We start from the raw sequence: 436,069 nt of genomic DNA on the forward strand, positions 1-436,069 counted from the left end.
TGCCCTCCCACTACCACACAAACACGCTGGCCTTTCTTTCTCTCCCTGGTCTGGTTCCCTTTTGAGGGAATGTGTTATACTTGACATGCCTCCCATATCCAGTATTACATCTACACAACCTCCTTTTTCAAATAGAAAAATGACTGCTCAATTTCTTCCGTCGTTAACCTGATGTACCACTAGAGGTCACAGTTGCTCCATAAAACTTAAAACAATCTGGTATTTGTTGGCTCTTGCCAGTCGTTTTCCATCAGCATGTCTCATAACCACCAATACCACAAACACCCTCGGGCTACAAACTGTTAATTCCTGAGAAATTCTATGACTCACCACTTCAGAGTAACACAGATCATTCTATTTATTCTTCCTCTGTTTCAAAGAGCAGTATGTTCTCCAGACGGGAATGAGTGAAGCACTGCTCGCAGGACAAGATGAATGTGCTCATAATGTTAACTTGCCTTCCTTGAGCCCTGAGGATGCTGGGCAGTTCTATCATGAAGCATTTGCTACCTGCTTGGATACTGCAAGATAAATGAGCTTTTACACTGACGTACAGAGTGAGGCACTTCCATGCCCTCAGCTGGCACATCTGTAACTCCAGAGACAATAAATTCTGAGTCTCTGCTGTCTAAATAACAAGGCCTTTTCTTTACAAACGCACTCAGAACTGTCAGTCTCCTGCTTGGAGTAAGAACTTGGACAATGAACCGGTACAATATGGGTGCCTGGAACCAATCAGAGGGACATGGAGAAAGAGTCCAATCCTGAAAGGACTTGGGCAACTGAAATTCCCAGACCACAAATGGGTCACATGGGTGCTCAGAACATTTTAGGATCAGACAAAAACTTGGAAAAGGCACCTACCCCCAAAGGTTGTAGGGAAATACTTCCCTCAAAAGTTTAAGGAATTGAAGGTGGCCCGTGTGTGTACGTGGCTAAAAGAGTACAAAGGATTCCAGGATATAGTGTCATGAGGGGTGGGGTATATGAACCATGGGTGGGAAAAAGTGGAGACACCAAGAGGGACATGATCCAGCCAGGGGGCCGAGTGGGAGCAGGCAAAGGAGACATTTGCCCCAGGCCTTTTAAATTGCCCACAATGGCCCACTCCACACAGCTCCAAAGGTAGGTGAGGGGGCCTAGTTCCAGTGTCCAGGCGGCACTGAGGGTTGGCAATGTACTGGCCTAGTCTTCACAAATGTACTGTGACTATAGCTTGTAAAGAGCTTTGAGATCCTTGGATGACAATACTATAGAAGTGTAAGGTATTGAGTATAGGACTGCGTAAGATTCCAAACACCATTTTGCATTACATCACTGAGCCAAATATAACATGGGAACCCTTCTCATTGGCATTTAAAATAACTACTGAGGACTATAAAGGAGGATAGAGAGGTACAGTAATAAAGCATGAACATTCATATCATTTTAACAGAGCTTATACTGTACCATGTTATGCTGTAGTAGACACAGGCAAGTTACACAAACATTTTCTAGCTCCTGTCGGAGGTTGTTTCATTGGCTTTGGTTTTTGCTTGGGAGTGGCTTTTTTTTTCTGATGGGGAGACTTGCAATATTTCTCTTTAAATACACTGCTATGCCATTGCATTCAAACACCTACACTGTGCCTACAGTCCAGCCATCTGCTGGCATAGATTTGGTCAGGGGAGTGACCCCTGACTGATAAGTGCACTGGCAAATGCTTTTTCAATAGACACAAATATACTGGCAAAACTGTGCCTTTACTGGTCCAACTTGTTTGTTTTGGGGGGGGATGGTTTTGCTCTTCTGGTACAAAATATATCCCCTTTGTCAGTCTGGAACACCAGTAAAGTGTTCCCAGTGTAAACATGGCCAGGAGGAGAAAACCAGTTCAAGTCTCTCCAATTCCAGTGGAGTTAAGTAACAGCTTTCAGCCTCTCTCCACAGGTGATATGGCAGAGATAACTGGGGCTGATACAATCCCTGGGAGGTATCTGAAAGAGTCCCCATGGTTTAGAAGGCATGGGATGCGCAGCCCTAGGGATGGGAGTTCTATGACCACCACTCCTAAGAGAAAAAGACAAGTGGTGGTGGTCGGGGACTCCCTCCTAAGAGGGATGGAGTCATCCATCTGCCTCCCGGACCTAGAATCCCAGCAAGTTTGCTGCTTGCCTGGAGCTAGAATCTGGGATATTACAGAGTCGCTGCCAAAAATTCTTAAACCTGTAGACTATTACCCCTTCCTACTTCATGTAGGAACCAATGGTACAGCCAAGAACAACTTTGAAGAGATCACGGCAGATTACGTAACCCTAGGGGGGAAGATCAAGGAATACAGAGTACAAGCAGTCTTCTCGTCTATCCTCCCTGTGGAAGGAAGGGGTCCGCGTAGGGATCATCGAATCACAGAGGTAAATGTGTGGTTGCATAGGTGGTATAGCAGGGAAGGATTTAGTTTCTTTGACCATGGGATTCTGTTTCATGAATAGGGATTGCTGAGAAGAGATGGGATCCACCTCACTAAAAGAGGAAAGAGCATCTTTGCGGGCAGGCTTGCAAACCTAGTGAGCAGGGCTTTAAACTAGGTTTGTCGGGGGAAGATGACACAAGCCCGGAGGTAAGTGGGGGAAGGAGGAGGGAACAATCAAGTGGGCTTCCTGGGTGAAGAGGAGAAAGTGGGCCAATTGGCCCCTTCTCTAAGATGCTTGTACACTAATGCCAGAAGCCTGGGGAACAAACAGGAAGAATTAGAGGCCCTGGCACTGTCACACAAGTATGAGGTGGTTGGAATAATGGAGACTTGGTGGGACGATTCGCATAACTGGAGCACGGTCATGGAAGCTTATAAATTATTTAGGAAGGACAGACAGGGGAGAAAAGGAGGAGGAGTTGCGCTCTATAGCTGTGTCTACACGTGCACACTACTTCGAAGTAGCGGCACTAACTTCGACATAGTGCCCGTCGTGGCTACACGCGTCGGGCGCTATTTCGAAGTTAACTTCGACGTTAGGCGGCGAGACGTCGAAGTCGCTAACCTCATGAGGGGATCGGAATAGCACCCTAGTTCGACGTTCAACGTCGAAGTAGGGACTGTGTAGACGATCCGCGTCCCGCAACGTCGAAATTGCTGGGTCCTCCATGGTGGCCATCAGCTGGGGGGTTGAGAGATGCTCTCTCTCCAGCCCCTGCGGGGCTCTATGGTCACCGTGGGCAGCAGCCCTTAGCCCAGGGTTTCTGGCTGCTGCTGCGGCAGCTGGGGATCCATGCTGCATGCACAGGGTCTGCAACCTGTGGCTCTGTGGATCTTGTGTTGTTTAGTGCAACTGTGTCTGGGAGGGGCCCTTTAAGGGAGCGGCTTGCTGTTGAGTCCGCCCTGTGACCCTGTCTGCAGCTGTGCCTGGCACCCTTATTTCGATGTGTGCTACTTTGGCGTGTAGACGTACCCTCGCAGCGCCTATTTCGATGTGGTGCCGTGCAACGTCGAAGTTGAACATCGACGTTGCCAGCCCTGGAGGATGTGTAGACGTTATTCATCGAAATAGCCTATTTCGATGTTGGCTTCACGTGTAGACGTAGCCTATGTGAGGGAGCAGTATGACTGCTCAGAGCTCCAGTATGAGGAAGGAGAAAATCCAGTTGAGCGTCTTTGGGTTAAGCTTAGAGGTGGAAGTAACAGAGGTGATGTTGTCGTTGGTGTCTGTTACAGACCACCAGATCAGGGAGAGGAGATAGATGAGGCTTTCTTCAGGCAGCTAAGTGAAGCTTCCAAATCACAGGCCCTGGTTCTCATGGGAGACTTTAATCATCCGGACATTTGTTGGGAGACCAATACGTCAGCACACAGACAATCCAGGAAGTTTTTGGAGAATGTTGGGGATAACTTGTTGGTACAAGTGCTGAAGGAACTGACCAGGGGCCATGCACAACTTGACCTGCTGCTCACAAACAGGGAAGAACTAGTAGAAGAAATAGAAGTGGGAGGGAACATGGGCTGCAGTGACCATGAGATCAAAGATGTCAGGATCCGGACAAAAGTAAGAAAGGTGAGCAGTAACATACAGACCCTTGATTTCAGAAGAGCAGACTTTGACTCCCTGAGAGACTGGATGAGCAGGATCCCTTGGGAAATGAAGATGAAGGGGAAAAGAGTTGAAGAGAACTGGCAGTATTTTAAAGAAGTCTTACTGAAGGCAACGGAACAAACAAACAATCCCGCTGTGTAGTAAGAAATGCAAACATGGTAGGCAACCAGTTTGGCTCAACAGGGAAATCCTTAGTCAGCGTAAATTCAAAAAGGATGCATACAAGAAATGGAAACATGAACAGTTGACTGAGGAGTATAAACATACGGCTGGAGAATGCTGGGCAGTAATCAGGAAAGCGAAAGCACAACTGGAACTGCAGCTGGCAAGGGATGTGAAGAGTAACAAGAAGGGTTTCTACAGGCATGTGAACAATAAACAGGTTATCAGAGAAGGTATGGGGCCATTACTGGATGAAGGAGGTAACTTAGTGACAGATGATGCAGGAAAAGCTGAAGTACTCAATGCTTTTTTTTTGCCTCAGTCTTCACGGACAAAGTCAACTTCCCCATGACGGTCCTAGATGATGCAGTATGGGAAGGTGGAGGGCAGCCATCTGTGGGGAAGGAACAAGTTCTGAGCTATCTAGAAAAACTAGATGTGCACAAGTCCATGGGTCTGGATTTAATGCACCCCAGGGTATTGAGGGAATTGGCAGAGGTCTTTGCTGAACCTTTGGCCATTATCCTTGAAGACTCTTGGAGATCAGGGGAGATACCGGATGACTGGAAGAAGGCAAACGTAGTGCCCATCTTTAAAAAAGGAAATAAGGACAATCCAGGGAACTATAGACCCGTCAGCCTTACCTCAATACCTGGGAAAATAATGGAGGGAATCCTCAAGGAATCTGTTTTGGAGCACTTGGAAGAGGGAAAAGTGATCAAAAGTAGCCAACATGGAGTCACCGGGGCAAGTCCTGCCTGACTAATCTGATTAGCTTCTATGACAAGGTAACAAGCTCCGTGGACATGGGGACGTCAGTGGATGTGATATACCTAGACTTCAGCAAGTCTTTTGATACGGTCTCCCACAACATTCTTGTCCATAAGTTAAGGAAATATGGATTGGATCCTTGGACTATAAGATGGATAGAAAGCTGGCTTGATGGTTGGGCCCAACGGGTAGTGGTCAATGGCTCAATATCTGGATGGCAGTCTGTTTCAAGCGGAGTGCCGCAAGGCTCTGTTCTGGGGCCGGTGTTATTCAACATCTTTATTAATGACCTGGATGAGGGACTGGATTGCACCCTCAGCAAGTTTGCGGATGACACAAAACTAGGTGGAGAGGTAGATTCGTTGGAGGGTAGAGAGAGAATCCAGAGGGACCTGGATAAATTGGAGGATAGGCCCAAAAGAAATCTGATGCGGTTCAATAAGGAGAAGTGTAGAATCCTGCACCTGGGGCGGAAGAATCCCAAGCATTGTTACAGGCTGGGGACCAACTGGCTCAGCAGCAGTATGATGGAAAGGGACCTAGCGGTTATGGTGGATGAAAGGCTGGGTATGAGTAAACAGTGTGCCCTTGTAGCCAAGAAGGCTAACAGCATACTGGGGTGCGTTAGGAGGAGCATTTCGAGCAGATCTACAGAAGTAATTAATCTTTATTCAGCACTGGTGAGGCCACATCTGGAATATTGTGTCCAGTTTTGGGCCCCCCAGTATAAAAAGGATGTGGATTTGCTGGACCAGATTCAGCGAAGGGCAACAAAAATTATTCAGGGTCTGGAGCACAAGACCTATGAGGATAGGCTGAGGGATTTGGGCTTGTTTAGCTTACAGAAGAGAAGACTTAAAGGTGGTTTAATAGCAGCTTTCAACTTCCTGAAGGGGAACTCTAAAAAGGAGGGTGAGAACTGTTCTCAGTGGTGTCAGATGGCAGAACAAGGAGTAATGATCTGAAGTTGAAGAGGGAGAGGTGTAAGTTAGATATTAGGAAAAACTACTTCACCAGGCAGGTGGTGAAGCATTGGAATGCGTTGCCTAGAGAGGTGGTGGATTCTCCATCCTTTGAGGTTTTTAAGTCCCAGCTGGACAAGGTCCTGGCTGAGATGACTTAGTAGGAGTTGATCCTGCTTGAAGGGGGCTGGACTAGATGACCTCCTGAGGTCCCTTCCAGCCCTGTGATTCTGTGATCCTGTATGCTCATTCCGCAGTCAGGAAACAGGCACAATGAGTGGTGGGGCCCAGTACAAAATTATGGTAATGAGTGGCAAGACACCCATTGATTTCAGTGAGTGTTCAATCAAGCCTTGTGTGTGATGGCATGTCCCTGCTCAGGGGTTGTGACTCCCATTCCCCACTGCTCTAGCCATCAGATCCAATTTCTTCTCACTATGTCTTAGAGCTGCAATCAGTGGTGTCTGTCAGAAATAAATTGTGCTAGAACCTTCCCCTTCACACCACATCCGTCACTGTATATAGCAGCAGATCTTTAAGGCCTCAGGGCAAAGATTCTCCAATCTGACATCCTGCGCAACACAAGCCAGAAAATTTCATGCAAACCAGCCCATCAGTTGCAGCTGAGATAGAGTGTAACTTTTTGAAAGATAAGCCACTCTTGATATCAAGACTTTGAGTGATGAAAAATCTGCCACATCCCACGGTAAATTTGTTCCAATCATTCATTAACCTCCCTGTGTAAAACCTTGCACTTTAATCCTAGTTTCAAGTTTGTCTAGCATTAGCTTCCAACTGTTGCCTCTGGAATATCTGGATGCCTCCCAAATGGAACAAACGCAAGTGTTAGACCATCAATTAGACCAAAATGTGGCACCCTGTTTTGTATGTTAAGGTTTATATATCTTAGCCATAATCCTTTTGCTGTGGCAAATATAGATTAAAGTGAACTTTCCATTTTTTTTACCCTGAAAGTGAAGACACCTAGCAGGGATGGAGTCTTGTAGCCCTGGACCAGCTGCTGGAAAAAGCTTTATCCTCCTTATGTAAGACTGACACCTCTGAAGTTCCTTCCAAAGGCACTTGTGGTTCCAGGCTGACAGGCATTTTTATGTAGCTTAATCTGTAGTCATGGAAGTCCATGAAGATGAGGACCAAGTTGAAGTGTATGTGGTATGTTCTATGTGGAGCCAGTGGAGTACTGAGGGGAGGCATGTTCTGCAACCACAGTCACTAAGGATGCCGGCTGCTGTGCTCTCTGAGGTCACTTCCTTTGGTCACAAGTACAGTGAGGGACAAGGGCCTGACAAAGGCATGCCTTCCACTCCACTCAAGTCACTGCCCAGCACTATGAGGGTGACACCTCCAGCCAACCTCAGATGGAAGGAGTCAATGTGGGAACCATAGCTCAGCTTCTCTTAGCGGGGGGGGGTCAAGCAGAACCCCAGGTGTTGACAATTTGAGGAATCTCTGAAAAATGGGAGCTGCTGTTTTGCTGACTAAACCTTCAAAGTGTTTCTGGCTTCCCACCAATGTAATTATGTCTCATGCAAGCCAAGTTTCAGACAGCAGCTGATCCAGGCAATGAGCTGTCTGGGTGATGGCTCTCTTAGTGGGGAGATGTGCCAGACAGAACTGGGTATCATCTGTGCTACTGTTATGAGCATAATGTTCCACAGTTCTCGCCCTAGAAAAGTCATGTGATCCAGGCACAAGACTAAGCACCATGCGGTCAGTTTTTTAAACCTTCCCCCCACCCCGACGCCCTACTTTATTGTAGGCCTTTTAGGAGATGCTAGGGGTTTCTTGTGCCTCAGTTTCTCTCCCTATAAAAGGGACATAATTCCCTACGTCTCCGAGGTGATGTGTGAGGCACTCATAAACTATAGCGATGAGCACACAGGAATGCCAGCAATGGTAAACAGAGAAGTGCATGCTGTCTTTTTCTAATAACTGTAATGTGATTCATTTATTTGTGTGATGAAGATTTGAATTTTCTTTACAACTGACAGGTGTGCTTTTGGGTATCTCTGAACCATGCTGATGAAAAGCTAAGAGTTGTAATCCCGGTGCCAGTTAGACCAACACTTGTCATTAAACTGGAAAACCATATGCGTGGAAATGGGCTGTATTTTATTTACATGAAACCACTACAAACAATAGTGGGCTGCAGCTCTGAATAGGTGACTAGTACAGTTGGTGCTTAAGGATCAAGCAATGCTATAACAACCAGCATAGACACAGTAACCGGTAGCATGCCCAGACTGTGCAAAGGCAGTGAATCACTTTCTTATCGCTAGCAGTGTGGTGTTAAAGACAAATGGCGTTTCTAATTGCTAAGTGAAATGTTGCCATGACAGAAGACCTTTTTCCTGCTTCCTTCTTTTCCAAATGCAATCGCTGTTTCCTAATAAAATAGTTAATGGGCCAAACCCCTCCCTGCCCTCACATTAGCATGTTGCTTCTAACGCCACAAGAGACAGCCTTACAATTAGTAGAACTCCAACCAATGACTTTTGTTGTAGGTCTCCCACCGCTAGGGAATGGAATCAAGTCTTATGTATTTTCCCCATCAGTCCTGGAAAATCAGACTGTTGTCACTAGATTTGGATCTGAAATAAGGGTGGCACCCACTGTTCCAGGAGAGATTCAGGTGCTGCCCAGCTGATTAGCAAAGTGCCCACAGCTGCCAGTATGTTTCTATTGGTGGTGCACACCTCCCCATGCCTTGGAGCACATAACAACATTTATTCTGCTCTTGGATGGGTATAGCTTAAGGGAACACCAGTTGCACCACCTGTAGCATGGTGCTGACTGATGCACCTGAAAAATTAAGATTAAAATGAACATTAGACTAGAAGATCCTCCCTGAATTTCAGCTCCATGACCCCAGAAAACGTTTGGGCTTATCAGACCATCCCTATTGTACTCAAGGAAAGAGAAGCAGAGGAGTTTCTGAAAATTAAGAAATATGTATTTGTTTTCAAACTAGCCATTCCTTGCAATAATACAACAACTTTTACCTGCTTCAATTCTGTACACTGCATAAACTTCATACATTATCAAACTAGACTAGTTGTATAGTAATATATATTTGTTGAAACATTTTTCTTCTGGACCTATTCAGCTTGATTTTGAAAAATACAAAAGCCCCAAGAAAAGCATAAAAGATGATGAAGTTGAACAGTAATAAAGTTAAAAAAGCAAAATAAAATGTAACTTTAACAGGAGGGCCTAAAGTAACAAACAATGCTAGGGATTTTCCCATTCAAAAATATTTTCAAAACATACTGATTTCTAAATCACACAGGACACAGTTCAGATAAAAAACAATTTGTGATAAACACTTTAACTCACAATTTAAACTGAATTATTGAATTCTAAGTACACACACACGCCGCCCTCAGCAGCTTTACTTCTGGAATTGTAGAACATATCAATTCTCCTGCCTACTTTTTGGGGGTAGCTCATACTTGTGTTAATGTGAGCATGAGGATTGCATTTATGGTTTGGTCCTACAAGGTGTTGCACCCAAAGGAATGCAAAAGCTAGTTGTGTTTTTCCTTCTCCCAAGCTCACATGCTCACACAGTCATGAGGACAACCTGGTCCTACATTTGGGTATAATTTACCTAGTACTGTCCCATACATTCGAGTGGTATTGAACAAGAAGCACAAGGCCCTCTTTTATGTTGGTGTTGTTGTAGTGCCAGGGTGAAGGTTTTCCCGCATAGCTCACAGGTGAGATGGCTCCCGAAAGCTTCATGCCACATTCTTTGAGGCTGGCTTTGGCTGTAACTGGGGTTATATTTTGGGAGAGGGGACTGGCGACCTGCCTGGAGAGAATGAACCCCTACCCCCAGCTCCATCTTTTGGCTTTTGTAGTTTCAGGCTATCATGACTAGACATTTCTGCCCTTCCTTTCAAGGGCTTGGTTGCCATGTTATTCTCTGCTGCCAGTTCTCTGCCATTTGTTCCAGCTTCTTGCTTGCTTGCGTTTCCCATTTTGTCTTTGCCTTCACTGCTGTTCACTGGAGCAGCTGAAATTCCCTGTTCAACTGGATCCTTTATTCCTGGCTCAGCTGGCTCATTCATATCTTTCCATCTTCGGGCACCGGATTTTGAATTGAATTCATACATTTTGCCAGTGACTGGTTAGGGAGAAAAAGACCAACAGTTAAACTCTTTCTCCTGTTAGCAGGCCAGTGGTGGAAATTCCCCTCAGTGTGTCAGTTCACAAAGAGTAAATCTCATCAAAAGATCTCGAAGCTGCAGTCTGTTTGGCAAACCCAATTTCTTCACCTAAGTCCTAGATTTGCTGTTTTAACTCTAGAGTAAAGCAGCAAAAGTCCCCCCGCTGATGCACTGACAGAGGTGTGGATGTGATTGAATTGCTTCAGGAGGACATATAAGCTATACCAGTATAAGATGCCTTCATAAGGGTTTAGCTGTGTCGTGCTAGGGCTTGTCATAGTTTACTGGTTCAAATAAAAACCACACTCCTAACTGATGTGGATATCCTGTATAATGATGGTCTAGCGTAGATCAGTCCTAAAACCACACTGCTGTCTAGACTAGGAAAGACTGTGTGGTAGGTTTGCTATCTCCATGTAGCTAATTATTTGTAAAAACAATCTGAAATATGAGGCAGCTATTGTAGACATAGTTTAACACCTTTAAACTCAGCTCAGTTTGTCCAAGCTGATGCCAGGCTTGGCATCCCCAATGATTTGGCCTATTTATTGACTTATTATTTGCCTAGAATACTTTTCTCCAGACACATGCTCTGTACTATAGTAAAAGATAATGAAATAAGAACATAAGAAGGGCCATAATGGGTCAGACCGAAGGCCCATCCAGCCCAGTAGCCTGTCTGCTGACAGTGGCCAGTGCCAGGTGCCCCAGTGGGGGGTAGACTGAAGACAATGATCAAGTGACTTGTCTCCTGCCATCCATCTCCAGCCTCTGACAATCAGAGGCCAGGGACACCATTCCTACCCTTGGCTAATAGCCTTTTATGGACCTAACCTCCATGAATTTATCCAGCTCTTTCTTAAATTCTGTTACAGTCCTAGCCTTCATAGTCTCCTTGAGCAAGGAGTTCCACAGGTTAGCTATGCACTGAGTGAAGAAGAACTTTCTTTTATTAGTTTTAAACCTGCTACCCATTAATTTCATTTGGTGTCCTCTAGTTCTTGTATAATGATGTAGTGTCTCTGTTTATGTGCTAGGGAGGGGAGAGTTCATCCTTATACACCCTACTGTCTCAAATCTTTCGTACTTTAGTGCACTATGCTATAGCGTTCTGTTAGAAAGTACGTATAGCCCTCTGTAGACGTTAACAGCAGCTCTTCCTTTCTACAGCGTAAACAGGCCTCCATTGCTTCAGCTTATTTATTCTCCACAGAGACGTAGAGAAATATCCTGGTGTTTAATGTAATTACCTTATTGTTTAAAATACTCCTTATTTGTTAAGTGGACAAGGGAAATGGAGATCTAGGAGCATTTCCTGTAATTAATTGAACATTATTCTTATCCGATACTGTGAGATAAAAAGACTATTAAGGACTGGTAAGAGATCTATGCTAGAGTTAGTGCCAGGATTAATGGACCTTGACACAGTAGTGTAATTTGGGCAGTTAAAGATAAAATTGGACTTCTCCTCACATGATTTATATGGCTACTTACAGATTAGGCACTTTGGAATATAAAAGAATAAGAAATGTCTCATAGCCCTATATGTAGCTACCAGCACAAAAGGTTATTGCAGAGGGTGTAGCCTGAAGGCGTGGGTGTTTGCATACCCTCCTGCAGGGCTGTCATGTGAGGTTTAGTTATTGGACCAGTGGAGTTTGGAGGACACCTGACCCAGCTTCTCTTGAATCTGCTGAACTGAGCATTTATGACTCCAAGTCTGGCAGGTGGGATGTTGTGACATTGTCTCCATGATGTGCTCATTTCATCCCATAAGAGTACATCCTCTAGGAATAACCACAGCATGCGTGACAGTTCTTGTTCTCCATCGCCATACACCTGCCCATGCTCAGAAGATAAGTTTCCAAAACTCTTGAGATACTAATGTTCTCATACATCCAACCCACTCCAGGCTGCAGGAATGCTCTTTTAATGTGTACGCACATCTTTACTGCCCCTGGAGCATTATACTGCACCATAACACTTAGCTCATGGCACAAATATCATCCCACTGTGGTGTGTTTGTGATTAGCTGAACCCTGTGCCTAGAACCTGAGCCCCAAAAATTTTGTATTCATCACATTTAGATCTAGTGTTTGAAGACATTGTTCTGGGAGCCAAGTCAGTGCCAAGCTATTATAAAGAAAAAGTTTTTGAGGCACTATCTTTATTCGACCAGCTTGTTGGTGAGAAACACTTTTGAGCTACTCAGGAAGAGCTCTGTGCAGCTCAAAAGCTCGTCTCTCTCTCCAACAGAAGATGGTCGAATAAAATATTACCTTCCCCCATCTTGTTGCTTTAGGTTTAGGCAGTCAGGAAAGCCTAAGGAAAGGACACGTCATGTATTTTTACAAAATAAGTTGCACAGCTGCTACGCACAGGTCAGGCTCTTGTACCAGATATGGCCTGGCTATAAATCTGCAACCCCAGACAGACATAGGTGAGATGTCTTCCATGAGATCCTTTAACGCAATGCTGCTTGTACCCCATTAGATAAGAGATATTACACATGACATCACCTGGTGTATGAATCGTGTTGCCTGATCTTTTGTTTATGTATTAAGTTATATAGCTTACTTAAGAATTTCCAGTTATCATTTTGAGAGTTTACCAGTTCTTGTCCCAGAATCAAGCCCAGTGTTTAGTTGGGAACCCTGCTGCGCACAGTTGCAACACTCACACTGTAGGAAATCTATCAGAACATATATCAATAAGCAAGCAGGCAAACTGGGTCTATAGGCTACAATAGTGTAATACAATTTAGCATTCCATGACAACTCCGTGGAAAGTTGCTCTTCTAGGTACCTAATCACTAGTGTGCATCCTTGCGGTTATATGTCAGACCTGCTGCTGAACTGTTGTGAATATATCATCCTCTCTTTGCTGCCCCGTTTGCTAACAAATCTCTCTCAGCCATTAGCGTTGGAGTTTTGAACTCTAATGCTGAGCAGAATCAGCACAGGGCAGATCTACATTACCCCAGAAGACTGACCCACTCAGGGGTTTGATTTTGCATGTCAGACATGAGGAGCAAGGGAGGTCAACAGGAGAAACTCATTGACCTCCCCCAGTATAGACAGCCAAGTTAGCCAATTGCAGATACATCAGAGTTTTTTTGTTTGTTTGTTTGTTTTGTTTTTTAAAGCTACGCAACTGCCATAGCTAGAATTGCTTATCTGTGGTTGATGTACTTTCCCTAGTGTAGACATAGCTGTTGACTCATGGAAATGTAGGACTGGAAGGGACCTCAACAGGTCAACTAGTCCAGTCGTTTGCACTGATGCAGGACTAAGTATTATCAAGATCATTCCTGATAGGTGTTAATCTAACCTGTTCCTAAAAACCTCTAATGACAGTCTGACAGAACATACACCTGTGTTCACAAAACATGGCCATTATTGTCCTGATAAAATGCAGGTAGGAGCACTGAATGTGAAGTTGTTATGAGATTTCCCTGAATGATGTTATTAGCATGTTCCAAAACCCAGATCACTGCCCAAACAATGATTGGTAAACAGGCCTACCTTAAACAAAAGCAGAACATACATTTCTAATTTGCATTTCAGCAATAAGCAGGATCCTCAAACAAGGAGGGAAAGAAAAAAAGCTCAAACAAGTGAGCGGGGGAAAAAAACAAAAGGGAAAATCCTTCCAATGGTTTGCAAGAAAGGGACTTAAACTATAATAAGAGGGACAAACACTCCAGGCACCCCTTTCTCTCCCTGCCTATTGCATTCATGGTACCCGAAATTTTAAAGAAAATTTGGGCACTGGGAAAAAGAATCTTGACCTGAGAAGTTTGGTGAGCAAAACTGCAGAAAGTACTGGGTGAGAGAACTTTTTGCTTTGAATTCACCATAGTTTGTTAGGTACTAGTAACATTTTACCACTGTAACCATTTGACTTTTATGCTTCATTATGTGTACTCAACATCTTTTGCAGTTAATAATGTAACCCAGATGTGTGTGGCAGAAGCCAGTTACATACATACACTCAGGGTGTAGCTTGCATACTGGAAAGCTGTTTGTGAGTGGCTCAGGTAGGAGCTACTTCAGCAAGATACCGTAAGGCACCCAAGGCTGCCAGCAGGGTTGACACAACTGCTCGTTAGTCTGTATTGTACTCTGGTATGGCACAGGGGGAGATTCCATAACCTAGGTAATTTGTTCCAGTGCTTAACAATCCTTACACTCTGCAGTTTTCCCTAATGTCTAAATCTCCCCTGATGGAGTTTAAGCCAGTTTTTTCTGGTCTTGTCCTTAGTGGGTAGAGAGAACAAGTTGTTATACTCCTCTTTAGAGCAACCTTATACAGACTTGAAAACTGTTATCATGTCCCTCCTCAATCTTCTCTTGTCCCTCTAAGGTCAGGTTTCATGGTCTAGAAAATATTTTTGTTGCCTCCTCTGGACTTTTTTCACTTGGTGCACATTTTTTGTCACCTTTCTAGGCATTAAGTTGTAGCTATCACAGTGGGAACTCCTTTTGGCAGAAGATCCTCTCTAGAGCTTTTGGCTCATCCTGTCGCATCTAGTGACTGCCTCAGTTCTTTCACTTTTCTTGTCTGTCCCACTGTGCTCCTGAGAGGCAGCCTGACCAATAGGTGCCTCCTTCCCTGTGTTAAACAATCAACAAACCCCGGATGCAGTGGCACCCATGCACTGGAAGAAGGTGAGCTCACCACAGCTGTGCAGGAATGAGCACCCATTGATCCCTGCTGTGCTGAAGATTGTAGAGGAGGCATCAGTACACCTGCTCCTATTCCACTGGCCCATCCTCTGAATGTGGGGGAAGGATGCAGCTGACATGGGTTGTTGCTGCCCTAGCACTACAAATGCAATCATGGAGCAGTTCTGCTATCCCTCCACACACTGGGGGAAGATTGTGCTCTCCCCACTCCCTGGGCTAAGTCAATGTATTCCCGCTTGCCAGCAGTAGCACCAATTCAGATATTTCTGGGGGCTTAGGAGGAAATTCTGGCCTCCCTGCTCTCCTGCTCCTGGCAGAGACTCTGTTCTGGACCCTGCTCCTCTCTCCGCCTAGTAAGGCTTCCCACTGCTCCCTCAGGCTAAGAGCCTCCCCTCTCTCTTATCCACACACAGCAAGTGATGGTCCCACCAGGAGTTGATTCTCAGAGGACTTACAGGAATATACTCTCCCTATGCCCATTAGCAACACCATTTGGCCCAGCCACCCTCCCATCTGTACAGAGGGGAAAGCAGGTCAAATTTCAGTCACATTGCAACCATGGAGCCAGAGTGACACCATTTCAGCAGCAGCTGTACTGATTTTGTACAGGTCTGCTTCTCAAAAGTGGTCAGGCCAGGCCTCCCCCACCCCATCACCACCCCCAGCCCTGCCATCTGTGGAACTTAAAGCAAGTAGAAATATCTTTTGGGGAGCAATTTCTCCCAGCCCTTCCAACTGTTACCACATTCACAAATGTTACTAGGGCATTTGGCTTGATTTTTCACACAGCCATACTGGGTCAGACCAATGCTTCACCTAGCCCAGTATCCTGTCTTCCAACAGTGTCCAGCGCTGGATACGTCAGAGGGAGCAAACAGGACATGGCACTTTAATTGTTGTCCAGTCCTAGCTTCTAGCACTTTGAGGCTCAGGATACCCAGGACATTTTTGCTAACATCCATTGATGGTCCTGTCCTAGATGAAATTCTCTAATTCATTTTTGATCCAGTTGTATATCTGGCTTTCACACATTCCCTGGCAGTGAGTTCCACAGGTTGACTGGGGGTTTTGTGAAGTTCTTCCTAAGATTTGTTTTAAACCTGCTGCCTATTAATTTCATTGGATACCCCTTTGTTCTTGTATTTACGTGAAGATGTGATAACACTTCCTTATTCACTTTCTCCACACCACCCATCATCTTATAGACCTGTATCATATTGCCCCTTACTCATCTTTTTCAAACTAAAAAGTCTCAGACATGTTAATCTCACCTTATATGGAAGTTCTTCTATTACCCCAATCGTTTTATTGCCCTTCAATATATTTTTTGAGATGGGGTGACTAGAATTGCACAATATTCAAGGAGTGGACATGCCATGAATTTACATAGTGGCATTATGATATTTCTGTCTTATTAGATATCTGTTTCTTAATGGGTCCTAAAACTGTTAGCTTTGACTGCCACTGCACATTGTGCAGATATTTTCAGAAAACTTTCCACACTGATTCCAGTATCTTTCTTGAGTGGTAACAGTTAATTTAGAAGACCCCATCATTTTGTAGGTATAGGTAGGTTTATATTTTCCAATAAATATTTCTCATTTATCAAAATTGACTTAAAATTAATTCCCACTCTCCTTAGAAACAACCAGCTTTTAAATATGAAATGCAAATAATTAAGGTAACCAGTCCAATTTATTTCAAGCCAAACATTTAAATTCACTTTCAATTTTTCTTTACCTGGGTCTCTGGCTTCTCCATCAAAGACTGTGTTTATCTTGGTCATTTCCTATGAAGAGACACATAATGTGAAATCAAGTCCATGAAATAATTAAACAAGGAGGAGGTGCAGTGACTTGGAAATTTTTCCGTACATGGATTGAAGAAAATTAATATGACCTGCATGCTGCATTGGGGTGAGTTTAATCAGAACTGGCAACAAAAGTCATAGTGGATTTGGGTGTTTGCTACCCAATGTTCAAAGGAAAAATAATGGGCCTCACATGCTAACGGACTCAAAATGGGAAACACAACAGATCATCCCCCTACTAGGAGGGGGTTGGACTTCCCTATCAAAAAAGCTTGGGGAGTGGTAGCTTGATATTGAAAGCCGTTGAACAAGATTTTAAGCCAGTGTCATTGCACACTCTGTGTTCGAAGTAAACAAGCCTGTACTTCCCTGGAATTAGTCATGTCATTTTGCTGTGTCAGAAACAAAAGATTTAGAGCTGGATTCTCTCAGTTACACTGCTGCTGGTCAAAAATAACATTGTTGAAGCCAATGAAGTTACACCATGTAAAACTGGTTTGAGTGGACAAATGGGCCCATTGTTTTCTTTCTGCTTTATCTTCAAATCTCCTTTCTAATTACCCTGACTCTGCCTCTCTTGTGTCTGATAACTGGGGGATGGGAAACGTAGTCATTCCATAGAGGTGAATGGGAACATGATGCAGCTGAACTACAACTCCCATGAGCACCATGCAGGGATTTCTGAATGGAAAAATTTGCACGTTTTGTCAAAAACCATTTTGGTGTTTGGGTGCCTGTTTTTTGAACAGTAAGCGCTGTTCATGGAAAAAGTTTAGGTAGTTGAAAACCCAGTTTTCTAAAACAGCTTTGATAGAAAAATTTTGACCTAGTGACCTCATATTATGGCATGAATAACTCAGGATTCCTTATTTTCAGTGCCTGCTTTCTCCGTGATTATCACACAATGGGCCAGATTTATGAAAGCGCAACACTGGTCACATGGGTTTTGTTTTTCGAATGGTACTAAATAAGAACCCTAACTTGATTCACTTCATCTCTATCTCCTCAGCCACCCCCTCTGTAAATGGCACTTCTTCACAAACACCTTCACTACAGTCTTCTCTGCAGGTAAGAAAGTACCAGGCTAGAGTGTTGAAAATCCTTACTCCAAAGCTCCACAGAAAAATGATGGGCCTACCAAATCCTGCTCAGTGTCACTATTCAGTCACACTTCTTCCCATTTCATCCTCTTACTCTCCTTGTATTTTATTTGTCTGTCTGGAGTGTAAATTCTTTCAGGCATGGATTTGGGTGATGTGCCACTGAACTCAATGCGTGCGTGTGTGTGTGATTTTTTTCGTTGACTTAAATCAAATTTGTATTTCATGCTGTCAGAAAAAGAACTCAGCACATTGTCAGCGGATAAAGAGTTTCATGCTTAATAGGTAGGGCACCAGGTTGGGAGTAAGGACTTGGGTCCTATAACGGTCTCTGCCACTGACCTACTGTGTAACCTTGGACAAATCACATCTCTCTGTGCCCCTTCCTACTCTTTACCTGTCTTGCCTCTTTACGAAGAGATTTTCACTTGCATATATGTACAGCACCTAGCACATTGGGGCAGCAGTCTTGCATTGAAGTCCCTGACCGGTGGTGTTATATTAATAATCCTACAGTCTTGATTTAAATCAGATTCTCTCTGCCTGAGTAAGATCTATGGGACCAGGATTTAACGTGGTGTCATTGACCCACTTGCTAAAATGCCCATTAGTAGTATTTCTAGTGATGGCTTCCTATCTTCATTATGTAATATACAAAAACCTCTGGGATACGTCTAAATTTAAAAAGTAGCACTACTCAATATTGATGAAATAATGGGTTTGTATACTTACATAGGAAACATGTCTATTGTCAGAAAGAATTTTCTTGGCATAGTGTCTATCTTGCAATCTCTTTTGCTGGTCTCATCCAAAAGTTCTGCAGCTTCCATGTCCATACTGTAGGATTAGTTTGGGCCAAACACTTTAGTTTGTGACTTACAGTACTTACCAAAACCACTTCTTTCTTGACTTTCTTCTTTCCTATAGGCAAGAAAATGCACATTCTGAGGAATCAGACTTTTCTGACTGTGAAAAGTATACGTTTATAACCAATGTCTGAATGATACTTCCCTGACAGCCAGCTGGGAGGAGGAGAGATCTTTGGTGTGTTTGTGTAAATATAGTTTGTTGCCGTTCCACTTACATATTCACCAGATAGACGTAAAAGGCTGGGTCTATACTTCCAGGGATTATCAACAGCTGCTACGCAATTTTTGGTAGGCCAATTGTGTACTAAAAAATGATTTCATGGCCGTTGATATTCGTCCCTGTCCCCACTGCAGAATGCCACGAGGAGCACCCCTCCTGCCAGCTTTCCTTAATCCCTGTGACTTGCTAGGAGTTCTGGGGTCGACATTGACGCTGGAATGTGCTGTTTGCACGTGCACAAAACAGCACCCCAGCCTAAGCATTCGCTCTTCTGCAGCAAGCGTAGACCCAGCCAAAGTGATTAACTTTGGCTGGTGTTGAGTTACAAATCGCCTTAGTGCTGAATGCAGAGGCAGTGAAATATGGTTACCAGTGCTGTAATTATTGTAGGAATACAGGGAAGCAGGTCTGTGCTTAAGCTGTTCCAAATGAGGGGACCATAGTGAGTTGAAAAAACCTTATGAAGCCCTGGGCTTCATTGCCAGGGCCCTCTGAAAGTTAAGAGGGGTGGAGACAAGTGTCCCAGCTAGAAGGCTGCAAACTCTTCCCAAGCATTCTCCCTGAATTGGTTTAACCTGTTCTCGCTCTCAGTCTCTCTCTCTCACACACACACACACACACACATATTGTGATAGGATTGTGTTTTCTGCTCTGCTTGGTCATAGCTGAAGTCTCTTGAGATGGAGTAACATTTGTGCCTAGACTGCAAAGAGCTAAAAGTTACTAAGTGGGGTGACCACCCATCCTGTATTGCGCTGGATGGTCCCATGTTTGGGAAGCCAAAAAGGCGTCCCTACTTATTTTTTAAAAGGGACAAATTGTCCCATATGTAGGCCCTCAGGGGCTGGGAGTGGAGGTGGGAGCATCCGTGGCCACCACTTAATCAAGGCTCAGGGGCCAGGAGCTCCCACGGCCACTGCTTTCCCATGGCTCCCGGGGGTGGGGGGGAAGGCTGGCAGCTGCTGCTTTCCAGTGGCTGGCGGTGGGGTTCCAGCTCTCCAGGGCTTGGTGCAGCCAGGAGGAGCTGCCCCTCCCCCCCCATATATGGTTGCCCTATTAGTAAGAGATTGAAGTGCAGACGTCACAGAAGAGAGGTAGGTGGCAGCAGAAGGCAAATGACATTCATCTGATGAATGAGGCTGGTGAGGCAGAGAGGTGAAATGAGGTGCCATCAGGGCAGTAGTAGAGTCCTGATGACAACCAGTAGGGTAGCCAGTAAAGTGGTGTGGCTATAGCAGTGAACAGGAGGCCAGCGTGGTGGTGGGGGAGAGGCCTGAGGAGCAGCCAATTGAGCATCTGGTGGAAAAGTGTGGCAAGAACACTGAGCAGGTAGCCAGCAGCAATGAGCAGGCCGCTCATAGGAGTGACCAGTGAGCAGCCAGCACAGTGGCTTGGCAGAGGGGGGCAGCAAGCAAGTGCCTGAGTAGCTGAGTGAATAAGGTGCCTCTTTGCCCATCTGAGGGAAGGGTGAGGAGGTGGACTTTGCAGATGCACTGCTGAACTCTGGGTCTGCACTGACCAAGGACAGCAATTGCGAGTGGGGTGCAAAGAAGGATCAACCACATAAGAGACTTTGGGGGGTTGCTGGACTTGAGAACCTGAGGCAAAAAGGACACCACCCACCCTACCTGGGTGGGTCTTTTACTTATGGCTTACATCTATGAACCCTGTTTGTGGTGTTCTCTCAAATTAATGTTGAGTTATTCCTCTTTTTACTAAAAACTAGCAGGGCCCACTCCTTTGTGGCAGCTACAGCCGAAGCACTTATTTGCACAGGTAGAATTGGTTGTTTCTAATATATAAGCCAATTTATATCCTGTTGGTTTTTCAATCAAATGGGAAAATCGCCCAAATCCAGAGGCTCCCAACCTTTTTGAGACCGTGACTCATTCTGACAATTCTGTAAGACTTTGCGACCCAAGCAATTCAAAACTGGGAGGAAGGTCGTCCCCTGGGAAATTTTCTTTTTGTAAATCTTGATTTGCACCCCACCACCATGCCAAGGCTTAAACTCTTTGCAGCCCCAAAACGCACCCTCATCTACCTCACATGAGTACAGCTGCTGCCCCCAGCAACTCCTTCGCTGGGCTGCTGCTGCCTCCTCCAGGCAGCTCTCCGAGCACTCCAACTCCTTTCCCCCACCTGCAGTATGGGCAGTTCCCTGCCCTGCCGCACTGAAATGGGACTCAGTTTAATTGGTATAATGGCCGGATCCCTCTTGCCAGCCATTAAACCAATTAAACTGAGTTCCATTTCAGTGCAGCAGGGCAGAGACATGGAGCTGGATGAGTGAGCAGCGGCAGTGGTGGGAGCTGCAAATGGCTCCTTAAAGAAAGCCACATGTGGCTCAGAGCCACCCAGCTGGCAACGCTTAGAAAATCTAATGGCAACCCATGTTTGGGTTCTGACCCATAGGTTAGGAAATCCCTGCACTAGTCTTTGGCTTCTTCTTTGGGTATGGAGATGCATTAAGGAGCTGATTTAAGGAAAAAAACCTTCAGCCTTCTGGTCAGATTATAGAAGGTCATGTCATCGGATAAAACTAACTGGTGAGACACAGAGCCAGGGCAGCGTTTGCATGGGAGCAGCTCCCCTGCCCACCTCTCTGTGCCGAGGGAGGGAGGTTACGAAGAAAAGGAAGAAAGAAGCCCCAGGGCTGAGGCAGTAGCTGCTGGAAAGGAACTGCTCCCCTTCCCACACCTCCCTCCTGCAGTGCCTGTGCTGTATACACTGGTGACATAAATGGCTTTCATCTTTAATTTAAAAATGCAGTAATGTCACAAACCCAAGTGAGGGCCTGTCCATGCCACTGCTGCCACTGCCAATGCTACTCCAGCCACACTACTATTTTTAGCATGTTAACTCCATGGGAGCTAGTTTGTATGTCCAGGAGCTGGGAATCATCTCTGCTGGGGGGGTGTCATTTAATAAGTGGTGTATTTATTCTTTAGAAGTAGTGAAAGAATGAAAAAAGTACATACCTGGTTTGGTTATCCTGTAAGAAAAATATAAAATTATCAATATAGTTAATAAATGCGATACCTATGTCTCCAAAATCACATTCTAGTTCTAGCCATGACAAATCTGGTCTCTTCTCATTTGACACAGGGGATATTTCTTTGCGTTACAGCTTTTTTGGTTTGTTTAGTTTGTGCATGTGTATCTGGCTGTGCCTCAGCATTACTAACTACTGCTACTGAGCTACCACCAGCAGCAAAACATTATTGTTCTTGAGACTTCCAAAGGGTTGTTTTTATATTTATATAAAATTATGTATATATAATTTTAAACTAACCAGTAACAGGGGAATTATGCCGCCCCAAAATTACACTCGCCAGCCAATTCTAGGGATGAGATAAGACTTTTTTAAAACATTTGAAGGTTTAAAATATGACCTGAAAATATCAGGATTGTTTTTAATGTGAAATCATAAGTCTTTATGAATCATTGGTCACAATTAATAAATAATAACAATCCCCAGATTAAATTCCACCATATTTGCCACAAATTGCTAAAATGCTTGCACACACCCCTTGAATAATAGCAATAACTTGAAGTTCATATGTGATCTTTCATTCTGGAAGATCTTGGCACAACTGGCCTATGATCCTTTTGGTGGTAACAGTAGTTACTATTTTTGCCAGTGATGTTCAGCTAAAGCATTTGACTAAACTGGGTATCAGTAAATTCACCAAGAGTTTCTATGTCATTTGATTTGATTTATCTTTTTACGGACTCAACATCCTAGTCCAACAATTAGCAATGTTTATTATAGCAGGCGACATATTGCTCTAAAATATTTAAACTATAAATTCGATTAACTCCCAGAGCTTCAAGTTTGTCTTTATAAGCAGCAGGTACTTCTCAATTTTAATAAGAATCACAAGTTTCCTTGAGAAATAAAGAGTTGTTTGTTTGTTTTTAATTACTTACAGTGGTCTCTTATCCTCTTTGGGTTTTGGTGCACAGTAGGTACGGATATATTTTGCCAGCAGGAAGGCTAGGTATCCAAGCAGGCCAAGAAGTAGCATGCTGCCAACAGAAATGATGAATGGCACATACCAAGCTGATTCAGAATAAACATTTTCTGTTCTGGTCAGAAGTGTAATGGGAGGCTTGAGGGGAGAAAAAGAAAATTGTATTAAATGCTGCAAACATTAAATTTTGTTGACCCCTGGTATTGAAAGTATGTTCGTGATTGTGTTCCTGTGTTTTATTTCAAACATGCATGCAGTGGTGGTGGTTAAAACCTTTGGATTGCCTTAGGGCAGTTGTCTCCAATCTTGTTACATCCAAGATTATGTTTTGAATTTAAAGGCAACTCAGGATATAGCCAGCCCCTTCCCAGAGGCCCCACCCCTTTCCCAAAGCTAGGCCCCTCAATTCCTCCCCATCTGTCATTCCCTCTTGTCTGTCCAGGGCATAGTGATGGGGAGCAGCAGAGGGTGAGGGTTGCAGGCTGTGGGGGAGATTTGGGTGCAGGAGGGAGCTCCAGACCAGGGCCGGGCGTTAGAGTGCAAGCTCTGGGATGGAGTTTGCCCCAGCCTGGAGACCTCTCCTGCACCCAAACTCCACCCCAGAGCTGTGGCCAAGAAACATCGACCACAGATGGCTCCTGGCTGGTGACACAGTGGGGCTCAAGTAGGCTGTGTGTGCCTGGCCTCGTGCTGCTAGCTGGCTGCGTGCCAGCACATCTCTGCATATGGCCCCTGGGCAGGGGATCTCCATGTGCTGCACTTCTGCCCATGCCCACAAGTGCCACCCCTATTCGCTGGTCCCCAGCCAACGGAAGCTGCTTAGACAGTGATGGGGCAGCACGATCCCTTCCCAGTGGCTGCAGAGATGCTGCCCTCAGCCAACCTGCTGCACCACAGAGGCAGCCTACCTGAAGACTGCAGCTGACTGGCAGAGGCTCCAGATCTACCAGTCCATCATGATTGATGGGTTGGTGCCCACTCGTCCTCCTCATTGTCATCATCAACAACCACGGGTTCAGCACCTGTTGGTGTCTGACGCCTCTCTCACTATTTCCTTCCATCTGTGGTTTGCACTGCACTCGGGAAATGTGACTGAAGTGGCGCTGGTGTATCCAAGCGAGCTCTGACGTTAGCTCAAGTACAGATTCCGGTGTGGTTGCAGCAGCAGGAATCAGAGGTGACTGGCGCAGGGATCAGAGCCCCCGCTCTCTGCTGTGCTCTGCCCTCACCCACCCTCCTGCTGCCCCTGCTCACCTCTTCCATGGAAGCACTGCACCACTTCTGGTGTGTGTGGGGCAGTGTCATCCCCCCCACCCAGCCAGCCAGCCCCAAAGCCGTGCGGTGATAAGGGCAAGCTGGGATGCTCGTGCTCCTTTCAGGCCCCGTTGCCCCAAGGGAGGCGGGAACTGCCTCACATTGAGGGTGAGTTTAGAGGGAAAGGCAACGCCAGGGTAGGAGGTGCATGGGGCCCCTGTGCATCTCCCCGTGTCAGCTATGGCAGAGATGTGGCACAGACATTTAAGTATATACCCTGAGCTCTTTGTAGGGGGACCAAGTGTCTGGTTTTTGACCAAACTCCCTGTCAAGAAGGCACCTGCCCAGCCTGGTAAATGTGACAGATGGTGGGGGACAGTGAGAGATGGAGTGGACGGGGCCTCAGAAGGGGTGGGGCAAGGGTGCTGAGCTTTGTTCCACCAAAAAGTTGACTATAATCATCCTGGGCAGGATAGTACACAGGAAGGTAGCCCATCTTGGACCACTGCCCCTGCCGTTCTCCACTGCTGCTGTTCACTTGCCCTGGGTTGGCTCTAGCTGGATCAACACTAGCTCAGGTTTTACCTAGGTTGCAATCACACCTCCTGACTGCAGTGAAGACATACCCTTAGACAGCAAGAAGATTCTACCTTGTTATCTAAGCACATGGAGGTATAGGAAATACTGTTTAGTACTGAGGTAATAATTTCTAGATATTTAAGTCAAAACTAGGAGGCTTTAAAGCACTATGATTGTATGCAGTTTAATGCCAGCATAGTAATAATACAGCTCCCTCTAGGAAACTTAGCTGACCCTAGAGGAATCAGGAATAATGGATAAAAATAAAAGAAACTCCAAATTCTCATGTGACATTCCTTGGCCTTACAAATGAGCCTGAAACACAAAGTACTGAGCTGTTATTGGATCTCCCACCAAAACGAGAGGTATTCAGAGACACAGTTTTGATTTGGCCCATTGTTAAGAAGTTAACGGTTCCATCGTTAGAGTTGTATTTTGAAAACAACTTTCCATGAGGCATAAGTTCTTGATTTTTTTTCTCTGTTGTGATATCCTTTCTGTGTGAAATTTCACACAATATTCATTTTCATTGTCTTTGAATTTCCTATATAGTTTTTAAATTGGTCTTTGCACTAAATTTATCAGGATTTCTGCCTATTTCTTGTTGTCATATCAGTTAAAAAATGTTGAGTATGCAAACAAAAATTGGCCAATACATGATTCTTGAGTAGACATAATACATTGTATATTTATTGGAAGAAAATGTTTAAGGTAATTTGTTCCCATTATTGTTCATCACAAAGCTTATCAGCCACCATTAAATATTCCAAAACACTCACCAGCTACTGCATTCTTTCAATGTGGACACCATTTCCCACTATTCTTGATGGGACTGAGAACATAGTTTGCCCTAAGTCAGAATGATCATTTTCCTGAGATACCTGGCAGGAATGAGGATTTGCAGTTGTGCTTGCCCAGGCTCCAGGCAACCTCCTAATACGACTGAGCCATAGCAGAGCTGTACAATAGCTCTCTGGCTTCACCAAACTATAATCCTAAATGTCCACCATTAATAATGTTGGGAGTCAGTGAAGTAGTGCAATTTTGTATCTCACACATTTCTTTGCAACGTTGTGTGGTTTGAGACCCAAGAAAACACTGGAAGAGGGTGAGTGGGACGTGCTACAGTCATTGGGTATAATAGCCGAGTGACTCAAGCGATGGAGAAATACATCTTCCTGCTGACTGACAGCTAGTTTTACGCTGCCTCTTTCAGTCATCACACACGGGGATTAATTTGTATTCTGTCGTTAGTGTGTGAGTCCACCAAAGCAGTGCATAGCTAGGAACCAAAAATCAGCTTCTGAGAAATGTGTGAATTACTGGTAACCTTTGTGTGAGACATCAACTCCTGCCCTTTCCTTATCGATACAGCTGCCAAAGACTAACTTGTCAACTGTACGCTCTGCGCGTGAGTCTCCGTGCCAGTCTCCACATGCAGCCTCCGCTGCTCAAGTAGGACCTACTTGATTTCCTAGGCTGGGGTTGGGATGCTGAGCATGTTGCACAATGGGGTATTTTAATCAATTAAGTTATTATTGCTTGATTTTTTGATAAGAAGATAGGCTGTCTGGGATGCCTTCTTTTATTGGCTCTCCTCTTAGGGGATGGCAGGGTACCTTGGGGTAGATGCCCTTTTTAAAGAAAGGGAAATAAAAAATAAACACGATGGGTTTGTATATGGGTCCAATCCTGCAAGACATCTCAGCTCCTTATCTCCCATTGACTTCACTGGAAGAAGAAGATGCTTATCGTTACACAGGATTGTACCTACAGTAATTCTTGTGGTCTTTTGAGTGCACTTACCTTCAGTTTTTTATTATCCCACACAGCCCCACCCATGCAACAGCCATAGAATTAAGTTGAAAATTCAGAATTTCAGTGAACTTACTGTAGTCGTGACAGTGGTAGTTGGCTTTGGAATAACTTTGATGCTTAATGTCACTGTTCCAGTTTTGATGAGGGCTGTAGCTCTGTTTGAACTTGACAGCAAATTGTCATCCGTTATGTAGACACGCAGTCTGTAGTCCCAGATTGTATCCAAACCACTGTCATAATCAAATCTAGATGCAAGAATCAACTGAGAGATGTTGGAGCCAGAACTTGGTGAAAAGGTGAAATGGTTATTCATATTACCTACAAGTAGAAGTGGAAAAATGAAACCCACTAAAATCGATGCACAAAACAAGGGGAAAAGGGCCACTCGTTTCATTTGTTCCTGCAACATATTTCACTGTACAGCGCTGCCTTCCGAAACTGTTGAAAGGGATGACGTGCTCTCACAGCCTTAGTGTGCCACACACACTGACAGGATACTGTATGTACCACAGCTGGAAGTGTTGAAGGTAGGCGATGAGCACCTACAGGTAGACACAGCTGAGATCAGATTGCAGAAGGGCTAATGATAAGCGCTGTTGCAGGAGACCCTCATGACCCCTGAATTATTTGGTCTTTAGAACTCTGTGTGAAGTCCTGTGCTACACCTCCACTAGACACAGCACAGAACTCACAGCCTGGGATGGGGGTTAAGGTGGCTTTTCCTTCCCCGTGCTGAGCTGGTCTGGCTCATTAGAGTAATTTAGGGCTTGCCCACTCTTAAAGCACTACAGCAGCACAACTGTGCCACCAGAGTGCTTCAGTGTGGACACTCCCATCACTAACAGGAGGGATACTGCTGACAGCATTGCTAATCCACCACCCCAAGAGGCAGTGGCTAGATCAAGAGAAGAATTCTTCTACCCACCTGGCACTGTCAACATGGGGACTTAGGTTGTCCTAACTGCACCACTCTGGTGTGTGGATTTTTCACGCCTCTGAGTGACCTGGTTATCTGATGTAATTATCTAGTGAAGCTCAGGCCCTATACAGCATCCCCATGGCTGAGTTATGGTCACAGCACTGCCTTGTGGCTGCAGAGCCAACACCTGACATCCCTCTCTTGCTCCCACTTTCAGCCCCAGCATGTCTGCTCAGCAGTTAGCCCTGCAGTCCTGTCCTTTGTGCCCGTCCCAGGAGACTCCTGCCATGGCCAGGACCAGGGCTTTTAGAAGCCCTTTCTGCTACTCTGGGCACGGTGTGTTGTATAAAGGTCCTGGGGTGAAGCAGAGCCTCTCACTTTCTCTGCTTAAAACGTTTCTCTGTATTCTCTGGTCAGTCATTTCCTCATGCTCAGCTACCGCCTCAGAAGCAGAAGTTTGTCCTAAGTTAAAACGCCCCATTTTACAAAAAGGGAGACAGCACCAAATGTCCTAGCACCTGGCTTATACTTGATTTGCGTCCCCCTTCTTGTGTTCTTAACTCCGTTTGTACTCATTAAAATCATTTGTAAGACGCATGTTTTGCAGAACAGTTTGGAGCAGTGCCCCAAATTCCATTCTGTTACGCTGACAGAAATCTAAAATACTGGAACTCCATTAAGTCCCGTGGGGTTATGCCAGGTTTACCTTTTTATAACTGAAAGTAAAATTTGTCCCCATGTACAAGAGGAATAGCTATCCAGATGACTTTAATGATGTGGAGATGTGGAGAAACTAGAGAAGGTCCAGAAAAGAGCAACAAGAACGATTCAAGGTCTAGAGAATGCGACCTATGAAAAAAGGTTGAAAGAATTGGGCTTGTTTAGTTTGAAAAAGAGAAGATTGACGGGAGATATGATAGCCGTTTTCAGGTATCTAAAAGGGAGTCATAAGGAGGAAGGAGAGAACTTGTTCTTCTTGGCCTCTGAGGATAGAACAAGAAGCAATGGGCTTAAACTGCAGCAAGGGAGGTTTAGGTTGGACATTAGGAAAAAGTTCCTAACTGTCAGGGTGGTCAAACAGTGGAATAAATTGCCAAGGGAGGTTGTGGAATCTCCATCGCTGGAGATATTTAAGAACAGGTTAGATAGATGTCTATCAGGGATGGCTTAGATAGTACTTGGTCCTGCCATTGGGGCAGGGGGCTGGACTCGATGGCCTCTCGAGGTCCCTTCCAGTCCTAGTGTTCTATGATTCTATGACGTCAGCGTGAGTTTTGCCATTCATGTAATTGGATGCTCTAGCTAGGTAATTTTTAAGGTCTTTCCAAAGTGCCTATCTATTCCCATGGTATTAACATTATCAACATTAGCATGTAACACGTACTAGACTTTTTCACAAAATTAAATAGATGTTTTATATCTGATCATTTTCTCTGCACATTAGGCAGGCAACAGTGATAGTCAGAAGTCAACAAGTGCAGTACCTGAATTAATGAAGTACCGGAAAGATCTAGGAGTAGAATCACGATCAACACACTCTAGCCTGAAACCCTCTATGTTGGTCCCAACAGCAAGGTCTACGGGGATTGTCAATGAATAAGTATTAGCTGAACAAACTGGTTCTTCATCATTTACCTCAAGAACATTGATGGTTACCTGAAAGAGAAAGACAGCTGATCAAGTGAGAGTCTTCCACTTTGTGCCAGAATATTACTAGTTGGAAGGATTTGTTCTTCATTCTTTTTATCAACAGTAGTTGAAGAAGAGCAATAAGAAGGGCCCATTAATCTAGTTTTCACCTCAGACATGTTAATGTTCAAGAGATCATGAACTCATGTTTTGACCAATGTTTCCTTAGAACTCCGATTACTTAAGGAAAACTGTGTTCTAAAATGGCACTCTTTTATGTGGGACTTTTGAATTGCCTGAAGTATGTCATACTCTGAGCGGAGAGTAATACCTTTCACTCATTAGATATAGCCATTCACCCAGAATTCTCAAAATGCTTCACAAATATTACGCCTCCTGACACATTTAATAACAATTCAGGGACTGTTCCATGGATGAAGGGAACTCTCTTCTCGTAGGTCAACCATTCACCATGTGGAGATGAGGGAGTGTGAGAAGGTAAGTGTTCTCTTCACCCTCCTTTATTCCTTTACCAAGCAGTTCTTGGCTGAAATGCAGAAATGGGCCCAAAACCTTGGCAATAATGAAAGATGTACCGGCAAAATCCAATGTAATGGAAAAAATGGCATAGAAAGAGATGTTCTCTAATAAAAGAAACAGTTTATGTGCATAGAAGTTTGATATTCTCTGAAACACGTAAGGAAGGAATGAAAGCTTATGTTTATGTTTACAGCAGTACATAGACTACAGGCAATACACATGTAGCCGCAGAGAAAGGTAGGCTGCATCCGTACTTACTAGCATGGTGGGAAGCTACCTGTATCACTGAACGACTCTGGCAGTGGGGAAAGCCTCCAGCTGTTCTTCACTACCAAATCCTTTCACTGCATCAAGGAAAGGCTTTGGAAGGGTGGGGGAAGCAGGGGACTGGTTCTGGCAGAAGAAAAATGCTAGAGCCTTTTCCCATTGCTGCAGCCTTTCACTGTGGTGGGGAGACGCTTCTGCAGCAGGGAGGCAGAGTTAAAATAGTAGGTAAACATAGGAGGCATTGCTTGGGTGCACAGACAGCCATGTAGTGTATATATAAAAGATTTCAGAAGTGCCAGGCATGTACTTCACAGTCTGCACAGCTACTGCATGCCCAGCTAGACTGGGTATAAAGTATCTGGGCTCAACGTGCTGTTGTAAGTGTCAACAAGCCCTTTAAGTTCTCTGTGGATACACGGAAAGCTCTCGTGCTGCCCAATGAAAATATCAAAAAAGAGCAAGCAGCAGATAAAAGTATTTAAAGGAAAAAAGCAATATAAATATACTATTTTTTAAATGCCAGGACTCCCAGCTCCCTCCCACTGTAGTCGTCTCCTTTGTGGAAGTCATTCCTGTGTATAGGGCCTGCCCACAGGCTTAATATCACTTCACCTGGAGCTCAGTGGTGCAAGGGTCTTGGGCTGGCCACGGCCATAGGACAAATTTTGCCTCAAGTGGGAGAGACGTTTACAGAAGTGGTATTGTTTTACTCACTGACACTGTAGCAAGCTTCTCTGTGTCTGAAGCTTGCACTGTGAGAGTGTATGTCGGCTTCGTTTCATAGTCTAATGTAGCTATGATCTTCAAATTTCCTTCACTTGGGTCAATCCAAAATATATTTGTGTAAGAAAGGGTACCTCCTCCCTCTACAATGGAATAGGTGATTCCAGTGAAGGGTAAATCTTTGTCCTTTGCATTCACGTTTCCAATGCTAGATCCCGCTGTGAAGAAAAGCCATGTTAACTCAACATTTACATACAAAACATTTATATAAAATTACATACAACATGAAACATAAGGACTATAAGGTTGCTCATAAGTGAATTTCTTAGTTCAAATAATGTAGACAGATGTAGGTGTAACGCTAATTTAGACCTTGTCTCAACAAGGCATTATTCTAGAATAGTCACTCCACCTGGTGTGGATGTTCTTACTCTTCCAGAATAATGGTCCATTATTCCAAACTAGCTTAACACATTTCCACAGATACTCTTCTGGCATGAGAGTGCCCACCTCAGGAGTTTATGGGGAACAGATGCTGTGCTGGCAGTTCACATGTTGCCTTAGTCTGAATTAATTTCTCAGGATAAACCAGTGGCCAACATTTGTCTTATTTCTTTTTAAAAAGAAAACATGAAAAAGAGAGAAGGGAAGAAATCCGAAAGTTTCCCACGGTTCGCTCTCTGTTTCCCCATATATATGATTTTTTCATCGGCAGTACTAGTGATTTTTTTGCAAGAGTTAATTTCACCTCAAATGTATATTAACCAGCTTCTTATGAATTATTGGTAAACTGAAGTGGGATGGGGAGCTGTAGTCACTGAGGAAATGAGCATTTCATTTGTGTCTCTCCCAGGCTCTGCACTGCTGCAGATCACTAGCTCTTCGTTGGTATGAGAGTCAGAATGCTGGCTTACCCCATTCCTGGCATCCTGTTAGAAGACCACATCTGTATTTTCTCAAAAAAAGTACTGTTTTATAAAGCGGTTTTTCAAGAAAGAGTATTTGAGGGTTTGCACGAACACTTGTTTAACTCCTGTAAGCATTTTTTCAGAATCCAGCAGAGCTGTGTGGTCAACACAGGTATTTATAGTCCCACACATTTGAGATTTATTTAAATGATACCATTACAAGGTCTGAATCACTCAAGTGGGAGGAAGGAAGCATATGCAGGACAGGAAACTCCTTTAGGTTCCCCACATTGTGCCTTCCAAAAAGCAGTGTACGATTCCTAGCCTCATCACTGCACCATGGAACTAACAGGTTTCACAAAAGCAAAGCATTCCTGATCACTGCATGAAGGGAAGTGCTCACAACCAGGCACACTACATGGCCTGTGCCTCCATATCAAGTTTTGCCCTCTTTGATTCCCATCTTGGCATTTTGACTTCTGAGGAAGCTACACTGCCAGGGACTCCTAGCTTGCCGAGCCACACAAAAGCTCTTGTCTGAGGAGACAGGAATTGAACCCACATCTCCTGAGTCCCAGTGTAATGCCTTATCATAAACTACCCTTCTATGTTTTTGCTTGAGAAGCTTGTTTGAATATTGCTGAGTTCAGGCACTTTTAAACCACACAGAGCAGCTATAGTTGGAGACGCACCTTCTCCGTCCCCCCTCAGACTCAGAGGAGCTCAGAACACAGGCCAGGGTTTGGTAGGTATTGCAGGCCCCGTCATATCCTGTAGTTTTGCTGTACGCCTGCCAGACTTTTTTTTCTTCCAAGTGATGACTGTGTGAATGGTTTTTGGTTTTTTTTTAACTGCCTACAGTCATGGCTATCTTGATCTGATATGCGTCCTTGTCAGAGGGTGTACAAACCCCACACTGTCTGGGAGGGAGTTAATGACAGCCTGTGAGCTCAGTCAGCCTCAGCCTTTTAAAATTTACAAAAGGCTTTAAGCCTGAAGGTGGAGCCAAAGGCAAAAAACCCAGCTCAGTAGAGGCTGACAAGAAGAAGGGATGGATCTCTGGTGCTAGGCCCTTGAAGGATGGCCTGGCTACAGCCAAAGGAAACTAAAACGGCTTGGAGGAAGCTTGGGCTGGGACCAAGAGCCTAGCCAGAGACTCCTAGATGTCAGAGCCTCTACACAGAGACCTTTCAATTTGCTTTGTTCCCTGTAATTGATCTGAGTCTTGAGCAGTAGACCGGGCCTTTCTTGAATGATCTACATCTCTTTTTAGTCAGCCACAGCTGAACTAGACTTTCCTCTTTTAATTTGGCATCTTTCACAGCTGTAACCACTCTGGGCTGATGGAGTCCGCAGGCTCTCATTAGCTCCTTCCCAGCCTGGAGCAGCTATTAGTAGAGGACATCCGAAGACAAGATCCTGCTGCATCAGCTCAGCTAGGAGGGGGTAAGCTGCTGATGAGTTACCCTTCTTCTTTACTGTGCATTTCACCAATGGGTCAAATGTGTCTCCACACTGTTAGAAAAGTATCAGAGTTCACAGTCCCAATATATATGAGTAATTTTTTTAAATGATATGTGGCAGCGGGGAGGTAGGGAACCATTACAGCACGTGGTGGAAGAATGGATTTTATAACGACTATATCTTACATGTTAATGCTCAGTTCAGTCACTGAGGCAGTTTTGTCTATGTGAACAGTTTTGTCCATGTGACCTTTTCTTTTATGCTTTCATGTTGGTGTGAAAGGAGGGTGACATCATCAGCAACATCAATGTCCTCTAGCTATTTGAAAAGTGTCCACTGAACGCCCTGTTAATGGCCATCTGTTGTCCTGTTCATAATACAGTCCATTGTGATCTAGGATAGTAAACGTGACAATAGGCGCTCTTGTCACACTCCCAACATTATGCTGAAGGATTCTGTCAAGACACCCTTGTAAACAACTTGGCATGTCGAGGGTTCATATGTTGAATGAATCAAGTCAATAATTTTGGACAGAATGCCATGGTGTTGTGGAAACTGCTGCAACATGTCTCTATCAACACTATCAAAGGCTTTTTCAAAGTCTATGATGGTTATGTACAGAGATGAGTTCCACTCAAGTAACTGCTCTATAATCACTCTGAGAGTACCTGTTTGGTCAGTACAGGATCTCTCACTTCAGAAGCCAGCCTGTTTTTCCCTAAGCTGTCTATCAATTTCTGTCTTCATTCTCTCCAAGAGAATCCTATTGAACGCTTTTCCTGGAATAGACAGTAACATGATGCCCCTCTACTTCTTGCATTCCTTCAGGTTGCCTTTCTTTGGAAGTCCATCAACACCACCATCACACTGGGAGGTGATGACCTGGAAGATGTGAAACAGTTTGCCTACTTGGGGAGTACTATGGGCAGAGATGGAGGAACAGATAAGGACATCCATGCCAGGCTAGGGAAAGCAACAGCTGCTCTCTTGACTCTCCATCCCATATGGAGTTCACAGATAATATCTGCAAAGATGAAACTGCAGATCTTCAACACAAATGTGAAGAGTGTGCTCCGGTACAGATGCAAGACCTGGCATACAAAAAGTCTTCAAATCACAAGCTACAGACATTCATAAACAGATTCCTGAGGTACATCCTTCACATCAAATGGCAAGACTTCATCACAAATAAGGAGCTTTGGAACAGAGCAGGACCAAAACTAATTGATATTGACATTAAGAGAAGAAAGTGGGGATGGCTAGGCCACACTCTCAGAAAACCGTCATCCAGCATAGTCCATCCAACTCTTACATGGAACCCGCAAGGGAAATGCAAAATACGAAAACCTCGGACAACTTGAAGGTCTACTGAGATTGAAGGACAACAACTGGGTACTCCTGGAGTCAGCTAGAAGTTTTATCCCAAGGCAGAGTGAAGTGGAGAAGACTTGTAGATGACCTATGCTCCACGCAGAGTACAAGGGTTTAAGTAATAGTAGTAGTAGTAGTAGTAGAATCATAAAACACTAGACCTGGAAAGGACCTCAAGAGGTCATTAAGTCCAGTCTCCTGCCCTCTTGGCAAGACCAAACACCTTCTAAATCATCCCCGATAGGTGTCTGTCTAACCTGCTCTTAAATATCTCCAGCAACAGAGATTCCACAACCTCCCTTGGTAACTTATTCCAGTGTTTAATCACCCTGATAGTTAGGAAACTTTTCCTAATATCTAATATAAACCTTCCTTGTGCAGTTTAAGACCATTGTTCCTTGTCCTATCCTCAGAGGCCAAGGAGAACAATTTTTCTCCCTCCTCTTTGTAACCCTCCTTGAGGTACTTGAAAACTGCCACCATGACCCCTGTAAGTCTTCTCTTTTCTAAACTAAACAAGCCCAGTTATTTCAGTCTTCCATCATAGCTCATGTTCTCTAGACCTTTAATCATTCTTGTTGCTCTTCTCTGGACTTTTTCCAATTTCTCCACATCTTTCATGACATGTGGTGCTCAGAGCTGGACACAATACTCCAACTGAGGCCTAATCAATGCAGAACAGAGCAGAAGAATGACTTCTTGTATCTTGCTCACAACACTCCTGTCAAAGTATTCCAGAATCCTGTTTGCTTTTTTTGCAGCAGCATCACACTGTTGACTCATATTTAGCTTGTGGTCCACTATGACCTCTAAATCCTTTTTCCACAGTACTCCTTCCTAGACAGTCACTTCCCATTTTATATGTATGAAGCTGATTGTTTCTTCCTAAGTGGAGTACTTTGCATTTGTCCTTATTAAACCTTATCCTGTTTACCTCAGACCATTTCTCCAGTTTGTCCAGATCATTCTGAATTATGAGTCTGTCCTTCAAAGCAGTTGCATCCCTCCCAGCTTGGTATCATCTGAAAACTTAATAAATGTATTCTCTATGCCAAAATCTAAATCGTTGATGAAGATATTGAATGGAACTGGTCTTGAAACAGATCCCAGCGGAATTCCACTTGTTATGCCCTTCCAGCATGACTGCGAACCATTAATAACTACTCTCTGAGAACAGTTATCCAGCCAGTTATGCACCCACCTTATAGTGGCCCCATCTAAATTGTATTTGCTTAGTTTATTGATAAGAAGATCATTCGAGACCATGTCAAATGCCTTACTAAAGTCTAGGTATACCACATGCAGCGCTTCTCCCTTATCCACAAGATATCTTGTCAAAAAAAACTATCAGATTGCTCTGACATGACGTGTTCTTCATACATCCATGCTGGCTGTTACCTATCACCTTATTTTCTTCCAGAGGTTTGCAGATGAATTGTTTAATTGTTTGCTCCATTACCTTTCCCAGCACAGAAGTCAAACTGACTGTTTTGTAGTTTCCTGGGTTGTTCTTTTTTTCCCTTTTTATAAATGGGCACTATGTTTGCCCTTTTCCAGTCTTCTGGAATCTCTCCTGACTTCCAGGACTTTTCAAAGGTGTGAGCTAAAGGCTCAGAAATCTCCTCTATCAGCTCCTTAAGTATTCTAGGGCTGTGTCTACACTACCTCCCTAGTTCAAAGGGAGTGTGGTAAGTAGGGTGTTGGGAGATTATTAATGAAGTGCGGTGGTGCATATGCAGCACTCCATTAAGCTAATTCTCCCCCACAGCAACTTTGAAGTGTTAAATTTTGAGGAGTAAAGGGACTTCGAATTTGCCCAGGCACTTTGAAGTACCAGTGGGTCAGCCGCGGCTACACGCCAGCCAGCACTTCGAAGTTGCCGCGAGGGAGAATTAGCTTAATGAAGTGCTGCATATGTAGCGCAGCACTTCATTAATAATCTCCCGACACCCTACTTACCACGCTCCCTTCAAGGTAGGGAGCTAGTGTAGACACAGCCTAGGAAACATAGCTTATATGTGGGGAGTGCTTTTCATTTTTGCTGCCTCCATTTTTAAGCTTGTTTTAATAACCTCATATAGTAGAAAACTTCCACAGCCAAGAAAAAAAAAAAGAACAAAACTATCCTATGCAAACTAGAGAATACCTGTCCCTTTTTAAATGCCATGAAACTGCCCACAAGAGAATGTAATGTCTACCTTTTACCCCGTCCCCGCCGATGAAACTCCGTTCTTCTCAATTACTATGCACCCAAAGCAAAAAAATGTAAGAAGCCAAAGTTAAGTAAAGCATCAGGAAGGGATATTGGAACTCACAGGTGGAGGGCATGCTACACATAGGAAGAAATCGCACTGCTCATAAAACAGAGAAGCTATTTAGGAATAACTGCAGAACAAAAGGTGCAGTTATAGCAGAAAAGCTGGAAGGTCCTCGGGGCAGTGGGTGGTCTCAGAGGAGGCTGAAGCAGACCATGTAAAATAGGAGCAGCAAACAGTCAAACATTGTGAGTGGAAAAAACTGATGCTTAAAAGTTTTTTGCAAAATAAATAGATAAATAAAATAAAATTATCCTTCAGATTTTTGCTGTTGCAAAATGAGTTTCTTTTCTGCAAATGTGTTTTCTCCCACCCTCAAGTGAGTATCAGTCTAACTCTGTTTCCTGTCGTATACTACTCTGCTAGGGGGAAGTGGATGGTGGCCATAGTGTTGCTCTGATATACCTATGCCATAAAACTGGAAGGGACCTTCAGCGGTCATTGAGTCCAGTCCCCTGCACTCACAGCAGGACCTATCACCATCCCGGGTAGGTTTTTTGTTTTTTTTTTAAAAAAACCTCTTTGCCCCAGATCCCTGAATGGTCTCCACAAGGGCTGAGCTCAGAAAGCTGGCTTTAGCAGGCCAGTGCTCAAACCAGTGAGCTTTCCCTCCGCCTAATCTAACCTGCCCCAGACCCTTGGAAGGCCCCCTCATGGATTTAACTCACCAACCTGGGTTTACAAGGCTAACCACTGAGCTATCCCACCCTGGATATACCTGTGTTGTAGTGGGGTTTCAAGGGAGCCTCAGATGGAATCTTAATGCCGGTCATTCACAGTGCCAGAGACAGGAGAATCCTCCACAGCTGAATCAAAGCTTTTTTGGCCCATTTATGTTCTTTTAAATAGTATAAAGTGATGAGAGGGGGAGTGAGGATCTTGACCAAGAGATGTGTGTTCAGTTCTTGGTTCTGCCACATAATTGCTATGTAATCTTTGGCAAGTCACTTAATCTCTCTTCACCCATTTGTAGAAGGGGGCATAATAATAATTCCGTTCTCCCACTCTTTGTCTGTTTTATCTATTTTAATTGCACACTATGTACAATGAGGTTGTGTAGTGGGGCCCTGATTTTGTCTAGGGTTCTGAGGCACTCTTGTAATACAAACTAATGTATTTTTGCCCCAAGATCATTATTTTACACTGTAACAACCTTACATGTGTAGGATAGCTTTTATTTACTGTACCTTGAGTAATTTCTGAAACATTGAATACATAGGATGAGCTAGTGAAGACTGGGAAGAACTCATTCACCGGGATTATTCTGATGTAAATATAGATGTTATCTGGAAACATAACGGAAGATTAATGGTTAAATAGAGTTATGAAAATGTTTGAAGAATCTCAAAGAAAAATAAGAGATACTTGCTCGTATAGTAAGGCCAGGCAACATCTTGCACCACAGCTGTCAAAGTATATTCCTCAATTGCAAGATTAGCTGGATTTTCAAAATCCAGATCGCTAATCAACTAGATTAAAGAAAGAAAACTGTATTTATACCTTGTTACATAAAATCACAGCACACACCAAGCAAATGATGATTACCAATGTTCTGTCCAAGTACATCTACCACTGCCTTCTTGCACTGATTTCACTCTACGGTGTCTGGCTGTAATTCCTAGCTCCACTAAAACCAAGAACATTCATTCTCCTTTAGCTAAAGTTGTAAGGGGCTGTGTTGTATAGCAGGAAGTCTTGACCTTTCGATTTTTGAGTTCAAAGTGTTTGTAACAAGCTGGGTAAGTGGAGTAAGTCCCTTATCGCATGGTTGGCCCATAAAGAGGTAACAGGCCAGCCAAAAATATTGGGTCTTTAGATCAGCAGTTCTCAGCTGTGGAGTTGGGGGCCCCTGAGAGGCCACTAGCAGCTTTCAGGGAATCCTACAAAATAAAGCAGGGAGTAGGCCTGGTGCTAGGCTGGCCTGCTACCCCCTGTGACACAGGTGGACAGGGAAGTTTTTAATACCATGTTGGGGAAGCCTCAGAAAGAAAAAGATTGAGGAACCCTGCTTTAGATCATGTGGTGTAGGCCTGTGCTGAAGGCTCCAGTTCAGTCACTGATGATAATCCCTGGAAAACTGGGTTACAAAGTGGTTGCCCAAATGGGGAATTAAAACCTGATCTGTTGCATTGTGCCTTCCTTTGCAGCAATCTCACTGGGGATGTCAGCGAGAAAGCTCAAATCTCTACCATTGAGCTAAAATAGTAACTCCTTCCACTGGTAGCAGTAGTAGGCTCTAGTGAATGGAATAGCCAATGAGAAGGAAATGGCACAGTTACACAGCATGTTACATTACACAATCAATGTGAGCAGAAGAGATTAGGGCTATACATTCCTGTGTTGTCACGAGAATGTTTCTCAGCCTTGTAGGATGAGGAAGTACATGCTTTACGTCAATATCCATCATGCTTCTACAACATTCTCCTCTTTTGAATGGTATATATGGGTGTTTGGCTGGTTTTTGTATCTGCATCGTTTTTTTTTGTTTTTTGTTTATCCACAAAACAACCAAAATTACACATGCCAAGCAACTTGAAAGATTTCTTGCAACTGAGGGAGGATCTGACATCTGATCTCAACTTAAGTAATCCATTGGTTTGTTGTATGAAATAAACAAATTCAAATCCCAAAGCAGTTTTAAGAACTGACTCCCTTGAGTTCCATAGTTCTTATCAGTGAAGTCAAGTGGTGATTTTTGAGTTTGGGGTTTCCGTGGTCAGTCATTCTTCTTCTGAATATCCAAGCTTTCATGTAGTATGTTACATACTTGTGTGAACTGGAATTAGTCTGGCACTGTTTGAATTGCTGATTACTACCTCCTGGCTTTCCTGTTATGCTTCCATTTCAATACAGTGCTTTGAACCGCATTCCTATGTGCCCTGGTTCTCACTAGAAAGGAGATTTCAAACAAGTCTACAGCTTTGATTAAAAATGGGAGAAAATATTCTTTCAGATTTTAGAATAAAGAGCAATTGTGTGCCAAGAGAACATTCTAACCAAAAAATTCTGTGCATAGTTCATCAACAATTTCAATAGACTTCATCCTAGCACAATGTGAATGGTTTTTTTTTCCAAATAGGATAATGAATCCAAAGTATTAGAAATTTTCTTAATTAAAGAAACTACCATCTTAACTGAGACACCCTAAAATAAAACAATTAACTAACCATAATTCTTCCAGAGCCAGATGAATTCAGTGTAAATTTGTTACTTCCAAGACCAGACAATCTGGTGAAGTTAAATTCATTATTTGGTGCCTCAACATCCATATCCCAGCAGTCATCTTTCAGGTCAAGGAGAAGTGTCCCAGCAGTGGCTGTTTCATATACTTGACGTCTGTCAAAAAGAAACCAGTTACCCATCATGCCTTTTCACACCATTCCTCTTAACAGCTTTGGAAGCACCCTGCATAGTGACATCCACATACTTTTCAAACCAGAATCCCAGATTCCAGCACTCCAAACTTTAGGAGCAGAGCTGAAATCTGCTCTGTATTTTGTGGCTAACCCCTTTCTGTTACTAATAGTCTGACCCAAAAGCCATTGAGAGAAACTGAATCAAAAGTTTGGAACCCCTTAACTTTAGAATCTGTATCAGGATCTCAATTTGAGCCACCTCAAGTGAGTATCTTTTAAAAATTTGCATGTCAGTACCCTGCCTTCCATGCCTAAATCCTTTCTCCAACACATGCTGCAATCATTCCCTGTCTCCCCACATGCTACTTAATTTGCACTTTATTTGATATATGGCCTTGTTTTATTCTTCACTGTACAGAATACTTAAGTATACGCTTGATTTTACTCAAGTGAGTCATCCCATTGAAGTTGGTGTGGCACTACAATCAGTGAGACTACTTTTAGGCTTAAAATAAAACACATGTTTATGGCATCAGGGCCTATGATACGATTAAGTTACTTTCAAACATTGCAATTAATTTTACTCTATCTTAGAACAGCTTGGCTGGGTCTACACATGCCCCCACCTTCAAAGTGGGAGTGTAAAGCAGGGCGATGGGAGATTACTAATGAAGTGCAGCGGTGAATATGCAACAGTTTGTTCAGCTAATTCTCCCCCGTGGCAACTTCGAAGCGTCAAAGTTCAAAGTGCCAGCATGCGTGTAGCTGCGGGCACTTCAATGTGCCTTTACTCCTCAAAATTTTGGGAAGTAAAGGCACTTCAAAGTAGCACAGGCACTTAGAAGTGCCTGTAGCTATACACATGCTGGCACTTCGAAGTTTGACACTTCGAAGTTGCTGTGCGGGAGAATTAGCCTAATGACGTGCTGCGTATTCACCGCACCAATTCATTAGTAATCACCCATCACCCTGATTAACATGCCCCCTTCGAAGTTGGGGGCAAGTGTAGACAAGCCCCTTGTGATATATTTCCAACTAAATTACTTATAATAAGCCATGACCCGTCAGCTGGCTCTGATAAACCTCAATCAAAGCAATTCTTATACATCACATCAGTTTGGCAGAACTGAAGAGTCATGCTCTCCAGTAATGAAATACAGTAAACCCTCGTTATAGCGGATCCTCTTCTACCAGACAACAGTAATAATGGATGGCCGCTAGCCTCCCCCACAAAGAAAGTAGAGTACGGTACCGTACTTTACAGTACTGCAGATGGTGGCTCACCAGAGACATCACCAGTCCCCCCATGGCTGAGACCATCGCAGCCATGAGGACCCTGGCCACAGTTTGGAGAGCTGCCGCTGACTTACTCCCCTCCCCACTCCCCAACCGCTGGCATCTGTGGTGGTGATCCCAGCAGCAGTGGGGATGGGCACACCAGCAGCATCAGCTCAGAGCCAGAGGAGCCCCAGCACACTGCCCTCAGCACAGGTGGCTGGGAGCCAGCGGAGCAAACCCTCGGAGCAAACCCTCAGAGTAAACCCTCCAATATAACAGACTTTCAGTTTTAACAGACACCCTCCCATTAGTCCATTATATGGAATGTTTACTGTAGTAGACAAACCATAACATTGCAGAGTTAGTGCCAGATAGTCTGTTGTGACAGTTGTCTTCCTGACAGTGCTACCTTGTGTTGATGAGAGACTCTGATACCCCCATTATTATGCAACATCAAAACCTGATTCATAATTTTCATAGAATGTTAGAACTGGAAGGGACCTTGAGAGATCAAGTCTGCACTCATGCCAGGCCCCTCAGATCATCCCTGTCTAGCCTGCTCTGAAAAATCTCCAAGGATAAAGTTTCTAGAACCTTCCTAGGCAATTCATTCCAGTGCTTAACTATCCTGACAGTTAGGAAGTTTTTTCCTAATATTCAACCTAAACCTCCTATGTTGCATTTTAAACCCATTGCTTCTATCCGATCATCAGAGGTTAAGGAGAATAATTTTCTCTCTCCTTCTTGTAACACCTTTATCGGTACTCGAAAGCTGATGATATATCTCCTCTCAGCCTTCTCTTTTGCAGACTAAACAAACCCAGTTCTTACCATTTTCCCTCATAGGCCATGTTGTCTAGACCATTAGTCATTTTTATTGCTCTTCTCTGGGTCTTCCCCTATTTGTCCACATCTTTCCTGAAATGTCGTGCCCAGAACTGTGGCTGAAGCTTTATGCGTTTCTATTTCCCACAATACCTCCATCTCCCTACTTCCTGGTTGCTTTCAGGGATGGGGTGGAATCATGTCTCTTCTAGTCACTTCACTTGATAATCCTCGAGCAGCCTTAAGTCAGGCAAGGTGGGAGTAGCTGATGCTCTGAGACATTGACTCTTTGGGATTTAGTTACAGGATGTGGGGTTCTACCCTGAGAATCAGGGACTCTGAAAAAGACTTTGAGGTCATTAGTATCAGAGAGGTAGCCACATTAGTCTGTATCTTCAAAAACAAGTCCTGTGGCACATTAGAGACTAACAGATATTTTGGAGCATAAGCTTTTGTGGGCAAAGACCTGCTTCATCTGACAAAGCGGATCTTTGCCCACGAATGCTTATGCTCCAAAATATCTGTTAGTCTGTAAGGTGCCACAGGACTTCTTGTTGTTTTTGAAGTCATTAGCCCCCAGTGTAATGCTAGGGCTTTTTTTTTTTTTTCAGGAATCTTGAGCAGGACCTGGTCAACATATTTGGCATAGTATCACCACTCCTGAAAGCTGTGTCCAGTTCTGCTGTCTACCATTCGAAAAGGATATTGATAAATTGGAAAGGGTACAAAGATAAGACGTGAATGATTTGAGGATTACAAAGCTGCCTTATAATGATTAAACATGAGTCATGTAAACTCATCTGATTTGGGGGCTGCTCCCCCTGGTACCCCCAGAATGAATTAGTAATTTAAAAACACTGGATGGTAACTTTGCAGTTTATTTAAAACTTATTTTCTGTGATCCTTTTTTTTTCATGAACTCCCTCCAATACCCTTGTAGACCCCCATGAGTCCACAGACCCCAGCTGGAGACCCACTGATATAGAGTGTATGGAACCTCAATCTGTGGTGATTGGCACCTGAAAGACATAAATAAACCCCTGATTTGGCACAGATGTTTTGGGCTCAATATCCAAATGGAAAGAAAAGGATGTTTGAGCCCTACATCTTAGAAGACACAGTCAGCACTTCCCTGTAGGAGCTGACAGGGAGTGCCTATTTGAACACACAAATGCAGGATCTGGGTGCCTAAGTGGGGTGGCCTAAGCTAAATGTTGATCCCATCACATTCATGAGGCACAATGTGAGAGGCTTCGTACCTGAAGCTGTAGAAGCTACACTCCGGTGGGTTGTCATTGAGATCTCCAACTATGACTGTTATCTCCATTTCATTTGTTTGCCCAGCTCTGGGACTGTCCTCCACACGAATGACCAATGAGATGTTAGGATGCAACCGCAGTGGAGCAGCGTCTCGATCTATTCGCATAGCCACGTAAATCACACCCGTGACTAAGAGAAAAGAAATGAGGGGTCAGATACCATGGAAAAGGAAAAGACATGAATACATTTAAATGTCATGTTCTCTCCAGGACATGACTGCTCAGGGAACTAGTAGTAAATATGAAGCTTTGCCAAACTCCACGTCACAACTGTTTGTTTCGTGATCTGAAATAAACCAATGCATTTTATCTAACCCTTAGCAGATTGGTGTTCACAGCACAAAATACCATCATGGTTGACAGTCCCAGCAGAGAAGCCAATGACTGACCAGGCACAAAGCCTGACCTACCTTCTCATCCCTAGTAGGGATCTTATAAGTCAGAGATGAGGTATGTTGGCAGAGCCTGGGAAGTGTACACTGCTAATGTTTATGCTGTCCCTGTTCTGTGGCTAAAGAGACGACTGTATTTTCTAGTGTTCTCAAGGCAGCATCTTTCATTGGCTCCAGATCTACACATAAATAAGAACCCTTCTCAGCTATGAAGTAATGTGTCAAGTTCTGTCTTCATTCATTCACTTCTTATATTGGTTGAAACTCTCCAATCCGGCACTCTCTCATCCAGCAACATCCATAATCCAACATGATTTTAGTTAGCTGGATGACCAGTTATCATAGGTGTGGCCATGTTTCCTGCAACCCCATATAGTTTGTTTACAGCCACTGGTCCCAGCTCTGTGTTCTGTGCTGTAATTTGCCCCTGTGGCTGGGTCTACATAGGGCTCCAGTCAGTGCTGCTGCTGGCAGAGCTATGCAAAATGAGCTCTCAGGATTGCAACTGGTGTGCAATTTGCATACTCCTGAAGCTCATTACCATAGCCCCACGAGAGTTCAGCATCGGCAGAAGGGGGTGCCGGCACTGCAGAGGCCACATGGGTGTGACTTTGCCAGTAAAGCCCCCCTCTGTCGCCAGTCCCTTATGCCTCAAACGTGTAAGGCATAAGCAACCAGCGACAAAGGGAGGTTTAGCTGGCAGAGGAATGTCCACATAGTCTCTGCAGTGCCGGCACCCCCTTCTGCTGATGCCGAACTCTTGAGGGGCTGTGGTAATAAGCTTCGGGAGCATGCAAATGGCATACCATTTGCAATCCTGAGAAGCTCATTTTGTATAGCTCTGCCGGCAGCGGCGCTGGGCGGAGCGCTGAGTAGACCTAGCATATATGTCTTCTAAGAGCCCAGTAAGCAGTGGAAGTGTTCCAGACAATATTGATCCCTGTGGCCCAGCAAATTCTCTCATTTGGCACCAGCCAGATCCCGAGGATGCCGGATTAGAGAGGTTCAACCTATATACCCTTTCACCTGCCACTATTCAATGCAACTTATTGAACACATATTACTAAAACCAAAAAAAAAAACAAAAAACCAGAAGAGGGTGAGAGAATGTGTTTATACACAGCCTGTTTCACTGTATGCTAATGGAGAGTGCAGCACTCTCATCCCAAAGGCCACAGGGAATCCAAAGCACTCAGCAAGAAGGAAATGCGTCACTGTGACGGATGCTGTACTGTGCTGTGCATTGCAAAGTCATTTGCAACTGCCCCGATCCTAATGAAAGTGCTACCAACTCAGATGGGTAGTATTCACTGACACAAGTATAAAAGAGTAGAGGACAATCTGGTGTACATGGACAGAGGGTAAATAGGGCACAGGCATGTTTTTCTCCTTTTATAGGAGCCTACCAAGTCTTCTGAAATGTCTCTCCTGGGGAAATAATGGTTTGAATTATGGGGCTTCTGTAGTTTTCCTCCTGGGCTTTAGCCTGCACCTTGGAAGACACTAATGTCCCTGTGCTTGGCCCCCTGATCTAGTCCCTTTTTGCTGCTGTTGTGGTTCAAAGATGCATAAAGCTGCCCTTGGAGGGCAACTGAAGAGTCTCTTGCCTGGAGGAATCCCAGACCGGCATAAAGGTCTACTTCACTGCCTCCCAGCCCGCCTCTCAGAAAGTGTGAACGTTGCAGGAAGTATGCGAGGTGACTAGAGTGTGCCCTGGACATCTTTAGGAGGCACAACAGCCCTTCAGGAGATTTTGCAGCCAACAGAAATTAAGAAAACGATGAGGCTACACTAATTCATTCTGGAGGTGCCGGGGGAGCAGCCCCCAAATCAGGTAAGTTTACACTACTTTGGCTTCCTTCCCATTTCACTTCCATGTTGTGCTCAGTCCAGCCAGACCCAAAGACATGGCCTTAAGAATGTAAAAACCCTCTAGAAAATATGTTGCCTCTTCATAAGTGCAGCAACGGAAGGAAATAATTTAATAACTTAGGACACTTTAAAACTGGAGCCAAATGAGTTTCCCAAACCTGGACTGTCTCTCTTATTTGTACCAAAAGGCAGAAATAGGTTGAAGGGCAAATAGTGTTTCTGCTTCTTACATGGATTTATGGAGAAATGCATATTAGATGGACGAATGCTGTAGACAAGTCTGCTGATAAGGCCTTCACCATCTGGATCATCTGGATCTTTAGCTGTTACATTAGCAACAACAGTTCCTGGGCTTATTTCCTCTGGAATCCTGTAGACTCTCTCTTTCCTAGAGCAGACCAGAAAGTTCAACAGACGCACATCAGTGTTCCCCCGTGACCTTTCACAAGTGTCAATATTGCTTGACATTCATTGAATTGTAGATAACGATATGTTAAAGATGAATTACTGAGAGTACAGGAACAAACCATCCCAACATTTGGAAAGAATAGCAGGTATGGTAGGTGACCAGCTTGGCTTAGCGGAGAATTCTTCAGTGAGCTTAAACCAAAAAGGTTCACAAAAAGGGGAAACTTGGACAGATGACTACGGAGGAGTATAAAAATATTGCTCAAGCATGCAGGAAAGCCAAAGAGCGAGTTACAGCTAGCAAGAAATGTGAAGGATAACAAGGAGGGTTTCTACAGGTGTATTAAGAACAAAAGGAAGGTCAGTGAAAGTGTGGAATTCTTACTGAATGAAGACAAATGATGTGGACAAGGCTGAAAAATTCATTGCTTTTTTTGCCTTGATCTTCACTATGGAAGTATAAGAGTTACATTGTAATGTAGTTACATTATAAAATTTGCTTCTGAGCTCAAGAAGGGGAAGTTATGTTGATGTCGTGCGTAGGAATGTAGGGTGGGTTTGGATGGAGCCAGGTGTGCCTGGGAAAGCAGGAAGCAGAGCAGTAGGTGTTAGATGGTAATTAATTAAGGTAACCAGAGAGTCATAAATAGAAGACTGCTGAAGGTGATATGGAAATGAAGATATGTGACTAGTCTCAGGGGCTATGTGCGGTGGGTGTGTGTCTGGTTTTTTTCTTTGTTTATTAACTTGCCTTCTTTTGTCTGTATAAATTGAGAGACCTGAGCCCTAGGTGGGGGCTCACATTTTTCTGAATGTATTAGCAGAGCAGCTTTGCTGATAAACAGAGTGGTCTGACAAATTGTGAGTCTCGAGTCCAACTTTGACATCACAGACAAGGTCAACTCCCAGGCTGCTACAGTGAGCAGCATAGTGTGGAGAGGAGATGAGCTGCCCTCAGTGGTGAAAGAACAGGGCAAGGACTATTTAGAAAATCTGGACATTCACAAGTCATAGAAGATTGTAATTGGAAGAAACCTCAGGAGGTCATGTAGTCCAACCCCCTACTCAACTTCAACTGTATCATCTCAGCCAGGGCTTTGTCAAGCTTAGCCTTAAAAACCTGTGAGGATGGAGATTCCACCACGTCCCTACATAATCTATTCCAATGCTTCACCACCTTCCTAGTGAAATAGTTTTACCTCTCATCCAACCTAGTCTTCCCCCAGCTGCTATTTGAGACCTTTGCTCCTTGTTCTGTCATCTGCCACCATTAAGAATAGCCTAGCTCCATCCTCTTTTTTTTTAAAAAAAAAAAAAAAAAAAAAAGGGGGTGGGCCAGGAAGAAAGAGAATTCAGGGAATTACAGACCAGTCAGTCTCACCTCAGCCTTGGAAAAAATCATGAGCAGGTACTCAAGGAATCCATTTTAAAACACTTGGTGGAAAGGAAGGTGATGAACCCATGTTAACTGCTCCTCATCAAAGGCAAGTTCTGCTGAAGTAATCTAAACCGTGAGTTGTCACCAAAAAAAATAAATTGATTTATATTGTTTCCCACGGATAATTCACATTTCTTCAAATGATGGTGCACATCTAATCAGTAAAATATGTTAATTTATAGCTTAATACAGCATTTTACAACATCTAAGAGGATATATACTTTGTGTAATTTTTTTTAGGTAACAAATATCAGAGGAGCAGCCATGTTAGTCTGTATCTGCAAAAACAGTGAAAAGTCCTGCAGCACTTTATGGACCAGGGATTACCAACCTATGTGTCCCAGCCCAAACAGGGTCACCGTTATATTTGGTGAGGGTTGCCGGCTGGGTGGCTCCAAGCCACATGTGGCTCTTTAAGGAGCCATTTGTAGCTCTAGATGCTGCCACCTCTGACTCTTCCTCCAGTTCCCAGTACCTGCCCTACCACACTGCAATGGAACTCAAGTTAATTGGTTTAATGGCCAGCAGGAGGGACCTGGACATTTAACTAATTGAATTATGTCCCATTTCAGTGCAGCAGGGCAGGGAACTGCCTATCATGCAGGTGGGGGAAGGAAGCAGAAGGGCTGGGGAGAGCCACACAGAGGAGGCTGAGGCAGCAGCCTGGCAAAGGAGCAGCAGATGGCAGCAGTGGCACTCATGTGAGGTGGAGTGGGTGTTTCAGGGCTGCAAATCTTGAATGCTGCATATATTTGTGGTTGCCGCATCTCAAAAAAGAGAGATGGGACCTGGAAAAGGTTCAGAAAAGGAGTATGGGACAGCAGCCATATGAGGAGAGATTAATGGGAACTGGGACTTTTCAGATTGGAAAACAGACCAGTAAGGGAGATGATGATAGTGGTGTATAAAATCATGACTGGTGTGGAGAAAGTAAAGTATTATTTACTCCTTGTAACATAAGAACGAAGAGGTCACCAAGTGAAATTAATAGGCAGCAGGTTTAAAACAAATTGAAATATATTTTCATACAACACCATCAACTTGTGGAACTCTTTGTCAGAAGATATTGAGAAGGCCAAGGCTATAACAGGGTTCAAAAAAGAACTAGATAAATTCATGGAGGTTAGGTCTATCAATGGCAAACATGGCATCCCTAGCCTCTGTTTGCCAGAAGCAAAAGGGAAAGTGATCAAAAGTAGTTCACATGGATTCGCAAAGGGTAAGCCATGCCCAACCAATTTGATTAATCTCTAGGATAAGCTAATAGGCTCTGTGAAGGTGGGGAAGTCAGTGGATGTGATATATGTTGACTTCACCAAAGCTTTTGATACAGCCTCCCACAACATTCTTGCCCATAAGTTAAGGAGGTATGGATTGGATACATGGAGACTATAAGATGGACAGAAAGATGGCTTGTCAGTTAGGCCCAATGGGTAGTGGTCAATGGCACAATATCTGGATGGCGGTCGGTTTCAAGCGGAATGCCCCAAGGATCAGTTCTGGGGCCAGTGTTGTTCAACATCATTACTAATGATCTGGATGAGCGACTGGATTGCACCCTCAGCAAGTTTGTGGATGGCACTAAACTATGGGAAGAGATAGATACCTTGGAGGGTAGCGATAGGATCCAGAGTGACCTGGACAAATTGGAAGATTAGGCCAAAAGAAATCTGCTGCTGTTCAACAAGGAGAAGTGCAGATTCCTGTACTTGGGACAGAAGAATCCCAAGCATTGTTATAGGCTGGGGACCAACTGGCTAAGCAGAAGTACAGCAGAAAAGAACCTAGGGATAATGGTGGATGAAAAGCTGGGTATGAATAACCAGTGTGCCCTAGTAGCCAAGAAGGCTAATAGCTTGTTGGGCTGCATAAGACGGAGCATGTCAAGCTGATCTAGAGAAGTTGTTGTTTCCCTCCATTTGGCACTGGTGTGGCCACATCTGGAGTATTGTGTCCAATTTTGGGCCCCCGGTATAGAAAGGATATGGATATGCTGGAGCAGGTTCAGCAAAGGGCAGCAAAAATGATTAAGGGGCTGGAGTACATGCCCTATGGGGAGAAGCTAAGGGATTTGAGCTTATTTAGTTTGCAGAAGAGAAGACTAAGGGGTGATTTAATAGCAGCCTTCAGCTTCCTGAAGGGGAGCTCTAAAGAGGATGGGAGAGAAACTGTTCTCCATGGTGACAGATGGCAAAATAAGGAGCAATGGTCTGAAGTTACAGAAGGAGAGAAATAGGCTGGATATTAGGAAAAACTACTTCACCAGGAGGGTGGTGAAGTATTGGAACGCGTTGCCTAGAGAGGTGGTGGAATCTCCATCTCTAGAGGTTTTTAAGTACCAACTTGACAAAGTCCTGGCTGGGATGACTTAGTTGGGGTTGATACTGGTTGAAGCAGGGGGCTGAACTAGATGACTTCCTGAGGTCCTTTCCAGCCCTAAGATTCTATGAATCTGGGAAGGAGCAACAGGGAATGGATCACTTGATTAACTGTTGTTATTCCCTCTGGGACATGTGGCATTGACCATGGTCAGGATACTAGGTTAAATGGACTTTTGATTTGACCCAGTATGGCCATTTTTATGTATTATCATTAGTTTATTATTAGTTGTACAACTGTGGCCCCTTGGAGCCCCAGTCATGCAGCAGAACCTCATTGCTCTGAGCAAAAATCCACCCCCTGCTCCAGACAGCTTACAACCTAAGTTTAAGAAAGATGGATATAAAAAGAGGGAGGAGTACATGAAAACAGTGAGACATTTTATCAGTTCATGGCTATATTGCAGAGTCTCACTAAAGGTTGGACTTATGATGCTGGAGCTGAAAAGCCTGAGAACAATTTGTATTTTTTAGGGTACAAAGTGAATGGTTCACTCACGTAGTAAAGTAAGGTGTTTCATCATTGGTATTAATGATGGTGACTCCCACCGTTCTGCTGGTACTCAACCCTAGGCGGTCTGTCACTGTTATGTTTAACAAATAACTGTTAAATAAAAACAAAATCAAGCCAGAATCAGTCCATGGATTACATACACTAGTTCTCTGTTAACAATGAAAATGATCAGAGAATCAAAGTGAATACTTACATAAGGGGATCTCTCTCATAATCAAATACTTTTGTGGAAGAAATGGTTCCAGTCTGAGACACTGTGAATGACTCTGACACAGGGCTAGATGAATACTGGAATAAAATGATTATGAGTCAGCATCTGTATCTTTGTCAAACAGCCAGCCATTCATTCACTGACTTATAGAATGGACCAAGGATACATGCCTCACATTTATCGTACTCTAATGAAACATACAGGCAACATGGTCACCAGAAGGATGAAATCTAGGCCTTACATCATCAAATATACAAGCCACTGTCATTTGAGGTAAAGAAGTAAGTCTGCTGGCAAAGAGTTAGCAAGATGTGATAGCCGTGCTCAGTAAAAAGAGACTTGATCAAACACCAAGGCAATAATTTTATTACATTGGGATCAGAATGATTTTCACCCCCTATGGTATCCTAATCCATTAAGATAATGTAATTTAGTGGTGTAGGGGGCAGGGTATACACCACACATCTATTGGTTGAGCAGTTGTAGATACTTGAGTAAGTCTGACATTTTATCGAGAAGAGAGCAGTGGTGCTCAGATATTTGCCCAGCACAATATTACCTCCATGTCCGAAGTACATCACCTCTTTCCGCATTTAGCTAATATTCTGTATGCCAGTTAAGGTGCTCTTCTACACTGTCACTAACAAAACACCACCCAGATTCTCGCCCAGATGCTGGTGTAAACAGCATAACATCTATTGTTGTCAATGGAGCTATGTTGTTTTTCGACAAAAGTTGGTGATACAGCCATTTTCATGATAGAACAGTTATGGGGGGCATTATAAAAGAGCTGTTGCAAAGCCTTTTGTTGCAATAGCTGTTGCAAAGCCTTTCTTTTCTCCAAGGTCCATGCAGGATAGATGAAGAAGAGAACACTAACACACAGTGCAGTTGTACAATGACTTTATGTTTGGGAAACTGGTCCCAACTTGCTCTCCATCCCATATTTTCATCTGCGTACCATAACTATATCTCCCCTTGCTTTTGGTCATCTCTGACAGAAGGGTGGAGCCTGCACAGTTCTCTACTATTGTCATGTGCATTTGGAGAGCCTCAAGAGGAGCAGCAGGGAACATAATGATTCCTTGGAAGGTAGATTGCTGTAGAACATTGGGAAAAAATAATTCCTTATTGTTGGTGGCATTCATGGAGTAGCTGGAGATGGTAAAGTGCTGGTTCTGGTCCCAAGAAACAAGCACTGACTGGGGAAATTGCATCATCCTGTAACTTCAGGATGATGAGACATGGCTGCAGAACTTTTGATTGTGTGAGGCCATATTTCTAGATCTGTGCACCAAACTTGCTCTAACCAGCTAACACAAGGGCACCAAATCGAGAGGCATACTGACTCCTGAGAAGCAAGTAGTGATCATACTCTGAAAACTTGCAATGCCAGATTGATTCCCAATATGGTAGAAATCCAGAGTCAGGAAATCCACCTAGATGTCATTTGTCATGCATGTGTGCAGGGGCTACTAACTGCCTCCAGCTATGCAGGATTGCTGAGTAGGTCTGACAGCAGCAAACTACCTGTTAGTGTACAGTATTACTTCCATACCTTTAGTTTCAAAGGAAACTACATACTTTTTACTGTGGATGGTTTCCTGAATTGTGGCTGGGTGATAAATGGCATCCACATTCTTTTTTTTTTTTTTTTTGCCACCGAGTAAATCAATAGACAGAGCTGCTTTTCTAGGGTAATGCAAGTGGATCATTGAGGACACTTTACTGACAGCAGTGTGTAATGGTCAAGGAAAATGCATGATACATCTTCAGGGTGGGAAGTATCTCAGTGGTTAGAGCATTAGCCTAGTAAACCCAGGGTGGTGAGGCCCTACCACACTCCACTTGAGGTGGTCTTTCAAGCATCTGCACCAGGTTAGATTTAAAAAAAAATGTAAAGGATGATGATAGGCCCTGCTGTGAGTGTAGGGGACTGGACTAGATGACCTCTCAAGGTCCCTTCCACTTCTATGTATATCTCCGTATTTCACTTTTTTAAAAGAATAAATAGGACTTTTTAGAAAGCTGCAAGCCAGAATTTTCTTTCCCAACTGGAAGATTACCATTAGCAATGTTGAAATGCCAATAGTAGTCCTGGGGAACCTAACCTATCCCTGGGTCCTATGGCTTATGAAGCTGTACTCCTACCATCTTAACAGCATCAAAAAACACTTCAGCTACAAGCTCAGCAGGTGCAGAGTAACAAGTGAATGTGCCTTTGGCCATTTCCAGGATGTCTGACATTGTTTCCTTCCATTACTGGATCTTCGTGAGAAAAATATCCCAATAGTTACAGCTGCTTGCTATGTCCTGCATAATATCTGTGAAGCAAGGACTGGGAGTCGGTGGGCAGTTTCTGCCAGGACACAGGTGGAAGAGCTGTCTGCTGAATTTAAATAGCCATATACAAGCCTATTAGAGCTCAAAGAGGACCTACATAGCTCAGGGAGGCTTTGAAAGATCATTTTAATAATGAGCCAGAGTGGTGTGAATTTGCTGTTGTGATTGCTGTGGATTTTTTTTTTAATAAAACATTGCCAAAACACCTGTGTAATGTTTATGAATGATATTCTGGGTCGTGTGACACTGTGCACTGACAGGTAGTTTGTTGCTGTCAGACATGCTCCCCAACACCCAGCGTATGTTATGAACTAATGCAGATTAATTGTACAGTATTAGAATACCCAGAATTTTAATCTGTAACATCAATGAAGCAAATTAAAGAAATTCTGCATGTACAGCATGCAAAGATACCTTTGCCAGTGTATTTGTGAAAGAAAATCAAAATTTATGACGCTTAACTCACTCCCTTTGCTGCCCAAAAGTTGTAAGCACTGCATTTTCCCTTCTGCTTGGGATTGATAGAGCATGGCACCAGTCATGATGTGTGTGGCCCTACAAAGGCTGGGAAAATGGAGGGGAGGGGTAATAGCTCTCTTGCATAATTCTAGCTGTATAGAGCAATGGAACTGAATACTGACACTGTTTCCCACAGGCTGTGGTGATCTTAGATCTCTCCTTCCTCAGGGTAATGGAGGAAAAGAAAGTGTAGCTGTTGCTGGTGTCCTGATGCCACCCAGACCCATAAGGTGCCAGCCTGTGCACTGTAACGGTACCTGATGAAATGATCGCTGAGTGATGTGAAAAAGTATCCTACCATGGTGGCAGGAATCAGGCACCCCTCCCCAGAAATATCTGGCAGAGGATTGCAGAGACCTCCATGGAAGTTTGATCCAGATCTCTCTGGAGGAGTCACAAGACATTAGCGTGCACATAAGAAAACTACTCCACATGTCCCCCCCACCCCACATCTCTAAGGGGAATGAAAAGCAGATAACGCTACCTCTTGTGGTTGTCTCACTACCTCTTCTAGCACAAGAAAAAAGGAGTAAATCAACAGATGTGTCCTGCTGCTTTGGGGCTTCCAAACCTGTAATTTCAAAGCAAACTGCACACTTTTCAGAGATTCCTTCCCCTGTACCAGGCTCACCCAGGCTCACCTGTCAGGGCTATTGGACTTGAATGGAGTCAAAACCAGGTCCTGGCTCACTGAAGAGCTAGATCTCCCAGTCAACTGGCTCCCATACTCTACCTCCTCCTAGTCCGCTCCCTTTTCACAGTTCATGGCAGGGCCCTGTGATTTCAGCTCCTCAGAAGTACAAACTGAGCAAGTAAATGCAGCAGTTTTGCAGCTGAGCACCAGATCAATTGTTGGCCTTCCTGGCCTTGTGGCAGGTGTACCAGATCTCCTTGGCTTTTACACAGCAGTGCTGCTGGTCCCTGTGGTAGTCATTCTCCTGATTCCACTGAGAGATCTACTCATACGTAACCCCAGAGGCACTGAAGCCACTGACAAGGAAGAGTGAAGTCTCTGCTCTACAGCCTCAGCTGAGGGCCAGCTGGCTTTTAGCTCATGTGACGGAGCCCAGAGCTTTAGCCCCTAAGGTTGCAGGTTTATTCCCTTCTGCCGATGACTTGGGTTCATTGGTCTTACACATACATGTCCATGTTTCTATAACTGGTTTCAGAACTGTGCCTGCACTGCCTCTTCTCCTCACAGGCCCAGGAGACCCACTAACCCCTGTCTCCTCCACGCAGGATTGTGTCTGTGTGTGTGCCCAATGTGGTCAGATGGGTAGTTGCACTCAGCAGTGGAGAGCTTCTAGGTATGCTCACCACGGCAGGCAATGAGGAACAGGAATTTCAGTAATTCATGGGGCTTCATGTCTGTCTGACCGCAGGGCAGCATGGTTCACAGTGATCAGAGCCGTGGGGCATTGTGAAAGAGTATTTGTAATGGCTGACATAAGCAGTGCCTTTTTTGTGCCAGTACTAGCCAGTATTAAGTACTGGCAAAAAGCACTGATCATAAGTAACAGCAAGTCTACATTTGCACTGTCACCCTAAATGTGGTGAGCCTGACTCTATTTTGCATGGGGATGTGGTATTATTAAATTGGTGTAGTGGACCACTGAAGTCATCAGGAGCCAAATTTAAGTGGAGCTGCATCCACAGGTAGGTCAATATAAAGTGCCTTCTGTTAGCCTGTGTTGTGTGGACCAGGCCTAATTTAGCAAGTGGTGCTCTAGAACAGTGGTTCTTAACCTTTACTGTCACCTGCACCCCTTTGATTCTCAAAGTATGTTCTCGCACCCCTTATCAAAAATCGTTGAAGTACGTCAGTTCTTTAAACCTAAGATGTATCATAAGTATAGAATGAAAGAGATAGAATTATATATTTATTTCAATTTTGCAGTAAAATTAAGACTACATAAAAAATTACACACTTTTTTTAAGTTAACCAGCTCAGTGATTCTTCTGCTGTTGCTTTTGTTCAATGATGTTCAAGAAATGAGAAACTTTTTTTGAAATAGCCACACGCATGTCATCACTTGCATTTAATTGGTTTCTAGCCTTTGTTCTGATGTGTAAGAGTGATGAAAATCCTCTCTCACACAAGTATGTAGTCGCAAATGGCACAAGGATCTCCAGCACTGCCTTCGCCAGTTGCAGAAACAGTGCTAGTTGAGCACGCCAGAAATTCTCAAGCTTCATTCTCAAACTTGATTTGGATTTGTCCATTGGCTCAAAATTCAACGAGATCATCTTTCATCAAATCACTATGGCTGATGGAATCCAGATTAAAAAGAAATGGATTCAGTATCCATTTCTTTGCCACACCAAGATCTCCAGTGGAAAAATATCCTTGGAAAGAGTCACTCAACTGTTGCAAATGCTTTGTCGCTTCAGTGACGATGGTCATTCCTTCCTGTTCCTAAACAACTGTTTCTTCAGGCAAAGGAAAGTTAGTGAAATTTCTTGTCTCAACATGCTTTATCCAAACTGAAAGCTTCTGAATAAAAGCAGATAACTTCTCTGTGGCTATTATCATGTTCATCCCAGGTGCTTGTATAGATGTGTTTAGTTCATTTAGGTGTGTGAATACATCTGCCAGGTATGCTAGTCCAAGGATAAATTCTCTATTTTCGAAGTCATCAACTAAGTTATTGCTTTGGTTACAAAGAAACTGACTTATTTCTTCATGCATTTCAAAAATACAAGTAAGCATCTGGCCATGGGAAAACCACCTCACTTTTGTATGGAAAGGGATCGTGTGCTCGGCACCAATTTCTTCACAAAAAGCACAGAAGAGACGATGATTTAGAGCACATCCTCTGATGAAACTTACTACGCTCTCCGCAGTAGACAAAGTATCCTTCAATTTTGTAGGCAAAGTCTTTGCAGCAAGTGCATGATGGTGCAATATACAATGTGTTTGATCATGATATGAGGTCCTTCTTTCTTTATATACACAACAAATCCTGAATTTTTTCCTAGCATGGCAGGGACACCATCAGTACAAACTGATCCACACATGTCAAGCCTTATCTTATGCTTCAGAAAGAAGTCTGATGAAATTGGACACATTGATTCCTTTCATAGTTAATTTCAATGGTTCACAGAACAAGAATTCTTCTAGGATTTCTTTTTCCTTTACATACCACACAAACAACAACAGCTGACTGCAGCCATCTATGTCAGTTGACTTGTCAAGCTCAATACCCACTTCAAGAGGACTACCTCTGATATCTTCTATAACTTTCTGCAAGATATCCTGGCTCATCTCATGAATTTTAGAACAAATCGTGTCTTTTGACAAGGGAACCTGCTGAAGCTTTTTTTGCGCATCTGGTCCCAATGCTATTTTTGCCATTTCCAGTGCACAAGTTTTCACTAATTCCTCGGCTATTGTATAAGGCTTCTTTTCCTTGGCACACAAATACACAACTTGATAGGATGCTTGTAACAAGGGCTTCTCAAGTGACACAAACCCAAATGTCTTCATGGTTCTGCTATGATCAAATCTTGCCCCCTTAGACTTGAGGGTGTCACGGTCGTGTCCAGCAGCTGCACCACCACACTGTTTGTTGATATATTCAGGCAGCTTTGATGGTTTGAGATTGGCATTTGAAAATAATAAGCTGCACAGTACACATTGCAGTGGTTGAGTTCCATCCTTCTCTGTCATACAAGTGAAACTGTAATGAACATAGTCATCGTTCCATTTCCATTTCTTCAACGTGGCAAGGGTTACTGAAATGAAAAAATGAATGGAGGCGGGGGGGGGCTATACACTTTTAAATGCATATTAAATATATGTAACATAGTTTTATATTATTATTCACCACAAATAATAGTACAGTAGGCATACAAAAAAAAAAAAAAGCACATACTACCCAGAGATGTTGCAGAGTTTTGCTGTGGAAGTAAACTGTAACCGATGCGCTAACAGTGGCTAAGTGAATTCAAACAAAGCTGCTGCACTGCCACATCATCATCTGTGCATGTGTCAAGAAATATCCTACAACGTGGCGTTACGCCCTATTTTGTAGCGAGATAATATCACTACAATTAGCTTAAAAACTTGAAAATACATTTTTTGTTTGTATATTACAGTAATCATTAAAAAATGTATGTTAATAAATACATTGGTCTAATGAAACAAAGTAGTTGTACTTATGTGCCTGTGCTTTATTTGTGTTTTTGATGAGTTACCTTCTAAAAAAATCTGGCACGTCTCTCACCCCCAGAAAGGGCATCACACATGCCCAAGGGGTGCAGGCACCCCAGGTTAAGACCACTGCTCTAGAACATAGAACATCAATTAATAAGAAGCCAAGTGATCCGTAAAGTCATCTTAAAATATTACAGTCTTATGAAAGACCCCTCAGCTGGTGCTACTCCTCTTATGTTATTTCTTTGACAAATAAAAATGAAATACGACCATTTGTAACCACAACTCATCTTTTGTAATATGTGTAATTGAAGTTGCTGGAAAAGCAGCTGAATGATCAAATCAATTTAGCTAATAAATTCTTGTCAATGGATCACGCTAGCTTTCTGGCTGGCAGGATTGCTGTTCTAGCAGTCCATCGTTTCTGCATTGGCAGCTCCTTATTACAACTGGGATTTATCACAGATTCAAAGACCTTTTCTTGTGAAGAATTCAGTAGTGGTATTTTTTTTTCCTTTCACTGACAATAATAATGAGGCTAGAGCTAAATCTTGAGGGCTTTGTCTTTGCTTATTCTGTTAAACCCTCATTGTCTTTAGTGGAAGTTTGAGGCAGAAGAGGTAAAGTAAGGACATCTAGCATGTAACTCCTAAAATGTATCAAAACAAAAAAGCAGTCAAGTATCACTTTAAAGGCTAACAAAATAATTTAGTAGGTGAGCTTTCGTGGGACAGACCCACTTCTTCAGACCATAGCCAGACCAGAACGGCTGGTACATACCTGAAGTTTCTGAGAGGTAGCCGTGTGTATGTACCAGGTGGTAAGGTTGCTGAATAGACCTTGTCAGCTCTGGCCCTCCCTCTCACTGGGACCCCACTCTTTCAATACTCCTCTGAAACCACCACCCCCCACTCATGCATCTGATGAAGTGGGTCTTTGCCCACAAAAGCTTATGCTCCAAAATATCTGTTAGTCTGTAAGGTGCTACGAGACTTCTTGTTGCACCTGAAGTTTCTGTTTGTGATAATGTTGTTACTAGTAAGAGGTAAATACAATTGCCTTGTCCAGAGCTGCAAATAGCCACTTCACAGAAAATCCTGCTGATCTCCAGAGCCTTTCCATGTTAGCTAATGCCATTTGTTTTAAGCTGCTGGTCACAAATCAGACCAAATTGCTTTCCAGATACTAAATGCTGAGGTTCCATTGCCTATGTGTTATTTCCCCAATGGTCCATTTAAAAGAAATTTCAGTGGAACATTCAAGACCTAAAAAACCAACTTAAACCCTTATTTTGAAAAGGGGTTTTGGAGACCATTTGTAAGAAAGACCCCATTGCTTGCTATATCTATGATAGCTCTCAGCCAAACCCGCTCTCCAAACTCTAACTTTGCGGTGTTCAAAATTTAAAACCTATTCCATACCCAAACAAAACAAAGCAGCAAAAATGTAGCACTTAAAGACTGACAAAATTATTAACAAAGCTACCTCTCTTTTAATATCCATACTCAAATGGTAAGAGAAAGGCTCCTTTTTATCAAAAATAGCATTCTTCTCTTTAGCTTATTGTTTAAAATATTTAATTTCAACTGCCGATCCACTTTTGTCTATGTGCCTGATGAGTGAGTTCAGTAGAGAAAGTTACTGGGAATTAGTTATATTTCATATACAGTGGATTGCATTGTCTCTCTTTTTACTCAGACAAAGAGGAACTCAACTTACTGTGAGTTGTGACTGTTCAGGATCAAATGCGTAAATCTGGTAAATAACTCCAGGAGGTGTTCTGTTTCCCTCCAAGATGTAAATCATCACAGCTAGATGAATATAAATATAGTAACAGTTTATCATTAAAAAAGACACAGATATACTATATCAGAACATGTCATTAACTGATGCATGTACTTGCTCTACAATTCAATCTAATTCCAAAATAAACAGAATATCCAAACACATACTAAAGCAACATGTGGCTGGGTCAAAAAAACACACCCTATGCCGTATATAGACAACCACAGATATATGTGACTGTGACACTTGCATCACTGAGAGACAGAGTCCACATAAATCATATGTTGAACTGGTCATTGGTAAATGGGTGGGGCTAGGAGGTTTTTTTTTTATGTAATTGAGGGAATCAACAGGTAGGAAATCTGATGGGGCCGTCAGTAACTGAGAAAGACACAGGCCCCAGTTCAGTGTGGGAAGAGTGCATGTGCTGAGAAGATGCAGGGGACCCCTCCCCATGGCCGTAACAAGGGTGAGGCGCCTGAGGCACTTGCCTCAGGCTCCACAGCTCAAGGCGCACAGTTAGCCAGATGGGCAGCTCTGTTTGAATTGCACGTGGCTCTTTAAAAGCCATTTGCATCTCGTTATGGTGCCACCTCGGGCTGACTCCTCCCTGCCCTGCCTTGTCTTGCTGCTTGAAATGCTGCTCAGCCAGTAAACCAATTAAATTGAGTTCCATTTCAGGCAGACTGGCAAGATAAGGACTGCCCGCGCTGCAGGTGAGGGCAGGGGGTAGCCACACAGAGCAGGAGGAGGTGGTGGCAGATGCAGCAAGGCCCCAGTGATAGTGGGGGGGGTTTAAGCCAGGGGGTCATGTCTGGGAATGCAGCGCTGGCGCACAGGGTCCAGTGGAGTTGGCTGGGGGCACAGGTGTGGAGTCCATTCCTGGTCTCCATCCCCTTCACCTTGTCTGCCATGCCGGCCAGCTGTGTGTCTCCGTTGCCCTGGGAGGAGGGGGACGCGGTTAGCGCAGGGGCAGTGGCCAGAGCAGAGGCACCATTAGGAGAAGAGTATCGCAGGGGTAGCCGTGTTAGTCTGGATCTGTAACAGCAACGAAGCGTCCTGTGGCACCTTATAGACTAACAGAAAAGTTTTGAGCATGAGCTTTCGTGAGCACAGACTCACTTCAGCAGCATCTGATGTAGTGAGTCTGTGCTCACGAAAGCTCATGCTCAAAACTTTTCTGTTAGTCTATAAGGTGCCACAGGACCCTTCGTTGCTATTAGGAGAAGAGTGGCCCCTGGCTGAGTTCAGGGGGCACATCCTCATGCGTCCCACAATGCAACCTGCCCCGGTGCCCACAGCACCCTCCATCCTCAGTTTGTGAGCCCCACCCCTGGCCCCTATGTTACTCCACCCAAGCCTCCATGTGTGACCCCCATGTTACTCCACCTCACCCACCCTATGTGAATCCCCCCATCTCTGTTTATGACCTCTTCATGGCTGTCACTCCACCCCCATCCTCCGTGTGTGACCCTCAGACCGTGTTACCCCCACCTCACAGCCTTGTGTGACACCTCCACCCCATCCTCTGAGCATGACCCCTTAGCCTCTGTGTGTGACCCACCCCGTACCTGCATCCTCTGTGTGTGACCCAGACTCCCTCCAGCCTCTGTGCGTGTGACACCCCACCCGCAGCCTCCAAGAGTGTGGGATTTAAGCCGGGGGCAGAGGGGAGCGATTTGGGGATGAGTGTCTTTCCCCCGCATCCAACTCAAATTAACTATAATAATAATAAACTATAATAAATAAACATTATGTTATCTTATCATTAATGTATTTTCCCTTTTCTATGAAATAATTACTATGAATATATAAACATGAGGGAGTGCAATTTTATATTCTTGCCTCAGTTATAAAATTAGCTAGTTGTGGCACTGGACACCCCACCCCACTCCCACACCTCAAATTCTCTCATCATTCATTTGCTCAGCTGGGGAGGAAGGAACCCCCCCGCCTTCATTAATTTAAACACTAGCTTAGGTGTCATGAAACCTCTTATTTTTTGCTCCATTCTAGCAACCTCACCCTCCCTTCCCTGCACTAGCAACCCTGAAGCTGTGTTTTGTGGATGCTGTGGCTCTGATTGATTGCCTGCTTGGGGGTCAGGAAGGAACTTTTTCTTCTGGTGGAGGCCAAACTGGCAGAGACCTGGGGAGTTTTTTGCCTTCCTCACAGCATCCTGGAGGCATAGTTAAGTTAAACAAGAAAAAGGTTTAAAATCAATTTCTTAGCAGTGGGTTTTATCCATTCAATTTTGAGCATCTTCACTGTCCCACATGCTCCCTGCAAAATCAACTTACTGCTGCCACACACAAATCAAACATAAATCAAGTGCTGCAGCACTATATTGTGGGAACATATCCCAGAGTTCCCTGAGCCCCATTGCATTCTGTCCCCATAAATAGATGTGGGTATATGACGACATCTTCCCACATTTCTTTCCCCTTTTTCCCCAGCCATGTGAAGTATTTAAGTAGACACAGGTGCTACACTGAAACTCGAATGAATAATTCACATTTATGGCTTGGGGAGTCTAAAAGATCCCACACTACAGCTAGGACCTGGAAAAGAAAACCCTTAGGACAAGAATATTCAACACTAAAAGCCTTACTTTGACAACTGTGGTAATTGTATAGTTACTACATTGCCTTCATTGAAACATGTACAGCTCGGAGCAGCTAAAAGACCCCCAGCTACAGCCAGCACCCAAAAATAGTGACATTTGACATCCCCAAAAACCATGACTGCCCAGGGAGACCCACCAGCAGCCCCTATGAACAGAGTGTCTAGGCTTTATTTTGGGCTTGGATACTGATTTAGGCCTCCTGGGAAAGAGGAATAAGAAGACTTTGTGACACTGAAACTCAAATGAATCATCAGTAATGGCTCGGTGTGGCTAAAAGGCAGTAGACTTTTCACAGCCATGAAAATCATGACTGCCCATGGAGGCCCTTTCAGGAACTTGTATCTGGATTTAGGCATCCTACCAAAGAAGACCCTTATGTTTAAGTAAACACAGTTGCCACCATGAAACTCGAATGATTCATCAGGCTAAAAGACCCCAGACTACAGCCAGGTTTGGACCTGGAAAAAGAAGACCCTTAAGACAAGAATATTCCCTGCTGCAAGCCTTACTTCAATAACTGTGGTAATTGTATAGCTAATACATTTCATTGAAAGATTAATGGCTTGGGGCGGCTAAAAAGCCCCAGGCTACAGACAGCCCCAAAAATCCTGATCACCGAGGGAGACATTCCCCAGGCAGCTAAAAGACCCCAGGCTACAGCCAGCCCCAAAAATCGTGACCGCCAAGCGAGATGTCTCCCAAGTTGCTAAAAGATCCCCATCGACAGCCAGATCCAAAAATTGTGACCACCAAAGGAGATATCTCCTGAGCAGCTAAAAGACCTCCAGCTACAGCCAGCCCTGAAAATTGTGACGGCCAAGGAAGATGTCCCCAGGGCGGCTAAAAGACCCCCAGCTACAGCTAGCCCCGAAAATCGTGACCCTCACTGTGTGTAAGCTGCCTGGCGCCTTGTGCAGCATGTCCTTTTATTGCTTCAGAGACAAGCCACATGATGCGGCTGAGCACGGGAATGTTCCAGACTGTGTGGTGCCTCTGCGGGGAGGGAAAAGAGGGGATGTGGGGGTCAGGACAACATGTAAATGGCTGAAAAGAAGTTTCTCACCCTACCAGACAAGCACGACCCCCATCCATGGCCTAGCTGATACACAGTATGGGGTGCCAGCAGCTGGCACCAGGCAGTGCAGAAAAAAAGGCATCTAGAAGGGGAATGCACAGAACCACAGACGTGCTACTAGCAAAGAAAAAGAAAGAAGATTTTTCAGACTCTCATGACCCTACAGCCACTGGCTTCCAGGTGCCAAACTGAAACAGTCTTCCTGTTGCCTAATTCCTCCACATCTGAGAGCAGTGGAGGTGTGAGAGGCCAGAGCAGAAACCTGTGGGTCACATACAGGACATCTGTGGAGGTTAATGAATTTGACTTAAAGACATGGCACATTCTCACTACCCTTCATTTGGAATTTTAAATTTGAACTGAACGCTACACCTGTCAGGTTACTACAATTTTAAGACTTCAATATCATGTCGATTTTAGTGGTCCATAAATCAAGCTAATGGAATTTACAGCGAGGACAGGCACTTGGTAAAATCAGGCAAACTGACTTAAAATTGATTTTATCTCATAGTATAGATGCAGCCTCAGGAAGTGATTCTGTAAACTTCAGCTTCATTCTCAAGACCCTCACCAACTACTGCAGCGAATGAAGCAAAGGTGCTCCAAGGTCCACAAGTGATGTCCCAGGCACAAATGGCCCAATATCAGCTATCACAGGTTGGTAGCCTTTTTCTGGGCCCCTGCTCTGCACTATCTCAGACCATAACCCCATGACCTGACATTTAAAATTGAATTCCCTATTAAATTTCTCTCCCACACATGCAAATTCACTGTGCAACACTGGCCGAGCATTAGCTTTATTGTCTTTCAGAAATTCTTACATGTGTACAAAGTACATTTATTTAAATCTTAGCTGCTTCCTCAAATACAAATTGGTTTTAAGGAAAGACTAAAGTGTCCGTCCATAACCAAGTGACTATATCTGATCCAGAACCTGTCTCCAGGACCTCCCTATTTCACCAGTCACTGTATGTGGTCCTGCTCTCAGCTCAGTAACATTCAACTGCCAGCACAGATTAGTGCTGACAAATCCCTACCCCAGCACCCATCCTGCCACTTGAATAAGCCACTTGCAAACCCCATTTCTCCAAAGTGAGCACTGAGCCCTGGGAACCTGAGGTCACCTGCCTTTCTCCTTCAGTCCCCAGTCAGCATCACCTCTCCCCATGCTTGTTTCACTTTTACCTTGGACAAGCTCCCCAGCTCACTAGAGCCGGTCTGCTTGGGAAGCCCCGCTTCCTCTTTCTGTGCTCCCCTTGACATTCTTTTCCCACTGGTGATGCTGTTCCTAGAAGACAATTCCTGTTTTTATCTGTTTCTAGCTTAATGGCCAATAGTCACAGAGTCACCTGCAGCTTCTCTGGCTACAGCCATGGGACCAATTGCCAGAGGCCAGCCTTAAACACCTGTAGCTACTAGCCTTGGGAAGGGTGGTAATTCCAAGGCTAAGCATGTATGAACCTAGCAACAGCACCACTGGGAATGTTAAATCCTCAATGCTGGCCCTGCACAGGTGCAGACTCTACAGTTCAGTGTTTCCCTCTAGGCTATGGCTTTATGTACCTGAGAGGCCTACCACCTGCAGCAGGGGTCCCCTAATTCCCACACACCCCTCAGCTAGCACACAGTCATGCAGAAAGTGAAGCCTGAATGGTTTAGGACTCTGGGGTGCCAGGTGGTTCCCATCCCTGAGCAGCAGCTCTGCAACAAGTTGACATGGCTGCCCTCCAATGTGGAACCAGGATCCTATACATACAGTGGAGCTACCCTGTGTATAACCAGTTCTGCCCAAAGCCTACTAAAGTGAAAATATTTTCATAGAAGCAAAGGACCCATTCTAGTCTCCAGGAACAAAGTGCATTCTATGTTGCACTGGTTTACTATTGGCACAGGAGGGTCTCACTTTGCCAAGTGAATAATCAGCACCTCCTTCAGCACTTCACCTTCTCTGAGAGGCTTCCCACCCAGTTACTGAATGTAAATCTGCTTAGCTTACGAGGCCTAAAAAAAAAAAAAAAGAAAAGAAAAGAAAATCAGGGAGTGTGGTTACGAATGGAAGGCACTTCTGAATTCAGTAGGACTCTTGGACGTGCACAGGACACAGGACTGCCTCCTGCGTGGTTATAGAACTGGAGAAAAGTGGATCAGTTTTCAGTTTGTGTGACTGGAGCATATCTACATCCATATTGTGAGACTCTCCCAAATAAGGAGAAAACGTTGAGGTGCCTTTGTGGTTCTTTTGTTTCACTCTTCATTTCAGGGGGATGGGGGTCCCCAGTTCAATATTACCAGTATTACTCTTTAAAAGTGGCAATGGTGATTGAAAAGAGCAACTCCAGCCCTAGTTAGTCCTGGGAAGATGTTCAATTCCACACAAAAAAGTACAACAGCCCAGTATTTGATTTGGAGAAATGATGTAACGGTAGCCCAAACGGACCTTGAACACTCCTGTTCAAATCTGCAAGGCAGGTGCTAAATTCCCTTTCTGCGTATTAGAGAAATCTGGAAAGGAAAAGCCAATTTCTGCTTTCATGGTTTGAAGTGGAAATAGAGTCAAATCCTCCTGCGTGCCTGGTATTTTACTAGGGCCTCTGGTAGAACCTTTCCTCCCTTACTTATCATTTTAACCTCTCCTGGTGAGGGCCACATAGCACCTTGGCTAGGCTTCAGATACAGGTGCACTGTACACTCAGTCCACCCAATTCCTTCTTGGGAGACTGCCAGCAGAGGCCACCGGCATCCCTAATCCAGTCTGGGGAAGGCTTCTGCAGCTTAGATCAGGGCCAAAGCCACCTATTCTCCTGTGCGTACAATTTCCTCATTCACAGTGCCACCCCCTTGTAGCAGCCAGCCCTCCATTCACAGCAAATGCTGTGTACAGGTCTCACCGCTTCACTCCGCTCTCCCCTTCCCTTTCCTGTTGCTAGCTGTCAAGGGAATGTTGGGAAATGTAGTCCCATCCCTTCTCCAGGGCCAACTGTCAAGGCAAGGAGTTGACCAAAGGAACTGAGTACCTTGGGCTTTCAGCGACCATCATGCTCTGCAGGTTCCCACTGCACAGTGGAGTGAAACAGTCCCCTTCTGAGCTTGAGCCTAGTGCCACAGAGCCATTGGTGCCATGGTAAATCTGCTACTGAGACCCACGGATGACTTAGGTGGCCAAACACATGTCTTTCCACTGCTTTGTCAGTCTCTGTGAGGCTTAGATGAAAGATGGACACTTGGATCAAAAAAGAAAGCTTCCTGGGCACGTCCAGATGCATAAATGTAGACACTGAAAGATCGTAGGGACCATCAGGGTTAGGTGCAGCTAAAGGTAGTTTTTGTGGATTGCAGTGGTACCACATGCTTTTGTGAATCCTTATCCATTGGGAAGTATCTAACAGTTGCCACTGGCTACGTCTACACGTGAAGCCTACATCGAAGTAGCCTATTTCGATGAATAACGTCTACACGTCCTCCAGGGCTGGCAACGTCGATGTTCAACATCGACGTTGCGCAGCACCACATCGAAATAGGCGCTGCGAGGGAACGTCTACACACCACAGTAGCACACATCGAAATAAGGGTGCCAGGCACAGCTGCAGACAGGGTCACAGGGCGGACTCAACAGCCAGCCGCTCCCTTAAAGGGCCCCTCCCAGACACACTTGCACTAAACAGCACAAGATCCACAGAGCCGACAACAAGTTGCAGACCCTGTGCATGCAGCATGAATCCCCCGCTGCAGCAGCAGCAGCCAGAAGCCCTGGGCTAAAGGCTGCTGCCCACGGTGACCATAGAGCCCCCCACGGGCTGGAGAGACAGCGTCTCTCAACCCCCCAGCTGATGGCCGCCATGGAGGACCCCACAATTTCGACGTTGCGGGACGCGGATTGTCTACACGGTCCCTACTTCGACGTGTCGAAGTAGGGCGCTATTCCGATCCCCTCATGAGGTTAGCGACTTCAACGTCTCGCCGCCTAACGTCGAAGTTAACTTCGAAATAGCGCCCGACGCGTGTAGCCGCGACAGGTGCTATTTCGAAGTTAGTGCCGCTACTTCGAAGTAGCGTGCACGTGTAGACACAGCCACTAAGCGCTTCAGTTAACCCCCCAAAAAAAAGTTTATAAATATTTACTGTTATCACTGATACTGCTTTCCTTTCATTCTTTTGGTATTTGAAAATGCCTGGCCCATATTTAGTGAAAGTCCTGGGGGGAAATGTCACTCCCTTCATGAGAACAGGGGAAAACATAAAACATAGGTGTCAGCAGTGGCCCTCGAGAATGGAAATATTTGGACAATGGAAATATTTGGACAATGTTAACCATAAGTATCTCTGGAAGCGTTACCTATAACGTTTAATAATGAAGGTTTAGTTTCCCAACGTTGTAATTTCACACATGAATCTCTTTTGTTACTTCAAAGCTACTCTCTTACTTTGTTCTGCCAAATTGCCATGAAACACAGGAGGTTCGTTAACATCTGTTATGTGAACAGTAAGTATTTGAAGGTCACTTGCCCCAGCTGTATCTCTAACGTAAATCTGCAAATCAAAGCTGTGTGGCATAGTTTCATAATCTAGGACAGGATCTCCAGTGGTAACAACCTGAAATGTAACAAATTATTAGTAGCACACTATGCAATCAAATCTGTAAATGTTGTATATAGGAATAAACACATATTAAAATGAACATTTTCTTTTGGCAAGTGGAGAGTAGACTCATAGATTATCCTTTGTTTATTGCTGACCTGAGCTCTGTCCAAGGGTTCAGATATTAATGTAAAACGCCATGTATTATATAGAAGTGCAATTCAAATGTTCTTCTTTAGTATGTATTGGAAATTATCAAGAAATCAAAAAGAACCACTTAATGCAAATGAGGTTTGCAGGAGTTGCAAAGAAGCTACTAGATTTGCTAAGGACTTCCCAGTATAGGCAAAATACAAGATTCCTGCCCTGAGGGGAGAGAAACTAATTTTGGATATGATACAAAAAGCTGGGAAACAAGACAGTGGGGATGGGTATGAGAGGAAGAAGAGAAGTAACCTCCGTAAGACACTATAGTTAATCAGCAAAGTTAGTGTGCAGCATAATGAAGCAATACCTGAGACAAATGGGTAGAAAGTATAAGTAAAAATGTAAGTGACAAAGGTTGTGTAGGCATGATGGAAAAAAGAGGAGAGAGGACAGTGGCTTTGGCAAGAAGCGCAGGACGTTACCCTTCTGTGCAGAGGACGGGCATTCTTGTTTCCTTGGTGGGGTGGGGGAAGCAATTGTTCCCTTTATAGGTTGTGCTGCCTCTTTAAGAGTCTTTCACATCATTGCAAATTCTGCACCTTTAAGGAACGATACTCTGGGAATTGTAGCCCCTGGAGGTGACAAGTCTTCTCTAAGAGCGGAATTAAGACCTGGTGGACCCAGAGAATAGAACTTTGTAAGAGGCAGCCTTTCTCTTCAGTGAGCGAGACTAACTATTATGGGGGCCAGATGCAGCATAGAGCCCCACAGTAAAGGAGTTCATAGAGTCTAGACAGAACAAATGCTGGTTCCCGGTACAGAAATTCTTTGAGAAAGACTTGATGGAGGATTGCACAGGAGTATAGTGACATATATAGATATTCACTTAATAGAAAAGGTGAGGGATGTGGATCAAGAATATGTAGCACTCTAGATCAATTATTGTTAACATTATGATTTTGTGAGGGATATTTTTAGTTAAAAGTCACAGCTGGGTCATGGGCAATAAAAAAAATTCATGGAAGCCCAGAACCTGTCTGACTTTTACAGTTCAAGCCTGAGGCGGAGGATGACAGCCCAAGCCTCACTGGAAAGGGGGTGTCCAGCTTATATGCCACAGCAGCTGACAGCTCCAGGGCCCCCACCACAGCCCCAGCAGCTCAGACTTCCAGCACTCTGACCATCCAAGGCAGCTGATGGCTCCAGGTACCCCCCACAGCTGTTGGGAGCTCCAGGAGTGCCCCCAACACCTTGTGGCTAGGTCTGGTGGCTGAGAGCTCTGGGTGCCCCTTGTGGTAAATCAGAGTTCTAGGGACCCTACTGCCTGTGGAGGCCAACAGGTCTGGTGGGTACCTGCCACCCAGAAAGCCTGAGAGCCCTGGCTTGTAGTGTTATGGTTCTGGCCCAGTCACTGTGGGGTTCTGGGTTTGGGGTCTATAGATGAGGGAAGACCTCTTCTGTTACGGCACATGGGGAAGTACTGTATAAACCCCTGTAACTAAGGAGTAAAGACTTTTGTGAGCAGTGGGATAAATGAATGGGGCCAACTCTGAGCTACAGGGAGCTGAGAAGTTTAGACGGTCATGAGTGGAGGGCTGTGTCCCAGCAAAGGGAAAGGACTGCTTACAGCAGGAAGGTTGGACGGTTTTTTAGTGGTGCTGTGAATCAACAGGGGGTGGGGAATGACTGGACATTCTGTTGCTGCTTTGCAGGAGGATCACTTTTAATTTCATCAGCAAGCCATCTCACCACTTGCCAAATTGTCCACTACCAAAGAAGAGGAGAAACCAAGAGGTGCTCCTGGCTGGCTGAAAGGGCTGCACAAATCAGTTGCTGGCAGAGACCAGGGAGCACAACAGTAGCTTCTGGTTGGCTGCTAAGACTAAGCAGGTAGTTACTGGCAGGGACCAGGGGAGTGAGGAAGGAGCTTCTGGAACTCAGCTATGATGGGCTACAGGAAAGTGGCCTAGGAAGATGTAGACCAGCAGTTAGTAAACAGGTGCAGCACACGTACCTCAATGGTTCCTTGGTAGGGAGCGGGAGCGGTGGATGGGACTGGGTCCCGCTCCCCACCCGCCACTGGGGGAAGTGGCTGTGCTCTAAAGAATTTGAACTGTGGCATCTCAGGGAAGGGATCACTCCGGACTGACCCAGCCAGAAGCTGTACTCAGTGAACAGAGTCCAAGAAGGGTGGCCCAGCAGATGAGCTGAGGTTATGAAAGATTCAGGAAGAGGCTAGGAGTCCCTAGGGAATAAGCCCTCAGGTGCTGCTTAGAACCAGAGTAGGAACCTTGCAACCTAGTCAGACCAACTGAGGGTACTGTGAGGAGCCCTGTTGGGCTGGTTAATGGTGCATGGACCGGCATGCTCCTGAATAATGTATGGGGATCCTGCTCTGCAGTTTTTGTCATGTGGGTGGGGAGCTGGTAAGAATCTCCCCATGCTCTCTTCCTGCTTAAACAGCACTGCAGTGAGGGCAGTGAAAACAGAGAACAAGTATCATCACAACAGCATCAAAGGAGCTTCAGCCAGCCAATACATTCTCAATTATTCCAAATGGCCTCTGCTGAATGGGAATATTCTCTTAAGACAAAGGGCTGGTCTCTGCAATTAGTACGTAATCAAGCTGGGGTGTAAAATGACAGTGCACTAGCATGCTGTGCCTTAACTGCCCAGGGGGCTTGTTGGCCCATAGTACAAGCTCCATAGTGCGATAGCATCCTGACCTCTGTGTAGGTGGGTAATGATGCAGACTACAGTGTAGCCTGTGACCGGGAAAGGAATCAAGCAGAAATGCTGCACATAAAAGAGGTTCATTTATCAATCACTGTAGCCTCCTCAGATATTCCCAAAGGGGTCAGGAAAATATGTTATCGTTGTCTTAGGACAGTTACAGTTGTAAGAAATGTGCTTCAGAAAGCAAGGTTCTCATTGTCAGGCCCCATAATTCATGCTTGAAAACAGACTTTCTCCTTATCTCAGCAAAGATTTAATAGCCGAATGTAGTTCTGGGACAGCTCATTACTTGGAGTTCATTAATCTTACAAAACAGAGCACTAAACATTCATTAGAATACTATGCAATAGCATAAATAAGTAACACTCACTGTGCTTGTCTAGTAAATGAGCTAATTACATTTGTGCTGCCTCATCTTGGCTTTTTAAATCATGTTTGTTCACTTGCCTGCTAGTTTGCAGAATTTAGTAATTGCCAGTGGAGTCCCTGGGGTACATGTACATTACTGCAGCACAGGTATGGTTCTGCAGTGTAGATGCTTCCTATATCTACAGCAAGCGGTTTTCCATTAGGATGACCTGATAGCAAATGGAAGGAATTGAGACGGTTGCAGGGGAGGGGAGGGCATTTAGTTATTTATAGAAGACAAAGACCCTAATAGTGGGGCGATTCCAATAATATTGGGCCATCTGATCACTTGTTTCCCATCAATGCAGGTAATCCATCTCTTGGAGAGGTAGTAGCTAAGTTGATGGAAGAATTCTTCTGTCACTCTAGCTGCATCTACCATAGGCTTAGGTCAACTCACCTCCAGCACAGAGTATGAAAATTTTCAGAGCCCTGAACAATAAGGCCTGGTCAATCTTATTGTTTAAATATAGGCCAAACCTCTATCTGGCTTGGCTGCACCTTTCTACTTTAAGCTAACTGCTTATGCCTCAGGTCCTGCAGCTGATCTACCTGTCCCCCAGTAAGTTAGGGAACGCTGAGAACTACTCTAGGTTGTGCCAGCTGCGCTGCTGTGCAGAGTCCCCAGTAGCCCTGCCAGTAACTGAAGCTATCTGGGTCCCCAACTATACCTCCTTTCCTCCCACATGCCATTTGCATCAGCAGCCAGGAGGACCACAACTCATCTGTAGGGCAGCTGTATGCAACCCAATGGTTCCTCAGTACTGAAGGAGCCTTCAAGGGGCTCATTAAACTGGATTCAGCTGTTGATTGAATTTGACAATCTTCCCCAGTGAGGTGAGTTTGTAAGATTCTGTTCTAGCGCAACAAGTTGGATTCAGTGGGGTCTGATTGTGATTTTACATCACCCTAATCCAAATGGGGGTTGCTAAGATCAGAATCAGGTCCCAGGTGCTTTTATTCACCTTAGCAGCTTTTAAAACAATGATTTCTCTGATGCATGGATCAAATGTGAGGCTTGTTTAGGTTTTTCCCCAGCACCAATCTGAAGGCTGGAAACACTATCAGCTAGTCAGGTGCTAGAAGAGCTGAATTTCCTGTAATAGATACCTTGATCCACTTTTGCAAATCTTGCAACTAGATGATACATGAATAACTTCTGTACCAATATCAGCTCCCAGTAATCCAAAGAGTAAGTAAGCATCAGTGTACAGATTAATCACATTGTCCAAGCTGAGCTGAAAACTTACCTTGTAAGTATGTGTATCTCCAGGAACAATCCAAAAAGCTGTTGTCAGTGGATTTGTGTTGATTATTTTAGGATACCCTGAAACCACTTCAGAAAGAGATGGCGATAAAGTAACGTTAAACATATGAACCAAAACATGAGCTGGAGAATTTTCTGTCACATTGCCTGTCGCAGGCAAGCCATTAAATGACAGCATTCTTCCCCCTGCAAATTCAAAAGGGCAAGTGCAATTACGCTTCTGTGAAGCCTTCTCTGTGAATGTTAGCTAGAACAGACCACACACCTGTCGTGCTGTGCACACAAATGATCTGATATCCTTCTCTTGCTGATACAAATTGCTGTACTACTCTGCTGTGATGAAAGACTCAATTTATTCTCTTCTTAAATGCTGTGGTTCTGCCAGTGTAACTTACAGATGTTAAAGCAATATTGTTACTGCATTGCTTGCATTCACACGATAGCTGGGAACATATTACATTTCCTATCAGGCACCCTCCTTCCCTGCTGCTTCTCTGCTCTGAATTGCATTAAAAATAAAGTCAGAGAATCAAGTGTGTGTGACTAAAAGTTGTTAGAATTATTCTGTGAATTCCATTTTTTACAGATGACCCCTCCCCTTCCACCCTCTTCTGTTGCTCTTCTGCTTCTGAAAAGTCTCGTCTTAAATTAACAGAGGAGAAAGCAAGTGCTGAGCAGCTCCTGAAAATTTCAAGAACAGGTTAACCCTCCTGAGTAGTGAGCACCTTGCAAGGTACTGTTCTCGCATTGCAATCTGTTCAGGGCCAGGACCTGAGGCAACAATGAACGAATGAAAGTGTCTCCAGTGCCATTAGGAATTTGGAGTGGGGAGTGGGAGGGGACTTCTGGGCTGGGGGAGTCATCCTGTTAGCTGCAGCTGAGGGAACCTACAAGGGGAAAAGGAAGCTCAGGCAGGTGAGGAAGGGGAAATTTATGACTCTCCTCTTTAAATAGTGGTATCCCAAAATAGCTGCCTATGTCTAGGTCTCAAAACAGTTTTTGAGATAATGGGCACACTATTCCAGCACCCCTGTGAACCTCATCGCCTGAGGAGTACAGGGATGCCTGAAACTAGGGCTTTATTTTGGCATGTGGTGCCATTTAGAAAGAGCCACATGACAAAATAGCCTATTTCGAGGTTATACACATAGTATGAGTGTCCAGCAAGAATATGACTCTATTACAGATCTGGGCTTGAGAATCTGATGTTCCTGCTTTCCTGCTTTTAGCTCTGGAGGTCTTTTGTTCATGCTCGGCTGTTGACCAAGATAGAGGCTGTCGCAGTGGCCAGTGCAAAATGTCTGGAATGCTTGGAACCAGCAGGGAACACTGACTTGGAAGGACCCTGTGTGTGACCCTTATTAATGGAGCTGGGCTCTGGGGTCTCTAGGGATGTGGGCTTACAGCTGGTGTGCTTTTGTAACATGTTCTAATATAGAATCTGACTGATTCTGTGTCCCCTTGACACAACTTATTAAGGAAAAATATTTTAAAGTCACTGAAGATAAATGTACTTTAATGTTTTCTAGAGTGACAGGTGAGATTTGAGTTCCCACATTTGTCTCTTACAGTTTTCATGCAATGAGTAAGAAATGTATATTCAGGCTTATTTCTTTTAAATCGAGTTAATCAGATATTTCAGACCACTTGGCAACAGAGTGTGATGGGTACTCTCTTCCTATTCATATCCTACTCCACCCCTTTCAGAATTCCATGGACTGCCTCCTTTCCAGTTTTGGAGCACAAAATATCCCTCCAATATTTACAGAAATTGTTCATAGAGAATAGGAGTATTAGGAAATAAAGTATGTATATTATTGTCATTGCAAACCCCAAACACTGAGTTTGGGCACCAAAAAAAAATCACAAGGCAAATGTACTACACATATTGGTATTTGGATGTTCACCGAGCTTGGCAATTTGGTTGCAAATGTTTCATTACCAATCAAGATAACATCATCAGTGCACAGTAGATTTGGTGAAAAGTCCTCCGAGACAGGTCTTTATATAGTTTTTTTGCGTGACCCTAACCAGTGGTTGATTTTGATTGGTTCCTTATGGCCTTGAATTTCAACCAACCAATCATCATTGACCACGTTCTCATTGGTTGTTCTTTTTGTATTATCTCTCAACCTCATGGGTTCGAACACTGGGTCTAAGTCGACATGCCAGTTAATTGTTCCGTAGTTGTCGATTTTTGATTTTTGTATAAACATCTTTGAACAAAATTCCTTGGGTAACCATTTAGCTTAAATATGCGATTAAGATGTTTCTCTTCAGCTTTGCGTCATGGATTCGTGCTGCCGTGGGTTTTAGCTCTGTTGCAGAGAGTTCTTATGCAGCTTCTTTTATGACTGACAAGGTGGTTACAGAAAAAACTGAGAATTTGATCAAAGGGTGTTTCTTTTCTAGATACAGATGTTTCTAGGTGCCCCGTTTCACTACGATTCACTAACATGTCGAGAAACGGAAGTTTTTGATTGCATTCTTTTTCAATAGTAAACGTGACGCCATTGATTGTTTTATTTAAAATGTTATGGGCACACTCTACATCAGTGCACTTAATGACAACAAATGTGTCATCAACATATTGTATCCAAATGCTTGGTCTGATTATTGGTAGCGCGATTCGTTCCAAGCATTGCAATTAATCCCAAGAGTGGCGATCAAACACAAGGTTAGTATCCAGACATAAGTCAACAAGGTCCATTATGGAGTTGTGGCTAATAATTTATGCTGATTGAGACTCATCAGCCTGTAGAAGTTCATTTAATGTTTGCTTAGCTAGCTGCAAATCAATTGATGTGAACAATGTGGTGACATCAAAGGATGTCATTAATTCATCAGGTATTCATTGCGCAAAAAGAAACACCCTTTGATCAAATTCTCAGTTTTTTCAGTAACCACCCTGTCAGTCATAAAAGAAGCTGCGTAAGAACCCTCTGCAACAGAGCTAAAACCCACTGCAGCATTAATCTATTACGGGAAGCTGAAGAGAAACATCTTAATCATATATTTAAACTAAACGGTTACCCCAGGAATTTCGTTTAAAGATGTTTATACAAAAATCAAAAATCAACAACTAGGGAACTCTCAGCCAAAAGAATAGGACTGCTATATGTCAAAAATATTTCCAAAATGACATCAAGACTACTAAAGCCATTTGGAATTAAAGTTGCATACAAACCAACCAACACATTGAGAAATACCCTAGCCAGGTCAAAAGATCCAATTGAATGTACATGTAAAGCAAAGGTGATTTAGAAAATTCAATGTTCAAACTGTTCCAAACATTATATTGGACAAACCAGAAGGAGATTAGGTACATGTATACATGAGCATCAAATGGATGTGAAATGACACAATCCTCTGTCATTTATTTCATTACACAAGGACAATACTGGTCATAAATTTGACTTCAACAACCTGAAAGTCTTAGGACAAACAGGATCTAGGCAAGGAAGGGAGTTTCTAGAGGTGTGGTTTTCTGGAAATGACTCAATTAACCAGCACACCAACTTAGACCCAATGTTCAATTCCAAGAGTTTGAGAGATAATAGAGAAAGAACAACCAATGAGAACATGGTCAATGATGATTGATTGGTTGAAATTCAAGGCCATGAATAACCAATCAAAATCAACCACTCGTTAGGGTCACGCCAAAAGACTATACAAAGGCTTGTCTCGGAAGACTTTTCACCAAATCTACTGCGCACTGACAATGTTACCTCAATTGGTAATGAAATGTTTGCAACCAGATTGCCAAGCTCAGCGAACATCTGAACATCAAACAGAACCCACTGAGGTACCAATCTTCTCTTTTGTCTTAGTACTGCACATTTCTTTTTAAGAAAATTCTATGGTTTGAGATTGCTTGCTTTGCTTTCTGATTTCTGAGCCTTTGTGTGACCCTTGGGTTTCACTCTTTGAAAGCTGAGATGTTCATGCAATTTGTAGATTACAGCCATTGGGATTTACAGGAGAAAAACTGCAAATAGCACAAGACTCATGAGAGTTGGCAAAAGTTTCTTTTAAAGCAATTTAGTAACTAGAAAAAAGGAGGACAGCTAGCTATGTGTGACCAGCCAGCTCACTGCAAGCACCAGCAAGTGGTCCACAGACCGCAGTTTAAGAAATCTCTCTTGTAACTCACTACTGTCTACACAAGCAAGCAAAGCTGGCACTAGCAATCCTTTCTTCTTTACAGCTGGTTAGAAGGTGTATCCTTTGTGTAACTGTAATGCTTTCATGCTGAACCAAATATTGGTCTTGCCCACCTAACATACCATGGTCTGGGTTGGGTGAGTCGGGGAGGAGGTTTAGTCAGTTGGTTTTTAATTCACCAACTGTTAAAGTTACCACTAACATTAACCTAGAAAAAAAGTCTAAATTCTATTGACCTGCTTCTTTTCTGCTTTGCACTCAGTATAGGCATTACATCTGTGCAAAGTGGGTGTAAAACACTACCAGACTGATTTTTAGTGTAAATGACTGTTTGAAAAGCTACCAGATGAGAAAAGGGGTATAAAATGTTACGATTTACACAAGACTTAAGCGAGGGAGAATTAGGCTTTATATGCGTCTTTATGACAAGATCTTCTTAAAACTTGCTAAAAACATAAGTCAAGTTCATGTAATTTTAAAAGTACCTCAATTTTTCTGTTTTACTTTTTAAAATTCAGTTACCCAACAGCTGAAATATAAACAAAGCCTGGAGTGACCTAAAGGAAACTAACTTTAAAATTCATCTGCTTTCCCACCCCAATACTCTCACCTTGAACAGGGATCTTATTCTGGAGTGCTGCATCTGGTATAATATTATTGTAATGACTAACAGATAATTTGAAGCATAAGCTTTCATGGGCAAGCACCCGCTTCATCAAAGAGGGTCTTTGCCCATGAAAGCTTATGCCCCAAATGATGTTAGTCTGTAAGGTGCCACAGGATGTCTTGTTGTTTATGAAGATACAGACTAATTCGGCTACCTCTCTGATTATCGTAACAGTAATATACTTCATCAGAATGGGCTGAAATCTCCTGTCAGTTGTACTGATTCAGCCTATTGCTCACTGTAGTTCAGTAACAATATAGCTGTTTCTTGAATTCTTTTGTCAAAAGTTCTGATCTCAGAAATATAGCTTAGATCCCTTAAGAGCAACTATAACAGACAAAAATTTAAGTTCAGCAATTCAATAAAATGTTCTTACCAGATATTCCTCCTAACAAAACCAAAAGAAGAAAAATGTTCTGCCTCTTCCTTAGGACCTGGCCATCCATAGTCCTCGGATGTGTACTGAAAGAAGACCTTGGTCTTATTTACTTCAGCCTGCTTCAGCCCTGCCTACATTTTTCTTCCTGGTTATGCTGTCCAGCTAGAAATCAAACAAAAGTTCTGTGGTATCTAAGGGAGTTTCTAAACACCATCGGCCTGTTTGCTCTTGAGTGGCCAGCTCCTTCCTGACCTACTGTACAATATCCCTTAAACTGCAGTCCTTTTAAAATGACAAAGTGGGAGAAATAGCTAACAAAGGGCTGGCTTGATCATTCTGAGAAATGAGGTGCTTTCTCCATAGACCAGGCGCAACACTGGCTGCAGCATTGCATGTTTCCCCGTGCTGCCAGTGTGTTTCACACCTGTCCTGGGGCATCAGAGATCACTTAGTACTTGTCTACACTAGCAGAGTTTGGTCACTATACTGGTATGTCAGCATTAACAAAACCCTCTAATGAGCATTCACTTGTATGGTTATTGCTTATGTCATTTTCAAGAACCAGCAAAAGTTATACAAGTAGTTACACAATTATAACAACATCTGCAACAGGGCTTTTACCAGTATAGGTAAATCAGTAAAAAAAAATCACTCCCCAAAAGTCCTTGTCCACATTGCTAACTTTAAAGCACAGCTGCGGTAGTAGTGCTTTAACATGGTAGTGTGGTCACAGCACCAGCACTGGGAGAGAGCTCTTCCAGCTCTGTAGGTAAACCACCAGCATGAGGGGTCTAGCTAGCAGTGCTAGGAGCCTGTTTCCACTGGCACCTTACGGCACTGTAACTTGCAGCGCTCAGTGTGCTGGTTTCTCATGCTGAGCGAGAAAGTTACAATGCAGTAAAGTGGCAGTGTGCACAAGGCCAAATCATTTATTTGATAAGGGTGGTAGAAAGTCAGCAAGTTTTCAGTAGTAGTCTGCTGTGATATTTTTGCGTATTTTTGTAAGCACGTAGTTTTAAAGTGAGGTATACCTTGGTGGTATGCAAAACAAATCTGACTCCTGAAAAGGATACAGTAATCAGGAGAGGTTGTTTCAAGACCTCAGATTACCTTAGAGCCATGTTTCTTAACAGGTGGTACGCATACTGTGACAAGCTAAGGCTGGGAGGGGGTAAGAACAACAGGGAAAAGCAGAGCAGGCAAACAAGCAGAGTGTGAGCAGGGGAGGAAGCCACCCTGGGACAACTGGGGCCAGCTGGTCGAACTTAAGCCTGCTTTTAAAAGAACCCCTTGCCCAGTAGGCAGAGGGCAGAGAAGAGCGCAGCAAAGCAAAGCAAAAGGAGTTTTTCTAAAGGCACTAGAGGAGTGCTCAGCCGCAAGGGGCTAAGGCCCCTGCCCAGGAGGCCCTGAGATTTGGCATAAGGCCAAGCAGGTTGATCACACAGGAGGAGCCAAACCAGAAGGGGGAACAGACTGCTACTGCCACTGCCAGTGCCTGGAGGAGGTACAGTGGGGGAGGAATTGTCTGGGGAAGTGACCTCGGGAATAGCTGCGGTGTTCATAATGAGGAGAGCCTTCCCCCACCACTAGCAGCCACACAGGGTCCCTGGGCTGGAACCCGGAATGAGTGGGTAGGGCCTGGGTTCCCCCCCCAGACCACCATCTTCCCCCCCACATCTCAAGAAAGGCAACGGTATCCTGGCCATGGGATAGTGACTAAACAGAGGCCTGGAGCCTGGGAGCAAGGCCAGCCTCACCACACGTGGTGTAAGAGGTGGGATCGGAGTGCTGCAGTGAAACCCTGCAGCAGACCCACCTAGAGGAACTCAAAGAAAAGAGAGATGGAGGACGTGGTGAAAGCCGTCATATAAGCCACTGCAGCTCAGCAGGAGGTCACCCGGGTATATGCAGCTACCCAGCAGGAGGCCCTGAGGCTACCGCCGGAGACTAACCAGCTGCTCGTGAGCCAGGCAGCCCAGGACTGAGCCACCCTTGGAGAGATCATAATGCAGCTGAAAGCCCTGACTGCCCGAGTGCACAGCCTACATGGGACTCGACCCTTGTGGGCTAGCAACTACCTCCAGAAAATGACAGGGGAAGATGACATAGAAGCAGACCTTTTGGCCTTTGAGAGGACGGCCATAGAGGAAGTCTGGCCCCGAGACCAATGGGCCAGTTTCCTGGCCCCATTCCTGCGTGGAGAGGAACATGGGGTACATGAGGAAAGTCTGGTGGGGGGTACTTATAATTTTTATAAAGGGGCTTTTTATAAAAAAGTTTGAGAAACAGTGCTATAGGCCAAGGGGAGAAGTTGCTCCCCTCAGACTTTTCATAGATCCATCATGTCTTCCCCTCCCCTTCTTCTGACTTTGCAGGAATAATAAAATCAGGTATAATAGTCTATATACTGGCACAATTTCTCCCTCCCTTCTCCCTCTCAGAATCTTTTTAAATTATATCCAGATGGCCTACACCGGGGTCAGCAACCTTTCCAAGGCAGAGTGCCAAAATTGGACCTTGTGACCTCTAGGTACAGTCCGAGTGTACATGATACTTTTTAAAGTCACTAATAGTCCTACTTACAACAGTTTCATTAATAAATAAATACAAGTGCAGAGCTTTACTGTTTAGGGGTGGTTGTTAGCATTAGCTGGTCTTTTGTTAATTCTCAGGAGGCAAGGCTTTGAGCAAACTCCCGGCCGCATGAGGGAAAAGGGCAGGGCTGAGCTCCCACCTCACATGGCAATGAAAATCAGCTCCTGTGCCCCTCTTGGCACCCATACCAGGAGTTGCTGACCCCTGGCCTACACAATCTCTGCCTCTTCTTCTACAAGGGCCCCCCGGACTCATGAAAAGTCTGTGGGGATCAGCATTGCAGAGGTAGTTGAGTCACTTCTATCCATACAGGAGGGGTGAGATCTGTGTATGCCAGGTCTCTCAATACATAGGTCTGTGGGGCAAGTTTGTGAATATAACTCAGGGTGGGAGTGGGGTCTCTTTACTAACACTGCTATGCTATAAAACACCTTTTAGTTGCTATGTACAACCCATTCCATTATACATAGTTGCCAGTTAAACACCTGTAAAAAAGACACAAGCTCTGGTGCTAAACTTCAAAATTTCTAATCCTTTCAGTTACCAAAAGTTTCATTTGTCTAATTTCCCCTGTGCGAGTGCAGTGCTATTTCTTTGCCTCTCTTCTGCAGTGGTGTGAGCAGGACCCCTTCCCTGTGCTCTGAGACACAACTTCTTGTTCTTTATTTTCTCTCTCCTACTCCTAAGGCTGTTTCTTCCGTAAATATATATCTCAGGCTTTTTGTTTGGTTCTCCTTTTGTCTAAATCCCCACATAGATTCCGTTGCCAACAATAGACCAATGCTCGTGTGCTCAGTTACATCAATCAGACTTCTCAACACACATCAAACCTTTCATAGTCTGTGCCTAAGAAAAGATTAGAGCAACTGAGTGCATATCTGTCAATAAGAAAACCACACACTCCACCCTTCCTCCTACATCCCTGCACCATTTCACGTCTCCCCCAAAGCCCTGCCTCCAACTTGCTCCTTTCCACCACGACACCACTGCAGCCCCAAGACTGGAGAAGCTCTGTGCCCCTGACATAGCCATGGGGCCACTGTAAGGGACAAGAGCTCCTTCAGCCCTGGGGCTATGGCAAGAAGAGATTTTTCCAGGGGTCCCAAACTGGCCTGGGACCCTAGGAGCCCATGCTCAGGCAGGCCACTCCTCAGTGATAAAGCCTATCATTTGGATGCTTTGTGTAACAAAACCTTGGGAGGTTGTTTGTCTTTCAATATGTTTCTATGGTTGTCACTGACAAGCCTCACAGGACAAGAGTGTTTGAGCAGAGCCTGGGAATGTGAGGAGGAAAAGAGGGAGTGCCAAGTACTGGGTGCAACATGGGACTGAGTGCAAAAAAGACGAGTGATGGATAGATAAAAGAAGAGGTCAAATAAGAGGAATATATGCAGGGAGAAATGAGTGAAGATTATAAAGTGAGGAGGTCAAATGGCAAAGAATTAATGTAAAGAAAAAACACACGTATGTAAGGAAAAAATTAGAAAGGTGGAGGCACAAAATGAGGTTAAACTAGCTAAAGGACATAAGAACAGCCATATTGGGGGTAGGTCTGCACAGCCGTTATTTCAAAATAGCTATCCTAGCATCTACACAATGCAGCCACTATTTCAAAATAGCGGTTGGCTTATTTTGAAATTGGTAAACTTCTTTCTTTGGCCGTGTCTACACTAGCCAAAAACTTCAAAATGGCCATGCAAATGGCCATTTCGAAGTTTACTAATAAAGAGCTGAAACACATATTCAGCGCCTCATTAGCATGCGGGTGGCTGCGGTGCTTCGAAATTGACATGGCTCGCTGCCGCGCAGCTCATCCAGATGGGGCTCCTTTTCAAAAGGACCCCGCCTACTTCAAAGCCCCGTTACTCCCATCTGCTCATAGGAATAAGGGGACTTCGAAGTAGGCGGGGTCCTTTCGAAAAGAAGCCCTGTCTGGACGAGCCGTGCGGCGGCGAGCCACATCAATTTCGAAGTGCCACGGCCGCCCGCATGCTAATGAAGCACTGAATATGTATTTTAGCGCTTCATTAGTAAACCTCGAAATGGACATTTGCATGGCCATTTCGAAGTTTTTGGCTAACGTAGACACGGCCACAAAGTGTTACAGCCGAGATGGGGGAATGCTTTACTAGACCTAGGCTATGGCTAGACTACAGCCCTTTTCTAGGATACAGGAGGTTTCCTGGAAAATGTTTGCCACATCCCAAAACACTTTCGGAAAAGCAAATGCATTCTGTAGCCATCCCTCTAAACTTCAAGAAAGAAGGGATGTCCTGACAGGCGAGGTTTTTCCAAAATTTGGTGCCACATAGACAGGCCAAATTTCAGAAAAGCCTCTTCCAACAGCAAAGCAGAAAAAGAAGTGCAAATTGCTGTATGCAATTTGTGTATCCTTTTCTGATATTTCTTCATAGTCTAGCCACAGTGTTAGTCTTAACAGATGAAGAGGAATTGATCACCGAAGTGAAAATTAATGGTGGCTCTAGGTACAGATAATCATGATTTGATGACATTCATAATGTTCAAACACAATAAAGGCCAGACCACTTATATACATACTTGATGCTTTAACAGAGCCAGTTTCATATACATGAAAAATATTATGAGCCAAATCTACAGGGAGGAAGAATTTAATCAAGAAAATGTGAATGATGATTGAGAATGATTTAACAACATCGTACTAGATGCCCAAAAAGCTACAATTGAAAAAGAAGTCTGTAACAGTTTGAAAATAAGACTGGATCAGGAGGGAATGATTTTATATAAAATATAACAAATGGAAGAAAGGGGATGAATTTAATGAATTTAAATCAGAAGTTCAGAATAGTTGAGAACTGCTCAGAAAAGCAAAGGGACACACAAATAATCTACCACCAGCAGAAGGAAATTTTGAAACATATTTAAAAGAAAAAATGGTCTTATCAATATATGGAAATGGCAGAATGATTAATAACAAAGCAGAAAAGCCAGAAGTGTTCACAAAATATTTTTGTACTATATTAGGGGAAAAACAGACATGAGAGGAACCATCCAATATGAGCGGCATCAAACAAGGATGCGTGCTTGCTCCGACATTGTTTGGGATCTTCTTCGCACTCCTCCTGAAGCATGCCTCTGGATCTTCAACAGAGGGCATCTTGCTGCACACAAGATCTGATGGGAAACTGTTTAACCTTGCAAGGCTGTTGTAGTGTCTCACACAGAAGACCAGCTTCAAAAACTGCTGGATCAGTTCTCCAAAGCGTGCAAGGACTTTGGGCTTACCATCAGCCTAAAGAAGACAAACGTACTCGGTCAGGATGTTGCTGAATCCCCATCAATCAGCATTGACAACTATATGTTAGAGGTCATCCACGAGTTCGTTTACCTTGGGTCCACCATCACTGACACCCTGTCGTTGGACACTGAGCTAAATAGGAGGACTGGAAAAGCAGCCACAACTCTGTCCAGACTCAGCAAGAGAGTGTGGAATAACAACAAGCTGTACACTCACACCAAAATGCAAGTCTACAGAGCCTGCATCCTCAGCACCCTCCTTTATGGCAGCGAGACTTGGACCCTGTATGCCCGCCAGGAAAAGAGGCTGAATGTCTTCCACTTGCGCTGCCTCAGGCGCATCCTTGGAATATCATGGAAGGACAGAGTGACCAACACCGCCGTCCTCGAGCAAGCTGGAATCCCAACCATGCACACCCTCCTCAGGCAGCGTCACCTCCGCTGGCTTGGCCACGTCCACAGGATGAATGATGGAAGGATTCCAAAAGACATCCTGTATGGTGAGCTAGCCTCTGGCAAAAGACCTTCCAGACGCCCCCAGTTACACTACAAAGATGTCTGCAAGAGAGACCTCAGAGAGGTAGATATCGAGCTAAAAAAGCAGTGGGGCCCTTGGATGATAAAGATATAAAAGGAGCGATCAAGGAAGACAGTGCCATTGCGGAGCGATTAAATGATTTCTTTGCTTCAGTCTTCACGGCTGAGGATGTTACAGAGGTTCCTAAATCTGAGCCAGCCTTTTTAGGTGACAAATCTGAGGAACTCACTCAGATTGAAGTGACATTAGAGGAGGTTTTGGAATTAATTGATAAGCTGAATAGTAACAAGTCTCCAGGACCAGACGCATTCACCCAAGGGTTCTGAAAGAACTCAAATGTGAAATTGCGGAGTTATTAACAGTGGTTTGTAACCTATCCTTTAAATCCACTTTGGTACCAAATGACTGGAAGACAGCCAATATAACACCAATATTTAAAAAAGGCTCTAGAGGAGATCCTGGCAATTATAGACCGATAAGTTTAACATCAGTACCAGGCAAATTAGTAGAAACACTAGTAAAGAGTAAAATTGCAAGGCACATAGAAGAGCACGAATTGTTGGGCAAAAGTCAGCATGGTTTCTGCAGAGGGAAGTCGTGTCTAACTAATCTATTAGAATTCTTTGAAGGGGTTAATAAACATGCGGACAAGGGGCACCCAGTGGACATAATATACCTAGATTTCCAGAAAGCCTTTGACACGGTCCCACACCAAAGGCTTTTATGTAAATTAGGTGGTCATGGGATAGGAGGAAAGGTCCTTTCATGGATCGGGAATTGGTTAAAAGACAGAAAACAAAGGGTGGGAATAAATGGTAAATTTTCACGATGGAGGAGGGTAACTAGTGGTGTTCCCCAGGGGTCAGTCCTGGGACCGCTCCTGTTCAACTTGTTCATCAATGATCTAGAAAATGAGGTAAGCAGTGAGGTGGCAAAGTTTGCAGATGACACCAAGTTGTTCAGGACAGTCAAAAGCAAAAGGGATTGTGAAGAACTACAAAAAGATCTCAGCAAACTGAGTGATTGGGCAGCAAAATGGCAAATGAAATTTAATGTGGGTAAGTGTAAGGTAATGCATGTTGGAAAAAATAACCCAAATTACACGTACTACATGATGGGGTCAAATTTAGCTACGACAGATCAGGAAAGGGATCTTGGAGTTATAGTGGATAGTTCTCTGAAGACATCCACGCAGTGTGCAGCGGCAGTTAGTAAGGCAAATAGGATGTTAGGAATTATTAAAAAAGGGATCAATAATAAGACAAAAGATATCATACTTCCCCTATATAAAACTATGGTACGCCCACATCTCGAGTACTGCGTGCAGATGTGGTCTCCTCACCTCAAAAAAGATATATTGGCATTAGAAAAGGTTCAGAAAAGGGCGACTAAGATGATTAGGGGCTTGGAAAGGGTCCCATATGGGGAGAGGCTAGAGAGACTGGGACTTTTCAGTTTGGAAAAGAAGCGATTGAGGGGCGATATGATAGAGGTATATAAAATCATGAATGGTGTGGAGAAAGTGAATATAGAAAAATTATTTACCTTTTCCCATAATACAAGAACTAGGGGACACCAAATGAAACTGATGGGTAGTAGGTTCAAAACTAATAAAAGGAAATTTTTCTTCACATAGCGCACAGTCAACCTGTGGAACTCCTTGCCCGAGGAGGCTGTGAAGGCCAGGACTCTATTAGGGTTTAAAAAAGAGCTTGATAAATTTTTGCAGGTTAGGTCCATAAATGGCTATTAGCCAGGGATAAAGTATGGTGCCCTAGCCTTCATAACGAGGGCAGGAGATGGATGGCAGGAGATAAATCACTTGATCATTGTCTTCTGTTCTCCTTCTCTGGGGCACCTGGCATTGGCCACCGTCGGCAGATGGGATGCTGGGCTCGATGGACCTTTGGTCTGACCCAGTATGGCCATTCTTATGTTCTTATGTTCTTATGAGCTGGGCAACTGGGAAGAACTAGCGGACGACCGCAGCAGATGGAGGCAGGGGTTACACAAGGGCCTTCAGAAGGGCGAGCTGAAGATCAGACAGCTAGCAGAGGAGAAACGAGCGCACAGAAAGCACAATAAGGGCTTGCCAGACACCCACTACATCTGCAAGAGATGCAGCAAGGACTGTCACTCTCGTGTGGGTCTTCATAGTCACAATAGACGCTGTAAATGAAGTCCTCCATTGAAACTTTAAAGGGCGCGATCCATAGTCTATGCAGACTGAAGGATGCCTACATGGTCTCATCATCTGCTGATAGCATTTTTTTTCCATTCCACTGATGTAGCTGGAGGATGTTAAACAAAAGCTGCTGAAGTGAGACTTTAAAATCAGCAGGTCCAGATAACTTGTGCCCAAGGGAAGAACTGACTGAGGAACTCGTGCTGATTTTCATGAATCTTGGAGCATTAGGGAAGTTCCAGAAGACTGGAAGACAGCAAATGTTGTGCCAGTTCTTAAAGAGAGTAAATAAAATAACCCAGATAATTGTAGGCCTGTCAGCCTGATATTGAGACCTGGCAATATGATGGAATAGCTGATATGGGACTTGATTAGTTAAGAATAAAAGGATGCTAACGTAATTAATGAACACCAACGTGGATTTATGGAAAATAGATCCTGTCAAACAAACTTGATATTTTTGATGAGATTACAAATTTGGTTGATTAACAGAATTGATGTAGTACAGGTTGAACCTCTCTAGTCTGGAAATCTCTTGTCCAACAACAGCCGTAATCTGGCATGACTTTAGTTAGCCAGATGACCACTTATCGAGGGTGTGGCCAAGCTTCCCATGGTCCCATAAAATTTGTTTACAGCCACCAGTCCTGGCTCTAAGTGTTCTGTGCTGTTATTTAGCTCTAATTTACCCCTAAATATTTTCTAAGAGCCCACTAAGCAGTGGAAGAGTTGGTGATATGTTAGACACTATGGTAAATTCTCTTCTTCAGCAATGGTCAGATCCTGAGGGTGCTTAATAAGACAGGTTCAACCTATAGGCTTCTTCAAGGCATTCAGCTGATGCTACACAATATTTGATTAGAAAACTAAAGTAATATAAAATGAACATAATACAAATTAAATGGTTTAACCCTGGCTAACTGATTAGCCAGGGATCAGTTCTTTACCTTGTGCTATTTGACATTTCTATCAATGACCTGGAAGAAAACATAAAATCATTTTATAAAATCATCACTGATAAAGTCTGCAGATGACACAAACTGGTAGGACCGGTAAAAAAAAAAATGAATGAAGAGGACAGATCAAAGCAGTTTGGATGACCTGGGAAACTGGGCAAAACAAAGTATGCAATTTAATAGGCTAAATGTTAATGTACACATCTAGGACAAAGAATGCAGGGCCTATATCCAGAATATGAGAGTCTATCTGAGGAGTAGTAACAACTCTGAAAAGAACAAGAAGTCTTGTGGCACCTTATAAGACTTCTTGTTATTCTCGAAGCTACGGGCTAACATGGCTACAACTCTGAAAAGCAGAGCAGAGAAACCCTGACCCAGGCTGCTCCATCTCCCAGCCACATCACTCAGGGAAACGGGTCTGGGTGAAAGGATGGAATCACCCACCTCCTCCCCTGCTCTCACCAGTGGTGGGAAGCAGAGCCACATGACTGGGAACTGGCAGGACAGAGCAGGCTGAGGCCAAGTTGTTCTGCATCCCACCATACCATTAGTGAATGGGGGAGGAGGGGACCTAAGACCCGCTGACAGTGGCAGGCCCTCCACTAATCCCCCGGGCCATGGTGCTCATGGCTGAAGGCTCGGAGGACAGGGTGGAGTGGGGGTGAGAGAAGAAGAGGCCTGGGACAGGGGAGAGGGTTGTCACAGACTCCACACCCTCCTAGGGACAGCCCTTAGGAGTAGGAAGGGGAAGAGTCATTTGGGGGGAAGTAGTCCCAGGGCCATTGCCCCTCCTTGTTTCTCTCCCCAGCAGTCACCATTACCAATTATTCTGGTGTAACTGTGAGCAGATCTGAGACTATGGCTACATTGCAGGGTTTTTTCAACATTCTAATGTCTAAATAAGTAATGTTGGAAAATCGCATTCACAGAGCCACAGCATGGGGAAAGGGAGCGTTCTCACGTACAGCCACAGCATTGCAAAAGGAGCCTTCACATGAGCCAATAATAGCTGTGCTATGTTCACACACATTCCTTTTCAAACTTGAAAGGAGGTTGGGGTCACCAAAAGTCATTTGCAGGGCTGGAGTAATTGTTTTGAGGGAAAGCCCTCTTATCTTGAATTATCCTGCTTGGATGTGTGAACACTTTGGGGTATTTTTGTTTTGTTTTGTTTTGTTTTGTTTTGTTTTCCTGGAAAAAAAGGTGGTTGTTTTTTTCTGAAAAACAAACAAACAAAAAAAAAACCAGTGTAGACAAGCTCTGAATGAAGAAATGATCCAGGCTCAGATGGCCTGGGGCAAAGTTCTATTGGAGTAGTGAGTGAGACTTACTGCATCTCTAGATCAACATTGAAAATGCAGTTGGAAAGCAAGGAGTGTTATTCTGCATGCAGACAGGCCTGTCCCGTGGATTTTGGTGCAAGTTTTATGAGACCAAGCTTCTGTAATGAGGCAGCAGCTCTTGTTGCTACATGCTATTTGTTCAACTAATGTTCTAAGAATTGCAAAGTCTGAGGTTAGCAGGATGAATATAAAGAAAGAGGGAGACCTCTTTGAACCAGATTCTGATCATGCACACAAAATCCCACTTGTGTTACCAGAACTGTCTTGGTGTAGCTGAGGGCAGAATTTTATCCTGTGCTATTACACTCTTGCCATTACTCTGTTTTTGGGGCTGAGGGAATATTGCCATCTAGTGCCACACAGAAATCCAACACAGAAAAAAGTCACATAGTCTAACATTTTCAATAAGTGTTACAGATCACATTAAAACCGAACCAGGGATGACATTGTGCATAAAGGCAGGCAGTTTTACACTTTTCTCATTTAAAAATAGAATACCGCATAATGGAAGCTGAGAGAAAAGACGTCATAAAAGAGACCAATGTTGTGACTCAGGTGTTCTCCAGACAGAGGTTTCTTGAGCTATTAAAACATAAAAAACCCACATAAAAGCTTCATAATTGCATTGAGAATTATGTCAGCCTGAACTTGGTAGGCCTTGTTTGACACAAAGGCTACCATTTACTGAGCGTATATCTATGTTGTCCATTGCTCGGTTTGTATAGGGCCATTTATTGGTAGTAGAATAAGTATCATTTTATTTTCTTGAAATCTCCAAATTTAGCTGAGCCACCCTTACTCCTGTTGATGAACACTTATTCACACTCGGACTCACTGGCTGCTTTCAAAAAATAATTACATATGTACACAGAGATATTCTGCTTTGTATTTAACATTCACAAAAGTTGCCAGATTAACAAGTGTAGAACCTGATATTTATACAGAGAAATTAAAAACACCTCAGGCAGCAGCAGTATAAACTTCCCCACATGGTCCTACCAATAGATCTGACGTAGAGAGATCCCTTGTGAGGGTGAGAAGATAGTTCAGTGTTCCTGCTCATTCAACATTTGCCTCTAAACTGAGTAGATCTTCTAGCCAACAATGCAGTGTTCGTGTATGCTGCTTTAAATTCACTTCAGTGCACCATCAGTCTGGTTGGACTGAGTGGTTCCTGTTCGGAGGCTGTGGTTTGACTCCTCTTTCTGCCCAATAACAATGTGAAAACAAGATTCAAATCACAGATTCAGCCAGACTATGTTGTGGGAAAGAAAGAAAACGAATGAACTCAAAGAAAGCAAGAAGTGGAGAAAGTGACATACGTGTGTAGAAAAATATTGTTATTGACATAGTCAAAGTTAAGTTTTGTCTGGACATTTCTCGCGCCTTGAGAAGGACTTTGGCTATGATGCAAAAGGTATATCATATGCCACCCAAGAAATGAAGAAATGTTTAACTAGTGGATGTCCCACGGTAATAGTAACACCACTTCGATATTTTATATCAGGGCTCTGTTGCCCAGACCTCTGTGGGTTTGGAGGGAGGAAGTTTTTCAGGATTATTTTGCAAAGTGCTATGAACTGTAGGTGAAAGATTGTTAATGTCTCCCAAACAGAGAATGAAAATAGCTTATAACACTGTTTCTTTTGTTAAAAAAAGGGGGGGAGCCAGAACCCCTCTCAGCTGGGTTCCTGTGCCTGGAGGGGCAGCAGCTCCCAGCCCCAACTCTGCCGCAGGGGCTCCAATTCCCAGCCCCGCTCTACCGCGGGGCTCAGGGGCTCAAGCTCCGGGCCCACTCTATAAAAAGGTGACAGTACGGTGAGTACTGTCACAAAAATCCACTGGCTTATAATATATGAAGAGCGGCAGGGAAGAGCTCATTAATATGTTAGAATGTCCCCTCTCATACTCTCCAATGGCTCCGATGTTTGAACTAATAGCTTCGCTAAATATAAACGTCACAGAGTCAGTGACCAGTGCTGGAACTTGCTTCATCCCCCTGGTCTGCTAGAGCCTGAGCTTGTTGACTGCTGATAAATATTGCTAGTCCCAGGTATTTACTCAGGGCTTTTTGGCTGAGGTAAGGTCTGGGCTAGATAATTTGCAGCATTCTGAAAGGGTGGGGGAGGATCTTTGCAACTGTTTTAGTTCCTTATGTAATTGGGGTGTTTAAAGGTTTGTGCTTTTGCTCAGGGCCTGATCTACAATCCTGTGAAGATTGTCATTGACTTCACTAGGCTTTGGATCAGGCTTTTAGACAAATACGGGGGCAGATCCTCAGCTGGTGGTACGTGTCATAGCTGAACTGAAGTTTATGCCAGTTTATGATCTGCCACATTTTTACAAAGCTTAAAAATAAATGTAATACGTAATGTAATAAATGTATTACAAATGTAATGTCTCTAGTAAAAGCGGGGGCACTTGTTAAATATAATGGAGCATCTCTCCTCAAAGAAAAAGAGACCCCAAAACGTTCAGCCTGTTGGATCGCTCTGTTGACTGAACTGCCTTCAATACAGTAAACTCTTTCATATCCAGTAGCCTCCAGACCTGGAGTTTGCTATATATGCAAACATTATGGATAATAGAGAGGTATACCTAGCAATGCATAACACTAAAGAAAAATAAGAATAGATATGAAGAAAAAGACAAAATATATGCAGCGTACTTTATTTACTAACAACACTAGTACTGTATGCTGTAAACTTATATTGTATTTGCTGTATTTATTTGTATTTACTTTCACTCTACTGTACTTATGGAAAACATAAATAAAATTTACTTGTGATTAAAAAGCCTGTTTCTGAGAGTTCCAGATGATAGAATGCTGGATATGAAAGAGTTTACTGTCCTACAATCAATCCATCTGTGTCAACCCAAAAAGACTATTTTTCTCCACAACATTTATTTCCATATTTATCAATGCTTACTAGGGCACCACCCTTCAAATCATTTGCCCTGAGCAACTACCAGAGGGTGCCATGGAGGCCACCATGAGCTCCAAGTTGCTGCAATGCCTGTCTCAGCATCCCATGTATTCTGCCATCTTGGCAACATGCAAAAAGGATCCTCTATACGTATGTAAGTTACTTACCACCAGAGCATTTAAGCGACTCCCGCTTCAATTATTGCTAATGCAGGGCAGCATTTCTTAAAATACTTTTTAAAAAGTAGCTGTGTCAGTAGCTGCAAAACCACTAAAACATTTCAGGCTCATGTGTCTTAAGGAGCTGAGGTAATGCTAATGAGGGCAGATGGACAGGCCACAAATTGGCATTATCGAGCATCACTGTCTCATCTGTGATTGTTAACCTCACAGCCTCTGCTATAGCCCCAGTTTGTGGGAAAATACAGGATGTCTCTGGATTTCAATGTAGGCCTCCAAATGTGACATATGTAGTAGTAGCTTTCCATTTAAGTGGGATTCTGTGCTCTGTGAAGTATCTGAGAGCTTGTTGTCATCCCTCACCTAACAGTTGGGTTGAAATAAATGATATTCCATTCTTAAAACAAATGAGAAAGAATTTACTCAGGAACAGAAAGTAACTCTGTCCTCCCAAATTAGCCGGATTTCTGATGTTAAGTAGATTCTTTTGCCAAATGTTTGTTTTCAAATCTTTTATAGATGGGTGAATTACATGAAGGTTTTGCCATCCTCTTGAATATACATTATTGGTTTTCTATAATTTTGGTTAGAGTTTTTCCTCAAAATGTAAGTAAATTTTTTTCATTAAATTTTAAATAATGTTTTTTTAACTAAAGAGAAGCCTGTGTTTGTTCAAAGAAGATGCATTTATACACATATGCATGCAAACCCCTATTTGCCTAAAATGAAACTACGCTCAGATAAGTAGGGTGCTACATGTAGTACACATAGATCACATTTATTTGCTCACTGGAACTTGTATCTTCCCTTCTCTGATTTCTGCACAGATTTTCCTATATGGAACATAAGGCCAACAAATTTGAATTGAATGAAATTTCAAACGCGTGAGACATTTGTCATTTCTAAGCTAAGTAAAATAAGTTAACACTCCATCCCATGTCTATAAAAATGTAACTATTCCTGACAAAGCAGTGGGAAGAATTCATTTTTTGTCTCCATCTGTGGAACATGTACTAAATGTGCTATTTTGAAAGCCAGTGTGGTTTCCGAGAAGAACATTGTACCACAAACACGATCTTTATCCTCCAATAACTTCAGAAAACAGCATACGAACAATACTAACCACTGCAGGCAGCTTGCATTGCTCTAAGTAAGGCTTCTGAGCATGTTACTAGAGAGGTGTTGTGTCATCCATTCAGAAAGTGCTGCCTGAATAGACTAATTGCTATTTTCCATTCATTCCATCAGGATATGCCTGAAAGAATTGGATCAAGAGAGATGTTAAGCAAGGGTGTCTCTTTACACTTCACCAGTTTTGCTGCTGTAGTTAATGCTGAATCTACCAACAAACTCCAGGCAGAAGTGATAAGCTACATGCACATGCAATAAGGTAAATTCTCCAGTCTATCATGCCTGAAGATAAAACTGATGTTTCCACCAGGTCATCTTTGGTAGGATTGTGCTTGTTGCTCAGTCTAAGCAGGAACTCCACACATTGTTGCTATATGAAAATGATTTACCAATCAACTTTATTACTGTTAGATCAAGAAAAGGAAGATTTGCTCTGACATGCTACATCTGCCCACCCCTTCATGAACACGAAATTTTCAGTGATGTCACTTGGAAAGTGTTGTATTTGACATTCCTTTTTTGTATGGATGCTGGAATCACCAGTCCTGACTAGCAAAACATGCACAGTCTTTGGCAGGTCCAATGAATGTATTTAGAGAAGATCTTGGACTTCATAAAGACACCAACTTTAAAGAATATCAGGGAGTCATGCAAGCCATGTTGCCTTGCAGTTGTAAATCTTGACTTTCTAAGCGTCAAAGAGAATGCCTTCATTTAGAAAATGTTCCCCATTAGAACTGTGAAGACCATCTTTCTAATATTAAAGGTTTTGATCATTAAGCTACCATGAATTGCTGCTATCTTTGATTAAACTGAAGTGCACTCATCCATCTTTCCAAGCATTCAGGATGGTATGAACAATGGCTTCTATACTCAACTACAGAATGGACCCTTTGTTGCTGTTACAGATCCAGACTAACATGGCTACCCCTCCGATACTTGCCATTCATACTTGTGTAACACTGACAGACCCATGCATGTTGAATAGTAACAGAGAGGAAGCCGTGCTAGTCTAGACACTATCAAAACAAAAAGCAGTCAAGTAGCACTTTAAAGACTAGCAAAATAGTTTATTAGGTGAGCTTTCGTGGGACAGACCCACTTCTTCAGACCATATCCAGACCAGAACAGACTCAATATTTAAGACACAGAGAACCAAAAACAGTAAGCAAGGAGGACAAATCAGAAAAAGATAATCAAGGTGAGCAAATCAGAGAGTGGAGGAGTGTGGGGGAAGATCAAGAATTAGATTAAGTTAAGTATGCAGACAAGCCCCTGTAGTGACTAAGAAAGTTCACATCCTGATTTAAACCATGTGTTAATGTTCCGAATTTGAATATAAATGTCAATTCGTCCGTTTCCCTTTCTACAAAGGAGCGATAATCTCTTTTCAGTAACACACATACCTTGAGGTCGTTGACAGAATGGTCCATTCCATTAAAATGTTGACTAACTGGTTTGTGGATCTGGAGTGTTTTAATGTCTGTTTTGTGCCCGTTGACCCTTTGTCTAAGGGAGTTAGAAGTCTGTCCATAAAGACGGATTACAAGCAATCAGGAACACCATCCCTGATGCCACCACAGCCAATCTGGTGTCTGACTTCTGTTACTTTGTTCTTACACACAATCACTTCCGTTTTGGGGACAATTTATACCTCCAGATTAGTGGAACTGCTATGGGCACCCGCATGGCCCCACAATATGCTAATATATTTATGGCTGACCTGGAACAACGATTCCTCAGCTCTCGTCCCCTATTACCACTCCTCTACTTAAGATACATTGATGACATGTCTTTTTTTTTAAGTATGCTTGTCTGCATACTTAACTTAATCTAATTCTTGATCTTCCCCCCCAACTCCTCCACTCTCTGATTTGCTCACCTTGATTATCTTTTTCTGATTTGTCCTCCTTGCTTACTGTTTTTGGTTCTCTGTGTCTTAAATATTGAGTCTGTTCTGGTCTAGATATGGTCTGAAGAAGTGGGTCTGTCCCACGAAAGCTCACCTAATAAACTATTTTGCTAGTCTTTAAAGTGCTACTTGACTGCTTTTTGTTTTGACAGACCCAGTTTACCAGCAGCAGGGATGGAACCTGTAATCATAGGAACTAAGGCCCTGGGATCTACCACATGAATGAAAGGTCAAATAGCTCTCAGCCAAGGCCATAGAGCAGGGATATCACTCACCCTAGTATGAGGTCTCAGTGCCTCTGGGTACTACACTTGCATGGTGGAAAACCTTCTCTGTTTTAAAGACAGCCTCAAACAGAGATTTAAAGATGCTAACTCTGAAGCTAACACCTCCAAAATCCTGGCAGCTTGCCCATGTGAGTATCTCTTGTATTTGCACAGTGTTAAGCACACTAGCAGTACTGAATAAATAATAATTCTGGAGACCTGTATGTAGTCAGGGAACAGCTATGGGTGAGGAATTCATAGTGGGGAATCTGAAAATGAAAAATTCCCTTATTGTAATTCTGAGAAAGCTCTTTTCCTCTTTATTCGTTGATCTCTCTTCTCAGCAACAGTGGATGATGGTGGTGATTAAGGTACACAGAAAAGAACTTCTTTGTAAAATGATATATCCCCCTCAATGAGGGAATTTAAACTAATATCTGTACTAGTAGTATCATACCTGCATAATTAGTGAGTTTGACAGGAGTAGCCAATGGAAATTCAAACTCTTGATGTCAAGAACCCATTTCTAATTTAAACTAAAACTCTAAAAAGAAAAATAAATATTTTATACTGGGTGGAGGCAGGGCGGAGAATCACTGGAAAACAAAATTTCACTTCACCATCTTCTTTTGGGGAATGTGAAGGTGAAAGTAACTCTCTCTCCTTATGGCAGAAATTCCCAAACAAATAGGTGCTGGGCACAAATTTTTGAATTTATTGACAAAATTAATGTGTGAATTCAAACCTCAGTTCTAAAAGAATGTCATTAAAGGTTAACTTACTTCTGAAAAAAAAAACCACAGCCTTTTTCCCCTTCCTGTTTTTGCTAATGCTCATCTAATTCAAACTCCTGACAAACATTTGGGAGAACTTTCTCTAAGGAAGGAAAAAAAAAAGTAAGTGCTGCCCCGCCCTTCTATTGGAGAGTGAAAAATTAATCCACTTATTTTCTTAGTAGATACAGAGTAATTCAAGATTTAAAGGTATTTAAGCATTGGAATAAATTTCGTAGAGAGGTTATGGAATCTCCATCACTGGAGACTTTTAAGAGCAAGTTAGACAAGCACCTGTCTCCAATGATTTAGATAATACTTAGTCCTGCAATGAGTTCAGGGGGCTGGACTAAATGACCTCTTGGGATACCCTCTGCTCCTATGAGTCTATAATTCTAAAGGTAAAAGAACAAGTAGATATGTTTTTGTTTTTTGTTTTAAATAGTTTGCCTTTCATATGAAAAAAGGGGCAGTACAGGGCACAAACAAAATTATGCCCTCCTTTGCTATTTGTCTTGAATGTAAAGGGACACTCAGTGTAATCTAAGTAGTCTCAAGGGACATTTTTCAAAAGCTGGCAAGAAGCAGACATTCTGGCAAGAAGCAGATCTTCGAGCTCCCCGGAGAAAGGAACAAACTGAAAAGTGCCAAAATCACCACTTGTTGAGATGATGAAGTATCACGCTCAAAGCTGTTAAGGTGTTAAGGAAGCTGTTCAATGATAACTTAAAGAGTTCATTGTAAATCATAGGTTTTATTTAAAAGGATTCGGGCCTGCTTTTACTATATTAACTACAGATATTGTTTAAAATATGTATTAAACTCCAAATAATACATCAAGAAAATGACAAAATGAAAACACTTGGAATTCAAATATTAAAAGATTATGAATATTGGAAAAGTTCCATTTGTAAATCACATTTGTGACTTACCAACAAAGGAGAAACAGTGATTAAAAATATCTTACTGGTGCTGAAAGTCTTTCCTCGTGTTGTGTGGAAGCTCTTGCAGTTTGACTCAACAATTATTGTGAAGATTATTCCTTTCATTTAGGAAAATACACGTACAATGGGAAGAGAAAGGGTAGAAAAGAAAGGAAAACTTTGGTCTTGCTGACGCTTGGCCATTCATATTGCAAATACAATAGGACACAGTTGAGTTTTTTGACCCTGGCTCCCTTTTCTTTCTGGGATGACATCTGGATAGCACATGCTGACCTTCTCCAATCATCTTTCTGTAAGCAGAAGCAAGAATGCTTCTTCCGTTTAACCAGTTGTGCACGTTACAGTAATAACATCATAACATTTAATTAACTCCAGAACTAGTCAGTCTTGGAATCAATTAGATAAAAATGACAAGACAAAATTAAATGTGGATGATGTAACACTCAAGGATGGGATAACTGGAATCTTAATCTTCTCCTCAGAAGTTGCATAGTTTAATGAATCTGCTGGGCATAGTGCCCCATCGTTCACCAATTCAATATGCATCCCATAGCGGGCAACACAATCTTCAGAGTACTGGCATAGACAGTATCTGAAGTCAGAGAGCAGGGATTAGATTCAGGATGGAGTCCAAAGAAGATGTGTGAATGGAAGTTTCATTTTGTGAAGGATTTAGGGATTTCAAATTATGCTTTGTTCTGAATTGGAACAAAATTTGAACATTTCTGAATTGTCCATATGGAAAAGTCACGACAAAAAATAATTTGGGATCAATTGAAAATTTTTCATTTGGATAAATTTTAAATGTTTCATTTTAATTCTGACTTTATTATGATACAAAATTTAAAACATTTCAGAAAGAAAATTTGTTTCAGAAAGTAAAACTGTAAGGCTGTGTCTACACTAGTATGCCTCTTTTGAAAGAGGCATGCAAATGAAGAAAATTGAAAATGCAAATGAGGTGTAAACATGGCTTTTTTGAAGGTAATCCCTACCTTTGAAAGAATCCTTCTTCCTACAAAGAAATAGAAAGAAGAGTTCTTTTGAAGATGGGGATCTCTTTCAAAAGAGCCGCATTTACACTGCTCTTTCGAAAGAAGAATATGCAAATGAGGAAACAGATATGTAAATCTGTGCCTCATTTACATTTTTGAATTCCCTCATTTGAATGCCTATTTCAAAAGTGGAATGCTAGTGTAGACTTAGCCTAAAGTTCCTGACAGCACCATCCTTGCCACCATGGATGTAGAGGCTCTGTACACTAATATTCCACACAAGACAGATTACAAGCAATCAGGAATACCACCCCTGATGCTACTACAGCCAATCTGGTGTCTGATCTCTGTAACTTTGTTCTCACCCACAATTATTTTCGATTTGGGGACAATTTATACCTCCAGATTAGTGGAACTGCTATGGGCACCTGCGTGGCCCCACAATATCCTAATATATTTATGGCTGACCTGGAACAACAAATCCTCAGCTCTCATCCCCTATTACTCCTCCTCTACCTAAGATACATTGATGACATCTTTAAGATTTGGACCCATGGTACAGAGGCTCCAGAAGAAATTCACAGAGACTTTAACAATCTGCACCGCACCATCAACTTATGCCTTGACTACTCCATGCGATAGATGCATGTCCTGGGCACTACAGTGCAAATCGAGGATGGCCTGATTGGTACCACACTCAACCAGAAACCCACTGATCATTGTACTTACCTACATGCTTCTACCTTCCATCCTGCACACACAACTAGATCCATTGTTTACAGTCAAGCCCTTAGGTACAATTGTATTTGCTGTGATCTTACTGACAGAGACCAAAAACTACAAGATCTTTACCAAATACTCATAAACCTGAACTACCCACCAGGAGAAATAAAGAAACAAATCAACAGGGCCAGATGAATACCCACAGACCAACTACTCCAAGATAGGCCTAAAAAAGCCAAGAACAGAACACCACTGGTCATTAACTACAGTCCCCAACTCAAACTACTGCAACACATTATTAAAGACCTACAACCTATCCTTAATCAGGATGCCGCACTCCAGAAGGCCCTCGGTGACAGGCCTGTTCTCTCCTACAAACAACCTCCGAACATTATAAGAATTTTCACCAACAACCACAGTCCGTACCGCAGGAGCACCAGTCCCGGAACTTTTCCTTACAACAAGGCCCGTTGCCAACTTTGTCCACATATCTATTCTGGAGATACCATCACTGGACCTAACCAGGTTACTCACAGAATCACGGGCACTTTCTCATGCTCCTCTACTAACATCATATATTCCATCATGTGCCAACAATGCCCAGATGCTTTGTATATTGGACAGACTTCAAACTCTCTTAGACAAAGAATTAATGGGAATAAAACAGACATACAAACACTCCTGATTCACAAACCTGTTAGTCAGCCCTTTAATGGAGTGGGCCATTCTGTTAATGACCTGAAAGTTTTCATCTAACTGAAGAGCAATTTTCACAAGAGTTTGGAAAGAGAGGCTGCTGAACGGTCTTTTATATTGAAATTTGACACATTAACAAGTGGTTTGAACTGGGATGGGAATTTTCTAGGTTATTATGGGGCTCTTATGCATACTTGGCATACTTTATGTAATTCTTGACTCCCCCACCACCCCTTCTGCCCCTCTACTCTCTGATTTGCTCACCTTGATAATATTTTTCTGATTTGTCAACTTTGATTACTGTTTTGGTTCTCTGCGCCTTAAATATTGAGTATGTTCTGGTATGGCTAAGGTCTGAAAGAATGGGTCTGTCCCACGAAAGCTCATCACCTAATAAATTATTTTGTTGATCTTTAAAGTGCTACCAGACTGCTTTTTTTTTTGATAGTATGTAGACTAGCACATATATCTCTCGGTTACATAGGCTAAATGTTCATTTCTGCTAAAATTGAAATGTCAGTGAAATCAACTCAGTTTCGCAAAGTAGCCTGATTTTGATGGAGCCTCCTATCCTGACATAATGTGGTTTTGTCAAAGTTTCTCTGACCATATCCAAGCTAAAGGCTGGGTGACAGCAGGAGCAGCAGGCCACCAGAGCAACCTTAGAACTAGCTGTAGAGGACAGGCCTGCTGCTAATGCATGGAGCCCTTCTTCATGGTGACTCTTCCCCACCCCCCAAGCCACACTCCTTCTGCCTGTGGCCCTGCCTCTGCAGCTGGAGCTCTATGCACTCCCTCCCCCAACCTTCCCAGAAAAGCCCTGAGACACACACACACATCCCATGGCCAGGAACCCTGGGCCAGCAGAAGCCACCCAGCTATGCCACTACTTCCCCCCTGAAACCACAAACTGCCCCACAGGAAAAGCTCTTTTTTTTCTTAGGGAAGAATCTGAGCTTTTTATATATGCCATGCAGTGTCCGGGATAGCTGAGGAGGCAGTATGTATTACTCAGCTTCCTGTGTTTATTGGTAATCTTCCTGGAGTACATGATGATAATATGCATAATAATAAGCAAAAATTTCCTGTGTGAATTGTGCAAGCAGCAGCTGGAACTCTGCCAGGGCAGGTTAAGCATACCCTGGCTTATTATACCTGCTGCCTATGCACAGGCTGTCTGAGACCTAAGCTTAGAACCTTTGTACTCCTGAACTGGACTGTCCCAGGAGCTGGTAACTGCTAAAAGAAGTTACGTAAAGGGGATTTGCCTTGTCTGCTTTGCCAGACTTAGCAAAGCATCTTCTGTTACTTAATATATATGTAAGCGTTTCCCTCTTTTTCAAGGACTCTATAGTCCTTATCATGTAAACTTATTCTCTTGTATGTAGGACCCTATCAAATTCAATTTTTGTTATTTTGACTATTCAAATGCGAAAATGTCACAGTGAGGTAATTGTATGGATCCTGGCCCATAGAGGAGTTGTAGAAGGGTCACAAATTTATTGCCTACATCTACATGAGAAGCTTCTGTCGACAGAAGTCACTATGGTTCTCCAGCCAACCAGGTCTGAAGGCAGTGCAGAAGTAAGAGTGGCAGTCCTATGACACGCACACACACACACCACACACTCCTCAAATAGCTTTGTGATCCCTCTTCTCCCTGTCCCCTGCCCCCCCTCAAGCCACAACTCTTATTGGTCAGGACCCCAAAGCTTAGAAATGTTGGTCTCCCTTTGTGAAATCTAAGTGTAATGTAAAGCACCCAAAAGACCAGATTTCACATGGGAGATTAGATTTCACAGTCCGGAATGTGTTTTTCATAGCCACAAATTTGCTCAAGCCCTACTCATAAGACTACTTAGAATTCTTTTCACTCCCCTGTAGGATCCCAAACAAATCTAGTTTACAGAATGCTTTTGACTCCATTTTTTGCATGTGTTTGCAACTTAAGATAACCATTTTTCTCTTTTACCAAAATTGACTAGGCAAAGATTTTTAAAAACATATTAAAGTCACCACCATTATATGTTTCCACTTATATGCAGCTGCAGTTCTTATGGAGCTGGCAAATTTGGCCTAATCTGTGTATTTATGGGAAGATTATCTTCTATTATATTTACAGTCCATTCTAGAGCAGGTCTTCAGATCTCACTGGGTTTTCCTGGAGCATAGGCTATAATTTCAATATTATTCCTGGCCATTCATTGGTGTGGTAGTGTTCTCATTGTGCAGAGTGGGAAGCTGGTATTTCCTTACCAAATGATTACAGGTTTCTTGTAAAAAATATGAATTAAAGGCAACGTTACAGTTTACAGGGAGCATATTTCAATATACACAAAATAAGAAGAGTTTGTGTTTAGTAAATTGGCTGAACTTGAATATGTGACTAAGGATACATGAGTAGAGGAACTCTATTGATAGCCAATGTCTCGTACAGGAATACCATAGTTTTTGTATAGTAACAGAGAGGTAGCCACGTTAGTCTGTATTCTAACAAAACCAAACAGCAGAAATGTAGCACTTTAAAGATTAATAAAATGACTTATTTGGTGATGAGCTTTCGTGGGACAGAGCCACTTCTTCAGATCTATAGCATTTCCAGTACAGTCTGACATCTATAAGTACAGAAGTCTTAAAAAAAAAAAAAAAAAGGAAATTTTTAAAAAACAGCCCGTACTGGACCAAATCCCATTGTCATACACATGGACACAACTCCAAGTGATTTCAAATACATTGAACCCATAATACCTCATTAAATACTCAGTTTGTAATGTTTTTGGTTGTTGTTAAAATAATCTACTTAGGCCTAAGTAGTTTATTTTTATGAGTGTTATTGCCTGTATATACACCGTGCCATGTATATAAACAACTAGAATGATTTTGCATTACTCGATATCACTAGCCAATTACATAATTTCATGGTCTTAGATACACAAATATTTCTTTGGGCCCTGGACCGTTGGGTGACCAGCCCAAAGTGTCATTCACTTCATTAGGAATGGGGATGGTTCAGCACTTTTGAGGGGGTACTCCTGCTTGACTCATCCCCTTTTTCAATAACATTACCTTTTAATACTATGTCTGGTTTTCAATTTTCTTTTCTTGACTTAGTTTCCTTTCACATTAGAGAGCCATTGGTACCGTGAAGTTACAATTTGTCTGCTAGAGAAAATCAATTTGTTTAGAGCATTCAACAAACTACTTTTTCTCAGTAAATGAGCCAGTAGAGGAGGGCCTGTTTATGTCATGAAAGAGGGGGACTTTATTTGGAAAGAATTACATGTAAACAAGTGTTTAGAAGTCAGATGAATTTTATGTCAGTCCCTTTACCTGTCAGACACATAGTTGTCCACTCCCAAATAAACGTAAAGAGTTTGCCTTCCACTCAGTTCAGTATCCAGAATTTCAGGTGCTTATCTGAAGATTATTCACCATCCAAGCCCCATGAGTCTGTAACACTGGGCTGAAGAATTTATTAAAAATAGTCTTTAAATGTATCATTTAGCTGTTTGAGTCCACAAATGCTCTGCAAATACAATAGATTAGTGTTGATTGATTTCTGGCCCTTTTTCTTCTTCTCTTAGCCAGAATTACAAAAAGACAAGCCTTTCTCATGGGATCATGACACTTTGTTTCTTGTACAGGAAATATGATGTGCAATAATATCTACCAAAACATTTCAGAACCTGAAGCAAGGTTTGTTTTGAATTGGCTTCTAAAAGTGGACAAGGGCTTGTCAGGTAGTAGGGCGGGAGATTTATTTCATCCAAGTCAGTTTTGTCAATTATGAGCCAAAATGTGACCTATGTTAAAACAGTTATGCACAGACAGTGTTTGAACCTACATCCTAACAATTCCAAACTTTTGAAACGTTTGAGCCAGCTCCATACTTTACAGATATCTCCTACTATCTTTGAACAGCAAGAACCAAATCTCAGCTTCCCTCAAACACTGGGGAAATTCGGTTCCAGAAACAGACCTTTATTTTGTGGCTTGAGCCCATTGCTGGGCTATAGGAGGTGCTACTTTCCCACCCATCCCAGCTGTCCAAGCTGGACCTTAGCACCAAGCTGTGGTCTCCTGTGGCCTTCAAACAGCAGAGGAGCTGTGAGGCTGTTCCTGCCTTGACTCTAATGGCTGCTTCCCTCTTGCTCTGAGCACCTTATTACAGGGTAAAGCGGAGGAACTGCAAGCAGCTTCCCCACCAAGGGAAGCCTGGAGTGGGGAAACCTAGAGACACACACCCCTTCCCAAGGAAGGAAACGCAGGGGCTGGAGAACTTAAAGGCCCCTTCACCAGCATGTGAACACTGGGTGGGAGATATCCAGAGATATTTCCCCATCAAGAAAGCAGGGGTAAGGCAGTGGTGCTGACAGGTGCCACGGAGCAAGATATGGGGAGCTCAGAAGGGGCAGAGTCAAGGGCAGTCAGCTCTCAGCGCCACCTGGACCGCAGTCCTGGGCTCCCCGGGCCCCTGACAGTCACTGGCAGCCTGAAGAGTGCTACTGCAGCATTTCAAAGGGGTCTGGAGCTCCAGTCACCACCGCTACCCAAGGAGTAGGGGCAGCTGGAGCTCCTGGCCCTTTTGACATGCCAGACCTGAGGACAATTGCCCCCTTTGCCTCCCCTCCCCCATTGGCAGCATTGGGGAGAGAGAGAACTAAAATCTTCCCCTTCCCTATCTAGAGAACACTGAGCTGGGGAAGATCCAGAGACCTCCCCCATCCCCAGCCTGTGGTGAAACATGGAGATATACATGTCTCATAGAGCTGGAAGGAATCTTGAGAGGTCATTGAGTCCAGTTCCCTGCACTCGCAGCAGGGCCTGTCACCAGCCCTTTTTAAAAAAAAAAATCTAACCTGCCAAGGCGCCCTCAAGGACTGAAGTCATAACCCTGAGTTTACAAGGCCCATATGCTAATCTCTGAGCTCTCCCTCCCCTCAATCTCCAGCGAGACTCAGCGGCCTCCCTCCTTCTCCATAGCATTGGCATGGAGGAGACATCCTCTGCTATGAGGTGAGGGATGGGATGGGAGATCCAAAGATACCCTTCCCCAGCAAGAGGGGATCAAAGAAAAATGTAGATGCCCCCTTACATTTCCCCCTCTCCCTCCCCCTTTCCCAAACCAGGCAGAGGGAGCAGGGCTGTCCTGACCCATGCAGAAGACGCAGTTGCACAGGGCACCCAAAACTTGAGGCACCCTTGAGTCTTACTGTCTACCCATCTGCCTCTTTCTACCCCGTTCTGTGGCTCTGCTTCCTCCAGAGAGGATCTAGTTAACTTAAAAATGAAAAAGTTGCCAGTCCTATTAGCAGAGCACTGAACCTGTGAAAGAGCCATTCAAGTGGTAATGAAGCCATTTAACATGCATTGCCAACCCCAGGTTATACTGTCAGTTTCTGAATGTATTATGTTAATCTACAGGACCTTACCTTAAAATCTGCTTTAAAATAATTCATTATTGTGTGTGGAACATTATTAAATCACATCTCTTAAAAATCGTCCTGCTCCCAGATGCCGTCTTGAATAGGGGCACCAATTTAACAGAATTGCAAAGGGCCCCATAAGTCCTAAGGATGGCCCTGAAAAGGTGAGGTCTTTTCAGGCCAGGTCCTGAAAAAAAGATCTCAGTGTAAGCTCTAAAATTCCCTCTCTCAACAACTGAAGTTGGTTCAGTAACAGATATGACCTTACTCAGTTTGGCTGTGGCCATACTTTGCCAAAACTTCGAAATAGTCATGCAAATGGCCATTTCAAAGATTACTAATGAGGCACTGAATTGAATATTCAGCACCTCATTAGCATTAGGATGCTTCCGGCCACCGCACTTCAAAAGCGCCGCTTTCAAACACATGTGGCTCGGCGCAGCCACACAGGGGTCCTTTTCGAAAGGATCCCGCACATTTTGAAATCACCTTATTCCCCTCCACTGAGAAGAATAAGGGGATTTTGAAATGTGAGGGGTCCTTTCGAAAAGGACCTCCGTGTGGCCACACAGAGTCGTGAGCATTCAAAAGTGGTGCTTCCAAAGCGCCACAGCCGGAAGTGTCCTCATGCTAATGAGGCGCTGAATATTGAATTCAGCACCAAGTTTTGGCCAAGTGTGGCCACAGCCCTTGTCTTTCTAATATGCTGGGATCAGCATAGCTACAATTGCCCTACATACAAGAAAAAGACTAGGAAATAAAAATCTGGCATGAAAGTCGGCAGAGAACAGAAGAGAAATCAGGGGAAATATAGTAAGTTACTATTCGTACATGTTTTGCATAGCATCATGCATGGTGCTTTACAGTTTGGTGTAAATACAACATACCTGTCCTGAAGACTTCACAATCTAAATGGACAATGTACAAGTGAAGGGACTTAAGAATCAAAAACAAAAATAACAAAATGAAATAAACAATCCAAAAAGCAAAATTCCAGTGCATCTGATACAGGGGCTGCGTCTACACGTGCACGCTACTTCGAAGTAGCGGCAGTAACTTCGAAATAGCGCCCGTCACGTCTACACGTGTTGGGCGCTATTTCGAAGTTGAAATCGACGTTAGGCGGCGAGACGTCGAAGTCGCTAACCCCATGAGCGGATGGGAATAGCGCCCTACTTCGACGTTCAACATCGAAGTAGGGACGTGTAGACGATCCGCGTCCCGCAACATCGAAATAGCGGGGTCCTCCATGGCGGCCATCAGCTGGGGGGTTGAGAGATACTCTCTCTCCAGCCCTTGCGGGGCTCTGTGGTCACCGTGGGCAGCAGCCCTTAGCCCAGGGCTTCTGGCTGCTGCTGCTGCAGCTGGGGGTCCGTGCTGCATATACAGGGTCTGCAACTAGTTGTTGGCTCTGTGTATCTTGCACTGTTTAATGAAAGTGTGTCTGGGAGGGGCCCTTTAAGGGAGCGGCTTGCTGTTGAGTCCGCCCCGTGACCCTGTCTGCAGCTGTGCCTGGCTCCCTTATTTCGATGTGTGCTACTTTGGCGTGTAGACGTTCCCTCGCTGTGCCTATTTCGATGTTGGGCTGAGCAACGTCGAAGTTGAACATCGACGTTGCCAGCCCTGGAGGACGTGTAGACGTTATTCATCGAAATAGCCTATTTCGATGTCGCTACATCGAAATAAGCTATTTCGAAGTTGGGTGCACGTGTAGACGTAGCCAGGAAGTGCAATATGTAGCAATCTGTTTGGATTTTTCCCCCAAGATGTTTTAAAAATGGTAACAGTTTGGTGCAAAAATATTACTACCTGTACTTTGTTAGATTAATGTTTGCAGCTTAATGTAACAAAATCTGGATGAGTGGCAAATTACTCAAGCACAGGCACAAGATAACCACAAGGTTGGCTTACTTGCTGTGCTTACAATTTTTAAGTGCCTCAAAAACATTCAAAATCAAGAGAACTGCATCATATTTTTTAGAAAGAAACTGGTTTCAGCCTCCACTGACTTGACTGGTTGGCCACAAAACTGCTTCAAGGTATTAAATATTTTTCAACTTCACTGTTCCATAAAAAAAATTAGATCAAAATAGCCACCATATTGGTCTTATTAGTTTAAAATACAAAGGATTCAGTACATCCATAATAGTTGTTCTGAACCAGCTTGAGAAGGCTCGGGCTTCAGTCCCCATCCACACTTTATGCTTTCCTAAAATGATTCAGCTGCAGTGGCTTAGGGGTACCAGCCCCACAACTCACAACACAGGAAAACAATCGGACATATGCAAGGAGTCGTTTGAGCTGTGCTTCCCATCCCCTGCAAAGCCACATTGTCAAATATCTTCATGTGCATTTTCTATTATGAATATATTCCTCAGGGTCTGGCCCTCTTCCCAAGCCACCCTGCCAGTCCCAGCTTGATGAATCACCTTTATTTATCAAACCAGGGCCCTCAGATGGAGAACTAAAGAAGCTTGCTGGCTGCAAGCCCTGGTTTGATTAATCCCCGGGGATTTGTCAGACAAGCACTTGCAGCTGACAGATCAACTATAGCTCACTGCTGAAGGTGGCCAGAGGTAGAGGCTCTGGTGAAGATGAGGTAAACCTGAGAGGCATGGAGAGGGCAGCCTCAACCAGTGAACGCTAGGTTAGGAGGCTTGTCTGCAGAAACAGCTGCTGGAGAAGCAGAGCTGGTAGTGTAGCTCTGGACGGACATCTTGTCCTTGCTCCCAGACAAGCAATAAACTCTTCGCCAAGCAGGGACAGTCCTTGCAGAACTGTTAGAACTGGAGGGTGAGTTAACTTGCACGGTTCAAAATGCAGCAGTTAAATTTTAACTGGTTTCTTAACTTGCTGAAAAGTACCTAGTCCCGCTACTATTCTTGGTGTGGGGCATTTGGGGGTGTGGATGCAAAGTGTCTTACAATCTGTGAGGTTTTAATTGCAAATTAAATTTGTGTAGAGTAGACAGGGCCTAACTGTTGGGGTGGGGCTGTATGTTTGAGGGTTTATAAATGAAATAGATACTGTGTCACTGTTAACTAAATTCCTGTGATGATGAGGGTAGGTGAACGATTGTATACTATTTGGGGTATTTCCTTCAGTTACACTGATTTTGGCATGACCCTCAAGTGTCTAACAAAGGGATGTACAATTGCTCAGAAGAGGGCTTTGGACACTGCACAACTCCACAATCCCATCCCCTGTCCTGAGCCTCCCTGACACTCCCCATCCTCTTGCCTTGAGTCTCCCACACTTAATTTCTTGTAAGTACTGTTGTATCACACACAGTCTAAGTGACTTGGACATGGTCATATAGGAAGTGTATGGCAGAACCAGAAATCAAATCCGCATCATTTGAGTCTAAGACAAAGGTTTATTTACAAGGCCATTTCCTCACCACATCTGATGGGTCAATATGTGGATTTAATTCTGCTATCAATATGTTTCACCAGTTCCCCTTTGTAGCAATTTAAGGTTTACTAATGGGTGCCAGAATGAATCAAAAGCTTTAAAATATCTATAAAGCAGAGAAATACATTCCTTTGTCAATACATATGTACTAATGAGCCTCTGTAGTGTAAAGATATGATTGGTTGTTTATTTCTCGGTCGAATCTTACTTCTTTCATTATGAGGTGAAGAGCAAATGGAGTGAGCAGCAAACAGGGCAGCAGCCAACAGGTGAGTTTGCCTGGGAAATGTCCAAGAGGAGCTCAGGTAAGTGTGGCTTTTGGAGGGACTGTGTTGTGAGTTGGTGGGGTGAGTATCCAGATGTCTGGCTGTGACTGTTTGTTTGACTGAGTGCTTGGCAGTTTGAAAAGTGTAAATTAGCAGTGCTTGGTTCCAGGTGGGCTTCCAGGGGCTGATGGGATTGAAGGCAAGTCTTTGAGCTGGGCTTCCCGCTTGGAGCCAGCAGCCTTATAAAAAAGGCAGCCAGAGCAAATGGAGTGAGAAGCCAACAGAGGAGTTTGCCTGGGAGTTCACCTTAGGGGGAGCCACACAGCCATCATCATCATCATCATTAGTAACCGTGGGCTCAGCGCCTATTGGTGTCTAATGCCTCTCTCGCTATTTCCTTCCATCTTTCCCTGTCCAGTGCGGAGCCACACAGTGCTTGATGTTTTTTCTTGCTTTTCGTTCTCTTCTTTTGTCTCTCTCTCTTCTCCCCTTTAAGCTTCAGGGGGCAACAACAACAACAACAAAATCCCAGGAGTGTCTCAGAAGGAAGGCAGAATGGATAGTGAAAGGCCAGCTGTTGTGACCTGCGCAACATATGCCATGTTTGTCTTCCTCCCAGAAGACAGGAGGGATTTCATCTGTAATAAGTGCAAGCTGATCTCCACATTGAAGGAGAAGGTTAAAGGACTGGAGGCTCAAGTATCACCCTTACGTTCCATCAGAGAAGATGAAGACTTTCTGGATCGAAGGCAACACTTAATACTGCAGGCATAGCAAGCTGAAGAACCAGTGAGAACAGTCCAGAACAGTGGAGAAAACTGGCAGCATGTGTCCCCCAGAAGAAGAAAGACAACTCAGGTATTCCCGATCCCAATGGAGGTAAGTAACTACTTTCAGGTTCTCTGAACAGGCACTATAGTGGAGAATGCTTTGGCAGAGATGTCAGAGGGAAGAGATCAGAAGGAGACTCCATCAGCTGGAAGGGTAGATGCTTAGCCCTAGGGATTGGGGTTCCATGACCACCACATCCAAGAGGCGAAGACAGCTTGTGGTCATTAGGGGCAGAGTCATCCATCTGCCATCCAGACCAGACCAGGAATCTCAAGAAGTGTGCTGTTTACATGGAACTAGATTTCAGGATGTGACCAAGAGTCTTGCGAGCCTGATGAAACCTTCAAATCATTACCTCTTCCTACTTCTCCATGTAGGAATTGCTAAGAATGACCTTGAGTGAGTCACTGCAGATTATGTAGTGATGGGAAAAAGGATGAATGAGTTTGAGGAGCAAGTGGTGTTCTCATCCATCCTCCCTGATGAAGGAAAAGCTCCAGGTAGTGATCATCGAATTTCAGAAGTAAAGGCATGGTTGTGCCAGTGGCATCAGAGAGAGGGCTTTGGTTTCTTTGACCAAGAGATGCTGTTATGGGCACAAGGATTGCTTGGAAGAGACGGGATCTGCTTAATGAAGAGAGAAAGAGCATATTCTCAGGCAGGCTTTCAAACCTAGTAAGGAGGGCTTTAAACTAAGTTCATCGGGGGGGGCAGTGACCTAAGCCCCGAGGTAAGGGGGAAGTGGAATATCAGAAAGAAACACAAGGAAAAAGGTGCAACAGAGGAGAACCCCTGATTCATACAGAGAATGTAGGGCCATCAGCTAGTTATCTAAGATGTCTGTACATGAATGCAAGAAGCCTGGGAAACAAGCAGGAAGAATTAGAAGTCCTGTCACAATCAAAGAACTGTGATTTGATTGGAATGAAGAAGACTAGGTGGGGTGACTCACGTGATTGGAGTACTGCCATGGAAGGGCATAAACTGTTCAGGAAGGATACAAGAGGGGAGTAAAGAAGGAGGAGTTGTGCTGTAGATAAGAGAGCAGCATGATTGCTCAGAGCTCCAGTGGATATAGGGAGAAAAGCCTGTTGAGAGTCTTTGGGTTAAGCATAGAGGTGGGAGCAACAGGAGTGATGTTGTGGGTGGTGTCTACTATAGACCAACAGATCAGGTGGATGAGGTAGATGAGGAATTCTTCAGACAGCTAAGAGAAGCTTCTAGATCACATGTCTTGGTTCTCATGGAAGACATCAGTTACCCTGACATCTGTTAGGACATCAATATAGCAGTACACAGACAATCCAGGAAGTTTTTGGAGAATGATAGAGAGAACTTACTGGTATAGGTGCTGAAGGAACCAGCCAGGGGCCATGCACAGCTTGATGTGCTGCTCACAAACCAGGAAGAATTAGTAGGGAAAGTAGATGTGTGTGACACCCAGTGAACCAGTGATCATGAAATGGTTGATTTCAGGATCCTGATGAAAGGAAGAAAGGAGAGCATCAAAATATGCACCCTGGACTTCAGAAAAGCAGACTTTGACTCCCTCAGAGAACTGATGGGCAGGATCCCCTAGGATGCTAACATGAAAAGGAAAGGAGTCCAGGAGAGCTGTCAGTATTTTAAAGAAGCCTTATTGAATGCACAGAAACAAACTGCACAGTAAGAAAAGCAAAAGTTGTAAGCAACCAGCTTGGCTTGGCAGTGAGGTCCTCTGTGAGCTTAACACAAAAGGGAAGCTTACAAGAAGTGGAAACTTGGACAAAGGACTAGGGAGGAAGCAGATCAGGAGAAAAGGACAAGAAGATGAACATGAGTCAGTAATGTGCCCTTGTAGCCAAGAAGGCTAATGGCATATTGAGCTTCATTAGGAGGAAATTTCCAGCAGATCCGGAGAAGTGATCATTCCTCTTTATTCAGCATTGGTGAGGTCACATCTGGAGTACTGTGTCTGGTTTCAGGCCCCCTGCTACAGAAAGGATGTGGACACATTGGAAAGGGCCCAGCAGAGGGCAACAAAAATGATTAGTGGGCTGAAACACGTGACCTGTGAGGAGAAGCTGAGGGCAGGTCCGCCAATGGGGAGAGGTGTGGGGGACAGCTGCTCCTGGGCCTGGTGTTTCAAAGGGACCCAGAGCTCTTTGGCAGCAGCATCAGTGGCTGAAGCTCCAGGACCCTCTGAAGTGCTGTGGCAGCACTACTCCAGTTGCTTGTGACTGTGAGTGAGTGAGGTGGGGGCCCAGCTCCACAGTCTGGGTGGCGCTCAGAGCTACTGCCTTAGCCCTGTGCCTTCCAGGGCTTGGAGCTGGCCCACCTGCCCACAGGACCCGCAGTGGCTGTTGGCACCCCTGGCCGAGGGATTTCGTCTTGTTTAAACAGCAGAAGAGAAGAGGAGAGATTTGATAGCAGCCTTTAACTTCCTGAAGGGAGGCTCCGAAGAGGATGCAGAGAGACTGTTCTCAGTAATGACAGGAGGAGCAATGGTCTCAAGTAGCAGTGGGAGAAGTGTAGGTTAGATATTAGAAAAACTATTTCACCAGGAGGGTGGTGAAGCACTGGCATGTGTTACTGAAAGAGGTGGTGGAATCTCCATCCCCAGAGGTTTTTTGAGTCCTGGTTTGACAGAGTCCTGTCTGGGAGGATTTAGTTAGGGTTGGTTCTGCTTTGGCCTGGACTCGGTGACCTCCCAAGGTCTCTTCCAACCCTATGATTCTATGATGCTGTTGGTCCGACACTGAATTGTTCTCTGTCTGAGGGTGTTAGGGGAAAGAGCCAATTGTTGCTGCTAGGCAAGGTGTGTCTGCAACGGTGGGAGCTGAGCCCAGGGCATCTTTGCTTCTGTGCATTGGGGTCATTAGTCGATCTGATGGTATCTTAAAGAGCTAGCCAGACAGGGCCATTCCTGGGATAGTGGGGAGGTGGGGCCTAGGGCAACACCCACTGTGCCCCTGGCCCTGCTCCCCAACTGCCACTTCCACCCCTGCTCTGCCCCCACCCGCTCGATCCCTCTCCCAAGCCCCATCCCAACCTGCTTCTTCCTGCCTCTGCTATTCCCTCTTCTCCCATTGTACCCTTCCTCAAAGCTCCCTCCCTGAGTGACACAACCCAGGAGATTACTGGGGGGTTGGTCTGGCACAGAGCAGCAGCAGAGCTCACCTCCACACACACACTCACCACGGTGGCAGGAGCGACATCCCCCCACCCCCCTGCTGGTGCTCTGCCGCCCATCTCACAGCCGGGTTGCTCCACTTCACCGTGGCAGCAGGAAGCAGAACAACCCAGCTCCACCCACTCTGCTCTGCTGAGCAAAGTGGGTTTGGGGGAATGGAGCAGAGCAGGCTGGGGCCAGGCCACTCCGCTTTCTGACACTGTGATGAAGTGGCACAAACCAGCTGAGAGAGGGTGGAGCAGACCAGGCTGCTGCATTGCTTCACTTCCCACAGCTGCCACCACCTACCAGGAGTGTGGGGCAGGGGCCTGATCCCTGCTGCTGGCCCCAGGGCCTCCAGGAAATCCCCCAGGCTGCCACAGACCCCGTAAACTAACCTCAATATGGGGGACCATCTTGTCCACAGGGCAGTTGGAGCATCCATCGCAGAGGCCCCCAAAGTGCGGGGCCTGGGGCAGCCTCCCCGAACCATCCTATGAACAGGGTGGCTGTGTATCCATGTTGGAGGATTAAGTTAAATAACTTCAGAAGGGCTTACTCAATACTCTGTTTCAGCCTCTTATTTAATATTATCATGTCAACATGAAACAAACCAGCAGTCCAGTAGCATTTTAAAGACTAACAAAATAATTTATTAGGTGATGAGCTTTTGTGGGACAGACCCACTTCTTTAGATTTTGTCAGTCTTTAAAGCGCTACACGACTGCTGTTTTGTTTCGTTAGAATACAGACTAACACGGCTACCTCTCTGTTACATGTCTATGGCCGTGTCTACACTGGCCCCTCCCTTTCGAAAGGGGCATGTTAATGAGGGAGTTTGGAAGATGCTAATGATGCACTGACATGAATATGCGGCACCTCATTGGCATACTGGTGGCTGCATGCAATTCGTAAATGCCACTTTCAGAACACGATGCCCGTGTCGACAGGAGCCTTTTGAAAGGACCCCCCAGTCTTTGAAAGCCCCTTCTTCCTATTTGGTTTTAGGAAGAAGGGGCCTTTGAAGTCAGGGGGTCCTTTCAAAAGACCCCCATCTACATGGGCAGCATGCATTCCGAAAGCAGCACTTCCAAATGGCGCGTGGCCACCATTGTTCTAATGAGGCACGGCATATTCATTTCAGAGCCTCATTAGCATCTTCTTTTCGAAAGGGGCATGTTAATGAGAGAGTTCAGGAGGGGCCAGTGTAGACACGGCCTATATGAGTTCCTGTTTTTAAGTTTCTGTGGGTTTTCTTTCAGTCTGTATTGTCATAGTGTGACTAGGACGTTTAGTGCTTTCTAATGGTACTTTCAAGTGTAATGGTGTCTTTCTTTTTAGGGATGCTGAGTTCATTTAATCAGGATGGAGGATTGAACTCCTTGCCAAGGCCTTGGAAACATTCTGAGCAAACTTTGCCTTTCTGGAAGGCTGTGATTTATTTCTTTCCAGGCTTGCAAGAAGTACTCCATATATATTGTGCCTTCAATGTATGCTAGTTTTTCCTTCATATGGTCTGATTTTTGTTTCTGGTAGAACATGGATTTTAACTCTGCAGTGTTACATGGTAAGCAGCATGTAGATTAGTGCCATGTGTTAAAGTTGGAAAGTTCCCTTCCTTTTTTCTTAGTTTATGGCAGCTCGATCAAACTGTTTTTGTTCCATTTTCTTTCTGTTACATTTGAAGTTTTCTCTTTCCCCCACAACTCCCTCCATTTCCCAGTTGTGTGGTTAGGAATTATTTTATTGCTTAAGGATTCTTTGTATATCTTGTGACAGTGGTTAATATTGTTTGGTTTTTAACAATACCCTTTGTTCAGAAATGTTGACTGGGTTTTTAACTCTTATGGCTTTCTGGGTATTCTCATCTCATCTCTTTCTTTTCAATCTTGTCCCCAAGGTATTTAGCTTGGGTACAGGCTGTGATGTGTCAGGTCTGACTTGTTTAGATAGGACTAATTGACTGCTCTTTCTTAGACAAGTACCACTTTTGTTTGACTTATTAACACACCTATGTCACTCAGGTCTAAGTTTGTTATGTAATAGTCAGTGTTGCTTCTCTCCATTACTGAGCTCAAGTTACATTATAGGAAATCCCATCTTGCTTTTCCACTGAAACTGACAAAGCGGGTCTTTGCCCACGAAAGCTTACGCTCCATAAAGTCTGTTAGTCTGTAAAGTGCCACAGGACTTCTTGTTGTACATTGATTAAGATTTTTTACACACACCCAGTACTTCCTTTCCATTTCTGGGGATCATACTGGTGAAACCATGACTGAATTTCAAAAGCACATTTTACTGAGGTACTTCATTTTCAGGTATGTTCTTCTCTTCCTTTGTGGGGTGAAGATTCATTTTTTCTGATTTCTCATGGGAAAATACTCTTGACCTTAGTACAGTGACTTTTTACTTGGCAATGTATATAGCACAGAAACATACAGAAGGTCTTTGGATGTTTGGATCCACTGCTGTTTTTTATTTAGATGATGCAATGTACTAGTTCTTCTTTGAGCCATACTCTGGAGTATCTTCCATTTCCCCGATTCTTTTGTTTTCTTGTGTAGTTCCTTGTAGCCAATGTGGCAGTACCTAGAGGCATCTTTGCCCAGTCAGGTCCTACAATATGACATGACAGATTCTGAATAAAGAATCTTTATATAGTGAGGCCCAGGCATGTGTGTTCCAGCTGCTTATAGAAAAACTGTGTGCCCCAAGGGCCAGTGCTGTCTCCACATCCAGAGGAGGGGTGGGGCACTGCCTGGTCAGCTCACAACAAGGCCTCTCCCCACCCCTCAATGGCAGCTGGCACATGGGTGAGGTAGTCCATGAAAATCAGTGCTGGCAGGCAGGTTATGTGTTGATATTTTGCATGAGGCGGAGGTTCCTTGCATCTCCCCCAGATATGAACCCACATAAGGGCCAACCAAAATCAGGTCCTAATAGGTTAAATTTTGAAAATTTTACTTCATCTTAAATCGGCAGCACCTCCATTGAAATTATTGTGTTGTAAAATTGATGCAAGCGAATTGGGAACACAGAACCTAATCTTGCTAAACATACGTACAGGAAGTCAAAGACTACGTACGTGAGTAAGGTCATTCACAGGGAGTGTTAGCTGTATTTGTCTTTATTAGTATATATTGGATCAACGCATTTGCAATAGATGCAGTAGAATCCCCTACTGCTCTCAGAGAGGAAACGTAACTGAGAAAGACAAAAATGTCAGAATCCTATAATCAGATGCAGAGTACATGTTCATTCCACAGATTTGCACATATAGGCTGCAAATGTCAGGTTTGGTGTTCAGGGGTGACCACCAACCAGATGATCATGAATGACTTGTCAGTCCTGGGCAGTCTCCCAGCTGATCATGATCTCCAGTAGTATAGTGAAGCTGCCCCCATGGCAGGCTCCTTATCTGCCCTGGCCCCATGTCACCTGCCTGTTCCTGGAAGTAGCCAGCATGGCACCTCATTGTATGGAGGGACTGGAAGGGGGTCATGGGTCTTGGCACACTGCTCCTGCCTGTAAGCACCGTCCCCTGCAGCTCCCATTGGCCAAGAACGAACAACTGTGGCCAATGAGAGCTGAGGGGTGGTGCCAGCAGAGAGGGGCAGTGTGTGGAGCCACATACCTCCCCAAGGACTCTAGGGTGCACTTTGGCCCCCTTTGAAAGCAGCATGTGAATGGGGCAGGCAAGGAATCTGTCTTATCCTCACTGAGCCACTAATGGGGAGCTGCCTGCAGGTAAGAGCCACCCAATGGGAGGCTGCATACCAACCGCCAGCTTCCTCCCAGAGCTAGCACCCCAAATCCCATCCTGAACCCAAACCCCCTGCCCCAGCCATGACCAGTGATGCCTCTAATTTTTTCCACCCATGTGTGGAATAAATTTTGTTATGTGCACTTGGGCGTATGTGGATGTACACCACAGGTAGAAACACGTGCTGCCAGCTGCGGACTCTTGGCTAATCATCTGGGCACCATCTGAATCTCTCCTGGGTGAGTGCCCAAGTGTTCAGCTTACAGAGAACACTGGCCTGGGCTCTGATCTCCCCCACATTGCCAGCACCCCATACCTCTTGCACCCTGGAGCCCCTCATGCACCCCAAGCCCTAGCTCTGAGCCTCCTTCCAGAGCAAACACCCCAAATCTCTCCTGAATCCCAGACTTTCCTGCCCCAGCCCTGACCTCTGACCCCTGAGTCACTATCCCATACTTCCTCCAGCACACCGAACCCCATTCTGCACTCCAAGCCCCAGCCTGGAGCGGCCTCCCACTGCAAACCCCTTGGCTCCAGGCCTGAGTCCACACTCCCTACCAAATCTAGTGAAGTGCATGAGGGTAGTGGAGAGTGTGCGACAGAGACAGGGATGGAGAGAGCGAGGCAGGGCTTTGGGAAAGGGGTAGATCCTGGATTGCCCTTCAATTCAAAATGTGACCTGAGGCATAGAAAGATTGGCGACCACTGTTTTCGAGAATTAGAGTCCAAGGACCCACTTGAACTGATTTGCTGGCTCCACTTCTGACAAAGGCCAGCACTACTCTGCACTACAAAGGTATGTCAAGTTACATCGATGATCATAAGCTGTTTTAATCACTTTGGTTGTGTACATCCATACAGTGCTCCTTGTGTCAGCACAGTGTGTCCATAGTCCATGGTCTTGCATTGACAGTGAGAACATTTCATTGTGGGTAGCTATCCCACTGGGCAAGTCACCACCCTCTGCTGCTTGGAACACTGAAAATGGATCATGGGGGAGCAATCACCCTCTCATGATGTGGATCTTTCTGTCCCATCATTCCATGGGCTTCTAACTTCATTTTGTACTGTTTTTCAACAGCTCTTGTGAACTGTGCACCCACAAGCTGGCAACGTGGAGCCTGAGCAGCTGACCAGTCTGATGGTGAGTGTTATGAACTCAACACTGCTGATCCCGCAGCATTTCATGAGCGATAAATCAGAAAGTCAATGGGTGGTGCCTGCCTTGCTGTCTGCCAAGGTAAGAAAGAATTCAAGATTTCTGCTGCCATTCACAGAGCAGCTGCACTTGGGGGACTGTTGGTACTTGGATTGAGTTCCTTAAGCACTAAGTGGTGGGATCACATCATGATGCATTAGTGGGATGACAATCAAATGCTGCAAAACTTTGGGGTGTGCAAATCCCCTTTCCTGGAACTGTGTGCTAAGTGTATTGCAGCACTGTGGCGCAAGGACACCAGTATGAGAGCTGTCCTCCCAGTGGAGAAGCCAGTGGTGATTGCTGCATGGAACCCAGCAACTCCAGACCCTTACTGGTCAGTTGTGAATCAGTTTGGAGTCAGAAAGTCTGCTGGGGCGCTGCAGTGGTGCAAGTGTGTAGGGCCATTAACCATCTCCTGCTGCGAAGGACCGTGACCCTCGGTACTACACAGGAAACACAGGATGGCTTAGAGGTGGAGTGATAGATGAAACACATATTCCAATTTTGGCCCCAGACCATCTTGCAATGGAGTACATCAGACAGAAGGGGTACTTCTATGCCATCTTGCAGGTATTGATGGATCAAGGGGGCCATTTTGCTGACATTAATGCAGAGTAGACAGGAAAGGGGCATAATGGCACGTCTTTAGTAACGCTGGACTACATAGAAAACCTTCCTTCCTTCCTCCCTCCCTTCCAGAGTGATCCCTCCTAACCTTTGCTCATGTGGTTTATAAGTCCTTATAACAGGGGCCTAGAGAGCACCAACAAGTCCTTCGACAGCTGGCTCAGCAGGTACCTTGACCAATTAAAAGGTCACTGGTGCTGCCTTTTTGACAGACCTCAATGAAGAAAATATTCTGATGGTCACCGCAGCCTGATATGCTCAGCGTAACATTTGCAAAGTGAAGGTGGAGGGGGGAAAGTTTCCCAAGGTGTGGCCTCCTGAGGAAGGTAGGCTAGCTGGTGATTTCATAGAAAACTAGAACTGGAAGGGACCACTAGAGGTCATTGAATCCAATTCCCTGTCCTCTCAGCAGGACCAAGCACTATCTACACCATCCCTGTTAGGTGTCTATCTGACCTGTTCTTAAAGATCTGCAGTGATGCAGATTCCACAACCTCGCTTGGTAACTTATTCCAGTGTTTAACCACCCTGACAGTTAGGAAGTTTTTCCTAATGTCCAACCTAAACCTCCCTTGCTGCAGTTTAAGCCCATTTCTCCTTGTCCCATCCTCAGAGGCCACGGAGAACAATTTTTCTCCCTCCTCCTTGTATCCCTCTCTGAGGTACTTGAAAACCACTATCATGTCCCCTTTAAGGCTTCTCTTTTCTAACCTAAACAAGCCCAGTTATTTCAGTCTTCCCTCTTAGTTCACGTTCTCGACACCTTTAATTATTCTTGTTGCTCTTCTCTGGACCTTCACCAACTTCTCCATATTTTTCTTGAAATGTGGTGCCCAGAACTGGACACAATACTCCAGCTGAGGCCCAATGAGTGCTGAGTAGAGCTGAAGAATGTCTTCTCGTGTCTTGCTCTCGACACTCCTCTTAATGCATCCCAGAATCATGTTTGCTTTTTTTGTAACAGCATCATGCTGTTGACTCATGTTTAGCTTGTGGTCCACTATAACCTCTAAATCCCTTTCCACAGTACTCCTTCCCAGACAGTCACTTCCCATTTTATATGTATGAAACTGATTATTCCTTCCTAAATGGAGCACTTTGCATTTGTCCTTATTAAACTTCATCCTGTTTACCTCAGACCATTTCTCCAGTTTGTCCACATCATTTTGAATTAAGATCCTACCCTTCAAAGCAGTTGCAACCCTTTCCAACTTGGTATCATCAGCAAACTTAATAAGCATACTCTCTATGCCAATATCTAAATCGTTGATGAAGATATTGAATAGAACCAGTCACAAAATAGACCCCTGTGGAACCCCACTTGTTGCGCCCTTCCAGCATGACTGCGAACTATTGATAACTACTCTCTGAAGCTACATCTACACTGGTATGCTACATCAAAATAGCTTATTTCGATGTAGCGAAGTCGAAATAAGCTATTTCGATGAATAGCGTCTACACATCCTCCAGGGCTGGTGCCGTTGGACAGCACTACGTTGAAGTAGGCGCTGCAGGGGAGCGTCTACACACCAAAGTGGCCCAAATCGAAATAAGGGTGCCAGGAACAGCTGCAGGCAGGGTCACAGGGCGGACTGGCACTTCCGGGGCAACAGCAAGCCGCTCCCTTAAAGGGCCCCTCCCAGACACACTCAGCCTGCACAGCACGCGGTCTGCAGAGCCACAGGCACGCACACGCCGTGGAAGCAGCATGGACCCCCAGCAGCAGCAGCAGCAGCAGCAGCCAGAGGCCCACACACCCGCCCCTGGAGGAGCAGTGGTTGCCCTGCTCAGTGCCATGCAGGAAGCAGCTGACCATCTTTTATTTGAGGAAGATGAGCTGTCCTCGGGGGATGAGGAAGCAGCCCCAGACCTTGCTGCTCTCCCAGCCGCCGCCCCCCCCGCCGCACACGCCGCTGGCTGTGGAGATACCCCACAACCACCGACTGGTGGGAGCGGCTGGTGCTCGGCAAGTGGGACAATGACCACTGGCTCTGGAATTTCCGGATGAGCCGGCAGACATTCCTGGAGCTCTGCCAGTGGCTCACCTCTGCCTTACAGCACCAGGACACACCCATGCGACGTGCCCTCACCGTAGAGAAACGGGTCGGCATCGCTGTCTGGAAGCTGGCCACTCCAGACAGCTACCGATCCGTAGGGCAGCAGTTCGGCGTGGGCAAGGCCACCGTTGGGGCAGTCCTCATGGAGGTAAGAGGACCCACGGGGGGGAGCCTGGGGGGGGGAGCCTGGAGGTGGAGGGCCAGACACACCCTGCACACCCCTCACCGGTGCTCTCTCATGTCCTTCCCCTGCAGGTCGTCTGCGCAATCAGTGCCCTGCTCTTCCACAGGCTCGTGCAGCTTGGGGACCTGGATGCTGCCATCGTGGGGTTTGCCAGCCTGGGCTTCCCAAATTGCTTTGGGGCTCTGGATGGGACCCATATCCCCATCCGTGCCCCGGAGCACAGCAGAGGATGCTTCCTCAATAGGAAGGGATACCATTCTGTGGTCCTCCAAGCCTTGGTGGACAGCCGGGGCCGCCTCTTGGACATTTATGCTGGCTGGCCTGGCAGCACCCATGATGCCCGGGTGTTCAGAAATTCGGGCCTGTGCCGCCGGCTGGAGGCAGGGACCTACATCCCCCAGCGGGAGATCCCTGTGGGGGACACCACCATGCCCCTCTGCGTCGTCGCAGACGCGACATACCCCCACCAGCCCTGGCTCATGCACCCTTACACGGGCATGTCACAGCCAGCCAGGAGCGGTTCAACATGCGCTTGAACCATGTGCGCCAGGTGGCTGAGCGCACTTTCGGCCACCTCAAAGGGCGCTGGAGGTGTCTCCTCACCCGCCTAGATGCAGGCCTCACCAACATCCCCCAGGTTGTGGGCGCATGCAGCGCATTCCACAACCTGGCGGAGAGCAAGGGAGAGGCCTTCTTCCAGGGCTGGGCTGTGGAGGCTGGCAGGGCCGACGTCCAGCCACCCGCTGCCCCCAGTCGCCAGGTTGACCCTGAGGGGATCCGGGTCGGGGAGGCCCTGCGGGCCCACTTTGACCAGGCTGCGGGCGACCACTGGCAGGGCCAGCTGTTGGTGAGCCACCCACTGCACCCCCCATCCTCCACAACACTCCCTGCCCCCACGTCCACACCACAGAGAACCCGAGAGCACACCCCCCCATACTTCTGTACAATAAAAAATGGAATTTTTTTAAACAAAACCATGCAACCCTTTGTATTATTAATAATATGAAAAACAGAAGAATAAGGGGGGAACTATGTACATGGGGGGGCAGTTACAAAACAGGGGTAGAACAAAAACTATTTACACCAACATGGGGGGAATGAGTCCAAAGGAGGGGGCCTTGGGGGGCAACATCCTCGGCCACGCACCCCTATTGTCCTGTGCCTGGTGTTGGGGGGTGCGACCCACGTCTCGGCCGGAGGCCTGGTCGAGGCTGCGTGGGGGCCGGGACGACTGGCAGGTACGGCCGGGCGGTGTCCAGAGGCCCATGGTCCCCCTCGGTGGCAGGCCCCAGGACGGCTGATGGTGGAGGGACGGCAGGTGGAGCGGCAGGCGGAGTGGCGGGCGGAGTGGCGGGGGGGCCAAGTGCTCCACGATGGCATCGAACGTGCACATGAAGGCCCCCCAATCCTCCTGGCGCCAGGCCAGCACTCGCTCCTGGAGGTGGAGCCGCCGCTCCTCCACCTGCAGGTGCCGCCCGGACACCTCCAGCTGATGCCAGAGGGTGGCGAGCAGCTGGGGGTCCGTGGACGCCCGCAGATGGCCATGCCGCTGTCGGGCTCGTCCTGGGGCTGGTCCATGCTCCGCCAAGGGGCTGGCCTGGTGGGATGGCCCCGGTGGGCTCTCCGGGACAACAGATGCCACGCCGGTGCTCTCCGGGCCCTCTGATGGTGCAGCTGCGGAACAGAGGGGGGAAGAAGAGTGGAGACAGCTGTTAGTCTGGGCCCTGACCCGTGGCCCTTGTCCCACCACCCCTCTGCTGCTGGTTCCCCATCCCCATCCCCCGGAGATGCTGCTGCTGATGATGATGGGTGTCCAACCCCCGCCTCCGGGGGACCCTAGGTTCCGCTCCCCCCATCCCCAGGGATGGGGCATGGCGCTGTCCTGCTGGGGGGCAGGGGCTGATGGACTCTTCTGAGGGACATGCCACTGCTGTCCTCAGGGCCATGGTCATCTGGGTGTGTGGAGGGCCCTGGTCATGTCTCTTGTCCCCACCCCTTAGCCCCGTGGGTGTGCACCAGGGGGGTACATACCTGACGCTCCACTCCCACAGCTGGGGGACAGCCATCGGGTGGATGCTCTGCTGGAGCTGCGGGAGGGGAGGGCGATCTGGAGCTCCCCGTCGCTGGAGGCCCCCTCCTCCTCCTCCTCCTCTGGTGTCCCAGGGGTGGGCTCCTGGGGGGGCCCTGGGGTGCAGGTCTTGCCTCCGGGGCCAACTCTGTCTCCGGGGCCTGCTGGGGCTCGTCGGCCGATGTGTCAAGGGTGGCCGGGGGGGAGGAGGGGTACCAGGGGCCCAGGATTTCCCTGAGCTCCCTGTAAAAGGGGCAAGCGGCGGGGGCGGCCCCAGATCGGCTGGCCGTGTCCCGGGCCCAGGCGTAACCCTGCCGCAGCTCCTTCACCTTACTCCTGACATGGTCAGGAGTGCGGGCAGGGTGACCCTGGGCAGCCAGGCCCTCGGCCAGCCAAGTGAACGCATCCGCGTTCCGCCTTTTGCTCCCCATTACCTGCAGCACCTCCTCCTCGCCCCAGAGCCCCAGCAGGTCCCGGATCTCGGCCTCCGTCCAGCAGCAGCATGCCCTGTAGTGCACAGGATTTCGGTGGGTTTCAGTGCCTGAGAAGGCTTTTTACCTGAACAGGATTTAGCAGGTGAGGCAGAGAAACTTGTTTTCTGAGCTTCCCGTTTTATGGGGCTGCCCCTCCCAATTCACCATACACCTGGCAGGCTAGTCCCTCCTCCCCACCATGTGGCTCTCCTCCGCGCCTCCATGTTCTTGTTTCACTATAAGCTGCATCTGCCGACTGAAGCATTTTATGAACTATATCCTCCTTACTCCTCCTAGTTTGCCACCTTATCTGACAGAGTTGCTCTGTTGGGGTAGAGGAGGGGGTCCTCAAGGTCACATCTGCAGAAGCCAAAGAAACAATTAACATAAATAGTATTGTGAGTTCTCTCACAGCGGTGAACCACAAAAGTTAAACACCTCTTTTTCGTTGTCCCTTTGCTAGCATACAGCTTGGCAACAGTATGGATGTACTGTTGAGGTGGTGGCAGGGATTAGGAAGAGGGAATGGGCAAGAAGGAACTAAGGGACTAGATGGTTTGCAAAGAGGACCGCTACACACACTTATTCTGAATATGAAAACCCTTTTTCATAGGCCGGGGTAATCACATATCTCACTCCTGAAGGTAAGCCAAGATGCAAAGGTGCATGTGGGAAGCTTCAGACTGAGTCTGTGTGCTGCTTGCCTGTATGCTGCTCTAGTCTCTGCAGAAATAATTGCTGGTTGGCATGGCAAAGTTCCCTACAGTGGGGAGAGAAACAAGGCAGCTCTGCCAAGGAACCTTTGGCAGAAGATTACAGAATACCTACAGGAACGTTTCCTAGAGATCACTGTGAAGAATTCCTGGGTAATCCTAGTGCACATTAATAAACTTTTTTGCCAGGTTCTCAATGCATAGCTGCTCAGGCTCTGTTGTTAATTTCTATGCCTTCTTTTTCACCTACCATATAACAAAGTACATTCTCCTCTCACCATGCAGTATCCAAGCAAAATGTGAGCTCATGTCCCCAGCATTAGGTATGACAGAGGTGCAGTACAGGACTGGTGTGGCCACTTTGAGGTCAAGAAGTCCTGATTTAGCACTCACTGGATGGCACTGTTGTGTGTTCCACATCTTCCTAGAACTCCACTTCCTCATTTACTACTTCATTCTCTGCTGACCTCTGCTGCTTCCACTGAATTTTCTATGGGACTCTTGGTGACATGTCCAGTGCTGCACCAGAGTGACTGTTGGCCTCTCTTGCCTTCTGGTAGGCCTCCTTCAGCCTCTGGCTGCGTGTCTTTAGCAATCTGCCTATAGGTATCAAAGTTCCTGTGGCTGGAGGCAAGTTATGACATCATAGCCTCCTCTCCTCACAGACCCAACAGATCCAATAGCTTTAGTGTATTCCATGTGGAAGTGCATCTACTGCAGAAAGCCAGCATGGTCAGCTGTGAAGATGCTATGTGAACTGTTCACACTGACCAAGTAATAATTGTAAAAAATCCCAGGCTTTTAAATGGGGAGGGGGACATGCCACCTGTATACATTCAAGGTGACAGAGTTCAAACTACTGACAGAGTGGTCATGATGGGCATTGTGGGATACCTCCTGGAGGCCAGTTACGATGACAGAAGCAAGCACAGCATCTACACTAACATTGCATCAATATAATTTTGTTGCAAAATGCCCAACACATCTTATTGTGGTAGTTTTAGTTTGTTGGTATAGCAGGAGAGTTAAATCAGCAGGAGAAGGATTGTAGCATGTGCACCTTCAGTTTTATCAACAGAACCTGACTTTTCTCATCAAAACTACCTAGTGTAGACGGTTTGAAAATAACAAAAATACAAACTATATGAATTAAAATTTAGCACTGCCCGTTAAGTTAAGCTCCTTTGATTGAAAGTCCTCAAAAATAAAAAGCCACTATTAACTGGCATCCATAGTTTTTGTGCAATAACAGATGGGTGTCATTTGGAGATGCCAAAATGACACTGTATTAATGAACTTATTTTTTGCACATTTATTAACACAGTGTAACCCACACACCTATGTGTGGTTAACTGCCCTATGTAGTGGTACCTAGACCACTTCACAGAGAAAGAATGTGTCCTCTACAGCTTAAACTGAGAGCCAGCTGGCCTTTAGCTCAAGCTGTAGAGATGCCTGTACTAAGGTCCCAGATTGAGTCTGCCTGTGGACAGTTACAACAGCATACACAAAGCATGAATGAACGTTTTATGATTCTATGTGTGGATTACACCTGCAAATGCACATTCTGCCATTAACCCCCAAAGCAAAATGCTCAGAAGGGCTATGTCTACACAGCAGAGCTATTTTGGGATACAAATAGCTATTCCACGCCTGTAAAATGTACCTGTTATTTTGAAGTATTTTTCAAAATAAGAGTTGCACTATTTCAGCATCCCTGGAGCCGTTGCTGCAGGAGGAGTAAGGGATGTTTCAAAATAGTGCATTATTTCAACATTTGGTGCTGTTTAGACAGCCGCAAATGCAGAAATAGCTTGTTTCGAACTACACTCAAAATAAGCTACGCATAGCACAAAGGCTACATCTACACAAGATAAATTTGATTTTTAATAAATTATATTTTAACCTTGTTCTTTTGAATTTAAATGTCCACAAACCCTCTTGAAATTCAGCCTATTGTTTTTCCGTGTCCCCTTTGCCCTATGCAGATTTGACAGTGTGAGCAGTGCATTGTGGGTACCTATCCCACTGAGCCTTAGCCCTGGAGTTGCTTGTGGGTGTTTCATGTTAGAATCTCAGAATGCAAAGCACTGTCCTAGAATTCAGAGCACCCAGTAACAGAATCCAGCCCTCCCGCAAATCCACCCAGGTTCCCTGTGCTTTGCATCCACTGCGGACATTGGCATAGCAGCAGGCAGCTGTGCCTTCAGCCCTCCCACAAACCCACCCATGTTCCCTGTGCCACGTGTCCTCTGCAGACATTTGCGTAGCAGTGGGCTGCTGTGCTATCGGCCCTGTCCACCCCTGCCCAGTTCCATCAGCTGTGCATCTGGACCTTTATATTTGCAGGCCTGGGCACTGCAGAATTCAAATTGAAATTCAAATTCTAGTTCAATCAAAAATTCATGGGCCTCCTGTGACCTTCTTCCTGCACCCCTGGATGGAGAGCAAGAGACGGAAGCAGCCATACATGGAGGGTGACCATGTAGCTTTGTGGGATACATATGGGACACTTCTGGAGGCTAATAAATTCTAATTAAAGACATGGTACTTACACACCAGCCTTTATTTGAAATTTGAAATTGCTGCCATACTCGTCCCGTAATATTGGCATTTTGTTACAGGTATTAGAGCTAACGGTATTTGCAATAACAACAGTGATGTTTCAATACTGATTGTATCTGGTAGTGTAGACGCAGCCAAACCATGTAGCTTATTTCCAGTTTAGGCTGTCACGGGCGAGGGGGAGGGGGAAGGTAAGTTTGCAGGAAAAGCGCAGTGAGGACAAGGCCGCGGGGACCTGAATTCTCTACGCCCGACAGGTGGAGTGGTGGGTGCCCAGAGCACGTTTGTGACCCAGCCGCTCCGAGGGCGCAGGGCTTTGCTTTGGGCACTTCCTTTACGACAACCTCCCGCTCCCCGCCTGCCGCTGTCTCTCAGCCGCATCTCCCGAGGCGTGCCCGGCTGCCGGCTGGCGCTCCACAGCCCCCTGCCGCCCGCTGCGGCCCCAGCTTCTGAGCCTCGCGCGTGGCCCGCCGCCGCCGGCCTCCGGCTGCCTCGCACCCCCTCCCTCGCCGGCTCAGGCACCAGGCTCCGGGCAGAGGCTTCGCCGCGGCCAGTGCGCAGGCTCGGCCGCTCCGGGCATGCGCACCGCGGTGCTGGGAGCCCGATCTGATAGGGAGCAGGGGCTGACACTACCCCCGTGTGGGCGGCGGAACGTCCCGAGGATGACGTGCGGCGTTCTCGAATCCCGTGGCTGGCTCGCTCGCTCGCCGCTGGTGCCGAAGGAAAGGGGAAAAGCAACAAGGAGGCAGGAGCAGGAGCGGCGCCATGGCGGCCCTGGAGCGGCCCGTGCCCAGTCCCGAGGCGTTCCTGGGCCAGCCCTGGGCCGCCTGGGTCCGGGAGGCCGCCCCCCCGCACGCGCACGGCGCCGCCCTCCCGCACAGTAAGGGCACCACCAGACACAGAGCCCTGCCCGGGCTCCCCATGCTGCTCCCCTCCCCCGGGTCCACACACGGAGGAGGGGACGGGGCTCGCCGCCCGGGCTGGTGGGGGGCCGCGGGGAGGCCCGCGGCTGTGCTGTCCCCCCACTGCACTAGGGGCTGCCTTCTCCCCCACACGCCAACGCACAGACCTCCGTCCCCAGGCGCGTGGGGAGGTGCGGAGTCCGCGGTACCTGCTGCCGGCACGGTACTGGGTCCCTCAGCTGGGCCAGCTGCCTGGGGTGAGGGGCAGCAGGAGGATGCTCTTGCAGGGGGCAGAGTGGCGGAAGAGAAGAAGCGCTGGGATGGGAGGGGGGCAGGAGGATGCTGTTGCCCAGGGAGGCAGGCACTGGTACTTCATGGCAAATGCAGTGACAGGGATAGTTGGGTTTTTTTTGCTGTTAAACCTATACCCATTAGCTCCTTCCCTTCTCAATAAACACATCTCCTTTGACTGGCTCCGACTTTTCTTTTCTTCTGCAGGTGTAGATCTAGAAGAAACTGGAAAAGAGGGTGGAAAAAGCAGGGAGGTTATGAGGCTTAATAAAGAAGGTAAGTGCAAACCACTGGTACACCTGTCTGTGTCCTAGTGGTTGTGAGCATGGTATGGTCTTACGATGGTATCATAACATCATGTGGATTGTTCTGTTGGGTAACCGTGAAGAATGCTTAGCAGGCTTGAATAGACACAAGCAACTGTCACTTCTGACACTATGTGTCAACTTCTTTTAAAATATAAATGTAACTGGTGTGTGTGCATAAGTGATACATGGTAAAGAATATAAGGCAATTTTAAGTCAAAGGACAATGTGACACTCTATAATGAATTTTTTTGTAAGAGGTTATCCTTTTGGTATAACATGCCCTTCACTTCAGTATGGAAGTACACATGCATACACTTGGGTTATCAACTTCAAGCAGCTTAATTCTAAAAGTTATTAGCAACTGGAAAGACAACAGTATAAGCTGTTTTTTGCTCTCGCTGGAAGATAATTGCTTTGTGGTAATATTTAAGTCAGTTCATATTCGTTCAAGTTGCATTTTGGTCTGAGATTGTTGTGAGGTGAATGTGGTTACAGATAACTATATGGATAGTTCATAGTATTACATTTTATTAAAATCAGCTAATGTGTATAACCTGAGACCAAATCTAATAAGTTGTTTGAGAAATCAGACTGCTGTTCAAAATGTTAAGTTTCCTGGTGCTGTGAATGTGAACATGCAAATACATCCCAGTGTATAGACAGTTCTAAATATGCAAGAGGCCTGTAGGCTGGTGGAAGAAACAACTTTGGTGTGGCTGCAGGCTCTCAGATCTACAGGTTTGTTTGGTAGGATTTACTCAGTTAACACTTGACTATAGTATATTATGAAATTTGTGAAGTAGTATTTGGCAGATTTTAAGGGTCACTTTGCTGATGAAATATTTAGTTTGTTATAAGATGAATGTTGTGTTTGTTTTTTTTTAAACTCATAGCCAGATCACCACCAAAAATATGTTTGGTATGAAATTGGTTCATAAGAAGCAGTCCTGCAGCCGTGAAACTTTTACATGACGTACTAAGGATGAGAGAGATCACATTATCAATAAAGGATGCTCCTGGTGTCATAACAATATATATCTTTAGAGTATCTACATCACAGAATCATGGAATGATTTTTTTATCACATTAATTTTGTGACAATGGTAATGTTGTTGGCAACTTAAATGAAAACTTTCCTTTTCCAGATGAACTTTATAACTTTGTTGTTCAAATTCAGAGGTAATTAATGTAAATCATTCATGCTTTACCATACCTTAGAAATCTGTTACTACTTTCAGATAGCAACTTGCAGGACTTTTAATCCATTTGTATAAATTAGCATGATCTGAAATATTTTTACCTTACTCATTCAATCATCCTGTTAATGTAAATTGTCATACCTTAGCCATCACTGTGTCTGAGTACCCTTTGCAAATCATGAATGAAATTTGACTCTCCCTGCTAAAGTTGGGAAAAATCTAAAGTGCCAGAGTCCAACATGCAAATATGTGGGCAATGAGATTTGTAACAGTACTTGTAGTTGTGTCCTGATCTTGGATATGCAACAAGTTTTGTATGGATTGAGAATGTTTTTGTTATGATCAAGGCTTGTGAACCTGGAATGTCTTTAGTTCAAATCCATCTTGACTTTGTGATCTCATATAATTCAGTTCGTTTCCTTATACCACAGACTACCTCCAAGCTATAAACTAGTTTATAAACAGGATTTCACAAAAATCTGAGACTTCATGTGGGTTATAATAATGTTTATTCCATGAGGCTGTCTCTAGACTGCAGGCTTCTGTCGCCAAAACTTCTGTCAGACCGCAGATCTGTTGGAGCATTCTGTCAAAATCCCTCCACGCTTCGTTCCATGTGGAAGTTGGGATGTCTTGACAGAGGGTTTTTTCAACGTTTGGCCCTGTGTGGATGGGAGAAATGTTCAAAAAGCCTCTCCCGACAGAACTGTCAGCAAATGCGTTGTGTAAATGTCAGCAATCTAGACTTAGCCTGAAAGTAAGTTATTTGTAAACATTGAAAAAATCCAGAAATCTTCATTTGATCAAATTAGCTTTTTCATAGCATATGTCTTTTGTCATGATTATAAATACCAAATGTCCCTTTTAAAATATTCATATTTTAAGTAATTGTCACTTACCAGGGATTGCTTGGCTACTTAGTCTGTATTCTATAAAGCACTCATCAGATGTTGTCTAAGTTCCTCTTATCAATGAGCAAAAATAAAACCATATAAAAACTAGCAGCATTTGTATTCCTATTTGTGCAAATGAGATAGATGAGGAAGTAATATTTGAAGAGGGGCATAACCCATGATGGATCATTTTTTGGTGGTATAATAGTATAGTATTTAAGACTCTCTTGCTCTTTATGGTCCAGTTTACGTACCTCTTTCAGCAGTAAGCAGTTATGTAAAATAGTTCCATTCATGTCACTGGAGTCTGTGTGAGTAAATGCTCACCTCTGAGAGTGAGCAGCTAAGAGTTTGACTTTAATATGTAATTCATGTAGTGCAAAAGGTGCAATGAGGCCATATTTAAAAAAAGGAGAGAGGAAAACTAGAGGGCTGGACTCGATGACCTCCTGAGGTTTCTTTCAGCCCTAGGATTCTATGAGTCTGTGAAATTAGAGAATTACTAAAGACAGCACCATGTGCTGCCCCTTGTTTTACTATTTGTATAGTGAAAGAAAAAAGTGGAGGGAAAGAATCATAAATATTTGCTTATATTTGCACGTGAACGTTCTTTGACCATGATCATAACTCCTTTATGTTTACTTTTTGTTAATGTGGTTGACTTTTACTGTTGTGTATGTTTGTGGAAAGTATATTTCAAAGATATATATTCACAGGAAAATGACATTTGAATGCATAATTATTCGTGCAAGAAAAGCTTGATTATTTATCTAATCAGGAAGCAGTATAATGTGACCTATCTCACAAATCACAGCCAATCAGTGTAGCTCAAATGGTGACTACCAAAACTTGGAGTACTGTTTGGAATTTTTACGTAGAGTCAGTGCCACCTTTTGTCAAACAAAGAGGAGTGGACACTCAGCTGGCTCGCTCCCTCCCTGCCCAGCCTCCTCCCCACCTCCACCCCAGCCAATCCCATGTCTGAGGTACCAGTATGCAGTACTGGCAAGTATCATCACAAAAAAAAGCACTGCTTAGAACTGACTAACAAATTTGAGGAAATGAGGATTTGCTTGTGGATGTTATATGTACGATATGAGACTAAATCATTGGATCACTTATTTGCTATGAAATATTCTCTAAGCTGTAATTATATGACTATGAAGTTGATGCGAAAAAATCACCATTTCTGTGATAACCTGTTATTTTAATAATTTTATATATATTATGTATATCAAATATTTTCACTTACTCTCAAGTGAATTCACATGTTGTGTAAAAAGGAGTGTCCTTTCTTATATGCATAAATCTTTAACGTTGAAAGAGATGTGTGCTTTGTTACACTGTACATGTGTTGAGATGCGTTAAGCAACTATCGGCTGATATAGCTTTACTGATTTTGCACCAGAGATGAATTTGCTACATTGGTGTTTCAGTTTAAATCTAGTGTCTCTCTGGAATCTCTGCTTTAGATTCTCTGGAACCCCATAAAATTGAAAGGGTCAAATGTTAAGGTTGATGTTATAGCCAATTTGCACTTTTCCAGTTCAAAAGATTTTAATGTTCCAGTTTGAATCTGATGAGTGCTGAAGTTTGCAACTCATCGCTTTACAGCCACATAGATAAGCAATTCATTATAGCAGAACAAGTTATAATCTATGTATCTGTTTTAAAATTTGTGTTTATCTGGATCAGCATCACATATGCCCAGTCTCTGGGTTCAAACTGGTGACTACATTTGGAGCTGGACTGCTGAAAGGATAGATAGCAAGAGGAGATATGTATCCGGGGAAGGAGTAAATTGGGTCAGAATTACAAGTATCAGGTATTTTCCCTCATATCCTCCAATATGTAATATTCGCCTGCAGGACAGTTCTGCAGATGAAGACCTCAGTAGCACTAGAGTAAAATTCATGGACAGCCTAGTCCAGGTGTTGGCAACCCAAATAGGATGAAGAGCCATTTTTTTTGAATTAGGTAAGAAGCACAATAATTCAAGAGCCGCAATGTCTATGAATATGAGACAGTCCTTTATAAATAACATCAAATCATACTTTTGTAAGCTTGGTTTTAAGAACAGTGCACACACAATGATTTATAATGTGATACATGTATACTGCAGGATGTTCACAAATTTTTTACATATTCAGTTTCCTCAAACATTACATGTGTGCTTGTACCATCTTAAAATGTGTAGTGTCCTTCAGAGCAGGAATGCTGGGAGCTTCCTTTTCCTTTACAAAATCAAGACTTTATTAGCAACACGATTAGAACACAAAGATGGTATCATATCCCACCATGCGCTGCACATAGTAAAGAAGGAGTTATCCAACATTGAGATCACATACCATTTGGTATTTAGATATAAGTTGTTTTTGTTGGGCTTTTAGATGTTCACCATTTATCAAAAATTATCCTGGGGTTGTTCTTTTTTTTTAAACTTTGCAATTATAGTGTTGGGAGCCGCAAAGAAATCCTTAAAGAGCCGCATGCGGCTCCAGAGCCCCAGGCTGCAGACCCCAGTCTAGTCATTTTTATTCTTAATATCTGCGCTGTACATAACATGAAAATGATGATTCCATTATAAGTGATTCTTGGAAATGAGGATAGGGAGACAGCAGAGGATGTTTTCAAAAGGGGATCATAGAATATAAACTTGAGTGGTGTAGGAAAAAAAATCCCAAGGAAAAGGTGGGAGGGAAAATAATCAAAAGTGGAGTAATAAGAAAAGACAAAACAAATTAGTTTGTCAGTGTTCCTTGCGAGGACGTGGTTAACCATTGGGTTGTCCGTGTTCTCACATTCACAGCCAGATCAGTTGGATATACAGTCATTTGGCTTTGTGGTGTTTTCTAGGATTCTGTCCTGACCTCCTGTGCAACACTGAGGCTCTGCTAGGGAATAAATATTGTCAAACTCTCACCTTAGCTGTGTACTATGTCATTATTGTTTATTATTATGTATTTATTTAGCTCTCTTATGGTAGTCGCCTGAGGTTTTGTCAGAACTGGGATCTAGTTATGCTGAGGATTGTACAAAATACATCTGAAGTTGTAGAGTAGGTTTCAGAAAAGCTTACATGAACGTGTGCTGTGTTTCCTCACGCCAAGGTGGGTGAAAGAGTGGATGATGATAGTGTGAATGGTGCTTTCTGCCCATAGATCTTCCAGTCAGGATTTTGGATCCTTTTAATGTATGTGTCTAAACTGTCAACTTGTTAAAAATTCTTTCAATATGTAAAAGAATTTGCTACTTTTAAACTAGAACATTTTTTTTCTTACATTCTGCATAGAAATCCTTGAGATTGCTAGATGAAAGGAATCCAGCTACAATGTTGAAAACTCCTCTTCATTTACCAGAAATCTTTTCAGACAACATAGACTCATATTCTTCTTAGTAAGTTGTTCTAGCAAAAATACATGTAAAACAAATTCTAATATAGATGTACAGTTAGATGCTTCAGGACTCAGTCCACTGATGCCGTGGAAAGATCATTATGTTGGTATAAGTTTGAGTCTGAGGATCTAAGTGGTACCTGATAATTGCCCTCAGCATTTGTGCTTGCGGGTTTACTGGTGATTGGGAAATCAACCTAATGCTCTTCAGGATAGAGATTTTGAATTTAGTGGGAAGCTGTGTGGTTTTCTGTTGGCTGATGGAATTACCATGAGATTTTTCTGTTTCACATTCTTTGTACTCATTGCAAATTATGGTAACATTTGGGGTGATGAGAAGATAAGAAAAGAAATGGGTATTCAGTGGCCTATTAGGGATCTCTTCTGTAGTGAGATCCCATTGTCAATCCTAGAGAACTGGTAAAGTGGCATGATGTTTATAGTTCTGTCTCTGTGCTTTAAGTTGCTCAGCTGATGGGATGAAAGGTTAGGAAAATATTTAACAAACCAGCTGTTTTTCCCCCACCCTTTATCCTCTTTCACAGCCATATGTGTGGTTGCCAGTTTAAGAGTATATATCCTAGTCTGATGTAATGTTTGTTTCAGGCTGTACTTGTAAACCACTTGAGCTGTTGCAGAGTGGGGCTTCATGATTCCTCAGGTCCTTTTATTCAACCAAACGTAAATTGTCTGTAGTTCATAAGCTGCCTTGATGATTATTCAGCTATTTTTTCACTTTAGCATTAGTATTTAAAGTCTTAAATAACATACACTTTGCACTCAGCCTACCTTCATAGCAATTCAGTTAGCCAGAGTTTAGAAATACGTGCTCTTACTTTGGTTTACTACTGGTTTTTGTTTTTCATAATTGTGTGTTCCAGGAACGACTCTGGGTTTTTACATTAGAACAGGCATTGTGCAGTAAGAGCAAGGACTGCAAGACAAGAGTTCTGAGTTCTTTTCACACCTCTGATGTCAAGTTTGAGCTCGATCAAGTCACTTAATCTCTCGGCTCTGCAGCTGATCGGTCATAAAATAGAAATAAGCATACTGTGATGGAGGGGCGGAGAAATGCTATGAAAGGGGCTACTGAAGTGACAAGGACGGAATGAGGGGTGGGCAGGACTCCCTATCCCAGTTTTGTGGATGGTGTTGATCTCTGGTCTGTGGTGGCTTCTGTTTTACTGTTTGCTTGTTACTTTGTTTTCATAGAGTTTAAAGCCAGATGGAACTATAAGAACATCTACTCTGACCTCCTGTGTTTTACAGGCCATCACATTTCACTGATGTACACCGATGTTGAGCCCAGTAACTCGGGTTAGAAGGAAACATTTCATTTCTGAGGAGACTAAACTATTGTGGGTCACTAGCAGAGAACAGGAGAGACAGATGCCCAGAATACAGGGCATCTGACCTAGTGGTCAAGCAGAAGTCAGGCCATATCTGATACAAGGAGGTCAGAGTCCTACACAGGCCAGAGGACAAACAGAGAGTTGCGTGCCAACAGGTAGGCAAGGTTTGGTTTTTGTTTTGTTTTTTTAATTGTTTAAGTTATGACTTAAAAATGCTGTTTTTTGTCAAAACAGGGATGGGAAAAAAGTAAGCCTATCCATTATAAAACTTGGTAGGGTAGGTCCCCAGGCGGGAGAGGAGAGCCATGGAGAGGGGTTAAGACACCATTAGCACAGTGACATGGCCGATGATCAGCAAAAAAGGAAAGTTTCTCCCTAGGGCAGGCAGGATCAGGTTACCAAATGATCAGAAGCAGGACACAAACCTGAAAGCAGAATCACAGCTCAGGAACCAGAGTCAGGCCAGGTTTGAAGTGAAGCCAGGGTGCAGGAGCAACGAAGCACAAGGTGCACAGTCCAGTCCAAAGTGGATCCTAGTTGCAAGGATGACTTTCTGTTTCTGTGCTGGAAGCAAATAGAGTCTGTAGACCACTAAGTAGAGCCTTCCAATTCTGTACATACCTGCTTTATATCTGCAGCTGTGGTTGTATTGTTCATCATCTTTGCGGGTCAGTTGCGATCTAAATTTTTGTATCCATGCAGGACTCTAACTGTCGGAACTCCTGGTGTTCTGCCACTCAGTTCTCAGGACTGGGTCTCTGTCTGAGTTCAGGTCTTGTTCTAACAGCTAGCAGATCCCTGGGAGCAGATTGGAATTTGCTAACTCCAGACAGCCAGGATTGAGGGCCTGAAGACATGCAGGCTGCGTCTACATTAGCCCAAAACTTCAAAATGGCCATGTAAATGGCCATTTCGAAGTTTACTAATGAAGCTCTGAAATACATATTCAGCGCCTCATTAGAATGCTGGCAGCCGCGGCACTTCAAAATTGATGCGGCTTGCAGCTGTGCGGCTCGTCCGGACGGTGCTCCTTTTTGAAAGAAACCCACCAACTTCAAAATCCCCTTATTCCTATCAGGAGATAGGAATAAGGGGATTTCAAAGTTGCTGGGGTCTTTTCGAAAAGGAGCCCTGTCCAGTTGAGCCGCGCAGCTGCAAGCCGTGTCAATTTCAAAGTGCCGCAGCTGCCGGCATTCTAATGAGGTGCTGAATATGTATTTGAGCGCTTCATTAGTAAACTTCGAAATGGCCATTTACGTGGCCATTTTGAAGTTTTGGGCTAGTGTAGACATAGCCACAGTGTCAGGAGATTAAATATGTGGGATATACCCAGATGACCCATGTTCCATGTTGTAGAGGAAGGTTGAAATCCCCAGGATGCCTGCCGATGTGACAGGGCGTGGGGGGTATTCATTTTCAACCCTAAATCTGATGAGTTGGCAACACAAGCCAAGCACTAAAAGAATTATTTACACACCGTAATAATAACCAGTCCATCTAGTCTCCCACCTTCAGCTCTGGTGATCCCTGATGCTTCAGAGTAAGTGGGGAAGAAGGGGAGAACAAAAATACCCCCAGCAAACCCAGAATACATCTGGCCAATTGTGCATTAGGGGAAAAAAATTTCTCCAGGGCCCTTGTCAGTGAGCAGCTGAAATTCTGAAGCATGATATTTGAGTACAGTAACTGCCTTATTTCAGAGCTAAACGTGTTCTGTTGAAGGCAATGGATAGCTTCCTGTTCTCTCCATGGCCAATAAATAGGGGATTCTTAGACTTAGAGGACCAGAAGGAACAACAACCAAGACTAACCAACCTGTCCCCTTCCCTCTTTTTAGTCAAGATGATGGATTCGTGCATGTTTTCTAGAAAGACAACTAATTTTGTTGGAAAGACTTCAAGCAATGACAAGTCCACCACCTCCCTGGCAAGGTGTTGTGATGCTTAGCTACACCCATTGTTAGGAAATTGCATTTTATTTCAAGGCTAAATTTGTTTAACTTCAACTTTCTGTCATTAAATCTTGTTATGTCTTGGTCAGTAAGATTGAAGACCCGTTGCTGTCGGATCTTTTACATTTTGAAGTGCCTGTACTCAGTGATCAAGTCACCTCTCAGCCTTCTCTTTGATAAACAAAATCGTTTGAGCTGCATAAGCTTCTTATTGTAAGACCTGTCTTCCAGATCCTTATTCATTTTTGTGGTCCTCCTTTGAACTCACTGCAGTATTTCTGTATTTTTTGTAGAGTAGATTTGAAATGGAACACAGTATTCTAGTAGTGATCTTACAAATGTTTTGTACAGAGTTAAGATTTTTTTTGCTATTTTGATTTTTGTCTTCCCCTTTTTATACATCCAAAGATGATGATAGTTATTTCAGCTACAGTATTTAATACATTGTGACTATTAAACTAGGTGATCCAGATGATTCTGTTAGAGTAATCTGTTACTGGTTGTGTGTGTCTCAGACACATCTTGAGTGTCTCCTAGGGGCTGGGTGCTTTTAGCACACCATGCACCTGCTGCAGGCTGCCAGATGACCTTGGTGGCTCTTCCATGACCATCAAGCCAAGCCAAAGTCCAAATGAACCCCTTTCAGGGTAGTAAAGAGACAGATAAATGAACAGTCTCACTGCCATTACTGTGGTCTTCAGCCCCAGGACTGAGGCCTTTAAATTCAGCCCTTTTTTGTTCTCAAAGTTCTGTCTCCTTCTTGGTCAGGCCTGCCAACTACTCCTGTTTACAACCCAGGAGCCCTATCAAAAGCATGTACTCACTGCTGGATTTCAGTTTGTTGCTGCTGCTTCCCTGTGCTTCTTCCTTTCTAGCCCCTTTTAACTTCACCCTGACTTCAGGGCTAAATATTTTAGGTCCCCAGCTTTAAGCAAATGCAGGCAGAAAGAAACAGTGGTTATCCCCAGAGCTCCTTTGGCTGGAGGGGGGAACCCTGCTTTGGGTATGTCTACACTAGAAAACTAGGTTGAATTTGTCAAGGTCAATTTTCTAGCACCCAATATTGTAAAGTCGAAGGTGCATGTCCACACTGGTAAATGAAGTCGATGGAGTATCTTTTAACATTGCTAGGTTTGACTTTGACAGCAATGCATTGTGGGTACCTATCCAACACTTCCAGCTTGCTCCGTTGCATTCTGTCCCAGTGTGTGATGGACCAGAAATGTGTCGCAGGTCATTCTGGGTGTGTATCGTGAGCATTCCACAGAGCACTTGTCTCTTTCCCCTCCCTTTGGAAAGCAATGGCAGAAAGGGCCTTCACACCCTTTTTTCATGCTCATGCAGACTCCATTGCAAAGCTAGCATGGAACACCCCCCCTGCAGCTTAACACAGTTGTGGCAGGTATTATGAGCACCTCACACATTATTCTGCAGTATGTGCAGAGGCTGAACAGCCGTGAGAGCGATGAAGACTCCAAGGAGGACATGGACATATACAAAAGGGAGACACCAAAGAAGAGGAATGGGGAGATGCTGGCTGCACTCTGTATTTTGTACACAGTGGAGCACTGGTTCTGGTACAATGAAATGAGCTCAGCCTGGTGGGATAGTATTGTTTTGCAGGCATGGGACAATAAGCAGTGGCTATAAAACTTCTGCATGCATAAAGCTGCTTCCATGGAACTTTGTGAATTGCTTTCCCCCGCCCTGAAGTGCTGCAATACCAAAATGAAACCTGCTCCGACAGTTCAGAAGTGTGTCACAATTGCTCCATGGAAGCTTGCAACACCAGAAAGCTACCCATCAGTGGGCAATCAATTCAGAGTGGGCAAATCCACAATGGGAGCTGCTGCCATCTAGGTAGCTAAGGCCATCAATAGCCTTCTGCTGTGAAAGACAGTGACTCTGGGAAATGTACAGGACATAGCGAATGGTTTTGCTGCAGTAGGGTTCACTGACTTCAGCGAGGCGATTGATGGAATGCACGTCCCTGTAGTGGCACTGGGCCGCTTTGCCACAGAGTACATAAACCTCAAGGGGTACTTCTCCATGGTGTTGCACGTGTTGATGGATCACAAGGGCCGTTTCACCAACGTAAACATGGGATGGTTGGGAAAGGTGCATAATGCATTTGTCTTTAGGAACTCTGGTCGCTTCAGAAATCTGCAGAGTGGAACTTTTTTCCCAGACCAGAAAATCACCATTGGCGTTATGGAGATGCCGGTACAGTCAAACCCTGGGTTATGTGGGGGTTGTGTTCCTCACAACCTCCATGTAACTCAAATTTCACATGAGTCAGGGAGGGGAACCCCTCCCTCCTCCTCCAAGCCCCAGGGAGCCGGGAGCCAGGTGCAGCAGAGCCTGGTTACTTTCTAGGTTCCTGCTCAGCTGGGGGGAGCCAGTACCTAGGCGCTGAGGAGCTTCCTCCCCTCCCTTTCTTCCCCGCAGTCTTCCAAGCTTAATTGCCCTTGTTTGGGGGACTCGAAAGGAATTGGTGTCATGCGCATCGGGGGTATGTGAGTGCGGGCATTTTGCCATCACAGGTGGGGGAATGTCACCCTTCTGCTCTTGGAAGAGCCCCTGGGAGTGGAAAGAGAGGCTGCCCTTGACTTTCCCCCACGCACATTAGAGTGCTGAATGGGGGGGTGGGGGGGTTAGGGAACATGGTAGGAGGGTGTGTGGTTCATCATGAGCTGCAGTGAGGTTCTGTGCTCCAGTACCAGGTACTGCAGAAGTTCTTTTTGCTTCCTCATCAGCTGCAACATCTCCTCCTGGGTCTTCAGTTCATGCTGTCTGAGTGCTCCCCTTTCTTCCCAATCGGCCCACCTCTCCTCCACGCACTTATGTCTTTGCAGGTGGCTTCCGTATGCTCTAGGAACATGTCTTCCCGTGTTTCTCTCCTGTGGATCTGTGGCAGTCTAACAGCAGTAGCGGCGCTTAGAGTGCCTGACATTGAGCGCACGGAAACAAAACATAAGTGACGGTATTAGGGAGGTACCCTGAGTGGGGGAGGATTGGGGCTGTGTTAGTGTCTGTCACCATGTGCTTCTCCTTCCTCTTCGCTGGGGCATTGCGCCTCCAGGGGCAGCGGGGAAAAAAGGGAGGGGGGCTGGGGGGAAGCATGGCAGCACAGTGGTGCTGTCAGAGCTCTGTGTCTCTCATAGTCATGGCACGTTTCTACTACCCACTCTGCTGGGACAGTGAAAATTGCCCTTCCCCTACCAGACTGAGGTAGGGAGCAGGAGGGCTGGGCATAGCAGAGCAGCTAGCGCTATCATATAGTGGATTAATGTTCTTCCCCCTGCTTCTTTCAGTGCAGAAAGAGTCACTGGGCTGCTTAGCCTAAGAACACTTGAGAAGGAATGAACGCTAACTCAGTGTGGGTGAAGGGCCAGTCATTATGCTGTACTGCTTTTTGGTACCATGACTCCAGATTACTTACTGCTGGCTTGGCGTGGAAAGGTGTCCTCCTCAGGAGGTCGTAATAAGGCAGGTGTCACCAAAAACCTTGTTAAAATGAAAGAGTACTTGTCTGAGAGCTTTATGAAGATGTGCAAGGGGGACGGGCACTCTGTCCCCAAACACATTAACAAGCTGTTCTGAGGGCCCCAGTCAATGTAGTTACAGTATCTGCCACAAATCACACCCAATTGCCTTAACCCATTTGCAGCATTATTAAAAAGAGCTCACTAGCAGTGCCATCCCTGCCATTAGAGTCCATCTATAAAATGTCCTGGGAGAAGGGGATGAGCTCCAAAGTTACAAAAAGCTCCTGGCTCTCTGTGAGATCAGCTTCTCTGTTCACCTGCTGACCATTGTCCTTCTCCTCCTCTTGCTCATCTACCACATTCTCCTTGCTCTTGCCAGAGGATTCCTGAGGAATCTCTTCAGAGGTATCCTCTGACAGGGGGGCAGTGGTTGGGTCACTCTCTAGAATTCCATGGCGTTTTTCATAGAAGTGACACGTTTATGGTGACAATCCAGAGCATCCGCTTGCTTCCTTAGTTTTATGGTATGTCTGCCTGAGCTCCTTTATTTTCACACAGCACTGGTGTACCCTGTTTTATACATGTCCTATGATAATTTTATGCATATGTCTGCATTTCTTTTGCTGCTTTGTAATTTTTCCATACAGCAGTGAGGTCCTGGATCTCCTGTGTGCTCCATGCTGGAGCTCATTTGAGATCCTGAAAATTAATGGCCAGGTATGCTGCTGAGGTGTGCTGTCTGCTCCATTCACCATGGTGGCCCAAGAGGAAATGACATTCAGATTTTCTTGGGCTGCTTCCTGCACACCTGGAGAAATAATGGAGCTGAAAGTGATGGTGATATTGGTTCACACGGGGGCACTGTGGGACACCTCCAGGGGGTGAAGAATTTTGAATTTCACAGCGCTCCATCTACACTACCCTAAGGTCGATCATGCAGAATCAAATTTGCCATTACTCCCTGTGAAATGTAGAAATAGAAAAGTTGAACTTAGGAGCCGCTGAAGTAGATGGAATGGCTCCCTGTAGTGTGGACCAGTCCCTTCCAGATGCAGCCTAAATCACCAAAATTTCAATTAATCTCCTAGTGCAGACCAAGCCTGTCTCACCTTTCTGGTCCCAGCCAGGAACTGACTTGATATGGTTTTGCAGCTTATTTTCTGTACCTGCTGGCTTTCCTGTAAGACTTCTCTAGGCACCCATGGAGGACCCGTCTTTGTTGCTCCTTTTATGGCACTTCTTGGGGCGTGGCATGTCACAGCACTATGGGGCTTCTTGTAGGGAATGTCAGAGGCCCAGTTTACCCTGTCCTACCTCTTTTCATTATATAATACTCCACCAACCACTGTCAACTGCAGACTTTTGACAGCAAAATTTTATATTATCATCTAGATTGTTGAAATCAGTACTGAATAATATTGGAACAAGTATGGCTCACAGGAGGACCAGTAGAAATGGCCCTACTCATTGATGTGTCCCTGTTTGGCATCTATAGTTGCAGATCTGTTGGCCAGTTTTTAATTCATCTACTGTTAATAATGTTGGTTTCGTATAATGGAAGTTTTTTAAATTAAAACATCATCTAGGTCAAGTGCCATGGAGAAATCCAAGCATGTTACATCAATGCATTGCTTTTATCACCCAGATCTGTAATCCTGTCAAAAATAAACAGGTTTGTTTAACAAGACCTACTTTCTACGAAATAGTGCTGACTGGCACTAGCTATATTTTCAGCTTCTAATCTTATTGATAGTGTCCTGAATAACTGTCTCATTATTTTATCCCTAATTGATGTCTGGCTAATTGATCTATAGCTTTCCTTTATCATCTATCTTTATTCAACAATCCTTATGATCTGTTCTGCCTGTTTTCTGCTGGAACCCCGCAGACTTTGTGGAGGCTGGGGCGTGGCTGATCAGCACACCCTAGTTTTTCTTACCAAACTTAATGTCTGTTACCTTCTGACAGACAGTAGAGTTTTCAAGACTCCCACAGATGTTACTTGTTCACCAGAAAGAAGAACTTCCTCTTTTGCATCTCTGAATGAGGGATACAATGCCACCAGTTGCATTTTGCAATTTTTATTGTTTCTTTCTTTCCCAAGTTCTGCTCCAGTTCTTGGCTGCTGGTTACACAAACGTTTTTGACAAAATAGTGCTAAGGTGAATCCTCAGAGGGATTTGGCAGGTCACATTTTATTCCAAAATTCTATTTTGTAAAAACAAGAATTTAAAAAACCCTTGAGAATGTGTTTATTTTATTTATTTGTATACGCATACATATAACATCACCTACAGTGTATTTGTCATTTTATAAACAGATAACTGAATGTGCTCCCTGTTCCAGGGAACTCATAGTTTAGTTGAGATGCAGACAAAACTGACAAAAACTGTATGTAACGTGCAGGTGGGAGTCAGAGGTGACCAGAACCTAAAAGGAGCCTGTGTTGAAGGCTTCATGGAAGAAGCTACTCTTGAGCCTCCATACTCTTGGTGCCTCTAATCCAGGAACACTCATATTACGGACCCTGGCAAAGAGAAGGCGGAAGAGGATCTGCAGAGGGAATGGCGGCACAGCAACAAGTGTCCCTGAGGTTTTTTTTTTCCATAGCTTCTGGTGCCATGGGGGCTGATATCTGGAAGTGGCAAGAGCTGCTGAGCCAGGTGTGCCCCCAAGAGAGTGTGGTGACAGATTAGTGCCCCACACCCTTCCCTTTCATGCCCAGATCCTGCAGTGTCCCCCCGGCCTAATTCCAGTCTGAATTTGTGCAGCTTCAACTTCCAGCCACTGGATCATGTTATGTATTTCTCTGCTAGATTTAAGAATCCATAATTAACGTTTATTCCCCATGTACGTACTTATAGACTGCAATCAAGTCATCCACGTTCCCTTAGTTAAATTAAATTGACTGAACTCTTTGAATCTGTTAGTATGAGGCATGCTTTCTAATCCTTTAATCATTCTCGTGCCTCTTCTCTGAACGCTCTCCAGTTTTTCAACATTTTTTTTGAATTGCGGAGACCAGAATGTACCCAGCGTTCTGCCTGTGGTCACATAGTGCAAAATAGGTATATGTAAAAAGGGAGGAGAAGAGAGAATGAGAGTCAGGTAGTCAGCCTCCAATCCTGTAAGTATGTCTTACATTCTTAGTGCTGAGAAACTTACATTTCTATTTAACCACTGGCCATGTCTGCATTTAGAGAAAACTTCAAAATGGCCTTGCTAATGGCCAAATCGATGAACACTAATGAGGTGCTGAAATGCATATTCAGTGCCTCATTAGCATGCCACTGGCTGCGGCACTTTGAAACTGACACTTTTCGCTCCCACGGGGCTTGTCCAGATGGGGGTCCTTAGGAGTGAAAAGCAGCAATTTCAAAGTGCTGTGGCCAATGGCATGCTAATGAGGTATTGAATATACATTTCAGCGCCTCAATAGTATTGTTCGATTTAGCCATTAGCATGGCCATTTTGAAGTTTTCTCTAAGTGTAGACATAGCCACATTTGTTTGCGTGCAAGCCCATTCAGCAAGTTATCCAGATTGTACTCTGCTTGTGACCTTTCTCTTCGTTATTTACCATTACCATAATTTTTGTGTTATTTTTAAACTTTATCACTGTTTTTTTTTTCCTCCAAGTGTTGATAAAGTATTAAATAGTGTAGGGCCAACAGTAGATCCTAGCTGGACCCTACTATCATCAGTGTTGAGTCCCCACTTATAAGTGCATCCTGAGATCTATCAGCTAGCCAATTTTGAATCCACTCGACATGGTCCATAGTAAGCTTATATTTTAGGTTTTAAATCATAAAGTGTTATACTATCAAGTTGAATGCCCTTCCATCTGTGGGCTCTACTCCACTCTTTTTCATGAGTCATGCCCTAATCTGTGTCTTTTAGGTAAGATTAAAAAGAACTACGAAGATGTGTATACAATAATAATCCTATCACCTGACCCTTTCGTTATTGTGATTTCATTCGTCCTGTTATCCCTCCCTCATCCTTTTATTATCGTAACCTCCTATTATGTCTAATTTAGGTCCTGGTACTATAAGCTACAGAATACATTCAGCTGTCATTAAAGGCTTCTTAGTGCTTTGCAGGATCCTGTTTCTGCTGCTGTTGGAACAGTGGGAGTTGTGTCATTGATAGCAGGATCAAGCCTTTGGACTGTAAATGCCTCAGGGTTTCCAAAGTACCATGCACACACATATAATGCCATAGAAATAACTCATATCGTTTTGTTAAAGTCATTTTCCTTTTACTAGTCTCTGATGTTTATGGTATAAGGAATTTTTTTAAAAAGTATTTTAATGTATCTTTGTCTTACCCACAAAAATTAATACTAGAAAACTCCCAATTTGTGACTTGATTATAGTTTTTAATTACGTAGATGGGAGGAAAGTTTCTTACGCGAGACTTTCTTTAATGTTATAGATAAAGCCATAATGAGGTCCAGTGGGTTGAAACTGACTGTGGACCAGTTTGGGCTAGAACTAAGAGAGAGAGTTTACCACCAAGTTGACTTACCATTGGAACAGGTTACTTGAAGTGTAGTAGCTTCTGTAGTACAAAACTGTATGTCAAGTCTGGATATCGTTCTAAAAAAATGTTTTACTCCCCTTGGCAAGTTATGGGCTTGATGCAGGAATTAATGGATGAAATTGCATGCGCTGTGTTATGCTGGAAATCAGACTAAATCATAATTTTCTCTTTTGGGCTGAAAACTTATGAACAAGCAAAAGAGCATGTAAGTTACACATCTCCATTTCTCCATTTGGATGTGCATATGAAAGGCGGTTTGAATCTCTGTGGTGATCTGCCTCTTTCCCCTTCGTTTTTCTGCATATTGCAGGTCCTACACATGCTTGTATTGTCTTTTGAAAACAAAGTGGATTTAGGGGTAATTTTTTTTCAAATTAGAGAGTACTGCACAGGTTCATATTTGATTCATATAATTGAGCCATTGTTTATTATCCTAGGGAAAAAAGGTAGTCATCTGCTGCAGAATCCCTTAGTCAGACTTAGATTGCTCCTAGCTTTTTGCACAGGGTGCACCTCTATGGCTGTATGCAGATGCAAACTCCAAGTCTCCCTGCCTAGACTGCAATGAAAGTTGCTCCCTATTGCAAGAGGCTGCTTCCACTCTCTCAGGAACCTACTATCAAGAATGATGCTTTAGATGGAGACCCACAAATGGGCCTGCAACCAGACCCACTGCCACATCGGGCAGATTTGGATTCATGGGAATCATACTAGAGAATGTAGGTAAAGAGTGAGTCACTTTAAGGGGTGAAAACAGGAATAAGCTGGGGTGATTTTTAAAGCGCCCTTGTGGCTTGAAATTATTCACTTGGCTGATAGCTTAGTTTCTGAACTCAGGATGCCTTTTGGGCCTAAACTGTCTTCTCATACTCCAGTGCAAAGAGGAACTGTGGTGATATTGAGAGCTTCTCTTACACTCCACCTAAACATTTAATTGGTCGGGTGAAGCAGCCCATACCAGTTTTCCTTCAGTTACTGAAACCAAGGTTATGGTTCTCTGAATTAATCAGGAGCAAACTATGCTCCCTTCCCACCACACCCAGTTATTTTATGTGACCAATGCAGAATGCGCCGCTGCTTGGTGATAAGCTGCACTCCTATGCCTATTAAAAGTTAAAGCAATACCTCTCCTTATATTTCAGATGTCTTTGTTTTTATTGGCAGTTGAGAGCCAGTGTTCAAGTTCAAGGCATCTTTCAGTCTGCGTAGACTAAGGATCGCACCCTTTGTAACTGCATTTGCAGCGTTGACTGTGGAGGCCCACATGAGAGTGACAGTCCTTGATACATCTGCTGCATATGTAGTGGGTGTCTCGCAGGTCCTTGCTGTCCTTTCTATGGGCTCACTTCTCCTCTGCCAGCTTTCTGATCTTCATCTCACCCTTCTGAAGGCCTTTGTGTAGTTCCTGCTTCCAGATGCTGTGGTCGTCTGCCAGCTCTTCCCAACTATCTGAGTCAGTGTCTACCTCCTTGAGGTCCCTCTTACAGATGTCCTTGTAGCGCAACTGGGGACATCTGGGAGGTCTTTTGCCAGAGGCTAGCTCGCTGTACAGGATGTCTTTTGGGATCCTTCCATCATTCATCCTGTGGACGTGGTCAAACCAGCGGAGCCGCCGCTGCCTGAGGAGGGTATGCATGGTTGGAATTCCAGCTTGCTCGAGGACGGCGTTGTTGGTCACTCTGTCCTTCCATGATTTCCCAAGAATGCGCCTGAGGCAGCGCAAGTGGAAGACATTCAGCCTCTTTTTCCTGGCAGGCGTACAAGGTCCAAGACTTGCTGCCATAAAGGAGGGTGCTGAGGATGCAGGCTCTGTAGACTTGCATTTTGGTGTGAGTGTACAGCTTGTTGTTGTTCCACACTGTCTTGCTAAGTCTGAACAGAGTTGTGGCTGCTTTTCCAATCCTTCTGTTTAGCTCAGACTCCAGCGACAGGGTGTCGGTGATGGTGGACCCGAGGTAAGTAAACTCGTGGACGACCTCTAGCGTGCAATGCTGATTGATGGAGGTTCATCAACGTCCTGACCAAGTACATTTGTCTTCTCTAGGCTGATGGTAGGCCCAAAGTCCTTGCATGCTTTGGAGAACTGATCCAGCAGTTTTTGAAGCTGGCCTTCTGTGTGTGTGACTACAGCAGCGTCGTCTGCGAACAGCATGTCTCTAATGAGCACTTTCCACGCCTTAGACTTAGCCTGCAGCCATGGAAGATTTAACAGTTTCTCATCAGATCTTGTGTGCAAAAAGATGCCCTCTGCTGAGGATACAAATAACATGCTTCAGGAGGAGTGCAAAGAAGATCCCAAACAACGTCCGAGCAAGGACGCATCCTTATTTGACGCCACTCCTGATGCTGAAGGCGTCTGATGATGTGCCATCATCTTGGATGGTTCCTCTCATGTCTTTGTGGAAAGACTGGATAATCTTGAGTAGCTGTGGTGGACAGCCTATCTTGTGGAGCAATTTAAACGGTCCATCCTTACTGACCGGGTTGAAAGCCTTGGTCAGGTCGACGAAGGCAACATAGAGTGGCATCTGCTGCTCTCTGCATTTCTCCTGCAGCTGCCTCAGGGAGAAGATCATGTCAATGGTAGATCTCTCAGCGCAGAATCTGCACTGGGATTCAGGATACACCCTCTCAGCGAGCTTCTGGCGTCTGCCAAGGATGACACGAGCGAACAATTTACCGGTGATACTTAGGAGGGAGATTCCACGGTAACTGTTGCAGTCACTTCTGTCTCCTTTGTTCTTATGCAAGGTTACAATGTTGGCGTCCTGCATATACTGTGGAACCTCACCCTCTCTCCAGCACAGGCACAGCAGCTCATGTAGGCGTTCCAGGAGGGTGTCAGTGGCACACCTGATTACCTCTGGTGGTATACCATCCTGGCCTGGGGCCTTTCCTACTGCAGTGCTGTCAATAGCTTTCTTCAATTCGACCACAGTTGGTTCCTGGTCCCGCTCGTCCATGACTGACAGGAGCTCAAGAGCATTGAGGGCTGTATCAACCACAGTGTTCTTTCATGAGTACAGCTCAGAGTAGTGCTCGACCCATCGCTCCATCTGTTTGGCTTTGTCAGTGATGACTTCACCAGATTTGGATTTCAGAGGTGCCATCTTGTTCTGGATGGGTCCCATTGCCTTCTTTATGCCCTCGTACATTCCCCTGAGATTACCAGAGTCAGCACAGGTCTGGATACTGCTGCATAGCTTCAGCTGGTAGTTGTTGGCACAGCGCCTAGCTGTCTGCTGTACTATTTTTCTGGCTACTCTGAGTGCTTGCTGGGTACTCTGACTTGGTGAGTGTTTGTACTCCAGAAGTGCAGCGCGCTTCTTTTCGATGGCTAAAATCATCTCATCAGAGTTAGCTTTGAACCAGTCGTTTGTGTTTCCAGCTCTTCTTCCAAACACTGACAAGGCTGTATAGTAGGTTGTGTCCCTCAGATGTTGCCATCTGGATGTCGCATCAGCGCCCCCAGGGCTGCTGCGCAGATTCTCCTCAAGGGCCTCTCTGAACATTTCAGCTTTTTCTGAATTTGCCGTCTTTCTGGCATCAGTGCAGGGCCTTCCAGTTGGTTTAGAATGGTACAGTTTCTTGGGTCTCAGCTTGAGCTTGGAGTAGACTAGCGAATGATCTGTATCGCAGACAGCACTATGGTAGTTGCATGTTAGGAGGACGTTTTTGAGGTTGTCACATCTGCTGATGACCAAGTCTAATTGGTGCCAGTATTTTGAGTGTGGGTGTCTCCATGATGCTCTGTGCTGTGGCTTGGTTTGGAAAAATGTGTTTGTGATGCACAGATTGTGGTACGTGCAAAGTTCAAGGAGACGCTGTCGTCATTCATTTTTCCCATACCGAAGTGACCTAGGCAAGAGGGCTATGAGTCACGATTGGCTCCAACTCTTGCATTGAAGTCGCCCAAAAGGTACAGTTGTTCACAAGGAGGTATTTGCACTATGGCAGCACTGAGCTTGTGATAGAACTTGTCCTTTGCTTCTGGTGTGGTATTCAGGGTTGGAGCGTAAGTGCTGAGCAGGTGGACAGGACCGGCGCAGGTTTGAAGTTTGACCTGAAGGAGTCTTTCTGATCCACCCATGACTAGTTCCACCATTTGCAAAAGGGTATTTCTGATGGCAAAGCTGACACCATGCTCCCTGGGTTCCTCTTGGGCTTTGCCTGCCAGAAGAAGGTGTAGTCCTTTTCCTTTAGGGATCCTGAAGCAGCGAGTCATGTCTCCTGCAAAGTGGCAATGTCAGCTTGGAGCATCTTCAATTCCTCGTTGATGACAGCGGTCTTTCGTGTGTTGCTGCTGTCCTGAAAATCTTCAATCAAACTGGTCAACGTAGTCCTTACATTCCAACAAGCAAGCTTGAAACTTTGATGATTTCCTTTTCTTAATAATTTTCTTGTTGGTGTGTCTGGTGCTCATTTCAGTCACTTGTCAGGTTTGGGAACCTTAAGCCTCATGCACCCAGTGAGGCAAGTGAACTGTGGCGAGACAGTGCCCTACTGGCTGGGGACTGCCCAGCTTAAGGCGGGCGGTGACTGTCCAATGAGATGCAATGATCTCTCCCACCGTTGGAAGCAACCCCTGGCGCTCGTTCTCTACGCCAGTCGAGCAAGAGCTTATAACCGGTATCTGTTGCCTCCCGTGTTGGTTCAGTGCTGTTAAGTGATGTTGGAGTACCTCTCCAGCTGCGAGCCTGGGCAATTTTTATGGAGACCCTGGGCTGCCCAGACACCAGGCCCCACCTCTCGGCACTACTGATATAGTCCAAAGGAAAGGATAATCTCTACATTTGGTACCAGCTCAGCTGCAGGAGTTGCCAGGACAGTGCCAGAAGTTGACCCAGAACCGCCTTAGGACTCCCCTCCGGATTTTCTGTCAAGGTTTACTCCCTTAGCCTTACTCCTTCCCAGGATAACCCACAAGGCAGTGGGACATCTTCCTCCGCCTTCACAGGAGTGTTGATTTGCAGCACCACACCTCCTGGTCCACCATTGAGACTGCATTAGAAGGGACAAGGAACAAGTCCCTCCGTAAGGTTGGTATGTGAAACAGACCAGACCCCCTTCATTGTGTTCCGCCTGTGAGCTGATGCAGTTGCCCGGGGATGGTGTCGCTGTAATGCACAACAGCTGCTAGGAGCCAACAGTGAGAGTTGAGTGGTGGGTGAGGACCAGTGCTTCTGTCCGCCTGAAAAGGCGCAGCTGCTGGAGAGTCAAAGGTACTACCTCTACCCCAGGCACCCCATATCCACCAAGAGAGCCAGTATTACTCCACACAATTCAAATTGAGAGCCAGTATCACTCCACACAATTCAAATTGTGGTTTAATCTTGTATCAAAATAATGGGCTTCGGACTCAGTGGGGATGCACATAGGCTTGGACTTCACTGCAGAGTTAACAGGTGGTTGGCATGTGGGTGTGAGTCCCCGGGTTAACTTAGCTTGCACATGAGCAAACCTCCCTCTGTCAGTGGAAAACTATTTACTCTCCATACTCAAGTGACTGCATCCTCACAGCAGCTGCACTCACCTATGTGTTTGGCTTGGACTGTGAAGGGCATATCCTGTGGCTCGTGGTGCTGCAGTAAACTCAGAACTTCTGTGATTCTTTCACAGTGAATTCTTGGAGTCCCTATGTGTCCTTCTTGACAAATGGTGAAAATTGTGGGAAGGCTTTGGAGCAACACTCCCACTAGTCTTTTCCGTCTATGTACAGATTTTTTCCCAATTGTGTGGAATAAATGTTATGTGCACCGAGGCATGTGGGAATGTGCACTACTAATAGAAACACAAACCTAGCTGTGGGTGCTCTGCTAATCATCTGGGTGGCATTTGAATCTCTCCTGAGTGGCTGCACAAGTGCCCAGTGTAGAGTGAACAGTGCTTTTGAGGACTATTGATGCTGCAGTGGTCGAGTGCATCCTCACTGCCAAGTGACAAGGTATTACGCAGACAGAACATGAAACCCAAGTGGTAGCCCAGCCCATTCAAAGGCTGGTCTACACTAGCTGCAGAAGATCAAACGTTTAGGTTCAATTTTTCTGGGGTGTCATTTCGGACAGAATTCTAGATTGAGTCAAGAACTAGCATATTAAACTGTTGCCAAGTTCTGTTTTGCTGCTGTGGATAGTAAAAAGGAACTGATAGAGGGCCATGCCCTCTTACAGGAGTGCGTAGAGGCACAGTGTATAAGTGGGGTCTCAGTGGATGCTGCTAGCTTTAAAAGAAATTCAGTCTCATACATGTGGTGCGTGTGGCTCTCCAGTGGGATCCATGCTGACTACAACATGTAGAAGGACAACAGTCATTAGAGGGTGGGTAACCCTTCTTTCTGCTATGTAACCAGTTGCCTCCAGGAGACGGTGCTCGAAGAAAAACACCAAATGTTGCAAAACTTGCAATCCCTACCTGCACAAGACCACATTTCATAGGTGACAATTCCATGACTGATCGGTGTCTGGAGCACGTACTGAAAAAAGTGGTGCTTATTTTCTGTTCAGTATCTTCTTAAACAATTTAGGTAATAGAGAGTATGTTTATAAAATGTGTGGATTATACCACGTTAGGAGAGGTTGCAAGTGGTTTGGAGGTTAGAATTATAATTCACAATGGTCTAGACAAATTGGAGATATAGTCTGAGGTAAATAGGATGAAGCTCCATACAAAGTACTCCATTTAGGAAAAAAACAACTTGTTGCATGCACAGAAAGTGAGAAGTGACTGTCTACAAAGGAGTGCTGCGGAAAAGGTTCTAGGAATCATAGTAGACCACAAGTTAAATATGAGTGAACAATGTAATGCTGTTCCAAAAAAACAAACATTACTCGGGGGCACGTTAACATGAGTGTCCTAAGCAAGACACGAGAAGTAATACTTCCGGTCTACTCTTTTCTTATTAGGCCTCAACTGGATTATTGTATCCCATTCTGGGTGCTACATTTCAAGAAGGATGTGGAGAAATTGGAGAAGTTCTAGAGAAGATCGAGAAAAATTATTAAAGGTCTAGAAAATGTGACCTATGAGGGATGACAGAAAGAATTAAGTTTTTTAGTTTGGAAAAGATAAGATGTAACAGATTTCAAGTACCTATAGGGTTGTAATAAGGAGAAGGGAAACAAATTATTTTCCTTAACCTTTAAGGGTAAGGGTAGGACAAGAAGCAGTGGTCTTAAATTGTAGCAAAGGAGGTTAGGTGGTACGTTAGAAAGAACGTCCTAGTTGTCAGGGTGGTTTAAACACGGGAATAAATTGCCTATAGAGGTTATGTTGCCCTTTTCTGAACTTTTTCCAATATCAAGATATCTTTTTTTGAGATAAGGCGACTACCTGTGTACACAGTATTTAAGATATAGGTGAGCCATGGCTTTATTTGGAAGTAATAAAACATTCTCTGTGTTATTCTCAATCCCTTTTAAAATGATTTCTAATATTTTTTGCTTTTTTTAACTGCTCCAGAATATTGTGTGGATGTTTTCAGAGAATATCCAAACTCTGAGGGTTTATAGCTATATTAGTCCCCATCACTCTGTATGTATAGTTGGGATTACTTTTTTAATGTGCATTACTTTGCATTTATCAATATTAAAATTAATTTTCTCTTTTGTTGCCCAATCAGTTAGTTTTTGGGTCCCTCTTCACAGTCTTCTCTGTTCTTAACGATCTTGAGCAGTTTCGAATCATCAGCAAATTTTGCCACCTTACGCCTCTTTCTTATAAACATTTATAAATAGATTGTATAGGGTTCGTCCCCGTACAGACACTAGGAGGACAGCACTAGCTACCACTCTCCATTCTGAAAACTGACCATTTCTGCCAACCCTTTGTTTCCTGTCTTTTAACCAGCTATCAAGCCACGGGAGGACATTCCCTCTTATCCCATGACAACTTACTTTACTTAAGAGCCTTTGGTGAAGGACCTTGTCAAAAGCTTTCTGGCAATCTGGCCCCATGCTTCTTGACCTCTCTCAAAGAAGTCTAGTAGATTAGTAAGGCATGAATTTCCTTTACAGAAACCATGTTAACTTTTTCATAATAAGTTTGTTCATCTGTGTGCCTGACAATTCTAATCTTTACTGTAGTTTCAGCTAATACTATTGTTAGACGTACAGGTCTGTAATTGCCGGGATCACCTTTAGAGCTCCTTTTAACGTTGGTGTCACATTAGCCATCTTCCAGTCGTTAGGCACAAAAGCTGATTTAAAGGATGAGTTACAAACCACAGTTAATAGTTCTACTATTTCACATGTGAGTTTTTAGAACTCTTTGGTGAATGCCATATGAACCCAGTGACTTGTTACTGTTAAGTTTGTCAGTTTGTTCCAAAACCTCCTCTGATGGCACCTCAACTGGGACAGTTTCTCAGATTTGTCACTTAAAAGGAATGGCTCAGGTTTGGGAAACTCCCTGACATCCTCAACCATGAAGACTTAGCAAAAAAATTATGTAGTCTCTCTGCAGTGACCTTATTGTCTTTTCATGCTCCTTTAGTATCTCAGTCATCTAGTGGCTGCATCAGTTGTTAGCAGATTTCATGCTTTTGATGTACTTAAGACCATTTTGCTGTTACTCTTTGAATTTTTGTTAGCTGTTCTTCAAACTCTTTTTTGGCCTTCCTTACTACATTTTTATACTTAACTTGACAGAGTTTATGCTCCTTTTTGTTTTCCTCATTGGGATTTAACTTCCTCTTTTCAGACAATGTCTTTCTCTCTCACTGCTTTTTATACTTGGTTGTTGAGCCATGGTAACCCTTTTTTGATTCTCTTACTGTGTGTTTAATGGGGGGTATACATTTAAGCTGGACCTCTATTGTAGTGTCTTGGAAAAGTTTCTATGCAGCTTGCAAGAATTTTTCTTTTGGCACTTTACCTTTTAATTTCTGTTTAACTAACCAACCCATTTCTGTGTAGTTCCCCTTTCTGAATTTAAATATCCTTCCAGGAGGTCCCTTCCAGTTCCAATATTCTGTGACTTATCTCTCACTGGCAGCCTGCTCCATCCCTTCCTTCCAGTGCATCCTGCCCTTCGGTTGCGTCACTGATTAACTTCTTCCTTTCCCTCTCAGTACCTCCCACTCAATCTGCCCAGGTGTTCCATGGTCCACAGGAGGCACATATTAGGGAGAGGAGTGGCAGAGGGATGCACTGGGGAAGGGGAGTGAAACAGGATGGGAAGAGGTGGGGTTAGGATGGGGCCTTGCGGGGAAGGAGTAGAGTGGGGATGAGGCCTCGAGCTCAGTGGAGGTTGCACAACCCTGAGGAATGGAGGAAGGCAGCCCATATGCCTTCTTTTACATCCACATGCTTGACAAGCTGTCAGAAAAGCTTCACATAAATACAGTTTTGCTGGCTGAGATGTGGAAATATGAGCAGTGGATCAGGAGTACTCTTGAAGGTTAAAAAAACAAAGTGAAAGGTATCATTACAGCTTGGAGTATTTTTTAATGAACACATTTATTTGACAGCACATTTCCTAAAAATATTTATTAGAACACTGCATATAATGGTGTGACGATGTCTGTTGTCTTCAAGTAAAGACAGTGTTACCCGAAACAGTAAGGTTTTAAAAAGCCCTCTTTTTGTTAGGTTTCAGTGTTGGTAATGTGCTAGTCATTGTTGACCTCCCATGGTCTTGTAAATTCCCTTGTTCAGCACCAGTCAGGTCCCGAGGGTGCCAGACAAGAGAGGTTTAACCTGTGGCAATTGAATATGTAATTATGAAGTCGCACGTGTATTTATATGAAGGCTTGCCTTTTTTTGCCTGGTGAACAATGGGAATGGAATGAGTACCGGATACAGGAAATCTAGACCCTAGCTTAATTTCCAGTACGTCCATTTATGTGCATTGATTCTGCATTTCCTCCACTAGCTTTTTGGATTTTCACTGTTGTAGTAAAATGCTCATGTATTAACTAAACTTGGTTTGACAAAAATATCAATCCTGCAAGTTGCTCTTACTTGTGAGATCTAGTGCTTTATTGTCATACAGCAGCAGGGTCTAGGATGCTTTATTTTGCAGGCACTGCAAATGATCTGCCCCTATCTGTTCCAGCATCTAAACAGTTTTTGTCCCTGGTGGGAAACCTGTGATTGACATCTGTTGTCAGTTAAGAGACTGCTGACAGGGCATCAGTGTGTAGAAGCTTCTCCCTGTTAAACTGACTAGGCACTTGTCACTTTTACTTAGTGCTATTGCAAATGCCATGTCCCTTCTAGGATTGCACATAAACTAATTATAAATGAGGAGAAGGGGTAGGGGAAAAGGCATGATACTCCACAATACTATACTGAAATTAAATCCCCCAAGTATGGATATTTTTTTCTTAAATGTAAGTGGATTGAATATATTCTACCTGTATGTAATTATTTTAAAGTATTTGTTTAAATTAGCAGAACTAGACATAAAGTTTACTGTAAGATCCAGTGAAAAATAATAGTTTAAGATATTTGTAGCTTCTTCTAGCTGATGACCTCAAAAATTTAGCTGACTGTTAGAGAATGAGACCCATGGTCTCCTTTTAACTTAAATACGTAAATATTATTTTATAGGTAGAGAAACGAAGGAATAGAGAGGGTAAATACTTGTTCAAAGTCATGCAGCAAGACTATGGTGGAAGTAAGAATATAACTCGGATCTCCCAACTTCTACTTCTATAGTTTTAGTCATTATGTGATTTGTCCCTTGGGTTATGAGTAGGAATTGGTAAAGTATGTCCAGAGTTGCTCAGAGCTTTGTATGGCAGTGTTTTCCAATTTTATTTGGCCATGGAACCCTTTTGAACTCGAAAGAATTTTGCAGAAACCCATTCCCAGGCTCTACCCTGCTTGGTCTCCAGACCTCCCCACCGCCATCTCCAGACCTCAAATCCTTGTCCCACCCCCTAACTTTACTTCTCATCCCACAAACCAGCCTTCACCCCCCATCTGCAGGCTTACTCCCTCTCAGTCCCAAACCCAAACTTGTTTGTGTGGTGGCCTGTTCCCTCCCTGGTGAGAGCAGGGAGGGCAGAAGGAAGGTTCTTGGGGAGAGGATGTTCCCCCTTTCTGGCCATACTGAAGGTCAGAAAAGTATTATGTTTATTCTTTTGTTTCATTATGTGTTTTGGCACAGTTGGGATGGCTAAGGGGAAGGGTTTATTTCGCACTGTGGCAGTTGTAACAGATAAGGGGAGATATGGTAGTAAGGCTGAGATTGGCCAGTCAAGAGGAATGAGGTTGCAACAGTTGTGTACAATTCCTTGTTCCGGTCCTGTTCCTAGCCTCAGTTATTCTGGGAACCTTCACACCTGGCTGTCATCCTTGAGGGCGCTGCTGCTGAATGCCAGGTTGGTATCTCACAAGACAACTGTCATTCATGATTTAATCCTGGATAGAGGGGCCAACTTGACTTGTATTACTGAGACCTGGCTGGAAGTGGAGGGAGGTGTTGACCTTTCCCAGTTGTGCCCAGCTGGGGTCTTCGTAAGGCATCAGCCTCCTCTTGGTGGTCAGAGGGGTGGGGTGGCAATTGTCTATCAGGATACAATCTTATTGACCAGGACCTTGGTTCAACAAAGTATTAGTTTAGAGTGCTTGTACTTGATTTTGGGTGATCAGGATAGGTTGGATGTTCTACTTGTTTATCGTCCACCTGGTTGTATGGCAGATGCTTTGCTTGAGCTGTCTGAGGTCATCTCAGACATGGTGTTGAGGACCCCAAAGCTTTTGGTCTTGGGGGACTTTAGTATTTATGCCAAAGCTGTCCTCCCTGTTGCAGCCTGAGATTTTATGGATACTATGACAATGTTAGGACTATCCCAAGGCATAACTATTGCCACGCATGTTGCAGGTCATACACTCAATTTGGTATTTTGGACTAAGGGTGGTAGAGTTCTTGGGGGAAAAAGGCAGTGATAAAACCACTACTTAAAAAGCCTTCTCTGGACCCACGTGACTTAAATAACTACTGCTAAGTTGCTAATATTCCATTCTTGGACAAGGTGCTTGAGCAGGAAGTGGCATGGCAACTACAGGAATTCTTGGAAGAAACAGGCTATTTAAATCCAATTCAGTCTGGTTTTAGTCCGGGCTTTGAAATTGAAACTGCCTTGGTCACCCTCGTAGATGACCTGCACCGGGAAATAGATGGGGGAGTGCGTCCCTGTTAATTCTCTTGTACCTCTCTGTGGCTTTTAATAACATTGACCATGGTATCCTGGAACGCCTGGAGGCGTTGAGTATCAGAGGCACTGTTTTGTAGTGGTTCCGGTCTCACCTGTCAGGATGTTTTCAGAAGGTGGAACTAGGGACTGTTGTTTGACTCCATGGCAATTGTGCTGTGGGCTCCTGCAAAGTTCCGTATTGTCTCCTATGCTGTTTATCATATACATGAAGCCACTGGGAGAAGCCGCAAGGGTTTTTGGAGGACGGAGCCACCAATATGCAGTTGATTCATTCGTGCCGTGCTGATTAGCATAGGCGATCATGGCCCTCCACCCCGTCTATTGCAAGTAATCTGGAGCATCTCCACAGTACTGCGGCAATGCAGCCATGACGTGATACTATCCAATATTTTCTCATATTGTCTACCTCATCCTCACTTTCTATTATACTTTCCTGTTGTCACTAAATTTTCAAGTGCAGACTTCCTAATTATATGGCCTATAAATTTTGCCTGCCTTGTTCTTATCCTATTTAAAGGTGTTCTTTTGCTGTTGGCTTCATTTAAGACAGACTCATTCGTCCTTTTGGCCGTCCATGAGATGCACAACATCCTTCTTAAAAACCACGTTTCTGTGGCTTCGACGTACTTCTCAACTTGTGTACTGGTAGTCCATGATTCGCATCCATGCATGAGGACAGGTTCTACATAACATCACAACACTCTTTTCCTTACCTCCAATGATAAAGATCTGTTTCATAGAATCACAGAATCATAGAACATGAGGACTGGAAGGGACCTTGAGAGTCCATCAAGTCCAGCCCCCTGCCCCAATGGCAGGACCAAGTACTGTCTAAACCATCCCTGAGAGACATCTATCTAACCTGTTCTTAAATATCTCCAGCGATGGAGATTTCACATCCTCCCTTGGCAATTTATTCCACTGTTTGACCACCCTGACAGTTAGGAACTTATTCCAAATGTCCAACCTAAACCTCCCTTGCTGCAGTTTAAGCCCGTTGCCTCTTGCTCTATCCTCAGAGGCCAAGAAGAACAAGTTTTCTCTCTCCTCCTTATGACACCCTTTTAGATACCTGAAAACCACTATCATGTCTCCCCTCAATCTTCTCTTTTCCAAACTAAACAAGCCCAATTCTTTCAGCCTTTCTTCATAGGTCACATTCTCTAGACCTTTAATCGTTCTTGTCGCTCTTTTCTGGACTCTCTCTAATTTCTCCACATCTTTCTTGAATTGCGGTGCCCAGAACTGGACACAATACTCCAGCTGAGGCCTAACCAGCTCAGAGTAGAGCGGAAGAATGACTTCTCGTGTCTTGTTCACAACACACCTGTTAATGCATCCCAGTATCATGTTTGGTTTTTTTGTTGACTCATATTTAGCTTGTGGTCCACTATAACCCCTAGATCCCTTTCTGCTGTACTCATTCCTAGACAGTCTCTCCCAATTCTGTATGTGTGAAACTGATTGTTCCTTCCCAAGTGGAGAACTTTTCATTTGTCCTTATTAAACTTCATCCTATTTACCTCAGACCATTTCCCCAATTTATCCAGATCATTTTGAATTATTACCCTATCCTCCAAAGCAGTTGCAATCCCTCCCAGCTTGGTATCATCTGCAAGCTTAATAAGTACTTAATAAGTACTTTCTATGCCAATATCTAAGTCATTGATGAAGATATTGAACAGAACTGGTCCTAACACAGACCCCTGCGGAACCCCACTTGTTATACTTTTCCAGCAGGATTGAGAACCATTAAGAACTACTCTCTGGGTACGGTTATGCACCCACCTTACAGTAGCCTCATCTAAATTGTATTAGCCTAGTTTTTTTATAAGAATGTCATGTGAGACTGTATCAAATGCTTTTCTAAAGTCTAGGTATACCACATCTACCTCTCCTCCCCATCCACAAGGCTCTTTATCCTATCAAAGATAGCTATCAGATTAGTTTGACATGATTTGTTCTTTACAAACCCATGCTGGCTGTTCCCTATCACCTTACCACCTTCCAAGTGCTTGAAGATGATTTCTTTAATTACCTGCTCCATTATCTTTCCTGACACTGAAATTAAGCTGACTGGCCTGTAGTTTCCTGGGTTGTTGTTATTCCCCTTTTTATATATGGGCACTATATTTGCCATTTTCCAGTCTTCTGGAATTTCTCCTGTCGCCCATGATTTTCCAAAGATGATAGCTAAAGGCTCAGATACCTCCTCTGTCAGCTCCTTGAGTATTCTAGGGTGCATTTCATCAGGCCCTGGTGACTTGCAGACATCTAACTTTTCTAAGTGATTTTTAACTTTTTTTTTTTTTTTAATTTCAACTTCTAACCCTACCCTTTTCCCATGAGCATTCACTATGTTGGGCATTCCTTCATCAGACTTCTCAGTGAAGACTGAAACAAAGAAGTCATTAAGCATCTCTGCCATTTCCAAGTTCCCTGTTACTGTTTCTCCCTCCTCACTGAGCAATCGCCCTACCCTGTCCCTGGTTTTCCTCTTGTTTCTAATATATTTATAAAAAGGCTTCTTGTTTCCCTTTATGCCTGTAGCTAGTTTGAGCTCATTTTGTGCCTTAGCCTTTCCAATCTTGCTCCTGCCTTCTTGTGGTGTTTGCCTGTATTCATCCTTTGTAATTTGTCCTTGTTTCCATTTTTTTATACGATTCCTTTTTTATTTTGAGATCATGCAGTATCTCCTGGTTAAGACAAGGCGGTCTTTTGCTGTATTTTCTATCTTTCCTACACAGTGGGATAGCTTGCTTTTGGGCCCTTAATAATGTCCCTTTGAAAAACTGCCAACTCTCCTCAGCTGTCTTTCCTCTCAGTTTTGCTTCCCATGGGACCTTACCTACCAGCTCTCTGAGTTTACCAAAATCTGCCCTCCTGAAAGCCATTATCTCTATTTGGCTGTTTTCCCTTCTACCCTTCCTTAGAATTGTGAACTCTATGATTTCATGATCACTTTCACCCAAGCTGCCTTCCACTTTCAAGTTCTCTACCAATTCCTCCCTATTTGTTAAAATCAAATCTAGAACAGCTTCCCCCCGGTAGCTTTTTCAAACTTTTGGGGAAAAAAAGTTGTCTCCAATACAATCCAAGAACTTGCTGGATAGTCTGTGCCCTCCTGTATTAGTTTCCCAACATATATCTGGGTAGTTGAAGTCCCCCATCACCATCAAATCCAGGGCCCTGCATGACTTTGTTAGTTGTTTAAAAAAAGCCTCATCTACCTCTTCCACCTGGCTAGGCAGCCTGTAGTAGAGTCCTAGCAGGACATCACCCTTGTTTTTTTTTTTTTTTACTCCTCTTAGTCTAACCCAGAGACTCTCAACACATCCATCTCCACCTCAGTCCAAGTGTGTACATTTTTAATATATAAGGCAACACTTCCCCCCTTTCTTCCCTGTCTATCCTTCCTAAGCAGGCTGTACCTTTCAATACCAACGTTCCAATCACATGTATTATCCCACCAAGTTTCCGTGATGCCAGCGGTGTCATAGTTGTATTTATTTATTGGCACTTCCAGTTCTTCCTGCTTATTACCCATACTTCTTGCATTTGTATACAGACATCTAAGATATTGATTTGATCTTGCCTCCCTGTTTTGCCCTGACCCTCTTTTTACTCTGACATTGTTGCCCATGCTGCCTCCCATTTCTGACCCATCTCCCAGGTTTCCATGTTCTCCACTTACCTGTGGGCTTGGCTCCCCTGCCCCCGTCGAACCTAGTTTAAAGCCCTCTTCACTAGGTTAGCCAGTCTGTGTCCAAATACGGTCTTTCCCCTCTCGAAAGGTGAACACCATCCCTGCCCAGCAGTCCTTCCTGGAATAGCATCCCGTGGTCGAGGAAGCCAAAGCCTTCCTGGAGACACCATCTTCGAAGCCAGGCATTCACCTCTAGGATGCACCTGTCTCTGCTTCATTTTCTGAAATGCTGCTTTTGCTTGAGCAATTCTGCATTTCACTTCAGTTAAACACCTACCATTGGATGTGATACAGGATCCTAAGCACTTGAATTTAGTCACTTGACAAGGAGCTGTTCCATTTGCTAGTACCTCAAATGTTGGCAGTACCTTCGTCTTCGTGATAGCCATTACTTCTATCTTCAAGATGTTCAGCTTGAGTCCCTCCGGCTTGCTTTCTTTATTGACAACATTAACCAGTTCCTGAAGATGCTTTTCACTTTCTGCTATTAAAACAGTATCATCTGCATACCTCAGGTTGTTGATGTTACATCCTTCAGTGTTTAATCCTGGCAGACCTTCTATTTTGCGCATTATTCTTTCACTGTACAAGTTATAGAGATCAGGTGAAAGAACACAACCTTATCTCGCTCATTGTTTTATCTTCACATATCTACTAAGTTTTTTTCCGAACCTGATGGCTGCTGTCTGTTCTCAGTATATGTTTTTACTTATTCTCTAATCCTTCCTATCTATATCCAGTTCTTCCAACAGTTGCCTCATTTCTTCATGTAAATGAGCCTGGTAAACAATAACACACCAAGAGTAGATTGTACAGTGAAGATCAAGAAACATCTCAACCTCTTCTGATCATTAAACCTCCAGTTTACAATGGGGAATTACCAGGCTCTGGTGGCAATGATACACCAACTATAGGAAACACAACTCATTCACTGGTCATCTTTACCTGGAATATCAAGAACAGTTCCAGGTATCAGTGGAGGATCAGCTCTTAGCAAGGACATAATTACAAACCTTTGTATGTGCAGTTGATGCCACAGCTCTTTCCATCTCTTCTGATGTTGCTGTGCATCGAGTGTCAAGGTTATAGCCATCAAGATTTCCTAGGAAGGTCTAGATTACATAGAAGACCTTTATTTTGAGACTGAAACTTCAGTGAGTCCAACAATGAACACTTCTGCATCTTGAAGGATTTAGGTATCAGTCTGGTCTTTTGGTGCATATCTACAGCTGCAAATTAAAAAATAATTAGCAGATCACAACAGCACAGAGCTCCTATGCCATGCAGTTCTCCAATGTTTTGTAGAATTGCTGAATCACATAAGAGACTGATTGTACCAAAAGGAGAGACCTCTTGTCATAAACACTTCCCTCACCTAGCTCATTAACCTCATCAGCACATCCACTTTAATGGTTTGTTTGAGGATTTGGCACATCTGTAATCTCTGGAATATTCACATGCACCACCCTCTTCATCTCCCTCATTTTGGAGAATGTATTTTCCATTTTTTCTGCATGAGAGCAAATTACATCTAACAAATTGATTTTGAAGGTTATAACTTGAGGTTACTCCATCCATTCTACCTCTTTCCATCCCTCTTCCTTGTCACGGGTGTGGGCAAGTTTCCCATGGTCCCATAAAGTTTGTTTCCAGAGACCAGTGCTGGATCTCAGTTTGATTATTTAGCTGTAGTTTACCCAAAAAGGTCTTCGGAGAGCCCAGTAAGCAGTGCAAGTGGTGTATTTCACCCATACTCCCAGAGCTCTATAGTCAGTTCTGGTTTGCAGAAAGTCATATCTCACAGTATCATTAGCTTCCATGTGGCTGAGAAGCAGAGGACTGGATAATCCTTGATACTACCGTAGCACCATCTTGAATGCGGGCCCCTGCCAGGCAGCATATCACCCAGTATGCCATGTCAGGGTGACAGATGGGTGCCTTCAGTCCCCTCAGAAGAGTCTCCAACCACTACTACCCTCCTGAGAGTGGCGGCTGGAGATCTCCTAGCTTTGGGGATTTCTTCACCTCCATCTTAGGGTGTGATTCCTTGTCTTTTTGTTGCCACAGAGACAGAATTGTTCTCCATCGCTATGCCAAGTTGGTTTGGTGTCAGAATGGAGCACAGCCTGCTGCCAGAAGTAACCAGCACCCAGTGTCCTCCCTCTGAGAGAGCCATCTCCTCGCCCAGTGGCCTGACAGGAGGGTGGGGTGGTAGGATAGCTTCCTCAGCCTTGAGTATCTCCGTGTGAATACTCTCGAGGAGTAGAGACTTTGGCAAAAAGCTGTTTTAGTGGTGTGTAAAGGATGGAAGCTGGATTGGAGAAGGTTTAGGATGGAAATGAAGGGGAGAATCTCCAGGCAATTGTAAACAGTAAGTTACTGAGTGTGGAGGTGAAAGGGAGAAGAGAGATGAGTGATCATTGGAGGGATAAATGGGATCGATGTTGTATTCTGGTTTTAATATGGAGAGTCTGCAAAGTGCTTGTAATGTGAGTGGAGAGAGCCAGAGGCGAATGAGAGGGTAAGGAGAAGAGTAAGGGAGGGGAATGCTAGTTAGCGTGAGAGATATTGGGGAAGGGAGGGAGGAAGTAGCTGAATATCATGAGAGCAGACAAGAAACTGCCATTCCAGTGACTGGTGAAAGAAGAGAATTGTGTTGGGGGAAGCCGAGGGAGAGTGAATTGAGAGCAGGGGAGTGGCCACATTGTGTCCACTTTCTCTTGAAAGTAATTGGTAAGATCCAGTTGTGGGAGAGAAGTGGTGGTAGGATGCGGGGGAAGGGCTGAGGACTGCATCAGAGGTGGAAAAGGGGACTGGGAGTATGGGTATGGAATTCAAATAAGTTGGATAGCAGAGTTGTTTAGCAAGGAAGACAAAAGAACTGGAGGAAGAGAAGATGAAATTGTGGTGGCAGAAGTGTGCCTCATGACAGGGTTTCTAGAGGAGCAACAGAGGAACAGATTTCGAGGATGAGCAGGTCTGGGGATTTGCAAGGTGAATCTTGAGATGGGAACAGTGGCAAAAGAGTCAAGGGAGGAGGAGTGAAGCATGGAGTGAATCAACAACCACACTGACAAAAAATGAAAGAGGAGAGGCTAATGAACGCATATGAGAAGTCATTGATGCTGAGGACTGGAAGTCGCAGAAGGCTAAGAACAGCCTAGGGTCAAGGAGTAGAGAGGGGCTGCTGGCCAATGGTGAAAGACTGGGGATGGTTGGAGAGAGGAAGCTCAGCAGGAGACACTAGCATTGCCAGGTCCAAGTGGACAGTCCTTGTGGTGAGTGGGTTTGTTGAACTGGGGCTGTGGATTGAATGAGAGAGAGGGCAAGGAAATGTGCAGCTAAAGGGTTTGATGGGCCATCAGCAGGGTCATGGAAGGTGGAGGTGGGAGGTTGTGAGAAGAGGAAGAGAGGGCCGGGAATTGATGGGGAGGAGTTAGGTAGCTGGTACATGACAGCAACATGAGGGGGGAGAGGAGATTTGGATGAGCATGTTCAAAAGAGAAGAAAGACTGCAAAGGGAAAGAAGGAAGAGATTAGAAGAGGCAGAAAGAGAAGAGCAAAAACTTGAAATCCCCACCACAGTCTGATGCAGGGTGGGGCGTGAAATGGGAGAGATTCCATCAGAGAGGGCTGCTGTAGAGGCCATTTCAGATTGGTCCCACAGCCGGAAGCATGAGTGAGCGAGCTAGCAAGTTGTGCAGTTCTGGATGGAAAAGATCTTTTAAAATGTGGTGCAGGTGTTCCAGAGACAGCAAGAGGAGGGGTGAGCTCAGAAAGGGTGGTGGTTGAGGCGGGAGATGGTGGCGGTGGAGAGGCGAGCAAGGGGTGAGGAGGAGGCAGAGAAAAGTACAGCACTAGCCTCTGGGCCCAGGCTGGGAGGCTTGCACCCAGATGCAGTGTAGACATGTCATAAGGAGCTAAGCCCCGTCTGGTCTGTCTCCATCTCTGCGGATGGGCGGGTGGTGGTAGGAGTGGGGGTTTTTGTGGGGGGTGGGGGGAGGCAAGTCCCTACATCAGCACTCTGGAATCCTGGTGACGCTATTTTCTTTCATGCCCTCACATTCAGATATCTGTGCTTCAAAGATTATTTTTTACCATATTCTGCTACAGTGTTTAAAAACAGTCATGTGGCAAAATGAAATGGTAAACTTAAGATTTATCACTTCCAACTGTTTCCCAAAAAATGTCTCAAGGAGACAGAATACAATAAAATCAAATTTGGATAATTTTATAAATTTGTATGATTTTGAAAATATGATTTTGAGACTATGCAGGTATTTTGCTAATTAATCTGAAGAGCACCTCTGTGAGGAAGAATATGGTTATCCCCACTTTAAAGAATAAGCAAAGGACTAATTTACAGAGAGCTTCTTTCCCAAGTCCAACTAGCAACACTGGTTGCAACCATGGTATTCCTGGGTTCTAGTTCAGTACTTAGTCCACAGATCATACTGCTTCTTTGGGATTTAGAGAAACAAGGAAACATTAATAAGCTAACTTCTGCTTCAGAGTTGCTGCCATGCTCATGCTCATTTCTGGTAGGTGAAATGAAGGACTTCTCCCATGCACATATACACGTCCATGATAAAATCTTACATCTGGTAGAGAAGAAGCAAGACCTGGTAGCTGGAATGATATTACATGGTAAGATCTTTGGAGACACAGTCTTTTTATTGCATGAATAAGGTTCCTAGCATAATAAAATCTTGCTTATATTTGATCCTTTTATGTGTAACAGTACAGAAATAATAATCAGTTGGACAGGTCACTTAAATACGTTGTGTCTCCATCTCCCCCACCTGTAGTATGATACTGATATTTGGCAAAGTTGGCAAGGTGCTTTGAGATCTTTAAGTGCACGATTAAAGCCTGAAGTACGGTGTGTCTGTGATAGACTTGCTGCTTTTCTGGGCAATACAACATCTATGCCTCTCTCTTGAAACTCTTCACTCAGTTGGGAATGTTTTCTGAACCTGAGTTTGAGATCTAGAGAACTTCAAGGGTTTTTCCATCTTTAAATAGCTTTTAGTTGTGTGACTCCAAAATTCTTATGTTGTCTTGGGAATTCAAGAAAGTATCTATTAATCTGTCTCCATTAGTGGTCAAAATCATGGATGATCATTTTTGCTTTTTGCAATAGATATATATTTTTTTTCATTTAATTGGCGTAAACTGAGCCAAAACTGTTTCTGTCAGTCAGGTCAAGGAGTTCTTTCACAATGACGACTTCCAGAATTCTCACAGTAATGTTGTGTGCTCTGAGCTACTCCAGTCTTCTTTCCATTACAAGATTGCTATTGATCAGGGAGGTTTGTGTGGCCTTCCCCTATCTCTGTAGATTTTTGGGGAGTGCTTTTCCCTCTACTGTATCTAAGAGCTTATGGTTGATGATGTTTGTGAGCTTTTATAATTTTCATAATTTATGCAATTGTGAGTCAAGTTTGTCTAGTAGGGATGCCAGAGAGGGTTGCAGGTTATCAGGATCTGTTTAATGCTGGTTTTTTGTTTTGTTTTTTGAATTCTGCTCTCAAGGGGTCTCCTGGTGCTCCTTCCACAGACTGCTTTGTCAATAAGAGTTCTGGTTGTGACTGAAGTTGATTTTGGCCTTTAGACAACCTGATGTGTCTGATCTAATTTTCGTTATTTTTTCTGAATATCCAATTTTTGCTACTGCAAGAATCTTTCACTTCACTGGGGAACCTTTACAGGCTACAAAGTAGTCTTACAAAATAATCTTATATATGTGTGCATTCACCACTTTCATTGAGTTCTGTGAGTACAGGATTAGGCCTATAATGAGCCACATCACTTGTCTCCTTTGCCAGCAATTATTTTTAATGGTTTAGTTTTTGGTTCTTTTTAATAAGAACAAATTTTCAAATTCAACATCGGTAATTTAGTAGTTCATTTCCTATTATAGTCACTGGGGCTCTGGCCCCACCAGCTCCTCCTTTCGGAATGGCTATGATAATATGGCACTTTGGAATATGCTAATGAGGCACTACCATGAATATGCAGTGCCTCACTAGCATAATGGTGGCCACATGCACTTCAAAACCACCAGTTTCGAAACACACGCTTCCTGTGTAGCCAGGGGCCCTTTGAGACAAACCTCCTGATTTTGAAAATCCCTTCTTCCCAAAACCAGATGGGAAGAAAGGGCTTTTGAAAGCAGGGGGCCATTTTGAAAGGCCCCCAGCTACATGGGCGGTGTGCATTTTGAAACCAGTGGTTTTGAAGTGCGCATGGCTACCATTATGCTAATGAGGTGCTGCATATTCATGGTAGTGCCTCATTAGCATATTCCAAGGTTCCATATTACCGTGGCCATTCCAGAAGGAGGGGCTAGTATGGCCACAACCTGGGAGTTGTACGGTTGCACCTCACTTATGCCCTTTTGTGTAATTGTCCCAATGGAATCCTACTTCTCCAGTCATTAAATTATTAGATTATATCTTCAGGCTTGCATTCTGTGAGTGTGATGAAATAGAGTGCTTCAAATTTATCATGGACAATTATTATTAGTTTTAGAATTGGAATAATACTTCTGTACTTCTTTAATATTTTAACAGTACGTTGGGGGTGGGGGCGGGTGAAGAAGTGCTTGAAATCCTACACACACACCCCATGGCTTTTTGTCTGGTACAATTTAGCAGATATGACTTCATCAGCTGTTTTGCAACAAGTTTGGTATTTTGTAAAGCTCTGTTTCCAAAAAAGGTCCTTGTAAGCTTATTGGAACATCCAGTTTTAAAGTGCTTGTAAATTATCTTGGAATGTATACAATGATTGCAAGCCAGATGTGAGAGCATTATTTCAGTAAAAATTCAGATGTATCCTGATAATGAGCAATTGGACAATAATGTCTTCTACATTTCTTACATGAAAAAGTTGTCAATAATGTAACTATATCTTTTTCTGACAGGTGGAGGTTTCTCTGTAATTTAGTTTTTGGTAGAGTTACCCAATCACTCTTGAGCTTCCCACTTGTATCTAATCTGTATGAACTAGTTGTGAATATGGGAGACAGTCATTTCAGTTTAACATTTCACTTTGAATGCAACATTGGTATCAGAAAAAATATTAAAGTGGAGTTTGATTGGTGGAGCGTGATAGCATTCTCCTTGCTGTACTTTACACTCCTAACTGAAAACTTAATCTCTCAATACATATGGCTATGTTTGTAGGTTGAAATCTCAAAGCTAACTAGAGGATTAAACCACATTCAACATCACTGAAATTAAAGCGAATTGTGTGGCTAAGTTCACTCATTGGCTTTGAAAATCACATTCGTGTTGTCCAGTGGAAAAAAATATGTAAAATAAAATGAAGAGCAACTCTGAGTTTCTCCAACTTTAAAAATTTGCAAGCAATTGCAGTTGGAATTAGCAAGTTTTGGTTCTTATTTTATAATGAAACTAGATGGTTTACCTGGTGCTGCTTGTGTCCTTACTGAATTTTTGGGTTTTTTGGAAAATAAAATGGTGGGGCGGGGGATGAGGGGTTCAGTATGCAGGCTGCCCACAGGAGAGAGGACTACCCCAGCCCTCTGTCAGCACAGCACCTCTGGGCGGGGCTAGGTGAGAAGTGCTGTCCATGGCTGCTGCAGCTCCAGTGGGCACAGCTGGGGGAAGGGGGTGCATGTCCTCCGGCTGGGATAGGTACAGATTTGTCTGCCCCCTGCAATCCCCAGCCAGAGATGAGGAGTCCAGCAAACTTTGCATTTCCTTTGGGGGAACAGCCAGCAATGTTCCTATATGAAGTGAGGCCAGCAGAAGCAGAGCTTCTCTCCCCCTACCCTCTCTAATGGGCACCGGGGGTGGGGTGGGGAGGGAGGTTTGGAGATAGGGTAACCCCAGACTGGACGAGGGCCCCCCCAGCCAGCCCCTTTCACTTGCCTGATGATTCTCGTTCTTTTCTGTGTGTCTTTATAAGGCGCAGTCCTATTTTCTGGGCACAACAAAACCCTTACCCTGATTTAAGATGTGGTAAGAGGAAGCTGCATAACAAATGGGGTGGTCCTAGCTCTTACCTTTTGGGAGGAGTTCCTGGACAAACAGGCAGGTGCACAGACAGTCTCGCACACACAGACGCTCTCAAATATGTGGTAGATTGATTAATTTGTTCCAGAAAAATAACATTTGTTTCACTCTCTTATCCCCAGGCATAAAACTAGCTTCAGATGGAGTTAAGGTTGAGAGCATAGTAGTAATGAGTGTTTAAAAATGTAAGAAGAATTTGTAATTATCCCCAAAATGGGATAATAATTGCAAATTAAGGAAATTAGGCTGAAGGTTAAACTTGCCAAAATTCAAATGTTTAAGTATGGAAATTCACAGTTAGAGCAGCCAAATAATTCTATAAAATCATGTGTTTTGTATGAGAATAGGAAGAATCCTTCTTCACATGGATAGTGTAGAAAAAGTGAATATGGAAGTGTTTAGTTATCTTTTTGCATAACATAAGAACCAAGTGTCACCCAGTGAAATGGACAGATAGTAGTTTTAAAACAAACACAAGGAAGTACTTCTTTGCTGAACTCACGGTCAGCCTGTGGAACTCAATGCCATGGAATGTTGTGAAGGCTGAAAGTATAACTTAATCTAAAAATTCAGCTAAATTTGTGAAGGAAAGCTCCACTATCAGCCGTGATGGTCAGGGGTGCCACCTACATGTGCTAAGTGTCCCCACGCCTTTCACTGCCAGAAGCTGGGGATTGAACACTCTATAATTACCTTGTGGTGTTCAATCTCTCTAAAGCATCTGGCATTGAGCACCATGAGAAAACAAGGTATTGGACTGTTGGTCTAACCCAGTATTGCATTATGTCATTTTTAGTAACTAGCAAATTTACCAAGCATGTCTCAGGTCCTTAACTCAAGGGCAAAGGTTTGTTTAATTTTCTTTTTTGGGAAAAGAAAAGGAAAATGTACATCCTTTATTTAAATTATTGTATTTGCAAAAATGTGTTATTTTTGAAGTTAATTTTATTTTGGATTTCTTAAAAAAGGGAGTCTTTAAAATTTTTCCATTTAATTTTTTAGTAAAATTTTTAAATGGGAATTCTGTCAAGTGTATTTAATTTGTCATCCCTATACATGCTTATCATTCACTGTGTTTTAACAAGTGCTGTAATCAACTTGATTTCCATTAGCATTTTCTTCTAGTTTTCAAATCTTAATCATTACTGAGCTGTGCCAAAACAAAGCAGTACTCCAAGCTTCTTCACCTTTTATCTCTTTTCTCTAAATTTGTAAAGAAGCAGTCCTATTCCGGGTTCATCCTATTTCTCTGGCTCATCTTGGTTCAATCTCTTTGAACATTTGCTTAGTTATGTCAGTTTTGAGGACCATACTTGATTTGGTGATTCTCTTTTCTGTTTGGTTTTATGAGAAGCAGTCCCCTTCCAAGAACATACTGTTTTCCTGGCACAACCAAAGCTTTGCATTAGTTCAAGTTTATAAGAAGGAGAAGCTGCATACCAAATCAAACAGATAAACTCTCTAAAATATATAGTAGATGAAGCTGACACTTTCATACCACGTGAAACCCATCCTGAAGTGACAGCAGTGTGTCCCTTGTGCCAGTATAAAGCAGAACACAAAGCAATGTTATGCAAAAACACTATGTGTAGTTGCAATCTCATTTGCAACGGTCATATATATGGTAAGGTAAAATTGTGAAACATCAAAAAAAAGTTTTTCCATTGATCTCTGTTACTGATTTGTGAAATGTGAAAATGAATCTATTCTGCAGTTCTTTGTGTGTTAAACAAAATGGCAAGAATTGTATAGGTGAGTGTCAGGAAAGTCATTTGATGTATTTGACAAAATATGACAGGCTAGAAAGTCAAATAAAATAACAATGTAATTGAGTAGTAAGCTAATTGCCAAAACCTCTTTCTTCCTTACAGTAAAAACACTCTTCTTATGTGTCAATATGTTTTTTTAAAAGGATCAGTCTCTGTTGCTGAATGATTAAACTGGTGATTTATGTGGAATTGGTTATAAATACATAGGCTGCAGCAAAACAAGTTCAAAAATTGTATTCTGACTTCACCAAGTAGGACAAGTGTATGTTTTCAAGTTTATTTCCTTTTTCTTTCTCTTGCTTCCTCAGCATTACTAGGTAAGGAAGCTCAAACTGACTCGTAGTGTGTTCTGACCCTTCATAGTAGATGTTCATAACACTTCACAGGAGAAAATACCCTTACGATCATTCTTTAATCTTTCTTAGCTAATAAAAAGCTCTCCTTTTATTATCATTGAGAAACATGTTTCAGAATTCCCCACTAATTTTACACATCTTTTTTTATAGTAAACTCTTTCATATCTAGCAGCCCAGAGTTGCTGGATATTCAAATATTCTGGATAACAGAGAGTTATACCTAGCAATGCATAACACTACTGAAAAACAAGATTAGATATTAAACAATCAAAAATGTATGGTGAGTACTTTATTTACCAGCAACAACAGTATTTGTACACAGTAAACTTATGGGCTGTGGCCACACTTGGCCAAAACTTCGAAATGGCCATGCTAATGGCCAAATCGAAGAATACTAATGAGGTACTTAAATGAATATTCAGTGCCTCATTAGCAAACTGCCAGCCGCAGCAGTTTGAAAGTACCGCTTTCAAATGTGTGGGGCTTGGCTATACGGGGGTCTTTTTGAAAGGACCCCACACATTTCGAAATCCCCTTATTCCTCTCAGCTGGCTTTAGAAAAAGGTTTATACGCAGTCCCTGGTTGTCAAGAGTCTGAATACCATTCATAATCTACAGTGCCTCAAAAACACATGAGCAGAATTTTCAACCTGCCCATATATTTTGGAGTGGACATTCACATGCACTTCTCTCTCTCATTTGTGCTATTAACTAAACAATAGTGTGCTTTTACAGTGCTCAGCTGAGAGGAATAAGGGGATTTCGAAACGTGCAAGGTCCTTTCAAAAAGGACCTCTGTGTAGCTGAGCCGCGCACATTTGAAAGCGGTACTTTCGAAGCACTGTGGATGGCAGCATGCTAATGAGGCACTGAATATTCATTTCAACGCCTCATTAGTATTCTTTGATTTGGCCATCAGCATGGCCATTTCGAAGGTTTGGCCATGTGTGGCCACAGCCATGCTGTATGTGCTGTATTTATTTGTATTTACTTTCACTACACTGTACTTATGGAAAATGTAACTAAAATTTACTTGTTGTTAAAATGACAGTTATTTGAGAGTTCCAAATGGGAGAATGCTGGATGTGAAAGAATTTACTGAAGTTGTTGCTGTATCTTCTGGTGTCTAAAAATGGATAAATCTTATCCATGCCAGGATGAAATTCCTTGAAGAAAAAGCACTCTTTTTACAGTGCTGTAGTCAGTCATTTACTTCTGTTCATATGGCCATTGATGTCTGTTGTTTACTTAATAGCACAAATGAGAGAGAAGTGGGGAAGATAATGCATGTGAATGCCCACTTCAAAATATATGGGCAGGTTGCAAATTCTGCTCGTGTATTTTTGAGGCACTGTACATTATAAATGGTATTTAGACTCTTGACAACAAGGGATTGCGTATAAACCTTTTTGTAAAGCCAGAATCGGAAACTGATCAGACTTCAGCTGCTTTGGTATCTGATGTGTGTGTTTAGTTAGCTCTCTTATTCTTTGGAGAGCAAGTATCTTTTTCAAGACACAACTGTTGTAAGATGGTATATGTCCTTGGAACCAAAGACCATTGGATACTGATAGTCTTTATGCCCTGAAGATCTACAGAGTTTGTGTACCTATTGATTTGTAGGGATGAACAGGTAAGAGTGGTCTTGGACTCAGAATGCAAACTGAATATTCATCTGCTGTGTCCGGCCCTTTTGGATGATATTTAGCATATCTTTTTGATAAAATGTGTCTTCAGCACCTGTAGTCTATGTTCTGTGCAGTGATATTTTGAATAAAATCAGGTAGTTTACTCCATATTTGACATTCTTTAATTTAGTGGGCAACGTTGTTTGAATTTTAGATCTCTTATTTTGGTTCTTTTAGAACTTATGAGAAAAGAAAAATTTACATTAACACTACCAGTTTTGCATCAGCAAACTATTACTATTGTCATTACTTATTTGTATAATGCCTTTGCAGTGGAGTAAACAGTACAGTTTAGAGTTTGAACAGATGCTGTGACAAAGGCAGTAAACAAAGAAATGCCACATTCTGTTTCCAAGCTGAAAAATTTGGGCGAAAACTGTGTAATATTTTTCTGAAGAGGGGAAAAATATTGTCTTAACTAAAACCTGCCAGCTTCTCATATATGTCATTTGTACTGCAATGACACTCAGGGCCTTACTCAGGTTTTGGACAACATTGTGCTAAAGGCTGCACAAACACTAAGGAAGACCAGGAAGTACTTGAAATCTAGGGCCCTAAATGACATGAGCACAGAGTTCAGTGTTGAACAATAAGCTAAGCACATGCCTCAGTCTTTATAGAATGAGGATCTAAAAATGCAAGCAATATATGGAGACTGCAGTAAAGGGATTTGCTAAAAGCTTTATTTGCGTCTGTTTTGTCTGCGATCACGTCTGTAATATTCAACCTTTGCGAACGTCTTCGTACCAGATGGACTTAACTAATTGGTGTAAGTTTGAAGAGGAACTAAACTGACCCTTAGGGACTGGAGGAATTGACTTATAGGCAAATGTTAGATTTCACCTCCCTACTCACCATAGCTTTGTTAAACTATTAATTGGGATAGCAGAGCATAAATTTACATATATTTGGCAGGTGTAAACACCAAGGAGGGAGCAGATTTACTGAAAATAGTACACTGTATTTAAGAATAATGGATAATTTTAAGTCATAACATCTTTAGGTTCTGTATTGTGGAGGAAAATTGCGGGAACATCCTGCTACAAATCTCAGACTGTGTAAGTGTTGGTGGCTCTCTGTGGAAGTAGTGGAAAGTGTGTCACTTAACCCACCCTTACATAAGACTGAACAAAACATTAAAGGATGTACTCGATGAAGTATTCTTTTGCTGTGAGAAGGAGAGGCTGGATGACTTGAGAAGAATTTTCTAAGTGCAATAGCCAGTCTTTCCAGTGTCTGGGTTCTTTTTTCTGCTGAAAAGTAACATGGGGGAACTTGTAAATACATGCAATAGCGGTGAGATGTAGGTATTTAAATAGTAATGCTATTGTGTTTGGTATGCTTATGTATGTATCACTTGATATGACATATCTGTGTTTTTAATACTGAGAAGTAAAATAGAACACTACTTAATGTGGCATGTGAATTTTTGTAGAGATACTGTTATAAGAACTACGATGCACTTAATGTTTTATGCAGCAAAAATAGGTTCACATATTGTTTTGTGAATGCAAGAACATCCTACTCCAAAAAGTTTTAATCTGAAAGTTTCAATCCCATAATTTATTGAACATAAACAGGCACCCATGTGGTTTGTCAATGTGCTGTGTATTGCACCATAGAGACTTTGTTTCACAACGTACGGAGAAAGGAAAGGGTGTGAATGCTTGTAAAGAATTTGTAGTTCCGAGTATTTCCGTGCTTCTTGTATTTTCAGGATTATTTGAAAGTATGTTATAAAGTTATATTTGTGGAAGAGAAAGGAAGAGGAGAGCTGTTGTTAGGAGCTTACCTGAAAGCGATATTTTGGAAGAGATTGTAAGGATGAGAGAGATCTGAGCACTTGGGATCAGGAAATCACTTCTGAAATGTGCCTCGAATTTGGAAGGCAACATGAAAAAAAGGCCCAAAGTTGTGGTCAGGAGGAAAGGTTGACAAGACATACTAGACATTGTACTTTAAATAAATAGTAGTATAAATAATATGCGTCTTTAGTAAAGAATATGAGTACCTAAGAGTTAATTATGGTCGCATCTTAGAGAAGCCAAACATTTTGAAGTAGGATCTGAAGTCACTTTGTTTTGATGCAGGGGGAGAAGTGTTCCAGAGCAAGGAAGGAGAACCACCCTAATCTATAAGTAGTCTTGAGGTGAGGAAAGACAAGAGTTGAACACGGAAGGAGTTTCACAATGAATATGAAGGTGGTCCTCTTAACACAGTCATGTGTTTACATGAGTTTGCTCTTTTATTTATTTTAAATATTAACTTTTGAGCTCGGCTGACACATTAAATACATATGTTATAAATATCAGGGGTAATACAAGGCCGAAAAAGTTTTTTCCAGTTGCTTTTATATGAATTGCTCTTTTAGCCAAGATCATGGTTGCCTTTTAACTTATGTATGTGATTTTATGCTTTTCAAAGGCTGACAGCCCCAGAGACTGAAGTTCTCTGCAAAACAGGTAAAGTACAGTGTTCAAATTAACACATACTCCATTTCAATACACCTCAACTCTGGTGTGGAGAGTTCAACTCTGGGTGAGTGAACAGCTCAGTTTCCAGGTCTGCTCAGTCCTTGGCCTTATTTAAGCCTATTAATAGCATTTTGGAATCAGGTTTGATAGTGTCTTTTTAGGAAGTAGAAACTTGAACCATGGGAACTTGACTTAGACAGTTACATTCGTACATGTAGGCCACCAAACATCTATTGTATGGTAAAAGTTGTTAGTCAGTGGGTTTAAACTGGCTACCTAGAGGTGAAAAGCTTGTATTCCATTACAAAACTCTCAGTTTTGCAAAAAATCAGGGTAAAATCTCTAGTAGGTATGATAATCACATTTTAAACAAGAGTCAAGAAGTTTTCTCTTATGGAGATAGTACCTTAATCACAAAAATGTCCAGCATATCTGAAAGGGTAGGAATTAGATGTTTTGTATATACTGCTTTGATGCTTTGTATATACTGCTTGAATATCATGGTAAAACTTTAAATATAGAGATCAAAAGTTCTTTGCTTTCTTAACAGAGTGTTTATCAGCCGTCTTTTAATAAAAAATGTAATTTTTTTTTTCAGGCCAACAAAATTTTCAGATGGTCAGCTCTCTTTGGAAAAAAAAAATCCCTCTGTATTCACTGGAGATTTTTGGGGGGGCGGTTATTATACTGAAACATAGCTGGATAAATAACTTTATATTTTTCCTGTCCACAATTTCTCCAACTCTGGAAGAATTTGGAATGAGATGTGAAAGACTCAGGATGTTGTTGTCCTGTACTGGCTTAGGGGAGAAAAGAGGTTTTCCTGATTAGGCAGCAGTAGCGGAATCATTTTCTCTTCTTTCAGATTTAGTCCATATCTAACGATAAAAGAAGAGGACAAACTAAATTGAATTTTCTATGAATTGTCTGATGGCCGAGTGGTGGAATATAAGGAAATACTGACTTTCTTCAGCAGTATTGGATATTCTGACAGCAGTAAGTAAAGGAATCCATAATAACACTTACTGAATTGGGAACACTCGTGGGTTTACATACGGACTCTCTCTGTACAGGAAAGCATGAGCGTGCTTAGCTTTTTCCAAACTGACACATATAAGGTGAGGATATTTCTTTTTCTAGAAGATGTTTTTTATTACTAATTTTCTTTGCTACAAGCATTGGTGATTGCAGACATTAGCCATTGTCTCAGGAACATTCTCATTTGAAAATTAGTCATTTTTGAACCTCGTTTAGTCATCATCTTGGTAGAGACCATCCTGAAAACATTAGGATAGAAACCCATGAAGTCTGTGTTATATTAAACTTGATTTCCAAAGAAAGAAGCGGTTCATCATTTATTATGCTTTTGTGAGATTGAGGATCCTGTTGAATAATTGTAGAAGAGTACACGTCTTTGGCTACGTCTACACATGAAGCCTACATCGAAGTAGCCTATTTCGATGTGGCGACATCGAAATAGGCTATTTCGATGAATAACGTCTACACGTCCTCCAGGGCTGGCAACGTCGACGTTCAACATCGACGTTGCGCAGCACCACATCAAAATAGGTGCTGCGAGGGAATGTCTACACGCCAAAGTAGCACACATCGAAGTAAGGGTGCCAGGAACAGCTGCAGACAGGGTCACGGGGGGACTCAACAGCAAGCCGCTCCCTTAAAGGGCCCCTCCCAGACACAGTTGCACTAAACAACACAAGATCCACAGAGCCGACAACTGGTTGCAGACCCTGTGCATGCAGCATGGATCCCCAGCTGCAGCAGCAGCAGCCAGAAGCCCTGGGCTAAGGGCTGCTGCACACAGTGACTATAGAGCCCCACAGGGGCTGGAGAGAGAGCGTCTCTCAACCCCTCAGCTGATGGCCGCCATGGAGGACCCTGCAATTTCGAAGTTGCGGGATGTGCAACGACTACACGGTCCCTACTTTGATGTTGAACGTCGAAGTAGGGTGCTATTCCCATCCCCTCATGGGGTTAAAGGCTTCGACGTCTCGCCGCCTAACGTCGATGTTAACATCGAAATAGCACCCAACACATGTAGCCGTGAGGGGCGCTATTTCGAAGTTAGTGCCGCTACTTCGAAGGAGCGTGCACGTGTAGACACGGCTTTTAAGAGTGTATGCTCAGCTTTCTACTGTCTCACCCTTGTAGACCAGAAGTTGTTGTTTTGCAGACAGAAAGGATTTCTTTGTCAGATCTTTTATGGTAAACATAATAGTCATCTTTTTCAACATGTAAGAATTGCTGTAAATTATTTGTGTTGTGATAAGTCCTATGAGTCCTGGCTACATCAAGACCCCATTGTGCTAGATATTGTAGAGACACATGGTAAATGAATACTGAAAAAGCAACCATCTAAGTAGATACAGCAGAGAAGAGAAAGTGTTGTTTCCATTTTAGAAATGAGGCATCAAGACAGAGAGATTTCCACAAGGACACTCAAATTCTGTGATGGAGCCAGCAACAGACTCCAGATTTTGCATACTATTGCCCAGGCTTAACCCAAAGACCATTTTTCTTCTCTGAAACATCAGTGTCGTTTCCAAAGCTAGTTTGAGAACGCTGTCCATGTCTTGTCTGATTGCTTAAATCTTTTATTTATTTGGTACACTATACTAGCATAAGAATTAGTGACACATGTTCTGCATTCCCATTCTATCTGAAGGTTGATGGACTTAAGATTTTTCAATTTGTGTTGATTAAGAAATGGAATAGTAAATGACACATACCTGCAATATTTTTTACTGGAATATAACCACTGCCAATACTTACATTGTGGATTTACCAAAACAGAAAATTGCCTGTACCTGCCAATTAACTACATGCTCGCCACAACAGTATCCCAACAGAACCTTCACTGAGGTTATTGGGAAAACAGGGATGAACTGGAACACAACAATAAATTTTGGAAATACCAGCCTTTCAGATGGTTAACCTGCCTCACACCTGCAGTTTTAGGAAATGGGAAACTTGATGAAAAGAGGAGCACAAATAGACAGTCTATATAGTAGGTTATGGTTATATATTACACTTTCTGATACAGTATTCACAATAGAAAAATGAACATGCCTTTGTCTAATTTTAGAATATTTTTCCATAAATGAATTTCTCAGCACATATGTGTTAACAGAGACCCCGGTTCCAAGAAGATCCATGTAGAAAATCTTTGGTAGTTTGGGATGCAGTAATATTACACTTGCATTATTAGTATATGCTTATTTCTTAAATTAAAACCTAGAGCTACTATGGCATGAGAGAGCAGATTGATGGAGGTTTGTACTATCTCTCCATGCCCTTTCAGCTACAGTCAATCTGATCTCTCCCTTCCTTCTCTACTTCTTCCATTGGCTTCTCATGTAACTGGCTTTAGTTTTTCCAGACTTTGTCAGTAGACTTAACACATCTCGAGAGATCAGTTGCATAAATTGATTCAACATGAAAAAGACTCTGATTTCCTCTAGAGTAGAACTTCTGTTTTTGATGTCTGGTTAAAGGTGAAACGTATGTATTTTAATTTCAATTTACAGAAATAAAAACCACACATTGTCTCTTAGGAAAAAATATATCACTCTTTGTAGGTATTGGTTTTTCTTTGAGCAGGGATCCCACTGTAGATGCACGTGGCCATCATGTGCACAAGACTGGGATTTGATTAGTAATGTCAGAGGCTTCCCTTGCCCCTGTACGTCCTTGTGTTCTAATACGAATGTATAAAGGGGGGTGGCCACAACCATCCCTTGGTTCCCTGGTAACTACCCAGGACAATGAAACAGACTGTAGTGAATATCTGAACTTCAGGTTCATAGCTTAGGCTAAAGATCTTTGAAACCTTCAGATCTTCAAAACTATTTCTGATTGTCTTTTGTGCCAAGAATTGACCACCGGCTGTTGTAGACCAAACTTCATTAGTTAGATCCTCATGTATAGGATTTCGTCAGTGGCAGATTCAAAAGATGCAGGCTTCCAATCCTATCTGTCCTGTAAAGAGCTAATGCCCTTGAAAGACTGACACGGTTGGTGTCTCTCTTGTCTGAAGGACTCACATATTCCAAGCAGATGCTTAATATGCTTATTCTCTGCAAATACTCATTTTCCCCTCATTGTCAGTAATATTGAGATTTTTTTCTCCTTCCTCTGCAGCATGGATCAGGTGCTGGGATTATTGGGTGTATCTCACTGAATCAGTTCCCTGCCATTGTAAGGGGCCCGTTATTCCTCACAGTCACTCAGGCATATATGTTCTCCCCATGACTGAGCAGTAAATCTGCCCCTCTGAGGCCTGTAATCACAGCCTCCAAGACCCTGATGGGGCTGTCCGATAAGTTCCAGCCACCACTGGCTTTGGTTCTGTCAACAATTTGTTAGTCATCTATATGGTACCATGGCTTTATTTGGGATATTGGGGATAGTTCACCAAAACCCCAGTCTGCTCCAATGAGAGAGAGATTGAATTCTGGCCCATTTCTCTGGAAGGGACCTCAGGAGGTCATTGAGTCTTGTCCAATCACCTTCCTTTTTTTTTTCCCCTCCCAATCTATTTGTCCCAGATCCTTGAATGACCCTCTCAAGGGCAGAACTCACAACTCTGGCAGTTAGCAGGCCAATGCTCAAACCACTGAGCTATCCCTCTTTCTCTCTCCTTATCTTTGCCAGATGAAGCACTATTTCTCTACTGTGTGACCTCAACGAGTTCCAGGAGCTCCTTGTGTAAACTTTAATCATCTCAGGGAAATCTTAAAAGCAGTCTTACATCCTATCAGGATTTCCCTCCTTATTAGTGAGGGTTTTCCCACACAGCTGAAATCCTGTGGCAGATGATAGGTTCTTCTTCGACTGTCCCCATGGGTGCTCCACATTAGGTGTCGGGCTTGCCCGGCGCCGCAGATTGGATCTTCCAAGCAGTTTCTGCTGGACCGCGCATGCACCGGTGCGCGCCGCTCCCTTGCGCGCTCCTGGCCACGTGCGCGATCCGGTCCCCGCCAGTTCCTCTTAACCGCCGTCGGCTGCAGACGGAATCCGACTAGGCTACGGCCAAGTTAGCGTATTCAATGGTTTTAATTGTTTTTCTTCAAAGTTTTCAAGTTCTTAGTCTATTGTTCAGTTAGCCAGTTGTTATTTTCAAAAAAAAAAAAAAAAAACAAACAAAAACAAGAAACAACAAGCGGGACGGCATTCAGTCCAGTCCTAGTAACAAGCGGAGCACCGGAGGCCAGGAGCCTAGGGCCATTAGCCCTCCTGCTGCAGCAGGCTATCGGAGAGGGGGAAAACAGCACAGAGAAAGTGCTAAGTACCCCATTAACAACTAAAAGACTCACCAACAATGTCCTCTTCAGGATTCAAGAAATGTGAGTCTTGCCGAGAGGCAGTGCCAGCGTCTGATGGGCACAGTCACTGCACAATGTGCCTTGGGGAGTCCCATGTCACGCAGAAATGCTCCTTGTGTGCAAAATTAACAGCCAGAGCAAGGAAGGACAGGGAGATGCGGCTTAAAATTCTGCTCTTCGACAAGGCCCTCCAGCCAGACGTGCCGGAGCGGCCGCAGCAGGAGGGACCCTCCAGAACCCATAAAAGGAAAGCTGCCTCCCTCACCCCGTCAGCGCAAAAACGGAGGAAAGTCTCCCCAGCCCGATTCCTGCTGGCAGCAACAGCGAGCGGGACGGGAGGAGCGCACAGCCCCCAGCCGCAGCAACAGCTGATCGGCGGCGGCACGGAGAGCCACGTGGAGGCTGCTCAGCCTCCGAAAATCAAACAGCCGCCCTGCACCACAGGCAGGGTGGCGGCTAAACAAGCGCCGGTACCGGCAGCACCGACCCCCGGGGAACCGGCGGTGCAGAGCGCACAGGCATGCAGCCTGCAGATACCGGAGGACACCGCCCGTGCGGCACCGCCCAGGAGCGTGCTGAGCGCGGCGCGGATGGGGCTGAGATCCCCTGCACGTCAGGGAGTGGAGCCACCCCCTCAAGGGAGGGTGAAGGCTGCACAGAAAACAAGGCACCGCAGCCCCTCTCCAGACAGGGCTGCGGAGTTGCTTTCTCTCAGCCCTCTGCTCATGCTGCAGACTCCAACTAGAAGGCAGGGGTCCGCCCTAGCCTACCCGGAGCCCCCGTCTCCATTTTTACAACCAGCCTCGCCCTGGCTGGGACCACCTTCACCCTTCCTGGGGTTTGAGCCGCTGGAGTACTATCACAAATCGCTCTCTCCAGTGTCCCAGGTCTCTCGACGATCTCGCTCCCCCAGATGCAGGGGGTATGCACCAAGGGAGTGGTCCAGGTCACCTTCCCAAGAACAGTGCCCATGCTGCCATGGTCGCCCCTATCACGCGGGGCATAGAGACCACCGGCAGTCTACCAGGGAAAGATCCCCACAGACGGTCCCGTATCCCCGAGGGCAATCGCGAACGGGGACAGAGACTCAAGTATCTCAGGGGGAACTGGTTATGGAACCCCGAGATTTTCCCTTACAAGCTTCCAGCGAGCGGATATACCATCACCAACAGGAACCGGAAGGGTCCAGAGAAGCGTATCCTAGTGGTTCCTCGCTCTCCTCCCCGGACGAGGCTACTGCCCCGGGGGACGTCCATCCTCCGGACGATCTCAAACAGTTTCAAGAGCTGTTTAAAAGGGTGGCCTTCACGCAAGGCATCCAGACAGCAGAGGTGCAAGAGACACACCATAAGCTCCTCAAAAATCTGAGACCTCCGGCCTCCTCCAAAATAGCAATACCGCTTGATGACGCAATCTTGGAGTCCGCCACTATGATATGGCAGACCCCCGCGACTATTCCGCCTGTCCACAAGAGAGCGGATAAGAAATACTTCATGCCAGCAAAGGGCATGGAGTTCTTGTTCAGCCACCCACAACCAAATTCCTTGGTGGTGGAGTCGTCGCAACAAAGATCAAAGACATCTCAATTCAAGACAGGGGGAACAGACAAAGATGCCAAGAAGCTAGAGCTGTTCAGCAGAAAGGTCTACTCCTCCTCCATCCTACTGTTGCGAATGGCAAATTACGCAGCGCATCTAGCGAACCATAATTTCAACAACTACACTAGGTTAACCTCCCTCATGGACTCGCTTCCAGAGGACAAGAAACTGGTGCTCAAGGCCATCGTGCAAGAAGGCTATGCGGCCTCGAGGACGGGAGTTCAGATCGCCCTGGATGTTGCGGACACAGCAGCACGCTCCACAGCTATGGCAGTGGTGATGCGAAGGGAGTCCTGGCTCCAGACTTCGGGTATACCGAGGGATCTGCAGGCAAAGATAGTCGATCTTCCCTTCGACTCGCAGAAGCTGTTTGCTGAATCAACTGACTCAGTCCTTCATTCCAGTAAAGACTCAAGAGCCACACTTAGGACCCTGGGGATTTACACCCCTCCATACAGAAAGAAAAAGTACTACCCTCAACAAAGACGGTACCAGTACCAGCAACAGCGCCCCCAGTACCACAGGGGTTACGAGCAAGGGCGACATCAACAGCACCAGCAGTACAGAACTCCCAGGCGACGTTCTCAACAGAGCCATGCGTCCTCGGGGCAGGGCCAAAGGCCACAAGTTTGACACACAGATCCAGGGCTGCACCATCACTACCATCGCACAAGGTCATCCGAAGCGGTTATTCCACCATCACCTCCGACCATTCTACGACCAGTGGCAAACGATCACCACAGACAAATGGGTGCCAGAGATCATAGCCACGGGGTATGCCATCCCCTTCCAGTCGCTCCCACCGCCACAACCTCCACCCAGGCCCCACCTCCAGGAGGCCTCCCACGTAGCGAGTCTCAAGCAGGAGGTAGACCATCTCATGCTCATAGGGGCAGTGGAAAGAGTGCTGGAGCAACTGCAGGGGAGAGGGTTCTACTTGAGGTACTTCCTCACGGAGGAAAAAAACAGGAGGCTGGAGGCCCATCTTAGATCTTCGAGGCCTCAACCGGTACCTGCGCAAGCAACGCTTTCTGATGATCACAATCGCCTCCATCCTTACGGCACTGGACGATGGAGATTGGTTCGCAGCCCTTGACTTACAAGACGCGTATTTTCACATAACTATCCATCTGGCTCACCGACGATTCCTCCGGTTCATGGTAGGCAAAGAACATTTTCAATACAAGATCCTACCGTTTGGCCTCTCCTCGGCCCCCAGAGTCTTCACCAAGACCTTGGCAGTGGCGTCAGCCTACCTGCACAGACAGGGGGTATTTATATTCCCGTATCTGGACGACTGCCTACTCAAAGGGGCCTCGAAGGAGGAGGTACTACGCATGATACGCGTCACAGCAGGCACGTTCTCTTCGCTTGGCCTGGTTATCAATCTGGCAAAATCAAAGAGAGACCCCACACAGGACATAGAGTTCATAGGGGCACGCATAAATTCTATTACAGTGAGAGTGTATCTACCAGAGACTCGCTTTTGGGCCATCGGCTCCCTCGTGCAAGTCATCACCTTCAGCCCTACGGTGCTGGTTCTGACGTGCTTACAGCTGCTGGGCCACACGGCAGCAGCGTCGTTCGTAGTACAGAACGCCAGGTTACACATGCGCAGCATGCAGCACTGGCTGGCGAGCGTATACAAACCGGCAGCACACACCGTTCACAGGGTGGTGTCGCCCACAACAGAGGTGCGCAAATTCCTGCAATGGTGGGTAAACCCCAAGAACTTGCTAACAGGGGTACCCTTCCACCAACCACAAATATCGGTTTTTCTTACTACAGATGCCTCCCTCATGGGGTGGGGAGCACACATGGGCGAAGAGGTGATGCAAGGGCTGTGGTCCTCAACGGAGCAGTCACTGCACATAAATATACTGGAGCTCAGAGCAGTGTTCAACGCCTGCAGACACTTTCGAGACCATATACAAGGCAAAGTAGTCGGGATCAGTACAGACAATACCTCCACCATGTTTTATATAAATCGGCAAGGAGGAGCTCGGTCCCGTGCCTTATGTGCAGAAGCAGTCCGGTTGTGGAACTGGTGCATCGCCAACAATATAACCTTGAAACCCTCGTACTTACCAGGCGCTCACAACGTGAAGGCAGCCAGCTGAGCAGGCGTTTCGCACTCACGCATGAGTGGCAGATCCGTCCCGATCTGCTACGACTGATTTTTCACGCATGGGGCTTTCCTCAGATAGACCTGTTTGCTACTCAACACAACAAGAAGTGCCCACGATTCTGCTCCAGGGCAGGACTGGGACGGGGGTCCCTGGGGGACATATTCGCGATCTCCTGGAGGGGCCCCCTGCTTTACGCTTTTCCTCCCACAGTGCTGATCCACAAAGTCTTGCAGAAAGCCAGGAGGGAAGGAGCCCGAATGATCCTGATAGTCCCAATGTGGGATCGACAGCAATGGTTCCCCTTACTCCTGCGCATGTCGGACCGTCCACCGATGCCCCTTCCGGTGGCGCCGGATCTGCTCACGCAAGCCCAGGGGTCCATAGTGTATCCGCACCCCCAAGGCCTGCGACTACAAGCGTGGTTAATCCATGGCTCAGCTCCCTAGAGAGCACATGTACGGAGGAAGTGCAGCAAGTCCTAGAAAGTAGCAGGAGGACTTCCACCAGGAAGACCTACAAGCAGAAATGGACTCGCTTCATGGCATGGTGTTCTACCAAACAGCTAGCCCCCCTTTCGGTGCCTATACCTGTAATATTAGAGTATTTACTGGACCTCAAGAGAGGAGGACTCTCACTATCCTCGTTAAAGGTCCACCTTGCCGCCATTTTGGCGTTCAGACACGAAGAAGAAGGGCACACGGTGTTCGCCCATCCCATGGTTGCCAGGTTCCTCAAAGGGTTGGTAAACCTATACCCCCCTCGGAAACCGCTTCCACCTTCGTGGAACTTGGACCTGGTGCTTAATGCGCTAACAGGACCACCGTTCGAGCCTTTGGCCACGGTTTCCCTCCGCCTCCTTACGATAAAGATGACCTTTCTTCTCGCAATCACGTCAGCTCGCAGGGTGAGCGAGCTTGCGGCAGTTATGGCAACGCCACCCTGCACTGTTTTTTCCAAGGAGGCGGTAACCATACGGCTGCATCCAGCCTTTGTTCCTAAAGTTTCTTCTGAGTTTCATATTAACGAACCTATCATTTTACCCTCGTTTTATCCAAAGCCTCATAACTCTAACAAAGAGGCGCGCCTACACCTCCTGGACGTGAGGAGGGCGCTAGCCTTCTATGTTGACAGGACCAAGTCCTTCCGGAGAACGGATAGACTCCTAGTCTCTCTCGCTCCCAAATCAAAAGGAGAAGGTCTCTCTTCGCAGAGAATCTCGAAGCACATCGTATCCTGCATAAAAATGTGCTACGAACTCAAAGAGACTCCTTTACTGGCCACGCCCAGGGCTCACTCCACTAGGGCGGTGGCGGCATCAACAGCCCTTTTCAAGGGCATTGCGCTAAAAGACATTTGCAGAGCGGTGACCTGGTCATCCTATGACACCTTCGCCAAACATTACGCCCTTCACAGGGTATTCCAAGAGGATACCCGTCTCTCAACAGCGGTCCTCTCGGGGACAAGCTGCACGTAATCCGATTACCCACCTCCTATCTTGGGTTACTGCTGAGTAGTCACCTAATGTGGAGCACCCACGGGGACACTCGAAGAAGAAAGAAAGGTTACTCACCGTAGTAACGGTGGTTCTTAGAGATGTGTCCCCGTGGGTGCTCCACTACCTGCCCATCCTCCCCGCTTCGGATCTCTGTTTAGTGTTTTTCAGGAGCATCCGAGGCGGTTGGTCAAGGAATTGGCGGGGACTGGATAGCGCACGTGGCCAGGAGCGCGCAAGGGAGCGGCGCGCACCGGCGCATGCGCGGTCCGGCAGAAACTGCTTGGAAGATCCGATCTGCGGCACCGGGCGAGCCCGACACCTAATGTGGAGCACCCACAGGGACACATCTCGAAGAACCACTGTTACTACAGTGAGTAACCTTTCTTTTAAATTTCAGCAAGGGAGGTTTAGGTTGGACATTAGGAAATTTTTCCTGACTGTCAATGTGGTTAAATACTAGAATAAATTGCCTAAGGTGGTTCTACAATCTCCATCATTGGAGATATTTGGGTAAACATCTAGCAGGGATGATATAGATGGTGCTTGGCCCTACAGTGAGGGTAGAGGACTGGACTTAATGACTTCTTGAGGTCCCTTCCAGTTCTAATATTCTATGATTCTGTGATATCAGTGGCCAAATGAGTCAAGAAGCAGTACCAGGTGTCCTTTTCAGGATTTGCATACTTCTACCCCCACCCCAATCTGGGCTCCTGAGTTGTATAAGCCATACATGAAGAGTTGAGACTCAGTAAAAAAAAAATATGCTGAACAACAAAGACTCCAAACACCTTGACTTATTATCAAACAGGTTTTTGCTTTGCAGACTCTCCTCAGTCCAGAGTGTGTTCATCAAATATCTGATGGTAATGATGGTACAGTTAAGGAAACAGAATCCACGCCTGTTCATACCTGGATGATTGGCTGATCAGGTGCAGGTCCCAGCAAGGGACCAAGACAGCCTAGAATTGCATCGTTTGTCTGTACTATCAGTAGGACTCTTTGTGAACCAGAAGAAATCCTCTTTCACGTTGTCTCAGACTGTCAAGACCTCATCTGCCAGAGAACAAGTTCCAATCTATTAGTCAGCAGAAAGGGATGACTTTTCTGTCTTTTCCAAACTATGAAGATTGCTGGGGCTCTTACCTGAAATCCCTTCAGATGTAAAGCCTGTGGTCTGAGGACAACTCGACAGTAGATGAGAATGTCTTGGAGCTCAGACCCCTGACTATTCTGCACAGCATTCCTGCCCATTCTGCAGAGCTTCACAGTGCAAATGCTGATGGACAACAAATGAAGATGAACCAAATAAACAAGCAAGGAGGTCTTCAGTCATTCCATCTTTTGCAGGAATCCATCAGGTTCTGGGAATTTGGGCTCATCATCTTTGAGTGACACCACTGGTGCTACACTTTTCAGGAGTCTGCAACAAGGTGCCAAATTTCTTGAGCAACAGTATGGTTACCAACCCAGTGTGGCATCTGTAGCAATCCATCCTAGACTCAGTATTTGGCTGTGAGGGACGATGCTCCAGAGGAGGCATAAGCTCAGGCTCTGGGCTGGGTAACTTCCTATTCTGACGGGATCCTTCCTTCATTCCTATCTCCCTCCTCTTCCACCACTGCCATAGTGTTCAATACAGTGCCAGATTATCCAGAGAGTCTTTCTCATGGCCATTACCTCAGCACACAAAGTCAGCAAGTTCCAAGCTGTAATGGTCAGGCCACCTTCTACATCTTTTTTTAGGTCAGCTAAACCTTGTAGTCCTCCCTAAGATGGTCTCAGAATTTCAGCTGAGCCAATTCCCTCTTACCAGTCATCTTTCTGAAGGTACATTCATTGCAGGAAAGAAGAAGCAATATACTTTGGACACCTCCAAAGCTCTGCTCTCCTTTGGTCTTTTATCTGAAAGACCAGGTATTTCATGCTCTCTCTGTTTTGTTTTCCTGTCTCTCTATTGTTACATCTGGCTCATTGAAAGACCAGTTGTCTCTGTGTATAAAATATGATCATGCAGTGTATTTCCACCTCCTATCAATTGGCTGGTGATGCTCTCTTTTTGAATGCCAAAATACATTCCACCAGGACATAGGTGTCATGGGGAAGGTACTACTCTGAGTTCTCCAAACTCAGCTGTGTCAAGCCACTGTCCTTTGTTGCCATGTCAGATGCCAGTTCAGGAGAGCAGTGCTTCTGTTTGACTGTCTGGCTCACAGCTGAAACACTTCACTCCTACCATCCGAGGAGGATGGTGCTTGCCAGACATCTGCAGCAGTGGTTGTGAACCAGGTTTACATGTACTCCCAGAGGTATACAGTAGTTTTCCAGGGGTTACATCTAAATATTTGTGTTTTCACAGCAGGTTGTGTAAAAATCACTGGTGAAATCAGGCACAAACTAATATTTTATACACACAATTGCTTGTTTATACTGCTCTATCTATTATACCCTGAAATAAGTACAATATTTATATTCCAATAGATTTGATCAATAATTATATGGTAAAATGAGACTGTAAGCTGTTTTCTCAGTAATAATTTCAGACATAATAAAAAAATGCTGTGACACATGCATTTTTGTGCCTGATTTTATAAGCAAGAGTTTTTTGGGGTTTGGTTTTGTTTTGTTTTTTTAAATGAGGTAAAACTTGGGCGGTATGCAAAACGAATCAGACTCCTGAAAAGGGTACAGCAATCAGCAAAGTTTGAGGGCCACTGATCTACAGGGGCATCGAAACTGACACATACACAATGAATAAACATTTACACGGGCTCTGTGGCTCTTTTAGATGATGATGTTAGTACAGATCTCATGACCTCCCTTTCTTCCAGACGTCATGGAGACCTCATCAACATGAGCTTTGACTTGAGAGGGCTGTGGCTGCCCCAACCTTAATGTCCTTGTGTGGGAACTCAGAGGCCCAGGGTGTATGTGTGTGTGCATGTGTGTGTCCGTCCCTGATGAACACTGCCAGTCAAAACTGTTTTTGAGGCACATCAGGCACATGTGCAGATTCGGCAGACTCTACACTGACTACTTCTCAAAGAATCAGTTACTGTTGGGTATGTAACCAGTCTTCATGTATGCAGATTAGTACAAAGAGATCTCCAGTCAAGGATTAGGGACCCATTGTGCTAAGAACTTTACAAATGACTGAAAGAAGACAATGTCCCAACAAGCTCAGAATCTGTGAGGATGCAACAGGTGGACGAAACACACACACAGTGAGGAGTATAATGGGGGTAGGGAATCTTTTTTCAGTCAGGAGCCGTTGGCCTGCAGAAAAATCACTTGGGATGTGGGTGGAGGCTCACTTATATTTACCTCAGGGAGTAGGACACTTTAAAAGTAAAACAAGCTTGCTGCTTACCTACCCATTGCCATTATATAGTGGCTTTCCTGGTGACATTTATCATTTTATCATCCACTAAATCTTATCTTCCCTGTTCTACCACTCGGGAAGCCAAGGCCAGGTCTACATTACAGACCTATATTGGTATAACTGCTTTGCTCAGGAGTGTGAACAATCCACACCCCAGAAAGAAGTATTTACACTGAACAAACCCTCTTCTCCCACTGACATAGCTACTGCCTCTCATAGAAATGAATTAAATATTCTGATAGAAGACACTGTACCATCAGTATAATAATGTCTTTTTTAAAGTGTTGCAGCTGCAGTGCTGTATGTGAAGACCAGCCCTGAGGTACAGCTATGAGAGTGACTTGTCAAATGTCAGAACAGAATAAAGCAGCCTTGACTGTTGCTAAGATTTTCTGTGAACATCATTTGTAGCACAGTCCTGAAGTTCCTTGTAGTTTCTCAAACTAATCCATGAATTCTTTAAAAACTAGGACTTAGTTTACCATCTTCCATGAAGCCCACAGTTAACTACACTTAGGAACTGAACTCTGAGGTATGCCTTATTGAATTGTCAGGCAATTGTCCTTTCTAGAGAGAGGAGTTAGCCTCCTCATGTTCTGGCTGAGGTATTTGTTCCATGCCTCTCTGTTGACTGTGTGTTTTTTCTAGCTTTCCCTTTTCACCAGACCTCAGGAGCTTGGCTCCAGAAGGAAGGCTAAGCATGCTAGGCTGCTGGCTGAGGCTATGTCTACACGGCAGACCTATTCCGAAGTAGGGCTGCTACACCCAAAACTGTATTTTGAAACAGAACTTCGCTATTTTGAAATGCATAGTCTCGCACAGAGCTTATTTCAAAATAACCATTTCAAAGTAGGTGCTGCTAAGACAGGGAATAGTGCCTATTCCGAAATAGCTATTTGGAAATAAATTCTGTGCTGCATCTTAACAGCACTTTTTTCAGAATAGTTGTTTCGAAATAGGTGCCACTCCTCCTGCAGTGAGGTTTACCAATTTCAAAATAACTCACGCTATTTGGAAATAGCATATGCATAGTGTAGACGACAACGAAGTTTCGAAATAACAGCTGCAATCTAAAAATAACTTGGCTGTGTGGCCAGAACCTCAGGGAACATAGCAGACATTACTGCTGTTTTACATAACATTAGTGATAGAGTGAGTAATTTGCAGAGTCCACTATGGACAATGTCACAGAGCAGCTAATCCCCATGTCCAGCTTCTTGTGCTCAGGCCCTTCTCCCTAAAACATCACCTGTTCCTGTGGGAGTTTCTGTTGGGCTCTAGGGGCAGAGGGAAATAAAACACATTTCCATGGCTTCCCTCTTGTGCAGGTTCTCGAGTATTTCTGCTTGTGAACATGCAGGGGAAATGCTGGACTCATAGGAAAACAAATTTATTTTATATGTTACAACTATTCTTAACATTCTGTCAGCTTCAGTAGTTTCAGATCTAGCTGCCTTTTCAAGATTCACACTGTTTGCTTTTTCTTTGTATCTTACACGTCTTGAAATTTGAAACTTAACCTAGTTTTGTTTCACTAGGGCACTGGTTTATCACACTTGACTATGGAGCATATTGGTGTTGCTATGGAGAAACATGGTAGGTCATGTCTTGCCGACTCTTAATTCAAGCTGCAAACTTACATTAGAGGGTTAAAAAATAGCACTTTCATAGTATTACTTATCTATATAAGTAATTGCTGTAGTTGCCATAGGAATTTTGTAATTGCTAATGGAAGAAGTGTGATATATACTCTTCATTAAGATGTGGTGCACAGCATAAAAAATTGTGAGCCTCTGCCCTGTGGATTTGCAGGTTGCATTTTGGTGTTGCCAGCATAATAACTGCAATCCCCTGACCCCTGAAACCCTTCCATGTAGGAAGGGGTAACAGTAACTTAAAATTTGTCACAGGTAGTATCCTATTGCAACCCAGGTCCCTGCCAGGGCTTTAAATAGCTCCCTTCTGGCTTTTTGCTGCAACTCAGCCAGTTCTTGCCGGAGCTGCGCACCAGGGCACACCCGCTTACTTTCATCTCTGCATGTAGGCTAATGCAGTAAGTAGTTGTTTTTTGCTCTGCTTGTCTCTTCCTCCTCCTCCTCCTCCTCCTCCAGGAGGATGCAAAAATAAAATGATAAAATATAACATCGTTAACATTTTAACCATAGTTAAAATTTTCATATTTACCTCATGGCAATTCACCTACAAAATACAAAGGACACAAAGCAAATGTGAATTAGCAGACCTAGACACCCACCTGGGCTCCTTCCAATATGTGTACTGTATTTTAGGTTGCTATAGCAGTTCTGGTGCTGCTTTGGTACCATCAACTCCACTCAGGAGAGCTAAAATAGGAGGATTATTAATTGAGGGATGCATCAAAACTGCAGACATGCAAGGGAGCCAGGATGTAAAACTTTACCAGTCTAGTTTCACTGTTGAAATTAAATAGAATGTAAAAAGTAAAGAATCATAAGAAAGCTAGCATTAAAAAAAATCAGTTGTGCAATAGAAGATGTTGGTAAAAGGCATTATTTAAAATGTGTTACGTGACACAGTAGGAATTAATAGCTTTGATGACTGCTAATTTTGACCATTCAATGATATGTTTATTTCTAGAAGGCTGTTCTTTGGAGCCAAGTGTTTCTGTGTGTTCTACAGAGATGTATGTAATACAAAATCTTTATTATGAACTCCAGTATACTTGGGAAGCTGGGGTATAGAAGACTTTTTGTCAATGTTAGTTATTTATATTTTACTGGCAAAGGTTAAGAAATGAATTTTTCAGGCCTATCTCACTTAGGGCCTGATTCATCTCTCACTGAAGTCAGTGGAAATACTTCAGTTGATTTTAATTGTGCTTTAATTGGGCCCTAAAGCTGTATATTGAGTTTCTTGGCTTTGCACCTTTGTACTATTTGGAAGGAACATTTTTGCTAAAGAGGAAGAATAAGAGCTGAATTTTTATCTGCAAACAATTAGATAAAAGTATGCAGTACAGTAACGCCTTTTGATGACTATATACATGTAATAAATGTCATTGGTTCTCAAAATCTACCAGAGATACCCATTGGCTGGACCTGTTCTGAATTATGTGTTTATGGCCCACTAGATACATTCAGTTTGTGTGAAATATCATCTTTCATTTTTTAAAAAACTAAATTTTCTAGCCTAGGTGGCTACAGAGAGAACTTTTGAGACAAGAACCAAGTGTAAAGTGAAGTCCATTGTGATGGTCTGAATCTGCAACACAGCTTTCTTCTGGAGGGGTGAGGGGATAAAGATGGGGGGATGCAACATGTAAGTAAAAATTGAGGGATTGACAAAGAGGAGAGAAATGCGGGGGGAGAAAAGAAACTAAGAGCAGACTTAGCAGTAGCCAAAACAGAAGCAGATTTTCTTGCCATGTGACAATAAGAGACAGAGTAAATAATAAGTTTCATTAGTATGTAAATGTTATATTCTCCCATTAATCTCTATGTACATTTCCTGCTCGGATCAGATCAGCCGAGACCGACTCCTTTCCACGTATGCTAGCAACTGTATCCACATTGATCAACTAAAGCATAACTCTTCTTTGAGAGATTTCAATTAAACATATAGGTGTTTATGAGCTACAGGTGTCGCCACCCAGGCTCCTCACTACTGGTTAAGATTATACCAGGACTTAGGGCAATTCATCCATATTCCTCGGGTATGGATTTTTTTAACGCCCCCTGAACTACTGTAGTTGGGTGGATCTGATTTTCTAATGTTGACCAGCCCTTTGTTCTTTTGTTGAAAAGTTATTTGCCCTTGGCTTTCTTCTCCTTAACTACTTGTGTGTTAACTTACATTGTCTTTGGTACTTGTGCAACCCACACACGTAGGGGTGTGGTTTGCTATCCCATGTAGTAGTACCTAGACCACTTACACAGAGTCTTCTCTACAGCCTAAGCTTCTGGCTTTTAGCTCAATCTGTAGAGACACCTGCACTAAGCACTAGAGGTCCCAGCTTCCAGTCTGCCTGTGGGCAATTACACTTGGCTTGGAGTTTTCGTTATTTTGTTAGCACTCAAAAGGCTGCAAGCAAACTTTGTGTACCAGCTGTATGAATGCCAAGTCTCTGACCTGAAGATGATGACCTTGTTCTGATTTTTTCCCTTGGGCCATCTCAGTGTCCCGTTGTGTTGGCTTTCTCATGTGGCTTCCATCTTGCTCTACATGGTTTGTTTAGAAAGGAAACTAGCTTACACTTGATTAAAATGCAGCTGTCTGAGGTTGGGACTTTCAAAAGCACTTGGCATTTAAGTGACTCAGAAGCACAGATTATATTGAGTTTTGCAGGGATTTGAATTCCCAAGTCAAACAAGGGCTTTTGAAAATCACACCCATTGTCTTTCCATTTACCACAACTAACATTTCACCATTTGAATTACCTGATTACTATGTCCCCTTCGAAGTCAGGGTAAGCGTAGACACAGCCTCTGCTTTCTATTCAGGGAGCAGCTACACTTGCTTATATAAAGCGTAGTTGCCTTTGTATTGTGTTTCAGGTTTCAGTCCATTTCTCAATTAATCTTAATCTTAGGTACCAAAAGGGGTTTTTCTCTGACACGATTGTTGTTCTAGAGTGGGTGAGAATACAGCCAACAGATTTGTAGCCCTAGAGTATTTTAAATCTCTAACTAGAGCTGGGTGGGCCAAGTTGATGGATGTTTTTCGGCATACTTATCAATGCAACATTTTTGTCGGTTTCACTTTGATATTGACTTATTAAACATGACCAAAATTAATTTTAGAATATAATTTACTAAATGTTCAGTGGAACACTTACTACATAAAGTGGAATTTATGTTTACAATGGATGGGGAACATGATTCCTGTAAGATAGAATGCAACTTTTCTAGCAGTCAGCAGTGTGAGTGATGTCCTTTTGGTGCTATGATCTCCTTAGCTGTGCAGTGGAGAGATCATTCCTGAGTTTTTCTATACAATTACATGTAACTGGTTATGTATGTTGTGTTTTACAAGTAGAGACAGAACTTCAAACAAGGCGTGTGACTGATTGTTACTACATATAATCCTTGCTTTGTATCTGTGTTGTGATGAAAAGTTAAAAATTATATCTGAAATCTGCAGTAGTTTGAATGTTCATGACACACGCCAAAGGCAATACATTTTCTTTGTTTTCTGTCATTCCTGTGTTCTAAAGCAGCTTTTAATAAAGTAAAGTTTTGCAAAATTGGATCATGTTATGGATACTGCTGTCATACTGTCTGCAAATATTACTAATATAAGAACTATAAGCAGAAGAATTCCCTAGTACAGTAAGACTTATTCTCTGAAAAAGGCAATAAAGCATATTCATAAAAATATAGATATTATAACATTATTCTATAAAAATCTGTATTTCTGCAGTTAATTTCTACCATCCCTTCTTCTCGCCTAACTTTTCCCAGACTCGTGTGAGTATGACACATGATCATATGTCGGACAATATTATATGCTTTCACTCAAATATTTAGTTTTCAAATGCAGTCTGTGGTCAAATATAAATATGCTCTACAGCAGTTGTGGTAAATTACCAGATTATACAGATATATTAGTAGGTAAAAGATTTACTTCCCCATTAGATAGTCATAAGACAGCTAGATTTGGTCAAAGTATTTGTATTAAGAACTGTGGTTTGTCAAAATATGCCAGTTTTCATGTTATCAGTGGTATTTTAGGTGCTGAATGTCTCCAGAATGAAGCTGGCTACCACCTCTGTGGTGGTACCAAGTATCAGTTAGGTTCTGGTCAAGCCATAGTTGGAACTGCATGGAATAAACAGTAATGTGAGAGGAAGCTGGTAACATGCTTAGCCCTTCGAGCCAATCTATGTGCCTGTAGTACCACAGCAAGGTCCATGGCAATTTCTGTTGCCACGAGGAGAGCATCCTGCCAAATCTTTAGGCATCTCAAAGGAAGTTTTGACACTCATTGAAGATTTTGCCTTCTAAGGCTGTGAGCCGTTTCGTGTGAAACTGGGTGACATTCAGACTCCCAGTCTGCTCATTGGTTGCTTTGTAGCGTGGCTGAGCTGAGCTGATTGTTTGCACTGGCAGCTCCTTCCATACCTCCATTCCATCCACAGGCTCTGTGTGTGCCATCCTCCTTTGTTTGAGAGAAGCACTGTCTCCCAATCTCTGCCATTCCACGGGCTCTTTGTGACCCTCATTTCTGTCGCATCCCATACTAGGCTCACCCCACTCAACACCCCTGGTTGGGGTTCTGTCTGCCTCCTTTTCCCGCCTGCCATAGCAAGTTCCCCCCCCCCCCCAATTTCATTGCATGCCAGGGACTCTCTGTGCACCTGCTTTCATCGCTTCCTTCCATGTGAGGGACTCCCCTTCCTCTGCCTCTTCCTCCCCATAGCAGGGTCCTCCAGTCCCACCACCCAGTTTTTTCCCTCTTCCCCTCCCCCATTGTTCTTTTACTTTATTTTAGACATAATTCTGGCTGTCAATATGTTAAACTCTCTGTTAGGAGGACAGGCAGTGAGTAGATGAGGATATCGTTAAGCTGAGGCATAAAAGGTGCCGTCAGCCAGCTGTTTGACCCACAGGGTACTGTAAAACTACTTGAAGGTTTGTCTGCACTAGAAAGAAGGCTTGGGGCTCCAGTTAACCCCAGTTTTTCCCTTCTCAGTTTTCCAATTTTTCTCAGAAGTCAATAGGATTCTGGCCACAGAGCCTAGACCCTTTTCTGAACATTTGCAATGGATTAGATGCAGTGTTTGAAAAGTATCAAGTTACATACACACAGAGAGATGCCATTGAGATGAGCATAAGGCTTTCAAAAGCTTGGCTAGCAGCTGCCAAAAGGAAACGGAAGGCTTCGGTCTTGTTCCAGACACAGAGCATGGCCAAGTGCTTTTCTCTATTAAAGAAATATCCTGACTTTTGGCAAACACGGTGTCACAACTGAGGGTTGAGTTTTCTGTGGTTGTGGTTGAAGAATAGTTGGGAATCAGGCCAGGTCAAATACCAGCAGGTCAGAGTCCTCAGCAAACAAAGGAGAAAACTAGGAGACAGGCAGGGACAGGTTCCCAGGACTTAAGCAGCAGAAGCAGATACTGCTTAGGAAACTGCCTGAGCCAGGGAGATAGCAGTTGCAGGAACAACTTCCTGTTCCTGTGCTGGGGTTCATAAAGACACTAAGAGCCAATCAGGTCTACCAGTATTTTGCCAATCAGATTTCAGGCATGGAGTTCTCTGTCAGGGTTCGGCTTCTATACTGGCACCTGCTTACAGGGCACTAGACAGAACACTGTAACATAATAACTTCTAAGACCACTGTTGATCAGAATAAGAGGGGTAGCTGAGTTAGTCTGTATCTTCAAAAACAAGACGTCCTGTGGCACCTTACAGACTAATAGGTATTTTGGAGCGTAAGCTTTGTAAGATCCGCTTTCGTCTTTACCCACAAAAGCTTATGCTCCAAAATATCTGTTAGTCTAAACTTCTTGTTTTTGTTGATCAGAGTGACCTGTGGTCGCTGACGTGGTTATTTGTGGCAAATATGGTCATTTAAATTTAAAAAAAGGAACATTCCTATTCACAATAGACCACCGGACTATGTAGACTATACCACATGTCGCCTCACCCACCTTGTCTTGCTAATAGCCTGGGACCATCTCAGGTATTCCAACACTGGAAACGTTCAATGTTTGTCAAGCATGTTTCCCAACTTTGGTGCCATTGTAGGCCGAGGACTGTTCTGTCTCTTTCCTCTGCACTTTTCTCCATTTCTGCAATCTCAGTACTATAAAAATTACCAATGGTGCTATGTACTAACAATAGCCTCCTTATTCCACAGTTTTCTTCCCCAATATTGTAGGTGGTAAAAATGCAATTGCTTCTCTGAAGCTGTGACCTGGTCTGGTTTCTAATTCTGTCATGTCTTTGGATAGATTCTTGGATTATTAACACCTTCTGGTTTTCAACCATTTCTCACAGCTAGTCTTCCACTAACACAAGTCCCAGAACTGGGTATGTTTTGAAGTTCTAGTCTACAGTATGTATTCTAAATCTTGAAAAAGTTTAAAGAATTTCAAATGGTGACAAAATGTAATTTTTTAATATTATATCTGTATCTTTTTATTTGCCAAGTGATAAATCAATGTGTGTGGCTCTGTTTTTTATAGTGCTTAGAATTGTAGGCATGTTTGTTCCGGGATATTAGAGAAATAAGGCGAAAGAAGTCTGACCTCATATGTTTTAGATAGACACACTTTTGTGGTTACACACCCTTCTTCACCTCTGGGGAAACTTAATCAGAGTGTCCCAGCTAAATACAAGGTGCAACAGTATGTTTAGCGTAAGTAGTTAATACATATTTCAAGGAATCATGCAAAGTGGTCCATTAATTTCCCTCCAGACACAAGGCAGGAAAAGGAGGCTGTCAGAGGGGGAAGTGGTTAGTGAGGTATAGATTATTATAATAAGCCATACATCACAGTACATATGTTCTGTCCGTGGTTTTTAATGTCTAGCAAAGTTATGAATTAAAGCTCCTGGTATTGTCTTTTGAACTTAGTGCTCAGGTTTCTTTTGAGGGTGAGGGCTGACAGGTCAAATATAGTATGATCACCCTTTGAAAAGTGTTCTCACACAGCTGGTGCAAGTTCTTCAGTTTTTATCATTTTCCTGTGTAAGTTCATTTGAGAGCATAGTGATTGTCTGGTTTCTTTTATGTAGTGGCTGTTGAAGCATTTAGTACTCTGAATGAAGTATGCCACATGTTGTGATAGGCATATGAAGGGCATAAGGAGCTTGAAAGTTGTGTTGTGGAGGGTGTTCAACTTTGTAGCAGTGGAGGCAAGTCTGCAGCTTGTGAATCAACTGTTCTGCCAGCGTCTGATTTGACTTTGATTTAGTGTATCCTGATCTGTCAGGAGCTTTCTTCTGCTGATGAGCTTGGAAGAGTGATGTAAGAATAAGAAAAAACTTTCTCCCTCCTCCCCAACTCTGATCAACTTTCAAACAAGGCTGAAACATTTCATGAATGTTATGAAATGGATGGTAATTGAGCTGTGCGCTTGTGCCAGTTTTGGTGAGGGAATCTCTCACCAAAGTGAAGTCCTGACAGTGGGAATCTACAAGTGGAGAATCAGTAGCGGAACCTTGGTATAGCATTGCTCTATCTGGATTGCAGTGCAAAGTGTTTTTAAGATCAATAACTTCGTCCTCAGGCTAAAACAGGAGGAATGGCCTCCAGAGGTCATAAAACTATGTAACAGTATTAAACCTCAGAATAAAATAAAATGGCCTGCCCAATTGCTCTCTTTAGTCAAGCAGTAAAACTAATAACTGTGAAGAGGAATAGGGCTTAGCATGTAATGTTGGTCCCATCTGTAACTAGTTAGGGTGTTAAATTACAACAAGGTTTCTTTATAATGTGGACAGGGCCTAACTCTGTCTCTGTAACAAGGCTAAAACCTTGGAAAGTATAAGACTCTAGCAAGGTTAAGGGGCCATGCTTCAGTCACATCTGAACTATAACTTTGGCCATGTTGTAACCAGATCTCATGGCTTTGTAATGGAAGTGCAGAAGGGAGCTTCTGCTTTCTGCTGCATCCCGGCTTTTAGCTTGTCATCTTGATTTATCACTGAGGGGTCTGTGCCTATCCCAGATTCTGGTTAAGAATAGTGGAGTACAGAGCTCTTTTGGAGACCACTGACATTGCTCTTTTATAGACTCATGGAGCAACTGCTCTGTTCTCTTTCATCCCATGCTCTCCCAGAGACTTCAAAATGCTTTGAACTAGAAAAATGATAGTAGTTCTAGGCTCTGAGTTCTGGGTTTTCCACATGGCAGCGCAGAACATGATATAATTTTTAATGAAAATTTACCACTGTAGCATACACTACCATTATCAAGAAACAACAAAACATCTTTGGGAATATATTAATTCACCTCCATGCTTAAATAAAAAAACTTATAAGACTGGTAGGCATGTTACAAATTAATATCTGAACAGTCATCTGTTGATCATTCTCAGCAGCTCCTTTCAGTGTTTCAGAGCCTTTTAATCTGTGTGGTGGTCCTGTGCTATGAGATTATTTTAATGTTTAATTTAATTTAAGTAAATGAAGTTTGTGTTTTAAATTGCAATGCACTGCTGAATTGAGCTCTCTTTAAAGGAATCTGCATCAGAAATAGCATTTACAAGCTTTCTGGCAGATCTTTCAGATGCAGTAAGCAGTCGTAAAGCTCCATTATTTGACATCTTTCACTAAGTGATGGACCTGTCCTGAGGAATTGTGTGGACCACAGTTGATGTTGTTGATGCTAGGATAGAATCTACCCTGCCCTACCTAAATGGCCCTTCATCTTCATCTTCAGTTTTTGGATTTTTTTCTAAACATGAGAAAACGATCAGTTGTTTTTACAAAAAGTAGAAATGTTAATAAAACTGGATATTTTATGGGTAAATATTGAGGTTTGTGTTGGAGGTGGGAGAAAAGAGGAAAAAAGCTATACATAGAAAAAACTGAGTATTGAAAATAAAAAGCCGTTTAATGCTTTGGTTTATTTCACATTACCAAGATGTATACATACGTGTGTGTATGTATCTCTTCCAGTACACTTACTTTAATGGACACACTCACATTTGTACTCAGACATGGCTATGTCAATAATAAATTAGACTATGTAATGTAATGTATTGGTTTGTCTTAACATAGTATTTTCATATACTTGAGCAGTCCTAATTTGGGTGAGAATTGATAAAAAGAAATAGTAGCTTTTGTAAAATCTGTGAATGTTTTCAGTAAAAATCAATAAAAGGGAAATGGAAGGGCCTCCTTACCGAACACTGATGGATTTCATGAAGATTCCCAGCTAGTCAATGGAGATTGCTACTTTGGAAACCTTGGTTCCCCCCTCTCTAATTCTGAAAAAGTAGAATCTGCTAATACAGGTTGAACCTCTAATGTCTGTTACTCTTTGGTCCAGCATCATCCATCGACCATGGATGTTGCTGGACCAGAGAGCCATGGAGTCCTGAGAGTTGGGGGCTGGGAGAGGGGGGACAGCAGTGTCCAGCCACAACACCTAGCCCCCAGTGCAGTGTGCCCCTTCCCTAGCTCAAGCTGCAGGCCACAGCTCTCTGGCTCTGCCGCAATCTGCTGCTCTCTGTCCCTGGCTGCAGTATACTACTCTCCAGCCCTGGCGGCCCTAGGGAGCTGCCTCCTGCAGCGTGACTGGAGAGCAGTGAGCCACAGCCAGGGCTGGGGAGCAGTGGCTCAGGGTGGGGCCAGGAAGCAACAGCCAGGGCCAGGAAATGGCAAGTGACTGAGAGAGGAGCCTGGGAATAGGGCCAGAGGCCAGCATGGCATTGACCGCCTCTGGTCTGGGACCACTCAAGTCCCAAAGATGCTGGACCAGGGATGTGGAACCTGTAGAGTCTACAGAGAGCCAAGTTGTTACATCATGAGCACCTGCAGAACTCATAAAAACAACAAGAAGTCCTGTGGCATCTTATAGACTAACATATTTTGGAGCATAAACTTTCATGGGCAAAGACAGGCTCCATCAGATGCAGTGTCCATGTACGTGCAATGCATCTGACAAAGCGGGTCTTTGCCCACAAAAGCTTATGCTCCAAAGTATCTGTTAGTCTATAAGGTGCTACAGGACTTCTCGTTGTTTTTGCAGATATGGACTAACACAGCTACCTCTCTGATGCAGAACTCGTGCTTCCTGAGATGGGAAGGACTTATAAGTATTTCATTTTGTCAGTCTTTTCACAGTGTGGGACTGTTCCTTACCACATGTTCTTGAGGGCTTTGTTCAGTGCTATGTTTATTTCCAAGAACTATTAGCGAGGGGTGCTGCTTCTTGTATTCTGATTGTCAGAATGATATGTTCTGTCCACAGCTTTTATAAAAGATTATAGAACTAGGTCTTTGCCAGCTGTGATTCTGATAGCATACCATCAACACTGCCCTTGCAGAGAATATTATGTATTTCTTGTTTTTACAAATATTATACTAGTCATCCTACAGCATCTTTTATTTCTTTTTAATTAATTCTTAACGCATAACTTCTAATACTTATATATATTTTTTAACTTTCCCACAGATATGCACTTATATGGCCATTATCCAGCTCATGACGATTTCTATCTAGTAGTGTGCAATATCTGCAATCAGGTAGTCAAGCCACAGGTTTTCCAGTCGCACTGCGGTAAGTGAAAATTTTCATTCCTGGATTACAGTGCCAGATCAGTGTACAGTTCTCATAAGAAACACTGCATATAATCATGGCAGAGGCATTGTGCAAAGGTAAACCTCTTGTCGTTATGTATGCTTTCAGTACACAGCATCACAAATGCCTGAAAACAGGTCTGAGCTTCTTGTAGGGAAAATTTAAAAAAAAATTGTCCCAGAAGGTAGACTTCTCAAATTGAACCTGTTATAACAAATTGGATACGACTGATAACTAGATGCTAAATAGACTAAAACTATTATGACGCAACCTTGAAATGGTCTCTGTCAAACGTTGAGCAGTTGGGTCTCTTAAGCCATGTCTACATGGCAGAGCTATCCCAAAACAGTTATTCCACGTCTTTGAAATGCGCCCATTATTTCAAAATATTTTTCAAAATAATGGGCATGCTATTTTGGCATCCCTGTACTTCTCCTTGCAGGAGGAGTAAGATGTGCTTTGAAATAGCGCATTATTTTGACATTTGGCGCTGTTTAGACAGAGCCAAATGTCAAAGTAGCCTATTTTGAAATAAATTTGAAATAAGATGCGCAATTTATGTAGTGTGAATTGCATATTTTAATTTGAATTTAGGGTGCCGTTTAGACGTAGCCTTTAGGAATTACTTTAGAGAAAAAACTATTAACCATAAAACAGAAGGTAAGATCTTAAGAGTTTGTATTGAGAGAGTTTGAAATGAAAGCTTTTCAGTTGGAAGTCACACGTATACAGCAAAAGTTTTAATAATTCTCAGAGTTGTAGAAAGGTGCAATTTTTTCGAAATTAGCCTGCCAATGGCAAGGTTAGAAAACGTACCCTTATTCTGATATCTGAGGGCTGGGAAAAGAAAGAGCTCATTCTGTTTGAAAAGCATTTTTGTATTTCACATTAGCAAGCTGCTTTGGGGCATTTCTTGCAAATCTTCATCTTGAGTTCTAGTCTCATAGTTTTATTTATCCAGTGTTCTGATCTGTACAAATAAAAGGGAATAGCAGGGATTAGCCAGGACACTCAGCAGATGAGCTTTCATGAAAGATTCGTACATTTTTCTCTGAAAATTTCAACTTAATCAGGTTAGTGTTTGAGAGAGGATTGCAGAACAATGCAAAGTGGCTAATAGTGAAGGAGGGATTGGCGAAAATGTATCAGAAAGCAAAACAAGGTAACCTAGCTGGATTTTACTTTTTTCTTTTGCAAACAAAGTTCATAGATCCTGTGTATTGTTCGTTCTTGGATGCAGGAAGCGATTCAGTAAGTGGAACTCTGCAGCAGAACTGCAGAACAGGAAATGTAAAAAGCAGTAAGTCCACTTTGGAGGAGCGCTTACTAGAATTTAACTACAGAAATCCATCTGTGTAAGACCAACAGGAAGCAATTGAAGTCACATTACAGGCAGTTAGGTGCCACAGATCAGGATGGTAGGCTCGTACCAAAACAGTTGTGTAACAAAGCATAGTACAAGCAACGAAGGGTCCTGTGGCACTTTATAGACTAACAGAAAAGTTTTGAGCATGAGCTTTCGTGAGTACAGACTCGCTTCATCAGGTGCTGGTATTTCCATGACCACATCTGATGAAGTGAGTCTGTGCTCACGAAAGCTCATGCTCAAAACTTTTCTGTTAGTCTATAAGGTGCCACAGGACCGTTTGTTGCTGTTACAGATCCAGACTAACACAGCTACCCCTCCGATACAAAGCATAGTATGCGAATGTTGCATTGAGTATCTTGTGAAAAGGACAAGATCTGAAACCATGAGATTCCTGGGTCTCCAGTACCAACATCCTAAAAATTCAATACCTGGGTAAGCGAATTATTTTCAGCGACCCAATTGCAGTATTGTTAACTAGCAATTTTTCTTGAGCAAAAATACATGCTCCCTACCTCATTGCCTCCAGCCTATGTTATATAGCCACTGATTAAATGGATACATTAACTGTAAGCACTTCATCAGTGTATTAATAAACGCCTGATGCAGGCAAACAATTGTGTGTGCTGGAGAACTGCTACCCAAGAATAATGAAAAATTACTAGGGGACCATATCTCCCTGTCCCAAAGCCCCGGGGAAGCTGCAGCCGCCAACACTCCCTAGAGCCCTGGGGGAGCCACAGCTGCCGTTGATCCCCCAGAGCCCTGGGCAAGCAGCAGCTGCCTGCAATCCTCTGGAGTCCTGGGGAAGCCACAGTTGCCGTCTTTCCCCCAGGGAAGCAGCAGCCCCCATCAATCCCTGGGAGTCCCGGGAAGCAGCAGCTACTGACAATCCGCTGGAGTCCTGGGGAAGTGGCAGCTACCCATGCTTCCCCTGCTTCCCAGGCACTCAGGGAAGTGACTCCCACCAGTAGCTGGTGGAAGAGGGAGGCGGGGACACAGCCCAAATACAGGATGATGAGTCCCTTTTAAAAAAATAAGTTGGGAAATCTTTTTGGCATCCCAAATATGGGACCGTCCCGCCCAGTATGGGATGGATGGTCACCCTAAAAATTACTTGCTCTGGCATGCTGTGCTTTAGCCATGACATGTTGGCCTGGAGTAAATATGAAAGATGGTCCTCTTTCTGTGAAGTGTGACATGCATGATCCCTGTTAATCATAAACAAACCCCAGGATCAATAATAATTTCTCCATCTGATCACTGAAGTTTCAACAGAATTATGCATGCAGCAGTTTCTGAAAGGAACTTAATATAAATAGCTTAAATCTCATCTCATCTGTCACTAGCATTAGCCTGCATGTTGGAGACAACAGACACAGATTAAGAAGATTTTTTTGCTAAGCAAGAAGTAGCATTCTCTCTTTTCCCTATTAAGATCTGAGTGACGTACGTGGGGAAATGCTATGTGTTCTTTCCAACATGGGTGCATCAAACTGTATGGGAAAATGTCAGAGATTGAACAAGGGAGGACTCTAATAGTAACTAAAGTACTTTCAGATCAAAAACTACTTTAAAATTCTTGAAATTAGTACAGGGGATATTTAAGTATACCATATTATCCGTGCAGAAAGCATGTATGAACCTCAGCATAAAAGAAAACATTTATCATTGCATGGCAATATGCACAGGTTTTTATTTATGCCTGAGAGTATCTATCTTATGGAAATACAGCACATTGAGTTCATTAATAAGGGATGTAAACTATTGCAGGCAATTGTAAATGGAAATTAGCAGAGCCAAGAGGGAATTTGAACAGATACTGGTAGGCAAACCACAAGGAACTATTTAAATATACCAGAAGCAGGAAATCTACAAGAAGGTCAGTAAATGTCCTGGATTACCATGGAGTAAAAGAGAATCCAGGGAAAGTTAGGGACAGTGCAGAGAACCTACTTTGTTGTTGTCTCTGCAGTCACTGCAGGGGAATTTTGAATGGTGTCTGCCCAGGCCTATTCTTTGTAGATAAAGATGAGTCAGTGTAAGAAACTGAACCGACAAAAGATGCTTGGGCCAGATGTTTCGTGTTCAAGAATTCTGAAGAAATTGAAGATTGAACTGGCTGAGCTGCTAACAAAAATTATATATAATTATAATCAAGTATGATAACAGAGGACAGAGTTATCTAATCTTTCTTTTAAGAAGGTGATAGGCGGCATGGTGCTTGAAAGTACAGACTTTGAACCTATTATCTAACAGTAGTAGGTAAATTAATTGAAATAACCATTAAAAAGAATTATAAAACTTCTTGCATGAATAAGTGAACAAAAAGCAACAAAGCTTTATATAAAGGAGTTTTCCACCAATTCTTTTTGAATGATTTAAGGCCAACAACAAGATGATTGACAAAGTGAGGATGGTCTTGTGGTTAAGGCACAAGATTGGCACTCATGCTATTTTATTCACTTCCCTGCTTCTGAGGTCTCTGTGGACAAGTCACTTAAAAAGACTGTCATCCGTAGAGCAGCCCTGTGATGCACTGACATATTATCCTGACTTTACAGATTGGTAACTGAGGCAAAGTTTAATATTTGGAGGTGGTCTGATAGTATCTCTCTAGATTCTCATTCTTTCCTAATCTGTTGATTTTTAGAAAATTAAATTTAGTCCCTGACAAGATGCCCCAAGATTTCCTAATACCAGTATTTACTTTGTTAATCATTGGGACAATGATGTGAAGTTGGCAGAATTTGCAGATGACACGATTAGTTAGATAAGCCAACTAAAGGATGAGGAATTCCAAAGAGACCTGAAGCTAGGCAAACAAACAGCATAAAGGCACATGAAATTCACTGTAGATAAGTGCAAAAATGATGCACATTGAAAGGGGTAATTTGCACTCATAGTGCACATTGGATTCTAATTAAATTAGTGCTTCTGCTGAGTGCTGTGTGTCACTATGCATCGCTCAATAAAAAAATTCTTCTCCGGGTGCAGCAGTGATTTAAAAAGCAACACAATTAATCTCTGTTATAAAAAACAGTGAGACTATAGAAATATTATATCATTATCTAACTTGACAACATGTCCTCACATAGAATACTATACTCAGTTCTGTACACCTACATTTCAGGAATGATATAAATGAAATATTGTGGAACGTTCCTACACAAAGGCAACAGATACACAGCTCAATGTGAAGATTTGCATGGGAGAAGACACTAAAAATGTTAGGATTAGTTTGTTTACAGAGGAAGCACATAAAAAATGTGGTGGGTTAGAAATATGTCTAGTTGGTGGCATGGAGAGGCAGTAAGAAAATTAAGAACAAATTTAAAACTTATAAAAGAACTCTTTCCCACAAGGCATACTAAACATGTGGCACTCATTGCCACAGGGTGTTATTTAGGCCAGGAGTTTAGGTACAATTCACAAAAGAGTTGGACATGTACTAGGTATGCATTTACACTAACTAGGATTAAATTGAATATAAAATCTCATGTGATTAGATGTGACGTCTACTAATTATTTGGGGCTAGGAAGAGTCTTTTCTGAAGGGCATTTTAAAGCAAAATTGTCCATTATATGGGGGTTTACACTTTCTGCTGAAGTATCTGATACTGGCTACTGTCAAACAGGAAATTGAAATAGATGGACCATTGGTCTTTTCTTGTGTGGTAAATATTTACCCGTTTTAATCATTACTTTATTTTGAGTTCTGGAAAGCCTTGGAACTAATTTGCTGAATCAGGTTTGTTCAATTGCAGTATGTAGCAGTGTCTGCTGTGTTCTACTCTGTGAATTCCAACGCTGAACACCTCATGAGGATACTTTATGCTGTTCATTTGAGTTTGAAACATAGGGACTTACTTGAGCTACAGCGGTAAAGGTGTGAAGGAGACAGAGAAAGGGAGAAACAGACTACCACAGAGGCCACTGCTATTTTCTCATTTCAGTATGCAGGGAAGATAAGCCAGCAGAGTGTTGGTGTCTAATTTTTGCCTTTTTTATCCTTACTCCTCCTCCACACTAACTGATGGACATCTGTGTAATTTAAATCCTGAATAGGTGTTTTCCATCACTAATTTTCTCATCTGTGGATTCATTTGAGCATTTATTTTTAATTGTACTTTTAGATTGTCATATGACCACCTGGAAACACCCCATCCTTTTCACTTGGTGGAAAAACTCACCTTAAATATATTCTCTTTTGCATTTTTATTTAAAAATCTTAATTGTTCTTAAATGTTGGTAACTATAAATTTGTTTTCAAATATTATTTAAAGGCATTACTATAATGTTAAATTCAGAGAGTGAAAAGGGAAGGTCAATTATAGTTAAGGTGTTTAATTTTCTCTGGTATTTCTGGATTTCTTTGAGTCTCTGTTACAGCTTATCTGTGTTCTTTTTGCCACTTACTATAAGATTTGCCTTCTGTTACTGACACAGAAACTGTGTCTAGGTTGGGATTCTCACCAGGCTTCTTCTTGGTGGGTGTTTGTTCTATTTTCCCTCTTCACTATAATTTTAAATATTAAATATCAGGGGAACTCATAGTTGCAGGGGTTAAAGATTTCACCAGACCGTGATGTGGTTAGACATAAGACATATGGAGAGGAAAGTATCTCTGAATGAAAGAATGTGTGTGAAGCTAAAAGATAACTGAAACAATAATAGATTTGGCTTTTATTGAGAAATGCGTAATAGCTTCATAACTGAAATATATTTTTGCTTAGTTTGCTCTTCAGTTTCAGTAGTCCATAGACTGAGGCGCGTGCTTGTTTTGCTCTGAATCCGTTTCCAAGTGGCAACCTATCAGTCAGAATCTGACATCAATCCAAGGATTGAACCTGGTGTCTGTTTGTGAATACTGGTGTCCTGAATATTGAGTGTGTTATGCTACTGCACTGAGTTATCCAGCTTTAGATATTTAAAATGATTTAATCTGTTTACATAATACCCATGAATAATCTGGTATTGCAAACACATAGTGTGACTGCTTCTGCCCAGTTTCACCTGACATGTCTGCCTACTGGTGAGGCTGATAATGTAGTTCCATGCACATTGCCATATGGAAGAGAGAAGTTCGAGACTGATCTCTAGGGTCTTACATGCTCACTTGGGGACTACAGAGTGCTCCCTGTGGTCCGGGAGAGTGGGGAGAGAGTGTATCATGTTCTCAATACACTCTCCTGTTTTTGTAGATGATTTTAAAAAGCTAGTAATCCAGAGTGTGACAGGTTTGTCCACATATCTTCCATTTATAGGAATCCTGTTCATTTGCCCCATATTAAATAAGATTTGATTCTTGTAGTTCTCCACTAGATGTCTTTCTCTCCTCTCCCCCTTGGAAAATACCTTTTGGTATTCCCGTGTTATGTTGCCTGTTCGTTACAGTGCTCTGCCAGTTTTAAGTATTAGAAAATGGGGATTGTACTAGAAAACTAAAGAAAAATAGATGTATTTAAAATAATGAAATGATGACCATAGCAATAACAGCCCTTTATATTAGTCTTTTGATTTTAAATAAAAGTCTCTTGTGACAGATGGCAGTGGAGCCATGAATAACAAGCAGAATATATTTATAAAAAGAGGAGGACTTGTCAGACCAATTTTATTGTTTTTTATTATAAAGCGAGCTTAGTGTATGAAGGGAAAGTGATAGATGTAAAATTTCTGGAATTTAGTAAATCATATGATATGTCTCCAAATCTCATATTCAGAACTGACTGAATTAATTTAATAGGGTTATAAATGGTGAAGTATCATATCTGAGGATATGTGGAGTAAGGAAAGGCTCAGTTTGGATTAGAAATGGTCTAGAACAGGGTTAGCACCTTTTCCGAGTCAGAACACAGAAATCTTTTTGATTTCTATGCACAGTTAAAGTGCCAATGATACTTTTTAAAGTCACTAATAGTCCTACTTACAACAGCTTCGTTAATAAATTCAGATACAGAGACGTACCATTTAGGTGGTGGTTAGCTGGTCTTTTGTAAGCCACAGGCAGCATGGCTTTGACGTAGCACCTGGTTGCATGGGGGAGAAGGGTTCCCACCTCACATGCCAATGAAAATCGGCTCACATGCCACTCTTGGCACCCACACCAGGGGTTGCTGACTTCTGGTCTAGAAGAAGGAATAGCTAGAAAATTAAGTCTGTAGATGTTATTTCTTTACAGAGGAGTAGTTCCTTCCCTTAAAAGATTTCCATGAATTTTATAGATGTTGAGGGGCAGAGAGGTAAAGTGGCATGCCCAAGGTTGCAGAGGAAGCCTGGTGCATAGCTCCAGACAGGGCAGTTCCCATGCATTTCAATTCTGTGCTGCAACTGCAAGAATGCCCTTTCTCTAAATGGAGGTTGTGAAGACAAAAATAATAAAGGGAACCCAAAGAGATTGGAGAGGTGGGCAGAAAATAAAATGAACCTCAACTTGGCAAAAAAGCAAGCTAATGCATGTGAGAAAAATTAAATTGAAGCACAGATACTCCACGGGAGAAAGAAGTTTAGAAAGCAGTAAAGTAATGAAAGAATTTGGATTATCACTATGGGGGGAAATGAGAGATAAGTTTGTAAAACTTTGTGAAGATGTATACTATGAATACACAGTGAGTTGTTCCATATATCCACATCTCAGGTGTGGCAACCCCTGAAAATATTAAAGCTTTTTAGTAAACTTGGTATCATAAATGTATTGATTCACTGCAGGCTGCTCAAAGTAGAGCAACACAGTGTTTTAGGGAGTTGAGGGAGCCAGTTTGAGAAAATATTGAGTTAAGTATATTTTGCTTGGCTAAGCAGTAAGGGTGGTAGTGATGTATCAGAGACAGGATGAGACATGATGGTGGTGTTTTACTGCAGGTTAGATCTGTAGGGCTGAAGTGGTGTAGCGCTGGTTGTTAAATTGGGGCAGAGGGAAAGTAAAATTTATGGCAGAGACATATTGGACGTATATTGGGCAGCCTTCAAACTCTCTCAGGCAAAGAGTTAATGGGCACAAAACAGACATCAAAACATTCCTTATCCACTAACCAGTTAGTCTACATTTTAATGGAGTGGGCCATTCTGTTAATAACTTAAGAGTTTGCGTCTTATTAAAGAAGACTTTTCAGTCTGCTTTGGAAAGAGAAACTGCTGAACTCTGTTTCATATTCAAATTTGACACATTAACACGTGGTTTGAACTGGGATGCAAACTTTCTGGGACATTATAGGGGCTCTTTTGCATACTTGGCTTAATCTAATTCTCGACTACCCCGCCCCCTGCTCTCTGATTTGCTCAGCTTGATAATTTTTTTCTGATTTGTCAACCTTGATTACCAGGTTGGTTCTCTATGCCTTAAATATTCAGTCTGTTCTGGTATGGCTATGGTCTGAAAAAGTGGGTCTGTCCCACAAAAGCTCACCTAATAAATTATTTTGTTAGTCTTTAAAGTGCTACATGACTGCTTTTTTGTTTTTATGGCACCCCTTTTAATGATTGTAAGAATCTAAATAATATATAAATAATATATAAATACAAATATATTTGTAGACTGTAAACACCACAGATGAACATGAAATGGTGGCATACTTAGGAATTAATAAACTGAAATCAAGAAAGCAAAATGTAGGCAGGCAAACTATCAAGAAAATACTTTCCAACAGTGAGATCAGAGGCTGTGAAGTTGTTTCCAGGGAAGAGATGGAAGTCCCATTTCTTGGGTAATTACAACATTAATAAAACAAAATATTAGTAAAGTGTACAGTAGAGAACAGTTCTCCTTTGGCTGAGATGGACTAAATGACCTAGGGTGTTTTCTCCATTATTTACTTCTGTGGTATGGTTTTATTGCATTGCGCTTCCTAGCTGCAAGGTGATTTTACAATAGACCTCTAATTTGGGGGCAGAGATTCTCGTTATATAAGACTGTAATGACAGGTCAGGGAGATCACACACACCTGATTTGTCACTGTCTGATAATGAAAGCTATGACTGGCATACCTGTTTATCCACAACAGGTGTGTAGGGGATAATATTTCATTTGGTCTCTTTGCTGTAGAAACATAACTTGAAAAATATCTAGGACACCATGCTGTTGTCTAGAATATAAAACTCCCTTTCAAACAATGATGTATGTCCCTAAAAGAGATTGTATTCTTAATGCTTGTAAGATTTAGCTGTTTGGCAGAGTGATGGTGGTAGAGTAGAATTTAATGAACTGTGATTCAAAGGAAGAATAATTAGGTATAAAATGAAGGAATAATAGTTCACTCTTCATACATGAGCTAGAACTATGATTCTCAATTGACTTTTGAGGTACCAGAGCCCCTTCCCCAGACTCCTTGCTGCAGCCCTGGCTCTGCTCCCTGTAAGGGCACTCAAACCCAAGGGTGGGTATGGTGATGTTTCATTATAGTATTTAGGGCTGTTTCTTCTTCTTGTTGGAAGCAACTAGCCCTCTCACCCACCCTCACCCCTTGGCTTGATTGTCAATCGAGCAGAGCTCCAGATATCCAGACCTCATTGTCTTCTGGCTTGCCTCCCATAGAATGCCACTAAGGTGTCACCTGACCAGCTCAGAAGTAATTACCTTGTAAGGGGAGGAACAAGTCAGAAGCAGGAAGATGCTCTCCAGGAGAGACTGTATGGTGGTGTGCTGTGGGGAAACTGAGGTCCAAAACCAACTCCAGGGCAGAGTTGGCCATGATGGGTGCAGGGCAGTGTACGCACTGCAGTGAACTTAAGGGGCAAGCTGCGAGAGAACACAGGTGGCAGCTGCTGTAGGGGCATGCAAGACCAGAGCTGGAGCACAGGATCTAGGAAAAGACCCGAGGAACAGCCTGAATGTGGCCACCAGAAGCCTTCCCAGATGTTCCCCTAGGAGGAACCCACTCATCAGGGCAGCCCCAAACACGGTAGTAGCTTCACATTTTTGTGCATCATTATGGGCACACACAAATTTTCTGCCGAAACCCAGTGCTGTGTGGGGTTTTGGTGCATGCATGACTTGGCATCTCCTGGCCCACTCTCTGGGATGGACGGTCTTGAGATTTCCCTGGATGCTGGCCCTGCCAGAGACAGTGATGGAAGGAAGGAGCCTGCCAGCCAGGCCGTTGGGGAGCTGAATGATCCCACCAGGGTCTGGTTCTCTGCACGGTGTCAGGAGCAAAACCCACCCCATCTGTGGAATGCAGAGGAGCAGTGGGGCTGGGAAAGGAAGGTGAATGGGCACAGCAGGGAGGGGACATTGAGAGGGGAAGTATGGGTGGGCAGCAGAGGTTACACTGGCCGCTTCCAGCCCCAACTCACCAATCACTGCAGCAAGTAGCCAGTGCTGGGCAGAGATGAGATGGAGTGGAGGGGTCCTGCTGGCCAAGAGGAGGCACTGAAGCACTGACGGTGCTGACCAGCAGACGGAGCCACCAGTCCTGCCTGCGGCAACTGTGCCCAGCCCCCAACCTAGCACTCCCAATCCCATCATCAGTTACTGGACACCGCCTCCCCTCTCCCCCCCACACTCACCATTTGGTGGGTAGTCAGATGGCAAGCAAGGGTCCAGACAGCAGCAAGAGCAACCAGTACCAGTGGGAGAGGATGGGAGAGGAGAGAAAGAAAATACAGGACAATTGGCCAATTTAAATTTAAAAAGTTAGGAACACCTGCAGGAGGGCTTATATGTGGGACTGACCCCTTAAAAACAGGACATCTGGTCACCCTATGTCTAACCTGGCTTTTTTTTATATTTTTTTAACTTTATGTATTCTGGGAACTTTGGCATATATTAGGGATGGAGGAGTGGGGGTGCATTTGGCCACTGTTTTTCATTTCATTTACTTTAAATTTGGAACCACAGATGTAATTTCTCCCTATGGGAGAACGACTAAGGTGGTGAAATCTGCTCCTGCTGAGGCATTGGGCTGGAAAGAAGCCCTCCCACCAACAGCTCTTGCCTGTAGTTGGAATGCAGGCGAGATCAGTGGGGTGTTTATTGTCACTATGTCTGCAGTACCCCAGACTGCATGACCCCTTTATCTTTGTTGGCGCCTGTTGAAGCTCTTCCTCACTCTGGCACTTTGGGTGTAGAATGCAGGGGGCTGCATGAGACTTTAAAAATACCTTGCCACAAAAGGCTTTGTGTTAAAACTCTCCAAGATCACAGATCATGGTGCCTTGGACTGGTACCACTGCCACCACCCAACTGCACGACCCATTTGAAATCCCAGGAAAACACACTTCGAATTCCTTTCTGTGAGGCCCCCTCATGCTGTTTGAACCCTCCATCTGGAGAGAGCTTGAGAACTCTAATTTCTCATAGTAGTGTCGATGTGCAGTCTTACGCACTTGCATGCAGAACCTCCCGCCTTGTAGGCCACAGGAATCCAATCGTGGTTTTAAAAGGGTGATTTTTATCAACAAAAAAAGAAAACACTCTTGGTGAAACATTACTTAGTTGCCAGATATTATAGAGCGACTGAAAAAAGGGATTTAAAAACATAAAGAATTGCTACTGAGGGGCTGGGCTTTGAAAGTTGCAAAGTAACAGAGCAGTTACAGCAACGAAGGGTCCTATGACACCTTATAGACTAACAGAAAAGTTTAGAGCATGAGCTTTCGTGAGTTAACTCACTTCTTCAGATGCTCAGCACAAAGAAATCCAACAAACTCAGAAATAAAGAACAGAACAGGATAACGTCTGATTAAACAGTCCCTGTTCCCTCATATCTCTCATTTCAAGGCTTAGTCCTTCCCTTCCTAACTGTTCCTTTCAGGGACTCTGCACTGGCCGCACCATAGGAACAGCAAGGGCTGCTGCTTCCAATTCAAAACCCCACACTCTGTTTCCTTTGGCTTTCCTGTCCTCCTGCCAATCACATCCTGATTCCCTGGCATCCATGGGGACTCTCTAGGACCCACAGTCTACAGTGTGGGGGCAACTGCAAATAGTGAGTGGGCCTCAGCAACCTGTTACCCTTTGAAGCTCCCGTTGTGGTCCCGCAGCCCCTAATCTATCCTCCTCCTCCATGCACCTCTTGTGCACTGGGGCTGCAGAGCCCTGCAGTTATCTGCTCCTCCCCGCTCCCTTTCAGTGCACCAAATACCTGATACATGCTCTGTCCTTGTTCCTCCCCACTGCCAGAGCTGGAGTGCCATGAATAGACTGAGTTTAAAGCATCATAGTTTCAGCTAGTGTTTGATGGCATAACTGTTGCTTTTGGAGAATTAGAAAAGAATCACAGGTAGATAGTGAATTATAAGCAGGGCTGGTGACATCAGCTATTATTAAAGTTACATAACACTCCCCATTATAAGTCCGATTTAAGATAACGTGTATAAGTACAAGTAGTCTAAATTAAAGTTGCACAGATAATCTCAATTTTGGCATTTCCTAGCTTTTGAATGCTTGGCTTTGCAAACTTAATGTTCCTTTAATCGAGTTATAGTTTTACAAAAGTCAGTGCAAGCTTCAATTTTAAGAGCAGAATCCCACTGAAATCTATCTTTACATTGGTTTAAAATTTAATCACCTGCTATGTTTTACGTACACTTTTTTCCAAATAATTGATATCTAAAAAATTTGGGAAACCCTGATATACAGCAATCTGTGGATGACTGATTGTAAAGGCTACTTTAGGTGGGATTTTTAGTTCATGAGGCATTGTTTCACTTGAATTCAATAACCACTTTAGGCATTTGATGCTGGAAAAATCTTACTTTTAAAGCTCACTTTTTGCAGGGAAAGGAGGATGAGTGGTATAAGTTGCAATCTGCATTCTGCAGCATTGTCACAGTGATGTATGACTGTGGGCTAATGGCTTGGGGCATCAATCAACAGACAAGTGAAAACATTTTACGTGGTGTTTTAATTTGACTTAGCTTTGTGTTTTAACTGTGGTCAGATCAATTGTACACTGATATACACCTGCATGTTTGCCAAATTTGGCAGTGGTACCCTAGCATGCTATTGGAATTACTATTGGGCTCAGCTGCTGTTTGCAGAGGCAATTTGAGAGGGAGAAGGGAAAGACGCTATTTTTGTTCTTGGCTAAGGACAATAGAAAATATTAACTCATTGCTGTTCTTTAACAATGTTTATATAACTTCCTAATGCCAAATGCATGTAGTTGGAATGTTGAAAACAGAGTTAATTTTGTGAGACTCTTCAAATGAACAAGAAAGTCATAGTTAGAGATGACTCTGTGAGACGGGAGGAACAAGCCTGGTGCAGAAAAGCAGTGAAAAGTCATTTTTTGTGGTTGATTAGCTAGATTTCTTGAGTTAGAGAGAAGAGTGCACCACATAACTCAGATATGCAGACAGTGTAAAGCTGGAGGAGAGATCACTGATATTTGGCAGATAGTGTTAAAACAACATGATTAGTAAATTATACAACTGAATTATTGGGTGATTTTTAAAGTACTTTTGACCTCATAGATGAGACTAGTCTATTCTTTTTCGAGTGCTTGTTTATATCCGTTCCATTCTAGATATGTGCACACCACATGCAGAGTTATTGTAATTTTTTGCCTTCGCTATATCAGTGGAGTGCTATGCTTATTCACCAGTATATCAGGCACCCCTGGCCCTATGCTCTCTCCGTTCTTTCTTACTACATGTAATGATTGGTTGGAGTGCCTGCCCCTTGCCTTGCAAAAGGATAGTGGTTTTTGCAGGTTGATAGTACTGAGTTAGTGTTTATGTGTTTAGGTTGTCATGTTATGTTATGTTAGAGTCCCAGCAGGGACTTTACCCCAGGATGGGACATTGTCCGATTCCTGGGTTTCAAGCTTTGTTCATCCTGCAGCTGGCGTCTAAAGTGCTTGGGAGAGTCACAGGTAAGCAATAAGTCTCCAATTTGTTAAAATTCTCTGCCCCGAACTCAAGAAGATCAGGACATTGTTTGAAGGATCTCTGCACGGAGGCTGCGCTTCATCCAGCGTCAGAGCTTTCCCACTCTGACGCTGCACCTAGCACCTCAGAGTCAGTGAGGAGCACAGCACTGAGCTCCATCCAGCACTGCTCCTCTTCACTGGCGCCTAAGACGCACCTCAGAGCCAGTCTCCCCAGAACCAAGCGATGAGGGGCGAGGAGCATTGGGAATAGGACCCAGTTTGGGCAGCCGGGCTTACCTGGATTTCTGCACCTGGCTACCGCAGTTGCCACTCCCCCCCGCCCACCTCCCGGATCTGCCTGTGATTCCTGGAAGCAGTAGGAAACCCCTGCATCTAATTGTGCTTTTGACACATGGGACCCTCCAGGAAGCTGAGGACCCAAGAGTCCTTCCAGCAACACTGGCACCACATACAGCACTTCTTATGGCTCAGGTCTCCCAGTCAAAAGGCAAGCCAACCATGGGAGCACCTCAGACAGCAGTGGAACACCATCGGTCCCCAGATTAGGGTGTTCCCCAAGTCTGCAATCCCAGTCTCCAGTCAGGCCAGAGCAGGTGGCTAGCACTAGACTCATGGCCTCCACCACCGTGGCACCGGTTGTCTTCAGCAAAGCATCAGTCTCTATGTATTCAGCACAGACCCTCTCACCAGGTGATCAATCCCTATGGCACAGTTCTGTCAGCACAAAGACACGCCCCCCCACACACACACACTGGTACAGGACTACTCTACTGCCATACTGATTTCTGTGCCACCCACCTTTGCAGTCAAGGCACCTGTTCCCTGCACCTAGGGTCATCTGCCAGTTACAAGCATGTGCATCCCCATCTTGGTCATGGGGAGGGAGCTCATCAGGGTGAGAGTGGGACCTTAGCCCTTCACTACAGCAATAGTGACCATCATGGGTACCAGAAACTGGCTCAGCAGCTGCAGTTTTTGGTAGCAGAGCCAGTCGTCAGCCCAGTGGCCCTGTTGGAGTGTGTGGGGCATGCCAGTGTGAGGCTGATGCCCTTCTCACGTTTTCTCCCTGACTGCTCCCCACAAATTCAACCCTGGACTCAGTGCACAGGACAGATTCTGATTCTGAGGTAGAGGAGCAGGCACCCACCCCAAAGGAGCTCTCCTCTGCAGGGGATAATGACCCAGGCCCTCCCCCTGTGGCACTAGGCATGTCTTCATTGCCTGACAAGGCAGTAGAGAGGCCCTCACTACTTCAGAGGGTAGCATCCATCTTGGGCTTTGAGGTGGATGAGCTGGTGGAATGGCTGGACAACTCTTTGATATTTTATCCCTGGAAGCCCCATTATGTGGCACTGCTTGTCCATGATAGGTATGAAAAATAGCAAAAGCCTTGTGTCAGACTCCTCCTTCTGTTCTTCCTGCCTCCAAATGGGCAGAAAAGAAATATTTGGTCCAAGCTAAGTGTTTTGAATATTTGTGTAGCCATCTGTCCCCAGGGTTGCTATATGTGTTGGCAGCCAGTGAGAGGGATAGGCAAAGGCAGGTAAGTTCCACAGCAAAGAACAAAGATGCTAGGTCCTGCTGGGGCATAAAGTTTATTTGACCTCTAGCCTTTGGTTTCAAATACTGAACCATCAAGCCTTGTCAGGGAGATACAATTTTAATCTGTGGAACTCGCTTAAAAAGTTTAAAGACTCCTTGCTTCCAGACGTGAGCCAGGAGTTCACTACCATTCTGAAAGTGGTGAGAGGCTCTCTCCGGAAGGCCTGAGACATGGCTGATTCAGTGACCAGGATCATTGCCTTAGTTGTAGTAATGAGGCACAGTCTATCCCAGGAAATGAAGTCCTCTATCCAGGACCTTCCATACATAAGAACGGCCATTCTGGGTCAGACCAAAGGTCCATCCAGTCCAGTAGCCTGTCTGCTGACAGTGGCCAGTGCCAGGTGCCCCAAAGGGGGTGGACCGAAGACAACGATCAACTGATTTGTCTCCTGCGATCCATCTCCAGCCTCTGACAATCAGAGGCCAGGGACACCATTCCTACCCCTGAGTAATAGCCTTTTATGGATCTAACCTCCATGAATTTATCTAGCTCTTTATTAAATTCTGTTATAGCCATAGCCTTCACAGTCTCCTCTGGCAAGGAGTTCCACAGGTTAACTATGCACTGAGCGAAGAAGAACTTTTTTTATTAGTTTTAAACCTGCTATCCATTCATTTCATTTGGTGTCCTCTAGTTCTTGTATTATGGGCACAAGTAAATAACTTCTTATTCACCCTCTCCACACCATTCATAATTTTATATACCTTTATCATGTCCCCCCATTCGAGAGTAATGGGCTCTTTTTGGAGCACCTTTTGGAGCCCAGCAGGCTCAAGACAATTCTGGCTTCAACAGATCTCTATTTGGAGCTGTGCCGTTGTTAATTCGAAGCCTACCTCCGTTCATGCTGCTTGTGAGTGGAATTGGTGTGAGCAAGCACTTGAAAAAACAGTTACCTAATTCTCATAACTATTGTTCTTTGAGATATGTTGTCCATTCCATTACTTGCCCTACCTGTAGGAGTTGCCAGCAAGAAGAAATTGAGCGGACTTAGGGCCAACAGCACTTCACTTGTCAGAGCATGAGCATGGCATTCCAGAACATGCCTAAGTTAGCCCTGAGGATACCACTAAGGGAAAGTTAACACTACAAAATAAGGTCAAATTTATCAAAATTGAATCTGTAACATAGGATTTTATAAAGTCGAAGTTGTCTGCACATGCCCACAAAGTCATCTTAGTGCATCCCAACTAATCACCAAAGTTCGACTGTTTCAGCAGGGCGTTGTGGGAACCTATTCCACCGTTCCCTGAGCCCCACTGCATTCGGGGTTTTTTTGCTGCTGCCTTATCATCAAAAATTCCCCACAAGTGGTTGTGGGATCATGATGTCATCTTGCCACACTGCATTGCCCTCAAAACAAATGGCCATTTTTCAGAAGTCTCTTTCCCCGATGAGATATTGTTTGAGTTGTCTGCATTATGGACCTTTTAATCAAATGTGCCCTCAAACCACCTCCCAACATCTTCTCAGACTGCATTGCCCTCATTCCCCTCCCTTTGAATCCAAATAGCCAATTTTCAGAAGGAAATTAGGAAAAGTGTGGAATCCTAGAGGGCATTGGTGTCCAGTGGTTAGTATTGCTCAGAAGAAGAGAAGGAAAAGACAGAGTGCCTCACTTTCTAGTGGTTAGTGGTTAGTCTCTCTTCTCCCATTGAAAATCAGTGGTCCCCTGGGGAAAGAAAACCTTTCACTGGGCAGGGCAGGGAGCTGCCAGCCCCACCTCTTGGGGTGTCTGTTCTCTAGTTGTCTGTACCATACTAACAGGAACGTCAGTGGTCCCCTGGGGGAAAGAGCACCTTTAGAATTCTGTACAGGAGCCAAAGGGATTGGTAAAGGTGCTCAGGCGACAGTTATCTATAAGCATTTCAGGAAACTTAGAAATTTTCTTACATTCAGTGGGGCTGGGCAGCAAGTCGGGGAGCTGTCAATCCCACTTATTATGGCGTCTGTTCCACCCCCCCCACCCCCCCACGTGAAATGCAGCAAACAGGACACTGCAGAGACTGTGCGGCTGCCCTGAGCCGCATGCTTTGGGTAGTGGGAGTGGAGGGGGAGGCTCAGCCCACAATGCAGCTTTGGCCAGGGCTGGCTGGCCTGCCCCCTAAAACCTCTGGAGCCCGTGGCTCCAGAGAGTTTCTTGTTAGCATGGTGCAGGCACCAGACTCCCCCCCGACACCCGGTGACAGCCAGCCCCCAAAAATCTTTGCTGCCTGTGGAACCGTCACCATGTGCAAGCCAGGAAATGCTGCTGTCTGGAAGCATGGTCCACATTGCACCACAGGCACATTTTTATTGGGCTGGGGGCTAGCCATGTGGTGTGGTTGGGTGGGGGATTGACCGCCAACTGCATGGTGCCTGTGGGGGAAGGGGGCTGCATACAAATGTGACCTGCAGAAAAGAAGTTTTTCTCAGCCTCTCATACAAGCATGACCCCCAGAGCCTAGCCACCACACGGTGTGGTGGGGCAGGAGGTAGCCTGTCACTGGCAGGGGGTGGGGGGGAAGAATAGCCACATGGTGAGGTGGGAGCTAGACCTCCATCTGCAAGGTGCCCGTGGGAGAGTGGGGCCTCCACGTACAAATGTGTAGTGGTGCAAAAAGTATCTCAGCCTCTCCTGCTATATCCTGTGCACGGAAGACGCCTTCACCCAGCACAGGACATGATGCCCCACATTCTCATGCACTGGACTTGATGACCTCTTGACATTCCTTCTAGTTCTAGTATTTTATGATTCTCTGTCCACAGCTGGAGAAGTCTCTAAATCTCAGGAATTGGGGCGTTCCAGTCTATGCACATTGGTGTATCTCCATCTCCTTCCAAAGCACCTCTAATTTTCCAATTGCCCACAGTGTTCAGACGTTCCACGTTCCAATAGATAGCACATGTTAGTTGTAATTTTCTTTCGGTAGCCAACTTATCGATCCAACCCGATCGTTCGATTGGTATTGCGGACCTTGTTTATCCAGGCTATGTCTGAGCCGGCATCTTTTATCATTTAGTTGTACTGGCACCAGATTTCATGTGTATTGTTGTTTGACAGTCAGCACATTGACACTCAAATGTGTATATTCAGAAGCATGTTGTACAGATGAGAGACATGGGTGATAACGAAAGATTCTAAAAGAAGAATATTGACATTCAAAAGGAGTTGTTATAGAAGGATTCTGAGAATATGATGGATGCAGAAGGTCACCAGTGAGGAATTCTATAGAAAGATACAGCGCATGAGAACCTGCTGCAGAAGGTTATAAAATGGAAGCTGCAACTATTTGGGCATATTTGCAGAATGAAAGATGAACAAAAAATCAAGACCCTGGTATTTGGCATAATGGACGGTTCGAATAGGAGAAGCAGACCCCACAGAGAATGGATAGATGATATATTAGATTGGTGCGGAGCCAGTCTACAGAAACTAAGCCACTCCACACTGGACAGGGAAAGATGGAAGGAAATAGTGAGAGAGGCATCAGACACCAATGAACGCTGAGCCCACGGTTGTTGATGAGTCTATGCACATGAAGTGAGGCTATGTCCACACTAGACATAACAGTCAATGGCTGACATACTATTTTAGCTACACCAGTGTTGTAAAATCGACTTTTCAGCTGTCAACTTCCATGCCTGCCTTCACGCAGTGTTGATGGGAGTGCTCCTTCCATCGACTTTCCTTAATCCTTGGAGCTCATGAGGAGTTACTGGGTCAAGGCTGACCCCAGAAAGCACCGGTTTTTGTGCTTGCACAAAATGGTGCACGAGAAGATTGACCCGGAGTGGGTCGATTTTTCAAAGATAATGTAAATGTAGGCTAACTGGGAGAGGGTAAGGTGTGTGGCAGTGGGCTCAGTAGTTCACACTCTATGCATGCCATAAAGTTCAGATTTTATATATAATATATTTTTTCCCTCTGTCTGCCTCAGTCATGTCTTATCGTTTCTGAGCTACCTTCCAATAAATCCTTTAGGTGTAGCAATCTCAAGGTTACATGCTCCGAGTCCATTAATACTCCAGATGTTCATAATTCTAATACAGCTACAAAACCAAGTCATATGTAAATATGCACAAGTTAAGGTGTTGTATTAATGAATTTAAATCCTTAATTATAAAAGTCTTTTAATTTAGAGGTAAGGTTGGTCAAGTGTATGTCCCACCAAAACAGTTTCTTAGTCTAGAGGATCCCAGCTTGTCTCCATCCCTGACTCTCATGTTCTCTGAGGAGTAGAGCAGCAAATGAGGTAAGTTGGTCTGGCAGTATCCAAAACTGGAATTAGTTGTCAGAACTTGGCAGCTGTCATCTACTCTTGGCATAGATGACTTCATTAATGCTAAATCAGGAGAAATGACTTTAATTGCTGAATTTCAGATATGGCCTGTGTCTCTGATGTTAAAACAAAATATGTAGATATGAAGTTTGTAGTTTAGTGATCTATTTAGAGCAGAATTTCTCTGAGTAGAAGCTATATTACACTTCAGGGTTTTATTTCAAAGTTCTAACATCAAAATAAGTTATTTCTAAAAAGAGCATTCACATTGCAAGAGCATTTCAAAACTGAGCTTTCACACTAGAGAGTCCAGTTTCAAAATAAGAGTAATGATGGCCTCCCTAGAGGCCAATTAAGTCATAATTACCTCTGCTTAGTACACACTGTCAGTTTTGAAATTGAAAGGTGGGGGGTGAAATTGCTCATTTTGGTGGAGTTACTAGTTCGAGTAAAATGCCCTGTTCCAAGATGATAAGCTTTGTGGTGTGGACGCAAAGTTTTTGTTTTTGTTTTTCACCAGCAAAAAAGGTTTTTTTCCTCAATAACACCCACCACCACCATGCAGTGTAGACAAGCCTGAAGAATGTTAAATTGTTAGCTCAGCAAAAGGCACTAAATGTTTTACTAAATAGCTTTTATGTGGGAAAGTAGTGGAGTCACTAAACTACAGCACCATAATAAACTGAGTTCCAATAAAGACAACCGTAAAATATTTCAAGCAGGTAGGGTAGCATAAATGCACAAATAGGTGATAACCATACCAGCTAGGCAGTATCACTGGCATGGGACCAAGGTTAAAGTAAGCAGTATGTTAAATGACACTCCCATATGGCACACATGAAGTCTTGTTTAATGCAAGTTCTTGTATGAAACTAAACTATTAATGTTAATATATATGTTTCACCTAGTTGCAGTTCAACAAAAGGTTGGTTTCTTGTTCTAGCCAGTAGTTAATGTCAATTATGGTGTGAAAGAGAAACAAGTTTTCATTTTTTTTAACTGAAACTGATTTTAATCTCATTTCATTTTAAGCAGAATGTTTTCATTAGCGAAACAGCTGCAGTATGTGAAACAATGACATAAGATCGGAAAAAATATTTAGATTCTGTCACTGAAGAGTTTGGAAAAAATTGTGCATCTAGAATTTACTTATTAGATAACCTTGGTTAATTGGGGGTAGGGTATTAAAACTGATATTAATATTAAGTAGTTTTGAGTGTGTGGAATTAATAGAAACACAGGTAAAATTAATTATTCCTCTCTCTTTCTGTGTGCTCCACCAACGGTGTCATCCAGGCCTATTCATCATGTCATGTCTTGACTTCTGCAGCTTTCTTCTCTTTGGCCATTCCAAAAGCAAACTTGTTCCACTCAAGTTCATTCAAAACACCACTGCTGAGGACATCTTCTTGGTTTGTTACTGTGTTGCCCCCACTGTGTATCCCTTTGTTCCACACATGCAACACCAGCAACTTTTTTTACCTCTGGGGTACTGCATGAGTTGATTCAAGGCAACTAACCCTAAGGTATTGCCTGCCTGCTCTGCCAAAGATTTGCCTTTCAACTTTTTTTTTCCCCCTTAAGGCACCTTCATGCTTTGTGCCAGGCTCCCCATTTAAAACAAAAAAAAACCCATCCCATTCAAATCCTTTCTTTGAACTTAGGGGAACCTCTTCCTTTCTGAAAGGCATAGGCGGAGTGGAAAACCAGCACCAATATGTAAGAGATTTTGGTGTAATCACAATAAGGTCTTCAAAGAGAAACTAACATGATAGCTAAAATGAATACTATTGAATTTATGTTAGAAGGATGAAATAATGTGTCAGCTTTGGAAAAATTTAGACCTGTTGTGGCAAACGTTTTTGTTAGACTATTCAAGGTATTTCCTCTGGTAACACATGTTCTGCCAAACCTATTTTTCTTAAACAAAAATTTTTAAAGAATCAAAATATATTCTGGGGCAACATTCCCTCCAATTTTTCCATCCATGTGTGAAATGAATTTTATGTGCACCGCCAGTAGAAACATATGCTGCTGGCTGTTGGCACAGCATTAATCAGCTGGTGTCATTTGAATCTCTCCTGGGTGGTCATGCAAATGTTCAGCTTACAGGGAATGCTGCCCAAGGGCCAGTTTTTGAAGCATTGCAAAGTCAGAAGTCAATTTCTAAACTTTGTGAATTAGATTTGATGAATACACTGGTTTGGGCCCTCAAATAATGTGTATCTGCATAGCCAGTTAGTTGAGAATCTGGAACAGTGTGTATTCTGTGTCACCGAAACAAATGAATCCACGAACTCTACCATTTAATTTATATTTGTAAATCCCACCCTTCGTATGTTATTCCTCACAGAGGTTGAGGGAGAAAGGTAAAAAAGGATATGGAACTAGAAAGATGTTTGTTTTATCTTCACTCTGGTGTTCTGCATGTGTTTATTATGTTCCCCTTGCTTTCATAGGTGTGTTTTCTTTTTAGATTGTAAACTTTGAGGTGGGGGTTGTATTTTCTAATGTGGTTGTACAGCACTCATCTCAACAGAAAACAGTCTGCAAGCTAAGAGTACAATAAAGGGTAAATGGTCCTGGATTGCAAGCAACTCTGTCCTGTTGCAAAACCAACACAATAAAGGTCTTCAGGTTTGTTTATTCAAAAGTATGCCTTGTATTTGCATTGAAATGGTGTCACATTCAGGCTGCGTTTACACTGAGTCGTCTTGCTGGCAGCTTGATGCAGATGAGTAGTCTCAAAGATGCGAATGGTCACTCATTTGCATATTTGCATGAGATCACCCTGCTAGCAGAGGCTACTGCGAGCCGCAAACAAGCAGTGTAGATGCAGTTCTTCTGGCAAAAACCGCCTTTTCCAGCAGTCACTTATGCCTGGGAAAAAATCAGAGATAAAGGGCTGCTGAGAAAAGGGGATTTTGCCAGCTGAACTATGTCTGCACTGCTTGTTTTCTGCCGGCAGGGTGATCTTATGTGAATATGCAAATTGTGCATGTGAAAATGCAAATAAGCAGTCATGCATTTTTGAGACCGCTCATTTGCATCAAGCTGCCGGCAGCACAGCTCAGTGTAGGCATAGCCTCAGTGTAATTTTCAGTAAGAATGTTCACATCACTTTTCATTGTTCCTTATTAACAATTTTGTAGTCAAGTGTACTTGCGTACATTTAATGCTTACAGACTTGGTAATTCTTACTGCTAGCAGTAAACATGTTATGTAATTATGGATGATTGTGAAACAGGAAGGAGTTTAGAACTTCACCTAATTTAAAAAGGAAGACAATAGTTCAGTGACTGTATTGCCATTAGTGCTGCTTCAGGCGCATCCTTGGAATATCATGGAAGGACAGAGTGACCAACACCGCCTTCCTCGAGCAAGCTGGAATCCCAACCATGCACACCCTCCTCAGGAAGTGTCGGCTCCGCTGGCTTGGCCACGTCCACAGGATGAATGATGGAAGGATTCCAAAAGACATCCTGTATGGTGAGCTAGCCTCTGGCAAAAGACCTCCTGGATGCCCCCATTTGCGCTACAAAGATGTCTGCAAGAGAGACCTCAGAGAGGTAGACATCGAGCTGGACAACTGGGAAGAACTAGCAGATGACCGCAGCAGATGGAGGCAGGGGTTTCACAAGGGCCTTCAGAAGGGTGAGATGAGGATCAGACAGCTAGCAGAGGAGAAGCGAGCGCACAGAAAGCACTCTAAGGACTTGCCAGACACCCACCACATCTGCAAGAGATGCAGCAAGGACTGTCACTCTCGTGTGGGTCTTCATAGTCACAGTAGACGCTGTAGATGAAGCCCTCAATTGAAACTATAAAGGGCGCGATCCATAGTCTATGCAGACTGAAGGATGCCTCTCTAGTCTATATGCATTTAGTAGAAATCACAATTTAGAACATGAACTTGAGAAATCTCTGTTTAGAAACATCCTTATATGGTCCTAGGTTTTACTCTCAATCACTTGACACCATGTGAATTCACTTGGTTGCTGTCTATGCTGATTGCAGAATTGTCATCAATATGTTAACACAAATCTTCAAGATGTAGTTTTTTTAGTTTTTTAGTAAAGACAAGCCTTAGAGGCCACTGTGCAGATAGCAGTTCCTTCACCATCCCTACTCAACCTATGTTTGAGTTCCTGTGTACAAACTAATCCTAGAAATTTGGAAGAAGACATAGTGGCAGAACTAGTTTCTCAAATATGTGGTGGAAGGTAGACTTGACTCGTAAATCTATCATCACTATTTAGCTGGAGATTTTGAAGATTTCCAGAAGTCTCTGCCAAAAGGTCTAGTATAGGTAGGCAACATACTAACACTCCCACCAAGCATTTTTCTAGTAATTTCAGGGGAACTGTTTGCCTGCAATGGTAGCAGACCTGCCCTTTCACAGAGTGTGTCTTCACTATTCAAAGTTTTGGAGAGGGACGCTGAATCAGACATTTGAAGGCCAAAAAGAGACCCTTCAGTTCTGCTGAAAGTTTTACAAGAGGAGCTATGCACGTTACACAGCCATGCCTTTGGGAACTCTGGAGACCTGCGTTCTCTGTAAGAAAAGGTCTTTCTTTGTTCTTACATAAAGGTGAAATCAGAATTCATGCAAGTTCATCTGCCTTTCATCATGTCAGAGAAAAACATCTGCCATTATTCTAAAAATTTAAACAAAATAAAGTGAGCCAGATTGTTACTTGTAAGTTTTTAAAATAGATCCAACAGTGTGTTCCTGTTTGCCCTCCTCATCCCATAGGAAGATACATCACTCCCAGATACACACCAGATATAAAAACAGACTGCATATGATAGGTGAAATTAGGCTTGATCATACCAGTGTATTTATATAGAGTCCAATATTAACTGCGTGGCATGACTTATTGTATTCTAATAAGCATTTGACCACAGCAGTTGCTTCTGTTTTTCACCCACTTTCCCCCAGTCCTTGAATTTACAGTTTCCCCCATCCATTTATTTTAATTTTTTATTCTGTTTATTTGAGAAAGACCTTACTTTTAATCCTGCCTGTACCATTTCTTATTGTGCATCCTTGGGCAAACCATTTAAGTCTTTCTGCCCTTCTGTAGGCAAAACTGAATGTATTTTCAAAGTGCTCTGGAAAATTAAAGCATGGTGCAAATTATATGCTTGGGTTTTTTTCAAAGTTGGAACTGTATTTCTGTCCTTGTGGTCTTTTACATCTCTTCTCCACTTATTTGTATGCTCCTTGTTCATTCTCTCTCTCTCTCTCTCTCTCTCTCTCTCTCTCTTCCCTGGTTGCTTTGTTTATCCTTCCATCACCCAAACTTTTTAATAGAATACTGTTCTGTACTATAAACTTTAACCAGAACAAAATTAACTGTAATCATTAGACTTCACTGTGCATTTCCAGAAACGCTAAAGATTGGAGTGCCTTATGAATCCACTTTAGGAGGAAAGTGGGAGTAGCAGTTGTATCAGTGAAATCCTGAAGGAAGCAAAATCTGCACAATACCACTTATTTTTAAATCCTTGATTCACTGTAACTGTTCCAGCCACATTAGTCAAATTGTTGTGCATTCAGTCTGCGCCTGCAAGATTCACACCATTCCTTAGATTCGTAAACTAGCAGAAAGCTGATCTTTGAGATATTATAAAATCAAATACCACGTCTCCATCTCCTAGCTACAAGTAATGTGTCTCAGAACAAAGGAGGGTAGCCCTACTGTATGCACTATATGTGCTGCAAACTACAGCATAATTCTTTTTTTTCAGATTTATGATGGAAATAGCACTTCTTTGATTTAATGACCTCACATTAAAGCTTGTGCTATAAGTTGAAGTCTCTGTGAAGGACTTATGTCAGTGCACCTCCAATTAAAGTGAAAGGGGATCATCCTGGTAACACTTCATTGAAGTGTTGGAAAATAAAGAAACATTAACCTCTGCAACTACTGTTTTTCCTCTTGTGTTTTGTAGTAGTAAGAGTAGTAGTGTTTGTGTTTTGTAGTAGTAAGACATTTTTGGAGATGACATTTGACAGCTCTCGTTGGGTATTTAAGAAATGTACATAACGATTAAGTGTGCCTGATAGTTAACATCAATTTCTTTATCCCCCCTTTTCCCCGTTCTTACATTAGCCACTGAACTGCATTGGATTTGATTTCAGGCACTTAAGCAAATGCTGATCCAGTGAAATAGAAAATTATAAAAGAAATTATATGTTAATACTGAAGTCCTGCTTCTCTCTCAGTACCTGTACTAATCTGTAACAGCAGGGGAAAGATTAGCACTCTGAATAATACCCTTTTCTTAGAAACAGTTCAAATTGTCACTACATGACAGTGTAATTATTTGTATTTGTGCCTTTTATTTCCTTATAACAATAGTGACTGCTAGAGCAGACCTCACCTGGCAGGTAAAGGTCTTTCACTTTTGGCACTCAGCTTTCCAGTTGGTCATAAATTGTCAGGCAACTCCCCCTTTCTGTAGTTATCATAGCTGTTTAGTGCTGAATACCTGGAAGTAACTAGAAGTAGCTGCTTTTTAACAACTGTGGAGCTAATTCTTCAAGTTTTTTGTTGTTGTCTTTCTCGCACTAGTAGTACTTTGGCTAAGGATTGTCCAGAATCTGTGTTATTAACAAGTGATTTTTATATGAAATAAAAAAAGACTTGGGAATAATTTTTTTTAAAAAAGCCGTTAAATCTAGTGAGAAAATTGTTCAACTTTTTTTAAAGATTTTGCATTGAGATTGAGTTCTTTTCCATGATAGATAAACCATGGGAAAAAAATATTCTGAACCCTTAACATTAGTTACTTAAATGAATCTGGAACTTTGAATTAATATTCAACACTGGTAGCTGTTGTTTTCCTCACAAAAATAGTTTAAATTCATTAAAGTGATTTTAACAGACTGCGTTGATGGCCAAAAAAACAAAAAGCTGTTAAATGTAATCCACATTATGTTAAAGACGTGTAGAGTGCGTCATGTTAGTTTAAGGCCTGGTCCATACTAGGGGAGAAGGCCAACCTAAAATACACAACTCCAGCTGTGAGAATGGCATAGCTGGAGTCGACATATCTTAGGTCGAATTTCTCTATCATCCCCATAGTGGGAGGTTGATGGGAGAAACTCTCCAATCAACTTCTCTTATTCCTTGTGACTGTCGGAAGTACTGGCATCAACAGGGGTGCCCTCAGCATTTGATTTAGTAGATCTATACTCGACCCGCTAAATCAAACCCCAGAAGATTTAACTTTGGTGCATCAACCGGGCGATAAGTGTAAGCAAAGCCCTAAGACTAGGTTTGTGTTGCTCAACTCTTTAGCCTGCAGGCATGTGAAATTGCAGTAAATTACAAAGTATTGCACTGCAGCTCCCCCATGTGGACATTGCAGGCACAAACTAAAATTCCTTCATGTTGACATAACCCTTCTCAGGAATGACTAGTGTCACACCAACTGGGAACCTCTCGTTTACATTACTGCCGCCACAAAGGGGAGTTACAGTGCAGTGCTTTGCACACTGCAGTTCATACCCCCTACTCCATACTGTGGGGCAGTGAAGACAAGCCGTAAGTTGGTGAAATAAGTGTGAACAGGTGAATTGATTACCAAATTAATACATTGTTATACTATTGAGTTTCATATGTAGTCGTTATAGTGTGCAATACCCATCATGCTAAAAATTTTCATAGAACTGTGTTATTTCAGTTTCATTGTTTTGGCAGTAGTTGTATGTATTTTTTATTTTTAAACTTCGTAAAGGTTTCCTGATTTCTGCTTCTGTACTACGTTATCTTGACATACTCTCTTAAAAATGTAATTTGTTCCGTGTCTTTGGAATGTTGTTAGAAATGTACTCTATTGTGTCTTTTAATGCAAACGCATTATTTCAACATGTATATTTTAATGTATAGCAACATTATACAGGGAAAAAAACCACCACTAATGCAGTGTGGAAGATGGGGAACCAAAGCTGCATAATACTCCAAAGCAAGCATCCTGGATTTTGTGGGACTTATAAATAAATATAAATAAACAAACACTTTGGGTATTACATTCTGGAAATTCTGTGGCAGTTATCTAAATAAAACTGAGGTTTTTAAGTGAGCCAAGTATGAAAATAACTAAAGGAGTCATTACAGTAGCCCCGGTTCATTTTAAATTTATTTAGTCCCTACACTCTCAGTAAGCAAAATATATTTTAAAAGATGCACCGCAGAAGTTGTTGAGATGGTGAACTGGGAATCAACAGCAGTAGGGAGGAAAGAAGGTGAGGGGTTTTTGCTGTTTAGAAAGTTGTCAGAGGCAGTTTGGGACTGGGAAATAATCACAGTTATATGTTTCTGCTAAGATATCAGGAATGAAATACAGGAAACTCTTTCATATCAGGCAGCCACAGGACCGGGAGGATGCTGGATATTCAAATATTCTGGATAAGAGAGGGGTATACCTAGCAATGCATAACACTAAAGAAAAATAAGAATAGATATTAAGAAACAAACAAAAATATATGTAGAGTACTTTATTCTCCAACAACCGTAATATTGTACACTGTAAACTTACACTATATTTGCTGTATTTATTGTATTTCACTATATTGTACTTATGGAAAATATAACTCAAATTTACTTACGGTTAACATGCTGGTTATTTGAGAGTTCCAGATGAAAGAATGCTGGATACGAAAGAGTTTACTGTGTTTAAGAGTTAAAATTTAAATTGTTGTCATTATGCCTTAGAGTTAACCTCACTGAGATGAACATTACTGTTCAGCTCTCTCATGGCTGCTGTTGGCTGTGTGAATGCTCAGAAATACAGTGGTTTAAAATAGATTGAGTTTTCACAGGATGCTGATATATATGGGTCTTTTGTTTTCATTTTTTGTTGTGTGTGTAACCATAACTAGTAACTTTTTTTTTTTTAACTTGAAAGTTTACATTCTAGGGTCACTTCTGTGGCAAGTGATAGATTGTGTTGTGGAATATGCTGGGCCTTGCCAGTAATATCGTAATTTAAGGTGCCATTGTGAAGTGACAAACAGACCGTAATAGAGCTCTGGTACAGAAGTGCTTTGGCAGCCTTGATCTGTTCATTCTCTGTCTCAGCCTTCATTTTTTTTTTTTTTTAATATAAATGAAGCCAGTTCTGTTGTGGGCATGTAGGTAGTGGGATAAAGTTTTGCTCTCCTTTCTTTCAGAAATCTTTGAATCAATATTCTTAAGTTTGATTGTGATCCAAAAGTTGAAATTAGCGATGTAGAAATCTGATTTTACTGCACCATGTTTACCATGTGAAAGTTTTAGTTAATAAAGACCTCTGGCTTATTTTCGTTGTTATCAACATTTATGGTACAAGGTAGCTCATTGATGTTAGATCATTTTTGTTTGTAGTTGATATGTTTTAAAATATCACCACAAATCGAAGGACTGTTTGTTATACTAATATTGAAAGATCAATTTTGGTCTTGCCCAGTACATTCTCACAGGGTAGGGATTTTTTCTTATTGTGGGCATCTTGCTCTTTGAGCAGCTGTAAGAATGTTGCTCACATTATATTGTCATTACCTTCTTCATGAGCTTTTCCAGTGTGCATTCCTCACACTGCAGTGACAGAATGGTATGATTGTAAGATAGGTAAGTAAATCTATTTCCATCTGGGGTTTTGGTTTAATATCCAAGCTGGTATCCCTAGTTACACGCAGTCTTTACTACAACAAGGTTATAAAGAATTTATTTGGGGAGTGCTGTTGGCCTCTCAGATGAAAGAGCTGAACGGGAGTGGGATTACTCTTGATTTAAGAGCAATATTCTGCCCTTCTATACTGATTCAGATTTGGATATTTTCTTGCTGGTTGAAGTCAGAATTTATACTAAAGCCTCTGCAGACTACTCCAGATGTACAAGATAAAGAAATCTACTTTGTCACTTAGTGTTTAGCATCTGCAGCAAATGTGTTATGCTTATATCCAGGCTTGCTACAAAGGGCATGTGGAGAATGCATGCCATCTTTCTTTATCAGCAGTACAGAGCTCTAAAAAGTGCTCTTAAAATGCTTTTGTGTAGACAAACTGCAGTTCTTTATAGCATCTTGTGAAAACTAGCATGAAACTTCAATGACCAGAGTGAACAAGATGCAAGGAATCTCAGGCTATGTCTAGATGGTGGGCGCCTTTTCAGAATATGAAGGTCTACACACACAATGTGCTTTTTCAAATTCCTTTTGAAAGAATGCAGCACATCTTCCAGAGGCCGTCTTCCTCTCCCAGATGAGAACGAGCACCTTTTTTTGAAAGAGCAGTCCTCATGGCACCAAATTTATCGGTCCTTGGCCCGCTCTTTTGAAAGAGCAGAGGCTGTGTGGACACTATCTTTCAAAAGAGCGTATTGCTCTTTTGATCCACTTTTTTGTGTGTGGACGTGTTCTTTCGAAAGAAGATCTTCCAGAAGATCATCTTTCGAAAGAGCACTGTAGTGTAGATGCAGCCCATGTGTATGTGCTCTGGGATCACCCACATGACTATGCCTGGTCAACTGGTCCCTTGAAACCACAGTATGGTATGACCAGTCTTAAAGAAGCCATTTGGTAAGGGATTTGCCAAAAGAAATGAAGATTAGAAAGAAAGCATCAACAAGGATCACCAAATTAACTGAAATCTCTTGCATTTATAACCGAATTAGCCAGTTTTTTTCAGAATGAAATAAGTAAAAGTAGGGAATCACAGGTGAGGGAAAACCAAATAAGCTGACTTCAGAAGGTATAGTGCACCGGGCAGGTGGTTTGTCATACTGACCTGTGATCACCCAGGTGTCTGTGTCTTCTCACCTGGCCCTCCAGCCTCTGTCTTCCCCCACCCCATCCTTGAATCCAGAAACACTATCCCTGAAAATATTACAGGAGCAATGCAAAGCTTGAAGACAGAGAAGGATAGAAAGGGTGAGGAAAAAAGACATGTTTGATGTAGAATTTTTGGCTTCCCACTGCACTATACAGACATGTTCAGCATGAGGGATAGAGCTCATCAAATTTCCACATGCATGGGTGGATGTGTAGTGTAGGGTTGTCAGTTGAAGGGCCAGCTGAAATGGTCCCTTCAGTGTTGATCAGGTGGGGGGACCATCCCCCTGAAATCTTTGGTGCTGGGAGCAGACCCCCCCCTGTCCCCAGCAGCAGCAGGCCCCCAAAAATCTTTCCTGACTTTGGACCATTCACCGTGCGCAAGCCAGGACATGATGCTCCCTGACAGCATGGTCCACACTAAACAGCAGGCATGTCCTTTTATTAGGGTGGGAGCTACCCACATGATGTGGTTCGGCACAGGAAAGACCCCAATTGCATGTTGCCTGTGAGGGAGAGAGGGGCTACCCCTGTACAAATGTAAACCACAGAAAAGAAGATTCTTGGCCTCTCACACAAACATGACCCTCAGAACCACATGGGGCACTGGGGCAGGGGCTGGTCCCAGAGCTGACAAAAAAAATCCAAGTGCTCAGCTTACAGAGGGAGAAACAGAGCCATGAACTCTATGTTGGGGCTATTTTTAATGGGTAGATGTGCTCACCACGCCGATAGCAAAGAAAGAAGTTTCTCAGACTCTTAAAAGCGTGATCCCACAAACTGGCTCCCACAGGCTTCCTGGCACCAAATTCTACTTTGTGCACTTCCTGTTACCTAATTTGTGTGCACCTAGAGAGCAGCAGAGATGGAAGCAGCCGGAGTGGACAACTGTGGGGTATTGTGGGCTATGTGCAGGACACCTCTGGAAGCTAATAAAAAGACATGGTGTTTCCATACTAGCCTTAATTCGAACGTTTAAATTCTAACAATGCTACGTCATGTTGCTTCTCACCGTCTTATATCAGCTTTAGTGCTCCCTAAAATCAGCCTAAGGGTATTTGCAGTGAAGAAAGTGACATTGTAAAATCGAGCTAACTGCCTTAAATTCAGCTTTATCCTGTAGTGTAGACAGAGCCCAAGTCACCTGAATAATTTTATGACCGGAGCAAAACCATTAAACCCAAGGATACTACTTGTGTGCTTAAGTGTCTGCAGGACTGGTATTCTCATTTGTAAGCTGTTCAGAACAGCACTAGTTTCTTTCACGTGCATTTGTATAGTGCCTAGTGCAGGGGCATCCTGATCTGAATTGGTGCTGTTGCAGTATAAATACTAAATAATAATAAGAGAAGTCTGGGGGAAAATGTGACCAGTCTCCTAACCTATTTAAGTGCAAAAAAAATGGAAACATTTTTTCCATTAAGAAAACATCATGCTCAACTTAAATTGCTCAAAAATCTCAAATTTTCTGAAAGGCCCTCTTTAAAAACCTTCATTTTGTTTATTAAAATAATTTTTTTGGTGGGTGGGAAGAAGGGTGCTTTCGAAATCGGGGCATTCTTTCCAAGGAACCCTGGCTACACGGCTCTTTTTGTTTGAAGTCAGCACTTCCAATGGGCTGGGTGGTGGTCATTATGCAAATGAGGTGCTGAATAGTCATATCAGTGCCTTATTTGCATTTTTGAACAACTGTAATTTACATGCCTCTTCCGAAAGGGAGGTGTATTGCAGCCCGGGCCATAGAGTCTATTTCAGAATAGAGCCATTGGACTCTCAATGGCTTATTTCAAAATAGGCTTCATTCCCTGTTTTATAACAGCACCTATTCTTCATAGAATGAGGTTTGCCAATTTTGAAATAAGCTGACTGCTATTGCTGAGTGCGCATGAAAGTGTGGGGAGCAAAAAGGGGTGTTGCTAATGTGTTACAGATTGTTGTAATAAGCAATAAGTTGAGAGTCTTTCTTCAGTGGATGCCATGGGAGTATCTCATGACTTCTCAAGTGCTTCATAAGAGTGAAGATTGTGTGTTTGAGAAATTCCTTTGCTAAACCTATATCCTGGCCTTTCTGACATCTTGTTGCCAGACGGCTTTAACTAAAATCCACAGCTAAGTGGATATCTTTGGTACTGTGTTTTAGGCTTCGTCTACACTGAGAGATTAGGTCGAATTTAGGTGACTTAGAAAATGTTTGCAATACCCGGAAGATCAACCTGGTTAGCTTCCCGCACACCAGTTGCTCAAATGGTGTGCATAGGGGTTCTGTTCAGGCCTCTCAGCCTTCCCTGTCTCTTGGGACAGACACCTCAGACTTGGGTGATGCCTGGGAATAAATAAATACTTTTCTCTGCCACTTCTGGGACTACATTGTCTTAGCACAAACATTCTTTGTTCCAATCACACCTGGCCCAGAATGATCCCACAGGTTCTGCATCTGAAAATTCTTTCTTGCTAATGAGGTTTTTTTCCTTTGATCGAGACCATAGACTGATCTGTCATAAGCACGATGTCTCACTTAGGAGTTGGTCTAGCATTATGTGTTACTTTAAGGTAATATGCCCAGGTTAGGCCTCTTTGGGTATGTCTACACTGGAATAAAAGACCCATGCCTGGTTCAAATCAGCTGACTCAGGCTCTCAGGACTTGGGTTAGAAGTCTGTAAAATTGCTGTGTGGATGTTCGGACATGAACAGCCCCTCAGCCCAAGCCCCACAAGACTGAGTTAGCTGACCTAGGCCAGTCACAGACATTTAACTGCTGCATAAACAAGATTTCGGTATTTCTACATTGCAATGTAATTCTAGGTTTAATGGGACTCAAGTCAGCTGAGTCTGGGTTAGAGAACACAGGGCTTGAGAATCTATGCTGATTTTTATCCTTACATTAAGAAATACCTAACAAAGGCTGAAACCTAACACTGTGGTTTCCACATAGCAAAACATAGATTGATGTCAAAACAACCATAGCCCAGAATCCTTGGCATTCCCCTGAAATGTGGCCTCTTCAGCCCTTTGATCATGGTGCGTTCTGGGAAAATTTGACCATGCAACTGAACATTAGAGGAAGTTTGAACAGCCTGTCAACACATCCAACCACATGGTCATTTTGGTCTGTTTGCTGTCATCTGTCAGAGGAGGAGCCTTTTGGAGAACTATTCTTGCTTCATTTTCACTCCTGTGTCAGGAAACAGGCAGGGCTTTCATGAGATGCTGGTGGACATTTTGATGTTATTTTCTAACTCACCAAAGGCACCTGACAGTTTCTAATGGAAGAGGAGGACGACTCCGGCATGGCAGACCTGAACTGTCTGATTCTGCGCGTGACGCCTTGTACAACTGCTATTGTCCCTAAATAACGTGGCAGTGCTGGAACAGGATCACAAGCACAAACTGGTAGCATCACATGGTCCTGCAGACCTTGGGATGACAAATAGTGGGTCACAAACATTGGTACAAAGAAAGCTTCATTTCTGGAGTTTTATGAGCAACTTTCCACAGCTCTCCTGCGAACCTCAGAGGTAAATTTGTGTCATCTTGTCTAGCACTCGGAAAGTTTAATGATACCAGAGTGTTTTGCTGTTTGCGAATTCTGTATCCAGGTTGGGTCACTATTCCCACCAAATGACATTGACATAAATAATTACTTTCCCCACCATTTTCTTGGGGGACCCTGAATACCTTTTTGCTGTTGCTTATGAAACTGTACCTTGATTTCAGAGGCCCTGGCAGAAGCTGTTTTAATTGCACTGTGTGCAGACGTATAATAGTTGTTGAATGTGCTTTAGGCAGATTGAAATCCCAGTGGAGATGTCTATAGACCCATTTTCATGCCCGCGTCATCAGTACTGTTGGCATTACTGTCCTTTTGCTGTGCTCTTCATGATCTTTGAGAAGCCAGAGATGAGCCATTTCCTTCTTAATGGACCCAGGACAGCCCGGGTCCAGTGAACAAGTATACTCAGGCAGAATGTGCACCTGTCAAAACCAAAGCTGCATGTACCCAGACAACAGAAGTCAGGGGTGCTTTGCATGGCTTAGTGTAAGAGGGAGAATTGTATCTTTATGAATGTACTGGAGTCGGAGTGAGAAATGGGCTTCCTTGTGTGAAGAGGGCATTTTAGTGCTTGGGGGGCTTGATTGATGTGACATATTTATCAAAGGAACATTGGAGCTGAGTTGCAGTATGGATTGAAGTAAGGAAGTGATTTGAATCATGGGATGATGTTTACAACTGTAGTAATGAACAGTGTTTTGGCTACTAATTCCTGTTTGTCTCCTCTCGTATATTTACCTTTATTATTTCAATGTATGATGTGATGTGGTGATAGCAAAACATTTTTTAATTAAAATAAAAATCTTTATAAACTTGTTTTTAGATAAGTACAACATTAATCCATTCTCTGGTGGGCCAGCTACCATTACCTCACCAGTGTCAATAGAACCTTAACAAATTAGAACAAAAGGTGTGAAAAGGTGCAGTGAACCCATGTGCGAGACAGAAAGCCTACCAATGCATGTTCCGTGGTCCTCCCATTCCTCTTTCCCTGTTTGCTGCTAGTTTGATTCCCAGGGAAGAGGAGGATTAGGAGGCATCCATGGGAAAGAAAGCAATATGGAGAGCTACTTGGAGCAAAGCTGAACTGCCCACCCATTTATGGGGCCTTGATTGCATTGGCTACCCTGCCATGGAGTTTTCCATGGTGTTTCTGGGTACAAGAAACTCAGACCATAGTATGGGCAATGCATCAGAAGCTGCTTCTGTTATGGCCATTGATGTTATCAGCCCTGCAGACCATTCTCTCTGCTGAGCTCTTTCTTCCTCCTTTAGCTGCTTTTCCTGTTCCAGGAACTGTGAAGCAAGTGCCTACTCCTGCGCTGAAACCCTCTTGCCCTGCCTTTCCTCTAGCTGCAAGTCCCTCTGTCTGTGATGTTGGGCCTGCTTATTGGTCCTGGTCAGAACTTCAACCATTAATTCATCACAGAAACTCTTGCTTTTGGAATGATCAGTGAAGATGCAGTGATCCAGGTTCTGCTGCAGTGTGGCCAAGGTCTGGACATAACATCAATAAAGGTCAGGGGGTCTGTAATAGGACAAGATACAGAGGGTTACCGCTTCAGTATCTCAGTACAGGAGCGCAAAAAAATCCTTGTGGAATTTCAAGGACATAAAATGGTACTTTTTCCAATAGAACCTCTGTATATTATGATCACAGGCACTTGTTGGACGTTGCTGTGTTACAGCAAAAGAGCTCCAGAGACCAAGTTAAAATAAAAATTTGGAGTTGTTCTGTATTTCCTAGAAATTGCAGAAGTACTTGGGTTGGGGGAGGGAGTTACTATCTCTCCGTGACTGTGCTACAAAAGCTTTTTCTGTCATTTCAGTACTTGCACGTTTTGGAGAACATAAAAGTTGTTGTGGTGCTCAGGCAAAGGGAGATGTTATTCCACGCAGTTGGTGGGAAACCTGTAGTGCGTGCAACTCAAATGTGCATAGTGACTGTACAGCACATCTGTGTGTAGTGGGCTTTTCAGCTACCCTTCCCTGAAATGTGACTTCCTATCTCGAGTTCCTGCTTCAGGAATGTTTTGCCGCTGTCAGCACCCAAAACTGGGTTAGAATTTGTGAGGGAATCAACAGGGCAGTGTGTTAGCTTTCCTGTAGCCTATCCTGTTAAGGCTGCGTGCAAACAGCTATCCGTTTACTTCTCCCCTCTTTCTCCGCCACATTTGGGGGGTAAAAAAAAATCTAATCTCTGTCAAATTTAGCACAAATTATTTTGTCATCTGTGGGCTACATTGACTTCTTCTAACTGAAATGGACTAGATTGGTAATTGGAAAACAGATTCACCTTCTTTCACCAAGAAGAATTGTCTCTGTTTCCTGAGAATTGACTGGAGGTTGTTGACATAGAGAGGACAAAGCAAGTTAGCTCATGGGTTTATGAGATTATTTTGGAGAATTCCCAATTCAGGTCATGGGGGGCTGTGTCTACACTGCAAAAGAATAGGATTTGAATCCTGGATCCTAGCTTCACTCAGACTCGAAATCTCCAGCCCATCAGGACCCAGGGTCCAACCCTAAGTCTGAGATTCGTGTGTACATCAGAAGGCAAGTAAGCTGGACTTAGTTTGCAGTTTAGACCTACTTTATTATCAAGGAGAACCCTCATCATCTCCATTTCTGTTGGATGGCTGTTTCTGAGTAAAACGAGACCTCTCATCTTTAATAAACTTTTCAAATTGAAATAGAGAATTCTTCTCTGTTCCTTCAGATACTGTACGTTTGGGAGATTTGTGTGCTGATCAGTTGAGACATATCCAAGATGTCGTTTTAAGTATAAATGGATCAGAAGCAAGTCAATACACCTCTTCTGTTGGCTGCTGTATTGAGCTTGCTTGTTCTCATTTTGAACTCTTTCTCTAACCCATGAATGATTTGGAGCTGACGTGAGATGGAACTAGAGCCACCAATTAAATTTCAGTTTGTGGGGTTTACATGTTCCATCACAGGTGTAAAATTATACGTTTTGAATTTACCTGTTTTAAGTTCAGTGGATGTCAGTTGTGCGATGCTTTCTTCTGCTGCTAGTCAGAAGAGTACTGTGCAGTCCCCAACAGCATTCCCACGTGGGGACTGGTGATTGCTGCTTCCTCACAAAGAGCTGTGGTGCAGAAGAGGCCAGCTGACATCTTCTGAGATATATATTTTTAATGCAGTGACACCATCTGAACACTTATAAGGGGGGAAAAAAATATCACAAACAAATTTCATAACAGAACAGCCTTGGCCTGTGCGTTTGCAGAACACCTGAGATAATGGAGCCCTCATCCTGACTCAGGCTTCTGATGCAATTGTGTAATACAAAAAATAGCAAAATCCCAGAACTTAATGTTTTAGCCACCGGATATGTCATACGTATTTATAGCGTCAGAAACTCTGCGGATAAGATTCTTAAAAATTATCCATGTAAATGGTTAACATTTGCTTTATATTTGCTATTTGCTCTGGGGAAAATACTGAAGTGCTTGCTCGGTTCTCTGTTTTGATGCAGGCAAACTCCCTTCAAAGGCATTGTAGGCTTGCCTGAATAATCATTGAGTGACAACCTAGCAAGGACCTCAGGATTAAGACCCTTATGTATTGCTTGGTGAGGTGGAAATGAGTGTGTTAAAACAGTAGTGAATGTTTATCATATAACTGCTCTCTTGTTTACTTCCTTCTTTGTACTCAACATTGTCAGAATTTCTCATGGTATAGTATTTTACATTGATTGCTTATGTAGATCCAGTAGGGAGAGTTCACAGCATTGTTTTGTCTGCTTTAAAATGTCTCTCTTTCATAGGGGTGATTGTGCTAGATTTTTAACATATCTAGAGTCTGAAGGGTATTTTGCAACAGACTGGAAGAAGCACATGGTCTTCTCTATTCTGGGCACATAATTCTCATTATCATTAATGGGAAAATCTGCCCAGAGATGAATGGGAGAATGTCACAGAAATATTTTTAAACTGGATCCAAATTTGGGCCTAAGTTGTTTTGAGAGTCTCCTGTCTGTTTGCTCTCTGCTGACTAGAAAGAATGACATTGGAATGAAGAGTCTGGAATGGTTCAGCTGTGCACATGTGTTTGAATCCTGTTCACTTTGGCTCTTTTGCTCAGTGTGGCAGTAAAACAACTTTGTGCTAAATGGCGAATTATGCTAGTCTGCATGTACAGGCATAAAGAGAACGATCCCTAAGGCTGCAGAAATCTGTAGTGTCTAAGTGGAGTTCCTGAAGAAGGGCTGCAATCCATGTGAACAGAGAAACTGTCCTGTCGGTAAGGACTCATGCAAAGGCCATAATCTAGGCCATGAGAATCACGGGGGGTTGGGTGGAGGGTGAAATTCCTTGAAAGAGTCAGTGCCATAATAGCAGAACCTCTTGAGGGATGATCTTCGATTATGTCTTCATCCCATGCTCTGGCTCCTTTATGCCAGGTAACTGGTCTCTCTAAGCCATTGATATAACCAAGGAGAATTCTCACAGAGCAAAGATGGAGGGGAGAAAGGTGTAGGCTTTCTCACAAGGACTCGCTCACAAGTCTGGTATGGGGATCATGCAAGGCCACAGAACATAGCACTTGGAGAGTACAAGCAATGCTGCAGCTTGAGAGAGACTCCCATAACTTAGACCAGTTGGTTTGCAGCTTGTGCCCTGAGGGCTGCTTGCTGCCCTATGAGCACACACTGGTGGCCAGTGGGACATCCTCAGAGCCATACAAATAGTGTTTGTGTGTGTGTGTGTATCGTGTGGATGCAGCCTACATAACTCTCAGAGGTGCATATGTGGCCCACAGACACAAATAGGTTGAGAACCTCAGACTTAGATTCTCCAGGGCTGTCTCAGGTGTTGGTGGGCAATAATTTTTGTGGAGGGGCCACTCCATGAATGTTGGTACTGGTCACAGGCTGGTTCTGGGTCCCCTCCTAAAGGTGTGGGGATTTGGGCAGAAGTGGTGGGGCTGAGGGCTACAGAGAGGCAAAGCGTATGTGTAAAGTGTGATAGAAAAACACTTTATGTGAGAGAGACTTTGTGACACAGACTGTGTGCTGCAGTGTATATGGTTCAGTGGCTGTGGCACAGATGGTGTATGTGTGACAGTATGTGTGTATACTGGCTGCTGCTGAGTAAATTGTTGAGAGAAGTCACCTTCTGTCCCTTTAAGGGAAATCTGTCCTGCTCTGTTGTCTCCCCTCTTTCCTGCTCTGCACTCCTGAGTCACTTACTGCCATGCTTCAGACTGGAGCAGCTCTACTGTCTCTCTCTCTCCCTGTTCCCTGCTCTGCAGAGATGGGAAACAGGGGAACACCTTGACTTTAGCATTTCCCACTACCCGCTCCCCATCTCCAAAGCTAGCAGAAGAATCCTGGGAGCAGCTTGGCTGCAGATGGAACATGGTTGGGGGAGGGGCAACAGAAAAATGCTGCTGGATGTAAGCCTGCGGGCTCTGCTACTCAGCTGGGTGAGACACAGAGAAATGCTTGGCAGCCAAATCTGGCCCCCAGGGATGATTTTTGCCCACCCCTGATCTAAAGTATACTGATTACCAGCTCAGCCATCAGAACTGCTTACAATTAGGAGAGAAAAGGGTGGCTTAAAGCCTGCGTATTACCTTCTTCCCTCTAGTTAATAGTTTGTGCTGTGCCTCGTGGTGTATGTCTTCACTGCTACCGTAGGTATGTCGGCCTGCTAAACCCAGGGTTGTGAGTTCAGTCCTTGAGGAGGACATTTAGGAGTTTGACACAAATAGAGTAAATAAGAAAATCTGTCGGCGATGGTGCTTGATCCTTCCAAGAGGGCAAGGGACTGGACTTGATGACTTCCAAGGTCCCTTCCAGTCATATGAGATGTGTATCTCCATATATTATATTATATTGTATAATTTAGCTGGCATAGGTAATAGTAGTATAGACATGATAATCCAGGCTACCAATCTGAGTAGACACCTGGAATAATCTCTCCAGCAGCTGTGATCAAGCTTTTGCCACAAGAACATGCCTATACCACTAAAACTTCACAGGTATTGTTACCTTCATAAAATCAATTAGAGCCAGAGCAGATATGCAGAAACATACAGACCTTCACTTTGCAAGAATACATATTCTTAAGGACACACAACGAAGAGTCTCATCGCCATTACTGTTCTTGGATAACAATTTTCATAAAGGTTGAAATCCTCTCTTAAAACAGGTCTTAGTAACTCAGTATTTTACAACATTGTGAATGAACTAATGAAAAAAAGATTACTTTGTATATGAGGCAGGATTTCAGAGAAGACAACAGTTCAGTGATCCATTGCTTAATTTTATATTGCTCGTGAAAATAACATCTTTAATTCCTTTAAAAATGAGATTAGTTACAATCTCAAACCAGGAAATGCCTCAGTTGATCTTGCGTATTTAATTTGTACTTTGACCCTTTGTATGCCTGCCATCTCATTGTCGCTAACTAGCTGATGACATTATTGTTCAAACACTATAATATACTAATTTTCCTGATGCTTTCAGGCTGGTCTGCATTAGCAAGGAGCTAAACTCTGATGTTCACCAGCATATCACACATTGCATGGCCTGTGTGGACCCGGCTGGTACACACAAAAAGTTCCATCATGCATGTCTATATAGTTCCATTTCTTCGATCAAGCAAAGATCTAACAAAATCCAATGGCTAGAATTTGAAACTTAGCAAATTCAGGCTTAAATAGGCACAAAACTGGGGAAGGAAAGTTGAAATTTATGACTTAGATGACTAAGGATAGAGTGCATGTAGTACTTCATCAAGGCAGGCAATGTGAAGCATAGATGGCATAGAGTTAGTCTCTACAATTTAAATACTTCATTGTTAAGCTGTAATATGAATATGAAGGTGAATGTTGTGAGACTGTGAAGGACATTTGGTGCAAATGGAGGGAATTGACAGGAAAGGTCTTCAGTAAAATTATGCCAAGTGAACTAAAGAACAAAGTGGGTAACACCATGATTAAGGTAGCCATGACATATGGGGTGGAATGTAGGCTGCTGAAGGAGAATGAACCACTACTTCATAGTGCTAAAATAATAATGCTGGGTCAGGTACGAGCTGGCAGGTTGCTCAGTGAAACAGTCTGGGCCATGATTCAGGTGGCCCTCATGGAAAAACTAAGGGAGTATCCACTGAGGTGATCAGGCCACAGGAGACAATGACATGCGAGATACGTTGGTCAAAGAGTACATGTAGCCTCAGAACAAGTACCGCAAAGGAAGACCCTGATAGTTTGAATCACTGAAAGAGGACAGAAAGAAGGTTGATGTCAGCTTGGAAGACACTCCACAAGAATGCTTGGAGCCAAAAGACAAGAACCGCCAACCCCACATAATAGGAAGAAGTGAAGACAAAGAACAGTAACTTGGAAACTTAGTACAGCAATAATATCACACTGAAGAAGATGTCTTGGGCCGTATTTGCTCAAACTTTAGAAATGCTGAACCTTAGTTTACTTAATGGTTTCAGTCCTTAACTGTTGCAAACAGTTATTCTAGCTTTAATATAACTATTTTCTCTTTATTTTCTGCCTGCTACATAAATTTAGTTGGATATTGAGTAGTCACAAGAGGAGGAGGAGGTAGAAACATTTTATTCCTTTGCCCGAAACTATTCCTTTTCTGTTTCTGCTGCAGGTCTCTTTGGAAGACCTGGGAACTGGGAACTTTTTCAGTGCTATACAGTTGGAATTTTTTGAATGTTTAACAGCAATCGTTCATCTGAATTGTCCAGCTGGTGTTAGAATCAAGTAGATGCTAAAGTTAATATTTTCCCTTTTCCATTCTCAATTTCTCTTCTTTATTACTTGAAATATCACACGCCTCCTGGTTCTGCAGTAGGATTCTAGCTCTTCGTAGCATTACACAAAATTAACAGAAGAAACCATTTGTTTCCTTTTATATTTTATCATTCTGTTTGCAGAAACATCTCAAATGTGCTAAACTCTAAATACAAATCAGGAATAGTTCCTGCCCCCAAAAATGCAAATAAGAGGAATAGTCCTCCCCTCTTTCTTCCAGGAGCTACTCTGAAGTCCAGGGACACGTCTGTGCTGCAATCAAAGGTGTGATTGCAAACAGAGGTTGGTACACCTGCACTAGATTTTATCTAGCTAGTGCAGTTAAGAAGACATGATGACTCAGGCTTCAGCAGATGATGGCAATGCAGCCGTGTACCCACAGTCCTCAGAGTGTCTGTACAGCCCATGCTGAAGCCCATGACATAAACATCTTCACCAAATTAAGCTGTATAAGCTAAACTTAGACTGTGTGGTTACACCAATCCATGTTGCTGTCACACCTTTTTTTATATTGTGGGCATATGCTGTGAGTTAAAAGTTCCATAGTCTGAACAGGTATGAATCTCAAGAAACCTGCAGTTACAGCTGAGTAACTTCCTCTTTCTAATTAAACCTCATTCCCCTTTCTGAGGAGGTATAAAAGTGTTAGTATCCCAGTATCACAGATGAGAAAATAAATAACTGCCCCACCATCATACAGCAAATACCCATTACACCAAAGCTAGGTCTTCTGGCTCACCAGCCAAATGCGTTATATTGCCACCCATGCAAATCATTCAGCCTTTTTGTGTTAATTTTTGCTTGTCTCTCAAGTGAGCTTGTTAGCAATGCTTTGCTCTTTCATCTTGAGAGATCAAGGCATGTCCCAAATGGGGTAAGCCTGAGCAGTGCCATTTTACAGACAGCATAATTAAGCACATTGATTTTTGAAGCAATGATTTTTGTCATTGCAGGAACTGTCCTTATCTTTCTTTGCATTGTGTTTTTGACACATTTGTTCATTGTTATTACCATTGTACTTCTGTCGTCTCTGGTCTTTTTAGTTTGCTTAAATAGCAGTCATAAAATAACTTACATGAAGAGCACCAGGTTGACCCAATAACAAAAGAATTTGTAATTCAAGTTATCGAAAGCTACTCTTCCCTTGTAGCTAGAGGTACCCCACCAATATTGCTGCCTCTCAGTCAACAACAGTTTGCCAATAAAAACACCTCGCAGAATTCCAAGAAGAAAATGTGTGCACGTTCCCTGATTCTTGCCAATAAAGCCCTACAAAAAACCTTGTAATTAAATTTGGCCTTGTGCAAAAATGTTTGCTTAATTATGGTGTGCTACTTATTAGCATAATTAAGTGGGAGGGGAAAGGGCCAGGGTAGTCCACAATCTTCAGACAAATTTGTCCCAAATGATATCTCTTCTTCTAATTAATAGAAGCTTCAGAGAACGCCTGCAGTAGTTCAGTCCAATATTCATGATAATAAATATGACCATAGTTTTTTCATTCATTATTTAAGAATAATCTCACCTACCACTGAAATGTATCCACTTCTGGGATGGAACATAACTGTTTATAACAGGTTTGTCTTGACTGTAGTTGAATACCACCTTATCCAGCTGAGACTACAGAAACTTGTAGGTCAGAAGATTGCAGTGACTTAATCAAAGCATCTCTACTCTTTCAGTAAATGCTGCAGGATTATTAACTGATCCCTGTTTGCAATTTCATTCTCATGTTTAACAAAAAGATAAGATATGTCGTGCCTCCTGGTGCTATGCTGGGGTGTACATTATTATTCCATTAGCTGCTTTCCAATCAGAAAAGGATAACTCTACAATATCACTATCTCTGACTGATGTCTTGGAAAGTATGCCCTACCACTTTAGTCACCCGAGTTTTTCCTTGCAGATATCCTCCTTTCTATAGCCTCCTTTCTAGGCAATCCTAGGAAATATATGCTAAGCTGGTGGTGTTCTTGGCACTATATTTTTAAAGGAATTTTGCTCTTTCCAGTAATTTAGTGGTGATAATCCAGATGTTTTATCTATTGTCTTTTGTAGAGTTATCCTGGCAAAACATCTGCATTGTTGCATAAATAAAATGTGCTCCAAGCAAGCTCCTGGTTGCTCCTGTTAACTACTGAAAAACATCTCACACAGCCCCTGCCTCAAGAAAAAGTGAATAAACAAATAAAAAAAACTTTATCTACGAAAGTGTGTGTTCGTTACTCCTCCTGCTTTTAATTTTGCACTTTGTTTCAATCTTACTTAGTTATTTGACTTGTATAAGCAGTTTCTTTTAAAAAAGCAGCTCTTTTCAAAGTGCTTGTTGTTCTTGGCACTGGGTCAGTTCTGGTGTCCAACTGGTAGGACCTGAAAGTTGTTGTTTAACAAGTGCCTGTAGTCAAAACGGTTGGTGTATGCTAGTACTGATCTGGTATTTGTCGTAGCAGGTCATCTGCCTGATTTCTAACACATGCAGAATACCTAATCACTTTGCTGTATTTCTCTGACGGCGTCCGTGGTAATGTGAATCATTTCACGTTCCAAAAGTACAACATGTTTACAATCGTCGTAGAATCAGATTACGTTGGCAGCCCGTTCCTCTCTGTAAGTGGTTTCACTTTACATTTCATCTTCTAACAGGAAATTTTGCAGAATTTTGATGATCCTACTTTATTTATAGTCATTTTTGGAAACAGAGTTGTTTTAGCTGCTTTATTTTAGGAAGTAGAATTTGTATCTGTTGCACATAAAGAAACGTACAGCACAGAGACTGTTTTGCACTTAATAATTAATTTCTAGATTTCATTGGACTTAGTCCGGAGTGTGTACTTCCGGCACTGTTTTTTATCAGAAACAACAGAACTTTTCTTTGATTTGGCTGTTTATTTCCTTTGTCAGCTTACAAGAAGGATCAAAATGAAACTGACTGTGCCATTTCCTTTACAGCACACAGTATAAGGGTGGATACAGTTTGCGGATATTGTTTCCAAACTTTTCAACTGGACTTGGAACAGTTATGTTATCAAACTATCACTGGTAAAGTTATCCTTGCATCCTCCAGCACTCTGCTTTGGTTTGTTGACATCAAATCTGAGTTTATTTTTATCTAGCCTCATATATTTGCTTTCATCGTTAGGGTTTTTTTTTATTTTATTTTATTTTGTTTTTAGATTGTTGCTTCAAAATGAAAGTGCTTACAAAGTGATTATAAGCTCTGGTTATGAAGCAACTGCCAGTTATTGCAAGATGACACACTCTGCCATTACCTCAGTTGTCAGTTTTCTGGCTTCCTATCTAGAATTGTTTTGGGGGAGGGAGGTTGGTGGTTGTTTTAGTTACAACTTATGCCAAGAATGTTTTCAAACTTTGACCTGGTAGTATTGCATTCTAGAAGGTTTCATATAATGTTTACTGAAATTGTAGGTTATAAATTGCTCAGCTTTTCACAATGAATAGATGTGTAATTAAAATCAGATCTTAGAACTCGGAGAAACAATATTTTTCGTACAGAATTATCATGAGTAAGTAGCGTATTCATCTGTGTAATAACAGTTTGATAGACCAGAATCGCATTGTCAATAAGATATAGCACCTCACTGAACCACTGGTTAAATATTTTAAACAAAAATAGATAAATAGTTTTTATACAATGCAGAAGGCCATCTGATTTTTTCAGTCTGACCTGTTATAAATAATTTCTGTAGTGGTAAATGGGAAAATTCAGCAGTCTTGCTGTATTGTAACTTTTTATTATTATCTAGTAAACTTGTTAGTCTTTAAGGTGCTACAGGGCTGCTTGTTGTTTGTATTGTAACTATTTACTGCCAGCAGAATATTTTAATGCATTTTTGAACAATTCAGTTCTGCTTCTCCTAATGAACTCTAATATAGAACTATGGACCCAAGTGTTGAGTTTACTGAATTATTCGTGAACTAAATTTAGAATGAATATGCCATTTCCACTTTCTTTAGTCAATTGCCCTTTTACATGACTTTTTGAGGTTTAAAATCTTGCGACTGAAAAGTTTAAAAAAATACTTGAAGTTTTTGGTTTAGGCTCCGTCTACACAGGAAGTTAAATCAGGGTAGACTACAAATGTGTTTAAACATGACTATTGCTGGCAGGTTTCTAGCATGTTTTCTCTGACTGTACACTGGAATTTTTTTTTGGCCTGAGAATTACTTCCAGCCAATACAAAAAAAGACAGAGGTTTATCATTTGGTAACGATGTTTGCTCGACTCTCCCGCCCAGCCAGAACTAGCCGTTTCTGAGCCTTCCCCTCTTGACAAATCACAACATTTTATGATCTTGTATCTCTTATCGGTGCCCAAGAAACTGTTCTGAGAACTGAATCTTTTGTCTTTTTCCTGGAATTATTTGCGTTAATAGAGATAAGCATTTTGGTTGAAAGAAGGTTTTCATCAATGTGAATACTGTGAAAGAAACATATACTTGTGTTTTCAGTTTCCCTGGGTTAAAAGAAATTAGGTTTTAACATGAAAATACAATCTGTTTAGCATTCAGTAAAATCACTTTAGGATCCAACTTTTTAACCTAGTAAAATATGACCAGTTGACACAACTCATTAGAATTAATGGTGACGGAGGGATAGCCATGTTAGTCTGTATTCTACCAAAACAAAAAAGCAGTCAGATCTGAAGAAGTGGGTCTCTCGCACAAAAGCTCATCACCTAATAAATTATTTTGTTAGTCTTCAAAGTGCTACATGACTGCTTTTTTGTTTTCATTAGAATTAATGAGTATGAACAGAATACATTTGGGTTTGTCTCCTCTGTTTTTCAGAAATTATCTCAGATTTTATCATAGGAGTGGAGTCATCGGAAACCTAGAGATAAGGCATTTTCAGAGGCTTCCAACTTTGAACTTGATGCCTTTTTGCTCCCCTTTCTAAATGACACTGGTCTGACCCAATCTGAGTTTCTTGGCCTTCAAAACATCATGCATTTGAATTTGCTTATGCTTTTTCTGTGGGGGTGAAATTGAGGGGAAAGGATTTTAGTCTTCAGTTTTTGTGGGTTAGAAAGTCTGTATGGACTGTCATTATGTCAATATGAATATTGTTTTTTTTTTAATTGCAGATTTGTGTAAGCACATAGGTTAAGCATGTGCTAGTGGTAAAAATAAATTGCCTCTCATTTCACTTGGTAAATTGAAACTCATTCACAACTGACCAGGAAGTTAATATATTGCCTTTCCTTCAGAACAGTTGCTGTTATTTTCCAAAGACCAGCCAATAAAGTTCCTGTGGAATTAGTAAAGTTGTTCAGAGACCAGATCTTGAGGACTTGAGCTGTTGAAGAGAGAGGCCTTGGGAAAAGTAGAGGATTGTATCACACAGTGTATATGAAAGAGGGCTGGAAACTCAGTCTTGAGTCTTGAACAGTTTCACTGGAGATTCAGTGATCATCCAGTCTTGCTCCCCCAAAGTAGGATAAAGACATCATATCTGGTGTGCACAAAAAAACCTGATTTGGCTGGAATAATTGGTTTATATCCATGTTTCCATAGGACAGAGAGAGTTTGCTGGAACAGTTTAATGATTATTTGCAGTGCTGCTCAGAAAGGGGAAACATCATATAGCAATAAAACTAACTTAGATCCTGGTCATAAAATATTAAGTAAAACAACCTTCAAGTTGTTTGTTATATTTTCTTTTTCTTTTTTTTAATGCATTTATTGTTAATCTAGTGGGAGAAAGTTAAACTCTATTCTCAAAGATGCATGCTGATGTTAACTCTTTGGCTGAAGACACCAAACTTTGTTGGTGTGAAGTCAGTTGCTACAGTGTGGATTAGCTGAAACCCACAGGCAGATACAAATGTATTAGTGCTGTATAAAGGGTTGCAGCTCTGTGATCTCTGCTGTGTTCGATCTGTGAGATCACAAATGTTTGTGGATTTGACAATAGCTCTGTTATAAAATAATTGCTATATGCTTATTTATTTCTGGGGAATGCGACCATATCAATTTGCAAACACTCCAGTAAATTTGCAATGTTGTATCCCAAATTTTATACCTACACAGGTGAACAGGGGTGTGTGTGTGTAACAGTGCAAGGTATCTACAATAATTACACCACCAATTAAATTTAGCATTTTAATTACTTGTATTGATTTGTCAGAGGCACATATTTAGCAAAGCTCTAAAGGATTTTTTTAAATAAAAACAGAAGTGTATGTGCTGATATGACTAGGTGCAGGTACTGGGATTATATTATTTAGTGTAAAGAGGTAGAACATTATTTTCAACAGAATGTGTATAAATTCACTTGCACTAGTGTGCCTAATTTACATATACATTTCCCACAGGGGCATGTAGAATTACCATTGGCTAGTTACATCCTTACTGGATATTTGTGTGTGAAAATGCCTAACATAAGAGTACAAATTATAAGTGCATTTTTTTGTGCAGTTGACATTTTTCTTTTTTCCATCCTTTTTATAGCATAGGTATTGGTTAAATCCTGAATTTCAGCTGAGGCCATGTAATATTTGTGGTAATTCTCAAAGTACCTCCTTAAAATGTAGAAGGTTATTTATAGCCATGTTTTATTTCAGAGAGGTAGCCGTGTTAGTCTGTATCCATAAAACCAACTTGAAGTCCTGTGGCACCTTATAGACAAACAGATTTTTTGGAGCATAAGCTTTTGTGGGTGAAGACCCACTTCATCATGCATGACTACATGCATCTGATGAAGTGGGTCTTTGCCTATGAAAACTTATGCTCCAAATAATCTGTTGGTCTATAAGGTGCCACAGGACTTCTCCATGTTTTGTTTGCAGGTATTCAAAGATATGGAAGGAAATGCCAGGTATAGCTGTCAATTCTGATCACAAGAGTGTCAACCATTCTGTTATGCTTTAGGTGAAGCATTAAGATTATCCTACCAATCTTACCTCCCTCCCCCAAACACATACATGTTCCAACAAGTGTAGAATAAACTATTCTGTATTAACATTGTGCACTTTATTTCTGACATGACACGTAAGTTGAAAGTTCCAATGTGAATGTGTAGTTTTGCTGTTGGGAATTAATTCACTGGGAAAGTTTTCAAAGGAACAAATTGGACTTGCTTGAGTGAAAATTACATATGAGGACTACATAAAAAATGTAAAGCTTCTGTTTGTAGGACTCTAAAATACTGATCATCTTAAATCATCTGTAAACCTGTCTTTTTTCCACAAGACTAAATTTAATTGCCTGTAAGCAGGGTAGATTGTCCCTAACTACTACAGGTTAGACCTCCCTGGTTCATCATCCTCTGGACTTGGTTGGTCCCAAATGAGGGAATTTACTGGACCAGGGGACAGGGGTGTTAAAGTGTAATTAGTTAACTGATATAGCTGGAGCAGTCCTCCTGCCGTGGACCAGGACTGCTCCTGCCCGACTGGGGCATCCTTGCCCTGCAGCATGCCCAGGGCCAGCACAGACAGGGGTTGCTCCAGCCTGGTTGGAGTGTGCCCAGCTCATGACGCTTTCTGTCTTCCTACCATGCTCCCACCTGTTTAATTGGTTAACCCTATTGTTTAACTGTTTAACTAACTAAACAGGATTTAACATCCCTATGAGAGGAGGTCCCCTTGCCACCAGCCCTCTGACAGTTCCAGCTCTAATTCGGATTCCAGTTCATCCCTCATTGCACGCCACCATTTAGAGTTCAACGTTTAGTTTCCAAGCAGTGCATGGACTATGGTCTGTTGTAGCTATTATTTTATTTGTTGCTTCTTCGGTGGAGGGCAGTGCCATTGGTTATAAGAAAATAGCAGTACTGATGACATTTAGGAATTTGTCTTGCTTCTGACTAAAATCAATAATAAAATTCCCTTAAATTCTGTGAGAGCAGGATTGGGCCCTTGCAAGACAGAGTGAGTGTGGGAAAACATGTGGAACAAATTATTTGTCATTCTTGTTACAAGCCTAAATTAGTCTAGATTAATCTTCCTGACAGTTGTGGATTTGTACTTGGGCATACACCAGCCGAAGTATTTTCATGTTTTTGACCCTCTTCTAGAAATGTGTGATTTCTGAAATAATAAAACCAGAGAATATAACTCTTCATATGCACAATTAGTCATTCAAATGCAAATCATTTGGTTTGTGCTCCTTTTTGAATAGGCTTTTGGTTAAAGGAATGGCATTGGATAGCAGTGCAAAAAATTATGTTGGATTTTTCATTTGAGTCTCCTTATATGAGGAGACGTGAACTATTTTCCTGTATTCTGAGCCAAAACTTAGTTTACATGTTCTCAGCACAGAAGCAAATTATTCTACACGGGGAAGTTGTGGGATTTCCAGCTTTGGAAACTTTTAAGAGCAGGTTAGACAAACACCTCTCAGGGATGGTCTGGATGGTGCTGGGTCCTGCAATGAGTGCAGGGAACTGGACTTCATGACTTCTTGGGGTTCCTTACAGTTCTTTTCAGGTCCACTGACAAGTGGGGAAAAGGGGAGAGTTGCCTCCTAGACTACTGATTAAAAGTGACTGGGGATCCCAGCCACTGCGTACGGGACTGGTGGTGGTGGCCATGGCCGGTAGTGTTCCCTCTGATTTTTTCCATACACTGGCAGAATAAATTTTGTGGGCACCCAGTTGTGTGGATGTTCTCCACCAATAGAAATGTATGCTGCCTGCTGTGAGCACTCTGCTAGTTGAACGGGCAGCACCTGATTCTCTCCTGGACAGGTGCCCAAGTGGTCATCTTACAAGGAACACTGGTGTCCAGAGCCCCAGACCTTTTAAATTTTCCCTGGAGCAATATGTGGCATGCTCCAGGATGTGCTGAGGATTGGCTGCCTCCAGCACTGCCCCCTCTACCCAAAACCATGCCCCATCCAAGAGCATGGAGCCACCCCTGCCCCAACTTGACCAGGTGCCCTGCGTGGGGTGAGGAAATGTAAAAGCAACCTCTTCATATTATTTTAGTGGTCATAATGGTGCTCAGAGAGAGAAACTGTGGCTGAGCAGCAAGAGTTTGGGCTTGAGAGCCTAAAGATGTAAGTTCTGTTGCTGTCACTGAGCTGGTGCATAACTGTGGGCTAGTCATTAGGGATGGGAATGTCCCTTCTGAGTAAATTACACGGAGCTACTGATAATGAGAACTCTTGTTGCATGTTCCTCCTCACTGCATAACACTCAGCCCCCTCACCTTTTCCTTTGTGCTACATCTCTGATCTTCACCCAGCTCCAGCTGGTTGTGCCAAAACGAATCCTGGAGTCTGGCAAATTACTTTTCACTTCCTGGTCAGCCAGCAAGTGCTGGCAGGCTGCTTTTCAGCAGAAAACTGCTCTGGCTGGAAGGCTCCCATCAGCCTTACCCTCTGCTACTGCAAGTGCATGGTTTCTGCTTTGGGGATGAGTGAGGGCTTAGGAGCAGGCAGCACAAGGAGTTAACTCACTGTGAGGTGGCAGACCAAGGAAGAGGATAATTTCCATCAAGGAAAAGAAAGGACCTGTCAGAACTTAATGCTGACAACAGATCCAATACAGAACCTCTTCTCAGGAACCGGCCACCTGTGTGTGCTATAACTTCATCTAGAATCCAACTTTGAGTTTGCAATGTCATGATTACAGGGTTAGCTTCACCTCTGTTCTCAGAGTACATCCGTATAGGTCTCAGGCCTTCTGCATTTACCTCTCCTGAGATATGAAATTCTGCAGTTCTCCCACTATTAAAGTGGGCCCTGGGCTGCAGCACCTTCTGTACCATCTGTTGAACCCTATACATCCAACTAGGTTCAGAACCTGTAGTTCTTCCTTTCAGGAGTCTTTAACCAGTGATGTACAGTGGTCAGACAGATGTCTTAAACCAAAGTCTTGTTAAATCTGAAAAGTAAGAATAAAGTTTTTAGAAAGGAAAAAAAATGTTCTTAAACTGTCTTTCATGCATGTCTAACTGGAGCCCTACTATCCTGCAATGAGGACTAGGCAGACCTAACTTCTTCAGCCACTCCAGAGTGGGTCCTCAGCATCAGGCTGAACAGCTCGCCAACCACTGTCTAACTTCTGGATAATGTTTTCCTAACTGTTGTATAGCCCTTTTGCCCTTCTGCACCCGGCATTGGCCCCACAATGCAAACAATTCTTTGTAACTTGGCTGGAGTCTGGAGGTAGATGCTTCGCTGTCAATGGTTTGGGTGTTATCTCTTAATAACTCTGTACTGTTTTATAGAGAGGTGGTTTATCTTGAGCCAATCTTTGTTCTTTCCATTTGTTTTCGTTGCAGCCCTTAATTAAACTAAACCAACATATTCATTGAGTAAACATTCCAATAACTAGGTCACATACATTATATTCATAAATTATTACAAAGCAGCCTCATGTCCATCTCAAGTAGGTGCCTTAAGAAATTAGTAGATCCTTAGGTGAGTCATCTGAAAACTGAGCAGTTTATTAAGGATTAACATCTCAGTGCCTCCATTTCCTCTTTGTTACTAAAAATTAGGTACAGTAATATTTGCTTGCTGTTCTTTATAAATATGTTGACAATTTCTCAACAATGTGTTTGAAATGCTTTGCGATCTCCTGATAAAATGTCAAGTGAGTGTTAAGTATTGCTATTTAGCACTCTTCTAGTGTTTTATAATCTTCAGAGCACTGTACAGAGGTGTTTTTCTGTTTTAATATTTACCCGTTGGTATTCTGACTAATTTCAATAATAATAAACTAGTGTAATGCGGTGTGCTGAAAGCTTCATGAATTCAACCGTGAATGGTAGAATTTAATCTTTTCTGACTGTTTTTGTTCAATTTTTTTGCCTGCAAAAATGCTTTAACGTTTATTCTTTGTCCATTGCAGAACGAAGACACAGTTCAGTGTGCAAATCTTCCCCATCTCCAGCTTCTCCACCCTCCAATGCCAGGACGTCACTAGTACAAATTAAACAGAAGTCTTGTATCAGTGGCCATAATCCTGTCAACTCAAAGCCATTCAAAACGCCCAAAGACAATCTACTTACCTCCAGTAGCAAACAGCACACAGTCTTTTCTTCAAAAGTATCAAGGGATAAACCATGGTAAGTACCATTCCAGGGGGTAGCTAAATTGTCTGCCCATGTTTGTGTGTTTTTAAAAAGCCTGTATATCTCATGGTCCTCTGCAGAATATATGTGTTCTTCTCTTCTGAATATATAAGCTAAGCCCATGGTTTTCTACTGGGGGGAAATGGGGAAGAGAGAGAGAGAGAATGCCCAGTTGCGTAAGGATAGATTGGTAAAAAGACAAAGAGGAAAGAGGCAGATTGAAAGTTCACTGCCCTGACGTATCATGAGAAGTTGACTTCTCTGAGGTATGGAACAAGTGAAATGATTTTTTTCAATTTGGTAAGTTAGATCCATTGAGCATGTGCACCATCTGAAATCACTTAGGCAACCCTTAGAATTAATATGCTTAATAGTAAGGCTAGGATTTTCATTAGTGCTCAGTGTTGGCTTAATTAGAGTAATGAGAGTTTGTCACCTGCTCCCCTACCACTTTTGGACGCCAGTTACCACTGAACCTCATTATTTAAGTGTTAGTATCCTCCATGGTCTGCAAGACATCATAGGGCAAAGTACAGTCTGTGAAAATCCCCCTTCTAGTCTTTTTCGGCACGAAAGGTATTGTATATGCATTTAGGCATAAATGTTAATGTTATGCTTAATGTTACACTGTCTGTTTCACAAACTAATTGAGCACAGTGCAGTTGTGAGAATATAAATGCAGGATGAATTTGTATTTTATGTATTAAGACACTGTCTTATCTTCCTAAAACGGAGAGACTTTAACACCAGATTACAAAGGGAGGCATCTGAACTGGAGTTTATTCTCAAGTTCGATACTTTGCGCCTAGGTCTCAGTAGAGATAGCAGTTACCTTACACATTTCAAGGACCATTTCCCCACCTTTGATACTTGTAGTGATCTCAGGCAAGTCACTTAATTTAATAGACACAGTAAGAAATTTTCTTCCCCACCCTTCACTTTTCTTCCTCTCCTTCTGTCTTATATAGCTGATTTGTCAGTTTTCTTCTCATTTTTTTCTTTCATTCTGTTAAACTCTCCTTTTGCCAGTTTACTTTCATCAGAATTTCCAGATCGGAAGAACTGGGTCTGTCCCACAAAAACTCATCACCTACTAAATTATTTTGTTAGTCTCTAAAGTGCTACATGACGCTGTTTTGTTTTTTCTTCGGGTACATAGAAGGACACTTTTGTGATTAAGGCCTCTGACCAAAGACAGCTGGGTTGAGTTTTTGTCTTTTAGATTTACTGATGCAGCAGCTGGCAGGGTGCATCCCACTGTGGACACATACACAAGCTAGCACACTTAACAAAGAGCAATACAGCTGCAGCAGCTAGGGTTAGCCTCCTGAGTTCATACCTGGGGTTAGGCAGAATGGTAATTGGAATCTAAGTCCAAGCCTGTGCTTGTGCCAGTCAACCACGCTGCTGTGTTGACCCCATTGGCTCAAGCAGACCTAGTGTGCCTGTCTACCCACACTGGAAGGCACTCTACTAGCTGCTGTCTGAACATACTCTTACACAGGATTTTTTATGGGACTCCAAGCAAATAATTTGATCTCTCTGGGCCTCAGTTCTCCAAATGTAAACTTAAGAAGGTAGTAACTTCCTTTTTCTTTCTCTTTGTCCTGCCTACTTCCATGTTAAATTCCTTGGGACAAAAGCCTTTCTTACTATGTTTAGCTGTAGTATCGAGAGTAATAATGTCCTGATTTAGTTTGGAGACTCTGGGTGCTATTGTTACACAAATAATAATGAATAATTAAACTCAGTTTTTCTGTCTGTTACACAAATCATTTGTGCAGTATGACAAAGCACATCAGCCCATCCAAATCACTTTAAAAATACCAGGTCACATTTTTCTCTCTGATACACGGTGAGTGATTCCCTGTAACTCCCTTTTGAGTCAGGACCTCCAGATGAGAAACACTGGTCTCCCCCCATGAAATTTGCATTATGTAGGTTAAAGCACATAAAAGGCCAGATTTCCCCGGAGGACACCGGATTTCACAGTCCGTGATGCATTTTTGATGGCTGTAAATTTGACAGCCCTAATTACGGGAAGTCAGAGGTTTGTGGCTCTAGTGGGGAGCGATCAGCCCTAGGTTTTGTGGAGTTAAGACATTTTCCTGTTAAAAAAAACCCTGACTGCAGTTAGTAATGGAGCCCAGGTCCTCCCACTTTACTGGGTTCCAGCTCAGGACCCTTGTTGGGAACAGCCAGAATCAGTCCTCCTCAGTCTCTTGCCACTCCCTCAGCTGTTACCTACTTCTCCTGTTAAGCTGTTACTACCTGATTCCCAGCCTTCCATCCTCCTTTCCCCTTTTTGCAGTGTTGGTTTGTCTGACAACTTCTCACCAGTCTGCAGAGGGGACCCTCTTTCTGCAATGCCTCCACATCTCTGGCAGCTGACTTGCCCTCCTCCCATGAAGCCTTTGTATCTTTATAGCTACTTTCGTAAGGGCTGCCTGTCAGTTGTTTGATTAACTGTTTGGCTGTCAGCAGTCAACTGGCAGAGGTGTATATGACAAAACACTTGGTAGCCATAATTCATATCCTTCACAGTGCCAGCAAATGGCCTTCTGTAAATCAATTCAGGCCAGTGCAGAACAGCATGCACACCAGTGTGTGTTCATCTGGCTGGCTTGTATTTGGAAAGTTGTAAACCAAAACTAACACTTCTACCAAAGCAAAACAGGAAATATTTACTGAAGACAGAGTAGGTAAATCGGTTTATTTAATGAATGAGTGAGTAGCATTTGATAAGCTAGGCCTTCTATCTAAAAAGCTACCAATGGGTTCATTGACTAATCCTCACAACATTTCTGTGCGGTGGTACGGAAATGTCATATAATTTCATTTTACAGATGGAAAAACTGAGACATACTGAAGTTAAAGAATTTGCTCAGTATCACATAACAAGCCAGTAACTGAGGGTTAGAACTCCTCAGAACTTTTTTCCCAGATCACACTGCTTTTACACACACACACACACACACTCACTCTCTCTCTCTCTCTCTCCTCCCCCCCATTTAAACACTGGTATTCCTATGTATGTTCCAGCAAATTGCAAGCTCCAGAGAAATAAGAAGTGATTTTTCTTTTTACTTGGAACTCAGGAAAGAAGGCCTGATTATACAGTACTAGATACTGAATATTCAGTAGATGGCTTCAGCTTTCCTGAGGAGAAATTATTCATACAGATTTGAAGGTTAGACTGGACCATTTACCGTATTCACCTCCTGCATATAACACAGGCCATAAAATGTCAACCAATCCTGGATCCAGTGGATGACTTGTGATTGAACAAGTGATAGCTTGTAAAAATAACTGTCCAGTCAAAAACATAAAAATAGTTCTAAAAAATAACTTTCAGTAATTGTAAAGCAATCACCAGTCTCTTGTGAGTGGACCCAACTGCTTGGTCCAATGAGCTTTCTAATCACTTGAATCTGATCCAAGTCTCATCACTGTTACTAGCTGTGGAGCCGTAATGCATGCTCCTAGGCTCTGACTTCTTATATAACCCTTCCTTGGGATATGGGTCACTATTGCACAGCGGCAGTAGATGTCTAGATGTCTGAGACCTCCAGAATCCCTCACTCACTCACACATGTTCTGTCAGAGTTCCACCTACTACCACAAGAGGAGAATGGAGCACAGGGTTAGCAGAAGAGATGCTTAAGCAGAGATGTAAGTCTTCAAGTGACCGAGAGTTACAGGTCTTTGAAAACAGCAAAAGTTCTGATCTCTTCCCTCTTCTGATCTCACTCTTCTTGTGAGATTGAGGATTGTTAGGCTACATCTAGACTGAAGGCGTTTTTGTTGACAAAACGGCTGGGCTTTTTTGTCCCCCAGGTTCACACCCCCACCATGTTTTGAGGATCCCCACCCCATGTCCCAAGCCCCCCATCACCAAGTTCAGAGTCCCCCTGCCCCACATCAGAGGCCCTCCCACAAGTTCAGAGGCCCCACGATCACTCCACAGTCCCAACCACCATCCCTCCCCCAACACACACACTTTTTGGTGAATAGGTAAAAATATCCGGTGTTTTTGTTCACTACACAGATGAGTGGGTTTATTATTCTGGGGTCAGGGAGAGGCAAAGCAGGGTCATGATGGGAATGGGCTAGGTGGTTTTATTATTCTGGAGTTGGGGAGGGGCAAAGGTGGGGTCATGATGGGGATAGGCTAGGGCTGTGGACCTGCCCCCCCGGTGGGGAGGGGCCCTAGGGAGGGTTGCTGGGGTCCTTGGAAGAAGCTCTCCCTCAGGGCTTCCTGGCTCCATACTCCATCCTGATGGGCCTGGTGGATGGCCACTGTGCTTGTAGGCTTGCCCCTCGCAGCCAGTGTCCCTACCCCTTGACAGTGTTGTGCAGGGTACAACAAGCTGCCACAACCTCAGGGATGTTCAACTCCCTCGTATCGAGGTTTGTCAGCAGGCACCTGAACTGTGCCTTGAGGTGCCCAAAGATGCACCGGCCTGCATCTTGGTATGGTTCAGGCACTCATTGAATTGTTCCCTGCTGGGGTCCAGCTGTCTGGTATATGGTTTCATCAGCCATGGCATGACTGGCATCTGCAAGTCTTCAACTGCCAGCTCACGGCGGGGGACAAATATGCCTGTCTCCAGCTTCTGGCATGGGGTGGAATTGCGGAACACATGGGCGTCATGCGCCCTGCCCAAGCACCCAACATAAATGTCCGTGAACTGTCCACAGTGGTTGACCAGGGCCTGCAGCACCACGGAGAAGTAGTCCTCCTTGTTGATAATGAGTTTCTATAGTTCAAAATGCTCTTCGGCCAACTCCTTTAACTCTTAATCTGAAGTTATCTGCTCCATCAGATTTTAAAATATTTAACTTTTGGAGCTGCTATTTAATATTCTGTGGCAGTTACTGCTGGAATGGGAAGTGTTTGATGATCCTAATAGGATGTGAAAACACCATTCAGCTTCTTTCTAAATGCCGAATAGAGTATTTAACTTTTGCCTTTTCTGAATTATTGACAATATTTTTGTGTTATGGTTGACAGCTTTACTCTTGTTTTCTAATACTGTAGTATTGGAAGGTCTTTACATGAACAGTTAGCAGGTGGTACAAGGGATGTGAATGTACCCCACACTGTCCTGTCACAGACTACCTGGACTCTGCTGGCACTCATTAATATTTCATTAATGTGCTTTGTTCAAGTACTATTTTAGAGCATGTTACTACAGTAAGGCCCAAGCTCCCCTCGGGTTTAGAGCTCTGCTTGTTTCACAAACATAAAATAAATTATGGGTGATGCCCGAAAAAAACTTTATAATCTGGACTGTAACATGTGGGTAAAGGTCTCAGTGCAAGTGAATGAGGAAGAACAAGTGTGGTGGTAGTAAAAAGGCAGGACTGTAAATAATAGCTAGCTGCATGATTTTCTGACATCGCAGTTTTCTTTTACGTACATGAATCAGAAGTGTTTAATGAATCACTAATCATCTGTCAGTGTAGCCATCTTTCTTCGCCACTTTATTGCGGGTATTGAGGTACAGCTGTGTCTTAAGAAGGAATTTGTGGGATAACCAAAGTAGTGGTTCTTCTCTCCAAATACTTAAATTATATTTTCAAAAAGCATCTTTTAAAAATAGAATTTTCCAAGAAGAGGCTTTATCTACCTGCTTTTTAGAATGTCTACTTCAGCAGGATGTCAGATATTTTCTTTTGTTCAGTTTCAGGAACATTAACAATTAAAATTTAGAGATCTCTAGCATAGGGAATTGGGCTCTGTGCTAGTATATAGAAATTTTGGCTGGATTCTTGGTCATATATCCCAGGGCCTCACAAGGGCCCAAAAAAGAATTGGTTCGTACCTTATCTTGGCAAGTTCTACAGTATTGGGGAATAAAATGGTGTACAAAAATAATCCTCTGGATTCTGAATTAGAAGTGGAAGGTCTCCTAGTGAAAAGTATTTCCAAATGTTGGGAAATAATTTTTTTACATAGACATATAGATTTTAAACCCAGAAGGAGCAATTAGCCTGTCCTCTTACACAGCACTGAGCAAAGAACTTAACATTCTAATTACTATCTAAATAGTTCCTAAAGTCTTTGACAATAAAGGTTTTATTTTTTTCCATTTCTTCTTTCCACATTAGGAAAAAAATACTGTCCTAAGTTAGTAGCTAGAAAGTTCTTGAGACATGGTACATAGTAATTGATCGTTTCTCTGCTTCTACGTACCAATGTACGTGCATGGTATGTGCAGAAAAACCATGGGAGTGTTGTAGATTCTCTCCTCATGACAGAGACTTAGGGCATGCCTACACCATGAACTATTGCCAATGCAAGTTACATTAGCATAAAGTTTCCATACTTAGTACGGTACTTGTGTGTGTGCATTTGGTTCCTTGCTACGGCACTGCGCATACTCATCATGCATGCTTGTGTCACTATGCAGATGGCACACCATATGTAGGTTACCATCATCCAGCACCGTGTTTGGGAAAAGTTTTGGTAAGGCAGAATTAGTTCACACAGGGGTAACAGAGAGCCCCTGGGGTCAACTTCCCATCAGGGAATTCTCTATCCTGGAAAGTCATCTGCCTCCGATAACTTCTGTAGCTTTTAAAAAATCCCATGTAGCCGTGCAGCCCACCTCCCTGTCTTCCATCTCTGACAGAAGCATTGAGCCTGCAGTGCTCTATGCTATTGTCATGAACATTGCAAGTAAAGGAAGCATGATCATCTGTTATTTGCAGAGCCACAAGAACAAAATCAGTGGGAAACAATGAAATTGTTAAGGACTGATTGCTGTCTGACATAATGAGAACTAATTAAAGGTTGTTGGTGTTATTCATGGAGCAGTTGTACTTGATGAAGTTTTGCTTCTGGGAGCTGAGAAATGAGCAGTGACTGGTAGGATCACATAATGCAGACTTAAGATGATGAGAATTGGCTACAAAACTTTTGGATGTGCATCCCTTCATTTGTATTCCAAGCTTGCCGTAGCCCTCCAGTATTGGGACACCAAAATGAGAGCTGTGCTGACTGTGGAGAGGTGTGTGGCAATTGTCCTTTGGAAGCTTGCCACAGTGGATTGCTACTGATAAATGAGACTCATTTGGAGTTCGAAAATCCACTGTGAGGACCATTGTCATAGACGCGTGCCAGGCTATTAACCATCTCCTGCTGCTATGTGTGATTCTGACACTCTATGCATCATATTATAGAACTGGAAGGGACTTTGAGAGATCATCAAGTCCAGTCCCCTGCCCTCACAGCAGGACCTACTACCATCCCTGATAGACTTTTTTTCTTTTTTTAAATCTAACCTGCCCTAGACCCTTGCAAGGCTCCTCCAGGATTGAGTTCACAACCCTGGGTTTACAAAGCCAGTGCTTTAACCACTGAATTATTCTGGCAACACGCAGGACACTGTGGATGGATTTGCAAGCAGTGGGGTTCCCAAACTGAGGATGTGTCATAGCACTCCTCTCACAAGTTTCTCTTGAGGCCCAATTGCCACAGAGTACATGAATAGAAAGGGCTACTTTTCTCTGGTTATTCAAGCATTGATTGTTCACCAGGACACTTCAACAATATTGTTCTCTGGTCAGGGAATGTGCGTGATGCTCACATCTATAAGAACATGTGGCTGTTCAGAAGGCTAAAGCAGGGCATTTCTTTCCCAACTGGCTGGTTACCATTGGTGATATTGAAGTGTCAATAGTGATTCTGGGGAATCAGTCTAGTGCTTGCTCCCCTGGTTTCTGAAGACATATACCAGCCACTTCAGTAGCAGCAAGGAAGTATTCAGCTACTAGCTCAGCAGGTGTGGAACAGTTGAATATGTTCTTTGTAAACTGTAGAATTGCTTGTGTGTATTTACAAGATTGGATTCCAGTGGAAAATATTATCCCAATGGTTATAGATGCCTGCTGTGTCCTGCATAATATCAGTGAAGCAAAAGCGGAAAAGATGCATGTGAGTGAAATAGAAGAAGCTGTCAGCCGAGTTTGAAATGCCAAACAAACAGGTTATTAAAAGAGTTAAGTGTGAAGCTATGGTGCTCAGAGAGACTTTAAAAGAGCACTTAAGCAGTGAGCCATAGTGAACAGTGGTATACTGTGCTCTATCTGGCCATACTGATTTGGGGCCTATGAAACATAATGTGGTGGTTGGTGTAACTTGACTTAACCTTTGTTCTCCAGCTGGAGCATGAGCCATCTACAAGCCTCCTCCCCTTCACTCTGTGTCAAGATAAAACCGTAAGCCAATTCCAGAAGTACCCTAGTTGTTGTCCTTCAATCTCAGTAGAACTTCTCCATGTTGTCTGAAGTCTTCCTCTTTTGCTTTTTCCTTGCGGCTTCCATATGAAACCTGGATGGACTATGCTGGATGATGGTTTTCTGAGAATGTGGCCTAGCCATCACCATTTTCTTCTCTTGATTTGAACATCAAGTGGTTCCTGTCCTGTTCTGTTCCAGTTTTCCTCATTTGTGGTGAAGTCTTGCCATTTGATGCAAATAATATACCTCAAGCATCTGTTTATGAATGTGTGTAGCTTGTGATTTGAAGACTTTTAGTATGCCAGGTCTCGCATCCATAGAAGAGCACGCTCTTCACATTTGTGTTGAAGATCCTAAGTTTCATCTTTGTAGATATTATTTGTGAACTCCATATGGGATGGAGAGTCTTGAATGAAGCTGTTGCTTTCCCTATCCTGGCATTGATATCCTTCTCTGTTCCTCCATCTGTGCCCATAATCCTCTCCAAGTTGGTAAACTGCTCCACATCTTCCAGGTATCTTCCTATCCTTGAAAAAAATAAAAGTTACAGAAACGTCTACAAAGAAACCTACAACTACACAAGTCTTGGGAGGAGTTGGCAATCTGCACCGATTGAGTATGAAGCATGAGAGGAAAAGCCAAAAGGAAGCTGACCCACAGATGACCCTTCTCTCATCCAGGACAACCACCCCGTTTGGTACAGGGAACTTTTGGCTCGTATATCAAGCAGGGAAGACAGCACAGATTGCAGTGGACATTAAACAGTACAAGTTTGCAGTTTTGGGCTTGTGTGAGACAAGATGGACACAATCTGGGCAGGTACGCCTCGCAACAGGTGTAACCCTCATCTACTCAGGACATGAAGAAGGGGGTTCACCACCCACAGCAGCTTGGGCTTGATGTTATCAAGAGAGGCATGTGGTGCTTTAATGAAATGGACAGCAGTATCATCATGCATCATCACAACCAGATTCTACACCAAAGTGCAGAAGGTATTGATTATGCAATATTATGCACCAACCAACGAAACAATTGAGGAATGTAAAGCAGACTTCTATGAGAAATTACAAAGTGTTGTGAACTAGAAAGCAAAGAAGGATATCTTGATTTTGATGGGCAACTTCAATGTGAAAATTGGAAGCATAAATACAGGCTGAGAACAGATCATGGGAAAAGAAGGGCTAAGTAACATGCGTGAAAACTGACAGCGCTTCAGTGACTTGTGTTGCTTTAACAGTTTGGTGATAGATGGTAGTGTTTTTCCACATGAAAGGATCCATAAAGTCACTTGGGTTTCACCAGACCATCAGTCAGAAAACCAGATTGATCACATTTATATCAGCAGTTCTTTCAGAAGATGGATGCAGGATGTCCATACTTGAAGAGGAGCAGATGTAGGTTCAGACCACCCTCTGGTCACAATAAAACTAAGTTCAAGCTGAAGAGGTACACCACAAAAGTGACTAAGCCAGGATTGAGATTCAACACTGAGCAGCTGAAGGATATGGTTTCCAAGTGGAGCTGTCCAACAGATATGCACTTCTGACAAACCTTGTCCTGGAAGATGCTATGATGGAACAAATTTGAGAAGACACCAAAACAGCCAGGCGGCTGGTGTACACCTATAAATATAACAAAGGCAGTGCACCTATTAATTTTTTGATGCATGCTGTACATTTATGATTATTATGCTGTATTTTTTTTCCTCTGATCCTATGAGTGGTCGCATGGTACAATAACAAGTAAGTGGGTGCTTTTAGTGCTGTTAGGAATTCTGAATCATATATCATGAATTATTTTCCAAACAATACGGTTTTGATTAACAAAAATACTGCAGAAAATTCTGTGAAAGTTAAAAGTAAATAAATTTAAACCTAATAAATTTATGGAATAGAGGTTAAGAAGGGGTAAGAACATTTAGCAACACCTACTGCAACTGTGGCCCTTTCAGGCCAGTGTACGTGAAGCTGTGGTTGTTCCTAATGTCCTGAGGTGTGGAGTGGAAGGAGAGTGTTGAGGAGGCATGCAGGGAAGTGCCATAGTGGAGTTCCCTGTGCACCAAAAAGGGATGCAGACCTGTCATTGTTGAATCTGTAGGTCCTCAAGAAGCTGCAGGAATTTGCTGCTGGAGAAACCCCATTGTGTCCTGGTGCATCTTTCTCTCATTTTGCCGATGTGATTCCTCCTGGGTCTTCCTCTGTCTGTTCTTCCCTTTGTACATTTTAGAATATTATATTCTTGCCTGGTGCAGCTCTGGTTTGCAGGATCTGTCTGAATATGTCCTCCCAAGTTGTCTTCTCTCTGCTCCTTATCTGGCTCAGGCATTCTGCAAGTGTGGAAGTGGAGTCCCATTAAGGCCCCAATGGCAGCAGCTACAGATGAAACACACAGAAGTAACATTGTCAGTATAATCATAATGGAAAACCAAAGTTAAAGATTCAGAACTCCTCCCCCCTACTTCTCATGTTTTTCAAATAAGATTAACGTGAACACTTCTGCTTGGAATTGCTTGTTCACTAACTTTCAGCTACAGCCCTGGTGATTATGGTCTGTCACAAGCAAGGGAAATATAACAGTCTTATGAATGATGTTGTTTGAAGTGAACTCATTTAGAAGGTATGTGGTCATCTGCATGGTAGCTTTTTCAGGCGGTGACTGCAGAAGCTGCAAAGCTGAGACCAACCAAAATTTTTTTTAATTTATTGGTTGATTGTGAAAACTAACAGGGACACCCACTTGGGCCTTGAAGACAGGAAAGGTTCCAGTTTCTGGGACACACTGTTGCAAGAAATATGTATGGCTAATAGAGAAGCCCAAAAAGAACTAATTGAAGATACTCTCTTGCTTTCTCAAGGCAGTTTTTGTCATGGGGAGGCCATTTTTTCTCAAGTAGTACTGAGGAAGGGTTGTTCATTACTGTTCTGTGCATGATAACATTGCAAAGGTCCAGAGATATAAGGTATGATAACTACTCCCAGTACATTACACACAGTGGAGATGGAAACTACAGGCCAGGGGTCTTGTAAGAGCTTGTTCTAAGTGAATAAAAACAGCATTATCAAGCCAGTAGGTAGGAAAGATCCACCACACTTACTCCTCAATCTCTGTTCCTCGTGAAAAGGCAGAAAGAGAAACAAGTTAATTTTGATACTTTCAGGTGGGAGCAGGGAGCCCTGTTTAATTTGAAAAAGGAATAGCTGTAGTGCAGGTAATACAGACAAGGGACATTTCCCGGGAAGGTGAAATGGTAATTTGGTAAGATAAAAAATCAAATTGGGTTGACCCACTTTGCTTTTAACACATTTACTTGGAAAAGTTTAGTAGGTAACTGATGATAAAACACATGAAATTGAATAAATATTGCAAGATATGTGGTAAAACTGTTTCGAAGAGTTTACATTTCAAAGCTGCATGTAGCATAAAATTCTTGCACAAAGTCTAGTTTGTAGCGCCAGGGCAGGGGTGGGGAAATCTCCAGCCCGCGGTCTGGACCCAGACTGTGGCTTGTCTGGATCTGGACCCCAAGGCGTGGGGCTCTACTTCATAGCATCCAGCCCAGGGTGGATGACAGGTTTGGAGGCCTAAATCTCGTAGGCTGGATGAGGCAAGCTGCAGCTGGATCCAGACCTCTAGCTCTACTGGGAGCCGAGGACGCAGGAAACAGCTCTGGGCTCCGCTGCCACATGCTCCTGCTCCCCCAGCCAGGGAAAGAAAAGAGGACTAGCAGCAGCCTTGGAAGCATTGCCCAGAAACTTCATAGTACTGCCCTGATTGACCAAAATTCCAGCCAATAAGAGCAGAGGAGGGCAGTGCCCTGGGAGCGGAGGGAGGAGACACAGAGCCATGTTTGTCTGGGGTGCTGCCCAGATAATCTTCACCCTGCCACCCTTGCTCAGACCCAGCATCCCTCAAAACCCACTCCCATCCATTAACCACTAAACCACATTTTATGCACTGTTTTGGGAGTTACATGAAAACTACTGACCAACTGAAAAGTGTAGAAGAACAAATAACAAATGATTGCAGGAGAGGTTTAAGATTATTTGTAGATATTTTGAGATGTTTCAAAAATGAAGTTTTTATTAATTGTACAAAATGAGAGTAAAAGGTTTTGAGATGAGTCTGGGATTTAAGAATAAAGCCAGAGGTGACTAACAAAAATAATAAAATTGTGAGATTATATCATCCAGAAATGATTTAATGGTAAAACCTGAAGAAAAGGAGATGATAAAAATATAATGGTCTACAAATATCTGAGAAGAATTGAAGTAGAGGGATTATTTGTATTTTAGAATAGCATGACAAGGAACAATGACTTGGAACTAAAAGACAATTTACATAAAATAATATTGAAAGAGAAGTTTCTTAACTGTTAAAGCAATATGTCAAGGGAATAATCTATTTAAGAAGTGCCAGCAGTTGATGTTTAGGTATAGATTAGATTATATGAGAAAATAGCACAGATGGGAAATGCTTTCTGTTTCATGCATGAAGATGCAGTAAGTAGGTTCTTGTCTGCGCAGTTCTTATGGGTAATCTACTAAAAGTACAGTAAACTGATTTGGGGCCATAAATATCTTGAAAAGAGATATGTGCTAACTGAAACTAGGGAAAGCATGAAAGTTACAGGTGCTCTAGAATAAGTGTTTGTTTGGTGGTAAGAGAAACTTCATCTTCAAACGTATACAGAAAGGAAGCAGCATTACTCGAGAACAATACTAGATCCTGCATTTGAGTCCTACAGGAATTAACCACTTGTGTGTGTGTGTGTATTTTAATTTAATTGATTATTTTTTATTTTGATTATTTCTAATGAATCATAGATTTTAAGACCAGATAGGAACTCATTCTTTCATCTAGTGTGATCTTCTGTTTATCACAGACTATTACATTTCACTTGATTTGCCCCTTCACTGAGCCCAATAATCTGTGTTCATCTAAAGCATCGTTTTTATTTGGCTTCAGCACATCTTGCAGAAAGGCATCCAGTCTTGATTTGAAGACATGAAAAGATGTCTCCATTATGTCCCTTGGAAGTTCATTCCAATGAACGTACACTCTCACTGGTTTTTGGAAGAACAAAAAAAAAAAAAAAAGGCCTAATTTTTAATTTGTCTGGCTTCAGATTCCAGCTGTTGGTTCTTGTTACATCTCTCTCCACTAGTTTAAAGAGTTTTTCAGTACTGAGTATTTTCTCCCTGTGTAGGTATTGTTGTACAAATTATAACAACAGAGAGGGAGCTGTGCTAGTCTATATACTATCAAAACAAAAAGCAGTCAAGTAGCACTTTAAAGACTAGCAAAATAATTTATTAGGCAAGCTTTCATGGGACAGACCCACTTCTTCAGAAAATTCCCATCCCGGCTCAAACCATGTGTTAATGTGCCCAATTTGAATATAAAAGACAACTCGGCTGTTTCCCTTTGAATAGCCGTGTGAAAATTTTTTTTCAGTAACACGAATACTCTTAAGTCATTAACAGAACTACCCATTCCATTAAAATGTTGACTAACTGGTTTGTGGATCTGGAGTGAAATTTTCTGAGTCACTATAGGGGCTCGTCTGCATACTTGGCTTAATCTAATTCTTGACCTTCCCCCACACCTCCACTCTCTGATTTGCTCACCTTGATCATTTTTTTCTGATTTGTCCTCCTTGATTACTGTTTTTGATTCTCTGTGCCTTAAATACTGAGTCTGTTCTGGTATGGCTGTGGTCTGAAGAAGTGGGTCTGTCCCACGAAAGCTCGCCTAATAAATTATTTTGCTAGTCTTTAAAGTGCTACTTGACTGCTTTTTGTTTTGGTATTATAATAAAGTCATCTCAGTCCTCTTATTATTAAACTAAACATAGTAAGCCCTTTATGTTTCTTAAGACATTTTCTCCAGCCTCTAATAATTTTTGTGGTTCTCTTTTGCACCCTCTCCAATTTTCCAATATCCTTTTTAAAATGTGGACACTGCAAGCAGACACTCGAATACTGGTCTCAACACTTGTCACAGGGTTCCCATGCTTTATGAAAATTGCTTCTGAATATGAAATATAAGTAACACAAAGATGTCTTATATAGAATGGGGCATGTAACATGTCATTGTTAGAGTTATAATCCGCAGAATCTGTATGTCCCATTTTTGTGAGTGTGTCATTCTTGTATGTGAAGTTAGACATGTGAAGTGTGAATCAGATTTTAATTCTAAGTTTGCTCATAAGGACCATTAGTGATACTTTTTAAACGTAATGGCTCTGTGATCAAGTCAATGACCTGTGAAAGGTTATGCTTTTCCTGTAAACCCACACTGTAGTTGGTCCTAGAAAGACAGGTGACTATGCCATCTTGTACTGAGCTCCATTGTGAATGTGGTACTTTTTCATGGGGGTGGGGAAATTGAACAAAGTGTTCCCTTACTGGGGAGAAAGTCTATTTAAGGAATGGGAAGCAGTCTTTAGCTGGCCTTTGAAACTGCCTCTCCCTCCCTAAGAGCATACACACATAATCATGGAACACTAGAACTGAAAGGGACCTTGAGAGGTCATTGAGTCCAATCCCCTGCCCTCATGGCAAGACCAAGCACCATGTACACCATCTCTGATAGATGTCTGTCTAGCGTGCTCTTAAATATCTACAGAGGTGGAGATTCCACAACCTCCCTAGGAAATTTATTCCAGTATTTAACTGTGCTGACAATTTGGAAGTTTTTCATAATGTCTAACCTAAACCTCCCTTGCTGCAGTTTAAGCCCATTGCTTCTTGTCTCATCTTCAGAGGCCAAAAAGAACAATTTTTCTCCCTCCTCATTGTATCCCTCCTTTAGGTACTTGAAAACTGCTATCTTGTCCTCTCTGTCTTCTCTTTTCTAAACTAGACAAGCCCAGGTCTTTCAGGCTTCCCTCATAGTTCATGTTCTCTAGCGCTTTAATCGTGCTTGTTGCTCTTCTCTGGATCTTCTCCAATTTCTCCATCTTTCTTGAAATGTGCTGCCCAGAACTGGACACAACTGAAGCCTAATCAGTGGTGAGCAAAGTAGAAGAATGACTTCTTGTGTCTTACAACACAACACATGAGGATGCCTGAACACAAAGGACTCTAAAGAGCTCTGGAAAAAGCTGTGGACCCAGACCAAAGTAAAGATCAACTCTGACTTGAAGCATTTTACCTGAGATGATGACAACTGTTTAGGCTAAGAATTTCCATGAAACATACTTCTTAGTATACTAGAATTAACCTGGCATCTTTTATTTATTTTAACTTAAGTAACTCTGATCTATCAGTTTTCCCTTGCAATCTTAAATCTTAGTTTTTATACTTAATAAAAAGTGTATTTTATATATTTATTATCAAGCCCAGTGTAAATAATTGCTACCTATCAGGGAGCAACCATTGTACATTTCTCTCTTTCACTGATAAAAGGGTGGACATCTTTATGAGCTTTCTCTTTGTTAACTTTTTACTGAGTAAAATAAATTTATTTGGGTTTTTGGTCCTCTTTGGGAGCTGTGTTCTTGGGTACTGAGCCTTTGTAGATGACCCCTCCCAGATCTGAGCTGGTTCATTGTCTGTGTTTCTCTGCTGGCAGGGGGAGAGACAGTAACCCCAACTCTGTGCCTTGGCTCCAGTTGACCAGAGCTGCTTGCTCAGCAGGACAGGGTGGTGAGGACCCCTAGAGGGCAGTACGGAAACCGACAGTGGCTTGATCAGCATGCCAGGGAACAAACCCATGGGGATTTCTGTAATCCAGCCTACACACCACTGTCATATACAAGAGGTAAAATAACCTCCCTGATCCTAGTCGCTGTCACTTGTTTATACATCCAAAAATCACATTAACCTTTTCCACCCCTGTATGGCACAAGGACCTTATGCTGAGTTTTGATCCCTTAATCTTTTTGGCTACATCTGCACTAGCCCAAATCTTCAAAATGGCCATGCAAATGGCCATTTTGAAGATTACTAATGAGGTGCTGAAATACCTATTCAGCGCCTCATTAGCATGCCGGAAGCCGTGGCACTTCAAAATTGAACAGATAGGAGTAAGGGGATTTTGAAGTTGATGGGGTCCTTTCGGAAAGGAGCTTTGTCTGGAAGAGCTGCGTGGCAGCAAGCCGCAGCAATTTCAAAGTGCCGTGGCCACCAGCATGCTAATGAGGCGCTGAACATGTATTTCAGCACCTCATTAGTAATCTTCTAAATGGCCATTTGCATGGCCATTTCGAAGATTTGGGCTAGTGTAGACATGGCCTTTCAGTCATTGCTTTGTGGGATATAGTTCCACATTCTGTAGATATTGCCTGTATTCCTAGTTCTTAGATCTGTGTGGCTGTACTAAAAACAATGTTGTTTCAATGGGCTGAGCTTCTTAAGTGGTCCAGAGAATTCTGCATGGCCGCTCAGTCATCATTTATCATTGTGCCATTTGTAAATTCTACCAACAGTTGCATTGTCCTTCCAGATCATTGATGAAAATGCTAAATAGTATCAGTTAGCCAGTTCTTTGTCATTTAGTGTGTTTTAGTGATATTTTGCAGTGCTGTTTTTCAATTAAGATTGTTCAGCACAGAATGAATTTCTCTTGTTTGTTGACTTCAGGACCTACCCAGTTCCAAATGAGGAAATCTGTTGTACTGTAGGCAGGGAAGCTATAAAAATTCAGTGTAAATGTTTGGGCTTGGGCTGCAGTCCAGGCTCTGAGGCCCACAAATCAGGAAGATCTCAAAGTCCTGCATTATAATTTTACAGCCTTGGAGCCCGCGTTCATTGGGCCCAAGTCAGCTGACTCAAGGTCAGAGATTCGGAGCCTTGAGGTATTTTTAATCATAATATAAACATACCTGAAGAGAAGTCGGGTGGGTAGAGACCTGCACTTGAAGCAGCACCTTACAGAGCAGGTCACAAAGTCCACCCAGACTCTCTGGGGACCACCTCAGTTCACCAGGCCCTCAAAGAGTGCCTGAACTGCTGTGAGCTGGGGCTTCACAACCAGATGTTGATTCCTCACCCAGGAGGAAGGGAGATAGTTCTCCTGTCTCTGGTCCTATAAGGAAGAACCACCTACAAAATGGACTGAGGCTATTCCAGAGCTTAGCAATATTCCTTCTCCCTGACTAGAAGTGCAGACCAACACTGTGAGTATTCAATACTCTGGATAGAGCTGGACAATCTACTCACTTTCCAATACTGAGGCAAGTTCACATGCATGTTGTGCTGTCAACTCCAGTACCACCCAGAGGGCACCCGTTGAGTTTCTGCACTACCAGTATATCAGACAGCAGCAGACTTGCCTAGAAAGCTTTCTCCTAGGACTGCATATTTTGACAAGTGGAAGCATTTTTCTCTTTGGTCTCTAGCTCTGGGAATCCAGCCAAAGCAAGCATGCATTCAAGACGTTTTGGATTATCTGTAGCATTTTAAGTCATCAGGTCTGTCTCTCAGCTCCTGGAGGGGCCGCTTAACAAGGATATTGACATGCCACAGTTTTAAGTGAAAACAATTTTTTCTGACTCCCTGGTGTGTAGATTTATTTTCAAGGCCTTGTGGGCCTCCAAGTCCTCAGTCATATCAAATCTTTGTCTCTTATTTGGATCTTTTGGAGGATCAGGTGGTTTCCATGCAGACTGTCTCCAGATGGACTACTTCCTGTATTATAACAGCATATGGCATAGTACAGTCTACATCTCTTCAAAGACCAGTGGCTCATTCAAATTGGATCCCAACAATTTACGTCATGTTCCTGAGTGATGTTCTGTGTTTGATATTTGCAGAGCGGCCACCTTCAGTTCATAGAAGCAAACTTTGGCAGGCAGTTCTGCAAATGTTCTTTAGCTGCACCCCTTTCTGATACTGGTTGTAGGTCACCTTAGTGGAACACATGTCTGCAACCAATCAAAGGGGGAAAAAAACAGAATTGAAGCTGTTTTTCTTTGAGACCTGGGAGCAAATGTAGATTCTACGGCCCTTTTTCCATCACTCCTTATCAGAGTTGCACTGAAGGGAGTCATGGCAATATCGTCCCTTCATCTAGGGAAGAGGCTATAGAAGCAGACAATAAGAGCTGATAAGCAAAGTTCTCATACTCTGAAGCACACTGGAGTGGAATACTGCATCTGTGCCCACATCTCAAACAACGGTTCCTGTACAGGTAAATAATATTTTCCATAAATCTGTTGACCAGCACAAATCATATTCTTATTCTTTAATTCTTTGTCAGGTGCGTTTGATATCAGCTCTTCCATTACTTTGCTCAGGGCAGCCAACCTATGTTAATCGTTTTTGAACATTGTCATGGTATTAACGCTCTTGCATTCTTGTGGCTTTGTCCTAGTATCCCAAGATGTGTTAATTTTGAACATGAGAAGGGCCAGAGATCTCTTCAGCCAACTCTTTTAGGACTCTTGAATGTCAGGTGTCCGGGCATGCTAATTTAAAAAATATTTACTGCCCGTAAATGTTGTTTTACATCTTTTTTGGTTATTAATCAGCTGGAAAGTGCTTCATCCTTAGGGATAAGTGTACATAATCCTGCTTCTTTCCAAATACAGAATAGAAATATTTATTAAGCACTTTTGTCTTTTCTGCGTCATTATTAACAATTCTACTAATGGCTCAACACCCTGGTTGGCGTTTCTTTTGATACTAATACACTGCAAACACTCCTTGCCTTTAGTTCTGCCAACTGTGGATTTTTCCTGATGTCTTTAGTTTCCCTTGCTGACTTTCTAGACTTCATAACACGTTATTTATATCAATCACTTTAAAATTTTGTTCTGTTGTATTTTTTTGAGATATAGAAGGGCCAATTTTTCTAATTACTGCCTTTACTTAACTACTGAACTAGTAATGGACTTTTAGCCTAAGTTGTTCTCGTCCTGGTTTGTGAAATCATGGCTTTTTGGCCTTTTAAGAAACTCTTCTTAAAGAACTGCAATTTTCTTTCATCTTTTTCTTTTTTAATTTTTCCTCAGGTTTGGAAAATTAACCTTTTTGAAGTATAGTAAACTCTTGTATGTCCAGCAGCCCCGGGACTGGGAGGATGCCAAATATTCAAATATTCTGGATAGTAGAGAGTTAGACCTAGCAATGCATAACACTAAAGAAAAACATTATATATTAACAAACAAAAATGTATGCAGAGTACTTTATCAACAACAGTAGTATTATACACTGTAAACTTACACTGTATGTGCTGTATTTATTTTTATTTGCTTTCACTATACTGTTCTTATGGAAAACATTACTAAAATTTACTTATGGTTAAAATGCTGGTTATTTGAGACTTCCAGATGATAGAGCACCAGCTATGAAAGAGTTTACTGCACCAAGTATATCCATTATTGACTGGGGCTTTCCTTTTTTTTTTTTCTTTTGCTCATATTGAATATAGTAAGTCATGATTGTATTTCTTTCTCCTTCACCTCCAAATTTATACAGTGAAAAAGTAGGGCAGTTGATTAATCACAGTTAACTCACATGATTAACTAAAAACATTAATTGTGCTTATAGATATTAATCATAATTAATTGGACTGTTAAATAATAGAATTCCAGTTGAGTTTTATTACATATTCTGGATGTTTTCCTACATTTGCAGAAATAACTATTTGAGTTACAAAACAATAAAAAATGTAAAGTACTCACTTTATATTATTTTTATTACACATATTTGCACTGTAAAATTAAAACAGAAATGGTATTTTTCAGTTTACTTCACATAAGTACTGTAGAGCAATCTCTGTTTTGTGAAAGTGCAACTTACAAACATAGAGTTTTTGTTACATAATTGCTCTCAAAAACAAAACAGTGTAAAGCTTTACCACCTACAGGTTCACTCATTCCTAACTCTTGTTCTGCCAGTTGTTCAGAGAAACAAATTCGTTTACCTTTATAGGAAATAATGCTGCTCTCTTCTTGTTTAGAAGGTCATTTGAAAGTGAGAATAGTCGGTTACCTGGCAGTTTTGTAGCTGGTGTTGCAAAGGTTTACATGCCAGATATACTGAAGATTAATAAGCCTCTTCATGCATTGACCACTGTTGCAGAGGACATGCTGCAGTTCTGATGATGCTCATGTAAATAATGTGGTAATTAAATTTGTGACTGAACTCGTTGGAGGAGAATTGCACATCTCCTATTCTATTTACCCATATTCTGCCATATATTTCATATTAAAGCAGTCTTGGGCGAAGAACTAACATATGTTATTCATTTTATGAATACTTCCACTTCAAATGTCATAAAAAGCAAAGATGATGCCAACGTGAAATTTCTGAAAATACCTACTGCACTCAACCTAGGGTTCAAGAATCTGAAGTACGTTCCAAAATCTGAGAGAGATGTGGTACACAGCATACTTTGGGAAGTCTTAAAAGAACAGCATTCTCATGCAGAAACTATAGAACCCAAACCATGAAAAAAGATAATCAACTTCAGCTTGTGGCAGCTGATGAAAATGAACATGCCTGGGTCTGCTCTGTTTTGGGCTGTTCTTGAGCAGTACCCATCATCAGCTTAGATGCATGTCCTCTGGAATGGTGGTTGAAGCATGAAGAGATATATAAAGCTAGTGAAAAAGATGAGACACCATGTTTATCGGTGATCTCTTGAAGAAAAACTATAGCTTTCTGATCCCTGAACAACCAACAGCTTCATGCTCGGTTATTGATTTAATCATTCTGTGTCATAATGAGTTACAAAATAATTACTTTGTGTTGAATGCAATGCCTTTTGTGTTAGAAAACTATGTAATTATAGTTTATTAATTGTAATTTTTGAAACTCTAGTAATGTTTTACTTATGACCATGAGAGACGTGCAGCATGTCTCCAAAATTATAGTCCCTCATAACATCGCAAGTTTTCTTTTCAAACATTACAGACAGTAGGATTATGTCTAGACTAGAGGGATTTGCATGAGAAGTTTTTGTCAGAATATATCTTCCAACAAAACTTCTATTGACAGATTACAGCCAGTCCTCAGGGCGGATCAGAAGAGTAACCCCCTCTGTCGACAGAGTGTGGCCGGACTGCATGGCCGCTCTGTTGGCAAAATGGCCAAGCAGAAGTATAGCAAACAGGGTTGCCTGCTGTCCTTGGGGCCCTTTGTGTCAACAGAAGGCCCCCTGGAACATCCAGACCGGCTTTTTGTTGACAGATCTCTGTCAACAGGGACATCCTTCCTCCTGGCTAGTAAGGTACAGCTGTCAATGGAACACCCTTGGGAATCTGGACACTCCTCAGGTTTTTTCAACAAAAAGGATGTTTTGCTGACAAAAACCTCTTGTCTAGACATACCGTAGATGTTTGAGGAGTAACTCATCCTGTTTTCTTGTTTGATTAGGTGCTCTGAAACTGACCCAAGCCTGTACCCTCTGCTGGGCTTTCTTAATATGCTCATTGGTCCATATGCATTCAAAACTCTTTAATTCTGAGTTATAAATCTAAAAAAAGTTAAGTTCTCAGCCACTGTTCTTGTTTCACTCCCATTACTTTTAAGAGGTAAATAAAGAAACCAGTTTGGGAGAATGCTTTTGCCCCTTTTATACCTGTATAAAAATAAAAACATCTTTAAGGATTATTCAGCCTTATTTTACATGATAAAAACTATAGTAAACCCTCAAGTTATGCAGGGGTTGCATTCCTACAACCCCCGCATCACTCAAATTTTTGTGTAAGTCAAGGGGAGAGAGGAACCAGGGGGCAGCCTGGCTCCCCTCTCTTTGCCATTTGCAGAACCTGGGAAACTGACCAGGCTGATCAGTTTCTGGTGTTCTGCAAGTAACAGGGAGAGGAAAACCAGGCTGTCTCTTGGATCCAAGCTTCCCACCCTTTAGGGTCAGTTCCCCTGGTCCTGCAAGCAGCAGGGAGCTGGGAACCAGGCAGCAGCCTAGCTCCTGGCTCCCCTCCCCTTGCAGAGCCCAGAAACTGATCAGGGCAGCAGTCCTGGTCACTTTCCTGGCTCCAGCCAGTGGAGGGGAGCCAGGAATTGGGGGCAGTCTGACTCCCAGCTCTCCTCCACTCCTTGGAGCCAGGCAACTAACCAGGGCTGCTGCCCTGCTCGGTTTCCTGGCTCTGCAAGTGGAGAGGGACTGGGAAACCACTCCTGTTAGGAGCAACAAGAGTCAGGCTGCTGCCCCTGACAGGAATGGTTTCCTTCTCCTGTCAGGGCTGACAGTCACATTAACCCAAGATGTGCAGTGTCTCTCAAGGGTTAGCTGTACTTGACTCTGTTTTAAATTGCCCGTGATTTCCTGTGTTCTTATATGATTGTAGTTCAGTCATCTGTAAGAAGACTATAGCTTTTCTCCCAGAAGTCACTTTTGTATAAATAGTGATTTCTGTTTTCACTGAATAAATTCAGGAGGTTGGAGAAAGGAACACACACAGAGGGCCAACTTCGATGCAGCGTAGAAGTGAGACTATAGCAGGTAAAGAAGGTATAGGTGATATGCTTGAGCACAAGTCCCTTGTAACTTGCACTGGTTTCACACACCTATTGAATACAGAGAATGTATAGATTACACTACAGTTTTTCCCGTTTTCAAACCACTTACATCAGATTTTCCACTTCAGAATTTAGCCCTCTGTGATGAGACATCTAATTAATATCAGACCTAAATATTGCTTTTCTGCATGATTATTTTTTGATTTGGCACATGTATTATTTAGCCAAATCTCAAGCCTCTCGGTGCTTTTGCCATATTAAAGCCTGCAGTGGGACTGATAAAACAAAAATATACCTAACTCTTCAAAACCTGGGAGAGGAGAGGTGAACGTGCTCCAGTCATGGACCCCTGTCCTTCAGTCACACATTCCAGCTTTCTACTCACCTTCTGCAAAAGCCTGGAGAAACACAGGTTTTGCATCATGCTCTGAAGTTTGATGGACTTTTGGACTATTTTGGACCAGTGTTCCAAAGTTCACAGCCCTTCACAGAAAATGCCTTTTCAAACTAAGGGAATGTCAGCCTTGGCACCTTTGCCAGCTGCAGCAATGCGGCAGGGGAAGAGGCAGTTTCTCAAACTGGTAAGTCCTAAGTCATTCGGTGTTTTGTATGAAAAATCCAATATCTTGAACTCCAAAGTCAAGAAGGGCTCCTGCATGTCCTGCAGCACTGGCAGCTTATGCTCCTGGCAAAAATACTGTACGTAACAGACATATGCTAGCATGTTTCCGTTTCTGTATTGATTCAGTAGGAGATGTATATGTAGCCATATAAACTCTTTTTGACTATCTACGCCATTGTGAACATTTGCTGCCATCTCGAAATATATGCAGTGATAATAGCGTCCTTAGTTAATACATTTGATTTGTGCTTCAAAGGAAACATTTAATAAAATTATGCTAAGGAGAACTTAGAGCTGTTTCCATCCAGTTAATGCATTTTTTCTTTAACTGGTGTGTATATACAATTTAAAGTTCTGTAAGACAATGACTAAACAACTTCTTACACTCTGACTCATCCTAAGTTTATCTGTCTGGCATGGTCTGTTGTTTTAGCAGCTGGTTATCTTAGGGATTCAGAGTAGAGGCTAGCTCAGTCTGTAGTACCCAGTAGTGCAGGGGTTCAGTATTTTTTTTCTTTCTGAGGCCCCTCTCAACATACTAAAAATTCTGGGTCCCCATGGAGTTTGAGGGTGCCGCTTCAGGCCAGGGATAAGACCTTTGGGCATGGGCATAGTTTGACTTCTATTGGGCAGAGGCCCAAGGACCAGCTCTGCACAACAGGTCCAGGGAGGGAGCTCCACCTCTTGATTCACTTCATCAGGCCATCCACCTGTCTAGGGCTGGGTGCCACTGGCTAGGCCTGGAGCTGCCTGGACACCTTTGACTGGTTGCATGAGGAGTCTAAAAGGATTCAAAGCAGAGGAGCAGCCCCAGGCCTGGGCACCAGCAGCATATGGAGGAATGCCATGGCTGCCCACTCCATGGCGTCACCAGCCTGAGGAGCAGCTGCGCCTCACAGCTTGGCTCCATCTTCCTGCTTAGGAGCTAGCTGGGGGAGAGGAGGAGATGGGGGGGTGGTGAAGTTGCCCCAAGAACTTCCCTATTTTGGGGTAAGGCACTGCAGTTTGGGAAGGCAACACCTTTGTGCCTCAAAACTCTGCCCATGGGCTCAAGGTTTCTGTCTGTGGTGATGGAGCTCCTGGCTGTGAAGCGGGGCAGAGCTTGGAATTTCAGCCCTACTCTGCTCCTGGCTGCAAGTGGGACGAGGGGGGCACTGGGGCTCAGCGCACAAGCTTCCTTTTTCAGCCCCACAGGTCGCAGGACTTCAGTCCCATGGGAGGCACTGTTGCTCTGGGCACCAGCTTCCAGCAGCAGGGCTCCACAAACCCCATGAAAGAGCTCTTAGACCCTCTGAGAACCACTGCATTAATGGATAGCTAATGTGATGCTGATTTTTTTAAGACGTCTCCAGAGGAGGTCCTAGCAATTAGAGGCCAGTAAGGTTAACTTCAATACCAGGCAAACAGACTGGGTCTGACTGCAGAAAACAACAGAATTATCAGACATACAGAGGAACACAGCATCTCGGGGAAGGGTTAACATGGCTTTTGTAAAGGAAAATCATACTTCACCAATTCATTGGAATTCTCTGAGAGGCATGAAGCATGTGGCAAGGGATCCAGTGGATATAGTATAATTTGACTTTCAGACTGGCTTTGGCTCTTAAGTAAAGTAAGCTATTGTGGGGTAAGAGGGAACATTCTCTCCTGTATCAGTAACTGTTTACAAGGTAGAAAATAAAAGGTAGGAATAGATTGTCAGTTTTCACAGTGGAGAGAGGTAAATATCAGGGTCTCCCAAGATTCTTCACTGGGACAGGTGCTGAACAGCATATTCAGAAATGATCTGGGAAGAGGGGCAAACAGTAAGATGCTAAAGTTTGCAGATGGTACAGAATTATTCAAGATTGTTAAGTCCAAAAATGACTGCAATGAGTTAATAAAAGGAGTTCGCAAAACTGAGTGACTGGCAAGAAAATGGCAGATGAAATTGTGTTGATAAATGCAAAACTAAGCACATTGGTAAACGTAATCCCAGCTGCACATACAAAGGGGTGGATCTAGCAGCTGTTGACTCCAGTATCTTATTCTTAAGTGATATTGTGGTTAGTTCTTGGCAACCATCAGCTCGTTGTTCAATGTCAGTCAAAAAAGCTAACAAAATGTTAGGAGCTATTAGGAAAGGGATAAATAATAAGAAAATATTGTAATGTTCCTATATAAATCCGAGGCTATGCCCACACCTTGAATACTGCATGCAGTTATGACTGCCCCATCTGCAAACAGATGCATTAGAATTGGAGATAATACAGAGAGGAGCAGTAAAAAGATTAAGGGTATGGAACAGCTTCCATGTGAGGAGAGCTTAAGTGATTGGCCCAAAGTAGAGCAGGGCTCAAAAAAGCGGTAAGATGATGTAGGACACATCCATCAAAGGTGGTCAGATACTCAGTACTTTACTCCCTACACCTCTGACTGCCAAAGCTGGGAACGGACACCAGGGCAAATTACCTCATTCTCTTCATGAATCAGCCACTGTTGAAAGGCAGGATACTGGGCTCAATGGATCGTTGGTCTGATCCAGTATGACCGTTTTTGTGTTCTTGGCCACGCAAACAAATGGTGAGAAAATAGCAGAAGTGATGTGCTTTCTGGTTAAGGTTTGGTCTGTTCATATTTAGGAACAGCCCATGAATTTCAAGGACGGTTTGTTTTCTCAGTGTGGAGTGATGCCCTGACAGTATCACCAGAGAATTTGTATGTCATCTGGATATGGATTTGCTGAAGTAGTAGTTAAGCACATCCTGTGTGGCACAAGAAATACCTCAGAAAGGGTGTGAGAAGGAGGGAACAACAAATATGTTTTCATTGTGGCCTTTTAACAAGACTTGGATTTAAAGCACTGTGCCTTTTTCTCATCTGTTGGATTGGTTATCCTGGGGAAGGCCTGAGCTGGGGGTTAGAAGCTGGCCAGCAATATGAGGATGGATGTTGGATGGAGAAAAAGTGTGTTTGCGCTGTCTCTCTGCTCATCTGCATGTCAGCTAGTAAAGTCAAAGCATTTTAGGGCTAAAATAAACTTTTTATATTCAACTTTAAAAAATATGGCTTCTATCCTTTGTATTGACTTGAGAATGTTACCTTTGTTAATGTCATAAATGTACTGTTAAAAAGGTCAAATTATATAGTGCTCATTATTGCTGAGCTTATTCTAGAAAGGAAAAAATAAGCTAATTTTTTAATTCTTAAAATTGTGTTAAAATGTATTCAGAGATCTGCTAAACTCATCAGAGTTTGTAGTATATTTAATGGGAAGATGTTAAAGTTGTCAAGTTCAAAATGTGACCTCTTTCCTGCTAGACCCCAAAAGGCTGATAACCTTTTGGGACCCTTCTAAGCAATCGAATGTTTTATAGATTTTTATTAATTAATGTTGAGATTGCTAATAGCAAAGCACACAATCATGGTGAACACTATACAGCAAAAAAAAAAAGGTAAAATAAAATCTTTATAAAAAAACCTTATTTTAAATTTCAAGCTTCAAAAGAAGAATTATAAATAGTGGGGAAAATTGATTTTAAAAAAGGAAAATACATACCTTGCTGACCCATATAACTGATTCTGAAAAATCCTTGCTTTCAAAAATGGCAAGTTATGTCACTGGACAAAATGTAACATATTTGCAAAGTATCTCATTTTTAGTCTGGTCCCAGGATGTTATAGGACTTAATCCAGAAGTTCATATGTAACTGTGTATAATTCATAATAAAATACAGCGGTAAAAGAAAACGGTAAATCCTGTGGTATAGAAAAAACAACTTGAAGACTCTTTCTTTGGTTTTTGCAGTGTTCCTGTTCCTGTAGTCAGTCTAGAGAAAATTCCTAACCTAGTGAAGGCAGATGGTGCCAATGTTAAAATGAATTCTACAACCACTACCACCATCACCTCCTCCTCAGCCTCTTCATCCACCATACCTGCTCCAACTTTGGTAAATTCTGCTTTGACATCTAAGTCAGTGCCACCATCACCAGAAAAGCTTCTGAACGGCAAAGGAATTCTAGCTCCTTCAATAGACAAGAAACACCAAAACGGCACTAAAAGCAGTAACAAGCCTTACAAAAGACTTTCAGGTGAGTGATGTCACAGTGTGCCTTTTGAGATACTCAGTCATTCTTCATTAATAATTTTTGCAGCTGAGGAGTCAGGTATTGTATTATGCAGTAGCATTTACTGTAGAATGCTGTTTTTAATATGCCTAGTTAACCTTCAAGCCCTTGCCATATGGATAACATATATCCTACTGAAATACAGGTTTTGGCTTAGAATTAACCTCTGGGTGGTTAGTTCTTTGTCCTATAAAGTGTAGAATATCTAAGGATTGAATGCAGTAAAATAAAAAGCAACAGGCTCTGTCTCTTTAGTTTATTTTTAGACCTACTTTACAAATTTTCTACAGACTAGAGTAGTAATGATCAACTTACCAAGATTTAGTGATGTTTTCACATCACTCTGATTGAATTCTTGAGATTTGAAGCATTAATATGAATATTGTAGCTGAGAACCCGTGTTGACTGATGACTGTAACTCATAAAGTTGTAAAATACCCAGAAATCCCTGAGAAGTTAAATGTTGGCCAATAGCAGACTGCAAATCACAGTGATGACTGAATCTGATGATATTTGAAACAGAAAAAAGTTCTCTGGCCTGCTTATAGCTGTTTCTATCACTTCACACTAACTCAGCAGACACTGTAGGCCTTCTGAGTGATTTTGGGGCTTATTGTGCGTGATCAGTTTTTGACTTATATATGGGTTTTATTGTGCTGGGAGAAGTCTGTGGATTTGTTGGGGGTGGAAAACAAGAGGTGTATGCCCTGGCAAGGGACTGTATGAGCTTAAGATGGTGGCATGTGCTGGTTGTATTGTATAAGTAGTGCCAATTTGTGCGAGTGGCTGTTGGACGCATGGGCATGGCAGTTGCGCCACATAAAATTTATGCAGTGTCTCTCATTCAGCCAATGAAAATGTGTGTGCAAATTAGCAATAGAGTAAGCATGATGATTGGAGGAGTTACATCTGGTATCACAGTGGTCTGGGACTCTTGATTTGACATAGATACACGCTCTAGTTGTATTCTGCGTGCTTGTCATTTGTAAAAATCAGAATAGCTGAGAACTTAAAAACTTGACAATAACAGACTGCAAAACTCAGTGATGATTCACCTTGGGGACGACAGAAAAGCTCTCCTGTTTCCAGCTGCAGCCACCACTTTGCACTAATTCAAAAGGCACTTTAGGCTTAGAATGACTGAGTGACATTCCTGGACTCTTGTTATACCCATGTGGTTAGTTCAACAGGGAAACATAACTTCTTTCATTTGCAAGGCATCCATTGGCTATGCTGTTAGTGTCTCTTTCATGTTCAACACCATGCCTGTACTAATGAATGGGTTTTTAAAGGGTTTTTGTATGTGGATCCAGTTTGTTAGTTGTATAGTTGTGCAATATAGCTAATCTTACTCTCTGAAAACAGTTACCCATTTTGCATTGATAATCCTTTAAAAGGGACAAAAAATTTAGGGTACAGGCTGTTTGCAACATTCAGTTTTTAATGTTGGTAAAAAGGCAGCACAGATACAGTAAACCCTCAAAGTGCAAATCAAAATAGTGCCTAACTCACATTAACATGAGTTAAGTGCAAATCAAAACTACCCCCCCTCCAATCCCCCAGCTCCCCCAACTGGGCTGCAAGCAGCTGTGTGCTCCCCAGCTGGGAGAAGCCAGAGGCCACATGGCTGCCCGCGCGCGCGCACACGCACACGCACACGCACACGCACTCTCTCTCTCTCTCTCTCCCACCAGCTGGGGAAGCTGGCATCTGGAGCCAGCCGCTGTACTACTTCTCCCAGCCAGGGGAAGTGGGTGGCTGGAACAGCAGCAGAGCACTGCTGTTCCCAGGCTTCCCCCAGCTGATGGGGAGCAGCAGAGCTCTGCAGAGGCTCCACCTGCCCACTCCCCCAGCCAGAGGAATTCCAGGGATCTCCCCAACCTCTCCCCCCACCCCATTTTATGCATGATTTAATTTACGTGGCAGTTGCCCAGGATGCAGCCTCCATGTAAATTGGGGGATTACTGTACAACCATCATCCTCATCTGATGGGAAGTCACCTCTCACACTGTAAATAATTTGGAAGTTTTTATTTTAAACATCAGGAAATACTATAGGTTGAACCTCGCTCGTCCGGCAGTCTGGGGACCTGACCAGTGCCGGATGAGAGAATTTTCCAGATAATGGGAAGTTGGTATTGTCTAGCAGTATTACTAACACTTCCACTGCTTACTGGGCTCTTAAAAGACATTTAGAGGTAAATTACAGCTAAATAACAGCACAGAACACTGAGAGCCAGGACTGGTGGCTGTGAGCAAACTTCATGGGGCCACAGGAGACTTGGCCACACCCATGGTAAGTGGTCATCCAGCTAATGATAATCATGCTGGATTGCAGATGTTGCCGGATGAGAGAGTTTGGGATTAGAGAGGTTCAACCTATAGACAGATTTACAGGAAGACACCAGCATTTAGGCAAAACTTGCTTCTAATTTTCTCTTCCCCCACGGGTGAAGAGGGCTACACGTATGCACATCCACACAGAGGGCAAAACTGGCATCTGGTTTCTCTTAATGGTGAGGAGGAGGAAGGATATGGGGAGGCTGCACAAGCTGTGGTCATAACCTGCACAGTTTTATCTGTGATGGGAAAGCAGAATAGACTGTCTGGTGTTGTTTTTTTGTTTTTTTTTAAGTTAGTGTTTATCGCCTCATTAAAATGGCTTCACTCCAAAACAGTGCAAGGTGTGTTTGCTAAGACTGTGTGTACTGTGGAACGAGGGCATTGTGCCAACGTCATTAGTATGGTGTCGTCTTTCTCAGGTAGTTAAAGGTGGCACACAGCAAAACTTTTGTCCCAAAATTTTGCAGTTGGCCATACCAAAATTCAGCAAAGCTAGACATATGTAGTGTAAACCAATCCTTTATCTTTTTAACCTAAAGTTTCATTGACTAGGATCTAATTTATGCAGTGCATTATGTTCTGACAGAAAACCCCTGAAGATACCGGTAGAAAGAATAGTTTCAGAAAACATTAACATTTTGAACAGCTTAACTTCAAAAATCTTTTTAATCGCTCTTCTCTGGGCAATGGGAGCTTGACTTCAGTGCATTGTTAGCTCAAGCTGTATTTCAAGTTTTTCCCCTAAATCAGGGGTAGGTGACTTGCCTGGATCCAGACCCCAAGGCTGGGGACTCCCCTCCCCAAAATCTGGCTCACAGCAATGTAGGGAGCCCTGACCCTTGTGGGCCGGATCAAGCAAGCTGCAGCCGGAGCTGGCCAATGGGCCCTTCTGGGGGAGGAAGTACAGGAAGCAGTTCCACATGGTGCTGCTGCCATTCCCCCAGCCAAGGAAAGGGGAGAGGGAGTGACAGCGCTGCCCAGAGGCCTTATCCTGCCACTCTTACTGGCTGGAATTCCAGCCAATCAGAGCAGTGGAGGGCAGTGCCTGGGTGGCGGCAGGGAGCCCAGAGCCATGTGCATTGGGGGTGCTACACAAGTAAGCTGCACTCTCTCCCACCAAACTCCCTATTACCCACACAAATTTATTTAGCCCTTCCACACTTCAGGGACACACACACCTTTACCCAATTCCTAGGGCTCAGGGTGTAACATCCTGCGGGTGTGCAGGGTCTTTGCCACAGAAAAAGCCTTACATGGTAATATTCCTACTCTCTGTTTATTGACAATTACCGAGTATGCAGAATACATGCTACGCACACAGCATCATGCTCACCAAACCTGATAAAGGCAAGCAGACTTCCCATGTTGACCAGACAAAGTCAGTCTCTCTGAATGCTGGTTGCTTCCCCTCACCATCGTGCTGAGGAATTCTGGGAGCACAGGTCTTAGCTGTGTCTAGCAGGTGAGTTCTTCTCTCAAATCGTCATCATCTTCTTCTTCCTACCTTTCTTTCCCTTTCCTTCCTGCTGTTTTCCTTCTTGGACCGCACTTAATATAGTAGAACTTGAGTCCTGCTTAGCTATACCGTGACCAATTATTTTAGTATTGTTTTACTAACCAGTCGTAACCTACTGTAACAGAATTCCCTAACCAATCATATCCCACCACCTTAGTTGATTTACACCTAGCAAAATTAATTCTACAGCAGACAGAAATAATTACAAACCAGACAGAGCTTATACAGACAACCAATAGGAAAGTGAAGACAGTCGTCAGAGCATGAAGATTCCATAACCTCAATTATTGGTAAGTAGTTTCTTGCCAGGCAAAATGTTGTTACGTAAGTTTTCTCTACCCAATTTGAGATCTGGTTTTTTGTCTGGTGTCAGTGAGTGCCCTTAGGACAACTCTCCTTCTTAATAGCCTGGTGTGGCCCTATTGTAATGAAATTTAGATAGCATATGGGTATGTGACTCCCAGCTTTTCAGCTAATGGCTGCTGCTCTTCCATCTGACTGTAGAGGAAGGCTTTTCTATATGGTTATAGAAAACACATATTTGTTCTTCTTCGAGTGTCCCCATGGGTGCTCCACATTAGGTGTCGGGCTCGCCCGGCGCCGCAGATCGGATCTTCCAAGCAGTTTCTGCCGGACCGCGCATGCGCCGGTGCGCGCCACTCCCCCGCGTGCTCCTGGCCACGTGCACGATCTGGTCCCCGCCAGTTCCTCTTAACAGCTGTCGGCTGCAGACGGAATCCGACTAGGCTACGGCCAAGTTAGCGTATTCAATGGTTTTAACTGTTTTTCTTTAAAGTTTTCAAGTTCTTAGGCTACTGTTAAGTTAGCCAGTTGTTATTTTCAAAAAAAAAAAAAAGAAACAACAAGCGGGACGGAATTCAGTCCAGTCCTAGTAACAAGCGGAGCACCAGAGGCCAGGAGCCTAGGGCCATTAGCCCTCCTGCCGCGGCAGGCTATCAGAGAGGGGGAAAACAGCACAGAGAAGGTGCTAAGTACCCCATTAACAACTGAAAGACTCACCAACAATGTCCTCTTCAGGATTCAAGGAATGTGAGTCTTGCCGAGAGGCAATGCCAGCGTCTGATGGGCACAGTCACTGCATAAGGTGCCTGGGGGAGTCCCATGTCACGCAGAAATGCTCCTTGTGTGCAAAATTAACAGCCAGAGCAAGGAAGGACAGGGAGATGCGGCTTAAAATGCTGCTCTTCGACAAGGCCCTCCAGCCAGACATGCCGGAGCGGCCGCAGCAGGAGGGACCCTCCGGGGCCCATAAAAGGAAAGCTGCCTCCCTCACCCCATCACCACAAAAACGGAGGAAAGTCTCCCCAGCCCGATCCCTGCCGGCAGCAACAGCGAGCGAGACGGGAGGAGCGCACAGCCCCCAGCCGCAGCAACAGCTGATCAGCAGCGGCACGGAGAGCCACGTGGAGGCTGCTCAGCCTCCGATAATCAAACAGCCGCCCCACACCGCAGGCAGGGCGGCGGCTAAACAAGCGCTGGTACCAGCGGCACCGCAAGCAGCGGCACCAACCCCCGGGGAACCGGCGGTGCAGAGCGCGCAGGCACGCAGCCTGCAGGCACTGGAGGACACCGCCCGTGCGGCACCACCCATAAGCGTGCCGAGCACGGCGCGGATGGGGCCGAGATCCCCTACACGTCAGGGGGCGGAGCCACCCCCTCAAGGGAGGGGGAAGGCTGCACACAAAACAAGGCACCGCAGCCCCTCTCCAGACAGGGCTGCAGAGTTGCTTTCTCTCAGCCCTCCGCTCATGCTGCAGACTCCAACTAGAAGGCAGGGGTCCCCCCTAGCCTAGCCAGAGCCCCCGTCTCCATTTTTACAACCAGCCTCGCCCTGGCTGGGACCACCTTCACCCTTCCTGGGGTTTGAGCCGCTGGAGTACTATCACAAATCGCTCTCTCCAGTGTCCCAGGTCTCTCAACGATCTCGCTCCCCCAGACGCAGAGGGTATGCACCAAGGGAGTGGTCTAGGTCACCTTCCCAAGAACAGTGCCCATGCTGCCATGGTCGCCCCTATCATGCGGGGCATAGACACCACTGGCAATCTACCAGGGAAAGATCCCCACAGACGGTCCTGTATCCCCGAGGGCAATCGCGAACGGGGACAGAGACTCAAGTATCTTAGGGGGAACTGGTTATGGAACCCCGAGATTTTTCCGTTGCAAGCTTCCAGCGAGTGGATGTACCATCATCAACAGGAACCGGAAGGGTCCAGAGAGGCGTACCCTAGTGGTTCCTTGCTCTCCTCCCTGGACGAGGCTATGGCCCCGGGGGACGTCCATCCTGCGGATGATCTCAAACAGTTCCAAGAGCTGTTTAAGAGGGTGGCCTTCACGCAAGGCATCCAGACAGCAAAGGTGCAAGAGAAACACCATAAGCTCCTCAAAAATCTGAGACCTCCGGCCTCCTCCAAAATAGCAATACCGCTTGATGACGCAATCTTGGAGTCCGCCACTATGATATGGCAGACCTCTGCGACTATTCCGCCTGTCCACAAGAGAGCGGATAAAAAAAAAAAAAATACTTCGTGCCAGCAAAGGGCATGGAGTTCCTGTTCAGACACTCACAACCAAATTCCTTGGTGGTGGAGTCGTGGCAACAAAGATCAAAGACATCTCAATTCAAGACAGGGGGAACAGACAAAGATGCCAAGAAGCTAGAGCTGTTCGGCAGAAAGGTCTACTCCTCCTCCACTCTACTGTTGCAAATGGCAAATTACGCAGCGCATCTAGCGAACCATAATTTCGACAACTACACTAGGTTAACCTCCCTCATGGACTCGCTTCCAGAGGGCAAGAAACCGGTGCTCAAGGCCATCGTGCAAGAAGGCTACGCGGCCTCGAGGACGGGAGTTCAGATCGCCCTGGATGTTGCGGACACAGCAGCACGCTCCACAGCTACGGCAGTGGTGATGCGAAGGGAGTCCTGGCTCCAGACTTCGGGAATACCGAGGGACCTGCAGGCAAAGATCGTCGATCTTCCCTTCGACTCGCAGAAGCTGTTTGCTGAATCAACTGACTCGGTCCTTCATTCCAGTAAAGATTCAAGAGCCACACTTAGGACCCTGGGGATTTACACCCCTCCATACAGAAAGAAAAAGTACTACCCTCAACAAAGACGGTACCAGTACCAGCAACAGCGTCCCCAGTACCACAGGGGTTACGAGCAAGGGCGACATCAACAGCACCAGCAGTACAGAACTCCCAGGCGACGTTCCCAACAGAGCCATGCGTCCTCGAGGCAGGGCCAAAGGCCACAAGTTTGACACACAGATCCAGGGCTGCGCCATCACTACCATCGCACAAGGTCATCCGAAGCGGTTATTCCACCATCGCCTCCGACCATTCTATGACCAGTGGCAAAGGATCACCACAGACAAATGGGTGCTGGAGATCATAGCCACGGGGTACGCCCTCCCCTTCCAGTCGCTCCCACCGCCACGACCTCCACCCAGGCCCCACCTCCAGGAGGCCCCCCACGTAGCGAGGCTCAAGCAGGAGGTAGACCATCTCATGCTCATAGGGGCAGTGGAAAGAGTGCCGGAGCAACTACAAGGGAGAGGGTCCTACTCGAGGTACTTCCTAATGGAGAAAAAGACAGGAGGCTGGAGGCCCATCTTAGATCTTCGAGGCCTCAACCGGTACCTGCACAAGCAACGCTTTAGGATGATCACAATCACCTCCATCCTTACGGCACTAGACGATGGAGATTGGTTCGCAGCCCTCGACTTACAAGACACGTATTTTCACATAACTATCCATCCGGCTCACCGACGATTTCTCCAGTTCATGGTAGGCAAAGAACATTTTCAATACAAGGTCCTACCGTTTGGCCTCTCCTCGGCCCCCAGAGTCTTCACCAAGACCTTGGCAGTGGTGTCAGCCTACCTGCACAGACGGGGTATTTATATTCCCGTATCTGGACGACTGCCTACTCAAAGGGGCCTCGAAGGAGGAGGTACTACGCATGATACGCATCACAGCAGGCACGTTCTTTTCGCTCGGCCTGGTTATCAATCCGGCAAAATGAAAGATAGACCCCACACAGGACATAGAGTTCATAGGGGCACGCATAAATTCTATTACAGCGAGAGTGTATCTACCAGAGACACGCTTTCGGGCCATCAGCTCCCTCGTGCAAGTCATCACCTTCAGCCCTACGGTGCCGGTTCTGACATGCTTACAGCTTCTGGGCCACATGGCAGCAGCGACGTTCGTAGTACAGAACGCCAGGTTACACATGCGCAGCATGCAGCACTGGCTGGCGAGCGTATACAAACCAGCAGCACACACCGTTCACAGGGTGGTGTCGCCCACAACAGAGGTGCGCAAATCCCTGCAATGGTGGGTAAACCCCAAGAACCTGCTAACAGGGGTACCCTTCCACCAACCACAAATATCGGTTTTTCTTACTACAGATGCCTCCCTCATAGGGTGGGGAGCACACATGGGCAAAGAGGTGACGCAAGGGCTGTGGTCCTCCACGGAGCAATCACTGCACATAAATATACTGGAGCTCAGAGCAGTGTTCAACGCCTGCAGACACTTTAGAGACCATATACAAGGCAAAGTAGTCGGATCAGTACAGACAATACCTCCACCATGTTTTATATAAATCGGCAAGGAGGAGCTCGGTCCCGTGCCTTATGTGCAGAAGCAGTCCGGTTGTGGAACTGGTGCATCGCCAACAGTATAACCTTGAAAGCCTCGTACTTACCAGGTGCTCACAATGTGAAGGCAGACCAGCTGAGCAGGCGTTTCGCACTCACGCACGAGTGGCAGATCCATCCCGATCTGCTACGACCGATTTTTCACTCATGGGGTTTTCCCCAGATAGACCTGTTTGCTACTCAACACAACAAGAAGTGCCCATGATTCTGCTCCAGGGCAGGACTGGGATGGGGGTCCCTGGGGGACGCATTCGCGATCTCCTGGAGGGGCCCCCTGCTTTACGCTTTCCCTCCCACAGTGCTCATCCACAAAGTCTTGCAGAAAGCCAGGAGGGAAGGAGCCCGAATGATCCTGATAGTCCCAACGTGGGATTGACAGCAATGGTTCCCCCTACTCCTGCGCATGTCAGACCGGCCACCGATGCCCCTTCCGGTGGCGCCGGATCTGCTCACGCAAGCCCAGGGGTCCATAGTGCATCCACACCCCCAAGGCCTGCGACTACAAGCGTGGTTAATCCATGGCTCAGCTCCCTAGAGAGCACATGTACGGAGGAAGTGCAGCAAGTCCTAGAAAGTAGCAGGAGGACTTCCACCAGGAAGACCTACAAGCAGAAATGGACTCGCTTCATGGCATGGTGTTCTACCAAACAGCTAGCCCCCCTTTCGGTGCCTATGCCTGTGATATTAGAGTATTTACAGGACCTCAAGAGAGGAGGACTCTCACTATCCTCGTTAAAGGTCCACCTTGCCGCCTTTTCGGCGTTCAGACACGAAGAGGAAGGGCACACGGTGTTCGCCCATCCCATGGTTACCAGGTTCCTCAAAGGGTTGGTAAACCTATACCCCCCTCGGAAATCGCTTTCACCTTCGTGGAACTTGCACCTGGTGCTTAATGTGATAACGGGACCACCGTTCGAGCCTTTGGCCACGGTTTCCCTCCGCCTCCTTACGATAAAGACGACCTTTCTTCTCGCAATCACGTCAGCTCGCAGGGTGAGCGAGCTTGCGGCAGTTATGGCAATGCCACCCTGCACTGTTTTTTCCAAGGAGGCGGTAACCATACGGCTGCATCCAGCCTTTGTTCCTAAAGTTTCTTCTGAGTTTCATATTAACGAACCTATCGTTTTACCCTCGTTTTATCCAAAGCCTCATAACTCTAACAAAGAGGCGCGCCTATACCTCCTGGACGTGAGGAGGGCGCTAGCCTTCTATATAGACAGGACCAAGTCCTTCCGGAAAACGGATGGACTCCTAGTCTCTCTCGCTCCCAAATCGAAAGGAGAAGGTCTCTCTTCGCAGAGAATCTCGAAGCACATTGTATCCTGCATAAAAATGTGCTACGAACTCAAAAAGACTCCTTTAGTGGCCACGCCCAGGGCTCATTCCACTAGGGCGGTGGTGGCATCAACAGCCTTTTTCAAGGGCGTTGCGCTAAAAGACATTTGCAGAGCGGCAACCTGGTCATCCTATGACACCTTCGCCAAACATTATGCCCTTCACAGGGTATTCCAAGAGGATACCCGTCTCTCGACAGCGGTCCTCTCGGGGACAAGCTGCACGTAATCCGATTACCCACCTCCTATCTTGGGTTACTGCTGGGTAGTCACCTAATGTGGAGCACCCACGGGGACACTCGAAGAAGAAAGAAAGGTTACTCACCGTAGTAACGGTGGTTCTTCGAGATGTGTCCCCGTGAGTGCTCCACTACCCGCCCATCCTCCCCGCTTCGGATCTCTGTTTAGTGTTTTGCAGGAGCATCCGAGGCAGTTGGTCAAGGAACTGGCGGGGACCGGATCGTGCACGTGGCCAGGAGCGTGCAAGGGAGCGGCGCACACCGGCGCATGCACGGTCCGGCAGAAACTGCTTGGAAGATCCGATCTGCGGCTCCGGGCGAGCCCGACACCTAATGTGGAGCACCCACGGGGACACATCTCGAAGAACCACTGTTACTACGGTGAGTAACCTTTCTTTATACTGTTACACACCATCCCACCTGCTTCCTGCATCCTTCTTTTTCCCAGACTCCACACCCCAAACTGTCCTGCACCCTTCCTCCCACCCAGAGCCCAGTCTGCTCTTGCAACTTCCTCCCCTACCCACTCCTGGTCAGACCCTCACCCCCAGCCTGCTCCTGTTCCCCTACTCAGAACCCCCCTGTAGCCAACCAGGCTCGGGTTCCCCAGAGACGAGGCTGCACCCAGAAGGAGAGTGCTATATTTGGTTTATTGAAAGCGCGTGACACCCGCGACGGGAGCCCCGGAGACGCCGCAGTCACCCATGGGGGGAAACCCGACGCGCCGGAGCTTCGCTCGGGGAGAGGCTCTGTAACAGGCCTCCTAACACTAGCTGATAAAGCTGAGCTCATTAACATAAGATTGCCTAAAATTGCCTATGCATTTCTTATCACTATCTCTTGTGGCCTACTGCCAGTGTAGCCTTGAAATCTTGGCAAGCGCGGCTTATTCTGCAGCTGTTCCCATGGCAGTTTGCAGCTTTCACCTTGCACAGACTGGTCTGTTTAGATTCTCCTGAGGATTCACAGAGGGGTCGATCTGCTCTCATGAGACCGTTACAAAGTCTTCTCGCACCCTACACCCCCTCCTGCCCAGACCCCCCAGTTTCCTGCCCACTCCTGCACCCTCCCTCCTACCCAGACCCCACATTCCAAGCCCACTTCCTGGAAGTCCCCTCCCACACTGAACCCCTCCTCTTTGACCGCACCCCAGAGCTTAGAGGGACTTGGAAAGTATGCTAGTCTGCCCCCACCACACCCCAGGCTCTGGGGCCAGTGTGTGAGGGGAATGAGGGGAGTGCCCTTTTGTGTTGGTTTTTCAGTTGAGGACCTCGTCGGTGAGGGATTGTTTTGTTTTGGGCCTTTGGGCGGGGCTGGTTGTGGGTTTGTGGAGGTTTTTGTTTTTGTTTTTCCGGTTTCTCACTTGTCTGGACCCCGACTGATTTGCCTGTGGGTCAGCAGCCCCCAACCGAAAATGGTTCCCCTCCTCTGCCCTACATAAAGGACAGTAACACATATCTGTAGTTCAAGTTAAATGGTGCTTTACCTGCGACCTAGCTGTCCTGTAAGGGGGCTGGATTGATGCTCCTGAGCTGCTGATGCTCAAGCTGGTAATGCAGTGGGGAGGGGAAGGTGGGCAGCAGCTCAGGACTCCTCTGCTAACCAGACCACTCTGTGTAGTTGGAGTGTTGTTTTGTGCTGTGATTGGTCTCACCCCGCTCACACTTGCCCTAGGCTAGCTCCAGTAGGACAACTCCAGTGTGCTAAATCAAGTGAACTCTTCCAGTGATGATGAGCGCTGGGTTCTGGGCTTAGTCCCTGAGCGACCGGCCTTTCTGCGACGTTGTACAACCCAATGTTTGGTTATAAATATTTACTATATATGCAAGAGTCCTTAGGGTGAATCTCTGTTCTGAAGAGGTCATCACACTCTCAGGCCTTCTTCCATATTGCTTAACTAGAGCCACGGTGATGCTAGGGCAGTTTCACATGGCACTAACTCAGCAGTCCACCATATCTGCCAATATAGGAACATTTTCTTTGGGGGCGGGATGGGGGGACATATCTCCAAATTGGCTAGGAGATGTTTTAAGCAAGTTCTCCATCTGCACAGTTGGTTTCTGATCATTTTTGTGGCCTGAGCTAAAGCAAATGATTCTTTGGTATGTACCTAGGACTCGCTATACGTGTTTTACCCACAAAGTGGACAGGGGGAATTTTTAAGCTTGTTTGTCTCTTGATGTCTAGGTGGAGCCAGTTCTTTGTGGTTTTCAGTCCTGGCAACAGGCTTAAACTGGTTTACATCAGTTTTACTTCCTTCTCAGAACCCTGCTCTCTCTCTCTCTGCCTTACATCCTTGAGTGAGGCTGAAGTTCTTTCAGCAGCTGAAGGCTGGCTCTGGATGAGGGTGGTCAGTGAAGCTGCCCAGACTGGACTTGATGACCTCTGAAGGTCCCTTCCAGCTCTATGAGAGAGGTGTCTCTCCATTTATTTATTTAACATGGAAAAAAATAACCTTGTGCAATTCCAACCATTTATGGCCAGAGCTGGAGAACGGGAAGCCTCAGCTAAATAAAACTGCCTGCTAATTTGCAAGCTGTGGCTATAGGCTATGGACTTCAATCCCTCCTTTCCATTCTGCAAAGACTGCAGTGTTCCCCTAAAACACCCACTATAGTTGCTTTAGAGGAATGCTTGTACTCTCCCATTTTGGAGGATCAACATGTCAGCCCTGCAGCATGCCTGGCCAGTGCCAATGCAGATTTGTGGCAGTCCAAGGTCACTTTTACAGCTGGAGCTTTGACCTGACATCATGGATCCTGGGAATCCAAGAGCTCTGTTTTTATCATTGGTTTTCAAGAAGGCAGTGATCTTTTGTTTGAGATGTGGACTTTACCATGGAGCTATATGTGGTGTACCTGGCTACCCTTGGAAAGGAAATGTGGTTTACCTGCTTACTTACCAGTGTTCCTTGCAAGGAGTATTATTATTTCATTGCTCTGTAGGCCACATGGGCTTCCAGTTTTTCTGGCTGCAAATCAGGAGTTTGGTTTACGTCTCTAAAGTCCTGCATAGTTTGGGAGCTGGCTGTTTTGGGAGCTCGCTGTTTTAGGAACTGCCTGTTTCCTCATACTCCGTCCATGTAGTTCTGAGCTGTCAGATTTGATTTTCTGACAGTTCCAGTTTTGTGTGTTCCTGAGGCTGGAGGGCTAGTGTTTTTAGTGGAATACTCTTGGGTGTTGAATTGGCTTCCATGTTGGTTCCACACAGTCAGATGTGGGCATTTGGAACATTGTCTGTCTGCTCTGGCTTTTTCCCTGGAGGTGTGTCTGAGTTTCTCTTGTGGTTCTTAGTTACAATTTTGTCAGTATACCTTGTTTTAAATTTGGGGAGGAAAGTTTATTGTGTAAGTGAGCCTAGAGCAATGTTTTATTAGCAGGTAAGAGCTTAACTTGAATGAGTGACTCATACAATTGGCTTGTGAACATACATTTTAAGATACTGTTTCTGTGGTTTCATCTTTTTTACTGTACACTCAAGGGCTACAGCAGAGTCGCCAACTCAGGACAGATTTCATTGCCATTGTAGTTTTCCAATGCTGGTGATGCGGACACTTGCTCTGGAATGCCTGCCTCTTCCTGCCATGTCCCTTTATCCAGTGATCAAAAACTTAAATACTTAATACACTTACTACCAACAGATATGTGGAACACAGTTCTCAGATCTGTTGGTTGCTACAGCATCTATAAGCAAATGTTGTCTATTTACTGAAAGTAGTGGGAGTCAGAAATTATATTCTGCTTCCAGCTCTGCCACTGACATGCAGCTGACCTGAAGCAACTCCCCTAATGTCATTGTGTGCCTCAGTTTACCCATCTGTAAAATGGATAGTAACTTATACCTACCTCAACCAGGATGTTGAGATTTACTGCTTTTAAAGCATTTTTGGATCTTAAAAGTGTTCTCTATATTGAAAGTAGTGGCATTCTAAAAATTGCATAGTTGTATGAACATAGAATTGAGGAATTTGGTAAAGAACAGAGCTGTTTTTTTCCATTATTTGTGAGACAGTGGAATACAAAAAACTATGCATATCAAAATAATGGGGTGGAGGGCATAAACTAACTGTGTTAATGTTTTTGTAACAGTGCTATAGTATAAAACAAAAACCTATTTTATACGTAAATTGTAGATGAAAGATACAAAATTAAAAACAGTATTAGAATAGGTAAATCTAGTACATTTAGCATTAAATATACTAAAATGTTTCAGGTGATGTTTCTTATTGTTAGTAATATTCAGAACTCAGGTATGTTCTTCCCCTTTTCAAAATGGGTTACAAACTTTAAGTAAGCGTCTCGGTGACCCCATGAACTAGGAAAATAAGAATTATTAACCCCATTTTTAGAAATGATGAAGAAGGGACAGACTTAAGCCAAATCTTTCAAATGTAGCTGATAATTTTCGATGATTCAAATTTTTAATGCCTACCTGGAGATACTGTTGGCCTGATTCTTCAGAGGTTGTGTGTGCCTGCTACTCCCAAATGAAGTAACGCAGAGCTGCAGCAAAGACTCAGTAGGTTTCTTAAGCTGGGTACCCAAAGATTTGAGACACTGAAAATCAATGGCCATATATAGAAAGTTTTTGCCTTAGTGGCCACAGTGGTAGTCATACAGTTGGACCTCAAAGTTGCACACTGACCAGTCAACTACATATCTCATTTGGAACCCAGAAGTATAGAATCAAACCGAAGAAGAGCCCAAAAGAAAAAAAAAAGACAAATACAGTATAATACTGTATTAAATGTATACTACTACACAAATAAAGGGACAGCAGCATTTTTCTTCTGCATAATGAAGCTTCAAAGCTGTATTGAGTCACTGTTCAACTGTAAACTTTTGAAAGAACAACCCATAACATTTGCTTAGAGATATGAACATTTCAGCGTATGAACCACATCCATTGCCAGCTTCATAACTCTGAGGTTCTACTGTTGTTGGAATTTAACGAAAATTCTTGGCTTAGTCTGCTATTTGGACTCTCCTGTCAAGCCCCACTCTCTTGTTTGTATCTCTGAATGCACTAATGACACAATGTCCTTAACTACTACTCGCAAAAGATCTTTTGCCAAGTGTTCTCTAACGTAATAGCAGGTACTCTGAATTCTGTGAATGAAATCATGCTTTTACTGATGGGAACCATGTGTAGGGAAAGGAGAGAACAGTATTGTCTCAGCCATGCATGTGGTACAAGAGATGCTTAGCTGGTGTAGATTCACGATGTTTCAAATTGGGCCTGGGTAAATAACCAGGCACAGCTTATTGCAGTCCCTTACAAAACACGTATTTTCTAGGAAGCAAGTTTAATTGACCCATCTTTTTAAAAACATGTATTTTGAGACACTTTTTTCTTTTCTTTTCTTCCCAAACAGAAAGAGAATTTGACCCAAATAAACACTGTGGAGTACTGGATCCTGAAACAAAGAAACCTTGCACAAGATCACTCACCTGCAAGGTACTTTTCTCAGAAGATAAAATATCAGATGCTTTGTTGTAGTTTAAAATCCCACCACGGTAATGTGAGAGGTCATACCTGCTCCTGTCTTACAGACAATGGGTATGGTATTCAGACACTGTTCACAGGTAATTCTTGCTAAAGTAATTCTATCTGTTTCTTTGATGAATCAGAGCATCTACATCATTCCACTGATATTTTTGACAAAGGTTTTCCTTGTCATTTGTGATATGAAGGGCATTACACTTTCTTTATATGCATTCAGTAGTGTTGCTTGAAACACCTGATTTGCGGTTAATATATGCATCAGAGCTGTTACATGTTCTACTTGTAGTTGAGATGAAATTCATTTTCTTTTAAATAATTTGAGAGCTGCTTACATGGCTGAAAAAACAGTGTAAAACACAGTATGGAAACACCTGTATCTACTGCTGTTGGTCTGTAGGGGAGAACAGGGCAATGTGCTTGACTATCTACCTTTATATGTATTTATACGTATGCCAGTCTAACCAGACCTAATTATTTATTGTAGATTCAGAGCTGCGATTACTGTGTTCTGTAGAATTTAAGTAATATTATTGGGATACTATTTCCTGTCTTGGAAAAGGTACATGGATAGTTTCTGTTACGAAAACTGTCCCTAAAGATAATTTTAAGGTAAATTGGTCACATCCTGAGAATAATTATTTGAATGTATCAAGAGCAAGGTGGAATAAAACCTTTTTATTGCCATCACTGTACTAAAGTTGTTCTAAGTGGAGTTGTGTTTCAGACATTTCCAGCATATGGAAACAATTTTATACACAAATTCTCTTTAACCACCTTATTTTTAGACTCATTCACTTAACCATCGACGAGCAGTTCCAGGCCGCAGAAAACAGTTTGACATCCTTCTAGCTGAACACAAAGCTCGATCCAGAGAAAAGGACGTTGCAAAAGACAAGGAGCATCCACAGGCTATAAGGGAACCCCATCAGAACCATCCCACACCTGTACAGGATTCTTTGTCAGGATCTTCACTGACCTCTGGGCAAGAACCTAAAGTAACAATTCATGCAAAAGCTAGACTACCCAATTCTGTACTTCCTAGGTGAGCAATCATCTTGAACGCATGAATACTGTAGTGTGAAACTTCTATAGCAAACGTCACTCTGTCGTGTGTACAGGTAATGCTATATTTGTGCCACCCTTGTATGGAGTGTTCCATAATCAAATATTAATATAGGGCCCCTCTCAGGAGCCGGAAATAGGTGACACTAAAGGTGGTATTTAAAATCACGGGGGTCTGACTGGAGCAGGGGAGCTTGACTGTCAGTCACAGAGTATCTGACTATTCCAGCTAAAATGGCCAGTAGAAGAGAGCAAAGTTAGGATTCAAAAGAGGCTCACAAATGGGTTTTAGAATCATTTTTTGAGTGAATCAGGGCAACTCATGTCTCTTGCTTAAGGTAAGTGGCACCTTCATTCACAAATAGACCCTGTTCACCTTACTGGGACTGCTTGCACAGGGAGGTCCACTTCACCGTAAATCAAGTGATCAGCATCTGGCCCTTAGAACTCGTCATTCAGGCTGTCTGGCTGTAGCTCATCATTTCTTCTTCAGGTCTCCTTTGCAACCGCAAGGGCTAAAAACGCTTACCCAGAACAGAAACCCAAATTCTAAAGAAGCTGACGAATCTTGCTGCCAGCTCTGGCACCCTGAGAGCTCTGCTAATGAGCTGGGTGGCTGCCCAATCATGCAGCTTACAGGGAACACTGGTGGATGAGGTCAGTCAAACCGGGCTGAACCATGCTTCTTTTTTAGTATTTTATATTTCACTGCTTCTGAGAGGCCTCATTCAGGATGGGCTCCCAGTTACATGGTATCATACAAACACATACAACGATAGTGTCCAGACCTCAAAGAGCAGCACGCCCTCTAAAATAAGCAAGTGGCATATGAAGGGTGCAGGAATTTAGGTACAAAGAAAGATACGGAATTTTTGTGTCCATGTCTGCACTCGCCACTTCAGAAGTTATGCTGACTGAAATAAATACCTGTGGCTCCTTTCTGCTCCTCAAGCCATCAGTAAGGGGCTGATCCGGGCAGATGATGCTGACATCAGAGAGGGGCGACAACAAGGAGATGTGCAGAGAGGCAGGGAATGTCAGAGTTTTGAAGAGATGTAAAGGCTTACGCTTATGGTGGTGAAAGCCCACAGAGGTTAAAAAGAAAGCTGAAGTGGTCAGAAAAGGTGAGGAAGATGAGCTTAGCAGTTATGGTTTAGGTAGTTCTAGAACATAAGTACTCATTTCTGTTGGAGTGCCTGCATGTACCTTTAGTGACTATTAGCGCTTCTTGTTAGGGTCTGACGAAGCAGGTGTTTCCCTACGAAAGCTTATGCTCCAAAATATCTGTTAGTCTGTAAGGTGCTACAGGACTTCTTGTTGTCATTCAGTGTAGTTAGAGATATAAGCAACTCCGTGAATTTCTATAAAACAGAGGCAAATTGGCTGCAACTAGTGACATGGGGGGTGGACTGCTTCCTGTTACCTCATAATTTTCATCAACTCCAAAGTAATTTTAGAGAAAAATGTGTCCAGTACTGTTTTTATTGTAAGCACTCAACAAATATGCTAAGATGGTTGCTTCTCTAAATCTACATTTGGTCTCTGGGTTGGTGCAAATGGGACTTCTCCAAATCAGAGAATACAAAACTGAGAGAGAAAAAATTTACCAGTAAATTCATTTGACTAGAGAAGAAGTGACAAAATCAGGCTGCTAGTTACCACCATTTGTTTCCCTCTGCCTTCAAACTAGCATACATGCACACTTGTCCACATAAGGTACAAGTGTTCACTATGGGCATATCTATACCTACCACAAAATCAGTGCTGTGGCAGTCAATCCCCCGGAGTTGATTTAGCAGGTCCAGTGAAGACCCATTAAATTGACTGCCATTTGCTGTCTTGTTGACTTCAATATGCCACCAGAACAAGAAGTGTAAGGGGAGTCAGTATGAGAGTTTTCTCCATCAGATCCCTACACTGGAGACCTCAGAGCAACTTGACCTAAGGTACATCACCTCTAGCTATGGAATTCAGATAGCTGGATTTGTGTACCTTAGGTCAACATTACCTGTACCTGCTCTACCTCTGTGACTTCCGCCAACAATTATTTTTAAGCTGTTTTTGAAGCATGTATATTTGTTGCCAAAGAAGGCACTACCAGGCACAGGTGGAGAGGTTGTTGTGGGAGGAGAAGCTAGCATAAAGCCTGATTTGTTCTGGACAGTACTGATTTGATTTTCATAAAGTTTTAGAGAAAGGTCAGCTAAAGATGCCTACTGGGAAAATCCTACTGTGTACAGCTATCTAGTTTTACTTAACTACCTAGAAATAAACAAAGTCAGGCATATTATACCATTTACTAAGCTAATTGACCTTCTGGTAGGAATTTCATAGTAAACAAAATTGCAAAACTGGACTTTTGGTTTTTTGGCAAGTAGCAGAGTAATCGTTCCCTGTGACAGCCTTTTGGTTTCTCTGCCATTTACTGTTTGTGGTTTTATTCAACTAAAATTTCTTTGCCTTTCATAGCTCTTAAACTGGTCCTTTTTTGAGCCCCATCCAACTTAAATTGCATGGTGAAAGGCTGAATTGTAAAAGTGATTTAATTAAAAAAAAATCTGCTTAATTACACCACGTCATTTGTATGCTGCTTACGCTGTTTTTTCTTGTGCCATTTACTTTGGAGCTTGAAGGGATGTTGTGCCCTACAGTTTGGTTTTTGGCAAGCTGATTATGGAGCTTCTTCCAAACATTGAGACTGTAAATCTTTTTTCTCCTCTTAGACCACCATCTGCAAATAGTGTAACCAGCAACAGTTCTTCAAACCACAGTGGCTATGTGCTAGAGCCACCACTGCCTTCCATGGGAGGAGATTTAACCGGTAGATTGTCCAGTGATGAAGGAGAAGTGGAGGGGGCTGAAGAATCGGAGAAATTAGACTGTCATTTTTCTGGACACCATCCAAGACCTCTTGGGGTAGGTTTGTCTTCTTAAAGCACTGCTGCTCCTACTGTTTACGCAGTGGTGTGTGTGGCATTCTACAGGTGTGTAAGAAATAAGGAGCCTGTGTTCTAAAACATTTGGTCTAAGTAACACAAATATATCTGATCAGGATGGAAGACAGTGATGGGTAAAGAAGGAAGGGAGAGACAAGATGGTGCATGTGACATTAATATTTGCAAAATTTTGGGCAAAATAAAAGGTCAGTTGCAGGGGAAAAAGAAAAGTTTTAGGTTGAGAATTCCCTTTCACCAACATCAGTATAAACCAAAAGTAATTCTCTTGTAATGAGCTGTTATGCTTGTGTGAAACTGGCATGAGAGAACAGTTAACCTTTATTATTTTAGGAAGAGCTAACCTCTTAGGTTAAATAAGAGCATGTAAATCTCATTGAAAATCTCATAGCAACAAAAAAGCTACCAAGTAATTAAATTGCCGTATATTCTTAGAGTATGTGTAGTCTCCATTGGAGCAGTAACACTTCAGAAGTGCTATTTTAATGAGTGTACTTGTAGATTGAACTCATTGCCTTATTATTCATTCTGAAAATGGAGTGTCCTCTCCTGAGTGCAGCTTAACCCATCTGCTCTGGTAGCCGTCTGCCTTAAGTGTATGCAAATCTGGCTGCACCTGTTGTCTTTTTCCTCTAGTGGCTCTAAATTTTATTGTTACTCACAAGTGCAGCCATTTGGCACCAGCACTGAAGAGTGTATCTGTACAGTGAAAGCAGTAATCAGAGAATTCTTAAACTCCTGAGCAGACAGCTCTTGTAAAAATCAAGATGGAAGTTTTCATCAATTTATTTTCTATACAGTTTGTGCAATTAGAGAATGCGCTTATGTATCACACCATAATAATGCACTGAAACAGTATAGTGACTGCAGCATAATCAAGGCCAGGGGTCGGCAACCAAAATAGTAAGAAGAGACAATTTTTCAAATTCAGTAAAAAACTCAGTAATTCAAGAGCCACAATTGCATGTAAATATGAAATGGTCAAACCATACATTTTGTGATCCCTGTTCTCAGAACAGCGCACATAATGATCTATAATGCAACGCATGTTTACTTTAGGATGTTCATGCACTTTTTACATATTCTGTTTCCTCGCACTTTACGTGTGTGTGTGTGTGTGTGTGTGGGCGTGCACCACTATCTTCTGGACTTTCAATCTTACCTACTTTAATTATGCCAATTTTACTTCACATTTAATTTCCATTTTCCTTCTTAAAATGCATGTTGCCCTTCTCAGCAGGTATGCCGCAAGCTTCCTTTTCCTTTTCAAAATCAAGGTATAGATACGGTATCATAGCCCACAATACACTGCACATATTAGAGGGAATTATCAGATATGATTTGCTTTTTAGATATGAGTTGTTCATTGTTGGGCTTTTAAACATTCACAATTTATGAAAAATAATCAGGAAGGTTGTTTGTGTTCTTTTTTGTTTTGTAAAAACTGTACAGTTATAGTGTTGGGAGCCACAAAGAAGTCCTTAAAGAATTGCATGTGGCTCTGGAGCTGCAGGTTGCAGACCCTGGGTGTAAGCCTCAGACTTTAATGTACATAATTTCCATTGAAGGAAAGAGAGATTTTACCTGTTCTTGTGGACTGGGCACATAGATACCCCCAAAATAGCAATAAGTAGACAGACTAAAAGCATGGTAAGTTTTCAGTGATACCCTTTCTGTGACTTTTTTTTTTTTTAAACTTGTCCCCAAATCTAGAGCAAATACATCCTGTCAGGTGTCTCCTGTAGAATTTCCAGAGGGAGGTGGTGTCCGCAAGTCAGGCAAGCTGAGAGAAAGGGGTATCGTGCAGGACATACTGATGGCAGCACTTTTTCTTCTCTTCCTGACATGTCAAATATTCAGTTCCTTCATGAAGTGGTTTATTGAGGACAGTGCTACAGATCTGCCTTGTCTTTAGGAAGATTTTTATTCTTGCGTAATCATAGACTCACAGACAGTTACGATTGGAGGAGACTTCAGGAGGTCATCCAGTCCAATCCCCTATTCAAAGTAGGAACAACTCCAAATAAATTATCTAGACAGGGCTTTAAGGCAAGCCTTAAAAACCTCTAAGGATGGAGGTTCACCACCTGCCTGGGCAACCCATACCAGTGCTTCACCACTCTCCAAGTGAAATATTTCCCTATTGCAACTTCTTATTCAATCATCTGCCACCACTGAGATTAGCAGCTCCCATCCTTGAGGTAGCTGAAAGCAGTTACCAAATGCCTCCTCATTCTTCTCTTATGAAGGCTAAATAAACCCAATTTCCTCAGGCTCTTCTCATAAGTCGTGTCCCCCCAGGCCTCTTTCCAGTTTGGCCACATCCTTTTTCATCAGCTTCAACCAGAAGGGAATAATCACTTCCCCCAGTCTGCTGGCAGTGTTCCTATTTATGCAGCCAAGTATACTTTTAGCCTACTTGGCAGCAAGGGCACATTGTTGACTCATATCCAGCCTCCATCCACTGCTATCCCCAAGTTCTTTCCTGCAGAACTGCTGCTTAGCCAGTCAGTCCCTAGCTAGGAGATAACCTGTAGCAGTGCATGGGATTTTTCTGTCCTAAGTTCAGGACTCTGCAATTGTCCTTGTTGAACCTCGTCAGATTTCTTTTGGTCCAGTCCTCCAATTTGTCTAGGTCAGTCTCATCCCTATCCATGCCCTCCAGCATATCTTCCACTCCCTCCCAATGAATTATGGGATTTAACATGCATGGAATGTTATAGCTGATTGAATTGTGTTATCAGGGATTACTTTTGCTAACACTGCAGCTCAGGATTTACATGTTGTGTGAAAGAGAGAGTACAGTTCTGGTATTAGTATCTAGCCCTTAACATACCCAGGTAAGTTGTGTCCCCAACAACAAACTGAAATGCTAAACATACATCATGCAGGAATGTAACTGGAGATATTTTCCTATGTTCATAGTTGATATATTTGTAGTGTGCAGGTAAATGTGTGCGTGTGGGTGGTGTATAAAAACATAAAGGTGGTATTCTATACATTTTGTACTAATTTATTAATCTGTTAGCAAAATTAAAATATCTTTTTTCTTTCAGTTTTGTTCATTTGGTAGTCGCTTAATGGGACGAGGGTACTATATATTTGACAGACGATGGGACCATTTTCGATTCGCACTAAACTCCATGGTAGAAAAACACTTGAATTCACAGATGTGGAAGTAAGTGAGAAATTTGCACCATATGGGGTTTTTTTTATTCTTTTATAATAGTTAATGCTTACAGTGTTCTAAATTAACAACTTTCCTGATAGGCTTTTATAAAAGTAACCTCTCATATTCGGTAGTATTGGTTATGGGAATACAATTTTATTCTTTGTGCTCAAGAAATACAACTAGCCTTTAGGAGCTTACAGCAGAACAAAATAATTTTTAGTCTCATTCAGAAGCAGATTTCTATTTGGTGGCTACTGCTGATCTTAAAAAAAGAGTGCCAGATGTAGGTTCCTTGTCCCTTTCTACTGCTAGGGTAGCGTAGTTCCATTAGCCTTCTTACTGCTGATGTGTCTTGCTGTACCACGCATTTCCCCAAATATTTCAGGCTGCTTCATGCAGATGTGCAATTTACTGCTATTGAAGTACGAAAGCTTGGCTTGGCTGACTTACCTTGTAGCCTGGAAGAAATTAGGCTGTTGTGCTGGGAGACAGAGTTTGCAAACAATGGGCTTGTTGCCCCAGGTATTAGTTTCTTGCATAGCTCAGGTGAGGAGATAGCAAGTGTTTCTCATCTCCCAGTAAAAATGAAAAAGCAGTCATGTAGCACTTGAAAGACTAACAAAATAATTTATTAGGTGATGAGTATTCATGGGACAGACCCACTTCTTCAGATGTGTAGCCTTACTAGAACAGACTCAATATATAAAGCACAGAGGTCCAAAACTTATCAAGGTTGGCAAATCAGATAGAAAAGCAGAAAGAGAGGGGTGTGTGGTGGGGAAATTAAGTGTTAGGTCAAACATCAGAGTACATGGAAGAGTCCTTATAATGGGTCAGGTAATTGCTGTCCCTGTTCAAAGCACGTGTTAATGTGTCGAATTTGAATATGAATGTTAGTTCTGAACATTCTCGCTGTAGACGGCTGTTAAAGTCTCTTTTCTGCAGAACACAAACTCTTAGGTCTTTAACAGAATGGTCCACTCCATTAAAGTGCTGGCTGTCAGGTTTGTGTATATGGAGATTTTTGATGTCTGCTCTATGTCCATTTATTCTTTGGCAAAGAGTGTTTGCAGTTTGCCCGATATATATAGTGTGTGGGCATTGCTTGTGCATGATGGTATATATGACATTAGCTGAGGAACAGCAGAATGTGCCCCTGATTCTGTAATTAACTTGGTTAGGTCCAGTGATAGTATCTGCAGAATAGATATGTGGACAAAGTTGGCAAGGGGCTTGTTGCAAGGAAAAGTTCCGGGATTAGTAGTATTGTGGTATAGTCTGTGGTTGCTGGTGAGAATCATCATAAGGTTAGGAGGTGGTCTGTAAGAAAGAACGGGCCTGTCACCTAGGGCCTTCTGGAGTGTGGCATCATGATTTAGGATAGGGTGTAGGTCGTTAATGATGCGTTGCAGTGGTTTGAGTTGGGGGCTGTAGGTAATAGTGAGTGGTGTTCTGTTGTTGGCCTTTTTGGGCCTATTTTGGAGGAGTTGATTTCTGTGTATTCATCTAGCCCTGTTGATTTGTTTCTTTACTTCTCCCGGTGGATAATTTAAACCTTGAGTCTGTTAATCCCTGAAGGGTGTAAACACACCGACCCTAAAAAGTTACATCAGAGAGGCTGATACAGTGGAGTGTATTTCTGAGGAGAAATTGAATGAATTTAAGAAAGCTAAACTTTAGGCTGAATGGTAGGAAAAGGCCATGTAATAGTTTCTGAGGAGCAGTGACAGAATCCCAATTTCTTGGGACATTCAAGGTGAGGCTAGATAAAGCAATAGAACATAATAGAGTTGGCTGAATAGAAAAAATGCGATATATACAGCTACTTTCACTGCTAATTATTAAATAATGTATCCTCCAAATAGTATTCCACTAACTAGAGCTGATTAAATAACACAAAAATTGATGAGTTATTCAACAAAAATCAGTGAAATTCATCAAATAGCTGTTTGACTAATCCTAGCCCTAAAATGGGCTGTAGCGACAGTCCTGTACTGATGGAATGATGGATTGTGTGACCTAGTAGGTCCTTTTCATTTCTAACTGTACTGGTGCTGTGCTTCACCACTCAGAAACTGGCTATGTGCCCTCTTTGATCTGGCCTGTAAATTCAGGTTAACATTGAACCGTCCCACTAATCCAGCTTTATTTATTGGAAAGAAAAGCAAGTTTAATATTTTAAACATTATGTTCAGAAGTTGTCATGATTCAGCTTTTCTCTGGGTATTTTGTAAGGTAAGAAAGTAACTGTGAAACTAAATTTGTAATGAAATTATTCACTTTTTCCATGCCAGTCATGATTTTAGAGACATCTATCATACTCCCCTTTAGTCTGCTCTTTTCTAAGCTGAAAAGTCCCAGTCGTTTTAATCTCTCTTCGCATGGCACCCGTTTCAAACCCGAGTCCCTTTTGTTTCCCTTTTCTGAACCTTTTTCAAAGACCATATATCTTTTTTGAGATGAAGCAACTACATCTGTACACAGTATTCAAGATGTGGGCATGCTATAGATTTATTTAGATGCAATTTTAATGATTCCTAACGTTGGCTTTTTTGACTGCTGCAATACATTGAGTGGATGTTTTCAGAGAACTGTCCATAATTACTCCGAGCTCTCTCTGAGTGGTTGTAGCTAAACTAGTCCCCATCATTTTGTATGTATAGTTGGGATTATTTTTCTGGTGTATATTACTTTACATTTATCAGTATTAAATTTCATTTGCCATTTTGTTGCCCAGTCCCTTAGTTTTGTGATTACCTTTTGAAGCTGTTCACAGTCTGCTTTGTTCTTAATTATCTTGAGCAGTTTCGTATCATTTGCAAATTTTGCCATCTCAGTGTTTACCCCTTTCTCCAGATCATTTATAAATAGATTGAATAGGACTTGTCCCAATATGGGCCATTGGGGGACACCACTAGTTACCTCTCTCCATTCTGAAAACTGACCATTTATTCCCATCCTTTGTTTCCTGTCTTCTAATCAGTTATCAGACCATGAGAGGACCTTCCCTCTTATCCCATGAAAAATTACTTTGCTTAAGAGCCTTTGATGAGGGACCTTGTAAAGGCTTTCTGGAACTCTAAATACACTATGGTTGCTGGATTCCCTTGTTCACATGCTTATTGACCCCCCTCCCATCCTACCACCCTGCCAAAAAAAACCCTAGTAAACTAGTAAAGCATGATTTCCGTTTACAGAAGCCAGGTTGAGTTTGCCCCCAAAATTATGTTCATCTGTGAGTCTGACAATTTTATTCTTTACTGTAGTTTCAACTAATTTGTTCAGTATTGGCATTAGAACTACTGTTCTGCAATTGCCAGGATTACTTCTAGAGTCTTTTTTAAATATTGGTATTACATTAGCAGTCTTTCAGTCAATAGGTAGAGCAGCTGATTTAAAGAATAGTTTACAAACCATAGCTTATAGTTTCACAATTTCACATTTGAGTTCCTTTATAACTCTTGGGTGAATGCAATCAGGTCTCATTGATTTGTTACTGTTAAGTTGATCAGTTTATTTCAAAACCACCTGTAATGACACCTCAATCTTGGACAGTTGCTCAGATTCATCACCTAAAAAGAATGATTTAGAACTGTGCTTTGGGAAAATATAATTTAAGAACCATGCTTATCAAATTCGTATAGTTAATAAAGTGTGTGTGCATGTTTAGTTTAGGTTGTGTCTCAAAGCTCCTGACATTAAAACAGTGGGTTTAAAAAAAGAAAGACATTTTAAACTGACACAAAATGCACAACAGAATCTGTGGTATTGGCGTTATCATTTATGTGGCCACTAGGGGTAGTATTCCGAATTTGAATGTTTGCTTTCTTATAGTTTGGTACATCTAGGAAAACTCTTCCTATCTGCACTGCTCAAATTGAATCTATCAGATTGAATGAAAAATTGAAAAAACCCTGAACCTCAAAGTTTTCTCTCTTTCGTATTTAGGAAAATTCCTCCTGCGGCAGACAGCCCTATGCCTTCTCCAGCAGCACATATCACCACCCCTTTTCCAGCATCGGTTTTACAGCCTTTCAGCAACCCCAATACAGTGTATATTCCTTCAACACCCATCAGCTCAAGAATCACTTCTTCTTACATAATGACATCAGCCATGTTATCTAACACCGCCTTTGTGACAGCGTCGGATACAAATTCCATTGTGTCACACACCACAACTTTTCCTCACATGGCTGCAAGTCTCAGTATCATGGACTCAACTTTTAAGGCACCATCAGCTGTGTCACCAGTGCCAGCAGTCATCCCTTCCCCATCCCACAAACCATCCAAAACAAAAGCCAGCAAATCGTCAAAAGTCAAAGACCTGTCATCTCGTAGCGAGGAGTCTTCGAGTAACAAAAAGAAAAAGTCACAGTCTTCTTCCTCTTCATTAACTTTGCAGACGTCCTCCTCATCTTCATTTTCAGGGTCCCACAAAAAGAACTGTGTCCTGAACTCTAGTTCAACTTTGAACTCCTATCAGGCCACACCTTCGTATAACAGTATGTCTGTACACAATACAAACAATGGAACAAGCCCACTCAGTGCCAAATCGGAGCCCTCAGGACGGACTTCATTAGCAAGTAGCTCAGCGGACTCAGTGAAACACATGAGCATGGTAGTAAGCAGTATTGACTCCTCTAATTTGTCCGTATCCTCCTTTGTGCACCATTCAGGGGACCATTCCCTGGCAGCACATAATGCAGTGTCTTCTCTACCCCTTTCTTTTGACAAATCAGAAGGGAAAAAACGTAAAAACTCTAGTACTGGTAGCAAAGCCTATAGTAAAATTACTAAAATGCCTGGTATGAATAGTGTTCACAAAAAGAGCACTGCCAACCTATTATCTACGGTGCCAGATCCTCCAAACAGCTCACTCCCTCGACAGGTAAGAGATTCTTCCAGTTATTTCGCTGAAAGTCTGTTTGCCTCATTTGCCACATATTGAATTGTGCAGGAACCAGTTTCACGGTTAACTCAAACTCCGTTTTTCATCTTCAGAGTTACTGGTCAGGTGCTGCAAAAAAGTTCTTGAATTTGTTTTGAAGCTGGTATGGCAGGGAGGTTTGTGTGCACAAAGCACCTTTGTGATATTTTATTCAAGTGTTTTTGTTTCACAGGTAATAACTGTTTTAATGCAACTATCTAACTAGCCATTTACGTTGCAGAAATCAAATCTGGGGGGAAGGATGGGGAAAGACTTTAATTTCTGGTCTTTGTTCATGGCTTGGTATGGTGTATGCAAATTCAGTAGTTTACGTATGTCAGTCTAGCTCAGTTTGGCCCATCACCACACAGGTTTCTTTATGTTTCTTTAGTTTGTTTGGTTTCTTTATGTGTAGATGTTTTGGTTTTGGAGTGTTTGTTGTTTTGGGGGTTTTTTTCATTGGGAGCCCTGTGTGGCGGTGTGGGGGAGGGGTTGCATGTGAAATAAAGTCCTGCTCCTGAGAAGCAGAGTGTTCCGGTCACTGCCATGGACTTAGTGGCTGTTTTGTGCTCTCAGCGTCTTTCTCATTCCAGACCTAAACCAAACTCATTTTCCTTTTTGAACAATTGTTCTTCCACTCTTTTAGGGGTTTGGCTCCAAAATGAATTGTTCAGAGAGTCGGAATGACATCAGTTCTGTGAGTTAGGATCCCCTTTATTAGACAACAGTCCTTACTCTGGAGTACAGTAGCTTTTGGATTGGTGGACTCAGTGAAGTGAATAGAACAGACTTAATTTACAGTTGGAACCAGGAAAATGGAAGTTTGCTTTACATGTGGATTTCTTGTAAAAACCCTTCAAATTTGTTTTTATTAATCATTTTATAATGGTTAAATTGTATGCGTTACACACACATCACATTGCCTCAGCTGTAAAATGGCAGCATCATCACCGTCTTTAAAATTATAGTACAGTAAGGTTGCAGAGTATGCGAACTCAGAGTACATGACCCTGCTCTCACACGACTGACCCCGTTTCCTATCGTAAACCCTGTAGCGCGATTTTCCAATTGTGCTTAACTTGATCCCCCAGCCCTGGCTCAACCCCACTGGCTCTGCATGGCCCGGACTAAGCCCCCCACCACCAGCTCAGCTCCCCCCGCCAGCTCCACTCACCACCCACACATAGCTCCTGCTCACCCCCCACCCCTGCCTCTGGCTCTAGCTCCCCACCCCTGAGGCGAGACTCTGACTCAACTTCCTTGGTCCACATTCAACACCTCTTGCCGGCTCACTGCCCATGTGCGGCTTTGGCTCACCTGCCACCCACACCTCTGGTTCACCACCCTTTGTGGGTGGCTCCAGTTCACCCTCCCCCCGGCCCTGGTTTAAACCTACCATGTGCGGCTCCACTTCAAACCCCTCACATGTGGCCCGTTTCCATACTCCTGCCCATGTTTAAATCCCCTGTGCGCGACTCTGGTTCAACACCCCCAATTCAACACCTCCACCCCCAGTTCGACCCCCCTCCACCAGCTCACCACCCACGCCCACCTCTGGCTTAACCCCCTGCCATGGCCCAGCTCACCGCCCGCCCACAGCTCTGACTAACCTGCTACCCGCACCTCCTGACTCTGGCTCATCAACCCTTGCACATGGCTCCTGTTCGCCCTCCACTCCCCGCCCCAGTTTAAACCCACCATGCGTGACTTCAATTCAAACCTCTCACACATGGCCCCGTTTCCATCCTCCCGCCCCGGTTTAAACTCCCATGCGCAGCTCCAGTTCAAACCCCTCCACCCCCAGTTCACCCCCCCCACCATTTCACTACGTGCGCCCTGGCTCACTGCCCGAGAGGGGCTCTGACTCACCACCCCACATGCAGCTCCAGCTTAACACCACCCCCTCTCCCCTGCAGCCCTAGCCCACCCCAGCCTTATTCCCCGCACCCACCTCCCATGGCCCCAACCCACCGCCAGGCTTAACCTTCCCCATCTGCCCCCCCACGCCAGGACTTATCTTTCTGCTGCTTCCCTGGATGCAGAACATGTGTTACGCTGGGGGAAAAAGCCGGACCCCCACTTACGCGAAATCCAGGTTACGCGAGGGTGCGTGGAACGGAACCCTTGCGTACTCTGAGACCTGACTGTACAAGTTGTACTTCTCTAGTCTGGCACTTTCTCATCTGGCGACATCCATAATTTAGCATGATTGTAGTTAGCTGGGCAACCACTTATGGATGTGGCCACGTTTGCCAAGGCCCCATAAAGTTTACTGCCACCAGTCTTGGCTAGCAGTGTTCTGTGCTGTTATTTAGCTGTAATATACTCATAAATGTCATCTAAGAGCTCAGTGAGCAGTGGAAGTGTTAATAATGCTGCTAGACAATACTGACCTCCTGTGATTGGGCAAATTCTCTCGTTTGACACCAGTCAGGTCCCAAGGGTGCCAGACTAGAGAGGTCCAACCTGTATTTCTCTTTTTTGGGGGGTCGGGGGGTGAAGGGTCAGAAGCTTTTCTCTTCTTTTGTTTGTATTGAAGCAACAGTTTGGCCACTTGTGGACCCCCCTGATTCTCTTGCCTAATCCGAAGTAGGAAAACTTAAGTCACAGTAAGAATAAATTCATCTTAACCACAGTTCTGTGCACCGTTCCTGGCTGTTTACCAGCACAGTTTCCACCTTGAACGCTCCTGGGTGCCACAGCCTATATGTAGCACAGGTTCCACCAGAGGGCCCCAAAGCAACAGAGCTTCCAGGAAGGCCATTTCATTGTCATTGAATGTTCCTGCAGCCAAAGCAGAGGTGTGTGAGGCAATTTCCAAAGCACCTGTACTGAGCAGTTGGTTATTGTTTTAATGCGTACATGCTCAGAGCACTGAGTTTGGTGCAGTTTTTTAAATATCTAAATAGAAACAAAACAAAGTTATTACAAGGCCCCCGTCTAGCTCTAGATGGGGAATTGCCATTAGAGGTGGAGCTTTGAGATCCTTGGAGAAAATGGCACCATAAAAGGGTGGTAAAATATTTATTATGATTTATTATTTTGTGCTGGTAACATGCCCAGCTCTACGCAATGCATACAGAGCTACTCCCTACCAGGAGAGGTTTCACTGTAGGACAGCAGTTTTCAGGCTGTGGTCTTCTGACCCCTAGGTATCTACAGATGATGTCTGTGGTTTCCAAAGGAATCTGCACCTCTGTTTGAGATTGTTTTGGGGTCTGCAAAAAAGAAAAGATTGAAAGCCTCTACTTTAGGAATTAGAGAGAGAGGTAGAAGTCAGGGCACATTGCAGAACCCTGAGATGGGGATCGCTTTGTGTGTGTTAAACAAAAACTCTCAGTCCATATGGACACAGCAGAAGTGGAGGCAACTTGAATGAAGAGAGGCCGAGGTGGGAAATAAGTCTGGGAAGGACATTCTGTACATAGGAGCAGCACAGAAGTGGGAATGGGAAAAGATGAGGAATGGAGCTTTCAGACTGGTGGAGGGGACAGGGTAAAGAGTGCTAAGGGAAGGCACCATCAGTTATTTTCTCTCTGCTGGTACCAGTAGAGATACAAAAATTACATAGCATATGTAGAGGGCATTTATTTTGTCTCTTTCAGAAGCATAATGTTTGGCATTTTTTGTTGGTTTTTTTTTCCAGTAGTGGTTGATTGCATGGCTTAGTTAGTTGTTTCTGTCCATGTGGCCTGAGTTTAACTTCATCCACAGACAGTCATCCTCTAAATCAGCCTTAATTATCCATCTCCATGCCAGAACTTTTGAAATATGTGCCCCAAAAATGACTAAGATGCCTTGGATACAAGAAATATTTATATCTGAAAAGGGAGGAAAGTCAGACTGTAGATGGTGACATTATGGAATACTGGCGCATGTAAGATCTTGGTAGCAGGGACTTCTGCCTGAGAGTCAGTAAGTAGTGTGGTTTGGAAATGAGGGGGAGAGGGTTGGACTTGGGAAATCCTGAGTTCTGATCCCAGCTCTCTCTCAATTGGTGCATGGCTTGCACTTTCACTTGTGCTGCAATTGCCTAACACAGTGGTTCTCAAGCAGGGCTACCCCTGGGTGTAGATGGAGATCTTCTGGAGGGATATCTACTCGTCCAACTGTTTGTCTACTTTTACAACAGGCTACATGAAAAGCACTAGCAAAGTCTTTACAAACTAAAATTTCATACAGGTAAAATGACTAAGTATGCAGTTCAGTTCTGGGGCTCTTTTCTATTTTTCTGTAAGATTTTATCAGCAACTAGCTTTTAAGTGAGATGAAACTTGGGGTACACAAGACAAACCAGACTTCTGAAAGGTCTAAAAGTCTAGAAAGGTTTAAAAGCACTGAACCTAAGATGTCAAATGGAGATAATGCTTAACTACCTCCCTAGAGTGTTGTAAGAATTCGCTGATATTTGTACAGTGCTTTGAATATGTGAAGCACTGTTGAAGTAAATTATTATTGTGAAGCACTATGCATGAGGCATAGGGCATGTCTTATCTGAACATTTGTAAATATAAGACTGATATTTGCTGATAAACTTCCCTAGAGTAAAAGAGTAAATATATGGAAAACACCTTTTAGGAACATGGGTATTTAAGCATCATACAATACTTACAGAAGTTCCATTTGGAAACACTGCCCTGGGAACTAAGTGCTGTGCAGGTGTTTATGATGGAGGTGTGATGAAGTTTGTGGACCTCCTAAAGACAGTGCACATTACTTACTGCCCATATTTATGTTACAGACAAATCTAAACTTGTAACTACCTAAATGGCGCAACTCAACAATTTTATTAGCATCATGTGTGACTGTGCGAAGAGCTGGGGATGATGGTTTTTGTTTGAAATGTTCAAAGCCAGTTGGAAGCATTGAATGTTGCTGGGATATGTTCTTCCACAGGTTAACCTTAGTGGGACTCATACTGCTGTTCCCTGCTGTAGAGTTGGCATGTTGGGGTCTCCCCTTAGCAGCAGGGCACCAGAAGGCTCAGGTGACTGGGGATAGGACTGTGGAGCTGTACACCTCTATCTCAAATCCAGCCCATAGAAGCAGTAGCTGAAAGCTTTACCTTTTGTTGCCTGTCAAATAGACCAGTTTGTGAGTGGAATATGTCAATAACTGGCCTCACTCTAATTCCAATGTAAAGTTGGCCCAGTCATCAAAAAAGCACCACCATGATTTGAACCCTGTTATTAACTATCTCATTGCTGTGACTCTGAATTACCCTCCCACTCCAGGTCAGAGTTAGGGTCTACCAGCAATGCAGTGTGAGGAGGCTCAGGCTACTACAACCTGTTCTGATTATACACCCAGGGATTCCCACTCGTGTGTTATCACATTCTCAGGAGCACTAAATGAATGGGAGCCAAAAGCCTGGGTTCTACTCCCAGATGTGCCACTGACTTACCCTTTTCTGTGTGTGTTTCCTCATCTGTAACGGGGTGAAGGTGGGAGAGTAATGATCACTCACCATTGTAAAGACCTCTAATGCTTACCAATGAAAAGGGCTATATAAGTTCAAAGCGTTATTAACTGAGTTGTGGGGGGGAGAGCGAGGGAGGAGTAGAGTTTAAAAAATGTAAACAGACCCTAGTTTAGTTGGAAAATTGACTATCATAAATTTTCGTCATCATTTTCTTGATCGTATCCTATAACTCCCTGCTATGGACTTGACATGATGATGCCATCCGTGTCTTGAAGAGCATTTACATAGCTGCAGTACTCTGTAAACAACCCCTAGGTCACGTTACTAGGGCACTCATGTACAGCCCCTGCTTGCAAACAGACGGCTGAAAGAGGAATGGGCTTCATGAAGCTTAGCTTATGCCCTCAGTGAATGTAAGTGGCAGGCACTTTTGGGAAGGCCTGTTACCACACATCAGCCTGAAAGGGAGAGACTTTGTTTTGGAAAACATGTGGCTAGAAGCACTGCCATTGAGCCAAAACACCCCTGAAAAGAAAGGTCAGTGTCATAAATAGGTGGGAACGGGGCAAAGGCCAAGCCCTGCTAAATGTGTGCAGTGGACAAATATCAAAACACAGGGCCTGAGGGAAAAGCAAAAGCACCATGAAGTTCGTAAAAATCCATCCCAGTTCTGACCAACCCACACCCTCGCAAATCCCTTCTGCAGCAAGGGCAACAGTCGTTGATCTTCAGTGTGAGTCTCAATCCTCTCTGGAGAGAGACCTTTGCGTCTTCCCCAGTGAATGATATAACATTGAGAAGGTTGGACATTGAAATAAGCAGTTCCAAATATCTTCCTGAGCCACACACAGGCACCAATCTTGGGTGAACAGATATGATCCCTGCCACCGCAGAGGAAATACCCCTGAGGCACAGTGTTGCTCAGTTCTGTGTGACTGTAGCTGGCTGTCCACTGCACTGCTGAGGCACTATAGAAAATCCTAACAGATAAAATACTGGCAACCTGGCAATCCCTGGGATGTGCAACAAACAATTCTGTAACAATATTTTGACTAAACTGTATTGTAATGCAGTGAACCCTTGAAATGCATCAACGCAAGTTAAGGGCAACTCGGAATCCCACTTCTCCTGGCCCTGCATGGCCCCGATTCGTACCCCACCCCTCCCCAGCCTGCTCACCACTTGCACACAGCTCTGGCTTCCACCTCTCCCCCGCACCCGGTTCTGGCTCCAGCTTACCACCCTTCACGCACAGCTCTTGGCTTAACCTGCCCCCTGGCCCCAGTTCAAACACCCCGCCTGCCAGCTCACCACCCCAGCACAGGCTCCAGCTCAACCTCCCTCCCCGGTTCAACCCCCCTGCTCGTGGCTCCAGCTCTGGTTCACACCCCTCTCCCACCCAGCCCCAGTTCAAAACCCCCATGGCCCGGCTCTCTCCCTACTTGGTTCCTGCTCAATTCCACCCCTGACCCCCCCCCGCAGCTCCAATCCACCCCAGGCTTAACTCCCACAGCCCTCTCCCACAGCCCCAACCCACCGCTAGGCTTAACTCTCCCCAACTCCCCGACCCCCGTCTCCCGCCCCAGGACTTACCTTTCAAAGGAGCTGCAGGTGCTCCTGCTGCTTCCCCGACTGCCAAACATGCATTCCACTGGGGAAAAGCGCCCCCCAACTTATGTGAAATTTGGGCAATGCAAGGGAAGGTGGGAACACAACCCTCACGTAAATTGAGGCACTACTGTACGTGTCCACATATTACATTGCACTGGCCCTCAAAGCAACTCTGTACTCCAGTAAATCCATCTCACTGCAAAGTTACACTGCTGATATTAGATCCTCTGCACTGTTTCTGGAGGCTTTATGCTGCCCTAATCAAGTCCCTGGTGACTCTCTTTGTATAAAAGAGACTTAAAATGGTGTAATTGCATGTGGCCAGCTCTACGCCACCTGCTCTGAGCCTCCAATACCCAAGAAAAATGTGTACCAGGCTGGGGGTGGGTGGGCTGAGCAAGGTGTGCTCTACTGATTCCCCAGACACCTGTGCTGTTATGCCAGACTCTAAACTGGGACCAGGCAACTGCAGGATACGAGGAAGCAGAAGAGTGGCAGCGAGCCACTTTTCTGCCCTGCTCTGTCCCCAGCCTGCACCAAACACAGCTCATTTGGATACAAGGATCAGGTTTGTAACCTGTCATCTCTTAGCTGTGTTTACCCCAGGCTGTCGTCTCTCTCTCTCTCTCTCTCTCTCTCTCTCTCACACACAGAGAGAGAGAGAGAGAGAGAGAGACCATTTGAAAATAACTACCAGCGTCAGAGTTATGCGGAAAGCACACGACAGATACAGTAGTGAAATAGAATCCGTAACTCAGCCCAGGTACTGTAAGGCTCTGTGTAATATAGCTCACAGTCCCCAGTTATGGCGTACAAGGAGAAGAGCTTTTAAACCTTTTCCAATACTTTGTATAAACAGCCATTCTAACATATTTTGTACAAAAACCTGCCCTGCCATTAAACAACCCTAGAGGAAGGCAGAAGGAAGCACTGCCTGCTGGGCGTGCTCATAACAGTGTTTCTTAAACCACGTTCTGTGAATAATTCGCAGGTGTTCTGTGAGCGTTTGGAAAAATAATTCAAAGTTTTACTATAAATAACCATTTTACGATGATAATAGTAATGGAAAATACTGAGACATAATTTTATTTCTACATCTCGCGCCACGGCATGGTTGACTAACATTTTGCGAGCCTTCCCTCTCCTCTAATCTTCCCCTCGCTATATGGCCCTGTAGCACCTACCAACGAAGTACCGTGCACACGTTATACAGGTGTGGCGGCTACAATATCAGCTGCGTCAGCCAACGCGCATGTGTGGAGCATTAAAAATACTATTTTTTGGTGTTCTGTGGTCTCAAAAAGTTTAAGAAACGCTGCTGACGCCACTTAGTGCTGGCAGAATGTTCGGTGTGTAGAAAAAAGCACATAGGTGTTCCTCTCCTGAAGTGCCATGCAAACTCCCTGTTCATTAGACCAACATGTTAATCTGGTTATACCTTCCTGTGCACTATAAAAGTGTCAATCTGATTGAAAAACACTGTCCTCCCTTTTTCCTCTGACCAGCTACCAGTGGGAAGGATTTCCTCTGAATCACTAAACTGTACTACTGAGTACAGGGAAATGTACATCTAGAGGGGAACAACAAATGTGACACAGAGGTCTCTGAACAGGGGAGACGTCTAACATATCAGTGAGAAATAGCTGAAAAGAAGCAATTGTAAATGTGAGACTAACACATACTTCATGTCCATAAAATGTCTAAAATCCTGAACGATACAATATAAAGGGTGCAACAAACCTAGTTATGGAGATAACAGGTGCAGAATGCAAACTGAAGCAAAAAAACAAAGACAGGAACTTAAGAGAAGTTGGGAAGCCTTGCTCTGTGCAGCATGTAATTAATATGTAGAATAAGCTGTACTCAAGACTGCAGTAAAAGCTGCAACCTTGATTAAACTTTGAAAGAATTTTGTTAGACATGATCTTAGAGAAACAGTGTAAACATTAAACTAGGGGCATGCAAAATAGGTAACTCCATTCTAATAGTTAATGATGAAATCAAAGTAGTCTAAGGCTGCGTCTACACTATGAGATAATATCAATTTTAAGTCGTTTAGCCCAATCTTTACAAGTGCCTGTCTTTGTTATAAATTCCATTAGTTTGATGTATGGTGCACTCAAATTGACATAATATCAATATCATAATGTTGTAGTCACCTGATGGGTGTAGTGTTCAGTTCGAATTTAAAATTCCAAAGGAAGGGTAGTGAGGAAACGCCATGTCTTTAAATTGAATCCGTTAGCCTCCAGACATGTCCCGTATGTGCCCCATAGTGCCCCCCAGTTCTTCGCTCTGGCCCATTCCATCTCCACTGCTCTCAGAAGTGGAGGAATTAGGCAACAGGAAGACTCACAGTTCAGCACCTGGAAGCCAGTGGCTGTAGAGTCATGAGAGGCTGAAAAATCTTCTTTCTTTTTCTTTGCTAGTAGCACAGCTGTGGGGTCTGTGGTTCTGTGCGTACCCCTTCTAGCTGCCTTTTTTTCTGTGCTGCCTGACACCCGGCGCTGCACCCGCACACCATGTGGCAGCTAAGCTGTGGGTGGGGGTCTTGCTTGTCTGATAGGATGAGAAACTTCTTTTCAGACATGTGCCTGTTGTCCTGCCCCCCACATCACCTTCTTGCACTCCCCGAGAGGCACCACACAGTCTGGAACTTTCCCTTGCCCAGCCTCATCACATGGCTTGACCCCAAACCCGTAGAAGGACATGCTGCCCAAGGTGCCGGGCAGCTTGCGCACGGTGAGGGTCTGTACCCAGCCGGGGGAAGTGTCCCTAGTTGGTCATGATTTTTGGGCGACAGAAGAAGCTACTTTGTTACTAGTGTGGCTGTCCTCTCAGAGGTAATTTTTGGATGGGCTTTAGCCAAAGGCCAGGCTACAGTCGAGGGACTTTTAGCCGCCACGGGGAAGTCTCCCTCGGCAATCGTGATTTTCAGGTGCTGGCTGTAGTCTGGGGTCTTTTAGCTGCCCGGGGGGCAGTCTCCATTGGCAGTGACAGTTTTTCAGGGCTGGCTGTAGTTATGGGGTCTGTCGACTGTGGGGGAAGTCTCCCTCGGCAGTCACGATTTTTGGGTAAGGGAAGAAAAAACTTTGTCACTAGCGTGGCTGTCCTCTCAAAGGAAATTTTTATGTAGCCTATATCCAAAGGCCAAGGGGATGGCTGTAGTTGAGTCTTTCAGCCACCCAGAGGAAGTCTCCCTTGGTGGTCACGATTTTCAGGCGCTGGCTGTATCCAGGGGTCATTTAACCACCCCAAGCTGAAGACAATGTAGTAGCTGTACAATTACCACAGTTCTCCAAGTAAGGCTTGCAGCAAGGAACAGTCTTATTCTGGGGCGTCTTTTCTGACAGGTTCAAGCCTGGCTGTAGTCTAGGGTCTTTTAGCTGCCTGGAGGGAGTGTCCCCCGGTGGACATGATTTTTGGGGCTGGCTATAGTCTGGGGTCTTTTAGCCACCTGAGCCATAACTGTTTCGATGATTCGTTGCAGTGTCAGTGTAGCACCCATATCTACTTTAACAAATTCTTGTTCTCAGGCGTGTCTTTGCCAGGACATCTAAATCTAGATCCAAGCCTGCAAAGATCTAGTGTTTTTGCATTCCTTTTTCAAAACCTGTCAGTTAGGAAACCCAAAATCTTTTTTCTAACCATTCCTAAGCGCTTTACTTCCCTTCCCCTCCCCTCCCCGCAATTATAAAAAGCACATCTCTTATAAAGGCAAGACACACCTCATCTGCAAAAAGGGACGTTTGTTTAACATGGGCAGGGGAAAGAGGGGAATTAAATGTCGGAAGATGTCGTCAAATACCCACCTCTACTTGCAGGGCATTTTTTTCCCATTCTGCACCAGTGAAAATAGCCAGAATGCTACAGGGCTCATGGAACTGTGGGAGAGGTTCCCACAATACACTGCTGCAGCAGTTGATTTAAGCTACTTGTGTGTGGCAGCAATAAATCGATTTTTGTGGGGAGCATATGGGAATGTGAGGATGCTCAAAATCGAATTGATAAAACACAGCATTAATAAATGTTAGAAAATCGATTTTAGCTCGTACTGTAGACACAGCCTAAGTGTCCCCCTCCATGGAATTTAGATGTGAGTGAGTATAAAACAGCACTTCCCATGTGCTGCTTCTAGGGCTGTAGATTCCAGGGCTGGGTACTGGAGGCTGACGAAACACAATGCAGAATTTAAGGAAGTTTGAGGTCAGGAATCTAAGGGACTGCTCAGGACTCAGCAGCTGGAGGCATTTACAATGTGTCCGCTAGTTTGAGACGCTGCAATAGATTAGCTGCAGCCCAGTGCATCCATTTGAAATCAGCTTGTAGCCCAGAAGTCAAAGCGAGTTCACTACAGAGCGGGACAGATCAGTTGTTTTCCTGCCCTTTATGTACTCTGTGAAATGTAAAGGCATTTTCCTGCCTTTAGAAGGGTCAGTGAGATCACTAGGATTCTATCTAAAGAAACTTTGCTTTTCAATAGCCAATAGCAATGTTGCCTGTGAAAATAATGAGGAGTCCTGTGGCACCTTGAAGATTAACAAGTTTATTTGGGCATAAGCTTTCATGGGTTGCAGTCACATGCATCAACAAAAGCTTATGCCCAGATAAATTTGTTAGTCTTTAGGGTCTCACAGAACTCTTAGGCCAGTTCTACATTAAAGGGGAAGGTTGAATCAAGATATGCAACTCTAGCTACATTAATTACATAGTTGGAGTCAGCATACCTTAATTCAAGCTTCTGTACCATCTCCACTTCCCTTATTCCTCGTGAGGAGCAGGAGTACCAGTGCCGACAGGGGCACTCTGTGAATTCAGTTTCGCACATCCCTACCAGGCACACTACATCAAACTCCAGAGGATCGACCACAGGCATGTCAGTATCTGTAGTGAACATGTGCCCTTAGCCTGTTTCAGCAAAAACAACGAACATGGCACTCCTCTGAGAATGTTACCTGTGTTTTCTAAATAAATGTAAAACAACACTGTTTTCAGCGTGGAAAAAAAAACAGGCTTCCCATGTGTCTGACAACCACGTGCCTTTCAATACTATTCAATTGATGTCTTTCAGATTGGAAAAAATAGCAGTGTAGCTTTGTCACAGTCCAGTCCTTCAAGTACATCAAACGCAGTACACAACAGACAAGTAAGTGTTTGGTTGTTGGGTTTTTTTTTTTTAAAGCTAAAGTGCACTTAAGCAGTCAAATATCAAGTAATGTTTAAATGATTTTGTATATTACGGTATATTTTAAGATTTGTCCTCTGCAGTTTGAATCCTCATTTATAAAATATTTTATTCCCTCCCCCCCCCGTAAGATTCTTTTTTGCCATTTTTCCCTCCCAAACTATATATAAATGGTGAGTTGTCTGCATATTGTTGGCCACCCACACCACTGCCCAGTTTGTCGTTTGCCTGGTCAGCTGTTTCTGATATGGTGAAAAATCCACCAGCAGGAGTTGAAACAGTGTTTTACACATAAAACGCACTGCAAAAGAAAACTGACTGGGCTCAGACTGTTAGAACTGAAGAGAGGAGGAGAGAGAAATATTGCAGAGGAGACAAGGGCTCATCTACAGAAGGAAGTTGACCAGCTCAGCCATACAAACTTCTCTGAATCTGACTCCTTCCCACATCATGGCTACTTCTACACTACAGCGATCCTTTGAAAGAAGTTTTTCCGAAGATCTCTTCCAAAAAAACTTCTTTCAAAGCAGCACATCCGCACACACAAATGTGGATTAAAAAAATCAATCTGATCTTTCGATAGAGAGCACCCCCGCACTTTCGAAAGGATGGGCCAGCGATTGGAAAATCCAGCGCCGTAAGGACTGCTCTTTCCAAAAAAGGTGCTCTTGCTCATCTGGAAGAGGAAGAGGGCCACCAGAAAAGGTGCTGCGTTCTTCAGATTTAATAGAGAAATCATGCGTTTTGTGTGTGTAGATGCTCCACGGGCTTTTTTGGAAAAAACTCACTAGTGTAGACATAGCCCATCAGACTCTGCTATCCCTGATTATCATATAGTTTGCTGAAACAACTACCTTGTTGTGTTTCTATAATTCAACTTGTTTATGAGGGTAGGTTGTTAGCCTGTTGCTCTACCTGTAGGATGCATGAACTGCTTTTCATTGAGTCCCTACCCTTCGACATGTCCAGCTTGGATGGCCCTACCAGGGGCTAAACTCCCACCAGCCTTGCACTGAGTGACCTTCCCACTGTATCAAGTCCCAAGAGAAGGACAAGTTTCCCCCATAATTATTCCCCATCTAGACAATCTACTTCAGAATAGATGTGACTTTATTCAGAAGTAAGTATTCCACTCGCAAAACAGTCAGTGCCAGTTAATTTTCCTCCTGCTGGTAAGGGAAGAGAGAAATAAACCACAGAAATAGTGATATGTCTAATGCTGACAGCTTGTACCATTTTCTACCATTGACAACAGTCTGAATTGCTATAATTTAGAAATGAACTGGCAAAATATGACCTACAATAAAACAGTTTTTCCCCCCTTACTTGCTGATTTAAAGGTGTTTGTGTACATGGAGGAACAACTACATTTAATAATGGATTGGAAAATCTCTCCTGGCACACTGACATTTCATTTTGAGAGAGTACCATCCAAATGCCAACAGCAGTCAAGGGTGAAAACTGTTACGAGGCATAATACTGAGTTTTGGTTGATTTAAAAGGCAGTTTGTGTTTTGTTCTTTCCTCGTCAGCATCATCTATACACAACTCCAGGAATACAGCTTGTTAACTGCTGTACTAGATCCACTAGTGAAATTCCAAGAGCACGAAACATTGATTTTGCGTCAGCTGTATGTAAACAGAAGCAATTGTAGGATTTTTCAGTGATATACTATTGCCAGCTCTTGCAGTTTTACTAGGTATTGTAATATTTGGTAATTTTTTTTCCCTAAAGCCCCAGCTCTTGAACTGAAGTGAAAATTTAAGCTTTAATTTTTTTAAAGGTTCTAGCTCTCTCAATGATAGTTGAAGTTTAAAAACATGACATATAAATGCAAGTAAAGATTTTTTTTTTTTAAATCTCATGATTTAGTGGGGCTCAACTCAGGGTTTTTGAATGATTGGTGTTTATACTGATAACAAGAATTGGCAATAGAGTGCTCTGGAAGTCAAATATTAAACTTGTGCTGTATGGCAATGTCTCTTTGTCAGATTTTTGTCAATTATATAATAAATTGACGTAGAATTTGAAAGTTGTAGCAATCAGGATATTTTCATGGTAGCCTGTGTTGTGTAACAATAGACTATACATACAAAATGATGGGGACCAATTTAGCTATAACCACTCAAGAGAGAGAGATATCTTGGACTCATTGTGGATATTTCTCTGAAAACATCCTCTCAGTGTGCTGCAGATGTCAAAAAAGCAAGCAATGTTAGGAATAATAAAAAAAAGGGATCGAGAATAAGACATCCATCCATTGTATACCCACATCTTGCATACTGCGTGCAGATGTGGTTGCCTCTTCTCAAAAAATATATTAGCCTTGGACAAGATTCAGAAAAAGGCAACAAAAATGATTAGGTGTTTGGAACAGGTGATGTATGAGCAAAGATTAAAAAGTTTGAGCCTTTTCAGCTTTGAAAGAGGAGACTAAGGGGGAATATCATAGAGGTCTATAAAATATGACAGGTATGGGAAAAGGGAATAAGGAAAAGTTATTTGTTTGTTCCTGTAACATAAGAACTATGGGTCACCAAATGAAATGAATGGGTAGCAGGTTTAAAACTAGTAAAAGGAAGTTTTTCTTCACGAGGTGCATGGTAGGCCTGTGGAATTCCATGCCAGAGAATGGTGTGAAGACTAGGACTTTAACCAGGTTCAAAAAAGAACGAGATAAATTAATGGAGGTTAAGGTCCATCAGTGGCTATTAGCCGGGATGGGTAGGAATGGTGTCCTAGCCTCTGTTTCTCAGGGGCTGGAAATGGATGACAGGAGAGGGATCACTCAGTGGCTATCTGTCCTGTTCACTGCCTCTGAGGCATCTGGCATTGGTCACTGTCGGAAGACAGACTAGAGGGCTAGATGGACCTTTGGTCTGACCCAGTATGGCAGTTCTTATGCTCTAACTATAAAAAAGTTGGTAAAATGATAACGTTACATGAAAATGTCTTCTACCTGTTGATGTCAGCTGCAAACTAAAAGCATACTTCCCCAGAATTACTGGCGATAACATCTATCCCTACATTAGATGTATAGTTAAATCATTTTTGTCTTTGTAATATTTAGATTCCTGAATGTTTTCATATTTCAAGCCCTCTTTGTATTTTTTTAAATATATATAACCACATCACTTAGTAAGAGGAGGTGACAATACATTGTCATTTGGGATTTCAGCATTTTTTCTGCCTAAGTCAAGTGGAGAAGTGTATAAGGAAAAGATCTGTTAGAACTGCCGCCTGTTTGTTACTTCTCATTTGCCATAATGCATGTGTTCATTAAGTCAGCGTATCACTATATCTCTTAAAAAATGCTACATGCTGGCTCGACAAGAAACACAGCATATTTGATACACAGTAGCTTCTTTCCACTGGAGTCTAGTATAATGGCAACATTTATATTAATATATTTCTCAAAAGAGATTAAATTTTGTTCTGAGATTAATGAAAACAAAATCATCTTTTTATCCTTTGCATCAAGTGCATTATTAAAGTTGTTAGTGTTAAATGAACAAGCACCTGTACTAGAAAATTGTTACATGGTTTTGAAACTGGCTCTGGTTTCTCTTTTAGAAGACATCAAATCGGACTGGTAGGATAAGGACTCTTCCATAGCAAGAAAAAGGAACCAGCCTATAATCTCTAGCTCTCAGCAGCCCAACACCACAGGTTCTTTATTTTCTGTGTCCTGCAGATGGATTTAACCTTTTATCAGTTTCTGGTTCTAAATGAAATTTACAAAAAACTGCTGTAATAGTGGTTAATTTGTTTCTTGCTTGTATTGGCCACTGATCTGTGCATTCTGCTTTGTTCTGTCTCATGCTTTCTCAAGCTCTTAATGTTGCTTTGCTCCCTTTGTTTCTAACACCAATAACAGTGGACATTCCAAAATAATCTAATTCATGGTTTGGATTTATTTTAAACTGTTCCCAAAATTTGTCGTCATTAATTAAAAACTACAATAGTTTCTGGGTTTGTTTGTTTTAAGAATAAAAAATATTGCCGAGTGCATTTCTCAGCAGTTTGTAACAATTGGGGCATTGCAACTTTAAAAACGTATCTTGATGGGTGCTCAGTATCCACAACTCCTATTGACTTCATTGGGAGTTGAGTGCTCAGCATCTCTCAGGATCAGGCTCTGAAGGAGCCTGTACTCCAATCAATGCATGGAGGATTTATGCACTAACTCCTGCTAAAATTAGTAGGAAAGCAACATGAAAATTCTCCATATTGTGAGGGAAGATGTGAAGTTGTGACCCTTTAAGATCATACTACTGGTTTGCTTCATTAAACAATTTGGATTTGCAAGGACAGAAGTTGAACAGATTGGTTCGCATCAATAGAATTGCACTGACAGTGTTTCTTATAGGATTACTGCATTTTTTTTAAATAAAATGTAGATTTTATAATCAGGAAATTGATACCAGGTACTGGAACATTAGTACAAAGGAATAATTTTTTTATTTCTACAGTGTTAGAAGTGCACTTATATGCTGGTTTATTTCCATCATGGGGAAAGTAGAGACTGCAGCTAATAGGGAGATTTTTTTTGGGGGGTGGGGGGTGGGAAAGAAGGCTTAAGGCAGATTTTAAGAATTATAAAATGTTTAAGGAAGTATAAGTGAGGCTAAAATGTTTGAAAAAAGTTGAGAAGGTATTAACGTAAATTTTTATAGTGTTAATTTTGTAATAATTTATGTTTTACTGTGTTTTGGAGCTAGCTACTGAAATAGTTTCAGAAACAGTATGAAATGTAGGAAAGTTTAAGCAATGTTTATATTTTTAAATGTTCTTTGAATTATGTTTTATTGAACATTTCTTCAGACTGAAAACTGTGTACATATCTTTGTTATTTTTGCACAATTTTGTCTTCGGTTCCAGAAGTAGAACGCTGTTGTGTTATTTTAATTTATTTTGAGTTGTAAAACTGCAGGAATTTAAAAATCTTAGTAACAAAAGTGACCCTCTGGAGTGGATGAAATGCCCCTTCTGCTGCCAGAGGGAAAAGAGGGCTTGAGGGATTCAGTGGCTGCTTCTAAGAAATAATGCTAGTCAGTGACTGAAGTAGTTTTAAGAATTTTTAGCTCTTCACTTGCATCTTTTAATTGGAAAGGTGGAATCTGGAGAGTGTCCTTGGCGTGCTGCTCATATTTTTTTTTCAAGTGGCTTAGGCCAGAGAGCAATTGGTGAAAGCTAAGTATCAACTGAAAACCCCATAGTATTTCTCCTTTCATTAAAGAATCATTATTTGAATATATATGTATTAAAGAAAATCAGCTTGAAAAGTAAAATGGAAATAAACATTTTTTAAAAATGGATATAAGCTAGACCAGCCTATAATGCATTAATAGTGTAGCATTCACTCAGCAGTTCTGTTTCTCCCTCATTTGCCTGAAGATCTTGTGATTTGTTTCCAGCAATATAGGCTCAGAAGCTTTGGTTGTTACACATACGCAATGCATAGGCCCGGCAGCCATAAAAAAAGAAAAAAATGCGACTTGTATGCCTTCTTTTGTATCAATGTAACAATTGTAAATAATGCTGACCGACCTTTGTAGAGGATAGTTTATACAGCATATTCTATTATTGCTAATTCTCAGTGAACTATTGTTTTAAAAAAAGGAAAAAAATGAAATTTTTCTATTTACACCTTATATTTTGTTATGCTGTTGACCCATGGCACTTTAACAAAACTCTGTGGGTTTTGCATAGCTGATCAGTCATGGGGTATACTAAATAACTGTTGTTGCACAGAAATGAATTTGCACCTGCTATATTGTGCTTTCCTACTTCAGATTTTAGAAGATTTTCCAGAAGACTTTTGAAGAAAGCATGTCCAATCATTCTAAAAAAGAAAAAATGCCATACTTGTACAGTCAATTTCTTTTCTACATATTTTGTAACACTAAGTATTTTCATTCTTTGTCCTGCACCTTTATGTGTTAGCAGTATCAAATAGAATTCATTCCATGCTTGTGATAATTGTAAGCAGAATAAATGTCTAAAGTAGGTGTAAATAGTAAATTCTATGGCTTACAGTTTTAAAAAAGGAAAAACAGAACAAACTTGTATCTGATTGATACTGCCATGGTTCAGCACCGGGCCTGGAGATATTCTCTAGTGAGCGATTGTATTTTTTGTTTTTTGCTTTATTATTATTTTTTTGTAACATGGCTTTGTAAATAAAATAATTTATATGTTTGTAAGAAAAAAAATTGAAGTGTCATCATTTAACTTTTAAAAAATCCATGTGTATATATTGTGAAATTGAACTTTTCTTTTTACAGGGTAATACTAACTCCTGTGCAGAGAGCGAACACACAAGAGTTAATTGGACTAGTGTTTTGTGTTGCTTTTTCTGGGTACCCAGAACCATATGCAATGGTTACCTGTTTGCCTCAGCACGTGAGAGCTTTGGCAGAGCTTAAATTGTGACAACTCCCTGCCACACCAGTCAGTCCACTTCACTAGCAAACTCATCAAGAATTTGCCAATCTAAACCTTATCTTTTGGGTAACATTCAGTGAGCCCAACTTTGAGTTCCTCAGAGACATCTCAGTCTCTGCAGTGTTCAGTCCCACTGACTGGACACTCAGAAATTAGTAGGTCCACTGTCTTCAGAGGCAGAATACACACCAGCCTGCTGGGTCAGTTCAGGATGCATGCATTACTTTAGAGTATGGGTGTCCAACCTTTTGGCTTGCCTGGGCTGCATTGAGTGAAGAGGAATTGTCTTGGGCCGCATATGAAATATATAATATAGTTAATGTATTATAAATCACATAATAATGTTAAAACAAAAAGCAGTCAAGTAGCACTTTAAAGACTAGCAAAATAGTTTATTAGGTGAGCTTTCCTGGGACAGACCCACCCCTCTGTCCCACGAAAGCTCACCTAATAAACTATTTTGCTAGTCTTTAAAGTGCTACTTGACTGCTTTTTGTTTTGATAGTGTATAGACTAGCACGGCTTACTCTCTGTTAGTATTCAATAATGTTAAAAGTTTACGATCTTGTGGGGCTGCACTACTAGCTGTCCAGGGCCACGGGTTGGACACGCCTGCTGTAGAGTAAACAAATTGGGATTAATTGATAATGAAACAAAAATAAGTTTTTATTAATAACAATATTGATTTGTGATACCAAGCAAGAGAAAAAAGGTATAGTTACAAGCAAAAGCAACCATTTTCTAGTGACTAAAACATAGCTCTATCAAGCTACAATCTTTGCCTAATTAACTTGACTCTAAGGCTACATCTACACTGGGCAAAGTAAGTCAGCCACAGATACACAATTCTAGCTATGGTAATTGCATAGCTAAAATAAAATTTAAAAAGCTAAAATCGACTTGTCTGTGCTCAGCTAACTTGACCATCCATACTGTGGAAGGTTGATGGGAGAGCCTCCTGAGTGATCAACTGCAATTTTACACGTCCATACTAGATGCATGAAATCAAACCCTGGAAGATCAATCCTGAGCGGGTCGATCTTCCGGGGGTAGTATAGACATAGCCTAAGTTGTCAGCATTTCTAGCCCCTCAGGCAAGAGGGATCCATCATTCACAGAGTCAGAGGATGCTGATCCCTTTATTCCCTGATGCAGAGATGCCAGAATGGCTTTTTGTATCTTTTTATATTTCCCCAAATCTCATAATTCTGTTCCCAGAGTCAAGATGCTGTTCTTTTCTAGTTGACTTCCCAGCCCCCAGCAGATTCATATGGCTTCCACTGTCTAGGTGAAAGACATGGAAATAACTACCTTCACTCCTGTCTGAGAGAACCTGCTTTTCCCTTGGTTAGGTCAGAGTTCAAAGCGTGTCATTGAGTATCATAATTCCTGATATAATGTTTATACATACATTTCGTAATCATACTAATCACCAGTGTGTCACTGGCCTTTATAAAAGTCTGTCTTGATATACTTCAGATACAGCATTATTATCCTATAAAATTCATGGATTCAGTTGCTTATTTTGGGGGGCTTAGCCCTCACTCTGCTGATCTCAGATTTCTCTACACAAAATTAAGTCTTCTTCCTTTAATTCTACATGCCACACCATTCCAGATTACTTTGGCAATCAGTTGTGTGAGAGTTGCTAGCTCTAAGAACTCAGATTTTCCATCCCTTCCTTCATGGAAAAATTGCTGCAGTAATATCTCTTGCAATAGTGCACTCACTGAAAGCTGCCATCCTCAACTTGGCCCCAAATGTGTTCATTATTTTTCTTCCTCAAAATGTCATTGTTATGTTCATTAATATTTGATCTAGAAAAGATCATGGAGATGAGAGATTCACTTTCCTTTTCTTTATCTAAATTCTAGGATTAGAAATATAACGCTGTTACCTTCCCTGTGCTGCCATGGTCTATCTCTTTAATTTCCAGCTAGAACATGTGGTGGGGAGGGCAGGAGAGAAGGGGAGATGACTCCTGGGAACTCCAGATTTAATCATACCCTAACCTTAAAAACTTTAGATACAGCATTTAAAATTTACCATTGACTGATTCATGCCTGTCTAGGCACATGCCTATATGCCACTCAAGTTGCAGGTGAGCCCTATTTTAAGCAGCTAAATAAGATTTTAAGTTGCTTATAGGCTTAAACAAGGGGTGGGCAATAATTTTTGATGCGGGGGGGCTGCTCCAAAATTTTGGTAAGTGATCAAGAGCTGCACTTTTCTATGGCAGTGATGCAGGGTCCTGGTCAGTTATTGGGTGCAGGAGGGAGACTGGTGTAGGGGATTGGGGTACAGGAGAGGGTGTGGGGTCTGAGAGGGACTTTGGGCAAAGGAGGAGGTTATGACCTGGGGCGGGGCTTTGGGTGCAGGGTCTGGAAGGGGGTGTGGGTCCAGGGGAGGATTCCAGCCTGAGGGAGTTGTGATTTGGGGGCGTGGGTTTAGGTGGTGACCTGGGGTGTAGGAGAGGAGGTGCTAGAGGCAGCCTGTGGCCAGGTGGCACTTATCTAAGTGGCTCCCAGCCAGCAGTTCAGCAGGAACAAAAGGTAGGCTCCCAGGCTGCTCAAAATGGCTGGAGGCTCCCTCCATGTGCCTTTCTGTGCTGCACACCCCTTGTGAGGGGGGCTGACTGTGCACTGCCCTCAGCCCTATCCAATTATTCCACTGGCCATGGCTTCTGGCCAGTGGGAGCAGCAATGATGAGGCTGGGGGCAGGGACATTGGCATTGGCAACCTTAAGCATTCAAAAATCATAAATGCTATTCCCCAGAAATAAAGAATTAATAAAAATTATGGAGGGGTTTCCTCTGCTTTGTCTTTTTGGACCATTTAGGTTTTCCCCAGAAGAGTATTCTGCCTACAATTTGTGTGTGATAATTTAGATTCAGAATTCAATCGTAAGTGCACCAACAAAAAAAAAAAGTGTCTTCACAGGTTCCCCTCCTAAATGCTGGGGTGTCTGAACATTGGTATTTTTCTTTCTCCCCAAACATAGGTTTCTATTTCTGCTCCTGTCTTTTCCATTCATGCTCCCTTTTCCCTCAGTCTTCTTGCTCCTAATGATCTGCCTATGGCTATGTCTAGACAGTGGGCAGTATTTTGGGATACGGTGATATCTCAAAATAGCTGCCCACGTCTATTCAATGTGCCCGTTGTCTCAAAACAGGTTTTGAGATAACGGGCACACTATTTTGGCATCCCTGAACACCTCATGGCATTAATACAGGGATGCCTCAGCATAGGGCTTTATTTTAGTATATGGCGCCATTTAGCCATGCCACATGCTGAAATAGCCTATTTCGAAATCTACTTAAAATAAGCTATGCAATATAGCTTGTAGCGCTATGCAGACATAGTCTAACTGCCCTTCCAAATGGCCTTCTCTAAAGCATCTCCCATCCCATTAGTCCCCAGCCCTCTCGTCTGTCTTGTTTTCCTGTTGTTATTGCAATGTGTATTTCCCTGTCTCTCAGAGCTTCTTTGCTCCCAGGTGTCTTTCCCTCCTCCAGGAAAACAATGTGAAGCTTCTCTGCAAGGCCTGAACTGCTAATTTACTGAAAGGGGAAGCAAAGTCAAGAATTAAAGTGGCCCTGACAGCTCTAAGTTGCTTCTGGGAGGAAGCAGCAGCTCGCAAAGGGTATGGCTACACTCATTAGGCTACATCTAGACTGTAGCCCTAACTTGAAATAATTTATGCAATTTTTCGCAATGCAAAGGTGTGTAAATTATTTTGAGTTACGTTATGTCGAACTTGGGTGCTGCCTGAATGGCACTGAAGTTTGAAATAAGGGGCTAGTTCAAGGTTTCCGCTACCCCTCTCCTGACAGGGGGTAGTGGAAATGGAATACTGCCCACAAAATAGCCATGCTATTTTGAAGTTGATGAAAAGCTCCAGAGCTGCTATTTGGGATGCATTTTTTTAATCCTGAAATAGCAACAATAATCTAAACATAGCCTTAGACACCTGCAGTTGGAAGGGTTAAGGGGCTGTTTAATTATGTTGACATTTGGGCTTGGGGTGTAGCTGGAGCTCTGACACTGCAAACTTGGTGAATCCTAGAGCCTGAGAATCAGCCTCAGCCTGAACATCTACACTACAATTAAAAAGCCCATCATCCTAAATCCTATCAATCCAGCTCAGCTGGCACAGGCCAGACAAGGATCTTAACTGCAATGAAGACATGCCCATACATGCCAGATACTAGTCACTGGGAATAGGTATTAAAAATCTACATTGTCCAGTGATAGGCAGAAAGCACTGCAGCATAGTCATGCAGGAGATGGGTTGGTTAGGTAATTTCTGAAACTTTCTTTCTGCCTGTATTATGTCATCAGAGAGGTCTTTAGTACCATAATGTGTGTTGGCAAAGGATTAAACACCAAGCTCTAGAATAGAGTAAAATAAGGTTTTGGTCAGTAATCATTAATGGCTACTTCTGATTTGATTACAGGCTGTTGCATCTTTCCACTCTTGCCTATTCCTTCCAGAGTTATGTTCAGGGTGTTGGGTTTGGTTTTTTTTTTTTAATTTTACTCTTAAGCATCTTTTTCCTATTTCATATCGTTAGGGAATAGAATCACTGTTTCAGTGTTGATCTGCCCTCTCACACTGTTCACAAAAGCATTAATTCCTAAGACTCCAACATCTTGTTTCTTATTCTTCGGTATAATCATTGATTATGTATGTGGCGAGAGGTCTCCCTGACTCAGCCAGGTTTCACACATTTGTTTCGGCATAGCTGAGGTCAGAATATACTGAAATGTAGAGATGAAACATCTCTTGCGATTACTACACTGCCACTGCTGCACAATCAGCTTTTTAAAAATCTCTCAGTGACAAATTTTGTGTGTAGTTGAGCAAAACATTTCAGTGTGAGTTTTGCATGATTAAAGACCGCAGGATGTAACAGTAAGGAGCTGGCAACATGACACTAATAATGCTGGGCCATATATTTAACAAGACTCCACAAAAGTGCACTTGGACATTGTTATGCTCAGACGTCTTCTGCAGGACATTCAATAGACACAGAGACCAAACTGCTTTTATTAAGAGTCTAATTAAAACATGTTCTTCATTAAGTTGGTACAGGGAGAAAGACACTTGAGAGACTATTAAAGGACTACATCACATTGCCACAAAAGTAAGGAAATATGGCTGACATTCACAGCAATTAGAAAATGGTAAGCTCAACAGAGTATAACGGGCTGTCCTGAATGCTAATTAAATGCAACTGTGCTACAAAGTGAGCAATTTGAAAAAGCTAAGGGTTTGTCAGTTACAATGCTAGCATAGTAAATTCTAGGTGGCTGAACATTAAACCTTCCACTTAAAATATATACAATACACAAAACCTTACATTGCTAAACCTTTCTGATATTAATGCCTAGTGAGATAGTAATTCCCTGTGCTGTAAGCTGACTTAAAGGGTTTACTAAATTCTATCATTCAGGGTTGAGTTCTTGAAGAAAATATTATAGCAGTCACCATCTCCTCTCTTCTTCTAGTTCCTCTAGATCCACAGAGTCCAATACGTTCGCCACTCACCACACGGCAGGAACAGGACAGCGCAGCATAGCAAATATGGCTCTCACTGCATGCGGTTCTTGGAGCCTTTAAATGCAGCTCCTCCTTAGAGCTGCAAGCAGGGAGTGCTGTCTGCCTACTCTACACAGGTGCCCCACTGCTTGGTGGGAGAAAGTGTAGTGGCAGCTCTGGTGAGTTGCTGGCATTAAATTAGAATGGGGGGCTGAGGGGGGGAGAGCCTGGCTCAGGTGCAGGAGCATTTACTTAGAGCAGGGGATGGGGAACTGGGAGTGCCTGGCTCTGGGGGATGGGGAGAGCACTTATTTAGAGCAGCGGGAGCTGGGAGTTCCTGGCTTTTCAGGGGGCATTTATTTAGAGCAGGGAGCTGGGAGTGCCTGGCTTTAGGGGAAGGGGGGGCATTTATCTGGGTGGGGATGAATGTGGTCAATATGGAAAAACAACAACCACAAGTGTGGCAATCTTTGAATTCCTATTGGACACCACTGCTCTAGATCATAGTGACTTTTACAGGATTCCCTCCTACAAATCCCCTCTCAAGCTGCCCTGTTTGCTAACATCTGTTTACATCAAAATAAGAACTCAGAACTTGGGGCCTAGCCAATTCACAGTCCATTTTGGTCAATTTAATAGTCAAGAATTTTTTATTATTTAAATGTCATAGTTTCAGTTGTTTAAATCTGAAATTTCACAGCGTGGTAATGGTAGGTCTCCTGACCCAAATAGGAATGCTGAAGTGGAGGGTATTATAGGGAGGTTGCAGTACTGCTACCTTTACTTCTGTGATGCTGCCAGCAGTGGTGTTACCTTCAGAGCTGGGCAACCTGAGGAGTGGTATCTGCAAGCTGGGAGCCCAGCAGCAGGACAGAAGAATGGGATGGCATGGTGTGGTATGTTATTTCCACTTTTCCATCTGCACTGCTGCCTTCAGAGCAGGGTCCTCAGTCAGTAGCTGCCACTCTCCAGTCACTCAGCAGCAGCACAAAAGTAAGAGTGGCATGGTATGAATGGTAAGAGTGGCCCCGTCTGCGCAAGGGGGTAGTAGCATGGGAAAGACCTGGGCATTATCATGTATACAAACTGAATATAAGACAACAAATTAATGCATTTGTAAAAAGGGCTGGTATCATTTTAGACAACAATAACAGGCCTGAGCTGGAGTACAGCATCCAGTTCTAACCACTAAACTTGAGAAAATATGTGGGTAAACAAGGCTATGTCTACATGGTGCTGTAAACTCAAAAATAAGCTACACAATCTGTGCTGCACAAATTGCATAGCTTAGATTTTGAAACAGGCAGTTTTGGCATGTGGTGCTCTCTAAATGGTGCCATGTGCTGAAATAAAGCCCTATTTTGAGGCATCCGGGTATGCTTCATGTGATGAGGTGTACAGGGATGCCAGAATAGTGCACTCATTATCTCAAAAACTGTTTTGAGACAGCAAGTTTCTTGCACAGATGCAGGCAGCTATTGCAGGATACCACCATATCCTGAAATAGCACCCACCATGCGGACATAGCCCCAGAGTCCAGAAAAGAGCAGCAGCACTAAGACGAGGTTTAAAAAGTAGGATGTATGAGAAATATTGAGTTACAAAAAAAGGGAGTGGGTGAAGTCTGAGAAGACAAATTGGATAAGGAACCTGCTATTAGTCTGCAGTAGGGAGAAAGTAATTGCCAATGCACACTGATACAGTGGCGTCCTTGGCAAGAAGGTGGGGGTGGGGGGGCTTGAAGGCTCCCCAGAAGGCATAGAGTCTTGGCAGACAGTGGAAGTGTGGGGGCAATGCTCCCCTAGCCAGCCCTTCATAGCCACTGCAGGTGAAGCAGCTCTGCCAGATTCAGACCCTATAAGCAGGGCTGCTGACATGGAGAAGGCGGGGAGAAATGGTGCTGCTGTAGGGGGCCCACTTTCACCCTAGGCTACAGTAACCCTAAGCTGCAGCTGGCACAGTCCCGCTGAGGGCTAGCCCCGTGCTCCTCCTGTTCTTGCCAAGGGCAAGCTGCTCTGAGCCTCACTGTGCCCTAGCTGGGTCGGGCGGCGGGTCGGGGGGGGCTGTGTAGTCACGTGCTCCCTAGCCCGAGTGCGGCAGTGGGGCGTGGCTGCTGCCCTGCCCCCGGCACTAGTCCCACACCGCCCTTTGCGAGGCCCCGCCCCAAACTAGCGACAGGGGACAGGGTTCGTGGGGCCGCTGATTTGTCACTCTCCTGCCCACCACCGCCGCCCCCCCCCCGGCACTGTGCGCCTCAGCGCCTGCGCCCGGCGATGTCCTTCACCTCAGGCGTGGCGCCCGGTCCCTGCGCGTGCTTCGCGCGCTGCCGGGTCGCCCCACCGGCGCCACTTCACCCGCCCGACCTGCCGCGCTGGGCCGGATTTTGGGGGAGGGGGGGCGGCTGCCATCACCCGCCGACCCGTCATCCTTCGCGCCGCCGCAGCAGGGGACACCGCTCTTCTAGCCCCTCCCACACACACCGCTCCGGCCGAGTCACGTGGTGGGTTTGACCGCGTGTCCCGTCTCTTAGCAACGCGGGATGGCGGCGGGCGAGCAGCGAGGTCGTGAGTACCTGGAGCGCTACAAGATCCCGGAACTGCTGCACAACCTGAGCGCGCTGCTGCTCTACCACCGGCCCGGTACGGGAGGCGCGGCGGGCCCCGGGCAGCTGGCAAGAGCGCGCTGGGGGGCGGCGGGCCCACGGGGCTCCACCACCCCGGCCCGATGCTACCGGGGCAAGGCGCGCAGCAGGGGAGCCGGGTCCGCGGCTGCGCTCAGTACTCGGCTGCAGCGCCGCCCCGTCCAGGTGGTGGGGGCGGGGCTGGCTGCAGGGCAAAGGAGTCAGTGGGGTGTTGTGCCCCGCCCCCCCCAACTGCCGCCGTGCAGTGCGCGCGTGCCCCTCTGCCTCCAGGATACCGCCCTCCGCCGGAGCTGAGGGAGCTGCAGAGCGTGTGAAAACGTGCTCTGATTGCGTCCTGCGGTCTTACCCGCCTCGCTTGGAGCTTGTCCTAAAAGTAGAGAGCTCATTGGGACTTGGTGGCCTTTTCCTTGCCCTTTGTGCAGCAACGAGTCCAAAGGGGAGCTTGGTCCACGGGTAGGGCTCAGAGGCATTACATAGTAGTCCCTCGCTAAGGTCAGCTATTTGCGAGACCTTGGAGGGGTGATCAGCCTAATTCTGAGCTGCAGCTCATATCACAAAAGGCACATGGTGGGACAGGGCCGTTTTTGATGTGCTTTTCTTTTTTCTCCACCTCGTGGTATGTGCCCTAAGGTAGGACCTCTCACCTTGCGCCACCCCCCACTTCCAGATTACCCTGCACAGTCGTAGGCAAGGTTCTCCCACGCATCAGCACCACTACTGCACTTTTTCATGTATAGCTTCAGCATGTCCTTTACATGCTTCCACCCACTGCTAGCAGCCTTCTGTCTTTCCTCCAATTTGGAATGCAATCTGTTTTGGGATAACCAGTCTACCAAAGTCGTTGCTGAATGGTATTGGCTTCAATGGTGGTTATGTGTGACTCTTCCAGCACATTAGTGTTCATGTACCTATCCTCCCCCGACCTATTAGTATTCATCTAAGGCAGCATTGATATTGTTCAACTGTCATCAGGTGACACGTATACACGTGAAACCAGTGTTGGAACAGCCACTGTACCCTTTACCTTGGAATAGATGGCCCAGTTCTCAACATCCCTTTGTCTCAGACAGGCAAAAGCAGAGCTTGAACACATCAGAGATGGTGCTAGATTTCCACCTTGATGATGACTTTAATGAGAAGATGACTTCCCCCATAAGGGAAGTGCTCCATATTTTCCAGCAGCTTACCCTTGACTTCAATAGACGGTGCATGAGATTGTCCTGCTAGTGAAGGTTGATGGAGCACCTTGATCTTTTTGATATTCAGTGAGAGGCCAAGAGTGTCATATGCTTCAGCAAAGGTACTTCAGATGGTCTGAAGAGCTGTGGGAGAAAAAGCAATAATCAGATTGTCAGTTTACTGGAGCTCTATTAGTGAGGTTGTGGAGGTCTTGCTTTTAGCCTTCTGTCTTCCCCTTCATTCTACAGACAATCTCAGAAGCTTTCCATCAAGGGGTGAAGGGTCATAGCAATGAAGATGCAGAACAGGCAATGCTATAATGAAGGTGACATGGAAATGACTAACTCGTATTAGGACAAGTAATCACATTGCAATATTGCAATCTGTTTTACATTATTTGCATTGAAAGTACATCTAGAGCAAGGATGGGCAACCACAAATAGTGGGGGAGCTGCATGAGCTCCACAGCCCACTAGGATTCCACTTCCAAGCCCATAGCCTTCCTTTCTGTCCCCTTCCTCCATGCACCTCTCTTGCATGCGGACACTGGAGTCTTTCATTTACATACTTCTTCCCCTCCCTTCCACTACTTTCAGAGCACTGGAATTACAATTCCCATTCCTTCTCCTCCTTCCTTCCCAGAGCTGGAACAGCTGATTTGCAGTATTCCAGCTCTGGGAGGAAGCATGAATCATGCAATTAGTAGCTCTTCCCAAAGTGCTTGGATGGAGGGGGAGGTATATTAAAAGCTGGGCTCAGTGCACAGAAGGTGCTGCCTAGGGGGGCAGGGGCAGGCTCTACAGGCCAAAGGTAGAGCCCTCATGGTCAGGTGCAGCTCACTAGCTGCAGGTTCCCCACAACTGATCCAGAGCATGGACTTTTGCCAATTATTGATGTAGACTTTGATACATTTCCTTATTCAACCCAAAGGCTGAATAATATTTTTACACTCACTCTCAGCATATTTAAAAGCCCAGAAACAGAGCTGAAGCCTTACCTCACTGCCACCCTTGAAGAGTCTTTGCACGTAGCTACAGGCTGGTGAGAATGCAGCTGTTTTTGTTTTTTTAGGTCGCATGTAGTTCTGTATAGATTGCATGTTGTCACAAGGGGCATGAGTATATCCAAATTATTAGCAGATTGAAGGTTCCCCCCAACTTTTAATAGATAATCAATGATTTTTTTTTAATTACATTACTGCCTACAACCATAAGACAGTGGTACCTTAGCTGTTAACATTAATTAAATGGTTTCTTAAATTGTCCATTTCTTTTAATGAAAGAGCTTTTCCAAGTATGTTATATTTCCAAAGAACATCATGCCTCTAGAGTGCTTTACATTTTGCAGGAACCTGCTGGGTCTCAAATTTTATTAGTGGCATTAAGTGAGATTTTCACATTTAATTCTTTTTTTAGAGTTACTTCATTAAAAATCAGAGAAGTAGCCGTGTTAGTCTGTTTCTTTGAGAACAAGTAGTAGTGCTGGGGCACCTTATAGCCTATCTGAAGAAGTGGGTCTGCTTTTATAAGGTGCCCCAGGACTTCTTGTTCTTAAAAATGAAGGTTCATGTTTACAAAATCACTTTGCTGTTGAATTCAGTGCAGCTTTGCTAAATAATTCTGTGGGCCTTGTCAGATAATTTAGATCTGTCTCCTTTAGGCTACGTCTACACTAGCCCCAAACTTCGAAATGGCCATGCAAATGGCCATTTTGAAGTTTACTAATGAAGCGCTGAAATGCATATTCAATGCTTCATTAGCATGCGGGCAGCCGCAGCGCTTCAAAATTGACACAGCTCGCCACCATGCCGCTTGTCCCGACAGGGCTCCTTTTCGAAAGGACCCTGCCTGCTTTGAAGTGCCCTTATTCCCATCTGCTCATAGGAATAAGGGGACTTCGAAATAGGCGGGGTCCTTTTGAAAAGGAGCCCCATCGGGACGAGCTGCGTCAATTTCGAAGCACCGCAGCCACGCCCATGCTAATGAAGCACTGAATATGCATTTCAGCGCTTCATTAGTAAACTTCAAAATGGCCATTTTGAAGCTTGGGGCTAGTGTAGACACGGCCATAGTGTACATAGGGTCTCAGTTGTAAGTTAGTAGTTTGACCCACTGCCCTTTTGCTAGGTTCTAGAGGATAGTCTAAATACATTTATAAAAATAACTCAAAGCAAGTGTCAGAATTAAGTGACTGATTTTGAAAATTTTCATTTTTTGTTATGTATACCATGCATGTCAAACAAAGTGTAGTAACAGCCACACAAATGAAAACTGATAGCTTTCAGGCGCACCAAAGAAAATGTGCTTCTAGTGGAAAGTTGTAAGTATTAGAGACTCTGTTTTAGGTATTATAGTAACAGAGAGTAAGCTGTGCTAGTCTATACACTATCAAAACAAAAAGCAGTCAAGTAGCACTTTAAAGACTAGCAAAATAGTTTATTAGCTGAGCTTTCGTGGGACAGACCCACTTCTTAAGTCTGTTCTGGTCTGGCTATGGTCTGAAGAAGTGGGTCTGTCCTACGAAAGCTCACCTAATAAACTATTTTGCTAGTCTTTAAAGTGCTACTTGACTGCTTTTTGTTTTAGGTATATTTTATATTTTTTCAGGTCTTGTTTGAATTTACTATTGTGATGTTAATTGAAAATTTAATAATATGAATTTTGTTTTATAATTTTATTAGTAATTCATAAATTGTGAGAAAAGATACACCTAGCAGTGAGGGAAGAAATAGAAAAATGCATGATAAAGCAATCCAGGAAGAAAGCCAAATCAAAAAAAGCCAAACATCTCAAAGAAAACAGGGGCAGATGGCTTTGCGGTGAACATGCAAAGCCTGGTGTCAGGACACCCAAATTATATGGCTAGCAGTGCTCTGTGTTGTCAGTTTCATCATCTCTGAAAATGAGAACAAAAAAAGCAGTCAGATAGCATTTTCAAGACTAATAATTTATTAGGTGATGAGCTTTCGTAGGACAGACCGACTTCTTCAGATCATAGCATTACCAGAACAGACTCAACATATAAAGCACAGAGGTTCAAAAATTATCAAGGTTGACAAAAATTGATAATTTTTGGACCTGGGTGCTTTTATATTCAGTCTGTTCTGGCAAGGCTATGAGCTGAAGAAGTGGGTCTGTGCCATGAAAGCTCATCACCTAATAAATTATTTTGTTAGTCTTTAAAGTGCTACTGGTCTGCTTTTTGGTTTTGATAGAATACAGACTAGCATGGCTATTTGTGTCTCTAAAAACGAGGATAACCTACCACACAAAGGAAAGTCATGAATTACCAACATAATGAATGAAGGGGTTAAGATTTGTGACTGAAAGGAGCAACAGCAAGTTAGTTCAAAGTAGTAGTATCTGAGGGAAGTGGAGTTGCAGACTCAATGAATAGGGCTGAGATCTGATCAGCACCAGCCCACTGGCAGAATGCCCCGATGCTGTGTTACTAAGGGTGTAAGCAAGTCTAAACATTTCCATTGTACAGGCTTTGCCTTGTCAATCTTTGTGACCGGGACTGAATGCTACTTTGGTTGATTTTATGTATTTCCCTCTCACCTTTGTGCAGGATGGTTACAGTGAAACCCTTCCTCTAGTAAGAGAGTCCCCTTTCCCCCACCCACTTCCAGTGGGCCACAGAAAACATCACAAGCCAACATTTTTCTCCTACATAGAGGAAGCAGGGAGAGGCGCCCTTTGAGGCTTGCATTGTCACCCTTCCATGCACTACTCCTCCAGACTTGCTCAGCTCCCCCTCCTCCATGCTATATCCAGGTTCCCCAGGCCCTTTGAGGCTTGCACTGTCCCCATCCATGAACTTGCCCCCCAGACCCTTTGAAGCTTGCACTGCTTCCCCCCCATGAACTAGCCCCAAGGTTTCAATACACTGCCCCTGTACTCCCACCCCTATAACTGCCTCACCCTCCTCCACAGCTCCCTACCTGCAGCTGCCCCAGGCAGCTACCCCTCTCCACCTTCGCCCATGTGGGTTTCAAGGTGGTTTTCCCTGCTCAAACTTTTCCCCCCTTCCCTCCATTTTATCCTTTTCCTGTCTCTTCAGCCTCAGAGCAGGGCACATCATAAGCACCTGGTTGTCCTCTGTAGAGCCAGATGACCACCCTCCTCCTGCTTCTACCAACCTCTCATATGCAGCAGCTTGCTCTTGGGAGTTACTTTCCCATCTCTACAGTCTCTGGGCTTCTTCCATGCAAAATCACTAATGACAACCCAGTCCCCAGAGGGCTCGCAGCATCTGGCACAAACATCCATACCCTATCCCAGATCTTGAGAATCAGGAGATGGAGTTCTTTGTGGAACAATGACCCACCTTCTTTGAAGACTTACCTGGGATTTCATCTAGTCAAGTTGCCTTATTGCACTTCATCATTTTGGACCTCACTCAGGGTAGGAACTGTTGCAAGATTGTCTCTAGGTAGTTGCTGAGGAATTTGGTCAAGGGATTCTAGGACCACGGTGGATGGATGAGTCAAGAACTCATAGTACTTCCTCCAGCGAAAAGCAACGGCTTCATTGTCTTTCAAGAGTTAGGTACCATCCTTTAACCATGGAATCCATCCCCTGAGATCACTCAGTCCATAAACAGCTTTGGTAGCATTGAAGAAACCTTTTGTATCATTGATGTCTGCAAGATGCCAGAGTTGTCACGCCTTCTCACTCCACCACTGTTTTTTCGAAGTTCTAGTTTTACAATGGACTTCTGCCTTGGCTTTGGCATGCACTTCTCTCTTTGTTATGCAGTTGATGTCACTTTGCCAGGTCCTAAAGGTTTCTTTTTTGCCTTAATTAGGAATTCAATTTCTACATCATTCTCATTAAACCAGTCCTGATGCTTCCTGGACTGGAAGCCAGTAAGTTTGTCCACAAGCTCCAATGGCGGCAGTTTTCGATTGACCCCAGTGTTCTTCCACATCTTCCGGGCGTACTGTCGGCAGTTTCCTTGGTAGCGCTATCTGGAAGTCACCGTCTGATAAGGTCCTTCGAGCCTTGTACATTGATCTTTAATTGGATCAGTTTCCTCTGACTTCTGTGTGGTGACAATCCAAATTGCCATTGTGGATTGAATAAAATGGCGATCAGTCCAGCAATCACCAGACTGAGGATTAACTGATAACTAGATTACATTTGTTTTTATAGTTGTATATCTTCAGTGAATTTACAGGGCTCGAACAGCATAGATAAAATCAGAATACATTCTTCTGTACTGTAGTTCACTGTTTTTTCATTTAAAAATATACACGATCAATAAAATTTCATTTTAATTTTTTTTTTTACAGAAAGACCAAGAGAGTTTTTAATACATGCACTGGAAAGAGTCAATCTTGCAAAAGTAACTGATATGGATTATCCTTATCTTGTGGATGAATCAAATCTGGATGCCATGTTTGAAATGCTGGATATCACAAGCCAAGGCTATATAACTTTAGTACAGTACAAAGGAGGTTTGTCTTCCTTCCTTAACAGTTTTAAATTAAGATAGTTTTTTTTTTGTTTGTTTACTTACAGATGAGAACTTTAACACAGCACAGAGCATTTAAGATACAATAGGCAAGTTTGTTAAGAAGATAGTTTCATTAAAGAAATTTAACATGTCAAAATTAAGCACAGAGAAAAGTTTAATTTACTTATTGCAGAACTATTGGGGTTTTTTTTTTAGTAAAATAAGTGAAGCACCTTCCCCCAATCTTGTTCATAATATTTGACCAATAGTCTAAATACAGTATAATCTACATTAGCATTGGCAACTTTTTTTTTAAACCAGCTAGATCTTTGTGATTCAAAAAAGTAGTAAATATATTTTGGGTGTAAAATTAAACTTTGTGGGTTTGTAGCTAAAGTTTTAAAATGATTCTTTTAAAAACCTTTGTAGCTCTTGAAACCTTGGGGCTAAGTACTCAGAATTTGGCTTATGAAGAAGATGCATCTATCACTCTGGAAATATTCAAGAAAGAAGTGTAAGTAAAGCGACATTTATATGCTTTGGCTTTATGTGAAGGAGATAAAGATCTGTAGTTAATTGTGATCAAATTCTTATCTTAAGCTCTGTTAAAGTAGTATGAAAAAAGCAATGATTTTTAGAATCAGATCTTAGATCTATGAAGTCCTCAGTGTTTCAGCTGCTCAACTTCAGTTTGACCGTCAGGTACTTGTCATTGCCTTAACATTCATACTTAGTGTTAAAGAATAAAGATGTCACTATAAAGTCAAATTTAAACTAGACGTGATTGGATTAAATTTTGTTTCCCTTTCAAGATAGGTCATAGCAAGTAGTTAACAGAATGAAGAGAAGTTTAAAATATAATGCTTATAGAGTACCATGGGGAGCACAAAAAAAAGTTTGCAGTTAAGTTCTGAAAGTGATTGTATTTCCATGACTAGGTCAGGTATTCTCCTATTGTTGCCAATGTTCTCTCCAAAGTGTACTTCCATTGACTGCTTAGCAACTCTAACTTTGTCATCTCTGAAAGTAGTCTCCTTGAAAGATATATGTGGAAATGATACTTGCATTAAAAAATTACCAGTTGACAGTGCATTTGAGAAAATAACCCAAATACCAGAAATCAAGACTTCAGAGAATAGAGCAGAATAAATATGTGCACCTTGGTAGAACAGTCTAGTGATAGAGGGGTAATGCCGGTAATCTCCTCATATGCACAGGAGTAACATCTGTTTGACTGCAGTGACAAACCTTTCACTTAGTATGAACTGTTTGAGATGGTTTACTCAATCCACACAGGTGCATAAAACATCACTATTACATAGTTAAACCTAGTACTAAAACAAACAGTCCTGTAAGCACCTTAAAGACTCACAGGATTTATTTGCTAGGTAATGAGCTTTTTTGGGTAAGCATGGTAATTTACTACTTTTAAAAAATTAGAACAACCAATACACCAGCAACAAAGATGACAAACTTTTGTATGGTTTGGACTAATATTTTAAATCAGGGCTCCGTGAATTCAATGTAGCAAATGATCTGGCCTTGGAGTTTGATGTTAAAATTCTGACATCTTCATTTAAATATCCTTAGCTGTTGTGAGGCCAGAGAACTTTGAAAACACAAACTGAGCATAACCAATGCAGTATCACTCGCATGCTTACCTCCAGATACAAAATCAGAATAATTAACTTTCTCCATTCATCTTGAACTCCTGTGGACTATTGATATCAAGTGTGACTGGAGTCCCAGGGAGCCACACTAGAGTTACACATTTAGGGTGAATTGCAAATAGTGGTGCACAGTCAATTCCTAATGGTGGATATTCCAATACTTAGATTTATCAAATCAGCACAAAAACACTAGAAGCCAACACCACAGTTCCCTTACTTAAGCAAACCAGCCTTATGCCTCCACTCAGGCACCAAAGTAAAATATGATTAACAAAAATCCTGTTCATCATGTAAGACCCTGGTTACATACAGACATGAATACAGTTCTGAGATCAGATTCATAATGCAAATGGAGAACTTGTAGTTACAAAGAGTTTTCAGAATTCGTGCATAGTTTAAATCCAAAGTCCCTATTCAGGGTGAATCTAGGCAGGCATGGAAATATCAATCTTCTGACTAAAAACTTCCCTTGATGAATTTTAAGCAGCTCTGAAATAACAAGGATCAAGACCCCAGAGTTCTCAAGTGGTCTCTTGACCCTGCAGTTCTGGATGAACAATAGTCTTTGAAGTAATCTTCTATTTCCAAAGCTGGCTGATAGTCATCCATACAGATTAACATAAAATCATTGCCACCTAAGAGATTAACATAAAATCATCCACCACTCTCAGGTGATTTGCTATGCACTTCAAAGAGAGCTTAATACAGTATGAACAGGAATCATTTGGTTACATTGTTAACCTCTACAGGTATAGATGTAAATACACAAAACTACAAATATTATCTACCATTATTCCCCTGAAAGTTGAATTTGGGTCATTGACTCTGCAAGCTGCCTAACCCTTTTCTGGCTTTGAATCATATTTTGTATCAGATTTGTTGCAATTATATAACAGTGGTAGCAACAGTGGTTAGCATTCTAATTAGAATATTCCAGTATTTGTTAAACTGGTATTTTTCCAGAGACACAAATTGAGCATTTCTACACAGAACTTGACATTTTGCTGCAAGCAGGTGACCAGTATTTTGTTTCCCTATCTCTGTCCTATAGAATCCTGTAAGCACCTCTGTTCTTTCTCTACAAAGGCAAACTACTTGAGATTCCACAGATTTAGGCAGCAGGAAATTAGGATGCCAGAGCTGGAGTCCAGTTTACAGCCAGCGATCAGGAGAAGCTATGGGGTGGACTAGCAAGCAGGGCATGCTGAACAGTTACATGGAGGCCTAATGCCTATTGAGCCTGTACAAGTTGCCCAGATCCCACGCATATATTTGGGAAGGGAAGAGCATACAAAAAACCCTTAAACATGATAATTTTACATGAGTAGCTTCAACCTCAGTTGGGCTATGTGTTTGTGATGGGGATACAGAATTGAAAAAGTAGGCTACTTTAAAATGAAAACTGGATAAGTATAGCACACAAGTCCATATTTACTTCCCACATATGATAGAGAAGAACTATTGTGGTTTGGAGATAACACCACTATATACTGAAATCTCACATGTAATGAATAAATTATTTATAGTGTGTTTACAGAACATCTAATGAGATTTTTTTTTCTATAGGAAGAAGTTGTTGCAGGAAAGCTGGGCAATATATCAGTCTTAAGCAGCTGTCTGCTAAAAATAAAAATTGTTTTAAATTGCCTGTGGACAACTATCATTTCACTTACCTAAAAATAAACTTAGTGTTAAAAGAGTCCATAAAACATTGAATTATTTCATGCTGGTTTAAATAACCAAACTACTTATCACACCCGAGGAACATCTTTTGAGAACAGTCTTTCCAAAAATAAATTCAAAAGAGTAACGTTAGAAAGATGCTGTATATGTACATCTTCCCTAGCAAGAATGTTTGGGGACCACACAGAGGGCAATAAAATGAATTGTTCTGTGTCTGACACTTGTTGGTTCAAAAAAAAAAAAAAAAAAAAAAAAAAAAACACCACCCATTTAATACAAAAGTTATTATATATGCAATAAAAAGCAGTCATTATGGCACTGAAAGTTTATTTTGAAGTCAATTTCTTCTTCTAAGATTGGGAGGGAAGGGGCAGCGAGTTATAAACAACCTGGGGAACATGCCCAAAATTTAACAAAGCCATTATTTCCAAACAAGTAATTTGAAATAAAAAATTAATAGTGATCTCAGTTGCAATGGTATTTTTAAAACAAATTAGCTAGTCACAACATATGCAAGGCCTGTTCAGAATATTTTTAAAAGAAGAAAGGATTTGGAAAGTCAAAGAAGAGAACCACTCAGAAGGTTCCATAAACAAGAGACTTCGTTTTAAAAGTTAACAAGATCAGAGCAAATAGAACATCAACACATGCTCTCTCTGTTCCATAGCGCCTGCCCACACATTTAAGTATGCAATGCCCAAGTGTGGGAACTTATGTACATAACTGTCCATCTACCAAAATCAGAATGCACCAATTTGAATGGACTTTTCACCATTGAATGCAGTACCATATATTCTGCGTTCCCTCTAAAGTGCACATCTGTGCAGCCACACACAAGGGCTGTGCAACAACTGCCTCATGCACATACAGATGAGTGGGAAGAGTGGAAGCCGTGGAAGGATTGTGATGGCAATTTTGGGGAGCCTGGAAAGTGCAGGCCTGGAAAAGAGAGAGGTCTTTCCACCAGCCCCAGCTCTGCCTGGGGCAGCAGTAGAGAGGAGATGCACATCTCCCCAGCTGCAGCTGGGGCTGCAGCAGGAATGGGAGAGACACGCCTCTCCTCTGGCATCAGCTCTGGCCAGGGCTGATGCAGAGACAGGAGGGATACCCTTTTAATTGTCAAGTTAGATGATCTACATTGCTAAAGAAAAATGTGTGAATGAGGAAGTAATCTTGTCAGGCACAGCTAAAATAAATGATGTATTTTTCACTATTTCCTGGTTATATATATTTTGTGCCTCACAAAAAAAACCCACACACAACAGTCCTGTAGCACCTTAACAACTATCATTGTGTGTCTGTAGTGCATGCTCATTCTTGGTCTTATTGAAGAGGATATTGCTTATTTTTCCAAGAAAATCTGAAATTGCACACATTCGTTTTAATAAATGTGTTGATTACAGATCACTATGGGAACCAGATTCAAACATTCATGGCTTCTTTCTTAAATTCCATAGGCGTTTCTGGGAATGGGCTGGATACACCAAATTTGAAAATTACTGTCATACAATAGGTTGTTGCCATCATGTAGCAAATGATTTATAACAAACTATGTCACCAAGCAAAAGTTTAGTCAAAGTTGGCAAAAGCCTAAATTCTCTTTTTCCCCCATGAGTTAAGAGTAAGGTGATCTTACAAATCTATTACACTGCATCCCATGTGTCTGTTACAACTGGAGTACATAGCAACTTGAGTTCCCTTTTCACTGCTACAGCTATACAATCAAACTTTTCATCATTTCACCAGTTTTTAACTCCATGTTCCTTGTTATGTCTCTAGGTGTCAGTTTATTTTTTAAAGTAATTTTTTCGTTGTGTGTTATATTTTGTGGATATAGGGATTGTTCGGTTTGGGGGGGGGTGGGGGGGATGAGATGTAACTGCTAGACAAACCATTAGATGCATTACTGAGTTGTTAACAGAGATTTAGTGTTTTTACATGCCTGTCCGACCCTTCAGCTTCTGGAATTGTAAGGTCACAGCCTGTCTCTGTGTGACTGAAGAATGTGTTACAAAAAAGTCTTCTTCTGGAAATTCCGAGCACATACTGGACTTGCAGAAGGATTTACTAGAGCCAACAGATTTCATTAAAAAGTATAAACCAATGCATAGAAAGCGAAGAGTGATTTTTCTCAGACTTGGGGTGCAGAAACAGATGCTTTAGCTTCACAAAGCATGGACTCTAATAGCCAATGAAGTAATTATGAGACGTGTGATTATGCATGTAGGTAATTACATAAAAACATGCAGTGATGTGTATAGGAATTTATCTATGGCAATTTCTCAGAAAACACCTGAACAGAAGTTCAAGTAATGTCCCCTCAAGTGCTCTACTGTAGGTGACAGGTTGCCCAGAGCTGCAGATCAGCACCTTGCAAAGCCGTTCTCCCACCCCCCGTCTTCCCCATTGAGCTACACATGCACAGCAGGTGGCTTGCGCTGCTCTGACCCAACTGTGCTGCTCATGCAGCTCAACCCGTCCTTTTCAGTTACTGTCTAACTGCTCTCAGTGGTCAGAGCTTCAACAATCTCTCCCTCAGATTATCACCTCATAGAATACTTCACACATCTCTCGGCATTCACTCGATAACGAGTAGGACATCTTCATGTCACCCTCCTAGTTGAGTTCATTGATGGCTGATCAGCCCAATTCTGGAGCTGCAGATTTTATCATAAAAGGCACAGATAGTGGTAGCTGTTGGAGGGGCACAGGGCAGTTTTTGATGCTCTTTTCTTCTCTCCTTGTCTGCACTGCAGTGGGACCTCTCAAATAGCGCCACCCCCTCACAGATTACTGTTCCCCACTGGGGCGGTCTTGGGCAATGTTCTCCCAAGTGTCAACACCAATGCTGCACTTTTTCATGTGTGCCTTCAGCATGTCCTTATATTGCTTCCACTGGCCCCCAACAATTTGTTTTGTGAGGTGCTGATCAGACATCCAAACCATGTGACCAGTCTAACAAAATTGTTTATGAATGATTATGACTTCAATGCTGGTCATGTTCAATTCTTCCAGGATGCTAGTGTTTGTGCACCTATCCTCCCAAAAGATATTTAGAATACTCCTGAGGTAGCGCTGATATTGTTCAAATGCCTTCAAACGATGCTTGTATGTTGTCCAGGTTTCACATGCATATAGTAGCGTTGGAACACCCATTGCATGATATACAACACACTTTGTCTGGGTATAGATGTCCCAGTTCTCAAAGACCTTTTGTCTCAGGCAGGCAAAAGCAGAGCTTATACAGCTCAGACAATGCTGGATTTCTGCATCAGTGTTGACTTTAAACAGAAAGATGACTTCCATTTCCTTCAGTTCTCCATCAACTTCAATAGAAGGTGCATGAGATTGTCCTGTCAGCAAAGGTTGGTGGAGCACCTTCGTCTTTCTGACGTTTAGCGTGAGGCCAAGATTCTTGTATGCTTCAGTGAAGGCACTTCAAATGGCCTGAAGGGCTGTGGGAGAAAGAGCAACAGCCATATTGTCATCCACAAGCTGGAGCTGCACGATCGAGGTTGTGGAGGACTTGCTTTTAGCCTTCAGTCTCCTGAGGATGAAAAGTTTCCTGTTCATTCTATAGACAATCTTTGTACCATCAAGAAGCTTGGCATCAGTTTTACTGTAGTTAGCTCAATAAGGTGTTAATGGTTTCCCTCATTTAATTTACAAAAAGGAAAAAGAAGAGAGGAGCTTCTTCCCCTGAGGGGACTTGAGCCTGACTTAGCCACTTAGGAGCAGCACAAACTGGACTTTCCCATTCAAAAAAAAAAGATAAACCAGCACAAAAAAATAAAAATAGTCAGAGAACAATGTGTCAGGCTTAACAAAAAAAACCATCAGGGGTGCCGAGAGCCTATGCCAGTATCAGACAGCCACTCACCATGCATTCGGTGCTTGGGGAAACCCATATACCACAGAAATGTGACCATTGGTTCTTCCCTCCAGGTGAGAGCCAGGAAAGAGAGAGCACCCCACCTCAGGACGATATTATTTGGTGAGGCTTTATAAGCCTACTGACACACAGAATGCCTCCCAACCATGACAAGACCCAACGCAAGAGAGAACAGCCTCCCCGCTCCCCAGAAAAACTTCTAAAAGAGCTTCTCCCTCGTGTTCCCTTCCACCTTCCTCCTCCCCAAGAAGCAGCAAACGAGAGAGAGTGTACTTCAGGGACCTCTTACCAAAGCAGCCGTCAGAGACTCAGTGCTAACGCCAGGACTGGTTCATGCTTCCTTGGTGCCTACAGAAGCCAAGGAGCTCTCCATGAATGTGGCAGGCACCACCTGAGGATCCAGCACCACACAAAGCCACAGTGCCACACAGGAAAGCAGCTCACTTAATTAAAACATCAATGGCTCTAATAGAGCAGAATGCTCCCAAAAGTAAGGCAGGAAGCAGCAGATAATTTGACCAGACACCAGCACTCCTGCCCCACATCTGCAGCTCTATCACCTCAGTGTGAGGCTCTTCTTAAATACTAAAATCTCAAATGGTCTCACCATGGTTATTTACCTGACGATGACCAGATGACTGCATTTTCCTCATGACGTGCACCACGAATGAGGTCATGGTCATACACATTCAGACCACATCAAAACCCCTGGTTCCTACGTTAGGCTTACCCCCCCCTGCACCTTACCTACGGCAGCGGGCATCTTGGGAACACAGACTGACACAGACGCTGGTCCTCAATTCACTCCACACTGACAAGAGGCAGCTCGTCTCCAGCCCAGTCCCTCCGTCCTTCACATGGGAAATTCAGGAGGAGGAGGAGGAGGAGGAGGAGGAGGATGGACAAATTCAACAGAGACCCAGATTCCCATACACTCAATGTGTTCCCAACAGGCACTTCTCCATCAGTGTCAGATGATGTGATCATACCATCTGATACATGCCCAACAGATGACCTTAAGAAATCTCAAGAGGTTTTTCAAAGAGTGACAGCAAGCCAACGAGTCTCCAAGAAGTACAGGAAAAACCACCATCATCTCTTGAAAAGTCTGCACCCCACATTATACAGAAAGATTGCCTTACCTATTGTTGAGGCAATTATGGAAACATCCACCTGCATCTATTCAGCCTAGGAGCAAGAAGGCAGACAGAAAATACTTTGTTCCCCCGAAAGATATGGAATTTCTGTTCACACTCCCCCTGGCAAACTCCGTGATAGTAGGATCAGCACAACAGAGATCCAAAATCCACTGCATTGGTCAGGAAATCAAGTCAAGAATCACAAAATATTAGACCTCTTCATCAAGAGAGTCTATTCTTCTAAACTACAACTGAGAATTGCAAATTACAAATAAAGCCCCCATTTATGCAATTTGGGCTTGCATGTGACTTGGAGTAACACAAGTTGAAATCATGATTGGCACAGAGCTGGGAACAAGGCACTCCCAGCTCCTCTCCACTGGCAGGAGCTGGGAAACTGACCAGCGCTGCTATGCTGGTCAGTTTCCTGGCTCCTAGGAGTGGCAGGGAGCCAGGTAACTGACTGGCGCTGTTGCCTCCAGTGCTACTCCTGTGAGCCTGGGGGGAAAAAAAAAAAAAATCAGACGTAAGGGGCTGCCAACAAAGGGGCTTCTTGCCCAGAGAACCACGTCTACGCTGCTTGTGTTCTGCTGTGAATATGCAAATAAGTCCTAATTTGCATCAGCCAGCCAGCCAGCCAGCCAGCCTAGACGCAGCTCAAGAGCCCACCTTTCTGCAAGAAGAGTTTCGCACACCCTGGTGGATGGTTTCTTCATATTCGCACATCCTATCACCAAAAGGCTCTCTAAGGGCCTCCACAATGTATTCCCACCTCACAGCACCCCACCTTGCTTACGGGACATGAATCTTGTTTTGGATTATTTGACCAGGCCCCCCTTTTGAACCGTTGGCGCTGTTGCACTACCCCTTCGTTTATGAAAATCTGCTTTTTTTAACCTAGCTGTCACTTCAGTAAGGAGAGTTGGTGAACTCGGGGCCCTATACAGTTTTTTTATATATATAAAAATAAAAAAGTCACACTGAGATCTCATCCAGCATTTTTACCTGAAGTCCATACACCACACCACATGAATGAACCCATTGTTTTCCCTACCCTTTACCCCAAAGTCCCAAGCCTCACCACAAGACACAACCCTACAAATTCTCAGTATCCAACAAGCATTGTATTTTTCTTTGGACAGAACACAAGCATTTCATAAAGCTCAAAGACTTATTTCCATTGCAGAACTCTAAAGGGGGACACCCATTTCATCTCAGTGTATCTCGGAGTGCATACAGACATGCACAGTTAAGCGTCAGACCCTGGCCAATAGGCCATTACATTACAGACCATCCACCATGAACACATCCTACTCAGGCTACAGCGGCTTCCACAGCCTTCTGGAACTAAGTTCAGCTAATAGACATTTATCAAGCTATGACATGGTCATTAGACCACACTTTTGCTGAACATTATGCCATATTACCACAACTCGCTTCTGATTCAGTGGGGGCTACTGCAGTTCTCCACCACCACCAAACAGTGACTGACTCCTGTCATCCAGATTGAATACTGCTATCTAGTCACCTACAGTGGAGCACCCACAAGGACATCACTCGAAGAAGAAAAGTGTTTTTCACTTCATGCAGTACCAACTGTTCTTTGAGATGTGTCCCCATGAGTGCCCTATGACCTTTCTCCCCTCTGCTCAGAGTCCTATTTACTCAGGCATAGAAGAGGAAGTGAAAGGAATGGGTTGAGCCATGCGAGGAGCACACTCAGGCAGGAATGGTGCGAGATGCCTGCTGCGCATGTGCAGCTCAGTGGGAGAAACTGCTCTGCAAAGCTCTAATCTGTGGGTCCAGGCAATCCATCACCTACAGTGGAGCACCCATGTAGACACACATTTTGGAGAACAGCTGTTACTGCATGAAATGAGTACCTCCCTTTTCCTTTTTGTTTGCAGAGCAATAAGCTGATAATTGTTTTATTTCATTTTGCTTGAAGCCGATGTAAAATATATATCAATCTTTGCCTGGTTAAGGCTATCTGAAACAATTTTAGCATATGTACTGTAAATGCAGTTTCTTTAAGAGTCTACTGCTGAATGATTTGAATACTGTGACTTTCAACTCTGAATATGATTTTTCATGTTTGTTTTCCTTTAAAACATTTTGCTATTTAAACAAATTGATTAAAATTAATTTTTCCTTAATTTTACCAAAGTCAAAAACCTGCTACACAGAATTTGTTGAATAGATCTTAATTTTCAATAGTAAATAAAAAAAAAAAATTAAGGTGATGAGATTTTTTACACTACCCCACTTCAGTTATGCAACAGAATTCCCTTTTTGTAAAACTCCATTCATACAACCTGAACAGGAGTTAGGTGCTTTTAACACTTACCATCACATGCAATAGCTCTGTTGTATTTATGCTTGACTAAACAGATCCTGAAACTGGCTTTCATTTTTATGGGTTAAGGTAATAAATATAAGAGCTACTCTTGCATTCTGTCAGACAGAATAATTGAATGTACACTGATAATTGATTTTAACACAGTCTTAATATTCTGCTCCTTGATTTGAGTGAGTTATTTATTTTGATGGGGAATAAGCTATCATTTGTCTTTTTCATGTTGAATCATTACACTAAGACAATTTTTATTCCTTTTTAATTCTTTGAGTAGTGATTTCTAAAATGCCTAGATGAAGTAATTATCTCTATTGTAAATTTTAAAAAACACGTATTATAGCAAGTTTGTTTCTACTAGTGGCACACATTACCTCAATATTAGCATACAAAAAATAATTCTGCACAGGGGTGGACAAATTAGAGGGAACAAGAATATATACATACTTTACTCCATATTACTCATTAAACCATAAAAATTCTGCTGCCTAAATCATTATTTCCCTACAGCCACTATTAACTAAATAACTCACTATTCAAAAAGGAACACATTCTCCATGCTAGATTTGATCTTGCTGTCCTCTACATGTCTCTAGGGTGGGAGCAGCATGACAAATTAGGCTGTTAGATAAACAGTTTTAGCTAAAATTATACCAGGTTAAAAACCAGTTTGGTATTTCAAATGATCTAAAATGGCTATGTATAATGCATAATCTGAATTATAAAAGATTAAGGCATCAGGCTAGATCAAATCAATATTTTACAGAGATGTACTAGAGGGTCTTTTTTTTTTTTTTTTTTTAAGAACTAATATACAGAAAAGTGTATTGATATAATAGCTTGACTTTACTTTTATTCAGATAAATAACCTAGAACAGATATCTTAATTCTAACCATTTTCCTAGACAATATTTACTTATTTTCCTGTATTGGGCCAGTTTGTTCTCAAATTAAGTAGAATCTCAACATCCTGTTGAGCTAATTTGTAAACTCCAAGTTCATTTAGCACTGCTGTGGCAGAGGGCTGGTTTGGATCCAAGATGGTTCCATTGTCAGAGGCAGAATGTAGTGCATCTTTCAAAAGCAAGGCAGAGCCAACATTCAGATTCAAGATAATGCAGGCTTCTTTTATGCTATAAGAGGAAAAATGCACACTTTAGAGTCTGAAATGAAGAGTTCCCATTTCAATTTCATGTTACAATAGCATATATTCAGTCTGAGAGTTGCTCTTTTTTATAAGAAAAAAAAAAAAAGGATCATCCCCTTCATAAATACTAAGATGAGCCTCCCCATTCTGGGGAGTTGGAAGGACAAAACCTGAACTGATAACCAAGACACACATTTCTGTATAGCCAGCACCCACCTTCGTATCTTTATTGTTTTCAGTGAGACAAATGTGAGTATAATCCCCTTGCATTTGTTCTTTTATCTTTGGTTTCCCATGCAGTAAGGTAATAAAAGCCAATACTAATATTAAAGTGCGAAAAAGTACAAAGTTAATCAGGAAAGCAAGATGAGCTACCTTTTCATTCAGTATACTGAAAGAGAATATGATATACAGGTACAAATGCAGGCATGAAAGATGCTCATTTGTACACAGTGTACAAAGTTGGTACGAAACTGGATAATTGCAACTGAAATACAAATACCTTAGAAATTGGCTTACTTACTGTTTGAAATAATTTTCCGGCCTTTTGCAATAGTGGGAAAATAAAGGGAAAAGATTCCTAGACATGTCAAACTGAAGTTGTGCTGCTCCTCCTTCATTGAAGTGATTAGCCAGAATAACCTACATATGTATGCAAACAGATTAAGTTACTTGCAGTTTTCATTGTCACAGCAAATATCATTAACTACAGACACTTACCTCTTGATAGATGAGCAGATCCACTTTCTCGGCAAGAATTTGCCAGAAGATTTTAAATAGCGAATAGCAGAGCTGCTGTTCTAACTGCAGCAATCGATCTCTTAATGTCAACAACAGTGGGCAAGCTGTACTGGATAAGGACATTACTGCCTGCTCTGCCTGGGATGGCAAAGATAACCACCTGAAGAAACAGATATACAATACTATGGTACAGTGAAATTCTTCACAGGAAAGCAGTAGCAAAGAAGCTCATCTTTTTTTCAAAAGTTCACAATCTCATCCATTTTTAGTTGTCTTAGGTTTCTGCTCTCTCCTTCCTTCCTCAAATCTCACTGAAAAATCCAATCAGTATTATGGATTAATATTCTACACAAAGGTAATTAGTATTATCTAACAACAACAAGCCTACATTTTAGTTAAAGAAATGTAAGATAGGACACCTGAAATAAAAATGACTGCACATGTGTAGAAGCCAACCAGAAAAGGACATTTATTTTTAGAAAGCAGCCTATCAATTTTACCCAAGAGCAAGCTTTCACAGCTTTATTAGGGCTTCTTGAAAACAGAGGTAGTCCTTGAAGCTCTATAAACACTAGTTCCTTAATATTCCTAAAAGAAACAATTAAGGTCAGATAGCAAGTGAGAGTCAAAAAATTTCTTTTGGGGGTCTTGCTACAGTGTGCCTCCACTATTATGCAGGACTATGGTTTAGAAAGGCACAGTCTAGTTTAAAAAAAGTAAGGATTTGTGAAAAAATACCAGAAAACACTTTCCAAACTATATAATACATCTCATTTCATTCCCAGAACTAGATTTTAACGTGAGGTTTTTTGCTGAAGGTCTTAAAATTGTTTAACAAATTATCAGAAGTCATTAGGGGAAAAACCCACCTCTCTTTTTTGTACAGTTTTGCAGCATCTTTGACTTCCCTGAAGACATGATCTACTTGGCGGGTTAACATGTCATGTTTTAGACGTTCTAGGAGGTTGATCATGTCATCAAAGACAGAGCTTTCCATACAAGCTAGCTGTCCTAGCTGCAGCTTACTAAGAGCATTACTGTCTGCACAAACCTCCAGGGCAGCCTGCTGAAGCTCCAAGAAAAACTACAGGAACAAAACAGATTTAGATATAAAATACTAGAACCAAAAAGGTTTCTACCAAGCTTTTTTTTTTTTAATTGGTACTTCAACATACATAGCTTCCATTGATAATATTTCTCTAAGGCTTTCATAAACTAGCAACTGTTTTCGAAGAGAAAGGATTTAAAAAAACATCTGGTACCTGCTTCTATTGTCCTCAAATGAGTACAGAAGTACACGGTCTTAAACCCCATGGTGGAAATGGAAAGCTGTTACATCCCATCTGACTTGAAAACAGTACTAAAAACTTAAAGAACAAGCTGAATGTTCAAATTTTCTTCTGGCCTCTGAGATACAGGCTCCTAAGTTCCATTTTCAGAAGTTAAGACCTGGATAGCACTTAAATTTTAAAAAAATGTTCTCTTTAAAAAAAAACGCAGGTAAGTTTCTGAATTAAATTCTGTAAAAGACAGAATTAAATGGAAGTGTACATATTATGATGATAGCAGCTAGATACACTAGATCTAACTGAATTTCAACATTTCTAGGCTTAAGTAATTTATTTTAATGGGCATGCATTAATGATGTTACATATACAAATATAAAGAAACAGGTTAGACTTGAATTAGAACTCTCTACTGCAAACCTCTGAGGACATGGAGAGGCCCCAAAGAGGTTACAAGGGCTATTCTGTCGCCCCGATATTTCATCTCAGGAGGTATGCTGCCTGCCTGGGGCCCGTATCCGAGACGTTACGGAGGCATTGTTGAGGATTAATCAGGCCCTCTGACTACTATCCCATGCTTCTCATCCATGGGGGCACTAATGATACTGTGAGGTATGATGATGAGCACGTCAAGAGTGACTTCAGGGCTCTGGGGGCACGGGTGAAGGAGTGTGGGGCGCAGGTGGTATTCTCCTCAATCCTGCCTGTCAGTGGTAGGGGCCCAGGCAGAGACAGGTGCATCCTAGAGGTGAACGCCTGGCTTCGAAGATGGTGTCACCAGGAAGACTTTGGCTTCCTCGACCACAGGATGCTATTCCAGGAAGGACTGCTGGGCAGGGATGGTGTTCACCTTTCGAGGAGGGGAAAGACCGTATTTGGACACAGAGTGGCTAACCTAGTGAAGAGGGCTTTAAACTAGGTTCGACGGGGGCAGGGGAGCCAAGCCCACAAGTAAGTGGAGAACATGGAAACCTGGGTGATGGGTCAGAAATGGGAGGCAAGATCAAATCAATATCTTAGATGCCTGTATACAAATGCAAGAAGTATGGGTAATAAGCAGGAAGAACTGGAAGTGCTAGTAAATAAATATAACTATGACATCATTGCCATCACAGAAACTTGGTGGGATAATACACATGATCAGAATGTTGGTATTGAAGGGTAGAGCCTGCTTAGGAAGGACAGACATGAAAGAAAGGGGGGAGCTGTTGCCTTATATATTAAAAATGGACACACTTGGACTGAGGTGGAGATGGACGTAGGAGATGGACGTGTTGAGTGTCTCTGGGTTAGACTAAGAGGGGTAAAAAACAAGGGTGATGTCCTGATAGGCCTCTACTACAGGCCACCTAGCCAGGGGGAAGAGGTGGATGAGACTTTTTTTAAACAACTAACAAAGTCAAGCAGGGCCCCAGATTTGGTGGTGATGGGGGACTTCAACTATCCAGCTATATGTTGGGAAACTAATACAGCGGGGCACAGACTATCCAGTAAGTTCTTGGATTGTATTGGAGACAATTTTTTATTCTAAAAAGGTTGAAAAAGCTACCGGGGGAAGCTGTTTTAGATTTGATTTTAACAAATAGGGAGGAATTGGTAGAGAACTTGAAGGTGGAAGGCAGCTTGGGTGAAAGTGATCACGAAATCAGAGTTCACAGTCCTAAGGAAGGGTAGAACAGAAAACAGCAAAATAGAGATAATGGATTTCAGGAGGGCAGATTTTGGTAAAAACTCAGAGAGCTGGTAGGTAAGGTCCCATGGGAAGCAAAGCTGAGGGGAAAAACAGCTGAGGAGAGTTGGCAGTTTTTCCAAATGGACATTAAGGGCCCAAAAGCAAGCTATCCCACTGTGTAGGAAAGAGAAAGATATGGAAAAAGACCACCTTGGCTTAACAAGGAGATCTTGCACGATCTCAAAATAAAAAAGGAATCATATAAAAATGGGAACAAGGAAAAATTACAAAGGATGAATATAAGCAAACACAAGAATGCAGGAGAAAGATTAGAAAGACTAAGGCACAAAATGAGCTCAAACTAGCTACAGGCATAAAGGGAAACAAGAAGCCTTTTTATAAATATATTAGAAACAAGAGGAAGACCAGGGACAGGGTAGGGCCATTGCTCAGTGAGGACGGAGAAACAGTAACAGGGAACCTGGAAATGGCAGAGATGCTTAATGACTTCTTTGTTTCAGTCTTCACTGAGAAGCCTGATGAAGGAATGCCCAAAATAGTGAATGTTAGTGGGAAAGGGGTAGGGTTAGAAGTTGAAATAAAAAAAGAACAAGTTAAAAATCACTTAGGAAAATTAGATGTCTGCAAGTCACCAGGGCCTGATGAAATGCACCCTGGAATACTCAAGGAGCTGACAGAGGAGGTATCTGAGCCTTTAGCTATCATCTTTGGAAAATCATGGGAGACAGGAGAGATTCCAGAAGACTGGAAAAGGGCAAATGTAGTGCCCATATACAAAAAGGGGAACAACAACAACCCAGGAAACTACAGGCCAGTCAGCTTAACTTCAGTGACAGGAAAGATAACGGAGCAGGTAATTAAAGAAATCATCTTCAAGCACTTGGAAGGTGGTAAGGTGATAGGAAACAGCCAGCATGGGTTTGTAAAGAATAAATCTTGTCAAACTAATCTGATAGCTTTCTTTGCTAGGATAATGAGCCTTGGGGATAGGGGAGAAGCAGTAGCTGTGGTCTACCTAGACTGTAGTAAAGCATTTGATACAGTCTCTCATGATATTCTTATCAAAAAACCAGGCAAATACAATTTAGATCAGGCTACTATAAGGTGGGTGCATAACTGGCTGGATAATCGTACCCAGAGAGTAGTTCTTAATGGTTCTCAATCCTGCTGGAAAAGTACAAAAAGTGGGGTTCCGCAGGGGCCTGTGTTAGGACCGGTTCTGTTCAATGTTTTCATCAATGATTTAGATATTGGCATAGAAAGTATGCTTATTAAGTTTGCAGGCGATACCAAGTTGGGAGGGGTTGCGACTACTTTGGAGGATAGGGTCATAATTCAAAATGATCTGGATAAATTGGAGAAATGGTCTGAGGTAATCACGATGAAGTTTAATAAGGACAAACGCAAAGTGCTCCACTTAGGAAGGAACAATCAGTTTCACACATACAGAGTGGGCAAAGACTGTCTAGGAATGACTACAGCAGAAAGGGATCTAGGGGGTATAGTGGACCACAAGCTAAATATGAGTCAGTGTGATGCTGTTGCAAAAAAAGCAAACATGATTCTGGGATGCATTAACAGGTGTGTTGTGAACAAGACACAAGAAGTCATTCTTCCGCCCTACTCTGCACTGGTTAGGCCTCAGCTGGAGTACTGTGTCCAGTTCTGGGCAACGCAGTTCAAAAAAAGATGTGGAGAAACTAGAGAGGGTCCAGAAAAGAGCGACAAGAATGATTAACGGTCTAGAGAATGTTACCTATGAAAAAAGGTTGAAAGAGTTGGGCTTGTTTAGTTTGGAAAAGAGAAGATTGAGGGGGAGACATGATAGCGGTTTTCAGGTATCTAAAAGAGAGTCATAAGGAAGAAGGACACAACTTGTTCTTCTTGGTCTCTGAGGATAGAACAAGAGGCAACGGGCTTAAACTGCAGCAAGGGAGGCTTAGGTTGGACATTAGGAAAAAGTTCCTAACTGTCAGGGCGGTCAAACAGTGGAATAAATTGCCAAGGGAGGTTGTGGAATCTCCATCGCTGGAGATATTTAAGAACAGGTTAGATAGATGTCTATCAGGGATGGTATAGATAGTACTTGGTCCTGCCATTGGGGCAGGGAGCTGGACTCGATGGCCTCTCGAGGTCCCTTCCTGTCCTAGTGTTCTATGATTCACAGGTCTCCACTAGCAGACACTAAATATAGAATCATGGTCTGAATGTAATCCATATAGACCAGGCAGTCAGAGACACCTGTAGTCTCGATTTCACATGAAGGATCAAACAACTCACTATCAGCTCTAGCTGTATAGATATATGCTGTAAAGTAACAGCTTATGACATTAGGTAAAGATACCTAAGAGAAAAGGAAAAAAACCTCACATACTGCATTAAAATTCCCGAAAACTAGAATTCTTATGCATTTAAAAGCAGTGGGGCACTAACCAGAAAGGTAACTTGACCTGGAAATTTAGCAGCTTGACTATATGCTTTAAGCACATTATGCAATATTCAGCAAACTAAAGTCTGGGAGAACTGCTTCCTGGGCTGACTGAGGCAAGAAATTAAGCTAAGGTTAGTATGAAACGATGGTGCTTTCTTTTTACAGAACATGGAGCATTCTGCAGGTGGTACCCTACTAATAGGAAAAAGCAGAGAGGAGGACTGTAGGCTGTAAGAGTGAAGCACAGATGCAGATATAATGGGCAAAATAAACCTTCCCCTACTAGATTCACCCTGTTTCCTTGGGAAGGGGATCCAAAGACGATGAAGCCTCCTGTATCACATCCACCTCAACCACCCAGCGCCTACTCTTGCAAATCTTACATGAGCGCTCCCATTGACTTCTACCAGATTATTAATGTAAGAGTTAACAGAACAGAACCTATAAGCAGTCTCCTCCCATGTAATAAGATACTGGAGCAGTACCAGCTTACACGACACTAGTCTGCTTTAGGTTTCTTGATAGACTGCACAAAAAAAAAGCAGTATTTAAGCAGTGTTTAAATTATAAGTAGTAATTTATCCTTAACCATCTTTCACTGAATTAGAATTTACATCTGGTTCTGTTTTTCAGGACTTATGATTAATTCAGTATCTTAAGATCTTGAGATGAATGAAGTGGTGTTAGTTGAGCACCGCATGACAGATCTAGTTTATGTCTTTATGCAAAACAGTAATTACTCACAACATTGTCAGCCCAGTCTGCTAATACGGTTGCTATGTAGTTAACAGCATTGAGAATGGCACAATATCGGAAGGCTAAAGAAGCTCTAGTCTCTTCCTTCATAACTTGAGTTAACCGTATTCTGAAGTCATCAACTAAGTCTTTTTGTAACTCCAAGAACTGTAATTTTCTAGATGCTGAAGGAAGATTCTTATACCTATCTGAAAAAAAGTTGTAAAAATTTTAATCTGCCAGAGTTAATTAAAACCAAGAACATTTTAAACAAGGTAAATATTGTAATCACACCTGCAAAGAGTTACATGCATGCTTCATTTTGTACCCTGCAAGTAGCCCCAAGTCAGTCAGTCAGTGGGACTACTTAAAAATGTATAAAGTTAAGCACAAGTATAAGTCTCTGCAGAAATGGTGCCTAAATGGTTATTTTAGTTATTTCACTACAGTATTTTGTATTTACTTTATTTTATTTTATCTTATTTACTGAAAACAAACTTGACAAAACAATCTGGTAACACTAGATGGACTTCAGAAGTCTTCTCACAAGATGGGAATACATGTGATACTCAAAAATCACCTGGATATTCACCTGCTCTTAGTCCTGTCCGCCCCCCTCCCCCCAAGTAAAAAGTTTATATTAGCTAGAACCTAAAGTTTTTAGGAATTCATTTCTGGTCACTCAGACATTCTCTGGGCTGAAATGCTCACAAGGGATAACAGGATTTTTTCTCCTACTATTTAATAGTGATACATAAACAAACAATTCAATTTATCTTTTCAAATTTAAATATTTCTAGTGGTAATCAGACGCATCAGGCAATCAGGTAAACAGATGCATCTCTGCAGAAATTAGTACAAATATAGGAGTTTGATCATTATCACTAGATTTAATAAAGTTCAAAAGGAACAAAAACTCCATTTGTTTGTTAAAATGCAAACCACACATTTCTACTCCTTACTCCTTTGATACCTCCCTAAGCATTGACTTTTTATGTAGATTTTCTTGCTGAACTATACAAGTTGAGTTTTTTGAATTATTCAGAAGAATTCATCTTAAGAAAGGTCTCTGATTTTATAAATTACCTGTGATAACTTGTAACAGAGTTGTAAAAGTTTCAGCACAATCCGGGATTTTCATTTCATCTACATCAGTGATATCTTTATATTGCGATACCCAAGCAGCTTCAGATGAAAGTATAGAGTCCATCTTTTGAAGAGCAACTGATAAGAACACAAAAATGTTTAATAATTTAAATATGCATATTTCTTACTTAAAATTGCTTTGGAGAATACATAATCATATGATTTTTAAATAAAATAATCCCAAAATATAAAAAGTAACACTGGTTAAAATAGCAAATTTGCAAGTTGAAACATCAATTGCTTTAGTTAATATGGTTTTTTGATAAGCTAATTTCATAACTTTTAAAGTACTTAATTCCTTTAATGCTACGTTTTTCCTTTACCCAAAAAGGGTAAGAAAATCCCTGTTCTACTTCAGCTGTTCTTATTCTTTACAACATTTACATATTATCATCACTGCTTGAAAATTTACCAATATCTATCCATCCTGAGGATTAAATCTACAAAACAAGGTTGTGCGCTGCTGTGTACTGCAAAGCCACACACCTGCAATTTAATAGGCAAACTTGTGTGTACTTCATTTAAGATTTTTACTCATCTTTTTATCTGTAGCCTACTACACTAATATATCCATCAATGAATTTTAACTGTGTTTCACATAAGGTATTAGCCTTTCATACAGCTAAAACTGTACAATACACTTTTGCAATAAAAAATATTGGACTAATCCTCCCAGAAGTCAAATAATACATTCAAAAAACACTTCAATAACTGTTATTTACTCAGAACTAAACACACAAAAGAAATTAGGTACCTAAATCCCAGTTTTGAGACCAATGCAATCCACAAAACTCCAACTGAAACCCTTTTAGGCATTTAAACTTGCTGAGTGCCTACATTTTTTCAGTAAAATTTCTGCTTTGAGCATGTGTGTTTGCTGCCTCCCAGCAGGCATGCACATGCCCATCTCTCACATTAGTCTTAGAGCTATTCACAAACCAGAGCAAAAGACGTTTCTCCTGTCTAACTTGCCCAAGGGGATCTGGTTGGCAGCTTCTGAGCATACCTGTTGGATTGGGACAGGAGTTTACACAAAAGAACTCCAGGGTGGGGAGACAACAGAAAGGCAGGTATCCATAATAACTTAGTCCACTGGTTCAGCTACTCATCTGTGAGACCACCAGTTCATGCCCCTCCCTGCAAGCAGCAGGGAAGAACAGATCTGAACTGGGATCTGCCACTTCTCCGGTGACAGTCTGAACCCCTGCATTATAGTATATTCTGTTGTAGTGAATTCTTCACTCTCTCCTACTGAAGCTGATACTCTGTGGCATATTTAAAGAGCCAGAGCCAGGGAGAGTGTGCATGCGGCCACATCTGTATAAACATGAGTGGCTCAATAGACTGGTAGTTAGTATTTCCACTCAGGATGTGGCAGATCCAGAATCTACTCCTTCTCATGGTTAAGTATTTAGCTTTTCCACTTTAACAGTAAATTAAAGAGACTCCACCACCACCACCACCAGAATATCCCCTACCTCAAAAGGAAGAGTTGAACCAGGAGTCTTGCACATGCCAGGTGAGTACCCTTATCACTGGCCTAAAAAGTTACAAGGGAGGTGGTTCTCTCATCCTAAACTCTTGCTACAACATCCTAGACACCAAACTCCAAAGAGACTTCCTGGTTGTGAATTTCAGGCAGAAGACAGAAGACTCCCTGCACACTAGTTAGACTCCTGTCTCTGCAAAAGGGACAGGACCTAGCACAAAACCTCAAGTATCTCCCATTCTGGTTTAGGCAGATCCCTTGCCTACCTTGCCCACAACAACATCTCTCCCTGTTCTTGGTATATTAGCCTAACTCAGGCTTTGTGTATTACAGGGTGTGTCTACATGGGCACAAATCTTTGAAATAGCCATGCTAATTGCCATTTTGAAGATTACTAATGAGGCACTGAATTCAATATTCAGTGCCTTACGAGCATTAGGATGCTTCTGGAAATGGCGCTTCGAAAGCGCTGCTTTCGAAAACGCGCGGCTCAGCGCAGCTACACGGGGGTCCTTTTCCAAAGGACCCTGCACCTTTCGAAATCCCCTTATCCCGCTCACTGATCGGAATAAGGGGATTTCAAAAGGTGCAGGGTACTTTCGAAAAGGACCCCTGGGTAGCTGCGTGCTTTTGAAGCGCTGCGGTTGGAAGTATCCTAATGCTAATGAGGCGCTGAACATTCAATTCAGCACCTCATTAGTAATCTTCGAAATGGCAATTAGCATGGCTATTTCGAAGATTTGTGCCCATGTAGACACAGCCGCAAGTGATTTTCCCAGGGACCTAAGACCTTTTCTGAATTCATGTATGCATCTCTTGATTTCCTTATGAGCTTCTTTCACTTGCTCCACTTTCTCTTCCCCTATAATCGATGTCGTTGCACACCTTCCCTATAATGTCCTTTACTTGCTCCCCTGTACTTCTGTTTTCTGTTACTAATTTTTATGGAGTTGAGCAATTTTTTTTCTTTCTACTATTCTTAGCTTTAACTACCCCATCAATTTAAATCCTTTCACCCAGGCACGTTGACAAAGAAAATGGACGTTTTACCTGAGAAATAAACCTAAAAAAACCCCATAGTCCAGAGGCAACAGGCATACCAATTACAGCAGCATTAGCAAGTGCTAATTTAAAAAAACAGGACAGTCTTGTATAAATGATATGGGCCTGACCTAACATCCTTTATTCACGTGACTTATATTAACTTAATGAACTATTTGTATGGAAAGTATTACATGATGAGGCCTTCATATATTCTTCTTTAAACAAAATCAACCATATTAAATCTTACATTTTCTTTCCACAGTTAGCCACCTTTGAAAACAGGTTTCTTCTGATAAAATATGCATGCAACTGGGAAAGCTGCTGAGATACCCATGAACAGCATATAGCTCTCTCTCAAACAGAAGCACCTCATCCACAAGATGACAAAAGAGATTATCGTCATACAACAGGCAAGGGATATCAGTAGCCAGCTTCTCCAAAACCAGCATTACCAGAGCACGGGAAAATTCAAGCTGCAAGGGGGGGGAAAAAAAAAGTCAAAGTAGATAGAAACAGGAAATAAGCATTGATGGTATTTATGCAGCTTTAAAACTCTTTCTAGGTTAACTTTAGCCCTATCACTAATTCAATAAAGTTAATGAAGTTGTGCTTGCTTACACCACAGCTAGAATTTGGCTGTGTATAATTACACACATTTGCTTACCCGTGCACTGATTGAGAAGCCTGCCTTGTCCAATATTGACTGGATTTTATCATCAAGAAACTTAGCATGATTCCCAATCCACATGAGTACCTGGGTTAGGTACCATTCAGGCTTACATAAAAAAGGAAAACACACACCCAATAAGATTAAAGTTAACTTCACTCAAAATACAAGTGAAATGTGAACAGGAGTACAGATTTCACCGACAATACCCACAAACAAATATGTAACACAAAAGGACAATGTTTGAGTTGTTAGTTCCTATCATACTTTATTTTTAAAATGTAACCTTATTACAACATAAAGAGTTAAATTACTAGATGTTTCAATAAATGGTTGATCAACTGTTACAACCATCCATAACACATTCTACTCATGTCCATGTTTGTTCAACACTTAACTATTTATAAATGTAGCAAGTTTACCAAGCATGACCACAAAAATCTTATGAGGGAAAAGAGTTAACCAATGCAGCTTTAAGTTAGATTTTGCTATTTAGAGCAATTTATTTTACAATAGCAGCAAAATTCATAACCAGGGTAGGGGTCTTGGCTGAAGGTGGTGTTGTAGGGGAGAAGTGGAAGAAAAACAAAGGTCACAGATGTGCTTTAAATTGAAAGCATTATCTGTTCTGTCCCAGCCAGTCAAAAATCCCTCAAATGTTTTTTTTCCATGACACTCTTCTATATTTGTGTTCATGTAACATCCCTATGCCAATTACGCAATTATTTACATGGTAAAGTAACCTTTATATATTTGTACCACCTTTAATGCAGTAAGTCCATGTTTCTCAAACTGCAAGCCCTGTGGAGAGCAAGCAGCTCGGGGCTGGGGGGGCGTTGTTGCAGCTAGATTCAGTTTCTCTCTTGCAAAAGTTTGTACGTCTTCGATATCTCAACTGGCAATCCATTGACACTGATCATATGATTACTGACACTCGGGCATGGCTTCCCTCGCAAATGTTCACGTGTCTCCAGTGTCTCCACTGGCAATCTAAATGCCGATCCTGTGATCTCAGATGGTTGGGTTTGGCTTCTTTCGCAAATATTAGTGTGACTGCCAACGCGGTGTAGTTTTTACTAGTACAACGTCTTTAGTAGCCTTTGGAGTGTATGTGAAGTTCCATTCTTTAAATCGATTATTATAAATTTATAAAAACTTGTTACTTTACATTTTTAGCCTTACAACATGGAAAGGTTTCTGTTGGGGCGTAAGCAAAAAGCCAATGACAAATCTGCTGATAAAATTAGGCGTAAATCAAGAAAGTATGACGAAAGTTACCTATCTTTAGGTTTCATGAATATTTATTACTGGAATAGAACAGTCTTAATGTGTTATTTGTCAGAAAACGCTATCCACTGAAAGTATGAAGCAAAGCAAACGAAAACGACATCTGGAAACAAGTCATGCTGACTTAAACCTCGAGATTTTTTCATTTGAAAAAGATTAAGTGAAAAAACAAAATGTGAGTCTAGTTAAATACAAGCGTCCCTTCAAAATCACTTTTAGCTTCTTATCAAGTTGCACACAGAATTGCTTAGTGCAAAAAGCCTCACACATATGGAGAAAATTTAATACTGCCATCAACTATTGATATGGTTACGACTATGCTGGGCAAGTCTTGTGCTAAACAGATTTTAAGCATCCCTTTGTCTAATGAAACTATTTGCTGCCAAATTGCAGATATGGCAGAAGATCTTAATGAGCAACTAATTGAAAAAAAGAAAAGAAGGAAATCATATGCCATTCAGATAGATGAGGCAATGGAGAATGCTAAAGATGCTCATTTAATAACAATTAGATTTGCTTATGGTAAAATAAACGATTTACTCCTCTGTACAGAAATTACAGAGACGAGCAAAGCTGAGGATCTCAGATATAATCGATGGCTTTATGAAGTTAAATCTCTTATAGTGGTCAAACTGCGTGGGCATATACACTGACAGAGCATGCTCTATTGTCAGGCTGTCAGAGGACTTCAAGCATTAATATGCCAAAAATCTCCTGGCGCTGTTTGGACAGACTATACAATTCATAGGCAAGCTCTTGCTTCAAAAAAATGTGGGCCCAGCATTGGAGAATGTTCTACAAGCAACCACAAATGTTGCTGACTATATTAAAACCAGGTCTGTAAAGGCAATGATGTTTGCAAGCTTTTGCAGAAAGATGGGTGCTAAACACACTTCCTTGCTGTTTTACTGTGAGATGAGTATCTCACAGAAACATTTTGACATGTGTTTTCGAACTAAGGAATGAACTCACCAGTACCAAACTGAGGAAAGGCATAGTAGTATACATGTTTATCAAATTATTTGGACTATAAGATGGATAGAAAGCTGGCTTAATAGACAGGCCCAACGGGTAGAAGTCAATGGATCAATATCTGGATGGTGGTAGGTTGCAAGCTAAGTGCCGCAAGGCTTGGTTCTGGGGCTGGTGTTGTTCAACATCTTTATTAATGACCTGGATGAGGTACTGGATTGCACCCTCAGCAAGTTTGCAGATGACACAAAACTAAGGGGAGAGGTAGAATCCAGAGTGACCTGGATAAATTGGAGGATTGGGCCGAAAGAAATCTGATGCAATTCAACAAGGAGAAGCACAGAGTCATGCACCTGGGGCGGAAGAATCCCAAGCATTGTTACAGGCTAGGGACCGACTGGCTAAGCAGCAGTACAGTGGAAAGGGACCTAGGGGTTATGGTGGATGAAAGGCTGGATATGAGTAAACAATGTGCCCTTGAAGCCAAGAAAGCTAATAGCATACTAGGGTGCAGTAGGTGGAGCATTTCAAGCAGATCTTCAAAAGTGGTGGTTCCCCTCTATTCAGCACTGGTGAGGCCACATCTGGAATACTATGTCCAGTTTTGGGCCCCCCCCAGTACAAAAAGGATGTGGATTTGCTGGAGCAGGTTCAGTGGAGGGCAACAAAAATGATTAAGGGGCTGGTGCACAAGACCTATGAGGATAGGCTGAGGAATTTGGGCTTGTTTAATTTACAGTAAAGAAGGCTGAGGAGTGATTTAACAGCAGCTTTCAACTTCCTGAAGGGGAGCGCTAAAGAGGAGGGTGAAAAACTCTTCTCAGTGGTGTCAAATGGCAAGAACAAGGAGTAATGGCCTGAAGTTAGAGGGAGAGATATATGGTGGATATTAGGAAAAACTATTTCACCAGGAGGGTGGTGAAGCATTGGAATGCGTTGCTTAGAGAGGTGGTGGATTCTCCATCTATTGAGGTTTTAAATCCCAGCTTGACATGGTCCTGGCTGGGATGACTTAGTTGGGGTTGATCCTGCTTGAAGCAGGGGGCTGGACTAGATGGCCTCCTGAGGTCCCTTCCAGCCCTATGATTCTATTATTTCAATATGCAATTAGCTATTTAAGTGACACTCAATGAGCTGAACACTCTTAATACCACACTGCAAAGTGGTAGTAATAATATTCTTGAACTCTGATAAATTGAAAGCATTTATTAGGAAAGTTGAACTGTGACAGAGCAAAATGGAAAACTCAAATTTAGACATGTTACTGCTTTCAAGAAATTGTTTTAAAGTAGAAACATTAGTGAAGATGGTGATTTAACTTATTCGAAATTTCAGTTTAAGAACTATTCTCAGGTATGGATACTGAAAAATTTGATTAAGGAACCCATTTGATGCTAAACTTAAAATAGCTGGTACACTCACTATTACAGAGGAGGAGCAAATCATTGACTTCTCTTCTGACACTGCTTTAAAAATAAAATTCTCAACAATGTCTCTGAATTTTGGATCAGCATGAAAATGAGTACAAAGAATTAAGCAAGGCAGCTCTGAACATACTGATCCTATTTGCAATCTTACTTGTGAGGGTCAGGGTTTTCTGCAGTTGCTCCTATAAAAAGGAAATATTGATCAAAAGCAAACGTGGAATGAGAAACAAAAGTGGCTACCCTAACAACGAAACCCAGATTTCAGAAGTTATACAATAAACAAGCTCATCCTTCACATTAAATATGATTCCAAATTTGATATTTTTGTCTATTTCCAATAAAAATGTACTTATCAAAAGCCATTGGCATATTTCTTGTCCAATCCTAATCCAAATAAAATGGTTAGCTTTACTTGTGGAGCAGTGAGGGTGAGGTCACGCAAATTCATTTAGCATTGGGGGGGGGGGGGTGTCACAGTATCAAAGTTTGAGAACCCCTGCAGCAAGTGTTCTGTCTTTTTGAAAAAAGGAACAGACTCCCTAATTTTGCTCTTCACTTGTCTCCCCTTTCATTTGCTCTGTTGCTCTTCCCTGCTGTCACTTGATACCACTTTCCTCATTCCCCTCTCCACTGCACGTCTCTCCTGCTTGATAGGGAAAGACACCAAGAATGGAGCTGACAGAGACTAGTTGCCCTCCATCATCCTTTTATGTAGCATCCTCTGTCACTGGAAACAGCTGGGCTGCTGGCTCCTCCTTGCTTCCATTTACTGGAAACTATGTTTTTAAACACATCCAATGAAAAGCCTGTAGCAGTAATAAAAAAGGAAGCACGCACCATGCAACTAGCCCTTCACAGATCACAAGTGAAATAATCAGGAACCACTGCCAAGGTGAAATGTATTTACAGTTTACCCAAGAAGTCACATGCAACCACAAAGACTAAACCTTAAAATATTGTTACTATAAGCTGTGTACATACAAGCTAAATATCAACTTTTCAGATGCTGATACAGTTGTATTTGGGGCACAAAGAAAAAGGACATTCTTATAGACAATACCTGCATTTTAATCCTAGATCCAAGCAACCAGACTTTCAGGGCACTTAATGAACACGTTTCCAAATTTGGGGACAGGAGGGATTAGTAATCTATAGTTTAATAGAAGGTTTTGTGGGTATTTTAATTAAAATTATATTTTAAACCTAGAGCCTAACATTTGTAAATATAGAAAAATAATGCAAATGTTATCACATAACCAAATTAATTCCCTTGTATACACAAATTTAAGTAGCTACAATGATAAAAGGGGGTTCTCCATGTGGACCAAGAGAAATTAATCCATTCTTCTCAGACTGTGGAGTCTACCCACAGCTGCAGAAGGACCTACCCTCAGTGATCGCCCACCAAAAAATGGGATTTGGCCAGTGTAATGCAGGAATATCTCATTGCCAAGGAGCATGCACAATACTGCGCTCTGCCAAGTGAGGTGTAGGACTGCAGAGGGTCTTCAAGTGCTTTATCACCTCCACGCAGAAACTTCCCAAGTATGAGCCCATGCACAGAGTAGTATTTGGGTCACAACTTTATCAATGCATGTTTTAATTTTACTTTTTTAATATATAAAAGGTTTGTTAGGGGTTTTTTGGTTATTTACTGCAATTACAAGTAAATTAAGAAATGCTCTCATACCTTGCTTAAAACATTAGTTTGTCTATTGCCGGTGAAATGGTATTTGAATCTTTTCTGTAGAGGGTTCAGCATGATTTGCATTGGAAGGATAATAGGTGGTGACGGAGGCAGAGAATACTTTTCTGGCAGTTGTTTTGGTTTGGTTAGTAATTCATCTCTAAGGTTTAAGAGTCAAAGGTAAAATATTTTATTGACAGGAACATTGTTACAGAAGTTCAGAATCTTCTCAACATTATAACCTCAACATATTAGGGGCATCTAAAATGTTGACTCCATTTCTATAGTCACCTTTCTTTACTGACATGTCTACATATACTATAAAATTCTGAAAATGCTGCAGTGAAAATTATTTCTGTATTTAGAATATTTCAACTTTAAACCTGCATTTACTATAAAAGGGTGATTACAACTGACTTGTGATAGCAGCCATCAGGCAGTCAATTTGGTTTAAAAAAAAAGAAAGAAAGAAAGAAAAAGATCAGCTTTTTTCAGGGTTGCCAACACAGATGTGAATTGTCCTACCATCCCAGAGACAAGCACGCAGATTTGTCATTACTATACTGAAACAAACTCAGAATAATGCAAAGAGCTTAAGCCTCTGATTTGTACACAGCCCAGACTGGCAGAGATCACAAGCCGTTTTTATTATGTGAGGGCTGCTCAATAACTTATGTGAAAAATATCAGTGGTCCCAGAGCAGTTCCAGTGAACATGCCACCACAATTTTTAGTTATCTTCCTCATTTTCTCAGAGACGAGCTCACTACAATACTGGTTGGCACAGCACAGCTGCTGCCAAAGTTATACTTTTTCTATTGGCAAAAAACTTTCATTTCTAATACTGTTAATTAAGTACCTTCTATAATATTTTTTTTGTTTTAACAAGAAATATGAAACCCAGAAGCCTACTTCAGCCTTAATGAGAAATGTCCAGATTAACATGATTGACTAATCAGTATGTTGTGTGACTATCACACATTTACTCTTTGGCGTGTGACTCTTAAGTGTGTTCATTATTCTTACCAAAATTCCATGTGAATGGAAGACAATTCAAAAAGGATACGATGTTTGTAATTTCAGAAGCTGAGAAAACAGAGTCTCCAAATTACTGAGTATTTCCACAGCATTAGCCGGTGCAGCAAGACCAAAAACCTGAGACTGTGGTGGCCCAACAAATGGCCAATGAAGGTGCTTTAATATCTCCTCAAAATCACTGTAACAGAAAATACATACATCAACAGGAATCGACAATACAACGTGAAGATGAAAGAACTACAGTGAATTTCCTACCTTGATAGCTTGTCCTTCAGAATTTTATGCCAGAACTTAACAGTAGACCTCACAAAAGAAAGAAGGTGAGAACACGAAGACTCCTGAAGCTTAATATCCAATTCTGCCATGGATGCCAGAGTAGTAGCTGCCTCTGGAACATTGTTGGTCATGAGATACTGCTGAATATTATCACTATAAAATAAAGCAAAATTATGACTAGAATGCACTGGGCAATTTTTAGCAATACTGATACTCATTGCATTTTACTTGTCTTAATCTATATTAAAGGAAAGCAAACGTTTGGGTTCCAAGTTGGCAGATTGGTGACATGGCTGTTGATAGTGTGCACTGCTATATCCCTCGATACCTATGTTCAGGGTGCACCATTGAAAAACCAGAGATGAATGAGCGCTTGATGAGACATTAAGTATTTTTAAATCTGCAGTGCATTTTATTTAAAAAAAAAAAAAAAACCCTTTACATAAAATGTTTTATTCTCACCAAAAATGTAAAAAGAGGTTGACCTGCATAATGCAAATGCTCAAAGACCCTCTTTCAGTATTAGACTTCGTACAGCTACATGCTAAAAAATAGATAATGAAGCTACAGAATTTATATTCAGTCTTAAATACTCCACTATTACAGGTGCATCTTCCCAATTATATAAGCTGCAACCCCTCTCATTCCCATGTCCAAAGTACAGTTGTCACCAAATTCAGTTGCCAATGAAAGCAATGACATATCAAAATGATACAAATTTTCAGTCAGAACCTAAATTAGCAAGAGTTGTAAATCTATATTTTTAAATGCAAACAGTTGTAACTCCAATAGTGTCTCAAATCTATTTAATAACACCTAAGCCCTAAATAAGACAAAAGTCAACAGGAAACACACACTTTGAAATCAAAGTGGGCCTATTTTACCTTAACTCTTCTATTTGTGAAATCCATTTTAGATAAGCCAGGTGTCGTTCAACCTCTTCTATTTGACTAATCAGTACACCAAGATCCTCCATCCAGGGCTGGGCTGTCAACAGGTGGTTATTAATCGAGTCAAATAAAACAGTTTCTTCTCCCAAGATCTGACTAAGAGACTTCTTAGAATCCTCTGCATTTTTTAAGGCCTTCTGAATTCTTTTGGGGACTTCTGAAGAAACTGTAAGTACCTGTGTGTACAGAAGAATACCACATCTGACATAAAGAGTACAGAAACCTTTCTTTCAATGATTATATTAATGTGGTTTTTCACACATCTATATACAATACAGCATAACAGAAAATCAGAAAATGATAAGTTAGCTGATAATATTGTGTAGGACATTAGCAAAATGTGCCATTGTGATCAGATGTATGCAATTGGTGGTATATTTTTAATGTTTCAAAGAATGGAAAAATAAATTAACAGAATGCTTACCTGTTCTTCTAACTGCTTTTTATTTTCTGATAGCTCCTCTATAAGTTTGCCAAGTTTCCTTAGGCAATTAAGATCAGTTCCAACTTCTCTTTCCACAAATTCAGCCACATAGTAAGGGATATCACAATGATCTGGGTCTCTAGTGACTTGTTCCCTTCCAGAATTAATAGCTGCCATGTTTGCATCACCTGCAGGACTGAGTTAAGAGTGTGGTTAGCCATCCCTCAGCACTAACATGAACCTTCATATAGAAGGGGACAGAAGAAATTTCAGCGTAGGTAGTTCAGTTAAAAGCAACTTAAAATACTGTCTTCCATTTAACTACTCACATGCTTAAAGACAGTCACATGCATAATCCTTTGCAGAACCAGGGTCTAAGCCTGCAATACATGATATTATTTAAACAAACTGCTGAGGACATTGTGCCCATCACTCGACAGAACTGAAACATGCCTGCTACCCACAGAAGGCAGTCACCTTTCATTCCTATTATCATAATTTTTTTCTAAAACTCATTCAGCATCTTCATGTCTGTGCTAGATCATATGTGTAAAAATACTGGAAAAAATGACAGATGACTTGCCTCACCCCAACAGGTAGCAAAAACGCACCACCCCTTTGAAGTGGTGGGAATACCACCACTAAAACTATCCAGGGGGTGTTTCACACAAAGCAGAACATGATCATTTGACAGACAGCATTTCAGAAACATGTAAGAGATAAAAGTTCCCATAAATTATCAAATGCGCCTAAATGAGCTGATCATCTTAACTCTTTGCTGTGGAAGCAGCACCTCCTAGCCTATAAGCTTTGTCAGTGGCTAGAAAAATCTGGAACCAGAAGATATAGTTATGCGACGAAAATAAAATTCATCTGATCAAATACTTGACAACTTTAAGATACAACTTGCAGTATCTTCAAAAATTGAGATTTTAATTTTTAAAACTTTATCTGAGCTCTTCTTTCAACCTCAAAAAGCAGATTTAAAGCCATAATATGAACAGTGGATTAAAGGAACACTACCAATTTAAGAAATCAGTTTAAAATTTTTTTTACTTTTTTTTAAAAAATGAGCACATGGAACAGCTTAATAAAATATCCCTTTCTAGTTTACCTTATGTAGTTGACAGCATTGGGTGTATTTGACTGTTTCCTTTTATGCGTGGATCCTGCACACAGCAACAGGCAAAACACAAAAGCATTTTAAATGTTGGACAACATGCTTATAAGACAATAAAAATTGAAAGGTAAAGCAAGGTGAAGTGCAAGAGCTGATATTCTTAATCTTTTAATTCATGCTCTTGTGTGGCTCTTATCACCAAACTACCTGAGAATCTTTCAGAAGTACACTGAGCTGCTTGGCTACTATCTGTCATGTGGGCTAGACCTTTACATAAGAACAGCTGTACTGGGTAAAACCAAAGGCCCATCTAGTCCAGTACCCTGTCTTCCAACAGTGGACAATGCAAAATACTCTGAATAGAATGAACAGAAAAGGTAATCATCAAGTGATCCATCCCATCACCTATTCCCTGCTTCTGACAGATGCTAGGGACACCACCCGTCCATCCTGGCTAATAGCCAGTGAGGGGCCATTCCTTCATTAACTTAGTTCTTTCTTAAATTCTGTTATAGACTTGGACTTCACATCCTATGTCAAGGAGTTCCAGAGGCATTGTGTGAAAAAAATATTTCCTTTCGCTTCTTTTTACAATTCCAATATATCTTCTTTGAGATGGGGGGGGGGCACATCTGCATGCAGTATTCAAGATATGGGTATACCATGCACTTAAATACAGGTTGAAGCTCTCTAGTCTGGCACCCTCAGGACCTGACCAGTGCAGAACAAGAGAATTTGCTGAACCACAGAAGGTCAATATTGTCTAGCAGCATTACCAACACTTCCACTCATCACTGGGCTTTTGGAAGACATTTTGGGTAAATCAGAGCTAAACAACAGTACAGAACAATCAAATCCAGGACTGGTCACTGTAAACAAACTCTAGGAGACCACCAGGAAACCTGGCCACACGCATAAGTGGTTATCTGGCTATGGCAGGGGTCTGCAACCAAAATAGCGAGAAGAGCAATATTTTTTCAAATTCAGTTACAAAAAACCAACACTACAACAGCCACAGTGCATCTGAATACAAGACAGTCCTTAATAAATAACATAAAACCTTACTTTTTTCACCCCAGCGCACACAATTTGTATCAGTTAGAAAGTTAACTTATCCCCATCTCTCCAGGTTTTTCCTGCCTTAGTCCCCAAATCCATCCTGCTGTCCACAAGCTTTACTCCCCATTGCACAAACCCACCTCCCATCCCCAGATTTAACCCCTCAACCCTGAACTAACCCCCCAACACCTGGTTTAACACCTCAGCCTCAAGCCACCCACTATCCCCAGGTTTAGCTTCTTACCCCCAAACCAGCCACCCACATCTCCAGGCTTAACCCCTCTCAGCCCCAAATTTGCCCCCGTCTCTAGGCTTTACCCATCTCAGTCCTGCCCCCCAACCACATGATTAACCTGCCTGAGCCACCAAGCACCACCACAGCTGCCACCCTACCCATTGCTCCTTCCCAGCAAAGTTGCACAGCTCCAGCAGGGGCAGACTCAGCTGCCCCTCCCCCCAGTTCTCCTGCTCACTTCCCCCACCTGCAGCACAGGCAACTCCCTAGCCTACTGCACTGAAATAATGGAACTAAATTTACTTGTCTTAATGGCCAGATCCCTCCCATTGCCCTGCTGGACATTAAACCAATTAAATTTAGTACCATTATTTCACCTGCAGCAGAGCAGGGAGCCACAAGAGGAGTCCACACCAGCAGCATCCAGAACTATAAGATGCTGACCCCTGTGCTAAGTGAAATCATGATGGATTATGGCTGTTGCTAGGTGAGAGAATGCTGGCATTACTATCTCTTTCTTAATGATTGCTACCATCTTGTTTGCTTTTTTTGACTGTTGCAGCACATTCAACCGAGGTTTTCAGAGAACTTATCCACAGTGACTCCAAGATCTGTCTAGAGTAGTAATAACTAATTTAAACCCAATGTCCATTATTCTTTATTTTCTCCCCCTCCTTGGACAAATAGTAACTTATTTAAATGTTTCATTATTGCATATACACAAACAGCTGCAAAGCTACCTGATTAGACTCCTTCAAACTTTCACCTGCTATGACAACTACAAAAAATGTAGGCTGCCCAACACTGTCTCAATGTTTCCCTGCAGTCAGTTCCCAGTCTACATGCCTCCATTTAGTGTTTATTTTCTATTCAATTTCTTACCCCAAAAGCATATGGTCTTATGTTCTGCATTCATGTAACACCTAGCATAATAGCAGTCAAGTCCATGACTGGGACTAGAAGAGAGTAGAATAACGGATATAAAGCCATAATACCAAGTTGTACTATGGCATAATAATAGGAAAAGCAAGGTGGAAGAACACATTTTACTGAAAACAGAAGGCCAAAGGCTAATGGTGACTTAATTCATATAGAAATTCTCTCCACTGTCTGGACTCATAATAATTACAGTTTCCTAGTGTGCAATGCATGAGGTTGAGCTTAGCAGCCCAGGACAGCACTACTCTACTAAACAAACCACCTATGCATTAATGCTGCAGCAGCACTGATTTAGCACCTCTGGTGAGATGGTAAACTGCCTCACGGCCACTGCAGGAGAGCATCGCCCTGTGACCGCAGAGCAGGCACTGCTCTACACACAGGTGTACTTTAAGGGCTGCGCGTTTTTCTCCACACCTCCGAGTGACATAACCAGAACAACCCACGCGGCAGAGTACGCCCTCGGCAAGTCCCCACAACCCGCTACTAGCGGAGAAGTTGGAGCGCCAACGGGATGTGCCACGCCACCCAGGGCAGCCCTAGCACCCCGGGGACGTTCCTGACCCCGCCCCACTCTCTGGGGAGGGCGGGAACAGAGCCGCTCCTCCCCCGCAGCAGCCCGAGGGGCGGCTGGTCGCTAGCCCTGCACCCCTGAGTGGGCGAGTGGGGCAAGAGATCTCGGCCAGCGACCGGGAGTCCCGGGGCTCCTCAGCCTAGTACACCACACCAGGCCCCGCACCACTCGCCTTCCCATGCCGCCTAGCGGCCCCTGTGCAGCCCTTCTCGGGCCCGCGGCCTGCCGGGAGCCGAAGCCCCTCACCCACCGGCGTCAGGCCCGGCCTGAACCATCCAGCCACCGCCGACAGCCCCAGACGCTGTCCCGCCTCCTTAGCGCTGCGGAAAATCCCGAAGTTGCTCTGCGTCCCGCGAGAAGTCGGCGGGGAAGGACGAAAGTGACGCCTCTAAGCCTGGGCCCCGCCCATCGGAATCTGGAGCTCACAGCCCTGCCATCGAAGACAGCGCATGCGTCCGCTTTGCCATCGTAGCCAATGGGGCGGGTGGGTTGGTCGGGCTGCTGCCCTTATGCCAATGGCATAAGGGGCGGGGCGTGTCGGGAAGGTCCTCTGGGAGCTGCAGCACTGGAGACGTCTGTGAAGGTAGCGGGAAGCCCAGCAGGAGTGCTGCGTCCGGTGCGCTGCTCTGCGGCACGAGAGGCAAGGGGCTTAAATTAAATGCGGCCATGCCGGGCCAACCGGCATGCAGCACGCTGAGGGGCCCCGGCCCCCCTCCTCTTGGCGTGGGGGGTTATGCACTGGCACAAATTACCCGGGAGGGGTTGGGAAATCTCTATCACCGGCGCTTTTTATGACAATCACCCGTCAGGGCTGGTCCCCGCGGCGCTCGGTTCTGCCGTGAGCACCAGGGAGTAGAACTGACGACCTTTTTCAAGTTTCCTTCTGGTTCGATGGTGGGTGCTCCCAAGAGCCAAAGTTAACAGACGCTGACACAAAATCAGAAGCAGCACACGCACCCCCCACCAAAAAAACCAGAAACGGTTCAAGCAGGGCAAGTGTGGAATTTCCTTTCCGCATGCGGCCAGAGTGAAAAACACTGAAAGTCCTGTGGCAGTTTATAAACCAACAGATTTTGTGCAGCATCAGCTTTCCTGGCAAAGACCCACTTTGTCAGATGTGGTCTTTACTCACAATAGTTTATGCTCCACAAAATCTGTTCGTCTGTGACAGTGGTGTCCAAAAGAAATGCACCACTTGCCACAAGCTGCCCCCCGGACACCCTGCCCCCTGAGCCAAGCACCCTCCCCAGCCAGCCACTCTAACGCCCCCACAACTGCTGGTGTCTCACCAGGGCCAACGCCAGAGCTGCCCTGCCCCAGCTGCTCCCAGCCAATTATGCCATCCAGCCGCCCACAGCCACACTGCTAACCCAGCCACACCGCCCAACCTACCCACGAGATGTCCTGGCCCCTGCCGGCTGCAGAAGCCTCCTCGCTGCTGCCACGCACTTGTCCCACCAAATGGTGGGGCATATGCATGGAGTGGTGAGAGGGATGCCCCTTGTGTGTGGCTCTCCTGAGCTGCATTTGCCACACTATGCTGCCCTGTTCACCACCTCTGGCAAAGGGGGAGTGTATTGGAAACAGCAGTACTCGGGCTTTTAGTGCAATGGATGAGAGGTATACCACGTGTTGTGTGTGAATCGCATGTTTAGGGTCCTTTGACCACATGTTGGGAGAGGGGAAAGAACAAAAAGGGAAGGTAGTTATAGAGAGGTAGCCATGTTAGTCTGTATCTTCACAAAACAAAAGAAGTGATATAGCACTTCACAGCCTCATGAAGTAATTTATTAGGTGAGGAGCTTTCATAGAGCAGACTCACTTCTTCAGATCTGGAAATAGTGTCGGATAACTAGGAGGGATAGCTCTGTGGTTTGAGCGTTAGCCTGCTAAACCCACGATTGAGAGCTCAATCCTTCAAGGGGTCATTCATGCATCTGGGGCAAGTAGATTTAAAAAAAAATCTGTCTGGAATGGTGGTAGGTCCTGCTGTGAGGGCAGGGGACTGGATTTGAATGACCTCTGAAGGTCTCTTCCACCTCTGTGAGATTGGTATATCTCCATCAATGGGCTTTGAATTTAGTGCTCTTGGTGGATCTGGTGCTTTCAGTTGGTTTATGGGGAGCTTATTTCTGAGGCACTTAGAGAAGTTGGGAGTTTGTTCAAAGGCCAGTAGAGGAGGTTCAGGACTGATTTCTTTGATATTCCATATGGCTTTTAGTGGGGGATAGAGCAGGCTAAAAGTGTGTGATGAGAGGGATTTTTATATCTGTAACAAAACAAGTTCTCTCAGGGTAGATGGCAACATTACAGTCGCATCTATACTACAGCGATCTTTCGAAAGATGATCTTCTTTCAAAAGAGGATGTCCCCACACAAAAAAGCAGATTGAAAGATTGAGCTGCTCTTTCGATAGAGCATCCCCAGAGACCCTGCTTTTTCAAAAGAACGGGCCAGGAATAGAAAAATTTAGCGCCATGAGGACTGCTCTTTTGCAAGGAGATGCTCTTCCTGATCTGGAAGCAGAAGAGAGCTTCCAGAAGAAAAGCCGCATTCTTTTGATTTCGGATCAAAATAGCGCATTTTGTGTGTGGATACTCCATGTGTTCTTTCAAAAAAGTGCCTGATTTTCCAAAACAGCTTGCTCGTGCAGATGCGGCCTACTTGTTTTCAAGGGAGGTACTGAAATGTTCACACTGGTATATAAAACCCATTCAATATTTTATAAACACAATGACAGTGCAAAATGTCATTTAATAACTTATTTACACAAGCAGCACAAACAGGTTTATTATTTGTTTGGTTTTAGAAATTATAAAGTCAAAATGCAACTTAACTGCTGACAATTGTTTTACAATGGCTTTTTAATCCTTTTATGCCAGGATACATTTTTGTCCATCCATTGCCAGCAATGGACAGATGATATATGCTGGTACACAGAAGTTAATTGACATGAACTCTCTGTGCTTTTTGATTAACTTGTTTTCCACTACCTGTTCTTTGGTACAGGTAGTAGTAGTAGTAAAAATGGGGAAAAATGCACACAAATATTTTCATAATAAAATTTACAGCTTAACTAATAAAAACAGATGTACATGTTTGTATCACATAAAAGGCACAAAAATTCTGCCAAGGGAGTCCTCTACTATATCAGTGCAAAAGCTGTTGGCCTTCTAAGGCTACATAGATGAACTCCTTTAATGTAAATATTCATCAATGCCTTATTCTAATTAGCATTCCTCTATAAGCAAGCTTCAAGATGTTTCAGTCTACGTTGAATTCATGAAAGCACGTTGAATATTCACTGTACTTCTGGAAAAGCAATTACTGAAGATCTTGAACTTCCATACTAAATCCAATTATTTTTCAGATGTAGTTGTGATAGAGCTTAAGCACCTTGTTTACTAATTATTTTTAAAAAATCTAGTATTTGTCAATTTGCAAATACCATTTTGGATATAATCACTGAAACTAATAAAAACTTATTTTTTTTTTTTTTTACTACAAATCTTCAAAATCAAAACAAGGGTTGACACTGAACAAGTAAATTTTCACATGACTTTAGAGCATTTGTTCAGCGTAGCCATGTAGTATTCAGCTGTGTCTGATTTTTTATGCTTGTGTCCATTTTTAGCACTTCTCGAATTGCCATGGTAGCATAAGTGGATGGAGGAAGAGAGAATTCCATCTTCAAGGCCTTGAATTTACCTTCTATTATATAAGAAAGGAGAGAATAATTGGCATATGTAGTATACCTCCTCTGGAAATTATGTAAATTGGGAACAATTTAAGAAATCCAAGAATTAATTTAGCAACCATGGAAACGTTTTCTGAAATACCAGTTCATGCTACAATTTTCACATAAGTGGCAGATGTGAGACCTGGAGTTTATTTCTGATAGCAAATTTTATTTCAAAAACTCTCTTTTTAGTCACACATTCCGTATTTCAAGACTGCCCTCCTCTCTTCCAACCCGGAACAAGTATGGTCTACATGATACAGTTGGCTGTGTACTTTATTCAAAAGTTTATATCACACAATCATGATGTTAAAAGTTCTTAAACTGTTAAGATATACTAATCATCACAGAAACAAATATTACATTTATTAGTACCAGTTTTAATATTTCTGATACTGTTCTGCAAGCATATCAATCCCATTTTAAATATTTGCTCAGCTATTTTAGCTCTACGCCCAAGTAAGCAAAACACAGAAGCATGCACTTAAAGTACACAGGTCTCCCACTAAATTTCAATTAAACACAAAAGTAAACCCAGTGAAGCTGAAGGTGAATAGTCATATACTTGAAGTCAAGCACATGGTGAAGTGCTTTGCTGAATTACAGCCTAAGTCTGTCCATCTGATGCTTAACAATTATTTGATTTTATAGACAGCTGGAAATAGAAAGTATGATGTAGTCACTATGATCTGCTGTGCAAATGCTTACACTTTTTTAAAAAATCAGGTCACTTATGTAAGAGCCTAATTTTATGCACATCTTTTTGAATGTTTTAGCTTGATGTTTTGTCAACTAAACTATTTATTTTTACATTCAACATCTGGTAATATGTAACAGTCACAACTTCAAAGAAGCAGTTAAGTCAAAAGTTATCTTTACAGCATATAAACACCTGCAGAAAACTTACTACTCTTACCTGTAGCAAGAATAGGTGGCGGTTTTCCTTCTAGCTTATCCAAATCTGTACTAAATAATGGAATTCGAGGATCATCATATGCAACCACCTCCCTTGATGGAAACACAAAACAAAGGTTGGTTGTTTTTTTTTTTTTAAATTTTGAAATATTCAGTGTGACTGAATTCACACCTTATATATTACTGTAATAATCTTTGTACACTATTGTCACATCCCCTCAAGTTTTATGAATATTGGCTTAATAAAACCAACCAGCAGTCATGGAGCACTTTAAGGACTAACAAAATAATTTATTAGGCGATGAGCTTTCGTGGGGCAGACTTGGTATCTCCAGATCTGAGGAAGTGGGTTCTGCCCCACGAAAGCTCATCGCCTAATAAATTATTTTGTTAGTCCTTAAAGGACTCTATGACTGCTGGTTGGTTTTATTAGAATAAAGACTAACATGGCTAACTCTCTGAATATTGGCTTATGAATGTAAACATGCATAATTCTGATACTTTAGGAAAATGCATCATATGAAATACTTTTAAAGTTATGATCTATTGAATGTGTGTATTCTGTATGAAGTATGGATCTGTTTATAATTGTAGATGTGCTAGTAAGGGCAATTAGCAATAGTCCAGAGACATAACGGCTCTGTGCTCACGACAGTGATCTGTTGATAGTTTGTTCTTTAACTTCTCTAAGCCCAAACTGCAATTGGTACAACAAAGACCTAAGGCCTCCTGATGCTGGAACCCATTTTGGATCTTGTACTTTTCCGCCCAGGGTGAAAAAAGTCTGAACTGAAAACAAAGAATTGCCATCTTGGGCAAAAGAGGTACAAAGGTGAAAAACCAAATAATAGGGGTTCCAGAGACCAGGAGATCCCCATTTATCACCCAAGGGCTATGTCTACACGAGCCCCAAACTTCGAAATGGCCACGCAAATGGCCATTTCGAAGTTTACTAATGAAGCGCTGAAATGCATATTCAGCGCTTCATTAGCACGCGGGCGGCCGTGGCACTTCGAAATTGACACGGCTTGCCGCCGCGCGTCTCGTCCAGACGGGGCTCCTTTTCGAAAGGACCCCACCTACTTCGAAGTCCCCTTATTCCTGTGAGCAGATGGGAATAAAGGGACTTCGAAGTAGGCGGGGTCCTTTCGAAAAGGAGCCCCGTCTGGACGAGACGCGCAGCGGCAAGCCGCGTCAATTTCGAAGTGCCACGGCCGCCCGCATGCTAATGAAGCGCTGAATATGCATTTCAGCGCTTCATTAGTAAACTTCGAAATGGCCATGGCCATTTCGAAGTTTGGGGGTCGTGTAGACACGGCCAAGATGTCTTCTGGAAACATCTAAGACTGAACAGGGAGGAGGACTGGGCCCAAGCTGGAAGGCTGCCTCACTTGTGAAAGAAGTGATTAGAACAATTATTAGGGTAAGTATCTGCATGTAGTAAGTTTCTTAGTGTATTAGGATTAGCTGGCATGTTTTGTTTATGTTGATTTAATAACTTAGTTTGCTCTGTATTCACTTGCAATCACTTAAATTCTACTTTTTATTATCAAGCCCAATGTAAATAATAGTTACCTAGAAGGAAGCAGACACTGTGCATCTCTCTTTCATTGATAAAGAGGGCTAATATTATGAGCCTTCTCTATGTAAATTTTTTATAAAAATAAGACAGAATCTGGTTCTCTTTGGAGGTATGCTCTTGGATGACGACAAAGCTCTAGAGGTGAGCCTTCCCAGAGCCGAGCTATTTCAGCATCTGTTACTCTGTTTGGGGCTGTTATCCCAACTCCGTGTCTTGGCTGTGGAAGACCAGAAATTCTGGCACAGCGGGACAGGGTGGTGGGGCACCCTAGAGGGCAGATAGGCTGGGCTCAGTAGTATGATCAGCAACACTGGATAACGGTCCTGGGGGACCTCTGTAATATAACCAACTATAACTTCAAAACTATATTGTGAAGTATCATTGGAAAAATAATAACTCACTGGTCAATAACATGAAAAAAAAATTTTGTCAACAATATGTGTAAAATCATATGTAAGCTGAAATTAGTTCTGAAACACATTCACCAGACAAGTCTGAGGCTGTGTCTACCTTACCACCTGTTCAGAGGCTGTTCAGAGTTTGCTAATGAAGTGTTGCCATGCATAGGCAGCACTTCATTAGGCAAATTCCCCCCCCCACGTGGCAACTTCAAAGTACCAGCATGCGTCTAGTCACTGCGCACCCACTGGTACTTCAAAGTGCACGGCAGCACTTCATTAGTAAACTCCAAACAGCCTCATTACCATCCTTCCTTGGTTCACAGCCATAGTGAACCAAAACAAACAAGCAGTCATGTAGCACCTTAAAGACAAGAAAATAATTTATTAGGTCATGAGGTTTCATGGGACAGACCCACTTCTTCAGATCTGGAGACATGCAGTACAGCACTGATGGTTTTGTAACAATCCTCCCACTTATGTCCTGGAGACACCCTATTATTTGCAAACACACATCACTATTACCTACCAACTAACATTTTGTGGTCGAATTATGATCTTTCTGTATGCTCCAGATAACGAATAATCTCGAATTCTATGTCTCATGTTGTTGATATCAAGGTTGTCAGCAGCTAACATTTCCTTGTAGGCATCACCAACTACCAGAAAAGGAAATATTTGAAGAAAATTAAATCTACTTAAAGTTAAGTAAATTAAAATCAGATTAAGTTTTAAGTGACTGCAAATTAAAAAGACTTACTTTTATGCTTTGGATATACAACATCAAACCCAGGTAACGGCATCACTATATCATGGATAGTATAATCGTCAACATCTGCTTCTTCAATATGAACAGCTGTTGCTACAATTCAAACATTTTTTATTTAAAACACACAGGTATGTGACTTTTTTTTTTTGACCGCCAGAGGCATCTACTGTTAATTAAATGTAAAATGAAGTTCTTGATTTAAACATAGTTGATTACCGATGGAGGAATCAAACACTGTGTTGCATCTTCATTTGCTTACAAAATTTTCCAAAGGGAAGGTGCTACAGTCTTAAAAGTTTAAAAAGATGACAATTGGTAGTTTATTTTACCTCCTTTAAGTACAAGGTCTCCCGGTACAGCTTTTAGTCCATACTCTTCTATTCTCTTGCTTACCATATTATTCCATATATAACTCTGATAGCTATGAATATACATCAAACGATTATTCCTTGGTATCTGCAGGTGAAAAATATTTCACTAAATAATAGGTATTTTTAGTTATTTTCCCCACCCAATGGAACTTAATGGTTAAATATTGAAATATGTCATTTTTCCAGTCGCTTAGATAACATACAGATTTTTGGTTTGTATATTACATTTCTGAACTTAATTTGAGAGGAATTTACTTAGAAAGGCAAAAAAAAATAGCATTATCCCCTCAAAATGCTCCTTTTTATTTTGTGTAACAGTTTGCCAAGTGTATTGCTGATGCAGACAAGAATCCCATTTTTCAACAACTGTAAAGCTGTACTTAATTATTTTTCATAGATTTGTAAGTCTTAAGGAATCATTAAGATAATTCAGTCTGACCACGTGCATAACACTAACCATGCAACTTCCCTAAGTAATTCCTGCAAGCCCAGTAATCCAAGGTTGAAGTACAACTATTTTAGGAAAAGATCCAAATTTATTTTTTTAATCAAGACTTCAAAGCGATGGCAAAATCTATCATGTCCCTTGCCAACCTATTCCAATGTCAAATTACCCTCACAGTTAATTGTATTTCGTTCTCTGAAGGAGGGGCTGGCAACCCCCTGCACACGTGCTATTCTTGGCACACGAGCCGATTTAGAGTTGCACACAGCAGGATCTCCAGCCCTGTCCCTCCTCCCCCATGCAGCATGGCAGGAGGCGAGACCATAGGGCAGGAGCTGGAGTCCCCACTGCAGAGTAAGGTCGTGGCTGGAGACCCTGCTGACCTCAGCCCTTCAATGAGGTCCAGGGATGTCCTTGGGCCCCCCAAATAATATTGTGGCACATCTGCCTATTTGGGAATTCCTGACCTAGTCTGACCCATTCTCAGCCCAGCAACTAGATTTCATCAAGATGTCCCATATTGAGTTTTGTGACTTTAATTAGGTGACAGCATGTTAGTCCTCAAGAGACTGAACCATTGTGTACTACATGGGAGAACAGGAGGGAATGATTCTGATGAGTTGGGGGGGTCCCCACTGGAGTCAACACTTTTTTGTAATTGTGGGGGGAAAAAGAAATATTGCCGATCCCAAGCAAGATCTTGGCCCTTTATACTTTTAAACTGATCCTTAATAAAATGCTGGGGTCACAAGGAGGCTACTCTGCCTATTGTAAGCAGGACTATTAGGCTATGTCATCATGGCAGGAGCCATTTTGGGATAGTGCAGTATCCCGAAATATCTGCCTTATGTTTATGCAATGCGCCAGTCATTTCAAAATATTTTTCGAAATAGCAGGCACTCTACTTTGGCATCCCTGTACTCCTCACTGCAGGAGGAGTAAGGGATGCTTCAAAATATGGTTAGACAGCGCCACATGCCAAAATAGCCTATTTAGAAATTGACTCGAAATAAGCTAAACAAATTTGTGTAGTTCAAATTGTGTAGCATATTTCAAGTTTAGGCTCTTGTGTAGACATAGTCTTAGTGACTAAAAAAATATCACCGGCACTTTGACCATAGATTTGTAAGTCTTAAGGAATCGTTAAGATAATTCAGTCTGACCACCTGCATAACACTAACCATGCAACTTCCCTAAGTAATTTCTGCAAGCCCAGTAATCCAAGATTGAAGTAGAACTGTTTTAGGAAGGGATCCAAATTTGTAGCTTATTTCAAGTTTAGGCTCTTGTGTAAGGTCAAATTTCAGCACTCCACCTGGGAAAGGTTGCTGACCTCTGTTCTAAAGGCACAAAGAAAATTGGATCTTAAATCTTACACACATATGTAATTCAGATGAGTTTTAATAACCATACTGCGATGCAACTATGTTTAGAATTCTGTTCTATCAATGTGTGTTAATAGGACACATCTACATCATGCATGAGACATAAGTTTGAGTCTACCCCAGGAGTCTGCAGTCAAAATAGCAAGAAGAGCTGTTTTTGCAAATTCAGTTACAAAACCTATGCTTCAAGAACCGAAAAGCATGTGAATGTGAAATGGTCCTTAATAAATAAGGTCAAACCATATTTTTTGTAACCCCAATTTTAAGAACAGCACACGCGCGCATGCGCGCATACACACACACACACACACACAATTTATACCAGTTAGAAAGTTAAATTACCCCCATCTCCAGGCTTAACCCACCTCAGCTCCAAATCCACCCCCTATCCCCAAGCTTAACCTCTGTCCGCCCCAAACCCACTCCCACATCCCCAGGATTTACCTGCCTAAGGCGACTGCCTCTGCCGCTGCTCCCCCCGCCGCCTGGGTATTTATTTTACAGGCTGTTTGGAGGGCAATGACTGATTTCAGCTTGGAGAAGATGAAAGCCCAGGGTTGGGTGCAGATACCCTGCAGTGCCCCGAGGCAGGAAGGAGGCACTGTGCTGGGCGCGCACCCTGGGCTCGACACAACCTTGGCAAGCTGCACAGTCCAGCCCCCCTTGCACTGGCTGGAGCACGGCAGGAGATTTGAGCAGCCCCTTCACATTAGATAGCAGCTCCCAGATGACTGGGAGGCAGAGCCGTCTCGCTATCCCTCTGCCAGGCAACAGCTGCCCAACCTCCTCCTCCTCTTCCCCTTCCCCTTCCCCAGGGCAGCTCTAGCAGAGCAGGCTTGGTCACCCCTCTCCCAAGCTCTCCTTCCCCCGCAGGCAGGCAGCGTGCAGGCAGCTCCTGGCTTTCCCTTCCAGGACTCCCTGCTGGTGCTGACTCCGCTTGCAGCTCTGGAGGCTGCCACCACTTAAACAACAACAAAAACAAACAAAAAAAACCCCTAAAGCCCATTTTAAGGGCGGACACCGCTTAAGCAGCGGCTGCCTCCAGAGCCACAAGTGGAGTCAGCGGTGGCAGTGCTCAGAGCCGCAAGTGGCTCCTTAAACAGCCACATGCTGCCAACCCCTGGTCTAGACCCTTCAGTAAACAACGTGACAGTACTTCAAGGGAACACAGAGGAGAGGAGTGGATGGAATTAAGAGGTTTATACTTAGTCCATTTAAAATTTCATGTAATACCACAAACAAACCTCACAACCTTTTTACACTCACTATGCCAAATGCAGAGACTATATTCTTCAGTCCATACTTTGAAAGTCCATGTAGAAACTGTCCCTCCACACATCTCTTTACAGGAAGTTTTTTGAGGGCTGCAGCTGGATCTTTAGTCTTTGCCCACTCTTCTCTGCATTTAACTAAATATCCTTTCTCAGCTGTAACAACAATTTGAAATTAACATTGTAACTGCATAACAAAAAAATTTGAGCAGATATAAAATACCAGTGTAGCTGAAAATTTCAGTGGAGCTAGCACACGTCTCAGTGACAGCTATTTAAAAAAGCCAGAAGTTTTAGATTCTCTACTGGAACAGCTGACTGATTTGTTAGTCTCTAGTTAAAAGAAGCACTAGGAGTACAGGACTTGTGTTATGGCTAATGTAAAGAAAATGTACAAATATGTAAATGTACAACCAGCTGGAATGGAAGATACCCTTTTGAGTGCAGAAAACAAACTTTCTACCTACTGAGGTAATTACACTGTGCCTCTCACCATCAACTTTAGTGACCTGAGTCCAGATTATCCCTCTTCTTAAATTTGTGCATGGAAGAGTTCTCTGTGTATGGAGCCCCTCTCCACACATAGCTCAGTATCACCCCAGGATGACCCCTACCTCACTCCAGACCCTGTTGAGGGCTCTCTGTCCACTTTGTGGTCCACACAAGGAGGAGAGGAAGATGGGTAAAATGCATTTTGTCCTCCCTCTGGTACCACTGAGTTTCCGAGAAAGACTAAACAGCTCCAGGCTGTGTTCACTTTCCTGCATCACTTTTCATCCCAAGACCACCTGCTTCCACAAAGTAGCAGATAGGAAACTGCTAAAGGCAGAGTTAATGCAGAGGGCCAGGTCTGGGAGGTAAGTTCTTCCATGGAAAGGGAATCCTGCACAACCCACAAGATGGTCAGGGAATCCCCACAAAGAAATCCCCATCAAGCTACTCAGACAATAAGTCCCCTTCCAGTTGCCCCCCCCCCCCCGACTTTTTTTTTTTTTAAAAAAAACTACTGGAGGGCAGAGTCTAGGCCATCAATATTAATAGTTTGTTAAGAGCTTGCTGAATTTAAATAGAAATGACAGTTCCAGTACTGATAAAGTCTGACATATGCAAAAATGTGACTGTGTATATGTACTTCATTAAAAAAAAAATTCCATCCATAAATATGTTCTGTTCAACTACGTCTAAATATCTCTTAGAACCTACCTCCAGGTCGTGGTTTTAATATTAAATCCATTACTTCATTCCAATTGTTTTGTAGAATAGCTCTGAGAGAGAAAATGTATTACCTATTATTAAAACAGGAACAGATTTCAGGTATATACGTAAGTTATCTGAAATCTAAAATATTCTGTACATTTTACCTACAGCCAACATCATGCAATACAACTGCTACAGAAGAAATATTCTGCTTCTGATGCTAAAATTAAAATTGACACCTGAATCTGAGACCTTTGGAGATTAATGCGTGAGCCTCTACAGTTTGAGCTGAAAGCCAGCTTGATACATACTGTAAACATATGTACATGATACATACAGTATCATCTGATGAAGCAGGTCTTTGCCCACAAAAGCTTAAGATCAAAAATATCTGTTAGTCTATAAGGTCCCACAGAACTTCTCGTTGTTTTTGTTGATACAGACTAACACAGCTACTCCTCTGGTAAGTATCATGACAAACATTCCAGAGAAAAAAAAAGAAGCCACACACAGACGTACCACACTAAGATACAAATTTCAAAATATTATTTAGTACACGCAATAAAACAATCAATTATTTAAAAAAAGGTACCTTCCAACTTGATATGTAGGAACAGCCGTGGTTCCAAATCTTTGCATTCCATAATAGTTAATAAATCCAATTTCCCTAAGGGAGTGCATTGCTTGCTGTACTTGATCCTCAGTTCCTGTTATATTTCTAATAATATATGGAAGTATTTTTAAAAATCCACATCAGTTTGAACTTGTACTCTTACATGTCAGAAAGCAGTCATCAGTACTAAAAGTCAACAATGCTATACAGCATTTCCTAAATGCAGCAAGTTCCCTCCCCAATGTATGAGAAAAGTTTCAGAGTAGCAAAAAAGTAGTTTCAAATCCCCTGGTATCATCCCTATTTTATAGCTGAAAAACTCTGACCTAATTAAGAAGGCTACCAATAACACAGTCTAGCAAATAGCAGCATTTTACCTGAGAACAACTGTGAAATGGTTCCCTTGCAGTTCTCCCAGTTTCAGTGGATGGTTCTTGTAACTAAAATTTCCCAACTTAAAGTTCATCAAACATTTGTTCAAATGAGCAAGTCTTTGTGCAGTGATTCTAAAAAGAAAATAAACAGTGACTAAGCTACTCTCAGAAGAACTAATAAGTACTTACAGAGATGCCAGTTTTTCAAACTAAAACACAGTTACAAGTAACAAAAGTGTAAGTCCCCTCGCTTCTGTTTCTCATGTATTGCCTCCAAAATATTCTAAATCAGTCATCTAAAAGCAGAGGACACATTATACTCCAGCCCCGTCCATATAAGACATCCACGTCTGACAAAGCTCTGTCAACAACACATTTCCTGGGACCTATGTTGAAAAACTGACTGGCAAAAAATGTTAATATAGGTTGAACTTCCCTGCAAAGTAGACTTGTCACAAGCCTATATGAAAGCACAACTCAAGTTTTAGGCTATAGCAGGTGTGACACTCTATATCTTGGGGAAGCAAACTGTAAGCCCAGTATTTCTCATTTGTCTGTAATTGTGATATTGCACATAAAGCATGCCACGTGAGGTATCGGGAAAGATCATGAAAGAAGTCCTCTGTTGACCAAGATGCTTCCTCTCAAGGAGGTGGACTACCTAGCCAAGCAGGAGATGCCCCTCTATTGGCATAGGCTACACTGAAGTGCTACAGCAGTGTAGCTGTAGCATTTCAAGTGTAGACAAGCCCAAAGAGAGTTTGAAAACCAGCTACAACTCACAGGACCTGAATGACTCCAGGGGGAAAAAATATAGCCCTAAAACCTGAGAGCTATTCATAAATTTGGAGTTCAAATACAACTGTAGGCTATCATCTGAAAGGAAGGGGAGAGGGGCTGGAAGTTTTGCTATACTCTGCCTGTACCAAAGGATTTTTCTTTCTTTTCAAATTTCAGGGGAATGTAACCCAAGTACACCAGAATACTTTGAAAGTGGTGAGGCTCTTTTTAAAAGAAAATAAATTTCCCATGGAAATATTGTGTATGTGTGTGTGGCGGCAGGGTGATGTGCGTAGAATAGTAGCTGTGAATGGAGGAGAGGTCTCGGTGCAGTAATGGGAGAGGTAATTATAAAGGGGATAACTGAGGATGGGTAGAGTAAGGCAAGGGTGAGTGAGGGAGTTAGATGGGGTGGCACAGGTTGGTTGGGACATTGGGACATGAAGGTGAGGATCAGAATGTGGACAAGAGTGCATACCAGCCCCACATTGCCCTTCTATATGTGCACCAGCCTACTTTGTGCCAACCTCTCAGAGGACAACAACCCCCGTTCCTCCATCACATAAGCCAGGATATGGATAACTTGCCTTTCTGAGGGGTATAAATCCTCCTCCCTGCTCTTTATCTCTGGGAGTCTGATCTCTTGCTCTCTCCTTTCCTCACCTCATGTGAGCTGATATCAGAGAGCCTGTAAACCTCTGAGGGAGTCTGAGCCCGTCTCCTGACACCCCCAAACGAGCTGTGATCTGGTGAGCCTTGTCCGTTTAGAGCCATCTCCTTGCCCCACCATGTGAATCATGATCTGGGGCAGTCCTGCCCTTCTGGGTGTTGAGGAGAATCTTAGAGCACAGATGCTTTAGTTTACATGCACCAAGAACACAACACTGAGACTTAATGTAAGAATAGCCATACCGGGTCAGACCAAAGGTCCATCTAGCCCAATATCCTGTCTTCCAAGAGTGGCCAGAGCCAGGTATCCATGAAGACAGGTAACCATCAAGAGAACAGAACAGGTCATTATCAAGAGCTCCCTGTCACGCATTCCCAGCTTCTTACAAACAGAGCCTAAGGACATCATTCCTGCCTATCCTGGCTCACTGCCACTGATGGACCTATATTCCACCAATATATCTAGCCCTTTTTCGAACAACATTTGCCGGCAATGGAGTTCCACAGGTTGACTGCATTGCATGAAGAAATACTTCTATTTGTTTAAAAGCTGCTACCTATTAAAGGAAGGAAATGAGAACAACAGGCAGGTTGCTGCACTCACAAGCTCTACCCCACTGGGTAGGGAGAATGTGAACACCATTGACATGAATGGAGCAGTTACATTTCAGAGCCTTGGAATCTATAAAATGGATGTGTACAGCCCCTTCCCTCCTACCTCCCCCTAATTTCACAAAACATTACAACAGAACACCAGCTCTGCTGCGGTGAAGATTAGGCCGATTGTCTTGAAAGTTGCAGTGTGTCATGGGACTACAGGGTAGTGTTTGTGATCCAAATAGGGAGTTATTTGTATAAGAGGTTCCCCCCACCTGCCAAAAAAAAAATTCTCAAAGTTCACAGATTCTGCAAATTGTAAAACCTGTGCTGGGCAGAAAGCAAATAACAACATGTAAATCCATTGTTTATAGTCAAGCCCTTTGGTACAATCGCATTTGCTCTGATCCAACTGACAGAGACCAAAAACTACAAGAACTTTACCAAATATTCATAAACCTGAATTACCCACCAGGAGAAGTAAAAAAACAAATCAACAGGGCCAGACACATACCCAGAGACCAGCTACTCCAAGATCGGCCCAAAAAAGCCAAGAACAGAACACCACTGGTCATCACCTGCAGCCCCCAACTCCAACCACTGCAACGAATTATCGAAGACCTACAACCTATCCTTAATCAGCATGCCACACTCCAGAAGGCCCTAGGTGACAGACAACCTCCCAACCTTATGAGGATTCTAACCAACAGCCACAGTCTATACCACAGGAATACCAGTCCTGGGACTTTTCCTTGCAACAAAGCCCACTGCCAGCTTTGTCCACATATCTATGCTGGCGATACCATCACTGGACCTAACCAGGTTATTCACAGAATCACGGGCACATTCTCATGTTCCTCAACTAACATCATATATGCCATCGTGCCAACAATGCCCAGATGCTCTGTATATTGGACAGACTTCAAACTCTCTCAGACAAACAGGTAATGGGCACAAAACAGACATCAAAACATTCCTGATCCACAAATCAGTTAGTCTACATTTTAATGGAATGGGCCATTCTGTTAATGACTTAAGAGTTTGCGTCTTATTGAAGAAGAATTTTCAGTCTGCTTCAGAAAGAGAAGCTGCTGAACTCTCTTTCATATTCAAATTTGACACATTAACACATGGTTTGAACCGGGATGCAAATTTTCTGGAACATTATAGGGGCTCTTTGGCACACTTGGCTTAATCTAATTCTTGACACCGCACCCCTCTGCTCTCTGATTTGCTCACCTTGATAATGTTTTTCTGATTTGTCAACTTTAATTACTGTTTTGGTTCTCTGTGCTTTAAATATTGAGTCTGTTCTGGTCTGGCTATGGTCTGAAGAAGTGGGTCTGTCCCACGAAAGCTCACCTAATAAATTATTTTGTTAGTCTTTAAAGTGCTACTGAACTGCTTTTTTGTTTTGATAGTATATAGACTAGCACAGCTCCCTCACTGTTACTATTCAACATGTAAATGTTTGGGAAAAATCTGCCTCACTTAAGGGGTTTTAATTTGGGTTTTTGGGAGGGAAATGTAATCTGAGTACAGCAGGTAGTGCACAAGAAGCTCAAATTATTTCTGGAAAAAAAAACCCTTACACATTTAAATACTTGGCTTTATGGGGGAGGTGACTGGGGTAAGAGGAGTGTGCATCTGCAGCAAGGGGATATGATGGAGAAGCAGATCAGTGGGAGTGAATAGGAGGAAGCAAGGCAGAGAATGTATATGAAGGGTAGCAGTGGAAATGAGGGGTTTAGAAGTTGGGAGCCTGTCAACCCCAAATTACCCCTTTCTGTGTATATCACTGGAGTGCTGCCCCATCTGCTGAATCTGAATCCCTTCTTCCCGCCTACTGTTTATTAAGGGATTTTGGGGCCCTTGCCACTCTTTGGACTCTCTGCTCACCATGTAAGCTATGATCCGGGTGGACAGCACCTACAGATAAACTAAATATCTAAAATTTGGAAGATGAACAGTTAAGGTATATATCACCCCATTGTGGGGGGACTGCCAGGGAAGTCTCGCTAAAATAGGGACAACATGAAGTGCCACCTGGGACTGAGTAGTTGAGGAGAGAGCCCAGTTCAATATGCAGCTCAGGCTACATAACCAAGGTAGCTTGTAGCCTTTCAATAAGCCACTGTGTGGGCTATGTGTATACAGCAGCACAAGACCACAAGGAACCGCTTCTTTTATGTTAATGGCTTCAGTGGGACGGGAAGGGAGACTGGATATATTGCTAAGAGAGTAGGAGGGCACGCTACGTGTTACAGGGAATGGTGGAGCAAGGGGTGGAAAAGCAGAGAGACACACCAAGTCTTCTCTCACAAAACTGAAGCTGTGGTAACCACCAAGTAATAAAACATATGGGGGACATGCCGAGAGTAAGGTTTCTCTCACTAGTCCTGTCAGCAACTATACATTATGACTATGTCAAAGGATTCACTCTTCTGTGTCTCAGTTTCCCACCTGTAAAATAGGAATGATGTAAAGTTCTTTGAGAGCTACCTACAAAAAACACTATATGAAAGCTAGCTTCTTCTGCTTACTAACTTGTCACAGTAGCATACGTAATACAAACCTCAATGGACTATGTTTACACAGCAGATTATTTTGGTATAATAAATGCTGTGAATAATCCACTTCCCTGAACAACAAGTATCAAAGTGTAAACATGTTAGTTTGTATCTACTTTTGTGGACAAAAACCCACTTTGTCAGATGTCACTTAAAATGGGATCTGATGAAGTGGGTTTTAGCCCACGAAAGCTTATGCCCAAGTAAATGTTCATCTTTACGGTCCCCCCTTGTTCTTTTATCCCTAAGCGATGTATGTTACACTGACTTAAGTGACAGTTTAAACAGTTTACCCACCAACATAGCTTCCACCTCTCACAGAGGCAGGAGTTATTAATCTGAGAGTTCTCTCACATTGGCACAGTATCTTCACGAGACGTGCTACAAATGCGCTGCTGAAAATGATGTAGTTCTCATAACTAAAGATATCTAGACAACTATTAACGGCCAACAAACCATGTTCTGAAAGGACAAGAGCTGTCACCAGCAACCTTAATTCTGCATTCACAAAGTTTTTGCCATTTACTCACAAAAGGAGCTGTTCCTACTCATTCATCCTTAATGTGGGAGAAAAGATCAAGGAGGAGTTCTAAGTCTTCTTCCTGAATGCTTAGAGGGTGCTGGGTAGAGAAGGAAGATGACAGGTTCCCACTCATGGGTCACTGACATCAGCTATGTGGGTCCCACACCACCATTCAGCATCCTTTTGATACCTCACAAGGGTTATGCAGCATGGGAACAGTTCTGAGATCAACTCTCTGATCACTAAGCGTCTCAGCTCACATCCACCGCCCATCAATCCAATAAGCTTCATGCAACCTACACAACTCAAAAAATGAAGCATGAGAACCACTGGTTTTTCAAGATGAAGAGTTACTCGATTACTATTCTTGAAATAAGAAGGTTCCACAGTATTGACAAAATAGTAACATTTAGTGACTATGGTCCAGATTTGGCAAAGCACTAGAGCACATCTTAAGTGCACTGCTGAGTTGGGACCTGACCAATCTATTTACTATGTGATACTGTTTTTTCCATGTAAAGAAAATCTACCTTAATCTATCTCCATGATATTAATAGACAAAATGAAGCGTGCACACACTATATTTAATAAATCAACATGTTTTACATGGGCTAAATGTTATACAAGACTCTTAAAATGTGTTTATTAAGACAGCCAAGTTACCTTGTTACAACAGATGCTTGATTATCCATCATCCCTGGGAAACAGGGATTGCTGGATAAACAAATTTTCCAATTAGTCATGTGGGGCCACTCGGCTGACCCACTCAGCTGACCCTGGAGGGTGAGACCATCCCACAGCTGCTGGCCCCAGCCAGGAAACCAGATCAAGCAGGTGGCCCTTCTCTACTAGCCTCAGCAGCAGCTGGCACCACTCATGTGCCAGGTAACAGAATTTGCCAGCTATCCAAGTGCCAGATAACATGGCTTTTACTGTGTAAAAATTTGCTTGTATCATAGTTTCACTTACCTAAGAACAGCAATCTCTTGGACTGTAATAGCTCTTTTATCTTTGGTGCCCATGTAGGAAAATATATTTGGCTTAACTCTTAAAGAAGAAAAAAAAACAACAGTGATGACACTGAAAAAGACCCAACCTCCACACAATTAGGTCAAAGATAAATTGTAATTTCACTAGCATATTAGATACAGAAAACTAAATTAATGCAACATTTTTAAAATATTTATATTATTGTATATGATATTATTATAAGGCAAGAAAATGATCATGTATTTTGTAAGCATATGGACTAGAGCCTTGGAGTCACAAACACCTTGGGAATGGAAGTTGTTCATAACTCTGAACAAAATGATATGGTTGTTCTTTCAAAAGTCACATCTGTGCGTTGACTTAACTCAGCTTTGAAACTTTACTACGCAAAAGAAAAATGCTTTTAACTATCTTAATTTAAATGAAACAAGTACAGAAAGTTTCCTTATTTTGCCAAATCTTTTTTAAACTGTCCCTTTATTTTGTTTAGTTCATGTTTAATGCAATATTATACTATACAGTATTTGCCTCCCCCCCCCTTTTTTTTTTTTGGTTGTCTCTGCTACTTGATTGTGCACTTCCAGTTCCAAATAAGGTGTGGGGTTGAACAGTCAGTTTGAGACTCTGGTGTTTGTAACTCTGAGGTCCTACTTTGCTGCCTATACAAAAGAGGACTCCTTTGATAGTTATAATCACTGTTACTTTGAATATTTTGCTGCTTGTGTGTGTATATAAAGTAAAAACATTCAGTGTAATAATGGACAGCAATCACTATTTGTAAAACACTGCTTTTTTCTGTGTGACATTCAGACTGCATTTGTCTCTACATGCAGCTAACTGAATACTGAACAGTCATGTAAGCACAAAGTTATGTCAAAACGCTGAGATGTCCTTTGACACCTTATATCTGATGAAGTGGGTCTCTGCCCACGAAAGCTTATGATCCAATATATCTGTTAGTCTATAAGATGCCACAGGACTTCTCATTGTTTTTGCAGATACGGACTAACACAGCTGCCTCTGATACATATTTAGGTCAGTCCAGCACTTCACTCAGGGTATGCGAAATCCACACAACAGACCAACGTAGTTAAGCTGTGGTAACCCCAGAATAGAGAGTGTTAGTCCACAGAGCAATTGTTCCCTCAAGCTATCTAACAATGCCTTTCAGGAAGATGAATTTTCAACACCATGGCTTTTGTTGGGCTAGGTAGTGTCTACACTCAAGTGCCTTAGTGGGCAGCTGCAGCACTGCAGGTAGGCTGCTGTACAGTTTCATGTATAAAAAAGCCCTGAGAATAAAGGTCAAGCCAGGACATTTTGTAGTCTTCACACAAGTTAGGAGGTAAAACATACATCTTTCCCCCAGTGAAGACCAGGCCTGAAAGTAAGCCATTTTTCATTGATGAGAACTATTTTCCTACATTTTTCCAAATGCAGCACATTTCAAATTTGACCTTCTAAACCAAAAATATTTTGCTAGATTACTGGATATACTGTGATAATATATTTGCTGAAAGGTTTTGGCACAAGGATTTCTAAGGAGAATATTTACATTATCACAAAATATTTAGCTGTGCATCTCAAAGTAACAATGATATTCTTACCTTAAAAATTTAGATAGTACATTAATAGCATCCATAGTATCCTTGTTTTCCTTGTATAATACAAAATGGCAGTAGCTTCCCCTAGATTTTGGCCAGGAATGTTTTCTTGGATCTTCAAAACAAAGAATTAAAACAAAAAAAGGGGGGGGGGGAATTTGTACATTATGTCTTTTGCAGGAGTTCATTTACTTGCAACTGCTGTTTCCATTTTCAAACAAACACACAACTCTCAATCTCTTCTATTAGCTTTCATGCACTTCTTTCTTCAGAAAATAAAGTACTGAATGACAAAAGTTGGTCCAGTAAAAGACATTACCTCACCCACGTTCTCTCTGGAAAAGAGCACTTTCTGCAGGTCCATTGTGGTGTAAATTTATATTGCAAGAGGTTTTTTTAGATATATGACATACAAATATTACTTGGAGTTGCATGTCAAAAGAAAGCATCCTCCTGTTAAAGCATTTTCCCAGTAGTTTATTTGTAGTCACAGCCCCTAATCCTACTCTCCATGAAATCAGAGTTTTGCCCGTCATGTCACTTTCAGCAACGTCTGGCACTTTGGGTTTGATTCAATGCTGCTTAAAATAAATGGGAAGACTCCAATGGTCCTTATATCCAGACCGTAGTTTGCTCTGTATGAGGAACATAATGTTGTTTTAAGGATGACATCATTGTGGATGTAACACCAGTGCTTGAGTTATCAATCATATACAAGTTTTAAAGGCTTTGCAATTGGAAAGAATTCATTTCAAAGTGAAGTTTGGTAACCAAGTCTCACAAGGAAGTTAAATTTGGGCCAAATTCTTAAGAAGTAATTCAAACTCACCTTTTTTAAAAAAATGTGTAAAAAGTGCAAGGAAGCAAGACTGTCAAAATATTAAAAAGCTAGTATGCACAGTAACATTTTCAAAGATAAATGTGCATTATATAATCAATACTCAATCCTCCACCCATAGGCTATGTCTAGATTCAGTCTGGCTGCCACCAGCATGATTCAAATGAAGGCTCACAACATTGTAAATGGCCGCTTATTTGCATATTATTGGACGAAAACAAGCAGCGTAGACGTGGTTCTGGTGGCAAAAACCCCCTTTGTCAGCAGCCCTTTATGCCTGGGAAAAATCAGGCATAAGGGACTGTTGACAAAGGGGGGGCGGGGTTTGCCAGCAGAACCACGTCTACACTCTTGTTTTCTGCTGTGAATATGCAAATAAGCAGCCATTTTCAATGTCATGAGCCCATATTTGCATCATGCTGCCGGCAGCCAGACTGTACCTAGACACAGCCATAGAGGTCAAGAAGAGTATGTCAATGATTTAAAGGCAGTAATAGCAGCCCTTTCGGGCTGTTTGTTTTATAAAAGGCACATGAGGAAATTAAATACTAAAAATTAATAGCTTATCTAAATGAAGAAGTTTTAGGAGGTATAAAACTATCGTGTGGACATTCTTGTATAAGAGTATCTCTTTTCCTTCTATCTTAAATCCTTTCCCAAGTAACAAAAGCTAAAGAAAAATGTATTCTTATTCAATAATAAACATATCTACATGGGAGAAGTAGCGGAGGTTCTATCCATATAAAAATTTTTGTTCAAATTAATACTGCTACCAAAATATAGTCATCTCCTTTAGGGAAGGCCTAGGTTTAAAATGTTATTTATTTTCTAATCAACAAAAGCCTGAAAGAAGAGTTGATGTGTCTTCTTTAAAGAAGCAATGTCATCAGCTCTAATTGCTCATATGGAGTGCTACAATATTTGGAGAGAACATAAGTAGAGTTGTATCTATCTCCTTTGGGGAAAGAGTATCAGGAACATTTTATGCTAATCAGGGGCCATACTGGCCATCAATGTATATGCGAAGACCCCACTGAACCAAGAAATTCTTCAGCGAATTAACAGCATGATGTACATGGTCCTTATTTAAAAAAAAATAGACTAAGAGTTCATTAGCTCCTGCTTAACTCTCCTTCTGAAGTCATGAATCCTCTGACATTTCAATTTACTTTTGTACAAATTATTACTTTAATGTAGCAAATTAGGTTTAAGGAACAAAGAGTGTATTTACACAAAAATGTCATTAGAATAGTATGAGGGTAAAAAAACCCAAAGTGATTTAAAGGGAGAATCATTTCCCAGCTGAAAATTTCTCCACAATGTATGGATTGCTCAATTGTACAAACTTTCATTTGAATTTCTTTCAAAAACAGCAGCCCCAATCAAAAGCAGAGTAAGGCAACCCAGGAACCTAGGCACCCGATGGCTTTTGCTACTACAATACCATGCCCGTGCCATAGTCCCCTCCATCCCATAGGCGTGGCAGTAGGTGGAGTTCCCACTGCAAGAGAAGCAGGGATGGCAACAGAGGAACCCATAATTTTACCCCCCGCAACCAGTGTATCTACTTGTATAGGTACATTCTTCTCCTGCTGTACACAATCCCCTGCCTGAGCGGTGTTGCCGCAGCTTTCAAGAGCAATTAGTGTTGAGGTCAATGCCCCACTAAGATAAATAAGACTGTTCATGACTCTCTGAAGTATTGCTTCAGACTCTGAACGATCAGGCAGACATTGCTGCACCCCTTATTCCTGATTCATGTTTTCAAGCTTTTTATTGTAACCGTCATGGCTATTTTTTAAATGAAATCCATGAATCTTAGATCTTGAGATAAAACTCACATGACTCCAAGAACTCTAAACAAACACCTGTGAACTGAAATCCTGCCTTTTTGATCCCCAGGGGAGTTTCATCATTGATTTCAATGGGACCAGGGTCTCACCTATCACTCCTGTGCCTTAACCTAGCCCTGGTCCTAATCTTGCAAGCCACTGCATGTGGGTGAACTACTGGGTTTATACCAAGTGATGTGCAAGACAGGAGCTGCTAACCGAACGTGTGAAGGGTGCAGCTCTGATCTTGTCCCTGTCTGTCAAAACATAATGCTGCTTGCACACAGACTTTATTTTAAATACTTGTTAATTTGGCCAATGCCTTCTCTATTTAGTGTCTGAATGGATGGCATTTCATTTTACCACCATGAAATACCAACATGTCTTACCTGTTGCAGTTCTGACCTCTGTCCCAATGCATAGCATAAAGAGCACAAGAGAGCAATGTTTAATTTTTGGACTATTAAAGGGTTTTAGAGGTGAACATGCAGGTTTATGGTTATGATTGTTTATGCTGTAGACTTGTAGAGCACCCAACAATCATGGGGTTGGTGATAGTGGTTTAGATGGTTATGCGATAGAATCGTGCAGAAGCAAACACTAAATATGTGGAAAGCTTCAGTCAGAGGTACAACAAACGTCACTGTGAACAATGATGGAGAGCACTGCCAACAAGTTACTTAGGTAATAAGTCCATGCCTGAAGTATTCTAATACCACACATACAAAAACACTTGAAATTTAATGAGTAAGAAAACACTGTTACTCTCATTCTCATAAGCATACTCAATCATTCTCAGCATATAAAAGCCAATTATTAAATAATTCAAGTGTTTCTTGCCCACTGATCCCATTCAGGATTGAGATCTCATGTGTTAGTCACTGTATATATGCAAGACTTAGATATAGCCTGTGCCCCAGACAGCCTACAGTCTAGTGTAATTCTTCAAGCATTTATGCACATTGGTAGTCAGTGAACTTACATATGTAAATGTTTGCCACATCAGGGATAAGAATCTACATTTCAAAACACATTAAGTCCTACCGCATCATATGAAAATCGAAAAAATAAATTTTTTTCCTTTAGAGAAATACTTTTTCTTTTCCAATGGACACCAGTTAAAATCTTCTCAAATCCTACTTGTAAAATAACTTTTAGTTGAAGTTGTTCAACTTAATACATGCTCTTTGCTACAAAAATGGCTAAGGAATGTAAACATCAGCAGTGCAAACTGAGGAAGACTTTTATAACCCAAAGGAAAAACAGGATTTGTTTTGCGATTACTTTTATAGTTATACATATGCATAGTCCATGCATAAAGCATGCAAACATACAATTAATTTGACACAGTTGTTATGATATATCTTACACATGTAATATTTACACCAAGTTTTTGATATTTTAAATACTCCACCATGTAGTGGCAGACTTTTGTATTTGCTTAAAAGAAGGTCAAATAAAATATAATCTTATCTAAAGTAAATATGTAGTTCCTATTTAATTTGCATTAAAACATTTTGAGCCCATCTACTGGTAATGAGATATAATTTAGCTTAGATCTGTGTCCTAACTGGCTTTGGGTAAACTGAAACAAGACTAGCTAAACCAAAATACAAGCCTATCATACTTATTTAACTAAATCAGTTTATGAAAGCCCCACATCCTGAATTAAACTGGTGAAATTCTGTGTTTAGGCAAATCTTTAGACTTAAAATCCATTTACTAACTTGTCAGAGGTACCAGATTATTGGAACACAAAGCGGAAACTCCTATGCTGTCTATTCAGCACTCAGAATCAAAGAAATGTAGGCCAGAAGGGACCTTGAGAGACCATCAAGTCCAGCCCTATGAGCTGAGGCAGGACCAACCTAGGCTCTCCCTGACATTTATCTGAACTGTTCTTTTAAAACATCCAGTTCTGAGGATTCCACAACCTATTCTGGAAACCTATTCTGGAGCTTAACTACCCTGATAATTAGAGGCTTATTCTAATGTCAAAACTAACCCACCACCACTGCAGATTAAACCCATTATTTCCTGTCCTACCTTCGGTGGACATGGAAAACAATCATCGTCCTTTATGACATATTTGAAAACTTATGTTCCCTCCTGACTACTTCCTGCAGGTCCTAATACCTCTCACTTGCCATAAACCCAGCAAAACAACTTCACACTTGCTACTCATGATTTCTGATTAGTATTCTGAACAAAAAAAAAAAAAAATTTATCATACCCAATGGGTAAGCCTCATACCTGTATCACTTAGAAGTACAATAACTTGATCAATGGGTACAGAGGCATGAAACAGCCTCTAAATCCATATTATAGCCACTGCTTACCCCGAGTATTATGTAATTACTACTAAACATTTTGTTTCAAAATTGTAGTTCAACTTGGAAATCTGAAATGAGGGTGATAGTAACAAACTCACTTGCCAGTGCCTTCTTCCCAGCAGCATGGTAAGCAACGATGTATTTTTTCCCATCCCGGTCCTCAGTTTTCGTCTCTAATCCAGGAAACAAAGACTTCACTGCCTGGTGGATAATAGTTCTTTTTTGTTTAGTGTCTTCAATAACCTACATTTAACAAAGAAAATTGTCAAACAAAAATAGTTTTTCTTTGGTCATGTGCACTTATATTTTTGTTTATTCTTAATAAACAAAATCATATTTCTGTGCAGAAACTAACCTTAAGAAAACATGGTTTGACTATCCTTTAAAGCTGCGGTGTCCAATACACGTCTGCCAACCTCCACTCCATGCACATGCCCCACCACTTTGTGGGAAAATTGCGTGGCAGCCACAGAGCCCGACAGTTGCGGAGGGGTAAGAGGGGGGCCCGCACCTCCAGCCACAGCGGCTCTGGGGAGTCTCTGGCAGCTGGGGGGGCTGGTGCCTGGCTCTGTGGCTGGGGCAAAGGAGGGATGGTGCCTGACTCTGAGGAGTAGGGGAGTGTGGTGATTGGGAAAATCCTATTGGACACCACTACTTTAAAGGACACAAATTATTTTATGCAAGTGAAACACAGTGAAACCAAGATGAGTACTCACATGCATAGTTCAGTACACCTGTACATTTGCAGAATCCCATCCAAAATTTACAACTTTTCAGCACAACCTACTCTAATATAAAGATCAAACAAACTACTTTTGTACCTAACATTTAGTGCATACCTTTTCCCTGCACATACCCATCTCGTTCCCCAAAAAAAGGATATCTTAGCTAAGTCCTTCATATTGTGTTACAATTTTACCTCTATGGCAACACTGGTTTCTTTGTTCTTAAAAAGTTGGAGCTCTTCTAAATTCCGCTTGTCTTCATCTGACAAAACTGTAAATATTTCTTCTGAAGGGTCCTAATACATTAAAATAAACACAATAACTCACATAACCCAGTCAGAACAAGTCTTCATTAGTGTGTTAATTTTTTGGGGGAAAAAAATTGATTACAGAAAGCTACTCAAAATTTACCTCCACATCCACTGGCACAGAAAAGTCATCTAAATGGCTTATGCAACCATCTTTTCCTATTTCATGAACAACGAAGTCTGAGTATCTAACAGAAAAACACAGGAGATTAAAAACACAGAGAGGGAAAACTAAAGGCTTCTGTGAACAGAAAGCCATTTTCCAATATACTTTTTTCAGGTTCTAAATTAAAACTTCAGCCGTTATCTACTAAATACCTTTCTCACACCCCAAGAAAAATTACCCAGAAGACACACTAGATACTTTGGAAAGTCATCTTTAATCATCATGTAACAACTCAATATGAAAATGATACCTATTCTTCCTCTCCATCACAGAAGCACAAATGCTCATTAGCAATTTGAGATCTCAATTACCTTCTGCATTACAAGGCCAATTTCCCCAACTTTGATATTCACTGGAATGGCACATATCCTACTTACCTTAATTTGCTTCATCTATGGGCCCTATTAGTGATAGGTAACCCCTTTTTTCCCCCTCCCCCCCACACCTTTCACCTCCCATTATATAAACCTGGGATTCTAATTGTCAACTCCAATGTGAAGAAGTGGGTCTTACCCACAAAAGCTCAACACATAATAAATGTGTTAGTCTTTAAAATACTACAGGACTGCTTGTTATTTGTGAAGCTACAGACTAACACAGCTGCCCTGAAACTTGTTTAGGGATGTTCACTGAATGTTAAAATTACTAGCATTTTAAAAGAATCGTAAGACTAAAAGGGACCTCAACAGGTTATATAATTGCACCAAGGCAGGACCAAGATCATCCCTGACAGATGCTTGTCTACCATGTTCTGAAAAACCTCCAATTATAAAGATTCCACAACCATTCTAAGTAACTTGTTCCAGTGCTTTAATATTAGGACACTTTTTTTTGTGATGCCTAACCCATTAGCTGGGAAGGTGTCCCTATCCTCTGTTTGTCAGAAGCTAAGAACAGGCAACAGGGAATGAATAACTTAATGAGTACCTGTTCTGCTCCTTCTGTGTGGGGCACCTGGCATTAGCTACTGTTGAAAGACAGGATATTGGACCAGATGGACTTTTGGTCTGACCAAGTATGGCTGTTCTTACGTTCTTCCATTTGGTGATTAAGAACAATACATTACCCTGCAGTCTGTAACAATTTTCATGTCACCCTGTCCATCCCTGCCCCCCCCCCCCCCCCCGCACCATCTTCAATTCTCCAGACTATATAAACACATTGTTTTTAATCTTTCCTCATAGGTCATGTTTTCTCGACCTTCAATCATTTTTATTGTTCTCCTCTGAACTTTCTCCAATTTCTCCACCTCTTTCTCACACAGTACTCCATGCGAGGCTTCATCTGTGCTAACTAGAGTAGAAGAATTACTTTGTATTTCTTGCTTACAATACCCTTATATAATACACCGCATAGAGATGTTCACACCTTTGGGGGAAGAGTAGGGGGGCACTTAACAGTATTAAATTGTTGTCTCACATTTAGTTTGTGATCTACTGTAACCCCCAGCTGTTTTCCTGCAGTACTCCTTTCTAGACAGTCATTTCCCATTTTGTATCGGTGAAATTAGTTATTCCTTCCTAACTGGAGTACTTCACATTTGTCCTTTCTGAATTTCATCCTGTTGATCTCAGTAAACTGGAGAAATGGTCTGACTTCATTTTAAATTTTAATTCTGTCCTCCAAAGCACTTGTAACCTCTTCAAACTTGATGTCATCTGAAAACTTCATAAGTGTATTACTCTCTATCCCATTAGTCAAATAACTTATGTAGATTATGAACAGAACTGAATTTAGAACAGATCCCCATGGGCCCTCACTTAACACGCCCTTCCATCTCAATCATGAAGTACTGATAACTACCCTGTCTATGTTTTCCAACCACTAATACACTCAATTTATACTGTAATAGTTTATTGTACAAAGACAGAGATTAAGAGTATATATAATTAGGAAAGGAGGGGAATTAAAAATATTAAAAACAAAAAAAAAAATCACTTAAAAATTACAGATGGACATAAAAAAAGGTGCCTGGGGAATGGAGTCAATTCTTGGGCCTTCCTTTACAAATCACACTTTTTAAACTATATCTTGATTTCCATCTCTTTTCCTAAGAAGTTTTAAATACAATAGAAACTGGATAATTTGCTCTTTGTCATTGATACACAGAAGAAACAGACTTGCCCAACTTCCCAACAATGAAACTTGTAGATTGTTGAGTCTTCATGCTACTGAGGTCACCTTATTTAACCAAATAAACTTTAATATTTATTAATGTAGTAACTCATTAATTAGGCTCATGTAGATGAATAAAGTCTGTTAGATAATGTATTATTTTGAATTGATTACTTGCTAGTTTGCAGAGATCAGAAATTCATTGACTCCTAGCCATTAATAAGAATTAAGATTCTACTGTACTTTTATTTCATGAAATAGCACATGAACTCTGCCACTTCAACTAACATTCTTCAGTACTAGCTGTAAAATAGAGCTCAACTCATCCTTTTCCCAGGAAGACTGAGTCAGGTTTCTTGTTCATAGCAATGCAGATGGAAATACAGAGAATGTCACAGCAATAACAGCTCCTCTGGATAGCCACTGCAGTAACAAACCAGATTCTGATACAAGGTTGGTTGGCTTTTGTTTTGTTTTGTTTTTTTAAAGACAGGGAATTGGTGCCAGGAGAGGGAACATAAAGGACTCTCTTTGTACATTAGTATAGCCAAACTAAGTTGCATTTTCTGAAATAAGATTTTTAGAAGCAGCTGAGAGAAAAGGCTGTCAATTTACTTTCAGCATTTGATAATCAGAGGGGAAAAGAGGCTTCATGATGAGATGTTTGGCAAAATTTCTTCTTTAATATTTTCCCATAGAGCTGATGGTGAAGGACACATTACATACGCTTACAAAGGTCACAAGGGTCAAAGTCGGAGGTGGGTGGGCAATAATGAGGCTGCCAACATCTCTGTCAACATAGTATCAAGATTTATGTTTAGGAACTCAGATTATTTGGCCAATACACTTTAAAATAGAGGTGGGATGAATCCACATTTTTCAATGTGAACAAATAAAACTCTCCTTCCTGGTACTCACCCAAAACTGAATGCAAGATAAGGAATAGCCAACAATAAGAAGTGATATTAGAATATCTATTTTATATCAGCGGTTTCAGAGAAAAATGGCATAAGTGTTTATTTATGGCAAAATTATGAACATATAGAATAACTTTAATTTGAAACTGATAAATATGTTGGCGTGTATCTGTATACACACCAGTTAGGCAAAACAAGTTTAAGTACTTTGCTAGATTGGGAAAATAATTTGTACGTTTTTTCTTCACAAGATTTTTGAATTTATATTTTGGGATTTCTGGTGAAAGACAGTATTTATTTACAAAAGATTTAAGAATGCTAGGTTATAATGAAATAAGAATGAGGAGTTTATTATGGAAACAAAGTTAGATTTGTGGTATCCTCAATATTTTTAGGCTCTTTAGTTTTGTACACGTTATAATTGACAAGAGTTATACATTTTAGCAGCAGAAGGGACCCTTAGATCACCACCACATATCAACCTTAACTTGTTTTTTCAGAAACTTTTTGACTTTGGGATCATAAACATTTAGTTAAATCTTTTGTGTGTATATTAGTGGTACTTCCAATGTACATAGTGCTTCCTGTAACTAGGTTGCATGTTCTGTACAAAGTTGATAGAAAGTAATTCAAACTGCAAATTCATAAGATTAACTTCCCTTTTAGACCCTTTTCTCAGTTTTACTCAGCAGAATACAAACGCTATAAAAAGGCACCAACTACGTACAAACTTAAGCTTTCTCAGAGCCCTGACTTTAATAAAAAGGAGCGAAGCACACTTGCAGGCAACCTTTTTGAATCTTGATACATGTTAATGTAATATCAGAGATGGTGGCATCTGATTCCTAGCCTAAGCAGAGAAGGAAAATGGAGAACAGTTGCTAATAAAAGGAAATAAAAGTACATACGATTGCCAAGATAAAAAGTTACCTCTCTTTTAAGATTCCAGAAAACCCTTCATGAGAGCTAACAAACTTTGTAATGCCGACATCAAGTTCTGTTAGTCCATGCTTCATCATGTCTGCAAAGCTCTCCGGGTCCCCTTCTTCATCACTCCCCTCCAGTTCATCTTCTTCCTCCTCACCTTCCTCATTTGGAATTACGTCATCTTTCTTGTCCTCATGTAAAAGCTTCCCGGGTTGTTCACTCTCAGTGTCAATGCTTTCCTCAGAATTGTTTCCCGTCTTAAAAGACTCCTCTGAGATCTTTCGCCTTTTAATTTCATCTACGTTACCCACATCCTCCTCCGAATGAGCACGTTTTAAGGATGTCATTTCGACACCTTCCATATTTAAAGGCACGGAGTGGTACAAAGCCTGGAGAAGACAGACGACGACTACTTAAAAGGGTTTGTTTCCAAATATTTTGCTTTTAAAAAAAGTATGTCTTTAAATGTGCAACACACACAAACCCAAATTCTGCGTCAAATTATACCTGAGCAACCCTAGAGTCAATGGATTTGCATAGGTGTAAGTTAAACTACAGGCAAAGATACAGATACAAAGAAGATACACTTAGCAAACTCACGCCTTGTCTACAGAGTCATCTTTAAAGTGCTGTTATGGAAGTGCTTTAGTGTGGCCATGTGGTCACCCCACCAGCACTAGGAGAGAGCTCTCCTGCCACTCTGTGTAATCCAGTTCCAGGAGGGCATTAGCTAACAGCACTGAAAGTGCAAGTCCCAGTGCTGCGAGCCTGTTTATGCCACTGCTTTACAGTGCTGTAACTTGCTGTGCTTGGGGGAAGCGGTATGCACACTTCACATCCCTGAATGAGAAAGTTACAGTACAGTAAAGTGTAGACAAGGCTGCAGCAGAGGCACAATGCAGGGAAGGGAGAATAAATTATTAGAATCCTGACTCAGAAAGGCAGAAAAAGCACTCCTGACAAATTATCTCAGGCTCAGGCCTGGTCTATGCTGCACAACTACACTGATATGGAGGGAGTGGAAGGGCGCGAATCACACCCCTACCCAATATAGCTATTTTAGCAAAAGCCCTCACACAGATGCAGTTATACAGACAGGAGTGCCTTTTCCAGAATAGATTATTTCATTTAGAAAGCTGGAGTGTGATATACCAGCAGAATTAATTGGCTAATACAAAAAGCCTTTCTACTAGATATGAAGGTCACACTTTTAGGAAGCACCAGTTTTTGAAATTTCTCCAAAATGGGGACTCTTGGAATCTCTCCCAACTGGTGCTGGAGAAGAATGATGCCACACCTTCAGCAAATCTAACCCCTGCCCATCCCTGCTCTCTTTACCACATTACTTTCAACTGCTGTGATGGTACCAGTGCCCAACTATCATACAGCTGGCCCCATGGGCTTTGCTGCTGTCAATCTGGGGGCCTAAGAAGTTTTTAATATGGATCTCACTACAGCTAAAACTGACTGGTATGTATTACTCCATTTCCCCAAAAGATTTCACTCTACTAATAATTCCGATCCAGTGGCTCAATGAGCTATCCCCATTGTCTAAATATATATTTCACCTCTTCTTTTCCCAGAAAAAGCTCCTACTCTTCTTCCTTAACCCACCCAGCACTGACCAATGAGTCACCAAGGGTGCAGTGAAGGAAGCCTTCAGGGGCAGGAAGGCAGAGGGGTAGGGCAGGGGCAAACCACCAGTGAATGATATAAACCCTGGATGGAAGGCAGTAACCACTCACGTGTGTGGAAGTGAGCACTTGATTCTTGTCACTAACTGGTTCACTGTCCACTTGGGGGCCTGCAGGAACAGAACTCTGGGGACTAGAGAAGACAGAGAAAACTGTTTGAAATTATAATTAAAAAATTATTAAAACAACCTAAGATAATGAATGGGTCTAAAGTGCTCCAGAGGTCCCAAAATCTATGCAATATTATCTTCCTTAACGATTCCAGAGGAATGGGAGCACTGGTGGAGGAAGAGGGGGAAGCAAGAAACAAACCCTGTACTTGTGGCTCAGTGCTTACAATCCCTGTAAAAGCTCTTTCCACACTCCTGAATATGTATCACACTAAAGAGAACGCAAAAGGTGGTAAATAAGGCACTATACGCAGGATTTGGTAGGTCTGTGCATCACATTATATAGAAGTGATATTGTATGTTTGGATAACAGCTAAGATTTTAAAAAGGAGCATGGAGGCCTAGATATGCAAAGAGGCAGAACAAAAGAGTTTTGTCTTAGTAATAAGAGAAAAACTAAAAGCACACTTGTAAAGAGAGTGCTTACAGAAGCTGGATGCCAATGAGACTGTAATAGAACCACAAAAACTAAGAAGCATCCAGACAGAAGAAGTTAAGAGGAGGGAAGTAAAATCCCATTTAAATAGTTAACTGAAAAAATGTTAATTTTAAGCAGTTAACAGATTAAATGGGGTTGGGGGACTGCTCTAACCAGGCTGAAGCAGCCCCCCTCCCATGGACCCAGCTGGCTTCAGCTGAGCTGGAGAGCCTCTGCCCACAGCATTTCCAGGCTGGTCCTGCTGCAGACCAGGGCTGCTCTGGCCACACTGGAGTGCCCCCCCCACTCACAGCAGGCCCCACAGGGCTGGAGAAGCCCCCTGCCCACAGCAGGTGGGGGGCTGCTCCAGCTCCCCTTCCCCCGCCCCCCCAATTAACCATATTAGCCTCATACATTTAGGATGACGCTTACCTGTTAACCAATTAAGTCTTAACATCCCAGTTAAGAAAGACACAGAGAACACAAAAAACACACCTTTCAGAATTGATATGGCAAGTAGGTAGACACACCAGTGTGGATCTTTATTAACCTCAGGGGTAGTCTTTAATAAAACTGATTTGCTCAACTACAACAGAATCTGCAGCAGATCCCCTTAGCTAGCCTTGCATGTTGTTGTTTGATTGTTTGCAATTAGTATTTTTTGTAAGGGAATGTGTGAATTTAATGCTTGTGAAAGGAGCCAGATGAATAGCCTTGGTGATCAAAAACCCCATAACCATACACAGAATAGACAGAGTATCTGCTTGCCTACATCACCCCATCAATGTACCTATAGATTGTTGCGAGCAAATAACTCAATCAACTCACAAACCAGTCTTCTAGACAATTCCTCAATCCTTAGATAACATCTCCCACTTGATAATTTTAAAGATGTATAATTTAAGGAAGACTCATTACAGGTTAGATACATCTCTTCACCTACTGAAATGTCAGCTGTCCTGAAACTGACCAAAATTAGCTATGCATCATATAAGAACTCCAAGAAATTTAGACTTGAAATTATTATGAAAAACAACACCTTCCCAGCTACACCTGCGAGTTTGATCACAAAACCCCAGTTTTGTTGACAAACATGGTGGAATATCTGCACACAAAATGCATTTTGTCAACAGTCTGTTGAAAGTGCTGAGATTTGTCACCAGCAGTGTTCTGCTTCTCAGCCATGAAGCATAAAGCTGCTGTCAACAGATTCTGTTGACAAAAAAGCTGCCTGGATGCTCTCTGGAGGCCTTCTCTCCACAGACAGGGCATCCAGAACAATGGGCAGCCCTGTCTGCTGTGCTTCCAAGTGCTTGTTTCGTCGAGAGTGCAGGTAGGCAGTCTGTTAGCTCTGTCGGAGAAGTGTTCTTCCTTTTGTTTGCAGCTGCACTCTGCTGATAAAAGTTTTGTTGGGAAATCTCTTCTGACAACTTCTGTTGACTGATTGCTGCAGTGTAACCGTAGCATACTTGTTTCTCTCTAGTTAGGTTTAAAAAATTCTTTAGCTTAAAATTTCGCTGAAGCTCTGCCTTAGGCCCATTAGAGGGCGCTGTGGCACTAGAAGACAGGTGCCACTCCTGATAAACCCCAGCCAGGACAGGAAAGAGAAAGAGCCAGCTCAGGAAACAAGGGCTATGGGGGATAAACAGCAAGGGGCACTTCCAGGGGAGGGTCAAACAGGGGCTCTTAAGGGCTAGTGGGGAAGGAAAAACTGGGCCAAGGACTGAATGGCAGTGCTGGACCACACAGGAACAGGAAAATACCTGACTGGGGGCTCAGAGACAACAACCCTCCAAGTTCACACCCAGGCTCCTTCTCAGCAATTACTTTCCGCTCTGTTACCCTGACTCCGCCAAGCTTGTTCACTGCTCCTGAGGGGTACAGGAAATACCATTCTATACTGTAGTTTAAAGGAATTCTTTCTTGGAACTCTGTATTATTATTCCTAGGGAGGAATCCATTAGTCAATAACACATTCTGAATCTTTTTTTTTTCCTGTATTGTTAGACATACTTGCTGACAAGTATTTTGAAATAGATGACCACAAATAACTGAAACTGCTGATATCATAATATGTTACTTAGACAAATAAAATATGAAGAATTTTGCAACATTTGAAATATTGTGCATAGGGTTTTTAACTTTTTGGCACAGAATTCCAATATGGGTAGCATAGAGCATGTCTGTTAACTCAGTTCCTGCCCACCCCCAAGGGGCTGGGAGAGGGTAGTTGTTCATCATAGTGTAATGAGCCTTTGCAGGGCTACAATCCAGCAGGAAGAGTCCAAAAGGAAATCAACCTATTAGTCTGTTATGTGTTTCTAGAAGTCACCCATCACAGTAGTAACTAGAGATTAGACAGGTATCATAGACTGCCTAGTCTAAGAACAGAGGACAAACAAATACTAGTTAAGAAGTAAACACCATATAGAAAAAGAATTAAGTACTGAAGGGATTTAGGTGAATCAAAAGTGATTGAGAGAGAGACAGTCTTTCACTTGTACAGGTCACTTAGTGAGAAAAGGCTGTTACTATTTGACAGCTGTTTGTTAAAGTCCACTTCCCACATCAAAGCTGGACTCTTGCTGGCAATGTCAGTAGAGGACGAGGTTTTATGGAGACTGAACTATCCCTTTATCATCAAAAACAGGGATTTCTTTATTCCCTGCCAATGTGTAAACTTACACTGTTGTGCTTTCACTGTATCTGTTCTGTAGATATCCAATCAGGAACTTTGAAGAGATAATGAAGAGTGTTAAGGTTGACCTGTAAAGCACAGAGCAGGCTTTCCATCCAATGAAGCAGTAAATTAGATGAGACACAAAATGGTATCCTGGTACACTGGTACATGACAGTCCAGAAAGTAGATGCCTCAGATAACTTCAGGAAACAATAAAGGATCAAGGGGGCTGGGGGGGCGGGAGGAAAGAGGCACTACAGACACACATACCAGGATGCTCCTTGATCATCTTCCCCTTCCCCTCAGAACCAGGGAGCACGAGGAAAGTACACAGCTTGCCTGCATTCCTCTGACTGCCAGGCAGTGATGGGAGGGGGCAGAGGGATAAGTGATGCACACACTATACTTTCCCGGACCCTGAGAGGAAGGGGAAGAAGAACAAGCAACTTCCCAGTAGGCGTGGCTGTTGTCCCCAAATGGCACCCTTGTGTGGGAACCATAAAATTTAAATGTTACACTTAGCAGGAGTATCCTAAGTGTTGCTGAACAAGAGGAACATGCAAAGTTCCCAGGTGTAGAACAGCTACTCTTGTGTTCTATAACAGAGAGAATACTATAACAGAGAAGTGAGTTTTGCTGCCTTAAGCTTTTCTGCAGCCAGGTGATTGGCTCAAGATTCCAGCACGCAATACTCCATTGCTTTGCAAACTACGTGGATCAAAAATAGAGTCAGGGTCACTGACATGGGCACTGAGTCTGTGGGTGTACCAGGGCTGAGGCAAACCTGGAAAAAACATTAGTGGGTGCTCAGAAGCCAGTGGCAAGCAGCTCCCCAGCACCTGCCAGCAGCCTTGCACATCACATTCTCCCCCTCCTTCCCAGCATCTCTCATCATGCTTGGCAGCATGCAGGAAGCTCGGGGAGGAAGCGTGCGGAGTGGGGACAGGGCAGTGGGTGGGGAGAGAGAAACAGACAAGGGTGGTGGTGGGATGGGTGGGTCCAGGTTTGGGGCAGAGTGGGGGGCTGAGTGCCCTGGGGCTGGGAGGAAACCAGCAGCCCGATCAGTGGGATCTGTGCCCCTCATTCAGTGAGAGGAGCAACGTACAGCTGAGCACTGAGTTCCTTCTGGGGTAGAGGGAGCGAAAACACATCATGGACTCCAGAAAGGGGGGAAACAAGGCAAGGAGGATGGTGCCAAAGATAAGTGCACACTGAGACCTCTGGGCCTGGCGCTCCATGGGCAATGTACGTGGGGTTACACCGGGAGCCCAGAGAGGGTGGAGAAGTTACACTGTGAGCAGGGCTCGTTTTGGCCAGGCCAGGCAGGCGCCGCCCTCTGTGGGCCACAGGAGGCCTCTCTGGGGTGGCCGCCAGGCCACCGCAGCCAGCAAGGCGGGCATCCGGGCCCCCGCCCGACACCGCCCAAGGGGGCACGGACTCCCCCCACACGCCGAGAAGAGCCTAGGCGCCGCACAGGGCGCGCAGGGGCACAGGCTCAGCCCGCGGGGCAGGGGCAGCGCTCCCCACGGGCAGGCAGCCCCCGAGGCCGGGCCAGGAGGCAGCGGGAGGCGCTTACCCAGAACCTGGCGCTGCCGCTGGCAAAGGGGGAGGCTGCGGCCGGCGGAAGCGGCCAGGAGCAGGAGGCGGCGGCTGACGGAAGCGGCCAGGCGCATGGAGCGGGTCTGCGGCGGCCGCACGTGTCCGCCCTGCGCGCGCTCGGCCTCTGCAGCGCGGCCGGGCGGGCCTGGGCCGGAACGCTGCAGCTCTCGTCCGGAGCCAGGGGAGGGCGCAGGCAATACACAGCCTCCTCCTTCCTCCTTACGTCATCAGCCTAGCCCGGCCCCGCACCGAGCCCGGCCTCCTGCCCTCCGGGGACCGCTTCCGGGCAGGGTAAACCCGGCGCGGCGCCGCGCGGCCTTGCTCCCGCTGCAGCCAAGGCGCTTCCTGGGGAAGCGGTTTGCGGCGTGTTTCACTGGGACACTTCCCGTCTCCCTGTTCTCCCCGCCTCCGGCGTGTCTAAAACCATCCCCCCACCGCCACCGCCGCCGTCGCCAAGGATCCGCCGTTGCGGCCACGGGCTTCTGGCTGTGTGACCCCCGGCCGGGGCGCGGGAGCTGGGGATTTCCTGGCGTCCCGGTCCGAGCTGCCGCGGGGGCTGCAAACCCCGCTTCCAGGAGGGGCTTTTGCCACTGCGATTGAGTCACCCGTCCCCTGCCCTGGCGCCGGGTGGAGGCCGTGCTGCGGCCCCGTAGGCTGCTTGCCCCGAAGCCGCCCTGCTGACTAGCCCAGCGCCCGCAGCCAGGGTGTGTTTCTGCTGCTGGTGGTCATTCGCACCTGCCGCCCGCCCATCAAAATGCGTTCTCCACACGGCTGGAAAAGATTGGCGGGAGCACTCGGTGATGCCCAGCAGAACTGCCCTGCCCTGACGCTGAGTAGGGTGAGAGTCCCCAGAGCAGTGTTAGGAGAGAGGGGATGTTTACACTACGAAATTAGGCCGAATTTGTTAAATCCTGCAGCAAACTGATTTAAGACAATAAGTCAAATTCAGTTTCCCTTATGCAAGTCCTTTCAGTACACAGCCATAAATACTGATACAGCAAACAGTCACAGCTTCCCTTCTTCCGTATGAAGAAGGGAGCCAGAGGCTTCAGGAATGCACAGAGGCCTCCAAACCTTATGCACCTCAGGTGATGTCTAGACAGTGTTGTAACCTCAAAATAATCTAGGCAATTTGTGTATTTCAAGTAGATAGTGAAACAGGCTTTTGGTCCAGGAGTGCTGTCTAAATGGCACCACATGCCCAAATACTGTGCCATTTCAAGGCATCCCTGTACTCCTCCCATGAAGGGTACACAGATGCCAGGTCCCTCTCAGCTCCCTCAAGGGAGAAGGGTAGAGTAAATGATCTAGCAGAGGGCCACTCTCTGCCTGGAAATAGGGAAGAATCAGAGTGTTGGGGATTCATTTCTTTTCCAGGAGCGACGACAATGCCAAACATGTAGCCCAATCTCCTTCAGTTTTTTTTTTAAATGTTTTATTACTTGCATTCTGAAGCACCTGGAGGCCCTAGTCAAGGCCAGGTATGTGCTGTGCTTGGAATTACACAGGCACAAAGGAAGTGCATGGTTCCTCCCAGCCCCATCAACAGCTTTCTCACAGAAATCTGTTCATTGGAAAATGTTGACCCTCTTTAGTCATGCCCCAGAATCAGCTCAGGTTTACATGTGCTTCCTAGACACAGAGGTCCAAGGACATAAAAATCTACTGATTACAGCAGAGGTGAGAATATAAAGCTTTTCAGGGAAGGAGACATAGACATGAAATGTTCTGAACCTGCTCTTCTTGTGATGCTACTTTGGAGCCCTAAGCACAAGGTAAAGCTGTCTGCATAAATTGGAACATCCTGAGGGAAGAGAGCTGCAGTAACACCAGCCACCCTTCCTCAGTGTGAATCCCCCTAGGCCACAAAGAACTAGGCTGATGAAGTGTAGTTGACGTGTCTCTGCATCAGCTGTGATCAACTGGCTTGATATTTTTTACTTACACAATGAATAATGTAACCCTACAATTTGACATAAATGCACTTGGCCATTTTGTGTGCAGCCACTGCTAGCTGAAAACCAGATACCAAGCAGCTGGGAATAATTTTCTGGACCCTGAAAGGCAAGGCCAGACAGCTGTGGCTTGCAGTTGTGCTAATCAGAATGGGAGAAAGGGAAAAGAGTTAACAAATTGTGAGAATAAAAGAGATTTTAGTGGGTCATGACCTTGGATTTGCATATCTCTGTCACAGAAGTTTATTATGGCTAGAAACACTAAGAATGTTTTGCTGATGAGAGATCATGAGCAATTTGCTGAAGCTAGGAGAATTGGTGACCTGCTAGGGATTACTATGAATTAAGCATTTTTGAGAGTTAGCGATCTAACAGGCAGAGGCAACAATTTTTAATAGAGGCTATGCCACAAATTTGGAAAGTGGGTCAAGTGATTGGGATGTGGGAGAGGGTGGGGTGCCAGGTATAGGTTCTGGCCTGGAAATGCTTACAAGAAGCAGCTCCTGGCTGGCAGCCCAGTGGAATCTACAGGCAGACTCCCTGGCTGCCATAGCTACACATGCTGCTGGGCCAGCATGTGTGTCTTTGCACAGCCTGCATCCCTTATTGGGCCATGTTTCTGTGCCCCGCCTCTGCCCCCCCCCCGCATCCTTGTTTGTGGGTGCGTGCAGAAACCTGCTGCTCCCCTCCCTACAAGGAATGCACACTGCCCAGTAACACACACATTGGCCCGAGCACCTGCCTGCTTTAAGCAGTGTGTGCAGCCACAACCGCCAAGGGGCCTACTTGAGGGTCCTGCTGGGCTACGGCAGACCAGAGCCAAATGTCTGGTGGGCAGGATCCAGCCCACAGGCCATGTTTTGCCTGCTCCTGCAATATAAGGTTAAGTAAAAGTAAACACCATGGAGCAATCTGAAGAAGTTTAACCTTCAGGAAAGGAGCTGACGACGAAGCTCCCCATCAGCTGGCTAGAGAGAGGGCCCTTGGAAATCTGGTGGTTATTTATTCCACCTAATAAAAAGTAGTCATAGGTTAAAGGACTTTGGTTTGTTTCAAGCATTTATCAGATGGAGCGGTCGTGTCCCCATTGATTTATTCCTGACCCTGCTGGGAGAGAAACAATTAAGTAACTGTTGCTTTGGGTTTGGAAAATCTTGGGTAACAATAAGAAAACATAGAATTAGAAGTGAAAAAAACCTAAAAGCCTAATATAATTCCCATATGTATGCTGTTTTATTCCTTTGTGCATTCCTAACACTTTACTTATCTTTGGGAATCCTGTACAGTAGACCAATGACTTACATGATTTCGACTTGTGCATTTCTTGGAATAATGTGAGTCAAAATTAACAATTACTGCCCTGCTGCTGCACCCTTCTGCCAGGCCCTGCTGTGCCCCAGCCACCTGCAGCGTGTGCTGGCTGCCCCTGCTGCACCCTGATCCCCTCTGCTCACTGCTGCCCATCTGAAAACTTCAGGGGCTCAGCAGCTGCAGCGAAGATGGTAGTGGCTTTGTGCACCCCATGGCTGGCACAGTGGCACTGCTCGCAGCACTCAGCCTGGCGCTCTCACCACCACGGTCCTGGCTGCGCCTGGCTCCCTGCTCCCATCAGCAGCAGGGAGCCCAGAGCCAGGCGCAGCAGCGCTCTCCAGTTTCCTGGCTCACCCAAGCTTTGGGGACCCAGGAACCAGGCAGCAGGGTGAGTGCTATGAGTAGCGCTGCCGCACCAGCCAGCAGGCATGCAGAGCTGCCACCATCTTTGCCACCGCTGCCGAGCTCCTCAGCCACTCACAGCCCTGGCCTAATGGGACCTGAAGGCAGCAGGGCACCCTGCTCCCTGGGCGAGCTGTTTGCCCCTCCCCCATCCCAACTTAGGCGAAATGTGACTTAATGCGTGGTTGCCCAGGAACGCAACTTGCGCGTAAGTCGGGGTTTCACTGTGTGGAGAAAACAAACCGAAATGTATCAGAGGGGTATCCGTGTTAGTCTGTATCTTTGAGAACAACAGGAAGTCCTGTGGCACCGTATAGACTAACAGATATTTTGGAGCATCAGATTCGTGGGCAAAGATGTGCTTCATCAGATGCAGGTGAAGCTGGTCTGATGAAGCGGGTCTTTGTCCACGAAAGCTGATGCTCCAAAATATCTGTTAGTCTTTAAGGTGCCACAGGACTTCTTGTTTTCAAACTGAAATGATGATTCATTACTCTTCAACATCTAGGGGCTTATCTACATAATGAATGAGCCTGCACTTGAGGGGCGTACATTCTAGTGTAGTGTCACTGGCCTGCGTGGACCCTGCTGATGTGCACTAAGACTGCCAGTCAGTGCATGACACCTGACACCAGTGTACACTAGAATTTATACCTCTGGTGTAGAGCAACGCACCATATAGACAAGTTCTAAAAGAACAATGGTACAAGAATCATACTGTTTTCAGTTCCCGAGAAGTGTCCAGGAAGTGAATCTCTTGTGTGGACTGGTCCAGGCTAAGGTTGATGGTGGGGTGGAAACTGTTGAAATCATGGTGGAACTCTTCAAGAGCCTCCTTCCCATGGGTCCAGATGATGAAGATGTCATCAATGTAGCGCAGGTAGAGGAGGAGCACTAGGGGACGAGAACTGAGAAAGCGTTGTTCCAGGTCAGCCATAAAAATGTTGGCATACTGTGGGGCCATGCGGGTGCCCACAGCAGTGCCACTGATTTGAAGGTATAATTTGTTCTCAAATCTGAAATAGTTGTGGGTGAGGACAAAGTCACAAAGCTCCGCCACCATTTGTGCCACGGTCTCATCAGGGATAACGTTCCTAACAGCTTGGAGTCCATCTTCATGTCGGATATTGGTGTAAAGGGCCTCTGCTGACTTCCTCAGGAAACTACAATCCATTGTGTCAAGTATCGGAGGGGTAGCTGTGTTAGTCTGGATCTGTAACAGCAACAAAGGGTCCTGTGGCACCTTATAGACTAACAGAAAAGTTTTGAGCATGAGCTTTCATGAGCAAAGACTCACTTCATCAGATGCTGGTCATGAAAGCTCATGCTCAAAACTTTTCTGTTAGTCTATAAGGTGCCACAGGACCCTTCATTGCTGTTACAATCCATTGGTGACCTTCCTGAAAACACCATCCTGGCCACCATGGATGCAGAGGCCCTTAACACCAATATCCCACATGCAGATGGACTCCAAGCTGTTAGTGCTGAGAGAGCACTTCAATGTCCCTGGACACTCAGTAGCAGATTTAAGGGTGGCAGTCCTGAAACAAAGAAATTTAAAAAATCAATGGAGAGAGAAATCTCTGAGCTGGAATTTATTTCCAAATTTGACTCCATTGACCAAGGATTAAACAGAGACAGGGAGTGGCTCACACCTTACAAAAGGAGCTTCTCCGCCCTACACATTAACATCTCCACCTTAGAGTGACAATGGGCCCTATGCCCCCTGTCTTGTCTGTCCTGTTTTTTCCTCTCTTCATACATACTACTGATAATGGGCCTTTTCCACCGTGACTGTATAGACCTTGTCAGCTCCAGCCCTCCCTTTCACTTGGACCTCACTCTTTAATACCCCTCTGAAACCACCACCCCCACTCATGCATCTGATCAAGCGGGTCTTTGTCCACAAAAACTTGTGCTCCAAAATATCTGTTAGTCTATAAGGTGCCACAGGACTTCTTGTTGTTCTTGCAGTTTAATGGAGGATCTTCAGAAATCTGTAGCACATAGGTCCAAAATTAACCATACAGCATTCCAAAGTTTTCATGAAAAGCAATGGTTTTCATAGATGGTGGAGTATTAAAATAAACAAGGTGTTAATATATGATGAAGTGGGGCTTTTATTTGCCTGGTGGGGATTTTAATTACCTTGTTATGTTGCATGTGATTCTTCCATCCTATAGTAATGCCATGTGTGTGCCTTTGTCTCCTGGAGCACTCTACTAATATCTAGATGTTGATGGGAGTTTCAGGTGTGACAGCCTCCCTCAGGTAGACAATGGCTGATGCCATTTCCAACCTGAGTATAGGATGGAGTGTGGCCAGATGACTTGTTTTGCCATGGAAGCAGGATAAAGGCTAGAAGAGTTGGTGGCTGGGGGACCGGCAGAAGGCTGCTGGTTGTGTGAGTCAGCCTGAGCTGGGTTGGTGTGCAGGAAGGGGGTCACACCCTTAGGTCTGGGTCCCCATTCCCCAAGATGGATTATATTTCCTGCTCCTGGTTCCTGTACTGACAATTCTGTTCTATGCTCTAACCCTGTCATCTAAAAAACCTTCTGCTCTAGTTGCTGGCTGAGAGTCACATCTGACTGCATGTGGGGGCCACAGGGCCCAGAGATTCTCTACACCTTAGTGTCATAATAAATCAAGTAATTTCTGAAAGATGGTGTCATAACCCATGGCTCTTGACCCCAGGTCTGCAGGAGCAGCCATGCTCCAATCTTCCACCTGGCAGCCTTGGATAATTGCTTGCCGTGGACCCATGAAATTGATCCCCAGTTTGAGGCTGTGTTCCTGTGGTCCAATTGGTGGAGTCCTAGAGCAGTTGATTGGTCTGTTGGCTGTACTGAAGCCAGCAGCAGGAACAGGGACTTGTTTGAATGACTAGGCTCCTTGCTATTTTGCACCTCACTCTCCTTGGCTTGATTTCCTGGCATCCTGACCTGCTATGACTCCTGACATCTGATTTGTGGTTCATGTCTCCAGTTTGTCTCCTGCATCAGATCCCTGGTATCCTGACCCAGCCTAACTTTGGTTCCTGACTTGTGATTCCAATCCCCAGTTTGTCGACTGCTTCTCATTTCCATTATCCTGACCTACCTGAATCTTGACTCCTGTCTTGTGAGTGTGGGATGTCAGGCTGCCTGGCTGTGACAGATGTTCCCAAAATATTTCAGAAGTGAAAAACTTCTGAGTTTTCAGACTTTCAGCTCTCCAAAGCACTTGGCCAAAAATTTGAAACTTTAAAGTGTGCTGAGAATTCTGAGAATACAAACATGATAAATTTCAGGTAGAGATTTTATTTTCTCCTGAGGAAGTTAAAGAGGTATCTGGGATGGCTCAGTGGTTTGTGCATTGGCCTCCTAACCCCAGGGCTCTGAGCTCATTCCATGAGGGGGATGTTTAGAGGTGTGGAGTGGAAAAAAAAGAAAAATAAAAGGCTGGTGCTTGGCCCTGCCAAGAGGGCAGGGGCCTGGACTAGATGACCTCCTGAGGTCCCCTGTACTTCTATGAGATATGTCACAAGCCCCCCCCCCAATCTTTATGAAAATTGGCTTATGACTATGCATAACCAAGACATTTTATGCAAAGCAGGTCATATAACCTCTGAATCAAGAGCCTGGGATCCCCTGAATGTGGATATTCTATTTTTCTGCATGTAACATTCTTGTAGATGAAGCGTGAATCTGTTGTTAATTGTTTGTCCTAATGACGGCCATTAGTGATACTTTAGGAACTTAACAGCTCTGCGATAAAGTCAATGATCTGTGAATGGTTTTGTTTTTTCCTGTAAACCCAACCTGTGGTTGGTCCTACCTACAGAGAGATGTAACCATGCCAGTTGATGCTGGAACCTGTTTTGGGTGTGGTACTTTTTCCATTCGAGGGCCGTGTCTACACTTAGAGAAAACTTTGAAATAGCCATGCAGCAGATAGGAATAAGGGGATTTTGAAGTTAACGGAGTCCTTTCGAAAAGGACCACTGTCTGGACGAACTGCGTGGGAGCGAAACACAGCAATTTTGAAGTTCTGTGGTTGGCAGCAACCTAATGAGGCGCTGAATATGCATTTTAGCACTTCATTAGTATTCTTCAAAATGGCCATTAGCATGGATGTTTTGAAAATTTCTCTAAGTGTAGACGTAGCCAAGGTGAGAAAAACTGAACTGAGCACAAAGAATTCCTGTCTGGGGCAAAAGGGATATAAAAGAGGGAAAGCAAACAATAGGGGGAGTGGCCAGATGCCATGAGACCCCCAGTTACCACCTAAGATTCCTGCTGAAAACATCTCACACAGAACACAGGGAAGGACTGAGCTGCAGCTAGGAGGCTGCTTAGCTTGTGAAAGAGATTTTTAGAATAACTTTTTAGAGTAACTAGTCCCAGAGGGGTAGCCTTGTTAATCTGTAGCTTCACAAATAACAAGCGATCCTGTAGCACCTTAAAGACTAACACATTTATTAGATAATTTGTTAAGGGTAAGGCCTTTCCTTGTTGCAAGTTTCTTCGTGGATTAGGATTAGCTGGTGTTTCTTACTTTGAGCTGTCTATTTTCACTTGCAATCACTTAAATTATATTTTTATACTTTTATTATCAAGCCCAGAGTGAATAATTGTTACGGGGGGAGGGGAAGAAAAAATGTGAATATCTCTCTTTCACTGATAAGAGAACAAATTTATAAGCTTTCTCTCTGTAAAACATTAATACAGGGTAAAATGGATTTAAGTGGCTTTTGGTCCCTTTTAGGGGCTATCTTCCTGGGTGCTGAGCCCTTGTATCTGACCCCACACAGCTCTGAGTGGGTATATTGCTGGTGGGGGTTACCCTAACTCAATGTCTTGGCTGGGGGAGACCAGAGGTTCTGATCTAGCAGAACAGGATGGTGGACATCCCCGAAGAATCAGTGGCTTGATCAGCACACCATGTGACAGCCCTAGTGGGGATTTCTGTGATTCAACCACTCACAATATAGAACAAATCTTCAATATTATTTAGGAGCCTAAGACTCACTGAAGTCAAGGGGAGTTAGATTCCTGCATACCTCTTTAGGATCTGGGTGTCAGGTACTACAATGATGGGATGGGATTTAAGAACTTGTACAGAAAGATGAGATTAAGTAGAATCCTAAGTATGGAATTTATGGTGACTCCATAATATATGTTTCCTTCTCATTCCTTTTCTTCCCTTCACTCTGTTTCTGTATTTTAAAAAAGCTTATATTTGTGCTTTCTGGTTTTCTTTGTAACTTTTTTTGGAGATATGTAGGGTTGTGGAGAAATACTGACTCCAATGAAATCAAGAACAAAACTCCCATAGACTTACAAGAAACAAGATCTGGCCATAATCGTGGTGGAGTGTTTCTAGAGATGTTAGTAGAAACATTTTTAGAAATGACAGGGACACTGTTAAACATTTGACAGACATAAAATGGAACAAGATAATGACAAAACTGTTTCAAAATGAAAGCTGTGCTACAAATAAATTTCATCTGGACCATCCAACAACAGTGCATAAACTGTGGATACAGTTGTTTTGCTGCACTGCTGTGATTGCATCTGCCTTAAGACAGCTTCTAATACAAGCCAACAGCGTTGTATGGTGTCTTTTAATGACTATGGTTCTAAATTCTGAATTTCTAAGAAGAGACTAGAAAATCTCTAATATATAGGGACAGTTGTATCTTAAACTGCTCAAAATCTAACTGCAGGGGACAGATAGGTCAGTGGTTTGAGCATTAGCCTACTAAACTCAGGGTTGTGAGTTTAATCCTTGAGGAGCCCATTTAGGGATCTGGAGCAAATAGCTTGTGGAGACAGATAGCTCAGTGGTTTGAGCATTAGCTTGCTAAATCCAGGCTTGTGAGTCCAATCCTTAAGGAGGCCACTTAAGGATGGGGGCAAACAAAGGACGGGGTGGTGCTTGGTCCTGCCAAGAGGGGGCAGCAGACTGCACTAGATGACCTCTAGATCCTCCAGCTCTAGGAGATGTGTGTGCAGCCCTCCAGTGAATGGGGAAATAATTTCCTGAACATGCATCTCCCTGTCTCCAGGAGGTACACCGTGTCAGTAATGGATAAGAATGAAATAGCCCTCCCTTCGTGTAGCATATCAAGCATACCATCCACAACTGAGAAAGCTTCCTACTCAATCAGAAATCATAATATGATAAGTCAAAGCACCTGAGATACATACTAAGTTGGTAAAGGATTCATGAAATAGACAGCACACTTTCAAAATATTTGCTGCACAATGACAAAAACTGTGAATTTAATGCAGACATTGCAAAGAGAATGTAGTGAAAAAATAAGTGTGATGGTCTCTGTCATGATCTTCCATGCTTTATAAAAATTGGCTTATAAATATGCACAACTCAAAGATGCTTTAGACAAAAATACCTCATGCAACATTAATTTAAATATTACAATCTGCTGAACAAATATCATATTTTTGTGCATGTATTATTCTTGTATGTGAAATTAGAAATATGCAGTGTGAATCTGGTTTTAATTCTAAATATGCTAATGAAGGCATTACTGATGATCCAGAAACTGAATGGCTCAGTGGTGAAATCAGTGACCTGTGAGTAGCCTTGTTTGTCCTGTAGACCCAAATGTAGTTGATCCTAGAAGGACATGCGGCTAGGTCACCAAATGGTGAAATCCATTTTGGATCTGGTGTTTCTCCATTTAAGGTGAGAGAAGTTTGAACTGACTACAAAGAATTCCTGCCTTGAGCAACTGGAATATACGGGGTGGAAAACAAACAATAGGGGCTGTCTCCAGAGACGAGGAGACCACCCACTTACCACCTAAGATATCTGCTGGAAACATCTAAGACTGAACAGGGGAAGGGTTGGACTCAGGTTGGAAGCTGCTCAGTTTGTGAAAAAGATGTTCAACTGTTTAGGATAAGAACTGCATTAAGAAGTTTCTTAGGCCAGGTCTACACTAGGCTGAAAAATTGATCTAAGACACACAATTCCAGTTATGACAATTGTGTAGCTGGAATTGACATATCCTAGATCAGAGGGATTTGTTTTGTTTTGTTTTTCTGGTTGTTCACACAGTGGGAGGTCGACAGAAGAAATGCTCCTATTGATCTCCCTTACTCCTCATGACAATGAGGAGTACTAGGGCTGATTGTAGAGCCCCGATGGTTTGGTTTAGCACATCTGCATTAGGTGCGCTGAATCAAACTTCAGAACATTGACCCTGAGTGAGTCAATCTTCCGGTAAGTGTAGACATATGCTTAGTATATTATAATTAACTTTTGTTTTTGTTTGCTGTAGCTTACTTTGACCTGACTTTTACCTGCAGTCACTTAAATCCTACTTTTTATACATAATAAAAACATTGTTACCAGTAGGGAGCAAACACTATGTACCTTTTTCTTTCATTGATAAAAGTGGAGTACATCCTTATGAGCTTTCTCTCTGTAAGTCTTTTACAGGGGGTCAGATGGATTTGTTTGGGGTTTAGGTCCTTTCAGAGGTTGGCTTCCTGGGTGCTGAGCCCGTATAGCCGAGCTCTCCCAGAGCTGAACTGGTTCAGTGTCTGTTTCTCTTTAATGGGAACAGTAACCCCAACTCCGTGCCTTGGCTGGGGGGAGACCAGAACTTCTATCCCAACATGACAGTGTAAGCAATCTGCTGTACTAGGTTCGTTAGAATGTCTGAAATTGGTGTAACAATGGAAGCCCTGGAAGGCAGGTGTCAGTGGCATGATCAGCACATCAGGGAAAATCCCCAGAGTGGACTTTTATAATCCAAATTGTGTCAATCTCAGCTTGGAACAATAAAAAAAAAATTACTATCCTATATTTATCCTGTGATTTCTCCAAAATCTCAACATCAAAACTAAGATATAAAGTAAAATATTTCTGATCTATTTCAAAATTAATGTCAGTCTTCCTTATTTTATAAAAAAAGTAATTTCTCCTCGGAAGACGCAGAACTGGATTTGAAAACCCAGTAGGGCAAGTCATTCAAGCTCTCCACATAAGGAAAATAAAAATTATTTTTGGAGATAAACTGCCACTGTCTCAGATTCAGCAAAATGAAGGAAATTAAACGATTGTTTTACGTTGTTTTGGAGCAATCCATGATTTTTGTGTATTATATCAAGTCAGGTTCACAACTAAAATTTTTAAAAGCATCCAAATGACGTAGATTCCTACATCCCGCTTTCAAAAGTGACTCAAGCACTCAGGGCCCAATATTTAAAGGTACCTAAAAATGCAGAAAAACACTTAAAAAAATCACACTACATGCCTGTCTTCAGTAGGAAACCAAGAAGTTCATCTCCTTGTAAAATCTACAGAAATGCTGTACAGAAGGCTAGTACAAATTGTACCCAAAGTAACAACAAAAACCAAACTGGCTTTAATGAAGATAGACACCAAGAGAGCTTTGTTAATGTTACACCAATTTCAGACATTCTAATGCACCTAGTACAGCAGATTGCTTACACTTGGCATTTTTCAATTTCAAAGACTGAGGAATTGTTATTTAGGAAGAGGGTGAGTGGATACACAAAAGAATAGAGAGATTAAGTTGCACTTAAAAACAATTTTTGGATGGATACCAAGCACAGAACTTGTACCAAGCACAGAACCGCCAGAGATAGTTGTCTTGTAAAGTACCAAGACACCACAAATAGGAATAGGATCTTAAAATATTCCTCCTTATAGGAAGAGTAGCTATAATTAAAAGAGAAACTGTAAGGATGGAAATACCTTCAACTTCTGAGTGTTTAAATATATGTGGTGTATTGCTGACATATACAAACAGTGATTATTCCTTTAACTAGAGGAGAGGCCTAGAAAGCCCACACAAAGGAATCACTAGAGAAAGGGGAAATTAAAGATAATCCTCTTTAGCATATGAGGGGGGAAATCTGAATTAGCTACACTGAGTTTTACTCTCTACAGAGGAGAAGCAATTGAATAAATCCAATTACTTTAGAAATCAAATTGTTGAATTTTAATATACATGACATCACACATGTCTATTGCTACCCAGACAAATCCAAGGTCTCTTGGTGACCTAGGCTGTCTACAGCCACCACCATATGCTACCCCATGAAGGATCAGAGTTAAGGTCCTAGACCACCAAGGACTAGTAGTACTACAGACATAGACATATAAGCCCAAGGGAGGAGATTTTGATGGTTTCTAATGACAGCCTGAACCAACCTCCTCAGAGATGGGAAGGGAAGCTCATTGTTGTACAGGGAGGAGGAAGAGTACAGGAGGAACCATGATTTATACTTACATGCCTTGTCTCTATTCCCTAAAATAAGTCATGTTATGAAAATTTTGGAAGTTTCTGTCCCTTGTTTAAGGTATATCTGCGCTGCAGACTTAGGGTGACCAGATGACCCATATTAAACGGACAGTCTCATATTTAAGTCCTCCTGCAGGTATCCTGACTTTTTCTTTAAAACAGGCAAATTGTCCTGCATTTTCTGTCTTCCATGCCATCAGTACCAGTGGGTCTTGCTGCTGGCCAGATCCCTGATCACCAGCTGCCTGCCCACTGGCAGTGAATGGGAAGGGGTTTAGTGGCAGACAGCAGGGTTGGGCATGCAAGGCTGATGGTGAGACAAAGATGCAGTGTGTAGGCCTGGCTGCTTCCCCTGCTGGTCCATCAGCACAGCCCCTGCTGCATGTTGGCTCTTAGCCAGCAGGACTCTTCCCCATCTCTCGTTATCAGATGGCACTGGCTGTGCACTGTGAGCTGTCATGGCTGGTTAGTGTTGGCAGGTGCCAGGCAAGTGGCCAGTTAGGTGTAGCCTCTGTTTCCTCCACTTTGGGGTGAGGGGGAAGAGATGAACTCTGCAAAGACTTGGGTCAAGTCATCCCTTTCTCTTCTCTTGTCCCCTGTAGCTGAAAACAGCTCCCATTCCTTTCCTCTCACATAGTGCCAAAAGGCTGCTCTTGGCCACATTCTGGTGTGAACCCTGGCAGAAATCTGGGGAGGGTATCTAACTCTATGTGCCCCCACCATGGGTGCATCTACACTAGCCGGCTACTTTGAAGTAGCTGGCACAACGTCGAAATAGTACGCATTGCGTCTACATGCATCGTGCGCTATTTCAACATTGAAATCGACATTAGGCGGTGAGACATCGAAATCGCTATTCCTATCCGAAGATGGGAATAGCGCCCTACTTCGTGAATGTCGAAGTAGGGCATGTTTAGACGATCTGCGACCCGCTACGTCGAAATAGCGCGGTCCTCAATGGTGGCCATCAGCTGAGGGGTTGAGAGACGTTCTGTCCAGCCCCTGCGGGGCTCTATGGTTGCCGCGTGCAGCAGCCCTTAGTCCAGGGCTTCTGGCTGCTGCTGCTTCTGGGGGTCCATGCTGCGTGCATGGTGTCTGCAACCGGTTGTCGGCTCTGTGGATCTCGTGCTGTGCAGGCTGTGTGTGTGGGAGGGGCCCTTTAAGGGAGCGGCTTGGGGCTTTGCTGGCCCCTTATTTCGACAGGGAGCGCTTGTGTGTGTGGACGCTCTGCATTTCCTTCTGGGGCGGCTCCTTTCGACATTCTCCGTTGCTACTTCAACGTTGAACGTTGATGGCCCCAGCCCAGGAGAAAGTATAGATGATACACGTCGAAGTAGCCTATTTTGATGTTCTTACGTTGAAATAGGCTACTTTGACGTAAGCCGTGTCTACACGTGCACGCTACTTCAAAGTAGCAGCACTAACTTCGAAATAGCGCCCGTCACGCCTACACGTGTTGGGCGCTATTTCGATGTTAACATCGACGTTAGGCGGCGAGATGTCAAAGTCGCTAACCCCATGAGGGGATGGGAATAGCGCCCTACTTCGACATTCAACATCAAAGTAGGGAACGTGTAGTCGTTGCACGTCCCGCAACATCGAAATTGCGGGGTCCTCCATGGCGGCCATCAGCTGAGGGGTTGAGAGATGCTCTCTCTCCAGCCCCTGCGGGGATCTATGGTCACCGTGTGCAGCAGCCCTTAGCCCAGGGCTTCTGGCTGCTGCTGCTGCATCTGGGGGTCCGTGCTGCATGCACAGGGTCTGCAACCAGTTGTCAGCTCTATGGATCTCATGCTGTTTAGTGCAAGTGTGTCTGGGAGGGGCCCTTTAAGGGAGCGGCTGGCTGTTGAGTCCGCCCTGTGACCCTGTCTGCAGCTGTGCCTGGCACCCTTATTTCGATGTGTGCTACTTTGGCGTGTAGACGTTCCCTCGCAGGGCCTATTTCAATGTGGTGCTGCGCAACGTCGATGTTGAACATCGACGTTGCCATCCCTGGAGGACGTGTAGACGTTATTCATCGAAATAGCCTATTTCGATGTCTCCACATCGAAATAGGCTACTTCGATGTAGGCTTCACGTGTAGACGTAGCTGTAGTGTGCTGTTGTAGACGCAGCCCGTGTGTTGTATTTGAAAGATACCAAGCCAAGTGCCAGTGGGTGCAGAACTTTTGAATATGGAAGGCCACTTTCCAGGAACTTTGTATGCAGCTTTCACCAGCCTAAAGCACAGCAATACTAAAATGAGACATGTTCTGACAGTGGAGAAATGAATAGTAACAGAAAGATATCTGTGCTAGTCTATATACTATATACTATCAAAATAAAAAAGCAGTGCAGTAGCACTTTAAAGACGAACAAAATAATTTAGTAGGTTATGAGCTTTTGTGGAACAGACCCACTGTTTCAGATGATAGCCATACCAGAACAGACTAAATATGTAAGGCACTAGAGAACCAAAAATAGTAATCAAAGTTGACAAATCAGAAAAATTATTATCAAGGTGAGCAAATCAGAGAGCGGGGGAGGGGGAAGTCAAGAATTAGATAAAGCAAAGTATGTAAAAGAGTCCTTATAATAACACAGATAATTGCCATCCTGGTTCAAACCACCTGTTAATGTGTCGAATTTGAATATAAAGGAGTTCAACAGCCTCTCTTTCCAAACGGCTGTTAAAATTCCTTTTCAGTAAAATACAGACTTTCAGGTCATTAACAGAATGGCCCACTCCATTAAATTGCTGGCTGACAAGTTTGTGAATCAGGAGTGTTTTTATGTCTGTTTTATGCCCATTAATTCTTTGTCTAAGTGAGTTTGAAGTCTGTCCAATATACAAAGCATCTGGGCATTGTTGGCACATGGTGGCATGTATGATGTTAGTTGAGGAACACGCGAATGTGCCTGTGATTCTGTGAATAACCTGGTTAGGTCCACTGATGGTGTCTCCAGAATAGATATTTGGACAAAGATGGCAACGGGGCTTGTTGCAGGGAAAAGTTCCAGGACTGGTATTCTCGTGGTATAGTCTGTGGTTGTTGGTGAGAATCCTCATAAGGTTGGGAGGTTGTCTGTAGGAGAGAATAGGCCTGTCACCTAGGACCTTCTGGAGTGTGGCATCCTGATTAAGGATAGGTTGTAGGTCTTTAATAATGCGTTGTCACAGTTTGAGTTGGGGGCTGTAGGTAAAGACCAGTGGTGTTCTGTTACTGGCTTTTTTGGGAGAAATGAACGATGATCACACTTTGAAAGTCTGCAACACCCGACTGCTAGCAGTGAGTAAGGAATCAATTCAGAGTTGGTAAATCCACTTGAGACTTGTTGTCATTCTAGTGCACAGGGCCATTACTAGACTTCTAAGAAGGGTAGTGCCTCTGGGTAATGTGAAGGACATAGTGAATTGTTTTGCTGTGATGGGGTTCCCTAACTGCAGCAGGGCAATAGATGACATGCACATCCCTATCTTGTACCAGCTCATCTTGCCAAAGAGTACAGAAATCAAAAGGGATACTTTTCAATGGTGCTGCAAATTCTGGTGAATCACAGGAGGTTGACATCAAAGTGAGGTGGCCAGAAAAGGTGTATGACGTGTATCTTTAGGCACACAGGACTGTTCAGAAAGCTGTAATCAGAGAATTTACAGGTTGTAAAATAGCCATTAATGATGCTGAAATACCAACCCAGCCTGTTCATTGCTCCAAGGGCTCACAAAGCTGCACAGGGCCATTTATTTAGTGGTCAATTGCAGAAGAAGTTTGTACGTGAACGCTGAGGGGTGATGAGGCACACACTCCCCACCCTATGTCTAATGAGCCAGGAACAAGCCTCAGGGAAAAACTACAAAATAAGATAAGCGATGGCATTGGAGCAGAACAATGTGTAGATAGAGATAAGAGGAAGGGCACAAACATGCAACAGTCTTGTAAGATGAGATGTGGTAAACACGTGAGCAGGGTTAAAGAACAAGAAGTAACAGAACAAATAACAGATCAAAAACTGACAGACAAGGAAATACCCTAAAGGGCAATGAGTGACTTAACGGAACTGTATGATGAGGCAGAAAAACTGTATATAACCAACACAGAAACCAATGCAATTTGGACCTCGCTGATGGGCCATAGCACCAGTGCCTTGGAAGACTAGAGAACTCCCACTCGTCCACAGCTGACCAAGGTCCCCAGCTTGCCAAAGTGACATGAGATGCCACTTTCCTATCATGCTTTTGCTTTTTAGTTAAGGGTTTATTGCTAAAGCTGGTCAGAGCAATAAAGTGCTTGGGGTTAACAGATATCTTGTCAGCATGTTTTGTACTCAGGGAACCCAGTGTCCAACCTGAGATAACTTTTGACTGCAACAACCTAGAGAGGTGGTGGAATATCCATCTCTAGAGGTTTTTAAGTCACAGCTTGACAAAGTCTTGGTCAGGATGATTTGGTTAGGGTTGCTCCTGGTTTAGGTAAGGGGCTGGACTAGATGACCTTGTAAGATCCCTTCCAGTCCTAGGATTCTATGATTTTTATTGATGCCTGCTGTGTGCTCTTAATATCAGTGAGGCAAAAGGAAAGACTTTTCTGCAGGGTGGGGCATGGCAGCACATATGCTGGCCTCTAATTTTGAGCAACCAGAAGCCAGGGCAATAAGAAGAGTCCAGTGAGGAGCTCTGAAGCTCCAGGTGGCTTTGAAAATCAATTGCAGTAATGAGCATTTTATCAGTTTCCCTGTACTTCCTTTGTCCCCACCCCCAGACTTCTATGCTTGGAATAAATTAAGACAATTTCATTCTCACAACCTTGACTTTTATTGCACAAACATAAAAAAACTAGAAGAACAAGCAAATAATTTAACTTTGCGGAAACAATGTGTTAAAATTGGGAGAGGAGAAATGAAGTCAGCTTGTCTGTGAAAGGACAAGTATTGCCCATCAAGTGTCTTTGAATGACCACCTTTTGTTCTTAGTACATTTGCTGGTGTTGACTGGAAGGGATACTGAAACTTCCCCTCCACTCACTCCTAACCTCCACCTCCTGGAATATTTGTGGGAGGGGGATAGAGAACAGGATGATGTTTGCAAACCATTCTGCAGGTCTACCCTCAAGCTGTTTTTCTTGGAGCTCTACTAGATACCCTAACGTGCCTCATTGGTCCTTCATAATCTGCAGAATCTCATCCTGCATGGTACACTCATGCATTTCCATGTCCTCTGCTGCTCTCCATTTCCATGTCCAGTTTCAGACAACGAAAGCCTCCAGGCTCTGAGTTCAGTGTCAGCTATCCCAGAGGCATTTATAAATTCACAGAGATATAAAATGTAAGAGCATGTAACCTGTACAGTTTGATTGGGATTGCATACTCACCAAAGGTGCCTGCCCCGGCATCACACTTGTCCACCCTGCTGTCCTGGAACTGGCTGGATAACTTCAAGATTAGAACATATCAAGACTCATTCCCTTTTTTCTGTCTTCTAATCTGCAAGTGCCTTTGTGATGTTGTGGAAGATGTGCTGAAGGCCAAGCTTTCAACTGTAAGATATGCAAAGTACAAGACAATTGTCAGTGCACATCCTGGCTCTACTAGAAGGTTGATATTTAAAAATCATTCCCCTTCTTATTCTCTAATGCAAGCCAGAATATAACCAGAATCCCTGACTATTCAACTAACTCATTTGCTGTTGCAGCCATAGTGAGTATGGCCCAGTGGATTACAGCCATGTGAAAACACAGGAGTGCCACCATCTCTCTTCCCTTAACACTGATGGTCATAGGGCTTGTGCAGTCTGAATTCAATGCCCATCCCTACAAACTAAACCTGTATAATGATCAAGTAGTATCCTTTCCCACTGACATATTTAGGTACTCCTTGTTCTGAGCATTATTTAGTAAGGACTCTATTGGAATTGTAAGCTATTGCTTTAAGAATGGAGTGGAGGGGGAGGTGAGGCAGACATGGAGGGAATTCTCTGGTTCTGCTTGCAGGCTATGGGTTTCTGTAGTAAAGTATGTGAGAAGTTGGCCTTGGCTAACACAGATGCTTGCACCTGGATTCCTGGATCCAAGTAAGCTCTGCAGTGAAGACATCATTTCAATATTTACACACTCAAAAAGCAGTGTCAATAATAGGGTTTTCACTTATGAAGCTGAAAGTATGCATATATTTCCTCACCTTCATCGTCCTGCATCTTATGTAGTTATCTACGCGAGTACAGCATAAGGCAAAGTGGATGTTAAATATTACTACACCAAAATGGGAGCATAAAGCCCTCTATATCTGTAAGAAATAGTTGTACAAACACAAAATGGAATGATTCGCTACTCTGTGCTTCTGGACATGATTAAAATACAACTGATTCTGTTTAAAATGTTTTCAGAGTTATCTGATGTTGTGGAACTCACAGTAGGCGTAAAGGGAATTTTAGGTGCTTGGAGGTGGATAATTGATCTTTATGCAATTCTGTGACATTGACGGAGTTCATAAATGCTCTCTATAAAGGCTGTAAAAAGTTGTTAATAGAGGCTGTCTAACAAGCCATACAGTGCAACACTAAAATCTAGCTGTGCGGTCATATGACAATTGTTTGCTTCTATAGAAGTTCATTTTATTGCAAAATAATAGTTTTATCTTTCATAGCTATAATATGCAGAGGATTACATTGAATAGGTTCTCATGCATATTATAGATAGGGGCGTTAACACTGCTGGTTATTAAGGTTGCCTTACTCTTTCCATTATACGATCACATTTTCAAATGCTTATGTAATTGTAAGAGCTTGGAAAGAACACTTCCCATGATGGATGTCTGCCTCAAGCTAAATTTTTGGAAAATTTCAACCACTTCTGAGAGCAGGGTGGGAGAAAATATGTTGTTTTAGGCACGTTCAAAATTATTGAGCCCCTCTGTAAAAACACTCAAGTGCCCCTGTATGGAGATTTGAAATTCGGCAAGGGGGTGGCCTGTGTATTAGGGATGTGCCTTTTGCAATCCATGTGAAAATCTATCTAAATTTGGCCTAATTGTAAGCCTTTGAAAAAACAGTTCTGACATTCTCAGTAGAGACACAAAATGTAGTGGATGAAAAGTCCAAAGATGCCATCCTCACTGAGTATGCTCCATTTCCTAATGCTGACTGGACTTTATGCACCATCCCCACACAGCAACTGAGCAAGCTCTAGCCCAAGACTAGTGATGTTCTAGAGAACTTGTCCTGAAATTCCCTGTAATGGTTGCTCTGGGTCACGGACTAGGGTTGCTAACTATTTAATCACACAAACTCAACACCTATGCCCGCCTCTGCCTTGTCCCTTCCCCGCGGCTCTACCCCACCTCTCTCCAAGGCGGTGTTCTGCTCACTCCATCGCCCCTTCCTCTGTTGCTCACTCTTTCTCAACCTCAACCAGCTGGGGTAGGGAATTGCAGTGGGGGGCTAGGGGAGCAGGTTGAAAACTAGGACTGAGGGGTCCAGATTTTGGCAGGAGGCTCCAGGCTGAGCCTGGGCAGGGGATTGGGTTCAGGAGTGGATTCAGGGTGTAAGCTCTGGGAGGAAGCTCCAGGTATGCCAGGGATTTGGGGTCTAGGAGTGGGGAGGAGTGCAGGCTCCAGGCAGGCAGTGCTTATCTCGTACAACTGCCAGGTGGCAGCACAGTGGGGTTAAGGCAGGCTCCATGCCTGACCTGGCTCTGCAGCATTCCCAGAAGTGGCTGGCATGTCTCTGTGATCTCTGCAGGCTGGAAGGGGACTCAGCACTCTGTCCTCACCAGCAGACATTACCCCTCAGCTCCCATGGATTGTAGTACCTGGCTAATGGGAGCTGCAGAGTCAGTGGTTAGGACTGGGGCAGAGTGTGGAAACCCCCTGGACCAACCCCCAGGGGCTGCAGGGATATGCCAGCTGCTTTCTGGAATGGTGTGGGACCAGGGCAGGCAGATATCCCCACTTAGTCTGCTGTGCCATTGGACTTTTAGCAGCCTAAAATCTCCCATCTTGGCTTCAGTAATATCCAGGAGATACAGCCTGGTTCCAGGAGACTCCTGGTGAAACTGGGGTGGGGTGGGCAACCTAACTAGGGAGGAACTGGGTAGCACAGCTGAGCACAAGAATCCTATCTTTCTTCTACCCTTACTGACCATCCCCTGGTGGCACCCAGGCACCCTGGAGGAGGAAGCTCTGGTATGAATGCTAAAAACGCAAAATCCAGACTGAAGTGAAGCATAGGAATAGATTATGAGAGGGATTGGAGTTCAGAGGCCAGAAATTGGGACTGGTAGT

At 43.1% G+C, this 436,069-nt stretch overlaps 5 protein-coding genes across 15 annotated transcripts; 2 read left to right on the top strand and 3 right to left on the bottom strand.

The window, feature by feature from the left end:
* Positions 1-9,762: 9,762 nt before the first annotated feature.
* Positions 9,763-77,508, bottom strand: CDHR3 (cadherin related family member 3). Its single transcript, XM_074984148.1, has 18 exons — positions 77,439-77,508; positions 72,215-72,417; positions 67,520-67,688; positions 59,332-59,423; positions 50,577-50,671; positions 50,369-50,473; positions 45,876-46,033; positions 43,322-43,511; positions 39,771-39,939; positions 37,973-38,072; positions 37,791-37,889; positions 30,537-30,763; positions 28,871-29,042; positions 26,541-26,785; positions 22,773-22,954; positions 18,640-18,694; positions 16,581-16,629; positions 9,763-10,109 (listed from the first exon to the last, which is right to left on the bottom strand). The coding sequence occupies exons 1-18, from the start codon at positions 77,506-77,508 to the stop codon at positions 9,763-9,765; spliced, it is 2,727 nt and encodes a 908-aa protein (XP_074840249.1).
* A 48,841-nt stretch (positions 77,509-126,349) lies between these two features.
* Positions 126,350-325,515, top strand: ATXN7L1 (ataxin 7 like 1). Of its 6 annotated transcripts, none has more exons than XM_074984152.1 (12): positions 126,350-126,502; positions 127,023-127,091; positions 200,198-200,302; positions 253,394-253,610; positions 280,702-280,985; positions 296,515-296,597; positions 297,431-297,687; positions 300,431-300,623; positions 303,718-303,839; positions 307,782-308,721; positions 320,865-320,939; positions 324,553-325,515. In XM_074984152.1, exons 1-12 carry the CDS (start codon positions 126,388-126,390, stop codon positions 324,592-324,594), a joined length of 2,502 nt encoding a protein of 833 aa, XP_074840253.1. In that variant the 5' UTR covers positions 126,350-126,387; the 3' UTR covers positions 324,595-325,515. The 6 variants fall into 6 exon arrangements, with proteins under 6 accessions (XP_074840253.1, XP_074840254.1, XP_074840255.1 ...); XM_074984149.1 differs by lacking the exon at positions 126,350-126,502 and adding an exon at positions 175,012-175,142 and having other exon boundaries at positions 127,059-127,091; XM_074984153.1 differs by lacking the exon at positions 320,865-320,939.
* Positions 325,516-335,244: 9,729 nt separating this feature from the next.
* On the top strand, positions 335,245-353,785 carry EFCAB10 (EF-hand calcium binding domain 10). The gene is made up of 4 exons (XM_075016663.1): positions 335,245-335,607; positions 342,085-342,249; positions 342,678-342,762; positions 345,485-353,785. The coding sequence occupies exons 1-4, from the start codon at positions 335,508-335,510 to the stop codon at positions 345,525-345,527; spliced, it is 393 nt and encodes a 130-aa protein (XP_074872764.1). The 5' UTR covers positions 335,245-335,507; the 3' UTR covers positions 345,528-353,785.
* On the bottom strand, positions 342,769-377,702 carry RINT1 (RAD50 interactor 1). 5 transcript variants are annotated; one of them, XM_075016625.1, is made up of 16 exons: positions 377,602-377,702; positions 374,539-374,593; positions 373,425-373,620; positions 372,935-373,176; positions 372,030-372,203; positions 371,803-371,952; positions 370,741-370,897; positions 365,362-365,472; positions 364,945-365,170; positions 362,105-362,242; positions 361,028-361,227; positions 355,743-355,957; positions 354,853-355,033; positions 354,656-354,774; positions 353,902-354,118; positions 342,769-344,553 (listed from the first exon to the last, which is right to left on the bottom strand). In XM_075016625.1, exons 1-15 carry the CDS (start codon positions 377,624-377,626, stop codon positions 353,902-353,904), a joined length of 2,406 nt encoding a protein of 801 aa, XP_074872726.1. In that variant the 5' UTR covers positions 377,627-377,702; the 3' UTR covers positions 342,769-344,553. The 5 variants fall into 5 exon arrangements, with proteins under 5 accessions (XP_074872726.1, XP_074872717.1, XP_074872752.1 ...); XM_075016616.1 differs by lacking the exon at positions 342,769-344,553 and having other exon boundaries at positions 345,912-354,118; XM_075016651.1 differs by lacking the exon at positions 342,769-344,553 and having other exon boundaries at positions 345,912-354,118; positions 373,425-373,612; positions 377,602-377,665.
* A 2,383-nt stretch (positions 377,703-380,085) lies between these two features.
* PUS7 (pseudouridine synthase 7) lies at positions 380,086-415,053 on the bottom strand. Of its 2 annotated transcripts, XM_074984155.1 has the most exons (18): positions 414,843-415,053; positions 413,272-413,352; positions 410,050-410,131; positions 408,308-408,693; positions 404,283-404,367; positions 404,066-404,167; positions 403,245-403,389; positions 398,147-398,258; positions 396,519-396,596; positions 390,414-390,542; positions 390,016-390,141; positions 389,430-389,491; positions 388,222-388,382; positions 385,084-385,210; positions 384,746-384,847; positions 384,515-384,644; positions 382,007-382,098; positions 380,086-381,062 (listed from the first exon to the last, which is right to left on the bottom strand). In XM_074984155.1, the coding sequence occupies exons 4-18, from the start codon at positions 408,664-408,666 to the stop codon at positions 380,926-380,928; spliced, it is 1,947 nt and encodes a 648-aa protein (XP_074840256.1). In that variant the 5' UTR covers positions 408,667-408,693; positions 410,050-410,131; positions 413,272-413,352; positions 414,843-415,053; the 3' UTR covers positions 380,086-380,925. The 2 variants fall into 2 exon arrangements, with proteins under 2 accessions (XP_074840256.1, XP_074840257.1); XM_074984156.1 differs by lacking the exon at positions 413,272-413,352.
* Positions 415,054-436,069: the final 21,016 nt, after the last annotated feature.

Source organism: Carettochelys insculpta, chromosome 1 (genome assembly GCF_033958435.1).
Source record: "Carettochelys insculpta isolate YL-2023 chromosome 1, ASM3395843v1, whole genome shotgun sequence".
Lineage (NCBI taxonomy): Eukaryota > Metazoa > Chordata > Testudines > Carettochelyidae > Carettochelys > Carettochelys insculpta.

What these genes read in the sequence shown, in the direction of transcription:
- PUS7 (XM_074984156.1), bottom strand. Translation starts at nt 408,666, where the DNA reads ATGGAAGGTGTCGAAATGACATCCTTAAAACGTGCTCATTCGGAGGAG. An exon ending in CCTACATATCAAGTTGGAAG is followed by an intron (nt 389,492 to 390,015) that starts GTACCTTTTTTT and finishes TTTCTCTCTCAG; the next exon opens with AGCTATTCTACAAAACAATT. An exon ending in ATTAAAACCACGACCTGGAG is followed by an intron (nt 388,383 to 389,429) that starts GTAGGTTCTAAG and finishes TTGTTGTTACAG; the next exon opens with CTGAGAAAGGATATTTAGTT.
- EFCAB10 (XM_075016663.1), top strand. Translation starts at nt 335,508, where the DNA reads ATGGCGGCGGGCGAGCAGCGAGGTCGTGAGTACCTGGAGCGCTACAAG. An exon ending in GCTGCTCTACCACCGGCCCG is followed by an intron (nt 335,608 to 342,084) that starts GTACGGGAGGCG and finishes TTTTTTTTACAG; the next exon opens with AAAGACCAAGAGAGTTTTTA. An exon ending in TTTAGTACAGTACAAAGGAG is followed by an intron (nt 342,250 to 342,677) that starts GTTTGTCTTCCT and finishes AAACCTTTGTAG; the next exon opens with CTCTTGAAACCTTGGGGCTA.
- ATXN7L1 (XM_074984152.1), top strand. Translation starts at nt 126,388, where the DNA reads ATGGCGGCCCTGGAGCGGCCCGTGCCCAGTCCCGAGGCGTTCCTGGGC. An exon ending in GTATCAAGGGATAAACCATG is followed by an intron (nt 253,611 to 280,701) that starts GTAAGTACCATT and finishes TGGTTTTTGCAG; the next exon opens with TGTTCCTGTTCCTGTAGTCA. An exon ending in ACGCAGTACACAACAGACAA is followed by an intron (nt 320,940 to 324,552) that starts GTAAGTGTTTGG and finishes TTTCTCTTTTAG; the next exon opens with AAGACATCAAATCGGACTGG.
- CDHR3 (XM_074984148.1), bottom strand. Translation starts at nt 77,508, where the DNA reads ATGGATGGCCAGGTCCTAAGGAAGAGGCAGAACATTTTTCTTCTTTTG. An exon ending in GAGATACACATACTTACAAG is followed by an intron (nt 67,689 to 72,214) that starts GTAAGTTTTCAG and finishes GTTACATTTCAG; the next exon opens with GTTGTTACCACTGGAGATCC. An exon ending in TGGAGAAGCCAGAGACCCAG is followed by an intron (nt 10,110 to 16,580) that starts GTAAAGAAAAAT and finishes CTCCCTAACCAG; the next exon opens with TCACTGGCAAAATGTATGAA.
- RINT1 (XM_075016625.1), bottom strand. Translation starts at nt 377,626, where the DNA reads ATGGTTCAGGCCGGGCCTGACGCCG. An exon ending in TCACAAATAGAAGAGTTAAG is followed by an intron (nt 372,204 to 372,934) that starts GTAAAATAGGCC and finishes TTTATTTTATAG; the next exon opens with TGATAATATTCAGCAGTATC. An exon ending in AAACTGTACAAAAAAGAGAG is followed by an intron (nt 355,034 to 355,742) that starts GTGGGTTTTTCC and finishes CTGTTTCTTCAG; the next exon opens with GTGGTTATCTTTGCCATCCC.